Genomic DNA, 479,251 nt, shown 5'->3' with positions numbered 1-479,251 from the left:
TGTGGTGTGGAGACTGAGGGAAGGGACCCGCCTGTGGTGTGGAGACTGAGGGAAGGGACCCGCCTGTGGTGTGGAGACTGAGGGAAGGGACCCGCCTGTGGTGTGGAGACTGAGGGAAGGGACCCGCCTGTGGTGTGGAGACTGAGGGAAGGGACCCGCCTGTGGTGTGGAGACTGAGGGAAGGGACCCGCCTGTGGTGTGGAGACTGAGGGAAGGGACCCGCCTGTGGTGTGGAGACTGAGGGAAGGGACCCGCCTGTGGTGTGGAGACTGAGGGAAGGGACCCGCCTGTGGTGTGGAGACTGAGGGAAGGGACCCGCCTGTGGTGTGGAGACTGAGGGAAGGGACCCGCCTGTGGTGTGGAGGTACCCACCCACACAGGACCTCAAGCACTAAGCTGTCCCTAATGTATTGGTATATGTGGCTGACTTTATGCAACGTTTCTTCAATTTGTGGTTACAGACAGTGTTTGATACAGGTGGTTTATATTATGTTGTGAATTTTGTTTATAAAATAGTTTATTTTTGCAGCAAAAAACATAAAACAAGAAATGACTTTTGCTAGGAAAGCCACCGGAAATGAGCACAGATCCAGGAGAGCCATGTATGTTAGTTCCATGGGTGGACATAGTTACATGTAGAACTATGGTAGCCCTAGTTTGTCTAATTCTGCCTGTATTTTTGGGGAGCTTTGTGTGGAATGAAGAGATTTAATGAAGTTGTTAACATCTCCTTCATATTGGGGTCCTAGAGCTAAACCAGATGTGATTTGCTCATTTTACCTGCAAATCATTTCAAAGTACCATTTGACATATATGGGCATCCAAAGAAAGTAATATCTGCCTACACTCCTCCAAACTTGTGCTGGACATGACTGTTGGCCTTTAGGGCTTTGCTCGATGAAGACCTTTCCTTTTCAGTTTAAAGTCAGGTCAACAATCAATTGATCGCTGGGTGTGTGCTCATCTATTATCAGTGGGACTACAGTGGCCACTACAGGTCAAATGCAGTATTACATGCCAGCTATTCATAACAGCTATTCATATTCTCCGTTATTGGGACGGGCGGGGGCTGTTGTTGCATTTTTAATAGGAATATTTTGGCCACATTAAACCAATATTTATACTTTTTGTGCCTAATTCCACCTGGCATCTCTTCTTAACCCAAAAAATTGTGTTATAACCTGAGATTGTTAACAAACATCTTTAGGAGATGGTGCTCAAAATAAGATAATGGCCTTACAAGTGTTCTGTACATGCCGTTTACTGGCATAGCCCCTTCCTCAGATATATAGAAGGTGCTTTACATGGTGACGTGTGTGTACGCTGTATATACTGTATGTAAAGGGTTACATATTCATTATAAGGTATGGGCGACCTGGGCACACATTTCATCCGCTGTCTACATCCAATTCTCTGTAGGTGTGACGTTACCTGACACGCGTAGTGAGCAGCTATAGACGTCCACTGGGAATTTAAAGGGACGCCCTCATTCTGTTGTGTAGTGTGAATGTTATATATTTGGGCAGCAGTATATGATGGCAAAACTTAATGGTGGGCCATAGTACAGATACTTGTCTGCTGTTCAGCCATCTTACATTGAATTATTTGGTCACCGCTGAACATGAGCAATGCCGGCAAATGCTTCAATAGCCCAATGGGTTGGGCTGCGTACATGCAAATAATTTTTCATAAATTTTGTATAAAGTTGGATATGACCATGCAATCTCCAAATGGGAGTCATGGTTGGTAGAAAGCCCACCACCTCTTTAAATTCTGGTTGTCACAACTTAACAAGGTGCTGTGCAGAATTGCATCTACATTACTTTTATAATGGCAGCACAACATCCATTAAAATGTTTGACAAAAAACAAACGTATTAATATCTTACACCCCCTGGGTTTCTCTCCATTCCGTGACCCGTGTCCCTTTGAAATTTCTCTGCAATCGGTATATTTTGCCATTCCTGTGCGTTTGTTCGCCGGCCGCACTGGCGGGTATTCATGGTGCGGGATCGCTTTCTAAGCTCGGTATTAGAGATGATCATCCTGCTATACGTCAGTAAATGGGCGATCAGTCAGCAAAAGTGAAAACGAAAGGTGGCCGCACACACTGGTCTAAAGTTCCAGCAAAACCAAAATGTTCATTGACAATTTAGCCGCCCATTGACCAATCGTTACCTGCTAAGAAATCAGTGGGATTTCCATCCAATAATTGCTGGCCATAATTCTGTGAAAGAACAATCCCAGTAGATCGTTCATTCTTCATGGGGACATTGAACATATAAGGGGCCAATATGGACTGAAACGTGTGTGACTACATCGGCGTAACCATTATTCACCAGAAAATCACATATACATAGTTTATTTATCCATCAACCTACCTAGGTGTATGCAAGTTGGACGGGGATCGGATCGCAGTGCATGGACTGGCCGGCGGCTATTTCAACCCACGCGTGACCTCTTAATGTATTTCTATGCATCTGTCACGCTCAGGTGGGGGGAGCCGCCGGCCAGTCCGTGCGCTGCGTTCCGATTTCAGTCCAATGTATATGGCCGTCTGACTCTTCCCCATATCCTATTTGTGGTTTATTTATGACCCCCCCAACTCCAATCCACAATGTTTTTGGCAGCAGACTCAACCTACATGTTAAATTATATATCTAAATGACCAAACTCCATTGTAAGTCACCGACTCCAATAATGAAGCGTTGTTACTGACGGCAATGTAGGTTACACTCCTAATTGTTTTCATATAATATATACAAGTACAACACAATAGATCCTCATTGATTGAGGTCTCGGATTCCTCACTAGGGACTGCAGAGGTATTACATGTACTTATAAGCAGTTTTAAAATGTTTTTGATTATCTGTACTTGGTGTCCTTTGTAAATGGGGCAATTTGCGTTTCCACTTGGTCCATACTATGTGGATCGATGTGTCGGGATATATCCTCTGCAGCAGCAAACAAAAAAAAGAAGGGGAACTGGAAGGAAACTGGTCTGACATCCCGACAGATGAAGGAAGCAGATCCCAAGTAAAGAGATATTTGGATTATAACGGCAGATTACTGGGATTTGTCGCTTGTGACCATTTTAAAGGGGTTTCACAGATTAAGAAAAAAATGATCTACCAAGAAATTGCACCGCGCCTGCCCAATGGCCGTGTGTGGCCTGGATCACACTTCCGTTTTTTAAAATCCATCAAAATCCGTCGTTTTCCGTTAAAAAACATCCGCCATTTTTTTTGAGGATTCGTTTTTTTGCCCCATAGACTTCCATTAGCGGCTACCGCGGATCTGTCAAAAAAACGGATCCGTTTGCGGCAAAACTGAAACGGATGCGTTTTTTCACACTTTGACGGATGCAGGCGGATGCCAAAAAACGGATGTGTGAAACAGGGCTGTGTTATTACACCACCGTTCCATTCACTTCTGTGGACATTGGTGGTGGTGTTTTTGGAAAAAGGTTTGCTGTTCTTTTTATTAAATCCTGGACAACTTGTTCAAGTATTCAACCAAAAATTAGGTTTCGAAATGGCATGTTTTATGTTCTAGGCATGTGGGAAAGTGAAGTAACAACAGTATTGGGCATCTCGAGTGTAAGATCAAGTACCAAGTGGAAGAAAGTGTCAGAGAGCTGCCGAAATGTGTGGACTCTACTCAGAGGATTTTGCACTCCGTACACTGGACCACTCCTTGTTCTGTAGAGTGTGATAATTGGGTGGTGGTAACAATCTAATCTAATGGACTTCAAGATCCACCTTGACTCGCCAACTTGACCCACATGGTCATCCTACTAGGCTGATGTTCAATGCCTTACCATGATGGATCTGAACAATCCAGTTCTGGCATTGACCTCTGTGAACGCATCAGCAGATCTGGAAGTGGCAAGTGCCTTCCTCCTTTGCTGTGAAAACCCATTATCCGACCAAGCCGATCTGTCCAGGGTGTTTGTATCAAAAATTGGTGGTCTAACGCGGGCACCATACGTAAAGCATTACTTACCAAGGCTCAATACAGGTGACTTGCATCTTGTGCCGGCCATAAGATAGCCCTCTGCTATAGGCTTGTCCCGGTCCCTCGACACCACGTAGACAGGGTCGCTTAGAAGATCGAGCGTGTATGTTTATTTCAAAAGAGATGGGAATCGGTATGTAGCAGTCAACATGCCTGGCCAAAATGTACCCCCGATGTCTGACAATCGGGGTCAGTCAGGGTACACCCATGCACATTGAATTTTGGTTTATGGACAGTTTTAGAAAACGCAGTCACTGGCAGCTCATCTAACACAATGAAAGTCATCACATTAGCCCCTTACAATAAAAAAAGTAACGTTTAGCCTGTTTTCTTCTTTGAGTAAAAGAGCAAAACACTGCTATATCAGATTCTCATTCATTTTCGATTTATGTTTGAGATTTTACCAGTACTGTGGCATTAGTTCTAAAAAAAAAAACTGACAGCCATGGGGGATGACATCTAAGTACGTTCCGTTTTTATTTTTTATTTTTTGTTAAACCAAAAATAGACGTCTTGTGTTTTATTCTTACCGACTTGTGATCATGCTCGTAGACCTTGACTGGGTATCTGTGAAAAAACATGGATAAGAACGTGAATGAAAAACAGATGTCTGAATGAGGCCTTAGGTCTGGACTTAACAGCAACTGAAAGTCGTAGCCAGTAGTGATGAGCGAGCGTGCTCTGATAAGGTGTTCAAGTATTTTCGGCGTGCTTGAAAAATATGCTCTAGTTCCCCGCGGTTGTTCGACAGCCGCAACACATGCAGGGTTTGTCTAAGGCCTCTTTCACACATCAGTTTTTTGCCTTCAGGCGCGATCCGGCTTTTTTTGGAAAAAACGGATCCGGCAAAATGCAATGCCGGATCCGTTTTTTCCCCATTGACTTGCATTAGCGCCGGATCGTGCCGGATGGCATTGCGTTTCATCCGTTTTTTGCCGGATCCGGCAACTTGTCTCATTCCGGCGTCTTGAAAAAACGTCTACTGTAACGTTTTCTGTCTCCGGCGAAAAAGCCGGAAGCGCCGGATCCGGCGCTTCCAGCTTTTTGCTACAATGAAAGTCTATGGGCGCCGGAATGCGCCGGATCCAGAAAAAGACGGATCCAGCAACCGGATCCGGTTTTTTTAAGTCTGCGCATGCTCAGATCCAATTGGCCAGCCTCCAGGAACAGAGACGGATCCAGCAAAAAAACGGATCCGTTTCTACAGTTCTCCAAAATTTATGCCGGATCCGTTTTTTCTAAAAAAAAGCCGGATCATGCCTGACGGCAAAAAACTGATGTGTGAAAGTAGCCTAAGGCTGGTTTCACATTAGCACTTTTTAAGCGCACGCACGGCCGGGGGTAGCTCCGCCCCTGAACCGGCTCTCTGCCCGGCGTGCCCGCCCCTTGCTTGTAGCACCGCCTCCTAGCGGACAGCGGCGCCTGCGATCGGCGCACCCTATCTTTAGCATAGGGTGCGCAGATCGTGCGCAGGCCGTGCGCTAGTTGCGCTTTGACCTGCGCTGCGCACTTTTGACGGTGCGCCGTGCGCGCCAAAATCGAACTTTTTGGATTTTGGCGCGCACGGCGCACCGTCAAAAGTGCGCAGCGCAACTAGCGCACGGCCTGCGCACGATCTGCGCACCCTATGCTAAAGATAGGGTGCGCCGATCGCAGGCGCCGCTGTCCGCTAGGAGGCGGCGCTACAAGCAAGGGGCGGGCACGCCGGGCAGAGAGCCGGCTCGGGGGCGGAGCTACCCCCGGCCGTGCGTGCGCTTAAAAAGCGCTAATGTGAAACCAGCCTAAGAAAGCCGCGAGACCTGCAGTGGCGCTTCCTCGAGCATTTTTTTTTTTCTCCAAACACGCCGAAATACTCATCAGTTTGGCTCGCTCCTCACTAGTAGTCAAACCTTAATTCCCGATTTGTAAAGGACTTGCTACCCTACTATTGTCAGAATTTTTGCATTGATCGGAAAGTCGCTTGGGACTTGCTTCCCCTGAGGGAGAAATTGAAGTTATAGGAATATTCCCATCTCTAAGATCCTATCCCAATATGTAGTAGATCTAATAATATTAGCAAATGCAGTACAGTTCTTCTGATTCGCTATGTCGTTTACCCCATGTGCAGTAGCTTAGGTAGCCATGGTTACGGCCACAAACAACTAGAAGAAACCATTGATGCCTAAGCTACTGCAATGCCCTGCACATGGGGTAAGCAACATAGCGCATCAGAAGAACTATACTACATTTCTAATTGGAAGTATTTGTTCATATTATTATTATTACACCTGCTACATATTGGGGTAGGATCTTGGAGATGGGAAGTTTTGGCTGCCACATCTGTGTAAGTGCCCTCGTTGCCTATATAAGTAGTGATTCTTTGAACCCACATTATGCCATCATAGTTGACTGGACGACCATCACTGGCTTTGGATGTAATCACAGATCTAATTTTTCTATAACACGTTTAACATTACCGAGAAACTTTCTCTGTATTAGGGCCCCATGGTGCAACATATAACGTCTGTAGCCTCTCCAGTGTTTTCTCGTGCTCCTACATTTTCCTTATAAATTGCACGATTTCCATTCAAGCTGACTGTAGACATAATTCAGGATGGACACTCATTCTGCTTTCAGTTTGATATATATGTATATACACTCACTGGCCACTTTATTAGGTACACCATGCTAGTAAGGGGTTGGACCCCCTTTTGCCTTCAGAACTGCCTCAATTCTTCGTGGCAGAGATTCAACAAGGTGCTGGAAGCATTCCTCAGAGATTTTGGACCATATTGACATGATGGCATCACACAGTTGGCGCAGATTTGTCGGCTGCACATCCCTGATGCGAATCTCCCGTTCCACCACATCCCAAAGATGCTCTATTGGATTGAGATCTGGTGACTGAGGAGGCCATTTGAGTACAGTAAACTCATTGTCATGTTCAAGAAACCAATCTGAGATGATTCGAGCTTTATGACATGGCGCATTATCCTGCTGAAAGTAGCCATCAGATGTTGGGTACATTGTGGTCATAAAGGGATGGACATGGTCAGCAACAATACTCAGGTAGGCTGTGGCGTTGCAACGATGCTCAATTGGTACCAAGGGGCCCAAAGAGTGCCCAGAAAAAATTCCCCACACCATGACACCACCACCACCAGCCTGAACCGTTGATACAAGGCAGGATGGATCCATGCTTTCATGTTGTTTACGCCAAATTCTGACCCTACCATCCGAATGTCGCAGCAGAAATCGAGACTCATCAGACCAGGCAACGTTTTCCAATCTTCTACTGTCCAATTTCGATGAGCTTGTGCAAATTGTAGCCTCAGTTTCCTGTTCTTAGCTGAGAGGAGTGGTACCCAGTGTGGTCTTCTGCTGCTGTAGCCCATCTGCCTCAAAGTTCGACGCACTGTGCGTTCAGAGATGCTCTTCTGCCTACCTTGGTTGTAACGGGTGGCAATTTGAGTCACTGTTGCCTTTCTATCAGCTCGAACCAGTCTGCCCATTCTCCTCTGACCTCTGGCATCAACATGGCATTTCCGGCCATAGAACTGCCGCTCACTGGATTTTTTTTCTTTTTCGGACCATTCTCTGTAAACCCTAGAGATGGTTGTGCGTGAAAATCCCAGTAGATCAGCAGTTTCTGAAATTCTCAGACCAGCCCTTCTGGCACCAACAATCATGCCACGTTCAAAGGCACTCAAATCACCTTTCTTCCCCATACTGATGCTCGGTTTGAACTGCAGGAGATTGTCTTGACCATGTCTACATGCCTAAATGCACTGAGTTGCCGCCATGTGATTGGCTGATTAGAAATTAAGTCTTAACACACAGTTGGACAGGTGTACCTAATAAAGTGGCCAGTGAGTGTATATAATATATATAATATTTGGAATCCAAAGAGGAAGGGTAAAGTTCGCATTTTCCCCCTCTCCGAGGGGTGTCTAGCGGATGGTGCCAGAACCCGCTGTGCGTACATATGACCCTACTGTGAGTAGTATTTGCAGTGTCTTTTGTTACTTTACTTGCACTGAGCAGCATTTGCTTCACATTTTCATTCCTCCTAAGGGTATACAAATCACAAAAAAAATTAAAGAAATATTTAAAAAAAAAAAAAAAATTACATCCAAGATTTAGCTGGCCTAAATCTTGTGTTCAGAAGAATAATGAAGAACTTTTTTAGGTCATCGAAGCAATTTGTGCTTTTACAATGCAACACTTATATTTTCCAGAATCCTTCTCCGTTTCAGATGTACGGCCACTCATACGGGGCAAATCCATTTTATACGTATCTACTTGTGCTATGGGGCGGACTATAGGCCGCTTTTTACCCTGGAGTTTATGTGGGTATTTAGTCTTTTATTTATTTTTTTAGTAAATCCAGAATGTTTCTATTTGCATTGAAATTTTAATTTTAAAATGTAAATATTGTACAGTTGTATATTCCATAGATTATGTGCAAAAAAATGTAAACCTGATTCTTTGCATGAAGGATTCTGTATCTTTTCTGAGTAACTCGAAATCCAGAAAAATTGAAAAATTAGGGGGGGGAGGGGAGAACTGCAAATACTGTTACCTTTCTTGGAATATAATTAAAGGCGTATATTGTTCAGATTGGTTTGGGCTTTCTTTTTTTTTTGTCCAGCAATAATTTCTAATGTCTGTTTTACAGAATACAGACTGCTGTAAATCATGATTGCATCTTGGCTCCAAAACAATCTGTTGCGTTACACTGCCAAACAGGACATGTTTGCCAACTGACAGTCGTTTAATGGCCTGTTTAGGCAGGCATATGGCATTTAATGTATGCACAGAATGATCAGTAATCACTGTGCGCACATAGCCTATGTATTCTCACCAGGACATGTCCTGTTGACACAGCCTTCTCCATACAGGGCAGATACGGACGGTAATACATAACCGGCATCTGCTTGTAACAGCAGCAAACCTCTATCGCCGCTATTTAAAGGGAATCTGTCACTCCTTTTTTCGACTATGAGCTGCCGGCACCGCCATTAGGGCTTATCTACAGCATTCTGTAATGCTGTAGATAAGCCCCCCATGTAACCTGAAAGAGAAGAAAAACAAGTTATATTATACTCACCGGGGGGGGTCTGGTCTTGGTCCGATGGGTGTTGCGGTCCGGCGCCTCCATCTTCTAACGGTGACGTCCTCTTCTTTGCTGCCTGTCGTGGCGCATGCGCACTGCTCTGCCTTGTTGAGGGCAGAGCATAATACTGCAGTGTGTGTGTAGGCGCCGGACCTCTCCCGGCGCCTGCGCACTGCAGGACTCTGCTCTGCCCTCAATAGGGCAGAGCAGTGCGCCAGAACCACGACAGGCAGCAAAAAAAGAGGGCGTCACCGTTAGAATATGGGAGGCGCCAGGCCGGACGGCAACACCCATCGGACTGGACCCCCTGGGTGAGTATAATATAACTTTTTTTCTTATCTTTCCGGTTACATCGGGGGCTTAACTACAGCATTACAGAATGCTGTAAATAAGCCCCTGATGTCGGTGACGGCAGCTCATAGTCGAAAAATGGGGTGACAGATTCCCTTTAAGTATTTAAATGCTACTGTCAATCACTAACTGTGGCATTTTCGATAGCACAATCGCTAGTGCACATGCTCATTGGCTCCCCGCAACGTGATCGCATGGGGACTGATGGGTTACAGTGACAGCGGGAGGCCTGCTGAAGGCGTCCTCCGTTGCTGCCATCTTGGTATTCCTGTGTAGCTCAGCCGCAGGCTGTGCATTAAGAGACCACGATTTAAACTATACACGGTAACACTATGGCATTGCAATATATAGTTTAGGTGATCAAATTAGTGCAGGTTCAAGTCCTCAAAACGACTAAAAAATAAAGTTAGAAAAAAGTAAAAATAGAAAAAAATTAAATTCCCCCCCCCCCCCCCCCCCCCCAATTACCGGTTTTAAAATAAATTAGTATTCATATCAGCGTTGTCATAGAAGTCCAGTCTATCAATATATAAAACTATTTAAAACATTGAATAGCAAAAAAAAATTCAAAATTCCAGATTTGCATTTTTTCAGACACCAGTTCCCCACCCAAGTTATGCAATAAAAAAAATCACGCATGTACCCCAAATTGGTATAAAAAAGCTGTCAATTAGCCATGCACAAAATAAGCGCTCACACAACTTCATCATTTGAGAACTTAAAAAAAAAAGTCTCAAATTGGAGATGCAAATTTTTTTTTACTAGAAATGTCATAATTTGTATTTACCTACTAATAATGATATATATACTCTGCTCAAAAAAAATAAAGTGAATACTTACATTGTGTTGTTTAGCTCCAAATCACTCAAACTTCTGTGAAATTAACCTGTCCAGTTATGAAGCAACACTGATTGTGAATCAATTTCTCCTGCTGTTGTGCAAATGGAGCAGACTACAGGTAGAAATGATAGGCAAATAGCAAGACAACCCCAATAAAGGAGTAGTTCTGCATGAGGTGACCACAGACCATTTCTCTGTTCTCATCCTTTTTGGCTGTTGTTTTGGTCACTTTTGCATTTTTTGCTTTCACTCCTAGAGGTACAGTAGCATGAGGCGGTGTCTACAACTCTCAGAAGTAGCTCAGGTAATGCAGCTCATCCAGGATGGCACATCAATGTGAGCTGTGACAAGAAGGGTAGCTGTGTCTGCAGTGGCCAGAGCATGGAGTAGATACTAAGAGACGGACCAGTCCACCAGCAGATGTAGAGTGTGCCGGAGGAGGGCAACAACCCAGCAAGACAGCAACCTCCTCCTTTGTGCAATGGGGAGCAGTGCCAGAGCCCTGCAAAATGACCTCCAGCAGGCCACTAACATCTGTGTCTTCTCAAATTGTCAAGAAAAGACTCCATGAGGGCCTGACAACCACAAGTGGGTATTGTGCCTACAGCCCAACACCATGCAGGCGAATGGCAGTGAACACCAAGATTGGCAGATTTGACATTGGGGCCTAGTGCTCTTCACTAGAGTTGAGCGAATATGTTCAGAATCGGTCACCGAATCTGGATTTGCCATGTTCCTGCCATTTTGGTACCCTATTCATGCCGAATTTGATGAGTTCCGAACATATTCGTTCATTTCTACTGCCATTTATGTTTGGCGAATTTTGCAAAAACAATATTCACCGCCAATAGTAATTGAATTTTGAAAAATTTGCTCAACTCTACTCTTCATGGATAAGAGCAGTTTCACACTGAGCTCATGTGACAGTCTGGAGATGCCATGGAGAATATTCTGCTGCCTGCAACATCCTACAGCATGACCGGTTTGGCAGTGGTTCCGTAATGGTGTTAGGAGGCATTTCTTTGGAGGGTCGATCAGCCTTCCATGTGCTAGCCAGAGGTACACTGACGGCCATTAGGTTACTGGGATGAGATCCTCAGACCCATTGTGGCAGTGGGCCCTGGGTTCCCTCTGATGCATGACAATGCTAGGCCTCATGACTGAAGTGTGTCAGCTGTTCCTGCATGATGAAGGCATTTATGCTATGGACTGGCCTGCCTGTTTCCCAGACCTGAATCCAATCGAGCACATCTGGGACATGCCATCCACCTATGTCATGTTGCACCACAGACTGCCCAGGAGTTGACTGATGCTGTAATCCAGGTCTGGGAGGAGATCCCTCAGGAGAACATCTGCCTCATCAGGAGCATGCCCAGGCATAATAGGGAGGACACACACTACTGAGCATCATTTCCTTGCCTTGAGGCATTTCCACTGAAGTTGGATCAGCCTGTAATTTGATTTTCCACTTTGATTTTGAGTATCATTCCAAATCCAGACCTACTAAGATATTAATTTGGATTTAAATTGATCATTTTATGTTTTATTGTTCTCAGTGTATTTCACTATTTAATGAATAAAGATTTACAACTGGAATATTTCATTCAGTGATATCTAGGATGTGATATTTTAGTGTTCTCTTTATTTTTTTTGAGCAGTGTACAGTGATTCACTGTCTACTTTACCCGGAAAAATAGTTTTAACTTCTAAAAAGAAACAGCTGACCATACTGAAATTTGAACTGAACATAGTTTGGTTCAGAAGTGAGCATGCAATGAACCACAGCGATGAGAAAAATCCTCATGACTAGTGGGGTCTCACTGACTTGCTGCCTCACCGGTTGTCTCCACTGCGAGATAGACTTGCAGCACGGTTTTCTGCACGTCTGTAGTGCGTGTGGTGCTTGCATTTAACTCTTGCCGAATTCCTTTTTCATTTATTAACGATGTACAGATAGAGTTTGGAGGAGCGTGCTTTCATTCTGAAAACTTGTTGGAAAACTGAGTCCTTAAAGAGGTGCCAAGGTGAGTTTCTAGAGAGGTTTGGAGGTCGAAATCCACCATCCAAGCCGTGTTCTCTGTCATTGGTGAATAAGCTGGAATGTTACCAGATGGGCATGATGGAGGATGTCCAAAAATGTCTGAGGAAACAATACAAGATGTGAAACAGCGACTTCTGGCATCTCCATGTAAATCGTTGGACAGTCTTTCCCAGAAGACAAGCATGTCGTATTCCACATGTCAATGATGACACATTATCTTGGAGATTACTCTATTTGTTCCAGAAAATTATTGCAATTCCACATCTTTTGTTACACATTTATTTCCTTTGTGTGTATTGTAACAACACAAAAAAAAGGCTAATGCCCACGTTGCAGAAATGCTGCGGAAATGTCTGCATTTCCGCAACTCCCCGCTGCGGGTAATTCGCATGCGTTGTCCCAGTAAACACAAGCGTTTTTAGCTTGCAGATTGCTAGCGCTTTTCCAAGCAATTTGAAGCATTGCTTGGAAAAGTAAGTGACGGGTTGGTCACACTTGTCAAGCATAGTGCTGCCTATGCCGCATCACTAGTAAAAGAATGTTAAAAATAATTAAAAAAAAAAAAATAGTGATATACTTACCCTCCGTCGGCCCCCGGAGTCCTCCCGCCTCTCAGCCATGCTGCCGGCATCTTCTCTTCACCAGGGATGCCTTACAACAATGACTTCTGATGACGTAGCATTACGCTGGACCGCTACATCATCAGAGGTCATTCGCGCAATGCATCCCTGGGCAAGGAAGTTGCCGCCGGGAGGACTCCGGGGGCCGACAGTGGGTAAGTATATCCCTATTTTTTATTTTAATTCTATTTTTTTACAGGAATATGGTACCCAGGGCATGGAGGAGAGTCTCCTCTCCTCCAGACCCTGGGTACCATCCGCACATGAAGCGCTCACTTTACGCATGGTGGGCATAGCCACATGTGTAGAGTGAGCGTTTCAATGCAATCCTATGGCTGCGGAATTGCCGCGATTCCGCAGAAAAATGGAAATGCTGCAGATTTTACCGCTATGTGATTCCGCATGGGCACAGCAACTGCGGAATCCTATAGGATTGCTTGGGGATGCGTTTTATTAGCGTTTTTGCTGCAGAAAAAACGGCGGAAACGCATAAAAAACGCAATATGGGCAAACAGCCAAAAAAAGACAAATTGGACATAATTCTAAGTGATGAGCGAACGTGTTGGGATAAGGTGTTATCCAAGCACGCTAGAGTGCTAAGAGTGACTTCGGCCTGCTTGAAAAAATATGTAAAAAAATAAGCTTTGGATTTGTCAATTATTTATTTTTTTTGCATACAACACGAGTTGGGGCAGATCTTCAGTACTGGGTGACAGAGCTGTAGTGATCTGCTCCATACACTCTTTACATCGGGTCGCTGCTGGCAGGGCCAGGCAGCTGGCTAGGGCTCCCACTCCTCCAGGGGCCCCCAGCCAGTGGCGTGCCGCTAATAGGGGCCGCTCGGTGTGCCACTAAGAGGGACCCGGTGCCGCCCCCTCTCAGCATCGCCCCCTCAGCATCGCGCATTCAACTTATCGGATGCTGATCTGGTTGAAAGCAGTGATGGAGGAGAGTGTCATTTGACACTCCCTCCCCCATCATTGCACTCTGACTCAGTGTGTGCCAGCAGTGCAGCTGCTGAGACGCTTTGCAGGAGAGGTAAGGTAGGTGTGTTTGTGTGTCTCTGCTCCATGATACTGTGTGTGGGGGGGCTGCATAATACTGTGTTTGGGGAGGCTGTATTATACTGTGTGTGTGTGGGGACTGCATAACACTGCGGGTGCTACATTATACTCTATGAGGGGACTACATTATACTCTGAGGGCGGATGCAGTATACTCTATCAAGGACCATGGTAAGTGCAATATTCTATATGGGACCTGCATTATACTGTATCGAGGACTCTCTGTACCTATCATTCTTCCTCAGCTGGCGTAAACAGGCCGGAAATAAGCGTCAAACGGCTTCAATATTGTCGATTGCGCTCGTTTAACGGCCTGAACTCAGCGCATGTAACTAAAACAGAATTGTTTGTGTGATGGTGCAATATGTCAGCATTTGGGGCACCACATTGTCTTAAACAGGCCCTGGCTTCTGGAGCTGGTAATGGATGATCTTCTGTACGGGTGCGAAACTTCAAACCCCCCCATCAAGCAATCCTGGTGATAAGTTATCAATATCTGTAGGAGAAAACCACGTTACTTTTATAGCAATGGTAATTAAACTGCCTCTTACCGAGGGCCGCCTGCATTGGTGTGTAGCACTTGGGGTCAGACTAGTGAACCAGGAGTCTCCAGTGGGCAAAGGTTCTAACAAAATAATTGGCCCCAAAGGTCCAGCAGAAGACTATTCCATTTGGATCTAATTACTTGCCACCAGAGTCATGGGTTGATGCAATTATAAAAAACATACACACATTCTGTATACAAGAATTGCCCCTGATGGGAACCTCTGTTCTTACCGTTTTCACGGTAAGGGCTCATACTCACTTGTGAGAGACTCACACAATTCTCGTGCAAGTCTCTCGCATGAAAACCTGGCAGAGCCGCCGTCACTCTGACCGGAGCGTGTGGCTGCATAGAAATACATGTAGCCGCACGCTCCGGTCCCAGTGCCGGCGGTAGTGCCAGGTTTTCATGCGAGAGACTGGTACGAGAATTGTGCGAGTCTCTCACAAGTGAGTATGAGCCCTTAGCTTGACAGTTCGGACTAGGTGCATCGCTGTTCTCTAGTGGATCAGAGGAGGGCACCACACTGAAGCTGGCCAGATCGGGGGGGTTACCAGTGCGATCGGGCTGGATTCAGAGCAGGGCTTACAAGCGAGCCTAGAATCATTGCACATATTCGATCTCTGCAACTAGTTCCATTAGCCGGTAATGAACATAAACCAATAAAATTAAAAATCCCTCCGTTCTTGAAAGATATAATAAAAAGCAAACTGCAGAGTTCCTTGTACTTAAAAGGACTTTACAATCTAAAGGGAACCCGTGCCATTGTATATGCAGCCCAACCTCTGGACAACGTGGTAAAGAGAAGCTGAGCAGAAGGATAAATAGTGTTGTGGGAAGAGAGTCAATATAAGGTTTACTGGAACTTTTCCTACAAAAATGTGATGAGCTCTTCCAGCTACCCAACATCCCGCCTGCAGATCAGAGACCAATTTCAACATGACAGATTCTCTTCAACCGTTAATCCTTTCACGACATATATACCGTGTCCCTGATGTCGATGTGGGCTCCGATGCTGAGCCCGCATCTTTCCCCACATATGCCAATCAGCTGTCATGTGCCTTTTATGCTGTCAATCGTTGACAGTGGGATTTAATGTGCGCAGGCCAAATAAGTGCGTCATTCTGGCTGACCATTGGCGCCCCTGTAACGTGATCAAGGAGAGCTGATGGGCTGTCATGACACCTGGGGGTCTGCAGAAGACCCCGTGCCTCTCATTACGATACTCTTGTGAACCCCGGCTAGTGGCCAGTATGCATAGGAGATCAGGATTCCTGCTATACGCAGCATAAGCAATTGTACGATTGCAGCTTCAAGTCTCCTAAGGAGACTATTACATAAAGTACGAAAAATAGAATGTAAAAATATGAAAAAAAGAAAAAACACAAGTTCAAATCACAACCCTTCTGGCCAATTGAAAATTAAATTAAAAAAGAAAATTATTGCTGCATTCAGAAGTGTCCAGTCTATCAAAATATAAAGTAAATTAACCCCTTTACCGCCAAGGGTGGTTTGCACGTTCATGTCCCGGCCAATTTTTACAATTCTGACCACTGTCCCTTTATGAGGTAATAACTCTGGAACGCTTTCATGGATCCCGGTGACTCTGACAATGTTTTCTCATGACATATTGTACTTCATGTTAGTTGTAAAATTTCATTCATATAACTTGCGTTTATTTGTGAAAAAAACGGAAATTTGGCAAAAATTTTGAAAATTTCGCAATTTTCCAACTTTGAATTTTTATGCCCTTAAATCACAGAGATACGGCACACAAAAAACTTAATAAGTAACATTTCCCACATATTTACTTTACATCAGCACAATTTAGGAACCAAAATTTTTTTTCGTTAGGAAGTTATAAGGGTTAAAAGTTGACCAGCGATTTCTCATTTTTACACCATTTTATTTTTAGGGACCACATCACATTTGAAGCCACTTTGAGGGGTCTATATGATAGAAAATACCCAAAAGTGACACCATTCTAAAAACTGCACCCCTTAAAGTGCTCAAAACCAGATTCAAGAAGTTTATTAACCCTTCAGATGCTTCACAGGAATTTTTTGAATGTTTAAAACAAAAATTAACATTTAACTTTTTTTCACCAAAAAAATTACTTCAGGTCCAATTTTTTTATTTTACCAAGGGTAACATGAGAAATTGGACTGGAAAAACTATTGTGCAATTTGTCCTGAGTACGCTGATACCCCACTTGTGGGGGTAAACCACTATTTGGGTGCATGGCAGAGCTCGGAAGAGAAGCAGCGCCGTATGACTTTTTCACTGCAAAACGCCATGTCACGTTTGGAGAGCTCCTGATGTGCCTAAACAGTGGAAACCCCCCCACAAATGACACCATTTTGGAAACTAGACCCCCTAAGGAACTTATCTAGATGTGTGGTGAGCACTTTGTTCCCCCAAGTGCTTCACAGAAATTTATAACGCCTGGGCGTGAAAATAAAAAAAATCATATTTTTTTCCACAAACATGATCTTTTAGTCCCCAATTATTTTATTTTCCCAAGGGTAAGAGGAGAAATTGGACCCCAAAAGTTGTTGTCCAATTTGTCCTGAGTACGCTGATATACCATATGTGGGAGAAAACTACTGTATGGGCACACGTCGGGGCTCGGAAGGGAAGTAGTGACGTTTTAGAATGCAGACTTTGATGGAATGGTCTGCGGGTGTCATGTCTCGTTTGGAGAGCCTCTGATGTGCCTAATCTGTTGAAACCCCCACAAGTGAACCCATTTTGGAAACTACACCCCTCAAGGAACTTATTTAGATGTGTGGTGAGCACTTTGAACCCCCAAGTGCTTCACAGAAGTTTATAACGTAGAGCCATAAAAATAAAAAAATATTTTTTTCCACAAAAATGATATTTTTGCCCCCAAATTTTTATTTTCCTAAGGGTAGCAGGAGAAATTGGACCCCAAAAGTTGTTTTGCAATTTGTCCTGAGTAGGCTGATACCCCATATGTGGGGGTAAACCACTGTTTGGGCGCATGGCAGAGCTTGGAAGGGAAGGAGCACCGTTTGACTTTTTCATCGCAGAATTGGCTGGAATTGAGATCAGACGCCATGTTGCATTTGGAGAGCACCTGATGTGCCCAAACAGTGGAAACCCCCCAATTATAACTCCAACCCTAACCCCAACACATCCCTAACCCTAATCTCAGCCCTAACCCTAACGGGAAAATGGAAATACATTTTTTTTTAATTTTATTATTTTTCCCTAACTAAGGGGGTGATAACGGGGGGTTTGATTTACTATTTATGGCGGTTTTTATTTTTGGCAGCTGTCACACGCGTTTTATTGTTAAAATAGTTTTTGCATCACCACATATTGAGAGCTATAACTTTTCCGTATTTTGACCCACCGAGTCATGTGAGGTCTTAATTTTTGTGGAACGAGTTGACGCTTTTATTGGTACCATATTCGGGCACGTAACATTTTTTGGTCGCTTTTGATTCCAATTTTTGGGACGCAGAATGAACAAAAACCAGCATTTCATAAATTGCTTTGGGGGTGTGTGATTACACCGTTCCACGTGTGGTAAAATTGATAAAGCGGTTTTATTCTTTCCGGTCAGTACGATTACAGGGATACCTCAGTTATGTAGTTTTTTTTATGTTTTGGCGCTTTTATGCTATGAAAACAATTTTATATAAAAAAAATAATTATTTTTGCATCGCTTTATTCTGCGAGCTATAACTTTTTAACTTTTTTTGCTGATGATGCTGTGTGGCGGCTTGTTTTTTGCGGGACAAGATGACGTTTTCAGCGGTACCATGGATATTTATGTCTTTTTGATCGCGCGTTATTGCACTTTTTGCAATTTTACAGAATGCTGTAGATAAGCCCTTGGTGGCGGTGGCCGCAGCTGATAGGTGAAAAATAGGGTGACAGATTCTCTTTAAATTTACTGAATACCAACTAATGAATTATTGTGGTTTAACAAAAAGAAAAACTAATGAAAACTGCCTGGACAAAAATGATGGTACCCCTAAAAAAGTCTGAAAATAATTTGACCGTAGGAACGTGCGTGTTGTAATTGGCATCACAGGTGCCTACAAGCTTGTAATCGGTCAGTCTGCTTTAAGGGGTGAAAAGTAGTCATTGTGCTGTTTGGGATCATGGTGGCTAGCCTACAACAGTGAACAAAGAAAGCTAAGGAGAGAGTTGAAAAAGAGAATAAATAAGTAAACAGAAAACAAGGTTCTTCCCTTTAGTCCCAGAGGACAGGAATGAAATCATTTTATTAGCCCGAACTTGGGCCAGTGAGTGACTGAAGTGTGCCACAGAACGGCCTTGTTGTTGAATATTAGGCAATCTGAGAAATCATAAGACCAACACTGGAATTAGTAAATAATTTATTTTAAGATCCAGTTACCTACAACACATATGTAGAAGTAATTGCTTACTTACAAGCATCGTTCAACATTAGAGGATTTCTTCCCCACAGAAGCAGCGCCCCCTCTTGTCCATTGGTGGCGTTTGGTATTGCAGCTTAGAGGCGTTTTGTCTAGGCACAGCATATTGATGACCAATCCACAACTGCTCCTATCAAAAGGTTAGGACCTGTGCTGCAGTACCCGGCAGCGGCCGCTACACATAATCGCAATGTCCATTCAATGTGTTTACAACCGGTCACCGCAGCAGAGAGCAGCTGATTGGTGGAGCTGCCAGGCGCCGGATCCCTACCATCCCATGTTCATAATCTATCCTACGTATATTGAATGACTGGACAACCCCTTTAAATGAATGGCTCTGAACTGCCATACCAAATAGACCATGGATTGACGTATTTAGACTTTTTTTTCTTATCCTGTAAAAGCACATTTAAAGGGATTTTCTGTTATTTATTTGTGTATAGAAAAGGAAATCCTACCCTTCTAATCTCCCGCAGGTGCAGTTGATGCTGCTCAAACAGTAGGATCATAGAATGGGACTAAACATGGAGTCGGTCCTAAGACACCGGGACATGTCATGGTGACAAAATGAACATTTTGGGGGAAACACATTGTGTGACCCTTGGGATTTAATCACCAACAGGGCCATGCACCGAAGAGACATCATGAGGTAACGAGGCAGGACTAATGGTGGAGTAATTACTTTAATTATGATTATTACAACTAATTTGCTCTATGTTTAAATATAGACTGCTAGCTTCTGTCCTGCTGTTAATAAAGTTTATTGAAAAGAAAAGGTCTAACTTTATTAACAACATAACCTGTTAACAGATTTTTTTTTTCCCTTAATTAACTTTATTAACAATGTCAGTAATGACAGCCTTGATGGTCAAGTGCATAAGAAATGAAGGCGGAGTGTGAATTGGCTGCTACGGAGAACATTGCAGTCTCCCTCCCCCCCAGCAATTCTTTGAGACATTTTCGTCCACATCCCCTGCTTTGGGCAGTATAAAGTGCCAGGACTGGCTGCACCATCTACAGCACCAATAATGGCAACCAGACACGTCGTCCATCTTTTACATCCCCACAGAATCTACAAACCAATAAACATTAACTTACACCATGAGACGGTATTGATCACAATTTCTTAGGGAACACTCCCCAAAATTTTCAGCAGCTGAATGTCAGGTTATACAGCTGGACAATGAACACCAGGGTACGTTCCCACACATGGAGTGTCTGCTGTGAATTTTGCAGTGGATTTGCGGAAGGTCTGCATCAGCGGTCACTGATTGGGTGGATTTGTTGCAGACTGCGCCCTGTGCATTCCATAGGTTGGCTTCCATGTTGAAAATTTATCTTACAAAATGACATTCTGCAGATTTAAATTCTGCACCCAAGGTTAATTTCTGCACGTGGATTCAATTTCTGGACGGAAAATCGGGAACAAATCTAACCTGGGTGAACGTTTGATTAAAGAGGTTCTGCATCAGCAATGTGAATGATTCATGTCCTCACTTAGCCGGCCATACACATTAGATAGTAGTGGAATGATCTGCTCTAGTGCTGGGATAAGGTGTTATCTGAGCATGCTCGGGTGCTAACCGAGTGACTTCGGCGTGCTCGAATACTATGTTCGAGTCCCCGCGGCTCCATGTCTCGGGGCTGTTCGACAGGTGCAACACATGCAGGGATTGTCTAACAAACAGGAAATCCCTGCATGTGTTGCCACTGTCTAACAGCTGCAGAGACTCGGACATATTTTTCGAGCATGCCGAAGACACACGGTTAGCAACAGAGCATGCTCAGATAACACCTTGACCCAGCACGCTCACTCATCACTAATTAGCTGTCTCTCCTGAACCCCCACACACAGGAGCACGTCTCTGTTCTGTATGAACTGTCTCCCACAGAACAAAACAAATCAGATAATTGAATTTCAACCACTCAGTCCTTTTCTCCTCCAACATTATCTGGGAAGAGATGGTCGACTGATCTCATTGAAAAAGCAGGATTGAATGACTTATATCTAATGTGTATGACAGCTGTTAAGAAGTGAAGGTGATGGCAGAGGAGGCAAATGTGCATGTTTTTTTTCTTTTTATGTGAAGGGTGAAATAAGCTGCTGCCTGACATCTATGGTACCTGCAGGACCATAGGATCAGACATGTTGATTCCAACATTCACTCCACCAGGGGACCCCCATGCACATTAAAAGGTTTTCCCTTGCCATGCTGAAATCAGAAGGTTTACATATCCATCTGGTGATGTGCATGGGCAGTGTAATGATGGGCCATAGTGAATGAATCGTCCTGTCCCAGAGTAATTAATATGGAAACAAATGCAAAAAAAAAGGTTTATCAGCACACCGACCCCAGATCGATTATTCACAGGACCACAAGACCCCGATCCTGAGAGCGATCTACGGTTATGGACGGATCCTATGAAGGAGTGATTCTGTGATCATGGCTGATGGAGTCCATGGATCGGATATCTTCTATTGCACATCTTTCCTGAGGTATTTGAGCAGATCCCAATACATATCTATTATTTCTGATTAACGGTCATCACATTCATTAACAATAAGCTTGTTAACAATAAGCTGGTATTTTACCTTCTATGCCTTTACAGCGAGTCCACCTTCTTGGCAACAAAAGGCTCCTAATCAGTGAGGTGGGCTCGGATAGACCACCCTCATAAAATCATCTTTTAAAGGCTTAAGACAACGGGGTCAACAACATAAAATGACATAACGTGTGACCCCTAAAATGATTTAATATCCTTATTCTGCTGCGGGCAGCACCTTGGTGGGCGTCTCAGTAGTGAGGGTCACAATCCTCTACCAAGCTGTCACTGATGTAGTTGCTGTGCAGGATGTGGTCGCTGTGAAGCTTCTCCGTGGCTGTATTGACCGTCCACCCCACCACTTCAATGCCTCTCTTGTTCCACTTCTCCACGTAATTTCTGTAGGTTACAGAGTGACATTATGTTAGGTCTCCATTCACATCTCATCATTTTAGTTTCCGACCACATAGGAATAGCTTAGCCTGACCCCACTGACCTGATTGATATTGATAACTATTAGTAATCTATTTTATGTAGGGTTCGGATCACACTTTGGGAATAAGAAATGTTAAAAGGATAGACTGGGATTATTTTTTTAATTGGCTGACAGTAAGATATGTGATAAAATAAAAAAATAAATAAATAACCCTTTCCCAACTATTTCATCCCCATGAGTCTTTATCTACTTTCGATAAGCAATGAAATCAAGTATTGAGGAGACTGCTGGAACTAGTAGTTCTTGGGCTCGGAGGTATGGTGTACAGGATGGCATCATCAGTCATCAAGACAGCGATTATCTGCAGGAGTCCAGTGACGTCATTGCTGCATAAAAGTACACAGAGACCAGTGGAGACCACTGTCACAATGGAGTGATAGAGGATGTAACAGATGAGCATTAGTTAATTTCTTTATTTCTTTTTATTACAGTTTCACTCATGTAGTAGAACAGGAAAACTGAAAATATCAAAAAGTATAATTTTGTGTAAAGAGTAAAAAAAAGTGGTTCAATAAAGTCAGTATATATAACAACAGATCCCAAACGCTAACCTACCCGGCATCTCTCCCACCCTCCCCAGTCACCTGAGCACAGTCATCCAGCCGTTACCTCCAGTTCTGCATACTTCGTGTCTTGAGCCACCGCTGTCTCCCTGGGCATGTGCAGTGTCCCGAAGGAGCTGGGGTGCCACCCGGTTACTGCACATTGCCAGAGATTTGAAAAGAGCCGACCATGACACCACTTTTGCGTATCTTATTAATCATGCTGACAGGGGTGCGAGAACACTATTCGGCTATGGTCATATGTATGTTCTCCGTCTGAGAAAAATGGTCCAATTCTACTAATTAGGCTCAGATCAGAGTGGGATCCATCTTCTCCATTCTGTCAGTCCGTGAATATGGGACCACACTCGGGTGTCATCAGAGTGCAGTCTGATTTTTTATCATTATCAGAGGCAAATCATGCATGTGCTCGATGTTGATGTTTTTGACGCATTTGATCTGATATTTTCATGGACCGAACTTGGACCAAAAATACAGCCATCTGTGCGAACCCTTAGTGGGATGACTAGTCTGGAGAAAACAACAACAACCCCCTCGAATAGCCATCCAATAATTAGCACAGTTAAAAAAATTGCCACGCCGTGTGAATTTAGCCCTAGACATCAGCGGTCCCCTAAACGCTTGCTCCCCATCATGACCAAATAAAGTGACCTTACTGTGAAATGTAATTCTTTTGCATTAAGAAGGCCGACACTCCACAGAAATTCCACAGGATGTGGTGCATTGCCCAGTCCAGCAGGACATCCATCGAGACATAGAAGTAATGCTTCCAAATGGAGTCAAAACGAGGCGTACCATCCCCGAGATGGCTGAGGCTCCACGGCCTGTGTGTCAGAGCGGTGACTACATTGACGTCTGCTTGTCTCATCTGCAGAGCAAACAACATGGAAAGAATAAAAAGAAAAATTAGTTTGGAAGGAGCAGAAATGGTTGATATAAGCGGCACCATCTCATTTTGTCCTTTCTGTATCCCACAGTATGTAACGTAGAAAATAATCAATGCCGCCAATAGCGATGGGCGACCACTCAGCTTATACTTTGCACCAGTGGAGCTTTAGAGCAATAACTGGAGAGAGTGTATGATGATCTTTAAGTTCAAATGAGATGAATTTGGTGCAAATTGTGCACCAAAAATTCATAGCAAATTATAGCACATTGCATGAAGGTGGAGCTTGGATAATGCCACGCACATGATGCCAAAACAGACATTTGTTTTTTGTTCCAAAAACTTCATGGATTTTAGTGGCAGCAAAATCTGCAGAAAAATCCACATGGAATTGCTATGTCTGGACTTAGAATTAGGGAGACACAGTACAACAAACGTGAAAAAATACTCTGCTGTAAAAAAATTCCAACAATGAACAGCAAGTGCTAGTAAAAAGATGATAACAAAACGGTATTTAGTTGATACGGTGGTGGTGTGAACACTGTCTTACCGACCTGTTCCCTGTATGTGTATGGCCCATGCGTTCGTTTTTATTGGACTTAGAATTAATAGACAGATATGGACAATGTTGGGAACACTGCATAAAGCACAGGACAGAATATGTGGGTCATGTCTCAAACATTGCACACGTACCGTGAAAATGGGCACATTAGTGTGATGTGATGTCACTTACTGACGTCACATTCATTGGGGGCAGGTCTGATAGAGGCAAACCCCATATTGCAGTGAATGTTGGCGATTTGCTACTTACTTTATAAATAACACTTGGCTCAAAAGAACAGACAATGCTGCAATTGTAGAGGCGTGGAAAGTCAATGTACATCTTACGGAGAGCGTCAGCAGCCTGAAAAATAAGAATACTCCATTATCCACAGCAAGAGGAGACGTTACATTATTACTGAATATGCATCCACCAGTCAATGAAATAAGTAAAAAAACAAAAACAAAACAGCAGCATGTCATCAATCCAATAATCTTGTTCCTATCACAGATTTCCAATAAAAAGCGGAGTTTCACAAAGAGAGAGAATCAATTAGGATGGGGAGACCTGTCCTGCCACATTCATGTGAACAGTGTAATACTATTGTTTGACCACTAGATGTCAGAAGTCTATTTTCAGTCCCACTCAATAGAACTACAGTGATCTCATGTATGGGGTTTTGTTTGGGACAGCAGTGAGAAATTAAAGGGGTTGTCCAGAGGAAACAAGTTATCACCTCTCCACAGAATAGGTGATATCTTATTGATTGGCGAGGGTGCGACCATTGATACCCACACCGACAAAACAGGGCACTTTGGGGTGCACATGCTCTACCGTCACTCCATACATTCTCTATGGGGCTGCTGAGCTCGGCTTTTTCCGTCAGTCACATAGAGAGTGATTGGAGGAGCAGTCAGGCAACCAATCTATGTTTTGAAACAGGGGGACAAAAAAAAACAGATTTGGTTCTTCTCAGCTGCGATCTATGTGATGTCACGGAGTATCAGGTCACTGGAGTTCAGCAAGGCAATCATAGTTACACAGACTTCAACACAGCCGGACATGGCTCTCAACAAGCACTGAGCTACTCCGACGTGCGTCGCACTGAACCACTCCGATGCGCGCCACCGGCCGGGGCGCCGCCTGTACTGTAAAACAACTTTCTTGGAACACCCTTATTATTCATGGTAGGCTGAAGCAAGCATCTATTGGATCCAAGATACCCAGAATAACCAAGTAACAGAACACCTACTGTACATCTAGGAAGGTCAGAACTACACTGCTTATACCATACTCGGAGTGCGTCACTTATTAGCCGCCTCAGTGATATATGTCAGTGGTGGATGCTCAGACATCTCTCTGACTACACACTAGCCGACATACCAATTACCCTTCTGTAGTTACTGACACAGAAGTCAGAAGTTCTTATCAATTACTTTTTTTTATAAGTGACAATATGGAGTTTATTATTACTTGCTTCTATACATTTCTAGGTTACTCAATCTTTTATGTATTCAGCACATTCACTTACCGACATACGTGGTAAAAAAAGCATTTTCCCACTAGCGTAAGTGTTGCAATATTTATGCAATACGACATGGACAATATTTGCAAATATAAAATCCCCCTTGTGCGATCTTCCCATAGTGCGATTTTTTTTTTTAATCTAAGGAGGACACAAATTCTCGTTTTTGCTGATCAGTGGGGGTCTTGGGTGTGGGACACCCACTGATCCTCGAGTTATCACCCGTGTTGCGGATAGGTCATAGCTTGTTTTCATCAACCCCTTTAACAAACATGTATACCCTCGCCCGTCTCCGCTATCTATTCACAGAATACAGATACAGGCCTGTATTCTGCTGATGGCACACGGCAAGAAGCCGCTGTGACCGTGACTTCTCTGCACTCTCTTTATGGCCATGTTCACACATTCAGTATTTGGTCAGTACTTTACCTCAGAATTTGGTCAGTACTTTACCTCAGTATTTGGTCAGTACTTTACCTCAGTATTTGGTCAGTATTTTACCTCAGTATTTGGTCAGTATTTTAACTCAGTATTTGGTCAGTTTTTTACCTCAGTATTTGGTCAGTATTTTACCTCAGTATTTGGTCAGTATTTGGTCAGTATTTTACCTCAGTATTTGGTCAGTACTTTACCTCTGTATTTGGTCAGTACTTTACCTCTGTATTTGGTCAGTACTTTACCTCAGTATTTGGTCAGTACTTTACCTCAGTATTTGGTCAGTATTTTACCTCAGTATTTGGTCAGTTTTTTACCTCAGTATTTGTAAGCCAAAACCAGGAGTGGAACAATCATCGGAAAATTATAATAGAGACACGTGGCTTTGGCTTACAGATACTGAAGTAAAAAACTCATCAAATACTCAATGTGTGCGCGTGGCCATAAAGAGAGTGATTGATTTAAAATGGTTGTCCCAAGATAAACCATGCTGTCACATACAACGTATGGCGCCCCCTGGTGTTCCTTTCATTCCCTTTCAGGACATGCACCTAATGTGTCAAGGTCTGATAAGAATATTAATAAACGCCCCCCATGCTATTGTAATTGTGTTCTCTGGTATCAGCTAGCACCACTCTCATACAAGTACTCTGTGTAATGGAGCAGTGGGGAGGACAGTAACATTAGGGATAACCCCTGGCCCTCCATATTGGTCCTCCGTGTACTGTACCAGCAGGTTATCATTACCTGAGCCGCATGGCCTTTAACATCAAAGTAGATCACTAAATTGTGACGCAAACATTCCTCCACCGCTTCCTGCAGCGTTGGCACCTTCTCGTTATTATACAGATGCCTGGGAAGAATGAGAAGAACAATATATTACTACACTACCACTATGGGTGTAACATTGCAAAGTGCTTGTAAAAACAACTAGCTCTGCAATCTTCCATTTTTAAGAATGGAAGGATTTGTAATGTTATTGTTTAATACTCGTTACCTAGGTTACCTACCACTTCCGCAGTCTATGAGCGGTGGTCGGTCTCCTAGGTAAGGAGTGCAGTGCTTACAAGCTCTTTTCTACACAGGTTATAAGTGCTGCTCTGGAGACTGGCCGGATCACTGCCACTGAGGGCGCACAATGAAGCCACTGGTCAGAGCTGTCTATCAATCAGGAGGGCAGTGGCCCCGCGGCAAGCAGAGAGGCTGGGAAGCAGGGGAGCCGTGCACTCCTGAATAATGGACATGATACACCCCCTTCAATTTCCTAAACTGATAAAGTAATTTAGATTAAAGCAAAGTCCTGGCTTAATGAAAGTGAGACTTAAGAGACAGGATTTTTCATTCTTATGTCCAAAATTCTGTGCTGATTACTTTCTTAAAGGGAATCTTTCACCAGGTTTTTGCGATTTAATCTGACAGCAGCATGATGTAGGGGCAGACACTCCGATTCCAGAAATGTATCATGTACTTTACTGGGTGCAGCAGTTGTGATAAAATCCCTGTTTCTCTGCTGCAGATCTCAGAATACTGAGCCCTGTATAACCCCGCCCACAACAATGATTGGACAGAATGCTCCCAATCAGTGATGGGGGGGCGGGGTTACACAGAGCAGTTGACTAGGAGGCATGAGACACCTAGTCCTGGAGTGATAACCTGCTGATGATAAAACACAGAATTTAATTGAAAAAGCAGCACAAAGCCCTTTAAGTGACATATCACTGGCATCAGGGTCTTAGCCCCTACATTATGCTGCTCTCATATTACAACCCTATTGACAGATTCCATCTCTCTCTGTAGCAGTTATTCTCATCCTGCATATCTTTTGCATAGACGTAGCTTTTACAATTCTGAATGCTGGATATTCTTGTCTGTGTCCAGGAATGTTATGTACCTGCTGATAGCAATGCTAAGTATGGATACACCCATGATCAGCACCTCGATGGGCACATACCGCACATGCCAGGACCCACACTAGATAAACAGGTTCTGGGGGAAGGCGACTGCCAGATCAGATCCACTTGTACGCACTTCAGCTATTGTGTCACATATCTATCTGCTGCGTCTACAAGATGGGGATGACTGACTGCAGCGGTGATCAAAGGTGATTCTCTCTGTAAAACACGGGGGACTGGCAGCTATACGCCAGGAGAAATGCCCCGGTGCACATGCGGGTAGTGGGTCATGAATAGGCAGCACCGCCGCTTTGGTGGGAAAATGTGGCTGTCCACAGATGGAAGCCAGGCAATCTGCGTCATGTCTGAGAGGGGCCGCTGATCAGCTGTTTGGGTGGGCACTGCAGCCTCATCACTGAGTACAAAAAGGAAGCCCAGGGGTGTCAAATGCTGATCGGCAGCGGTGGAACGTTGTGTTTTTGCTGCAGATTGGTCACAAAACCTGCAGGGTTTCCTGATGCCAATGAGTGAGGATCCTGAGGTCTCGTGCACACGTTGCTTATTTGTGACTTGCAGATTTAAATCACAGTAATGAATGGAGAAAAATCTCCACCAAAAACGCAAGTAAAAAAAAACCAAAACAGCAAAATGCAAGTTTTTTTTTGCAGCTGCGTTTTTTCCTGCATAGAGATGCACAAATTTCTGCACCAAATACTTAACGTGTGCCCAGACCCTTACCGATGGGATATTATCAGCCTCTCTTAGGCCATGCGGTTTAAAGAAACAAAACCCCTCTAACAATCGATGGAACCTGACCGCACATATTCGAGGTTCTTAGGCCAAATGCAGACTGCGCTGGTCACCACTATGGGGTATATACGCTCTATAAGGAGACATTGCAAAAAAAAATGTCTACTGCTAGATGTGCGGTGGTCTGTATAGGACGGAGCAGTCTGCCACGCTATTCCTGCCAGACAATACACAGGGATGGTTTCCGCCTGGTATATGGCGGCCTGTGAAAACGTAAGAGTATACGTCAGGAGGTAAGGACGTAGGGGTACAAGTCTGCAGTGATGTGACTGCAGACTTGTGAATGCTCACATCGCGCTCACCGCGAGGATCCTCCGGTGCCGACGCCAGGAACGGGCGGTCATGTGACCACAAGTATGTGATTTGCCACTTCTGTCCACATTCTGACTAAACGTGTGCATTGAGTGAGGTGGTGCACGTCTAGTCGGCATGAGACTGCATGTATGCATACTTGTATCATACTTGCGTTACGATCACGCAGCACCTGAGAATCCTCATAGCACGCCGTGAGGATTCCCGAGTCTGCAGTTACACAGAATGACTGCAGACTTGTACCCTAAGGCCAGACAGTAATGTCTCACTTAGCGGTCTTGTTATTGGCCTTGTAGTTGGCAGATTTTTGACAACTTTCATAGTGGAGTTGGATTATGTGCCGCCTAACAGGCGGAGAGCGAACGCTCCTGGAGACTTTATCCTCAGTTTGTGTCCCCTGTTTTCTTAAGCTATGTAGAAGGTGAATCCAGGCGGCCGGTGCTCGGGGTAATGTCCTACTTCTTAAGTGTTTGGAGCGTTTTATGGCCTCCGGCAGAGCGCAGTGTAGTTTACGAGCTGGGACGAATCCCATTTATGTCACATGTCAGACATATTGGCATTACACTTTATCTTTACCGGGTTCTATAAAACGCTGGAGTTTTTCTTCAGTGCTAGATAAGGACTTTAATAAGAAAATGTTCAGCGAGCGCAGATAAAGAACAAGCCCCACATTGGGCTCCTGGCGTCACATAGTAGTGGGACGTGACCCATCTTGCTATACCCAACTTTATAGGGGTCTGTATTAAGTTGGAAAAACTTAGAAAAGTGTTGTCAAGCAATGGCATGTGCAACCTGGCAGAAATCAGTAGACAGCACCTTCCTGATAACTTATCCCCCCCGACTGCAGCTAGGTAAAATTGCTCACACCCCATAATCACTGAGGTGCCCTAATGCCACATTGTGCCCGTATTTAGTGTCTGCTGCCATCAAAATAGCAAGGGCAAGGGGAGCACAAGGGTTAGAAGAGCACAAGGGCAAGGGGGGCACACGGGCAAGGGGAGCACAAGGGTTAGAAGAGCACAAGGGCAAGGGGAGCACAAGGGTTAGAAGAGCACAAGGGCAAGGGGGGCACACGGGCAAGGGGAGCACAAGGGTTAGAAGAGCACAAGGGCAAGGGGGGCACAAGGGCAAGGGGAGCACAAGGGTTAGAAGAGCACAAGGGCAAGGGGGGCACACGGGCAAGGGGAGCACAAGGGTTAGAAGAGCACAAGGGCAAGGGGAGCACACGGGCAAGGGGAGCACAAGGGTTAGAAGAGCACAAGGGCAAGGGGAGCACACGGGCTAGAAGAGCGCAAGGGGGCACACGGGCAAGGGGGGCACAAGGGTTAGAAGAGCACAAGGGCAAGGGGGGCACAAGGGCAAGGGGGGCACAAGGGTTAGAGGATCACAATGGCAAGGGGGGCGCAAGGACAACTTCTGCCTTATTAGTGCCCCTGCGTCTTGAGGAATGGCAGAATACTGTGGATTTGAAGTGTCATGCCATCAAGATTTTCCAATATGGCAGCATTACATGTGACGTGCTGAAAATAAGAGGAAAGACGCGAGACGTCCACACTAACCCCAAGCGATGGTTGGCAGCGGGATTCAGCTTTCTGATTTCAGCAAACGTAAGGTCACTTAATTTTCCACGCCCGTCCGTTGTCCGCTCTACCGTGTCGTCATGCATGAGAATAGGAACGCCATCTTTCGTAAACTCCAGATCCAGCTCCACGGCGATGGCGCCATTCTGTGCTGCCTGGAACAAGAAGACATGACACAAATGAGTAAAGAAAATCTGCAAATGTCAAACTGCACCCCGAGACTTCTGCAGGGGCTCCATAAATATGGCAATGCATAAATGGCAGAAATCTGCCCCAGAACATTGCTGCCCCTGTCCGGGTGCAGGGTGCCAGCTGTGACACAGCCAACATCTGCCTCTAACAGCAGCGACTGGAGCTAGCTCTGATCACTGCTGCTTTCAATCTCTCACCGGGCTTATTAAGTAGGGTGAGCCTGATGGCACGTATGTTCAGGTGGCCATCGTCTCTCCCCGCCATTGAATCGTGGGTTGCTAATGGTCTGCTAAGGCAATGTGGGCCTAATGGAGGAGCAAATCAAATTGCAAGATCCTAGTACAGCGATCATGTCAGCAGTCTGACCCCAGGGGATGGGAGGCAGCACATAGGGCTCCAGTCCAGCGACCTTATGTATTAGGCTCTTGCGAAGCTCCAGAAGGCCCCATTCGCTGCCATCTTGGTACTCCACAGGATTTGTACTGTACCCTACTGCAGCATATAGTACAAGCAATCAAATTACTGCAGGATCACAGCTTTTAAAACTGCTGCTCCCAGCTCTGACCGAGTTGATGACCACTCCTTTCACTGATTGGCTGCAGCGCTCTCGATGTGGCGTCAGCGCTGCAAACAATACCAGACGCGGGGAGCAGCACTCGGATCCGGGGAGCAAAGTGCAGGGGTTTATTGCTTTCTAAACAAACTGCGCCTAGGTAAAGGTGTTTTTTCTGGACCTGGAAAACCCCTTTAAGGCCACGTTCCCACTACGAGGCTTTTTTATGCTGTGTGTTTTTTTGAAAAAAATTTAAAAAACCCACATGTAACCTATTTTACTTATTGGGTGCAAAAATGGGGCAGAAAATCTAAAAAAAAAAAATTTCTGCACAAAGTTGCAAATCTTGCAAAATACAAGAAACTAAAAAGGCCGCGCGGCCTGAGAGAGGGGAAGTGAGAAAGGAAAGAGCAAAAAAAGAAAGTGCAAAGAGAAGAGGCAGAGAGGAGAGGAGGAATCTCCCCGAGCCCCCCAGTGACAGCACAGCCGGACCCCACGGGGCTGCCGGGGCACACTCACCAGGCTGATGGCTGCCAGCGTGTTCTCCGGGGCATCGTGGGCGCCTCCTCTGTGGGCGATGGGCGACACCTTCCCCCGCGGCTTCAGCACCTGCTGTGCCCGGGACTCGGGGACCGGCTGGAACCTGAACAGCACGAGCAGGAGGTAGAGGCCGCCGGTCAGGACGCCGGACACTTGGGGGCTGCGGGTGACCAGGAGCAGCAGCACGAACACGGAGCTGAAGGACAGCAGCAGACCCTCAGCCCACAGCATGGCGACCACCACCACCGAGCCCGGCCGCCCCGCCCTCACCAGCCTGTGCCCCCCCCCGGGAGTGAGGCGGAGAGATGGCGGCAGGGACTATCCCAGCACAATGGCTGATGTCACTGCACACACAGTGCACGGTGTACATACAGGGCTGATGGTAGGGGTCAGCGGGGTGGGATATATATATATATATACAGTGCACGGTGTACATACAGGGCTGATGATAGGGGTCAGCAGGGTGGGATATATATATATATATATATACAGTGCACGGTGTACATACAGGGCTGATGGTAGGGGTCAGCGGGGTGGGATATATATATATATATACAGTGCACGGTGTACATACAGGGCTGATGATAGGGGTCAGCAGGGTGGGATATATATATATATATATACAGTGCACGGTGTACATACAGGGCTGATGGTAGGGGTCAGCGGGGTGGGATATATATATATACAGTGCACGGTGTACATACAGGGCTGATGGTAGGGGTCAGCAGGGTGGGATATATATATATACAGTGCACGGTGTACATACAGGGCTGATGGTAGGGGTCAGCGGGGTGGGATATATATATATATATACAGTGCACGGTGTACATACAGGGCTGATGATAGGGGTCAGCAGGGTGGGATATATATATTGGTACAGTGTACATAGCTACTACAGGACTGATGATAGGGGTCAGCAGGGTGGGATATATATATGTACAGTGTACATAGCTACTACAGGGCTGATGATAGGGGTCAGCAGGGTGGGATATATATATGTACAGTGTACATAGCTACTACAGGGCTGATGATAGGGGTCAGCAGGGTGGGATATATATATGTACAGTGTACATAGCTACTACAGGGCTGATGATAGGGGTCAGCAGGGTGGGAGATATATATAGCTACAGGGCTGATGATAGGGGTCAACGGGGTGGGATATATATATATATATACAGTGCACGGTGTACATAGCTACTACAGGACTGATGATAGGGGTCAGCAGGGTGGGAGATATATATGTACAGTGTACGGTGTACATAGCTACTACAGGGCTGATGATAGGGGTCAGCAGGGTGGGATATATATATATATATATATATATATATATATATATAGCTATAGGGCTGATGATAGGGGTCAGCAGGGTGGGATATATATATAGCTATATATATATATATCTGCATTGTGATTGCTATAAGTGTGTGCTAGAAGTGTGAAGATTAATTTAAGAATTAAAACCAGAAGGATGAATACAGACTGTGCCCTGCTACCTGCCACCATCGCACTCTAACAAGCATCTCTATTCTTCCGACAGGTATGTCCATCCACCCAGCTCTCCTGCTCTCCTGCTGTCTGTCTATGAAGGACACACAGTGCGTCACCCAGCTTTGCACATAGACTTGCCTCTGCACCTAGCATTCACATGGTATGCCTTTCAGCTAACCCCAGCTTACCCCAGTGTTATTTATGACCTTGTTTACTCTGGCTTGATCATATACATCTGGTCCACTCTTAATTGTCTGGCCAAGATGAGCAGAGACCACTCCTCTCTGCTTCACACCTGACTGCACTTAGTTGTACATATATTGCAGAGTACAAGTCTGCATTGTGATTGCTATAAGTGTGTGCTAGAAGTGTGAAGATTAATTTAAGAATTAAAACCAGAATGGAACCAGAAGGGAACTGAAGGTAACTGGACACAGTCACTGTAAACAATGTTTCTGTTTGTTTTCTCTTTCACCCCAATAATCCTTCACTTTCTGCTAATTCCCCTAATCCCTACTCCTAGTAAGGAACTGTTCATCTCTTCTTCAATCCTCCCCATCCACCTCACCTCCGCCTCAAAACTGTTCCTTAACATACAATCCTCTGTCTCCAAACACAGACAGCCCCCTCATGCCCTCTCCTGCTCCCACCTGCTAACACTTTCTCTGCTCCTTCTCACTGCTGGTGATATCTCTCCAAATCCTGGTCCTCCTCACCACATTCCCACAGTCATTTCTACCTCCCATCCACGCTCTATCACAACCTTCCGTAACCTCTCCAACCTTATACCCATTCACCCAGCCCCCGCTTCCCCAGTCCCACTAACAGGAGCTCTGTGGAACGCTCGCTCTGTCTGCAACAAGCTTTCCTACATCCATGATCTTTTTGTTACTACCAAACTCTCCTTCCTCGCCATCACCGAAACCTGGCTCACCCCTTCTGACACAGCCTCTCCTGCTGCACTTTCGTATGGCGGCTTCCACCTTTCTCACACCCCCCGCCCCAGCAGCAAACATGGTGGAGGAGTTGGTTTTCTCCTGTCAGATACCTGCTCCTTCACCCCAATCCCACTGCCACCCTCTGTTACCCTCCCTTCCTTTGAGGTGCACTCTGTGCGCATCTACTCCCCCTCCAACCTCCAACTGGCTGTCATCTACCGCCCCCCAGGGCCAGCCACCACCTTCTTTGACCACTTCACCACCTGGTTACTTCATTTCCTTTCCGCGGACATCCCTACTATCATCATGGGCGACTTCAACATCCCCATTGACACTTCCCTCTCAGCTGCCACTAAACTTCTATCTCTCACTTCCTCCTTCGGCCTCACTCAATGGTCTTCTACAGCCACCCACAAAGATGGCCACACACTGGACCTCATCTTCACCCGCCTCTGCTCCCTATCTAACCTCTCTAACTCACCTCTTCCTCTCTCTGACCACAACCTGCTCACATTCTCTTCCCTCTTCACTCCATGTCTACAATCCCCACCCCACAAACTTTCACACCCTCGCAGGAATCTTAAACACCTTGACCTACACTCATTCTCCGAATCCCTCCTCCCTCTTACAGATATAAGTTCCTTACACAATGCGGATGACGCTGCCGCTCTATATAACACCACAATAGCTGTAGCTTTGGAATCCGCTGCCCCACTTACACATACCAAAACTCGCAAAATCAACAGACAGCCCTGGCACACCAGCCTGACCAAAGAGCTGAGGCGAGCTTCCAGGGCTGCTGAGCGCAGATGGAAAAGATCCCACTCCAACGAGCATTTCATCGCATTCAAACAGTCCCTCACTACTTTCAAGACCACACTCGCCACAGCTAAACAAACCTACTTCTCATCTCTCATATCCTCCCTGTCTCACAACCCTAAACAGTTATTCAACACCTTCAATTCTCTCCTCCGCCCCCCAGCACCTCCTCCCTCCCCACTCATCTCAGCTGAAGACTTTGCCTCATTTTTCAAGCAGAAAATTGATAACATCAGGGACAGTTTTGGTCAACAACCCCCAGAGCCCTTCCTCCCGACTTCCCAGCCCTCCACCTTCAAAACCAACTTCTCCACCATTACAGAAGATCGACTCTCCACTCTACTCTCAAGATCACATCTCACCACCTGTGCACTCGACCCGATCCCATCCCACTTCATCCCAAACCTCACCACAGTCTTCATCCCAACCCTAACCCATCTCTTCAACCTATCACTAACAACTGGTGTTTTCCCCTCAAGCTTTAAACATGCCTCCATCACACCTATCCTCAAAAAGCCCTCTCTTGACCCATCCTCTGCATCTAGCTATCGCCCTATATCACTTCTCCCATACGCCTCCAAGCTACTGGAACAACACGTCTACCTTGAACTGTCCTCCCATCTCTCTTCTTGCTCCCTCTTCGACCGCTTACAATCTGGCTTCCGGTCACACCACTCCACTGAAACTGCCCTTACTAAGGTCACCAATGACCTCTTAACTGCCAAGAGCAAGCGACACTACTCTGTCCTCCTCCTCCTGGACCTGTCGGCTGCCTTTGACACAGTGGACCATTCCCTATTATTACAGACCCTCTCATCCCTCGGCATCACAGACTTGGCCCTCTCCTGGATCTCATCATACCTAACAGACCGGACATTCAGCGTCTCCCACTCACACACCACCTCCTCACCTCGCCCCCTATCTGTCGGAGTCCCACAAGGTTCAGTCCTAGGGCCCCTGCTGTTCTCTATTTACACCTTTGGCCTGGGACAGCTCATAGAATCTCATGGCTTTCAATATCATCTTTATGCTGATGACACACAGATCTACATCTCTGGACCAGATATCACCTCCCTACTAACCAGAATCCCTCAATGTCTGTCCACTATTTCATCCTTCTTCTCCACTAGATTTCTGAAACTCAACATGGACAAAACAGAATTCATCATCTTTCCCCCATCTCACGTGACCCCCCCTACGAACCTATCAATTACAGTAAATGACTGCCCACTCTCCCCAGTCCCACAAGCTCGCTGCCTCGGAGTAATCCTTGATGCTGATCTCTCCTTCAAACCACATATCCAAACCCTTTCCACTTCCTGCCGACTTCAACTCAAAAATATTTCACGCATCCGTTCATTCCTCACCCAAGAATCTGCAAAAACCCTAGTCCATGCCCTCATCATCTCTCGCCTTGACTACTGCAACCTCATGCTCTGCGGCCTCCCCTCAAACACTCTCGCACCCCTCCAATCTATTCTAAACTCTGCTGCCCGGCTAATCCACCTGTCCCCCCGCTATTCCCCAGCTTCTCCCCTCTGTCAATCCCTTCACTGGCTCCCAATTGCCCAGAGACTCCATTACAAAACCCTAACCATGACATACAAAGCCATCCACAACTTGTCTCCTCCATACATCTGTGACCTCGTCTCCCGGTACTTTCCTGCACGCAACCTCCGATCCTCACAAGATCTCCTTCTCTACTCCCCTCTTATCTCCTCTTCCCACAATCGCATACAAGATTTCTCTCGCGCATCACCCCTACTCTGGAACTCTCTACCACAACATATCAGACTCTCACCTACCATCGAAACCTTCAAAAAGAGCCTGAAGACCCACCTCTTCCGACAAGCCTATAACCTGCAGTAACCACCGATCGACCAAACCGCTGCACGACCAGCTCTACCCTCGCCTACTGTATTATCACCCATCCCTTGAAGATTGTGAGCCCTCGCGGGCAGGGTCCTCTCTCCTCCTGTACCAGTTATGACTTGTATTGTTTAAGATTATTGTACTTGTTTTTATGTATACCCCTCCTTACATGTAAAGCGCCATGGAATAAATGGTGCTATAACAATAAATAATAATAATAATAATAAAGCTACAGGGCTGATGATAGGGGTCAGCAGGGTGGGATATATATATATACAGTGTATATAGCTACTACAGGGCTGATGATAGGGGTCAGCAGGGTGGGATATATATATAGGTACAGTGTACATAGCTACTACAGGGCTGATGATAGGGGTCAACGGGGTGGGATATATATATATATATATACAGTGCACGGTGTACATAGCTACTACAGGACTGATGATAGGGGTCAGCAGGGTGGGATATATATAGGTACAGTGTACATAGCTACTACAGGGCTGATGATAGGGGTCAGCAGGGTGGGATATATATAGGTACAGTGTACATAGCTACTACAGGACTGATGATACGGGTCAGCGGGGTGGGATATATATATAGGTACAGTGCACGGTGTACATAGCTACTACAGGACTGATGATAGGGGTCAGCAGGGTGGGATATATATAAATATAGGTACAGTGTACATAGCTACTACAGGGCTGATGATAGGGGTCAGCAGGGTGGGATATATACAGTCATGGCCAAAAGTATTGACACCCCTGCAATTCTGTCAGATAATATTCAGTTTCTTCCTGAAAATGATTGCAAACACAAATTCTTTGGTATTATTATCTTCAATTAATTTGTCTTAAATGAAAAAAAACCATAAGAGAATGAAGCAAAAAGCAAAACATTGATCATTTCACACAAAACTCCAAAAATGGGCCCGACAAAAGTATTGGCACCCTCAGCCTAATACTTGGTTGCACAACCTTTAGCCAAAATAACTGCGACCAACCGCTTCCGGTAACCATCAATGAGTTTCTTACAATGCTCTGCTGGAATTTTAGACCATTCTTCTTTGGCAAACTACTCCAGGTCCCTGATAATTGAAGGGTGCCTTCTCCAAACTGCCATTTTTATATCTCTCCACAGGTGTTCTATGGGATTCAGGTCTGGACTCATTGCTGGCCACCTTAGAAGTCTCCAGTGCTTTCTCTCAAACCATTTTCTAGTGCTTTTTGAAGTGTGGTTTGGGTTATTGTCCTGCTGGAAGGCCCATGACCTCTGAGGGAGACCCAGCTTTCTCACACTGGGCCCTAAATTATGCTGCAAAATTTGTTGGTAGTCTTCTGACTTCATAATGCCATGCACACGGTCAAGCAGTCCAGTGCCAGAGGCAGCAAAGCAACCCCAAAACATCAGGGAACCTCCGCCATGTTTGACTGTAGGGACCGTGTACTTTTCTTTGCCTCTTTTTTCTCCTGTAAACTCTATGTTGATGCTTTTGCCCTAAAAGCTCTACTTTTGTCTCATCTGACCAGAGAACATTCTTCCAAAATGTTTTAGGCTTTTTCAGGTAAGTTTTGGCAAACTCCAGCCTGGCTTTTTTATGTCTCGGGGTAAGAAGTGGGGTCTTCCTGGGTCTCCTACCATACAGTCCCTTTTCATTCAGATGCCGACGGATAGTACGGGTTGACACCGTTGTACTCTCGGACTGCAGGGCAGCTTGAACTTGTTTGGATGTTAGTGGAGGTTCTTTATCCAACATCCGCACAATCTTGCGTTGAAATCTCTTGTCAATTTTTCTTTTCCGTCCACATCTAGGGAGGTTAGCCACAGTGCCATGGGCTTTAAACTTCTTGATGGCACTGCGCACGGTAGACACAGGAACATTCAGGTCTTTGGAGATGGACTTGTAGCCTTGAGATTGCTCATGCTTCCTCACAATTTGGTTTCTCAAGTCCTCAGACAGTTCTTTGGTCTTCTTTCTTTTCTCCATGCTCAATGTGGTACACACAAGGACACAGGACAGAGGTTGAGTCAACTTTAATCCATGTCAACTGGCTGCAAGTGTGATTTAGTTATTGCCAACACCTGTTAGGTGCCACAGGTAAGTTACAGGTGCTGTTAATTACACAAATTAGAGAAGTATCACATGATTTTTCGAACAGTGCCAATACTTTTGTCCACCCTCTTTGTTATGTTTGGTGTGGAATTATATCCAATTTGGCTTTAGGACAATTCTTTTTGTGTTTTTTCATTTAAGACAAATTAAATGAAGATAATAATACCAAAGAATTTGTGTTTGCAATCGTTTTCAGGAAGAAACTGAGTATTATCTGACAGAATTGCAGGGGTGTCAATACATTTGGCCATGACTGTATATATATATAGGTACAATGCACGGTGTACATAGCTACTACAGGGCTGATGATAGGGGTCAGCAGGGTGGGATATATATATATAGGTACAATGCACGGTGTACATAGCTACTACAGGACTGATGATAGGGGTCAGCAGGGTGGGATATATATATATATAGGTACAATGCACGGTGTACATAGCTACTACAGGGCTGATGATAGGGGTCAGCAGGGTGGGATATATATATATAGGTACAATGCACGGTGTACATAGCTACTACAGGACTGATGATAGGGGTCAGCAGGGTGGGATATATATATATATAGGTACAATGCACGGTGTACATAGCTACTACAGGGCTGATGATAGGGGTCAGCAGGGTGGGATATATATATATATAGGTACAATGCACGGTGTACATAGCTACTACAGGACTGATGATAGGGGTCAGCAGGGTGGGATATATATATATATATATAGGTACAATGCACGGTGTACATAGCTACTACAGGACTGATGATAGGGGTCAGCGGGGTGGGATATATATATATATAGGTACAGTGTACATAGCTACTACAGGACTGATGATAGGGGTCAGCGGGGTGGGATATATATATATAGGTACAGTGCATAGCTACTACAGGGCTGATGGTAGGGGTCAGCGGGGTGGGATATATATATGTACGGTGTACATAGCTATTACAGGGCTGAAGATACGGGTCAGCAGGGTGGGATATATATATATAGGTACAGTGTACATAGCTACTACAGGGCTGATGGTAGGGGTCAGCAGGGTGGGATATATATAGGTACAGAGTACATAGCTACTACAGGGCTGAAGATAGGGGTCAGCAGGGTGGGATATATATATAGGTACAGTGTACATAGCTACTACAGGGCTGATGATAGGGGTCAGCAGGGTGGGATATATATAGGTACAGTGTACATAGCTACTACAGGGCTGAAGATAGGGGTCAGCAGGGTGGGATATATATATAGGTACAGTGTACATAGCTACTACAGGGCTGATGATAGGGGTCAGCAGGGTGGGATATATATAGGTACAGTGTACATAGCTACTACAGGGCTGATGATAGGGGTCAGCAGGGTGGGATATATATATGTACAGTGTACATAGCTACTACAGGGCTGATGATAGGGGTCAGCAGGGTGGGATATATATACAATATATATGTACAGTGTACATAGCTACTACAGGACTGTTGATAGGGGTCAGCAGGGTGGGATATATATAGGTACAGTGTACATAGCTACTACAGGGCTGATGATAGGGGTCAGCAGGGTGGGATATATATAGGTACAGTGCACGGTGTACATAGCTACTACAGGGCTGATGATAGGGGTCAGCAGGGTGGGATATATATATATAGGTACAGTGTACATAGCTACTACAGGGCTGATGGTAGGGGTCAGCAGGGTGGGATATATATAGGTACAGAGTACATAGCTACTACAGGGCTGAAGATAGGGGTCAGCAGGGTGGGATATATATATAGGTACAGTGTACATAGCTACTACAGGGCTGATGATAGGGGTCAGCAGGGTGGGATATATATAGGTACAGTGTACATAGCTACTACAGGGCTGAAGATAGGGGTCAGCAGGGTGGGATATATATATAGGTACAGTGTACATAGCTACTACAGGGCTGATGATAGGGGTCAGCAGGGTGGGATATATATAGGTACAGTGTACATAGCTACTACAGGGCTGATGATAGGGGTCAGCAGGGTGGGATATATATATGTACAGTGTACATAGCTACTACAGGACTGTTGATAGGGGTCAACGGGGTGGGATATATATATACAGTGCACGGTGTACATAGGTACTACAGGACTGATGATAGGGGTCAGCAGGGTGGGATATATATAGGTACAGTGTACATAGCTACTACAGGGCTGATGATAGGGGTCAGCAGGGTGGGATATATATATGTACAGTGTACATAGCTACTACAGGGCTGATGATAGGGGTCAGCAGGGTGGGATATATATACAATATATATGTACAGTGTACATAGCTACTACAGGACTGTTGATAGGGGTCAACGGGGTGGGATATATATACATATAGGTACAGTGTACATAGCTACTACAGGACTGATGATAGGGGTCAGCAGGGTGGGATATATATAGGTACAGTGCACGGTGTACATAGCTACTACAGGGCTGATGATAGGGGTCAGCAGGGTGGGAGATATATATATATATATATGTGTACAGTGCACGGTGTACATAGCTACTACAGGGCTGATGGTAGGGGTCATCAGGGTGGGATATATATGTGTACAGTGCACGGTGTACATAGCCCTTACAAAGCCTGGAGGTGTGTTTGGGGTCATTGTCCTGTTGAAAAATAAATGATGGTCCAACAAAACGCAAACCGGATGGAATAGCATGCCGCTGCAAGATGCTGTGGTAGCCATGCTGGTTCAGTATGCCTGCAATTTTGAATAAATCCCCAACAGTGTCACCAGCAAAGCACCCCCCACACCATCACACCTCCTCCTCCATGCTTCACGGTGGGAACCAGGCATGTAGAGTCCATCCGTTCACTTTTTCCGCGTCTCACAAAGACACTGTCGTTGGAACCAAAGATCTCAAATTTGGACTCATCAGACCAAAGCACAGATTTCCACTGGTCTAATGTCCATTCCTTGTCTTCTTTAGCCCAAACGAGTCTCTTCTGCTTGTTGCCTGTCCTTAGCAGTGGTTTCCTAGCAGCTGTTTTACCATGAAGGCCTGCTGCACAAAGTCTCCTCTTAACAGTTGTTGTAGAGATGTGTCTGCTGCTAGAACTCTGTGTGGCATTGACCTGGTCTCTAATCTGAGCTGCTGTTAACCTGCGATTTCTGAGGCTTGTGACTCGGATGAACTTATCCTCCGCAGCAGAGGTGACTCTTGGTCTTCCTTTCCTGGGGCGGTCCTCATGTGAGCCAGTTTCTTTGTAGCGCTTGATGGTTTTTGCCACTGTACTTGGGGACACTTTCAAAGTTTTCCCAATTTTTCGGACTGACTGACCTTCATTTCTTATAAAGTAATGATGGCCACTCGTTTTTCTTTGCTTAGCTGCTTTTTTCTAGCCATAATACAAATTCTAACAGTCTGTTCAGTAGGACTATCAGCTGTGTATCCACCAGACTTCTGCACAACACAACTGTTGGTCCCAACCCCATTTAGAAGGCAAGAACTCCCACTTATTAACCTGACAGGGCACACCTGTGAAGTGAAAACCATCTCCGGTGACTACCTCTTGAAGCTCATCAAGAGAATGCCAAGAGTGTGCAAAGCAGTAATCAAAGCAAGAGGTGGCTACTTAATTATACAATTCCACATGTGTTATTTCATAGTTTTGATGCCTCCAAAGTGAATCTACAATTTTCATAATCATGAAAATAAAGAAAACTCTTTGAATGAGGTGTGTCCAAATTTTTGGTCTGTACTGTATATCTCAACGATTCCAAGCAAGAATAGACAGCACTCACCAATCTAGTGGAAACATTGTCTTCTTTCTTTATTGGGAATGATAAAACCTCATGGCTGGGAGAGTGAGGACAGGAGTGTTCTCCCACACTCCTATCGTCACTCTCCTGGCCATAAGGTTTTATCGTTGCCAATAAGGCCCTGTGCACACGGTGCGGATTTTGCTGCGGATCCGCAGCGGATTTGGCCCTGCGGATCCGCAGCAGAACTGCAGGTCATGTACAGTACCATTATAGTGTAGGGAAAACAAAATCCGCTGTGCACATGCTGCGGATTTTTCCGCGCAGATTTGCTGCGGATTGAAAACTGCAGCATGTGACTTCTTTTGTGCGGATTTCCTGCAGTTTTCCACCTGCTCCATTCTAGGATTCTGCAGGGGGAAATCCTCAGGGCAAATCTGCACAAAAACTGCAGGAAATCTGCAGAAGAAAGCCATTACTGCGCAAATGCCACAAAGTATCTCTCCTACAATACACAAAACAGCACAGAGACAAGTCTCAACACTTCTAGAAACAGATATCAGGAGAAAACACAGAGCAAGCAATATAAAAATTATATTCAATTTTATTCAAGTAAAGTACTACAAAAAACATATATGTATAGTAATGTGCAATTATGGACAAAAACAGATAGTATCCACATATAGTACCCCAAACCTCCAAATAGATGGAAAAAATTCCCAGGCCATGTCCCAGGGAAGTGCAAAAAATTCCCACAGTAAGAAATTGTAACCCCCAAGCACAATGGCCTGAACTAGACATAAGTAAGGGGCATCGTTATGATGAAACAAACCGCAATAAAAAGCGGCGAAAAAAAGGGGAAAGAGCAGAACCCCAAGGGGCACTTACCAGGAATGGAGGAGAGGGGAGAGGCTGTACCACCCACGACGCGCGTTTCGCGGCGTCTCAGGCCGCTTTCTCAAGAAACAGGTATACAAACAAAACCTTTGTGGACAACTGCCAGGAAAATTGTTCAGGATGCAAAGAAAATCCCACAAATAGCATCAGCTGAAATACTGGACTCAGTTGAAAAATTGCTGGTAACCTGCTGCAATCATCTTTCCTTCAACTCTGGCCAAGCTTCCTGTACCTTTGTAGCTCACACATCCCCAAAACATAAACAATCCACCTCCGTGCTTTACAGTAGGAATGGTGTTCCTTTCATCATAGGCCTTGTTGACCTCTTTCCAAATGTAACATTTATGGTTGTGGCCAAAAAGTTCAATTTTGGTCTCATGACTTCTTGTTCCAGAAGTCTTGAGACTTGTCTCTGTGCCGTTTTGCATATTGTAGGCGAGATACTTTGTGGCATTTGCGCAGTAATGGCTTTCTTCTGGTGACTCGACCATACAGCCCATTTTTCTTCAAGTGCCTCTTTATTGTGCATCTTGAAACAGCCACACCGCTAGTTTTCAGAGAGTCCATTATTTCAGTTGATGTTATTTGTGGGTTTTTCTTTTCTCCGGATAGCCTTAATAAAAAAAAAAAAAAGGCTCCAAGTTAAATTTTCTTTCCCCTCCACATTGCTTTCGTTCTCGTGAAGCACCATCTGAAGGGTTAATAAACTTCTTGAATGTGATTTTGCGCCCCTTGAGGGGTGCATTTTTAGAATGGTGTCACTTTTGAGTATTTTCTGTTATATTGACACCCCCCTCCCCGAACTCACTTCAAATGTGAGGTGGTTCCCCCCCCAAAAAATGGTTTTGTAATTTTTGCTGGAAAAAGAAATCGCTGGTCAACCTTTAACCCTTATAATGTCCTAACAGAGAAAAAAAATAGTTTCCAGAAACTGTGATGCTGTAGATATGTGGGAAATGTTATTTATTAACTCTTTTGTGTGACATGACTCTCTGATTTAAGGGTACAAAAATTAAGTGCAAAATTTTTGCCAAATTTCCATTTTTTTCATAAACGCAAATCATATCGGGGAAACTTAACCACTAACGTGAAGTACAACATGTCACAGAATCAGTGGGATTCGTTGAAGTATTCCAGAGCTATAACCAAATTAGCTGTCACTAAGGGGTTAAAGGGAATCTGTCAGCAGGGTTGTGCTGAGTAATAATAATACATTTTATTTCTATAGTGCCGACATATTCCGCAGCACTTTACATTTCGGAGGGGATTTGTACAGACAATAGACATTACAGCATAACAATAACCACATAGATCATAACAGATACCAAGAGGAATGAGGGCCCTGCTCACAAGCTTACAATCTATGAGGAAAAAAGGGAGACACGAAAGGTGGGTGGTAACAGTTGCCCTGATTATATGGACCAGCCATAATGTTAAGTGTGTAACAGTACAGACACAGAGGGCTAATGGATGCATAAAGCATGTGGGAATATGATACGGGGAACCTGGTTATGGTAAAAACTTTTGGCTGTGCCACAAAGGGATAGATTAGGTTAATGTGTTGAGGCGATAGGCCAGTCTGAATAAATACGTTTTCAGGGCACACTTAAAATTATAGGGATTGGGGACTAATCGTATTGACCTGGGAAGTGCATTCCAAAGAATTGGCGCAGCACGTGTATAGTCTTGGAGACGGGAGTGGGAGGTTCTGATTATTGAGGAAGCTAACCTCAGGTGATCAGCAGAAGGGAGGGCGCGGGTAGGATGGTATACTGAAACAAGGAAGGATATGTAGGGTGGTGCTGAGCCATGTAGAGCTTTGTGGGTGAGGGCAATAAGTTTGTACTGAATTCTGGAGTGGATGGGTAGCCAGTGTAATGACTGGCACAAGGTAGAGGCATCGTTATAACGATTGGCGAGGAATATGATCCTGGCTGCAGCATTCAAGACAGATTGGAGGGGGGAGAGTTTGGTAAGAGGGAGACCGATTAGAAGGGAGTTACAATAGTCGAGACGAGAATGAATAAGAGAAACAGTAAGAGTTTTTGCGGAGTCAAAAGTAAGAAAAGGTCGAATTCTAGAAATGTTTTTGAGGTGCAGATAACAAGAGCTGATTGACCAATAGAGGCAGTGTACAAGGAGAAGAGGTGGGGGCCTAGAACCGATCTTTGAGGAACCCCAACAGTAAGGGGAAGGTGAGAGGAGGAGCCAGCAAAAGATACAGTGAAGGAGCGGTCAGAGAGATAGAAGAACCAGGAGAGAACGGTGTCCTTGAGTCCAATGGAGCGGAGCATAGTGAGGAGGAGCTGATGATCCACAGTGTCGAATGCTGCAGCGAGATCCAAGAGAATTAGCATGGAGTAATGACCATTTGATTTAGCTGTTAGCAGATCATTAGAGACTTTAGTGAGGGCAGTTTCAGTAGAATGTAAAGAGCAGAAATCGGATTGGAGAGGGTCGAGAAGAGAGTTAACAAAGAGATAGCGGATATGACGAGAGTGGACCAGGCATTCCAGGAATTTAGAGATGAAGGGAAGATTAGAGACAGGTCTATATTTAGCGGCACAGTTTTGGTCGAGGGATGGTTTTTTAAGTAGTGGATGTATGATGGCATGCTTAAATGAGGGAAAGATACCAGAAGAGAGAGAGAGGTTAAATATTTTAGTTAGGTGAGGGGTGACAGCAGGAGAAAGGGGCTGGAGTAGATGTGACGGAAATGGGTCACTGGTGCAAGTGGTTGGGCGGGAAGATGCAAGGAGCCTGCTTACTTCTTCTGTGACTGGTTCAAACTCAGAGAGTGAGCTAGACAGTGCATAGTATGAGGTGACTGGGAGATAATTTCCTGTCAGATAAGGTCAAGTAATTGGCCAGATCGTCAGTTTGATGGTCCGTGGTTGGGGCCTGTACTCTTGGGTTGAGTAGAGAATGAAAAGTGTCAAAGAGACGTTTAGGGTTATTGGACAGTGAAGTGATGAGGGTGTTGAAATAGGCTTGTTTGGAGAGGTGAAGGGCAGTGTTGTATGCTCTAAGCATAAACTTATAATGGATGAAATCTTCGGGTAGGTTGAATTTTCTCCCCCACAACCGTGTTTGCAGGGTGTGCCAGGGTTGTCACCGTCTGTGTTGTGGTGTTCTACGTATAGGAGGAGCAAAAAAGAGTAACCTACAAAGTGTCAGGTTGGTGCTGTTATACTGATTAAAATGAGTATGTGGTGCTGTTCTTACATATACTGTACATCTGTATGGCTTAGGACACTGATCCCTCATTGACGTGTCCCCTATTTTACATACTGAATATACTGTAAACTGCTGCTTAGCCAGGGAAACCGAGGACATGAAGCTTCCAATGTTGTGCTGCTGTTAATACCAAGGGAAGTCTGGACTATGCAGTTATGGAGTCAGCAGAGCATTGGTGACTTTTCTTCCCTCTGCTCCTCAGCACTCCACTCTCTAACTTTACGTCGTCTCCACTTCGTGGCTGAGTGTCTTCAACTTCTCAATATCACAAAGGTGATGGGGGAATAAGGAGGAAGAAACGTCATACCTAGTGATGAGCGAGTATACCCGTTTCTCGGGTGTCCTCAGAGTATTTTGGCATGCTGGGAGATTTATTTTGTGTCATCGTAGCTGCTGGACAGCCTGAATACATGTGGGCATTCCCTACCGAACAGGCATTCCACACGTATTCAGGCTGTCCAGCAGCCACAAATCATGCAGCTGAGGCGATGAAAACTAAATCTCCGAGCACGCCAAAATACTCGGACACCCGAGCATGCTCGGGAAAACCCGAGCAACGAGTATACTCGCTCATCACTAGTCATGACCTGAGTGTTACCCCGGTGGCTCCTATTACAGGATTGTGCTGGTATCGGTGAGCTCTGCACCATCATTCTGTTACATGTTGGGAAAGGCAGATGGTATGGCGGGGGCCTGTAGGTTATACACCAGTGGCAATGCAGCCGGGTGGTCAATCATTAAGACGTGTCATAATACTTTTCTTCTTATAGTGCAGATGTCAGAAAGCCGCCCAATCGGGACCCTTCCACATCAAGAGGTAGAGCCATTACTGTTGCAGCTTCATGTGTACTTTACTTTGTGGGGGAACTCTACCCTGTATCATAAGTCTCTGGAGACACACTAAAACATGGTCCTATTTATTACCATTGTGGCTAACATAGTTAGCAAGGCCGAAAACAGACATTTGTCTATCCAGTTCAGCCTGTATTCCGTCAGAATAAATCTGACGTCCTTCTAAAGAATCTAATAACTGTAAGATACAATGTTGTTACACTCCAGGAAGACATCCAGGCCTCCTAAGGCAGGGAATTCCAGATTCTCACTGCTTTAAGGCTAAGTGCCCATGTTGCAAAAATGCTGTGGAATTATCTGCATTTCCACAACTCCCCGCCACAGGTAAAACACATGCGGAATTCACATGCGTTTTCCCGCAAAACACAAGGGTTTTTAGCTTGCAGAATGCTTGCGCTTTTCCAAGCGATTTGACGCATCGCTTGGAAAAGTGATAGGTTGGTCACACTTGTGAAGCATAGTGCTTGACAAGTGTGACCAACTTTTTACTATTGATGCTACCTATGCATCAGTAGTAAAAGATAAAATGGCAAAAATAAAAAAAATATGGTTATTCTCACCTTCTGACGGCCCCTGATGTCCTTAGCGGCGCTCCGGGTATGTTCCGGTCCCAGGGATGCTTTCCGTGAAGAACCTTTGTGACTTCACGCTCGCGAGACCGCGACGTCCTCTCAGGTGATTCGCGCAACACATCCCTGGGAACGGAAGATGCTGGCAGTGTGGCTGAGAGGTGGGAGGACTCCGGGGGTAAGTGTAGCCCTATTTTTTATTTTAGTTCTATTTTTTATAGGATTATGGTACCCAAAGCATGGAGTCTCCTCTCCTCCAGACCCTGGGTACCATCCGCACATGAAGCGCTCACTTTATGCATGGTGGGCATAGCCACATGCGTAAACTGAGCGTTTCAATGCAATTCTATGGGTGCAGAATCGCCGTGATTCCGCAGAATTAATGGACATGCTGCGGATTTTACCGCTATGCGATTCCGCAGAGGAAACTTCCACAGTATTGGCACAGCAACTGCAGAATCCCATAGGATTGTGTTGTGTTTCCGCTGCGGGGAAAACATGGCGGAAACGCTTAAACGCAATGTGTGCACACAGCCTAACAGTAAAGAATCCTCTTCTATGTTGGTGGAAAAACCTTTTCTCCTCCAGACGCAGAGAATGCCCCCTTGTGACCGTCACCTTCCTTGGTATAAACAGATCCTCGGAGAGATATCTGTATTGTCCCCTTATATATGGTTATTAGATCACCCCTCAGACTTCTCTGTAGCCCTCAGCGGCCCCTCTGTACTCCTCATGTCTCTCTGTGGCCCTCCTCCCACTCTGTAGACCTCACCTGTCCCTCTGTGACCCTACTACTGCCTCACTGAAACCCTCAGCAGCCCCTATGTACTCCTCCTGACCCTCAGAGGCCTCTCTGTACTCCTCCTGTCTCTCTGTGGCCTGTCTGTGGCCCTCCTCCCTCTCTGTACACCTCAGCTGTCCCTCTGTATCTGTACACCTACTGTCTCTCTGTGACCCTACTACTGCCTCGCTGTAACCCTCAGCGGCCCCTCTGTACTCCTCCTGTCTCTCTGTGACCCTCAGCGGCCCCTCTGTACTCCTCCTGTCTCTCTGTGACCTGTCTGTGGCCCTCCTCCCTCTCTGTACACCTCAGCTGTCCCTCTATCTGTACACCTACTGTCTCTCTGTGACCCTACTACTGCCTCGCTGTAACCCTCAGCGGCCCCTCTGTACTCCTCCTGTCTCTCTGTGACCCTCAGCGGCCCCTCTGTACACCTCCTGTCTCTCTGTGACCCTCAGCGGCCCCTCTGTACTCCTCCTGTCTCTCTGTAACCCTCAGCGGCCCCTCTGTACTCCTCCTGCCTCTCTGTGACCCTCAGCGGCCCCTCTGTACTCCTCCTGCCTCTCTGTGACCCTCAGCGGCCCCTCTGTACTCCTCCTGTCTCTCTGTGACCCTCAGCGGCCCCTCTGTACACCTCCTGTCTCTCTGTGACCCTCAGCGGCCCCTCTGTACTCCTCCTGCCTCTCTGTGACCCTCAGCGGCCCCTCTGTACTCCTCCTGCCTCTCTGTGACCCTCAGCGGCCCCTCTGTACTCCTCCTGCCTCTCTGTGACCCTCAGCGGCCCCTCTGTACTCCTCCTGTCTCTTTGTGACCCTCAGCGGCCCCTCTGTACTCCTCCTGCCTCTTGACTCTCTTCTACCTGATCCTCCACTGACAAGTTCAAGCCGCCCGCGCCGCTATCTTTGACAGGAAACTGACACTGCAGCAAGCCCCGCCCATCCGGAAGTCTGTCTGAGGAAGTGGGCGGTGCCAAGAAGCGGCTGTTATTTTCGTCTTGTTGCTCCGCCCCCTTTTGGGCGGGGTCAGGGAGGGGCTGGCGGCGACCGTTGCCAGGTGAAGTTGTTGCCGCCAGTCCCGTGAATATGGCGGCGGCGAGGAGGGGGCGGGGCTGAGCTGTCATCTGTGCGGGGCTTTATTATTACAGTAACGGGCGGCCGGAAGCTGCGGAGGAGACGGGCGATGTGTGTGTGACGGGCCGGCCGCTGAGGTGAGTGGGCTGCCGGGCTGTGGACGAGGTGCAGAGCGCTGCTGCTGCCGCCGCCGGTGATAGGCGCACTGTGCCCGTTGTGAGGACACTCGGTCACACTGTGTGATGTGGTGCGGGCGGTCCTGCACTGATCGTGCTGGAGGCTGGCTGTCATATAGTGATCACTGTGTGGACGCCATACATGCCTGTGTCTCAGGTCTGTGTGATATTCTATACACGATGTGTCTCCATTCCTGACCTACAGATCTGTGACCTCCCTCCCCATCGCGCACTGTGAGGAGAAATACACAGTGTGAACGGTAACCTAAGGCTTTCATTCTGGCAGCTCCTGATGGGAGGCAGACAGGTGATGAGCAGGCACCCGGGTGCTCGGTGAGAGCGCCCCCATCATGGCGTAGAGAGTCCCGCACCCTCCGCTGATGAAGGCATCTACCATGTGGGGTGTTTTCTGTGGCTGGTGTATAGTCCGCCGGACAGGAGTATATAGCAGGACAGAACACTACGGTTTCTGCGCTCACACTCATGTAATGAAGTCAGCGACCTGCATCTTGCCTATAGGGCAGGTGATATCCCGAGATCCCGGACCACCGAGTATTTCTTAAAGGGGTATTCCGGCTCTGCTGTCTCCCTCCACAGCACGAGCGAGGCCAGTAACTTCACATCTACTACTATCTGCTATGGTACGTGAGCGAGCACTGTGGTCCTGTCCTAATAGAAGCTTGTGCCCCTCTTCAGAGATGGATGGTGCCGGTAAAAACAAGGCTGTTTTGCAATTTACTGCTAACTAAAATCTGCAGCCGTTCTTCAGATATTAACACTTTTTTTTGTCTGTCTTGTAGCTTATTGCCCAGGACACCGACCGCTGCTGCTGCCGAGCCTGTAAGCACTGCGATTCTGAAAGTATCAAACCGGTGCTCGATAGTCCGCATGGAAGAACTGCGCATAGTCATTTACTGACTAGCAGCAGCGGTCGTCTCCAAGGTAACGGCTTGTAAAGAAGAGTGTTGATATCTCCAAGACAGCTGAATGTTTTTTAAAAAAAACAGTAAATTGCAAAATTGTTTGTGTTTACAAGAACAATACTCATCTATAAAGATAGGAATAAGCTTTTAAGAAAAAAGAAATCTGACCTTTGCAGGATGCCTGCCGCGTGCTCCTCATGCTGAAGCCAGAATACCCCTTTTAAGGCTAGGCTCACACGACCGGTTTTCTCTCATTCGAGAAAGTCGGTGCAATTGCGTGCTGTCATCTCTGAGCGTGTGTGCAGTCATCTCTGAGCGTGTGTGCTGTCATCTCTGAGCGTGTGTGCTGTCATCTCTGAGCGTGCGTGCTGTCATCTCTGAGCGTGCGTGCTTTCATCTCTGAGCGTGCGTGCTTTCATCTCTGAGCGTGCGTGCTTTCATCTCTGAGCGTGCGTGCTTTCATCTCTGAGCGTGCGTGCTTTCATCTCTGAGCCTGCGTGCTTTCATCTCTGAGCCTGCGTGCTGTCATCTCTGAGCGTGCGTGCGGTCATCTCTGAGCGTGCGTGCGGTCATCTCTGAGCGTGCGTGCGGTCATCTCTGAGCGTGCGTGCTGTCATCTCTGAGCGTGCGTGCGGTCATCTCTGAGCGTGCGTGCGGTCATCTCTGAGCGTGCGTGCGGTCATCTCTGAGCGTGCGTGCTGTCATCTCTGAGCGTGCGTGCAGTCATCTCTGAGCGTGCTGTCATCTCTGAGCGTGTGTGCGGTCATCTCTGAGCGTGTGTGCGGTCATCTCTGAGCGTGCGTGCGGTCATCTCTGAGCGTGCGTGCGGTCATCTCTGAGCGTGCGTGCGGTCATCTCTGAGCGTGCGTGCGGTCATCTCTGAGCGTGCGTGCGGTCATCTCTGAGCGTGAGTGCAGTCATCTCTGAGCGTGCTGTCATCTCTGAGCGTGCGTGCTGTCATCTCTGAGCGTGCGTGCTTTCATCTCTGAGCGTGCGTGCTTTCATCTCTGAGCCTGCATGCTGTCATCTCTGAGCGTGCTGTCATCTCTGAGCGTGTGTGCGGTCATCTCTGAGCGTGCGTGCAGTCATCTCTGAGCGTGCGTGCTGTCATCTCTGAGCCTGCGTGCTGTCATCTCTGAGCGTGCTGTCATCTCTGAGCGTGCGTGCAGTCATCTCTGAGCGTGCGTGCTGTCATCTCTGAGCGTGCGGTCATCTCTGAGCGTGCGTGCGGTCATCTCTGAGCGTGCGTGCGGTCATCTCTGAGCGTGTGTGCGGTCATCTCGGAGCGTGTGTGCGGTCATCTCGGAGCATGCGATCTCCATTGAGTCTCTGTGAGTCACACGAGGGTATAACGCCCGAAGTGAGAACATTGGATGCGATTTGCTAATGACACTCTGCTCAGACTTTGCTGCGAGCGGAAGCCCGGTGTCATGCTACTGTGCTCTGATCTCGGAGCGCTGTGTGCGGTCATCTCGGAGCGCTGTGTGCGGTCATCTCGGAGCGCTGTGTGCGGTCATCTCGGAGCGCTGTGTGCGGTCATCTCGGAGCGCTGTGTGCGGTCATCTCGGAGCGCTGTGTGCGGTCATCTCGGAGCGCTGTGTGCGGTCATCTTGGAGCGCTGTGTGCGGTCATCTTGGAGCGTGCGATCTCCATTGAGTCTCTGTGAGTCACACGAGGGTATAGTGCCCGATTTGCTAATGACACTCTGCTCAGACTTTGCTGCGAGTGGGAGCCCGGTGTCATGCTACTGTGCTCTGATCTCGGAGCGCTGTGTGCGGTCATCTCGGAGCGCTGTGTGCGGTCATCTCGGAGCGCTGTGTGCGGTCATCTCGGAGCGCTGTGTGCGGTCATCTTGGAGCCTGCGATCTCCATTGAGTCTCTGTGAGTCACACGAGGGTATAGCGCCCGATTTGCTAATGACACTCTGCTCAGACTTTGCTGCGAGTGGGAGCCCGGTGTCATGCTACTGTGCTCTGATCCACACGCATGAGAGAATCACAGCTCATGTGCGGAGGAGACGGAGAAAGTAATTTCTCCATCTCCTCCATTGCCTGTCTCTGCGTGTATTCGACTCCGCAGGGATGACATCCGAGTGCAGTCCGATGTTTCACACGCACACATACTCTCTGTTTGGATGCGAGTGAGCGGAGTCTCGCTGCCAGTCGTAGCACGTTGCAATTGTTTTCTCATGCCGAATGGGCATAAAAAAATAATCGTTGACCTGAACTGCTCCATAGTATAACATTGGTCTGAGGGCTATCAGATAAAACATCGATTAGCACTCGGCCGTATTATACGCTCGTGTGAGCGAGGCCTGAACATTGGACTACAGATGTCATCCGCATGCGGTCCGATTTTTTTTTTATTTTTTATTTTTTTTTTTTCTCCTTGTACCCATGGACATGAATGGTCAAGTGCGGATCCGATAATTGGTTGCAACTTGTGCACGCTGCAATTTATTTTTTTCTCTGACTGACTTGGAAGAAAAAAATCGGACATGTGCCCAGCCCTATAGAATAACATGGGGACTATCTGTCAGATTGACAGATGGCACTCGGCTGATTCTTGTGATTGTCTGCACGAGTCCTTTTCAAGAGAAGTTTTGTTCCATAGGGCTGATTTCATAGATCAGTATGCTGGAAAAACGGCCAAAACCACGACTGACCCTATTATATCAATAGATATGGGGGCACTGTGGTGTTCATTTCATCTGCTACATTTTTTTTTTTTTTTTTACACTTTTCTCCTGCTATGATGGATCGGAAAGTCGGAAATGACCACACAATGTGGACTGAGCCTCTGCTGTCATCCTTCGGATCTGTAGGGTAGAGAGGGTTCCTGGGCCTGCTCCTCCACGACACACAGTATTATACAACCTTGGTATTATGCCATAAGTGTTCTTCAATAGTATACTCTCAGGAACAGGACCTAGAGTTCACACCCTAATGTTTACTGCTATAGCAGAAGTAACAACCGACCTGAACCCCAAATTAGCCAGGCCTCACTCCTATTTCTGGGAACTGAAAAAACCCCACAACACTTTGTTCTGATTCTGGTTGATACAATGTTGCTGTTGTGACCTAATATTATTGTCTTTGTGTTTAGCGACTGTTTATAGCTCTTGCTGTGTAATACACGAGATCCGGGCTGTGCATCCTCCACACTGTCCCCTCTGATTATCTGCCATTGTGATGGATGCTATTGTGTCAGTACCTGTTTGGTGTTTGTCTCTGGGGCATTTGGATCCCGTAGTCAGTGGGGACACGCTGAGCGTACACAAAGCGTGTGAATACAACTATAAAAATAAACAGGAATATCTGAGTGATCGCTCACCAAAGCCGCGGGTGATTGTGTTTCTGCCCTCATGACTGTGCTGCCCAGCCTTCTTGCTATCAGATGGTAACGTTGTGCACTTTCTACCAGTTTTGTCACATAGAGATGGAGCCGTATGAAGAATTTTGCAAGAAGCAGTTTGCCAGGTTACAAGGGCAGGCGATGACCAGCGAGCCAGCGTCTGCTGGTCCACAGAAGGTGTCTGTCATTCAGTTTCATGGCGTCGCCGTCCTCTCTCCATTGGTGAGTAATTGTTTTCTGTGATCATTAATTATTCATGAAGTATGATTAGGATCGTCCTGATTGTGATTTTATTCTAATGCCTCACCTTGTGGATTTAGGGCTCGGTTGTTTTTACATCTTTGATCCACATTTGTTCTCATGCAAATTGCAGTCAAAGTATCTCACTGTGCGTCAGCAAAATGGAATCGTCTGACGGTCAGGAACGTGGACTTGGAGTTTGTTTTGGGTTTTAAATTGTAGCGACAGATACAGGTTGACTCGTATGATGGATTTGGATTACAGACCGATGGGTATTTATCGCGCTGAGCCTTAAAATGTGAGTCCTGATCACAAGTCCCACGTTGAGCCACAGGTGAACACATTTATGGCATATACTATCTATGTCTTTGCCAGATACCCTGCAGTTGCTTAGATCATAAAAATGATTCCACTAAAATCTGACGTGTTTAAAGGGGTTGTCCAGGTTTGAGAACTGTATGTGGCTGCAGACTTTCCGAATCGTGACAACGCCAGAGTGCATGCTGTTTGGGCTCCCCGGTATTGTCGGTACAAGCCTTTACAGTTGTGCTCAAAAGTTTACATACCCCAGCAGAATTTTAGCTTTTTTGGTCTTTTTTTCAGAGAATAGGAATGATGACACCAAAACTTTTTCTCCACTCATGGTTAGTGGTTGGGCGAAGCCATTTATTGTCAAACTACTGTGTTTTTTCTCTTTTTAAATTATAATGACAACCCAAACATCCAAATGTCCCTGATAAAAAGTTCACACATCCCATGACTCAATACCGTGTATTGCCCCCTCTAACATCAATGACAGCTTGAAGTCTTTTGTGGTAGTTGTGGATGAGGTTCTTTATTTTCTCAGATGGTAAAGCTGCCCACACTTCTTGGCAAAAAGCCTCCAGTTCCTGTAAATTCCAACCACTAACAATGAGTGGAGAAAAAGGTTTGGTGTTATCATTCATATTCTATGAAAAAAGGCCAAGAAAGCAAAAATTCTGCCGGGGTATGTAAACTTTTGAGCACAACTGTACTTGACTGTATGTTTTCGATTTGAGGTCAAGTGCCAGCTAGACACATTCAGCCGGATGAGACTAGCTGGCATGTGACCACATACATGTGATCACACGTCCACGCTCTCATGCTGGCAAAACTGGTAAATCGAAACATGGAACACGCTCTATCATGATTCAGAAGTGTGCAGTCATGTTGATTGTCTTCAGATTTTGTTTTCAAACCTGGAAAAACCCTTTTAATATTGACCAATTCTAGCCCATCATTGGATGTCAGCAGGGCTCTGAAGCCTAGTCATTGTTAGGATGGGTCCAAATCCACCAAATTCAGTGAGATTTTGCCCACAAATGTCTGTGGCACAAGCTGGACAAATCCTAGCAGCCATATAGCCAGCGCATCTAGATACGTGGTGTGCAGCTTTTTTATATTGTTTTCTATCACTACCTGAAACTTCTAATTTTTATGCCACCTAAAAATAAAAGTCCACTTGGCTCCTGAACTCGCTTATTGGCTAGTAAAGTCTGCAATATTTCCTGCATCTGAATGCCCCACTTAGGCAACGTTTTCCTCCACTCTTTACATAATAAAGCTTAGCTGTCCAGAGAAGAAAAAGATCACCCAATTCTTATCCAACATCTTCTGTCATGGCAAAATTGTGATATGCATGCATGCATACATACATACATACATACTCCCTCAAAAAAACAGCAGGTCTCTCCAACTCTTACTTAATGTGTAGGTGGGCCTTTATTCTTTTTTGCCTTTGATCCTTTATACCCGGCCCTTTATCTTTGGACCTTTATCCCCAGCAGCTCATTATAGACATTTAGAGCAGTAAATGACTCTCCCTTCTCAGGATTATGTCGTTACTTTGTCAAGAGCTTGTCTTCTCTAATTTCTGGTAGGTGAGAAGGTACATTCTCTCATTCCTGGAAGGGGAGAACATTCAAGTATTTCTTGAAGAATTCTAATAATGTATTTGTCACTGTTCTCTGTTGTACAACCTACATGTAGATGGTATGAAGGCCAAGAATAGTCTGTCGGGTAATCACATGCAGAACACTATCTTATTATACCCAGGGCGTACTTGTGAGGCAGATCATGTGGATAATATGAGGCCCCTGGAGTGAGGGGCCAAGACCACTGCCTTTTTTTAATAGGTGGTAAAAGCCTAGATCTGATCATGGAGATCACATAAACCATTTTGATGAGCAGATTTTTCTCTCCTTTTTGATTTGTCAGCATAAAAGTCAAATGCCCGACGAGGGGTCATTTATGTCAAATTGGATTTTCTCAATGGGGTGAACAGAGATTTTTTGACAATCCCATCAGCACACTTCGGCAGCCCCTCTGACAACCCCTCATCTGCGCTGCCCCGGGCTTTAACTTGCCCCTGCACCTAATAACAGCTGACCCCAGGTAAGCTGGATGTCAGTTTAATTGCTATATGGTATATTTTTACCTGACTGCTCATGTCTGAGCTGGAAAAACAGGCTTGTACCTGCAATATGTTGACCTTTTTCCTTTCCTACTGTATACCGGGATTTACAATCATTGTTCGAAGATCTTTCTGGAATTTAGAACAGTTGTCTAGTAATATTTACAGAGAACAGGCATTACTGAGAATTCAGGCTCACAAAGGTGCGTTATTGTTCTCGTCGTAGACTCTCATTGGCGCTAGATGGGGGCGAATCTGCAAAAATAAGCAGCGACTACATTAGGACTTCTTACGACAATGAAATATTGATTGATGGATCAATAATGTAGTCTTTCGGTTAGAAACGCTCTCGACATCCCGTACAAATCATTAAAGGGGATGTGGCATCAGAGACAGTGCCTTTATTGAATGTAGCCCTAGAGGAGATCGGATGAGCCCCGTTCCTGGCACTGCTGGCGAGCAACTGATTCCGTCTGAGAAAGCTGCAGCTGGCTGGATATTTCCTCATGTAGCGTTCGTCCAATGTAGGTGATGACTTTATCATGGCTGGGGGTCTTGCCGCTGACTCTGAATAGAGTAGGACTCTCCTCCTCAGGATCAGAGTCTAGGGAATGACCAAAAAAGTGAAGTGTTATACCTGGCTACATCTGCCAGTCCAATAAACGCTGAGTGGCGTGTTGGCACACATGCATGACCATGGCTTCATTCCAACAAGTAACATGGACCATAGTTTCAAGATTGGAAGGTGTTGCAGCTCTGGAGCTCCCAATGGTTTTACACCTATCACCCACCCTGTGGATGGAAGATAAATATTGGTAGCATGCCAACCCCTTAATGTTCACTGATCTGTACCAGGGAGGCTTGGTTGCTCCTTACAGCATCATAATAAGAAGTTGAACATGGAATGTATGTATGTGGACACTGATGGGGCTCCATGGTATCTTCCCTTTCTGATGGATCAGATGAAATTCTATGATTGGAATCTTGTTATAGAAGGAAGACTTGGCAAAGGGATTGTCCACTAATGGCCTCATCCAAGCCATTAAAAGAAATAATGCACACCTGAAAGGAAACATTTAACCATCATAATAATGAAGGTAAAACTAGTCTTGCCTTCTGGACTGGCGTTAATTTTCTGCTGTGCGTCCTATGCCTGACATATACTATGACACTTGTACATTGTTTGTCATGCAGCCTTCACATTTATGTCTGAAAAGAGGAGACACTGTTTCTCCGCTACAATGGAAGCTGCAGCGATTAGCAGCTGTGGTCTCATGAGACCAGCGGGGGACATAGGGCTGAGAACGGATCAACCACAACAAATTATTATGAAGCTGTCTTGGTTATGGCCTCAAGACCTGCTGACGGCTTATCGGTAGGGGGTGCCGACTGTCTGCCTGCACCAATCTGATATCGATGACCTGTCTTAAGGATAGGATGGGCCATCAGTATCATAATCCTGTCAGCAGGGTTTTTGCTGTGTAAACTCAGCAGCATTATGTAGGGGCTTAGTCCCTGGTTCCAACAATGTCACTTGCTGGTCTTAATGCTGTCTTTTTATGCAATCACTAGTTTACCTGCTGTTGATCTAGCAGTGCCCTAAATGCTGAGCTCTGTATAACCCCGCCCATGCCACTGATTGGCTGCTTTCTGCCTCTGCACGGAAAGCAGCCAATCAGTTGTGGGGGTGTGGCTACAGAGAGCAGTTCGCCAGTAAGCACCAGATGTCTAGTCCTGTAGTGATAATATCCTGCTGATAAAATACTGATTTTTACTGAAACAGGAACACACAGCCTAGTAAGTGACACATCACTGGAAACAGGGTCTCTGCCCCTACATCTTTCTGCTATGAAATTAAATGGCAAGAAGCTGATGACAGATTCCTATTAATGACTACTGATTTATTGCTGAAATTGCATGCCAATTTTGCTGTCCCTTGTGGCAGTAAATGGTGCGGTGGGGTGTCTACTGTATAATTTTGTCTGACAGGTCTTTTGTCAAAAACATTGCTAAATTATCTAAAGTAAATGTAATGGTCTCACAGTATTTCCCACTGCAATTAGGCTGTGACATGTAATCGAGGTTTAGAATGACCCTTCTACCCCCCCCCCCCCAGTCATATATACCATGTAGTGTTCTATGCAATTATTCCAACACTCGGGTAGTGCGCCTTTTTGTTGTAGAGGATTAGTTTTTCCCTTAAGCATACCTTGGCAAAAGGGTTTTGCAAACTTAGTAGCTTTGCCCTTGGTTCGGGGTGGGTCATGTCTGCAAGGCAGTGATCAGTTGGCTGATCTCATATTTTATGGGTGGTCCTAAAACAATAATTGTTGGCGGCACCTTTGTGTGAAAAGGGGATGTTCTCCTGCCAGTATGAAAATATGGGGACTAAGCGCCGTACAACTTACACCAGTCCACGTAAAACATCCTTTAAACAAGCGCCAATCAGGTCAGCTTGTCATAGGGTTGATCAGCGCTCGCTGTGATCAGACATCGTAGGACTCTTCTTCAATAGGACAATCCCAAATAAGACGTTTTTACCTTTTTGTTATTTATCGAGCTTTCCTAAATTGTCTTCTGCATTAGGAATATTTTACAAGTGCAGAATTGAGATTTTCTGGATTACTTGTGTCACATTTCACTGGATGTAGATACAATTCTGCATAGAGCTGTTGACTGTAAGGATATATCGGCTCCGCCGGTGATGGAGGCTTCCTATATTCCACACTGTAGAGTCATATGACGCTGTTCTCACTGCTCTGGAGACAATGAGGAGATGGGATAATTACACCTTTGTGAGAACATGCCTTTACTAGCTGTTAGGTTCTAGCCCGGCCGTCCCTGGCAATAGTACACAAAGCGCCCGGCGTTGCTGTAACGGCTGCTGGTTTTGCCTGCTCGCCTTGTTCCCTGCTCGCCTTGTTCCCCTCTCTGGCAGTAAACTGGCTGAACTGCTGCCGGCCGCTATCTTACTCTATTGCTGGGAGATCTACGGGATCCATGATCTATAAGATGCTGCACATCAAGATTTAACTGCTCGGCTTTCATTTCATTGTATGAAAGGTAAGTGATCGGCAGGACAGGAATGTTCTCTGAAGGATTGTTTTTAGGAAAAGCATTATAGTAGAGATGTTTATTCAGAATATCATTTGGATTGGTACAGTGTTGGGATTATGCCAACACCTGTTTTTCTTTTCACGTTTTTCTCTTCACATTTTTTCATCATGTTTTCACGGTTTTCTCTTCAATATTTTTCTCTTCACATTTTTTCATCATGTTTTCACGTTTTTTTCTTCATGTTTTCGCGTTTTCTCTTCGCGGTTTTCTCTTCACGTTTTTATCTTCGTGGTTTTCTTTTCAATGTTTTTCTCTTCACGTTTTTTTTTTCTTCACGTTTCCTCCTTGGTCTGTTGCCCTGCCATTTTATTATGACTAAGACCCCTGAATATTTCTTCATTTCTCTTTTCACTGTCTGTCTTTTAATGGAGTTGTCTAGGACTTTGTATTCTTATTTTAAATCCATTTATCTCTTAGGCTATGTGCACACAGTGCGGATCCTCCCACGGATTTTTCTGTGCAGATTTTACTAGATCTGCAGGTCAAATGACCTGCATTTTTTCCTGCGGATTTCTTCCTTTTTTTTGCGGCTTTACTGCCCTTTTTGTGCGGTTTTCCACCTGCAGATTTGTAGAATGGAGCAGGTGGAAAACTGCAGCAAAACCGCACAAAAGAAGTGACATGCTGCTTTTTTTTTTTTTTCCATGCAAAAACCGCGCGGAAAAATCCGCAGCATGTGCACGGCTCTTTTTTTTTTTTACATAGGCTGTAATGGTACTGTACATCACCTGCAGTTCTGCTGCAGATCCGCAGTAGAAACCGCACCGTGTGCACTGACCCTTAATGCTCTTGTTTTTGCCTATATGTATATCTGTGTGTATTAGGGTGTGTGCACACGTAGTGAAATCTGCTGCATTTCCGCAGCGGTTTTGGCTCTGCAGGTCCGCAGCAGATTCTGCTGCGTTGTACAGTACCTTTATTTTCAATGGAAAAAAAAAACGCTGTGCACATGCTGCGGATTTTTCCGCGCGGTTTTGCTGCGCTTTACAATCCGCAGCATGTCAATTGTTTGGTGCAGAAACGCTGCGGTTTCACACCTCATCCATTATGAGGTGTAAAACCGCAGATAAACCGCAGGACTTTTGATCCTTAACTTAAAAAAGAAAAAAAATTGAAAACCCTACAAGTCTGTGGGCCTGTGTTAATCAGAGACAGCTTGATTAACATTGCAAAGGGCAGAAGAGCGTTGCAAATTTTTTTATTTTTTTTGATTGGCATGTGAAAAAAAACACTGATGGTAGAAATAGACAACACCGGCCCTGAAAATCTGAAATCGGCACATTGATGGAAATTAGCTGTGTTTTTTTTTTTTTTTTTTTTCCCCCCTCTTTTTAATCCCTTGCCACTTGCAAGAAAAAAAACGATGTCTGCATTAGACTTGATGTTTTCTGTCCATGTCATTAGTGCAAAGGATCACTAAGGCTGTGTGCACACGTAGCGATTTTTAAGCGTTTTTGCCGCGATTTTCGGCGCGAAAACGTTTAAAAATCGTGTACAGAACGCCCCCATGCATTCCTATGGCATTCCGCACATGCTGTGCTAATGCTGCGCTTTTTTCCGCGGCGGAATCGCATTGCGGAAAAAATCGCAGCATGCTCATTCTTTTGTGCGGAATCGCAAAGAATTGCCGCGATTCCGCACCCATAGGAATGCATGAGAACCGCTTACTTCCCGCATGTGGCTATGCCCACCATGCGGGAAGTTAAGCGTCTCATGTGCGGTTGGTACCCACGGTGTGGAGGAGAGGAGACTGTCCTCCAGGCCCTGGGTACCATACCCCTGTAAAAAAAAAGAATAAAAAATAAAAAATCGGGGTATATTTACCTTCCGGCGTCCCGCGCTGCATTCCCGGCCTCAGCGTTCCCAGTAATGCCTTGCGGCAAGGCCCTGTAATGACGTAGTCTCGTGTGACTCTAGCGGTCTCGCGAGATCGCTATAGCAACGCGAGACTACGTCATCACAGGTCTCGCAAGGCATTACTGGGAACGCTGAGGCCCGGGAATGCAGCGCGGGACGCCGGAAGGTAAATATACCCCGATTTTTTTTTTAAATTTTTTTTTTAGCATTTTAACATCCTATCTTTTACTATTGATGCCGCATAGGCGGCCTCAATAGTAAAAACCTGGTCACACTTGTCAAACACTATGTTTGACGAGTGTGACCAACCTGTCAATCACTTTCCAAGCGATGCTTCAAATCGCTTGGAAAGTGCTTGAATATCGCACGCGAAAATCGCGGCAAAATCGCGGTGAAATCGCGCGGAAAAAAACGCGCGATTTCTGGGAAGGAGTCCGGTTTTTAGTGAGCGTTTTAAAACGCTACGTGGGCACATAGCCTTAGGGTGTGTGCACACGCTGCGGATTCTGCTGCGGATTTAGCCGCTGCGGATTTAGCCGCTGCGGATCCGCAGCAGTTTTTCCTGCAGTGTACAGTACCATTATTGCCTATGGGAAATGGAAATCGCAGTGCAGACGCTGCAGAATTTTCCGCGCGGATTATCTGCGGTTTCTAAACCGCAGAAAGAATTGACATGTCAATTCTTTCTGCGAATTCCGCAGCGGTTTCCTATCTCCTCCATTATGGAGATGGTGAAACCGCAGGGCCAAACCGCAGAATAATCTGCAGATAAACCGCAGGTCTTTTGCAAAATCCGCGCGGATGAATCCGCAGACCAATCCGCAGCGTGTGCACGTAGCCTCACGGTCTGATAATATCCCTGGTGCCACTACTCCACAATGGTACCCAACAATGGGGACATGCAGGGGGTCCGAGGCATTGGTTAGGAAATATTGACTAAAGGTAGAATAATTGTGACCTAGAATTATGATTCACTCTCTACAATAACATCCCAAATTACTCATGAAAACTTTTCCGGTACTTTGCAGCTCACAGTGGAGAAAAGGCAAGAAATGCAGCAATATCGCCAGAAGGCCATAGAGCTGAATGAGAAGAAACTGAACACCAAGAAGAAGTCCTTACTGAACCGAGTGCAGGAGATTCTGGACACCGTCCAGGTAACACCTGAGACCTATATGAATGCCGTTCTGTCCAATCTGCCATAAATCATGTAATATCTCACTAGCGCAATCCATCCGCTGCACAGTATCTTCGCGTTTGACCGGCTGTAGTGATAATTGCTGCCTGTAAGTGATCCGTATAGGCTTTAAGACTAGAAAATTGCTACTTGTGCCATAGAAATGAATTTAGCTTTGTGTGTGGAAAGAGGCGATAATGACCTTGTTAACCTCTCACCCTTGCGGTAATTTACAACTGAGTGTACTTGCTTGTCTCACCGAAATCAGCCGTTTTGGGCGACTTTGCACTAATGTTTTTGGGCATCTTGATTGGCAGGGTGCTAGTTCATTATCAAAGAATGTAAAGGATTTGATCTGTCAATTACCAGTGGGTCGGACCTTGGAAGGTAAAAATTAAAGTCATCTGTCACATAGTGGGATGTCGTCGTTTATGCGAGACGAGTGCGATCTCTGACCGTCCCATGGACAATGAACTGATCAGAGGCCTGCGTGTGCGACCACCGCTTCATTTTACTAGGGCAATGAAAGGGAAGCCTGACAGTAGCATGAATCTGACACAGGATGTATTATTGCAGCCGAGTATGGTTTACCCTGAAACGCTGCCTCATTTCAAAGGAAAAATAGTCTGAAAAGCCGGCCGGGGACTGTGTCTTGGAAGACAGTCCAAAGGTGGTCCCAACACAGGGTGAGACCTGTCGGTCAAAGGGAGCAGGAGCTGTAATAGTGCCGCTAAGGTCTGATTCATGGTGCCCATGGATCGGGCAGCATGAATCTACTGTCAGATTCCATTTTTTAATCCGTATTGTACAACCCCTGCTGCATCAATAAAGGACCACGTGTCAAATTAAAAAAATATTCAATGCTCATCTCCCACAGCCTTCACTCCACCTATTCTGACCCATCGACCGGCACAATGTCGTACTTTCATCGCGCCATATCTGCTACTCAAACCATGCTCTGGTTGTTCCGGTAGGAGGACGTTCTCTACTCAATTCCAGTGGCCATGGGCTACCAATGTGGCCAAAGTACCAACATCCTGCAAATCTTTCTTTATACTTTCTGCCTATAATCTTCCACTGGGTACAAATTTTCACAGATGTCCTAACAGGCAGGACCCTGTGCTGACAGGTCCCCTGAAAGAAATCTGATATAACAGGGGATTTCATGGTTTTATCCAGCTTTTTTTTCTATTTGGTGTCATTATCTTTAATGTAAAAGCAGGACATATATCTGTGATACATCTCTATCACTGTATATTCATGGAATGGAAGCAGTACTGCTCCTGTTGTACATGAAGCAAGGCACAGCAGACTATTTTGGCTACTTTAATTGGTGTGATTTAACCTGAGGGATCGGTTATTTCCCAGTATGACTCTTATGCGGCGCACCTCTCCAGAGACAGAGATGTTTCTTAGGAAGTTTACTGCACAACGTCAAAAATATAGCAATGACTGTAGAAATCATCACCATTTTTCTAGTTTTAGAAGGTAATTCCCAATCTCTAGATAGGCCATAAATGACTGAGATGCATGTTCCATCACTGAGACCTTCCTCGACCTCTAGATCGGGCCCCCAGCTGTAATACACCACCTGGAATTAAGAGGGTGCCATATATTTGCGGCTCTCTATACTTTCTTGAATGGGAGTGGTGAATATCAGCACTGATTGAACATGGAGCGGATTGTGTCCAGACAAGATTGAGGAATTGTAACTCCCAGTTGTCAGTTTAATTATACAGTTCCTGGTAGAATAACGGAGGAGCAGTACAACACAGGTCTGGACAAATGCTCCAGAATTGTTACTGCATGGTAGTTGTGTCAGGAGACGTGGCCAGCGATGGGGGGGCTTCTAGTAGCTCAGGGATGTCAGACTCAAATACACAGAGGGCCAAAATGAAAAGCTTGGACAAAGTCGTGGGCCATCCCTGATCATTATTTAAAAAAAAAAAAAAAAAAAATCCTCTCCATTCTCAAGGACTTTTTTTTTTTTTTTTAATTCAATAGTTCCTGTTGGTCTCCTTTGTAAGGAGTACAGCACTTACAAGCTCTTCGCTGTGCAGCTTGCAAGCGCTGCTTTGATGGGTCGAGTTCGCTGGATCCGGCCATCGTGGGAACCAAGCGCTCCTCTATTGCTGCAGAGGCCAATGTGTCTTTGCTTGCACCACAGGAGAGTGGACAGGTCAGGCTCAACAACACCGCTGGTCCAAACTGTCAGCATCAGAAGCACGCCTTTTCCTGGCAAGGGGGAAGTCGAGAGGGAGCAGAACGTTGCGCTCCTGATAATCCATTACAAGAATCGCTCTTTAAATGCAAAAAAAAAATGGCTTAATGTAACTAAATAATTAATACTCCTCTGACAAATCTGCCATCTCTTCAGTGCTCCCCGCCCGGTATTTGTTTACCTTACTGTAGTGAATGATGTCTCGTCCCACAGGACCGCTGAGGCCAGTGATTGACTGTCTGCAGTGGTCACATGGGTATACGTGGACGTCATGACTGCAGCAAGGTAAACAAATAGGTGGGGAGCACCAGAGGTTTATCACTTTTATTGTTATTTTAAGCCTTTTACCTAATTTGGACAACTTTCTTCAGCGCTCAGAGAACTTTTATAAACTTGTAGCTGTGTATAGAAACTTACAGTTATAATATCAGCCCCATCATAAACTTATAAAACATCTCTATGGCATTGGAGCTTTCTGTTCTTCTGTTTTGTTTTTTTTGCTCTTAATTTCTGGTCTGTGAGCCATTTATCTATTTATTGTGATTTTTTTTTTTTTTTAATTTTATTGCATGATGCTGACTGGTTGTATAGGCATAAATCGAAGATCCCTTGGGCAATGATCGTTGTTTTGTGTTCTCCTACCTTTTAGGCTTAGGCTACCTCTTAACTATAATTGATCAGTAAATGTAAAACATAAAAACTCCTATCATATTATTTTTGCACAGATCGGGGTTGAAGAGAAGGGTAAAGAGTTCTTCATTAATGCCGATTTTTGTGGCTCCTGTAACCAAATTTTTAAGTTGTTTGCCCACTCTCCTTTCCGGCTGTGACTGCTACCCATCTCTGCCGCTTACCGGCAAAGTCTCCATTATTACTTTGTGCCCATGCAAAGATGCCTTCCCAGGAGAATGCCTCTTTTCACGCTTTATTTCCTGCATGAGCCAGGAAAGTTCTAACATTAAGTGGAACCATTGGACCCATTTCGCAGACGGAGATTAGAAGGTCAGGTCTCTCTTTTGACCTCCAACTGGCTTGGGGGTTACGTATTTTTTTTGGATGAACACCACAGACTGCAGGTAGGAGAATTTGCCCACAAGATCACAACCTCTGACGGGCCAAACACATGTATTCTGGATGACAGTAGGCCCACCTATGTTTTATCATGGGGAACTCCTAATTCCGTTTCTACTTTGACCCATTCGCATCCAGGTAATTGTTGGCATTTATTTATTTATTATTATTTTTTTTAGCCCCACCTTCTAATACTTGCTTTTGCACCATTTAATATACCCAATACATTATATCTAATATATTGGGAAACTCGAAGAAAAAAAAAATCTTTGCAGAATGGAAAAATAAAACTGTAAAGCATATTTCTTAGCTTTTACTAAGCAGCTGATGAGACTGAAATGAGTCCATCCCTAGAGGGACAAGACGGCAGCGGGGAAACCTGCTGGAAAACATTACTAATGACTGAGGAAGAGGTAAAGCAAATACTAGATTCATTGATTAGCATCTGCTCAGGACTTATTGATGTTTTGTTCCAGTGACAAGCTGTGTACGGCTGCAGTAAAGGCCAGCTCGGTTACGCAGCCGGTAAGTGAGCAGCTTATCGGACGTGATCTCACCGCCGTACACCTCAACATTGATTGACCTTAAAATCACATTGAGGACTCCAGCGCTCGCCTCCTGTTTACTACGTGTCGCCTGGATACCATCACATGGCTTGGGAATACACAGCCCATAGACAGGGCATAAAGAAACAAACACTAATCTCTGTGTGTGCCCCCTGCAGCCAAGTTACTATTCATACTGTGCTTAATAACCGGCCTGTCTGCCTCAGACCGGAGAACAACAGCCTGGGATCTGCATGGCCTGGGTATCAGTAGGTATTGTTTCTTAGTTGTCTTTTTTTCTGTTATAATTTATGGTGTTTGCTATATTGTTGCACTAATGTGAGATATATAATATATATATATATATATATATATATATATATATATATATATATATATATATATATATATATATATATATCTTAGAAAAATGGGGACTGACCATCTGATTTCATCTGTTCTGATCCCACCTCATCACCTCATCTGTTCGGATCCCATCAGATCTGATCCCACCTTATTTGTTATACATCATCTCATCTGATTCCACCTCATCTCTTCTGATCTCATCTCATTGATCTCACCTCATCTGATCTGATCCCACCTCACCCCACTTTTGATCTGCTCCAATCTCAGCTGATCCAATGCCATCTGATCTAACTATCCCAGTCAATATCTTAGTGGCGAGCTGATCTGTGTTAGATCGCTGAGGGTCTTATCGCTGGGTACTCACCAATCAGGTGCACAGGGGAACAGGATTTGGCTCTTATCATGACTCTGGACCTTCCACTCCTATTAATTGTTGGGGGGGGAGCCTTTTTTTTTTTTTTTTTTTTTTTAAGTACGGTAGGTGTTTGAGGTTTTTTTTTTTTTTTTATTCTGCATGAGTTATGATTTTCAAGACTACAATTTTGGGGAACATATAACCTATTTGTTATCTTGTATTAATTTATTTTGGGCAGAGGGGATGGGGAAAAGAAACCCAACAATTTTGGTATTTTTTTTTTTTCTTTGTCTTTCGCCATGTGGTTTAAATCTTGGCTTTTTATTTTCTAGGTCGCTATTCTGGTGATACAGTATTTCTGTATTTTACTACTTTTTCACAATAAAAAGCTGAGTCTTTACAGTGATTATTGGATACCATTTTGTAATGAATGTCACCTTTTTGATCATTCTTTGTTCCTCTTTTTTTTATTTTATTTATATTGTAGTTGACTATCAATGGGGAAAAAAAGGTATGACAATGTATATCAGCCCAACTGAGACCAAAAGCAAAGGACCTATGGAAGAAACATTTTAAAGTTTCCTGTGCTCATATGTCAATGTAATATATGCATTATGAATTGGTGGTAGTATATTTGCATGTAAACATATTTTAAACCACAAATTAATTTTTTTAAATTTTTTTTATTTAATATTCCTTGTTGAATACAGGTAAGGACGGTTTCCAGTTTTGCACCCAATGCAGAGAATGAAACCATAGATCAAAACTCCCAACTGAAAAACATGAATGGCTTTGCAATTCTTCCGAATACACCTAACTTTCCAGTGTTCTCATCCCAAAATTGGCCAATGAAGTTTGAGAAATCACCGAAGGATCCGATTTCCAAAAAAGAGCTAAAACCCTCAGAGAATATCCCTACTAAAGAATGTAAAGACTGTGTCACACAGAACAATGCAAAGGTTATATCCATGGAGGGCGTCGACAGCTCCGTTCCAGAAACCTCACCGTGCGATTTACCACCTACTACCAAGGATGTTCCGGATCCATATGTAATGAGCTTACAAAACCTCTTGAAGAAGTCTCGTGAGTATATTGAGCAAAGCAGAAGATGCATGAAAGCCGCCTCGAAGACAAGTTCTTCTGAAAGTCACTCTGACAAGGAAAACGACACCATTAAAATTAGTGACTCTGTAAAAGAAAAGACCAGGCTTGCACAAAGAAGCAGAAGTTCCAGTCCATTACTGGTTGACAAGCCAACACTTAATAAGTCCAATACCTTGTTACAAGCGGCTTCATCCCAAAGTCCGAACTCAGGTTCTCTGCCAACTTTTTCTAAAGTGGACATCACTTACAGATCAGAAACATCTTCTGGTGCCGACAATGAGTCAGACGAAGAACTTCGAGATGGATATATGCTAGAGTATGAAAGTAACATGATTAGAAGCCTTACTGGTTCTTATGCCAAACTTCCAAGTCCAGAGCCAAGTTTAAGCCCCAAAATGCACAGACGGAGGCCCAGACCTTTATCGGCAGGAAACATTGTAATAAACCATCCAGTTAATGCCTATGATCTAAGCCCCAAAGAAAAAGGGAAAATGGTGGAGCTGACAGATCTGGAAACAAATGAGAAAAAATCATTTTCTGAATTTGTGCCAAAAGATGTGGATAAAGTAATGGTTTCTTCCATGAAAAGACATTCCTTCAGTGAAAACATTGACTTTGTCCCCAATTCGATTAGACACTCAAAAAGTAATCTTATCAGTTCAAAGATGGACCCTGACAACAGGGTTAATAAGTTACGAGCCGTCACCGACGCCCCTTACAGTCCAACGCGCAAAGGCACCCAGTGCATAAGTCCTGGCTCTACAAACACCTTGGAGAGCAGTGCCTTGAGCCAGCAGGCCAACCTTCCAGCCGTAACATCAGACAATGGACACAAGCCATATAGGCCTTTAGAGGTGGTAAAGCGCAACTCACCTGCTGAACTTAATAAGTCTTACGATGTAGAGACTCCATCTCCTGTTTTAATGCAAAGCCACAATACATATCAAACATCAGACACTCCTAATGTTTCCTCCGGGAGGGCTCAGCTCATCGAGAACAACCTTGACCTTCAGGTAAAGCGCCGACTTGATCTAGATCTTGAAAGTATGCAGAGCGAACACTCACCAGTGCCAAGCGAGGAAGAGCTGAGGTGGCTTCATGAGAGAAGAGGTCGCAGCTGGTCTCTCAACGCACCCAAGAGCGAGATGTTGCTGAATAGTACCTTAGGTAGGAACATTATATCTCTGTGTATGGATTCCTTATAGCTGAATTTTTAACGACTGATGATACCAATTAGATGAAAGTGATATATTTGGATGTGGAGATGAAGCCCTGTAACCTAAATCCCAACAGCTCCATTTTTGTCTGGTGTTCGACGCAGGAAAGCACTTCAGTGCAGTTTGTGAAGGGGGCTGGCTGGCTTATAAAGAAAGCTAAGCCAGCTCCCTTCTCTGTTATGACTGGTTTTGTGTCAGACACACGTCGGGCAACGGACTTTCCATTCTAGTAATCAGTGGGACACCCAGCAGTTGAGTCACCAGCTATTAGACTGTGGATAGGTGATCAACATCCATTGCAGGTGATGCTACAAGAATAGCTAGCCTTTGCCTCTGCAGCATCAGACAATCCAGCTAGTTCTACAGCAGTGCTTGCAAGCTCCATAGAGAGGCACTTGAAAGAACAAACTCCTTATCTAGGAGACCATCCACCTCTGATAGCCTGCAGAGGTGGTTGGTAAACTAGACCTCAAACGGTGCACTCTTTCTAATAAAAAGTCACCCGCTTTTCACGCACTTTGCCTTGTTACTCATTTTAACAACTCTTTTTAAGTTTGACTTTAAAGTGTACAAAGACTCAATCTCTTATGTTTTAGAGGACAACCTGAAGAAGAAGGTGCTGGCTTTTGAAGAGATGAGGAAGAAGCTGGAGGAGCAGCACGCTTATCAGCTGTCACTTCTGATTGCCGAACAAGAAAGGGAACAAGAGCGACTTCACAAGGTAATCCAATATCTTAAGGAGTAAAGCAGATTAGCGCACTCCTCAGACCTGGCACATGTACATGGCTTTCCTTAGGGACTATCCCTTACAGAACGACAATGGACAGAACTTTTCAAGAAACTGTATCTGAATTGCACTTCCACTTAGCGTGTCACCATATTCTTTTTTTATTCTTTTTAGGATACATTGCCTAGAAATGTAGTGTCCCACATTTAAAGGGAATCTGTCACCCCATTTTAGCCCTATCAGCTGCCAGCACAGCCATCAGGGGCTTATCTACAGGATTCTGTAATGCTGTAGATAAGCTCAAGATGTAACCTGAAAGATAAGAAAAACAAGTTAGATTATACTCACCCTGGCGTCCGGTCTGATGGGTGTCTCGGTTCCGTCCAGCACCTCCCATCTTCATACGATGCCGTCCTCCTTCTTACTTCTGCCGCAGGCATACTTTCTTTGCCCTGTTGAGGGCAGAGTAAAGTACTGCAGTGCGCAGGCGCCGGACCTCTCTGACCTTTCCCGGCGCCTGCGCACTGTAGTACTTTGCTTCAAGAGCACACCTTTCCCTGGCTTCCTGCTTTGCCGTGGGTGGGGTGCCCCTGAATTTGACAATTCAGACTAGCGGCATTGTTGTTCCGCTGGCCTGTACGTCCATGCTGCCAGCAGCGGAGCTCTGCAGCATGGAAGCAGTGCAGGAGAATGAAGTTGGCCAGATTCAGAGCCTGTAATCAAAGCAACAAGCTGAAGATTATGAAGTTAAAAATTCCTCCGTTCTGGAAAATGGATAGGATTTTTAATAAGGGTTATATTGCAAAGTACTAATTTCTGAACTTGCGACAACCCCTCTAAGTAATTACTGCAAATGGGTAGGCATAGCATATCACATCACACATTTTGGTTCACCTGTAGTCTTTCTGTCTAAACGGTGAGAAGGCCCACGAGTGCAGAATAATATTTTATCTGCATCATCTATGAAAGAATAACGGAAAACAGGTCACATCTGTGATCGCTGCCGGTCTGATCAGTTTATTTTCTTTTTCTATGCATCTTTCAGGAGTTTGAAGCCGAAGGGAGAAGACTAAGGTTCGAAGATGTCGACCTGCCTTCTGTACAAGAGGGTTTGGATAGCGGCAGCATTAGGCCTGACTGGGTCAGTAGAAGTGACAGCAGTTCTCCTGAGAGTCATTTGGACAAGTGCCACTCAGTCAGTACAGGTACGCCTTGTTTTGGGGCATAGTCGGACATCCGATGTTGGTCGCGGTGTGTTATGCAGCCTACATTATTCATGATGCAGGTCGTGCAGATGTGCAGAGAATTCGTTAGTGGCACGAAGAAATCTTTGAAGATGTAATTTAAGTTTAATGAAGGTTGAAAATGCAAGGAGACCAAAACAATTCCTAAAATAAGAAGCTGATGACTGATCGTTTGTTTGCCTCTTGCGCAATAATTGGCACAGCTTTGTTGATGACTTTTGCTGGTCCCCGTGGTCACTTTTGTTCTCTATTTTTACAGTCGGATCGCTCGCTGCTCCTTCTCAGCATAGTTATGGATCCACAGTGGAGTCGTCATTCAGTCTTTGGGGAACAGCAGAGATGAGAGCACCAAAAATATCAAGCTCAAGGTCCCTTAACAGACCAAAAACCAGATGGTCTCAGGTGACTTGTTTAATGGAATCTTTTGTGTAAACTTTCTCCTATGTCATTAAAACTACTTTCCCAGCTACACAGGGAGCACTACAATTGTTGTTGACACTGACATGGCATTGAACTTTATAGGGTTCTCCGTTCTTTCGAAATGATATGCAAATAGTAAAGATTAATTACTTACGTACTGTCTGTAGCTGTAAAATTTGCAGTGTTATCCCCATTCTCCTAGTATTTAGTGTACTGAACTTCAAACTTGTAGATCATAAAGTGGGTATCTCCTCTCTCCCCTTCCTGTAGTACATGATGTCACTCATCTTTTTTCCTCTGTGTTATTGCTTCTGGACTCTAAAATTTGTCCTACTGTCACCAGTGCAACGGTGGTGCGTATTATTGATATTTGTCGCTTTTGATTCAAGGTTTACAGTCCCCAAATGCAAAGAAAATTTAGTAAAGTAACTGCACTGGCCAAAGGATTCCTGACACGGAGAATAATGCAGACGGAGAAGCTGAAGAATCTAAAGCAAACCGTGAAGGTTGGTGTCACTTTTTCCACCACTCTGTATGTGGATTTTATACCAAATCGGTTGATTTTTGCAGTAAGCTTTTTGTTTTTATCTACATCACTTGGTTCTTGGCTTTTTTGGGTACTAGGATACTGCTGAATTTATTAAAACATTTCACACGGAAGTTCAGCCAACCAGAGGGCTTGTGTCGGCACAGGACGTTTCTCTGCAGGAACGAGTCGTCGCTCAAGTAAGTGACGGTCAATGTTTTGATCCAAATGTCACTCAGATAAGTGACGGTCAGTGCTTTGGTCCAAGTGTCGCTCAGATAAGTGACGGTCAATGGTTTGATCCAAATGTCACTCAGATAAGTGACGGTCAGTGCTTTGGTCCAAGTGTCGCTCAGATAAGTGACGGCCAATGCTTTGATCCACGTTTATTTCATTCAAATACATCTGTGGCATTTCAGATTTCTGGGGGGGGTTCTCCCCTCTCCTCACCTTATTTTTGTTACACAGATATTTCAGAGGTTGTCATACTCCGTAGACCTGCATTTTGGACACTAGAAAAAGGTGTACATGATATATTTGGCTGATTTGTTGTTAGGCACATACCCAGTCGGTGGGGCTGTCAGACTTGGCCAAATGATCACGTCTGGGTATTTCTGACAGCTCAGTCAAGTTTTGACGTAAGTTGGGGTATTTTCGTTCTATTCTGCAACTAAGAACAGAGAAGGAGAGACCCTCAGCTGCTGACAGTGGTGGAGGTCTCAAAGTTCAGACAAGCTGTCATTGTAAAGTAATCCCCTCACTCCATTCCACGTAGTGTCTAAATAGTCTAGCCCTGTTCAAACAATTGTGCACTTGGTCACCACTCTTGTGCCTTGCACCCACCAGGCCGACATTGTCACCAGAGGAGACATATGAACAGTGCTATATACAGTGCTTACAAAGCCACGCCCGAAGGTTGATCTGCTTTATGGCCTCGCCTTAACAGATCCTTGGAGGGCGCTGAGTCATTAAGGAAAGATAAGGATAGATACATGAGGCTGAATCAGATAGTAAGAACCTCTACGGCACCATATGGTCAAGGCCAGCTGTCAGTTCCTTTAGTCAAGCAGCTGTCTGTCTAACCCAAATGCTGTCCGTAATTTGCAGATCTTTGGTTGTGATGATGCATGCGCCAACTAATGTAGAACTTTTCCATTGTTTGAAGCTGCGGGCGGCCCTGTATGAAATCCACGATATCTTCTTTGCAATGGATGCCGCAGAACGGATGACTATTCTGGCTCATGACCGGGAACTCAGACGAGAAAAGATGCTCAGACAGATGGTAATTACTAAATCGTCCAATGATATTAAACAATTAGCATTGCATATTTCAGTATCTAGTCATTCTGCAAAGACAGGATTAATGCCCTAAATGCCAGTTAAAGGGGTGCTCCTAACTCCTAAAGTAACTGCTTATCATTAGGAAGTGGTTGGAATCCAGCGACCCTTTGAATAAGTGATAACCTGATAAGATAGGAATAACCCTTTAAAGGGGCATTCCCATCTCCAAGATCCTATCCAAATATGTAGTAGGGATAATAATATTAGCATATGCCTCCAATTAGGAAAGTAGTATAGTTCTTCTGATTCGCTATGTCGCTTAACGCATTTGTAGGGAATTGCAGTAGCTTAAGTATCCATGGTTATGACCACTCATATAGTGAGTTAGTTGTTAGTGTTTGTAATCATGGATACCTAAGGTACTGCGCATGGATTAGGCGACATAGCGAATCAGAAGAATTATACTAAATTTCTAATTGGAGGTATTTGCTAATATTATACCTGCTACATATTGGGATGAGAATACCCCTTTAAAGGGAATCGGTCACCACTTTTTGGCCTATCAACTAAAAATATCATCTAATAGAGTGTGAGCTATACATTCCACAACTATATGTGAAACCCCCTGACTCCCCATGTATCCCCCAAAACAACCTTTTATATTGCTTCCGCGCTGTATGTAAATATCCTTGGTCCGGTCCGATGGGTGTTGATTCTCGTTCCTCTCACCACCCCAAATCGGCGTGCTGTATGCATTCCGTTCTGTGAATAGTGTTGTTCGCGGACAGGTCCCGCGCGTGCCCATTCAAATTGCCTCCCGTGCGTGCACAGTATGCTTTACCCAACTGTGTGCAAAGCCGAAAAGCATTAGTGCGCATGCACCGGAAGAACTGTGTCCCGGAAGTATTTTGCTGTGTTCCGGGATATAGTTCACAGCAGGGACGCCAGGAAATCTACGTGCACCTTACAGGTATTTTTTGGCCCTATCTTATTAATTTTTTGTATGTTTACCACTATCAATCATTGTTAACTGGACATTAAGTCCTATTTGAGAGCACTTGGCACTTTCTTTTGCCAGGGCATGCCATATCTGTTTTTCACAGGTTGTTTACACATTGAGCACTTAGCACTTTATTTTTTGGCATATTTTATTATAGCCCTTATTTAAACAGTGTTTTGCTCTTTATTGTATAACCTACTTATCTGTATCTTAATGCTTTTTATATTAAAAATTGCTTGTATTGCGGTTATACTATTGAATATTGTACTTTATTACTGGGCCGCTGTTTATATTACAGCGTGTGCATCAGTGGCACCCCATGGCAGTATGTCTATGGTTCTGTAAATTCAGTACCTTTTTCTCTTTTTTATGATACTTGTTTTTATATTGATTATCAACAAAAAAAGTTTTATTTTAGTACCCTTTTTTGTTACCAGAATATTTAGGTAACTTTATCTGTGAATAGTATTGACTTTATTAAAGGGATACATATTCCCCAATGGATACGGGGTTATAGGTACTCAGGACTTTTTTTTTTGTGATAACATTTACTGCACTGTTGTGAGAAGCTTAAATTTTAAGTTAAAAGGGGTTGTCTATTTAAAACAAGTTTATCACCTATGTGTAGGATAGGTGATGCGGTATTGATTGGTGAGGTCCGACTGCTGTGACCTGGACTGATCCGCAGAACGAGGGACTGTGTGAATGGGGGGCAGTGCGGATGCTCGACCACCGCTCTTATCGTTCTCCCGGGGGCTGCTGAGCGCTGTGTGTAGCCTGTTGAGATTGAATGGGGCTGCGGTTGGGCATCTGACCTGTAGCTCTGCTTTGTAATGGAGATAAAAGTTCCCCATTCTGCTGATTGTTGCGGGTCACAGCGCTTGTACACCCACCAATCAGTAAGTTACTGCCATTCCTATGGATAGTGGATAACTTGTTTTCATGGGACATCCCATTTAATTCACCAAACAATAACCTGGTGATATAGTCTATTACTCTGTCGCCTTATTGGGGGACACAGAACCGTGGGTGTTATGCTGCTGTCCACTAGGAGGCGACACTATGCATAATCTGAAAAAGATTAACTTTGTCTCCTCCTCTGCAGTATACACCCCTGGACGGCGTCAGCCTTCTCCAGTTTTTGCTTAGTGTCGCAAGGAGGCATACCTAAGATTTTTTTCTCTTCCGTTTTTTTCCTTAATTTTTTTCAACGGATTACAGATGAAGAAAAGCGGGTCTCCAGTGAGACCCCCGGCATGGCTCCCTCCTCGGTCCCCTATTAAGGGGTACCCGGTTGAGGTCGAGATGGCTCTTCCCCATGTCGCTCCTTCCCCAGTCCCTCGGGTACTGGTTCGAAGTCGAGAACCCCCCCTCCCCCAGTTTCCTTGGGCTCTGGGTTGAGGTCGAGGGTAGGACGAAGCCCCCTGACGGTGACAGCAGCACCCTCCCTAATCCCCCTCTGGGGGCATTAGGTCGAGACACCGCAGGTAGGGCCTGTACCAGGCACCATTCGGCCACTTACATGTCCAGGGACCCCAGCCCAGCTGCGGGCTCCTGTTTGGACCGGGGGAGGTGCAGGCAGGCATGGCACTTGTCAGAGACAGGGCACCCGGCACCCACGTCTCTGCGGCAGCACCAGCTGCATAGCGCCTCAAAGGGACCCCCCACAGGGCCCAGGTGACGCTCATGTCCCCACCGCTAGCCTACCGTTCAATCAGGGGGGGTCTGGTTGGAATCCGACCCTCCCCCGGACAACCGCGCCGTCCTGGATCCCTTCTGGGCATGAGCTATCAAATTTAGGCCGCGGCTTCGGCCTAGCCGAAGTCACCGCCTTATTCCCGCCCCCCGGCCCGCCCCCGGATGACGAAAAATGACACTACAGTGTCGTAGAAGGGGCGGATCGAGACAGGAAGGGCGCGCTTTTACATAGCTCCGCGCGCCCTTTTCAGCTCTCCGCCCCCTTCCCCCTCCACCTCAGAATCCGGTGGCCATCTTGCTGCACCTGAAGAAACTGAAGGCAGCACAGCAGTCTCTGGGGGGCACAAGAGGATTTATCAGCGCTGGACCTAGGGGGAGCACCGGTGGGGTAAGATCACAGCTGGGTTCTTTGTACTCAGCTGTGAGTTCCTGTAACCTATAACGCTCCCCTACTCCTCCTTTCCTCTGCGTAGATACACCTGTAGGGCCTCTGCGAATAGTTACTATGTCGGGCTCAAAAAAGGACCAGGCAAGACTGCTTTTACGCAGTCTGCACAGCCTACCAGGCCACTCTCCCCAGCGGCAGCACGTACCCGCACTGCTGGGACTGTACCCAAAGAACAGCAACGCTTCTGCGGCCGCTACTGCGCCAGAATGGGCGACTCAGATGTCGCAGTCTATAACAAAGTCTATAGATAACCTGACCTCCTCACTACTGCAGGGTCATGTCTCGACTATGAACGTTACCCAGCAAAGGGACGTCCGGTATCAGGAACAGGCCGCTTACAACAGTTCGAGACGTAAGCGGACCCACAGCGTCCTCACATAGCACTAGGTCGTCCCCCTCCAGGGAGAGACAGTGGCTACAGGTCACCGAGACCGTCCCCTGATAGAGAGAGACAATGTGGATCTCCACAACGATCCCAGACCACAAAAGACTCAGAGGGCATATGTGACTCCAACTCAGATAACGAAACAAGGAACGCTCTGCTCCCTTGTCCCCCTAGCAATGCTGCGCTAGTTGAGGATATAATCTCTTCCATCCTTCGGGTGCTAGACTTTTCTGATCCAACCCCTGAAGTACCAGAACACAAGATTTCCTTTGAGTGTTCAGAAACCATCTGAGGTCTTTCTCGATCACCCGGAATTTAAAAAAAAAAAAAAAATACTTTCTAAGCATTTTTCGCAGCCTGAGAAAACGCCAATCGCAAATACTTGAAAGCAAAGTACCCCTTCCCACAGAAGGACACTAAGGATTGGACAGATCTGCCTAAAGTGGATCCTCCAGTCTCTAGGCTGACAGCACAAACGCTTCTCTCGCTGCCTGACAGCTCAATCCTCAAGGACGCAGCAGACAGACAGGTAGAACGCATGGCTCGTTCAATCTTCGAGGCGGCAGCTGCCTCTTTAGCTCCTGCATTTGCTTCAGTTTGGACAGCCAAGGCCATTATGGCCTGGGCTGATCTATTACAACAGGGCCTCCAAGCTTCAAATCCTCAGCTGGCGGACCAGGCGGTGCAAATTGCATTAGTGACAGATTACATGGTCCATGCAGCGTTGGATTCTGCAAGAGGGGTAGCGGAAATAGCATCAAATGCCATCACAATCCGGCATATTCTCTGGCTAAGACAATGGAAGGCGGATGCGGCCTTAAAAAAGTCCCTAACAAATCTCCCGTACTTCAGGGGCCGTCCTTTCGGTGAAAAGCTGGATACAATGATATCCAATGCTACCGGGGGTAAAAGTACTTCCCTCCCTCAGCTGAAACCAAAACGCACGTTTAAAAGACGTAATCAATCTCGTTTCCGTTCCTTTCGGAATTCTTCAGGCTAGTCATAACAGTTCCCCTCTCAGGGACAACACACGGGCGGCACAGAGGCCGGACAGAAACTGGCAGTCAAAGGAAAGCCAGGCAAAATCCAAGGGAGGGAAAGCTCAGACTTTTCCTTCATCATTACTCATCCCCTCCGGAAAACACCCCACTTGTAGGCGGACGACTGCTACTCTTTCAGCAGGTCTGGCTGCCTATTACAGAAGACAGGTGGATCAAGGAAATAGTGTCTTCAGGATACAAAATCGAGTTTACTACCAGACCACCGCACAGGTTTTTTCTCTCTGTCCCTCCAAAACCTCCACTCAAAGCTCGAGCCTTCCATCAAGCGGTTTCATCCCTCCTGCAAGCAGGAGTCATAATACCGGTTCCAGCAGACGAGCGCTTACGAGGGTTCTACTCCAACCTGTTCGTGGTGCCCAAAAAGGGAGGCAGCGTCCGACCCATACTAGACCTCAAGCAACTGAATAAGTATGTTCGAGTTCGTCACCTTCGCATGGAATCCCTCCGGTCAATCGTTGCGTCCATGGAGGAAGGAGAATATCTCGCCTTAATAGACATACAGGACGCATACCTGCATATACCGATTGCTTCGCCCATCAGAGATTTCTCAAACTCGCAATCAACCAAGACCATTACCAGTTTGTGGCCCTCCCATTTGGTCTCGCCACGGCTCCCAGAACATTTACAAAGGACATGGCAGCTACCATGGACGTTCTGCACTCCAGAGGCATAGTAGTCATTCCATACCTGGACGACCTCCTCATCAAGGCCCCCACCTTCAAGGACCGCGAGGTCAAAGTCTCAATCACGATCGACACTCTGAGTCGCCTGGGATGGTTAGTCAATTTACAGAAGTCCTCGACTACCCCAAGTCAGTCTCTGACCTTCCTGGGGATGCTATTTGACATCTCCAGGGGTCTGGTGATCCTCCCCAGGGACAAGGCACTGGCCCTCCGTTTGGGAGTTCACACTCTCCTCCGCGGTTTCCCCCGATCTCTCCGGTATGCCATGAGCTGACTGGGCAGGATGGCAGCGGCAATGGAGGCGGTACCATTTGCCCAGATTCACCTCAGACCCCATCCTCAAGTCCTGGGACAGGAATCTGTTCTCCCTCAAGAGAGAGTTCCGGTTATCAGTGAAAACCAGGAGGTTCCTGCACTGGTGGCTCCAGCCAACCTCGCTTGCAATGGGAAAATCCTTTTCTCTCCGGTCACTGAAAGGTTTTGACCACCGGCGCAAGCCTTACGGGTTGGAGCGCGGTACACCTACATCACAGAGCACAAGGCAAGTGGTCACCAATGGAAGTGACCATGCCCATCAACATCCTGGAAATTCGGGCCATCTTCCTGGCATTGAAAGCCTTCCATCACTTGCTAGCAGACTCTCATATCAGAGTGCAGTCGGACAATGCCACGGCGGTGGCAGACGTGAACCATCAAGGCGGCACCCGCAGCATCCAGGCGATGAACGAAGTAACACGTATCCTACACTGGGCGGAGGATGCGAGGTCGGTACTCTCTGCGGTCCACATTCCGGGTGTGGACAACTGGGAAGCCGACTATCTCAGCCGTCAAGGAATGGACTCGGGGGAGTGGTCTCTCCATCCCGAAGTTTTCCATCAGATCTGCCATCGTTGGGGGACCCCGGACGTGGTTCTGATGGCATCCCATCTCAATGCCAAAGTTCCCAATTTCATGGCCAGGACGCGCGATCCGCAGTCGCTCGGAGCAGATGCCCTGGTTCAGGACTGGACCCAGTTCCAGCTTCTGTACATTTTTCCACCCCTTCCCCTGATTTCCAGAGTCCTGAGGAAGATCAAACAAGAGGGTGTTCCCCACCATCCTATTCGCTCCAGACTGGCCCAGGCGTACATGGTATGCCGACGTAGTGCAACTCACAGCAGACGCTCCCTGGCGTCTCCCCACACGTCCCAAACTTCTGTCACAAGGCCTGTTCTTCCACCAGAAATCAGGGGCTCTCAATTTGACGGTGTGGCCATTGAGACCTGGTTTTTGACCCAAGCAGGTTTTTTCATCGGACGTTGTTAAAACCATGATCAGGGCTCGAAAGCCAACTTCAGCCAAAACTTACTATCGTACCTGGAAGGCTTTCTTCACATGGTGCGAATTTCGTGGGCACATCCCACTCCCCTATTCTCTTCCAAAGGTCCTCGGTTTCCTTCAGTCAGGCCTGGACGCCGGGCTATCCCTGGGCTCGCTTAAGAGCCAGGTGTCAGCGCTTTCAGTGCTCTTTCAGAGGCATTTTGCCAACAAGCCGCAAGACTTTTCTCCAAGGGGTTTCTCGATTGGTTCCCCCCTACAAACATCCGTCGGAGACGTGGGACCTCAACCTGGTCTTGACAGCACTACAGTCACCTCCTTTTGAACCCCTAAAGGAGGTCTCACTCCGCTTTCTATCACAGGAAGTGGTTTTTCCTGGTGGCAATCACCTCGCTACGCAGGGTGTCCGAACTTTCAGCTCTTTCCTGCAGACAACCCTTCCTGGTTTTTCATCAGGACAAGGTGGTTCTCCGTACAGTGCCATCCTTCCTTCCGAAGGTTGTGTCCACCTTCCACCTCAATGAGAAAATCTCATTACCATCTCTTTGCCCGGTTCCCGTTCATAGAGTGGAGAAGGCTCTGCATACGCTAGACTTTGTCAGGGCATTGCGTATTTACGTGTCTAGGACTGCTCCCTTCCGGAAGTCTAATTCACTTTTCCTTCTTCCAGAAGGCGTTCGCAAGGGCCTACCGGCTTTCAACGCCACCCTTGCTAGGTGGATCAAGTCCACCATTCAAGAAGCTTACCGCCTTAACAATTCTCTTCCGGCCGGTATCACGGCTCACTCTACGCGGGCGGTAGGGGCCTCTTGGGCCATTCAGCATCAAGCCTCGGCACATCAAGTGTGTAAGGCAGCCACTTGGACTAGCCTGCACACATTTACAAAACACTGCAGAGTGCATACCCAGTCCTCAGCGTATGCGAGCCTGGGTAGACGGGTCCTGCAGGCGGCAGTACCCCAAATTTAGGGAACTGTCAGTACAATATTCGTCCACTGCTTCCCACCCAGGGACTGCTTTGGGACGTCCCACGGTTCTGTGTCCCCCAATAAGGCGACAGAGTAAAGGAGATTTTTGTGTACTCACCGTAAAATCTTTCTCTTAGCCTTTAATTGGGGGACACAGCTCCCACCCTGTTGCCCTTGTGGGCCGTTGTTACGTTTGGGTTCTCATATTGTTTGAGCTGGGTTCTCATATTATTTGAGCTCATTTATGGTAGCCTTCTTACAGGCATGGTTATGTTTCTGGTATATTCTTCCTAATGCTTTTGCACAAAACTGGAGAAGGCTGACGCCGTCCAGGGGTGTATACTGCAGAGGAGGAGACAAAGTTAATCTTTTTCAGATTATGCATAGTGTCGCCTCCTAGTGGACAGCAGCATAACACCCACGGTTCTGTGTCCCCCAATTAAAGGCTAAGAGAAAGAGATTTTACGGTGAGTACACAAAAATCTCCTTTTTAAAGAGGATCATGGACTTTAGTAGTTTTAATAGGTAAGCAACCATTGAACAAATCATCGTCTGGCACGCTGACGTGGATGCGCAGAGTTTAGGCCATATTATTGCCTGTAAAGGTACTGTCACACTAAGCGATATCGCTAGCAATATCGCTATAACTTGTGACGTTATAGCGATATTGCTAGCGATATCGCTATGTTTGATACTTACCTCCGACCGGCTCCCCGCTGGTTATCGCTGATCGCGCAAGAACGTCCAGGACTGTTTCTCGTCAGCTGCCTGCGGCGCTTCCTGTGGAGAGACGAGCGTGAAGCCGTGCGGGAGAACGCAGTATCGCCTAGTGTGACAGGTAAGTAGCGACCCCCGTCCCCAGCAATGTTGCTGGTGAGATCTGCCTGTGTGGCAGCTCACTTGCGACCACTTAGCGAGGTACCAGCGATCCTGACCGCGTCATATCGCTGGTCGGGATCGCTGGTACATCGCTAAGTGTGACAGTACCTTTAGTCAATCAACCTCAAGCTCAGTTTTGCTTACGATGAATTCTTGACAACTAAGATGTCCGGCTGACTACTATAATAGTTACTGACCGTACGTTGTATGCAGATACCTCTCTATGTATTATATAAATGATTGCTGATTTATTGATTCAAGATGTTTTGTTTTCCGACAATAGGAAAAAATAAAGGGCCCTCGTGATAGGGTGGCCTTATCATCGGCAACTCAGAAGTCTCTGGATAGGAAAAAGCTCACCAGGTAATTTTGAGTACACACAAAAACTAGAAGCCTGACCTGTATTATATTAGATTATGTTTTTTTTTTTTGGTTTTTTTTTTTCAGGAGGATTTTGCTTGAAATTCATCTGAAAAGGCACTTAAAGAATAAAATATATGCACTGCAAGGTCAAAATAACTTGCAGCGTATATGTTTAGGCCTTTTAAGCTTTTTTTTTTTTTCTTTCTTTTTTTTAACTGATTACTTGCACCATATATATATGTGCTATGCCCAGTCTTGTGGTACAGACTTTGCTATTATGTAATCCTTGAATATTTGAGGTAACGGTCTGTTTATCATGGTACTTAATTCATGTAGTATTCAGGGATGTATGTCATCCAGGCCCGAGATTTTGTCTTATATTGTTTTCTCCTTCGCCTCATTGGGGGACACAGATACTGTGGGTGTATGCTTCTGCCGCTAGGAGGCTGACACTAAGTGAAAAAAAGAGGTTAGCTCCTCCTCCGTCGTATACATCCTCGCCCCTATTTTGGGCGGAAATCAGTTTTATGCTCAGTGTCTTTGGAGGCACACGTGTCTGGTTTTCTCCAGACTTCTTTTTCTTTTCTTTTTTCCATGAAGATAAGACAGGGGCGACGGACCCTATTGAAAGGGGCCGATCGCCCCAAACCATCAACGGGCGAGCACGCGTTGAGTGTCGCCTCCGTGTATCCTTTCCCGCACCGTGGGACATATCTGGGCCTTTTTCCCCAGACTTCTATTTTTGTTTGTTATTTTATGAAGATAAGACAGGGGCAACGCATCCTATTGAAAGGATCCGATTTCCCCAAACCATCAACGGGCGAGCACATGCGAGTATCCCTCCACGTATCCTTTCCCGCAACGTGGGACATTATGCCAGACTTCGCCCTGTCCACCCCTAGGTATTGAAACCATGGGCTTGTACAGAGGCACAAGACTAGTCTGTGCGGCCCCCACTGCTCCACCAACGCTAGACGGCGGTGCTGCAAGGCGGCGGATGGTCCCTCTCCTCACCCCCTGAAGGGGTTAGACGGAGCTAGGGTGCCTGCACCGTCCAGAAATTAACCCCATCCCCTCTACCTGGTGTGCTAGATCCGGAGTCAGGTGGGGAGGGCCCTGCGGCAGCGCTTCGGGGAATCCACTGAAGCTCCAGGCATCTTAGGAAGTATAAGGCATTCCTCCTTCCCTCTCCTCCCTCCTGCCTCTTTCCGCCAGGCATGGACGCCGGGTTCCGGCGGCAGGGATCAGCAGCGCAACCCCCCCCCCTCCCCCGCGGCAGGCGGGCATGCAAAATTTAGCCTGCGGCTTCGGCTGTGACTAGGCCGTGGGCGGAAGTACCGCCCCCGGTGTGATGTCATTTCCGGCGCAGCCCCCCGGGCTAGGGCGGACGCCGAACAAATTGAGCCCCCGGCTTCACGGCAGGGTAGGCCGCGTCCGGGAAAGGAACGTCCGGCCTACCCAGAGGAAAGGAACGCAGAGCAGCGCAGAGGCAGCGGACGTGGGGACACAGGACGGGGTAAGTGTGACCCCGACCCTAGAGACGCGCTATGGGCGTTTAGAGGTCCCGTCCCCTCAACTCTCATTTAAATTAGGGCACACGTTCCTTTATGCCGCATGCATTTCTTCTGGAGTTAGGTTTCCACGAGCACAGAGCCAAAATTATGCGAAGCCTGTGACTCCGAACGCGCCCAGGAGCCCTCCCCTGCGACCGCGACCGAGGTCCCGGACCCCCCGGAGTGGGTTATCTCTATCACAGTCCATGACATCGCTGGCGAGGGCAGTTGAGTCCCTTCGGACCCCAGATAGGGGCAGGGACAGTGGCTCACCGGCCTTAGAGGGAACCTCCACCTCACAAGAGCCTTTGGCCTGCAGGGGCCGTTCTCATTCCAGGCAGACCTGGGGAAAAGAGTCCACACGGTGTCGCCCAGTCCATCCGATGCTTCGGCATCCGTAAGTTCTGCTTCTCGCTCCCCGTCACCAGTGATTGATAGTGAGCAGACCTCAGATTGCGACTCAGACGAGTCCCTTGACCTGGACACTCCAGGATCACGTGAAACAGTGGACAGCTTCATAGAAGCCGTCGATCAGACCCTGGGGATTGAAGATGGTCCCGCAGCGGCTACGGGGCATAAAGTGGCATTTAAGCGAATGAAGCGCCCGCACAGAATTTTTTTTCCTCTCAGTCTGAGGACATAGTGCAGAGGCACAGAGAACGTCCAGACAGGCGTTTTTTCAGGTAAAAAGGCACTCAAAACAGGGTATCCGTTTGTTCTGGATCTCCGTAAGAAATGGATGGAATCCCCGATGGTGGATCCTCCGGTTTCGCGCCTAGCCACTAAGACCCTGCAATCCGTCCTTAGTGTATCCTCGATTAAGGATCCCACGAATCGCCTTATAGAGAGCCTAGCTCGCTCAGTATATGAGGCGTCTGGGTCAGCGCTCGCTTCCTCATTCGCAGCAACTTGGGTGGCCAAGGCCATGATATCATAGTCAGAAACATTTAAACAAGGTCGCGCAGGATCTACCTGCAGAGATTTCAGAGGTCGCAGGTCAGATGGCGATGGCCGGAGACCATGTAATCGATGCGTCTTTGGATGCGGACAATTGCTCGGCACTTGCTGCCGCTAATACAATTTCTATCAGAAGAGCCCTATGGTTAAGGACATGGCGAGCCGACTCTACTTCTAAGAAGTCTTTGACTTCCCTGCCTTATCAGTGTGGCCAACTATTTGGGGAGAAGTTGAATCAACTTATCTCCGACTCCACAGGAGCAAAGAGCGGGTTTCTCCCTTAACAAAGGGTCAAAACGTTTTTTCGTCACCCGTTTTCAGACACGTTTTCGGGCCTTTCGCAACCCCGGGTGGACTACAGCGGCCAATGCCCCGCCTCAGGCCGCCCCAGCCAGGATAGGGGCGGCAGGTCTCATATAGAGCCAACCCATTGGGGAGGTTGCATACTCAGCGGCTCAGATCGAGGGGATCCAGATCCCAAAGATCGTCGGCCAAATGACTCGAGGCCTTTACCGGACGACACAGGCAAGGTGGTCGGCCGCCTACTCTGGTTTCACCACATCTGGGTCTATGTCGCTCACGACGCTTGGGTAAAGAAATTGGTGGCCTCAGGTTACAAAATAGATTTTGTCTGATACCCTCCAAGATGTTTTTTTTTTTCTTTTCCGGCTTCCCAGGGTGGATACCCAGGCAAGGGCTCTATTAAGAGCCATCAAGTCGCTCCTGCACAACGGAGTCATTGTTCCAGTGCCGGAACATAGAAGAGCTCAGGGTTCTATCCCAACCTTTTTGCGGTCCCCAAAAAGGACGGGTCTGTCAGGCCTGTTTTGGACCTGAAGTTTCTGAACAAATTCAGCAGGATCAGACATTTCCGAATGGAGTCTCTCCGTTCAGTCATATCGGCCATGGAGCAGTGAGAATACTTGGCCTCAATAGACAGCCAGGACGCATTTCTGCATATTCCCATGTTTCCTCCTCATCAGAGGTTTCTACGCGTCGCCATCAGCATTTAACATTTTCAGTTCGTAGTGCTACCCTTCGGGTTAGCCACGGCTCCCAGAGTGTTCACAAAGGTTATGGCAATTGTCATGGCCACACTGCATTCTCGAGGCATGGTCATCTTGCCTTATCTGGACAACCTCTTGGTCAAGGGCCCGTCAATACGGGCATGCGAGGAAGGTGTCAGCATCACGGTAGATACTCTTGCCTGCCTAGATGGTTGGTCAATACGAAGAAGTCATCCCTTGTGCTAGTTCAAAGGATCTCCTTCCTAGGAATGATCTTCGACACTTGCCGAGGGTTGGTAATTCTTCCTCAGGAAAAGGCGCTAGTCTCCGGCAGATAGTCCGGACACTACGCCAACCAGTCCCTCATACCATCCGATCCGGGATGCGGATCCTAGGGAAAATGGTGGCAGCAATGGAAGTGATACCTTTTCGCCCAGTTCCATCTTCGCCCCCTGCAGCATGCCTCGTGTCAGCCTGGGACAAGAATCCTTTCACGCTCGATCGGCGGTACCAACTGTCATCTCAGGTCAGGCAGTCGCTCGGATGTGGATAACCAGTTCCTCTCTGGCCTAGGGGAAACCTTTCCCCCCCAGGTCATGGGCTGAGAATGACAATCGACGCCAGTCTCCTCGGATGGGGAGCGGTGTTTCACACAACCTAGGAACGGTGGTCGCCACAGGAGGCACGCCTCCCGATCAACTTTTTGGAGAGACGAGCAATTCGGCTGGCTCTGCAGGAGTTTCATCACTTTCTAGCACGCTGCCCCGTCCAGATTCAATCGGACAATGCCACGGTGGTGGCTTACATAATTCGTCAGGGGGGCACCCGCAGCAGAGCAACCATGCACGAGGTGGGGCACGTTCTTCAGTGGGCCGAAGCAGACCAGTTGGTGATTTCGGCTGTCCACATCCCGGGTGTGGAAAATTGCGCGGCAGACTTCCTCAGCCGGCAGGGTCTTGCATCCGGAGAGTGGTCTCTACATCCCGAAGTTCTTCAGCAGAGTTGTCAACTGTGGGGAGCTCCGGATGTGGACCTGATGGCTTCCAGAGTGAATGCCAAGGTGCCCACATATGTCGCTCGGGCCATGGGCCCGCAGGCATTCGCGGTGGACGCGTTGTTTCTGCCATGGAACCAGTTTCGCCTCCCATATCTGTTTCCTCCACTACCACTACTCCCGAGAGTCAGCAAAGGGATCAAGACGGAAGGGGGGCCGGCGAGTCTGCTGGCCCCGTCGAGCGTGGTACGCAGATCTAATGCAGCTGCTCGCCGACGTGCCTGGGCGCCTGCTAGAGCGCCCAGATCTACCGTCTCAAGGGCTGATTTGCCACCTGAACTCAGGGACTCTGTATGATGGCATAGCCGTTGAATCTTGGGTTCTAACCCAGGAAGGGTTCGGGAGCGAGGTGGTCGCTACAATGATTAGCGCCCGAAGGCCTGCTTCATCATGAATTCACCACCACACCTGGAAGGTCTTCTGTGCTTGATGTCGAGGCCGCGGTGTTTCTCCGCTGAGATTCACGATCCCCAACATCTTGGCTTTTCTCCAGTCGGGCTTAGACTTGGGCTTTGCCCCAAGTTCCCGCAGGAGACAAAGGTCGGCCTTATCCGTCCTGTTCCAGTGCAGAATTGCTACCAATTTGCAGGTGAAGACTTTTCATCCAGGGAGTCTCCCACTGGATACCTCCCTATAAGGCGCCTATGGACGCCTGGGTCCTTAACATGGTCCTAGGCGTTCTGCAGGAAGCTCCATTTTGAACCGCTTCAGGATATCTCTTTGAGGTACTTTTCCTGGAAAGTTGTTCCCCTAGTGGCCTTCACTTCCATCAGGCGGGTTTCAGAGCTGGCGGCTCTATCCTGCCAAGCTCCGTTCCTCACTTTCCATAAAGATTAGGTGGTCCTCAGACCAGCCCCTCCTGTTCTGCCGAAAGTCGTGTCCTCATTTCACATCAATGAAGATGTTGTTTTGCCTTCATTTTGTCCAGCACCGGTGCACCGTGTGGAAAAGGCTCTTCACATGTTAGACCATAGCCAGATGGATTCGTTTGACTATTCAGGAGTCCTACCGCATTAGAGGCAAGCCGATTCCAGCAGGGATCAGAGCGCACTCTACCCGGGCAGTGGGAGCTTCTTGGGCTCTTCGGTACCAGGCTTCGACGGAACGGGTTTGCAAGGCAGCAACCTGGTCCAACCTGCACACATTTGCCAAACATTATAATATCCATGCTCAGGCCTCGGCGGATGCGAGCCTGGGTAGAAGAATTCTCCAAGCAACGGTGGCGCACCTTTAAACAAGAGGTGCATGTAGCTTGGATCGGTGAGTCAATCTCCCACCCAGGGACTGCTTTAGAACGTCCCACAGTATCTGTGTCCCCCAATGAGGAGAAGGAGAAACATGGATTTTTGTGAGTACTAACCGTAAAATCCTTTTCTCCGAGACGCTCATTGGGGGACACAGCACCCACCCTATTAGCCAGTTGGCTCTTGTTTTGTTTAAATTTATATGCATTTACTAATTTGATATAAGGGTGGTGTTTTGGATATGTTGTACCTGTATTAAGGCTGATTTTGTTGTCCTCCTACTGCTTTGGCAACAAACTGATTTCCGCCCGCAATAGGGGCGAGGGTGTATACGACGGAGGAGGACCTCTTTGTTTTCACTTAGTGTCAGCCTCCTAGTGGCAGAAGCATACACCCACAGTATCTGTGTCCCCCAATGAGCGTCTCGGAGAAAAGGATTTTACGGTGAGTAATCACAAAAATCCATGTTTTTAGGCAATGTCGTACTTCCTGCTGGGTTAAGCAAGTGACATTTAATGGGCATTTGTATGGACATGACTTGTGTAACTCTCCTATAAATGTCTGTTTCAAATTTTGATCATAAGGTCCGCTCTGCTTCCCTAGTCATGTGACAAGAATATCTTTTGGCACTTGCTGCAACTTTATGAAGTCTTGTATGCAGAACAATGGGTTGCTCGCCTGCTAGTCCAGTCCTCCTCAGATGGAAATTTGTTTTGATGTAGCCTCCTTTGGAGTCAGGGCTATCATGTCACTTGATCCTAATGTAATCGGCTGTGTTGAATGGTCCTTTTTTTTTTTTTTTTTATGTATTAATCAGGGCTGTGGAGTCGTTAAGCCACACCTCCAACTCATCAATTTCCATGGCTTCGACTCCACCAAAATGGGCTCTGACTCCATGACTCCACAGCCCTGGTGTAAATGTATTCTAACTCAAACCCATTTGTTTATCCTCTATCTGTCTGTATTTCTTATAGGGCAGTAGAAATTGGAATGTCAAATAGGAAGCCTATCCCAAAACCCAAGGCCCTGGATTCCAGGTAAGTGAGAACTACAGACATGGGTTTTCTACATTTGTACGCCTCCTCTTAGTCATGGTGAACAGACCCTCTCTTCTTTCTGCCCAAATATCTTCTTTTCTTGGTCTCTCAGTCTATGATACTACACGTTGGGAGTGGTGGGCATTATTTGTGTTAATGTCGCACGGCCTGATGTTTCAGTTAAGAGGCTGCTCGTACAGTGGCAACCCCACGTGATCCATGACATTATGCATTCTTGGCTTTGGCATTAAGGTGATGTGATCCGAATTAAAAAAAAAAAAAAGTCACAGTGGGGCAACTGCAATCAGACAAAACTAAAAAGAAAATTAGAGTGTGGTATAAATTTGAGTGGAATACAAATTAATTTTATTTATTTTTTTATTCTTAAAGGGAACGTTTCATTGTATTTAATTTAGAGCGAGTACTTCCTCTGATTGTCACTGTTCTACTGATTCTGTAATGGTTTTTATTTTCCTTCTGTGCCCTTCCGTTCCAAAGTTAAGCCCTCCTGAAATAATTTTGCAAATTTTCCCCCCAACCAATTCGTTGTGTACTACAGAACTTCTCTGTGGGTGTTTTCTTTTTCTCCTTTATGACACTGGCCAATAAAAACATAGCCACACCTACAACTTCATCCTGTGGCATACACCTAGTTAGCTGAAGCGAAAATTTGCACTTTTATTACTTTGGAGCATAACTTTGCAACAGATGGGCACAGAAGAAAAACAAAATCTGTTCAGAATCAGTGGCGGTGGTAATTGGAGCAGCTAGTCAGTATAAATGTAAAATATCCAATGAAAGGTCTTCTTGAAGTATACCTTCTAAAGTGCAACACCGCTTCACCCCTCCATATTTGTTTCTAACAGAATCCTGCAGCCAAGCCAAGGACAAAATGCACCAGTCAATAAACTTCTTTCCAGGCAAGGGTAAGCAAACTCAGCAAGGGATTGTTCTTAAATTACTGAGGATCAGTCTGGGTACTCTGGGGCAAGGAGCTGATTGTTGCTCACTTTTGGACTCTGAGCTGTCCGTACATGCAGACTTATATACCCTGCTTGCATCCTGCTTAGACATGGGCCCAGCATTGCCAGATTCCCTATTTAATATGTACAATCATAGGTTTTGGCGATGTGGGTATCCATTCTCATCATGTGGTCCTTCTGGATCACCTGCTCTAGTGTAGTTGGGCCTGTCGCTGCCTTCCAGTGACGGGGAATTACTGTATGATCGGCTACTAGCATGGATCCAAAGATAACTTTTGACTATACATGATCGGTATTCAAAATTGTAAGGCCACCCGAAGAGGAGGTGCAATTCGCCTTCCCATCAGGAGCATGAATAATGTGAAAAAAAGCATTTCAGAAGCTTTTGGGTAGAGGAATGTCACACCATCTGTGGAGCATTGTCTCTACTCACTGCAGTTTCTGTTTGATGCATGACATGATGGATGTCTGTGCATCTGTACCAACTAGACAGTCTTAAAATGTTTCTTCTCAGGCTGGCATAGAAATAGCATCTTCTTCCGAAAGTTGAGAACTAAACTCCAATTTCAATTTTAAAAATATAGACAAAAGGAAAGTCCATGGACACCTCCCAAAAAATTGAAGTATGGAAAGAAATGGTAGGCTCTGCAAAAGGAGTGTCTCTAAAGGAGTAGTGTCACTTCTCCGGCTCTTTTTGAGTTGGATGGAAGCTATTCCAGTGGCCACACCTTGCCAGCATGGAGGAACCATCTTTTTTTTTTTTTTTTTTTTTTTTTTTTACATCCCTAAAAATCCTTTTTCATATTTGAAAACACAAAACTTCTTAGAACAACTTTCCATGAGAATTTGACCCTTGCCATGAAATCTCAGGTTTTCGATATTTCCAAATGTTTGTTTGCTTGGACATCTTTGGGTCACCCAAGTCCTACAGCCTTGTCTCTGAGATCTTGGCTCAAGGATTACATTCTGGCAAAGCATTCACTCTTTGGACACTTGACAGTTAAAGAAACTGAGCTTTACGTAAATTCCTCAGGTAAGTAAAGTCTCATTGAACTTGGCGGATTAGGGTACCGTTACACTTAGCGATGCACCAGCGATCCTGACAACGATATGGATCGCTGGTGCATCGCTAAGTGGTCGCTAGTGAGCTGCCACACAGGCAGATCTCACCAGCGACATAGCAGGGGTTGGGGGTCGTTACTTACCTGTCAGATGCGGCGATCCTGACGTCCTCCCGTCCGCGTCCACGCGTCGGTGCCACAGGAAGCCCAGCAGGAAGCGCCCGACGAGAAATTATCTAGGACCTTCTCGCGCCACCAGCGATGAGCAGCGGGGGAGCCGGTCGGAGGTAAGTATCAGACATACCGATATCGCTAGCAATATCGCTGCTACGTCACAAAATCGTTGATGTTACAGCGATATTGCTAGCAATATTGCTATGTGTAACGGGGGCTTTATTTCGTCTACGTTGGCCAAGCTTGGGGATTGGCTGCAGTGCAGTAGACGTATTGTAACTGCTACCCCCAATCAACAAAGAATGGGATAGTGGATAGGCAGCACTGAGTCTGTTAGAGGAGGTAAAGCTTAGTTTATCAGGATCAAATTACCGAAGGTGAAGAGGGATAAACCCTTTAAGCCCTATCATTTACAGCGCACAGTCCAGTTTGGAATCTCCATAATGTGTATCTAAAGCCTACAAAGTAACAGAACCAAGCACAATATTACATAGATATGACTTGTAGTATTGTGGCATATTTAACCTTCTCCTTTTGTCTGGTTATTTCCAGGAGCGTCTGCAAAAAAAATCCCAAAAAAGAAGCCAAATGTTGTGACAATTTAAGAAGGCAGCATTCTCTGGGATGAAGGAGCAGGAAGCGGCCATTCTTATGTCGCGTTGGGTTTCGCTGTCGATGGACTTGGATCATCATCACACATTGCACGTTCCATCCCATCTTGCACGTTAATGCTGATAAAATTATTCCAAAATTTTTATTTTTTTTTTCCTTTTGCTTTTATTTAGCATGCTAGGCAACACTCGCTCTACATCTTCTCCAAGATGTGCACATTTACACTTGTACGACTATTGGTAGGTGCTTTACTTATTTGACTGTGAAGTTAGAAAATGACGACTGTTCTGATGACTTGAGTCTGATCCCAATTGAAAAAAGTGTTCTTGGCCATCCTATATGATGCATGAACCATAAAAATGGGAAACGGATCATATACTGCTTTAATATTCTACATATTGCTTATAGTTGTGTTCTACAAAGCAAAGTTATGTGTCGTAAGATATTTGTTGCACTTTTTTAGCGACAATAACTTCTAAATTATCATTTTTCTGGAGCACAATTAACAGTAGAATACCATAGGAGAAAAATCGGCGTATTTGGCGAAATCTGCGAGTACCTTGGTAGGTCACACTGAGGAAGACATGCGTGCATACACTTGTAAATTATTGATCCAAATTGCAGCTTTTGACTGGTTAAGACTGAAGGACGGTCTCTTTTAATGATTTGACAGCAGGCGTATGGCGGAAGGCTGTGAATCGCTGATATGAGGCCACCCTTTAGGGTGCAGTCAGATGGTCATGTAATACAGACTAAGATCACAACGCAATGCTCGGACTGGCTGGTGGCTCTCCTGACTTGAGCACGCATTTCTATGCAGCTCTCGCACTCTGGCCAGGAGAGCTTCCAGCCAGTGATACAATCGTCATCCATGTTATATGGTCTTCTGACTGCGCCCTTAGACTTATAAACCCTACATAAGCAGACATTTGAGGTTCTGCTGAATCCATATTATCCAGCTCCTCCTTCACTAATCCGAGCTGCATGTTCTGCCTACGAGCCTACTTATAAAGGAGCCGGTTACTTGGTCAGACCCTTTAATTTGATTGTCTATTACTAAGTGTAAGGGCACATTATACCGAAGGGGACGCAGGAGGGAGTTAAAACCTAACTGCCAGTGTCGAGATGTAATGTATATGCCCAAAGAGAAATGTACACATCTGCAAAAAAAAAAAGGCCAAAGTAAAAGAAGAAAAAAGTTTCATTACGAACATAATAAGAATCGAAAAGAAGGCAAAAAATAGGCAACTTAACTGGAGGAATATAGAGCATTGCATAAATGTATAGTGGACATTACAATAGTCAAAATATATGACCAGGTCAATTACAGTATAAGATAGGAAAAGGTCCAAGGTTAGAAAAGGAGTCAATGAATAGCCTTGTGGAAGATGAAAAATGAGACCTCCGGGACAGCACCAACCCCGACGCGCGTCACACCTCCATCTGGAGAAATCGCTCAATTGACAAGAGGGATACTATCACCCAGTTGTCAATTTAATCATACTTTTCCAGGAGTAATAACCGAGGAATGGCATAAAGCAGATTTCTAAATAAAGATTTTCCTACAATATTATTTGATAGCGAATGTATTAATTAAAACCGACATGTCACTTCTGCTTTTGTCGTAGAACAGTACCGTTTCTCGGAGTTTACTGAGCTTGCATGGCCCATCAAACTGGATGTAAAAAAATGTATTTGTCTCTCGTTTCTGCTCTCCACCTATTTCACATCATTTTATGTTTGCTACTTACTTGATGTTTGTTCCTATACTCTCCCGAAATTGCTGCGCTGCATACGGGAAATTTTGTGCAATTTTCTGGACCATGTAAGATGTTCCGTGTTATTAGAATGGCAGCGATGTCTTGTCACTCCACTATTATGGAGTACTGCTTGTATGTGAAGGATCACTACTTCCAGGAGCGCAGGTACTGACATGTTATTCTCCCATGAACTCCATTTACTATGGTCTCTTACTCCCAATATAACAGAACTAATCTCCATTGTAAATCGACGCCGGAGAACACAGGAACGTCCTGTCCTGGTTGTGCGAAGCTGTCTACAGTGAATGTAACTATAGGCGAGACCACGCGTCTGGTTTCTATACTCACTTTTTTTATGAATGTTTTTAAATTTTATTTTTTTTTTCAGAGGAAGGATTCCCCCTCCCCCAACTATAATCTCCCTGTGGCCTTTTTTATTTCTTTACAAGTGCCAGAACATTTTTATGTACATTGTATTTATTTATACATATTTAATTTACAGCTGCATGCAAACCGGTTTCTTTTATAAAGTGTATTTATTTTTGTACATTATTTTGTATGGTTTTTTTTGTTGTTGTTTTTGTTCGTGCTTTGCTTGTTTTCTTAAGAGTAATAAAGTTTTTATTGTGAACTGTTTAAGAATTGTGTGGAACTGTTGTTTAAAACGAAAAACCTTTCCGTATATCGAAAACACAAAGTTTCTTATATTCCCTTGTCCTATCTCTAATTAGAGAAACCTACTTCTGTTTCCACTACTTCTTTCTTCCTCCTTCCCACGCCTCCTGAACTTTCCTGATCTGATCATTCTGAAAACCAGCTCAAATCTACCCTTCTCTATACTAGGTGGACTGTTGGCTCACTCAGGTATCAGGTTACAACTACATAGTAAAGTATACTTGACATATTCCAGAGCTGGATTCACAGCTACAGTGCTCTGTACTGCTTAATCAGTGGTGATCCAGATGCTCAGCCCTTAACTGATCACTGAAGCTGCGGGGCAGAAGCGCTCAGTACTGCGCTGTGAACAGCTCTGCTTAGTTCTAAGAGATCGCCAGGGTAAGCTGTGCACGGACCCTTAGAGCATGTTCACAAAAGACATATACGCAGCGTTGTGGTTGACAGCTTTCCTTTCGATGCTTATGTTTATGTACCAGATGATGATGCCAGTCTAGGGGTTTTCTCTTCATAACGTGTATGTGAGCAATTCACGGTCTATATCTCTATTGCTTATACACTGGTCCCTTTTAATACTGTATAAGGGACTGTTCACATGTGTCAGGACTGAGGCAGATTCTGCTTCTAAATCCAGATTCCATCCATGTAAGTGGGTATTAATAACCTTGTATTAAAAATTTCCATTCTACTTTCCGAAGTTGGGATTAGCACCATCAAATAGCAATGAGGCGTATCCTTATGTGAAATTCTACTGGCGTCGGACCCTTTAGTAAATCCAATATACTCCTATAACACATGGCATATTACTGCTGGTCACGTGTCTTTTACAGAACGCCAACCCTGCACATATAACGCGGTGGCAAGGACGCCCTCGCCAATTCATGTCTCAACTTGTTGGGGTTAATGGTCTATTCTACGCTCACTGGTGCGAAGCTGCAATGAAGTGTGCAGAGGAATCATTTACTATACAGCAGTATGGTAGGTGGCAGGAGAACCCGGCGATGGATTTTGTGGTTTTTTGAAGAGCTGCATGTTAAAACAAGGACAGCGATATATTCTGATATCATCTCACATGTCTGACCCTCACATATGTAATCTAGGTATTGGGACGTATTGGTGCAAAAGCACAAAGTACTGCCCTCCCCGCCATGAAACCTGTGCATTAGGTCTATGGAGTAGTTAGTTCAGGTCAGTACCTGCCTGTCGGACCATGTATCACAGACACGTGAATCCTGGCTCATTAATTTCTGAAGAAATGGTCAGCAGCCAGACTTAAATCTACATTAACTCATTCGCGCGGCGGACAACTTCCATTTTTGCGAATTTGTTTTTTTCCTATCCTTTTTTTTGTGTCCATCCATATAGCTATATGCAGTCTTTTTTTGTACAATGATTTGTAGTTTTGAATGACACCATCCATTTTACCATTCAATGTACTGAAAACTGGGAAAAATAAATCCGACTGAAGAGTGGGCAAACGGCACCAATTCTATATGTGCCATACTGATCGACTGCTACCCAAAAAGACTGAATGCTGCAATACAACAAAGTATTAGCCGAAGGGCTCATACCCGTCAGCATGAATAAAATCGGTCCGATGTTGTTCCTGAAAAGTAGGACTAGTGTCACGAGAGAGTACAATGCAAATTTTCTCACCTAGCATCCGTATGCAATGTGATTTTAACATCAGCTTTTACATAGAGGAATTCTCTGTCATTTAAAGATGGTTTTCAAAGTAAATGTTTAATACATCAATATATATAAACGCCTTATCGTGTCTGTCACCGAAATCGCGGCCCGCTGATTGGTCGCGGCCGCCAGGCCCCCATCAGGCCGCAACCAATCAGCGACAGGCACAGCTGTTTGTAACGGTAAGCTGCGCCTGCCGCTGATTGGTCGCGGCTGCCAGGCTGCGACCAATCAGCGGCAGGCGCAGGCCTTAATCTGTAAAAAAAGAGAATTAAAATAAAAAAAAGTTATTCTCACCTTCCGACGGCCTCCTGTCTTTCCACGCGCCTGGCCTCGCGTTCCCAGTAATGTTTTGCGGCTTAGACCGCTGACGACGTCACTCTCGCTAGAGCAAGAAAGAAGACCGACGTCATCAGCGGTCTAAGCCGCGAAGCATTACTAGGAACGCGAGGCCGGGCTCGTGGAAAGAAGACAGGAGGCCGTCGGAAGGTGAGAATAACTTTTCTCCTTCGTCTCATTGGGGGACACAGATAATGTGGGGTGCATGCTTCTGCCGCTAGGAGGCTGACACTAAGTGAAAAAAAGAGGTTAGCTCCTCCTCCGCAGTATACACCCTCGCCCCTATTGCGGGCGGAAATCAGTTTTTTGCTTAGTGTCCTATGGAGGCACACACAGTCTGGATCTCTCCAGACTATTTTTTTCTAGTTTACTATGAAGATGAGACAGGGGCGACGGATCCTATTGAAAGGGTCCGATCTCCCCAAACCATCAACGGGCGAGCACGCGTTGAGTATCGTCTCCGCGTATACTTTCCCACACCGAGGGACATATCTGGGACTTTTCCCCAGACTTCTATTTTTGTTTGTTATTTTATGAAGATGAGACAGGGGCAACGCATCCTATTGAAAGGATCCGATTTCCCCAAACCATCAACGGGCGAGCACGTGCGAGTGTCCCTCCACGTATCCTTTCCCGCGACGTGGGACATTATGCCAGACTTAGCCCTGTCCACCCCTAGGTATTGAAACCATGGGCTTGCACAGAGCCACAAGACTAGTCTGTGCGGCCCCCCACTGCTCCACCAACGCTAGACGGCGGTGCTGCAAGGTGGCGGACGGTCCCTCTCCTCACCCCCTGATGGGGTTAGATGGAGCTAGGGTGCCTGCGCCGTCCTGTTTTTTTTATCAAAGACCCCCTCACATACCTGCGCTAAGGCTGAAGAGGATCATCGGTGAGGAGAGGGTCGGGGAGGGCTCCTGCGAAGATTTTGGGCTGGAGCCCACAGCCGCAGAAGGCGGCGTCCACTTGCATACAAGAGAAGGACTGGGTCCGTCAGGACAGGAACGCTGCGCCGGTCAGTAGTGCCATTTTTTGGTACCGCGCCCCCCACCCCGGTCGGGTAGGGGAAAAATTGAGGCCGCGGCCGGAAGTTCCGCCCTCGGGGCCACGTGTCACTTCCGGCAGCCCGCCCCGCACTCGGCAAAAAAAAAAAAAAAAAAAATCGAGGCCCCGACTTCGGCGCACGATTTAAAGTAAGCATCCAGGTCGGGGGGGGGGGGCGCAGGACTGGGGTAAGTGCTGCCCGAGAGGCCATGCTAGGGAAAAACGAGGAGCTACCTCTTCCCCATATCCCCAGCAGTGGACAGAGACACCATGTCCGAAAAAAGCAAAGACGCACACGTTCTTTTACGCTGCATGCATCTCTTGTTGGACTGCGTTTCCGCGGGCGCAGAGCAGCGCTTATGCGAAGCCTGCAAATCCAAACGCGCCCAGGAGCCCTCCCCTGCGATCGCGACCAATGTGTCAAATCCCCCGGAGTGGGACCGATCACTGTCACAGTACATGGTGTCGCTTACGAGAGCAATAGAATCCCTTCAAGCCCCAGATAGGGGCAGGGACAGTGTCGCCGCCTTTAGAGGGAACATTCACCTCACAGGAGCCTCCGGCCTGCAGGGGCCGCCCTCACTCCAGGCAGACCCGGGGGAAACAAATCCACACGGTGTCGCCCAGTCCATCCGGTGCCTTTGGCATCCGTAAGATCTGCTTCTCGCTCCCCGTCACCAGTGGTTGATAGCGAGCAGACCTCAGATTGCGACTCAGACGAGTCCATTGACCTGGACTCTCCAGAGTCACGTGAAACGGTGGACAGCCTCATAGAAGCCATCAATCAGACCCTGGGGATTGAGGATGATGCCGCAGCGGCTATGGAGCATAAAGGGCATGTAAACGAGTGAAGCGGCCGCACAGAATTTTTTCCTCTCACCCTGAGTTTGAGGACCTAGTACAGCGGCACAGAGAACGTCCAAAAAGGCGTTTTTCTCGGGTTAAAGGGCACTCGAAAAGCGTTATCCGTTTGCTCCGGACTTCCGTAAACAATGGATGGAATCCTCGATAGTGGATCCTCCGGTTTCACGCCTGGCCACTAAGACCCTGTTATCTGTCCCTAGGGTTTCCTCGATTAAGGATCCCACGGACTGCCTTATTGAGAGCCTAGCTCGTTCAGTATATGAGGCGTCAGGGTCTGCACTCGCTCCCTCGTTCGCAGCCAAGGCTATGATATCATAGTCAGAAACATTAAACAAGGTCACGCAGGAGCAGGATCTACCTGCAGAGATCTCGGAGGTCACAGGTCAGATGACGATAGCCGGAGATTAGGTAATAAATGCGTTTTTGGATGCGGCCAATTGTTCAGCACTTGCTGCCGCTAATGCAATCTCTAACTGAAGAGCCCTATGGTTGAGGACATGGCGGGCCGATTCTACTTCCAAGAAGTCCTTGGCTTCCCTGCCTGATCAGTGCGGCCGCCTATTTTTGGATCAACTTATCTCCGACTCCACAGGAGGAAGGAGCGGTTTTCTCCCCCAACAGAAGGTTAGATCGTTTTTTCGTCACCCGGTTCAGGCACGTTTTCGGGCCTTTCGTAGTGCCACCGGCCATTCTAGGCCGGGCGTGACGGCAGTGGTCAGGGGCGGCCGGTAAGCAGCCTGAGCCTGGTCCGGGACCCGAATAGGAGACGGTCTGGGGTCATGTGTTGAAAGACTCCGGGTGGACTACGGGGCCCAATTCCGCCACCTCAGGCCGCCCCAACCAGGATAGGGAGCGGCAGGTCATATAGAGCCAACCCATTGGGCAGAATGCGTGCTCAAGAGGCCAGATCGAGAGGACCCAGATCCTAAGGATTATGGGCCAAATGACTCGAGGTCTTTACCAGACGACACCAGCAAGTGGGCGGCTGCCTACTCTGTTTTCACCACGTATGGACCAACATCGCTCACGACGCATGGGTAAAAGAGTTGGTGTCCTCAGGTTACAAGATAGAATTTGTCATACCCTCCAAGAGGGTTTTTTCCTTCCCGGCTTCCCTGGGTGGATACCCAGGTAAGGGCTCTATTGGGAGCCATCAAGTCGCTCCTGCACAACGGAGTCATTGTTCCAGTGCCGGAACATGGAAGAGCTCAGGGGTTGTTCTATTCAAACCTTTTTGGGCCCCCAAAAAAGGACGGGTCTGTCAGGCCTGTTTTGGACCTAAAGCTTCTGAACAAATTCATCAGGATCAGACATTTTCGGATGGAGTCTCTCCGTTCAGTCATAGCGGTCATGGAACAGTGAGAATATTTGGCCTCAATTGACAGCCATGACGCTTTTCTGCATATTCCCATTTTTTCCTCCTCGTCAGAGCATTTTAAGTTCGTAGCGCTACCCTTCGGGCTACACTGCATTCTCGAGGCATAGTCGTCTTGCCTTATCTGGACGACCTCTTGGTCAAGGGCCCGTCAATACGGGCAAGTGAGGAAGGTGTCAACATCACGCTAGATACTCTTGCCGCTTAGATGGTTGGTCAATGCAAAGAAATCATCCCTTGTGCCAGCTCAGAGGATCTCCTTCCTAGGAATGATCTTCGACACTTACTGAGGGTTGATAATTCTCCCTCAGGAAAGGGCGCTAGTCTCCGGCAGGGAGTCCGGACACTACGCCAACCAGTCCCTCATACCATCCGATCCGCGATAAGGATCCTAGGGAAAATGGTGGCAGCAATCGAAGCGATACCTTTCGTCCAGGTCCATCCTTCACCCTCTGCAGCACGCCCCGTGTCAGCCTGGGACAAGAATCCTTTCACGCTCGATCGACGGTGCAAACTGTCCTCTCAAGTCAGGCAGTCGCTCGGATGGTGGATAATCAGTTCCTCTCTTGCCTAGGGGAAACCTTTCCCCCCATGTCATGGGCTGATAATGACAATTGACGTCAGTCTCCTCGGTTGAGGAGCGGTGTTTCGCCACCACACAACCCAGAAACGGTGGTCGCCACAGGAGGCACGCCTCCCGATCAACTTATTGGGGGGATACGAGCAATTAGGCTGGCTCCACAGAGGTTTTCATCACTTGCTAGCAGGCCGTCCTATCCGGATTCTATTGGACATTGCCACGGCAATGGTTTACATAATTCGTCAGGGGGGCACCCGCAGCAGAACAATCATGTGCGAGGTGGAGCACGTTCTTCAGTGGGCCGAAGCAAACCACTCGGTGATTTCGGCTGTCCACATCCCGGGAGTGGAAGATTGGGCGGCAGACTTCCTCAGCCAGCAGGGTCTTGCATCCAGAGAGTGGTCTCTACATCCCGAAGTTCTTCAACAGATTTGTCAACTGTGGGGAGCTTCGGATGTGGACCTGACGGTTTCCAGCGTGAATGCCAAGGTGCCCACATATGTCTCTCGGGCCAGGGACCCGCAGGCATTCGCGGGTGACGCGTTGGTTCTGCCATGGAACCAGTGTCGCCTCCCATATCTATTTCCCCCACTGCCACTACTCCCGAGAGTCAGCAAAGGAATCAAGACGGAAGGGGGGCAGGCGATTCTGCTGGCCCCAGACTGGCCCCGTCGAGCGTGGTACGCAGATCTAAGGCAGCTGCTCGCCGACGTTCCTGGGCGCCTGCTAGAGCGTCCAGATCTACCGTCTCAAGGGCCAATTTGCCACATGAGCTCAGGGACCCTGTGTTTGACGGCAGGGTCGTTGAATGTCGGATTCTAACCCAGGCAGGGTTCGGGAGCAAGGTGGTCGCTACAACGGTTAGCGCCCGGAGGCCTGCTTCAGCATGAATTTACCACCACACCTGGAAGGTGTTCTTTGCTTGATGTCGACGCGCGGTGTTTCTCCGCTAAGATTCTCGATCTCCAACATCTTGGTTTTTCTCCAGTCGGGCTCAGAGAGCCCGGATAGCTCAGACTCGGGCTTTGCCCCAGGTTTCCGTAGGAGACAAATGTCGGCCTTATCCGTCCTGTTCCAGTGCAGGGTTACTGCCAATTTGCAGGTGAAAACTTTTCATCCGGGGAGTGTTCCACTTGATACCTCCCTATATGGCGCCGATTGACGCCTGGGTTCTTAACATGGTCTTAAGCGTTCTGCAGGAAGCTCCATTGGAACTGTTTCAGGATACCTTTCCTGGAAAAGTTGTTCCCCCTAGTGGCCATCACTTCCATCAGGCGGGTTTTCAGAGCTGGCGGCTCTATCCTGCCGAGCTCCGTTCCTCACTTACCATAAGTATAAGGTGGTCCTCAGACCAGCCCCTCTTTTTCTGCGAAGGTCGTGTCCTCTTTTTCACATCAATGAAGATGTTGTTTTGCCTTCATTTTTTCCAGCACCGGTGCACCATGTGGAAGAAGGCTCTTCACACGTTAGACCTGGTAAGAGCACTCCGGAGGTACGTGTCACGGACGGCACCCTTTCCTCAGACGGACACGCTGTTCGTGCTCCCTGAAGAACGCAGGAAGGAACTCGCTGCCTCAAAGTCGATCATAGCCATATGGATTCGTTTGACTATTCAGGAGTCCTACTGCATTAGAGGCAGGCCGATTCCAGCAGGGATCAGAGCGCACTCTACTCGGGCAGTGGGCGCCTCTGGGCGCTTCGGCATCAGGCTTCGACGGAACAGGTTTGCAAGGCAGCAACCTGGTCCAGCCTGCACACATTTGCCAAACATAATATCCATGCTCAGGCCTCGGCGGATGCAAGCCTGGGTAGAAGGATTTTCCAAGCAACGGTGGCGCACCTTTAAACAGGAGGTGAATGTAGCTTGGATCGGTGAGTCAATCTCCCACCCAGGGACTGCTTTAGGACGTCCCACAGTATCTGTGTCCCCCAATGAGACGAAGGAGAAACATGGATTTTTGTGAATACTCACCGTAAAATCCTTTTCTCCGAGACACTCATTGGGGGACACAGCACCCACCCTATTAGCCAGTTGGCTCTTGTTTAAATGAATGTGTTTACTTATTTGATATAAAGGTGGTGATTTCCTTTGGACATGTTGTACCTGTATTAAGGCTGATTTGTTGTCCTCCTACTGCTTTGGCACCAAACTGATTTCCGCCCGCAATAGGGGCGAGGGTGTATACTGCGGAGGAGGAGCTAACCTCTTTTTTTCACTTAGTGTCAGCCTCCTAGTGGCAGAAGCATACACCACAGTATCTGTGTCCCCCAATGAGCGTCTCGGAGAAAAGCATTTTACGGTGAGTACTCACAAAAATCCATGTTTTTTTATTTTTTAATATTATTTTTGTACAGGGCCGCGGCAGTGATTGGTCGCGGCTACAGGGCCGCGTTGCTGATTGGTCGCGGACAGAGGGCCGCGACGCTGATTGGTCGCGGCTACATGGAAAGTGGGGTGAAGGGACCATGCATACCAGGAAAGGGGGGTGAGGGGACCATGCATACCAGGATTGGGGGGTGAGAGGACCATGCATACCAGGATTGGGGGGTGAGGGGACCATGCATACCAGGATTGGGGGGTGAGGGGACCATGCATACCAGAATTGGGGGGTGAGGGGACCATGCATACCAGGAGTGGGGGGTGAGGGCACCATTTATACCAGGATTGGGGGGTGAGGGGACCATGCATACCAGGATAGGAGGTTGAGAGGACCATGCATACCAGGATTGGGGGGTGAGGGGACCATGCATACCAGGATAGGGGGGTGAGGACACCATGCATACCACGAAAGGGGGGTGAGGGGACCATGCATACCAGGAAAGGGGGGGTGAGGATACCATGCATATCAGGATTGGGGGTGAGAGGACCATGCATACCAGGACTGGGGGGTGAGAGGACCATGCATACCAGGATTGGGGGGTGAGGGGACCATGCATACCAGGATTGGGGGGTGAGGGGACCATGCATACCAGAATTGGGGGGTGAGGGGACCATGCATACCAGGATTGGGGGGTGAGGGCACCATTTATACCAGGATTGGGGGGTGAGGGGACCATGCATACCAGGATAGGAGGTTGAGGGGACCATGCATACCAGGTTTGGGGGGTGAGGGGACCATGCATACCAGGATAGGGGGGTGAGGACACCATGCATACCACGAAAGGGGGGTGAGGGGACCATGCTACCAAGAAAGGGGGGTGAGGGGACCATGCATACCAGGAAAGGGGGGTGAGGATACCATGCATATCAGGATTGGGGGTGAGAGGACCATGCATACCAGGACTGGGGGGTGAGGGGACCATGCATACCCCAAAAGGGAGGTAAGAGGACCATGCATACCAGGATTGGGGGGGGTGAGGGGACCATGCATACCAGGAAAGGGGGGTGAGGATACCATGCATACCAGGATTGGGGGGTGAGGGGACCATGCATACCAGGATAGGGGGGTGAGGGGACCATGCATACCAGGATTGGGGTGTGAGAGGACCATGCATACCAAGAAAGGGGGGTGACGGGACCATGCATACCGGGATAGGGGGGTGAGGGGACCATGCATACCAGGATTGGGGGGTGAGAAGACCATGCATACCAGGACTGGGGGGTAAGAGGGACCATGCATACCAGAATTGGGGGGTGAGGGGACCATGCATATCAGGAAAGGGGGGTGAGGGGACCATGCATACCAGGATAGGGGGGGTGAGGGGACCATGCATATCAGGAAAGGGGGGTGAGGGGACCATGCATACCAGGATAGGGGGGGTGAGGGGACCATGCATACCAGGAAAGGGGGGTGAGGATACCGTGCATACCAGGATTGGGGGGTGAGGGGACCATACATACCAGGAAAGGGGGGTGACGGTGAGCATACATGCCAGGATTGTGGTGTGAGAGGACCATGCATACCAGCAAAGGGGGGTGAGGGGACCATGCATGCCAAGAAAGGGGGGTGAGGGGACCATGCATACCAGGATTGGGGGGTGAGGAGACCATGCATACCAGGATTGGGGGGTGAGAGGACCATGCATACCAGGACTGGGCGGTGAGGGGACCATGCATACCCCAAAAGGGAGGTAAGAGGACCATGCATACCAGGATCGGGGGGTGAGGTGACCATGCATACCAGGAAAGGGGGGTGAGGATACCATGCATATCAGGATTGGGGGCTGAGGGGACCATACATACCAGGAAAGGGGGTTGACGGTGAGCATACATACCAGGATTGGGGTGTGAGAGGACCATGCATACTAAGAAAGGGGGGTGAGGGGACCATGCATACCAGGATAGGGGGGTGAGGGGACCATGCATACCAGGAAAGGGGGGTGAGGGGACCATGCATACCAGGATAGTGGGGGTGAGGGGACCATGCATACCAGGAAAGGGGGGTGAGGATACCGTGCATACCAGGATTGGGGGGTGAGAGGACCATGCATACCAGCAAAGGGGGGTGAGGGGACCATGCATACCAAAAAAGGGGGGTGAGGGGACCATGCATACCAGGATTGGGGGGTGAGAGGACCATGCATACCAGAATTGGGGGGTGAGGGGACCATGCATACCCCGAAAGGGGGGTAAGAGGACCATGCATACCAGGAAAGAGGGGTGAGAGGACCATGCATACCAGGATTGGGGGGGTGAGAGGACCATGCATTCCAGGATTGGGGGGTCAGGGGACCATGCATACCAGGATAGGGGGTTGAGGGGTAGCATGCATATCAGGATTGGGGGTGAGAGAACCATACATGTTGTGAGTTCATTTTCCCCTTCACTACTGAGGCCTGATGAACTCCCTCTTCTGGTAAGGAAAGGTAGTGAGCCTGATTATCAGGCACCTGAGCCTAATGACGATGACTGGCTGAGTGGAGTTACGGACTGGATATAAGGCTGCCGACACCCTCCTGCCCTGCGGGTGATTTCTCTGGATCCTTGGAGACCAGTCTGAATTCCTGCTCTTCTAAAGCTAAGTTTTTCTGCGCTGCTTTTTGCATTTGTGCTTTGACCTTGTTTTCTTTGTTTTTCTGGATTTCTGCCATTCCCTGCTGGGGTGAGCTGAATTGCTTTAGCTCTGTCTTCTGAAAATACCGGAGTGCTGATATAGTTTTTGAAGCCAAGCTGCTTCAGGGTCTTTTTCCATATCAGCTGTTGGCTTATGTCTTTGATAGGGTTTTTGGCAGATTGCAGACAGCAACCGTCCTTTCCTGTCCTGTTTAGTTTAGCTTGGGCCCCATCGTTTGCTCAGCCTATCTTTCTATCTGTGTGAGTGTTTTTTCATCTTGCTTCACCGTCATTATATGTTGGGGGCTGCCTTTTACTTTGGGGTCTGCTCTGGGGCAGTTTAGATTTCCTTTTCTGTCTTTTGGCTATTTAGCTCTCCGGCTGTGATCGAGGGGTCTAGGGCACCGTAGGAACCCCCCACGGCTACTGCTAGTTGTGTTGATAGGTTCAGGGGTCTGCAATCTGATAGTTGCCAACTTCTCTGGTTTTCTGGACGTAGCTTCTATTTTTGTGTCTGCCTCCTACGGTGACTCATTCATAACACATACATATCAGTATTGGGAGGTGTATTATTGCATTATTATTAAATCTTCAAAAATAAGCTGCATATATATTCTAGAATACCCGATGCGTTAGAATCGGGGCACCATCTAGTACATAGATAAATATATAGCTACAAATGTGAGTGACATATAATTAGTACAGTACAGTGCGTGTGTAGCTTATTGTACATGTATTTAATTAATGAATCAATAAATTACTGAAAAAATAGCTTTGGGTCCCTCGAAATTTTCATAACCAGCTGAGGGAAAGAGGACAGCTGGAATCAGATGTTTATAGCCTTGGAAGTAATAAACATGGAGGTTCCCAAGCAATTACTATCGGCTCATAGTTGTATATTTAGCCTTCACTGGTTGTAAAAATGGGGGACCCCCTAAAAACGATTATGTATAGCCCTCCTTATAATTAATAACCAGCAAAGGCTAGGCAAACAGCTGTGGGCTGATATTAATAGGCTAGGAAGGGGCCATGGACATTGGCCCTCTTCCCAATTAACATCAGCCCTCAGCCAACCCAGAAGTGGCACATCCATACGATGCACCAATGTTGGTGCTTAGCCTACTCTCTTCTCACTTGCCCTGGTGCGGTGGCAAGTGAGGTAACTTTATTCTGAGTGTTTTTTATTTACAATATGACTATGGGGTTAGTAATGGGGGCTCTTATCGGCGACTCTCCATTTGGAACCCCTAGGCTTGGTGTCAATACAAAGCTGACATCAACCCCAACTCTATTACCCCACTTAATCACAGATGAGCAGAGAATCATTGACTATCATTAGTCAAGAGTGCAATCCAATATTTTATCGGATTGCACTCACCCGTTTTTCTCGCAAATGAGTATGAGCCCTTATGGTATGCATAGTTATGCAACCTCTTAGTTTAGATGTTAATTTTTATTTGTCCACCTGAAATGATTTCCGTTTATTTTTCAATGCATTTGTACAGATTATTGGAGACATTAAAGATCAATAACGTTCTGAAATGATTCTCCTTGGTGGGATTTCTTTTTACAAGACCACAACCCGGCATTGTAGCAGGGGTGTGTGGAGTTTTTATAACCACTGTCTGCATATTCAGCCTAGCCAAGTGTTCATGTACTTGGTGGAGTTGGGGACATTGCTGTTGGCCAAACACCACTATTTAAGGTTTTTAGGCACCTTCATAGTTACCCCCCTTTAGCATATGCCTCTTAACAACTAAAAGGCTTCTCCAGGTAATAGGTGATCATTACCTAAGCTGAGGATTTGGGAAAAATAAAATCAATGTAACTCTCCATCTGTAGCCCTCCTGGATCTAAAGCAGGCCACTCTATGAAGCGATGACTGTGCCGCTGAACAAGCCGCAGGACCAAGCGATGACAGCATGTGATGACCTGCACCGATCAGGTTTCTTGAACTACCCATCATCAGAAGAAAACCCAATGACACGGGGGTCAAGTCACCTGTGATTGTCAGCAGTAGTCCTCTGACACCTGAACTGAATAGGCTTTACTTCTAGAACTGCCGCAGACATCTGGAGTGACCTGTGTGGGAACCATTGGGCACCTGGAAGGTGAATATGCCGACCAGTTATCGCTGCCTTAAAAGTATATTTTTATTCTCTATTGGACAAAATACTTCTATAATGTGCAAATATAGCTGGTGGGTGGAAGAGCGGGCGCCTGCACCTCATCACTTTCGGGCTTTCAACTATTGCATATATTGTGCCCCAAGAGCCCGAGACGCACCGGCAGCTTAGGAACAAAGGTCAGGAGCCTCTGCTGTCACTGATGTCAGACATGGTCGGCTCCCTCTGCTGCGGCCATACAGTACAATGTAAGTAGCTACGGCTATGAGCGACTGGGGCCCCAGGGCCTAATAAAACAAAGTAAAGTAAGTAGCCCGGGCCCCAGCGTGCCACGCAGCCATTTATACAGTGGCTCGACTGTGCAGCATATCTAACCCAGTCCGGCCCCCCCCCTTTGCTTCAGCTCACCGGGCCCCAAACACCAGTAATGGCAGTAGTGCCCTGATGGCGGCCCTGAGTGTATTGGTGTAAGATCCAGAAAAAAGTGACATTCTAGCAAAAGGATCCTCTAAAAAAAAAAACCTTTTGCGACATATTAAAATCCATGTAGAAAAAAATACTTCCGCGACCATAGGAAAAGGCAGACGCATTTCAGACACTGCTGGCAATGACTAAGGACTGTGTCTGAAACACGTCTGCTTTTTTCTATGGTGGTGGAAGGATTTTTTCTATATGGATTTTAATATGTTGCAATAAAATGGTTTTTAGAGGATCGTTTAGCTGGAATCTCGCTTTTTTCCTTTGTGTTCTCCTGTTCTCTCCATACTGCGAAGACCAACTAATGAGTGAATTCAGATTGTGAGCCCCGATGGGGTGAGTGATGATGACTGTACAGCGCTACAGAATAGGATGGCGCTATATAAGTAAAAACAATACAAATTAGTTCTTTCCCTGGGCTAGATAATACAGGATCCAGCAGAGAGAGCATCATTCATGGAATTCTACTATTCCGCTGTCATGTTCCAGAATAAGCAGGCCAGAGAAACTACTGGATCAACATTCAGTTTCAATTGAAAAAAAAAAAAGATTAAAACTGACATTTAAACGATGTTATTCATTAACAATCACATCGGATAACTAGAAAAGTTACCGCTCTGTGCGAACAGTAGTCTTCAGCGTGCAGTACCAATTTTGACCACCAGATGTCAGCATTAAGCGCACGCTCGGCCTGGATGGCGCATCCGCCATCCGCAACATGGCGAGAGGTCAGAGGTAAAAGTTGACAGCGAGTAGTCACATGACGCTGAAGATGGCTGCTGTTCAGTGGTAAGAATCGTCTTCTCTTCTTATACAAGGCATTAGTGTATTGTTACGTGGACGGCCCGAGTGTGCACTGATGCACCGCGGGAGAATTCTCAGTGCTAGCGTAGAAGTAGAGTGAGGACTCGGAGGTTGTCTAAATCAGCCAATCAGGGCGCTGCTTACATTTCCTATAGGACGTTTGGACACTAAGAGCTTAAATCTGATTGGTTGCAGTGTATAAGCTCCTGACATTTGGGGGCTGTGACTCCTTGACCCCCAAATATGGGGGGGCACACTACTCAACCTCCTGTAGCCGGCCTCCGCCTACCGTGTGCCAGTTGTGCCATAATTCTGGAAAGGGTCCTGTATGGGTATACGCATCTCGGTAAGTGATGGCACAACCCTTCATGATCTCTGGGGGTCCGACCTCTTGGGTGAATGAAGGGGCTGCAGCGAGTCTTCTCAGCGCTGTGTGCCCCAGAGCCGATTCCTTCGCTCAGGACTGAGTGATCGGGTGCAGCGTTATGTTGGTGCCACAGCACTAAATTGGCGAGGGGTTCAAGAGGTCGGACCCCTCTGCTTTCTTTAATGGGATCCTGTCAGATCCCCCGAGTCTGTCAGATCACCAGTGTACCATGATACTGACCTATTCCTGCTGCACCGCACTGCCCCATGTCCCAGAAACGTTATATACAAAAAGTGACATGATGACGTCAGGCGCCGGCCGCCGTCACATATCAATGGGGCAGTGACTGTGCAGGTCGCTCTACTGTAGTGAATGGAGAAGACCCCGATCTGCAGTATCCACAGCTGGTCCCTATATCAGGGGTCTCAAACCAGCAGCTCGCAGGCCCCTCCTGTGTTGCTCAGGTGAGTGACCGACTCTGATGTGTAATGTCATACACCGGGGGAAAGGGGGCACTATTACATTATAAGCGGCACTCGCTCGGGGCATTACCACTTTATAATGGGGCACTATGGTGATTATTACTTTATAATGGGACACTTGGGGCATTATTGTTTTATAAAGGGGCACTTACGGCTTTATAGGAGTGCTTTTTCCATTATTTATAAGGGGGCAAACGGGGCATTATTGCTTATTAAGGGGGAATCAAAGAGGCAATATTACATTATTAGCAGCACTCGGGGCATTACTACTTTATAATGGGGCACTAGGGCGATTAGTACTTTATCGTGGGGCACTAGGGCGATTAGTACTTTATAATGGGGCACTAGGGCGATTAGTACTTTATCGTGGGGCACTAGGGCGATTAGTACTTTATAATGGGGCACTAGGGCGATTAGTACTTTGTAATCGGGCACTAGGGCGTTTAGTACTTTATAATGGGGCACTAGGGCGATTAGTACTTTATAATGGGGCACTAGGGCGATTAGTACTTTGTAATGGGGCACCAGGGCTATTAGTACTTTATCGTGGGGCACCAGGGCTATTAGTACTTTATCGTGGGGCACCAGGGCTATTAGTACTTTATCGTGGGGCACTAGGGCGATTAGTACTTTATCGTGGGGCACTAGGGCGATTAGTACTTTATAATGGGACACTAGGGTGATTAGTACTTTGTAATGGGGCACCAGGGCTATTAGTACTTTATCGTGGGGCACCAGGGCTATTAGTACTTTACGTGGGGCACTAGGGCGATTAGTACTTTATAATGGGGCACTAGGGCGATTAGTACTTTATAATGGGACACTAGGGCGATTAGTACTTTATAATGGGACACTAGGGCGATTAGTACTTTATAATGGGACACTAGGGTGATTAGTACTTTGTAATGGTGCACCAGGGCTATTAGTACTTTATCGTGGGACACCAGGGCTATTAGTACTTTATCGTGGGGCACCAGGGCTGTTAGTACTTTATAATGGGACACTAGGGCGATTAGTACTTTATAATGGGACACTAGGGCGATTAGTACTTTGTAATGGGGCACCAGGGCTATTAGTACTTTATCGTGGGGCACCAGGGCTATTAGTACTTTATCGTGGGGCACCAGGGCTATTAGTACTTTATCGTGGGGCACTAGGGCGATTAGTACTTTATTGTGGGGCACTAGGGAGATTAGTACTTTATAATGGGACACTAGGGCGATTAGTACTTTGTAATGAATCATAGAATCATAGAATCGTAGAGTTGGAAGGGACCTCCTGGGCCATCTGGTCCAACCCCCTGCTCAAAGCAGGATTCGCTAAATCATCCCAGTCAGATGTCTGTCCAGCCTCTGTTTGAAGGCTTCCATTGAAGGAGAACTCACCACTTCTCGTGGCAGCCTGTTCCACTCATTGATCACTCTAACTGTCAAAAAGTTTTTTCTAATATCTAATCTGTGTCTCCTCCCATTCAGTTTCATCCCATTGCTTCTAGTCTTTCCTTGTGCAAATGAGAATAAAGTTGATCCTTCTACAATGTGACAGCCCTTTAGATATTTGTAGACAGCTATTAAGTCTCCTCTCAGTCTTCTCTTTTGCAAACTAAACATTCCCAAATCCTGCAACCTTTCCTCATAAGACAGGGTTTGCAGACCGGTCACCATTCTGGTCGCTCTTTTCTGAACTTGCTCCAGTTTGTTGATGTCTTTAATGGGGCACCAGGGCTATTAGTACTTTATCGTGGGGCACCAGGGCTATTAGTACTTTATAATGGGGCACTAGGGCGATTAGTACTTTATAATGGGGCACTAGGGCGATTAGTACTTTATAATGGGACACTAGGGTGATTAGTACTTTATAATGGGACACTAGGGCGATTAGTACTTTATAATGGGACACTAGGGCGATTAGTACTTTATAATGGGACACTAGGGCGATTAGTACTTTATAATGGGACACTAGGGTGATTAGTACTTTATCGTGGGACACCAGGGCTATTAGTACTTTATCGTGGGACACCAGGGCTATTAGTACTTTATCGTGGGACACCAGGGCTATTAGTACTTTATCGTGGGACACCAGGGCTATTAGTACTTTATCGTGGGACACCAGGGCTATTAGTACTTTATCGTGGGACACCAGGGCTATTAGTACTTTATCGTGGGACACCAGGGCTATTAGTGCTTTATCGTGGGACACCAGGGCTATTAGTACTTTATCGTGGGGCACCAGGGCTGTTAGTACTTTATAATGGGACACTAGGGCGATTAGTACTTTATAATGGGACACTAGGGTGATTAGTACTTTATAATGGGACACTAGGGTGATTAGTACTTTGTAATGGTGCACCAGGGCTATTAGTACTTTATCGTGGGACACCAGGGCTATTAGTACTTTATCGTGGGGCACCAGGGCTGTTAGTACTTTATCGTGGTGCACCAGGGCTATTAGTACTTTATCGTGGGGCACCAGGGCGAGTAGTATTTTGCAGTGGGACAATTGATCCATTATTATTTTATAAAGGGGTACACACAGCTTTATAGGGGGGCTTTTTCCATTATTTATAAGGGGGCACTCGGTGCATTATTACTTCTCTACATGTTTTACCGACAGATCGGCCATCTCTTCGTGACGATGCCGGTCTGTCGGTAGATCGTGTAGGGATGATAGGAGTAGTAATACTTGTTGATAATATAGAGGAACCAGCGATGGGTTCTGCAGACTTTCTCCATTTATTACAATGGCAGTATAGCAATCTGCACACACGCTGGTTCACCTATATGTGACGGTCCGCACCTTGGAGGGCGCTTTTCGTATTTTCATAAGATTGATTTAATTAATCTTATTAATAATAATAATAGGTGCAAGGCTTTATATAATCGCTTGCAATGAAGTTAATATACGAGCGGCCACTTTGGACCAGGTCTTTAGTGTCTATTAGAAAGTGTCATCCATCCTGATCCATCCCAGGATCCCTTTACCAGTATCGCATCTGATACATAAGAAATATAAACGTCCTCTCTTATTTTTCTCCATGTCCAGGCATTCCCGGGAAAGAGACTATTCTGAAGAGTTTGCGTCATGCAGACCAGAGAAGACCCCTGTAGACTATGGCGATTACCATCCGTTAAAGACCATCACTGTAAGTAAAGCCTTGTCACCTTAATGCCATAAGTGTACGTGGTATTTTACTTCAGTTGTGTATTATAATGTATGGTGCGTGCCTCCACTGCTGCAGAACTTCTTTTTAAGAGAGGGTTTTTTCTAGTTAAACTGCAGAGCAGCCAGTAGAAAATATTTTGTAGACAAGAGAATGATTTCTATTATACAGTCATGGCCGAAAGTGTTGGCACCCTTTTTTCCCAAAAATATGATTGCAATTACACATGTTTTATTATACACATGTTTATTTCCTTTGTGTTTATTGGAACAGCACAAAAAAACTGAAAAAAAAAAGTCAAATTGGACATAGTCATGGCCAAAAGTTTTGAGAATGACACAAATATTAATTTTTACAAAGTCTACTGCTTCATTTTTTCTAATGGCAATTTGCATATACTCCAGAATGTTATAAAGAGTGATCAGCTTAACAGAAATTACTTGCAAAGTCAATATTTGCCTAGAAAATGAACTTTATCCCCCAAAACACATTTCAACATCATTGCAGCCCTGCCTTAAAAGGACCAGCTAACATCGTTTCAGTGATTGCTCCATTAACACAGGTGTGGGTGTTGATGAGGACAGGGCTGGAGATCAATCTGTCATGATTAAGTAAGAATGACACCACTGGACACTTTAAAAGGAGGCTGGTGCTTGGCATCATTGTTTCTCTTCTGTTAACCATGGTTATCTCTAAAGAACCACGTGCAGTCATCATTGCACTGCACAAAAATGGCCTAACAGGGAAGAGTATCGCAGCTAGAAAGATTGCACCTCAGTCAACAATCTATCGCATCATCAAGAACTTCGAGAGAGGTTCCCTTGTTGCCAAAAAGGCTCCAGGGTGCCCAAGAAAGACCAGCAAGCGCCAGGACCGTCTCTTAAAAGTGTTTCAGCTGCGGGATCGGGCTACCAGCAGTGCAGAGCTTGCTCAGGAATGGCAGCAGGCAGGTGTGAGTGCATCTGCACGCACTGTGAGTTGGAGACTCTTGGAGCAAGGCCTGGTCTCAAGGAGGGCAGCAAAGAAGCCACTTCTCTCCAGGAAAAACATTATGGACAGACTGATATTCTTCAAGAGGTACCGTGAGTGGACTGCTGAGGACTGGGGTAAAGTCATTTTCTCTGATGAATCCCCTTTTCGATTGTTTGGGACATCTGGAAAACAGCTTATTCGGAGAAGACCAGGTGAGTGCTACCACCAGTCTTGTCTCATGCCAACTGTCAAGCATCCTGAAACCATTCATGTGTGGGGTTGCTTCTCAGCCAAGGGAATGGGCTCTCTCTCAGTCTAGCCTAAAAACACAGCCATGAATAAAGAATGGTACCAGAATGTCCTCCAAGAGCAACTTCTCCCAACCGTCCAAGAGCAGTTTGGCGATCAACAATGCCTTTTTCAACATGATGGAGCACCTTGCCATAAAGCAAAGGTGATAACTAAATGGCTCAGGGAACAAAACATAGAGATTTTGGGACCATGGCCTGGAAACTCCCCAGATCTTAATCCCATTGAGAACTTGTGGTCAATCATCAAGAGACGGGTGGACAAACAAAAACCTTCAAATTCAGACAAAATAAAAGCATTGATTTTGCAAGAATGGACTGCTATCAGTCAGGATTTGATCCAGAAGTTGATTGAGAGCATGCCAGGGAGAATTGCTGAGGTCCTGAAGAAGAAGGGTCAACACTGCAAATATTGACTTGCTGCATTATCTCATTCTAACTGTCAATATAACCTTTTGTTACTCATAATATGATTGCAATTATATTTCTGTATGTGATAAAAACATCTGACAAACACACATAAAAACCAGAGGCCAGCAGATCATGTGAAAATATCTGTGTCATTCTCAAAACTTTTGGCCATAACTATAATTTCACACAAAACCTCCAAAATGGGCCGGATAACATTGTTGAAACCTTTCCAAAATTGTGGTCAAACAATTTTGTTTGAAGCATGTGTTGCTCGTTCAAACTCGCCTGTGGAAAGTAACCGGTGTGGGCAATATGGAAATCGCACCAGAAACAGATAAAAAGGGGAGAAGTTGAATCAATTTTTGCATTGTGTGTCTGTGTGTGCGCCTCACTAAGCATGGAGAACAGAAAAAAGAGAAGAGAACTGTCTGAAGACCTAGAATCCAAATTGTTGAACGATATCAACAATCTCAAGGTTACAAGTCCATTTCCAGAGATCTTGATGGTCCTTTGTCCACAGTGCGGAACTTAATCAAGAAGTTTGCAACCCATGGCACTGAACGTGGTCATCAGAGAAAAATTTATGAAACGTTGCAGAGCTTTTTGGTAAAACACATTATTCTACTGTTTACCGAAAACTAAATGAGGCTGACAAAGATAAGAACATAGTACCTGCAGTCAAATATGATGGAGGTTCAAATATGTTTTGGGGTTATTTCGCTGCCTCTGGACCTGGGTGTCTTGACTGTGCAAGGTGTTGTGAAATCTGAAGATTACCAAAGGATTGTGGTTGGCAATGTAGTGCCTGGTGTCAGAAAGCTGGGTTTGCTTCTTAGGCCACGTGTCTTCCAGCAGGACAATGACCCCAAGCATTCTTCAAGAATCACCCAGAAATGGATGGAAACAAAGTGTTCTGAAAGAGAGTTCTGAAGTGGCCAGCAATGAGTCCGGATCTAAATCCCATTGATCACCTGTGGAGAGATCTTAAAAAGAAGAGTTCTCCAAAACTCCTGTTGAGAAGTGTGTGAAGCTTGTTGATGGTTATAGAAAGTGATTGATTGCAGTTATTTATTCCAAAGGGATTTACAGGATTTAGTTTGTGAACCTGAGCACTTCTGTTTTTTTTTTTTTTTTAGGTTACAGAATCCAAATCTAAAAAACTAGGAAGAAAAGAGAGTACGTCATCCACCTCTTCTTCGTGCTCCTCGAGCTCGGTGGCGGACCCTCTGAGCAGTGTCCTGGATGGGACGGATCCCTTGTCCTTGTTTGCCGCCACAGCTGAATCAGTTGCAGCCACTACGGTAATCAGCCGCGGCCTCTGCTTCTCCCCATCAGCCACCGATCAGGGGCACAAAAATAACATCATATTCGGGGAGAGGCATTGCTATAGGCAGACCCCTACATGTTTGGCGTGACAACCAGGAAACGCTTAACTTTTCTGGTTTTATTGTCATATTTTAATTCTGGTTTGTTTTTTTTTTTTGTTTTTTTTTCTTTTTTCCTTAGGCTCGACAAGCCAATTGGCACTTTATAATTGGCCCGGGGTGCGCCATGCAGTGACAGCCAGTCTAACTGTTTAGATGCTGCGGTCACTGTTGACTAGAGCATCTAAAGGGTTAAACAGTCAGGATCAGACTCAGAACGGTGTCTTTCTCCGGTAGATGCGGGCGGATGTCAGCTGTACAACATGGCTGACACCAGCCAGAAACGGAGCAGGCTCAGCTCCTGAGTCTGCTCCTTCCACCTTCCTCCGTACCTGTGTAGGTCAAAGTTTGTGCCCCTAAACTATACATAATTATGTGCAATCATTTCTGTTGTTTCCTTAAAGGGGTGGTCCAAGCTTAGGGGTCTCACTATGCGACTGCAGACTTATGAATCCTCACTGCATGCACAGCACACGCTGAACGGTGGAGGTGCCGGACCCCCACTGATCTGATACGACACTTAAAAGATGTCAACAAAATTCAAAATAATGAATAACTTGTCCATTAAAAATAAACAAAGCACATTAAAGGGGTTGTCCAGGCTTGGAACCATTTTGTATGACTGCAGACTTTTGAATCCTCACAGCATGCACAGTGCACGCTGTCACTATTAGCGGGTGGATGCATGACAGAAAGTATGCGGACACATGCTGACTAGACTTGTACAACCTCGCTCAACACAAGTGAATTGAGCAAGGCTGGAAACGTCTAGTCATCATGTGTCTGGAAATATTCAAATCGCATATTTGTGGTCACATGACCGCCCGTTCTCGGCACCGGAGAATCCTGACAGCCTGCACTGTGCATGCTGTAAGGACTCAACAGTCTGCAGTCATATAAAGTGGCTGCAGACTAAACCCCAAGCCTGGGCAGCCCCTTTATAATATGTTTTTAATGGAGAAGTTATTAATTACTTTGATTACCTTTTTTTTTAGTGTAGTATCAGATCAGTGGTGGTCCGGCTCCTCCACCGTTCAGCTTTTACCAGCTCCAGTGGCAGACGGATGTAAAGAGTGTGCGCCGCCTGAGCAGCACAGCTCCTTACACCATGTGTTGGCCGGTGCGGAAACCTGCAGCTCCACTCCTATTCACCTGCATGGGATCTTATATTGAGGACCCATCCCAATATCAGAGTAGTGGACCGCCCCTTTCAATCCTAAATGTTTAGTTTCTTCTCCCAGGTTTCCACAGTTTTTGCCTCCATTTTTTTTTTTCCAGGATATCAACAGGAAAAAGCGCGAGAAGGAGGAGGATTTCATAGGGAGCGATTTTGAGCCGTGGTCGAGTAAGCGCGGTGAGATCCTGGCCAGATACACGACGACTGAAAAGCTTTCTATAGTGAGTGGCTTTGTACACAGACTGCACACAGCTCCGTCTTTTATTAGTATGTTCTTTAGGCGCTGAGATATGTGGTGTTAGGTGATGAACAGGGCGATATCACTGTTATTATGCATTTCAAGGTTTTTTTTGTAATTTTTGTTGCAGAATCTATTCATGGGCTCGGAGAGAGGTAAGCACCGTTTCTCTTCTAATGATGTTTCACCTTAAAAATTACGAGACGCAAAACAATGAATTACGGCAGATCTGTCAAACTGCATTCACTAGTCTATCGATCTCTCAAGGCTGATGAGGCCGGTGTACTTACTTGGAAAAGCCTTCAGAATGGCTGCATAATATTGGTAAATTAGTTTCAACAATTTTATTGAAATGAAAACATCACTTAACATGAAATACAATCACATTAGAGTACAAGGAGCCCCTCGCAGGGGGAAATACATAGCAAAAAGGCACTTAAAGTCATACGGTATCCTTGACTACAGAATCTTTGTTTAGAATATGTGTAGTAAAACAATTATAACACAACTAAAGGCCCTTTTACATTTAGCGATGCACCAGCGATCCGACCAGCGATCCCACCCGGTCAGGATCGCTGGTGCATCGCTAAATGATCGCTAGTGAGTGAGCTTCCACACAGGAAGATCTCACAGCGATGCAGCAGCGACGCAGCGCACGATACTTACCATTCACACACAGCGATCCTGCGTCCTCCCGCCCGCGTCCAGCGTCGCTCGTCGTCACAGCAGGAAGTCTCAGCAGGAAGCGCCCGACGAGAAATGGAGCCGGACATTCTCGCGCGATCAGCGATGGACAGCGGGGGAGCCGGTCGCTGGTAAGTATCACACATAGCGATATCGCTAGCAATATCGCTATAACGTCACAAAACCAGTGACGTTTTTGCGATATTGCTAGCGATATCGCTTAGTGTAAAACCCCCTTAAGTTAGACTTAATGGGATGGGGAGAGAAAGTGGGGAATTTAAAGTGAGTGTCGATAATGCGAGATATACCAATTTGGGGCATCAGTGTACCTGCTTTAGAGTCTCTAATTGTAAGGAGCTACTACCGTGCCAATATCTATAATAATAAATGCCCTAACCAGCTTCCGGTTGTAACAACTTCCGTCCAGTTGTAACCGGTGACGTCACCACACACACACGCACATGTTAACCCTCAACACACCACACCGCCTCAACACACACTCCTCTCACCTTTCACCTCCACTCATGTCCACTCACTCTTTCACTCCACATACGTTCCTTTCTCTCACTCCGTTTCTCATACTCACACCGTCATCGTCGCTGCCCCGACATCTTTCTCCGCCGCCGCGATCCAGGATCCAGACGTTCTCCAGGCCGCCGACATGTTCTTGCGGGACGCCATCTTGGATGTCGTGAAATCCCGCGAGATTCAAGATGGCGTCGCCGCAACAATATGTCGCTGGCGTGGACGACATCGGGATCCAAAAAGATGGCGTCGGCGAAATCTCGCGAGATTACGCCGACGCCATTTTGGATCCCGATGTCACCCATGCCAGCGACATGTTGTTGCGGCGACGCCATCTTGAATATCGCGGGACTTCACGACATCCAAGATGGCGTCCCGCAAGAATATGTCGCTGGCGTGGGCGACATCGGGATCCAAAATGGCGTCGGCGTAATCTCGCGAGATTTCGCCGACGCCATCTTTTTGGATCCCGATGTCGTCCACGCCAGCGACATGTTGTTGCGGCGACGCTATCTTGAATATCGCGGGATTTCACGAAATCCAAGATGGCGTCCCGCAAGAACATGTCGGCGGCCTGGAGAACGTCTGGATCCTGGATCGCGGCGGAGGAAGATGTCGGGGCAGCGACGATGACGGTGTGAGTATGAGAAACGGAGTGAGAGAAAGGAACGTATGTGGAGTGAAAGAGTGAGTGGACATGAGTGGAGGTGAAAGGTGAGAGGAGTGTGTGTTGAGGCGGTGTGGTATGTTGAGAGTTAACATGGCAAGAGGTGTTAACGACGTCGGCGAAATCTCGCGAGATTTCGCCGACGCCATCTTGCATTCGTGAAATTGCGTCATTTACCTCACGCCGACTTGCTGTGCGGACGCTTGGCATTGCCTGTACCACCATAACTACTGCTGCCTTGGTCTTATGCCTGTTTACTGCCGGTGTCTAATTACTGGACCAATTTGCCTGTACCGCCATAACTACTGCTGCCTTGCTCCTCTGCCGGTGTCTAATTACAGGACCAATTTGCCTATACCGCCATAACTACTGTCTTTGTCCTCTGCCGGTGTCTAATTACAGGACCAATTTGCCTCTATCGCCATAACTACTGCTGCCTTGCTCCTCTGCCGGTGTCTAATTACAGGACCAATTTGCCTATACCGCCATAACTACTGCCTTTGTCCTCTGCCAGTGTCTAATTACAGGGCCAATTTGCCTCTATCGCCATAACTACTGCTGCTTTGGTCATCTGCCTGTTTACTGCCGGTGTCTAATTACAGGGCCAATTTGCCTCTACCGCCATAACTACTGCTGCCTTGCTCCTCTGCCGGTGTCTAATTACAGGGCTAATTTGCCTCTACCGCCATAACTACTGCTACCTTGCTCCTCTGCCGGTGTCTAATTACAGGGCCAATTTGCCTCTACCGCCATAACTACTGCTGCCTTGCTCCTCTGCCGGTGTCTAATTACAGGGCCAATTTGCCTATACCGCCATAACTACTGCCTTTGTCCTCTGCCAGTGTCTAATTACAGGGCCAATTTGCCTCTATCGCCATAACTACTGCTGCTTTGGTCATCTGCCTGTTTACTGCCGGTGTCTAATTACAGGGCCAATTTGCCTCTACCGCCATAACTACTGCTGCCTTGCTCCTCTGCCGGTGTCTAATTACAGGGCTAATTTGCCTCTACCGCCATAACTACTGCTGCCTTGCTCCTCTGCCGGTGTCTAATTACAGGGCTAATTTGCCTCTACCGCCATAACTACTGCTACCTTGCTCCTCTGCCGGTGTCTAATTACAGGGCCAATTTGCCTCTACCGCCATAACTACTGCTGCCTTGCTCCTCTGCCGGTGTCTAATTACAGGGCCAATTTGCCTCTAACGCCATAACTACTGCTGCATTGCTCCTCTGCTGGTGTCTAATTACAGGGCCAATTTGCCAATACCGCCATAACTACTGCTGCCTTGCTCCTCTGCCGGTGTCTAATTACAGGGCCAATTTGCCTCTACCGCCATAAGTACTGCTGCCTTGCTCCTCTGACTGTTCACTGCCTGTGTCTAATTACAGGGCCAATTTGCCTCTACCGCCATAACTACTGCTGCCTTGCTCCTCTGCTGGTGTCTAATTACAGGGCAAATTTGCCTCTACCGCCATAAGTACTGCTGCCTTGCTCCTCTGACTGTTCACTGCCTGTGTCTAATTACAGGGCCAATTTGCCTCTACCGCCATAACTACTGCTGCCTTGCTCCTCTGCCGGTGTCTAATTACAGGGCCAATTTGCCTCTACCGCCATAACTACTGCCTTGCTCCTCTGCCAGTGTCTAATTACAGGGCCAATTTGCCTCTACCGCCATAACTACTGCTGCCTTGCTCCTCTGCCGGTGTCTAATTACAGGGCTAATTTGCCTCTACCGCCATAACTACTGCTACCTTGCTCCTCTGCCGGTGTCTAATTACAGGGCCAATTTGCCTCTACCGCCATAACTACTGCTGCCTTGCTCCTCTGCCGGTGTCTAATTACAGGGCTAATTTGCCTCTACCGCCATAACTACTGCTACCTTGCTCCTCTGCCGGTGTCTAATTACAGGGCCAATTTGCCTCTACCGCCATAACTACTGCTACCTTGCTCCTCTGCCGTTGTCTAATTACAGGGCCAATTTGTCTCTACCGCCATAACTACTGCTGCCTTGCTCCTCTGCCGGTGTCTAATTACAGGGCCAATTTGCCTCTACCGCCATAACTACTGCTGCATTGCTCCTCTGCCGGTGTCTAATTACAGGGCCAATTTGCCTCTACCGCCATAACTACTGCTGCCTTGCTCCTCTGCCGGTGTCTAATTACAGGGCCAATTTGCCTCTACCGCCATAACTACTGCTGCATTGCTCCTCTGCTGGTGTCTAATTACAGGGCCAATTTGCCAATACCGCCATAACTACTGCTGCCTTGCTCCTCTGCCGGTGTCTAATTACAGGGCCAATTTGCCAATACCGCCATAACTACTGCTGCCTTGCTCCTCTGCCGGTGTCTAACTACAGGGCCAATTTGCCACTACCACTTCATAACTACTGCTGGGCAATTACTGGGTCAATTAGTATCTGTTTACTCTACAATACTCCAGGACGCCTTCTTCACTGCCAGATAACTGCCAAATAGACTCCTTTACCTGTGCCAACATGAGTCATAACAAAAAGTATGCCAATGCCAGTGAAAGGAAAGCAGCTTTAGCACTACGACAAAAACAACGCCGTGCTAATGAGACTCCTGAGGAAAAACACCATCGCCTTGAGAAGATTAAGGCTTATAAACGCCGTCGCCTCACACACGAATCCCCTAACTCTAAATCCATAAGATTGGCTGAAGAAGCCTCTGCACGCCGTCACCGCCGACAACAGACGGCCTCTTCCTCATCATTATTATTAGACTCACAACAGGATGCTTCCACATCAGCATGTGGAACAATTTACTGCTACACTTCATCCCATATGCCGTTCACTGACATAACTAATCAGCAATCTGTTTCTGCCCTATCAATACCACCATTCAATACCGATGCACAGTATGCCAATGCCAGTGAAAGGAAAGCAGCTTTAGCACTACGACAAAAACAACGCCGTGCTAATGAGACTCCTGAGGAAAAACAGCATCGACTTGACAAGATTAAGGCTTATAAACGCCGTCGTCTCACACACGAATCCCCTAACTCTAAATCTATTACATTGGCTGAAGAAGCCTCTACACGCCATCACCGCCAACAACAGACGGCTTCTTCCTCATCATTATTAGTAGACTCACAACAGGATGCTTCCACATCAGCATGTGGAACAAGTTACTACCACACTTCATCCTATATGCCGTTCACTGACATAACTAATCAGCAATCTGTTTCTTCCCTATCAATACCACCATTAGTCAATACCAACGCACAGTTTCTTCACATACAAGCTGCAGTTAGCCCGCAGAAAGTGCAACCAAGACAAATATACGTTGGTCTCAAAACTAGGCGCACCCCATCGGTTGGACATGCACTTCTACTACAACCTCACATTTTCACTAATGATGAACACAGCTGTGGTGACATGTATGTATTGAGCATTGCGAAGCTTTGCATTTTGTAGCAGAGATACCTTCTGATAACAACTTTACGCTCTGCTGTCAGAAGGGTAAAGTCCATGTACCCATACTACAATATCCTGATGTCTTTACACGTTTGCTGAAAGGGCAAAGTGAATTTAGCAAAAATTTCATGGATAATATTTGAAGTATTAACAGTTCCTTTGCTTTTGCCTCCATGGGTGCAAATATTTCACCACCTCCTGGATATGGCCCATACTGTTTCCGCATACATGGCCAGATCTATCATAGAACTGGAACACTACATCCCTCAGATGACCAGCAACGCGCATTTGCCCAACTTTACATTCTCGATACCACTACCGCAAACGAACAACGCTTACGATGTAAAGAAAATCAAAAATGTCATCCTACATTGATGAACATTATTGCCCTTCAAATCCAAACTATTAATCCTTTTGTGGAAGCTTATCAAATGTTACGTGATGTGGAAGAACAAGAAAAAATTAAATCTCTACAAAACGGAACTGTCATGCCAAACATCACTATGGCTATTAAACAAGATCGTACTCAAGACCCTCGACGCTACAATAATCCCACTGTCAGTGAAGTAGCAGTTGTGTTTCAAAATGACAATGGTGAGCCACTATTGTCCACTCGCAGGATTTCAGAATACTCAAGATGGCATGGCCGCAAGAACATGTCGCCGGCGTGGACAATGTCGGGATCCAGGATGGCGCCGGCGGAAGAAGATGTCGGGGATCGTGGAGCAGCGACGATGACGGTGTGAGTATGAGAGACGGAGTGAGAGAAAGGGTCGTATGTGGAGTGAAAGAGTGAATGGACGTGAGTGGAGATGGTGAAAGGTGAGAGGAGTGTGTGTTGAGGCGGTGTGGTGTGTTGAGGAGGTGTGTGTGTATTGAGGGTTAACATGGCAATAGGTGTGTCACTATCCTCTCGATGCGATAGCATCGGGCCTTAATCTACTATAATAAATGCGCTAAGCAGCTTCCGGGTTGTAACAACTTCCGTCCAGTTGTAACTGGTGACGTCACAGCACACCTCTTGCCATGTTAACCCTCAACACACCACTCCTCAACATACACTCCTCTCACCTTTCACTATCTCCACTAATGTCCACTCGCAGGATTTCAGAATACTCAAGATGGCATGGCCGCAAGAACATGTCGCCGGCGTGGACAACGTCGGGATCCAGGATGGCGCCGGCGGAAGAAGATGTCGGGGATCATGGAGCAGCGACGATGACAGTGTGAGTATGAGAGACGGAGTGAGAGAAAGGGTCGTATGTGGAGTGAAAGAGTGAGTCGATGTGAGTGGAGATGGTGAAAGGTGAGAGGAGTGTGTGTTGAGGAGGTGTGTGTGTATTGAGGGTTAACATGGCAAGAGGTGTGTCACTATCCTCTCGATGCGATAGCATCGGGCCTTAATCTAGTATTATATAAAGATATAATTTGGGAAAGGTCATCATCTCTATGTGCCTGAATCCAAGGGTCCCAGATACCTCGAAAGTTTTCGAAAGAATCAGATCTGATGGCTTCTATTTTCTCGTATAACATTATCAGATTGACCCATCTCCTCACCTGCGTAATTGAGAGTGTACTGGTTTTCCATCTGCTAGCTATGTGGTTTCTCGTCGCCATAGCAGTAAAGTCAACGAGACGACAAGTCCTATTGTTAGCATTGGTTGGTCTGTTCCCCAGCAGAACAACCGACGGTGACAGAGGTAGTTTCCTACCCAAGATATTATCAATTAATTTTACTACATCTTTCCACAGTGACTTTACTATCGGACATGTCCACCAAATATGGAGAGTATCTCCATCGTCAGTGCACCCTCTAAAATAGTTGCCAGGAACCGAATGATAAATATTGTGCAGGAAGCTTGGTACATAGTGTATTCTAAAAAATAATTTAAGAGATGTCTCAGTAAGTGAAACTTGATTACTACCCCTCATTATATTTTCATAACACCTGAACCACCTTTGAGGTGTGAGGGAGATTTGTAGATCTGCCTCCCATTGCTCCATGGTCTTCAGTTTCAGGCCATCTCTGGGTTTGTTAAATATAGACTAAAGATGAGATATGAGACCATTGCCCAATGGGTCATATAGACATTTTGTACGTTTGAAGAACCAACCGTTAGGCTTTGCAGAAAATGAAAGATTTGTTCAAGTCGGAATGTCTCAGACCTCGGGACTTGATATTTTGTGATGAACTCTTGTTTTGACATTAGGTTAAAGTGAGTAGTTAGATTTTGTAGCCTAGTTAGCTTATTCTGCTGCCACCATGCGTGATTTTGAGATGTAACTCCTGGTGGGAACATGGGATTATTAAACAGGTTCAGGAGAGGAGAGGGGTGAGACTGCAGTGCAAATTGGAATCTATTCGATCTCCAGATTCGTAGGGAGTGAAAGGTATACAGGGAATGTAGAGCCAGATCTTTCGGTATAGGCCCCGTGGCCCAGATTAGACTCTCCAAGGAGTAAGGTGCTATTTGAGAATTTTCTGTTTGCGGCCAGATAGGTGTGTGTTGTTCCACGTTTACCCCTGCCAGCTGGGCGATCTGAGCTGCCCTATAATAGACATTAAAGTTTGGTAGCGAGACTCCTCCCTGTCTTTTGTGTCTAAACAGGATTTGCTGGGAGATGCAAAGCTTTCTATTATTCCAGATAAAACGTATTACGTGCGAGTGTATCATTTTGAATGTCATCAGAGGTATTGAAATAGGCAAGGATCGGAACAAATATAGAAATTGAGGTAAAGTAACCATTTTAACCGAGTGCACCCTTCCCAAAAAGGAAAGAGGTGGAGAGGACCATTTTGACAAAGATTGCGTTAGTTTTTTAGCGGAGGGGAGCGTAATTATATTTAAATAGCGTGGATTTAGATAATGTCATGTTAATTCCTAGGTATGTAATGTAATGCTTTGCATGTCGGAAGTGAAAGTTCTCTACTATTGAAGCTTGTTCGGCAGGAGGGGTATTCAGAAACATAATCTCTGATTTATCGATATTGACCTTTAAGCCTGAGATTTCCTCAAAAGAATTAAGTGTATTTAAGAGATTCGGCAGGGATATACCGTATTACTCTGTCGCCTTATTGGGGGACACAGAACCGTGGGTGTTATGCTGCTGTCCACTAGGAGGCGACACTATGCATAATCTGAAAAAGATTAACTTTGGCTCCTCCTCTGCAGTATACACCCCTGGACGGCGTCAGCCTTCTCCAGTTTTTGCTTAGTGTCGCAAGGAGGCACACCTTTTTTTCTTTTTTTCCTTTCGTCGGAACAGATGAAGAAAAGTGGGTCTCCAGCGAGACTCCCGGCATGGCTCCTTCCTTGGCCCCCTTTTTAGGGGTGCCCAGTTGAAGTAGAGATGGCGGTCCCCCATGTCGCTCCTTCCCCAGTCCCTCGGGTACTGGTCCGAAGTTGAGACCCCCCCTCCTTCCCCAACCCCCTTCAGGGTCTGGGTTGAGGTTGAGGCAAGGATGAAGACCCCCTGACGGTGACAGACGCACCCTCCCTAATCCCCCGCAGGGGGCATTAGGTTGAGACGTCGCAGGTAGGGTCGGAGTACAGACAGCATTCTGCACCAGGGACCCCAGCCCAGGGGCCGGGGGAGGGTGCAGGCAGACGTGGCACAGCAGAGACAGGGCTTTCTGCGCCCCTGCCTCTGCAGCAGCAGTGGCTCCATGGCGCTCCAGGGACCCCCCACACAGGAACCGCTAGCACTGCTGCCCCCACCGCTAGCCAGTCGCCCATTCTGGGGGGGTCCGGTGCAAATCCGACCCCCTCCCGGAGTACCGCGCCGCTCTGGAGCCCTCCTGGGCATCAGGCCTCTAATTTAGACCGCGGCTTCGGCCTAGCCGAAGCCGCCGCCTTTTCCCCGCCCCCGGCCCGCCCCTGGCCCGCCCCCCGGATGACGAAAATGACACTGCAGTGTCATAGAAGGGGCGGATCGAGGCAGGAAGGGCGCGCTTTTACATGGCCCAGCGCGCCCTTTTCCAGCTCTCCGCCCCCTTCCCTCTCCACCTCAGAATCCGGTGGCCATCTTGCTGCACCTGGAGGAAGGCAGCACAGAGTCTCCGGGGGGGCACAGGACATGGGGCTTATCAGCGCTGGACCTAAGGGGAGCACCGGTGGGGTAAGATCACAGCTGGGTCCTTGGTACTCAGCTGTGAATTCCTATAACCTATAGCGCTCTCCTACTCCTTTTTCCTCTGCGTAGATACCCCTGTAGGGTCTCTATTAATCAGCCTAGGTACTATGTCGGGCTCAAAGAAAAGAACCAGGCAAGACTGCTTTTATGCAGTCTGCACAGCCTGCAAGGCCACTCTCCCCAGCGGCAGCACGTATCCGCACTGCCGGGACTGTACCCAAAAAAACGGAGCAGAACCCCAAGAAGTCCCTACCAACGCTTCTGCGACCGCTACTGCGCTGGAATGGGCAACTCAGATGTCGCAGTCTATGACACAGTCTATAGATAACCTGACCTCCACATTACTGCAGGCTCTGCAGGGTCATGTCTCGGCTATGAACGTTACCCAGCAAAGGGACGTCCGGTCTCATGATCAGAGCGCTTCCGACAGTTCGAGGCGTAAGCGGACCCACAGGTCGCGTTCAGCTGTGTCCTCACATAGCAATAGGTCTTCCCCCTCCAGGGAAAGACACAGTGGCCTCAGGTCACCGAGGCCGTCCCCTGATAGAGAAGGACAATGCGGATCTCCACAATGATCCCAGACTACGGGAAACCTCCGCTCTAGTTCGCCCGCTAGGGAGCTCCTTAGCGATGCGCAGGACTCAGAGGGCATATGTGACTCCAATTCAGATAACGAAACAGAGAACGCTTTGCTCCCTAGTCCCCCTAGCAATACTGCGATAGTTGAGGATATCGTCTCTTCCATCCTTCGGGTGCTGGACATTTCAGATCCAACCCCGGAAGCACCAGAACACAACATTTCCTTTGAAAGTGTTCAGAAACCATCGAAGGTCTTCCCTAATCACCCGGAATTCCAAAAAATCCTTTCTAAGCATTTTTCGCAGCCTGAGAAAAAATTCGCCAATCGCAAGTATTTGGAAGCAAAATACCCCTTTCCACAGAAAGACACCAAGGATTGGACAGATCCGCCTGAAGTGGACCCTCCAGTCTCTGGGCTGGCAGCACAAACGCTTCTCTCGCTGCCGGACAGATCAACCCTCAAGGACACGGCAGACAGACAAGTCGAACGCATGGCTCGTTCAATCTTTGAAGCGGCAGGTGCCTCTTTGGCTCCCGCATTTGCTTTAGTCTGGGCAGCCAAGGCCATCATGGCTTGGGCTGCTCTATTGCAAAAGGGCCTTCAAGCTTCAAATCCTCAGATGGCGGACCAGGCGGTGCAAATTGCAGTGGTGGCAGATTACATGGTCCTTGCAGCGTTGGACTCTGCAAGAGGAATAGCGGGAATAGCATCAAACGCCATTACAATCCGGCGTATTCTCTGGCTAAGAGAATGGAAAGCGGATGCGGCCACAAAAAAGTCCCTAACAAATCTCCCGTACTTCAGTGGCCGTCTTTTCGGTGAAAAGCTGGATACAATGATATCCAATGCTACCGGGGGCAAAAGTACTTCCCTCCCTCAACTAAGACCAAAACGCACGTTTAAAAGGCATAATCAATCTCGTTTCCGATCCTTTCGGAATTCTTCGGGCTGGTCCGTCTCACGCCCAGCACAAAACCGTAATCGTTCCCCCCGCAGGGACAACACACGGCGGCACAGAGGCCGGACAGGAACTGGCAATCAAAGGCAAGCCAGGCAAAACCTAAAGGAGGAAAACCTCAGACTTTTCCCTCGTCCTGACTCATGCCCTCTCGAAGACACCCCACTTGTTGGCGGACGACTGCTACTCTTTCAGCAGGTCTGGCTGCCTATTACAGAAGACAAGTGGGTCAAGGAAATAGTGTCTTCAGGATACAAAATCGAGTTTACTACCAGCCCACCGCACAGGTTTTTTCCATCTGTCCCTCCAAAATCCCCGCTCAAAGCTCAGGCCTTCCGTCAAGCGGTTTCTTCCCTCCTGCGAGCAGGAGTCATAGTGCCAGTCCCAGCAGAAGAGCGCTTCCGAGGGTTCTACTCCAACCTGTTCGTGGTGCCCAAGAAGGGAGGCAGCGTCCGACCCATAATAGACCTCAAGCAACTCAACAAGTACGTTCGAGTTCGTCACTTCCGCATGGAATCCCTCCGGTCAGTCGTTGCGTCTATGGAAAAAGGAGAATATCTTGCCTCCATAGACATACAGGACGCATACCTGCATATACCAATTGCTCCCTCCCATCAGAGGTTTCTCAGATTCGCAATCAACCAAGACCATTATCAGTTTGTGGCCCTCCCGTTCGGTCTGGCCACGGCCCCCAGAACATTTACAAAGGTCATGGCAGCTACCATGGATGTTCTGCACTCCAGAGGCATAGTAGTCGTTCCATACCTGGACGACCTTCTCATCAAGGCCTCCACCCTCAAGGACTGCGAGGTCAACGTCTCGATCACGATCGACACTCTGACGCGCCTGGGATGGTTAGTCAATTTACAGAAGTCCTCGACTACCCCGAGTCAGTCTCTGACCTTCCTGGGGATGCTATTCGACACCTCCAAGGGTCTGGTGATCCTCCCCAGGGACAAGGCACTGGCTCTCCGTCTGGGAGTTCACACACTCCTCCGCAAGTCCCCCAGATCTCTCCGGTATACCATGAGAGTACTTGGCAGGATGGCAGCAGCAATGGAGGCGGTACCATTTGCCCAGTTTCACCTCAGACCCCTTCAACTGACCATCCTCAATTCCTGGGACAGGAATCCGTTCTCCCTCGACAGGGAGTTCCGGTTATCAGCAAACACCAGGAGGTCCCTGCACTGGTGGCTCAAGCCAACCTCGCTTGCAAGGGGAAAATCCTTTCCGGTCAATGGAAGGTTTTGACCACCGACGCAAGCCTTATGGGTTGGGGCGCCGTGCACCTACATCACAGAGCGCAAGGCAGGTGGTCACCAAGGGAATCGACCATGCCCATCAACATCCTGGAAATTCGGGCCATCTTCCTGGCGTTGCAAGCCTTCCATCACTTGCTGGCAGACTTTCATATCAGAGTACAGTCGGACAATGCCACGGCAGTGGCATACGTGAACCATCAAGGCGGCACCCGCAGCATCCAGGCGATGACCGAAGTAAAGCGTATCCTACAGTGGGCGGAGGATGCAAGGTCGGTACTCTCCGCGGTCCACATTCTGGGCGTGGACAACTGGGAAGCCGACTATCTCAGCCGACAAGGAATGGACTCGGGGGAATGGTCTCTCCATCCCGAAGTCTTCGGTCAGATCTGTCATCGTTGGGGGACCCCGGACGTGGATCTGATGGCATCCCATCTCAATGCCAAAGTTCCCAATTTCATGGCCAGGACGCGCGATTCGCGATCGCTCGGAGCAGATGCCCTGGTTCAGGACTGGACCCAGTTCCAGCTTCTGTACATTTTTCCACCCCTCCCCCTGATCTCCAGAGTCCTGAGAAAGATCAAACAAGAGGGTGTTCCCACCATTCTGATCGCTCCAGACTGCCCCAGGCGTACATGGTACGCCGACGTCGTGCAACTCACAGCAGACGCTCCCTGGCGTCTCCCCACACGTCCCGACCTCCTGTCACAAGGCCCGTTCTTCCACCAGAACTCAGGGGCTCTCAATTTGACGGAGTGGCCATTGAGACCTGGGTTTTGACCCAAGCAGGTTTTTCACCGGACGTTGTTAAAACCATGATCAGGGCTCGAAAGCCAACTTCAGCCAGGATTTACTATCGTACCTGGAAGGTTTTTCTTCACATGGTGCGACTCTCGTGGGCAGATTCCACTTCCCTATTCTCTTCCAAAGGCCCTCGGGTTCCTTCAGTCAGGCCTGGACGCCGGGCTATCCCTGGGCTCGCTGAAGAGCCAGGTCTCAGCGCTTTCAGTGCTCTTTCAGAGGCGTATTGCTAACAAGCCGCAAGTGTAGACTTTTCTCCAAGGGGTTTCCCGATTGGTTCCCCCCTACAAACGTCCGTTGGAGACGTGGGACCTCAACCTGGTCTTGACAGCACTACAGTCACCACCTTTTGAACCCCTTAGGGTGGTCTCACTCCGCTTTCTATCGCAGAAAGTGGTTTTCCTGGTGGCAATCACCTCGCTACGCAGGGTGTCTGAACTTTCAGCTATTTCCTGCAGACAACCCTTCCTGGTTTTTCATCAGGACAAGGTGGTTCTCCGTACAGTACCATCCTTCCTTCCGAAGGTCGGGTCCAGCTTCCACCTCAATGAGGAAATATCACTACCGTCTCTTTGCCCGGCTCCCGTTCATAGGGAAGAGAAGGCTCTGCATACGCTTGACCTTGTCAGGGCATTGCGTGTTTACGTGTCTAGGACTGCTCCTTTCCGGAAGTCTGATTCACTTTTCCTTCTTCCAGAAGGCGTTCGCAAGGGCCTACCGGCTTCCAAAGCCACCCTTGCTAGGTGGATCAAGTCCACCATTCAAGAGGCTTACCGCCTCAACAATTCTCCTCTTCCGGCCGGTATCACGGCACACTCTACGCGGGCGGTAGGGGCCTCTTGGGCCATTCGGCATCAATCCTCAGCACATCAAGTGTGTAAGGCAGCCACTTGGACTAACCTGCACACATTTACAAAACACTACAGAGTGCATACCCAGTCCTCAGCGGATGCGAGCCTGGGTAGACGGGTCCTGCAGGCGGCAGTACTCCAAGTCTAGGGGACTGTCGGCACAATATTCGTCCACTGCTTCCCACCCAGGGACTGCTTTAGGACGTCCCACGGTTCTGTGTCCCCCAATAAGGCGACAGAGTAAAGGAGATTTTTGTGTACTCACCGTAAAATCTCTTTCTCTTAGCCTTTAATTGGGGGACACAGCTCCCACCCTGTAGCCCTTGCGGGCCGTTATTACGGTTGGGTTCTCATATTGTTGTTTGAGCCTGTTTATAGTAGCCTTTTTTTTACAGGCATGGTTATGTTTCTGGTATATTCCTCCTAATGCTTTTGCACAAAACTGGAGAAGGCTGACGCCGTCCAGGGGTGCATACTGCAGAGGAGGAGCCAAAGTTAATCTTTTTCAGATTATGCATAGTGTCGCCTCCTAGTGGACAGCAGCATAACACCCACGGTTCTGTGTCCCCCAATTAAAGGCTAAGAGAAAGAGATTTTACGGTGAGTACACAAAAATCTCCTTTTTTCGGACCATAAGACGTACTTTTTTCCCCCCAAAATCAGGAGGAAAATGGGGGGGTGCGTCTTATGGTCGCAATGTACCTGTTTGATGCGGTGAATCGGGACCTCCGGAGGCGAAGCGGGCCTTCCGCGGTGGAGCAGGAGTGGTAGCCGCCGGCGGGGTAGCGGTAGCCACCGGCGGTGAAATGGGAGCTCTGGCGGGAGCCGCCAGCGATGAAACGGGGCTTAAGAGGTGGAGAGGGGAGCCGCTGGCAGGCGAGTGAGAGCCGCCGGCGGTGGAGGAGGAGCTGCCGGCAGTAGTGCGGGAGCCACCAGCATTGAAGCAGGGCCTCCGGCGGTGGCATGGGGGACTCCAGCGGTGGCGTGGGGGGGCTCCGGAGGTGGCGTGCGAGCCGCCAGCGGTAAGGCGGCACTGGGTGAGCCGCCAGCGGCTAAGTGAAGGAAGTCTGCAGCCACGCGCTAGACAGGAAGTAGGGGGTTCGCCAAGCCGGTCACATGCTGCAGTGACGTCATACAGACTACAGAGGCCGGGTCAGCACAAAACTGCCTCTGTAGTACTGTCAGTGTCACAGCGGCTTGTGATTTGGATGGGAGAACGTTACTTCCTGTCTAGCGTTTGGACTACGGTAAAAAAAAAAGTTAAAAACAATGAAAGCACTATCATTCTCCCAAGCACATGAAACAACACATATGGCACTTTATGGCTCATACTCACTTGCGAGAAACTCGCACGATTCTCGTGCGAGTCTCTCTCATGAAAACCAGGGATGGAAAACCAGTCTCCAGTTTTCATGCGAGACTCGCACGAGAATCGTGTGACTCTCTCGCAAGTGAGTATGAGCCCTTATAGGTGACATATGGTATCTTCTGATACAGGCTGTCCACGGTCACATACTGGCAGCACTTTGGAAGCAGCACATGTCTGCTCCGCCCAAAGCGCTGCCCCCTTCTGTACACGCGGTGATTCCACACGTGTTCATTGAACACATGCGGAATCACCGCATCCTATACATTGGGTGGTGCGTCTCCGCAAGATACGGTACCGTAAATACGGTAGACATCCTGCAATCTATAAAGATGCGCCGCATGTCTGGTTACGCAGGGCAGCCGGAGGCGTCCCTGTACGCATAGTGGAGATTTGATTTCTTAAAATCCCCTCCACTATGCTGTAACATCTGGACGCTGCAGGTTGGATGCTGCGGATTTACTGTACTGACCGTGGAAACATACTGTACTCTAAGTGTAGCAATCAGCTGTATGAGTTTAACCACTTTTTTTTTTCTCTGAAATGCCACAGCATTTCAGAGAAAAATAAGTGGCTTAAGTCATACAGCCCATTGTTACGCTAATACGGTACACACTGCTTATGCATTGGACAGCCCGTACTTTAAAAGCCACCTGGAGACTAGTCAGACACGTGGGTCCCCGGCGGCTTCTCCCCATCCGCTCCCATTGAGTGACAAGTTTCTTTCTGCGTGCATGTACAGGAAGAGACCTGTCAGTGATGGGCAGCAGGAGGGGAAAAGCCAAAGTACAGTGTTTTTCTCTGAAACACTGTAGTACGGTATTTCGGAGTGAAGCATACCGTACCAGCCAGTGTCTGATACATGCTGTCCGAGTATTACGGTAGCATGTATCAGCTGTCAGGTTCCCTTTTAGGCCGGGATCACACTACCGTATGTGATGCGAGAAACTTGCACGAGTCTCTCACATCAACACTCAGCACTGCCGCTGGCACTCGGACCGAAGCTGCGGCTGCATGTACGGTATTGCAGCCGCAGCTCCGGTCCTGAGAGCCGGCGGCAGTGCCGGGTGTTGATGCAAGAGACTCATGCGAGTTTCTCACATCACACACGGTGGTGTGATCCCAGCCTTAGTGTTTACGGTACCATACTTCGGCATTGGGAGGTGGGCAGCATTCATACGTGGACAGATGCATGATTTGGTTCGCTTTGACGGTAGGAGGTCAGCACTACTCACTTCCCAATCCAGAAGCAAACGGTGCCAGACCCATCAAAAAATACAAGATTTCACCAATCTGTGCACACTTTTTTTTTTTTTCCATCGTGCCACATAAAGTGGTTGAAAAATCATAAGTACGGTACCGTATGACAAATTGGTACCAATGAAAACTCCAGCTTGTTTCATTAAAAAAAACTCTCCCACGTACGGTAAACAGAAAAATTATGGTACCGCAGAGTTTGTGGTTACAGTACGGTAATTGCGGTACCGACCGTAATTACCGTAATTTTATTATGCATTGTCTGTGGTACCGTATATTGGACTTTCCTATTCCACAGTACCGTACTTTACAGACCTTATCATCACTGTCCCCATTGGGGCTCACAATATCTCTATATGTGTTTGGATTGTGGGAGGAAAGCGGAGAACCCGGAGGAAACCCACTCAAACACTGGGAGAACATACAAACTCCTTGCAGATGTTCTCCTTGGTGGGGTGTTGTTCCATACAACCTGTGGCCCTCCAGCAGCAGATCCCTCACCATAACAGTGTCAGCAGCTGGACAAAGTACCGTACTGATACCTTAATTTTGTATTTTCTTGCAGAAAGATACCGCGCTATCGTGTACCATAATCTCCTGGAAAGATGTCAAAGCAGAAAAGGATTTCATATAAAATCCCTTTTAAACTGGAGGTAGTGAAGTACGCCAAAGAACATGGCAACAGAGCGGCGGAGAGACACTTCAGGCCACCTCCAACTGAAAAAATGATACGGGAATGGAGGAAACAGGAGGAACAACTGCAAAAAACGGGCAGACAAAAAATGTCTTCGTGGGCATGCTGCAAAGTGGCCACATTTAGAAGTGGATGTGAAAGATTGGATCCTACGTCACAGGAACAATGGATATTCTGTATCTACAAAAATGATAATTTATGAAGCTAAACGTCTTGCTGCAGAGAAAGGCATTGCGGACTTCACAGGATCACCATCATGGTGCTATAGATTTATGAAGAGATGTGGCCTTGCTATGCGCACAAAAACTAGGATTGCACAAAAAATGCCTATAGAATACGAGAACAAGATTTTGTCTTTTCACAAATTTGTACTGGAAGCAAGAAAGAAAAATGGATAGGAAATGACTCAGATTGGAAACATGGATGAAGTCCCGTTGACCTTCGATGTTACATCAAACAAAACTGTCGATGTGAAAGGTGCCAAAACTATAGCCGTGAAGACCTCCGGGCATGAGAAAACCCATTATACAGTAGTGTTGTCCTGCTGTGCAGATGGCACCAAACTGCCACCACTGCTGATTTTCAAGAGAAAAACCATGCCAAAAGAGGCAATCCCAAGGGGAGTCATTGTTCATGAAAAGGGATGGACGAAAATGGCATGAAGATATGGATAGAAAAAGTGTGGTCCAAACGTCCTGGAGGGCTTCTGAAAAAACCTGCTCTATTAGTGCTAGACCAGTTCAGGGCACACACAACTGAAGCCACAAAAAGGAGATTTAATGAAGAGAAAACCCATCTTGCCGTAATTCCTGGGGGGCTTACCAGTCAGTTACAACCTTTGGACGTTTCCATCAATAAGCCATTTAAAGTTTTCACGAGAGAAGAGTGGAATAAATGGATGGCTGCTGGAAATCATGACCTGACGCCAACTGGACGAATGAAGAGGCCCACTATCACACAAGTTTGTGAATGGGTGAAAACCTCATGGCAGTCAGTTAAAGATGAAATCATTGTGAAGTCCTTCAAAAAATGTGGCATCAGCAATGCCTTAGATGGCTCTGAAGATGATCTCCTCTATGAACAGAGTGAAGACAGTGATGCCAGTGATTCTGAGGAACCAAGCTTCCGAAATGAGGACAGTAGTGACGAGGAGTTCTTGGGGTTCCCAGATGACTGAGGAGTTTCCGTACCAATAATGGTTGTTAATGCTACTGCTGAGTTCTGTTTACATTTGCATTGGTGAAATATTATGTTATTTATGTTATTAAATATTTTACCCCATTATTTGCTTCAAAAACTTTTTTTTCTCCTATTTTCAACCTGTAAAACCTAGTGCGTCTTATGGTCCGGTGTGTCTTATAGTCCGAAAAATACGGTATGGGGATTTGTCATGGTCAGAAGTAGGTCGTCGGCAAACAGACTGACCTTGTATTCATGTCTACCTATAGTTTGGCCTGTGATGTCAGGGTGTAAACGGATCTCCATCACCAAAGCGAATAGGGCAGGAGATAGGGGGCACCCTTGCCTGGTTCCTCTGCCGATAATTATTGGTTCTGGAGTGGTCGAGGGTAATTTTAAGTAGGCAACTGGAGTATTGTATAGAAGTTTAAGTGAGTCAATTAATTGTTGTGAAATCCCCATTTTGTGCAAGATATTAAACATATATGGCCAAGTAATGGTGTCAAAAGCTTTCTCTATATCTAAAGCTAGCAAGGTTAAGGGGGTTTTACGTTTGTTGGCATTATGTATGAGGTGTAGGTTTTTACAAATATCCGGGGCTTGTCTAGTTGGGATGAATCCAACCTGATCTTTGTGAATAAGACTAGGCAGGCATTTATTAATTCTATTGGCTATTATGGAGGAGAAAATCTTAAGATCCACGTTCAAAAGGGATATTGGCCTGTAGTTTTTTGTGAGCAATGGGTCTCTCCCTTGTTTTGGGATGACAGTGATATGCGCCGTATAGAATTTTGGCGGCATTGTTTGGCCTGTTAGCATATTATTGCAGTATGTTTGTATATGTTTTAATAAGATATTTGAAAATTTTTATAGTATAATGCGGTCAACCCGTCGGGGCCCGGAGCCTTCCCAACTTTTAGATGGTTTATAGTAGATGTGATTTCCTCTTCAGTGATAGGAGAATGTAATGTAGCAGCGTAAGCCAGAGTTAGGGAAGATAGTGGTACATTAGTTAGGAAGTCATCCAATTTGGGGGATGAAAAATTCGTGCTATCAGTGTATAGTTTTTGGTAATAAGTTTGAAATATTTTGTTCGGGTTAAAAGTAGTTTGGGACTGTTCGTCTTTTATGGAGAAGATAGAGTTTAATCGCTCTTTCTGTTTTAATTTTCGGGCTAGCATTCGGTCCATTTTATTAGAGAACCAATAGAATGTCGCTTGCGTCCACCTGATTGCTCTTTCTGTGCGGGCTGTTAGCAAAGTATTTAGTTATAGATTTAAGTCGTAGATTCGTTTAGTTAAGTATAGGGAGGGGTGTGACTGATTGGCGGTTTCTAATTTATAAAACTCATTCTCGAGAGTCAATTGCTCCTTAAGATGATTCCTCTCTTTTTGAGTTGCCACCCTAATGAGTACACCAGTGATATATTTTTTATGGGCCATCCATATATTACCCATAGAGGTGTCAGGGGTGATATTAGAGAGGAAGAAGGCATTGAGCTCTTGTTCGACCATTATTCGCGTTTGGGGGTCAGAAAGCAAGGATTCATTCAATCTCCACGTATACAGGCATGCAGTCTCCATGCTTAATTTAAACACAGAACGTACGCTATCATGGTCGGACCAAGAGGAGGGGACATGTCTGGAATACATTAATGATGGTATGTTTTCCGAATTAGTTAGAATCCAGTCAATCCTGGAATATGAATGGAATGCTCTAGAAAAATAGGTATAACCTCTGGATTGCTCATGAGATTCTCTCCATACATCCACTAGATGATGAGCTTGCAAGATACCATCAAAGATAGTTTTTTCCCTCCTTGTCATGTCAGGCCTCCCCTTATTAGATTTATCAAGGCTTGGGTTTACAGTCAGCTTAAAATCGCCCCGCCATATAATAGTATCATAGGATATAGACCTTAGGGATCTTGCAATAGATTTAATTGTTTTCATTTGAAATGTCGGGGGTGCATAGCAATTCACAAGACAGAATCGCTTCTCCTGAACCGTGCCCCAAAGGATTATATATCTACCTTCTGTGTCCACAACCAAACCCTCCTGCACAAATGGAAAAGAATTATGCAGCAATATGGCGACATCTCTCGTTTTTTTATCATGAGTAGCAATAAAAACTCTCGAGTAGAGCTTATGGAAAAACTTGGGAGATGAGTTATTAGAGAAATGAGTTTCCTGTAGGAATAGCACATCAGGGGAATGTTTCTGGTAATCAATAAAGGCGCGTCTTCTTTTTATCGGGGAATTGAACCCCCTAACATTGTGTGATAGTACCTTATACATTAGGTATGCATAAAGAGATTCTAATGAAATTTCTAATTAAACTACCACCTGGAACAGGCATTTCTCCTTCGTCTCATTGGGGGACACAGGTACTGTGGGGGTGTATGCTACTGCCGTCTGGAGGCTGACACTAAGTATACAAAAAACAGTTAGCTCCTCCTCCACCGCATACACCCTCGCCCCGATTGTGGGCGTAAACCAGTTTTTTTGCTTAGTGTCCTATGGAGGCACACGCAGTCTGGATCTCTCCAGACTATTTTTTTTTGTTGTTTTCTTGCTATGAAGAGGAGACAGGGGCGACGGATCCTATTGAAAGGGTCCGATCTCCCCAAACCATCAACGGGCGAGCACGCGTTGAGTATCGCCTCCGCGTTTCCTTTCCCGCACCGAGGGACATCTCTGGGACTTTTCCCCAGACTTCTATTTTTCTTTTTTCTTTTATGAAAATGAGACAGGGGCAACGCATCCTATTGAAAGGATCCGATTTCCCCAAACCATCAACGGGCGAGCACGTGCGAGTGTCCCTCCATGTATCCTTTCCCGCACCGTGGGACATTATGCCAGACTTAACCCTGTCCACCCCTAGGTATTGAAACCATGGGCTTGCACAGAGGCGCAAGACTAGTCTGTGTGGCCCCCACTGCTACACCAACGCAAGACAGCGGTGCTGCATGGCGGTGGACGGTCCCTCTCCTCGCCCCTGCAGGGCAGACGGCGCTAGGGTGCCTGCACCGTCCTAAAATTAAATACCCCAGGTGCCGCTACCGAGTGAAGGCCATGATGTAGGTATGGAGCTGGGAAGGGATCTGGGCAGCGTTTTTTTTTGTAAGATGGACCCCCCTATAGAGTCCAATAATAATCAGGGCAGCTGCGATTGCAGCGGCCATGCAGCTCCTCGGGCATAGTGGGCCAGGCTACGATCTGCAGTCGCCATTCCCCACCCTCCCCCCGTCTCTCCCTCTTCTCCTCACCTCCTCGTCTCCCCTCCTTCCTCCTCTCTCCGGGTGCCTGTGCGCGGCTGGGTCCGGGAGGCTCACCCGCTGGCCGGCGCCGCCAGCGGAGGGAGGGGAGCAGTGTGGGGGATCCGGATCACCGGGCTAGCGGGGGCGCCTGCGGTCGAGCGGGCGGACGGGTCTAATTTAGCCCTCGGCTTTGGCCTAGGCCGCGGGTGGAAGTCCCGCCCCCCGGCGCAACGTTTTTCCGGGCCGCCCCCTGTGGCTAGGGCAGGCGCCGGATAAAATTGAGGCCCCGGCTTCAGAGCAGGGTAGGTCGTGATCAGAAGAGGCACTCGCAGCCTACCCAGAGGTAAAGGAGCGCATCGGAGTCAGACCAGGAGCGCGGGGGGACACACAGGAGCAGGATAAGTGCGACCCCCGTCCCGGAGCTACGCTACATGCATTTAAGGGTTACCCTCCTCCTTTCCCATCGAACTCTCATAGGAGTTGGCCTAAGCAGCAATATGTCTGGGAAAGGAAAAACGCACACGTTCCTTTATGCCGCATGCGTTTCCTGTGGGGTGATGTTCCCACGAGCGCAGACTATTAAATTATGTGAAGCCAGTGATTCAGAACGCGCCCAGGAGCCCTCCCCTGCGACGGAGCCCAGGGGTCTGGATCCCCCGGAATGGGCGTTATCACTTTCTCGGTCCATGGTTTCGCTTACGAAGGCGATTGAGACCCTTCAGGCCCCGGATAGGGGTAGAGACGACGGCTCGCCTGTTGGGGAGGGTTCATCCACCTCACAAGAGCCTCTGGCCTGCAGGGGCCGCACACTCTCTAGGCAGACGCATAGGAAGAGAACCCACACTGCGTCTCCAGGCCCCTCTGGTGCTTCGGCATCAGTGAGTGCGGCGTCTCGCTCACCATCACCATTTTCCGGGAGCGAGCAGAGTTCAGGTTATGACGGGGAGGAATCCTTGGATCTGGATACCCCGGGGTGTCGGGAGACGGTAGACAGTCTCATTGAAGCGGTCAATCAGACTTTGGGTATTGAGGAGGATGTCTCACTAACCGCAGGTCATAAGGTATCCTTTAAGAAGGCCAGGAGACCGCATAGAGTATTTAGCACTCATCCAGAGTTCGAAGACATAGTGCAGCGACACAGGGAACGTCCAGACAAGCGTTTTTCGGGCCAAAAAACGCTAGAAACAAGATATCCGTTTGCACCAGAGCTCTGTAAGAAATGGGCGGAATCTCCGGTTGTGGATCCCCCAGTGTCACGCCTGGCCTCGAGATCTTTGTCGGTGCCTAGTGGTTCTTCTATTAAAGACCCCACGGATCGGCTCATAGAAAGTTTTGATCGCTCGGTGTATGAGGCATCAGGATCAGCACTCTCTCCTTCATTTGCGGCAACATGGGTAGCCAAGGCCATGATGTCATGGTCAGATTCTTTAAATAATGTCCTACAGGATATAGACCTGCCGACGGAAGTGTCTGAGATAGCAGGTCAGATCGCGATGGCAGGTGACTATTTAATCAATGCGTCCTTGGATGCGGCGAATTGCGCAGCACTAGCGGCGGCGAATGCAGTCGCCATTAGGAGAGCCTTGTGGTTAAGGCTATGGCGGGCTGATTCGATTTCCAAGAAATCCTTGACTTCCCTGCCTTATCAGGGTAGCCGCCTATTTGGGGAAAAATTAGACAAGCTCATCTCAGATGCTACGGGGGGAAAAAGCAGCTTTCTCCCACAACAGAAGATTAAACTGCCATTTCGTCAGCCTCAGGTGCGCTTTCGAGCATTTCGCAGCCCCGGGTGGATGGCAGCGCCCAATTCTTCTGCCCCAGCTCCCTACAACCAGGACTGGGAGTGTCAGGTCATGTATAGGGCCAACCCGCTGGGTAGGATGCGAGACCGCCTGCCCAGATCAAGGGGAGCCAGATCCCAGAGGCCCTCAGCGAAATGACTCGGGGCATTCGGTACCCGAAGACGGCAGAGTGGGCGGACGTCTACTCAGGTTCTGCCACGTTTGGGTCACGGTGGCACGCGACGCATGGGTGGCGGAACTAGTGTCGTCGGGGTACAAAATAGAATTTGTCAGAGATCCTCCAAGACGATTTTTTTCTTTCCCGGCTGCCCAAAGCAGAATCCCGGGCAGAGGCGTTGCTAGGGGCCATCAAGGTGCTGCAGCGCAACTGGGTCGTTGTCCCTGTACCAGAGTGTGAAAAAACTCAAGGATTTTATTCCAACCTGTTCGCGGTCCCCAAGAAGGATGGGACAGTAAGGCCGGTTCTGGACTTAAAGCTCCTGAACAGGTTCATCAGAATCAGGCACTTTCGAATGGAATCTCTCCGTTCAGTCGTATCGTCCATGGAGCAGGGAGAATACTTGGCCTCGATCGATGTCCAGGATGCTTACCTGCACGTCCCTATTTTTCCCCCGCATCAAAGATTCCTGCGTTTTGCAATCGATGGTCGGCATTTCCAATTTGTGGCTCTGCCTTTCGGGTTGGCCACCGCCCCTAGAGTGTTCACGAAGGTAATGGCGGTCGTCATGGCCATTCTACATTCTCGGGGCATAGTGGTTTTACTGTAATTCGACGACCTCTTAGTGAAGGGTCCGTCTTTTCGGGCATGCGAGGAGAATGTCAGCATCACGCTGGATACCCTGTCTCGCCTAGGATGGTTGGTCAACGGGAAGAAGTCATCCCTTGTCCCAGCTCAGAGGATCTCATTCCTAGGGATGATTTTCGACACCTCCCGAGGGTTGGTAATTCTCCCTCGGGACAAGGCTCGAGCGCTCCGTCAGGGAGTTCAGAATCTTCAACAACCAGGCCCTCACCATTCGATTCGGGATGAGGGTCCTAGGGAGGATGGTGGCGGCAATGGAAGCTATTCAGTTTGCCCAATTTCTTCGTCCCCTGCAGCACGCTCTCTTGACATCTTGTGACAAGAGTCCATTCACGCTGATCATCAGTGCAGGTTGTCCCCTCGAGTCAGACGGTCACTTCGGTGGTGGACGCGCGACTCCTCTCTTCAGGGGAAGCCCTTTCCCCCAGATCAGTGGTTGGTGATCACAACCGATGCTAGTCTTCTCGGTTGGGGAGCAGTTTTTCGCCATCACACGGCTCAGGGGCAATGGTCTCATCAGGAGGCGCGCCTCCTGATCAACTTGTTGGAGATTCGAGCGGTGCGGCTGGCACTGCAGCATTTCCAGCACTTTCTAGCAGGGCGTCCGGTCCGGATTCAATCGGACAACGCCACGGCGGTGGCATACGTGAATCACCAGGGAGGCACGCGCAGCAGGGCAACCATGCGCGAGATAGAGCATGTACTACGCTGGGCCGAGGGGAATCACTCGGTAATCTCAGCAGTCCACATACCAGGCGTGGAAAATTGGACAGCAGATTTCCTAAGCTGGCAGGGTGTTGCGGCCGGGGAATGGTCCCTGCACCCCGAGGTCTTCCAGCAGATATGCCAACGGTGGGGGACTCCGGACGTGGATCTGATGCCCTCCAGGGAAAACGCAAAAGTGGCCGTGTTTGTAGTTCGGTTCCAAGACCCGCGAGCAATTGCAGTGGATGCGTTGGTCCTACCGTGGAGCTAGTTTTAGCTCCCATACCTGTTTCCCCCGCTGCCACTGCTTCATCAGAAAAATCAAGGCAGAGGGGGTTCCGGCAATTCTGCTGGCCCCAGACTGGCCCCGTCGGGCATGTTACGCGGATCTGGTGCAGCTCCTCGCAGACGTGCCTTGACATCTGCCGGAACGGCCAGACTTACTGTCTCAGGGGCCGATCTGCCACCCGAACTCAGGGGCTCTGTGTTTGACAGCACGGATAACTCGGCTCTGAACGTTTTCTGAATGGTAGCCAGGAGGTCCTCCATTGTCATTGGAATCATGTTTGTTGGAGTAGCCAAGTTAGTTTGCTGTGACCTCTGGGGGGAGCTCCCGGTGTTCAGTGAGGTTGATTGTGACGCTGACATACTGCTATTAGCTGGTTTTGTACGTTGAGTCATCAGTTGTGTGATCGGACGGGTATTGCTTTCTGATGTAGCAGATTTTTGGGGACGCATTGCTCAGAGACCTCCTGCGTTCTGAAAGTTATCGCATGACAATTGTGCCCGTAGTGACTTATCTAGTGTTCCATAATTATAGTCCACCAGGATCGTCCATGCCCTCCGTGTTGGATTTTAGCAAGACATGGGGTAAATTGTATAGAACAGAGTATGTCTCTGGTGCAGTTCTGCTACAATAGCCCTTTTATTTTACAGGAGTAAGGGGGCGTATGAGCCTGTTGGCCAGAGTAACAGCCCAAAATACGAAAACAGACAAAAGAGAATAGGTAAAAGAGAAGAAGAAAATATTCTCTCTTCCTTCTTTTTAAGTATGTGCAATTGCATCAAGAAGCCAGCAGGTGGAGTCCCAAGGCTTTATACCTAAAGACAAGGTATCACTGGAGATTATATGAACTCTTCTCCTTCAATTGGGGACTGGGTAGAACATACTGGATAACCCTCTGATAGCCAGGGTCGGGATACAGCAGGTCTCCCGCAATCTTTTCAGGCACTCTGCTACTCAGAGAGGGTCCTACTAGTGTGCCACAATATGGTCCCTGCTGTCCTCCTGCAATATGGAGTGGTCCCGGGTGTTCCTGCAGCCCCAGCCAGTCACCCACCTCCAGGGCACAGCACGCAGCTAGCCTCCTCCTCACCGCATTCCCGGTGTCACCGGATCTATCACCGCTCACGCCGCGGGTCGTCCGCCCACTACAGGCCGCGGCTCCACCGGATGTATATGCCGCAGCAAGCTCCGCGGTCTCCATCGGCACGCCCGGCGTCCAGGAGAAAGCTCCCCCGCGCGATCGCCAGATGACAGCAGAAGGTAAGCGGCCGGTTTTCTCCCATCGTCAGTCTCCGGTCACAGGAAGGGGGCCTCCAAACCTTCAGCACCGCAGCAGCCAAGATGTGACCCGGGCAGGCTTCAGGCCTGCAGCTAGGCCGCGAGAGGGTTCCTCGTCCCGAGGCACCGGGTGGACCCAGGACCAACGGGGGTTATCCTCCAGGTCACCTCTAATGTATCTCGGTACCCAATGAGGGCGGATGGGCTATAGGGAGCCCTGAATCAGACAGATTGTTTTTCTGAGAGGAGCTCAGGCTGGCACGTCCTGCTCCTTCAATCGCTGGCCACGCCCCCCATAATATTGGTAAATTAAATTAGAATTTTATCAGTCCAGTTAAGGATTGTGAGAGTCCAAGTGTATTCAGTGTCCACCTTCCCAGCCTAACAGACAGCTGCAGCTTGTCCTCAGCAGTGTGAGATCTCAGCAAGGAGGAGGGACACTGAGGCGTTGTCAGTCATGCCAGATGGGTCAGATTGAGTTAAACTTTCATAAAGAATTGTGGACTTAGGGACTCCAACAGTCAGCGCAGGCACCAGATTTCTCCTGCGACGGCGCGGGCTCAGCAGAGAGGTATTCGGGGAGGTATTCATGGGGTAGAACGATGCACTGAAAATGCTCATTCACACCATTGGTGCTCTGAGGACCCTAAAGAGCTTTTTTTTTTTTTTTTTTTTTTCATACAATCGCTACAGTGTAGCCAATCTAATGCAAATTTTAGCAATAGGCACTGGGACCAGTTTGACATGGAAAAAATGTTTTTATTCCAGATATGATAATGGTTATGTTTATTTAATAAAGTCAGACAGTTTCAGTCTGTGGATTTTCTTTCTTATTTGATTTCCGTACCTTTTGATGTGCAGTTTGTAGCTTGACCAAGTTTCAGCTTTTTTTGTTTTTTTTTCTTGTCCTTTCCAGTAATATACAGTCATGGCCAAAAGTGTTGGCACCCTTGCGAGTTATTACAATTAGATGTTTTGATATACACATGTTTATTCCCTTTGTGTGTATTGGAACAACACAAAAAAAAAAGAGGCAAACTGGACATAATTTTACACCAAACCCCAAAAATGGTCCGGACAGAATTGTTGGCACCCTCAGCTTAATATTTGGTTGTACATTCTTTGGAATAAATTATTTCAATGAATCGCTTCCTATAACCATCAACAAGCTTCTTACACCTCTCAACTGGAATTCTGGACCATTCTTGTTTTGCAAACTGCTCCCGGTCTCTCATATTTGAGGACGTCTTCTCCCAACAGAGATCTCTCCACAGGTGTTCAATGGGATTTAGATCCGGACTCATTGCTGGCAACTTCAGAAGTCTCCAGTTCTTTGTTTCCAACCATTTCTGGGGGCTTCTTGTAGTATGTTTGGGGTCATTGTCCTCCTGGAAGACCCATAATCTAGGACACAAATTCAGCTTTCTTACACTGGGCACTACATTTCCACCCAAAATCCTTTGGTTTTCTTCAGATTTCATGATGCCTTGTTCACAGTCATGGCACTCATTGCCGGAGGCAGCAAAACAACCCCAAAACATTTTTGAACCTCCACCGTATTTGACTGTAGGTACTGTGTTATTTTCTTTGTAGGCCTCATTCCGTTTTCAGTAAACAGTAGAATGATGTGCTTTACCATAAACTTCTGTCTTTGTCTCATCTGTCCACATGATGCTTTCCCAGAAGAATATCGGCTTACTCATGTACATTTGGCAAATTGCAGTCTAGCTTTTTTATGTTTCTGTGTCAGCAGTTGGGTCCTCCTTGGTCCCCTGCCATAGCGTTTCACTTCATTCAAATGCCGACAGATAGTTCACGCTGAGCCTGCAGGACAGCTGGAATTTCTTTTGAACTTGATTGGGGCTTCTTATCCACCATCCGGAATATCCTACTTTGCAACCTTTCATCAAGCTTTCTCTGCTGTCCACATTCAGGGAGATTAGCTACAGTGCCATGAGTTGTAAACTTATTGATTATGTTGTCCACCGTGGACAAAGTAACATCCAGATCTCTGGAGATGGACGTGTAACCTTGACATTGTTGATATAGTTCAACAACGTTGGTTCTCAAGTCCTTAGACAGTTATTTTCTCTTCTTTCTGTTCTCTACCCTTAGTGTGGCACACACAGACACACATTGCAAAGATTAACATCACATGCTTGAAACAAAGTTGCTAACCCACAATTTTGGAAAGGTGCCAGCCAACAATTTTACCCATTGCGTTTTAAGGGTCTTATGTGAAATTATGTACAGTTTGCCTTTTTTCCCCTGTTGTTTTTTTTTTTTGTGTTGTTTCAATACACACAAAGGAAATAAATGTGTAATTGCAATAATTTTCTGGTAGGAATACTTGATTTTCTGGAACAATTTCAAGGCTGACAACACTTTCGGCCATGACTGTAGGCTGGATTTGCAGTCAGTACATATCCAAAGTGCTGTTGTCTTCATTAGCCTAATAGCATGTAACAGCACATCTTCTGTCCTATACTTATATCCTCTTCCACTTGTTTCCTTCTTTTCTATAGTCTGTTTTCTCTGCTGTCCCTGAGACTGTATAGACTTTCCCCCCTCTCCATATTGTGGAGATCTGTGTACAACCCCCTTCCTGCTGCTATCTCTAACACTGAGAGAAGGGAACAAGAGAGAAGTGGTGCCAGGAACCGCAGTTCTGATGGATTTTTAACATTTTTCCACTTGACTGCTAGATTAACGCCTTGCACTGTGCAGCTACAAAACGGTAGAAACTTTTTATTGAAAAATATTGAGAAAGTTGATTCATTTTGGATTTAGGAAGCAAACGAAAAAAAAAAGTGTGCATTTTTGTTTTTGTCACATTTTTAAGCTGCGTCATAACTACTTTGGATTTGGAGTTGTATAATGGAGTATAAAATGGTCTTAATTGACTAAAATCTGCTCCTTATTTAGGCAAAACTACGACTCCGGGTTCAGCGGTGTCGGAGAAAGTGAGAACACGGCTCGAGGAACTTGATGATCTGGAAGAAGTAGGAATAAACTTTTTATTTCTAGTTCTGAAAGAATTATTTATATGTAACTCTCTCTTTGTATACTGTGTGTACATATATATCTCCAGTATCGGACTGGGTGTTTGGGGGGGCCCACTTTTCACCTGTATATAAAGGTTTACATGATCCTCGTTCACAAATTTACCTATATGTCTATATAATAATAACCTGGGTAGTTTGGTTAATGAATGATGAGATGCTGCTTTTTTCTGTACGGAGTGAATTATGCCAAGTTCTGCCCCATAAAATGGGGTTGGGGCCCATCGGGGGATTGCCCTGTTACCCCATGGGCCAGTCCAAGCCTGTATATATTCTGACTTCTACTCCAGCCCTCATGCATTGCCCATTACGTGTATTAACAAGTCTGACTGACTTACAGATGTCTGTAATTGGCTAATTTGTACACCCGGGTGGGATTGACATTTTTCACTGTTCTGTGTGTTGCCAGAACTGGAGACTTCTCTTGATGATATCATCTTAGGGAATCTCTACATGTATAGAGATGCTCGGTGGTGGTCTGCAGATCCAGGGTTCTTCCTAATTAATGCATCTGCCAGAAATCCCCACCACCATATACATGGAGAGGGAGGTGTGCAGGGGAGTTGCAGACCCACTCGAGGATGGCCGTCTCTCCCTTTAATTCCTATCTGGATGTGTCGGTTGGTGGCCACTTTCGCCACGTGAGAATGGACTCCGCTTCTGTTTGCGTTTATCCGACTTTGTCTCTAATGATCCGATTTTTCTTTTTGCCACCGATCCAGATCATTTTTGATGAATGCCTCCTCCATCCCTTTTAAGAGGAAGTCGTTAATTGCTGTCAAGCAGAGCTAATGAGGATTTAGTGATGATCCTTCCACAGGTCGCTGTTTGTGAAGCTTGTCGGAGGTTCCTGACGTTGAGTTGTGACATTGACCGTCCATGTTCATCTCTTTCCAGGGATCTCAGAAAGAACTCTTGAATCTGACTCAACAAGATTACATCAGCCGGATAGAGGAGCTCAACCAGTCCCTGAAGGATGCCTGGGCCTCCGATCAGAAAGTCAAAGCTCTGAAAATTGTCATCCAGGTCTCTGCTCGTTGTCTGCTATATTATATTAGTGATGGATACTTCCCGTTCAAGGATGGGATTATGTTCTGCATTTTTTTTTTCGTGAGGTTCAGTTCACAAGCTGCAAAGTTCATCCTCTTTGCATACACGTATGTCACAGTCAGGGTGCACATGTATTGTGCAGGCTCAGGAGCTGAGCCCGCTGCATACAGGGCAGATGTAGATTGTAGAACAAAGCCAGTAAAACGGCATAGAAGGACTACGATGGCAGCTATGGAGGATTTGAGAAGTTTCAGAATATGCTGGCAGCCATCACAACCTATTGGCACTGCACATTTATTTCCCTGTGGAACCAATAGGAGCTATTTAGTTGCTGCTGTCAGTAATTGACAGAGGCATTCCTGTGGTTGAATAGCTGCAGTCATAGATGGCTCTGGTTGCTACTTCTACGGGCAGATGCAGGATGCAGAACACCATCCGGCATCTGACGGGTATGGTGCGGGCTCCGGCATCTGATGGGTATGGTGCGGGCTCCGGCATCTGATGGGTATGGTGCGGGCTCCGGCATCTGATGGGTATGGTGCGGGCTCCGGCATCTGATGGGTATGGTGCGGGCTCCGGCATCTGATGGGTATGGTGCGGGCTCCGGCATCTGATGGGTATGGTGCGGGCTCCGGCATCTGATGGGTATGGTGCGGGCTCCGGCATCTGATGGGTATGGTGCGGGCTCCGGCATCTGATGGGTATGGTGCGGGCTCCGGCATCTGATGGGTATGGTGCGGGCTCCGGCATCTGATGGGTATGGTGCGGGCTCCGGCATCTGATGGGTATGGTGCGGGCTCCGGCATCTGATGGGTATGGTGCGGGCTCCGGCATCTGATGGGTATGGTGCAGGCTCAGCTCCTGTGCCCGCTCCATACACCCACACCTGGCTTATCATGTACATCTAGGTTAAATGAATACATTTCTGGCTATTTTGTGGCTTGGTGCTTTTTTACATGTCTTATGGGGCTGATGCTCCCCAATGACAATAAGACCTCTCTGCACCGACTGCTCAGCTTCAGTTTTAGCAACTTGTGATAAATCTTTGGTCAGTACAGTGATGTCCTCCCACCCTGGCGTCGGCTGGGTAATCGCCCAGGTTATCAGATGAAAGCAGATAACACAGGTAACCTATGTCAGATGTCTTTCTCCTTCTCCAGTGCTCCAAGCTCCTCTCTGACACCACAGTGATCAAGTTTTACCCCAGCAAGTTTGTGCTGATAACCGATATCCTGGACACGTTTGGTAAGTGTGTTATCCATCTTTGCCTCGTACGTTGTTATATGCATAGTCCCTCCTCAGAGTGGAAGACGACTAGAACTTTAGCGCCACCTGTTGGAAGTAGCGATCCTTAAAAGTCAATGTCGACCCTTTAACACCACATGACCTATGGATAAAAGCTGAATCAGAATCTCAATGTGCGGACTCCTTTTTCCGGTGTTACCCCTCCTCAGTGCGATGCATGAGATCTGATTTGGCTGGATGAGAAGCCTCAGACTGGGGTATAAGGGGTAATGTTTCTCCTAATGGAGAGTTTATATGCCAATGTAAGGAGACTTATAGGCCGTGCAATGCTCCTCTGGAAAATGAAATATGCAAACTGCATGTAGCACGCTCAAAGTGAATGAGAAGGAGCCCACTGATCACATAGCGTAAATCACAACGGCATTCTTTACTATGAACATTTTGTTCCAGCCATCATGTTGGTAGCAGCTCTATCTGATCCCCCAGTTTTGGCTGGCATCGGACCACCAGTAAGTGGATCTCTATTCATTGCTATGTGAGGTCTCTGTATAGATGAGTATTTGCTCAGATGTAGTGGTATCACAATGAATGGAGTGCGCCGCTGCACGCACCCGCCTCCGCTGCACGCTCCCGCCTCCGCTGCGCGCTCCCGCCTCCGCTGCGCGCTCCCGCCTCCGCTGCACGCACCCGCCTCCGCTGCACGCTCCCGCCTCCGCTGCACGCTCCCGCCTCCGCTGCACGCTCCCGCCTCCGCTGCACGCTCCCGCCTCCGCTGTACGCTCCCGCCTCCGCTGTACGCTCCCGCCTCCGCTGTACGCTCCCGCCTCCGCTGTACGCTCCCGCCTCCGCTGTACGCTCCCGCCTCCTCTGTACGCTCCCGCCTCCGCTGTACGCTCCCGCCTCCGCTGTACGCTCCCGCCTCCGCTGTACGCTCCCGCCTCCGCTGTACGCTCCCGCCTCCGCTGTACGCTCCCGCCTCCGCTGTACGCTCCCGCCTCCGCTGTACGCCCCCGCCATCGCTGCACGCCCCCGCTGCACGCCCCTGCCATCGCTGCACGCCCCCGCCATCGCTGCACACCCCCGCCATCGCTGCATGCCCCCGCCATCGCTGCACGCTCCCGCCTCCGCTGCAAGCACCCGCCTCCGCTGTACGCCTCTGCTGCAGGCACCCGCCTTTGCTGCACGCACCCGCCTCTGCTGCACGCACCCGCCTCTGCTGCACGCACCCGCCTCTGCTGCACGCACCCGCCTCCGCTGCACGCTCCCGCCATCGCTGCACGCTCCCGCCATCGCTGCACACCTCCGCTGCATGCACCCGCCATCGCTGCGCGCACCCGCCTCCGCTGTACAACTCTGCTGTGGGCACCCGCCTCTGCTGCACGCACCCGCCTCTGCTGCACGCACCCGCCATCGCTGCACGCTCCCGCCATCGCTGCACGCTACCGTCTCCGCTGCACGCCTCTGCTGCACGCACCCGCCTCTGCTGCACGCACCCGCCTCTGCTGCACGCACCCGGCTCTGCTGCACGCACACGTCACCGCCGCACGTACCCGCCTCTGCTGCACGCACCCGCCATCGCTGCATGCACCCGCCTCTGCTGCGCGCACCCGCCTCTGCTGCACGCACCCGTCACCGCCGCACGTACCCGCTACCGTTGCACTCACTGATGATCATTCACCAGCCAGAAGGGGAGATCTAGATGTGGCTCCTGCCTCTGAGACCTCCAGCTCTCAGACACTTTTTAGCATATCCCATGAATTTCGGATGTCCTTTTCTATTCTGCTCCTCCTTTACGGTATCTTTGTGTTTTAATTTGATCTGTTTTACAGGAAAACTGGTGTATGAACGTATCCTGTCTATGTGTATGGACAGTAAGAGCGCGCTGCCGGGTAATGAATTTTCTATGTGATTTTCTGTATTTTTTGTAATAACTTCATTTTCCGGTGTCTATTTCTCCCCTCCTTATGGCAGAATATGTCTGGATTATAACTAGGGAGCATGGACCACTCTCCAGTCTTTGCAGGTCGCTCTTTCTACCAGTAGTGTATGGAAGCGTCCTTCGCTGACTGCTCCGTCTGTCTGTCCTTTACCTGGCAGCACTCAGGGTGCTGGTACTTGCTGCTATATGCAGTTTTATGCCATCATTTCAGGGAAAAAGAGCAGTTTGAAGCTTCTGTATGAGATCAGCGCCCCCATTGTCCATAGGCTGTGGCTGGTATTGCAGCATTAAAAAAACAGACAGTTTTCAGTCCCATGTAACCCCCTTTATGATATTGAAGAACTGACCTTAGGATGTGTCATCAGTATCAGATCAGAGGAGTTTTGACACCCGTCACCCCCATAAACAGCTGTTTTCAGCTTCAGAGGTGGTTGGGTTCACACAGTGAACAGCTCCATACCTTGTATAGGAGCAGAAGTTCACCTTTGCATAGGTCTTCAATGTCATTAGTTTGGACACCCCAATTAAATGTACCTAGGAGGGGAGCTAAAATTTCCAGGAGTAGGGGGCTGCACCAGACTGTGTACTAGAGCGAATATTTCATAAGGGCAATTTAGGGTCTCCTTATACACAGACGGAAGCCGTCAGGTAGCAACGTCCCATCAATTTAATGTGCATGGCACCTCCCGTTCTTTTAGATTAGTCGCCTCTGGAGGAGTCCGTCAGCGTCTTACTCCCTCTTCCCATTGAAAACACATGCATGCTCTCCGTAACTGAGCGTGCATGTGTAAGGAGGTGTTTGGAGAGGTATCTGATGGTCAGACCTGCAGGATTGACAGCCAACTAAGGTGTAAGAGCGCCCTCACAGCACGATGTTCTGAATAATCTTAGTAGTGCAATTCTTTAGAAACCTTTGCCTTTAAATAAATTTTTAATTGTTTTCACAGAAATATTTGATACATTTCACCATTTTTTTATGGTTCTTTTTGTGATATTTGCAGCAAATTTTACCCCGGATAATGTGAACGACACAGCCAAGGAGACGTGTCTGAATTGGTTTTTCAAGATTGCGTCCATTCGGGAACTAGTTCCTAGATTGTATCTTTTATTAACATCGTGTGTTAGTTAATACTGAAATGCTAGTACTAGATGCTGCAAACCTTAGTTCAGTGCTGTAATAATGCGGTGCTGGTGTGGTGCAGCCATGTCCTGTGTGATCACATTATTGCACATGTAAGTCTAATATGTCCTGATACTCCTACTCTGTAACTTTACATACACTATTTTTGAGTGCATGGTTCCTCTTCAGAAGTATTCTGCCAGCACTATATGAACTGGAACTCTCTTTCTCTATTTTCCCAACAAGCTGAAAAAAATGTCCTATTCTATAGAATCAGGTTTTGGCACAAGAAATCGCAGCAAAACCTGATACTTGTATTTTTGCTGCGGATTTTCAGCGTTTTTTCACCATCCATTCATGTCAATGAGTGAAAAATGCTGGTCAAATGTGCCAAAATATAAAACAGACACCAAAATGAGGCCTCTAATGCCGAACTGAACCCAGTCTAATACTTGTATGTCTGTGTTCTAATTAGTTTGTCCTTAATCCGTCTCTTGTCCAGCTACGTTGAAGCGGCCATTCTGAAATGTGACAAGTTTCTCTCTAAAAAGTAAGTTTATTAGTTCGTCATAATGGGAAGCAGGATTTTCTGAACATGTTCTGTTCCCTTAAGTTTTGTGAGGGATTAAACATTGGTGGCATACTCCCAGGGATTGGGGTGGGACCGACTACTCGGACACCCACCGATCTCATCCATGGAATGTACGGTAATTGGAGCTGGTGGGGGTTAAAACTGGCATTGGTGCTCGGATATTAAATGGGTTGTTCATGTGTGCATGAGCGTGTGTGTAGTATATATTGCTGGCTGTAGAATGAGTTAACTGAGAATCCATAAGTAAGCTCGTCCTGAGATTTGTAACTCTTTTTTTTTTTCGGTGCTCCTCTTAGCTGATATATGACCACAGACCACATCAAAGCGGAAACTGTGAAGGAAACTAAGAGTCTGTAAAAAGTGCAAACTTCTTAATAGAGCCCAATAGAAAAATTGATTTTTTTGGAGCCCGAAATATAAGTATATATACAGGCTCTTGGTTTCCCTCACATTCCGCTTTGATGTGGTCTGTGGTCATATATCAGTTAAGAGGTGCGCCAAAAAGAGTTACAAGTCTCCTGTCAGTCAGGGAGAGCTTACTTATGGTTTCTCAGTTAACACATTCTACAGCCAGCAATAGACAGTGAAACACAGAGGCTACAGAAGGGAATCGGTGCAATATTTTGAATGAAACCCATTTGTAAAAATGTCTTTTAGCCTAAAATATAAGCATTTAAGCCAAAAAGGTAAAATGTCAACCTCTTTAAGTAGAGTTTTATGGTGCATCTCTATTACAGTGGGATATCAGAGTCTCTTCCCCGGCTGACCTCCATGATAAAAGGCATTGGGGATCCGCTGGTGTCGGTGTATGCCCGGGCGTATCTCTGCAGGGTAAGGACTGCCGTAATGACACGGCATACAGCCATTATTAGCATGTTGCTGATGCCGTGTCCCGCCGTCTTATAGGTTGGGATGGAAGTCGCTCCGCACATCAAGGAGAATCTCAACCAGAACTTTTTTGATTTTTTGCTCACTTTTAAACAAGTAAGATATTTTCTGTTCTACTCGGGGCGTCTATGGCGCAAGTTGTAAATGGGACTCATATTGTTGTGATGTGTCCAGATCCACAGCGACACAGTGCAGAACCAGCTGGCGGTTCAAGCGGTGGAGATCCCCATCTACCTCACCCTGTATTCTCCTGCCATAGACTGGATGTTACGCTGCATCGCGTACCGAGCGCCTGATGTGAGTGCCACGTTTATTATATTGGATCTGCATGATTGCTGGGGTCCGGCCGCTAGGACCTCCACCGATCCCGAGAGCCAAGGGAAGCCCCAAGGGAATGAATCAGTGGTCATCATGTGCACTGCTTCTCCATTTTAATAGCAGTGCTGATCTCTGTAGCCTTGACCGCATCCGGTGGTCCCAATAAGAATGAATGGAGCGGTGGGGGAGAACGCCCAAACCTGTGGGTGTAAATAAATTTATGGAATGGATCAGGATGACCTTTTTCCCCATTTGCGTTGCTTTCTGTTTTCTGCTTTATTGTAATTACTGATCTCCCCTGATCACATCTCACTAATTAATATCCTTGTCAATCACACGGCAGTCCCTACTGACGGAAATGATGGAGCGCTGCAAAAAATTAGGAAACAAGTAAGTGACAAAGTCCCATTCCTCTGTTGCCATTTTTTTGTAATTGTTGTTCACAGGGACGGGGTATGTACCAATCTATATTAAAGAGGCGCATTTGCTGCATTCCCAAATTTTCCAAATTTATACACCGTGTAGTGGCCGTTCTGAGGTACTGCAGCTCAGCTCCTATTAAAGTGAATGCGATCTGAGCCGCAGTACTGGGTTCGGCCTCTACTCAGCACACAGATCTGTGCTGTCCGGCTCCTCACACGGTGTATACGTCTGGCCACCTCCAGAGCATAATGTATAAGAAGAAGATCTGATCACAGATCCCCACCGTTCTAAGAACTGGCCATCAACATCTAAGTCTTAAAGGGATGGGTTGCTATCAGGATAGGGAACGCCAAACTATGGAAGAAACCTAAAGTACCAAACGCAGCAGGTACTCCCCCTCGACAGCCTCCTCGCCGCTCTTTGTTTTTCTGGCAGCAGCGATGACATCACATTGACAGCATGCATCACCTCTGTCACAAATCGCTGAGCTCAGCCGCTGTATTGGGGTAGACCGCCCGAGCCGCAGACCTCAGGGATCGGCTGGGACAGTGATCCGTGCTGTCGATGTGATGTTCTCACTGCTACCAAAACGCTGACCCTGAGTGGCAGGGATCCGGCGCTGCACCCATAGGGGGTGAGTTCTTGCTTTGTTTATTATTTTAGGCATTTTATAGCGTTTGGAAAGTGGAAACCCCTTTAAGGCAAAACTGTCCCAGACATTCTCCTTTTACGTGTGTGGATTTGCAGTCTCTGTTTTTTCTCCTCAGCGCTCTCCTGCTAAATTCAGTGATGTCGGCTTTCAGAGCAGAGTTTATCGCTGCCAGATCAATGGACTTCATTGCAATGATTAAGGAATGTGATGAGGCCGGCTTCCCCAAGGTAGCCCTAATTATGGCTCGCAGAACTGCAGATTTCTATGTATCAGCCAGTTATTTAAATGAATGACTTCAGACGTGTTCTGCTGCCAACATTTCACAAATTTGGTTAACTCAAGAAGTTCCAATTTCCTTTCTGAATATTACTGTGCAACTCAAGAACTGGACCCCAATATTTATATCTCTGCCTCATTACTCTGTCGCCTCATTGAGGGACACAGAACCATGGGTGTTATGCTGCTGTCCACTAGGAGGCGACACTATGCATAATCTGAAAAAGATTAACTATGGCTCCTCCTCTGCAGTATACACCCCTGGATGGCGTCAGCCTTCTCCAGTTTTTGCTTAGTGTCGCAAGGAGGCACACCTAAAGAATTTTTTTTTTCTTCACTCCGTTTTTTTCCCAGATGACAGATGAAGAAAAGCGGGTCTCCTGTGAGACTCCCGGCATGGCTCCTTTCTCGGCCCCCTATTATGGGGTGCCTGGTTGAAGTAGAGATGGCCGTTCCCCATGTCGCTCCTTCCCCAGTCCTGCGGGTGCTGGCTCGAAGTTGAGACCCCCCTCCTTCCCCAATTCCTTTTGGTCTTGGGTTGAGGCGAGGAAGAAGCCCCCTGATGGTGACAGCAGCACCCTCCCTAATCCCCCTCTGGGGGTATTAGGTTGAGACGCCTCAGGTAGGGTCTGTACCATGGCAATCTGCAGCTCACAGTATCCAGGGACCCCAGCCCAGCTGCGGACTCCTGTCGGGGCCGGGGGGGGGAGTGCGGGCAGGCATGGCACACACAGAGACAGGGTTCCCTGCGCCCCTGTCTCTGCGGCAGCACCAGCTCCATAGCGCCTCAGGGGGACCCATCACAGGGCCCCACTTCCGATTGTGGCCCCACCGCTAGCCTGCCTTCCAATCCGGGGGGGTCCGGTTAAGATCCGACCCCCTCCCAGACTACCGCGCCGGCCTGGAGCCCTTCGCGGCTTCGGCCTAGCTTAGGTCGCCGCCTCCTGCCCGCCCCCCGGATGACAAATATGACACTCTATAGTGTCATAGAAGGGGCGGATCGAGGCAGAAAGGGCGCGTTTTTACACATCTCTGTGCGCTCTTTCTCAGCTCTCCGCCCCCTTCTTCTCCCTCCTCATCCTCTCGGCGGCCATTTCTGACGCAGGCATCAGCAAAGCACCACGCCAGCCAGTCTCCGGGGGCACAGGACTGTGGATCTCCGGCGCTGGACCTAGGGGCACACTGGTGGGGTAAGATGACAGCTCGGGTTTTTTTGCTCGGCTGTGAATCCGGATTCCCTGTAAGGCTCTCCCATAAGTTTCCCCTGCATATCCACCCCTGTAGGGCTCTCCCATAGCCTGCCCTTCCGCGCTCTGCGCACTATGCCGGGCTCAAGGTACAAGAGAACCAGGCAGGACTGCTTTTATGCATTCTGCACAACCTGCAAAACCACTCTCCCCAGTGGCAGCACGTACCCCCACTGTCGGGACTGTATGCAGAATACTGGGTCAGAACCCCAAGAGGCTCCTACCAATTCTTCAGCGGATGCTACCACGCCGGAATGGGCTACCCAGATGTCGCAGTCTATGACGCAGTCCATAGATAACCTAACCTCCACATTACTCCAGGCTCTGCAGGGTCATGTCTCGGCTTTGAGCGTTACCCAGCAAAGGGACAGCTCCACTCAGGGACAGGTCGTTTCTGGCTCTCCCAGACGTAAGCGGACCCACACGTCGCGTTCCTCTGCGTCATCCCATAGCACACGGTCATCCCCTTCTAGGGAGAGACATCGTAGTTCCAGGTCACCTAGACCTTCCCCTACCAGAGACAGACAACGCACAACTCCACAGCGACCCCTGACTACAGGAGACCTCCGCCCCAGCTCACCCACCAGGGAACGCCTCAGCGATACGCAGGATTCGGAAGGCATCTGTGACTCCGACTCAGACAACGAAACGGAGAGGTCTCTGGTCCCTTGTCCCCCTAGCAATACAGCGCTAGTTCAGGACATAATCTCTTCCATCCATCGGGTGCTGGACATGTCCGATCCAACCCCGGAAGCCCCAGAACACAAGATTTGCTTTGAAGGTGTTCTGAAACTATCTAAGGTCTTCTCTAACCACCCGGAATTTCAGGCGATCCTTACCAAGCAGTTTTCGCATCCTGAGAAGAAATTCACCAATCGCAAATGTTTGGAGGCTAGGTACCCCTTCCCACAAAAAGACACCAAACAGTGGACAGACCCACCCGAAGTGGACCCCCCAGTCTCTAGGCTAGCAGCACAGACCCTCCTCTCACTGCCAGATAGCTCAACCCTCAGGGACGCAGCAGACCGGCAGGTAGAACACATGGCTCGTTCGGTTTTCGAAGCGGCAGGGGCCTCCCTGGCCCCCGCGTTCGCTTCAGATTGGGCGGCCAAGGCCATTCTGGCTTGGGCCAAAAAATTGCAAGCTGGCCTCCAAGCGTCAAATCCTGAGCTGTCGGACCAAGCGGTTCAAATAGCAGTGTTAGCAGATTACATGCTTCATGCAGCCCTGGATTCCGCAAGAGGTGTAGCGGGGATAGCGGCAAACGCCATAACAATTCGGCGTATCCTCTGGCTGCGGGAATGGAAAGCGGATGCGGCCTCAAAGAAGTCCCTCACGCATCTCCCGTACCTCAGTGGACGGCTTTTCGGTGAAAAGTTGGACACAATGATATCCAACGCCACTGGGGGTAAGAGTACCTCTCTCCCTCAACTAAAACCTAAACGCACGTTTAAACGGCGTAACCAAACATGATTCCGATCCTTTCGGAATTCTTCGGGCTGGTCCGTCTCGCGCCCAGCACAAAATCGTAACCGCTCTCCACGCAGGGACAACCCACGGGCGGCACAGAGGCCGGACAGGACCTGGCAGTCGAAAGCAGGCCAGGCGAAGCCCAAAGGAGGAAAACCTCAGAATTTCGCCTCATCATGACTCACGAACTCCGGAAGACACCCCACCAGTAGGCGGACTACTTCTACTCTTTCAGCAAGTCTGGCTGCCTATTACAGAAGACAGGTGGGTCAGGGAAATAGTGTCTTTCGGATACAAGATAGAGTTCACTTCCAGTCCACCGAACCGGTTCTTCCTCTCTGTTCCACCAAAACCGCCAGACAAGGCTCGTGCCTTCCACCAAGCGGTCTCCTCTCTCCTTCAAGCAGGAGTCGTAGTACTGGTTCCCGCGACCCAACGCTTCCGAGGGTTCTACTCCAATCTATTCGTAGTCCCCAAGAAAGGAGGCAGCATACAGCCCATACTAGACCTAAAACAACTCAACAAATATGTACGGGTTCGTCATTTTCGCATGGAGTCCCTTCGGTCCATCATTGCGTCCATGGAGCAGGGAGAATATCTCGCCTTCATAGACATACAAGACGCATACCTGCATATACCAATTGCTCCCGCCCATCAAAGATTTCTCAGGTTCGCGATCAACCAAGACCACTACCAGTTCGTGGCTCTCCCGTTCGGACTCGCCACGGCTCCCAGAACGTTTACCAAGATCATGGCAGCCACCATGGACGTTCTACACTCCAGAGGCATTGTAGTCGTTCCATACCTGGACGACCTTCTCATCAAGGCTTCCACCTTCAAGGACTGTGAGGTCAGCATCTCAAGCACAATCGACACTCTGAGTTGCCTGGGCTGGTTAGTCAACTTACAAAAGTCATTGACTACCCCGAGTCAGTCCCTGACCTTCCTGGGGATGCTATTCGACACCTCCAGGGGGCTGGTGCTCTTTCCCAGGGACAAGGCACTGGCTCTCCGTCTGGGAGTTCGCATACTCCTCCACAATCCTCCCCGATCTCTCCGGATTGCCATGAGAGTCCTCGGCAGGATGGCAGCAGCAATGTAGGCGGTACCATTTGCCCAGTTTCACCTCAGGCCTCTTCAACTAGCCATCCTCAGGTCCTGGGACAGGAATCCTTTCTCCCTCGACAGGGAGTTCCGGCTAACATCGTCAACCAGGAGGTCCCTACACTGGTGGCTCAAGCCAACTTCGCTTGCAAGGGGAAAATCCTTTCTCTCAGGTCAATGGAATGTCCTGACCACCGATGCAAGCCTTGGGGTGCGGTGCACCTACATCACAGGGCACAAGGCAAGTGGTCACCAGTGGAAGCGACCTTGCCCATCAACATCCTGGAAATTCGGGACATCCTCCTGGCATTGAGAGCCTTTCATCACTTGCTGGCAGCCTCTCATATCAGGATATTGTCGGACAATGCCATGGCGGTGGTATATGTGAATCACCAACGCGGGACCCGCAGTACCCAGGCAATGAGAGAAGTGGCTCATATCCTCCACTGGGCGGAAGACACGAGGTCGGTACTCTCTGCGGTCCACATTCCGGGTGTGGACAACTGGGAAGCAGACTTCCTCAGCAGACAAGGAATGGACTCGGGGGAGTGGTCTCTCCATCCCAAAATTTTTCACCAGATCTACCATCGCTGGGGGACCCCGGACGTGGACCTAATGACATCCCATCTCAATGCCAAGGTCTCCAATTTCATGGCCAGGACACGCGACACGCGGTCGCTCGGAGCGGATGCCCTGGTTCAGGACTGGACCCAATTCCAGCTCCTGTACATTTTTCCACCCCTCCCCCTGATCTCCAGAGTCGTGAGGAAGATCAAACAAGAGGGAGTTCCAACCATCTTGATCGCGCCGGACTTGCCCAGATGTACATGGTACGCCGACATCGTACAACTTGCAGCAGACGCCCCCTGGCGTCTCCCCGACTGTCACGAACTTCTGTCACAAGGTCCGTTCTACCATCAGAACTCAGGGGCTCTCAATTTGACGGCGTGGCCCTTGAGACCTGGGTTCTAACCCAGGCAGGGCTCTCACCGGACGTCATTACGACCATGATCAGGGCAAGGAAGTCAGCCTCTGCCAAGATCTATTACCGTACCTGGAGAGGTTTCTTTACCTGGTGCGAATCTCACGGACAGGTCCCACTCCCTTATTCCATCCCAAAGGTACTTGGTTTTCTTCAATCGGGCCTGGACGCCAGGCTATCCCTAGGCTCGCTTAAGAGCCAGGTGTCAGCGCTTTCAGTGCTTTTCCAAAGGCGTATTGCTAACAAGCCGCAAGTAAGGACTTTTCTCCAGGGAGTTTCCCGATTAGCTCCCCCCTACAGATGTCCACTGGAAACGTGGGACCTCAACCTGGTCATGACAGCATTGCAGGCACCACCTTTTGAACCCCTTAAGGAAGTCCCACTCCGCATTCTTTCACAGAAGGTGGTTTTTCTGGTGGCAATCACCTCACTATGCAGGGTGTCTGAATTGTCAGCACTCTCCTGCAGACAGCCCTTCCTAGCTTTTCACCAGGACAAGGTGGTTCTCCGTACAGTACCATCCTTCCTTCCGAAGGTTGTGTCCAACTTCCACCTCAATGAGGAAATTTCACTGCCGTCCCTTTGCCCGGTTCCGGTTCATAGAGTGGAGAAGGCTCTGCATACGCTTGACCTCGTCAGGGCATTGCGTATATACGTGTCTAGGACTGCACCTTTCCGGAAGTCTTGATTCCCTTTTCCTTCTTACGGAAGGCGTTCACAAGGGTCTGCCGGCTTCCAAAGCTACCCTTGCCAGGTGGATCAAGTCCACCATACAAGAGGCTTACCGCCTTAACAACTCTCCTCTTCCGGCCGGTATCACGGCACACTCTACGCGGGCAGTCGGGGCCTCCTGGGCCATTCAGCACCAGACTTCGGCACAACAAGTGTGTAAGGCTGCCACTTGGACTAGCCTACACACGTTTACGAAACACTACAGTGTTCATACCCAGTCCTCAGCAGATGTGAGCCTGGGTAGACGGGTTCTGCAGGCGGCAGTGCCCCAAGTTTAGGGTCCTGCTAGCACAATATTCGTCCATTGCTTCCCACCCAGGGACTGCTTTGGGACGTCCCATGGTTCTGTGTCCCCCAATGTGGTGACAGAGTAAAGGAGATTTTTGTGTACTCACCGTAAAATCTCTTTTCTCTTAGCCTCTAATTGGTGGACACAGCTCCCACCCTGTTGCCCTTACGGGCCGTTGTTACGGTTCAGTTCTCATATTGTTCTTTGAGCTCGTACAGAGTGGCCTTCTTACAGGCATGGTTATGTTGTTTCTGTTATGTTCCTCCTAATGCTTTTGCACAAAACTGGAGAAGGCTGACGCCGTCCAGGGGTGTATACTGCAGAGGAGGAGCCATAGTTAATCTTTTTCAGATTATGAATAGTGTTGCCTCCTAGTGGACAGCAGCATAACACCCATGGTTCTGTGTCCCCAAATTAGAGGCTAAGAGAGATTTTACGGTGAGTACACAAAAATCTCCTTTTTTGATGGACCCCTTGCAATATTAATTCATAAAAATTCTGTTTAATATTATTCTGTCTGATTACTGTCACTGCCAGGAGGAGTTCAGTGCAGGCAAATGCATACATCTCTCATTAAAGAAGTCCTCCTCCTTCTCCTCTTCCTCCTCCTCTTTCTCCTCCTCTTTCTCCTCTTCCTTCTCCTTTTCCGCCTCCTCCTCTTCCTCCTCCTCATCCTCCTCCCACCCTCCTCATCCTTCTCCTGTTCCTCCCTCCTCTTCCCCCCTCCTCTTCCCCCCTCCTCTTCCCCCCTCCTCTTCCCCCCTCCTCTTCCCCCCTCCTCTTCCCCCCTCCTCTTCCCCCCTCCTCCTCTTCCTCCACTTTATCCTCCTTCTCTTCATCCTCATACTCATCCTCCTCATACCCATACTCCTCCCATCAAAGCTTTTCTCCTCTTAATATATTGCAATCATCATTATATAACTCTGTGCACTTACAATTGCTTAAGTTGCCTTTGTACCCAGTAATTCTGAATCTCGGGCAGGGTAAGCTAGAAGAGTGACCTGTCAATCAAAAACGGAAGGCCGGTGATGGGCGGGGCAATATGGTGATAGCCATGACAGCTGGTAGTGCAGTGTGCGCTCACTGAATTAAAACTTTAGAGATGAATTTCTCAACAATTTCCAAACTAAGAGTGGTTTGCATTTAATAAGCATTAAAGGGCTTTTTCAAACATGCCTTTAGGTAGGGGACTCATTTTTGCTGATGACAGGTTCCCTTTAAGGCCAGCAGTATCTGCCCTGTACCGATAAGGCTTTTTGATGCAGTTAGTTCTGCATTATGACTTTTTTAGGGCATTCTGTGATTGTAGGACGTTTCGTGCCTTTGATCTGTTTCTGATTCATGTGTCTCTGTGGACCTCAGCCTGGATTAATAAGTAATGAGCGGAGTTTCTGTTTTCCAGCATCTTCTTTTCCGCTCCTTGGGATTGAACGTGGCTCTGGCCGACCCTCCGGAGAATGACAGGCTCCAGATTTTAAATGAAGCTTGGAAAGTGATCACTAAGCTGAAAGTCCCCCAGGTATTCGATCCTGCGGCCCAGAATCCATGGGCTCTGCACTAGTGAGGCGCCTGCTCCATGTACATCAGTTGTTATTATTTTTCTGCCATGTGAACAGTCCTCATACCCTGGATTTTTGGGGACATTTAAAAATCTGATTTACTTTTATAGGCATAAATGTAATTTGCAACCGAGAACGTGTGTTGCCTTTTAATTGGCATCTAGGAACTTACCGTATCCTGGATAATCCTCCTGCCATACAAGGGTGTAGTACTTGTCTGGGGGGCAGAGGAGAGAATGGTGTCCGGAGCAGAGATACAGCTGGGACACACATTTTAGTAGAAGGGAAATACACAAAGCCCCTAGACCTTGGAGAGAGTCTTCGGACAACCCCTATATGGTATTTCTGCGTTTACCAGTGTTTTCCATTGGGCAAGGGACGAGTATTTCTTCCCCATCCACCTGAAGACCATCACCTCTTTATGTCCGTGAAATAGTATTGATACCATGAAAAGTCATCAAGGTGACCCCACAAACTGGAAAGCCCTCTGTATGCTTTGTAGAACCATGATGTAGTGGGGTGTTATCGAGTCATAGCGGAACGGATCAAGATTCTGGTATATTTTTTCTGCAGTATAAAGTCTAATTTCTGTTTGTTTTTTTGCAGGATTATATTAACTGTGCAGAGGTTTGGGTAGAATACACCTGCAGACATTTCACGGTGAGTGATTTATGAGCTGTACTATTAGAAAGATCAGGGGTGTTCCTATCTTAGTAAAGGCAAACCGGTCCCAGATCAGACGGCTAATCAAAGACTGACCACGGGTCTCCTGACCTGAGCTTCACAACTTCATCTATCTCTTTGAGGCTGTCCCACTTGGGTTGGGGGAGCCGCGGTCAGTCCATGCATTGTGATACAGTTTGCGCTGACACCTAAATGAGCCTTTATTCTGCGTTGCTAGAATATACCGGCGCTCCCGGACGTCGTCTGAGCAGGGGCGCTCCCGGACGTCGTCTGAGCAGGGGCGCTCCCGGACGTCGTCTGAGCAGGGGCGCTCCCGGACGTCGTCTGAGCAGGGGCGCTCCCGGACGTCGTCTGAGCAGGGGCGCTCCCGGACGTCGTCTGAGCAGGGGGCGCTCCCGGACGTCGTCTGAGCAGGGGCGCTCCCGGACGTCGTCTGAGCAGGGGCGCTCCCGGACGTCGTCTGAGCAGGGGCGCTTCCGGACGTCGTCTGAGCAGGGGCGCTCCCGGACGTCGTCTGAGCAGGGGCGCTCCCGGACGTCGTCTGAGCAGGGGCGCTCCCGGACGTCGTCTGAGCAGGGGCGCTCCCGGACGTCGTCTGAGCAGGGGCGCTCCCGGACGTCGTCTGAGCAGGGGCGCTCCCGGACGTCGTCTGAGCAGGGGCGCTCCCGGACGTCGTCTGAGCAGGGGCGCTCCCGGACGTCGTCTGAGCAGGGGCGCTCCCGGACGTCGTCTGAGCAGGGGCGCTCCCGGACGTCGTCTGAGCAGGGGCGCTCCCGGACGTCGTCTGAGCAGGGGCGCTCCCGGACGTCGTCTGAGCAGGGGCGCTCCCGGACGTCGTCTGAGCAGGGGCGCTCCCGGACGTCGTCTGAGCAGGGGCGCTCCCGGACGTCGTCTGAGCAGGGGCGCTCCCGGACGTTGTCTGTGCCAAGGGCGCTCCAGGACGTCGTCTGCGCATCGCCGCTGCTGGATGCATGGCCCAATATTACTTGGAGCTGCAGATCCCTGCATAGTCAGGTGCCAGGGCAAACCATGCAGGGGCCACAGATCAGTGCTGCTGACCATTATTTCTCAGGATCGATAAGTGATCCCAGAAGTTGAACCCTCACCAATTTTATAGTGATATGCTATCAGATAGGAGTTATTTATGGACCTCAGTGGCATCCGTGCCATCACGCTGGTTGTGCCTCCACCTGTCAGACATGTATGAAATATATACAGTCATATGTTAAAGTTTGGGCACCCCTATTAATGTTAACCTTTTTTCTTTATAGCAATTTTGGTTTTTGCAACAGCTATTTCAGTCTCATATATCTAATAACTGATGGACTCAGTTATATTTCTGGATTCAAATGAGGTTTATTGTACTAACAGAAAATGCGCAATCTGCATTTAAACAAAATTTGACCGGTGCAAAAGTATGGGCACCTCAACATAAAAGTGACATTAATATTTCGTAGATCCTCCTTTTGCAAAAGTAACAGCCTCTAGTCGCTTCCTGTAGCTATTAATGAGTTCCTGGATCCTGGATGAAGGTATTTGTGACCATTCCTGTTTACAAAACAATTCCAGTTAAGTTTGATGGTCGCCGAGCATGGACAGCCCGCTTCAAATCATCCCACAGATGTTCAATGATATTCAGGTCTGGGGACTGGGATGGCCATTCCAGAACATTGTAATTGTTCCTCTGCATGAATGCCTGAGTAGATTTGGAGCGGTGTTTTGGATCATTGTCTTGCTGAAATATCCATCCCCTGCGTAACTTCAACTTCGTCACTGATTCTTGCGCACTATTGTCAAGAATCTGCTGATACTGAGTTGAATCCATGCGACCCTCAACTTTAACAAGATTCCCGGTGCCAGCATTGGCCACACAGCCCCAAAGCATGATGGAACCTCCACCAAATTTTACTGTGGGTAGCAAGTGTTTTTCTTGGAATGCTGTGTTTTTTAGCCTCCATGCATAACCCCTTTTTGTATGACCAAACAACTCAATTTTTGTTTCATCAGTCCACAGGACCTTCTTCCAAAATGTAACTGGCTTGTCCAAATGTGCTTTTGCATACCTCAGGCGACTCTGTTTGTGGCGTGCTTGCAGAAACGGCTTCTTTCACATCACTCTCCCTTACAGCTTCTCCTTGTGCAAAGTGCGCTGTATTGTTGACCGATGCACAGTGACACCATCTGCAGCAGGATGATGCTGCAGGTCTTTGGAGGTGGTCTGTGGATTGTCCTTGACTGTTCTCACCATTCTTCTTCTCTGCCTTTCTGATATTTTTCTCGGCCTGCCACTTCTGGGCTTAACAAGAACTGTACCTGTGTTCTTCCATTTCCTTACTATGTTCCTCACAGTGGAAACGGACATGTTAAATCTCTGAGACAACTTTTTGTATCCTTCCCCTGAAAAGCTATGTTGAATAATCTTTGTTTTCAGATCATTTGAGAGTAGTTTTGAGGAGCCCATGATGCCACTCTTCATAGGAGAATCAAATAGGAGAACTACTTGCAAGTGGCCACCTTAAATACCTTTTCTCATGATTGGATACACCTGGCTATGAAGTTCAAAGCTCAATGAGGTTACAAAACCAATTTAGTGCTTCAGGAAGTCAGTAAAAAGTAGTTAGGAGTGTTCAAATAACGAAAAATTATAAGGGTGCCCATACTTTTGCACCGGTCAAATTTTGCTTAAATGCAGATTGCACAGTTTCTGTTAGTACAATAAACCTCATTTGAATCCAGAAATATAACTGAGTCCATCAGTTATTAGATATATGAAACTGAAATAGCTGTTCCAAAAACCAAAACTGTTATAAAGAAAAAAGGTTAACATTAATAGGGGTGCCCAAACTTTAACATATGACTGTAATTAGCGGACTCTTAATAGTAATGGTATGAAGTGAGAGCACATTCAGTCTTTTGAACACCTGACTGGGTAGATCCCATTGGGGCTGTGATGTTTTTATACCTTATATGTTTGCAGAAGAGAGAGGTGAATACTATCCTAGCCGATGTTATTAAGCACATGACCCCGGACCGGGCATTTGAAGAAGCCTATCCACAGGTAAGATTTCTAATACTTCGGATGCAGTAATTCTAGGTTTTTGGTACAGTTGTCAAAATGATATGCTGTAAATATGACCTGTAATATTAGTGGGTGGCTGAGAAATCTCCCTGTCCATATGTGCCTGTGCCATATCCACGGTCCGCAGCGCTGATGACCGCTCTCATTTCTATCGTGTAAGTGGCAGACTGGCCACGTGTGCTTTTTTTTTTTTTGCATGGCAATAGTCAGGCATCACATTTCGATTTTTAGGCTATGTGCACACGTAGCGTTTTAAAACGCACACCAAAAACCGGACTCCTTCCCAGAAATCGCGCGTTTTTTTCTGCGCGATTTCACCGCGATTTTACCGCGATTATGATCGCAATTTTGCCGTGATTTTCGCGTGCGATATTCAAGCACTTTCCAAGCGATTTGAAGCATCGCTTGGAAAGTGATTGACAGGTTGGTCACACTCGTCAAACATAGTGTTTGACAAGTGTGACCAGGTTTTTACTATTGAGGCCGCCTATGCAGCATCAATAGTAAAAGATAGGATGTTAAAATGCTAAAAAAAAATAAAAAAATCGGGGTATATTTACCTTCCGGCGTCCCGCGCTGCATTCCCGGGCCTCAGCGTTCCCAGTAATGCCTTGCGAGACCTGTGATGACGTAGTCTCGCGTTGCTATAGCGATCTCGCGAGACTACGTCATCACTGGACCGTGCCACAAGGCATTACTGGGAACGCTTAGGCCGGGAATGCAGCGCGGGACACCGGAAGGTAAATATACCCCGATTTTTTATTTTTTATTTTTTTTTTTTACAGGGGTATGGTACCCAGGGCCTGGAGGACAGTCTCCTCTCCTCCACACCGTGGGTACCAACCGCACATGAGATGCTTAACTTCCCGCATGGTGGGCATAGCCACATGCGGGAAGTAAGCGGTTCTCATGCATTCCTATGGGTGCGGAATCGCGGCAATTCTTTGCGATTCCGCACAAAAGAATGAGCATGCTGCGATTTTTTCCGCGATGCGATTCCGCCGCGGAAAAAAGCACAGCATGTGCGGAATGCTTTAGGAATTCATGGGGGGCGTTCTGTGCACGATTTTTAAACGTTTTTGCGCCGAAAATCGCGGCAAAAACGCTTAAAAATCGCTACGTGGGCACACAGCCTTAGGCTTTTTTTTAAATTAAATCCAGTTTCTTCTGTGCGGCACAATGAAGTCTGTGAGTGACCCGTGTAATGACGCCCTCTAAACTGGCTGATAAATGGTGGTCCTGGACTCCCCTCTGCTAACTCAGACGGGCGTGTTTGACAATTGGTCACTGTCGGCTGCTTGTATTCCGGATTCTAACATTGTATTGTATTTTTGATGAATTTATGTTGCAGCTCCAGTCTGTAATGACCAAAGTCGTTGCACATTTTCATGACTTCTCCGTCCTCTTTTCCGTGGTGAGTTATCCCTTCCGTTGTAGACATATGGATTTGCTTATACAATATAGTCGGTCGTATTATTATTAATTTTTTTTTTTTTCGATTGAAAATTTTGTTAATACTCAAATATCTTGATTTTAGGAGAAATTCCTGCCATTTATGGACATGTTCCAGAAAGAAAGTGTTAGGGTGGAGGTTTGCAAATGCATCATGGAAGCCTTTATCAAGTAAGCATTTTACACAGAAGGTTGGCACGTCAGAGTGAGGAGACTTATAGGCCATGCATGCTTTTCTGGGAAATTAAATATGCAAATTGTCTCTTCAGAGAGGAAGAGGACTATTACTCTATCGCCACTTCTAAATGTTCAGTACATATCTTCAAAACCTTAAAGGGGTTGTCCAGCCTTCGGCTACAAGTCTGCAGTCTCTCTGTGTGACTGCAGACTTGTGCATACTCAAATCGAGTACACACTGCACACTGTGAGGATTCTCCAGTGGCGGGTGTCTGACCGAAAGTATGCGATTTTCACACTTCCAATCAGTCTATGTGTGCGGCCTCGCTCAGTACGCTTGCGTTGAGTAAAGCCGCGCACATCTATTCAGCACGTGACTGCATATATGCAGATCGCATACTTGCAGTGTGCGCCGACTGCTCCCAAGACTGGAGAATCCTCACATTGTGCAGTCTGCGCGATTAGAGTATTCAGACTTGTAGCCTAAGGCTGGACAAGCCCTAGTCTCAAGAAAGGAAACTGGCCACTATCCTTGGATAGGCAATAAACTCCTGATCGCTGGGGTTCTGACTAATCTGAAAAAAAAAAGTGCTTTGTGGAGCCCTGTGTGATGGAGCGATGTGCACCACCGCTCCATTGATTCCTATGGGAGTGCCGAATGAAGCTCTTGGCTATCTCAGGTGGTCCCATAGGGAATGAATGGAGCGGAGGTGGGCACGATCGACCACTGCTCCATTCATTCTGAAGAGCCCCAATTCTCGGGATCAGTGGGACCCCCAGCGATCAGGATTGGATTTCCTATTTTGAAAGTACCCCTTTAAACTTAGACTGCAAGTTTTTAGTTGAAAAAAAATATGATAGCGCTGAATACGGCTTAGTTTCCTCCTCTACATTTCTATACGATTTGTCTTTTGTCCGTAGACATCAGCAGGAGGTGACCAAGGATCCGGTCATACTGAACGCTCTGCTCCATGTCTGTAAGACCATGCATGACTCCGTGAAGTAAGACTTTCCTTCCATTGCAGATTGTTTTGAGCTTCACTTCAATGATCGCTATTATATTGTAAACCATTGAACGCTTTTTTTTAGGGAAAAAAAATACTTAAAGGGATTTTCCATGTTTATTTTTTTTTAAGTCTATAGGCTTCGAGTACCTAAAGTATGTAACTCAACCGCCGGTTCTCCTCTGCTTCTCCCAGTCTTTGTCCATATGGTTGCAACAGAGATGTCACATTGACATTACGTGGCTGCTGCAGCCAATCACAGTGATTGATGGTTTGGGCCAATGGACTGAAAAAATTCATTTAACGCCCTAACATTCTATCTGCTTGATACGTTCTATGGTGTTAGCGACAGAAATGCTATTACAATAATAAAAGCATATGTATTTTATACATGGTTCCCCAATTATATGTCATTATTTATTAACCCCTTCATGACCCAGCCTATTTTGACCTTAATGACCTGGCCATTTTTTGCAATTCTGACCAGTGTCCCTTTATGAGGTAATAACTCTGGAACGCTTCAACGCATCTTAGCGAGTCTGAGATTCTTTTTTCATGACATATTGGGCTTCATGTTAGTGGTAAACTTAGGTCGATAATTTTTGCGTTTATTTGTGAAAAAAACAGAAATTTGGCGAAAATTTTGAAAATTTCGCAATTTTCAAATTTTGAATTTTTATTCTGCTAAACCAGAGAGTGATGTGACACAAAATAGTTACTAAATAACATTTCCCATATGTCTACTTAACATCAGCACAATTTTGGAAACAATTTTTTTTTTGTTAGGAAGTTATAAGGGTTAAAAGTTGACCAGCGATTTCTCATTTTTACAACAATATTTACAAAACCATTTTTTTTAGGGACCACCTCACATTTGAAGTCACTTTGAGGGGTCTATATGGCAGAAAATACCCAAAAGTGACACCATTCTAAAAACTGCACCCCTCAAGCTACTCAAAACTACATTCTAGGAGATTATTAACCCTTCAGGTGTTTCACAGGAACTAAAGCAACGTGGAAGGAAAAAATGGACATTTTATTTTCTCGTTCGCCTTATTGGGGGACACAGAGACCATGGGTGTATGCTGCTGCCACTAGGAGGCTGACACTATGCAAAAAAAGGTTAGCTCCTCCTCCGCAGTGTACACCCCACCGACCGGCAGGGATTTCCTCAGTTTAGCTTAGTGTCAGTAGGAGGTGGACACGGGTCTTTCATTAGACCCCTATCTACCTCGTCGTGCGTCGTTCCTTTACAGGTTCTACGGAGGGATACAGAGTGAACAGTTACATCTGTACTCCCACATGGAGTCTGCGAGTACGGCGTGTATTGCCACCCCGTATCCTTGCAGTTCTCCGCGACAGGACCAGCAGCCCAGACGGACGCCGACACCAAGACGTGCCAGCGACTCCAGGGGTCCTTGTCGCCAGTCTCCCACCCACTCGCCTACCAGAGCCTGTCGGTTGGAGGAGACACAGGAGCTCTTCAATCCAGGTAATGGATCGGGGATGGGTGAGTATGGCCTTTTTTATTTTACCTGGCTGCCCATTTCCGACGGACAGGGGGTCCTTTTCATTGGCACAGGGATGCGGGCGCTGTGGTTCTCCGCAGCCACCCTACGGGCACATCATCCTCCTTATATTGCTGCCCTCTGCTCTTCCCCTTCCCTCCCCCCTTTCTGGGGACAGGGAGCACAGGGCCTCTCCCTCCCCTTCTTCCATGCTGGGAAGCGGCTTCCGGCCGCGGCGTCCTTGTCCCGACCTCCGCGCCGACCCCCTGCTGACAGGCGGCTGCCACAACTAATTTAGGCCCCGGCTTCTGTTCGGGCCTACCGCAGCATCGCGGCCACGCCCCCCGCCCCTTTCTTCTAAGCAGGCTTTTCTCCCGCTCTCCCCAGGCCCTCCCCCCGCCTTTCCACAGCCTGTTATGGCCAGAGGGCATCGATTGGGTAACCCTGCGGCGAGCTCCGCCCTTCCCCTTCTCCTGGACGCTCGCTTCTCTACAGGAAGGCGCCATCTTCACAGCCTGTCAGCCGGACGCACATCTCCGGATATCCAGCAGCCTGTGCAGTTCTGCAAGCCTTCATTTGGTCGGCCAGCCGGACTTCACTCTGACCTGCATCCGCAGGCAGGTCGAGGAGCATCGCATTTGGGGACACTTGTCCGTGAGTAGCTCTGCACTGCAGACTGACCCTTCTCCGCCTTCTGTCCCCCAACCTTCCGGCACTACCTCTGGTTTTCATTATGTCTAACTCTAAATCTGATCGTACCCGCTCTATCGCCCTCCCCTGCACCCTAGTCAAGTTCTTTGCATGTTCTTCGTGCAATCGCAAACTTCCCTCAGGTCAGTCCTCTCCCCTCTGTCTGGATTGTAGCAATCCAATTCAGTCGGACGCCGCCCAGGAGCCATCTACGGCCCCAGGTGAGAGTGAACCCCCCATGCCTGGCTGGGCCTCCTCTCTATCTCAATCAGTGGCAGACCTCACCAAGGTGTCTCAATCCCTAGTTGCCGTTCTGGATAAGTTGCCCCTGGACACTTCGGCAGGGCCCAGCAGGTCCCAAGAGATTCCATCTGATTCAGCCAGCGTTAGTCGCAAACGACCCAGGCGAGATCCCCAGCCGGAATCCTCTCCTAGCCCCATCTCACCGCATAGCCCGTCTCAGCAACCTCCCTCTCGGGCCTCCTCTCCCGAGTCAGGTGAAGTGTTTTCGGACAGGTCATCTGAGGGGTTTTTAGAGCTGGATTCAGACCAGGATGCGAACATGAAGGTCACAGTGCAGAACCTCATTGCAGCGATCCATCATACCTTCGATATTGCTGAATCCCCTGGGAAATCCTCAGATCAGGAGGTTTCCTTCAGACGGGCAGAAACTCCCTCCAGGGTATTACCTTTCCATTCCGAGTTTGGAAAGATTTTTACCAGGGAAAGAGAAGACCCGACCAGACGCTTTCAAAGAGGGAAGCGTCTCGGCGTACTCTATCCGTTTGCTAAGGAGCTCACGGACAACTGGTCTGCTTCTCCCTCGGTGGATCCGCCCGTGTCCAGGCTTTCCAATAACACGGTTCTCCCGCTTTCAGGCGTGGCGTCCCTAAAAGATTCTAATGACAGGATTATAGAATCCCTGGCAAAGTCTGCTTTCGAAGCGGCTTCAGCGGCGGTATGTCCAATCTTTGCTTCATCCTGGGCAGCAAAGGCCATAGCCTCGTGGGCAGACGACCTCCATCAGGGCATCCTAGATAAAGCGCAACCGGAGCATTTGGCCGATCTCGCCAATCAGATCTCCCATGCGGGGGACTATCTTCTTTCCGCTTCTTTGGATGCAGCATCCTGCGCAGTTCAGGCGTCAAGCAATGTAGTTGCAATTCGACATACTATTTGGCTAAAGGCCTGGCAAGCGGACTTGTCTTCTAAAAAGTCCCTCACTAACCTGCCTTTTCAAGGGGTGCGCCTTTTTGGGTCCCAATTGGACCAGATTATTAAGGACGCCACCGGAGGCACGAGTTCACTCCTCCCTCAGTCCAAGGGGCCCTTCCAATTGGGAGGTCGACTTCTTTTCTTCAGAGACGTTTGGCTGGCCTCCGTAGAGGACGCTTGGGTCAGGGAGGTCGTATCCTCAGGATACAAGATAGAGTTCGTCTCTCTTCCACGGGATCGTTTCTTCGAATCCCGGCCTCCAAAAGATCCAGCCTTGATCCCGGGGTTCTCTACGGCTATCGCCTCTCTTCTCAGTTCCGGAGTGATTGTGCCCGTTCCCGAATCGGAGCGCTTCACAGGGTTTTATTCGAACCTGTTTGTAGTGCCGAAAAAAGACGGCGCAGTTCGTCCCATCTTGGATCTCAAGCGGCTCAACAAGAGAGTCCGCCTTCGCCACTTCCGAATGGAGTCGCTTCGCTCGGTCATCGCTTCCATGGAGGAGCAGGAATTCATGTGCTCAATAGACATCCAAGATGCCTATTTACATGTTCCAATCTTCTCCGGACATCAGAAGTTTCTGCGTTTTGCGATTCGGCAGCACCATTACCAATTCGTCGCACTGCCCTTCGGTCTCGCCACCGCTCCCAGAGTCTTCATGAAGATCATGGCTGCGTTGATGGCTTTGTTGAGAGTCAGAGGTCTCGTTCTTTTTCCGTACCTCGACGATATTCTGATCAAAGCTCCCTCATTTCAACAGGCTCACCAAAGTTTGTTAATCGTCCTGGACACTCTTTCCAATTTCGGGTGGATCGTCAACAGGAGAAAGTCCTGCCTGGTTCCTACCCAACGTCTGGTCTTTCTAGGCCTACTGTTCGACACTCACCGGTCAAGGGTCTTTCTCCCTCAAGAGAAGATCCTTTCCCTGCAGCAGGAGGTACGATCGCTGCAGATCACACGATCCCCGTCCCTCCGTACAGCCATGAGGGTCCTGGGAAAGATGGTGGCGGCGATAGAGGCGGTTCCCTTTGCCCAATTTCACGCCAGACCTCTCCAGCAGGCCATTCTGTCGAGATGGAACAGGTCGCCTCTGTACCTGGATCGCCCTGTCCATCTTTCATGCCGGATCAAGCGGTCTCTCAACTGGTGGTTGACGTCACCTCTCATCCTATCGGGTCGATCCTTCCTTCCCATTCACTGGCAGATAGTAACCACAGATGCCAGTCTCCTCGGCTGGGGTGCAGTGTTCCGCAACCACACTGTTCAGGGTCGATTGTCGGATCGGGAATCAGCACTACCGATCAACGTTCTAGAGATTCGAGCGATCCATCTGGCTCTCGTTCACTGGGAGAGGCTTCTCAAGGGACTGCCTGTTCGGGTTCAGACAGACAATGCCACAGCAGTGGCATATGTCAACCGCCAAGGGGGAACACGGAGTGTCTCAGCCCTGGCGGAGGTGTCCAAAATTCTTCTTTGGGCGGAGATTTCCGTTCCGACAATTTCCGCGGTCCACATCCCCGGCGTAGACAACTGGGCCGCCGATTTTCGCAGCCGCGAGGGTCTCGCGGCGGGAGAGTGGTCCCTACATCCGGAGGTGTTTCATCTGCTCTGCCTTCGGTGGGGAACCCCGGATGTAGATCTCATGGCGTCTCGCCTCAACAGGAAAGTCCCGCAATTCGTGTCCAGGTCTCGGGACCCTCTGGCAGTGGGCGCCGACGCCCTGGCCGTTCCTTGGTCCCAGTTCGATCTTCCCTACCTGTTCCCTCCTCTGCCTCTTCTACCCAAGCTGTTGAAGAAGATCAAGGCAGAAGGAATTCCAGTCATTCTCATCTCCCCGAATTGGCCCAGAAGGTCTTGGTTCGCGGACATTGTCAATCTTCTCGCGGACGCTCCCTGGAAGCTTCCGGACAGAGCAGATCTGCTGTCCCAAGGTCCGATTTGCCACCCCAATTCTCGGCCGCTCAATTTAACGGCCTGGCTGTTGAGACCGAGGTTTTGAAACGAGCTGGATTTTCCGACCAAGTAATTCAGACCATGATCCGAGCCAGAAAGCCATCATCTTCCAAGATCTACTACCGTACTTGGAAGGCCTATTTCACTTGGTGTGAGACCAATGACATCGCGCCCATGTACTTTTCGCTCCCTTCAGTCCTAGCCTTTCTCCAGGCAGGATTGGAAGCGGGGCTTGCCCTCAGTTCCTTGAAGGGGCAAGTTTCGGAGCTGTCCATTTTGTTTCAGAGAACGTTGACTTCCTGTCCTCAAGTCAAGACCTTTCTTCAGGGCGTGGCTCACACGGTTCCGCCGTACAGGGCGCCCGTGGATCCATGGGATCTTAATCTGGTTCTTGAGGTTCTGCAAGGTTCTCCCTTTGAACCTCTCAGGGAAGTTTCCCTTTCTCTCCTTTCTTGGAAGGTGGCCTTTCTGGTGGCCATCACCTCCGTCCGGCGCGTGTCGGAATTGGCAGCTCTTTCTTGCCGCTCTCCCTTTCTGGTGCTTCACCAGGATAAGGTAGTTCTGCGGCCTCCGCCCTCCTTCCTTCCGAAGGTGGTGTCCTCGTTTCACCTCAATGAGGATATCGTGCTACCGTCCTTCTGTCCGAGTCCAACTCATCCCCGAGAGCGGTCTTTGAACAAGCTGGACCTGGTTAGGACAATAAGAGTCTATCTGTCTAGGACGGCTTCCTTGCGAAAGACAGAGTCTCTTTTCATTATTCCAGATGGGGCGCGGAAAGGTCTCCCAGCGTCAAAGGCCACTATTGCTCGCTGGATCAGATCGGCAATTTTGGAAGCCTACCGAGTTAAGCGTCGCGGAGCCCCTCCGGGGATCAGGGCCCACTCTACTCGGGCGGTGGGTGCCTCCTGGGCGGTACGCCACAGAGCTTCCGCGCTGCAGCTTTGCAAAGCTGCAACATGGTCATCGGTTCACACGTTTGTGAAATTCTACAGAGTCCACACCTATGCTTCGGCGGACGCCAGCCTAGGTAGAAGGATTCTGCAGGCCGCGGTGGTGAGTCCGCTGGCCTGATGGAAGTTTGTTTCCCACCCCAGGGACTGCTTTTGGACGTCCCATGGTCTCTGTGTCCCCCAATAAGGCGAACGAGAAAACAGGATTTTTTTGGTTGCTTACCGTAAAATCTGTTTCTCGGAGCCTTCATTGGGGGACACAGCACCCTCCCATGTTCTACAGCTCCTGTTCTTACTTTGGTTGAATGGTTACAGTTGAGTTGTTTGTTCTGTTTTCAATCTATTCTGTTACTTCTCCTACTGCTTTCTCACTAACTGAGGAAATCCCTGCCGGTCGGTGGGATGTACACTGTGGAGGAGGAGCTAACCTTTTTTTGCATAGTGTCAGCCTCCTAGTGGCAGCAGCATACACCCCCATGGTCTCTGTGTCCCCCAATGAAGGCTCCGAGAAACAGATTTTACGGTAAGCAACCAAAAAATCCTGTTTTTTGCACCACAAATTTTCTTTTATCATTAATTTTTTTCATTTTCACACGGGCTACAGGATAAAATGGATCCTAAAATTTGTTGGGCAATTTCTCCTGAGTACACCGATACCTCATATGTGGTCATAAACCACTGTTTGGGCGCACGGCAGGGCTCGGAAGGGAAGGAGCACATTTGACTTTTTGAATGGAAAATATGCTGGAATATTTAGCGCTTGCCATGTCGCGTTTGGAGAGTCGCTGTGCGCCTAAGCACTGGAGCTTCCCCACAAGTGACCCCATTTTGGAAACTAGACCCCCCAAGAAACTTATCTAGATGCATAGTGATCACTTTGAACCCCCAGGTGCTTCACAAATTGATCCGTAAAAAAAAAAGTACTTTTTTTTCACAAAAATTATCTTTTAGCCTCAGTTTTTTCATTTTCACGTGGGCAACAGGATAAAATGGATCCTAAAATTTGTTGGACAATTTCTCCTGAGTACACCGATACCTCATATGTGGTAATAAACCACTGTTTGGGCGTACAGCAGGGTCTGGAAGGGAAGGAGCACCATTTGACTTTTTGAATGGAAAATTCGCTCCAATCGTTATCGGACACCATGTCGCGTTTGGAGTGCCCCTGTGTGCCTAAACATTGGAGCTCCCCCACAAGTGATACCATTTTGGAAACTAGACCCCTTAAGGAACTTATCTAGATGCATAGTGAGCACTTTGAACCCCCAGGTGCTTCACAGAAGTTTATAACGTAGAGCCGTGAAAATAAAATATAATTTTTTTTCCTTAAAAATGATTTTTTAGCACGCTATTTTTTATTTTCACAAGGGTAACAGGAGAAATTGGACCACAAAAGTTGTTGTCCAGTTTGTCCTGAGTACGCTGGTACCCCATATGTGGGGGGAACCACTGTTTGGGCGCACGGCAGGGCTCAGAAGGGAAGGAGTGCCATTTGACTTTTTGAAATGAAAATTAGCTCCAATTGTTAGAGGACACCATGTCGTGTTTGGAGAGCCCCTGTGTGCCTAAACTTTGGAGCTCCCCCACAAATGACCCCATTATGGAAACTAGACCCCCTAAGGAACTTATCTAGATGCATAGTGAGCACTTTGAACCCCCAGGTGCTTCACAGAAGTTTATAACGTAGAGCCGTGAAAATAAAAAATATTTTTTTTTCTTAAAAAAAATATTTTTAGACCGCAATTTTTTATTTTCACAGGGGTACCAGGATAAATTGGACAACAAAATTTGTTGTACAGTTAGTCCTGAGTACACTGGTACCCCATATGTCGGGGGGGGACCACTGTTTGGGCACACGTCGGGGCTCAGCAGGGAGGTAGTGACATTTTGAAATGCTGACTTTGATGGCATGGTCTGCGGGCGTCATGTTACATTTGCAGAGCCCCTGTGTGCCTAAACAGTAGAAACCCCCCGCATGTGACCTCATTTTGGAAACTATACCCCCCAAGGAACTTTTCTAGATGTGTGGTGAGCACCTTGAACCCCCAAGTGCTTCACATAAGTTTATAATGCAGAGCCGTGAAAATAAAAAATCATTTTTTTTTCCTAAAAAAAAAAAAAAGATTTTTAGCCCGCAATTTTTTTTCACAAGAGTAACAGGATGAATTAGACCCCAAACGTTGTTGTACAGTTTGTCCTGAGTACGCTGGTACCCCATATGTGGGGGGGGAACCACTGTTTGGGCACACGTCAGGGCTCGGAAGGGAAGTAGTGACATTTTGAAATGCTGACTTTGATGGCATGGTCTGCGGGCATCATGTTACATTTGCAGAGCCCTTGATGTACCTAAACTGTGGAAACCCCCCACAAGTGACCCCATTTTGGAAACTAGACCCCATAAGGAAGTTGCCTAGATGTGTGGTGAGCACACTGAACCCCCAAGTGCTTCACAGAAGATTATAACGCAGAGCCATTAAAATAAAAAATAATTTTTTTTCCCTCAAAAAATGATTTTTTAGCTCGCAATTTTTTATTTTCACAAGGGTAACAGGAGAAATTGGACTCCAAAAGTTGTTGTCCAGTTTGTCCTGAGTACGCTGGTACCCCATATGTTGGGGGGAACCATTGTTTGGGCACACGTCAGGGCTCGGAATGGAAGTAGTGACGTTTTGAAATGCAGACTTTGATGGAATAGTCTGCGGTCGTCATTACGTTTGCAGAGCCTCTGATGTGCCTAAACAGTGGAAACCCCCCACAAGTGACCCCATTTTGGAAACTAGACCTTCCAAGGAACGTATGTAAGATGTGTTGTGAGCACTTTGAACCCCCAAGTGCTTCACAGAAGTTTATAATGCAGAGACGTGAAAATGAAAAAATCATTTTTTTCCACAAAAATAATTTTTTAGCCCCCAATTTTTTATTTTCCCAAGGGTAACACGAGAAAGTGGTCCCCAAAAGTTGTTGTGCAATTTTTCCTGAGTACGCTGATACCCCATATGTTGGGGTAAACCACTGTTTGGGCACATGTCAGGGCTTGGAAGGGAGGGTGCACCGTTTGACTTTGACTTTTCAACGCAAAATTGGCTGGAATCAATGGTTGCACCATGTCGCGTTTGGAGACCCCCTGATGTGCCTAAACAGTGGAAACCCCTCAATTCTAACTCCAACCCTAACCCCAACACACCCCTAACCACAGCCCTAACCCTAACACATCCCTAACCACAAGCCTAACCCTAATTCCAACGCTAACCCTAATTCCAACCCTAAACCTAATTCCAACCCTAATTCCAACCCTAACCCTAATTCAACCCTAACCCTCTTTCCAACCCTAACCCTCTTTCCAACCCTAACCCTCTTTCCAACCCTAACCCTCTTTCCAACCCTAACCCTCTTTCCAACCCTAACCCTCTTTCCAACCCTAACCCTCTTTCCAACCCTAACCCTAACCCTCTTTCCAACCCTAACCCTCTTTCCAACCCTAACCCTCTTTCCAACCCTAACCCTAACCCTCTTTTCAACCCTAATCCTAACCCGAATGGAAAAATAAAAATAAAAATATTTTCTTTACTTTATTAGTTGTGCCTACCTATGGGGGTGATAATCGGGGGGTTTATTTACTTTTTCTTTCATTTTGATCACTGTGAGAGTGATCAAAATGAAAGAATGGAATCTGCAGCCGGCAGATTCGGGCGGGCGCACTGCGCATGCGCCCGCCATTTTCCAAAATGGCGGCGCCCATGAACTGGACCCGCCGGACACCGGGAGCGACAGGGGGACTTAGAAGGTGCCGGGTGAGGTGAGAGGGGGTGAGGGGGTTATCGGAAGCTGGCGGGGAGCAGAGGGAATGGGAGGGGGGCAGATCGCCGCTGTCATTCAGTTGCGGGGGGGGGGGGGGGCGATCGCCGGTGGGGGGGTGGAATCGGTGTCTCCAGCCATGTCCGATGCTACAGCAGCATCAGCCATGGCTGGATTGTAACATTTCATCAATTTTCATTGATGAAATATTACTATCGCTCTGATTGGCTGTTAAAAGTGAAACAGCCAATCAGAGCGATCGTAACCACGTGGGGGCGAAGCCACGCCCCCTGTGGCAAAGAACAAAGCCCCCTGTATCTGCGGTCGGGTGACCTTTCAGTGACCTAGGTCACCCGACCCGCAGGGGGGCTTTAAAGTCATGACGCCACATAGGCGTCATGGGTCGTTCTGGCACGACTTTTCATGACGCCTACGTGGCGTCAAAGGTCGTGAAGGGGTTAAAGGGGTTGGACAGATGATAACCGGCTGATAGGTTGGTGTCTCATCACAAGGAACCTGCATCGATTGGCAAATCGGGTAATTTCTGTCCACATTATAAAATAGCGCGGCAAGTCAGATGCATGACCGCCACTCCATCTATTCTCAGTAGGGCTTCCAGATAAGGCCGAGCGCAGCCCTCAGCTGCCCCATAGAGAATGTACGGAGTAGCGATCCAGCATGTGTACTGCCGCTCCATTCTTATAGTGAGAAAAGTGTGCTGTTCTGCCGATTGGTGCAGATCCTAGCAGTTGGACCACCACTGATCAATCATGTATATCTTGCTTCCACCAGAGAGCAATCTTTAAGTATGGCACTTACAGTTCTCTCTTCGCAGTGCTCTGACTCTGGAGGATGAGAAGAGGATGCTGGCTCACCTCATTAATGGATTCATCAGAATGGTAGGCAGATTCCTGCATCTCATCATGTACATGGACGACTAATGCTTTCCTATAGCTTTTTATTATTTGCATTCCACATAGAAGAAATCACTGATTTTTTTGCCAAGTGCGTTTATATTCTTGAAAACTCTTTTACAGTTCTGGAAAGATTTTATCCTCTCTTATAGTGTAAGATGGTTATTTTTCTTTGTGTCTTAAAGTTTGCCTTTTATACCCTTGGTGAATATGTTATTGAGTGGGTAAGCTGCATTTAGTAATACATGGCAACTATTCAAATGCATGACTTCCACGTTTTACTTGCACAGGTCGATCTAGCAAGACCACTGATGTGTTGTTTTTTATAAGTATATGGCCAGCTATATACACACCACTCAAAATAATATAGGGAACACTTAAACAACACAATGTAACTCTAAGTCAATCACACGTCTGTGAAATCAACCTGTCCAGTTATGAAGCAACACTGATTGTGAATCAATTTATCCTGCTGTTGTGCAAATGGAACAGACAACATGTAGAAATGATAGGCAATTAGCAAGACAACCCCTACAACCCACAGAAGTTGCTCAGGTAATGCAGCTCATCCAGAATGGCACATCAATGCGAGCTGTGGCAAAGAAGGGTAGCTGTGTCTGTCAGCACAGTGTCCAGAACATGGAGCAGATACCAGGAATTAGGGCAGTACTCCAGGAGTTGTGGAGGGGGCCGTAGGAAGGCAACAACCCAGCAGCAGGACCGCAACCTCCTCCTTTGTGCACGGAGGAAAAGCAGTGCCAGAGCCCTGCAAAATGACCTCCAGCAGGTCATTAACATCCATGTGTCTGCTCAAACTGTCAGAAACAGACTCCATGAGGGTGGTATGAGGGCCCGACGTCAACAAGTGGGTCTTGTGCTTACAGCTCAACACCGTGCAGGACGTTTGGCATTTGCCAGACAACTCCAAAATTGGCAGATTCGACATTGGCGCCCTGTGCTCTTCAGGGATGAGAGCAGGTTCACACTGAACACGTGACAGACATGACAGAGTCTGGACATGCTGTGGAGAATGTTCTGGGCAACATCCGCATGATTGGTTCGTCAGTTATGTTGTGGGGAGGCATTTCTTTGGAGGGCCGCCCAGCCCTCCATGTATTAGCCAGAGGTACCTTGACTGTCATTAGGTGCCGGGATGAAATCCTCTGACCCATTGTGAGACTGTGCAGTGGACCCTGGGTTCCTTCTGATGCATGACAGTGCTATGCCTCATGTGGCTGAAGTGTGTCAGCAGTTCCTGCATGATGAAGGCATTGGCAGCTATGGACTGCCACGCCCGTTCCTCAGACCTGAATCAAATAGAGCACATCTGGGACATTGTGTCTTGTTCCATTCACCAACGCCATATTGCACCACAGACTGTCCAGGAGTTGGCGGATGCTTTAGTCCAGGTCTGGGAGGAGATTCCTCAGGAGAACATCCGCCTCATCAGGACCATGCCCAGGTGTCATAGGAAGGTCAAACAGGCACGTGGAAGCCACACACAGTACTGAGCATCATTTCCTTGTCATGAGGCATTTCCACTGAAGTTGGATCAGCCTGTAATTTGATTTTCCACTTTGATTTTGAGTATCATTCCAAATCCAGACCTCCATGGGATATTAATTTTGATTTACATTGATCATTTTTATGTTGTATTCTTCTCAAAGCATTCCACTATGTAATGAATAATGATCTGCAACTGGAATATTTCATTCAGTGATATATAGAATGTGTATTTTAGTGTTCCCTTTATTTTTTTTAAGCAGTGTATTTCCCCTGCAGAGCATAGACAGTACAAGTACACCAGAGCAGGATGTGCAGGTGAAATATTTAATATGCTGCATTTCAGCGTTGTGTCAGTAGGTGGCGCTATGTCTTACTATACAAGTTCCCATGCCTATAGGATTTGCTATTGTCTTCCAGTAGTAACCCCGGGGCTTATGGGAAATTAGTGATGCTTGGGACCACAGAAACATTGGGGATATGAAGACCATGTCAGCTTTAAGAGACCATCCTACAAGATTTACTTAACATAACACAACTTTCATTGTTGTTTTATATAATCTTGTCCAGCATGGAAAGTCATGAAACTTTGCAGATCACTTTATTAGACAATTCGTCTTCATTCCTGTAAAAAAAAAAGTATATAAGTGGCTTCTAAAACCCTGATTTTTTTTCCCCCAGTTTATATGTCAGCTGCATTGATAGAAGAACGTAGTTGTGTGGAGTACAGATGATGGCAGTGATGGGTCAGCACCTGAGTGTTCTGCTGATCACAACAATCTCCTGGAGCAGCTTCTCCCCGCAGTTTGTGAGACCCCGGTGCTGAGCTGACACTTTCACTGCCATCTTCTGTACTCCAAATGAATATATTCTGATATCCATGCAGCTGAAGGCAGAGAAATAGACTTCGGGAAAGCCGGGGTTTGGAAGATACTTTCAAGCAATTTTTTTTTTTTTTTTTTTACAGGAAATAAAAAAAAAAATCCAGTAATAAAGTGATTTGCAAAGTTTCATAACTTTACATGCTGGAGAAAATTATTAAAGAAAAGAAAAAAAAAAGTTTATTTCCTCTTTTAAGTGATGCAGAATTGCAGTGTGCTTTACTGTAGGCGCTGTCACAGGTGATGGCGTTACACCAGACCGGCCGCTGACTCTCTGTGTAATTCTCAGGTCTCCTTCGGGCGTGACTTTGAACAACAGCTCAGTTTTTATGTGGAGGCCAGAGCGCTATTCTGCAATCTGGAGCCGGTTCTTGTCCATCTAATCCATGTGAGTTGTGTCCAGGAGGGGATGTCTCTGCTGTAAAGTGACGCCGCACATAGCGCTCTGTGTATGTTACATATTACTCAGTACTCCTGAGGATCGCCTGCAGCGCTCCTGACATACTGCTCTCCCCGCTGTATACTAATAATGCACCTCCATGTATTTCCAGATCATCATTGTGGCGTTCTCTTGTTTTGTTTCCCATTCTGTCTCTCGCCTGCTCGCTCTCTCACGCCGTTGCTCACTTTCTCGCTCCGTTGCTTGCTCTCTCACGCCGTTGCTCGCTGTCTCACAGTTTCTCGCTCTCTCGCGCCGTTGCTCGCTGTCTCACAGTTTCTCGTTCTGTCGCGCTCTCGTTCTGTCACGCTCTCTCATTCTGTCACGCTCGTTCCATCGCTCTCGCTCGCTTTCTCACTCTCTTGCTCCCTCTCTCCAGCTTTCTTCTCTCGCTCTCTTCTCTCTCGCTCGCTCCGTCACTTGCGCTCTCGCTCGCTCCGTCACTTGCGCTCTCGCTCCGTCACTTGCGCTCTCGCTCCGTCACTTGCGCTCTCGCTCCGTCACTTGCGCTCTCGCTCCGTCACTTGCGCTCTCGCTCCGTCACTTGCGCTCTCGCTCTGTCTTTTGCGCTCTTGCTCTCACCAGCTTTCTCGCTCTTGCCACTGTGGACCCTACAAGCCCCACAACCTCCATAATCAGCAGTAGGCTGCAGCAGCCGCCCAGAGCTGTCAGACTCGATATATCCTATGAATGACATCGGCCATATAGAGTTCTCCTGTACATTAGTCGGTGACAGTGGAGACAGTCTCCTCTTGAAAGATCTATAGAAATCACTGTATTTCTTGGCAAAGATTTCGGCTGATCAGAAATGACTCTAATAAATAAGATCTGCATTTAATAGTCACTTTGTTGTTTCTTCAGAGTGTCAACAATTTGGCCATGGAAACCAAGAAGGTGATGAAAGGGAATCACTCAAGAAAGACGGCCTCGTTTGTCAGGGTAAGTGGGATGTCACTTTTCCCCCCATAATTATGGATTAGGATTGTTAAAGTGTTCACAATATTTATAAATAATTTCTTTAATTTTTAAAGTGTTTGTCCACTACTGTATAAACTAATCTAACAGGGCTGTTCCGGTTCCAGAAAAAAAACTTCCCCTGGTGCAGTTTGTATTTTTGTTAAAGTTTCGCTTTACTCACCCTCCCTAGGTCCACCAAGGAGTCTCCGCCGCTACGTCCAGTATCTGTTATTGTCTGCAATACTGACGTCCCGTAGACAGCACTGCAGCCAATCAGGGGCTGAGCTGCTCCGAGCAGCTTGTGCCGTTATCTCGGACAGAACCACTGAGCTCGCTTATCAGCTGCACCTCTGTCAACATGACGTCAGCGCTGCCAACAATTACAGACACCAGGAGCAATGGCGGAAACTCAACACTGGACCTGAGGAGGGTGAGTAAAGCACAGTTGTTTTTTCATCCTTCCATTGTCCTGGGCCCATCCAGGCTAACTTTTATAGTAGCGGACAATTCCTATTCCTAATTCACTATTGAAATGAAATATTACAGTGAAACTCTGGAAGGAGAAGTTTGGATGTATCTGTGTGTATACTTGATTTACTTTTTAAATCAAGTAATTTGTATTATTTTTTATATCTGTAAACTTATACATCCTATTTCTTTCACTATGAAAGCTGTCATACAAGTCTCATGTTCCTTGTTTGTTCCAGGCGTGCGTTGCCTTCTGTTTTATCACCATTCCTTCCCTGACCAGCATCTTCACCCGACTCAACCTGTACCTGCATTCTGGCCAAGTGGCTCTTGCAAACCAATGCCTTTCCCAAGGTAAGTACAGGACAGGTGCATTCCAACATATTACTAAAAGGATTATGTCCCATCTTCATAGATGGACACTGTCAGATGGACCTGGTCGATCCAAGCAATTTTGCAATTTACTGCTTACTAAAATTTTCAGCCGTTCTTGCGATATCAACACTTTTGTTATGTTTACACCTCATCGCCTTGGAGACCGACCACCGCTGTTAGACCACAGAATATGCTCTGCGCTTGCAAGCTTAATTTGATTGAGCTTGTAAGCACTGTTTTGATGCTGGCCAGAATTGCTGAAGCGAACTGTTACCTTTATAATCTCAGCCAGGTTCGGCTCAAGGTGTCCAAGGCAATGAGCTGTAAAAAAAAAAAAGTGTTCCGACGTTCCAGGGATGGCGAAGGGGGGGTTGGATCTCTCTCGCTCGTATGACACTGGCTGCATGGCTCATGCGGTATAACAGTTAGGGGGCGCTGTTGGCCTGCTGAGCTCTTACCACTTCCGCTTGTCAAAGGTTGGTCCGACAGCCTGAACCTTGGGACAAGTAGAAGAAGTGAGAGCGCAGCAGTGACTTTATGCGAATCTGTAAATCAGACCGAACCTTTAGTTTCCAAGTTATGGAAATTTATATATCCAAGTCTGAAGCTTTAGGCCGGATAGAGGAGATTGAGACTTTTATGCCCATAGAGCACAATCTTCTGTTTCCTACTGTTTCCTGTCATTCAAAGCAAAAATCTCAGTCCTGAGTGTGTTGGGCTCTGTTCACATATCCACTTGTTATTTCTGTTCTGAAGCGACGTTCTGTAAGGTCACTGTATAATGGAGCAGTTGCACACGATTGTGTAGCTGTGGGAGTATGGAGCCACTGTCAGGAAGCGCTATCTGCTCTGGACCCAGTGGTCATAAACATTGGGTGTAGGGAGCAGGAGATGTTGCGTTTTAGGAGACCAAGTTAGCTATGCTATGCAACCAAAAGGCTGAATTTCCACTGTAACTGGGGCTAATATACCAGCCTCAGTTACAGGGGAAATCCTGTAAAAAAAATTCTATATTTAGTTGTTGAAATTTTGCCCCCTCTCAGAAATTTTTTCATGACCTTATGGAGGAAAGGGCGCAATATGTGAAATAAACAAATGAACATAGATTAAAAAAAAACTTTTCCGATATATAAAAATAATTATTACAGAAATATGAACAAAATTTGAAATTCATTTCAGCAGTCTTTTGTGTTAAAAAATAGACACGTATTTCCTCTCTAATTCCAAAAAATAAAAAGTGTGTGAAAATGACATAAAAATGTAGCCCTGTGTATCATGAAAGAAAGGGGCAAAAATTATTTTATCTGAATTTTTAGAGTCGTTAAAAGCGCATGTACTATGAAAATCGGGGGGAAATGGCACGGTCCTGAACTAGTTAAACTGATCCGGGTTTCCCTTTTTTTTTTTACACACATGGAAATTTTGTTTTCCATTTTGCTTCTGTTTGCCATTGGTAACGAATCTGTTTTGTGTATTTTTTTTTCTTTAATACTGGATCCGTTACAAAGGAATGACAACTTCATGTGTGAACAGAGCCGTAACTGTCACCTTTATTCCTCAGTGATGTTTTCTCCAGCTTATGGGGCCCCAGCAATTTCAGAACTATGACTTTTGGCATGATGATGGGAGTTGTTGTATTTTCACAATATCTTGAGCGCCGCCGGTTTGGAGACCGCAGCTGATGAATACCGATATACCATATATATGAAGTTGGGAAAGTAGGAAAAGTTTTCTATCACTTTTTACAAACTTCCTATAATAGCAGCAGAGAGGATTTATCAAGAATAGGTAATCCCAAAATTGCCGTTATCATATAAATAGCAGTGAGCGGACCCGCTGGGCTTATTACTGACTCTCGTGGGTCACCGGGGGGATTTTGCTCTCCACACCCCAGTAGGTTCCAGCTGCTGACGCAGGAAGCTGACTCCGGGTTTTGGAAGTCCACCACTGTAGCAGGTCTCTTTGTTTTGGACCTGATGCTACGGACGGCCTCGGACAAAAGAATTTACAGCCGAGCAATTTTCTTAACCGGTTGTTATAAAGGAACAAAGAAAAAAAAAAGCTGCAAAGTCAGATATGAAGGGTTTATGACCCGGGCGGTGATGCAGCATCGCTCCATGTGCTGTCGCTTCCGGCTGGGCGCCATTTCTGCTCCTCGTTACCTATACTTGGGAAGGATTCTGGACATTTAGTGTTAATCCTAATATTTTATGCCTATGGAGCAGGCAAAATACTGAAGCCGTATTTATAAGGACGAGGATTGCAGAAGCAAACAAGTATTCATAGTGGACAAAGAATAGTCCGAACTCATTCATAGGTTTATCTGCGGATTTTCACGCTTATTTCACCCTTTACGTGGGGTGAAATCTGCAGCAAACCCCCCCCCCCCCACTTGGCATTTTTTTGCGTTTTCCTACCTCACAACTTGGAATTTCACTTTTTTTTTTTAGAGAGAGACGTTAAAGAGAGTTTTAAAGAACATGCCTACAGCTGTGAATATTTTTATTTTCTCTTTATTGTGTAGCAAACAACAAATAGGACAGAATAACTTAAAACATCAGTGTGTATTATCTATTCACCCCCTACAGTCAGTACTTTGTGGAGCCTCCTTTTGTGGCAGTTACAGCTGCAAGTCGCTTTAGATAAGTCTCTGAGCTTTCCACATCTTGCCACTGGGATTATTGCCCATCCCTCAAGGCAAAACTGTTCCAGCTCCTTCAGGTTAGATGGTTTCCTCTGATAAACAGCAATTTTCAAGTCTGACCACAGATTCTCAGTTGGATTAAGTTCTGGGCTTTGACTAGGCCACTCCAAAACATTTACACTTTTCCTCTTAAACCACTGGAGTGTTGCTTTGGCAGTATGCTTTGGGTCATTGTCTTGTTGGAAGGTGAACCTCCGTCCCAGTTTAAAATCACTGACATTTTGCTCACACCATCAATCTTCCTCTCAACTCTGACAATTTTCCCTCTCCCTGCTGCCGAAAAACATCCCCACAGCATGATGTTGCCACCACTTTTCACTGTGGGGATGGTGTTCTTGGGGTGATGAGCTGTGTTGCTTTGGTGCCAGACATAGTGTTTACTTTGGTGGCCAAAAAGTTCAATTTTGGTCTCGTCTGACTAAAGAACCTTTCTCCATACTTTTTGGGGAGTCTGCTAGATGTCTTTTGGCTAACTCTAAACAAGCCTTTCAATTTTTCTGTGTAAGTAAAGACTGTTTTCTGCCCACTCTTTCATAAAGGCCACCTCTATGGAGTGTGCAGCTTATTGTGATCGTATGGACAGATACTCAAGTCTCTGCTTGGGAACTCTGCAGCTCCTTCAGGGCTACCTTTGGTCTCTGTGCTGCCTCTCTGATTACTGCCCTCCTTGCCTGGGCTGATAGTTTTGGTGGGTGACCCTCTCTAGGCAGGATTGTTGTGGTACTATGTTCTTTCCATTTGATGATAATAGATTTGATGGTGCTCCAGGGGATTATCAAAGATTGGGATTTTTGTTATAAACCAACCCTGACTTGTTCCTCTCAACAACTTTGTCCCTGACTTGTTTGGAGATCTCCTTGGTCTTCATGGTGTTTGGTAAGTGATGCCTCCTTAATGGTGCTACAGCCTCTGTGGCCTTTCAGAAAAGGTAAAGTGTAAATACCGACCGACATGTGACACTTAGATTGGGTGGACTTCCTTTCACTAAGCTTGTTACTTGTGAAGATAATTGCATGGACCAGAAATTTTTAGGGGCTTCATAGCAAAAGGGGTGAATACATTTGCACATGCCAATTTTTAGTTGTTTGATCCCATAAATGTAATTGGTGCCTAAATTTTTTTCACTTCACCAATTTAGACTATTTAGTGCTGATGCATCAAACAGAAATCGGATTACAGGTTGTAATGTAACAAAATAGGTAAAGAGCCAAGGGGTTGCATACATTAACAATTCACTGTACATACGGTACTGGTCAAACATACATGCAGTTTTTTTTCTTGTTCTTATTGGAATCTGCACATTGTAGATTCAGACAGAAGGCAGCAGAACCACAAAGAGACAGATATGGAGACAAAGGAGTAAAGAAACACTTGTGGAACTAACCTGAATATGTATTAGACCCTACAGTCATGGCCAAAAGTTTTCAGAATGACACAAATATTATATTTTCACATGGTCTGCTGGCCTCTGGTTTTTATGTGTGTTTGTCAGATGTTTTTATCACATACAGAAATATAATTGCAACAATATTATGAGTAACAAAAGGTTATATCGACAGTTAGAATGAGTTAATGCAGCAAGTCAATATTTGCAGTGTTGACCCTTCTTCTTCAGGACCTCAGCAATTCTCCCTGGCATGTTCTCAATCAACTTCTGGATCAAATCCTGACTGATAGCAGTCCATTCCTGCAAAATCAATGCTTTTATTTTGTCTGAATTTTAAGGTTTTTGTTTGTCCACCCGTCTCTTGATGATTGACCACAAGTTCTCAATGGGATTAAGATCTGGGGAGTTTCCAGGCCATGGTCCCAAAATCTCTATGTTTTGTTCTCTGAGCCATTTAGTTATCACCTTTGCTTTATGGCAAGGTGCTCCATCATGTTGAAAAATGGCTTTGTTGATCGCTAAATTGCTCTTGGACGGTTGGGAAGTTGCTCTTGGAGGACATTCTGGTATCATTCTTTATTCATGGCTGTGTTTTTAGGCAAGACTGAGAGAGAGCCCATTCCCTTGGCTGAGAAGCAACCCCACACATGAATGGTTTCAGGATGCTTGACAGTTGGCATGAGACAAGACTGGTGGTAGCGCTCACCTGGTCTTCTCCGAATAAGCCGTTTTCCAGATGTCCCAAACAATCGAAAAGGGGATTCATCAGAGAAAATGACTTTACCCCAGTCCTCAGCAGTCCACTCCCTGTACCTCTTGCAGAATATCAGTCTGTCCATGATGTTTTTCCTGGAGAGAAGTGGCTTCTTTGCTGCCCTCCTTGAGACCAGGCCTTGCTCCAAGAGTCTCCAACTCACAGTGCGTGCAGATGCACTCACACCTGCCTGCTGCCATTCCTGAGCAAGCTCTGCACTGCTGGTAGCCCGATCCCGCAGCTGAAACACTTTTAAGAGACGGTCCTGGCGCTTGCTGGTCTTTCTTGGGCGCCCTGGAGCTTTTTTGGCAACAAGGGAACATCTCTCCTTGAAGTTCTTGATGATGCGATAGATTGTTGACTGAGGTGCAATCTTTCTAGCTGCGATACTCTTCCCTGTTAGGCCATTTTTGTGCAGTGCAATGATGACTGCACGTGTTTCTTTAGAGATAACCATGGTTAACAGAAGAGAAACAATGATGCCAAGCACCAGCCTCCTTTTAAAGTGTCCAGTAGTGTCATTCTTACTTAATCATGACAGATTGATCTCCAGCCCTGTCCTCATCAACACCCACACCTGTGTTAATGGAGCAATCACTGAAACGATGTTAGCTGGTCCTTTTAAGGCAGGGCTGCAATGATGTTGAAATGTGTTTTGGGGGATAAAGTTCATTTTCTAGGCAAATATTGACTTTGCAAGTAATTGCTGTTAAGCTGATCACTCTTTATAACATTCGGGAGTATATGCAAATTGCCATTAGAAAAAATGAAGCAGTAGACTTTGTAAAAATTAATATTTGTGCCATTCTCAAAACTTTTGGCCATGACTGTAGATTTCTCACAGTGCCCCTTTTTTACACTGAGGACAGCTTTACACCCCTTTTGCATTTACTCAAGCGGCTTCATCAGGTTGTCACCTGGAATGGTTTCCAACAGTCTTGAAAGAGTTTCCAGAGTTGCCAAACACTTTTTCACTGTTTTGCCATCAATCAGCATTCAATTTATCCCAAACTATCTCAAATGGGTTGAGGTTGTGTGATTGTGGAGGACATATCATTTGATGAAGCGCCCTAGCCTTCTCTTTTTTGGTCACATAGCCCTTACATAGCCTGGAGGAGAGTTTTGGATCAGTTTCCTACTGCAAAACAAATGACAGTTCCATTAACATATGGAATGAGCTGTCCCTGCAGAATTCTGTGGCAGCCAAACTGGGTGGTAAGTGTGCCTTGAATTGGGAATAAATCACAGTACCCCTACAACAACACATCACCTCCTCCATGCTTCACGGTGGGCATCACACATGTAGAAACCATCTGCTCTCCTTTCTTGCATCTAACAAGGACGGCCAATTAGTACCAAAAACCTCAAATTTTGACTCATCAGGCCACAGTACAGATTTCCAGTTATCAAATGTCCAGTCCTTGCATTAGTTAACACAAACAACCTTCTTCTTGTTTTCAGTCCTCAATAGTAGCTTCTTTTCATACAATTTGTATTCTTGGACCGTTGATGTTGAGATGCTTCTGCTACTTGATGTCTGTGCATCATTTATGAAAGTTGTTATTGGAGATGCTGTCAATTTTAAGTTTCTGAGACTGGTAACTGATGAACTTATCCTCTGCAGCAGAGGTAATTCTTTATCTTCCTTTGTGGAAGGTCTCATCAGAGCCAGTTTTTCATAGCCAATGATCGTTTTCATAACTGCACATGAGGATACCTTCAATGTTCTAGCAATTTTATGGATTGACTGACCTTCATGTCTTAATGTAATGATAGACTGTCATTTCTCTTTATTTAGTTGAGTGTTTTTTTGTCATATTTTGGCTTAAGCCTAAATACACTTTGGATCTGTGTACCAACACTACCGCTACAAAACACACCTGATGGTTGCAAACACTTTCTGAATTCTGGTGATTTCACAAATGAACCCTTGACGAGACATACCTGCTCTTTAATTCCAGATGATACCTAATGAAGCTGTATGAGAGAATGCCAAGGGGGTGTAACAATGTCATTAGAGTAAAAGGGGGGGTTTGACGCTGAGGCATCTAAGGTTTAACACACATTCGGCTTTGTTTCACTTGTCTTTTGTACTCCTTGTATCCGTATTTTCATCATTTTGCTGCCTTAAGTCTGAATTTACAATGTGCACATTCCAATTAGAATAAGGAAAACAGTTGCATGAATAGAGGTGTCAAAACTTTTGACAGGTTCTGTATACACATGTACGATATATGCTGGTATACATTGGCCTGCACACTACTCTCGTTGCGCAGTCCATGCTCTTACATATGTTCGCCACTTGTAGAGCAGCCTTGTTAATGACTGATGCTATGTTGCGTCTTACATTTTTCCGGATGACTACCCGAGCAGTCAGCGGTAGAGAAGCCGGGCTTATTCCTGCCCATCTGATATCTAATGATGTGTGACCTGAGCAGCTACATGCACCACGGATTTCCGAAATGATTTTAGTTTCATGATTTTCTGCGGTGGGAGGGGATGAATACTAATCGCCACTTTCCTTGACCATAGCTGCCAATCACCGCGATTCAAGCAGCAGGACCCCAATAATCAGCTCTTTGTTGGCAAAAGTGCGCACAGGGCAGAGGTTTTATTAATAAATCTTAACAAAAAAAAATAATTCCCAGCATGTCATCGAGTAGCCATAAGCCCCTTATAATGGTTGTGCGCAAATTATGCAAACTACTTGTCGTAGACAGGCGCCGCTCCTCCACATAGGAAGAAACTGTTCAGGCGGAATGCGAAGGCTGCAGTTGATCGGCTGTAGGTGTCATGTGATGCCTCCTGGCGGATGTTAATCTAAGGGAAGCGGGTGACACAATGCGGAGGAGCAATGCCGCTTCCAGATGTGAGTTTAGTTTTTTGTCTTTTTTTTTTTTTATATATGCATTGTCTGGGCCCGTTAAACTTTTATAGTAGTGGTCATACTAGTAGAAAAACAAGGGTTTATAGCTGATCCAGCCTTGAGCTATTAAAGTGATCTCAAATGGACGATAAAACCGACGCGTTTCTCGCGTGTGGTGCACACTTAGCCTCTGAGCTCACTGATTGGCTGCAGCGCTGTCGAGATGTCAGCACTGCAGACAATAACAGACACTGGGAGCAGCGGAGGAGACTCGGTGCTTGTCCCGGGGACGTTGAGGAAAGAATTGCAGCTGGTGGAGAGGGGTTTAACAAAACCAAAAAATCCATTTAAAGGGGTTGATCGGTCAAAACCAATAAATCTGCAGTCACTTTGTGTGTCATTCAGGTTTCGAAGAAACTGATAGATCACAGGTTTTAGGATTCTAGTAGTAGAAGTTTTTATTTTGGACACTTATTCCAAAAAATACCCAGATAAAGTGCCAAGTGCATCTGCATACATCAATGAATTCCATACTTAGTAAATGCTGATAAAAAGCTTCAAACATTAATTTCTCCTTCGCCTCATTGGGGGACACAGGCCATGGTCTGTGCCCCCAATGAACGTCTCGGAGAAAAGGATTTTACAGTGAGTACACAAAAATCCCTTTTTTTCTTGAAAAATTGATGGACAGAGCGAGGACAGTGGTGGAGTAGGGTGAGGAACTTACCCCTTAGGGTGTATCTTTTGGTCTCCGCGGAAAAAAAAGGGACTCCTTGGCAGTGCTGAAAATTCATTGAAGGCAATTCTTCCAGGAGGTCTAGGATTCTTCTTCAGCCGATGGAGACTTGGCGTTAAGTTGCAGTTTCAGGAAGCAGAAATCGGGGGTTTGATGAGTGGGTGAGATTTAGAAGTTGCGTTGCAATGGTAGGAAAAAGAAGGCGGTCATTAGCATCTGCGGGTAAAATTATCAGTAGTATTCTCTACATCTTTTTGTCTCCATCTGCAGCTGACGCCTTCTTCAGAGCTGCCATCAGCCTTGTTCCGGAGGTGCCGAAGACTATTAATATAGACGGGAAGATGCGATCTTCTGAGATCTTTCTCTTCGAGTTCCTCAGCAACTTCTTCTCCACATTGCTGGTCGTTCCTGTGAGTATCACTTCCATTTTACCGGTTGAGAGACTGGGCGGCTGTGCCTGGTACCGACTCCTGGAAAACCACCTTTAATGCACTTTGTGTTGTCACTTTTTTTATGGTGTTTTTTTTTTTGTTTTGTGGTTTGTAAAATAATGCCATGAATTTCATGTAGTTGGTTTTTGGGAGGCTATTTTTTTTTTTAATAATTATTTAGATATGTTTCCCGTTTTTGTGACCGAGAGTAAACCCATGAAAGAAACGACCACACTTAGATCATGCTGCATATTGAAAAAAAAAAAAGAAAAGGAAAAAAACACCAGATGTGAGAAAAAAAAATCCCAAAATTGCATTTTTTAAATTTTCCTATTGAATAACGCTACGGTTATATCTGCAGGACCACCCAGAACAAGGCGTCCTCTTCCTGGTCCGGGGTCTTTTAAATGTGATTGAAGATTATACGTGGGAGGACAACAGCGATGACAAAGTCCGGATCTACACCATTGTCCTGCACTTACTGGCTGCCTTAAGTCAAGAGAGCTATCTCTATCACATAGACAAAGGTGATCTTGTCCACTACTATGCCGGCCGCTTCATAAAATATTATATTATAAAACATCTTATACTGTCCTCCTGTACCGGCAATGTTCCAGCAATGCCAGCACCGATTCTCCCAGGGCTCACGTGACATTACTGTGCCACGTGAGTACTGCAGCCAATCAGTAATCAGAAGCATTATGTTCTTTTCTGACACTAAGGCCCCGATTCATCAAAGCTTTTGCGCCAAAATAGTGGAGTAAAAGTTTTGAAAAGTTGCAACAGTTTTGCGTAACGGGGGGTGGAGCAAACATCTTATGATTTAATTGCTGAGCGGAAATGTAACCCTTCCAATTCCATGGGTTATCTTTTTACACCCGTCCTATATAGACTCTGATCGTCAGCGTCCCTCCGCCGATTGGGAATCGCCCTCTTCAGAATTTATACATTTTGAAAGAATAAGGTCGCCCCTAAAAGTTCGCCGGCGGCATGTGTAGTCACGTATGTGGATGGCGCATATCGCTTCTGAGGCGGACACTGGCCCTGATCAGCATTCAGCAATGCTCCGAGCTCCTGGGGCTGTTTCAGTGCCAGTCCTTGCACTTTGCAGTGCCCTCCAGCGGCTGTTGCTTATAGTTGGCGCGTCTCTGAGGAACCCAAAATAAACTCCTTTGTAGCTGGTTTATCCCGCCGTAAACCTAACATAGATTTAGTGGTCTCAGCTAATCCACACTACAGCTCCGCTTAGGAAGAGATTAGGCTCATCTGAAAAATCCAGTGTTTTCCAACCAAATGTAATATGCACCAACGTGCATAAACATTACTCACAATGGGCGCTTTCCTTATTCTGGAAAAACAGTTGGTAAACCATTTTCTCTTTTTTTTTTTTTTTCTACTGCATACAGGGTTATTATGGTGTTCAATGGGTGATCAGTCTGCAGAGAGCACTCTGGCTCCCTCTACTGGTGACTACAGGCAGCCTGAATGTCACATTTGTGGTCGACCATTGTATTGAAGCATCAGCGCTTCCACTGCCTGCAGAAGGTGGGCATGCCTTTATCACGACAATACGCTCCTTTGCCTTCTCTTTTAGTTGATTCCAATGATAATCTTTACGGTGGAGATACAAAATTCTTGACGGAGATCAACAAACTGTGCGACACTCTCATCGGACAGATTTTGGAGCACCTGAAAGCTCTTGGGAAAGAAAAGGTAAGTCCAATATTAATATTCTAGAAGCCAGTAATGTGTCATGGATTGCTCACTGCAGACTTCTCCCCGTCCCCTAACATGATAGATGATGATAGAAAAGCGTAAAAGGTATTTTACTACTTCATATTGCAGGGGAAGTATGTGACCCCCTATAAAGAAGAAAATGGTTGAAGATCTATTCAATTTAGTATAGACTAGTCCACAGAAGAGGTCAAAGTCCCACAACTACGGCTTCACCCCAGTCTTCTATGGTGCGATGGATGAACCTAAAGGGTTTGGCCGCTACTTTTATATTGATGGCCTATCTTTAGGATAGGCCATCAATATCTGATATGTGGGGTGCAACACCCGGCGTCCTCACCAACCAGCTATTACTGGTGGCAGCCGGAAATTCTCGGATGGTCAATAGTCAAACATTATTATTTTATCGGGCGATCTCTCCAGATGGGTGCTACCTCCAAATATTCTATATTTTGTACACTGAGGATGTCACCAGTCCAGAAGTCATTCCACCCATTTGGTTTAGATATCGACACTCTAAATTGTCTTTCTAGATTAAAAAAAAAAAACCAAAACTGTATGCATGCTCTCCTTGGCTAAGTGTGCATATGTTTTCTTAGAAAAAAGGAAGTTAGTTGCTGGCAGAAAAGGATCAGGGGGGCCCATATTACCAGTATATGGTCATCTGGTCATGCTGAAATTGGCAGGATCAGCTGATATACATCTAATGTATATGGACAGCTTAGCTCAATACAGAACTAAACTTTGGAGAAATGCTGACGTCCCTAGCTGGGATGGACTGCAGCGGTTTGTTTGTTTTTTTTATTGTGTTTGGAATACATAAAAGCAGCTGTGTGAAGTTCCTACCCCACCATTCTCCAAATATTGCCCTTCTAGTAGCCACTTCAGTCCATTTGCCTGCAAGTTCCTGCTATCATCTAGTTCTTACTGCTTATTGGCTGTGTCCTTCGGTTAATTTTTCCAAGAGCCAATAACATTCAGCTGCAGTTGTTATCTACATTATTGGCGCCTGTTATGAATGAGTCACCGAAGGGGGAAAAAACAAAAATACAAGCTAAGTCCAGAAAACCGGAGAGGTTGGTAGCTATCGGATTGCAGACCCCTGATCCTATCCACAACAACTAACAGTAGCCGTGGGGGGTTCCTACGGTGCCCTAGACCCCTCGATCACCGCCGGAGAACTAAATAGGCCTAAAGAAAGAAAGGGGAAATCTAAACTGCCCCAGAGCAGACCCCAAAGCAATAGGCAGCCCCCAACATATAATGACGGTGAAGCAAGATGAAAACACTAACACAGACAGAAAAATAGGTTGAGCAAATGATGGGGCCCAAGCTAACTAAAAAGGACAGGATAGAAAAGCTGCTGTCTGCAATCCGCAAAAAACCCTACCAAAAAATGTCCCAACCGTCTGATAGGAAAAACAGGCCCTGAAGTCGCTAGGACTTCAAAAAGACTATATCAGCACTCAGGTAAATTCTGAAGACAGAGCAAGGAGACAAACTGATCAGAGACAAAAATGGAACTCAGCACACCCCCGACAGGGGATGGCTGAACTCCAAAAAACAAGGTAAACAAAACAAAACTAATAAGTTCAAATAGCAGAGCAAAAACTTATCTTTGGGAAGCAGGAATCAGACTGATCTCCAAGAATCCAGCAGAGAAATCACTAGCGACTCAGAAGGGTGTCGGCTGCCTTATATCCAGTCAGAATTTCCTGTTACCCAGTCATCATCTACCAGATCAGGTGTTTGGTAATCAGCCTCACTACCTTCCTTCACCAGAAGAGGGAGTTCATCAGACATCGACGGTGAAGGGGAAAATGAACTCACAACAGGCGCCCCTGATAGTTTTATTGTAAAAACCAGTTGGCACCCCTGATAGTTTATTATAAACAGCCAATTGGCACCCCTGATAGTTTATTATAAACAGCCAATTGGCGCACCTGATGGATTATTATAAATAGCCAATATCTTAATTTTGACTAAGTACAAATGGTGCATCATTACAATATTTTAATAGCAAATGCAAACACTTTCGACAAAATGTTTGCCCTGTCACCGTACATGCAATCATTTAAAAAAAGAAATAAGAAATATACTGAAGCATACAACATGGACAGGATAGACTCCCTTCCCTAATATTTGGTTGCACAACGTTTTGGAACAATGGCAACCTCCAAATTTTTTTTATAGCCCTCTATAAGCTTCTTGCACGGGACTGCTGCTGCTTTTACGTCAAGCTGTTGAATCCGGGATTGTCTGATGAAGAAAAAAAAAAAAAAAGTTCTTCAGATGTAAGCCAGGTATAATTTTCTCTGAACGCTCAGGCTTTTCAGTGACAATATACTTTAAAGGGGTTGTTCGGCCTTAAAGTACAAGTCAGCAGTCATTTTATGTGATTGCAGACTTGTGAATTCTCACATTGCGCGCACTGCACACTGTGACGATTTTCTTATTTTGCATACGTGCAGTCACATGCTGACTAGACCTCCGCAGTGAATTGAGCAAGGTCGGACACGTCTACTCGTAATGTGGCTGGAAGTATGCAAATTGCCCTCTTGTAGTCACATGATCACCCACTCTCTGCACCGGTGAATCCTCACAGCGTGCAGTGTGTTTGCTGTGAGGATTCACAGGGTCGGCAGTCACATAAAGTCTAAGGCCGGACAGCCCTTTAAATATTTGGTTGGGGACAAGACTACACCGGCTTCTCCCCACACTGATGTAGGTGAATGACAGGTCTCTCCCGTGTGTGTATATAGGGTGCGATTTTTCAATCACCTGAAGTTACCATTTTTAAAGTATATTTTATCTAAAACACCGGAGCATTTCTGAGAAACGTATGCGATTACAGCCATGTTCTGATTCATGCTGTCCGCAGTTTGGGCAGCGTTAATCAGAGGACAGGTTCCCTTTAAACTTAATAATATACTCAGTATATATAACAGTATAGGACACATCTAGGGGTCTCCTCCTAGATAAAGCCCCATAGTGATGGGAGTGGTGATCAGAAGTATGCAATCCCTGAATTATTTCCTCATTTACCATTATTTTCTGAATCCGGGTTCATCTTTCCCCCTGGTATCACTTAAGTAAGTGGATACGATGGTAGTAAGATAAAATGTGACATAATCGGGATACACCCATACAGTAATTACCCCACAGGGACCCCCTGACATCTCGCGCAGTGTCATTGGTTCACTTCTAGTCCCTTCTCCACATCTGGGCTAGTTTATTATATCTCTATACTACAGCCCGCGCCTTACAGCGCTCTGACAACGCAGCTGTGGTTCCAGCCCATGACCTAATCATGTAATGAGAAACAGCTTGTCCCGTGCTGCCGCACGGGGGATGACCTGTGGATGATCTCCCCGCTTACACAATCCGGCATCTCCCACTCCTCATTAGAAGCTCATTACTCATCCTCCTCTCCCAGGTCCCATCACAAGTTACACACACTGACTGAGTGCCAGTACCATCCTGCAAGGGATGGACCATTCCCACCAAAATAGAAAGGAAACTTTATATTAAAGGAATTGTCTAAAAGGCAGTGTATTTGCTATGTGCAGCCATTAGAAATATATCATCACATGTTCATCTGCAGCTTCTCCTAGGTTGCAGTGTAGGTCCACCTTCAGCGGTGGTCGCAGTGTAGGTCCACCTTCAGCGGTGGTCGCAGTGTAGGTCCACCTTCAGCGGTGGTCGCAGTGTAGGCCCACCTTCAGCGGTGGTCGCAGTGTAGGCCCACCTTCAGCGGTGGTCGCAGTGTAGGCCCACCTTCAGCGGTGGTCGCAGTGTAGGCCCACCTTCAGCGGTGGTCGCAGTGTAGGCCCACCTTCAGCGGTGGTCGCAGTGTAGGCCCACCTTCAGCGGTGGTCGCAGTGTAGGCCCACCTTCAGCGGTGGTCGCAGTGTAGGCCCACCTTCAGCGGTGGTCGCAGTGTAGGCCCACCTTCAGCGGTGGTCGCAGTGTAGGCCCACCTTCAGCGGTGGTCGCAGTGTAGGCCCACCTTCAGCGGTGGTCGCAGTGTAGGCCCACCTTCAGCGGTGGTCGCAGTGTAGGTCCACCTTCAGCGGTGGTCCAGTCAGGCGGGTAACGTTCTCCTGGTATTTGCCAAACCCATACTTGTCCATCACATGCCAGATAGAGAAGTGTGATCATCACTGCACAAAACACGTCTCAATTGCTCCAGAGTCCAGTGGTGACCTTACACCACTCCATCCAACACTTGTCAGTGTGCTTGGTGATGTAAGGCTGCATGCAGCTCCTCAGCCATAAAGCTCCCGTCAGTTTTTGTGCTGATATTAATGTCAGAGTAAATTTGAACTCTACATTCATGGAGTCAAATTAGAAACTGGGTCTGAGCAGAAAAAGTAAATTAATGTGCATGCAAAATGTAATTGCATATGAACACATGACCTTTACACAGAGAAAACCAAAAACAAAACACAAAACAAATATCCAGGAATAAAAAAAGTAAAAAAATATATTGCAAAAATTGCATGAAGGTAGTAATAATAGTAACAATAAGGGTATTTAGTTAACATAATTTTGATCAAAATAATGTAGAAGCCATCCCGCCACGTCAAGGCAACCCTTGTCTGGCTTATACTATTACTGGTGGTTCAGTCCCTCGGTCCTTGTTCACATTTACGTCACTTGACAAGTGGAAAGGTTTTAAATACAAGAGTTAGGACTGTCCCACAAGGGTTGCCGTGACGTGGCGGGATGGCTTCTACAATATTTTGATCAAAATTATGTTAACTAAATACCCTTATTATTACTATTATTACTACCTTCATGCAATTTTTGCAATATATTTTTTTACTTTTTTATTCCTGGATATTTGTTTTGTGTTTTGTTTTTGGTTTATTCATGGAGTCAGCAGAGCGTTGGTGACTTTTCTGCCCTCTGCTCCTCAGCACTCAGCCCCCCGCTCTGTAACTTCATGGCGGAGTTGCTGCGGTTCCTTCCACTTTTCAATAATGTTACTCACAGGTAATGGGGGAATATTTAGGAGTGAAGAAATGTAATAACCTGAGTTGTCACCCCGGTGGCTCCTATTACCGCGCTGTTATCAGTGAACGCCATACCACCAGCCGTTGTGTCACATGTTGGTAAAGGCAGGGCGAAAGGCTGAATGTTACATGCTGGGGTCTGAGGAGGGCGAGGGGCCGAACGTTACACTCGGGGGGGTGAGGGGTCGAGCGTTACACTCTGGGGGGGGCGAGGAGCCGAGCGTTACACTCTGGGGGGGGCGAGGGGCCGAGCGTTACACTCTGGGGGGGGCGAGGGGCCGAGCGTTACACTCTGGGGGGGGGGCGAGGAGCCGAGCGTTACACTCTGGGGGGAGGGGCGAGGGGCCGAGCGTTACACTCTGGGGGAGGGGCAAGGTGCTGAACGTTACACTCCGGGCGAGGGGCTAGGAGCCAAGCTTTACACTCGGGGGGGGGGGGGGTCGAGCATTACACTCTGTGGGGGGCGAGGGGCCGAGCGTTACACTCCGGGGGGGCGAGGGGCCGAGCGTTACATGCCTGGGGTGAGGAATCGAGTGTTAGAAAGTAGCATATGCCAGTATGTGTGTGCCTTGTGTCATAGACTGGATACACAACGCCCATGTGAGGGTTGGATATATTAGGAGGTAAGTGAACGATCACTTCTTGCAGTTTATGTCATGTAGGCACAAAAAATTGTGACTTGGACAATAGACACATTTTCACGACCAGACAACTGAATGCCTCCAAAAAGTCTGATGTCATGGGGTGGTCCCAGTAGGCAGTGGTTAGTACCTACCAAAACCGATCCTAGAAGGCGCCTGCAGTCTGTGCCTCCATCATATCCAGTAATGACTATACCAGTGATTGGTTGACTCAATGGCTAAGTAGGGGGCCAGCCGAATTTAAAGGGTCAAAGCCTCATCACTACTCTGTTATATATTTAAGTAGATAAAAGTCTGATTATTGTATCCATATCGACACATAACTGTAGCACTATATTACTACAGGGTTACCTTGATTTTTTGTGAATAACCCTTTCTCCCCCATCCAGTGGATAGTGGATAACTTGCTGATTGCTTGTGGCCCAACCACTGGGACCCTCCGTGATCCTGAAAGAGGCACTGTACCTCATTGTCCTGAATAGTTTGCTCGTGTCAATACCCCAGCACCTGCTCCACTCATTGTCTATGGGGCTAAGAGCACAGTACTCGGCTATTTCCATCAGTCCCATAGACAGTGAGTGGAGCGGAGCCCGCACATGCGCACTATGCCCCATTCTTGGTATCGATGGAGGGCCACAGCGATCAGCAAGTTTTCCGCTATGCTATGGTTAGTGGATAACTTGATTTTGTGGGAATAACCCTTTAACCTCTTATTAAATTCCTGTTTTTTGATCCCCCGTAGACCTTGAAGCGACAAAGCTCCCTTGCGCTGTTATTGTTTGGCAGTATTCTTGCCCATGGGGACCTGAGGAACAATAAATTAAACCAACTTGTTGTGAATCTGTGGAACCTGGCGCAGAAGCACGGCTTCGCTGATACAAAAACTATGGTAAGAACTAGTTTAGTTGGGCCTTTGCTGCTTGAGGCGAAAATTAACACTCCATCCCCCTTTATGTAAGGCCCCCTCCATATGTGGCATCCGTTTTCACACGTACCGGAGACACGTAGCCACAAAAACTTATTAAAACCCGTGGTGATCTTCCCATGTCTGTGTTTTTACACATATTGCATTATATGCTCTTGCATTAGAGAGAATCATGGGATGGTATTTGCCTTGAGCGAGCCCTAAGGATGACTTCATATACCCACGTTTCATGGGCCATGCACAGAAAGTGATCTCTGACTCGTCAAAGTTTTCATGATCCGAACCCTAAAATCCGGATTTTGCTGTTGGTAAACAAACTGTGAATCTTGGATGTACAGTGGGGGGAAAAAAGTATTTGATAAACTTGCAAAATCTGCAGTGTTCCCACCTACAAAGAATGGAGAGGTCTGTAATTTTTATCATCAGTACACTTCACCTGTGAGAGACTGAATCTAAAAATAAAAAAATCACATTGTATGATTATTAAATAATTAATTTGCATGTTATTGCATGAAATAAGTACCGTATTTTTCGCTTTATAAGACGCTCCGGATTATAAGACGCACCCCAAATTTTGAGGAGAAAAATAGGAAAAAAACTTTATTTTTAATAAAATGGTGGTGCATCTTATAATCCATGCGTCTTATTGCTTACCAGGGGTGGTGATGGAGGAGGCCGGAGTGGAACATTGCTGCTGGGATGAGGGGGTGTTTTGATGTGCAGCGTGCCGCTGCCGGTGTCTGTTACTGCCGCCGCCCTCTGTCCCCTGATGCTTGCCACCACCGCCACGCTCTGTCCCCCGGTGCCTGCTTGCCACCACCGCCGCACTCTGTCCCCCAGTGCTTGCCACCACCGCCACGCTGTCCCCCGGTGCCTGCTTGCCACCACCGCCGCGCTCTCCCCCGGTTCTTACCGCCACCACCACGCTCTGTCCCACGGTTCTTACCGCCACGCTCCTATCCCCCGGTGTTTGCCGCCATCGCCGCGCTCTGTCCCGTTCTGAGGGTACTTGCCGTGGCACTCTGTGCCCTGATGCTGCCGCTGCGCTGTCCGCCACCGCCGCGCTCCTGTCCCCCGGTGGTTTCTTCCGCCGCGCTCCTGTCCCCCGGTGGTTTCTTCCGCCCCACCGCCGCCGCCGCGCTCTGTCCCGTTCAGCGTGGGGGGTCTCTGTCGCTCCATGCCTGCTTTCTTCCTGGAAAATGGCCGCCGCGCATGCGCAGACGGACATCTCGGCACTGAAATCTCGGGAGATGAGATCCCGAGATTTCAGTGCCGAGATGTCCGTCTGCGCATGCGCGGCGGCCATTTTCCAGGAAGAAAGCAGGCATGGAGCGACAGAGACCCCCCCACGCTGAACGGGACAGAGCGAGGCGGCGGCGGTGGGGCGGAAGAAACCACCGGGGGACAGGAGCGCGGCGGTGGCGGACAGCGCAGCGGCAGCATCAGGGCACAGAGTGCCGCGGCAAGTACCCTCAGTGGCAGCGCAAATGTATATCCTCTTTGTAAGACGCACCCCCTTTTTCCCCTCAATTTTGGGGGAAAAAAAGTGCGTCTTACAAAGCGGAAAATACGGTAATACAATAGAAAACAGAACTTAATATTTGGTGCAGAAACCTTTGTTTGCAGTTACAGAGGTCAGACGTTTCCTGTAGCTCTTGACCAGGTTTGCACACACTGCAGCAGGGATTTTGGCCCCCTCCTCCATACAGATCACCTCCAGATCTTTCAGGTTTCGGGGTTGATGCTGTACATCATTGAGTTTCAGCTCCATCTAAAGATTTTCTATTGCAGTGGTCCCCAACCTTTCTGACCCTGAGAGCCACATTCAGCTTTGAGAGATGGTCGCGAGCCACATCCGACTCCCTCACATTAGTGGCAACGAAAGCCCCTATTATAGGTATAATGACAGCCAAAGCTTTTCCACAGAAGCATTATACCAAGATCCAAGGGTTTCCACAATCCCTCCTTTCAGTATTCTTCCATCAAGCACTCCCACCACACTGACATGTCCAGCTTCAAGCACCTCCTCTGAGCGGTAGGCTCATCCTGTCTCCAGCACACCATCCTTAAATTATCTCTAAACCCCTTTGACCACTATATGTGCATCCAGACCTGCTCTTCTGTGCCAGACTACTCACAAAATTCACCATTTTAAGATGCGCTCTTCATATCTCTTTGCTAGACCTGGAGCTAATGCACCAAGCTAGCAGACAGCCGCGAGCCACAATTCATGAGATCACGAGCCACAAGCTACAGGTTGGGGATCCCTGTTCTATTGGGTTCAGGTCTGGAGACTGGCTAGGCCACTCCAGGACCTTGAAATAGGGATTTTTGTGTACTCACCGTAAAATCCTTTTCTCCGAGCCATTCATTGGGGGACACAGAGACAGTGGGTGTTATGCTGCTGCCACTAGGAGGACACTAAGCAATCAGAAAGAAAAAAGTTAACTCCTCCCCTGCAGTTTACACCCCGCAGCTGGATGAGATATCTCCAGTTCAGTGAAAAAGGAGGAGGAGCTTAAACAGTCAACAGTAGCAAACTATGTCAAAACCTAAGAATGCTACAAATGAGCCAGTAGGCTAAACAGGGCGGGTGCTGTGTCCCCCAATGAATGGCTCGGAGAAAAGGATTTTACGGTGAGTATACAAAAATCCCTATTCCTCCTACGCCTCATTGGGGGACACAGAGACAGTGGGACGTCCTAAAGCAGTCCCTGGGGGGGGAGCATACATCTGCTAATACCCCATGTAGTTAATACCCCTGAGTTAAGACAGAGGTACTGCCAATTGCAGGGTGCGTCTGCCGAGAGCTGCATCTGCAGAGGCCTGAGAATGAATTTGATAATGTTTTGAAAAGGTAGGCAGACTGGACCAAGTCGCAGCCTTGCAGACCTGTTCTGCCGTGGCCTGGTGCCGAATGGCCCACGAGGCGCCCACTGACCAGGTAGAGTGCGCCTTAATCCCCGCAGGGACGGGCGCGTTCCTGACACGGTAGGATTCCTGAATCGCAGAGCGAATCCACCTGGCTAGCGTTGCTTTGGACGCGGCTAGGCCTTTCCTATGCCCCTGAGGAAGTATGAACAGGGCATCTGACCTGCAGAAGGAAGCCGTCCGCGAGATGTACCGTCTCAGCGCCCTAACCACATCCAGGGTGTGGAGGGCCTTCTCAATGCGATGGACTGGTGCCGGACAAAAGGAAGGCAAAACAATTTCCTCGTTGAGATGGAAATAGGAAACGACCTTGGGCATGAAGGATGGGGACGTTCTGAGAACCACCTTGTCCTGATGAAAATTCAGGAACGGAGAACAGAACGGTAGGACAGAGCTGCCAATTCCGAAACTCGTCTGATTGACGTGATGGCTACTAGAAAGACCACTTTCCAAGAGAGGATGGTCAATGACACGTCCTGCAGCGGTTCAAAAGGATCCTCTTGTAAGGCCCCGAGAACCAGGTTAAGGTCCCATGGTTCTAATGGATTCCTATAAGGAGGCGCTACATGGGAGACTCCTTGAATAAACGTCCTGACCTGAGGTTTGGTGGTAATTCTTTGTTGGAAAAGCACTGACAAGGCCGAAATTTGGCCCTTGAGCGAGCTAAATGCAAGGCCTGATCTTAGTCCGGATTGAAGAAACTCCAATATTCTGGGAATGGAGAATACCAGTGGGGAACGACCATGATCTTTGCACCATGAAAAGAATATTTTCCAGGTGCGGTGATAGATACGTCTGGATATGGGCTTCCTAGCACTAATCATGGTGGAGATGACGTCGGGAGAGAATCCAGCCTGTGCTAAAATCTAGGATTCAACAGCAATGCCGTCAAAGACAGGGCCCTGGAGTTCTGGTGGTAAATCAGGCCCTGAGAAAGCAGATCCGAGCGATCTGGAAGTCGCCAGGGAACGTCGGCGAATAGCTGTACTAGTTCCGCATACCATGCTCGACACGGCCAATCTGGCGCGACTAGGATCACAGGCACTCCCTCTGCTCTGATCTTCTTGACGACCCTTGGAAGCAAGGGAAGAGGGGGAAAGATGTATGGAAGCCGGAACCGGTGCCATGGCAGCACCAGGGCGTCCTCCGATGGCGCATGGATCGTGCGATCGGGCAATGAACCGAGACACCTTGTTGTTTAGCCTGGAGGCCATGAGGTCCACATCCGGAGTCCCCCAACGAAGACAGATCTGGTGAAAGACTTATGGATGAAGAGAACACTCTCCTGAGGCAATGCCTAGGCGACTGAGAAAATCTGCCGCCCAATTTTCCACGCCGGGGATGTGAATTGCTGAGATGGAGGACTGGTTGGTCTCGGCCCAATGGAGGATGTGACTCACTTCGTGCATGGCCATCTTGCTCCGGGTACCTCCCGGTTGATATACGCTACAGCCGTGGCGTTGTCTGATTGGATCCTGATGGGGTGACCTGCGAGGAGATGGTGCAAACTCCGTAGAGTCAATCTGATCACTCGAATCTCTAAGATGTTGATGGGGAGACGTGATTCTTGGGTTGACCAATGACCCTGTGCCATGTGGTGACGAAAGACCGCACCCCAGCCGAGAAGACTTGCGTCGGTGGTTACTATCAACCATCTTACTGGGAGAAAAGACCTTCCTTGATTCAGGGAGGACTTCAGAGTCCCCCACTAGAGGGCTTGCCTGACCCGCAGGGACAGAAGGATCCGACGGTCCAGGGAGAATGTGTTCTTGTCCCAAGCTGACAACTGGTGTTGTAAGGGACGCAGATGGAACTGTGCAAACGGAACTGCTTCCATGGCAGCTACCATTTTTCCAAGAACTCTGATCCTGAAACGAATGGAGTGAGAGGCTGGACGGGAAAGAGTTCGCACTGCCTGTTGTAAAGCTTGCGTCTTTTCTGGAGGGAGAATGACCAACCCGCGGGAAGTGTCCAAGATCATTCCTAAAAAGGAGATTTGCTGAGGCAGTTTCGGGGAAGACTTTTCGAAGTTTATCTTCCACCCCAGGCGTGAAAGTGTATGTACTGTTATCTCCACAGATTCTTCACAGGCTGAAAGGGACGGACCCTTGATGAGCAGGTCATCGAGATACGGTAACACTACTACTCCCCGAGAGTGGAGAATGGCCATGACAGCCGCCATGACCTTGGTAAAGACCCTGGGGGCAGTGGCGAGTCCGAAGGGCAAGGCCACGAACTGGATGTGTTCCTCGTGAATTGCAAAGCGCAGTAACTGCTGGTGAGACGGGCAGATCGGGATCTGAAGGTAAGCGTCCTTGATGTCGATGGATGCTAGGAACTCTCCTTTCTCCATGGAAGCGACCACTGACCGGAGAGATTCCATTCGGAATCGCCGAACCGTGACAAACTGATTTAACAGTTTGAGATCCAGAATGGGACGCATTGAGCCGTCTTTCTTTGGAACCACAAAAAGGTTTGAATAAAATCCTCTGAACCTCTGGTGATGAGGGACCGGAATGATGACGCCGTCCCTTAAGAGAGCTTGAACAGCCCGAAGGAAGGCGCTTGCCTTTCCTTTTGGCGGAGAGGAAAGGAAAAAATGAGTTGGAGGGGGAGAGGAAAACTCTATCTTGTATCCGGAGGACACTAGCTCCCTGACCCACTTGTCGTGGACGACCGCGAGCCAGGTGTGGCTGAAGGAAAGTAGACGGCCGCCTACTTTATTGGTGTCCGCCGGATACCGCAACAAGTCATTGGGTAGGTCTCTGAGACCTGGCTCCATTGGAACCAGAAGCCCTAGGTCTGGGTTTCCAAGGACGGTTAGGTCTGTACGAGACCTGGGAGCCTCTGTCCCCACGAGAAGATGGACCTGATCCGGAAGAGAAGGTAGAGGAGGACCAACCGGAGTTGTTGTGAAAGGAACAAAAGCGCGCCGACTGTTGGTTGCGAAACGGCCGAGCAGCTTTTTGTTGAGGGAGAAATTTACTCTCCCCCCCCGGTAGCATCAGAAATGAGTTGATCTAGTTTCTCTCCATAAAGTCGATATGACGATCGGAGGGGTTTTTGATCGAGGACCCCTCGGACACAGACAGAAGTGTCTTTGAAGCCAGGCGCGATACAGGCGGCTCCACCGGAGGGGACTGTAACCAATCTTTCATTAGGTCTGGGTCAAAGGGGTATTTAGCCTGAATAGACTTGTGCCCTGTGAATCGCTTATGCGGACGATCTCTATGTTGCCGAACCACTTCCTTAAAGTCCGGATGGCTGGTATATAAGCTACGCACGCGCTTGGTTTTCTTAAGAGAAATAGGATGTGTTGGAGCGGGAACATTATCCTCATCCAACTTCAGGATCTTAACTGATTCTATAAGAGAATCAAGTGACTCTTGATCAGATGGAGGATTCTGAGGGGCAGACGTGTCAGAATCAAAATCAGAGTCATGCTCGCTGAGAACTCCAGGAGAGGGAGAGCGAGAGATAGGAGCCGCAGATGCAGAAGCGCGAACAGGGCTAGGGGAAGCATCATGTGTCCGCTTTCTAGAGCCCCGACCATCCCTTGAACGAGAACGGCCCCTGCTGGCGGACGGTTCCCTTTCAACGCCAGAGCTTTCCTCGGGGGGTAAGGATGTCTTCTGGTTTTAAGAGCCCTCCCGAAGGGAGAATATAGCCTGGGTCAGAGACTCTACCGATCTTGACAGGGACGCAGCCCACTCGGGTACTAGACGCAGGAGACCCGTCGGCAGCGGCGGCAGGGGGCGATTGAGCGCAGGCCCGGGTCGCAGTCAGTGCAGAACGGATTAGTCTGTGCACTAGGTAAGCCAGCCTTGCAAGAGGTACACCCGGTAAAAAACGCAGTGTGCTTTTTAGCAACCCGCTTTGTTTCCTTAGATTGAGACATAGTGCTCCTGAAAGGGTTAATGGCAGAGTCACCTGCAGCTGCAGGGAACGTGCCGGGAAGGGGTTAAGCTTTGATCTGCGATAGATGCAGCTTACCAGGTCCTATCTTGTGTCCCCCGGGAGGAATGGCGGTGGCACTGCGGTGACACCCGGTATCCGGCTGCTCGCCTCACAGCTTGCTGAGGAAGAAGGATATGGCTCCCGAGATTAGGAGCGCGCGTCTCGTGCAGGCTGAGAGGCGCCAAAGCGAGGGGGGCGGCGCCAATAGCGCGGGCGGCTCTATTCAAATTGCGGCCTAGTAGGCCTGAAAAGCCTGGATTTTTAGCCTACCCGAGGTAGGCGCCCGGTGGGTGGGCCGGGGCGGCGCCATTTAAATTGCGGCCTAGCAGGCCAGGAAGCCGCAAACTAAATATTTCGCACTACCCGCGGTAGCGCCGGGGGGGGCGCGATAGAGAGGGCCGCGATGGCGCTGAGAAGGTGCACCGCCGCTGACTACATCAGCGCTACCCCCGGGGGACAGGACCCGACCCCATACCTCCACTCCAGCGTTCAGCGCTGTTCGGTCCTCTATGCAGGCTCTCATCCTCCAGGATGAAGCCGAGCTGGAGAAGTTCTTAAAAGGGCCACGCTCTATCGACCCTCCCTATGATAGGGGGATGGAGAGCTATGGGGCTGATTCAGGGCGTATGTCGGTATCCGGCTGCTCTGTCCTGCCCCGGACGGGAACTTCCATCATCGCCAAAGGTGGAGGAATCAGCCCCAAAAACGTCGCAGGAAAGGTATGTGAAGGGTTACTCCGCGTGCTTGCCTGTTGTTGGTTCGGGTGAGAGCGGGCCGTAGAAAGGAACCGTCGCCCCCTTCACTCCGTTAATTAAAAAAAAAAAAATTTACAGAAAAATTCAAAATTAAAATAAAAACGGTGGGGTCTGAAACCAGACCCAAGTGCCTCCTACAGACACTAAGCAAGAACTGGAGATATCTCATACAGCTGCGGGGTGTATGCTGCACAGGAGGAGTTAACTTTTTTTCTTTCTGATTGCTTAGTGTCCTCCTAGTGGCAGCAGCATAACACCCACTGTCCCTGTGTCCCCCAATGAGGCGTAGGAGAAATTCTTCTTACGGAGCCACTCCTTAGATGCCCTGGCTGTGTGTTTTGGGTCATTGTCATGCTGGAAGACGCAGCCACAACCCATTTTCAGTGCTCTTACTGAGGGAAGGAGGTTGTTGGCCAAAATCCAGCAATATATATTATCCCATCCATCCTCCCTTCAATACAGTGCAGTTGTTCTGTCCCCTTTGCAGAAAAGCACCCCCAAAGTATGCTGTTTCCCCCACCATGCTTCATGGTTGGGACGATATTTTTGGGATTGTACTCATCTTTCATCTTCCACCAAACACGGTGAGTGGAGTTGATGCCAAAAAGTTCTGTCTTGGTCTCATCTGACCACATGACCTTCTCCCGTGCTTGCTCTGGATCATCCAGACGGTCGTTGTTGAACTTCTAAATTGGTATGGACATGTGCTGGTGTGAGCAGGGGGACCTTGTGTGCCCTACAGGATTTTAATCCATGAAGGCGTATTGTGTTACTAACAGTAATGTTTGAGACTGTGGTCCCAGCTCTCTTCAGGTCATTGACCAAGTCCTCCCATGTAGTTCTGGGCTGATTCCTGACCTTTCTCAGAATCATCATTACCCCTCCAGGCGAGATCCTGCATGGAGCCAGAGTTGGAGGAAGATTGACAGTCATCTTGTGTTTCTTCCATTTTCTAATAATTGTGCTGCTTGCCTATTGTCCTGTAGCCCATCCCAGCCTTGTGCAGGTCTACAATTCTGAACATGGTGTCCTTAGACAGCTCTTTGGTCTTGGCCATGGTGGAGAGGTTGGTTTGTGATTGATTGTGTGGACAGGTGTCTTTTATACAGGCACCTGTTTGATCTCGTTACAATTAATACAGGTAATGAGTGCAGAGCAGGAGGGCTTCTTACAGAAAAACTAACAGGTCTGTGAGAGCCAGAATTATTGATGGTGGGCAGGTGATCAATTATTTAATGCAATAAAATGCAATTTAATTTTTAAAAAATCATACAATGTGATTTTCTGGTCTATATTTTTAGATTCTGTCTCTCACAGGTGAAATGTACCTACGATAAAAATTACAGACCTCTCCATTCTTTGTAGGTGGGAACACTTTAAAATCAGCAGTGTATCAAATATTTATTTATCCCACTTTATGAAGTTGGCCTTACTTACACTTTTCACTTCTGCGCTCTAATCTATGAATATGTAAAGTGTCAATTTTGTTTTCTTGATCGTCAAAGTTTTAATTTTATGACATTTTTTTTCCCCACCTAGGTGAAAACTCTGGAATACATCAAGAAGAGAAGCAAACACCCAGATTGCAGTCACCTAAGCGAGCTGGCGAGCCGACTTCCCCTGCAGTCCAGAACCTAACGACACGTGGATGGCATCGCCAGGTTCTGCCGATATTCCTGGTGCACAAATTATAAGGCTGAGCCTGATCTGTGGCCCTGGGAGCACTGATGCCTTCATGTACAGGTGTTTATGACCTTACAGCATCCAGCCAGGTATCAGGACGGTATTAGAAATCTACATGCCGTATATAGGGTCAGCAGCATTTCTGACGAGCGGTGCCACCGGTTTATACATTTGGTAAATATAAAGATCTGATTCTATAAGGATTTGTATGGGGTCATGCGTGGCAGGTGCAGTAGAAGGAAATCAGTCCCGGTGGGCCACATTCATGTAGCGTGCAGATTTTCCTAAGACGTTGCAACACAAACTTTTTGCCATCCGGACTGATTTTTTTTCTCATCCACGCGTGAATGGGGTTTTGTGATAATTTGCTAAGTCTGAACATGGTCTAACGAGGCACCACGGAGGTGATATGAAGTCAGTGTTATTAGCGGTTATTTTTACTATTGAAATCATAGCTGAATTTAATAAAAAAAAAACAAACAAGATTTTTGTATATAATAAAAATGTTTGCGCTCAGTGTCCGTCCTCTTTTAGTTATTATCGGGAGATATTATCCCAGTTAAGGCAGGCCTCTGGAATACGGGAAACGGATGTAGTTACTAGAATGACGCAAGGTACGTTCGGAAAACAAAACGGGAATAGATACTTGTCCGCTAAAAAACACTGCATTGTTGGGGGGGGAAAAAGTAGTTGGGTTTGCTCTTTCTGGCATCTTCAGTCGCATTGTATATAACCAGTAACGTTGCATCTCAAGATCCTTAGGAGTGACAGCCTTTTTTACAGCCATGTGCAGCGAGATCGCTGTCGATCACGGATTAGGACCGCCTACTTGACACCTAAGCCTGGAATGAGCAGATTGAATAAATTACAAGTTATACGTCTTCTCGTCCAATAGAGCTATAGATCAATTTGTTCACCTCCATAACATTTTTGTTAGCGGATAATACTGCATTGTTGAATGTGACCGGTTCCCTATATGGCCGTCCAGCCTCTTTTAGGTGTCCTGCTTCTGGTCGAAGTGTGACCCATTCTCCACATCTATTGTGAAATAGATTATAGGACATGAAGTCATAAAATGTAAGCACGTAGGGGCTCACCGGTGTACAATGTGCTGAATTCATGAAGAGGCAGGTGCCACTTAAAGGGGGTCTCCGGGAGTTTACACAAAAACAAAAATGTACCTAAGCACTAACAGGTAATTGCAACTTACCTCCCCGTTGTGCACGGCACCGTTCCACTCCTGCCGGGGTTTCAGCTGCCTCTGTTGATGCCATGGGGTGGACATCCAAGGTCAATTCTTATTGACATCCAGCTCCCCCAGTTAGGCAACGGAGATCCGGCTGTCAATCAGAATAACCTCCCATCCTGTTGACAGAGCGGAACGGAAAAGAAGCCTCCACTCTTTAAATGTGACGTCAGCAGAGGCTTCTGAATCCCCGACAGGACCTCTCTGTGTCGGGAAAGAACGACGCTGGACACAATGGTATGTAAGTTGTAATTACCCGCCTGTTAGTGCTTAGACACTTTTTTTTTTTTTTGTAAAGTCTCCTTTTAATGAATTTGACACATCTGAGTGGCGTGCGCCTTTCCAAAAATGCTACGGCAGCCAGGCATTGTAGTCGCATTTCCTGCGTAAGAATCGCCACCGCTTTTGCTAAAATTGATTGGCGGGTGTAGCCACGCCCCATCCAGGCTCCTCCCCAGCTTCACCCATTTTGGCAGAGCGGCTTCAAACCTCTGTGACTTTTCAAAGCGTTTTACTCCAGTGTTCTGGGAGAAAATCTTTGATGAATCGCCCCCTATTGTAGGAAGTAAATTCCCTATTAAAAAAAAAAAATCAGACCTTTACCGCTGCTTCAGCTACTGCAGAACTTTGGCAGCAATGTGACAAAGCCTCAATGAAGAGTGCCCCGGAGTAACATATGGGGAAACTTTACACAATTTATATATTCAGAGTAAACCTATTTAAAAAGATAGGAATCGTTATGAGGGCACTTTATTTTTAACCTAAATGCATGCACTTTGGGTGAAGAAAACATATTTGCAATTAGGTTCCATTATTAATTTTGAACTATCAGTCTACAGAATGAGTTAACGGTGAATCAGTCAGTAAGTTCGTTTTCACAGCAGGATCTAAAGTTGTTACCTTAAAGCAACTGTTCGCACAGAATGACTGTTCAACTAAGTACAGACACTCGGTGCTGCACGACGGGGTCAGATATTTATGTATACCTTCCCACCTGCTTGGATTCCCTCTATGTCCTCTCTGGCTCTATGAAGTTAGAGCTGTCAAACAAACGGGGGGGCAGGAGATTGAGGGAAAACAAGCAGGAGTGAAGGTGTATATAAATGATTGTCCCCAGGGCTTGGTTTAGACAGTCATTGTGTGCTGACAGTCCCTTTAACTCCTCTATGCTGATTTATCACCACATCAAAGTTCAGCTCAACTTTGATGTGGTCATAAAGAGCTGAAAACCAATAATGCATCAATAAGTGGTTTCTGCGTTTTCAGAAAGCTTGATCTCATTTAATAAACTAATTACTATCATATCTATCGGATTATTTGGAAGTAATATGGTCTTGCTCCAATGCACTGGCCACTAGATATCTCACTTCTGGCCACTGCCTAAAGCCCCCCGTTACACTAAACGATGTCCCAGCGATCCCACCAACGATCCGACATGATGGGATCGCTGGGACATCGTCAGGCTGATCGCTGGTGAGCTGTCACATAGACAGCCTCAGCGATCAGGACCAGCAACGCTGGTTTCCAAGGTAAACATCGGATATCTAGGAGCCGAGCGGCTCCTGGATACCCAAGGTTTACATTAGCAACCAGCGTCGCTGGTCTCTCGCTGCCACACGCAGCGATGCGCGCTGAGCAGCGGGAGACCAGTGATCGAAAAACGGCCCAGGCCGCTTGAGCACGATCAACGATAACCGGCAGGGAGGCCGGTCGCTGATCCCCGTCACAGACAGCGATCTCGCTGGCGTGTCACAAAATCAGCGATCTCGCTAGCGAGATCGCTTAGTGTGACGGGGTCTTAAGTGTAATCCGCCTCTAGGCTGAGGCTGTCTCTCCTTGCTCTCCTGTCTGTCAAACTGTATATAGTCGTAATAGAGTTATAGGCTTTCAGTTCAGGGCAGCCAAGAGTAGTGGATGCTGGGAAGTAAAGCAATGGAATTTCCCGCACATATAGTCCTGGCAAAGTATACAACAAAACTAAGTGGGACTTTATTTATGGTGTAACATATACAAAGATTTACATGTAATAAAACCATCTATACATTATAGCTGTGACCAGCAGTCGTCACCAGTTATAGCTGCTCCTGTGGGACCACCCGAACTCTGCAGGTCAAGTGAACAAAGATGAGATCACCATCATCATACCGCTGACCACATTTAGTCTGGGATATGAAAGCAGGAGAAGTCAGTCATTGAATTTTACCGATCTGGACAAAGTTTTGTCTATGTAGAAGTTCTTATTCGGAGCCGGTTGGAAGCCTAAGCCAATCCCTCTGGTCTGTTTCCAAGAAAGCGCTTTGTCAAACTCTGCTTGCAGGTTCCTCTCAAGAACTTGTTCTCCTTGCTTCCCCAAGGCCATGTTGGCTTTTCCCTGGTTCGAAGTCGACGTCAGGTTTGCTTGGTTTCCCTTCTTGAATCCACCCAACAGGCGCAAGAATTTGGATTGCTGTTCGGGGTTTTGGAACGTAGCAGTGTCCCACTGCCCAAATTTAGTTCCCTATATAGAAGGATAAAATATTTCACCGTCAGTTACTGGATTATCATTGCCAAGATGAGCAATGCACAGTGCTCAGCATAAATTAGTACACCCCTTTTAAAAAGTATTTTAAACACAATCTCACAAGAACAATTTCCAATACTACAATATCAAGTCTTCTAGGACTGGACTGAACGAGTTGGTGATATATTGCAACATCTATCTTTTTCCATTCTTCCAGAATGGCCTCTTGTAGAGCGTGAACGCTGGATGGAGAGTGATGACAACTTGTCTCTTCAGAATTCCCCATCATTTTCACCCTATCCTTCAGAAATGCAACCGATGTGTTTACAACATTGTCATATTGGAAAAGTTCACTTCCACCAAGGGCACGGAGTGATGGAAGCATCTTCTCTTTCCATACTGAACAGTATATCTGTGAATTCACGATACCATCACTGAAATGTGGCTCCCCGATACCAGCATCTCTCATGCAGCCCCACAAAAGGACAATGCCTCCACCATGTTTCACTGTAGGCACCATGAATTGAAAAAAATGCAAGGTGCCTATAGTAACACATGGTGGTGGCAGTGTCCTTATTTATTGGTGGTATCATGAATTCACAGATGTATTGCTTTATATTGAAAAAGAAGATGCTCCCATGACTCCGTGCCCTTGGTAGAAGTGAACTTTCCCAACAATATAATGATCCAAAATACACACCTGTGGCCACTGTTGCATTTCTGAAGATCAAGGTGAAAGTGATTTAATGGCCAAATATGTTGCATCATGGATTGATCTTGAACTCTCAATTCATGGGTAAAATCTTTATTCTATGAAGACAGATCTTCCCATTACTGAGAAGATGCTGGTTGGTGCTTTAAAAATTCTATGGAGGAGGGAGGAGCTAGAAGCAGACACCCACATTCTGCTGCAAGTTCCATAGAACTTTATGATCACCAACTGTCTATCCCAGTAATAGGAAAATCTGTGTTCACTGAAGAATTTTAAGAATGAATGAGTCCAGGAGGAGCAAAAAAAAGTTTTGTATTTTCATGTTTACTACTGATTTATGAAACAAACAAAATGACTTATCTGTAAGATCATCTACACCAAATTATTGGTTTTGTGGCTTTTCTCTGTACCGCTTTCCACTTCGGGCATCCGTCCTACGAACCGATGTCTACAACTGAACTGCATAGTCCAGATGAGGTCGCATTAGTGCTTTCTAAAGCGGTAATACCATTTTCCCGTCTCCAGGGTTCATGCCTCTTTTAACACCCATTGTTATTATACAAGCCGAGGTTGCATAGGAAGGATGGGAGTAGCCAGCAACAGTTCACTGCATGATGTATAGCAGACCCCCATTCTTACAGGGTTAGGAGACCCAAGGCACCAGGTCACCTGTTATATATAATCTGTGCCTGTACTAATGTAGTCACGCTTAATAAACAAATAATCATCATCCAAACCTATAAACTGGTGAGGGGTCTTTGCTAAGAATCTGTGGTTCACAAGATAGGGAGGCTCCAACAGTTATCTAGTATTAGGACTTTTTTTCTCCATATTGTGGGCCTTTCTTATTTATGGGCTTTGTCTAGTATTGCTTGAGCCTCAGCTGTTATACCAGACAACTCCTATGCACAAGAGGTGCAATTTCTGGAAGAAAAAAAAAAAAAAAACTAAAACACTTCTTTCTAATTCCAGACAACTTATTTGCATGGACTGGATGAATTGAATAAATGATCACCTATCCGCTGGAAAGGTGATGACTTGTTGATTGTGGGGAATCTCATCACTTGAACCCCTAGCAATTCTAAGAATTGGACTCAAAAGAGCCCTGCTGGAATGAAGCAATGGCTGCATACACCAACACTCTATTCATCTGTCCATATGATTTTAGACACATGGCAAGCTCTGGCCCATGAAGCCGGCACCCGCACCCCCCAAATTATACTGTATGGAGGACTATGTGGGGCCCACTATACTGTATGGAGCACTATGTGGGCCCACTATACTGTATGGAGCACTATGTGGGCCCGTTATACTGTATGGAGCACTATGTGGGCCCGTTATACTGTATGGAGCACTATGTGGGCCCACTATACTGTATGGAGCACTATGTGGGCCCACTATACTGTATGGAGCACTATGTGGGCCCGTTATACTGTATGGAGCACTATGTGGGCCCACTATACTGTATGGAGCACTATGTGGGCCCACTATACTGTATGGAGCACTATGTGGGCCCACTATACTGTATGGAGCACTATGTGGGCCCACTATACTGTATGGAGCACTATGTGGGCCCGTTATACTGTATGGAGGACTATGTGGGGCCCACTGTATTGTATGGAGGACTATGTGGGGCCCACTATACTGTATGGAGCACTATGTGGGCCCGTTATACTGTATGGAGGACTATGTGGGGCCCACTATACTGTATGGAGGACTATGTGGGGCCCACTATACTGTATGGAGGACGATGTGGGGCCCACTATACTGTATGGAGGACGATGTGGGGCCCACTATACTGTATGGAAGACTATGTGGGGCCCACTATACTGTATGGAGGACTATGTGGGGCCCACTATACTGTATGGAAGACTATGTGGGGCCCACTATACTGTATGGAGGACTATGTAGGGCCCACTATACTGTATGGAAGACTATGTGGGGCCCACTATACTGTATGGAAGACTATGTGGGGCCCACTATACTGTATGGAAGACTATGTGGGGCCCACTATACTGTATGGAAGACTATGTGGGGCCCACTATACTGTATGGAAGACTATGTGGGGCCCACTATACTGTATGGAAGACTATGTGGGGCCCACTATACTGTATGGAAGACTATGTGGGGCCCACTATACTGTATGGAAGACTATGTGGGGCCCACTATACTGTATGGAAGACTATGTGGGGCCCACTATACTGTATGGAAGACTATGTGGGGCCCACTATACTGTATGGAAGACTATGTGGGGCCCACTATACTGTATGGAAGACTATGTGGGGCCCACTATACTGTATGGAAGACTATGTGGGGCCCACTATACTGTATGGAAGACTATGTGAGACCCACTATACTGTATGGAAGTCTATGTGAGGCCCACTATACTGTATGGAGGACTATGTGGGGCCCACTATACTGTATGGAAGACTATGTGGGGCCCACTATACTGTATGGAAGACTATGTGAGGCCCACTATACTGTATGGAGGACTATGTGAGGCCCACTATACTGTATGGAGGACTATGTGAGGCCCACTATACTGTATGGAGGACTATGTGGGGCCCACTATACTGTATGGAAGACTATGTGGGGCCCACTATACTGTATGGAAGACTATGTGGGGCCCACTATACTGTATGGAAGACTATGTGGGGCCCACTATACTGTATGGAAGACTATGTGGGACCCACTATATTGTATGGAGGAGTATGTGGGGCCCACTATACTGTATGGAAGACTATGTGGGACCCACTATACTGTAAGGAGGAGTATGTGGGGCCCACTATACTGTATGGAAGACTATGTGGGGCCCACTATACTGTATGGAAGACTATGTGGGGCCCACTATACTGTATGGAAGACTATGTGGGGCCCACTATACTGTATGGAAGACTATGTGGGGCCCACTATACTGTATGGAAGACTATGTGGGACCCACTATACTGTATGGAGGACTATGTGGGGCCCACTATACTGTATGGAAGACTATGTGGGGCCCACTATACTGTATGGAAGACTATGTGGGGCCCACTATACTGTATGGAAGTCTATGTGGGGCCCACTATACTGTATGGAAGACTATGTGGGACCCACTATACTGTAAGGAGGAGTATGTGGGGCCCACTATACTGTATGGAAGACTATGTGGGGCCCACTATACTGTATGGAAGACTATGTGGGGCCCACTATACTGTATGGAAGACTATGTGGGGCCCACTATACTGTATGGAAGACTATGTGGGACCCACTATACTGTATGGAGGAGTATGTGGGGCCCACTATACTGTATGGAGCACTATGTGGGGCCCACTATACTGTATGGAGCACCATGTGTGGCCCATTATATTGTATGGAGGACTACGTGGGGCCCACTATACTGTATGGAGGACTCTATGGGGGCCTTTATACTGTGTGGAGGGCTGTGTGGGGATCACAGTAGGGTCATCACACTCTGCTTATTATCTGTATTATTTATTAATTCAAGGTTTTTTATCCTTTGTTATTACATGTTTAAATTAGGCCATATGCTTTTAACTGCTGCTACACAACATATTATATTATTCCAGTATGGCCCATTTGTGATTACATGCTTATTTTATTCGACGATCTATTAATTAAAATGTACTTTCTTCGCGGGACAACCCCTTTAAGTCTGTTTCCATATGTAAAGATACACCGTTATAGTTGTATGATAAGGAAATCCTTCCTCAATTGTAGACTTTTTTTTTTTTTAATAAGTATCACGGTTGTCCTGCGACTTTGTCCAAGTTTTTTTTATTTTGTTTCTCTGTGTATTTGAGTATGACATCCCTGCTTTAGGCGATAGCAGAAAAGAGCGCTCCATTATCTCTGGCAGTCACAGACAATCGATCACAATGAACAGAGCAGTGGTGCGCATGTGTGCTCATAACTACATTCATTTTCGAGATTGTAGGGAATCTCACCGCTAGGAACTTTAACAATCAACAAGTCATAACCTATACAGTACATGGTTGAAAGATTACCAATTTGGGACAACCCTATTTAGGAAGAGGAAAAGGTTAACCATTTCGAAGACAGATTTCATACACCTGTGTTTTATGGTCCATACTTGAGCCATGACGCCTGGCCAGGCAGCGAGTCTCAGACATATATGAGACTGTTGATTTTGGGTCAGGAACATGACCAGTCTGCATAGAAGTCCAATCATGGACCCCGAAACACAGATGTGTGAAACAGGACTCTATGGACTGGCATGAGTGATCCTCACCGGTCCCGATACCTGTGAATAACCAGACACATCAGACATCAGTAGCCAAACTTAAAGCCAGTGAGTCAAAACAATGACAATCCATCATCCATTCAACACGACTCTCTTGGCTACACTGACTGCCGAGTTCATCATCGTATGCCTCCTACAGATGGCGTCATGTAGTCCACTTCGTCGTGCCAACTTTGCATATTACCATGTCTTGTTATTGCTGGCTGGTGGAGCTGACTTGAGTGCGAAACTTTTCTGGCTTTTTCAAAGGGTGTTATTAACCCATTGTGGCCCCGCTGCACATAATTACGACATTTCAGGGTTTGTCTTTTCAAGATAAGTGCAGGCAATTATTCTTTTTAGAAAACACATCGCTAGTATCCTCTCCCCCCAAAGCCTAAATAATCACCCTGCCGAACTGCGCGACTAATAATCAGCCTCCAATCATCTACAAATTACTACAATTCTTCAGTAACTTGTCACCCTGTAATGCCCGGGGAGCTAAAATGAAATGTGCAATGATAACAGGAGAGTAAAGAAAGATCAATTGCCGCCTTCATTTGCATTAGAATGGAGTATGAGAGGATACATCTCCAGACGTAGGCCTCAAAGAGACAAGACATTGGATGGGTCACCATGTTCTGGATGGTACTGGTTACTACAAAGGGAAGGGGAGTGCCGACGGGGTCTCTTACATTAGTTGTGTGTTACAATATACAGCTCCAAGCCTTATTGGTTATCAGCAAGTGTGACTGATCGCTGAGGTCTAGGCTGCTCCATAGGCTATAATAGACAGTTATGTTCACCAGCTCTCCCAGCTTCAACTATCTAAAGAGTTACAAGACCCTGAGTCTCACGATTGTTCGAATTGGACCATCACAAATCAGACATTTGTCGGATATCCTATGGATAGGTCATAAATGGCTTTGTTGAAGTACTCTCATTTCACCGAAATTATAACGGGTTTTCCACCTTTGGAGACAATTTTTTGTTTCTTACTTAGAGGCATCCAAGAATTTAATAAAATGACACCTGTCAACTAATTCAAACAGCAGCCTGTCCAAGTCACGTGTGACAACAGGCTCCATATGGCACATGTGCAGAAGAGAGCGCACATGTACATTGCTCGTGTGCAGGAGAGCACACACATGCACATCGCTTGTGTGCAGGAGAGCGCACACATGCACATCGCTCATGTGCAGGAGAGAACACATCGCTCGTGTACAGGAGACAGCACACATCGCTTGTGTGCAGGAGACAGCACACGTGCACATCGCTCATTTGCAGGAGAAAGCGTACATGCACATCGCTCGTGAGCAGAAGAGAGCGCACGTGCACATCGCTCGTGAGCAGGAGAGAGCACACATCGCTCGTGTGCAGGAGAGAGCACACATCGCTCGTGTGCAGGAGAGAGCACACATCGCTCGTGTGCAGGAGAGAGCACACATCGCTCGTGTGCAGGAGAGCACACGTGCACATCGCTCATTTGCAGGAGAAAGCGTACATGCACATTGCTCGTGAGCAGAAGAGAGCGCACGTCGCTCGTGTGCAGGAGAGAGCACACATCGCTCGTGTGCAGGAGGGCGCACACATCGCTCGTGTGCAGGAGGGCGCACACATCGCTCGTGTGCAGGAGGGCGCACACATCGCTCGTGTGCAGGAGGGCGCACACATCGCTCGTGTGCAGGAGGGCGCACACATCGCTCGTGTGCAGGAGGGCGCACACATCGCTCGTGTGCAGGAGGGCGCACACATCGCTCGTGTGCAGGAGGGCGCACACATCGCTCGTGTGCAGGAGGGCGCACACATCGCTCGTGTGCAGGAGAGAGCACACATCGCTCGTGTGCAGAAGAGAGCACACACACATCACTCTCTCCTCACTGCCTAAATCAGTCCTATACAGGTGAGAGCACATTCAGCATTCTGTACTCTCTGACATCACTTCTGTGTAGGAGAGAGCACACATATCACTCTCTTCTCTCTGCCGACATTGCTAACTACTCAGCTGTAACCGAGCAATGCCAACAAAAGGCAACAGGGACATGTGTGCTCCCTCCTGCACAATGTCAGCAGAGAGTGACACTCTCCTTCACAGGTAATGGAGGCTATGGGAAAAGCAGCGCAGTCAATCAATATAAAAAAAGGCAGCATGTTAAATAAATGGGTGGAACGGTGCTCCGGGTGTTTAGCCATACCACGGCTGTAGTAAGCATCCTCATTTGCAAAGTACAATAAAGTTTTTTTTTTTTTTTTGGGGGGTGGGGGTAGTGGAAGAACAGATTTGAAAAGTAAAAAAAAACAATTTTTTTTGTTGCTTTTTCCCTTACAAAATTATGTGGTTAGGTTGAAATGTAAACTTGGGCTGATAAATTCCCTTCAGTAGTAAAAAGAACATCACATCAAGGCTAGGGCTTCACAGTGACGTGTCGCATTGTGACATTGCGTCACAAGGTTTCCTATGATGTCACATTGCAACCTGCTACCTCCTGCGAAAGAGTCGCAACTGTTTTCAAATCTGTTGTATTTTCTGTTGTTGGTTGCATGCGACTCATGTACCATGGGCTTTAATGCAAGTCGCATGCAACTTATCTGTAATTTGGCCATTTATTTTACTGTAAAATCACAGCTTTTTACTAGTGGCTCAACAGCAAGTTGTAAAGAAGTTGTAGATATTTTTGTCTTGTGACACATGTTGCCGCGTGGCCACAGGCTAAGGGCATATTCACACGTTTGGACACCCAAAACCATGTCTGCACACAGTGGTGGGGTTTTCACATAGCTTATTTGGTGTTGCAGCTCTGCAGTAAAACTGGCAGTAATCCCCAAAAATCACGTGTGACTTTTTACAGGGAACCTGTCACCTGAATCATCTTCCCAAAACCCCAAAAAATGAAATTTCCCACTTTTTTTTTTTAATGGGCTGAGGGCATAATAAAATAACCATTATTCATCTACTCAGTTCCGCAACAGTCCTACAGTCACATACATCATTCACGTAACCACTGCAGTCAATCACTGGCCCCGGCAGTCAAGTGTCATATATGCCAGCCTCACCACTGAGGTCAATGATTGGCTGCAGCAGGTACGTGAATGATGGCATGACGTCGTAGCTGCAGAACTAGTGGGGACCACTGTAGCAGGGGTAATGGATATTTTTTCATTAAATATTCCCTCCCACCCGGGGATACCTGCCACATATTGGACTGCGTGTTTAGCGGGAAGACTTACTACCGGGCTCCATGTGACCACAAATATCAGTCTGTAACATGATTGCCACCAGTCCATACCTTAAAGATTAACTAACCTTATCGATATGCACTTCATCTTGCGCTGGCCCCGGCGGGATGTCTGTGAGCACCTCCTATATCATAATAAACATGTATATTAGTGCCACATATGGTAACTCGCTGTATGGCTATATATGGCTGGGGAAGGATGCGTAGATGTGAAGAGCTGGCATTCAGGATAGGGACAGATTAAATCACCAAGTCTTGGTGATCACACAGGCAAGACCGTGAGAGCCAGCCATTAACTGACAGCCAAAGTCCCGGGACCAGAGGTATCTTTTATCCTAGCCATTTAACACTTTAGATGCCACACTCATTAGTAACTGCGGCATCTAAGTGGTTTAATAGGGTCATCACTTAGGCCAGGAGCCTAATGAAGCTCTTGGGTGACTTATTTCCTGCGTAAAAGTCCGTACAGACAGATTTTCCGTTCTTGGGCTGTCTAAAGCGGAAATGGAGTAAACATTACCCAGATGGTGCACATGGACTAAACATTACATTATCTGATAGTGCACATGGACTATTTTTCACACGGACTTCAATTTGCGCCCCAAATTCTACGTCTGTCTGAACTTGGCCTTAGAAAAAGTATTAGTCATAAATGAAGATGTCGTGGTTTAGTGATCATACAATAGTAACACAATGCTACTTCGTAAAGGGGTTGTCCACCACATTAAAAAAGAAAAAATCTGTAGACTAAACGGAGACTCTCACTGTGCCAACACAGACCCCCACGTTGCCCATCTTTCCGCTGTGTAAGCCGTGTACATGGCGGTCTTCACATCTATGCAATGAAGATGGCAGCGGTGAGTGGAGACCACCGAGGAGAAGACCAAAAATGTTGAATCACCATTGCTTACACAACGCACAGATAGGCATCCATGGTCTTTTACTGCCACGGTGGAGGTGCGACATACAACTATGCTTTTTGGAGTTCAAGATTCCAGGATTTGTCAATTTTCTGTCCATCAAGTGGAAATCCTCACTACAGTTGCCTATAAATATTCCAAGTTATCAGACATGTGAAATGCTGGGTATGTAATTGTGTACAACATCTGAATGTGAATCTTACAGATCCTAAATAGTGACAGCCATTGAAAATAATTTACTAACAGAGACTGATGGCACCAATGATCAGTGACCCATGACTATCTCCTTAAGCAAAAACCAGAAGGAAAGATGCCTGCGGAATAATCCTCTAAGAGTCAGCACAAATTGGAGGGACACAGTACCCTTCTTGTAATCAGTAGGGGGAGTCATAAGGGCCCGTTACATGTAACAATGTCCCAGTGATCCCACCAACGATCCGACGTGGATGGGATCTTTGGGACATTGTTAGCTGATCACTGGTGAGTGACCTGTCACATAGACTCACCAGCGATCAGGACCAGCGAGCAAGATGGTTTCCAAGGTAAACAGGGTATCTAAGAGCCGCGCGGCTCTTAGAAACCCGCTGTTTACGTTGGTTACCAGCATGCAGGCTGTTTACATTGGTAACCAGCGTGCAGCGTCGCTGATCGCTGGTCTCTCGCTGCCACACGCAGCGATACGCGCTGGCCAGCGGGAGACCAGCGATCAAAAAATGGCCCAGGACGATCAGCGATACCCAGCAGGGGGGGCCGGTCGCTGATCCCCGTCACACACAGCGATATCGCTGGCTAGATCGCTGTGACATCACAAAATCGGCGAGATCGCTGTGTGTGACGGGGTCTTATACCGACTGTACATTGATGGTATATCCTACTGACATGTCATCAATGTCTTTAATAAGATTAGCACTTTAAAATATATCAGAAATTTACTAACATTTTCATTACATAAATCCAGTCTTTCGTAAAAACCGTTTGCACTGCCCCTCCAATATTCCTCCTGGAAATATACAAGTAAACTGACAGTCAGCGTCGCCCAGCATCTTGTTAAAAGGGATGTGTCGATTAGGCAATCATTACTGACTGTCAGCACAAACCCTGACAACAGTAGTCGCAAAACCTATTTGTCAATTAATTCATACATTTCCAGGAGACAAAACTATAGAGGAGAGTTTTATGAAAAAATGTCCTAGAATTGTTCTTTTATGAAAACAAGTTTTTTTTTTTTTTTAAACAGACATGACCGGATATGTGACACATACTTGCTTTTTGCTCAATTTTTTTGAGTTTTTGGTTTCTCCTTTATCCTTCTGCTTCTTTTTGGGAACTTTCTGTGTGTCTTCATTTGCGGAGTGCTCCTCATCCTTTAGCATCTTCTCCTTTTTCCTCCTCACTGACTTTTCTTCTTCATTACAAGTCACATGTACAGATTGATGGGCCCCATCCGCCGACTCAGCCATCTCTTTTGCTTTATTTCTCTTTTTCTTCTTCGAGGCTCCATCAGATATGAGGTCATATTTGTTATCTAGGTTTCTATTCAGATCTGATTCTCCGTGTACAGATTCTGTATCAGTAATGGATAGCTTTCTCTTTTTCATCTTTTTGGAGACCCTTAATGATTCTTCATCTTCTTTGCCAAGGTGAACATGATGACCATCAATAACATCATCTTCGCTGTGTACAGAAGCCATCTTCTCCTTTTTCCTCATCTTTGACTTTTGCTTTTCTTCTTCACGACAAGTCACATGTAAAGATTCATGGGCCCCATCCGCCAACTCAGCCGTGTCTTTTGCTTTTTTTCTCTTTTTCTTCTTCGAGGCTCCATCAGATATGTCGTCATATTCTTTATCTCTATTTCCATTGAGATCTGATTTTCCGTGTCCAAATCTCTCATCAGTAATTGTTAGTTTTCTCTTTTTCTTCTTTTTGGAGACCCTTAAAGATTCTCCATCTTCTCTACCATGGTGGACTTCATGACCATCAATTACATCATTTTCGCTCTGTACACAAGACATCTTTTTCTTCGTCTTTGACTTTTGCTTTTCTTCTTCACGACAAATCACATGTAAAGATTCATGGGCCTCATCCGCCAACTCAGACGTGTCTTTTGCTTTATTTTTCTTCTTTGAGGCTCCATCAGAGACGATGTCACGTTCTTTACCTCGGCTTCCATTCAGAGCTGATTCTCTATGTCCAGATTTTTCATCAGTAATTGATAGTTTTCTCTTTTTCTTCTTTTTGGAGACCCTTAAAGATTCTCTATCTTCTTCGCCATGGTGGACATCATGACCATCAATAACATCATCTTCATTCTGTACAGAAGCCGTCTTCTTTTTCTTTTTTATCTTCTTTGCTTCCGTATAGTCAGACATCTCAGGCTGGTCATCCTTAGAAGAGCCTGACTTTTCCTCCAGAGCAGATACCTTTTTCTTTTTTTTCTGGCTGACTGAGACATCCGTGCTAACATTTTGAATCTTTGTTGCTTTGTCCTCAAGGCTGCCCTCGGTTTGCTTAAGCTTCTTTTTCTTTGTAACAATTTCCTTACTTTCTTCTACAGCAGAATGTTTTTCTTTCTTATGCAGTGGATCAATACTTTCCAGAACTTCGTCTTCAACATTTTTCTTTTTCTTCTTTTTTGGGACATTGTTTATAATAAAGTCACATGATGCCATATCTTCATCTAACGCTTTACCTTTCTTCTTCTTCTTAGGAACTACATCCGCTATTTCCAAAGCATCTTCTGTAACGCTGGCTTTCTTTTTCTTCTTCTTATTTTCATTACTATGAGACTGCGATTCCTTTACTATACTTTTCCCAGATTCGTCATGTTTCTGTGTCTTCTTTTTCTTTGTTGGTTCAGTGCAGGTTATATATTCCTCAACACTGCCTTTCATACTTCTGTACAATATCAAAAAGTAAAATTAGTTCATTAAGAAGGAATATAAGGCACATAATGCTTCACTGCAGCGACAAACAAATAGAATATATACATGCATAACATGTGGGACCATGACCATGTAGACCAGTGGTTCCCAAACTCCATTCCTCGCGGACCCCAACAGGTCATGTTTTCAGGATTTCCATAGTGTTACACATGTGAGAGAACTCCTGATGCCTTGATGATACTTCCATCACCTGTGAAATACTAAGGAAATCCTGAAAACATGACATGGTGGGGTCCGCGAGGACTGGAGTTTGGGAACCACTGATGTAGACCATTAAATCCACCTTCGTAACATTGTGTGGTTCCCCTTCTACAGACCAAACTTCTCTAACCCATCAAGCCATGGGCTTCCCAAGATCTCTATGGGCCATGTTCCCACATAGCGCTTTTGTGTGTGTGGAGAAAATCAACAATTCAAGCAAAATGGAAGTTTTCATGAAAACTCCTGACCACCATCCGTCTAAAGACGCTGTTGAACTTAAGAGTTTTTGATGCATTTTTTCCCCTATAGGCTTCTGTGTGAATCCTGTAAAAAACATGCAGCTGCCTTATTACATGCAGAATCCTATAGTTTAGATAGACTGCTGTTTCAACTTTTGGTGCTGACACCTACAGGAAAAATTACGCTAGGTGGAAACATGGCCTTGGTGTCCTATGGTATCTGGCACCAAGACATTAGCAGCAGATCATTTCAGGCTTGTATGTTGCGAGGTGCGGCCTTGAAGGGATTGGATTTGTTTTTCAGATGATCATTCTGATTGAGATTTGAAGAACTCTTTGTCATGTTCCTCAAACAATTTCTGGACGATATTTGCAGTGTGGCAGGGCCCGGGTGTACCTGGACAGTACAATATTTTAGGTATGTGGTCCATGTCAAATAATATCCATCTGAAAGCCAGGAACCAAGGTGTGCTGGCAGAACATTGCCTAAACCATCACACTGCCAAGGTTGACCTCTTCCCATAGTGTATCCTACCCATGTAAGTGAAGTGACATGCACCAGATTGTCCAAAAGAAACTTAATAGTATAGCAGGGGCACAACGTGCAGCTGTGGGAGCATTGCGCCGGCTGTCAGACACAGCCAGACTCCCCATAGAGAAGGCAGAGATGGTTTGTTACAGTCTCTGCCTGCCTGGTCGATCTGCATACAGTATAAGAATTACGGACAGCTCCTGGGTGCTAGTAGTCACCTCTGCTATGCAGACAGGAGTCTGAACTTGATACAGCCGGGGCTAATATACCACATCCAGATGCAGGAAAAATCAGATTTAAAAAAAAAGGATTTAAATGACCCCTACCCAATGGTCTTTAAGGTTATGTATGACCTTGTAGGGGGCACAAAGTGTAAAATAAAAATAAAAAGCTGAAAAAAAGCTGCTAATCTAAGCTGCTGTTAATAGCCCAAACCCACATAACCCCCCCCCAAAAAAAAAAAAAAAAAAAAACTGTCTCATATACATAAATGCAGTTGTTACAGAAAAAAGGATACATTTTAAAATGCTTTAGTGGTCTATTCTAGGCACACAAAAAAATAGAGACAAGAAAAAAATAACAGAGAAAATGAAAATAACAAAAATTAGGCCCCCGATTATCACTAATAAAAAAATGCAAAAATTATTTGGCGACCAAGAATTTTTTTTATTGATCTTTAACCCGTATTTACAAAAAAAAAGGTCTGACTTGGAACAGGATGGGGGGGGAGTGACACTCGCCCAGGGGTGGACCTCCTCATCAGGGCAACCCTCTATCAGGGGTGGACCTCCTCATGAGGGCAACCCTCACCAGGGGTGGACCTTCTCATCAGTGCGACAATTGCCCAGGGGTGGACCTTCTCATCATGGTGACCCTCGCCCTGGGGTGGACATCCTCATCAGTGCGACAATTGCCCAGGGGTGGACCTTCTCATCATGGTGACCCTCGCCCTGGGGTGGACATCCTCATCAGTGCGACAATTGCCCAGGGGTGGACCTTCTCATCATGGTGACCCTCGCCCAGGGGTGGACATCCTCATGAGGGTGACCCTTGTCCAGGGGTGGACCTCCTCATCAGGGCGACCCTCAATCAGGGGTGGACCTCCTCATCAGGGCGACCCTCAATCAGGGGTGGATTTCCTTATCAGGGCGACCCTCAATGAGGGGTGGACCTCCGTATGATGGCGACCCTCAACCAGGGGTGGACCTCCACATCAGGGCGACCCTCAATCAGGGGTGGACCTCCTCATCAGGGTGACCCTCGCCCAGGGGTGGACCTCCTCATGAAGTTGACCCTCACCTAGGGGTCGACCTCCTCATCTGGGAGACACTCGCCCAGGGGCCATATACTGTTGTTGCACAGGGGCCTCCTCCGTCTGTTTCCGCTGCTGCATCCCCTCATTCCTAATCTTTTAAACGCAGCACTGATGACTGAGCCTCTGTGCGCCTCCAGTCCAGCTCTCAGCCTGCACCATGCTGGGTGCTGTAGTCCGCCTCGTCACTATACCTGACACTATGCGGCGAGTCTCGCACAGAAGCTGCGCCCCCCACGTGTCCGCGCCAGTCTAAACCCGGAAGTCATAGTGCGTCCCGCGGTGCGTTCTGGGTAAGCAGTGTGTACTGGTCGCTATGACAACCCGTGCCATGGCTGCAGCCTGTGCGCCCCGGAGTCTATGGCAGCGGATCTGTGAAGGTATCAGTGTGTGATTGGGGGGACAACAACTCTGCCTCCGGATAGCAGGAGTCCGCTGTGCTGCATGCTACTAGGCTGCACCATGGGGCCCCCAGCTTCTGCAGAACTACAACCCCCAGCATGGGAAGTCAGCTGCAGCTGCCTGGTTGTATTGTGGGTGGAGCAGTCTCCGAGCAAAGTGGTCTCCTGATTGTTCTGTGCCAGGATCACAAGACAGTGGACCCCAGACTCTAAAATACCAGAGGACTGCTCACCCCTGGCCCCCCAGCACCATCACCGCTGCAGCCAGTCACTGAGCTCAGTAACTATGCCTTGGTAGACGGCATGGGTGGCTGAGCTCAGTGATTGGCTGCAGCGGTGATGTGTGCTGGTGAGCAGTCGCTCTGTTTGGTACTTTAAGTTTTTTTAGACAGTTTTCTGAAAGTGGAAAAACCCTTTTAACTAATAATCTAGTGTCACCGTGGACTGTGCAATCCCATGTTCTGCACCAAAATCTACCTGCAAACGACCGTCTGACATTGATTTTTGGCTGGTGGCCCAACACAATGCAGGAGCATGGAACCGCAGCACGATGCAGGAGCACGGAACCGCAGCGCAATGCAGGAGCATGGAACCGCAGCACAATTCAGGAGCACGTCCCCGCAGCGCAATGCAGGAGCACGTCCCGGCAGCGCAATGCAGGAGCACGTCCCGGCAGCGCAATGCAGGAGCACGTCCCGGCAGCGCAATGCAGGAGCACGTCCCGGCAGCGCAATGCAGGAGCACGTCCCGGCAGCGCAATGCAGGAGCACGTCCCGGCAGCGCAATGCAGGAGCACGTCCCGGCAGCGCAATGCAGGAGCACGTCCCGGCAGCGCAATGCAGGAGCAAGTCCCGGCAGCGCAATGCAGGAGCACGTCCCGGCAGCGCAATGCAGGAGCAAGTCCCGGCAGCGCAATGCAGGAGCACGTCCCGGCAGCGCAATGCAGGAGCACGTCCCGGCAGCGCAATGCAGGAGCACGTCCCGGCAGCGCAATGCAGGAGCACGTCCCGGCAGCGCAATGCAGGAGCACGTCCCGGCAGCGCAATGCAGGAGCACGTCCCGGCAGCGCAATGCAGGAGCACGTCCCGGCAGCGCAATGCAGGAGCACGTCCCCGCAGCGCAATGCAGGAGCACGTCCCCCTCCGTACAATGCAGGAGCATGGAACCGCAGCACAATGCAGGTGCATGACCCTGCAACTGCAAAAAGTCAAAGCCAGGGAACCAGTTGTATTTTTCGCGATTGCTCGTTGTAATACCTTGCTGGCTGTGTTGTGACCCCATTCACCTGCAATGTCGCTGCATGACCTTAAGCCTCTGTGTAGCCCCAGGTCTGAGATCTGCATCGCCATTTATATGGCTGGGGATTTTTTCAATGCGGTTTTGAAATGCTGAGGGTCATATACCAGTGCCGGTGACAGCGGTGCTGTGCCCATACCGGGGGAGGTTGGGGTCAGACATACTACTGTGCTCACCTGGACATGAAGAGAATGAAGCACTGTTTGCAGATGCAGAGAGGAGACCATTAGTTATACTGACTGTATTTTAGCAACGTAGCCACATCTGCTATGTGGGAGCAGAGGGTCGTCATATGTCTGCACCCGGCCGTATCATTCATCCTGGGGGCTATCTGCAGGTGTAATGATCTGGTGCCGCACGTGAGGTCCATACTGCAGTTAGATCTGATGCTGCGACAGCTGCAGGATGCCGCCGCCGCGCACAGCACAGCTGCACAACCGGTAACAAACCCTCCGCTTGTGCTGGATGAAGAACTGTGTATTTACTCATCTCATGTCTGGCCCCAAACCAGCCATGTCCACACTTAGCCTAAAATAGACACGACCAGAGACATGTTGGATGACGCGTCTTACCCACTTTAGCAAATTACACATTTACCAGAAAGTCATTATCCTAAGCACTGATTGCAGAGCGATAATTTAGCTTTGCAAGTTGGACATATCAACATATGGAGGGCCGACGACATCGTTAAACAAAAGGACAAAACATTAAAGGGAATGTGTCGGCACATTTTTAAATATAGAAGTAATGGAATGGACGAACAGCCACAATATAAGATACCTATTTTGTATAGATCCAATGTGCCAATCATAAAAAATATTGTATAAATGCTTTATGCAAATCAGGCTGGAAGTGCAGTGAGGGCGTGTCATTGTACAGGGACTGCTTCTCCAAGTGCATGGACATGTCCCCAGTGCACTTGCAGCCTGATTTACGTATGGCTTGATCACTAGATTTCTCTTGTCCTGCATGTCGGATCCATGCAAACAAAAAGTATCATTTATATTGGGGGGGCAAGGGCAAATGCAGCCATATCAGTACCATGTGTAAAAACATGCTGACAGGTGCCCTTTAAAGGGAACCTGTTACCTTGGAAAATGATATTTATTTACAGTTATGGGGTTAATCCGCAGGTAAGTAGCATTGCAATGCTGCCCGGCCACCATACTGAAATTGCGGCTACTGTCAGAAAATGAGCTTATTTCGTCCTGGGAACTGCCAGCTTTCAGTCATCACAGCGGTTCGGGGAACAGATACAGTCATCGGTCACTATACTGTGAGCTGCGGTTGTCAGCGCACCCTGGCACTTTGACAGCTTGCAGTTCTGCACATCTCTATATAGCGAGCTGTCTTATCAACTTGCCGTGCTGCTCATAGTATAGTCCCATGACTGAAAGCCAGTGGCTCCCAAGAGGAAATAAGTGACAGGTTCCCTTTAAAGAATTTCTCTACTGTTGCCATTTCTTTGTGCACATCTGAAGTAGTTGATGAGTTTTCAGCTTATACGTACCTTCATAGACGTACGATAGGGATATTCCTGTTTTATAAAGAGATGGCACATTACTAGGATAGGACCCTGACCAATCCTGAGAATAAAGGTGAAGCAGCGCTGTTTGGTACTGTGCTACCTTCTAAGTTTTCCCTGCAAGTCACCTCTCTCCCACACCAATTCCCCTGTCTGTGCAGGGAAATATATAGAAGGAGGTGCAGGGTTAAGTCATTGAGGTGTCAGCTTAATTCTCAGCATATGTGAGGGTCCAAGAGATCATCAAATGATAACATCTTGGGCAATGCCATCACTTTGCAAGATGGAAAAACCCTTTAACACTGACTCTTCCTTTGTAGAAAGTGGTGCATACTAGCACCTAGGTACTGAGCTGCCGCACACTATATGGACAACCCATTGATGTCATGTAATCACATTAAAGGGTTGTTCTGATCTTCATTCTTCAGGAGCACCCTGCTCCCCTGCCTCTTGGCTTTCTGCTCGGCATAAGCGGTGTGCTCCTGATGACTGACAGTTTGGATCAGCAGCATGGTCGCGCTGTTGGCACAAACTGTGCGCTCTTCCAGGCTGCTAGCAGAGTCCGATTTGCCTCTGCAGCATAAGAGAAGTTTGGCTGGATCCATCTATCTTGACAGATTCAGAGGAGCACTTACAGGCTCTAAAGCAAAGAGCTTGAAAGTGCATACTCCTTAGGTAGGAGGCCGGCCTCCTCAGAAATTCAGCACTTATTATTGGGTTTGCCCGCTAGTTACAGCTGATGCTGAGGGTCCTATCAGTGGGACACGTTCTTTTAAATTTATTGCTATGGGACCTTTCTAAGGGCTCATTCACATGACTGATTTTCTCTTACGAGTGCTCATCGTGGTTTTCATGGATAGCACTCATAAATATGATATTCTATCAGGCCATGCACATGTCCGATTTTGCTCTCGAACCAAGTGGTCCACTGGAAATAAAAATCGGAGACATGTCTGATTTTGATCCAAACGGATCAAAATAAGCAATGCAAATCTATGAGTCTGGGCCCATACTCACTTGCGAGAGACTCGCACGATGCTCATGCAAGTCTCTCGCATGAAAACCTGGCCCTGCCGCCAGCACTGGGACCGGAGCGTGCGGCTACATGTATTACTATGCAGCCGCACGCTCCAGTGCCAGTGCTGGCGACAGTGCCAGGTTTTCATGCGAGAGACTCGCACAAGAATCATGCGAGTCTCTCACAAGTGAGTATGAGCCCTCTGAAAAAATCGGACCTTTCTTGGATGCTGTCTGCATTGTGCTGCGGGGACACGCTACTGTCAGAATTGAGAAGGTGGAGAAACTTTTTTTTTTTCCCTCCACGTTTGAGAAAAACTGATCCCACGCTGATCCCACGCTGATCACACTCTGATCACACTCTGATCCCACGCTGATCACACTCTGATCACTCTTTGTTTAAATTCTGACCAAAGTCTGAGAGAGAGAGATTTTTTTGTTCCTGTAGATGGCAGTCACTTATGGGGTTAAATCACAAAGTGTCCGGGCATGCGCTGTTCGGAAAACTGTTCTGGCGCTGTCAAAAAACTTTCCAGGGAATGTTATTTGCACACGCCGGGCGGCGCATTTTTGCCATCTCCGGCAGAAACCTGACACGCCGCATGCCCATCCGGCACGATGCGGCGATAATAAAAGTCAATGGGGAAAAAAACGGATCCGGTGCCGACATTTTTACATTTTTTACATTTTCGCCGCATCGTGCCGGATTCCAGAAGACGGATGTGTGAATGTAGCCTTAGACCATATCCGGTGCTGCTTCCTTGGCTTAAAAAAATGCAGTGTGACATACTGCTTGCTGTATGGGTGTCCCTGCGTCACAGATATATAGTGTTTACAGTCTGAAACCTTGGCTGCAGTTCAGATACGTGTAGAGTTAGACTCACGACATTCTTGATCCTTCCGAAAACTGTGACCCTACAAGAGTCAGTCAGCCGGGCCTTGTCCTGGCAGTGTTAATATGTATCAGGGCCTCTTGTTCTGCTCTTCATCTTCTGGTTACTTGTCAGATTTGTAGCACAGTGAAGATCATATTAGTTGCTCTTGTCTTTTCCTGTCTTCTTCTTCGCCATCGCTAAACGTCCATGTCTTTCTTTTTCGTTCAGAATACGAGCGGGAAGAACCGTCCTTACCTCCCGGTTATAAATCTAAGGGATCGTCGATAATATGCGTAAGTACAACGGGCAGATTGTCCTAACAGCATGGCTGTAAAGTGGGCGACTCGCTGCAGCCAGAGACACTTTAATTTTTTTTTTTTCTTTTAGTTTTAAAGGATTTTGCTTTTGGAAAATTGTGACTCATAGCGGAAGTTCATTTCGGCACTTTTGTTTGTCTTCCTCTGCGTGTGATAGCGTAATGATAACCCGGCAATCCAAACATCTGAACAAAAGGGCGAAAACAGACTGTCTGTCACGCAGCGAGAGTGTGAAATACTGAGGATATTTCTTTTCACCAAGAGTCTCTCTAGACATAATAAACTAGTGAATGGCACATAAACACATCCAGTGATATGGTGGCATTGTTGGCAAACCTGCGTGCTGTGGGAGTTTGTATACAGTATTTATTCTCGCCACTATATATTTTTGGCTGCCTGCAGTCACCACTAGGGGGAGCTCAGAAGCTTTTGAAATACTGTTTAATTATTGCCTTTGGTGCACAACCCTTCAGCAGTAATTGCCAAAGCTCCTGCTGTGCTAGACACAATTTTAATAGGTTTTTCAAGACTTTGAAGAGGAATTCAATGAATCCATAGAATGGGGAACAACTTTCTGATTACTGGGACCCCAGCAATCATGAGAACAGAGCTCTGGATCCCGAGAGAGAGGCTTTGCCAAGCTCTATCTTGAATGGTTGCAGGTGCTCATGCTTGACCTTGCTCCATTCATTGTCTATTGTACTATCAGAGATAAAAAAAAAAGTATAGTGTACAACTATTTCAATGAATGGAGCATCCTCATATATCCTGCAAATATATAATGTCACAAGCCTCCTAAATATAAACTTGCACCCTCTATTGCCTTTCATGTGGCAAGGTTGTTTAACCTAATAAATGAATAAATTATTAAAAAAACGACGTAGGGTTCCCCCTAATTTTTTTTTTATAACCAGCCAAGGTAAAGCAGACAGCTCCGGCTTGATATTAAGCCTAAAAATACCAGGCCACAGCCTCCCCAGAAGTGATACATCACATTAGATGAGCCAATTCTGGAGCTTCGCCTCGGCTCTTCCCGATTGCCCTTGTGTTGGCCATCGGGGTAATGGTATTCAGGGTTTATATCAGCAGTGAATTGTCCAAAAGCACAGCTGCCATCAAGCCCTGGTGTTCGTAATGAAGAGGAGACTATATGACACCCCAAATTACTAACCCTTTAAGTAGAAAGAAAAAACACACACAAAAATATTTTATTTTAACCCCTCAATGACCGCCTTTTAACGGCAACAGTTAAGGGGCCTTATTCCTCAGTGCCGCTTTTTAACGATGCTGAGAAATAAGGGTATAGTTCCCCCCCAGCGTCGGAAAATCTCAGAGGTCTCAGCTTCCCGGGGTAGCTGAGACCCCGGAGACCATGGTTCAGGTCAGTTTTTACCGTCCCCAGTGTTGTGATCATGGTTATTAACCCAATAATGGTGATTGCAAAAAAAAAAGTCTGATTTCCCATTTATTTCTCTCTCCTCTGACATGATCTAGAAATGGGGTCCCCCGAGCCCACCCGGTACCTCCGACATCTCCGGAGACTCCAGCTCCGTCCCTCGGCCCTCCACATCATCTTCCCTGAAGAAAATGTCGGGTGCATGCGCGGTGCACCCGCCGAGATCTGCCAGTTGGCACCCTGCAACAATAGGAGATTTTTCTTATTGGTTAATTTTGATCACTGTGATAGACCCTATCACTGTGATAAAATAAAAAAAATAGAAAATCAAACCCCCCTTTATCACCCCCTTAGTTAAAAATAATAAAACAAAAAATTTTTTATTTTTTTTCCATTTTTCCGTTAGGGTTGGGGTTAGAGCTAGGGTTGGGGTAAGTATGGTGTTGGGGTTAGTGTGGTGTTGGGTTTAGGGTGGTGGTTAGTGTTATGGTTGTGGTTGGGATTAGCGGTATGATAGGGTTAAGGTTGTAGTTAGAATTGGGGGTTCCACTGTTTAGGTACATCAGGGGGTCTCCAAATGCAACATGGCGCCCGCCATTGAGTCCAGCCAATTTTGGGTTCAAAAGCTCAAATGGTGCTCCCTCCCGTCTGATCCCTGCCATAAGCCCAAACAGTGGCTTTCCCCCACATACGGGGTATCGGTGTACTCAGGAGAAATTGCACAACACTTTTTGTGGTCCATTTTCTCCTGATACCCATGTGAAAATAAAAAAAAAATGGTTCCAAAGTAATTTTTTCTTGTGAAAAAAGTAAAATGTTGATTTTTTTACATCCACATCGCTTTAGTTCTTGTGAAGCACCTGAAGGGTTAATAAACTTCTTGAATGCGGTATTGCACTCCTTAAGGGGTGCAGTTTTTAGAATGGTGTCACTTTTGGGTATTTTCTGTTATATTGACCCCCCCTAAACTCTCTTGAAATGTGAGGTGGACCCTAAAACAAATGGTTTTGTAAATTTTGTTTGAAAATTTAGAAATCGCTGGTCAAATTTTAACGCTTATAACGTCCTAGCAAAAAATAAATATGTTTTCAACATTTTTGCCAAATTTCCGGGTTTTTTTTTCATAAATAAACGCGAGTCATAGCAAAGAAATTTTTACCACTGACATGAAGTACAATATGTCATGAAAAAATAGTCGCGGAAAGCGTTGAAACGTTCCAGAGCTATAACCTCATAAAATTACTCTGGTCAGAATTGTAAAAATTGGCTTGATCGTTAAGTACAAAATTGACTAAGAGGTTAAAAAACACTCTGACTCTTTCACTGGTTCACGTGGGGACTCCAACCGATTTTTCGAGTACCCCGAAGGCACTTTGTTAGCACACAAGCATGCTTAGATAACACCTTATCCAGCACGTTCACTTATCACTACAGAAGATCAATGATGTCATTGTGGTAAGGGTCTTTTCTACCTTGTCCTAGTCTTTAAATGTGAGCGCTCTTTTCCAATTAGGCCATCGCTACACAGTGCCCCCGCCGATGATCCTAGTATAGGGAATAGGCACAACGATATGCTTCCTGTCCTCTACACCCTAGGTTCTCATCCTGTTGTACATGTCCCCGGGGAACGTGGCATGTCTGTAGAAGGCTCTCCTTCCAGCCATAGATGCTGAAGTGTAGTTGTTGGCACTTGGAATAGAAATGATGAGTTAATAATATTTGTTGGTTATGATATAGCCATATCCGCTCTCTTTCCGCTCCTCACACAGCAAATTGTAGTAGTAAACTCACATATGGCTCCCACAGTGATGCGGCGTAGCTGAATGCTCCCACGCTGAATCACAAAACGCAGTTAAGTAATGGCGGTGTGGGCACATTCTGTAATGTGGTATCGCTGCTACTAATGTACGGTGCCAAAATCTTTAGGGTTATAAAGCAAAAAGCGTCCTACTTGGCATGATGTTATGAGCTGACCAAGCAGAAATGACCAATGTTAGTGTTGGCAACTTTGCCATTATTCATGGTGATGGAGTAGATACAGAATATGCACATACAGTAAATGTATCTTGTCTGCTCCACTAAGAAAGAGAATATAGGTCTTAATTATTTCTGTTTTAATGCACAGATAAAAGATAATCGGTATGCTGAAGGGTTATGTGATGGTATATCATCTGCACGAATCTCTGATCCAAAGACATGTAAGTAAGGAGAAAGTGAATGTCTTGAGCTTTGTTTGAAATTTCTGCAAAAATTGCAAGTATGGGCATATTCTTTAAGCTATGTGACCACAACGTCTTTTTCAGGTGGATTCCATTCGGATTCCGTCTGAAAATGCGCTGGAGAAACGTCCGATAAAATGTGCATAGTGCACAGCAACGGTAAAACAAAATTACTGTGCACATGTTCCATTTTATGTCATTATTCTTGAACACTTCTGGGTTTAAAAACCCTGGAACAGTTAAAGGGAACCTGCCACCAGTTTTGGCCGATATAAGATAAGGCCATCACCTTTCAAGACTGATATACAGCATTCTATAATGCTGTATATAAGCCCCCAACCCTAAGAGAAGAAAAATAACTTTTAGGCTATGTGCACCGTAGCAGAAAATTTCTGCTTAAAAAACGGACTCTCTGCCCAGAAACCGCACGTTTTTTTCTGCACATTTTCTGCGCAAAAAGCGCGCGTTTTTTATGCATTTTTTTTCCGCGCGGCTCCAGACCCATAGAAATGGCCAGAAATGCGGAAAAATCCACAAAATTAATGAGCATGCTGCGTTTTATACCGTGAAGCGGTTTTTTCGCGGTAAAAAACGCATCAATATGCACAAAAAGTGCAAAATGCATAGAAATGAATGGGAAGCTTATTTTAAGCGTTTTTATAGCAGATTTATTGGCAAATCCGCTAAAAAAAAAATGCTGTGTGCGCACACAGCCTTATTATACTCACCTGCAGACTAGTCCGGTACTGCAGTGCGCAGGTGCTGGGCCTCTCTGACCTTTACCAGCGCCTGCGCACTGCAGTACTTTGCTCTGGCCTCAACAGGGCAGATAAGTACACCTACACAGGAGTGCAATGCCGAGGAGACTGTGTGGATGATGCAGCGATGCGTCATCCACACGAAGTAAGCAGGAGGGTGGCGATCTTAAGAAGAAGGGAGGCGCCGGACCAAGAAGAGCGACACCCCTCGGTCCGGACCACCCTGCAGGTGAGTATGATAAGTTATTTTCTTCTCTTGCAATTGATGGCCGTATCTTATATCTGCCAAAACTGGTGACAGGTTCCCTTTAAGAGATGTTACATTCTAATTTACTCTTAACCGTATAGTGTAAAAACCGGCGGCGGCAGAGCCACTGCAAGAAAAGCAGCGAGACTGCCAGCTCAGCCACCTCAGAAAAACCACCGCCGGGATTTAACCGAAACGGCTACGCCTGGGAAAACTCTAAATGATGATTCTTAAAGAGCAACTAAACTTTTAAGGAGTTTTTCCAAATTTCACAGTCATTTTAATTGCCTTCAGGTCAGTAAGAGACCAGGTCCTGAGACACCTTACCGATTGCTCAATAGACCCCAAACAGAGCACAACTCCGGAGACAGGCACGCACAGGGAATATGCTTTCTATTGTTTGCACGCTAAGGCAGGAGCTGTGCGCTCCTGTCTCCTGAGTTGCATATTATTCAAGGGTCTCAGGACCCAGACCCCACTGATTTACTCGCAATTAAAATTACTGCCAATTAAGTTTAAAGGGAGTCTGTCACCTTAAACCCTAAACTGACGGTATAAACTAAGCACATAGCCTTGTAAGGGACATTGCCCCTTTAAAATCGCACCGTTAGGACTAGTTAAGACTGAATTCATCAAAGCATTTACGCAAGAAATCTGGTTTATAACATTTTGAAAAGTCACTACATTTTTTACGCAATGCAAAGAGGGACTAGAGTAATATTTTTAGCGAGGCACATGCCAATTTTAAGATCATTATCAATGAGAAAAGTGGCAGCGGCGGCTTGCAAACAATGGGAAGAGCGATGCAATACACCGGAGTTATTCTTTTCCTGGCACTTTGACCCATTTTAAAGCATTTGTCGATTTTTGTCCATAAAGTGAACGAACCCTAAGATTTGCTTGAAAAGTCATTAAGAAAATGCATCTTATTGTAAGTATTAATTTTCAAATTTCAATACCAGGCTCACCCCAGGAATATTTGGAAAGCTACATATTCCCAGTGCTTCTTCCAGGAATGGCTGAAATGCTGATGGAGGCAAAGAAGGAGAAATGCTTTTTAGTGAGTACTGTATGTGAAATGTCCTTTATTACATAGCTACAGAGTGGCACAGTCAGTACGGGTGAAAATTTACATCTATCTGTCATAGTTATCGTTTGATTCAGTTCCTTTACGGATCACATTGTGTAATATCACACTAAAGGGAGTCTGTCACCCCCCAAGGTGCAAATTAAACTGCCTAAACATTTAGATAAGGGACTTGGCCTCTATAGAGATCATACCAGCATGTACATTTTAATGCTATATTTGCAGAAAATGATTTTATTTCATGTGCAAATGAGGGCGATTTGGTGCATCCTTGGGGGGGGGGGGCCTATGGTTTGGTGCACCGTGACGCATTTCGAATTGTATACAGCCCCCAGTTCCTTGTCCGGATTGACAATGCTCACTTGATGAGTGAACGCTCTCTAAAATCAATGCTTGGTTTCTGTTCTTGTGTCCTGACACTTAAGGAGCCCAGCAGCACACTCGCAGTGTCAGTGCGATCGCTCACACAGTGGTCGTAAAGAGAACCGCTCAGTATGATTTTGCAAGTTAATTAAAGACATGCCCATAATGGCGCTATTCTACAGATTAATTTGATACTGTGTTCTTCTTTAATCTACATTTGAAGTTTTCTGGTTAACAGGGTCCGGATTGTACAGGGGGTCTTTTCCTGCCCGGCCCCCCTCTTCCTCCCATGTTTGAATGGCAGATCACTGCTTTTTCATGGACTTGTCTCCTGTTTGATATTTCTCATTAGCGCCCTCCTTGTTGTGGGTGGCGCATGCACAGATTGATTTCCTGGCTGGTCTTCAATAAAATGGAGTTGGAGCATATGTAGACTGATATATCAGATTAATGACATCTCTAAGAGACGTCATTGAACCAAGATCTCAATCTGCGCATGCCCTCCACCCGATGCCCGCAGTTCTGCAGCATTCTGTGAAGGAAGTAAACTTCATACATATCTCTACTTCAGCCATACTGCTGAATGTTATCTGTATGCCACAGCATAATATGATAGGAATCACCTTATAAGAGAGTTATTAGGCCAAGATATTCTAGCACTGGTGCTCCCAGCTTGTCCCGGTTCTGTATCTATGTAGGTGTGCATCATCGCAAGATCACTCTCCTGTACCCTATTCCCTAACTCTGGATCAGTTCCTCCAGTTCCCATTTCTTCTATTTTTTCAGTTCCCTCAGTTACGATGCTCTAATGTTACCCAGTAATTTTTTGTGTGATTCATTTTGACGTTTGGCTTGATTCTTGATGACGAACCTACTGTGATCCTTACTATTGTCTTCCTTCAGTGAGCATATGCTGTACTTTGATCTGTTCCTCTGTCCATGACCTTTGGCTTATCTGACTGAGCCTTATGCTTCTGCTGTCATCTAAAAAAGCATCTTTGTCATGGGCAGTATGTCGGCCCCCTGTGGTGAAGCACAATACTTTCCCCACAGAGAACTCCTGTTTGATAACAAGCCTTTTATATACATTTTAGTTCTTTATTTGTATAGAAAAGACTTAAAAAGGGAAGAAATAGTGAGACTGTTAATACTTTATTAATGGCTCGGCCAACTTTCACGCTCTACCCTCAGGTTTAGTTATTGCGGGGCAAGTTGCACGGCAGTATATTTTGTCTTCTCTGCCTGACCACTGCCCAATTATGTACCCCAACTCTAATCATGATGAGAAAGTCAAGCCGAGAACTACAGCAGCCGGGAACCCGCGACCAGTCTACACCCCACACACCATATCTGGGAACAACACATGGCTAGCACCACACATATTGGGTGCCCTTTTCTGAATCCCACAGCTTCTTTGTAGGTACTCATTTGCTACACCTGCCACATATAGAGCAGCTGGGAACCCTCGTCCAGGCCGTCCTTCTCCCCATAACTGGACATGACATATGGCCAGCGCCTCGACTTCTCTGCAGATACTCCTTCCCTACTCCCACGCCTCATACCCTAGCCAAGATCCGGAGTCTTACCCACAACATACACCCCAAAACCAAGAGCGCATTCACCCAGTAGCACAGATATTGCATGGGAGAACCCTGAGCAACATAAGCACAGCAGATAACCTACATCCAGCCGACACCACTCCGCACACCCCATAGTTGGGCATGACACATATCCAGCACCATAGGTTCTGTATATCCAGAGTTCTGCCAACACACACAACAGTACGGACTGGTAGAGCGAGCACAAAAGTGGCCCCAAGGGGCTGAAGTGCTTAGATTCGTTCTTTGTGCTGCTTTTTAGAATATGTTGGCTGAATAAATAATTTGAAATTAAATAATAAAGGCAAAGACATTGGAAAGCCACAGTTCTAGCTGGCTGCAGTCACTTCTTGGACAGTAGGGGGCAGCACGGGGGAGAAGTAGCCATACTTGGGCCATCACTGGAAGTACACAGAGCGTCTCATGCCCTCAGAGCGTCTCATGCCCTCAATACAGATTGAGAGATCGTGCCCTAAGACGGCAGCAGTGATATTATAGCGCTCGGTCATTATACTACGGGGGATAAATATGTATTGATTTCATCTCTCGCTCCTCACGTTCTGCCCGGAGATTGAATATAAGTGGAAATACGGTCTGAGTGCCTGGAAGCATCTCATGACCACGAGACTTGGCCGAAATAACAAGCGCATGACACTTGCATAATGTCAGCAGCGGCTTCTGAAGGAAACGGCAGATGCTAAGACAGACGTTCTCCTGGCCTACAACAAAGGCAATCAGCCAGACAATAGCGCCATACAAGAAGAGCAGCCATTCAGGAGAAATATTATGAAAGAGCAGCACAAAGTGGTACAGAGACTCCTCTCCGCGAGGCGGCGGGCCGGCCCAGATGTAACAGGCAGACGTATAAGACTTCTCTGCCCGACCATTGTTTACTTGTCATGTTATTTAGAGATGCTCTCTGTCTCTGAACTTTTCCCAAGGCAAGCCGCGGAGAATCAGTCGTGGGAATTGTGAGCAGATCTCGGAACAAAGCACATCACCGCCGCCTGTCAGCGCAGGGAACAATACACATTCACCCTCAGTGAACATGGACTCCAGGAAAGATGTAGAATACATAGGAGAATGGGTGATAGCAGGTGCACTCAGGAATTAGCATGCGCAGTGCGCTGACTTATTAACCTGCTCGTCTTACTATTTATTAGCATATTACTGAGTGAGACCGTGTTCAGAGGAGCATTGAAATTATCATGCCAGTCATGTCTGCAAATTGTGGACGTGACTGGGTCCGTGTGCAGCTTCGAGTGCTTGACAGCTGCAGCAGCTGCCTGCCATTACATGCACTGTCCTCATCCAGAAAACAGATATTTATGTCCACCTGCACGTTGGCTAACATTGACCCAACGTTCTCACCTGCCATATATGCAACAGCCAGAAACCTACGTCAGACCGCACACCTCATAGACGGGCACAACACACGGCCAGCAGCACTCACGGGGTGTGGGGACCCTATACGCTGTATATCGAGAGTTTTCTGTAAGTGCTCTTCCCCTACATGCACCACGGATACAGAAACCAGAAATCCACATCTAGCCCACGCCATGCACCCTTTGTATTTTTGGCAAAAAAATATATATCAATTTTTTCCCCCCATCTTTTACATTTTAAAAATTACCAAACGGAAAATGGGCTGATGCAAATGTGGTACCCTTGGAGATTTGTGTGCTAAGAGAACGTCCAAGGTTTCAGACCTTAATTAGCCTGTTAGGGTTACAGTTTGTTCACTATTATCGTTAGAAAAAGCCAGGTGATGCAACTTTCCCAGCTATATAAAACCCAGCCTCCTCTAACCTTGTGCCAAAAAACAGCAGCCATGGGTTCTTCAAAGCAGCTGCCTAGTGCTCTGAAAATGAAAACGGTGGAGGCCCACAAATCAGGAAAGGGCTATAAGAAGATAGCACAGTGTTTTCAAGTTGCCCTTTACTCAGTTTGAAATGTAATTAAGAAATGGCAGTTACCAAGAACAATGGAGGTTAAGATAAGGTCTGGAAGACCAAGCAAAATTTCAGCGAAAGCTGCTCATAGGATTGATATTTAGGCAAATCACAACCTCCGCATGACTGCAAAAGACCTTCAGGAAGATTTAGCAGACTCTGGAGTTGTGGTACATTGTTCTACTGTTCAGAGACACCTGCACAAATATGGCCTTCATGGAAGAGTCATCAGAAGAAAATCTCTTCTGCGTCCGCACCATAAAATTCAGCGTCAGAAGTATGCAAAAGAACATCTAACAAACCTGATGCATTTTGGAAACAAGTCCTGTGGACTCATGAGGTTAAAATAGAATATGTGTGGAGATAAAAGGGCACAGAATTTCAGGAAAAATCATCTCGACAACCATTAAGCATAGCGGTGGATCAATCATGCTGTGGGGTTGTTTTGCTGCCAATGGCTCAGGAAACATTTCATGGGTAGAGGGAAGAATGGATTCAATGAAATTTCAACAAATTCTTGATGCAAACATAACACCATGTGTAAAAAAGCTGAAGTTAAAAAGAGGATGGCTCCTACAAATGAATAATGATCCTAAACACACATCAAAATCCACAATAGACTACTTCAAAAGGCACAAACTGAAGGTTTTACAATGGTCCTCACATTCCCCACATCTGAACATCATTGAAAATCTGTGACTAAACCTCAATATAGCAGAAGATGCAAGACGAGCCAGGAATCTCAAGGAACTGGGAGAATTTTACAAGGAAGAAAGTATGAAAATCCCACTAACAAGAATTGATAATCCTCTTTGCTGCCTACAAAAGCATTTACAAGCTGTGATACTCTCAAAGGGGGTGCGTCTAGGTACTAACCATGAAGGGTGCCCTACCTTTTGCATCAGTCCATTTTTCCTTTTTTATAATTTTTAAAATGTAAAAGATAAATATATATTATTTTCCTTAAAATAAAAAGGAGTTGTGCCATCTTTACCTTTAGGACTTAATTTTATCTTCAACTTGCTTAACTGTTCACAATAGCAGTAATTTTGACGAGTGGTGCCCAAACATTTACAAGCCACAGTAACGAGCACCATATATACAAAATGTGTGCTGTTCTTACCCATAAAACAGACAAAACGTCTCATGGTGATATTTTTACGTGCACTTGCATATTTAGTAACATTGGCCCATAGTTTTTTTAAGTACTCACCTCCCATGTGTACAGCACAGCCAGAAACCTCACAGCCGGACACAACATATGGCCACCACCATACATCGGATGCGGAAACCCTGTGCTTTATACCTGGAAACCCATATCCACTATGGACCGCACTCCCCATAGCTGGTACACAACATATGGTCAGCATATGTATGCGCTGAGTCTTTTATGGGTACTATTCCCCTAAACCCAACACATATGAAACAGCTAGAAACCTACTTCCAGCCCACACCACATATCTCATAGCCGGGCACAACTTATGGCCATTTCCACACTCTGGATGGTGGGACCCTGTGCTTTATACCTGGAGTTCTCCACAACTACTCTTCCTTTGCCGCCATATCCACAGAAACCAGAAACCCACATCCACTTTGGACCACACACCCCATAGATGGTGAACAACATAAGGTCAGCATCTGTATATCCAGAGTTAATTATAGGTTCTTGTGCACTAATCCCAACACATACACTATATACATCAGCTTGAGACCCACATCCAGCCCAAACCGCGCACTATATAGCTGGGCACAATATATGGCCACCACCATACACTGGATGTGGGGACCCTATGGTTTATACCCAGAAATCTACAGTTACCCTTCCCCCTCACCTGACACATACACAGAAGCCAAAAACTCACATCAACTTTGGCCCACGCACCCCATAGCCGGGGCTCAACCTATGGTCAGCATATGTATACCTGGAACTCTTCCCCTAAATCCAACATGTATACAACATTTGGAAACCTGCATCCAGCCTGCACCGCACACCCCCATGACACATGGCCAGCACTATATATACTAAATGTGAGAAGCCTAGTCTGGTCATTGCTGTCAGTATCTAGTCCTTTGTGCACAAAGACAGCAAACTGACCAAAATACACTTGTCTGAAGCAAACCTTTTATTTCTTAGAATTTGTAGAGGTCCTAGCAGTCGGACCACCAGGAAACAGTAAGTTATTCATTATCCTAGTAAAAGGGTTATCTGGCTGAAAAGAACAAAGCTAGCAATTCTCACTTCCACTAATTCTCTTTTTTTAAATCAGATAAATTTTTATTTAACAAAATTCAAGGTACAAAACAATAGAACAAAAATCGCAATGAAAACATTAACAATGGTCATTAGTTTCAGAAATTCCCTCCTTCCCTTCCCCTCCCCCCATTACATACAAGAGCAGCAAATACCGTAATGCTTGGTGTAATCTGAGTTCAGGGTCATCTTCTCTTCACCCAAGGTGTCCACAGTGTCTCAAATGTTCTTATGCTTTTTCTCTTAACGTAAATATCTTTTTCCATATTCACAATAGAGTCAGACTGTCTGAAAAATTCCCTCAATGTCGGCGGATCTTCATTTATCCAGTATCTGGCGATCAGTTTTCGTGCAATATATAATAATCTAGCTATAGCCACCTTATATTTATTATGTACCTGGACCTCCTCCACATATCCCAGTATACACACCACAGGATCCCTACCAATCCTACAACCATACGCGCCTCCTATGGCATTAAGCACCGCCGTCCAATATGGGTTCAGATTTGGACACTGCCATAACATATAGAGAATTCCAGCCCCCTCCATTCGGCACCAAGGACACTCAGAAGTCTGTCTTAGACCCGCTCTGTACAGCCGTTCAGGAGTCCTATATACTCTATGGAGTAGATATATCTGCGAGAGTCTGCTCGCTTCACTCAGCGATAATTGGGGTATATATTCCATAATCACTTCCCATTTATCTTCCTCTATCCTACCCAACTCCTCCTCCCATTTTCCCTGTGCTCTAATAGGATAACTATTTAAAAAAGTATGCATTAGATCCTTATAAATGCCCGACACTACCCCTTTTGTTCCCCCCTCTGCACAGACATAATCAATCAATATATCCTTGTGAATCTCCATATTCATCGTCCTACTCTGCGTAACATAAGCATTCCTAAACTGCCCATATTGAAATCTGCAGACCTCCGGTAGCCCATAATCTTCCTGCAACTTTCCAAAGGGCACCAGTCCCTGCGCGTCCTTCACCTAAACTATGTACTGCATTCCCAGTCTCATCCAATTTTTAAATTCTCCCATTTTAACAAATTCCGGTAGTCGCGTTTTGCCATGTCGTGGAAAAATTTGTCAAGTGTTCCCAACCCCTAATCTTTTTAATTGCCTCCCAGACTTTATGTATCAGCGCTAAAGTAGGATACATCAAACCTAACTTCCTAAAACTTCCTGCCTCCAACCCCTGAACCATGGGATCCCTCCCCATCACCTGAACCAAGACCCTTTGTATTGAACCAGCCCCAGACACATCCCTCCACCCCCTCATCTGTTGGCCCTGAGCAGCTAAGTAGTAAATCCAAGGGTTCGGAAGCGCCAGTCCCCCTCCATACTTGGGCCTCTGCAATATCTCAAGTCTGATCCTTGGCTGCTTTTTTCCCCACACAAGATCCCTAAATATAGAGTCAATAGTACGAAACCACTGCCTAGGGAACCAGACAGGGGCATTGTGCAAAACGTATCGCAGATGAGGCATCAAAATCATCTTAATCAGATTAATTCTTCCCACTACTGAAAGATACAGTTTGCACCACGCCCCTACTTTACTCCTAAACTTACTCAGCAGTGGAATCAGATTCAAATCTGCATAGCTCGAAATCAGAAGTGCCACCTGAATGCCCAGGTATTTAAACTGTCGCACCACTGCCAACCTAATACCCTCCCCCGACACTGGCAAATCAACAACACAATCATCTACAGCCATGACAGTGGATTTTTCCCAATTAATTTCTAATCCCGATATAGACCCAAATGTTTTAATAATTTCCATTGCTCTCAACAATGACTTTCTGGAATCCTCCAAATAAAGCAACATATCATCTGCATACAGTGATACTTTTTCTTCTACCAAGTCATATCTGAACCCTTTAACTCTGACCCTAGCGGTCGGGGAAGTATATCGCAACCGTATCCATGAAATAAAGGTCGGCCCAAAACCAAAGCGTTCCAACACCCTACAAAGATACTGCCACTCAACACTATCAAACGCTTTACGCGCATCCAATGAAACCACAACCTTACTGCCCCTATTGTCTGACGGCAGCTGCAAATTCAGAAAAAGTCTACGCAAATTAATCGCCGCAGACTTATTTGGCATAAATCCGGATTGGTCCGGATGGACAAGATCCTGAACCGCACTCGCCAAACTGCTAGCCAAAATTTTTGCCAAAATCTTTACATCCACCGTCAGCAACGAGATGGGCCTATAAGATTCTACCAACGCCGGATCTCTTCCCTCTTTCGGAATGACCACCACCACCGCCTCCCTCATGGACGCCGATAATTCACCCTCCCAAAGAGCCTCTCGAAAACCTTTTGCAGTCTGGGTGTTACCATCTCAATTAATTGTTTGTAAATTTCACTCGGGATTCCATCTGCCCCCGGGGCCCTATTATTAGCCATAGATGTAATAGCCATTTCTATCTCTTCTTTTGTTATGGGCACCTCCAGTCTCCCCCTATCACTGTCTTTAATCCTCGGGAGCCCTGCTTCCTGAAGAAAACCCTCTATGTCCCCAATTGAATCCCCCGATCCCGAAAAATATAACTGATTATAGAATCGTCTAAATTCCTCCAAAATACACTCTGTGTCCCCCACCTCCCTTTCCTCATCAGTCTTCAATTTATATACATAAGACGATTCCCTCTGTGCCGCTACCACCACTGACAACAGATGCCCCACTTTTTCACCTTCATCATAAAATTGCGTTTTCTGGAAGGCCCTTCTCCTCTCTGCTTTCCTCAAATACACCTTATTAACCTCTTCCTGTGCACCCCTTAGCCTTATCTGATTTTCTGCTGACGGGTCCAGTACCATAGCCCTCTCCACCCTCTCTAAGGTTTCTGTTATTTTCCTGTCTTCTAGCTGAGATTTCGACCTACACCTGGAAGTCTCTCGAAACAAAAGACCCCTTAGGACCGCTTTCATAGCATCCCACACCACCCGACTATCAGTACTCCCCTCATTAATCCGCCAATACTCCTCCAATTCTTCGTTTATAGTACAGTCATGGCCAAAAGTTTTGAGAATGACACAAATATTATATTTTCACATGATCTGCTGGCTTCTGGTTTTTATGTGTGTTTGTCAGATGTTTTTATCACATACAGAAATATAATTGCAATCATATTATGAGTAACAAAAGGTTATATTGACAGTTAGAATGAGTTAATGCAGCAAGTCAATATTTGCAGTGTTGACCCTTCTTCTTCAGGACCTCAGCAATTCTCCCTGGCATGCTCTCAATCAACTTCTGGATCAAATCCTGACTGATAGCAGTCCATTCTTGCAAAATCAATGCTTTTATTTTGTCTGAATTTGAAGGTTTTTGTTTGTCCACCCGTCTCTTGATGATTGACCACAAGTTCTCAATGGGATTAAGATCTGGGGAGTTTCCAGGCCATGGTCCCAAAATCTCTATGTTTTGTTCCCTGAGCCATTTAGTTATCACCTTTGCTTTATGGCAAGGTGCTCCATCATGTTGAAAAAGGCATTGTTGATCGCCAAACTGCTCTTGGACGGTTGGGAGAAGTTGCTCTTGGAGGACATTCTGGTACCATTCTTTATTCATGGCTGTGTTTTTAGGCAAGACTGAGAGAGAGCCCATTCCCTTGGCTGAGAAGCAACCCCACACATGAATGGTTTCAGGATGCTTGACAGTTGGCATGAGACAAGACTGGTGGTAGCGCTCACCTGGTCTTCTCTGAATAAGCCGTTTTCCAGATGTCCCAAACAATCGAAAAGGGGATTCATCAGAGAAAATGACTTTACCCCAGTCCTCAGCAGTCCACTCCCTGTACCTCTTGCAGAATATCAATCTGTCCATGATGTTTTTCCTGGAGAGAAGTGGCTTCTTTGCTGCCCTCCTGGAGACCAGGCCTTGCTCCAAGAGTCTCCGCCTCACAGTGCGTACAGATGCACTCACACCTGCCTGCTGCCATTCCTGAGCAAGCTCTGCACTGCTGGTAGCCCGATCCCGCAGCTGAAACACTTTTAAGAGACGGTCCTGGCGCTTGCTGGTCTTTCTTGGGCGCCCTGGAGCCTTTTTGGCAACAAGGGAACCTCTCTCCTTGAAGTTCTTGATGATGCGATAGATTGTTGACTGAGGTGCAATCTTTCTAGCTGCGATACTCTTCCCTGTTAGGCCATTTTTGTGCAGTGCAATGATGACTGCACGTGTTTCTTTAGAGATAACCATGGTTAACAGAAGAGAAACAATGATGCCAAGCACCAGCCTTCTTTTAAAGTGTCCAGTGGTTTCATTCTTAATCATGACAGATTGATCTCCAGCCCTGTCCTCATCAACACCCACACCTGTGTTAATGGAGCAATCACTGAAACGATGTTAGCTGGTCCTTTTAAGGCAGGGCTGCAATGATGTTGAAATGTGTTTTGGGGGATAAAGTTCATTTTCTAGGCAAATATTGACTTTGCAAGTAATTGCTGTTAAGCTGATCACTCTTTATAACATTCTGGAGTATATGCAAATTGCCATTAGAAAAAATGAAGCAGTAGACTTTGTAAAAATTAATATTTGTGCCATTCTCAAAACTTTTGGCCATGACTGTATTCATATCAATATATTCCAGCCACACTGGGTTCAACTTCCACCCAACCCCCTTCCCAATCCCCCCCCCATCCGTCTAATGGACAATTCTATAGGCTTATGGTTCGAAATCACCCTTGGGAGGTATTCCACTCCACAGACCAGTTGTGTCATTAGTTCATTTCCCAGTGCCATATCTATTCGTGAGAGAGACCCATGCGTCGCAGAATAACATGAGTAGCACACCGCATTCTCATTTCTCACTCTCCACAGGTCCATCATTCCAATCTCTTTATTATAATTCCCAAATGCCATCAATTTCCTAATGCTTTTACCTGCACTCTGTTTATGTCTATCCCACCCCTCATCTATAACATTATAGAAATCACCAATAATAAGTAATGGTGGCCCGCTTAAATAATTCCATAACCTCACATAACTTTTTCCCGCTATATGGCGGTGGTATGTACATAGCTACTATACCTAGTGATTGCCCATAGATTTTACAAACAACAAAAATATACTGTCCTTCACTATCAACATGGCTTTCAATTTCTTCAAATGGCGTAGATGCTCCTATTAATAAAGAGACCCCTCTAGCATATGAAGAATATGTGGAGTGATATGCTCTCCCAATCCACCTCCTCTTCAACACCTCCACCTTTTCCAGCAGTAAATGAGTCTCCTGGAGGCATAGAATATCCGGCCTCCTCTTCCTAGCATATTCACTTCCACTAATCCTCACTGAAAATTTTCACGATGCCAACGATGATGTCAGTAAGGTGACCAGGGTTCATCAGCTTTCAACTCCGGTGACCTTATGTCAGCACTAAACACTGCAGGAGGTTTCTCACGCTGCTGTCTCAGTGTGTTCTGGCTGGCTTTCTGAGCATCATGCCACTGCTCAGCAAAACTATCCGGATGTAGCACAGCTGGAGTTCTTTGTGGGAGAGCATCACATACGGATTATCTGTGGACAGGTGAGGATTACTTTGTGTTTTTATTTTGATGTTAATAAATGGGTAAAAGAGTCAGGGAGTTTTTATTTCAAGTAAATGACTTTACTCTGTTTTTGTCTTTACTACATTTGACTATGGGGTTAGTAATGGGGGTCTGTTATAGATGCCTCTCCAGTACTAGTCCCTCCCTGGGCTTGATGTGAGCTGACATTACAAAGCTGACATCAACCCCTATACTATTACCCCACTTGCCACCGCACCAGGACAGGTGGGAAGAGCGAAGACTAAGCTACCGAATTGCCGCATCTTATGTATGTGCCATTTCTGGGGTGTCTGAAGGCTGAGGTTCTTAGTCTGGGAGGTGGTGAAATATCCATGGCCCCTTCATATGTTATTAATATCAGCCTTCAGCTGTCTGCCTAGCTTTTGCTGGTTACTAATATTAGGTTGGACTCCATGTCTTTTTTTGGGGGGGGTCACACCTTGTTTATAACCAATAAAGGCTAAGTTGACATCTGTTAGCTGATATTAATAGCCTGGGAAGCTCCATGTTTATTACACCCTTCCCAAGTTAAGATCAGCTCTCAGCTGTCTGCTTTCTGTCAGCTGATTAATAAAAATTAGGGGGACCACATGTCATGTTTTTTCCTTTATTCTGTCTGTTTATCTGTTCAGTTCTGATGGTTCAGGCTGTGAATTTACTGTACTCGGCTGATGAAATGTCACGCATAAGTCCGTGTGCTATGCGATTTCTTTCTTGCACCCATTGACTTGCATTGCCGAGTCTTGTCCGATATACGCGGCCACTTGGGGCATGCTGTGATTTGTCCAATCCGACCTGAGAAAAAAAATTGCAGATGAGCACAGAATCATTGAATAACACTAGTCATAGTGCAATCTGATTTTTTTTTTTTTTTGTTATCGGATTGCACTCGTCCGTTTTAAACGCAGATGAGTTTGAGCCCTTAGTGTGGTGTACGGTGAGGCAGTGAGACTATGCTTATTTACAGGTTTCATGTGAGAGGACAGGGTCGCTCTTTTTAGCGCCATATGCAGTTCAGACTTTCCGCCCTGAATATTAGTCTGTATGGTTGAACTAGATGCTGGAGGCTACTTTCGTATAGATAACTAATTTAGTTGCTTAACATGCAGAGATTCTTACAGGATGTGCTCTGACCGGCCGTAGACCACTCTCCTAGATCCATTCGCTAGAAAGATCCACTTTTGACCTGAAGATTATCGCCTGCAGCTTTTGTGTATGAATTCCTTCCCAATGACTTCAGTAAAATAATATTTTTGTGTGACTGACGATATCTGCCTTCATGTCTGTTTCATGATTATGGGGAGTCACTGATAAGAAAAATCCAATTTACAGAGATCCCCCACAGAGAGATGACAGTACCCAGCCTTAACTCACATCATGTGTTAACTGCACGAATGTCTTTTTCAATTTTTTTTTTTTTTTGTAGTAATTTGGACACTTTCCAGAATTCGTCTTTTGCAGAATGACTGATGCAGCTGTGCCATTCTTCCCAGCCCGGCCTGTCACAGAGCAGATAATTGGGCCCCTAAAAGACTTAATCATAGGTATTATGAAGAATGCTCATGACTTGATGCGTTTCCTTTCACTGGGCGAGCCTCGCGATTTTCCAGCAGCTTGATCTCATGTTTAGCATTAGCCTGGCTGCAGGATGCTAATTATTTCTATGGCTGCCTAAATTTCAGGAAAGTATCACTGCCACGGTTTCTGCATTTCTTTTCTAATGGATTGATGAGTATTTTGTGATTAGTAAAGCAGAGATTAGCATGTTGTGCTGTGAAATATTTTACAAAAAGATGAAAATGTGCCATATTTATGTCTTAGTATAGCTAGTTATTAAGGATGAGAGAATTAATTCACAAGATTCTGGTCCAACAGCTAGGTCAATACTCCATAGCTGAATGGGAGCCCTGTAGACTACCTCCTACCTGTCGAAACCACAGCCCCTCTTGTCATTAGTAGACCCGGTGCAACGCCATTGTTTCTTTGTCGTACAGAAGACGTTGGCTTGCTAATCGTAAGGGGCATCGAGGATGCCAGAATATAGAAGACCGTAGGACCCTGGAATTGATTCACTCATGTCTACTAATTTCGCAAAAACCAAACCCCATGAAGAAATTGGCCATCATCCTCGTCTAATCCTAGAGGACTATGACTATTTTTAATAAATCCTAAGACCAGTTCTCCATCTCAAGTAATGTATCTGGTATTGTAAGAAAGGTTTTAAATCTCTTGCAAATATATTTGCCCCCTTAACTACCAGGCCTGTTTTGGTCTTTGAGGTAGAGCGTGTCACTCGGCTGGACACAGAGGTAGAAACAGAACACGTGTCTCTTGAAGAATATGCTTGGTTTATTAAAGACAGCATAAACCAAGGTGGGGAAAATAAACACGGCCCTCTGGGCAAAACAAAACACAGTCCTTCTCCTAGCAGGGATCAGCCTGCTCACTGTTAGGAATGTCCACGGTTCAGGTTCTTTAAGAAACCACACGTGTACAAACACTTTCCTGGAGTGCTTCTTCTCCAGGCACATGGACCACTGCTAATTTTGGAAGCCAGCTACTTAAAACCCAGACCATGTGACTGATCACATGACTGTGACATCATACAGGTCCTGTCAGCTCACGGTGGTGCCAGCTCTGCAAGTGGAGATAAGGTGGACATCCTTCCACCCACTCTGTGGATGTCCACAAAAAAGCCAGCCCATTATGCAACTCAGCTTCATCCTTGCAACTCTTAATGTGCTGGAGGGAAAATTCTGGGTTTTATATCACTGACACCATTCGGCGAAACATATCTTCCCTCCACCACTTTACCAGTGACTTTGACACATCTCTAAGCGTCCCCACTGCTCCAGCACTGATGTTCAGATGGTTTCTGAAAGGACCAGAAGTGATAAGGTCTCAACCACTAGTCATCTGATCCCTGAGGCAAGTGACTGGCTGCAGAATCAAATGACTGGTGATTGGACCAATTTTTTTTTAAAGGGGATGGTAAAAACATAAAATCCTCCATTTTTGTCTTACTCAAGGTGCCTTTCTGTGTAAATAATAATTTGTTTTCATTTTACTTTGTTACACTGGTGCGTGTTCTAAAGATATGTTTTTTTATGGTGAACTATTAAATTAATATTAAGAATTTTAATACCTTGTATGCTGCGGTTGTTATTGACTGCAGCATCTAATGGGTTCACAAGCTGGGATTGGAGGTAACATTGATCCCAACAATTGCTGTGTAGTACTACCAAACAGCAGACTTAATAGCATAAGTTCACAGTACCAGGAGTGTCATTATGTAGTAATTGAATGGTATCATTCAAAACCACAACTTAAACAAGTCCTCATATTGCTATATCAACACATAAAAAAAGAGTTGTCGCTCTTGGAAGAGGGGGGAAAAAAATGAACGTGCTAAAACTAAAATCTCCCAGTTCTTATCTTGTTAAAGGGGTTGTCTAATTAATAAAACTCCTTATATAATACCTTTTTTATAGGTATTTGAAGCATTAATACAGAGCATCACCATGTTCACGCATTGTTCACCATGTAATTCTTAAAGGGGTTGTCTGGGACTTTTACATTGATGGCCTATCCTTAGGCTAGCTCATCAACATCTGATCAGTGGGAGGTGCAGCCCCTGGCACCCTGACGATCTACTGTTCTGGGTGCCGGCTAGAAGTGTTTAGTTGCGAAGCTACAGAGGACCGTCTGCTAGGGTCAGCTGATCGGCTGGGATTCTGGGTGTCGCACGCCCACTGATCAGATATTGATGAGCCATCCTAAGAATAGGCAATCAATGTTAAAGTCCCTAACAACCCCTTTAAGTTCCTTTGCTGATTCTGGGTGTTCACTTTGCATTGTAGAATCTGTTCTAGAGCAGTTCTTCTGGAATTCGCAGACATGCAGATCACTGCCACCTGCACCTTGTTATGTTACTTCTCTGTATGTCGGACACACGTGCAGGTATTTGAACTTTCTGTAACTCCCGGAGAGTCATTTATTTGGTGAGCACCCAGAGGAAGTCCGATGATGTCAAATAAATGAACAGATATTTACTTAGTAACTAAGCCAACATAGATAATTTTATCCTCTCTATGGAAGAAAAAAATTGGGTAATCTGATCACAGAATGACTCTCTACTAAGTGTCTGCTCTGACAGCAGCCTAAATTAAATGTGACCTTTAAATTTCGAGTCCATAATTGAAAAAGGATTATGGGATAATACATGTAACCAGACTGTAAATCATACCAGTGTAATTGCATTTTTATTGCCTGGAAGTTTCATGTAAAAGAACGTACTCTCATTGTAAGGGCTCATTCACACGTCCGATTTTCGTGTACAATTGCTATCTGGGGTTTTCAAACATAGCACTTGTTACCTATGATAATCTATGGGGCTGTGCACATGTCCAATTTTTTTTTTTTTTCTTTTTTCCTATGACCGAGTAGTCAATGGAAAAAATTGAAGACATGTCTAATTTTGGTCCAAGTTTGAGATAAAAATTGGCCTTTGGAAATGGGTCGGTGGAAAAAATTGGACCACACTTTTTAAGGAGTTTTTCGCTTTCCACAATCCCTTCTTTGATAAGCAGCTATTTACAAAGGATCTTTTTGATGGCGCTCCCAGCAATCTGCTGTTATTTATGGGGGAGCATTCAGTTTCCCTGCAGCGTCTCCAGAGGCAAAATTAAGCATTACACAACATCTGTTCAAATCAATGGCTTGTGCATGTCCTTGATGATCCCCAACTCCAGTCCTCATGGCCCATCAACAGATCATGTTTTCAGGATTTCCTTATTATTATTATTATTGCCCAGGTGATGGTATTATGGGCAATACTAAGGAAGTCCTGAAAACCTGATCTGTTGGTGGCTTTTGTGGACTGGAATTGGGAACACTGGTGTATGTAATGCAGGACAGGACAGGTCTTCCAGATCAACAAATTCAGAACCAAATCTCAAAACCAAAGTTTGTACGTAAATTGGGCACTTATGTACTATAAAGATACTGATTGAGGATAAATGCGTTTATTACGCAACTGTCAACACTCGCATGAGAGGTGGTGTAGCGGACAGGGTTAGCACCGACTGGTTTACAAGTGATGTCCATCTCTTAGAAGTGTGTATGAACTTCATTAAAAGTTATACAGTACTTAGTGGCATGTATTTGTAAAGTGTGGGAATGTTGAGTTATTCATAGTCTGGAGACAACAGTAGACCTTCTGGATTCATATATATCCGGCTTATTATATTCTGTCCACGTCAGTGTTCATTGTGGATTCAGGGGTATACAGCTGGTCTATTCTTCTAAATCCCATTCAGCTACGATTGTAAATTTTGGTCACAGCTGTCATAGTACAGGTGGATGACTGTCATCATCCCTTGAATGCTGACTCCACCTAAAACCATATAAAAAGCATAGGCGAATAGAATAAAAATGATGCAGTATCAAATTACGGTATGTCTCATTTCTGTACCTCTGTTCTTCTTATGGATCCCTCGTTCGATATAGCCCTGCATTTTATTCCTGTGTTTTGCTATCAGTCCCATGATGCATCAGCATAATATCACATGACCATCTAATGCCAGTACCATCTTTGCATGTTGTGCTAATATTGTGACTATCCTCCTCTTTGTATTATCCTAAGTAAGCTAAAATATTATAAGTAGGCCGAACTGTGACCATCTGCATTTGAATTATGCGACAGGAACTGTGTAGTCATCATCAGTAACTGTGATGTGTGGAATACTTCATACAAGCAGTTTTCGTGGTTGCCCCATTCAGAAAGCAAAAATGCAAGTAATTTCCAGTGGGCACCATGAAATCACCTGAGCTAGCTGAGAAGGAATCTAAGAATTTCAAGATGGCAAGAAGCAACAAAATAAATTAATGCTACTTGAACTATATACAGGATATTATATACCTATATATAGAGAGAAAACTATTAGTGATAGGATAAATAAAAATAAATCACTAGATTGCTACCTTAACATTTTATACATAGTTCCCAGTGATTGTGAAGAACTGTTTTCCTTTTTCAGTAAAAATAAACTTTTAAAGTAGCATAATTGACATGCTTTGTTGAAACTTTTGCCATGTTTATTATGTGTCTTAGGCACTTTTTGCGCCTCACTCCACAAGTGGAAATGTTTTAGTGGCAAATTGGTTTTAATTTTGTGAAAAGTGTCATGGATTAAGATGACAATGTATGGCAAAATGTGGCAAATTGTTGGCATAAACTACACAAACCAAGAATTGCCGTAAAGTGTCTAAAAACGAGCCAAATTTATAATCCAGCATACGCCTTACTGATAAATTTGGCACATTTTTAGACCGTCTAGACTAAGTTTATTTTGTCTAAAATTAGACTAGATGAGTAAATATGTACAATTACTTTATTGTTTTTTTGGCATGCATTACTTTTTTGTCATACTATCTTGATATACATGCTCTTCGCAAAATGAATTGATGGCAGTGATCACAATCAGAATTAGACTAATCTACCAAGGCCTTGTTGAAAGTTCTGGTGGATTCAGGCTCTGACACAAGTCAAGCAGAAGCCATGCCAATTATACTGACTTTGAAGTCAATCACTTGCCACCAGGGTCTGTTACTTATGAGGCTAAAGGTGGCCACACATATTAGGTAGAAGTACGTAGATTAACGGTTGAACAATGTGTACAGCTGCAGTGGTGAAACAATAATGCATATAACAGGCATTTGATTGTTTCATGTATGATCTTCATACCGCTGCAGCCATACACATTTTAGTCTGTATTGTCCATTATAGACATATAACTTGACCATATGAGTTCAGTGACACTGTGAAGTTGTGACAGTCAGCTAAAGCAGTTGTTCATTGTTAGATTTCACACTGTGAATGAACATTTTGTTCAACTTTTAGACTAATGTGCATGACTACATTGAAGGGTTATTCTCATATTTAATGGGCAAGATTGCAAAGTGCCTGTAAAATCAAGCAACTTTGCTAATTACTTGTTAAAAAAAGTTCTCCCTGTTTTCAAGAATAGAGTTTTTTTTTAGTTTCATTGATTTCTACTCATTGCATAGGTTACTGGCCAATGCTGGAGTTTATCAGCATAGGTCGATCTCTTTGGCAAGGAGTGCAGCACTTACAAGCTCTTTCCAAAAGCGCTTGCACGTGTTGCTCTGAAGCTGGACAGATCTCTGGATCCATCTAGCTGCAATGTCTTTGCGCTCTTCCAATGCAGTAGGGGCAAATCTGCCTCTGCTTGAGTGATCAGAGCGCATGCAGTTTGTTCTAGCTACGCAAACATGCCATTAATATCAACTGTCAATCAATCAGGGGCGAAATGATCCGGCAAGCAGGAGGTAGGGAAGCGGTGCTATCCTGAAGATTGAGGAAGATGATGAGACAACCCCTTAAAGGGGTTGTCCGGGCTTTTCACATAATCTCAGTACATATCTGGGCTGCAGAATTATGACAATAAGTAATTTACTTTCTGTCACTAGTTGGCACGGTTTTCTAGATATTCTGAACAGAACGTCCAAGGGGGGGGTGTTATGGCATTGAAATAAGAACTAGTCATAACCTCCTACTCTACTCCAAACATGCCCTCTATAGCAACAACCCCACCCTCCATAGCTACAGGCCCTCCCCATCCACATGAAGAAGCCCTCATCACACAGTAACAAATCCTCCCCCTCTAGCAGCCTCACTGCAGAGAGCAGCTGCTCCTCCCCCAGACACATGCTGAACAGTGATCTATGGAAAGTGAAACTAGTGAGGAGGGAAAATCGTCAAGTACATATGCGACTTGCACACTTAGCCATGTACCCACGAGCTGCTCTCTCTAATGCTCTCAATGTTCAGTAAAAAACTGAAAGCAGGAAGAGAAGCTCGTTGTCAAGTATGAAAATCGCATATGGAACCTGCAGAGCTGAATCCTGACATTGCAGCTTCTGAATTCTCACAACTAATGCCCTGCACACTTTTAGGATTCTCCCTTGCCGATGTACAGTCATGTCAGCACAAGCATGTGATTTATATACTTCTGGCCACATTCCGACTAGACTAGGCCTCGCTCCGTTCATTTTCATTGAGTGAGGCCACACACGTCTAGTCAGCATGTGACCGCATGTATGTAAATTACCAGCATGAGAGAATCCTGACAGCGTTCAGTGATCACTGTGAGAATTCAGAAGTCTGCAGTCACATAGAATGACTGCAGACTCAGCATAAGCCTGGAGAACCCCTTTAATGTTCCTAACAATAAAAACATGAGAATTAGTCAGTATCACAAATAACATTTACATCCAAGTACCTTATAGATGACGTCGTCTCTGCAGTCGTTCTCCTTTTCTTCTTCTTGTCCAGACCCCATGATGAGTTTTCTCATCCACATCTCGTCTCTGCAGATTTCCATCTTCTCCGGTCTTCTGCAGCAAATCTCCACACGATGCCCTTAAAGATAGAAGTGTCATTATAATGCCCCTAAATACAAATATCTGCAATATACTGTCACCTCACACTATTCCCCTCCCTCCTCATACTGTCTCCTCTAACATCCCACCTGTTCACCATAACTGTCTCCTCATCTATTTACCCCCACACTCTCTATACTGCCTGCTCACACATACCCCTGACTCCCCATACTGTGTCCACATACATTAACCCGTTCGCTCCCCATACTGTCTGCACCCAACCCCCATACTGTTTCCTCATACATACTGTCCTCAAATCTCCCCACACACATTAAATCCCCCCATCCACACTCCCAAATCCCCACCACACATTATGTACCCCCCACTCCAAATCCCATCCCTACTCATTAACCCCCCCAAACAATAACCCCCATCCCCACTCATTACTTCCATCCCCACTCATTAACCCCCCATCCATACTCCCAAATCCCCCAACACATTATGTACCCCCCACTCCAAATCCCCAACACATTAACCCCCATCCCCACTCATTAACCCCCCACACATTAACCCCATCCCCACTCTTTACCCCCCACACATTAACCCCATCCCTACTCTTTACCCCCCCACTCATTAACCCCCATCCCCACTCATTAACCCCCATCCCCACTCATTAACCCCCCACACATTAACCCCCATCCCCACTCATTAACCCCCCACACATTAACCCCCATCCCCACTCATTAACCCCCCACACATTAACCCCCATCCCCACTCTTTACCCCCCACACAGTAACCCCCATCCCCACTTATTAACCCCACTACACATTAACCCCATCCCCACTCATTAACCCCCCCACTCATTAACCCCCACACATTAACCCCATCCCCACTCTTTAACCCCCCACACATTAATCCCCATCCCCACATTAACCTCATCTCCACTCATTAACCCCCCCCATCTTCGGTGGTTTCTTCAGCTCCACATTGGAGCACACTTACCACCATCGCTGAGCGTTCACTCTGGGCGCCGGGGAGTGACGTCAGCAGCGTGATCACATGACATGTCACGCTGCTGACGTCGCTTTGGCCCGGCGGTCAGAGCTGCAATTGTGCTGGCGTCTATACAGACGCCAGTACAATTGTTCCCTGGGAGCCGGCACGCGCACCTTCTCTGCGCCAGCTGTCAGCTTGACAGCTGACACAGAGAACCGCCGACTCTCAGGCCAGGGGGGAGGCAGAACGCAGCCGCCGGGGAGGACACTGCGGACCGCTGCATTAGGCGGCCCGGGCTGTGCCCGGGGCAACTGCCCTGGCTGCCCCCCCCAGATACGCCCCTGCCTTAGGCCACGTTCACACGTTCAGTATTTGGTCAGCATTTCACATCAGTATCTGTAAGCCAAAATCGGGAGTGGGTGATAAATACAGATGTGGTGACGTGTCTCTATTATACTTTTCCTCTGATTGTTCCTCTCCTGGTTTTGGATTACAAATACTGAGGTAAAAAATTCACCAAAAACGCAACATGTGCCCTTGGCCTTCTTCTCTTGGTTTTGGCTTACAAATACTGAGGTAAAAAGCTCACCAAAAGCTCAATGTATGAACATGGCCTTATGCTACATACCCACGATCAGCTTCTGGTGAGTTTTTTATGGTGCTGCACCATTTCTTCACCCATTACGAAAAAGAAGGTTACTTGCATTATTTATTTATTTATTTTTTAAATATGCAGTGTAAAAAACTCATCGAAAACATATTGTGGGAATGTAGCCTTATTTACCAAAATGCAATAAAAAATTCTATAAAAATGCAGCAAAACTTGTTTGCTGCATTTTTTGCAGTGTTTTTGCATTTCCTGTTGCTATTCCATGAGTGAAAGAAAGCTGCAAAAATGCTGAAAGAATTGACATTCACATGCAGCGTTTTTTTCCTGGTGCATTTTTTTTAATGCAAATTAAGGCTATGTGCCCACGTAGCGTTTTAATCCGGACACTGAAAACCGGACTCCTTCCCAGAAATCGTGCGTTTTTTTCCTTGCGATTTTACCATGATTATGTTCGCGATTTTGCCACGATTTTCGCGTGCGATATTCAAGCACTTTCCAAGCGATTTGAAGCATCGCTTGGAAAGTGATTGACAGGTTGGTCACACTCATCAAACATAGTATTTGACAAGTGTGACCAGGTTTTTACTATTGAGGCCGCCTATGTGGCATCAATAGTAAAAGAAAGAATGTAAAAAATAATTAAAAAATAAAAAATCAGGGTATATTTACCTTCCGACGTCCCGCGCAGTCTCAGCGATGCTCCCGTTCCCAGGGATACCTTGCGAGACCTGTGATGACGTTGGTCTCGCGTTGCTATAGCGATGTCACGAGACCGCTAGAGTCACGCGAGACTACATCATCACAGGTCCTTGCCGCAAGGCATTACTGGGAACGCTGAGGCCCGGGATGGCAGCGCGTGACGCCGGAAGGTAAATATACCCCGATTTTTTATTTTTAATTCTTTTTCTTACAGGGGTTTGGTACCCAGGGCCTGGAGGACAGTCTCCTCTCTTCCACACCGTGGGTACCAACCGCACATGAGACGCTTAACTTCGCGCATGGTGGGCATAGCCACATGTGGGAAGTAAGCGGTTCTCATGCATTCCTATGGGTGCGGAATCACGGCAATTCATTGCGATTCCGCACAAAAGAATTACCATGCTGCGATTTTTTCCGCAATGCGATTCCGCCGCGGAAAAAAGCGCAGCATTAGCACAGCATGTGCAGAATGCCATAGGAATGCATGGGGGGCGTTCTGTACAAGATTTTTAAATGTTTTCGCGCCGAAAATCGCAGCAAAAATGCTTAAAAATCGCTACGTGGGCACACAGCCTAAAAGCTGATTTTACAGTACCAGCAAAAGCCTCAAGAATCTCATGTACATGCTTGGGTTTTTTTTTTTATCTGAATGGATTTGGGACCTGCAGTGTCTTTGAAATCCACAGCATGTCAATTTTTTCAACATTTTTGCACCTTTTTTTTTCATCTGTAGAAAGCAACGAAAAAGTGTAAAAACACTATAAAAATGCAGCAAACGTTTTTGCAGCGTGTTTTTTTGTGTGACTAAAACTAATTTTATTAAACATGTAGTATAGATAAAGCTGAAAGCAGACATATAATCCGTGCCCAAAAAACATGCACCAAAAATGCAGTGAAAACACTGCAAAATGCATAGTTTATTCGATCGTCCATGACAGCACCACCTGAGAGAGGGGATCCGCCCTTTAGGAACAGGAAACCTACAGATACAAAAAGGGTGGCACCTCTCCCACGCATCAGTTGGTTTCCTGTTCCTGGAGGACAGGACTCTCTACAGATCGTCCGTCAGAATCATCATGGAATACCCAGGCCGGCTGACCGACCCAGGTAGCGAGGGGGTCTCCTACCTCGGTCAGTGCGGGGTCCCTGGAAGCACCACGGTGGGGCCGGGTAGGTCACCACGACAGTGGACGAAGCAGGTGGAGCAAGGGTCCGGTGGATGCCGTCTCCAGAGCCAGCACCTGGTAGGTATGCCCCGGTGCACTTCCCCAGGCCCGGTCCTCCGGGTCAGTGCTGTCTCCTGGCCGGGCTCATGGCGGCGGGCGCGGGGGGTGCTGGCACTCCGGGCGGGCCTGCGCGGCTCCTTCGCGCGCGCTCCCGCAGGGCTCTGTGAGCGGCGGAAGTGACGCGGCGGAAGGGGCGGAGCGATAGCGCCGATACCGGAAGTCGGGTGCCGGCGGCCTCCGGCGCGCGCCGCGGGTGCATGCCGGTCCGGGGGTCGCGCGGCGACCCGGCGAAGGCGAGGGGGGCCGGAGCATGGGGGAGGGAACACAAATGCCGGGTGGGTGGTGCTAGGGCAGTATGCCTGCTGACCCGGACAGGAGGCCATATAAGGCAGATGGGGACGCCGCTGGGGTGCTTCTGAAGGCCCCAGCAATGGAGACGTCGGAAGCCCCCTTAGTCCAGCAGGACGAGACGCAGGAACACCCGCAGAAACAGGCGAGTGGCCAGCAGAAGAGACAGAAACGAACCAGCGACCAGAGCCGCGAAAGTTCCTCCAGAAAGGACCCCCCTGCCTCCCTCCGTGATCCGGTACCTGACTCATCTGCATGGGTAAGAGATCTCCGTGAATGTACCCTGATGCAGTGTTCCTTTATGTTTTTTTTCAGGGGAAGAAGGTTACGGGAAAACAGAAACACAGGGAATGTGCCCTCTGTAGTTCCCCCCTACCAGATGGCCACCCTAAAAAATTATGCCAGCCATGCATACGGCAGACGGTAGGAGTTATTAAGGACAGGGAGTCCAGGGGTAGATTGTCAGGCCCTTATACTCTCCCCCGTTTATGCAGGTAGCGGAAGAGACACCTGACTTCACTTCAAACCTGAGAGACATGATCAGGGCAGAAATGAAAGCTTTACCTCAAAGAGAACCTTCTAGGAGAAGAGAGGCTAGTGGTTCGGGCTCGGAGGCCTCAGTCGCCCCTGGGAAAGGGGACAATTCCTCAGACTCCTCGGCCTCCTCGTCGTCTTCCTCGGATGAAGACTCTAGCCGGTTCTGCTTCCCCTTAGAACAGATGGACAAATTAGTGAAAGCTATACGGTCCACCATGGGGGTAGCGGACAAAAAACGAGAACTCTCAGCACAGGACATTATGTTCGGGGGGTTGGACCCCAAAAAACGTAAAGCCTTTCCATTGAACGAAAAGGTTCAGAGCCTAATTGATAGAGAATGGAAGAGACCGGAGAAAAGGGGCTCCATGCCACCAGCCTTTAAGCGGAGATACTCCTTCGATGACCCGATAGTAAACAGATGGGATAAAGCCCCGAAACTAGATGCTGCAGTAGCCAAAGCATCTAAAAAATCCGCCATACCATTTGACGATATGGCCTCCCTGAAAGATCCGTTAGATAAGAAAGCAGATTCTTTCCTTAAAGGGACATGGGAGATGTCAGCAGGCGCGTTAAGACCAGCGGTAGCTGCCACCTGTACAGCCAGATCCATGATGGTCTGGCTAGATCAGCTAGATTCCGAACTAAGAGATGGAGCTTCAAGATCATCTATTCGGAAAAATTTACCCATCATTCAGAATGCCGCAGCGTTTTTAGCCGATGCTTCTGCAGACTCTGCAAGAATGGCGGCAAAAGCCGCAGGTCTGTCTAATGCAGCGCGAAGAGCGCTCTGGTTAAAATGCTGGCCAGGAGATATTCAAACCCGGTCCCGTCTCTGTTCCATTCCCTGCGAGGGGGAGTACCTATTCGGTCCCGTCTTGGACGAATTGTTGGAGAAAGCTGGAGATGACAAAAAGAAATTTCCCAGTCTCCCGAACCCCTCGTACAGACGTCCCTTCGCCAGGAAAGGGGTTTTCCGGAGAAGGTCGTCCAGAGATCAGGGCAGATGGGATGATAAAAAAAGGAAAGGTACAGGATTCATGTTTGGGGGAGGGCGCCAGGAAGGTCCAGCTCGGGACACGAAAAAGCCGCCCCAATGACTAGTGGCCCCAGTAGGAGGGAGACTAGCTGCCTTCTACCCATCCTGGTCTCTGATCTCCAATAGCAGCTGGATATTGGGGATAATAGCCGTGGGACTACGACTAGAGTTTTCTAGGGTTCCCCTTGATCAATTTAAAATCACCCCACTCAGGTCATCTGCGGCAGAACAAGCTGCCTTGGAAGCCGAGGTTCATAACCTGTGCGCTAAGAAAGTCCTGATAGAGGTTCCAGAGGAAGAATGGGAGAAGGGATTCTACTCCCCTCTGTTCCTGGTCCGCAAACCGGACAGCTCCTTTAGGACAATAATTAACCTTAAAGCCCTCAACAAATTTTTGGTCATACGTCCCTTTAAGATGGAAACGATTAAATCTGCAATAAAATTGCTGTTCCAAAACTGCTTCATGGTGGTGTTAGATTTAAAAGACGAATACTACCATATACCCATCCATGCAGGCCATCAGCGGTTCCTCAGAGTGGCGGTTCAGTTGGATGGGTCAATTCGACATTTCCAATATGCGGCCCTCCCTTTTGGAGTGGCAGTCGCTCCCCGAGTGTTTACTAAGGTGATAGCGGAGGTCATGGCCCATCTACGTGAATCAAACATTCTGGTGATCCCCTACCTGGACGATTTTCTTATTGTAGGTAAAACGGCGAACCATTGTTTACAACAGCTACAAAAGGCAATGTCTGCCCTAGAACGGTTAGGATGGTTGCTGAACGTCAAAAAGTCCCGGTTGCAGCCAATGAAAGTCCAACAATTTTTGGGCCTAACCCTGGATTCTGAAAAACAGGAATGCCGTCTGCCTCCGGACAAGCTTGTTCGCCTCCATTATCAGATCCTGAACGCCTCCAATAACCCCACCATGTCCCTCAGAAAAGCCATGTCCCTTCTAGGCTCTCTCTCGGCCTGTATCCCGGCAGTCCAGTGGGCCCAGTTTCATGCAAGGAAACTACAGAGCGAGGTCTTATTACATCAAAAAGTCCTTGGAGGTTACTTGGAGGGTCAGCTAACCTTATCCCGTAACACAAGGGAGTCCCTAGAGTGGTGGTTACACAAGGATAACTTATTAAAAGGGGTGCCTTGGGAGTATAACGTAACCCGCATAGTCACCACGGATGCTAGTCCTTACGGTTGGGGAGCTCATATGGGTGAAATTTTAGTCCAGGACCAATGGCAACATCATCAGTTAGGAATGTCATCTAACCTAAAAGAATTAACGGCAGTAGAACAGGCGGCTAAAAAGCTCCTTGTGTATCTACAGGGCCATCATGTGCGAGTGTTCTCCGACAATCAGGTCACCGTGGCATACATCAATCGCCAAGGCGGGACTCGTTCCAGACCCCTGATGTTGGTAGCAGAACGGTTGTTCCATCTAGCAGAACAATACTTCCTATCTTTAACAGCATTGCATATAAAAGGAAAAGACAACATCACGGCAGACTTTTTAAGCCGCAATCGGCTAAAGCAAGGGGAATGGTCTTTAAACACCTCCATATTCAAACTGATTGTTCAAAAGTGGGGATATCCAGAGGTAGACCTATTCGCCACCAGAGACAACACTCAATTGGAACAATTCTGCTCCCTGAATCCCAGAGAAAATCCTCTGGCGGTAGATGCCTTCCTGATAAACTGGGACTTCAAACTAGCCTACGCCTTCCCTCCCCTATCTCTTCTACCCCTAGTGATGAGGAAAATCAGAAAAGACAGAGCAAGGGTGATAGTCATCGCTCCGTTTTGGCCCAGGAGAGCATGGTTCTCATGCCTCAGGACCATGTCGGTGTCCGATCCTTGGGTTCTGCCGGACATCCCGGATCTCCTGTCCCAGGGCCCAGTCTTCCATCCTCAGGTGGCTGGCCTTCATCTGACGGCGTGGAGTTTGAACGGTCATTATTAGAAGAAAAGGGTTTCTCCGCAGACCTAATTAACACCCTTCTTAAAAGTAGGAAAATCATTACCACAAAAATTTACGTCAGGATTTGGAAAAAATTCCTTCAAAACTCAGAAGTTATCGCTGGGGATTCAGCACCTATAATGCAGATATTAGAGTTCCTACAAAAAGGTCTAGACATGGGACTCTCTACCAGTACCCTTAAAGTACAAGTGTCAGCCTTGGGGGCTCTGTTTAGCTGCAACATTTCTGGTAATTATTGGATAAGCAGATTCATTAAGGCAGCAGGTAGATCCAGGCCAATAATGAAGGATAGGTTTATGCCGTGGGACTTGAACCTAGTCCTCACTGCTATGACAGAGACTCCATTCGAACCTATCTCGTCGGCTTCCCTAAAAATCCTGTCCCTCAAGGTAGCCTTCCTGGTAGCTCTGACATCAGCTCACAGAATAAGCGATATTCAGGCTTTATCTAGGTGTCCTCCTTATTTACAGTTTAAAGAGGATAGGGTAATACTCAGACCTGATCCAGCGTACTTGCCAAAGGTAGTTTCTAGTTTCCATAGGACGCAGGAGATAGTTCTGCCATCCTTCCTCCCTAATCCAACTAATGAGAAGGAAAGGAAACTACACACCCTGGATGTCAGGAGAGGCCTCATAGAATATCTGTCAGTCACTGATCCCTGGAAGAAAGATAATGCCCTATTTATCTCTCATCAAGGCCCCAGAAAAGGTTGTAGAGCATCAAAAAATACACTAGCCAGATGGATTAGAGAGGCGATTGCAATAGCATACACATCAAAGGGCAGGTCGCCACCCGGAAAGCTGAGGGCGCATTCCACCAGGGCAATGGCAACCTCATGGGCCGAAAGATCAGAAGTCTCCATCGACCAGATATGTAAGGCGGCTACTTGGTCCTCTCCGAGCACCTTTTATAGTCATTATAGGCTAGACCTGGGTGCTTCTACAGACCTCTCTTTTGGTATAAGGGTGCTGCAGGCTGTAGTCCCTCCCTAAAGCTGATATTACTCTCTGTAAATCTCTCAGGTGGTGCTGTCATGGACGATCGAATAAAGTCTTAGTTACTCACCGGTTAACGGTATTTTTCGGAGTCCATGACAGCACCCGTATATTCCCTCCCTTTAGTTTAATTGGGGTGTGCACGTCTTTTTTCTTGTTTATACTCACTGGTGATAAACGTTATAATTGTAAAGAATACTGTACATAAATCATGCATTAACCTTGGAAGTCCTCTTGTGCTCTGTAATCCAACTGATGCGTGGGAGAGGTGCCACCCTTTTTGTATCTGTAGGTTTCCTGTTCCTAAAGGGCGGATCCCCTCTCTCAGGTGGTGCTGTCATGGACTCCGAAAAATACCGTTAACCGGTGAGTAACTAAGACTTTTACTGTCAAGAGAAAAAAAAAGCGCAGCAAAAATGCTGCTTGTGAGCAAGAGGCTGCGGATAAGTCCCTGGGTTTTTGTTGAGTTTTAGCATCTTACACTTTCAGCAAAATTGACGTGATTTATAGAAATCTCTTGGCACTGTGCTTTTATATTTTGCTGTACGTAAACTGACCTGCGGTGCGGGTTACAAATCCAATATGCAAATTGTTTCTTCTCAGAGAAAAAGGTACTTTTTAAAAAAAAACAAAAAAACCCTCCTCCTCCCATCAAAAAATGTTATCTTCCTCATATATTGCAATCATCATATTATATATCACTTTGCACTTACAATTGCTCATATTGCCTTTCTACCCAGTTAATTTTCCTCTTTTCCATTAGGCTTATGGCATCACGTAATTAATAACTGACTGACTCCTTCTAAGCTCTATGTATGAACAGGAGGTCAATTTTCCCTGCATGAGTCATCAGTCACTGCAAAAGTCCCTGGCAGGGGAGAGGACCTGAGAAGATGGGTCAGGGAGGTGAAGAGGGGAATGATTTTTTTTTTTATACAGGAAAAAGATATTTCCTCTTTCTACATGGAGCAGAGAAAAGAGAAGAATTAACTGGGTAGAAAGGCAAAATGAGCAATTGTAAGTACACAGTGCTGTATAATATGGTGATTATAATATATTAATAGGATAAAAACAGTCATGGGGAGGAGGAGGAGTGCTGCTTTAAAGGGAAACCACAGAAAACAACCACTATAGCCATGCAGAATCCTATAGATTAAGCATGAGGGATTCTCTAAATTCTAGGAACCCTTTAATGTTCTGATGGTCTGGGGAACTGACAGAGCGGCTATCTTTGTCGGTCAATGGCTTGGTGGTCACACAAGTGTGCTCCATTCACACAGGGCACTTCAGGACCGCCATTCATGTGACTATTGGGGTCTTTGACCTATAGTAATCATTTACTAACTATTCTCAGTTTAGGTGAAGACTATTTAGTGTTCCCTTGCAGTTATATGTATTGACTACTATCTCATTATGGATAGCTTTAAAAGGTGTATGTACAAGTGTTTCTGTGGTTCCATTATAAACTGTTTCCTATGTACTGTATTTTTTAGTATTTTTTTTTCCTAAATAGACTGAAAATTAAGATTGAAAGTGAAAAATATGATAAAAAAAACCCCCCTGCACATTAAGGCAAGTGTGATGGATTTTGGAATTACAGGTCAGGAGAGCTTCATACACATCTTGCTTCAAAAAAATATATCCCACAGCAAACAATTCACATTGTGAATGCTTCCTGTGTTTCTCTTAATGTTAAAATTGGGCGCAGTTGGTGCCAGAGGTTTGTGAATGTAGGTCAGGTTATGTGTCAGATTTTTCCTAACAACATCCAGCTCCCCTGTTCAGCTGTTTGTAGCTTTTGGCCGTGAACTAATGACCCTCCGTGTACATCCCTTTCATTCTTACTGCACACACACACCATGCTGTTCTCTACTAATATCAATCAGAACCTCGTAGAAACACAAGGATACAAGGAATGTATAAAGAATGTATCAAAATAGATTTATTATTAATTTACACATAAAATACATGTCAAAATAAATAATGGATGCTACTGGTCAGACCAGAAGACGAGCAGCAAGTTGACACATGAAAAACAGGTTAAGATTATCAATTTAGAGCTCCGTGGTCTACAAGTTATTATGACCACAAAAGGGAAACTGGGAAAAAAAATGTTTTCAAAATAATCAATAATGCAACTGATGGTAAATATCAAAATCCTGAGTTTATCCTATAGACAGCAGAACAACTTGTCTTTCAATAAGGCATAGTGCCAACACCAAATACATAATGGAATGATTAACAGTTGTTTAGAAACAAAAACTATCCTGCTATCATCTTTGGTATCAATATTGAGGAACTGCCCAAGTTATAAAGTGTCTGTTTGCATATTGATGTGGTAAAAGCAACCAAGTCACAGTAAAAAGTTATTTTCAAACTTATTAAGCCCCCGGAAGAAGAAACGGCGAAACGCGCGTCAGGGTGAGACGTGGCAGTGCTGACACATCAATCAGGTATTAATATATCTTATGCATCTTACATGTGGTTAATGATGATTTGTCACAATTAAGGTGAATCCCAGGGTAGATTAACCTTGTTTGTAGGCACTTTGACACTTTAATAAGTTTGAAAATAGCTTTTTACTGTTCTAAATAATTATTAATAAAGAATAAACTCAATATACCATTTCATAAAATGTGTTTTATTTTTCATTTGTTTTTTTTTGTAGAGAAAAAGGACGAAATTTATTGCTTGTGACTTCCTCACTCAGTGGTTATATAAGTAAGTACATCACTAATGACTGCTCTGTTTAGCGAAGGATTATTGTCAAAGGGTGGATTGAAATCTGCTCAGTCTCAAAGGCAATAAATGGCATGGACTCCGAGACCATGTAAGATACAGGATTTTTTTTTTTTCCAATTTATGTAAAAAAAAAAAAAAGAAATAATCTACTACTTTTATGAGAAAATGGATTCCAAGCAAAATAGAGAGCCAGTTCTATGAAGATATGTGTTGGAACCCAGAATTGTGCCCCACATAGACTAGAACCTTGGGCATTTGCCAATTGCTCGAATCTGACTTCCTATCTCTCTCTGGCCAATAGGCTATTTGCAATGAGTTTTATTTCTTTCTGTCTTTCAGTAAGAATCCATTAAGGAAAGAGCAGCAGAGTACAGACTTCTTTGAGATTCCATTTGTTCAAGAATGGTTAAAAGATCAGTAAGTACTAAACAATAGAGATTCACAGGACCCGGGTCCAGCGGACACGTTGTGGCAGCCGGACCTGAGTACTGCAAACTTACTTCCTGCTGGTATCCTGGCGCCTCTTCTGATGAGTAGCCCCACGACGATCCATGTCCATGACGTAATTTGAAGGGGCACCCAGATCCGACTGGCGCAGTTTTAATGAAATGACCGCTTGCCCAGAGTCTTGTGAATCTTTTCCTCAACTTTACAAACTAAAATAAGATCTTGACATTCAGACCCTGTTCTCACGTTGCGAAAATTTCAGCTGCATGACAAAATCAACATGTTTTACGTGCTGATTGTATTACGGATTTGACACAGGGTTTCACCATACTTCATTACAAAGTTTCGTGTAGGATTAAGTTTCCTTTTGGGTGATGAAACCACAGTGCCGATGCACTCACTGTTCATCTTTACACCCTCAATGCACTTTTGGGCAAATTTGCATGTTGATTCAAAGTGTGATTTGTCAATGCGGTCACATCAGATTCCTACAAGGCTGGTGCTGCTTTTATTGCTGTTCTAGGACCTATGCAGCTATAACACTGGTTTCCTTGGAAAAGTCATCCAGGCAGATTCCCTTTAAGGCTTTAGTGTATATTTTTGGACAGCAAGAATGGTACAGTTTCCAGCACTTATCAATCATAAACCAAGGGGACTTATGATTGCTACTTTCTGTACAAAACCGGACCCTGCAGAGCCGTCAAGGCTGCATCATAAAAGATGAACGGTCTTTTATTTTACCTGTTCATTGCCCTTCCATTAGCTATCAGTTTGTCTAGCAGTTTATTTTTTAGCACAGTTCTTATAAATTCAAGCATTTATTATAGAAAATGCAAATACCCCCATTTAATTAAATCAATATTCCTCAACGGGGTTGTCACGGGGTGAGTGCATGCTGTCAGGATTCTCTGGTATTGCCAGTGAGAGCGGGCAGTCTTGTGACTACATGCATAGAATTTGCAAACTTGAAGTCACGTGCCAACTAGACGTATCTGATTTCTCTCAATGCACTTCTATTATGAGAGACTGAGCACGTCTAGTTGGCACGTGACCCAAAGTTTGCAAATTGCACGGACTTGGTCGCATGACTGCCCTCTCACACTGGCAATACCGGGGAATCCTGATATTGTGTGCACCGCACGCTGTCATGACTCAGAAGTCTGTAGTTACATAGACTAACTGCACTCTCTTTGTCAAGCCTGGGCAACCCCTTTAATTCAAGTTTTAGGGGCCTACTTGTTGCAAAATTACCATAGTGGAAAATCTACAGTGAAATCTGCAGGAACACAATCTGCAACATGTCAAAGCTGCAAATTAACGGCATATTTTACCCTGTGGCATTGCAGGAATGAGATCAATTTTGTAAATCTGCAGCATAATTTGACATTCTGCGGATGACAAATTCTCAACATCATTCAGTTTCTGCTGCAGATTATGTTGATGAGATTTCATAAGATCCGAGTCACAATCCTTGTGCTCTAATACGCAGCTGATATCCCACCTGGAAAATCCAAGCCAAAAATCTGCTTTGTATAAGATCCATGTGCACAATATTCTTAGGATCACTGTAGATGAATCGTAGTGCGTTCTTTCTGCAGGATACTTAGGGTGTGTGCACACGCTGCGGATTCTGCTGCGGTTCCGCAGCGGATTTGGCCGCTGCGGGTCCGCAGCAATTTTTGCTGCGGTGTACAGTACCATTATTCCCTATGGGAATACAAAACCGCAGTGCAGACGGTGTGGATTTTTCCGCGCGGTTTTGAAACCGCAGAAAGAATTGACATGTCACTTCTTTCTGCGGATTCCGCTGCGGTTTGCCATCTCCTCCATTGAGGAGATGAAAAACCGCAGGGCAAAACCGCAGAGCAATCCGCAGGTAAAACCGCTGGTCTTTTGACCTGCAGATTTACCTGCGGATTTTACAAAATCCGCGCGGCCAAATCTGCACCCCAATCCACAGCGTGTGCACGTAGCCTTATAGATCACCGATTTGTAGAGTCACGTCTGGTCATCACATTAACATATTTGATCATAATTCACTATTTCCACTTTAGCGCCTTTTTTTTTTGCAGCTTCCAATAACAAGATTGCTATACATGGATTAAAACAATAAACTATCATTTTAATGAATAACCACAAAACACATAAACTACAGAGGAATAGTGCAAGCAATTAGTGAAAAATGAAATATGTGTTCTCTTCTGAATCTACGTATCCCCTTGTGATTGGGAGAAAAGCATTAGCAGAAATTGTTGGAAGAGAGATCGAATCTTTGTAATGAATATATAGTGTAGCCTCAGCGGTTTTGCTATGTAAGTGAAGCCCTCTCCCTGCAGCCATTAACCACTTTGCACTGGATGTGTTTGGTGGGACCTTGTGTGTTCTTCATCATCATTAAACTATCACTCGTCAGGTTGCCCCCTGACAATAAATACATTATCATAGCACTTTAAACACCTTGGTACTTGATGTCGTACTTCTTATTTTCAAGAACGGGATTCATCTTGGCAGCAGCGCAGCACAAAGAAATGTGGTCCAGTAATACAACTGTGTCATATAATACAGCATATGGGATAATCTACTCCTTACTGTAAATTATAAGTAGGAGGCACCTTAAGGGTCACAGAGGATACCCACAACATGTAAAAAGCTAATAGGCTTGGTTTAGTTATACAGGGCTCAGGACATACATGTAAATGGAAGAGGGCTTGCAGTATAATTCATGGAATCTACCGTATATACCGTAATGTACAGGCATCAAAGCACCTTCAGTCAGCTCATCAGTAGAGGTGCTGTGTGTCCTGCAATCTGATATTGATGACCTCTCCTCATAATAAAGGCTTGGAAACCTCCTGAATTAATCACTGGCAGTACATGATTCCTTATAAAACACACCTCAGCTCCTGCAGAAGCTCTTTCTAGAGAGTATGTGGGTCGATTACACAAACAGCTGGGTGTGCCACCCACACTGTGCCAACCAGGGCCGCTTTTCCTATGAGGCAAATTGAGCAGTCTACCCCCCTGAGTACTCAGCTCTTTAACTCCACAGAGGAGGTCATAGTATTAGGAGCTGAGCCCACTCCACACAGGGCAGATGCCAGCTGTGTTATGTAGCCAGCATTTGCCTGTAACAGCAGCAACTGGAGCTGCTGTTATCCATTTAGATGCTGTTGTTAATCTCAGACAGTGGCATTTAAGTAGAGCAGTGCTCGTGTGCACCAGCTCCTATCGCAGGCAACCAATGAATAACCATGGCAGAGGGTGTACTGCTTAAAGTCCCAAAATTGTGTCACTGGGTTGCCGTGACAGAGAGGAGCCAGAAGACTGCTCTGTCTGATTGCTCCTGCACTGACGAGAAGCACTTCACCTTCAAATTAATCGTGTCAATCTGCTCAGGTAAAAGGGAATCTGTCACCTCATTTTTGATCTATGAGATGTGGCCACCGCCATTAGGGGCTTATCTACAACATTCTGTAATGCTGTAGCTAAGCCCCCGATGTAACCTGAAAGATAAGAAAAACGAGTTAGATTAAGCTCACCCGTGGGTCCGGTCCGGTCTGATGGGTGTCGCTGTCCGGTCCGGCGCCTCCCATCTTCTAGCGATGACGTCCTCCTCCTTACTTCTGCCGCGGCTCCTGCGCAGGTGTACTTTATTTGCCCTGTTGAGGGCAGAGCAGAGTACTGCAGTGCGCAGGCGCCTGGAAAGGTCAGAGAGGTCCGGCGCCTGTGCACTGCAGTACTTTACTCTGCCCTCGACAGGGCAGATAAAGTACGCCTGCGCAGGAGCCGCGGCAGAAATAAGGAGGAGGATGTCATCGCTAGAAGATGGGAGGCGCCGGACCAGACCCCGGGGTAAGTATAACTAACTCGTTATTCTTATCTTTCAGGTTACATCGGGGGCTTATGTACAGCATTGCAGAATGCTGTAGATAAGCCCCTAATAGCCCTAGGCCAAAAATGAGGTGACAGATTCCCTTTAACGGCTCCTGGAAGCTTACCTTCCTTAAGACTCTCAGCTGTTCACTGTTGGCCACTCCCCTCTTTTATATGTACTGGACTCTGGCAAGTAGGAAATGCCAAAGTTAGCTTCATTGCTGCATGGTTGAGGAGCTTTGTTGTTTGGGGAGGCGTTTGGTGGATTTTTCTAAGGCTGGGGTCACACTTGAGTGTAATTTGAGAAACTCGCGCATCAATACCCGGCACTTTGACTGGAGTGTGTGGCTACATGTATTTCTATGCAGTCGCACATTCCGGTCCCGAGTGCCGGCGGCAGTGCCGGGTATTGATGCGAGAGACTCGCATCGCACTCGGAAGTCTGACCCCGGCCTCAGACTACAATTTAACGAAAAAATGGAGTTCCATACAATAAATCATAATAATAAAATATTTTTATTATATGCATGGAATTAACACATGTAATGAACAAGTAAAAAAAAAAAAAACCCTAAAAAGATCCTTTTTAAAATCACAAAATTCCAGGGCATATAAGAGTAATTAATTATGTCAAAGCATATAAGTCACCAATGCAAATGATATATAAAATATCCAAAAAACTAAGGGGTGATACTTGACTCCCGGGCACTACAGCAATATTATCTATGGGTAAGCACTGTTAAGCACCTTTGCTGAAAATGAATGTTTATTTTGCGGATAGCGCTGGGCAGTTTACATAGTGAGGGTGGATTCCCTGTGTATTTAACTATTTGCCTGCGGTTTTACTAAAGACGCATTTTTTTGTATATTTTATAAAGTATATCATTTGCATTGGTGACTTATATGCTTTGACATAATTAATTACTCTTATATGCCCTGGAATTTTGTGATTTTAAAAAGGATCTTTTTAGGGTTTTTTTTTTTTTTTTTACTTGTTCATTACATGTGTTAAATATTGCATGTAATAAAAATATTTTATTATTATGATTTATTGTATGGAACTCCATTTTTTCGTTAAATTGTAGTAGTATCTGGAGTATACAATTGTAGTCCTGTTATTATATATTGGGGTTAATATTATTGTCCATAAATAAATTGGATTTATATAATAGCATATTTTATACCCCATTTTCTTGCTGGGAATTTTTTTACCTGGCCTAAGACTTGCTTGGTTTTGGTTGTGTGCAAATCCTCTCCTTCTCCTACTTTGTTTTTTCCCATCCTTCACTCCCCGGTGTCTCCCTCTGTTGTGTGTGCATATTTATATAATTGGAATTTTCCTTTATCCCTGTTTGTGTTACCTTTTTAGTCTTATTGGTGTATAGCCGTACGCTACTATTCCCCTCTTCCCTGGGTGGGGGGAGGGAACAAGCTGAAGCTGGATTCAGGAGCTCAGCAATGTACGTGGCCCTGGTATCTTCACCATTAGAAGTAATATGGGGGAAAGGGTAAGCAGGATCGCCCCTAGTGTTTGGGACAGGGAAGGAGTCCCTAGCCCCAGGATAACCAGCAACAGAGTCGTGACATTTAGTTGCAATTTATGCTCTCCTGTGAGCATTGCTTGGACTGGTGCCATATTAATTTTCGATCCAGGCAGCAGAAGAGCTAGAATTGTCCCTGGTGCCAGCTATAGTTTGCCTTTTCATACATTGCCAGTGACAGAGTGCTCCCCAGTGCCAAAGAAGTTTTCTCTATTGACACGAAGAATACCAGCAAATCCCACCAGTGACAGCTTTCCAATTCCCTCCAGTGCCAGCTACAGTACCATCTACGGTGTTCCCATCTTATAGTGTCAGCCACAGTTCACCGCCAGTATTAGCTGCAGTGTTTCCACCATGTTTACTGTTATGAATGGGTCACCATGGAGAAAAAAGCAAACAAGCTAAGCCACAGAAAACCAGAGTGGTTGGTAACTATGCAGATTGCAGATCCCTGATCTTACCACACAACTAGCAGTAGCCGTGGAGCGTGCCTACGATGAACTAGATGCCTCGTCACGGCCGGAGGACTACATAAGCCTAAAGCAAGAAAAGGGAAAACTAACTGCCCCAGAGCAGACCCCAAAGGGGTAGCCCCCACACATGTATTGACGGTGACACAAGATGAAGGCACAGACACAGGCAGGAAAATAGGCTGAGCAAATGATGGGGCCCAAACTAACTAGACAGGAAAGGGAAGACACTATCTGCAACCTGCAAAAAACCCTACAAAAATAATATCCATCACTTATGATAGCAAAATTAACCCTGAAGTCACTAGACTTCTCCCACTATATCAGCACTCTGAAATATTCTCAGACAGAGCAAAAAGAGACCGAACTAGTAAGGGACAAAAAGCCAATTGGCAAAATACTGATAAATAAGAGTAGAAATTCAGCTCAGCCCCCAGCCGGGGCTGGCAGACCACACAAAAAACTGAATAGACCAACAAAATCAAGTGTGAACATTAGCAGAAAAACTTAGCTTTAGATGACTGGAACAGAGCTGAAAACCAAGAGCTGACAAGCCAGAAGGAATCACCAGCAACTGAATAGGGCGTCAGCTGTCTTAAATCCAATCTGAGAATCCTGAGATCCAATCGTCATCCTCATTCTCAGGTGGCAGATCTCCACCGATCAAACCAGCCGCACCACCTCCCATCACCACGAGAGGGAGTCCAGAAGGGAAACTCACAACTGGTGAGAATGAACTCACAACAGTACCCCCCCTTGAGGAGGGATCACCGAACCCTCATCCACGCCACCAGGCCGATCAGGATGGGCCCGGTGAAAAGCACGAACCAATCTATTGGCATGAATATCGGAGGCAGAGACCCAAGAATTATCCTCCTGACCATAACCCTTCCATTTGACGAAATACTGGAGTCTCCGTCTAACCAAACGAGAATCCAATATTTTCTCTACCTCATATTCCACATTGCCTTCGACCAACACAGGGTCAGGAGGTGCTGCCATAGGAACCACTGGCTCAACAAACCTCTTCAACAGAGATTTGTGAAATACGTTATGGATCTTGAACGTAACTGGAACAGCCAATCGAAACGAGACAGGATTAAGAATTTCCAAAATCTTATAAGGACCAATAAATCTTGGCTTAAATTTAGGAGATGCAACCTTCATAGGAATATTCTTAGATGACAACCAAACCATATCACCCACTTTAAACCGGGGACCAATGGTCCTATGCCAGTTTTGAAAATCGCTGGGCCTTTTCCTGAGAAAGTGACAACTTATCCACCACTTGGTCCCATATCTGCTGCATTCTCTTAACCACAGTGTCCACACCTGGGCAGGACGAAGATTCCATTTGCCCTGAAGAGAACCGAGGATGAAACTCAAAATTACAGAAAAAGGGTGACATCAAAGTAGCAGAACTAGCTCTATTGTTCAGCGCGAATTCGGCCAAGGGCAAAAATGAGACCCAATCATCCTGATCAGCAGATATAAAACATCTCAAATAAGACTCCAAGGTCTGGTTTGTTCTCTCAGTTTGTCCATTGGTCTGGGGATGAAACGCGGAGGAGAAGGATAACTGAATTCCCAGATTGGAACAAAAGGCTTTCCAGAATCTGGAAACAAACTGGACTCCTCTGTCGGACACAATGTTCTCAGGAATCCCATGTAATCGAACCACCTGTTGTAAAAACAAGGGCACCAACTCAGCAGAAGATGGCAACTTTGGGAGTGGTACAAGATGGACCATCTTCGAAAATCTATCACAAATCACCCAGATAACAGTCATTCTCTGAGAGACAGGAAGATCAGAAATAAAATCCATTGAGATATGGGTCCATGGCCTCTTGGGCACCGGCAAGGGCATCAGCAACCCACTAGAACGAGAACAGAGTTTAGACCGAAAACAAGTCCCACAGGACTGTACAAAATTCCTGATGTCACGAGATAAGGCAGGCCACCAAAAGGACCGACTCACCAAATCTCTGGTACTAAAAATACCTGGATGACCAGCCAATGCGGAGCAATGAATTTCAGACATCACTCTTTCTCCACTGGTCAGAAACATACAATTTTCCCATAGGGCAACGCTCAGGTTTATCCTCCTGAAATTCCTCCAGGGCGCGTCTCTAATGGCAGAAAGAACTACCCCCTCACCTAGGATGGTAGTAGGCTCGGTCACACTAAGAGAATCGGCAAAGAAACTCCTAGAAAGGGCGTCTGCCTTAACATTCTTAGTGTCCGGAAGAAAAGAGACCACAAAATTAAAACGCGTAAAAAACAAGGCCCATCTAGCCTGTGTAGGATTCAAGCATTTGGCCGACTCCAGATAAATCAGATTCTTGTAACCGGTGAGGACCACAACTTGATGTCCTCCAACACATGTCTCCACTCCTCAAATGCCCACTTCTTGGCCAACAATTCCCGATTCCCCACGTCATACAGTTGTGGCCAAAATTATTAACACCCCTGCAATTCTGTCAGATAATACTCAGTTTCTTCCTGAAAATGATTGCAAACACAAATTCTTTGGTATTATCTTCTTCATTTAATTTGTCTTAAATGAAAAAACACAAAAGAGAATGAAGCAAAAAGCAAAACATTGATCATTGCACTCAAAACTCCAAAAATGGGCCAGACAAAAGTATTGGCACCCTCAGCCTAATACTTGGTTGCACAACCTTTAGCCAAAATAACTGCGACCAACCGCTTCCAGCAACCATCAATGAGTTTCTTACAATGCTCTCTTGGAATCTTAGACCATTCTTCTTTGGCAAACTGCTCCAGGTCCCTGATATTTGAAGGGTGCCTTCTCCAAACTGCCATTTTTAGATCTCTCCACAGGTGTTCTATGGGATTCAGGTCTGGACTCATTGCTGGCCACCTTAGAAGTCTCCAGTGCTTTCTCTCAAACCATTTTCTAGTGCTTTTTGAAGTGTGTTTTGGGTCATTGTCCGGCTGGAAGGCCCATGACCTCTGAGGGAGACCCAGCTTTCTCACACTGGGCCCTACATTATGCTGCAAAATTTGTTGGTAGTCTTCAGACTTCATAATGCCATGCACACGGTCAAGCAGGCCAGTGCCAGAGGCAGAAAAGCAACCCCAAAACATCAGGGAACCTCAGCCATGTTTGACTGTAGGGACCGTGTTCTTTTCTTTGAATGCCTCTTTTTTTCTCCTGTAAACTCTATGTTGATGCCTTTGCCCAAAAAGCTCTACTTTTGTCTCATCTGACCAGAGAACATTCTTCCAAAACGTTTTAGGCTTTTTCAGGTAAGTTTTGGCAAACTCCAGCCTGGCTTTTTTATGTCTCGGGGTAAGAAGTGGGGTCTTCCTGGGTCTCCTACCATACAGTCCCTTTTCATTCAGACGCCGACGGATAGTACGGGTTGACACTGTTGTACCCTCGGACTGCAGGGCAGCTTGAACTTGTTTGGATGTTAGTCGAGGTTCTTTATCCAACATCCGCACAATCTTGCGTTGAAATCTCTTGTCAATTTTTCTTTTCCGTCCACATCTAGGGAGGTTAGCCACAGTGCCATGGGCTTTAAACTTCTTGATGACACTGCGCACGGTAGACACAGGAACATTCAGGTCTTTGGAGATGGACTTGTAGCCTTGAGATTGCTCATGCTTCCTCACAATTTGGTTTCTCAAGACCTCAGACAGTTCTTTGGTCTTCTTTCTTTTCTCCATGCTCAATGTGGTACACACAAGGACACAGGACAGAGGTTGAGTCAACTTTAATCCATGTCAACCGGCTGCAAGTGTGATTTAGTTATTGCCAACACCTGTTAGGTGCCACAGGTAAGTTACAGGTGCTGTTAATTACACAAATTAGAGAAGCATCACATGATTTTTGAACAGTGCCAACACTTTTGTCCACCCTCTTTGTTATGTTTGGTGTGGAATTATATCCAATTTGGCTTTAGGACAATTCTTTTTGTGTTTTTTCATTTAAGACAAATTAAATGAAGATAATAATACCAAAGAATTTGTGTTTGCAATGATTTTCAGGAAGAAACTGAGTATTATCTGACAGAATTGCAGGGGTGTCAATACTTTTGGCCACAACTGTAGTTGCGTTCAGATGGGGAGAACTGTCGAGAAAAGAAGGCACAGGGATTCATCTTAGAAGTCACAGGGTCTTTTTGGGACAAAACAGCTCCTGCACCAATCTCAGAAGCATCTACCTCTACCTGAAATGGAAGTGAGACATCAGGTTGCCGTAAAACTGGGGCTGAAGTAAATCTCTGCTTAAGCTCCTGAAATGCTGAGATAGCCTCAGGGGACCAATTCAGCACATCAGCGCCCTTCTTGGTCAGATCAGTCAGTGGTTTGACAATACCAGAAAAATTACCTATAAATTTACGATAGAAATTAGCAAAACCCAAAAACTTCTGGAGGGCCTTCAAAGAAGTAGGCTGAACCCAATCATAAATGGCCTGTACCTTGGCCGGGTCCATTTCAATAGTCGATGGAGATAAGATAAATCCCAAAAATGAAATCCTCTGTACACCAAAGAGGCATTTCGATCCCTTAGCAAACAGGGAATTCTCTCTCAAAATCCGGAACACAGTCTGGACGTGTTCCACATGAGAATCCCAATCACTAGAAAAGATCAAAATATCATCTAGATAGATAATCAAAAACTTATCCACAAAGTCACGGAAAATATCGTTCATAAAGGACTGGAAGACAGAAGGGGCATTAGTGAGCCCAAAAGGCATCACCAGGTACTAAAAATGTCCCTCCGGAGTATTAAACGCCGTCTTCCATTCATCCCCGTGCTTGATGCGAATAAGATTATACGCCCCCCCTGAGGTCAAGCTTAGTAAACCAGCAGGCACTCTTAACTCTGGAGAATAAATCAGACATCAGAGGTAGCGGGATACTGATATTTAACCGTCATCTTGTTAAGGGAACGATAATCAATACACAGTCTTAATGAACCATCTTTCTTGGCCACAAAGAAACCCAGCACCTAAAGGTGACGGATATCCAAGAAGTATCATTTCTCCTTGCGGAGAATGACATGCTAAGCATGTCGAGGTGAGGAGACTTAAAGCCGCAATGCTCCTCTGGGAAATATGCTAATTATGCAAATTGTCTCTTCAGAGAGGAAGAGGACTAGAACTCTAGTGCCACCTATTGGAGGTAGCAATCCTAAAAGTCAATGTTGACCCTTTAACGAGCCTAGTTACATGACTTAGGAAAAAAGCCAAACCAGAATCTCCATTTGCAGACACTGTGTTTCGGGGTACTGCCCATCATCAGTGCAAAGTGGGAGATCTGGTTTGGCTGTGAGAGAGGCGTCTGACCGATATCCAAGAAGTAAAATTTCTCCTTGTGGAGAATGACATGCTAAGCATGTCGATGTGAGGAGACTTAAAGCCGCAATGCTCCTCTGGGAAATAAGGTGACGAGGATGGTCTAATATGACCCTTCTCCAATGACTCCTTAATATAGGATCGCATAGCATCATGTTCGGGTACTGATAAGTTGAAAAGCCGACCCTTGGGAAATTTACACCTGGGCATCAACTCAATTGCACAGTCATAACTCCTATGCGGAGGCAAAGACACAGACTTGCTCTCACTAAATACATCAGAAAAATCGGCTAGATAAACAGAAATATCATGAGACTGAAGAGAGGTGGAGAAAACAGGAGCATCCCTAAGAACACACTGACAACCCCAACTCACCACAGACCCAGATTTCCAATCCAAAACTGGATTATGAGTTTGCAACCAAGAAAAACCCAGAACAATAGTATCATGCAAATTATGCAGCACCAAAAATTTACAATTTTCTTGGTGGTCTGGGGCAACCCGCATCGTCACCTGGGTCCAAAACTGAGGTTTATTCTCCACCAAAGGGGTAGCATCAGTACCCCTCAAAGGAATAGGCGTCTGCAGAGGCGTCATGGAAAAACCACAACGTTTAGCAAAGTCCAAATCCATCAGATTCAGAGCTGCTCCTGAATCCACAAAAGCCTTTGTGGAAAACGTGGATAAGGAGCAGATCAGAGTAATTGCCAACAGAAACTTAGGTTGTACACTGCTCACAGCAAATGTGTGTGCAAAACATTTCTCTCGTTTAGGGCAGACAGAAATAGTATGAGAGGCGTCTCCACAGAAAAAACACAGCTTATTACGCCTTCTAAACTCCTGACGTTGCACCCTAGACAAAACTCTATCAGATTGCATAGGTTCAGACATTTGTCCAAAAGGTGGCAACTCCTCTCGTGTAGTTTTGCGTTCACGTAAACGCCGATCAATTTGAATGGCTAATGACATAGAGCCATCCAGACCAGAGGGAACAGGAAATCCCACCATAACATCTTTTACGGTTTCTGACAAACCCTTCCGAAAGAGAGCTGCCAAGGCACCATCATTCCAGGTAGTAAGGACCGCCCACTTTTGGAATTTTTGACAGTATAACTCTGCAGAATCCTGACCCTGGTTCAATGCCAATAGGGCTTTCTCAGCTTGATCAATAGCATTAGGTTCATCATACAACAACCCCAAGGCTTGAAAAAATGCATCCACATTAGTCAGAATAGGATCTTCAGGTGTCAAAGAAAATGCCCAATCCTGGGGATCGCCGCAGCAAGGAGATGACAATTTTAACCTGCTGCGCAGAGCTCACCGATGAGTTAGGCTTCAAGGCAAGAAATAATTTACAATTATTCTTAAAATTCAAAAATTTAGACCGATCCCCAAAAAACACATCATGAGTAGGGATCCTTGGTTCAGCAGCATGTGAATGAGCGAGATAGGCGAAAAATTCCCCGCACTTCAGCAGTGAGCTGCTCCACATGATCAGACAACTGCTTAATCTCCATTTTAAAAAAAAAAATCCTCCTACGGCCCCAGAGAAAAAGAGGAAAAAATATACATATAAAAAAAAAAACTCTGACACTTTTTTTTTTTTTTTTTACAATTCTTTCCTGCTTTTGAGTACCCTAGAATCTGCGGTATGGCTGGTGATTCTGTTATGAATGGGTCACCGTGGAAAAAAAAGCAATCAAGCTAAGTCACAGAAAACCAGAGTGGTTGGTAACTATGCAGATTGCAGATCCCTGATCTTACCACACAACTAGCAGTAGCCGTGGAGCGTGCCTACGATGAACCTAGACACCTCGTCACGGCTGGAGGACTACATAAGCCTAAAGCAAGAAAAGGGAAAACTAACTACCCCAGAGCAGACCCCAAAGGAATAGACAGCCCCCACACATGTATTGACGGTGAAACAAGATGAAACAAGATGAAGGCACAGACACAGGCAGGAAAATAGGCTGAGGAAATGATGGGGCCCAAACTAACTAGACAGGAAAGGAAAGGGAAGACACTATCTGCAACCTGCAAAAAACCCTACAAAAATAATGTCCAACACTTCTGATAGCAAAATTAACCCTGAAGTCACTAGACTTCTCCCACTATATCAGCACTCTGAAATATTCTGAGACAGAGCAAAAAGAGACCGAACTAGTAAGGGACAAAAAGCCAATTGGCAAAATACTGATAAATAAGAGTGGAAATTCAGCTCAGCCCCCAGCCGGGGCTGGCAGACTACACAAAAAACTGAATAGACCAACAAAATCAAGTGTGAACATTAGCAGAAAAACTTAGCTTTAGATGACTGGAACAGAGCTGAAAACCAAGAGCTGACAAGCCAGAAGGAATCACCAGCAACTGAATAGGGCGTCGGCTGTCTTAAATCCAATCTGAGAATCCTGAGATCCAATCGTCATCCTCATTCTCAGGTGGCAGATCTCCACCGATCAAACCAGCCGCACCACCTCCCGTCACCACCAGAGGGAGTCCAGAAGGGGAACTCACAACTGGTGAGAATGAACTCACAACAGTTTACCCAATACCCGGAAAATCAATTACCGATCGCCAATTCCAGCCAACATGAAGCACAGCCAGCACTACTTCTCTCTCCCCTATATACTCTCACTTTGGCCATGTAGCATTGTTTCCCCTCTTTATAGGCTGGAAGAACTTACTCAGACCAAATGCTACTTCTACAAAGCTACAGGCTTAATGTATAGAAAATGGCAGCACCAACTGCATACCCGTGATAGGCACACGAAATACAGCTGTAGATACTTTCCATAGAGAAAAGTTACAGGATCTCCGAGGCCATGTTCACACAGAGGCTTTTTTTCTCAGCCATTCAGAAACTACAATGATTTTATGCAAATATTACTTCAGAAAGCACCCTTTTTTGGGGAGAAAGGTGGGGGGGCTAAGAGGTTTTGGGAAAAAAAAATTAAGTATTTTTAGGCTATGTGCCCACGTAGCGATTCTGAAGCAGAATAAATCTGAGCAGAATCGCACACCCTGCTCCCAGGAAAACGCATGCGTTTTTTGACGCGTTTTTGCAAGCGTTTGTTAAGCGTTTTTGCATGCGTTTTCCTAAGCGTTTTTGCCCATATAATTGACGGCATGCGATTCCGCAAAATTAATGAACATGCTGCGTTTTTAATCGCTAAGCGTTTCCGCAGCGGTTAAAAATGCACCATTTGCATAACGTGTGTTTTTCATTAAAAATCAATTGGATGCTTTTCTTAAGCGTTTCTGCAGCAGAATCGCTTGTCAAAAAGCGCTGCAGAAACGCTTAAAAAACGCTACGTGGGCACACAGCCTTACACAGCCTTTTGATTAGACAATGCTTAATTTGGAGCAGATTCCATCAGGATCTGTTTCAAAAAAGGGACATGCTATTTTTTTTATCCACCAGGTGTTTTTCAAAACCTCTTCAGGCCACGTGCACACGTTGAGTATTTGGTGCGTTTATTACATTTTGCATTTTTGCATTTTTCACCCACTTCTGGTTTTAACTTACAAATACTGAGGTAAAAAAGACCTCACCAAATACTGAACGTGTACAGATGGCCTTAGCCAAAAAGAAACTCTCCAAAATCTCATATGTGCAGCTAAGTGGATCATGTCCTGTTTCAATGCAAGCTTGAAAATCATATTTCCCGACGAACAAATGTTTTGTTATTCGTCAGGTGATCATAAATTGGTTTAGACCGGATGATAATTGGAAACAAATATTACTAGGATGGTTTTTCCCGATCTGTCGGCCATTGTAAATGCACGATTAGGTTTGTTATACATGGACAGATGAACAACCACGTGTAGAAAGCTACGTAAAGGCAAAACAAAATTTTAGGATGTTTAAAAACAGAGATAAAATCCCACAATTCCAACGTATTGTTACCCCTCTATAAATCACTGGTGAGGCCACATCTAGAATATGGGATCCAGTTTTGGGATCCATATTTTAAAAAGGATATTGAGAAGTTTGTCAGTTCAAAGGCAACAACTATAATATTATATGAGATGGAAGGCTTCTCATATGATGAGAGGTTAGGAAAGTTGGGCTTCTTTACTTGTTTAGCTTTAAAAAAAGACACCTCAGAGGCGTCCTCATCTACATGTATAAATACATGTGTGGTCAGTACAAAGCACTGGCACATGAATTATTCCTTCCAAAGACCATACTAAGGACCAGGAGGCACTCATTACGTCTGGAGGAAAGATAATTCTGACAGCTAAATAGGAAAGGGTTCTTTACAGTTAGGACAGTCAGATGGTGAAATGCCCGACCACAAGAGGCAGTAATGGCGGACACTGTAACAGCTTTTAAAAAAGACCTGGATGGTATTCTCCCAACAAATGGCATTGTGGGTTATAAATAATCTAGTGATAGAGAATATATAGCTGGTGGGGAAAAGATGAACTTGATGGACTCAGGTCTTTTTTTTTCAACTTATATAACTACATAGCTACGGAATTCATGCATAGCCTTCACTGCTATGAATGAGGTTATTAATGGTTGTCTGAGGAATGTTCTGCCTCACTGAATGCACTTGGATAAATCATCAAGTGCCGCTGCTGGCAGCTTCCTTTGCAATTGCTGACCAATGACATGTCAGATGTGCTGTATGGGAGACAAGTATGGAGATACTGCAGACCATGGGGAGCATGTTTAGGCCACAGAGGCTGCTTACAGTAGCATGTGTAACATGAGGCCTAGTGTGGTTGTGTTGAAAAATGACTTGTGGTACACTTTGGACAAATGGCCACACCACTGGCGGGGTTGTAGAGTCGGTAAGCCAAACCTCCGACTCCACCTCACTGCCTAACAACTGAGCATGACCACAAAGTGCAGCACAGATTCATCTCAACTAAAATCCCAGATCCTTAGATCAGATACAGAACATACATTTATAGGACATTTTATAACTTTCCCAAACTCTTATGAAAACATTTACAGCACATCCTGCATTGTACTACTGTACCCAATTTATTTTATATTTTAGGCGTCGGTCCATTTTTTACCTACTCCACCAAAATGGACACCGACTCCACAACTTTGACTTTGACTCCACGACTTTTACTCTGACTCCACAGCCCCAAGTCCACTGGTTCCATGATCAAATCTAAGTAATGCTGAGCTGTTAGCTTATGTGGAATGAAGACTAGAGGGGTCCAGCTGCCATATATTATGCCACCCCACACCAAAATCCCAGGAGTAGGATCGGTGTGACATTCACCTGTGAAGGACTGTTCATGGCATCCAAACCCATTTCCTGCTATCACTGCCAAGACAAAAGTGTGACTTGTTGCTGAAGAGGACAGACCTCCATTGCTCCATTCCAGCTTTCATCCTTCATCTGAAGACCATGATCAACCACGGTCACATATTTGAGCTCCTGTAGGAGGTATACACAGAAAGCTGTGATATGTGATGTTCTGACAATCTTCTATCATAGCCAGTGATGATTTTGTTTTTTAGCTACAGTAGCTCTTCTGGGAAATCAGACCAGATGGGCTCGCCTTTGCTCCCCATTCACGTGATGCTTTGTGACTTTTCAAAGCAATTTATGACAGTAATTGGGTGAAATAGCTTTGATGATTTGACTCTATTGTCTTTAGAAAGTGCTGTAAAGAGCCCAGTTTTCCCATCGGCTCATGTGCACAATACATTTAAATGGGTATTCTGATCTCCTACATTTATGACATATTCACAAGTGTAAATGTATAGTCGATGGGACCACCAATGGTACCTGCATGTATCTCAAGATCACGCCCCGACTCTTGGCAAGAGATGGACAGAATTTCCCTTCTTTTGTGTAGGGATTTTGACCACTTCTCCACTTAAAGCAGCGCACAGTATGACCCTATTGCTGATATAGATGTGAGTTCCATTGTTGGACTCTACTATACATTTATGGCGTATCTTGCGGATATTACATATATCTACTAGAGGGCTATTCTGGTTTTGCACGTTTATGGACTTCCTACAGGTGACCACCTTGCACCTTGTTTTTTGCCTCTTTCTCATACACACGGCAGCACATCCATGCCTGGGACTCTCCTGTGACTTGAACGGCGCTCCTGACCCCTCGTCCTAGTTTTGATTGATTGAGTGAACACAATGGAGGCCGTTATAGAAGAGACAAATACGTTCCTGTCACATTGAAATTACCTCCCATTATCTCAGCTGTAATGCATATTGGCGACTGCTTGAAAGTCATGAAGAATATCCCGAATAATAAAGGATATTCCAAATTAGCATGTTTCATCTCCCGAGACAGAAGATGTTTTGTGATAGGATCAGGCTCTTCTTTGTCCTGGGTGGATTCACATTGTGATCACCTTTCATTGGCATTCTATTAAATCCGTCTGTCCTGGCACAGTCACAAAGCTCGTATATAAGGCTCGGATACACTGCGATTGCACCATAAATCAACAACACATGAAAATAACAAACTTTGTAATATATTTTATTGCAGAAATCTGCTTCTCCCTCCACCTGGACTGATCATTCATTGTCAATTCTTGGTTAAAATCTGACTACAGTGAATACAGATTTTTCCATTATGGAGATAGGAGATGGCAGTTAGATCCTTTTTGATTTTTTTTTTTCTTTTTACAGTCAAACCACAACTCTGAGATGTACAAACTGTTGGCCATGTTCACACATTGAGCATTTGATGAGTTTTTTACCTCAGTAAGTCAAAACCAGGAGTGGGTGATAAATACAGAAGTGGTGACGTGTCTCTATTATACTTCTCCTCTGATTGTTCCTCTCCTGGTTTTGGCTTACAGATACTGAGGTAAAATACTGTCCAAATACTGAGGTAAAATACTGTCCAAATACTGAGGTAAAATACTGACCAAATACTGAGGTAAAATACTGTCCAAATACTGAACGTGGACAAACCTAATAATTTTAGATATTTGGGAAGCAATCAAAAAAACTTACCATAGTACTTTTTTTTGCAGTCCAAGACCACCCATTCCTCTATCTCTTCTCCTGTCTGAAGATGAGGCAGCGTTACTTATCCAGTCGTTCTGGAGAGGATACCAGGTAACATCTCATTGACATATATAAATCACTTCTCTGCTCAAGTCGTCCTTTAATATCCTTGAGGCCAGGCCACATGCACACAGTGAGTATTTGGTGAGTTTTTTACCTCAGTAATTGTAAGGCTAGTTTCACACTAGCGTTTATTCGACGCAGCGCACGGCGCCGCTAAGCTCCACCCCCTGCCGGCTCCCTGCCCGCCCCATCCGGTCATCGCCGCCTACTATCGCACATGGACGCTTGCGATCTGCGCACCCTATCTTTAGTAGGATTTTGGCGTGTGCTGCGCACTTTTGAAGGTGCGCCGTGCACGCCGAAATGCAACATGCTGCGTTCGGCACGCACGGGCGCACCTTCAAAAGTGCGCAGCGCACGCCAAAATCCTACTAGCGCACGGCCAGCGCACGATCTGCGCACCCTATGCTAAAGATAGGGTGCACAGATCGCAAGCGTCCATGTGCGATATTAGGCGGCGATGACCGGATGGGGCAGGCAGGGAGCCGGCAGGGGCGGAGCTTAGCGGCGCGTGCGCTGCGTCGAATAAACGCTAGTGTGAAACTAGCCTTAGCCAAAGCCAGGAGTGGGTGATAAATCCAGAAGTGGTGACGTGTCTCTATTATACTTCTCCTTTGATTGTTCCTCTCCTGGTTTTTGCTTATAAATACTGAGGTAAAATACTGACCAAATACTGAACGTGGCCGAAGGGCGTTTTCAGGGCACACAGAATATTAATCCTTCTTCCAAGACCTGTAAATTTTATTATTTGTCTGTCAACATCCATTTCAGACAAATTTGCCATGTAACATACTGAAAAGTGGGGGAAAGAAAAATCCGAGTGTTTAAAAATGGTGAAAAAAACCCACAATTCCTCCATTTTTAAGGGGTTTTGTTTTTAATGCTTTCGTTGTGTAGTAAAAATGACTTGGCAACAGGACATTTTAGGTCACTATGAGTATGGTGATATCAGACCTAATAAGGATTTTTTTTATTGTTTTGCAGTAAAGAAAAAAAAATTCTTAAAAAAATAAATAAAAATTGGGGTTTGTATGGTCATTTTTGGAGGCCTGTAACATTTTTATTTTTCTGTCTGTGGAGTTGTGTGATGGGTTATTATATTTTTACTGATCCCATCGTGCATTACATATTACATTTTATTTTATTGCATTTTTTTATTACATTCTTTGTGAGGAGTGCAGCAACCAAAAAAACCGCAGTACTTGGATTTGAAATATTTTTTTCTTTTTCAGCGTTTAACGAATACATAATGTTATATCTTGATAGAATTGATTTTTACAGATGCAGCAATATCAAGTACATTCACTTTTTTATGTTAAAAAAGGGCGATTTATACTTTAATATATATTTTTTTTAATTTTGCATTTTTAAAAAAAAAATGTTTTCTATTTTTCACTTGATCGCTTATATTATGTGCTGCAATCTGACAGTATTGAAGTATATAGTTAAATTGCTAAGCTGCTATGAAGCCCAGCTGCAGATTTGGCTTTAGGCCACATGTACATGTTCAGTATTTTACATCAGTGTTTGTAAACCAAAGTCAGGAGTAAAACAATCAGAGGAAACGCATACTAGAAACACGTCACCACTTCTGTATTTGTCACCATCTCCTGGTTTTGGCTTGCAAATACTGATACGGGTAGGCTATGTTCACACGTTGCATTTTTGCTGTGTGTTTTTTCTGCATGCAAAACCTGGTATCTTGGCAGTAAAGAAGCTGCTTGCAAAAAGCAGGTTTTGCGGCAGTTTTTTTTTGCTGGATTTTTATCAGATACAGTTGGTACGGAAAGTGTTCAGGTCCCTTTAAATTTTTCACTCTTTGTTTCATTGCAGCCATTTGGTAAATTAAAAAAAGTTCATTTTTTTCTCATTAATGTACACTCTGCACCCCATCTTGACAAAAAAAAAAACAGAAATGTAGAAATTTTTGCAAATTTATTAAAAAAGAAAAACTGAAATATCACATGGTCATAAGTATTCAGACCCTTTGCTCAGACACTCATATCTAAGTCACATGCTGTCCATTTCCTTGTGATCCTCCTTGAGATGGTTCTACTCCTTCATTGGAGTGCAGCTGTGTTTAGTTAAACTGATAGGTCTTGATTTGTAAAGGAACACACCTGTCATAGGGGACATTATACAAAGGTACAGAGCAGTGTAGCTGTGAGTCTAGCTTCGCGATGAGATAAATTGCTTGCTAGAAACTTCAACATGGTTCCCTTTCTCTCTCTGGGTCAGTCACTCTCCCTGCTCCTCTGTCCTCATCTCGAATCCCCTCTCCATAGATTGTAATAGTTTCTGTAACCCGACAGCCTACTTTGCTGACAGTCCGGTTTGCTTTGGCCAAGATAGATATCAGTTGTTTTTCAAATTGGTTAATGAGTTCAGGAAGCAGTGGAGAGAGGAAGAAGTCGCTTGTAAGTGGGGGAATAAAGCACATTTCTCTGATAATATTTTACAGTACTCCATTTCTTATAATTGCTTGTATTACTGATGTAAGCAAAGCTGATTGAAATCACTGTGACCATTTAAAGGGATTTATCCACTTTATAGTTACGTTTTTCTTGTTTTATGTGTCACACTAAGTGTATTCTTTACCCCTGCATACAAACAAATGCAACTGCACCCTGAGCGCATGGCTAAGGTGTATGTGAACATTGAATTTAGGATTTTTAACTGCATTGCTGCCATATAAGCTATGATTAAGGTCCTTAGCTCACTGTCTGATCAAGTTCTCAAATGCTTTTTTTAATTAGTGTTGGAAGCTACCTGCCCTTTATAGTTGTCGGCCTAGGCTCAGGAGATGTAAATCTCTGCCTCTGGCAGATAGGCTCATGCTGTATGATGAAAATGTGCGCTCTGTATAGCAAGAATGGAGTTCAAAACTCATCTTACCCATGTTCACATACGCCGTACTTCTTTACTCCTGTGCCTCATCGGAATCTCAGGGAGAACAATGCAGTCAACAGTCCAAAATCGGAGATATCTGATCGATATCTCACCCGACCATCAGTCGGCTGGCGCCCCAATACACATTAGACCATCGATATCAGCAGGTTAGTCTAATGTGTATGGGGGCCTCCACACCACAGCTCAGTACACTGTGCAGTGGCCATTCTGGGGTACTGCAGCTCAGCCACTTAAGTGAGAGCTGCAGTACCTAAGCGCGATCACTTGGCGGTGTACTGAGTGTGGTCCCAACACTAGTCCCTTCCTTGTACTACCAGTGCCGAGGAACCTACTACCAGCTGATCCTAAGGAAAGGTCATCAGTATGTAATTCTAGGGGAACCCATCTGATAAGAAACACATAGCACGTTATGAAATGCCACCATTAAGGTTTTTAAAGCCACACATGCCATGTCACACAGCCCACAAACCTCCCAGTAGAAATGATGGAATCACATGTTAGTGTGGCATCATGTCACTATTATGTTAGTCTGCACAATGCTTACAGTATTTAAAAAAAAAAAAAGTCATAAAACATAATTTTCATCACGAGACATTGGTCATTCAAGGAATGTTTCTGTATTGGGAGACTGCATGTGACAGCGTCCTCCCCATCGGCATTCCTCTCCTATACTGGGCAGTGCTGACTGCGCTAAGACATGGGCTGTATTTTGCATGCATACTGTGTAGACATTTTCTCCCAATTCCAAAGGTTTGACACTAATGCCCCCAGTAACATTAATTAGCTGTGACAATACCACTGCAGGACTCAGCATTGCTGCAAACTACACATTCAGTCATTGTCAAGTGCAGCGGGCCATGCTCCGTGTCCCCAGCATAAAGCTGCTCCTATATCTTCTAGAAAGACATGTAAAAAACGCAGTGCACGCTGCTTACGGAATTAACTCCTGCTTTCCAGGCACCTTAAGACGTGGATTCTACCTGACAGTTCATGTATCCTATTCCAAAATTCCTATTTCAAATTGATGCCCTGTCCTTAAAATAGACCATCAATATTACATACGGGGGGTCTGACTCGCCAGCACCCTTCTGAGCACCCCATCAGTCTGAAATTTGAAGGCGAATGTTGACATTTTAGGGTGGGTCATACTTTCCTGCTTTACTTAACAGCCATGCAGGGTACTACAGTTCTGTCCCATTAGGAGGATATCACCCACAATTGTAAATTACTCACTATTTATAGCATAGGGGATAACTTACTGATCATGGGGGTTCTGACTACTAAGACCACATTGATCCTGAGAATAGGGCTGCGGACCCCAGGAATCAGGCTCCGCAGGGCCCTGTCTTGAAAAGAGTGGAGGTGCGCATGCTTGAGGTCTGCTCCATTCGTCGTCTATTGGACTGATGGAAATAACTGAGTGCTGTGCTATGCTTTCTCCAGCAGTCCCATAGACAATGAATGGAGCAGAGGTTCAGCATGTGCACCTCCGCTCTATTCAAGCCAGGACACCATTCCCAGGATCGCAAGGGATCCCATCCCGTATGCATAAAGGATAACCTACTATATTGGGTATAACCCTTGAAAGTAAACTGAGCAATACATTTCACTGCTGATAGGAAAAATGTTGAGCAAGCGTGAAACCACCTGGAAGACTATGTACACAGAGAATGGAGACTGCAGCACTTGCACTAGCTCCAGGGTCCTTCAAACAGATGATCGGTGGAAGTGACAAAAATTGGACCCCTTCACATACCTAGGTGATGACTGGGCACATTGAAGAAGATGTCAGACACCTGAGGACAGGACTAGTCTGGGGGAATAGGCTAGTTCTGACCAATTAGCGTATCGTGACCGGCAAAACAAAAATGATTTACGGCTCATAGCTCCCAAGTTTTGTCACACCGCAAGCTTGATAAAACTTAGGGATTGGGCTCTGTATGATAATGGTGGTGGTTGGAGAGTCGTTTGGAAACCTTAGGTTCCCTTTAATAATAATTGAAGGTCACCAGGTGGCCATCACTGATCGAGAAGAAAATGGGTTAGACACCCTTCTTGTCGAATTGATGTAGCTAACCTCCATCTTCAGACATTGGAGTCATCTGGCCCGTAGTCTCATAGTGGTTACCTCATTGTGAAAATATACACATGACCTGATTAATTCCTGTTTATATTGTTTATAGCACCCCCTTCCTTGTAGTAGATTGTGGAAATATTCCGAACTTCCTCTTTGTAGCTATAAAAAAAATATTGTGTTTCATGGTTTTGTTATTTTCCCAGCAAATCCATTTCCAGAAAGTTAGTATTGCACTTGGATCTCTAGAGAGGAAAAGCATTTCATAACAAGTGGAAGAAACGGTCTATGTATAAACTATTACACCCTGAGCAGATGTGTTCAGCCCTTGGATGTTTTTTTTATTGTCAGGAGTATTGGGGTCTTTTTTGGAAACAAATTACTAATGTCAGTATACAAACAACTCAATTGTGACCCTAAAAGAGGTGGTGAGATATCTGACCAGTCTATTAGCTAGTAATACTAGATGCTGATCAGATATTTTGTAGGTCACCTAGCGCTTTCGAAACATCTGTGAGCATCAAGGCATGGACTCCACAAGACATCTGAAGGTGTCTAACACCAAGGTGCAAGTAGATCCTTTAAATTGTTACTCTCTACTACTATCTTCACGAGCACACCGCTCCCCAGCCTCCCAGCTTCCTACTTGCCGAAAGCGGACTAGCAATATGGCTGGTCCCAACTATGAAGTCTCCGATGCTGCTAGTCGAGGCAGCTTTGCTTCTGAAGAACATGGCCTTTGAGCTGGCCGGATTAAGAGATGTGGTCACCTTCAAAGTGTGAATTTGCAAGCGTACACTCCTTGCCTAGGAGACAGGCCAACACTGATAAACTGGAAAGATGGCTGGTAACTTAGGCAAGGAGCAGTAAACTATGCAGTTTGAAAATTTCTCAATTTTCGAGAACGGAAAGGAGAATTAACAGGAAGTAAATTGCAAAATTGCTTGTTTTTGCAAGGACTTTCACATTTTTCCCATTTCAAAAGTTGAGATGAATCCCTTTATGTCCTGTAAGTTGTGAGGCATGGCCGCTGCCATGAAGTGATGTGCAAGGTTTAGGTAGATGGTACTTGTCAAAGTAACATCCACATAAATTCAAGGTTTCCCAGCAAAGCATGGCGCTGACTTGCCTTCTTCCCTTAGTGGTGTCAGCCATCCCTCTTCACCCACTGCTCTGGTCACGTACCGACGCAGAAAACCAAATCCTGTATCGGGCACAAGACCGGATGTGAAACTGCCAGAACAAGAGTGGCCTTTAAGGGGTCGGGTTATGTTTAAAGTTCATTTATGTATTTTGTTTTTGGCTGGGCAATCCCTTTAATGTTGGGTAGCTGGCAGCCATTGCAAGTTTTGTGCTGTGCCTTGCTTGTTTCTTGTACCGAGCCCTGCAGCTGTGTGAGCAGGACCGCTTCTAGACCACTTTTCCGTTAGTGATTCATTTTTCTACTGTGACGGGAGGCAGGAATCTTGTTAATAAGCTTATAATATACATCACCTTTAATGGATTTCCAATTGTAAATTTCATACATTTTATTTTTTGGTTTCATTTTCAGTACGTACTTGGATTTGGGATAAACAAATAAGGATTAAAATCTTATCTGAATTTAACCATATTGTTATTTTTCCATAGTCTCAGCCAGTATCTTCTTCTCTTTTGTCATCTTCCAAATTCCAGACGTATCATCACTTTTCATCATTAATTATTTGTAAATTATTTAAAAGGGGCTCCGGAGTACATCCAAATGAGAGCAGAAGAGAGAAAAATGTATAATTAGCAACTGGAAGATGCAAATGTATTTCCTCTCAGGGAGATTACATGAGATCGTGCTCCGCTCGGTGCGTCGTTTGTCTAGCAGAGCATTGATAATGAAATATTGTCAGGTCACTGAGTAATTCATGACAGCCAGCATTATATAACAGCCCTGAATGTCTGATGTAGCTCCAGTCTGTCATTGCAATACTCCACGCTCTTCAAATCCTATAAATTAACCAGGAAGCATTCTGCCGCTTGTTACCATGAATATTGTCCTTGTTTAATACAACATTACACCATCACATTTACGCAGGTCATACCGATCATGAATCTGGGCCTCGTGATGAGTAGAGGTGTCCAAGACTAAAAATAATCTGACACTACTGTTTATGTGCACATGTAGCTCTTTCAATGATCGATCCATTCATATCGTTATCTAGACAGTCTGTTTCACCATTCCTGATAAAGCAGCATTTAAATGGATATGCAAATCAGGCTGAAGTGCTTTTGGGCACATGGAAGCACTTCCTAAGTTTCTGTCACTCCAGCTCTATTCAGCTTCTTTCTGCTTGACTTGCAGCTCATTTGCTGTGTGATTTCATGCAAAGGAGCTGTGTGTCAAAACAGAAAGAGGTGACCCTCGATGGGGAACAGAGCCAGAGTGACAGGGTCTTGGGAAGAGCTTCCATGGGCCAAAAGCACTTAAGCCTCATTTGCATATCCATTCACATACTGATTATTCAGTAGCAGAGGAATGGGCTATCTAGGTAAAAGTATGGGTGTATTTGTGTTGGAAAAATCTACATAAGCATATAGTTTTGGGGTGAAATCCTGGTGACAGATTCCCTTTAAGTAGTTGTACAGTCCAAAATCACAATACTGATGAGATTGGTTGAGGTCTAACCACTGGACCCCCCATTGATACTATGAATAACTAGTTAATCCTTGATTCTTTACATACACTGATCAGCCATATTGGTAAAACCACTGACCAGTGAACTGATTCATATTGATTAGCCTGTGAATCAATGAGATGAGATATATTAGGCAGCAAGCGAACGGTCAATTATTGAACTTAATGTATTGCAAGCAGTAAAAATGGGCAAGCGTAAGAATCTGAGCCAAAGGGCCTGATGACTATAAGTCAGAGTATCTTCAAAATATCAGGTCTTTTATGGTGTTTGTACCATCCAGGGGGGTAATCTCTACCAATAATGGTCCAAGAAGGACAACCGGTGTGTTGGTAGCAGAGTTATGGGTGCTCTTATGCTAGTGGGCACTGAAGCGTAGCCGTTTAGGTCCAAACACATAGAGGACCTGTTTTGGCACAGACTTCTGAAAAAGTTGCTGACTCTGACGAAAGTTATCAGACTGGTCAGTGTGTCTATGCTGACCCTTGTCCGTGACTGAAAGCACCTACAATTGGCATTTAAGCATCGACCGATGACTATGGAGCTATGAAAGAAAGTGGTGTCGTCTGTTGAATCATGTGTACGGCTATGTCCGTCACCTATCTGGCGGAGAGATGACCCCAAAATAGACTACAGAAAGAAGACAAGCTAGAGGAGGCAGTGCAAGGCTCTGGAAAATGTCCTGCTGGTGATCCCTGGCTCCTGGCATTCATCTGGATGTGGACGACTTTGACATATACCACCTACCTATAAAACTGTAGCAAGCAGTACACCCTTCATAGCAGCGGTGGTCTGCAAAAATTGTTCATGAACAGTTTGAGGAACATAAAGAGTTCAGGGTGATGAAATGTCTCCAGATTCAGAAGATTCCTGTTTGATTGAGCATATGTCCAATATGATGGAAAAACCAGGCTGATCCCGAGAGGCTAGTCAGCGGACTGCATTTTACGGAACAGGGGAAACTCCGCGCCGAGCAATGTCCTTGTATAAGCGTGAATCAAGAGCTCTTTTGGTGACATGAGGGACCTACACAATGTTAAGGAGGTGGTTTAAACATTGCGAATGATTGGTGTATATGCCAATTTTTAACATTATAGTTATCTCACTCTTATGCCAATTTTTGTCCTGTTATACCAGGGGGGCAGAAACTATTGTTATCAAGTCAGATACCTTTAACAAATTTCATAGCCATTGCTTCCCGATCCACCTGCCAGATGGAGAAGTTGGTTGATTTTCTGCCTCTCCAAGCACTGCACATGCTCGTACATTAGTGCCACACTGCCTGCACCAACCACAGACAACGCTCAGTAATAGTGCCACTTTTTTTCTGTGACTTCCATTGAATAATACATACACTAGCATTGATTGCCTTTTCCAAAGAGAGGAGTTTCTTTGCGATCATCGGAAACCATGAGCTCCATCAATTTGCTTTTAAAAAAAATTAGATTATGTGCATATTGTATAATATATGCACAGTTTATTATTAGTTTATACTTCATTCCCTATTATCAGTAGCTGTGATAGAGAAATCTTCTTTCTTTTTGATTTTCTACCAACTGTCCTAGAACTTTTCAGGCGGCTGTATTAATACAAGTGACATTCTGCAGTCGCCCGGGGACTGCTGTGCTTCTCGTCTGGTTGGCTGATCTTCTTTATGACGTGGGACGAAAATATCCGATGTGCCGGCCATCATACCAGGAATAATCTTTCTTTATAACACAGAAGCATGAAATATTGTTAATAAGTTTTTGTATAATAAATTGACCCTTTCAATGATTTTATGCTCTTTATGATCATAGCGTAGCCCCCGGCCAGCTTGTGGATGCTTTAAGAGGGGGCAGAAGTCCAGAGTCTCAGATTTTTATTTTACTTTCTATTTTTGTTCCACTAGGTACGCTGTGATCCGGAAGTCCAAGAATTACGCCAGTGGCAAAAAGATCTCAGAGAGAATAAAGATATTAATAAAAAGGTTCAAGAATTCTGGGAAAAGCAGGAATCAAAAGGTACGTTCAGTTTCCAGAGATGCTTAGACACGGAATTTCTGAAGCGATCTGATAAGCTGTCTGATTAATCAAGGCGATTGTCTGAGATCGGGCAAAATTAGGGCAATGATGTAAAACAACAAAATAAACATTAATTTACCTGTTCAGTCCCCTGATGCTTCAGCACCACCACAGAGGATGTCACTGTCCACAACACATGACCGCTGTGCCACCGACCAGCAGCACTACTCAGCTCAATGATTGTCTGCAGCCATCATGTAGATGGGATGTGACCACTGCAGCCATTTTTGGAAAGAGGGAGCAGTGGAGAATCAGAGTTGTATTGGCCTGTGTTTCAGCAGGTAAATAATGAGTATTTTACTCTTTTGCTATAATTTTGTCCTATCTTACACAACCCCTTTATATTGTACCTTTTTGCCGTATCACAATACTCTTATTTTACTGCCATTTTTTTACTCAAAAATCTGTCCCAGAGCTGGCACTGGAAAATCCAAACGGCGCTCACACTGCACTCTCTGAGGATTCACAAGTCTGGAATCACATAGAGAGACTGCAGACTTGTACCCTAAGTCGAGACAACTACTTTAATTAACAGCTCTGGCTATACAGGACTCCTCTATTAGCAGCATACTTCCCCTGGTAACAGAAGCATCTGCCATTTAAATTGCCCGATCCTTGTGTCCCCTGCCCTCACCTGTTGGGCAAATCAGCGGGCCCTCACACACATGTGTATAGGGATGGATCCACATGCGGTGGATTTGGGATATCATGCAAATTTTACCTGCAGAATTTGTACCCATGAAAAGTATTTGCATAAAATTCATATTTTGCACAAATTTTTCTTCGCTTGTGGATCTATTTTTGTAGGACCTGCATTATCTTTTCCAGTTGATTGTTGTCTGTTGTTTTCTCTAAATAGCCATTTTAATCTGCACTGAGCTGCAGTACCAGGCACAGCTATTAAACACTCGGTGTCTGTATAAAGACTTAAAAAAAAAATTTGTTCAGATGATTGGCAGGCTCCGACACCCATTGATCTAACTTTCATGTCACCTCTAATGACTCGTTTAGATGGGACTATCGGCTATGTACAAGCCAGTTGGTTGTCGTTTACTGGCAGGTTTAAACAGGCCGAGGAACAGTCAATACTTGCAGAACGATTGATAATACGGGCACTGTGAGCATTCTCCGGCATCAGGAGCGGGCAGTCATGTGACCGCAAGTATGCGATTTGCATACTTCTGATTACATTCCAACTAGACTTATCTGGCCTTGCTCAATTCACTTGCGTTGAGTGAGGTCACGCGTGTTTAGTTGGCACGTATGCAAATGGAATATTTGCGGTCAAGCGCCTGCCAGCCCCACAGGATCCTCACACTGCGCACGTTGTGTGGATTCACAAGATTTGCACCCGAGGGCCGGAAATCACTATAACTAAAGTTAACTCAATAGGTGCTTAATACTATTCCACTTTGCACCCACTATTACATTGAGTGTCCAGTTCAACATGAAAAATTTGGTGAAAGATTCTCTTAACATTGGATATGATGAATGAGTGCTTTGCTTGTTGGTCAGGTGCTGCCGGGCTATAATCGTTCTACAATCATTGGCTCGTCTAAATAGGCCAAAAGATAGGCCAGTAATGTTATGCCACTTCAAACACATCTATAAAACCTTTACAAGTTTAGTGCAACTTTATGCTCCCTCATTTGCCAGGGATTTACCCAATAGAGGTGGTGATTTCATGCTGTGTGTATTCCTAACACATCTTACATCTCTTCTACATATAGTTCTCTTGTCATCAGTCAATAATTGGTTGTAAGTAGAATTGGTGTCAGTCGATTGGCACGTGTTGTTCTATCGGCCTCAACACTGGTCTGTGGCCACTGCGCCACCTCTTCCGTGACTCATCTTTTGATTAGCCAGCCTGGCATGATGTTGCACCAGGCCGGCTAATCAAAAGAAGAGCTGTGGCTGCTTATAGGTAAGAGAGGGTATTCCCGCTCCCGTGCAGCAGCTGCAGACCACTGTCATGACCAATTGAATGGAACGTGCAAATAAATTGGTTGTGGGATCTATTCCCATTGTTATTTACTTTCCAGCTCGGAGTGGTAATCGGTTTGCTTGGCACTAATTCCCATCTGCATGCATACGACAATCCATCCGTCTGTTTACTCCGGCCCTTATCTCTGTACTCAGGATTTTTGTGCCCGTCTCTTAGGCTTTTCTGCATGAATGGCAGGGACTTGCCATATGATCACGTCTAATGCTGCTAATCAGATGTCCTGGATTATGTTCAGCGGAGCTGTTCACGTTTGCCATCACGTGTTCTGTCCATCTTCACTATCGCTACAGATCTTGCTACTTTCTTATCTGTATTATTTCCATAATCCATCCATTACTGCAGATCACAAACTGAGAGGGTCCTTAAGCAATATGTGACCATGATTGCACCAATGATTACACCTCAGGCAGAGGCCTTCTGGTTTTGCCTGTTACCGTCACTGCAGAATCTCAGGACCCCTTTCTCATACTCACACTGGTCTCTATATATCTCTTTATATTTGACCAACTTTTAGGATAAATTTCTTGGATTTACGTGCGCTGCCAGACAAATTTCATATCCATAAACAGGTCGATGAATTAACCCTTTTATTCCCAACGCGTTTCGAAGTTCATTGTACTTCTTCCTTATTATCCCCTGAGGAAGAAGTACAATGAACTTCGAAACGCGTTGGGAATAAAAGGGTTAATTCATCAACCTGTTTATGGATATGAAATTTGTCTGGCAGCGCACGTAAATCCAAGAAATTTATCCTAAAAGTTTTCATGTGGCGGTCTCTGTGTTGTGGACCTTTGGATGTGCAGCAAGCTGACATACTGATCCTACGTGCCTGACTCTCTCCTGGAAAGGGTGAGTATAAATCTTAACATTTCTTATAAGTTTGCCCAGATAAGACCCTATTGCGCTCCTGTCTTTGCCTATAGTGTGAACAAGTTTATATTTGACCAGTCACATTCACTTGTTTTGTCATGTAACACCTTTCCTCCTATGCGTTTACTGCTAAAACTCTTAAAAAATTGTAAAATGATGTTCAAATATATAGTTTGTTCAAATATATAGTTATGTTTTAAGAGTAAATCCACATGGAACAAAGAAAGAAGACAAGAAAAAAAAAAGTTTTATTGTTTGTGACATCCAGAGTATGACTTATATTCAGGGTCAAATTGGAAAGCAATTACAAATATCATCTCCCGTGCCGTGTCCTATATTACACAGACAACCCATTGATTTTAATGACCGCAGTGTAATGCTTAATGTGCCCTGTGGTGGCGCTGCAGGGAAACTGAACACCTACTTCCAGGTCTCCTACTGATCTATGGGGGTTCCCGCAGATTATTATTCTGTGATCAGTTTATTATTTTTAATGGAGAAGTATCACATTCTAGTATTCCTTAAAATACTTTTGTTGTAAGTGGTCAGACCTCAAGTGCTAATTAATATTCACAACAATTAAGGCTATCTGCGGTCATTTAATAGCGTGGATAGACAGGCCGACCGCATGTCCATGTGCACAGAACGACCGTTAACACAATCTCTGTATGCACATAGAATATCATTGTCCTCGACAGCACACCACCTATTTACATAGGGCAATGTGCTGCCGAGAACAATGGATGTTTAAGCAAGCTTAATCGTCACTTCCCCAATGAACAAACATTTGAGTGATTAGTGGTTTCTAGGGTCGCTCTTTCTTAATTACCGGCCAGTATAAATGCACCCTTAGGCTGTGTTCATATGATGAGTTCCCAATGTGTTTTTTTGCTATAATGTTCCAAAAATGCTGGAAAAATGATTCTGTAACACATCATGTAAAAACGCCATTATAGGTTTGAGACCTCCCAATAATCTTTGTTAAAAGGCCAAACAACCATCCATAGCAATGTGCACACTGTTAAAGCCAGTTAGGATGTGAGCATTGGTGTTAATGGTGATTTTGAACTTCTGATAAAGTTGAGCAAGGTGATGTAGAAAATGTTGGCTATGGACTTATAACTAAAAAAAAAAGACAAAGTAAATAATCTTCCATCACACAAGCAGCTTCTATAAAACCTTTATTATTATGAATATCACAGAATCACCCTTACATTGTGTTTATACAAAATCAAAAGCATTCTTCAATAGAAACACCCCCTAATTACAATGCTCCCAACCACACGCCTCAACATAACAATTATAACACCAAGAAGGAAAAGTTATGGAATTCTGGAAACCACAGGATGGATAGGTAAGTTAGTGATCTGCAAATTATGAAAAAATGTTCAAAACATCTTTATTTTTTCAGTATTAAGTATGATCCCCATGTATAGAACTACTCCACAAACGTAAACGCCGTTGTCTAGGTTTGAGGTTCAAATATGCAATCACTCTATGTGACTGCAGACTTGTAAATCATCGCAGTGCGCACTGTCAGGATTCTCCAGTGTTCCACGGGAGCAGGCGGGCGCATGACCACATGCGGTCATGTGCCGACTAGACGTGCGCAACTTTACTCAATACAAGTGTAGTGAGGGAGGCTTGACATGTCTAGTCGGAATGTGGCCGGAAGTATGCTGACACCGTAGAATCCTAACAGCGCGTGATGTGGGGGTTCACAGTCACACTGAGTGACTGCAGACTTGAGCCCCAAGCCTGGACATGGACAACCCCTTTAATGATTGTTTTAGAAATGTTCTGCCGTGGTGAATGCACTTCGGAAAATCATCAAGATCCACTAATGGCAGCTTCCTTTGCAATTGCCAACCAGTGACGTCCCAGATGTGCTTGATGGGAGACAAGTCCAGAGACGCTGCAGGCCATGTAGGCATGGCAAGGCCACGCAGGTCACTCACAGTAGCAAAAGCAACATGTGACCTGGAGTTGTCATCGCAGAACATTCCTTATAACCATTAATAACCTCAATGATATTACGGGGATTCTTGTGCATGGCGCTCATGCTCGACTGTGAGTAAATCAAATTGTTTGAAAATTATATTTGCATTTTTCATCCATCCTGGGAGTTCCAAAAGTCTACAACTTTTCCTTCTTGGTGTTGCAATTTCAATGTTGAGGAGAATAATTTAGTGGAAGTTGGGAATTTTGGATAAACATTACAATTTCCAAGAAGTTCCCAGAGTACAGTGCAAGAACATACGCCATGCACATGCTTGTTAACAGCATCATAACATTTGAGATACCATACAGTTTAAAAATGGAATGGCGGTATGAAAAAAATACACAATTATTATTCATTACCTTTGGCAATTGGCTGATTAAATGATCATTAACATGAGCACCGAGAATAATAAAAGTGTGCGTTATCTAATGCTCATTTACTAACACTGCTAACATTGCACTAAAGCACAGAAGCCAATTAGCAAAAACGCTTTTTTCTATGAATGTAAGCAGGACAATGGGAGTTGATATAGTGGTGCTAGAAAAGTGGTACTTAAATGCAATGTTAGTACATGAATCCTATTGCTTTCACAGTGGAATCATTCTGAATTCTCCCTATTCATTCCTAGGGAAATAGTATCAGCGATATGTAGTCTCCAGTACATTAATGAGCCGCATTATCAAAAGTCGTTGAGCACGTAGTATCAGTTCTTCTGGTGACCACAGGCACCATTACACCAAGGAGTTAAAGAAAACTTAAAAGGTACATATCATTTTAGTTTTATTTAACATCTAGTCTCTGCTAAGTAATCAGTGGGGATAAGACACCCACCCATCTGCTGCACATGTTAGAAAGGGACTCAATATTAAGTGTAAAAGAAAATGCTGGGTGCCTTTTTAATGAGATTTCCATGAGTTTAATATTTATAATTCACTTGTATGGGAGTGAGCAAGCAGTACCACTCATGGCCACTACACCATGTACGGAGCTGTGTCATCGCAACTCCTTTAATCATCTGATCGGTGGTGGTGCCAGAAGAATAGAAACCCATCAATTTGATATTGATGACTTATCCTAAGGAAAATCATGGAAAACCCCTTAATGATATGTAATATAGTACAGAACACAGTTGCAGAATCTGTATCTCTACCTCCTCAATATAATTTCCAAGTACAAGTATTGAAGTAAGTCTGATTGCCTCAATAAGAGACCAGAAAAAGTGTTCTGTCTCTTCAAAATCCTAGCCTTTATCCTATGATTTCTTCTTTTCTTGGTCAAAAGGGACCTAAAAGTGAAGGGGAACCATCAACCTGTGAGGCACGCTTTATTTTGGCTTTTGTTTTGGCACTTTGGTTGAAAATTTACTTGGTGTTGTTGTATCCAATATTATTGGAGATTACACAGCTTGGTAAGAACTTCTGTTGAGGGATCTTGGGTAATTTACTCAACATCTTCATCATTTTTTGTAAAAGACTTAAAAAGTTTGTCTGGTACTTCTATATTAATGGCTTATCCTTAGTGAGCAGTCACATAGTCGTATAAATCAAACGGAGATCGGTACACAGTGCTCGGACTGGCTGGTAGCTCTCCCGATCCTAGCATGACAACTGCATAGAAATACATGAAGCTGTCAATTTCTGGTCAGGAGAACCACCAGCCAGTGCGTGCACTAAGTTCCGATCTCATTCCAATTTACATAGCTGTCTGACTGTACCCTTAGGGTAGGTAATCTGTCAAGGCGTGGTGGTGGTGCGAAACCCAGCAGTACCCTGTCGACTAGCTGTGATCAGTTGCATAGCTCCGTCTTCTCGATAGCTGCCGGGTACTGCACATCCTTTGTTATTGGAGTGAGAAGGGGTGGATCTGCAGTACCCTGCTGTGGCCACTGTATAGTTGACGGAACTATGGTGTTCCGTTCTGCTGCCGCCGGCATTGGTAACAGCTGATCGGCGGGGGTGTAAGGTGTTGCACCCCCACCGATCTGATATTAATGACCTATCATAATGGTAGGCCATTAATGTAAGAGTACTGGACAACCCTATTAACCCAAGATGCTACATAATCTACAGTAAATACGTGTACACCATTTTATGCATTGTTAGATGTACATTTCCTAATTATCAGTGTACTTCAAACATTTCAAACACTGCAAGTCCTCATATATACAACCCGTAATACAATGCACAATAGAGCTTGCATCCTGCGTAATCCCATGTGTGATGCCATGCAATGGGTCGTTTCCCCTATGAACACGTAGTCCAATGTAAGGAATCCAAAGAAGAATGCTGAAATACCCACATACTATTACATGGATGTATACATAGCCCAATACCAGAGCCAAATACCTTTGCATGCGGGCCTAAAGGTGCCATATTTATCAGATATCCAATAGATCCTGATCGGGTGTCCTAGTGGTCATCTGGCCACACACATTGCTATTTTTCACTGACTAACCATTGGTATCTCAGAGCAAGGACACTTTCTATCTTTAGAAGGGGCAAGTCTGGCACCGCAAATCAGAAAAGACAAGAAGAGTGCAAAATGGAGCAGTAAGTGCTCCAACTGTACTAAGGCAAATAACAATATTATGCAATTACAATCTTGTCATGTGATGAAGCAAGACTGGCACTTGACACATGCGGACATGTTCATTTGTGCTATAGAAAAGTAGGCATCAAGCTTGAAATATTGCAAAAATTAGGATTAAGTATAAAACACATCTTTATGCCCACTTCTTGGAATCTCAATTCTAGTATGAGAACCTTGGTGGCTTGACCTTCAGGCTGTGTGCACACGCTGCAGAATCTGCTGCGGATACATCCACGCAGATTTTCCTAAATCTGCAGATAAATCCACAGGTCAAAAGACCTGCGGTTTATCTGCGGATTAGCCTGCGGTTTATCATCTCCACAATGAAGGAGATGGTAAACCGCTGCGGAGTTCGCAGAAAAGAATTGACATGCAATTCTTTCTGCGGATTTGAAACCGCAGCAAAATCCGCTCAGAAAATTCTGCAGCGTCTGCACAGCGGTTTTTAATTCCCATAGGGAATAATGGTACTGTACACCGTAGCAGAAACTGCTGCGGTTCCGCAGGGAAGGATCCGCAGCGTGTGCACACAGCCTCAATCTCTCAAGGCAGATGAGTCAACTTTTTACTACATACAGTTGTAGCCAAAAGTATTGACACCCCTACAATTCTGTCAGATAATACTCAGTTTCTTCCTGAAAATGATTGCAAACACAAATTCTTTGGTATTATTATCTTCATTTAATTTGTCTTAAATGAAAAAACACAAAAGAGAATGTCACGCTCGCGCCTTGGCTGAATGGCGCGAGCCGGGGGTTTATGGCCCACAAACCAGACTACCCTGAAAGGGGCGTGACTACGACAGCTACCTCGGTCTTCACTGGAGCCTCTGATGGTGAGATCAGGCTTGTGCGGAGATAGCTGTCGGGTGCCACTCCAGGGTGGTGTCTGGCTGTGGCTGCTGGTCCCACTCGGGGACAAGTCACTTTGACAGAGGCTATAGACAGGCAGGCAGGTAGACATGACAGGCACGGCTGAGACACAGGGCAGGCGGGCACGGCTTGGAGACACAGGACAGGCGGGCACGGCTTGGAGACACAGGACAGGCGGGCACGGCTTGGAGACACAGGACAGGCGGGCACGGCTTGGAGACACAGGACAGGCGGGCACGGCTTGGAGACACAGGACAGGCGGGCACGGCTTGGAGACACAGGACAGGCGGGCACGGCTTGGAGACACAGGACAGATTGGCGTGGTATGAGAAGGAGCAGGTAGGGACCTGTTCACACAGCAGGTGTAGGCAGGAGGGAGTGGTGTATGCTGGAACAGGATCTGGACCTGTTCACACAGGAGGTGCAGGTATGGATATAGGCAGGAAGGAGTGGAATATGAAGGAACAGGTTTGGACTTGTTCACACAGGAGGTGCAGGCAGGCAGAGCCGCAGGAGTGCGGAGCAGGCAGAGCCGCAGGAGAGCGGAGCAGGCAGAGCCGCAGGAGAGCGGAGCAGGCAGAGCCGCAGGAGAGCGGAGCAGGCAGAGCCGCAGGAGAGCGGAGCAGGCAGAGCGGCTAGGGTGCTGATGCACAGATAAAGCTGCGAGGGTGCAGATGCAAAGATAATGCTGCGAGGGTGCAGATGCACAGATAAAGCTGCGAGGGTGCAGATGCACAGATAAAGCTGCGAGGGTGCAGATGCACAGAGAGGGAGGACACAAGGAAAGACACGGCAGAGAAGGAACCACAAACAAGGAGACTGACAGACAGAGGTAAGACTAAGTTCAGACAGAGACACCGGGACAAAGACACAGGGACCAGGATATTCTGCCTCCTGGCAGGCGGACAGAGAACAGACAAGGCACTGGGAACAAGACTCAAGGGCCAGGATATTCTGCCTCCTGGCAGGCAGACAAGGTACAAAGGGAGACAAAGAGTATTCCTACAGAGAAGGAGATACACAGAACAGGGCCTGGCTTCCTCAGCAGCAAGATACTAACTGAGTATAGACATTGCACAGGCCAAGGTCAGTGGGTGTGGCGAAACTAAATAGTCAAGGGCTCTAGGCGATTGGTCAGGGACATATTACACAGGTGCACCCTGACTGCATAAGAACCAGAGAGTTCTGGCGCCGCCCCCCTATACACACATAGCTTGGAAGCATAGAGCAGAGGCACAGAGCACAGGACTGGCAACAGACAGATTTCACAGCATGGCTTGAAGCAGAAAGTAAGTTGGTGTGCGGGGGAGGGGAGGCCATGCAGTGATGCCAGCAGGGTTGTTACAGAGAATGAAGCAAAGAGTAAAACATTGATCATTTCACACAAAACTCCAAAAATAGGCCAGACAAAAGTATTGGCACCCTCAGCCTAATACTTGGTTGCACAACCTTTAGCCAAAATAACTGCGACCAACCGCTTCTGGTAACCATCAATGAGTTTCTTACAATGCTCTGCTGGAATTTTAGACCATTCTTCTTTGGCAAACTGCTCCAGGTCCCTGATATTTGAAGGGTGCCTTCTCCAAACTGCCATTTTTAGATCTCTCCACAGGTGTTCTATGGGATTCAGGTCTGAACTCATTGCTGGCCACCTTAGAAGTCTCCAGTGCTTTCTCTCAAACCATTTTCTAGTGCTTTTTGAAGTGTGTTTTGGGTCATTGTCCTGCTGGGAGACCCAGCTTTCTCACACTGGGCCCTACATTATGCTGCAAAATTTGTTGGTAGTCTTCTGACTTCATAATGCCATGCACACGTTCAAGCAGTCCAGTGCCAGAGGCAGTAAAGCAACCCCAAAACATCAGGGAACCTCCGCCATGTTTGATTGTAGGGACCGTGTTCTTTTCCTTGAATGCCTCTTTTTTCTCCTGCAAACTCTATGCTGATGCCTTTGCCCAAAAAGCTCTACTTTTGTCTCATCTGACCAGAGAACATTCTTCCAAAACGTTTTAGGCTTTTTCAGGTACGTTTTGGTAAACTCCAGCCTGGCTTTTTTTATGTCTCGGGGTAAGAAGTGGGGTCTTCCTGGGTCTCCTACCATACAGTCCCTTTTCATTCAGACGCCGACGGATAGTACAGGTTGACACTGTTGTACCCTCGGACTGCAGGGCAGCTTGAACTTGTTTGGATGTTACTCGAGGTTCTTTATCCAACATCCGCACAATCTTGCGTTGAAATCTCTTGTCAATTTTTCTTTTCCGTCCACATCTAGGGAGGTTAGCCACAGTGCCATGGGCTTTAAACTTCTTGATGACACTGCGCACGGTAGACACAGGAACATTCAGGTCTTTGGAGATGGACTTGTAGCCTTGACATTGCTCATGCTTCCTCACAATTTGGTTTCTCAAGTCCTCAGACAGTTCTTTGGTCTTCTTTATTTTCTCCATGCTCAATGTGGTACACACAAGGACACAGGACAGAGGTTGAGTCAATGTTAATCCATGTCAACTGGCTGCAAGTGTGATTTACTTATTGCCAACACCTGTTAGGTGCCACAGGTAAGTTACAGGTGCTGTTAATTACACAAATTAGAGAAGCATCACATGATTTTTTGAACAGTGCCAATACTTTTGTCCACCCTCTTATTTATGTTTGGTGTGGAATTATATCCAATTTGGCTTTAGGGCAATTCTTTTTGTGTTTTATCATTTAAGACAAATTAAATGAAGATAATAATACCAAAGAATTTGTGTTTGCAATCATTTTCAGGAAGAAACTGAGTATTATCTGACAGAATTGCAGGGGTGTCAATACTTTTGGCCAGAACTGTATCTTATGTATCAAAGGTGTGCATTTTATTCCCTCTTATGAAATACCACCTATACCATTTATAGGTAAAATCCAGCCAAAACTGATCTGACATTTCATAGATAGATCACGTGAGTTGATACTCCAGTAACTGGCTGCAGCGGTCAGGTGAATAGAAGAGCTGGTCATCAGAGAAACATCCAGTGATGCACTCCTCTAGTCACCTGATCGCTGCAGCTAATTACTGGAGTGCTGTGACCTCTGAAAGGGGCACACACTTCTTCCAAGCCAGCAGAGACCTCTAGAACTGCCTGCCTTAGAAGGTGAGTATGCCTCCAATTATTATTTTTAATCAATCCATGCCTAAAAAAATATATATTTTACTGTCAGAAAACCCCTACTTCATCCAGCCAGCTTGTATTTTGGATGATTCCTCTACTTATAGGACTTTCTAGCTACACTATTCCTATAAACTTATCCACTAGGTTATAATGCTACGACTACACTAATACGTTGTAGCCCTGTAAATGTGATAAGTTTGTTCTCACCTTTGTGTGATTCCATTTCAGCTGCCTTCATTTTCTATTGTGTTATACCTTAGATTAGTCTGCTTAGAAGACTGGCACAAAAACTGGGTTTTTTTTTCTTGTAAATTTGCAGATACTACATCTTCAAAATGAGCTAATAAGTTGCAGTAACCAATCAGAATTCAGCTTTCATTTTTTAAACTTCATTTCGTGAAGAAATGTGAACTCCTATCGGCTGCTGAGACAGTCTTGATAAATAAGGCCTAGATGAAATTGTGCTTCCGTTTGTCAAATCAAGTTCCTCATCCCAACTCTGCCACTTATGAGAAATTAATGCCCAGACATCTTGAGTTCGCAGACATTTGGATCAATCCTTTTGCCATCTGATTGCTTTTGTGAATGGAAAATGGTATCCTCTTCACGTGACCGAATATAATAAGTTTTGTCCTTAATATCTGCAGAAGATATCCTGGTATAACAGCCTGAAAAAGATGGCGCTAACATTGGGATTATTATTACATGAATAGAAATATCAGAGAACTCCAGTTATGGGTCAGAGATTTTGGTTTGCCTCCATCATTCTGAGTCATTGATCTCAGTGTTGATACCAACAATCTAAGAATATCATCCTTTGGTAGTCACGTTGCCCATAAACTTTAGATAAAAGGTGGGAGAGCTATCCCTTATTCCTTAGCCCAGTGCTCTCCAGACATCAGGACCAACATGGGATCATCAGATTGGACTGGTATATGTGCTGAGCAATTGGGTAACTTTAAAAATTCCAGTATATATCTTTGAGGATGTCAGCAAAACATCCGGATAGGCTCTGTTTACATTACCATTTAGAGCTGGTCAAGGTTCTGCCACTTTCCACTACAAGTATAGTCCCAACGAGGTTATGGGCTATCAGAATTGAAAATGGTTTAGAATGTTAAAAAATGAAGAAAGATGTCAGACTCACCTTGCCTATCCCCGGCCGTTAAGATGCTTCTTGGTTCTGTGACGGTTCCTCTATGCTTTCCTGCAAGTAGTCATATGGTGTCTAACCACTTGGACACTGCAGCCATCACGTGGCCAGGCCAAAAAATGGAGTGCAATCAAATAAGGCAGTTGCATGGTTAGACAGGACATTATCAACTGCAAGAGACCATCTGGGGACTGGGAAGCATCGTGGTTCGATGGGGGATCAGAAAGAGCATATGATTTATATTTGCTTTTTTTTTTTTTTTTTTACCTTTTTAAAGAAGCACTCCCATCAAAGTTTTTATCCACTTAATATATTACAGTCATCATTTTATACAGTACTGTGTACTTACAATTGCCAATTTTGCCTTTCTACTCAGATAATTCTTCTCCTTTCCATGAGGTCTATGACATCACGTGATTAATAACAGACTAGCTGAGTCCTTCTAAGCTCTATTGTAGAAGAAGGAGGTTAATTTTCCCTGCATAAGTCACTGCAAAAGTGGCTGATAGGGAGAAGAGAGGTCAGCTGGGTCAGGAGTTGAAGAGGGAAAAGAGACTTCCTGTTTCTACATAGTGCAGAGAAAAAGAAGAATCACTGGGTAGAAAGGCAAAATTAGCAATTGTAAGTACACAGTGCTGTATAATATGATGATTGCACTATATTAAGAGGATAACAACTTTGATGGAAGTGCTTCTTTAAGCTAATACAAAAATTGTTATAAAGCTTCTTTAAAGTCATTGGATTTTGATCTGATAATCAATCCGTCTTGCGCGTCATTGCTCATTCAATAAACAGAAGGAAGCCATTATGTTAGTGTGAACTATTTATATGACGGATAAGTATTCTCTAATGCAGGGGTTCCCAACCTTGGTCTCGTTTGCCACATGTGGCTCGCGCACCCATGATGTATGGCTGTCTGTCAGCTTGGTATATTAGTAAGTACCAAGTCTAGCAAATGGCTATGAAGAGCTCTTTTCCAGATGATGAATTTTGGCAGTTGCCCTGCAAATAAGAGCCGATCTGAATGAGCATATACAAGCCTTGGTATGGGATGTCACTGCCAGTCAGAGGAGGTGCCCAAAGTTAGATGTGATAGTAGTATGTTGGGTGTGCTTGATACGAAAATACCAAAGGTAGGTAAGGTGGAAACCGCTGAATCCAGGTATAGTGCCTTGGTGTGATTTCTCTGCGGAAGTTTTGGCTACCTTTATACCGGTAATGGGATCTCTGGGTGGGGAGGGGAGAGCAGGAGATGAATCTCACTATTTGGGGGGAGGCTCTGGATTTGGCTTACGACTTTATATCAGATCTGATCGTGGCTTTCAAGATAAGACATATTGGAGACAACTGCTCTAATGCATTGATCTCCAACTTGGGTCAGTGCATTCTAGGAGTTTTATTATTTCACCAGCTTTAGAGCCACAGGTTTGAAAAAGCCTATTCATATGTCCATGACCACCATTCGTCACAAGAAAGCAGTTGACATTCTCACCAATGGCAGAATTTTTTATGAAGATTTTACAAGACTATTTTCTTCCGAAATGGTGCTTTGGTCGATCCCACACAGTGACACCTAACCTTTCAAATGTCCAAACGCAGCCTTTTCGTTTCCTAAGAAATTGGTGACAAGATAAATGTATGAAGTACTTTGTGCTTTATGTCTCTCTATGCCACTTGTTTAGGCTGAAAAAAATGGCTGCCTTCACTATGTATAAGTGTTGACTATATTCTAAAAAGTGTTTCTCGGGAGAATACCTAGGTGCAACCCATTCTATAGTCTCTTTTTATGTTTTATGTTATGCTTAGATACATTTTTAATGTAATGACTTTTTAGCAAATGTTATATGTTTGTGCTTTACAAGACAGATCAGGAACATGCTTGAGCATTTTACAGTTGTTAAAACCCAACCAAAATGGGTTCATATTGAAATACTTGAAAAAGTCTCTGCCATATTGTTCCTCTTCATACGTTTTTTGTTCTTCATTTTCGCCACCAGATTTAGAGGCGTAAGTTGTGTCTCCCCATGGGTTTAGCTCATCCTCAAACCTGGCTCTTTGCTCCGTCTTTCTGATTCAGAATGAACTGCAGGATATCCTGTTAAGTAAGATGGGATAGAACAAGACAAACTAATTAATGGTTTAACAAACCTGTTATTAAGTAAATACATTGGAGATGTGATATATGTGTGCATCAGCACGGTGGTAATCCAAACTCCAAACATGGTGCTGACTTCACATGGACATTAGAGGACATATAATCATCTTGTGCTAAAACACCTGACAAAAGCCAATGTAACATACACTAACATTACTGGTATTATCAGCAATTTTGGAAGGAAATTCAAGTACCAGTAAAAATAAAATGTTATAACTAACTGTAGCGTATGGCAGGGCCCAGTAGATCACTCACGCGTAAGCGGTCTATTTGGTTACTGCCAGTGGAGGCCTCCAGCTGGTTTAGAGATACTTATAGGCTAGGAAATGCTACTTGACAAAAAAAAATTATAAAAGGAATGAAAGCTGTGTCTCTGGTACCACCTATTGGATGTAGTTATACCCTATTAGTTACCCTTCAATAGGCCTTGCAACATGACTAAGGTTAAAAAGCCAACCAAAGTCTTCTCTAAAAAAAAAGACACCCTTTTGTCAACACCTGTTTCAGGGTTCTGTCCCTCTCGTCTGTGCAGAGCAGAGTAATTGTTGGCTGAATGAGAGGCTTTTGAAATGGATAAATGGGGTCTGCTTTCCTCCTTATGGACATGGCCAACTGGCCTAGAAATCTGGACTGAGCCACTGCCTGAATGACAGCCAAAAAGTACCTGGCTCCACACTGAGAAGGAGCAAGAGCCCTGAAATAGATGTCTGCTAGAGAAGGGCAGATCGATTTTCCAGACTCTGATCCATCGACCAGGTCTCTGGCCACTGGATAGGAGTCTCATGAATGAATCTCCTACCTTCCTTGATTTTGATCAACCGGGCTGGTGATATGTCATCATTGTGGCTTACGAATATGCAAATAAAGTCTGTGGAGCCTCATTTAAGAGTCTCAAACACGGGACTAGCCAGATCTTCCTCCAGGGAAGGACCCAGCCAAGGAGTGTCCCCTTTCGGAAACCACCATTACCACCATATTAAGTGGCCCTTTAAGTCAATATCCAGCTCTTTACGAGTTTACAGATATGACAAGGGAAATACCAAGGCCAGGTATCCATCCACAGACAGCTGTTTCGGGGTGTTGCCCCTCATCAGTGTGGAGTAGGATTCTGGCTAGGTGGGAGCAATGCCTAGTGGACCAACATCACGAAACAATCACTGACCTCAGGGAGACCAGTCAAAGAAAACACTGCGGCAGCCGGCAAAGGCGCTCAATCAGTGAAATCCTAGGTGCATTGCTCCTTGGGAAATACAAATATGCAAATAAAGTCTGTGGAGCCTCATTTAAGAGTCTCAAACATGGGACTAGCCAGATCTTCCTCCAGGGAAGGACCCAGCCAAGGAGTGTCCCCTTTCGGAAACCACCATTACCACCATATTAAGTGGCCCTTTAAGTCAATATCCAGCTCTTTACGAGTTTACAGATATGACAAGGGAAATACCAAGGCCAGGTATCCATCCACAGACAGCTGTTTCGGGGTGTTGCCCCTCATCAGTGTGGAGTAGGATTCTGGCTAGGTGGGAGCAATGCCTAGTGGACCAACATCACGAAACTGTGCTTGACGCACATATGACATCACGCCATCCATGCCTAATCAAATGCTTGATGGGGATCCCAGAAGGTAAGAGATTCCCAGGCCTGCTGTTCAGCAGCCAGAGACTACTAACCTGGCCGATGAATGAAAGACCCACGAATCTTTCTGCACATCTCTAATGTCTGCAGATGGGCGTTTCTTTGTTTTAGAGGAGACTTTTATTTGTCTTTTTGAAAGATTGGACACTGGACATTGAGAATAGCTACCTCCAATAGATGCCACTAAAGAAACAGATTTCTTTACTCTGGAGCCGAGGTGGTCACAGATGTACATGTACAGAATGTAAATGTTTCCAGGGGTGCTTTGATCTGTAGATATGGGTGATAAAGCAGCAATATGGGAGCAAAAGTTAAAAGCGGTACTAGCTAGGCCAGTTCATTAAAGGGTTATACGGAGAAGTCCAGAATTACTCACTTATCCAACAGAAGTGAGCGGGTTATGACCAACACTTACCAAGATACAGTATGTACACGATTTTCAGATATTATGTACACTTCCAATTCTTATTAAAAGGAACACTTGTACGATACCAGCCCGTCGTGTTTCTAATCCTCATTTCACCTTCTAAGGAACCTGAGTCCCCAGATCCTTCCTTCTATTCTTCAACACTACTTTTTTTTTTTTTTTACAGCCAATCAGCCTGAAATGATTACCTATATCCTTGAAAGTTCTCGGTATATCATATATAGCTGCTCCATCTCCAGCCAAAAGGAACATACATACATCAGTCAGTGTATAGTAATGTAGAAGCAGATACATATCCTGGAGAAATATCCAATATTCATCAGATTTAGGCTCATGTCTTAGGGAAGTGGTCCTAAACTTCAATCCGCGAGGGCCACCAACACATCCTGTTTTAAGGATTTCCTTGGTATTCCCCAAAATTCCATGACCTGTGCAGTTTTAAGGAAATTCAGAAAACATGATCTGTTGGTGGGCCTTGAGGTTTGGAGTGGAGGAACACTGTTCTAGGGTACTCATTGGCTTATCTTGTGAAGCGGAGGTCACCGCTTCACTAGATGAGGCTGCGGAGTCTGTCATCTAAAAAGTCACTTGAATGCCAGGGTCGGGTTATCCATCTATATATAGAGGACCACGTGACTTTTCAAAGTGGACAGTAACATGTTTCGTACAAGATACATACGACCTGCTTTCACACTGAAGTTACTTCCTTATACAGATTGTGTCAGCTGCGCGGCTTGTAGGCATCTCACCTTACAAAGACTGGTACAGAACTACCCAGAGAAGAGGGCCCATTATTACAGGCTCACTCCACCGCAGGCTAGGACATAGAGGAAAACACTGATTTCTGTGCGTTTGGTAACATATCACATAAGACTCACTTAAATTTCCTGTAAATGATTATCAATATTCACACTTTGTCAAAATCCCAATTTTTAAGATAAAATATTAATTTGAAATCATGTGTAACCTTGAAATTGGCTTTAAAGGTTATATTTGCAGACACCTAACCTCTCAATATCCTCAAAACGATGACTCCAACCCAGCCTATGCTCCTATAACCCATTAGGCCTGGATAGAAGGACCTAACTCATATTTTTCTGAAGATTTTTTTTGAAGAGCAGCTTGAGCCTTGGGTTATTACTATCTCGTCACTGTGCTAATTGGAGGTTATGGTGGAGGTACCACTCTTTGAGTTATTACTATAGTCCTAGGTCATGGGATGGTTAGGGGGGGATAGGCACAAAATAGGGAATATATTACGGTATTTTTTTAATCCACTTCTGCAGATTGCAGTAAACGAGGATGTGCAGCTCCTACATGTATGATAGAGCTGTCCGAGCTCGCCCCTTGTATGGATTCTGTACATAATTGGCCCAATTATTGTTTCAAGTTGTCGTTGCTGCTGAGACATTGACGACCTATCCTTTGGATCAGTGGGGTCCGACACCCAGCACCCCCACCAATAAGTTGACACCTGGTGATGTGACTTCTGGAAATACACAGTGTGCAAAATTACAACTCTGTACACTATGTAATGTCCGTTCTCTAAAGATACGCTCTTGCCTCCTGCTAATATACCAAGTAAATATGTTTTAAAAAGAAGTCAGTGTCAAATGAAAGGGAGTGTTGCTGCAGTAGCAGTTATACGTTGTTTGTTATCTGTTACCATGGAGACACATAACTCTGCATAGCAGCTGTAAACACAGAAGAACAGTACGAATTCTTTAAGACTATTTGCAAGGTGGCTTCTTTTTTCATTGTAGATGAATTGGACAAACTAGATTGCAAATGTGAGCATAGCTTTAATTCACGTGTCCCAGCATATATTTTTATCGAATTAAGACTTTTTTTTATAAAAATAATTAGCACCTCGCCAGAATTGACACTTCTCAGCTGTACAATTAATACAGTAAATGTGACACTAACAAGAGGTAAGAAAACGGATGTGAAATGTGGCGCGTTGTCAAGCAAAATTAAATAGGGCAGCCAATTGAGAGAGGAACAGATGTAATATGGTCGCAAAGTATATCAGTATTTGAAATAATGAATAATAATTTTATTTATATAGCGCCAATAAATTCCGCAGCACTTTATAATTAATTGGGGACATGTACAGACTATGAAGACATCACAAAATAAGAGGAGGAATGAGGGCTCCGCTCGCAAGCTTACAGTCTATGACTATGCTCCAAGTCACAAACATCAGAGCTGCGCCATATCCAGCCAGCCGGTCACCTCTGGGGTACTTCATGTTACCCGCAGGCTTCGCATTGCTGTGGAAAATCATAGTGCACTCAGCAAAAATACTCCTGCGAAGTAGAGGCTCTCGTGATACTGAGTATGCAGAATGGGGATAACATGGAGCCAATTACTCTGTATTCTATATTAAGAGAACAATTCATTTCATGCGTAGCAAGAATTGTCGCAGCCGTTCTGACTTATCAGCCTATTTCAGACAGTTACCCGGCCTCGTGCCCCAAAAGCCGTAGGTTTCCAACAATATACAATCGTGACCGAAAATGTTGGCAGCCTTGAAATCATTCCAGAAAATGAAATATATTTCCCAGAAAATTATTGCAATTACATATGATTTTTTTATTTAATTTGTGTGTATTGGAACAACACAAAGAAAAAAAAAACCAGAAAAAAAGGCAAATGGGACATCATTTCACACAAAACCCTAAAAATGGGCCGGACAAAATGGTTGGCACCTTTCCAAAATTGTGGGTAATCAACTTTGTTTGTGATGCTTGTTCAAACTCACCCGTGGCAAGTAACAGGTGTGAGCAATATGAAAATCACACCTAAAACCAGATAAAAAGGGAGGAGTTGACTCAATCTTTACATTTTGTGTCTGTGTATGACACACTAAGCAAGGAGAACAAGAAATAAAAGACAACAGTCTAAATCAATATTAATTCTTCGAAGAGCCTTACCACATGACTTAGGTTATAAAGCACGGTGACTCAGTGGTTAGCGCTGTTGCTTTGCGGCAAATGGGTCATGGGTTCCAATCCCACCAAGGACAATAACAGCAAGAAGTTTGCATGTTGGTCAGTATTTCACATCAGTATTTATAAGCCAAAACCAGGAGTGGGTGATAAATACAGAAGTGGTGACGTGTCTCTATTATACTTCTCCTCTGATTGTTCCACTCCTGGTTTTGGCTTACAAATACTGATGTAAAATACTGATCAAATACTCAACATGTGAACGTAGCCTTGATCTGAACCTTCTCAAAACCTCAATGATTTTTTCATGACCATGATGTTTCTCACTGTCTCTCACTTTCATCCTTTCCTTCACTCTTAGGCAGGGTTCACATTGCGTTAGGGGCAATCCGCTAGCGGGATCCGTTAGATAGCGGCGCTAACACTATCTAACGGATCCATTAGCGCACCCATTGCCCGCAATGTTAACACATACTAACGCATACCGAAATCGGCATGCGTTAGGAAGTATGCGTTATTTCATGGCGAACACGAACACTGCTTGCAGCGTTTTTGGGTACGTTGGCAATAACGCACAGCAAACTGATCCGTTCGCTGTGCATAGGACTATGGGTTAACGCATGGTAGCGCTAGGTACCGGAGCGCTACCATGCGTTAACGCATACCGTTAGCGCTATGGCGCTAAAGATGTCAAAAATGACATCAGCGTTAGCGCATCCGTTTAACAGTTCCGTTAATCGGATGCCCTAACGCAATGTGAACCTAGACTTACTAGATATTTAACCTTTAGGTTTTTGCTCTCTTTTTTACAATGTTTCCCTTTTCATCCTACTATTTTCTTCTTTTCTTCCATATCTCCTTTCTCTTTTTTTCCATTCATTTTCTCTCTTTCTGCCTTCTTTTGCTTTCTTTCCCCTTTCCATTCTTCCTTTTGGTTCCGTGTCTTCCTTCTCTTTAATGCCAGAGTAATATATCAGTCTAACGAGCTCTCTTATCCATTATCTTCAGCGTAATATCTAACATAAAGACCCAACCTCCAGGCACAGTCAGTCCATTGTCCCCACATACATTAGGTTCCCCATTGGCATGCATTGTATCTGCTCCGAAGTTTAACTTTTACTATCTGGAAATGAATAGGATCGTAAAGTAATAGCTCCTAGTCAGAAGAGGCCTTGATGATACCACTAGTAGTAGGAGGTTCACAGTTGTGTGGTCTGGTGTCCACTGTACGGTCCTGCAAATCTCTTTTTTCTCAACTCTAATATTTTGATATGCGCATGCCCTTGCTGATAAATGGGGTACCATGGGCACTAAGGTCGCCACGCACTTGCGAATAAAGTCAGCCTAACCCACTAACATTGAAGATTGGCCAACCATGATGTGTAAGGGGCCCCGTCTGAATTCAAACCCTTGATTCTGTGTTCTGTGGTCGGCATCTCTTTCTGCTGAACCACAACAGATTCACCTTCTCTTTGGGTGTTTTCATTTCTGTTATTTTTGTTTCTGTTTGTTTTGGATAACAAGTGATTTTCATTTACTCTATTTGTCTGCCCTATCACCTTTCGGGTGCAGTTTTAAATACCTTCCCCTACTGCTGTTGTGGTGCCGATGATAGTCTTTGTTGGATTCAGTTTGCTGTAGTTTGTGTTGGTTGCAGTAGTTTTGTGTGTGATTTCTTTTCTCTTTAGGGAACTGCTACTCTAGCAATTCTAGGAGCTGCTAAGGACATTCAGGGTAAGCCACCGTCGAGTGGGGGCGCCACTGACTTATCCTAGGATGTCAACCTCTGCGGTCAGGCAGGGCCAGAGAAAGGCTTTTCCTTGTCTGAACAGGGACCTGTCAGGTTTAGGTATTTGTCCCCCTGGTTTGTACCCTATCCGTGTGAATGTGCTTTGCCAGTCATAGCAGCCCCTCCGCTCTCCCCAACAAATGATGTTGCGGGAGAAAACGATGGGTGACTTCAAATGCCCAATCTCTTTGCTTACACGGGTGATAAAAGATTTTTAGCTTTTTCCTCTTTCCCCATTGAAAACACATGAATGCCTGGCCAATTTAAGAAGCCGTGAGGGTTATATATCAGCTGAATGGGTGTTCGCCCATAGTTGGTCAGTTCATGATGCTGCAAGACGATTGTCATAGATTGGCTCAATTCAACTGGCACACAATAGATGTGACCAGACCACCTACATTTTCCAGCCATGGAGCATAAAGTAGTGACATGTCTGTAACTTCCATTATTCCCTTCAGCCCCTATAAATAAAAAACATAATTCTCCAAAAATCAATAGAACTATTACATGATTAATGCATCGTGTTATTAATACGAGTTTAATCATCTATTGATTTACGACAACTCTTTTGGTTTTCTTTAGACTCGTTCTGCCTAAGTTATGGCTTTTAAATGGAAAAGCAAAGTAGTTGTATGGTATGTGTATTTTTAGTTCATGCCTTAATAAAGGAAATATTTTGGTCTTAAAGGGATTGTCTGTGAGCACAAGACTAATAATAGTAGCATGCTGCAAATAGAAAAGGCAGAAATGTACTCATCATTCTTTATAGAAATACCCCCCGGGCTGCTATCATGCCTACTGGTTATTTAATCATGTAGATCATCTAATGGCTCATGACCCATATGCCGAACTCCTGTGCAACCAAAACTTTTGCAATTGCTAAATTTTATTTTGTATATGCTATATCCTTTTCGTCAGAATTATTGTTTTAAAGGGGTGGTCCGGTTTAGGTAGTCCCTACCTATATTATGGATCTTCAATGAGGAAGATGATGATGATCATGGGGGGATGTTAATGTTGGCAGCACCCTGGATTAGATGTTAGATGCACTGGAACCGCAATACATACTGCACCAATGAAATTGATGTGTCTATCCAGACCAATGCAATCTTCAAGCTCTGATAGTCCCTTTATATCTGGCTGTCGACTTTCATTTACAGCTGGAGCTCCTTTATCATGTTACTTGCATCTTAAAAACCTCTCCAGAATCTGACCTCTCACCTTTGAAACTGCTAAAACTCTGTCACTCTTATTCATTCTCGTCTGGATTACTGCAACTCTCTACTGATCGGTCTCCCTCTAACCAAACTTTCTCCCCTCCAATCTGTCCTGAATGCAGCAGCCAGGGTCGTATTTATGTCCAGCTGCTACACCAATGCCTCCACCTTGTGCCAGTCATTGCACTGTTTGCCCATCCACTACAGAGCTCAGGATAAACTTATGAGTCTCTCCCACAAATCTCTCCAGTTTTGCACCACCATACATCTTCTCCCTCATCTCTGTCTAACACCCTACCCATTCTGTCCATTCTGCAACTGATCTAAGACTAACATCATCCATTATCCAAACCTTCCAATTCGACGTGCAAGATTTCTCTCGAGCTGCGCCAGTTTTCTGGAATGCACTACCCCGGACGATCTGATTAAAACCTAACCCCCATTTTTTTTTTTTTACAGCGTGCTTTAAAAACACATCTCTTTAGACAGACCTACCACCGCATTTCACTAATCTAACTCTTCCTTGTTCCCTCTTTTTAAATTTTCCTAAGAATCTGGTCCCCCTCGTCAATGTTAAATATGTTGGTGCTATATAAATACATTTTTTTTTATTATTATTATTAAGCAGACGTAAACTAAAAAAATGCACCATATGGCCAAATAAACTCTTATATTCGCTGCAATTTAAGATTGCTACACTGAGTGCACTTCCGGGCGGTTCCAGGTGTTGATTAATATGACAGATTGATAGGATTCTATACAAGATATCATCTTTTCCTAAATATGTTTGAGACACTAGGAGAGTAATGACAGCGACAGCTGAGAATGTTCTGTCAGACTGACACTGGCCGGGTGATGATCCTGCATTCTTCCCTTCTCATGCCCCATATTTTATGTATAATGTGGACTAACGCTTCACTAAGGTGGGGGGGGTCTCCTTTCTAAATGGTCTTTATCATTTTTTTTTTTGCTTTTCAATTTAATTTGTGCCATGATCTCTAGAACAAAAAATAGTTGAAAAAAGGAGAAACAGCACTAAAAAAACTTCAAAAAATGGACTTTATTGCCCAGTGATGTGGCGACGTTTTGGATCAGAGATCCTTTCTCAAGCTCCGATCTGAAACGTCGCCACTTCACTGGGCAATAAAGTCCATTTTTTGTAGTTTTTTTTGTGCTGTTTCTCCTTTTTTTCATCTATCCTAAGGAGCCATTTGATTGTCAGCTGGAGAAGCGTGCACATTTTTGAGGTATTTGATGGTGCTGTTTATAATAATGTTTTATAATCTAGAACAAAAAATAGTAACTATGAGATTTCTTATTTGAAAGAGAATTTGCCATCAGGTTTCTTCTTTCCCATCTGACGAAAGCAGAAAGTAGGTGCAATGATCCTGATTCCAGCGCTCTGTCATTTATTGGGATCCTTGCTGTAGTTTTGCTAAAACAACGTTTTATCTTCTGCAGCTGTGCTAGTCTTCTCAGTGATGAGCTCTTGCTATATTGATCTCCATCTTCATGGGCTCTGGCTATCGCTGAATCAGATCAATGATTGGCAGATTTCTGCCTATACACAATGTACCTAGAAAGCGTTGAATCAATGTGGCTATACAGAGCTCATCATTGAGAAGACTAGCAGAGCTGCAGCAGATAAAAACAGCTTGCTATCAAAACTACATTAAGAAGCCCAGTGTTCTCTTAGCTCTGGAATTTGAGTTTCTGTCCCTATTTTATAGTTCCTTCAGATTGGGAAGCATAAACCTTGTGATAGATTTCCTGTTAATTAGTTAATAAAGGGACTTCTGTAGAGAAAAAAAACAGTACTTGGATAGCGGCTTATTACAGTACCAACATTGTGGATACGATTTTACATGATCTCCCCCATACCCTGTAAAGGAAACCCTTAGCAGAAATTGACTGGAACTCCGGATTTGTTATCCTCAACTTGTTAATTTATGTTGTGGAATTTTCACTGTGGATTTTTGCCTTTTACAATGCAAAGGATAAAATCTGCAGTAAATCAGCCGCTTTCTGCATCAAAATCTGCAACCTTTGCTGCTGAAGATTAATCACTCCGGAGGATTCACAGTGGATGTGTTCTGCATGATTGCACCTTTACGCTGCTGGTTATTTTGGGCTTTGACTTCCAGAAAGCTGAATTAATAGAGTAACCATTGTGTTACTTGGTATATCATAAATCAATAGTACACTTGAAGATGAATCTACTTCTTTCTCCGCCTGGACTGATTATTCACACTCAGTTTATCGATAAAATCTGTAGTCAGTGAAAACGAACCTTCATATTGCGCAGATAGGATATGGCAGTTGGTGCTTTTAAAATTCTATGGAGGAGGGAGGAGCTAGAGGCTGACACAGACCTCTCCGTAGAACTTTATGAGCACCAACTGTCACCTATCTCCATAATGGAAAACTCTGTATTCACTGAAGACGGATTTTACCTGTGAATTGAGCATTTTGAGAATGAACGATCATTGCAGGAGGAGAACGAAGCAGATTTCTCTAGTAAGATATATTACAAAGATTCTTATTTTCATATGTACTATTAATTTATGGAAAAAAAAAAATAATTCTTACTCTTTAAATCTGATGGTGGTGTGCACTACTTATTTTCGTACCTTATGAAAAGCTATTTAATGTTCTAATAGAGTTTATCTGAGCCTGTTATTCTATCCCATCATGGTAACCACCGCATTCACCGACTTATTTTGTGCGTGAGCAGGAATCCGTTGTTTGAGATGTGTAATTATGATATGTGTTGCCAAAGCAAAGCATTGAATTGCTGAAAGGACGCTTAGCTACCATTTATATTGCGCCGGGCACAAATGGATCTCCATTGTTGACCTTGTTTAAAGTATCATGTTTAGAAGGCTCCTGCATTGTCTGCCTCTTCCACACCATTTACCAAACTGTTTAGTTTGTTGTCAATTGATAGAATTCAGCCATGACATGGTCATTATTTCAATGTGTACACCGACTCAGCAAGATACCGCGGCTGGCCGCAGGGTGTACCAGGAGGTTTTGTCAATTGTGCCTCCGGTACAGGATGTCCTGTTTATTCTGTTCTCCGAGCTCCGGCTTCAATAAAAAGCATTTTAACTATTTTTATAATTAGAGAGTAATCACAAGTCTAAACACATAAACGTGACCTGGTTTGTTCTTTGTGTCTCGTGCAGTGGAAAAAGAACTGGACGATCTGGAGGACTCGGGCTCGACATCAGATGATGCCAAAGTCTCCTTTCACGTGGAGTCGCCAACTCTTCAGAACGCAATGATATAAGTACCCTGGGCGTAAAAGAGAAATTTTTCACTTCAAATTTATCTGGTATCTAATTATTTGGTATTTTTCGGAGTCCAGGACATAATCTGGAATCTCAGAAAATCTTGTTTTTATTTATTTTTTACAAATCAATAGTACACATTGAAAATAAGCAACTATGTAATATATCTTATCAGAGAAACCTGCTTCTTTATCATCCTGGACTGATCTTTCTCACTCAATTCATTGGTTAAATCTATATAATCTGTATTCCTTGAAGCCATATTTTTTCTATTACCGAAATAGGAGATGGCAATTGGTGCTTTTAAAATTCTATGGCGGAAGGAAGAGCTAGAGGCCGATACAGATATTCTGCGGGAAGTTCTGAAACAACAGTTACCGTTCTCCATAGAACTTTATGAGAACCAACTGCCATCTCCTATCTCAGTAACGGGAAAGTTTGTTTTCACTAAAGACAGATTTTAGCCGTAAATTGAGAATGAAAGTCAAGACCAGGAACGGAAAGAAGCTTCTCCGATACGATATAGCACAAAGTTTCTTATTTTCTCATCTACAATTGATTTATGGTAAAAAGAAATTATAACCACAATTGTTTTTTAGCTTAAAGCATGTAATATATTTTAGAACATTCAGTGGGTGCAGAGGATAGAGGCTCCTATCTCCTGGGAAAACAAATGGATTGGTTGAAATTCAACATACTCAATCCAAGTTTCCTTCAACATCATATGTCTGCGACAGTTCAGGAGGCCCCATATTCATTAGATGCTCAGCCAGTATACCAGTTGATAATTTTTTAATATGTCTCACGGGGAAAGGGAAGTGTGATGACTCCACCAATCATCTCCTTATATCATCAGCTATTATGGCCCCATACACATTAGATAAAAGCCCAACCCGCTGATGTCAGCCAGATCGGCCGACTATCTAATGTGTCGGTGGCACAATGATCAATTTCCTGATTTATTTTTTGCCCCCACAGGGATATAAGCTGCCACATGATTATGGCAATGGCTTTCAAGCATCTTCTTTGCATTGTGATGTTCATCCTCTGGGAAATGTATGAAGAAACTGATAGATGCGAACATTCCTCCTGATTGGACCACTCTGTCCGTGTCCAGTCACTATCCATTCCTCCTGATTGGGCCACACTGACAGCGTCCAATCACTCTCCATTCCTCCTGATTGGGCCACACTGACAGCGTCCAATCACTCTCCATTCCTCCAGATTAGGCCACACTGACAGCGTCCAATCGCTCTCCATTCCTCCTGATTGGGCCACACTGACAGCGTCCAATCGCTATCCATTCCTCCTGATTGGGCCACTCTGGCCGTGTCCAGTCACTATCCATTTCCATTCCTCCTGATTGGGCCACACTGACAGCGTCCAGTCACTCTCCATTCCTCCTGATTGGGCCACACTGACAGCGTCCAGTCACTCTCCATTCCTCCTGATTGGGCCACAGTGACAGCGTCCAATCACTCTCCATTCCTCCTGATTGGGCCACAGTGACAGCGTCCAATCACTCTCCATTCTTCCTGATTGGGCCACACTGACAGCGTCCAATCACTCTCCATGCCTTCTGATTGGGCCACAGTGACATCGTCCAGTCACTCTCCATTCCTCCTGATTGGGCCACATAGACAGCATCCAGTCACTATCCATTCCTCCTGATTGGGCCACAGTGACAGCATCCAATCACTCTCCATTCCTCCTGATTGGGCCACAGTGACAGCGTCCAATCACTCTCCATTCTTCCTGATTGGGCCACACTGACAGCGTCCAATCACTCTCCATGCCTTCTGATTGGGCCACAGTGACATCGTCCAGTCACTCTCCATTCCTCCTGATTGGGCCACACTGACAGCATCCAATCACTCTCCATTCCTTCTGATTGGGCCACACTGACAGTGTCCAGTCACTCTCCATTCCTCCTGATTGGGCCACATGGACAGCATCCAATCACTCTCCATTCCTCCTGATTGGGCCACAGTGACATCGTCCAGTCACTCTCCATTCCTCCTGATTGGGCCACAGTGACATCGTCCAGTCACTCTCCATTCCTCCTGATTGGGCCACACTGACAGCGTCCAATCACTCTCCATTCCTCCTGATTGGGCCACACTGACCATGTCCAGTCACTCTCCATTCCTCCTGATTGGGCCACACTGACAGCGTCCAGTCACTCTCCATTCCTCCTGATTGGGCCACACTGACCATGTCCAGTCACTCTCCATTCCTCCTGATTGGGCCACAGTGACAGCATCCAGTCACTCTCCATTCCTCCTGATTGGGCCACAGTGACATCGTCCAGTCACTCTCCATTCCTCCTGATTGGGCCACACTGACAGCGTCCAATCACTCTCCATTCCTCCTGATTGGGCCACACTGACCATGTCCAGTCACTCTCCATTCCTCCTGATTGGGCCACACTGACCATGTCCAGTCACTCTCCATTCCTCCTGATTGGGCCACACTGACCATGTCCAGTCACTCTCCATTCCTCCTGATTGGGCCACACTGACCATGTCCAGTCACTCTCCATTCCTCCTGATTGGGCCACACTGACAGCGTCCAGTCACTCTCCATTCCTCCTGATTGGGCCACACTGACCATGTCCAGTCACTCTCCATGCCTTCTGATTGGGCCACACTGACCATGTCCAGTCACTCTCCATTCCTCCTGATTGGGCCACACTGACCATGTCCAGTCACTCTCCATTCCTCCTGATTGGGCCACACTGACCATGTCCAGTCACTCTCCATTCCTCCTGATTGGGCCACACTGACAGCGTCCAGTCACTCTCCATTCCTCCTGATTGGGCCACACTGACCATGTCCAGTCACTCTCCATGCCTTCTGATTGGGCCACAGTGACATCGTCCAGTCACTCTCCATTCCTCCTGATTGGGCCACACTGACAGCGTCCAATCACTCTCCATTCCTTCTGATTGGGCCACATGGACTGCATCCAATCACTCTTCATTCCTCCTGATTGGGCCACACTGACCATGTCCAGTCACTCTCCATTCCTCCTGATTGGGCCACATGGACAGCATCCAATCACTCTCCATTCCTCCTGATTGGGCCACAGTGACATCGTCCAGTCACTCTCCATTCCTCCTGATTGGGCCACGCTGACAGCGTCCAGTCACTCTCCATTCTTCCTGATTGGAGTGACTGGACGGGGTCGGAGTGGCCCAATAGATGTGTAGGTTTATTTTCACTAGAAGGTTGAAACAAAAGCGCAATAGGGTCTTATCCGGGTAAAATATTCAATTACTGACTGTGTTAAACTCACCTTCTCAAAGATAAAATAAAGCTTAAATAGTGAGTCAGCCTGCTGCACGTCCAGCGGTCCACAACGGAACCGTACCAAAATTCAAATAAGGAATATATTCTTGGACTTTGAGTGCGCTGCTAGACGAATTCAATAACCACACAAGGTTAAAAAAGTTAACCCTTTAATCCCTACGCGTTTCGAAGCATAACGCTTCTTCTTCTTCAGGGGTAGATACATGTATCTACCCCTGAAGAAGAAGCGTTATGCTTCGAAACGCGTAGGGATTAAAGGGTTAACTTTTTTAACCTTGTGTGGTTATTGAATTCGTCTAGCAGCGCACTCAAAGTCCAAGAATATATTCCTTATTTGAATAGATGTGTAGGGACACACACAATTGATAAGTGAAAGAGTAACACCCATTTATCAGTCTATATTCATGTATTTCCAGTAGGAATAACTGAGGAATGCAGAGGTATAAGAAAAGAGGCCACAAAATTGTTAATCCATGGGCAATACTTTTTAATAATTTACTAAAACAGATATGTCAGGCTCCATCAGCTGCACTTTGATCCGAGTTTTCTAGAATTCTGCTATTTTGGCCTCTGCACTATTTTTGGGTCACATGTCTGTACTGAGGATTTGTGCACCTGAAAGAAATGTATTGCCTTTTTTCTTTTCCTTATTTTTTCATGTGCGGCTGTTAATCTCAAATGTCCGATAATCCATTAATCCAATGATGTTAAAATATTATCTGCTGGTTAATTTTAAAGTTGCTTGTTTTTCAGAGAAACCTGATGTCATAAGGTAAAGGAATAGAAGAGTTACTGAAACATGTGACTTAAAGGGCATTTGCCAGTAGAATCAACCCTCCAAAGTCGTCTATATGGACATGTAGGTCATAGGACGCTGAATAAAATTATGCCTTGATATCTGTCATCTGATATTTTATTCCAGAGAAATCCATGTTTTTTTAATATATAAATGAGCTGTTAAGATCTATGGGCTGGACATAGATCTCCCTGAGAATCTGCCTCCAGAGATTATTATACGTTAAAAGGTGACATTACCAGTGACATGTAATGACTGACAGTCTGCTCTCCTGATTTACATGTCTCACACTGGTAATGCCCTCTTTCCTTTACAATAAGTTCTGGAGGCAGATTTTCAGGGAGATCTATGTCCAGCCCATAGATCTTAACAGCTCATTTACATATTAAGAAAAACTTGGATCTCTCTGGAATTAGACAGCGGATTGCAGATATCAAGGTATCACTTTTTTTCAACTTTCTATGACCTACGGTTTAGTATGGCTGATCCTACTGACAGATTCCTTTCAAGTTCTCCATACAAATTAGATAAATGTCGACCGCACCCTCTGATATCGATGGGTTCTGCCAACACTCTGAGCACCGGCTAACTGATCGACAGGGGAGATGTTGATCAGTCATGTCTGATTTCGGACTGACGATCACTTTGTTCTCCCGCCAGCAGAGATTTCTGTCTGCGGCTTTCTCAGAGAACAAAGTAGTAGCGCCCTGTCAAACGAGCGCTCTTGTGTATGGGAGAGTTGGCTGAGATGGCTGTGGGCTGGACGATTGGCGGCAGCATTGTCCGGCTGTCGGCCTTTAGGCTATGTACACACGACATTTGTAGTCATTGCCCAGGGGTTAGCGCCTCACAGTGGCCACAGTCAGGATGGCTCACTAGTCGTCTGTCCACCATAGGCTGAGTGCACACATGCAGTATACAATTTGCTTAAAATGTATCCCAAGAGTTCATGTGTAAATGCATTAATGATGTAACGGGTCCGTTCTTCGGAGCAAGATTTCAGTATGTAATTACGTATGACACAGACATGGCGACGCAATACAAAGAGAATCACAAAACAGATTCATGGTAAAATCTTTATTTTTTTTTGTTTGTTAACAGCATATTAAAAATAAAACATTTCCCATACTATACAACCTTTTCGTGTTTCCTTTGCTAGTTAAAGGCTAATCAGAAAGTATTACAGAAATATCTATGATTGTCTGCAGGTTCAATCAGACTTAAAAGGGGCTGTCCATGATTAGAAAAACAGTACCTTTTTTATTTTAAAACAGCGCCTCCGTTGCCTATAGGTCATCACTGGTATTGCAATTCATATAAATTTAAAATGGGACAAGAGTTGTGCTGTTTTCAAAAGCAGGATAATTTTTATTTTAATCCTGGACAGCCCCTTTGAAGGAATATCAGTAAGTTAACAAATCAGCAGCAAAAGAAAACAATAGAAAACACCCAATTATGCAGGTAATAAATATATCTCTATCATAAATCATTTTTTATGAATGCAAAAATAAAGAGATCAATTTGCCTACTTATATAAAACAACAGCATGCCACAGATTGGCAACAAACGGGTGCTATGTCTTATGTGTGACATCTGCCTACATTGCCATTCATTACATACGACACTGCCATTATTACATAGGAGCATTGGAACATGACTGCCGCACATGGGACTCATCACCCTCTTCAGTATCACAACACTTTTGTTTCTCAGACCTTTGTTATAAAGGGTATCTAATGCAGATTAGCTTTCGAAAAGGCAATTGTAGGGTGTATCTAAACCTACATAAGTAACCATGGAAGCTCGATGTCATTATTGCCCTCCTGTACACAGAAACCATGACAGTGAACACACTCATTGAAAGGGTATCTGTCACCAGGATTTCCCACCGGCATAATACACCCCGATTCCAGCGATGTGTTACTTACTGGGCTACTTGCTGTAGTTTTGGTAAAATCACTGTTTTATCAGCAGGAGATTATCAGTAGTTGTCTTGTGCCATGTAGTCTCCATATTCATGAGCTGTCTAACTCCGCCCCCAATACGGATTGGCAGCTTTCTGCCTATGCACAGCGTACACAGAAAGCTGCCAATCAGTGGTGTGGGCGGAGTAATACAGAGCTCAGCATTCAAAGAACTGCTAGATCTGCTGCAGATACGAGTGATTTTATCAAAACTACAGCAAGCAGCCCAGTAAGTGATACATCAATGCAATCGGGGTTTCCGCCTCTACATTATGCTGCTCTCAGATGGGGTAGCAAAAACATGGCAACAGGTTCCCTTTAAATTATTCAGAACTTTAAAAAAAATTATTTGTATTCACTGGAAAACCTTTTAAAGGCCTGGAAACTTTGTAAACCCAATGCCTAAGATCACAAAGGCCAAGTTATACATTACAGCTCCCACAGAGGTTGTCACCAGTCTTTCATAGGTTCCTAATCATTAGGTTTGACTGGTTAATGATCACATCACTATTTTTAGAGGGTATAATCGGGAAAGCTCCATATGTGTATATTAAATTTACGCATAGGTAGACGAACGTCAGAATTGTTCCATGGCCTCTGTCATGTCTGTAGGTTGAGTCCAGCAAAGAAAAAGTATATGTGAAATGTGTATATATAAAAATTATTTTTTACTTTACATGTAAATGAGTGACGGATGGTATCTGTCAAGGGCATCCATGAAATGAGGTACGTCATCAACTTTACAATAGAGAGCGTCTCATGAATGATGAACCCATGGGTGTCAGATGCCTTTGCCGTCTCATACTGGCATCTATCATCCATAGACTATAATGGAATTTGTTTAACACATACGTCATAAAAAGCTATTTTTACACAAATAATAGACTGTGGATGACGTATATGCCACTGTTAGGTGAGTTAAAGGTGTTGTCCAGCCTTGAGGCTCAAGTCTGCCATCAGTATAGAGGATTCTCCAGTGCAGAGAGGGTCGGTGATCGTATGACCACAATTATGTGATTTGCATACTTCCAGCCACATTCAGACTAGTCGTATCCAACCTCACTCAATTCACTTGTATTGAGCGAGGCTGCACACGTCTAGTCGGTATGTGACCACATGTATGCAAATTGCGCTCTGAGGATTCACAAGTTTGCAGTCATATACAGTGACTGTAAACATGCACCCTAAATGTGTAGATCATGTGATTTCCACCGGTGGTATGTATGCTAAATAGTTGCAAAAACATTAGGATTATTATGTGCCACTTCATAACGAGCCACGAGAACTGGTATGAGAAAGCCATGGTGACAACTACTACCGCAGCTGGAATGGTGACTTTAGAATTTATATTGTGCTGCTATGTGATGACCATTGTAGTGATGTAGCATGATAGCAGGGGATTCAATGGTTATCAGTGTGACGGTCAGATGGGGATGTCTAATCTGAATAGCCCTCGTAACCTATTCTTGCAAGAGCTGTTTTTTGTCCAGAACAACTAGTGTCCTTACTTGGAAATATTGCTTCTCATCTCTGACCTTGCAATACCAGACACATCCTATTGACATAAGTGGCACTCTCACTCTGAAAATGATCTTAGAACTCTGTCTCATGAACTTTCTTCAGTAGTACATTGCGCCCTTGCCTCCCGGCTTCCTTCAGACTGGTGGCATGGCCACGCCACTGGCTTACACTGTGTTCTCTCTGCTGTAACGTCTTGTCCTTTGCACAAACAGTGGCATGGCCCCCCTTTATGAGTTAAGTATTTCATCTACATAGCTTCCCATGGATGGGTGTCTCGGTCGGACCCCGTCCTGCTCTGCCCTTCTTCACATTGAGGTCGTTTGACACACGGTAAGGTTTTAATACCAGAGACAGGATGGGTACACCTTGTCGCGGTGGGATGACTTTTATGCCTTTTTGATCAAAATAGCGCTAAGTACCCTATGTTATTTACTGTACATGTACTATTACTATTTAGTTTACTTGCAGTAGGGTATATGCTTTTTTAGTCTTTTTGTTGCATATTGTCAGTGTGTTTTCCTGTGCAACACTGGAGGGGCGCAGTGGCGCTTAAGCTGGTGATCTGATCATCTTCAGACCAGCGCTTACATGCTCTATAGAAAACGAGCTTGTAAGTCCTGCTCTTTTTCACTAAGAGACCTCTGTCCGCCGCTCACAGACTGCAGCAGTGGCCGGCCAACTTAATCAATACAATTAAAAACCTCTCCATTCTTGAGAACAGACAGGATCTTTAAAAACAAGTAAACTACAACGTTGGTTGATTTTACATGCACTTTGAAACTTTACAGATTTAACATAATGAAAAAAAAAAAACCCTTTAAAATTAGCACAAGGCAAAACCCAAAGAAACAAACCTTACACTTTAATTCCAGAGATACAGCCCCCTAAACGGAAGTCTAGTGGGTGTTGGGTGCTGTAAACGGCTTCCATCATCCAGTTGAGATACTGTCCATACTAAGATTTGCGTAGTAGAAAGAGAACTGTCCATGTCAGCACAGGTACATGCTAATAACCATACAAAACATTGCAAAATAAAAAGTACAAATACATACAGCGCTCACATAAAACAAATATTAAATGAGATATTAACAACCGAAAATCAAAGCGCTTTATGTACAAAAACGGAGTTACCCTTGTAGCCAGTGTTAATAGTCAGAATTTAGTAGGGAAGGAACATGGATAGATTTCTAGTACTGCGATCATGCATTTTTCGGGGGAATGTACTTATATAGTCACTGTTGATGGGACATGGAGCGACGTTCCACTGTTCAGCCATAATTACATTCCAGGAAACCATGGCGGATCACACAATGAGGCATCACCATTAGCCATTGAGGCTTACATACCTTTCCATACAAGTACATATGTAAATTATACATAATTATGTACATACAATTTTCATCCTATGCTTACATCAAGGTATAATTTTTAACAGAATAATTTAATCCAATTCATTCTTTTTCCAATCCAAGCCAAATACATTGACATCTCCCACCCCGTACCAAACAGAACTGTCCCTTTTAATGCAAATAAGCATAAACCATGTCTCTTGAGGTCCTATATATGGGACTACAGTATTTGAGTCTCTCCCTGTACTAAACGGAAATTCCTTTTTGAATGCATTTAAGCCTAAATTCTGCCCCTTGAAGGTCCCATCCATGGGACTGATCCATGAAAATTTGGGTGCGTTTCCGATTATGACATTTCTATTTGAAGCATGTGTGTATTGATGGACTTGATTTGAATAAATAGGCCTCATTTAACAAACCAGGAGAACAGGACTTGTTGGCCAGAACAACCAATCGGAATTTAGCGATCATGTCTTGCGTGATTCTGAAAAAGTGAAGGCTGGAGCCTGCTTGGTTATTAAGGACAACAAGCCAGATTTCTCTTAGATATTAGTTTAGTAATGAGGTCTGTTGTGTATTGATGACCTGTCGTCATGAGGTCATAAGTGACCAGTTTTTGCTCCTATTTTATTCCCATTGCGAACCCTGATTTTTCCACTGTTTGTTTTTCTCAAATCCACTGTACGGCTCCAGAAATATAGGCCTTTTTATTCAGTGCCACAGTGTATGGTCTTCACCTAGGGGGTGGAGCTCACAGGGTAATAATACAGAACAGACACGCCCGAGAGGATCCTGCGAGCACCTCCACCCTGATAAAAACCATAAAAATAAACCAAATAAAAAGGCCCACATAGAGTCATAGAATAGTAGAATTGGAAGGGACCTCATGGATCTTCGTGTCCAACCCCCTGCTCAAAGCAGGATTCACTAAATCATCCCAGACAAATGTCTGTCCAGCCTCTGCTTGAAGACTTCTATTGGAGGAGAACTCACCACCTCTCGTGGCAGCCTGTTCCAATCATTAATCACCCTGTCAAAGTTTTTCCTAATATCTAATGTGTCTCCTCCCATTCAGTTTCATCCCATTTCTTCTAGTCTTTCCTTGAGCAAATAAGAATAAGGATGATCCTTCTACAATGTGACAGACCTTGAGAAATTTGTAGACAGCTGTTAAGTCTCCTCTCAGTCTCCTTTTTTGCAAGCTAAATCCTGCAACCTTTCCTCATGATTTGCAGACCAGTCACCATTCTGGTCACTCTTCTCTGAATTTACTCCAGTTTGTTGATGTCTTTTTCAAAATATGGTGCCCAAAACTGGACACAGTATTCCAGATGAGGCCTGACCAAAGAGGAGTAGAGGGCCATAATGACTTCACGTGATCTAGACTGTATGCTTCTGTTAATACATCCCAGAATTGTATTTACCTTTTTTGCTGCTGCATCACACTGTTGACTCATGCTCAGTCTGTGATCGATTAGTATACCCAAGTCTTTTTCACATGTGCTGTTGCTTAGCCCTATTCCTCCCATTCTGTATATGCTTTTTTCATTTTTATTCATCTTTGGAACCATATGGTGGATTAAACCCCAATTAACCTCCCCCAATTAACTTCCCCCAATTAACCTTAAAGCTCAGGGGAGCAGCGAGAGTAAAATAGGAGCAAAAGCTGGACACTTTTTGACCCACCCGGAGACAGGTCTTCTTTAAGCAGCCTTTTTTGCCATGGTTTATTTAATTTTGTGCATAAAAAAATACTACATATGACAAACTCTGGCACAGTTATATTTCGTTCATAATTATGTCACCGTCCCAATATTATGCCAATGTTATGTCAATTTATTGTCCAATGTTGTCTAGGGTCAGTGACGTTTTGTTCAGGGTATAGTAAAATTCTTTAAGAGCTACTAAATGACATGTTCAAGTGACATTACATTATAGCAAGTATATGTATATGGGTACCCTGAAATCTTCTGGCACATACACTAAAATAGGCCACTATCTACCTGAAAAAGCTCAAAGGGGTTCTCCAATCTTAAGCTACAAATCTGCAGCCACTCTATGTGACTGCAGACCTGTGAATCCTCACAGCGCATGCATTGGTAATGGTCAAGATTCCCTGACGCCAGGAGTGGGCAGTCATGTGACTGCAAGTATGCAAAATGCATACTACTGGCCACATTCCGACTAGACTGTTTTCATCCACATTTCCCAAACGTCTAGTCGGAATATGACTAGGCGCATGCATATCGCATAACTGGCCACATGAGCGCCCACTCCCGGTACTAGAGAATCTTTACAGCGTGCATTGTCCACGATGTGCCTAAAGATCCAAGTAACCTACGGTATGGCTATCTAGTAGTATACGTCTAGGGTAACTTTTTTTCAAATTTTTGCAGTGTTTCGTTCCCTCAGTTCTATTTGTGGTAGTAATAATATTTGATGTGACATATAAAAGGTGCCTCCACTTCAAAATTCCTTGAAAAAATGGCATCTCATAGGTTTGGTGGCATCACAAACTACATTATTGCTAGATGATCCCCAAATCTGGGTTGTTCTTGTTGAAAGTTATATAGTGTAACCGTGCAATATGGCACCAAGTAGCGGGGAATTTATAGTGCAAGCAATGTCGTCATCTTTGGATAGGTTTAAGTGCTACTTAATAGTTGGCCATTATTGTACGTGCTATCAATCCATTCTAAGGCACCACATCAGTGCGGTCAGTATGTGTACAGCTATATAATAGCCAATTTATGTTTTTATGTCTAAGAAATATTTTTTCGGGGCACAGCAGATATGCAGATTGCTCTGTCCCGAGTTATAAAGACGGGTGATGGAAAACTGGATGGCTACTTGTGTTACCGGTGCCCTGTGCATGAGGCATAACTAGTGTCATAGTCACTTTTATGGGTCTCAAATAGGGTTAGGTTCTGAAGAACGTCTTCCCTAATCTGCCCATAAACAGGTCTACTTGGGTTTATGGGAAGAGGGAGAAAGGCCATTGGTGGAAATACATATTAGACTGGTAGTGGAACAAGCTGAAACTGTCTGACTCCACGACTTTACCGTAAAGACTATGGATATCTTCAGGGGCCTTTTTTTCCTTAAATTCATGTAGTTTTGCCTAAAATAATTATTTTTTGCAATTTGGTTTAATGAAAAGTTTGAATGTTTGCCCACTATAGCCTTTTTGTTACACTTTCTTCTTCCTAGGTACAGAAATGAGTTAGCTGAGAATCGATCAGTGAGCTCACAATGACAGGATAATTTATAACTCTTATCTTCCTTCGTTTTGAACTCCTTTCAGCTGATTTATGACCAAATTAATTATTAAGTTGACCTTTGTGATCACAGATCAGCTGAGAAGATAGATAACAGTTATAAACTCTCCTGTCAGAATGACCTCACTGACAGATTCTCAGTTAACTCATTCTGCAGTCAGCAATAGAAAGTACAACAAAGACACTGTAGAAGGCAAACAGTAGCAAAATATTTATGGCCAACTTCAGTGTCAGATTTCGTATTGACATACCGCTTTGACCAGGGGAATGGGAACATTTTGTGTATGAATAAAATGATATCTTATTTGCATACAGGGAAGTTAGTACTCCATTCTTTTGTGCGTTATATAGGTTATTCATTCATTGAGTTACTTCTTGTTTAATCCTTAATTATTGCTGTTTGGGAGATCATGCTGTTATGACAATATGTTCCCAGCCAGTTAACGGTACATGTGTCCTGTGAGTTTTTTTAATAATGTGTATGGGGGCCCTGAACAATTGATAGAGAAGTTAAAGGTATTGTCCACCACTTGGACAATCTCTTCCCAATCTCTATGTTTCCCCTTCCCCAAGTAAAATAATAACACCTACACTCACCTCCACTGGCTTTCCCAGGGCTCATGTGACATTGTTATGTTACGCGATCCCCGAGTCCAATCAGCGGTGGCTTCATTCTCCTAGGGACGTACCGTAATTGATATTCGGATGAGGCAAGAGAACAGCTGCAGTTCCTGCTTCCTCTGGATGTCATCATTTGTCCAAGAAAAGGAGAATGAAGCTGCTACTGATTGGCCACAGTGATAGCGTGACATTAAAATGTCACACAATCCCCGGGAAGGTCAGTGCCGACACTGCTGGAATGGCATTGACACCGGAGGTGAATATTAGGATTGAGAAGGGGTTGTCCGAGTAGTGGGCCACAACTTTAAGAAGGGGGAATGTCTGATTTCGGACAGCCAATCCTTCTGTTCTCCTAGAGATAAGCCACTGCCAAACAGGTCTGGTGGCGACTTTCTCACAGAGGACACAGGAGCACTTATGTGTATGGGTGAGTTGGCTGCCGTGCAAACGATCAGTCGAATCATCGGTTCACCGACAGACATCTAATATGTATGGCAAGCCTAACACCTATAGACAAACACAAATGATAACAGATCCTGGCATTAATCTAATGTACATCGTAATCTTTGACTAAATCCTGCAGTCAAAAAGCGAAAGATCTCATTTTAATTTTTGCAAATCTATTCTAATAATGTAGGATCAATCGAAAGTGAATCCATATTTGGGCCTTATCCTTGTCCATTGCTTTCTTTCCATGTAATGTACCAGGCAGAGAATGATCTATTTAACCCTCCCTTCGCCCAACATTTTTTTTTTTTTTTACATTATCACATGATACGGTTTACTTCAGCCTCTCGACCGCAATTTTTCTGTGCCCCTTGGCAAACTAATTTCTTGCCATAAACAAATATCCAGCAATGTAAGATAAAGAAAACGGTCATACAATCCACTACTATATTCTTCATAGGAACGCGGAGAGAATGAGTGACCACGTGTGAATCGAATGATCACAAGTAATGTGTGACTTTAATGTGATGAAACCATGGCAAAAAAAAAAATAATAATGGGCTGCGGGAAGATTATGAGAGCGTATATGATGATGACATGTAAAAAAATAAAAATAAAAATATCCCCTTGGCCCCCAATATGCTCCTCCAAGGAAGTCATCATTTTTATTTTTGCTATGAGTTTTTGTCCCCATCTCTTGCATGCATTCCCCACTCCCTAATCAGCTTTAGTTTTTTTTTTTAAATTCCATATCGTTCTTGCATTTTGCATTAAAAACAATTTATTGACATGGCTCCTACTTATCCAATCAGCTCGTAAAAATGGATTAGATTATTTACATTGTTCATAACATTCCAAAACTCTAAAAATGTATTATATACTCTTACCAAAAAAATTTTGACGAGCGGTTCCACTTAAAATGATAAAATTACGGTCGTTTTTTAATTGTTCCATCAAAATCCTAAAAATTCTATTCAGTTGTTAGTTATGTCAGCATCTGGAACAGCGGGGTGACAACCCAACCAATATAGGCGCCATTCCAAATCCTACAGGGGTGGTCGCGATCTCCTCCAGAATTCTGAACGGAAAAATCTGCCTAAGGCTTCATTCAGACATCAGTTTTTGTCACGTACAAGAAAAACAGATCCGTTATATTTATCTGACTGTCATCAGTTTTTCTTGTACGTGGATGAAAAATAAAAAGTTTCTCCACCTTCTCCTATATCACAGTCCAGGAAAATCAGTCAGTACTCCGATGTCATCTGAGTGCAGTCCGATTTGTTCACGGACCCATATACTGGCACCTATATTGGTGGTCATTCAATCCCCCCTACCCAAATAAGAACAGATACAACCAAGAAACCACCGAAGAGAATTTTTGGCTACTTGATGGAAGCTGGCTACCCAACAATTTATGTTGACTGGGTCTTTATGTTTTTAGGTTGGAAATGCATTTTATTACGGATATTCCTACTGATAAATTTTGCAAACTACTTCTTCTCTGAAATAAATAAGTTTAACGTAATACAAATTAATGGTCTGTCGATATATACTCGACGGAAGTCTATCCCTCGCCAACTAGCCGGACAAGAACAGTTTATAGCCCACAGCTAGACAGGATATAAAGATGTGCAGAGGACCTTTCACCAGTTGACCATGCTGAAACTGACCACATCATGGAATAGCGTCTGCAGAGCTGAATAAAACTTCTTTTTGCATTTTTTTTAACTTCTCATCTCCATTGCACAGATAATATTTTGCAGAGTTTAGATTATAATTACTGATAAATCCAAAGGGGTGTTACCAGAGATTCTTCTCTAGGGGTCATGTACTTTTACCCATGCGTAATACTGACCAATCAATTATTTATTATAAGTTTCTTATGTATAGCGCCATCATATTCCACAGCACTTTACAGACATTATCATCACTGTCCCCCATTGGGGCTCACAATCTAAGTTACCTATCAGTATGTTTTTGATGTGTGGGAGGAAACTGAAATACTTGAAGAAACCCACACAAACACGGGGAGAACATACAAACTCCTTGCAGGTGTTGTCATAGTTGAACATAGTAATTGTAAGCAGGAGCAAAATTGAATACTCCCTAAGAAGGTTAGAAGAACATGCCTGCTGTTGTGAGATGTAATGACAGACCGCTCTGCTGTCAGTCGTGATTTCTGCAGCTGCTGTGTAGTATAGAGCAGAGCTGAGTGTGATTAGAAACACATCTCACAGCAGTCTGTGTGTGTGTGGCAGGATGGGGGGGGGGAGAAATGAGCGGAGTGTGATTACAAACACATCTAACAGCAGTCAGTGTGTGTGGCAGGATGGGGGGATAGAATTGAGTCGAGTGTGATTACAAACACATCTAACAGCAGTCAGTGTGTGTTTGGCAGGATGGAGGGATAGAATTGAGCAGAGTGTGATTACAAACACATCTAACAGCAGTCAGTGTGTGTGTGGCAGGATGGAGGGATAGAATTGAGCAGAGTGTGATTACAAACACATCTAACAGCAGTTAGTGTGTGTGGGAGAAAAATAACTAAGCTGACTGTGATTACAAACACCTCTACAGCTGCAGCTCTCCTCTCACAGTGCTATCAGTCGCCCCACACTGACTGCCCTGAGATGAAAGTAACAAGAGCTCTGCTGTATCCCTCTCCCCTCCACACTGTATGCAGTGATACAAGTTACAATAGGTGTTTGTAATCACATTTAGCTATGCTGTACAACACACAGTAGCTGCAGAGAGCAGGGCTATCATAACATCTCACAGGAGAAAGCATGTTCTTCTGACCTCCTGTGGGCATGCTCTTTTTTTACCCTGCATGGTGCTTACTGCTTATTGGTCAATGTCATGTAGAAGAGAAAGTACATACCTTGACAAATCTCTGGTTACACCCCCTTATACCTATAAATTATATCCTAAACTTTACACCTTAAAAAACTCTGCAATGAGACTACAAAATTAAAAACTATGGGGGGGGGGGGGGGGCTTCCAACTTTGCATCCTCTGTTCCATAATGTGGCCAGTTTAACATGCTCATCTATTGTTTTTTCTTGAACTAATTCTGCATTAAAGCCCCGAGCTGCATTCACAATTCTGTAGTTGGTACAAAAAAAGCATCAAGTTTCTTGACACCCCCCTCACAATAATCTATACTGAGCTTCCATAATGTATGGGGACAGTTACATTTTTTTTTTTTTACTATCTATCAGTTCCCAAAATGCAACTTAAGAGAACAAAGTCTGAGCGGGCATTCAGACATCAAGGAATGCTGGGAGAATTGAACTAGCAGAATTATGAATAGAGCTCTGGAGTATAATAAAAAATAGTGTTCAGCAGTGGACAATAACACATTTAGCATTTTAAAGGGGTTATCCAGGACATTAAAATGAGTGACCCACCAGTTTGTGGTGGTCCATCTGATCAGCCGATTGAAGGGCCTGTGATGCCTGTACATTGCCTAGTGGTCTAAAGTGGTACTGCAAGCTATCTCCTATACAAGTGAATGGAAGGTACCGTAAGTCACGGAAATCTAATTATGAAAACTATTCTTCGTATGTGGTAAACAGATACTGCAATGTGATAATTTCAAGATGAGACCCTATAAAGCGCCAGAGTTCTGTACAGTCTTACACATATATCTTTTATACAGAAATAAAGCCTTTCTTTATACATCACTCCCATTCCTCGTTGTGGTTCAAAAAGAACGTCCTAAACCTATAAGCGATGGAAATCCGATTGCTATCACCCAAGAAGGCTGGGATTTAGAATTTAGATTTACAGGGTGAGCGCACAATAAGCCCCCGGAGTAGAGTTCCTTGACTTATAAGAGGTATTGTCCATCTTAAATCGGTTGTTGTTGTTCTGTAAAAGTGAATCTTGTTGGGTGTGTGGAGCAACTTCACGTTAACGGTGATAATATCCTTCTTTAGTGGTTATTTCAAGAGTTCACAGCTGTTCCCGTACAGATAAACCCTATTAGATAGGATTACCAGAGCTCTTGGGTATGTTGTGGCTGTGTCCTGCTACTGATTCCTCCCTCACAAAGACAAGGCCAGAGGGTGAAACCCTGTCACTCTGGAACCTATATGCATTTCACCAAAGATGTCTTCCAGTGTAACTTGGAGGAGCAGTTGGGATCTAGAAATAAGGACAACAAATGGATAGCTGAGAATCCTGACCTCTATGTCAAGCTATGCAGATACAAGAATTAGCAATGAGATGACGAGAAACCCTTCATATACATTTTATGGTGTCCACAGAGAGGAGCTATTCCTGTGTGATACAATTGGGAGGAGTGTCGTGCCAAAAATTGTCCACAAGGGCCGGAATAATTATAGACATAGCTCATTAAGGAAACATCATATATTTGGGCATATCTGACTACAGAAGCTAAATTCTAGAATTTAGAGACTGGTCAATCTAATAAAGGTGTTAGAACGATACCTCCAGTCAGGCCCGGACTGGCCGACGGGAGAACAGGAGAATCCTCCGGTAGGCCGCCCCTGTGAAGGAGTACTAATGAGCATTGCTATTACACTTCATTCATAATTTGCAGAAAAAGATATATGGTAATCTAATCATTCATTACACAAGCTAGCCAAGTTAATATTACATAGAAGCAAAAGTAAGTTGGTGTACTAGGGTCAGATTATTTTCACATATAGCTGAACAGTGAGCCCCAAGAATTAATGTTACTGGTGGGCCTTTGCCAACCCAATGGAAACACGGCCTCCAGCTCACCAGGTATCATTTTTCTGTTTGTATCGTGATAAACAGTTATCAACTATCAGATGCAGTGGCATGTAAAAGTTTTGGCACCCTTGGTCAAAATGACTTATATTGTGAACAGTTAAGCAAGTTGAAGATAAAATGATCTGTAAGGCTATGTGCCCACGTTGCATTTTTTATGCACTTCCGCTGCAAAACGCTAACAAAACTCATTCCCATGCAATTTTACGGGATTCCGCAGTTGCTGCGCTAATGCTGTGGATTTTTCAGCTGCAGAATCACATAGCGGTAAAATCCGCAGCATGTCCATTAATTCTGCGTTATTGCGGCGATTCTGCCACCATAGGATTGCATTGAAACGCTCACTTTACACATGTGGCTATTCCCACCATGCGTAAAGTGAGCGCTTCATGTGCGGATGGTACCCAGGGTCTGGAGGAGAGGAGACTGTCCTGCATGCCCTGGGTACCATATTCCTGTAAAAAATAGAATTAAAATAAAAAATAGGGATATACTTACCCTCTGTCAGCCCCCGGAGTCCTCCCGGCCCTCAGCGGTGCTGCCGGCAACTTACATTCCCAGGGATGCATTGCGCGAATGACCTCTGATGACGTAGCAGTCACGCGACCGTGACATCACAAAGGTCCTTCGCGCAAAGCATGCCTGGGAACGGAACATGCCGGGAGCGCCGCTGAGGAGATCGGGGGCCGTGAGAAGGGGAGAATAACCATTTTTTTTTTATTTTTACCATTCCATCTTTTACTATTGATGCTGCATAGGCAGCATCAACAGTAAAAAGTTGGTCACTTGTCAAGCACTATGCTTGACAAGTGTGACCAACCTGTCAATCACTTTTCCAAGTGATGCTTCAAATCGCTTGGAAAAGCGCAAGCATTCTGCAAGCTCAAAATGCTTATGTTTTGTGGGAAAACGCATGGGAATTCCGCGTGCGTTTTACCTGCGGCAGGGATTTGCGGAAATGCGGACAATTCCACAGCATTTCTGCAATGTGGGCACATAGCCTAAAAGGGTTAAAGTTAAACGACGCATTTCCTTTGTATTTTAGGAAAAAAAAAATTATGTAATTTTTGACAATTTAAAAATTACAAAAGGGAAATGGGCCAATGCAAAGTTTGTCAAACTTGGAGAATTGTGTGCTCAGAAAACTTTGACCAAGGTTTCAGACCTTAAGTAGCCTGTTAGGGTTTTGGCTTGTTCACGATCATCATTCAGAAAGGCCAGGTGATGCAAATGTCCCAGCTTTATCAAAACACAGCCTCCTCTTTTGCCAAAAACAGCAGCCATAGGTTCTTCTAACCAGCTGCCTAGCATTCTGGAAATGAAAATGGTGGAGGCCTGCAAAGCAGGAAAAGGCTATAAGAAGAGTTTTCAAGTTGCCCTTTACGCAGTTTGAAATGTAATTAAGAAATGGCAGTTAACAGTAACAGTGGAGGTCAAGATAAAGTCTGGAAGACCAAACAAAATTTCTGTGAGAGCTGCTTGTAGGATTGCTAGGGAGGCAAATCAGAACCCCCACTTGACTGCAAAAGAAATTCAGAAAAACTTAAAAACCTAAAGGAATTGGAGTGCTGACTTCAGATGTACGTAATTAACAAATTTATTGACCACAAAATTAAAATTTATACAAAAAAATCACACATAATAAAAAAGAGGACATGAAGAGGATACAATATCACCATGGAAAAAGCAACAGATGGGCAAGTATTCAATGATATTAGACAGATCAGAGTTGTGAGGAGGAAAAAGGTATGCAATATACTAATTCTATATGCCTAATGGCTTAAGTCACCACTCATATAGGTCCTATATGTTAACGAGCCTGCCGAAAAGGCAATGTACCAGCAAACTACATATAAATAAGGCCAGACTTGCCAGTCATGAGTCCTATGAGTTAATTAGCCACAACAATATAACAAACTGCATGTGCAAATAATCACAGGGAGAGAAGCTTACCCACAATAAAGTGCAAGTGCAGGGGTATTTGATACCCCTATGAAAAATCTAAAGCAAAACGCATGTCAGGGCTGTGCACTGGAATTTTGCACTTGCACTTTATTATGGCTAAGTTTCTCTAGCAGTGATTTATCGTTATATTGTTGTTGCGGCTAATTAATGAACTCATGGGACTCCTGACTGGTGCGTCAGGCCTTTTTTATATGCACTTTGCTGGTACATTGCTTTTCTGGCTTACTTTTTAACATTTGGGACCTATTAGTGGTGAGGTAGGCCATTGGGCATATATAATTAGTATACTGTATACCTTTTTTCCCCTCCCAAAACTCTGATCTGTGTAATACCGTGGAATTCTTGCCCATCTATTCCTTTTCCCAGGTTGATATTTTATCCTCTTCATGTTCACCTCTTTTTTATTATGTGTGATTTTTGTATAAATTTAATTTTATGAAGTATGCAAAAGAACATCTAAACAAGCCTGATGCATTAAGAAACAAGTCCTGTGGACCGATGAGGTTAATATAGAACAAAAGGTATGTGTGGAGAAACACAGAATTTCAGGAAAAGAACATCACGCCAACCATAAGCATGAGGGAGGATCAATCATGCTTTGGTGTTGTATTGCAGTCAATGACATGGGGAACATTTCACAGGTAGAGGGAAGAATTGATTCAATGAAATTTCAACAAATTCTTGATGCAAACATAACACCATCTGTAAAAAGCTGAAGTTGAAAAGAGGATGACTTCTACAAATGGATAATGATCCTAAACACAGGTCAAAATCCACCAAAGGTGCAAGCTGAAGGTTTTACAATGGCCCTCACAGTCCTATGATCCGAACATGATTGAAAATCTGTGTCTAGACCTGAAAATAGCAGAGGATGCAAGACGAGCCAGGAATCTCACAGAACTGGAGGTATTTTCCAAGGAAGAATGGATGAAAGTCTCTCAAACAAGAATCAAAAGACTCTACTACTAATATTAGATACAATGGTTTGTTTGCCTAAAATACAAAGGAAACGTTTCATCTTTAACTTTAGGCCTTTTAGCGATCATTTCATCTTCAACTTGCTTAACTGTTCACATTAAGGCTTTGCGCAAAAAACTCGCATTTTTGATGTGGTTTTTTCCGCGAGTCCCCAGACACATAGAAAATAGATAAAAATGCGGACTTTTCCGCAAAATGAAAGAGCATGCTGCGTTTTTTACCAGGAAAAAAAACACGTATCAATATGCACAAAGTGCAAAATGCATTAAGATGAATGGGATGCTTCTTTTAAGCGATTTTTAAGCATTTTTGCTGGTAAAAACGCTTAAAAAACGCTTACTTGGGCACACAGCGTAACAGTAACTTTGACCAGTGGTGCCCAATCTTTTACATTCCACAGTGTAGGCCCCCAACTCATTTGCAGGTTTTTTAAGTTGACTTTTTTTTGTTTTATGGTATCTTTGGAGTTTGTTTGTTTTTGGCCAAATCAACATGGATCATGACTTTAGTGGAATTTTTTTTTTTTTTTTAAAAAAGGTTTATATTTTTGTTCTTAACCGGTTTTGCAACTTTTTAGCACAAAAAGGTCGCTCGTTTAGCACAATGGTGTGAAAACTACACAAAATAATCCTGGAGTAGTTTTGCATAAAAATATTGTGACCCTTTTTAAAAAGTCACATGTGATGAATCGCACTAAAAACATCTGGAAAGCATAAACTCTGGCAACAATGGAAAACTGTAAAAAAAAAAAAAAAGCAAACAGAAAAAGGCACTTTAAAAAAAGCAGTAAATAAAAATATGAATATGGCGCAAAAAAAGGACCAAAACACACAAAACTAGGTAAAGGAGGGTACGAATATTTATAATGAGTTGGCCCCATAGTGTCTATGGCTGGCCGTACAGAAAATACATACACTACATTTTCAGCTGACCATAATGTAGCACAAATCTACATCCCATCGATGGAAACCAAGACCATTGACTTAAAGCTTGACGTCTGACAATCATGAATGACGAGTTGTTCACAAAACATCTGTCAGGCAATGATCTCCAGATAAATATCTCATATCTATGGCCAGCCTAACCCTCATCCAAGAACATAGAGTTAAGCCATCTTAGTCCAAAAGGTATCCCTACCAAACCCCAAAAACAAACTTGCCTAATCCTTACCAATCAAGAGATCAATCAAGAGACCCACAGCCTAGTTAGTAGCTAGATGTACATCCTCTTGATCGGTGGGTACCAGGTAAGGTACCTGCAATCTAAGTGTAAACTCAGTGTTCAACAACTGGCCAACAGGGAATAGGTCAGCAGGTTTTTCTATGTAAGCTGAGAACAGCAGGGGGGCAAAGATCCTGATTCCAGTGATGCGTCACTTACTGCCCTTGCTCGTTATTGTTTTAATAAAATTGGTGTTTTATCAGCAGGAGATTATCACTAAAGGATTAGTTGTCTCATGCCATGCAATTCTCCTGCTCTGTATAACCCCGCCCCCAACACTGACTGGCAGGTCTCTGCCTATGCAGTGTACACAGAAACCTGCCAATCAGTGGTGTTGGCGGGGTTATACAGAGCTCAGCATTTCAGAGCACTGCTAGATCTGCAACAGAGAAAACAGTGATTTTTATTAAAACTGCACCCAGCAGCTCAGTAAATGATACATCACTAGAATCAGGGTCTCTGCCCCTACGTCATACGGCTCTCATTTAACATAGCAAAAACCTGGAGGTAGATTCCCTTCAGTCTAGACCAATATTAGAACATTCATCTCAGCGTAGCTAAACATTTGTGTACTGTTAACCCTATTTTAGTCGGTTATGGGTCTTATGGTGCAGTTCAGACCTGCAGCTCTAATGCACCAGAATAACTGTTAAATTCAAATATGTCATTTATATTAAAAAAAAAAAAAAAACACAAAACGTTTTCTTTTTGCAGTGCCGTCAGTTTGATACACCCATGACATAGTAACAGTGCCACGACAGCTATCATTTCTGCGTTCGGTTGTGTTCTCCGTTTCTTATGTGACCTTGACTTGGCGCGGCAGATAAATCGATCCCATCCATAATGAATAGTGCCTCACATAGAGCTGACATTAACTTTCTACGCAAATGCAGTTGGGAATTCATTAGTTACCAGGACGTCAATAACAAACGACGCTAAATAAACAGAACTTTGTAGCCTTATTTTAAAGGAGAACGTTATATAAAAGGCCTGTGTGAACACGACAGATGCAAAAAACTATAGACTGAGAAATAAATTAGGCTATGTGCACACGCTGCGGTTCCGCTGTGGTTTTGGCCCTGCGGAACCGCAGCAGTTCCGCAGACATGGTACAGTACCATGTAACCCTATGGGTTTTCAAAACCGCTGTGCTCACGCTGCGGTTTTGCTGCGTTTTTTTTTTCCGCAGCATGTCAATTGTTTCTGCGGATTCCGCTGCGGTTTCACACCTTTAACATAGTAGAGGTGTGAAACCGCAGGGCAAAACCGCAGCAAAACCGCAGGTCACTTTACCTGCGGTTCCCCGGGAAAAAACCCGCAGGTGAACCTGCAGCGTGTGCGCATAGCCTTACTAAAAGAGGTTTGTCCCCTTCCAAAAAACTTGTGCCCATAGGCTCAGTTATATTCGGAGACTCCTCCCAACTCCACCACTGCCCTGACCTGTGTTGATTGGCTGCAGCGGTGAACTCACATCAACAGTGATGCAGCCAATTACTGAACTCGGCGACTATCGCTGTAGGGGACTTTTTTTTTTTTTTTTTTTTTTTTTTAACATATATCTCAACCTATGGACAAAAGTTTGTTGAAAGAAGGCAAAGCAACCCCTAACCCTAAGCCAGGAGCTATTTAGGTCCTATTTCACCACCATGACAAAACGTCCGGCTTGTAACTTTAAGTAATAATAGTATTGATAAGTCATTAGGAAACAATCCTTTTTTAGAGGCTTTTGGACAACAATTGAGTTAGCCCTCCTGTATCCATAATCTCTGCTCTTTCTTCATAATGTTAAAGGAGATGTGCAGCATCAGGAAAAAAAAGAGGCTGGTGGGGGGTATAAATCAATAAAAGAAGCATTACATACCCATTAAATCAGTCGTTTGGATGCTTCAATCTAGTACTGTTTACTGTTCTGCTGCAATGATGTCATTTCTACACATCTGTCAGCTGCAGCCAAACACTGGCCTCAGTGATTGGCTGCAGCGGTCGTGTGCAGCCAAGTAAATATGGAGGGGCTGCAGATCTGGGAAGTTAACAGATAAGTGATGCATCTTTTCTAATTTTATGAAACCCCCTCACCTTGTGCCATTTTTTTTTTTTAATTGATCCCAAACAATCCCTTGAAGGCCGGGGTCAGACTCGCACGTCAATACCCGGCACTGCCGCTGACCCTCGGATCGGAGCATTCAGCTTCATGCATTTCTATGCAGCTGAGCGCTCAGATCCGAGTGCCAGCGGCAGTGCCGGGTATTGACGTGCGAGACTTAGTTTCTCGCAAGTCTGACCCCGGCCTAAGGGCTCATACTCACTTGTGAGAGACTCGCACGATTCTTGTGCGAGTCTCTCGCATGAAAACCTGACACTGCTGCCGGCACTGGCACTGGAGCGTGCGGCTACATGTATTTCTATGCCGCCGCAAGCTGTGCCAGGTTTTCACACGAGAGACTCGCACCAGAATTGTGCGAGTCTCTCGCAAGTATGAGCCCTAAGTAAGAAAAAAGGAGTGTGAGTAATGTTTGCATTTTTAGGGCTTTAAAGTAGATTAGTTGTGGTAGAGCTTTGATTGTTTTTTTTGTCCATTTGGCAGTCAGGACAGTATTTTCCTGTAGTTTGTGGCCAACTGGTCCTTCACCAGCTAACATCGTATACACTATAGCAAAGTGTTATTACACACTTGGATATAACAATGCCAGGTGCCTTCTGAGCTGGATCCATCAAAAGTGTATAATAAATGCTGCTAGATAAGTATTGCTAGGGTATACGATCACTTGCTGGGGATCCACTTGCCTGGACCTTCAACACTCAACTTAGATATCTGTTGGCCGAACACCTGTTAGGATGACAGCTGTCTATTTGACTCCCTAATGGGGAGAGTGGAGTCAGCAGCTGCTGGACATTTCTGGTGACGGCTTATATCAGGCAGAACAAAGGATCAGGTGGTTAAATTCAAACTAACCGACCCCTTTGTTTCCCAAAATCATATGTCTTAGTCTTATATGTATGGAGGCCTTTGGAATGGAGGAAGAAAAAGCATCATACTGCACCTGAAATGTTCTATAAATGTCTGTTTCTGTTCCTGGTGTAAGGATCTCGGTTTTAGGCGAGAGGAGTCTGTGCTGCACTTTATCTACATGCTCAGTAGTGACCAGTGCTGTGGAGTAGTAGTGGAGACGAATCTGTGCTGCACTTTATGTACATGCTCAGTAGTGACCAGTGCTGAGGAGTAATAGTGGAGATGAATCTGTGCTGCACTTTATGTACATGCTCAGTAGTGATCAGGGCTGGGGAGTAATAGTGGAGATGAATCTGTGCTGCACTTTATGTACATGCTCAGTAGTGATCAGTGCTGGGGAGTAATAGTGGAGATGAATCTGTGCTGCACTTTATGTACATGCTCAGTAGTGATCAGTGCTGTGGAGTAGTAGTGGAGATGAATCTGTGCTGCACTTTATGTACATGCTCAGTAGTGATCAGTGCTGTGGAGTAGTAGTGGAGATGAATCTGTGCTGCACTTTATGCACATGCTCAGTAGTGACCAGTGCTGGGGAGTAATAGTGGAGATGAATCTGTGCTGCACTTTATGTACAAGCTCAGTAGTGATCAGGGCTGGGGAGTAGTAGTGGAGATCAATCTGTGCTGCACTTTATGTACATGCTCAGTAGTGATCAGGGCTGGGGAGTAATAGTGGAGATGAATCTGTGCTGCACTTTATGTACATGCTCAGTAGTGATCAGGGCTGTGGAGTAGTAGTGGAGATCAATCTGTGCTGCACTTTATGTACATGCTCAGTAGTGATCAGGGCTGGGGAGTAGTAGTGGAGATCAATCTGTGCTGCACTTTATGTACATGCTCAGTAGTGATCAGGGCTGGGGAGTAGTAGTGGAGATCAATCTGTGCTGCACTTTATGTACATGCTCAGTAGTGATCAGTGCTGGGGAGTAGTGGAGATGAATCTGTGCTGCACTTTATGTACATGCTCAGTAGTGATCAGTGCTGTGGAGTAGTAGTGGAGATGAATCTGTGCTGCACTTTATGTACATGCTCAGTAGTGATCAGTGCTGGGGAGTAATAGTGGAGATGAACCTGTACTGCACTTTATGCACATGCTCAGTAGTGACCAGTGCTGGGGAGTAGTAGTGGAGATGAATCTGTGCTGCACTTTATGTACATGCTCAGTAGTGACCAGTGCTGTGGGGTCGTAGATGAGATGAATCTGTGCTGCACTTTATACACATGCTCAGTAGTGACCAGTGCTGGGGAGTAGTAGTGGAGATGAATCTGTGCTGCACTTTATGTACATGCTCAGTAGTGACCAGTGCTGGGGAGTAGTAGTGGAGATGAATCTGTGCTGCACTTTACGTACATGTTCAGTAGTGATCAGGGCTGGGGAGTTATGGAGATCAATCTGTGCTGCACTTTATGTACATGCTCAGTAGTGATCAGGGCTGGGGAGTAATAGTGGAGATGAACCTGTGCTGCACTTTATGTACATGCTCAGTAGTGACCAGTGCTGTGGGGTCGTAGATGAGATGAATCTGTGCTGCACTTTATACACATGCTCAGTAGTGACCAGTGCTGGGGAGTAGTAGTGGAGATGAATCTGTGCTGCACTTTATGTACATGCTCAGTAGTGACCAGTGCTGGGGAGTAGTAGTGGAGATGAATCTGTGCTGCACTTTATGTACATGCTCAGTAGTGACCAGTGCTGGGGAGTAGTAGTGGAGATGAACCTGTGCTGCACTTTATGTACATGCTCAGAAGTGACCAGTGCTGGGGAGTAGTAGTGGAGATGAATCTGTGCTGCACTTTATGTACATGCTCAGTAGTGACCAGTGCTGGGGAGTAGTAGTGGAGATGAATCTGTGCTGCACATTATGTACATGCTCAGTAGTGACCAGTGCTGTGGGGTAGTAGATGAGATGAATCTGTGCTGCACTTTATACACATGCTCAGTAGTGACCAGTGCTGGGGAGTAGTAGTGGAGATGAATCTGTGCTGCACTTTATGTACATGCTCAGTAGTGACCAGTGCTGGGGAGTAGTAGTGGAGATGAATCTGTGCTGCACTTTATATACATGTTCAGTAGTGATCAGTGCTGTGGAGATGAATCTGTGCTGCACTTTATGTACATGCTCAGTAGTGACCAGTGCTGTAGAGTCGTAGTTGAGATGAGTCTGTGCTGCACTTTATGTCCATGCTCAGCAGTGAGGCAGTATTCCTGTTCATGGTCCACCTAATCTCTACCAAAACCACACTTCCATAATACCACAGTAGAGATCTTGCAGGTCCTCCAGGTTGGTTTCCTCCATATGATACTGCCCAGAAGGTCCTGCTGGTCATCTATAGAATAATCTACTGCGCAGGATCTAGTAGCGGTAGTAAATTGGTGGATCATGAAAAGACCATCTGGGGAGGAGAGGGTTAGAAAATTGACTCTACCAAACTGAGGTAGATCAACCCTACGTATCATTGTGTTATAAGGGGGTTTGACATTTTCAATGTTTACTTGAATTGGCTCTGTGTCATCCTTGCCTTCAAGAGACCGCCATAGACAACACTTAACCCTACGAATGCTTTCTTCTCAAGCTGAAGAACACTAGTCAAAAAGTGAACTCAAATCCTATGCTTTTAGAATAGCAAGCCATTGCCTGGCTGCCCGCCTATTGATATCCTATGCATGTCAAAAACAATGGACCATATGGGGTGTGACAGGACCTAATAAGTGATGCCACTATTTTGGATCTATAATTCAAAATGGCTACCCCCTTGGTGGTCATTTTTGGGTCAGATCCACGGCAATTAAGCTTTCTACTAGAGCTCTGTGCGGCAGTCTTTCTCCCTGACAGATTGTGCATCATTTATAGGAGGATTTTATTATAAGATATTTGTAGGATGTGGTTTCTGAAACCAAATCAGGAGACATACAACTTAAATCCTTTCAAGCTGACATTAGGGTGTGTTCACGCTGAGTTTTCTATTTACTGAGTTTTATAGGAGCAGAAACTCTCCAATTCTCCAACTAAAACTTGTGGTTTTTGAATTCCTTGTGTTTTTGTATCTACTCCCAAAACTCAGCAAAACAACTAAACACACTCTTAAAGGGAATCTGTTACCAGGTTTTTGCTATGTAATCTGAGAGCAGCATGATTACAGGGGCTGAGACCCTCATTCCAGTCATGTGTCACTTACCGGGCGGCTTGGAGTCATTTTGATACAATCCGTTTTTTCTGCTGCAGATCTAGTAGTTCTCGGAATACTGAGCTCTGTATAACCCCACCCACACCACTGATTGGCAGCTTTCTGTGTACACTGCATATTAACACAGAGCTGCTAATCAGTGCTGGGGGCGGGGTTACCGGGGGCGGGCTGGGCCGGGTGGCAGAGAGGCAAATGCCCCCGGGCCGCTCCCCCAGCACCTGTACAGAGCCGACCGCACAGCAAATTGTGGGCAGCCGTGCCCTCTGCTCTGTACTGTGACGCCGCCGGCAGCAGACAGCCGCCCGCGTCAAAGTCTATCAGGCCGGGAACTGTGCACGGCCGTCACCTTGACGGCTGCTCAGCTCCCGCACTCTCCGGCTGTACTTCTGGGTCAGGTGTCGGGCATGCGCAATGACGTCATCGTGCACGCGCCCACATGTCCCGGACGACGCTGAAAGCAGAGGCGCTGCTGGGGAGCGAGCCGGCAGTGATGTAAGTATGGGGAGCTTGATTTTTTTTTTTATTTATAAAAATGAATTCAGTTGGGGGAGGGGGTGACTGGGGGCTGTACAGGATGAAGGGGGTGAGTGGGGGCTGTACATAATGAATGGGGGGTGAGTGGGGGCTGTACATAATGAATGGTGGGTGACTGGGGGCTGTACAGGATGAATGGTGGGTGACTGGGGGCTGTACAGGATGAATGGTGGGTGACTGGGGGCTGTACATGATGAAGGGGGGGTGACTGGGGGCTGTATAAGATGAAGGGGGGTGACTGGGGGCTGTACAAGATGAAGGGGGGTGACTGGGGGCTGTACAGGATGAAGGGGGGTGACTGGGGGCTGTATATGATGAAGGGGGGGGTGACTGGGGGCTGTACAGGATGAAGGGGGGGTGACTGGGGGCTGTACAGGATGAAGGGGGTGAGTGGGGGCTGTACAGGATGAAGGGGGGTGACTGGGGGCAGTACATGATGAAGGGGGGGTGACTGGGGGCTGTATATGATGAAGGGGGGTGACTGGGGGCTGTATAAGATGAAGGGGGTGACTGGGGGCTGTACATGATGAAGGGGGGTGACTGGGGGCTGTATATGATGAAGGGGGGTGACTGGGGGCTGTATATGATGAAGGGGGGTGACTGGGGGCTGTACAGGATGAAGGGGGGGTGAGTGGGGGCTGTACAGGATGAAGGGGGGTGAGTGGGGGCTGTACAGGATGAAGGGGGGTGAGTGGGGGCTGTACAGGATAAAGGGGGGGTGAGTGGGGGCTGTACAGGATGAAGGGTGGGTGAGTGAGGGCTGTACATAATGAATGGTGGGTGACTGGGGGCTGTACATGATGAAGGGGGGTGAGTGGGGCTTCACATGATGAAGGGGGGTGAGTGGGGCTGTACAGGATGAAGGGGGGATGAGTGGGGGCTTCACACGATGAAGGGGGGGTGAGTGGGGCTGCACATGACGAAGGGGGGGTGAGTGGGGATGCACACGATGAAGGGGGGTGAGTGGGAGCTACACATGATGAAGGGGGTGAGTGGGACTGTATATGATGAAGGGGGGTGAGTGGGGGCTTCACATGATGAAGGGGGGTGAGTGGGAGCTACACATGATGAAGGGGTGAGTGGGGGCTGTATATGATGAAGGGGGGTGAGTGGGAGCTACACATGATGAACGTGGGGTGAGGGACTGTACATGATGAAGGGGGGTGAGTGGGGGCTTCACATGATGAAGGGGGGTGAGTGGGGCTACACACGATGAAGTGGGGTGAGTCGGGGCTGTATAGGATAAAGGTGGGTGAGTGGGGCTGTACAGGATGAAGGGGGTGAGTGGGGGCTACACATGATGAAGGGGGTTGAGTGGGGCTAGACATGATTAAGGGGGGTGAGTGGGGCTGTACAGGATGAAGGGGGGTGAGTGGGGGCTTCACATGATGAAGGAGGGGTGAGGGGCTGCACATGACGAGAGGGGGTGAGTGGGGCTGTATATGATGAAGGGGGTGAGTGGGGCTGAACATGATGAAGTGGGACATAAGTGGGGCTGCACATGATGAAGTGGGGGATAAGGGGAGTGCACATGATGAATTAAGGGGTAAGTGGGACTGCACATGATGAATTAAGGGGTAAGTGGGACTGCACATGATGAATTAAGGGGTAAGGGGAACTGCACATGATGAATTGGGGGTAAGGGGAACTGCACATGATTAATTGGGGGTAAGGGGAACTGCACATGATGAATTGGGGGTAAGGGGGGCTGCACATGATGAATTGGGGGTAAGGGGGACTGCACATGATGATGTGGGGGTAAAATTAACTGCACATGATGATGGGGGAGTGCGGCTGCATATGAAGTGGGGGGAAGGGGACTGCACATGATGAAATGGAAGGGGGGATAAGGGGCTGCAAATGATGAAGGGGCACTGCAGATGAAGTGAGGGGGTGATAGGGACTGCAATGGATGAATTAAGGGGACTTCAAATTAAAGTGGGGACTGCAAATGATGAAGTGGAGGAGAGGACGGGGACTGCAAATGATGAATTAAGTGTGAGTGACGGGGCACAGCAATTTAATTGAAGGTGGGGGCTGAGGAGAGCAAATGATCTATGGGGAGAACAAATAATGAATTTTAAGAGTGGGGGAGTAAATTATGTATTGAATGTGGGGTAGAGCTGTTGATAATGAATAGAGGGTCGGAGAGAAAGACATGACAATGAATTGAGGTGGGAGGAGCATGTAAATATAATGAATCGGGATTAGGGTTAGAGCGGGAGGTACATAGTGCGGGGCGTTGAGGATGACTTGCCTGGCAATGAATTGGGGAAAAAAGTATAGGTGCTAATTAATTTATATTATAATATTATATTCTGTATTCAGATGTATAGTATAGTAGAAAGGGAAAAAGTGGGGAATTTGCTCTGGAAGATGTGCTCTAGGTAACTGTTATTTTATGCAGAGACAAGTCCTGGTTGGAAAAAGTGATGGCGTTCTGTACGGGATGAAAAAGAAAAGTAAAGATGAATGACTTCAGCTAGAGACATCACTGGTGAGTCAGTGTGTTACCTGTGCACTGACACTATACACTGTATACTATATACAGAGCTCCTGTGTATAATGTCACTAGCAGTGGTGATGACTGTATTACCTGTACACAGGCACTATATACAGAGCTCCTGTGTATAATGTCACTGGTGATCCCTGTATTACCTGTACACTGACACTATATACAGATCTCCTGTGTATGTCGTCACCGGTGATCACTGTATTACCTGTACACTGACACTATATACAGAGCTCCTGTGTATAATGTCACTGGTGATCACTCTATTACCTGTACATTGACCCTATATACAGAGCTCCTGTGTATAATGTCACTGGGGATCTCTGTATTACCTGTACACTGACACTATATACAGAGCTCCTGTGTATAATGTCACCAGTGATAGTAATATGTGGTCTGGTCATGGTGTGGCGCTATTTGTTCCTTGTATGTGGTATTACTCGGTCTCTATGTGGTGTGGCCATGGTGCGGCGGCATTTGTTCCTTGTATGTGGTATTATTCGGTCACTATGTGGTGGTAATATGTGGTCTGGCCAAGGTGTGGCGGTATTTGTTCCTTGTATGTGGTATTATTCAGTCACTATGTGGTGGTAATATGTGGTCTGGTCATGGCGTGACGATATTTGTCCCTTGTATGTGATATTAATGGTTGATTAAAAAAAAAAAAAAAAAAAGGAAATGTATGCGACTCATTCCCTTAAAGAAAAATACATAAATATATATTTATTTTTAATAGTTTAGAGTAGAGTAGGGCCCGGCCGAAAGAGTCTACCGTGTCGTGGTATCAGCTTAAAAATTATTTTTGCCAAAACAAAAGCTGCTGGTTATAAATGTGATCTGGTGTTTGATGGGAACTGTTAATATCTGATCGGTGAGGATGTGGTGCTGAAGTTGAGTTTTTCCAAGAGTGGGTGGTGGGACGGTGGAGGCAGAGCTGGTGTGGAACCTAGGCTGAGTCTCAAGAGAACCAAAAAATTTTGCCAGTATGGGGCCCCAAAATACCTAGTGGAAGCCCTGGTCTCTCTCATAAGCTGCAGACCGCAGCTTCCTGAGACTTCAGTGTGCTCACGCAGGCGGCGTGATGACATTATTGTCTCATGTCGCTCTACGAACCGGAAGAGGAAATGGAGGCTGCAGTGCCGGGAATCAGGATGAGGTGAGTATAAACTTCATTATTTTTAATAATGAGAACTGGGGCCATCCTAATATATATATATATATATATATATATATAGGACTGGGGCTATTAGGGTAAATGCACACAGAGTTTTTTGGTGGTGCGGATTTTGTAGCAAAATCCGCAGATAAATCCGCAGGACTAAAGTCCTGCGGTTTATCTGCGGTTTTGCCCTGCGGTTTCACACCTCATAATGGATGAGGTGTGAAACCGCAGCGTTTCTGCACAAAAGAATTGACATGCTGCGGATTGTAAATCGCAGCAAAACCGCATGGAAAAATCCACAGCATGTGCACTGCGTTTTTTTATTTCAATAGGAAATAAAGGTACTGTACAACGCAGCAAGATCTGCTGCGGACCTGCAGAGCCAAAACCGCTGCGGATCCGCAGCAGAATCCGCAGCGTGTGCCCATACCCTTAGGGTGTGTGCACACGCTGCGGATTCTGCTGTGGTTCCGCAGCGGATTTGGCCGCTGCGGGTCCACAGCAGTTTTTGCTACGGTGTACAGTACCATTATTCCCGATGTTAATAAAAAACCGCAGTGCAGACGGTGCAGATTTTTCCCCGCGGCTTTCCTGCGGTTTTGAAACCACAGAAAGAATTGACATGTCAATTCTTTCTGCAGATTCCGCTGCGGTTTGCCATCTCCTCCATTGTGGAGATGAAAAACCGCAGGGCAAAACCGCAGAGCAATCCACAGGTAAAACCGCAGGTCTTTTGACCTGCAGATTTACCTGCGGATTTTACAAAATCCACGTGGCCAAATCCGCACCCCATTCCGCAGTGTGTGCACGTAGCCTTATACTATATATATGTAGATAACTGGGGCCGTCATACTATGTATGTGAGGAGAACTGGGGCCATCATACTAGATATGTGAGGAGAACTGGGGCCATCATACTAGATATGTGAGGAGAACTGGGGCCATCATACTAGATATGTGAGGAGAACTGGGGCCATCATACTAGATATGTGAGGAGAACTGGGGCCATCATACTAGATATGTGAGGAGAACTGGGGCCATCATACTAGATATGTGAGGAGAACTGGGGCCATCATACTAGATATGTGAGGAGAACTGGGGCCATCATACTAGATATGTGAGGAGAACTGGGGCCATCATACTAGATATGTGAGGAGAACTGGGGCCATCATACTAGATATGTGAGGAGAACTGGGGCCATCATACTAGATATGTGAGGAGAACTGGGGCCATCATACTAGATATGTGAGGAGAACTGGGGCCATCATACTAGATATGTGAGGAGAACTGGGGCCATCATACTAGATATGTGAGGAGAACTGGGGCCATCATACTAGATATGTGAGGAGAACTGGGGCCATCATACTAGATATGTGAGGAGAACTGGGGCCATCATACTAGATATGTGAGGAGAACTGGGGCCATCATACTAGATATGTGAGGAGAACTGGGGCCATTATATATATATACGCAACTGGGGCCATCGCACTATATTTATGGTGGGAACTGGGGCCATCGCACTATATATATCCCATATCTCTATAGTAAGCTCGGTTCTGCTCCCATATCTCTGTAGTAAGCTCGATTTTGCGCCCATATCTCTGTAGTAGGCTCTGTTCTGCTCCGTATCTCTGGAGTATTCTCCGTTCTGATCCATATCTCTGGATTAAGCTGAGTTCTGCTCCCATATGTTTGTAGTAAGCTCGGTTCTGCTCAGCTATATCTGGAGTAAGCTCCGTTCTGCTCCCAAATCTCTGGAGTAAGCTCTGTTCTGCTCCCATACAGTTGTGGCCAAAAGTATTGACACCCCTGCAATTCTGTCAGATAATACTCAATTTCTTCCTGAAAATGATTGCAAACACAAATGTTTTGGTATTACTATCTTTATTTAATTTTTCTTAAATGAAAAAAACACAAAAGAGAATGAAGCAAAAAGCAAAACATTGATCATTTCACACAAAACTCCAAAAATGGGCCAGACAAAAGTATTGGCACACTCAGCCTAATACTTGGTTGCACAACCTTTAGCCAAAATAACTGCGACCAACCGCTTCTGGTAACCATCAATGAGTTTCTTACAATGCTCTGCTGGAATTTTAGACCATTCTTCTTTGGCAAACTGCTCCAGGTCCCTGATATTTGAAGGGTGCCTTCTCCAAACTGCCATTTTTATATCTCTCCACAGGTGTTCTATGGGATTCAGGTCTGGACTTATTGCTGGCCACCTTAGAAGTCTCCAGTGCTTTCTCTCAAACCATTTTCTAGTGCTTTTTGAAGTGTGTTTTGGGTCATTGTCCTGCTGGAAGACCCATGACCTCTGAGGGAGACCCAGCTTTCTCACACTGGGCCCTACATTATGCTGCAAAATTTGTTGGTAGTCTTCAGACTTCATAATGCCATGCACACGGTCAAGCAGTCCAGTGCCAGAGGCAGCAAAGCAATCCCAAAACATCAGGGAACCTCCGCCATGTTTGACTGTAGGGACCGTGTTCTTTTCTTTTTTTCTCCTGTAAACTCTATGTTGATGCCTTTGCCCAAAAAGCTCTACTTTTGTCTCATCTGACCAGAGAACATTCTTCCAAAACGCTTTAGGCTTTTTCAGGTAAGTTTTGGCAAACTCCAGCCTGGCTTTTTTAGGTCTCGGGGTAAGAAGTGGGGTCTACCTGGGTCTCCTACCATACAGTCCCTTTTTATTCAGACGCCGACGGATAGTACGGGTTGACACTGTTGTACCCTCGAATTGCAGGGCAGCTTGAACTTGTTTGGATGTTAGTTGAGGTTCTTTATCCAACATCCGCACAATCTTGCGTTGAAATCTCTTGTCAATTTTTCTTTTCCGTCCACATCTAGGGAGGTTAGCCACAGTGCCATGGGCTTTAAACTTCTTGATGACACTGCGCATGGTAGACACAGGAACATTCTGGTCTTTGGAGATGGACTTGTAGCCTTGAGATTGCTCATGCTTCCTCACAATTTGGTTTCTCAAGTCCTCTGACAGTTCTTTTGTCTTCTTTCTTTTCTCCATGCTCAATGTGGTACACACAAGGACACAGGACAGAGGTTGAGTCAACTTTAATCCATGTCAACTGGCTGCAAGTGTGATTTAGTTATTGCCAACACCTGTTAGGTGCCACAGGTAAGTTACAGGTGCTGTTAATTACACAAATTAGAGAAGCATCACATGATTTTTCGAACAGTTCCAATACTTTTGTCCACCCTCTTTTTTATGTTTGGTGTGGAATTATATACGATTTGGCTTTAGGACAATTCTTTTTGTGTTTTTTCATTTAAGACAAATTAAATGAAGATAATAATACCAAAGAATTTGTGTTTGCAATCATTTTCAGGAAGAAACTGAGTATTATCTGACAGAATTGCAGGGGTGTCAATACTTTTGGCCACAACTGTATCTCTGGAGTAAGCTCTGTTCTGCTCCCATATATCTGGAGTAAGCTCGGTTCTGCTCCCATTTCTCTGTAACATAGTAACATAGTTTTGAAGACTGAAGGAAGACCTTATGTCCATCTAGTTCAGCCTATTTTTAGTGCAGCTGTTCTGCATTGTTGATCCTGGGGAAGGTAAAAAACCCACAGAGTAAAAGCCAATTTTCTCCATAGGGAAAAAAATTCCTTCCCCTAAGCTGGGTCAACCATCTACCTATAATATTCTGTTATTCGTAACCTTCTATACTGTTACACACAAGAAAAGCATCCATTCCTTTCTTAAATTCATTCTGTGAGTTGGCCATCACCACTTCCTCAGGAAGAGAATTCCAGAGCTTCACTGCTCTTACCGTGAAGATCCCTCTTCTATGCTGGTGCAGAAATTGTCTTTCCTCCAAACGAAGAGAATGCCCCCTTGTTCTTGTCACAGTCCTTGGTACAAACAGTTCATTGGAGAGATCTCTGTATTGCCCTCTGATATACTTGTACATATATATTAAGTCTCCCCTAAGTCTTCTGTTTTCTAGAGTAAATAGACCTAATTTTGATAACCTTTCTGGGTATTGTAGTGAACCAACTCCATTTATCATTTTAGTAGCCCGCCTTTGAACCCTTTCAAGTTCAGTAATGTATTTCTTGAGCACCGGCGTCCAAAATTGCACACAATACTCCAAGAGTGGTCTGATGAGTGATTTGTACAGAGGGAGAATTATGTTTTCATCTTGTGTCCCCAGACCTCTTCTAATGCATCCCATGACCCTATTTGTTTGGTGGCAGCTGCCTGACACTGGGCACTCCAATTTAGCTTCTTATTGACTAAGATGCCTAAGTCTTTTTCCATGTCTGATTTCCCCAGCAGTTTCCCATTTAGTAAGTAATTATAGTATCTGTTTCTACTTCCCATGTGCATAACCTTATAGTATGTAGTAAGCTCGTTTCTGCTCCCATATCTCTGTAGTAAGCTCGGTTCTGCTCCCATATTTCTTTAGTAAGCTCTGGTCTGCTCCCATATATCTGCAGTAAGCTCTGTTCTGATCCCATAGCTCTATAGTAAGCTCGGTTCTGCTCCCATATCTCTGTATTAAGCTCGTTTCTGCTCCCATATCTCTGTAGTAAACTCGGTTCTGCTCCCATTTCTCTGTAGTAAACTCGGTTCTGCTCCCATTTCTCTGTAGTAAGCTCGTTTCTGCTCCCATATCTCTGTAGTAAGCTTGCTTCTGCTCCCATATCTCTGGAGTAAGCTCAGTTCAGCTCCCATATCTATGCAGCAAGCTCCTTAAGCCCCCGTTACACATAGCGATATCGCCAAGTCTGATACTTGCCTCCGACCGCTCCCCCGCTGGTTATCGCTGATCGCGCGAGAACGTCCTGGATCATTTCTCGTCGGCCGCTTCCTGCTGGGCTTCCTGTGGCGCCGATGAGCAACGCATGGACGCGGGCGGGAGGACGTCAGGATCGCCGCGTCTGACAGGTAAGTAGCGACCCAGGACCCCTGCTATGTCGCTGGTGAGATCTGCCTGTGTGGCAGCTCACTAGCGACCACTTAGCGATGCACCAGCGATCCATATCGTTGTCGGGATCGCTGGTGCATCGCTAAGTGTAACGATACCCTTACTGTTCCCATATCTACCTACTAGCCTATTTGTAAAGCCTGTTATCTCTGTTGCTTTAATGCAATGGTCAGAGATAAGCAGGTAAAGGGAGGGCCACCGCAACTTGAGGGCCACTGCCTTGTGATTGCCCCCCAGGCTGAAAAGTGCCAGCCAGCCCCTGGGGGTTACACAGAGCAGTTGACTAGGAGGCACAAGTCACCTAGTCTGGTCATGATAGTCTCCTGCTGATAAAACACTGATTTTATTGAAACAGGAACACAACACCTAGTAAGTGATATATTGCAGAAATCAAGGTTATCTGCCCCTACATCGTGCTGTTCTCAGATTACATGGCAAAACCAGCTGACGAATTCACTTTAAATTGGTAACCAATAATTAGAAATCAGGAAAAGCTGCAATACCAGACCCAACCCGCAGACAAGAGCGGATCCTTTTTTCCTAATCCTCGACAAGCTCAATAATTTTAGTTAAATTACTTTACACTTACCCATTGATAATGTATTAAGAGCACCTACAATGTAAGCTTGATGATGATTACATGTTCATGGGTGATAGGCAGGTGCTAGAAATAATGATATACCTGACCAGTGTGTTAGTAATGCCATGTGCAATGAATGATATATGATTAACAGTTGATGTTGTGAGATGACTGCAGACACGAATATCTCATTAAAAGCTTATAGGGATATCCAGCCATTGTTTCTGGAGAGAGGCTAATGACTAATAAGCCTAGTACAAATCATTGCTACAACAAGCTGTCTAATGCATCTTCACCCAGAGGATAGGACCCCTACGGCGAAGGGAAAAATGATTGATCTGTTCCGGTGAGGAGTAAAAACCAAGTAAAAGGCAAAAGCGCAAAATAAATCAGCAACGGTATCAGTGCTCAAAATGTGACGTGTTCGGAATTATAAAGGATATTAAGGAGATGGATCACCTTTTACCGACATTGTACTAATACTGTCACTGCTAGACCCATTATTAAGCAAGTCGTGGCTTTACGTGTAACCCCCCCCCGAGAACTGCACACAAAATCCAAAATATACACACAGCATCAGAAACATCTAATAATAATTCTGCATACTGACCGCAATACAGCGCACAATGCGGCTTCGGCACAGTCACAAGGACGGTTTTTGATCCTTATTATTCCCAATTTTACAGATAGCTAGGATAATGTAAATACTTTGTATTACTTATCTTGCATAGGTCCTGTGTCAGGCTTAGTTTACATGGCTTGGATTTGTTGGGGGTCATTTCACCCAGAATTATCTGGGAAATCATTCAGAAAACCAGCACCAAATTGTGCCGATTTTGGTACAGATTTTTCACAGCAGTTTGAAAAGTTGAGCTTTAAAAAAAAAATAAAAAATTGTACACACCTTCTGCTATTCCAGTGCTTAGGGTACTGAGGTTTCCTGGGTTCCTTGACCAGTCTATATTTCCAGCTCCAGTGATTACATGCTATCACATGTGATCGCCATTTGTCTGCAGCGGTCATGCATCAGCACACCATCAGAAGTGACCAGTGAACGGAGACCAGCCAAGGGAGCAGAAAGTCCTTGCCATGGGAGTAGATAAATATGCTGTTTTTTTTAGTTTAGATTATTTTCCAAAACACAGATTTTAAATCCAAACTACAGATGAATTTCTGTGTGGAAAATTTCCACTTTGCTTCAATTATAATCCACTGCAATTCTTCTTCTGCCAATCTGAACAGAAAATCCTCTGCCGTTCCACCAACTTTGGCTTTTCTACATTAAAGAAGATCTTTCTCCAAATTTTTCATGTTGAACTGGACACACAATATAATAGTGGCTGCAGAGCGGAATAAAACTTTTTTTTTTTCTAATTTCGCCTCTCCGTTGCAGAGTTATTAGCAATCAAAGTATTTGGCACCTGATGAGTTAAGTTTTTTAAGTCCAAGTGAGTGGTATCAGATAGTTTTCATTTGGGACTTGTACTTCTTCTCCCTGTATACAGCTGACCAATCATAAACAGGCAGCAATTATAGCAGAAAAGAACACACCCCACGATAGCTTGGGTTTCTCAGTCTGTGGATTTCTGTGTGGACATGACCTGCCTTCCCCCTGACTCCCTGTCCAGAGAGGAATCCCACTTAATGTCTGTTGTGCTCAAAGCAACTGTTGATCACAAGAGAGATAAGTGTGATTACTGACATCTCTGAACAGAGAGTGTGGGGGAAAAAAGAAGTACAGCAGATGAGAGCTGATAGAAGTATTGGTAATATGACGGAACTAAACTCAGCTGTGCTGCCCCTACCACCACAAGGACCGTATATGAAAAGTTTGAGTTATCTGTGCTCTAATCATGCAGAAGGTTAGACCAGGAAATCAGAGTTGTAGCCTTACATCTCATACACTAAGCTAATGTGGTGGTGTGTTCTTTTTCTAATGTGTTGCTGCCTGCTTATGATTGGGCACCTCATACAGGGAGAAAAGTACACGCCTAAAGCTTTGAAAAAACTGTGCTAAAAAGATTTTTGGCATTTTTATGCCATTTTTTTGCCCAGCTCCAACAAAATGGGCAGAACTGGAGTAGGATGGGAATAGGATGAGGTGTGGGAACCCCTACTTGTCAAATTCATGACTAGCAGCGGCGTTTGATAGCCACAAACCGGGAGGACTGGAGTAAGATTTGTGGCAAAGCGCACGCTAAGGCGTCCGAGTCTTAATGAATCAGTTCCTAATCAAAACTGGCGAGAAAATCGTCCGGTCTTGATGAATCGGGGTCATTATTATTACTGGCACAGGGCAGGTTTGGGACCATTATACATTGAAACTGAAGAGCAGTTACACTTCTGCATGGACTATAATAAAGCTGTAACTTAAGATTTGTACAAGATAAGTAATGAAACGTATTTACAGAATTGCTCAACTTTTGGGTATGTTCCTTGTGGACATGATCTGTAAAAAACTGATCATATGTGTCATTTACTCTATCGGTCGGGGCAGCTATTGATGTGTACCCGATAGAACTAGGTACCAAGTAGAAGACTTCCTATTATCCAGTGTATTATAAGTTCATTCAATGTACTGGCTCAATACTTACTGTTCCACCGTTCAGGACAACCGCCATCTCAGTAGGCTGATACACGTTACTTCTGAAGGGGGCGCTGGGTCTGCTTCCCAAACTTCCATTGCGAAATCCCCCAGACCGCATGGCTTCATAAAAACAGAGCAAACACGTAGATTAGTCTTATGTAAGTATACAGTTACTTAGCAGCAGAATGGTAGGCGTTGACTCCGTGCTCAAATCAATTACCCCCTCGCCTTTATTGCCTAACCACAAGTTTCTTTTCATAGTCAAGCACATAGCAAATTCCTTTAAGCAAATTCTTAAAGTGAACCCAGTATCATCACCAGCTCTCATCATGAGCTATAAAGAGGTATGATCTCGGTTTCCAGTAATGCCATACATTTTAAAGGTTTTTTTTTTTAATTATTGACAAATATGGCAAATCTAGAGGATATTTTGATCCTGAGAATGAAGTTGTCACAGAGCTGATTAGTATGAAATATTAGTACTTAAAAGGAGCTGTCCACTGCTTAGAAACTAATGTCTCCATAGATTGCATCATCAATATCAGATTGGTGGGCTTATGATATTCTGCACCCCCCGATTAGCTGTTTGCAGAGCCAGGTGTAAACAATTTATGGAACATGGCTCTGTATTCTGTGTAGTTGCTGTTCTCAGGTCCTGCGCAGCTGAGCTCAGCTGTGCTGTTCTGCTCTGAACACTGCTCGCTTCCGGCCACCATTGATGCTGAAAACAGCTGATCAGTGAATGTTCTACGTCTTGCTTCCATCGTTCTAATACTAATGAACTATCCAAAGATCTAAGTAGTGGAAAATCCCATCAAAGGTCTTTCTGGAACATTCTCTGATGTCCGTGTGCACCTTTCATGACACAAAAACACCACCACAGATGTCAACCAATGTCAGGTGTCTGTCAAAAAGTTCATCTACCATGTTGGATTTTTTCGGTCGCTATCGGGTACCGTGGTTAGCAGATGACAGATCTGCATCTCATCAAAGTAAGCCAAGCCTAGGCCATAGATCATGCCGGTGATCAAAGGGTCACTTTTCAGTCTAAAAAGTCTATCGTTTGGCCAGCTTTATTGTGTTTTCTAGACACTTAACCAGAAGGTGTTACCTGTTTTTTTGCTGAGAGCAGCATATAAGAGGGTAACCCTTGATTCTAATGGTGGGTCACGTACTGGGCTTCTTACTGTAGTTTTCACAAAGCATTGTTTTATGTGCTACAGATCTGCTAGTCTTCTCAAGGATCAGCTTCTGCTATGTAGTCCTCGATAATCATGAATTCTGTCTATCTCCTCCCCCACACACAATCCATTAGCAGCTATTTGACTATATACAGTGTGAACATAAAGATGTCAATCAATGGGGTAGGTGACACAGTGATATGTTGAAAACGGCAGCAATCAGCCCAGTAACTGTAGGGTCTCTGCCCCTACACTATGCTCTCAGATTGAGGAACATGAATAGGATAGCAGATTATCTTTATATATTTTTTATCTGCTCAGACTGGTATACAGGCATAAAAGTAGTAATTATCATCTCACTGATTCCCGCTGCTCACAGTTGCATCAGTTTATAAAAATGGAGCAGGAAGTGCAGAGACTGGCGGAAACCCCAGGAAGCAATGGAGTGGCGGAATAGAGAACGGGAGTATTACTTTACTTATCGACACTCTGAATGTTTTTTTGTAATAAGTCTGTATAGAAGGCCTTTAAGGGCAGAGATTAATAGGAGTGAATGCGTCCTTTTGTATAATAACAACCACTCCATTGACATAAAATTAAACCATCACGTAAAACAACCAGTGTAGATGTAACATAGAGAGGGACAACATTTATGGGAAAAGAGTAATATACCGTTAGATCTTTGACACTCAACGCTAGAGTTTATCTACAAGAATTGAATGGACCAAAGACGTCTGCCTGAATCTTTTAGGACCTTGATGATCACACGTCCTTCCCTGCAGGGCCACCCTAAGGCACAGGACTTTTCTTCATAACTGACCGTAACAAAATAAATAAACAAAACCATACACCACTAAACCCCTAAGTGGTTTTCATTTGTTCCTAGTTTTCCTGTTCTTGAAGGAGCTTTACTAACCTTGGGAATCGAAGGCAACTGGACAGTTGACAACTCTCTACACATCATGGTGGTGATGATGATGATGATCCCCAGCTCATCTGTAATGGAAGATGTGCAAATCTGCACAGGTCACACAAGCAAAAGGGGATGGAAAATTTGGCCTCAGAACCGAGACTAGACCAGTCATTCACTGCACCATAGATGGTCAGAGAGGGTAAAAAGCACTAGCATAGCGGCCAACAGTCCAGAAATGGTCAGGGTTGTCCCAATTTTGTGATACAATCCTGGCAAATCTTGGGAATTACCAAAAGGGTGGAGTTTATGCAAACCCTGTCCAAAAGTGTCGCATGGGATGGGGATTTCTTAGGCAGCACATGGAGCAGGACTAAAATGTCCCCTATCATACCAGCACTGATCCCTTCTGCCCTTGGATGGAAAGTGTGGTGGGCTCGAAGCTGAATAAGTGGCCCTATAGGCTTTCATTTTCTATCTATACCTCGAAACGGTGCCTATAAGACAAGTTATAAAGCAATCTTAGCGCTCAGACCAGCCTCAAAATAAAATAGGGGTATTTAGTATTCCTAAAAAAGGTACAACAGTGATATGGGATCTTCACTTTTTTGAGACAGTGCTTTCAGAAATGCTGTTCAGAATACTGGAGACTCCTGGAGACGCGCTGTACCAGGGGAAGTGCAGTAATGATTTTGTCTGTCAGTTTTAATGCACATCTAATGATTTTTACTACCTATTAATTAAATGGACAGTTCAGAAAATCCGAAAGGGAAAAGTCTTGAAGTCGACAAGATAAACGAATCATAGAACAGTCACGTAATGGCCATTAACACTTAGTATGCTGGTATAAGTTGTATTGGTTTACCATTCCGGTAGAATCCACGGTATATTTGTGCTACCTTATTAGTTACTTTTGGCCTGTGATGAGCTTGTAGACATTGGTTTACCTTTTTTTGCTGCTGTATGGTTTAGTGTACTCTACTATACTATTACATACAGAGGTATTAAATAAAAACATGCCACGAGCTTTATATCTATAGTGGCTTGCTTTGAAGTAATCTATTGGGAGTTATATATTGGAGAATCCACCCTCCCTATACATATTCCTAGATCGCAGTGGCCTTAGGTTAAAAGTCTGCAGCCGCTCTATGTGACCGCAGATTTGTGAATCCTCACAGTGCATGTATTGCGTACTGTGAGGATTCTGTGGGCAGGCGCCGAGAGTGTGCGGCAATGTGACCACAAGTATGCCATTTTTTAAATTTATTTTACTCACTTATATGGCGCCATTAATTCCACAGCGCTTTACAGACATTAATGGCACTGTCCCCATTGGGGCTCACAATCTAGATTCCCGATCAGTATGTCTTTGGAATGTGGGAGGAAACCCACGCAAACACGGGGAGAACATACAAACTCCTTGCAGATGTTGTCCTTGGTGGGATTCGAACCCAGGACCCCAGTACTGCAAGACTGCAGTGCTAACCACTGAGCCACCATGCTGCGATTTGCACACTTCTGGCCACATTCTGACTAACCTAAGTCCAGCTATACATTAACATTGAATGAGGCCATGCCTGTATAATCGGCACGTGACCACATGTAAGCAAATTACATACTTGTGGTCACAAGTCGCCGCTCATGGCGCAGGCACTGGAGAATCCTCACAGCGACTGCAGTTTCGTAGCCTAAGATGGGACAACCCCTTTAATGTGCTAGGCTCAGGAGACAAACATTTTTAATTTTGGCACAGACCTCAATTGTCGGTGAGGCAAAGAAATCACTATGTCCTAGCTGGTTTAAAAAAGAAAAAGCTGTGAATTAGAGCATTGATTTGGGGCTCATCAAATTTTCAGTCACTTAAATGGGAACTGTACTTTTAAATAACTTTGCATAAAACATTAGTATAAATCAAGAGAAACCTTAAACCATATCGTAACTAAAAAAAAATCTGCTAGTTTCTCCACTTATGAGCCACTTTGTCCCATCCACCCGAGGTTATCATCCACCCTAAAAAAAAAAAAAAAAAAAATCTCAATTCCCTGTTGCTCAAGACAAGACAGACTGCCAGCACACTGAGGTGTCAGGATACACCTACTATTATATTCTGTTGAGAGAAAGGTGATGTAAAAGTGAGAGAACATGCTGAGAGAGACAGAAAATAGTGTTGAGCTTTCTAACAAGTCTTTTACCTTAACCCAGAGCTGGATTCACATCTACACTGATCATTACTGCTGTATAATGTCCTTCATGCTGCTGCTTCTAAACGCTAATTAAGGAATTAACTGGATGAATGCCTCAGTGTGTGCTGTGTATGGGAGGGATCATAGCAGTTAGCAATTGACTCTGAGCTGGTGGGTGAAGACTAAATAACAGAGTCTGCAGGGGAGGTCTGCAGAGGTATCTGCAGGTCTTTTAAGACCCATATATTTTAAACCATCACCAATAAGAAATTGGCACAACATATTCACCATATTTCACAGTTTATAGGGTACCTACACCCTTACAGACACTTTATGTTGCCTCTACAGGAGAAAAATTATTTAGCAAATAATTTTGATAGGAAATCTACTGTTTTCTGTACATAGCTTCCAAGCAGGCCTATGTACCTCCAAGGATCCAAACTAGAACACAAAACCTCTTTGCAGTTGGAAATGTATCATGCTTTTCTTGACACCTTTATATTCATAATGTATAGTCAACAAATACCCTGTAGGAGTAAAATCGTCCTTCTTACCTGCATTATGTTCATCCATAGAAAAAGCTTTATTCTCCATGTAGCTCCTGGGCAGCTGAATATCTTCCTCAAAAGGCGTTTCTCTCATGCGAGGCTGTGAGGTATCGAAATAATTAGTTGTGTTTTCTTGTGGTGCTGGTAGAATGGTACAATGGACCTCTATGATGGCATGGAAGATGAGAAACACCCATCCGCTCGATATCAGGGCGATGGCCAAAGTAGGATCATTCCACTGGTCTTTTTTCTTCAGTTCATTATTACCGTAAAGATACATAGTCATCCAAGCTACCCATATTAAGACAGAAAAAAAAGTTGTAATAATAAGGCATATTCCATTTTTTTTCCATTTCTGAAACTTTCCACACAGTGTAAAAAGCGAGAGGCCCAAGGTAACCACCATAAGAACCATGACGTAAATTAAAACCATGACGAAATCCATCGGCTCATAACTGCAGGCCAATTTCTTGTCTCTAACGACCGTTAAGATAATCCATTCAGTAGCAATAATAACTTGAACCAACATCAGACAAATAACCATTCCGACAAGATGCCAGCCGGATGGGCTCTTCCCATGCCGGACGAGCTTACGGATCCTCCAAGCTTGAGCAAGAAGACAGGAGAAACAAAGGGAAAACAGGACACCCCACAAGAACCTTCTAGTGGAGCAAATTGCTTCATCTTCTTGTATGATAAACGCAAAAGCTAAGCCAAACAATCCAAGAGTTCCAAGCAAGAAAAGGAAATGTATTCCCAGTGGGCTCTTCTTTTCTTTCTCCGTGATGAAAGGAAGCCTTACCAATAAGATTAACATAAGTAGCAAGGTGGTAAGGACGCCTGCCCCAGCTACGGCTTCCACAACTATCCCCCAAATGGCATCCAGATCGCAAAGGTATACATAGCGTGGAAAAATGTCCAGTCCACAGCCTCTCGACGTGGTGGAGTTTTCTGAGGAACCATAGCCAATCACGAAAAAGAGGAGCAGAACAACGGTTGGGTGGGTTTTCATGTTTCTACAATAGAAATAAAAGTGGTATTGGTTAAGGTGCTCAGTCAACTTACAATTAGAATATTGCTTCAAAATGGGACTGGAGGTCCAGAAATGCAGTATACAATATTATCCCCGGCTCTGAGATCACCTAAATTACATGGAGAAAAATTAAAGGGAATCGGTCATCGGAAATTTGCGGGCTATGTAAATGCCCTGTGTCCGGTCCGATGGGTGGTGTTTCTTCTTTTCTCCACCCAATCCGTGGCTGCCGTCCGCGATATTTTCCGGAATTAGAGTAGTTCTCCTCCATATTGTGCGCAAAGCAATCTTGCCTCGCGCACGCGCAGTATGCTTTGCCCAACTGCGGGCAAAGCCGAAAATCATTACCGTGCATGCGCCGGTACACTATGTCCCGGAAGTATCTCACTGTGTTCTGTGACATAGTGTACCGGCGCATGCGCAGTAATGATTTTCGGCTTTGCCCGCAGTTGGGCAAAGCCTACTACGCGTGCGCGAGGCAAGATTGCTTTGCGCACAATATGGAGAACTACTCTAATTCCGGAAAATATCGCGGACGGCGGCCACGGATTGGGTGGAGAAAAGAAGAAGAAACACCGCCCATTGGACCGGACACAGGGCATTTACATAGCCGTAAATTTCCGGTGACAGATTCCTTTTAAGGGTGGCACTCACCGTCCCATAAAATTCACTTTATTGAAGTTGCTTAAAACATCCAAGGCAGTAGAGTTACATGTGGAACTCAATGGATGAAGGCCGTTTCGCGCAATATGCGCTTCTACTGGTCCCGTAGAAGCACACATTGCGCAAAACAGACGTCGTCCATGGCGTGCCAGATGTATCTCTCCTGCCTTGGATGTTTTAAGCAACCTCAATAAAGTGAATTTTCTGGGATGGTGAGTACCACCCTCAATTTTTCTCTTTTGAACGAACTTTGCACATGTTAACTTGTACTACTGGGTTGGTACCCGAGGACCGATGCATTCATCGTTGTACTGACACGACTAGGTGTTGCGACACAAGTGCTGCAGCAGTGCGGATGATTTTCTTTCATATTTGTTGGGGATAAATTACATGGAATCTAAACAGATTATGGCGCACAATATTGAAAAACAAGCAAATGTGTTATGTGATGCCGCTGACAAGATACCAGTATCAACGATGTGTCCATGGTAGAACATGGTGAGATTTTTTTTTTTTTTTTTTTTTTTTTATTATGGATTATTACAGCTAATATGAAAACATACAAACCTAATAACTTTTCTAAATAACAAAAAAATATTCTTAATAATTTACTGTATATTTGATGGAATGTGCTACACAAGTTTCCACTAAGTGTCTTGTGGAAAGCAGCCCAGCTAATCTGTGTAACTCCACCTCCCAACGCCAATTGGCAGCTTGCTGACAAAATACAGTGTACACAGGAAAAGCCGCCAATCAGTGGTGGGGGTGGGGTTACACAAGGCTCAGCATTCAGAGAACTGCTAGATCTACAGCAGAGAAAACAGGGATTCTATCAAAACTGCACCAAGCAGTCCCATAAGTGATATATCATTGAAATCAGGCTCTCTGCACCTATATGATGATGCTCTCGGATTGCACAGCAAAACCTGCTGACAGATTCCCTTTAATAGCCTGTTTAGACATCGTTCTGTGTGCTCGGAACATCATTGTTCCCGGCAGCACATGTTCTGTTTACAAAAGACGGTGTGCTGCGGAGAATGATTATATTTAGGCAAGTTTAAAAATAATTTCAAATGATGAACAAGTAGTTTGCTCATTTGTTGGGTTTGGTCAGGTCAAATAATCAGGGAATGAGCATTCCTAGGCCAGTGTAGCTTTAGAGACATGGGACCATACTTGTCCACTTTCCCAGGATGTCCACGAGGAGGTCATGATCACTGCACACCATATATTACCACACAGCTGCTTGTTAGGAGGACCTGGTTTGGAACACTCATGGTCCTAGTGGTGGCGGAGGCAGGGGTCAAACAGTCATCTATCCAGTGAACAGGCTTGTCGGAAACCCTTTTCTACCATAATTATTTTACATTTCCACCTTCAACACGACGTGGGAAAGGTATAGTTTATTAGCAAGGATCAAATAGGGAAGGATTGAGTTGGCACACAAATCAGGTCCTGAAATGTGTGGTCCTTCACATGAGCTCAGAGGTTATAGTTCGGTGTCCTCGCTTTTTCTTTTAGATCATTTCCAAAAAACATAGTAAGGATCTTCCACTGTCACACCAGTCTTAGTGACACATTCAGATAAGGTCTACTAGGCCCGTCCAAGGTCTACTAGGCCCATCCTCACCTTCAAACACCCTGTTCTCCTCTTCTGTACAGCCAAGATATTGTATTTTGTCGTTATTCTACTTGACACCATCATCAGACACTTGAAGATAAAATAACTCACATATCTTGCGAGTGTCTTTTCCTACATAGTATTCACAGCACAGCACATTTAAAGGGAATCAGTCACAACGTTTTGGCTACCTCATCTGAGAGCAACATGATGAAGGGGCAAAGATCCTGATTCCAGTAATATGTCACTTACTTTACTGCGTGCAGCAGTTGTGACACAATCAGAGCTTTTAGATGTAGCACAGATCAGAAAGCCGCCCCCGTCCACACTAGGCTCTCAACATGTCTATTGATAGTAAGTTGCTAATCAGTGCAGGGGGCATGGTCGGACCAGGTCTCATGGGGGCACCAGTCTGGGTAGTGATAATCTCCTGCTGATAAAGCACTCTTAGTGCTGAAACAACAGCACACAGCCTAATAAGTGACACATGCTTGGAATCAGTGTCTTAGCCCCTGCTTCATGCTGCCATCAAATTACATAGCAAAAAACTGCTGACAGATTCTCTTTAAGTGAATGAAGTGGTTGTGAGGTTTCCATTAACCGCAGCCATGGCCCTCATTGTCCTTAACACTTTTCTCATGAATAATATATAAAATGTGATGATGATTTTGCAGACTGCGGTTTCTTAATACGTTTCCCAGTCAGTAATAACTGCTCCCAGACCAATCATTACCAATCGCAATGAAAGCAAAAACGTCATAACCCTTTTTACCAAACTTTCCCGTGTTAAAGACATTTTATTAAAGTTTATTTTTATTTTATTAATTTACACTTTGGCAGGTGCGAGTTCTATAGTTCTGTCTGTTATGAATGGGTCACCGAGGAGGAAAAAAAACAACAAGCTAAGTCTCAGAAAACCAGAGAAGTTGGTAACTATGCAGATTGCAGATCCCTGATCTTAACCACACAACTAGCAGCAGTCGTGGAGCGTTCCTACGATGGTCCTAGACGCCTCGTCACAACCGGAGAGCTACATAAGCCTAAAGCAGGAAAAGAGGAAAACTAACTGCCCCAGAGCAGACCCCAAAGGAAAGACAGCGCCCCACATGTATTGACGGTGAAACAAGATGAAAACACAAACAAAGGCAGGAAAATAGGCTGAGCAAACGATGGGGCCCGACTAACTAGAAAGGACAGGAAAGGAAAGACACTGTCTGCAATCTGCCAAAAAACCCTACCAAAATAATGTCCAATACTTCTGATAGCAAAATTAACCCTGAAGTCACTAGACTTCTTCCACTATATCAGCACTCTGAAATATTGTGAAACAGAGCAAAAAGAGGCCAATCTAATAAGGGACAAAAAGGCAAATTGGCAAATACAGATAACTAGGAGTGGAAGTTCAGCATAGCCCCAGCAGGGCAGGCTGACCACACAAGAAACTGAATTGACCAACAAGCGCAAGTGTGAACATTAGCAAAAAACAAACTTAACTTGAGAAGACTGGAAGAGAGCTGAAGTCCAAGACCTGAGAAGCAGACTGAATCACCAGCACCAGGATAGGGCGTCGGCTGTCTTATATCCAGTCTGATACTCCAGAGATCCAATCGTCATCCTCCTCATAAGGTGGCAGATCACTACCACTTAAACCAACCTCACTACCTCCTGTCACCACCAGAGAGAGAACGGAAGGAGAACTCTCAACTGGTGGAGCAGAAAATGAGTTCATAACAGCTGTCCATCTGATGCTGCCTGGTTCACTTCCATAGGCAGAGCTGTAAGAAACAGGAGCAGAGTCATCACGAGCTAGCAAGGTGCGTGTGTAACAATTTGAAAAAAATATATATATATTTTTTGCATTATTACATTCTCACCTTGCAGAGTTAGCTAAATTGGGCAGACGGAGTGCATGTTCAAAATGTACCCCAGGTGGGTACACTGTATATATAATTCAGTGTCTCTATGTAAAGGAGTGCTTAGCATGTCAATCTCCGCAAGGAGAAACGATACTTCTTGGATATCGGTCAGAAGCCTCTCACACAGCCAAGCCAGATCTCACACTTTGCACGGACGAGGGGCAGTACCCCGAAACACCGTGTCTGAAAATTGAGATTCTGGTATGGCTTTTTATCCTAAGTCATGTGCTCGTTAAAGGGTCGACAATGACTTTTAGGATTGCTACTTCCAATAGGTGGCGCTAGTGTTTTAGTCCTCTTCCTCTCTGAAGAGACAATTTGCATATGTAAAGGAGTGACATAACCTCCATAAGCCCTTAGTACATTCACTTTTTTAAAAGGGGATCTATCACAATAAAAATTGTATGCATTCTTAAATAGTTCTCTTAGACCTGATGAGGCTGGTGTGCTTCCTCTGAAAGTCTGTGTCAGGATGACCGTAATACCAAGTTTAAAAGTTTTCTGGCTAAAATTAAGAGACACATTTTATGAGTCCACTTGTTCAGATCAGGATTATAAAGCTATCCTCGGTAAATACACCTGCTTCATCAGGTCCAATGGCTCCATTTAATAATTCATACAGTTTGTATTGTGAAATCTGGTGATAGATCAACTTAAATTTCTATATCATGTCCACAAAACCTGCGCATGGATCACTACAGAACCCCAAGGTAACATAAGTTCTGCCGAGTAGAACCTCTTATAGTGACAACCTCAGCCAACATGTCTTATTGGGGCGTATAAAAGATCTGAAGCTCTGGGCTAACAAGGGGGAAGGTGCCTGATAAATTGCCATCATGAAATATATTCTAAGAATCTAAAACATCCATTATTGGTAAAGTGGAGCAGCAATGTACAATGTCCAGGGTAAGGGGGGCGCCGGATAAAACTCTGACCCTAAAACGACCCCCTGCACTATTGTTCAATGGCGAAACGAGTTGGGAAAGTTTCCTCAAAATGTCCTTATTCTAGACACGAAATCTTCTCGGGGCTAAACTAGTTTAGCTCAGCATTGCCATGGAGATTGTCAGCGAAGACGAAGCACGGCACAATGTGACAATCTGTATCCTAAAATCTACTCCCTCTTTATTCCTGAATTATTTATCATCCAGAAGTGTAAAATCTCGCTTATTTTAATTGAACGCGTTTCACATAACTGATTTTTAATCACAGACAAAACGCAGAACAGGTTACACTTTAAAGGGACGTTTCCATCACTTTAAGGGCTCACTCTCATGACCGTATACATTGGACGCGTGCGATCGGATAAAAAAAATGGTATTGTACTTGGACCAATGATACTCAATGAGTTGGTGTAGATCTGTGGATTTTTTTTCTCACCTGCATTCGGCTTAAGTAAAAAATAAAAATTGCAGCATGCTGCGATTTGACTCCAAAATTACAGTGTGAGAGGAAAAAAAAAATTCGGAGGCCACACGGACCATCAGAATACGGACCATCAGAATACGGACCATCAGAATACGGACCATCAGCATACGGACCATCAGCATACGGACCATCAGCATACGGACCATCAGCATACGGACCATCAGCATACGGAGCATCAGCATACGGAGCATCAGCATACGGAGCATCAGCATACGGAGCATCAGCATACGGACCATCAGAATACGGACCATCAGAATACGGACCATCAGAATACGGACCATCAGCATACGGACCATCAGCATACGGACCATCAGCATACGGACCATCAGCATACGGACCATCAGCATACGGAGCATCAGCATACGGAGCATCAGCATACGGACCATCAGAATACGGACCATCAGAATACGGACCATCAGAATACGGACCATCAGAATACGGACCATATATATATATATTACAATTTTTTTTAATTTTTTTTTGAGCATTTACTCCAGGCTCTTATTATTTGTCTTTCTTCCTGTCATGAGGATATTGTTTCTCTCTGCCTTGCCCAAGATGCCCACCAAATTTATAGGATGAAAAGGAATCTAGTAGTGAAGGGAATTGGTTGGGACCCAGATAGTTCAAATGTTCTGGAGTTTTTTCTGCCATTCCCAAGAAAATGAATGCTTTCCAACCTCTCCACGCGCTGATCTGCTGTGTACATGGCCCTACCCGCTATCTCTCACACGAAGAAGAAAGAGGCAGGAAACCAGAAAGGGCTGTCAGAGCCAGAAGCAGAGCTCTGATGGATTTATGTAAGTTTTTGTCTGCCCTTCCTGAGAACACAGATGCTTTCCCACCCCTCCACACTCTGATCTGCCGTGTACATGACTCTGCCCACTAACACAAAGAAGCGCAAGGAAAGGAAACAGAAAGAGCTGTCAGAGCCAGAAGCAGAGCTCTGATTGATTAGTGCCATTTTTGCAAAGACGCCAGCTAGGGAAGAAAATGAGAAAATGTAAAGTAAAATTTTAGGATTTTTTTTTCCTGTTACTCCCTGCAGAATATAGTGTACATAAAAGTCTGTAAAGCATCATTTCGAAACAGAACAGATCACCTTTCTGAAACAGTGCAGTTTTTTTGTTTTTCTCTGTTTCATAGTTATTTAGGTCCTATAATGATTCTTGTATCGAGGTGTTAGAATATCTGTAAAAACTTTAATCGCACATTTCTAGGCAAGGTTTTCGACTTTTTCTGGAACAAAGATATGACTAAGTAGAAAGATCAAAAGTCATCCTTCAGCAAACAGCTCAGATTCTCTGGTGTCAAATCTAGAAACTATGCACCGACCTTCTGTGCTCGTATTGTTATGATTTCATGGAAAAGTTGCAAGAGGGCATGCAGCAAATTTGTCATGGGAGAACGTCGGCCGCGTGAGGAGTCTATTATAAATGACAAAGGACTATTTTGTTAAGAGATTTTGAACTGGAGTAGTAAGGCCTGTTTCACACTTCCGTTTTTTCAAATCCGTCAAAATCCGTTGTTTTCCGTAAAAAAACGGATCCGCCATTTTTTGCAGGATCCGTTTTTTTTGTCCCATAGACTTCCATTACGGTTACCGCGGATCCGTCAAAAAAACGGATCCGTTTTTAAAAAAACGGATCCGTTTGCATCAGTTTCCGTCAAAAAAACGGAAACGGATCCGTTTGGCGGACACAAAAACGGAAGTGTGAAACAGGCCTAAATGGAATCTGTCATCAGGTTTTTTTCTACCCCATCTGTGAGCAACATGATGTGGGGGCAGAGACCCTAATTCCAGTGTCACTTACTAGTCTGTTTGCCATAATTTTGATAAAATTGCTGTAGATCTGACAGTTCTCTGACTGGTGAGCTCTGAATAACCCCGCCCACACCCCTGATTGGCAGCTTTCTGTGTACATTGCCAGCTTTCTACCTATGCACAATCAGCAGTGGGGGTGTGGTTCGACTACAGCAGGTTAAAGGGAATCTGTCACCTCATTTTCGGCTTATCAGATAAAAATATCATTGTATTGAGTGTTATGAATGGGTCACCGAGGCATATGCTATGCCACCAGAACACCAGAGAGGTTGGTCGCTCAGCGGATTGCAGACCCCTGATCTTAACACCACAACTAGCAGTAGCCGTGGAGCGTTCCTACGTTGCCCTAGACGCCTCATCACAGCCGGAGGACTAACTAAGCCTAAAGACAGAAAGGTGAAATCTAAACTGCCCCGGAGCAGATCCCCAAAGGAATAGACAGCCCCCCAAACATATTGTCGGTGAGACAATATGAAGCACAAACACAGACAGAAAATAGACTGAGCAAATGATGGGGCTCACATTGACTAGATAGGACAGGACAGAAAAGGCACTGTCTGCAATTACACAAAAACCCTAATAATTCCAACACGACTGATGTACAAAAATACTGAAGTTTGAACAACCTCGCCCCCACTATATCAGCACTCAGGTGTGAACTGGCGGCTAGCAACAGGCTAATACAGCAGGGGACTGAGCAAACAAACACAAGATACAAAAATACAGGGCAGGAACCAGCAGCCCCAGGGGGAGCAAGCTGACCTCTGACCGCAAGGCAAAAACAGATGCAAAGGGTTTAGCAAATGACACTTAGCTGTAAAAATGCAGGAGCAGGCAGAAATCCTCTGTAAGCAATGACAGGAGTATCACCGGCAGTCACAGAGAAGTCTGCTCACTTATGTAGTCCCAGTCACTACCACCACTCCTCCAATTATCTTCTGCAGCTGTTGGGTTAACATCATGTTGACCAGCACCACTACCAACAGTATCCACCAGAGGGAGCCTTGCCTCAAAAGTCGAATTAAGAGAGCTCACAACAATTGAGTGTTTTCTATACATTTCCCACCTAGTTTTGATTTCCCCTGACTCCCCATGTATCACCCAAAAATACCTTTTTTCTTTCACCCGCGCTGTATGTAAATTAGTTGGGTCCGGTCTGATGGGCTGTGTTTTTGCTTCTTCCCTCCTCCCCTCCTTGGCCGCTGTATGCAATATTTCAGGTACATTATATATATATATATATATATATATATATATATATATATTTTTTTTTTTTTTTTTTAATTTGCAGAATATCAATTCTGAGTTTTTGCAATCTCCACTCGCACATGCGCAGTATGTTTTGACCCACTACGGGCAAAGCCAAAAAGCATTAGTGCGCATGCGCCAGAAGTACTATGTCCCGGAAGTATTTTGCTGCCATTTGTCTTCCGGGACATACTGCGCACGTGCAAGTGGACATACTGCACACGCACGAAATATGGACGAGAACTACGGAAATTACCTGAAATATTGCAAAAACTCAGAATTGATATTCTGCAAATTAAAAATAATATACATAAAAATAATATATATATATATATATATATATATATATATATATATATATATATATATATATATATATTAGCTGAAGATACCGGCGTTGCCCGGGCATAGTAACCAACTGTGGTTAGTTATAACAAATTATAATGATTATATTGCACATAAAACCATTTCACATCATATATTCAACACTACAGATTTTCAACACAAATTAACTAAACGATTACCCAAGTATCCTCTCCTGTGTGATACACAGCTCAGCAGAAAGTATTGTGAGAATCATGTGGGAATAGTGGATGAGGGCAGGTATATCTCGCCCAGATTCCTTTCCTATGTGGCCTAGTCTGGTCAGTATCGCACCTGCTTGCTAATGAATAATGGGAGGTGGATATAAAAGGGTGCAAGGTGGTTGTGTGAGTGTCTCAGCCTGGGAACACAGAGAGCCTGTCTGTGTGAGAGACACACGTGAGTGGAAGCAGTGCCCACTGCAACTGTGGTTTGGCTGGACGGGAGAAGCCCGCCAGTTGGTAGTTAGGTTGTCCATTGTTTAGGGAGTGCCGGACAGGCAAGGATTTGTTTTATGTTTTATTTCCTTTTGCATTGCTTTCACCGTTAATAAACCTGACCCAGGGTCAGTTATACACGAATCCCAGCTCTGCGCCTGAGTTTCATGCTGAATGCACGTGACCTTTGACCCCAGCAAAGGCGATCCCGAGTGTTTTATCACATTGTGGTGGAGAACGCGGGCATCACGTTGCAAGCATGAGCATGGAGGACGTGGTGAAAGCGCTGGTACAGTCCACCGCCGTCCAGCAAGAAGCTAATCGGGTGATGATGGCCCAGCTGAAGGAGTTGGTGGACATGACAGTTACCGATCGTTCGCTTCTCCAGCAGGTGGTGCAGCACTTGGCAAGCTTACCTGAGCTTAACCTGGAAGCCGAGTCGAGAGTGATTCACGTGAGTCGGTACTGGCAGAAAATGACGACCGAAGATGACGTCGAGGCATACCTGACCACGTTTGAACGGACGGCGGTGAGAGAAAAATGGCCGAAGGCACGATGGGCCGGCCTGATTGCCCCGTTTCTTTCCGGTGAAGCCCAAAGGTTTATTATGACTTAGAGCCTGAAGCCGCGCAGGACTTTGACAAACTGAAAGCCGAGATCTTGGCCCGGCTGGGAGTGACGACCGCTGTCCGTGCACAGAGAGTGCATCAATGGACTTATCAGCCGGATAAACCACCGCGGTCCCATATGTTCGACCTGATCCACGTGACGAAGAAGTGGCTACAACCCGAGGTGTTGACAGCGCCAGAGATAATCCAGAGAGTCGTCATGGACAAGTACCTGAGAGCTCTACCGCCAGCCCTGAGGAAGTGGGTAAGCCATGGAAATCCTACGACGGCAGATCAACTGGTGGATCTGGTTGAACGTTACTCCGTGGCGGAAGGACTCCGAGACGACGCAACCCCACCTCGTTCATCATCTCCACGTGGAACCGGTAAGACTGTTCCAGGGAGTAGGGGAGATGGAAAAATCCCTAAGACAGTGGGGGAGGAAAACGGGACTGCCCGCACTGCGAGGCCGAGAGTAACGAACTATGGTCTAAGCAAGGGGCCCGTTAGGTGTTTCCGCTGCCAAGAGATGGGACATATTGCTGCGAACTGTCCGGTCACTACTGAACCCATGCAGTGCGATGTCACAGACTCTAAAAACCGCATGTCTATGGTTGCACGGGTAGTGAGTGTGAATGCCGGTCAAAAGGATGTGGAAAAACACTTGTGTGATTTAACTGTTGATGGCAAAAATGTGGTGGCATTGTTAGACTCGGGAAGTGTGGTGACTCTGGTGAAGGCCAGTCTGGTGTCAGCCCCGACTGGACCATCAGACAAATTTTCTGTAACGTGTGTGCATGGAGACACCTGTTCGTACCTCACCACGGTCATATGCATTACTACTTCCTATGGGTCTGTGCAACATAAAGTGGGACTCGTCCCGGCGTTATTGCATGATGTTATCCTGGGCCGGGATTTTCCCCACTTCTGGCAATTGTGGGAGAATCAGTTGATGCCCTCGCGTAATAGTGTACATGATTCTTCTCCCAGGGAGCGTGTGGGTCCCGAACCCCTGGAAGAGGTGTCCCCGGAAGACTCGGGGGAAGAGTCTGCGGGAAATGACCTGCAGTTCCCGTTTTCAGTCATGGCGGGTGATAATGAGGAGACCGGGGAAGAGGAGGAGGCCGACAGCCATCCACCTCCCCGTTTGCCGGATTTAGAAGTTCAGAAAGATGACTTCCAAAGCGAGCAAATAAAGGATCCTACCCTTTCTCAGGCTAGGACAAATGTAAAAGTGATAAATGGGGTACCCGTAGAACCTGGCTCTAGGCTGGCATATCCTTACATGGTTCTGGAGAATGATTTACTCTATCAGATAGAGAAAAAGGGGGAAGATACGGTGCAACTATTAGTCGTGCCAAAACCCTACCGGCGGCAGGTGCTGGACCTGGCCCACGGACATGTGATGGGAGGTCACCTGGGAGTCCAGAAAACCACCGAAAGGATATTACACTGTTTTGTTTGGCCATGCATGCATCATGATATTCGTGTATATTGCGAGTCTTGTCCTGACTGCCAAGCCTCTGCACCTAAGCCCCGGTTCTGTAGCCCTTTGGTACCCCTACCTATTATTGAAGTCCCGTTTGAGAGGATTGGGATGGATTTAGTTGGGCCCCTTCCACGGTCTGCACGTGGACACCAACATATCCTGGTCATCTTGGATTATGCCACTCGTTACCCGGAGGCCATCCCTTTGCGTAACACGGCCACCAAGACGATTGCCAAGGAACTGGTGCATGTGTTTAGTAGGGTCGGTATACCAAAACAGATACTCACCGACCAGGGGACCCCCTTTATGTCCAAGGTAATGAAGGAGCTCTGCCGATTGTTACAAATCGAACCGTTACGCACATCCGTGTATCACCCTCAAACAGACGGGTTGGTCGAACGGTTCAATAAAACTCTGAAGCAGATGCTGAGAAAGGTGATAGACAAGGATGGGAAGAACTGGGACTATTTACTTCCGGATTTGCTTTTTGCCATCAGGGAAGTACCCCAGTCTTCCACGGGATTCTCGCCTTTCGAGTTATTGTACGCCCGACGTCCTCGCGGACTGTTACACGTTGCAAAAGAAACCTGGGAGGGTCAGGTGACTCCATTTAAAACAGTGATAGATCACGTCACACAAAGGCAGGACCGTATTGCGACTGTTATGCCTATCGTCAAAGAACACATGATACAGGCTCAAGGAGCCCAAAAAAGAATCTATGATAGGGGCGCCAAGATCCGTACGTTTGCACCCGGAGATAGGGTGTTGATCCTGGTCCCCACGGTGGACAGTAAGTTCCTGGCAAAGTGGCAGGGCCCCTTTGAGATCAAGGAAAGAGTTGGTGAAGTAAACTACAAAGTATACCAGGCAGGTAAACGGAAACCTGAACAGATTTATCATGTAAATCTGATAAAGCCCTGGAAGGATCGGTCTGCCTTGTCAGCGGAGCTGGCCCGTCCTGTCTGCTCGCATACCGTACCGGAGGTACGGGTTGCAGAGACTCTCTCGGAGCGGCAAAAGACGGAAGTCAGGCAGTTTCTACTTCACAACCAAAAGTTTTTCTCAGAAAAACCCGGGCAGACTATGCTAATGAAACATGACATCGTAACGGAACCTGGTGTCACAGTTCACGTAAAGCCCTACCGAATCCCGGAAGTGCGCCGTGAAGCCGTTTCCCGAGAAATGAAGGCAATGTTAGAGTTAGGAGTCATTGAGGAATCGCACAGTGCGTGGTCCAGCCCGATTGTGCTAATTCCTAAACCGGACGGCACCATCCGGTTCTGCAATGACTTCAGGAAACTGAATGCGGTCTCAAAATTTGATGCCTATCCTATGCCCCGGGTCGACGAGTTAATAGATCGGTTAGGAAAAGCCCGGTATATTACGACCCTAGATCTAACCAAGGGGTATTGGCAGATCCCTCTGGCTGAGGCTGCCAGAGAAAAGACGGCATTTGCTACGCCGGAAGGTTTATTTCAGTATGTGTATATGCCGTTTGGACTGCACGGGGCACCGGCGACCTTCCAGAGACTGATGGATCGAGTCCTGAGGCCACATAGGTGGTACGCTTCGGCCTATTTGGATGACATTGTCATTTACAGCTTGGACTGGGAGACTCATCTCCAGAAAGTACAAGCTGTGATTGACGACCTGTGGGAGGCAGGTCTAACCGCGAACCCCAAGAAATGTCACGTCGGGCTAGAAAAAGCCCGGTATTTGGGGTATGTAATTGGGAGGGGTGTTGTTAAACCCCAGGTTGATAAGATTCAGGCGGTTCAGGACTGGCCACAACCTGTCAACAAGAAGCAGGTGCAAGCCTTCCTGGGGATCGACGGCTATTATCGCCGGTTCATACCCAATTTTGCAGCCATCGCTACCCCCCTGACGGATCTTACAAAAGAGAAAGACTCCGTCATGATTAAATGGAGTTTAGCGGCTGAAGAAGCCTTCCATAGCATAAAACGGGCACTTTGCTCTCAGCCCGTACTGGTGACTCCGGACTTCCGCAGCGAGTTTGTGGTACAAACGGATGCCTCTGATACCGGTATCGGGGCTGTACTCTCACAAGTGAGGGACGGAGTGGAACACCCAGTCCTCTATCTCAGCAGGAAGCTGAATAAACACGAGCAAAGGTATGCAGTCGTAGAAAAAGAGTCCCTCGCCATTAAGTGGGCTCTAGAGGCCTTCAAATATTACCTGGTGGGCCGAAAGTTCAGGCTGATCACTGACCATGCCCCTCTCAAGTGGATGCACTTGAACAAGGAACGGAATAGCCGGGTGACCCGGTGGTTCCTTGCCCTGCAGGCCTACACTTTTACGGTGGAGCACCGCCCAGGGGTACAGATGGGGAATGCAGATGCCCTGTCCCGAGTGCACTGTTTGGCGAGTGTCATTGCTCGACCAGAGTGGTCTGAGCAGAGGGGGGGGATATGTGAGAATCATGTGGGAATAGTGGATGAGGGCAGGTATATCTCGCCCAGATTCCTTTCCTATGTGGCCTAGTCTGGTCAGTATCGCACCTGCTTGCTAATGAATAATGGGAGGTGGATATAAAAGGATGCAAGGTGGTTGTGTGAGTGTCTCAGCCTGGGAACACAGAGAGCCTGTCTGTGTGAGAGACACATGTGAGTGAGAGCAGTGCCCACTGCAACTGTGGTTTGGCTGGACGGGAGAAGCCCGCCAGTTGGTAGTTAGGTTGTCCATTGTTTAGTGAGTGCCGGACAGGCAAGGATTTGTTTTATGTTTTATTTCCTTTTGCATTGCTTTCACCGTTAATAAACCTGACCCAGGGTCAGTTACACCCGAATCCCAGCTCTGCGCCTGAGTTTCATGCTGAACGCACGTGACCTTTGACCCCAGCAAAGGCGATCCCGGAGTGTTTTATCACAGTATCTAATCCTATCGTGTGTTACTGACTGCCCAGCCGTGTATCTAATTCTATCCTGTGTGATACTGACTGCTGAGCTGTGTATCAAATCCTATCCTGTGTGATACTGACTGCTCAGCCAAGTATCTAATCCTCTCCTGTGTGATACTGACTGCTGAGCCATGTATCTAATCCTATCATGTGTGATACTGACTGCTGAGCTGTGTATCTAATCCTATCCTGCGTGATACTGACTGCTCAGCCGTGTATCTAATCCTATCCTGTGTGTTACTGACTGTTCAGCCGTGTATCTAATCCTATCCTGTGTGATACTGACTGCTGAGCTGTGTATCTAATCCTCTCCTGTGTGATACTGACTGCTGAGCCGTGTATCTAATCCTCTCCTGTGTGATACTGACTGCTGAGCCGTGTATCTAATCCTATCCTGTGATACTGACTGCAGAGCCGTGTATCTAATCCTCTCCTGTGTGATACTGTCTGCTGTGCTGTGTATCTAATCCTCTCATGTGTGATACTGACTGCTGAGCTGTGTATCTAATCCTCTCCTGTGTGATACTGCCTACTGCCTGCTAAGCCGTGTATCTAATCTTATCCTGTGTGATACTGACTGCTGAGCTGTGTATCTAATCCTATCCTGTGTGATACTGACTGCTGAGCCGTGTATCTAATCCTATCCCGTGTGATACTGGGCTCCCCCTGCAGTCTGTGTCAGAGGGTGGTCTGTGTTGGCACGGTAATAAATTGTGTTATTTCCAGCTTTACAGAAGGACGATAACACCATAGAAATGATAAGAATAATAGGCCTCAGTTACCACAACTGTCCACAAAGAAAACTGTTGCTGATAGCAACCAATCACAGCTCATTTTTCATCTTTTAAACAGCTCTGGGACAGCGTGGCGAGTTTTGAGTTTCGACTTTTGTGTTTGGACTTTTATGTGGCGAGGTTGGTGTATGTGTGGTGAAATGTGTGCTGAGGGTGGTATATGTGTTGAAGCACGTGGTAGTGTGTGGCGCATTTTGTGTGTGTGTTCATATCCCCGTGTGTTGTGAGTATCCCATGTCAGGGCCCCACCTTAGCAGCTGTACGGTATATACTCTTTGGCGCCATCGCTCACATTCTTTAAGTCCCCCTTGTTCACATCTGGCAGCTGTCAATTTGCCTCCAACACTTTTCCTTTCACTTTTCCCCCATTATGTAGATAGGGGCAAAATTGTTTGGTGAATTGGAACGCGCGGGGTTAAAATTTCACCTCACAACATAGGCTATGACGCTCTTGGGGTCCAGATGCGTGACTGTGCCAATTTTTGTGGCTGTAGCTATGACGGTGCCGATGCCAATCCCGGACATACACACCCACATTGAGCTTTATATATATATATATATATAAAGCTGAGCGTGTGTATGTGTGTGTGTGTGTGTGTGTGTGTATGTATCACACCACGCCCACTCCACGTAGCCCTGCCCACTGGTGGTTGGAGAGCAGGACGGCGGAGGGAGAGAGCGGGACAGCAGTTAGTTGTTATGCAATAAATAAGCACCATTCATTCACTTTGCTGGTACTGGAAAAAAAGCTGTTAAAAACGCATAAATAAAAAATGCAGCAGAAACGCAATGTATAAATATGCCCATAAAAGCATAAAAAAAAAAAAAAATAATAATTTACATCTCACAAAAACAGTGGTTTGAGGGTGCAGTGTACAGCCAGAAGTGTACGGATTGTATAAAAGAGGAATAGCAGGAATGAATGACTGCTCTTACTGTGTGGACATAGGACACAGCAGGGGAACGTCTGTGAAAACTTTAAAAATAGAAATAAGTCTTAAAAGGATCAAAGATGGTATTTAGGCCTCAGTGAAAGCAGCTGTTCATCAATATAAAAGTCTTAAAGGAACAGTGCACCTAGAAATGAATCATAAAGTGCCAAGGGACAATCCTGCCCACGATGTTTGTCAGTTTGAAGGAATTTGGGCTCCGATTCATTGTTTCCGTTTTCAATAAGTCACTTTCCTTTTTTTTGTCTTATGGCATTAGTTGCTGTTTTTTTGGTACCAAACTCATCAAAATGGAACACGCGATTCATGAATATGGTGCAACGTTAAAAAAAAAAAAAAAAATTGCAACACAATTTTGACATACTCAAAAATACACCAGCGGGGGACTGGAGTGAAATTGTGGCAAATTTTGCAATGTTTTTAAAAAGTCGTAATTGATCATCAATCATCAGCTGGAATCACTGAACTGTGCCCAAAAAGCAGATAACCAAAAATAAAAAACATAAATCGAGGACATAAAAAAAATAAAAAAAAACTTTAAAAAGTTCAAATAGATTATTGAATTGGGTGCAAAAAAAAAATATTAGATTTAAAAAAAAAATAAATAAAATACAGGTACGAAGGCAATGATGAACCAGGGCCAAAAGAGTCTTAGCACACTCCTAAAGAGAACACGAGGATTAACCTTTTGCCGATCTGTCCTATTTCTGGTTGGGGATCAGCTGAGGACACTGGGGGTTCAGGATTTAAAGGGAAGCTGTCATCAGAATTTGACCTATTGTTTAAATCATGTTTTTGAGTTACATGTATTTTTAAAACATTTCTGCAACATTTTTATTTTCAAGTTCATTATTAAAAAAAAAAAAGTCATCTCGCTATTTTCCCACTGGGGCTTTTCTAGACTCATGATCCACTATTTAACATGTATAAAGGCCTCACGAGAGTTCCAGAGGCAAAGAAGGATCAGGCATGTTGAACTTCAACATGCCCAATCCTTTTATACAGTAGGACCCTTCCAGAGGGGTTAGCTGAGCCCACTTTTCGGAAGACATTGGTGTTTCACAAAGCAGTAGATAAGTGGCGCTATGTATGAATATGGGCTGTCCTTTCTTGGCCTTTTAAAAATTTAAAGGGGTTGTCCACTGCGCCACGGGAAAGACACCAGAGGTGAGTTTAAGTGGTATTATTTTACGAGGGGGAATCATAGGGACTGAAAAGAGGTTGTCCGAGTAGTTGACAACCCCTTTAAGGACTTGCTGGAAAGTAACTTACCATATATTCCTGGGAATAAACATGGGCAGAAGCGCATTTGCCCTGCAGAGGCCACTACAGGTAAGATGTGGTATTACAGCGCACCCACTCGTAGAGGGCCGATATGATCATAGCTCATTAAAATAAGCCCTGGCCATATGGCATAGCACTTAAACAATTTGATTTGCTATTGAACCTTTTTTATTTTATTACTACCCTCACCATATAAACACGCACACTATATATATCAGCGCCTTAATTATTACTAAGCGCTCGCCATATAAAGTGAATGTGACTTTTCATTATTTCGATCTCTTTCATAACTGCTGCCATTATATACTCAGGGGATTGATTATTCATTATCCTTTTAATGCAGAATTTTTTATTACATTTACTCCTACTTGAATCAATGGTCAGTGTGTATAAGGCAGCGAGTCTCCAGTTACACATCTATTATGGCCGGATGAACCATAATGGAGGGGATCCCTTTCTAGAGAGGCCATTAGCTTTGAAAAACTGCAACCATCTTTTAAAATGTTTTCCATTGACAAAGGGAATCTGACACCAGGTTTTTTCTACTCCACCTGAGAGCAGCAAGATGTAGAGGAAGAGACCTTGATTCCACTGATGTATCACTTACAGAGAGCTGCTTGGTGCAGTTTTGATAAAATATGTTTTATCTCCTACAAATCTGGCAGTTCTCTTGAATGCTGAGCTCTATATAGCCCCGCCCACATCCCTGATTGGCTGCTTTCTGTGTACACTGTGCATATGCAGAAAGCTGCCAATCAACAGTGGGGGCAGGGTTATAAATGGAACACCTCTAATAAACCATAGTCATGGCTGGCCTTAGACTCCGCCCTATGTGCCACCTTATGTTGGTATTGCATGCCTACGCAATAACTAAATCATTTCTCAAACTTTTGGCTAAGATCAAGTGTAGTATAATTCAAAAAGGCAACTTTGGCCTGGGCCGCCATCGTAGATCAATACATCATGCATATTGTGTACGGTACGCTGGGTAGTATGCCAGGTGGCTTATACAGTCATCTGGTGGAGACCCTGGCCCTCCAGGATAGAGGTTATTTGGTTGGGTAAATTTGACAGCCTGAGTGTCATGGGGATACCGCGACAGAGTGGGGTCAGACGATCGCAGCATCTGGTGAGACATACACCTGCAGTAGTTAGAACGCCTTCACCTTCCTATTAACAGTGCTCGTTTTCTTTGGTGCTTCACGGGTTAAACTGCCTACTTGGACTCCTGGAGTTCTCTGCTTTGGGTGACATCAGCTGTTCCGAGTTTCTTTCTCCCAGCAGTTATAAGCACCCTCCTCCTTGCTTCTGACTTTGCCAGTGATAGTTCATTCTTCCTGGTTTGGTGTTGGAGGAGTAGTTCGTGTTTTGAGAGTTGTTCTAGATATTGCTGCGTGGAGTTGGTTTGACTGTTTATCCTTATCATCACCCATTTGGTTTCTCTTACCCTGTGCTCCGCTCTGTTTTGTGAGTGTATTTGTATAATTGTAGTTTTCTTTTATCCCAGTCTGTCTTCCCTTGTCTGTATGTTTAGTGAAATCCTATACATTTCAGCCTCACACCTTCCAGGGTGGGGGAGGGAATAGATAAGTGCTAAGAAAGGAGCATAGCAAGGTACATGATCCCAGTGTTTCTCCCCTCTGGGGTAATCCGGGTGACAGACAGACTAGGGCGCCCCCCCCCAGGTAAAGGAATCAGGTAAGTGTCCAGAGTCCCTAGTCACTGTGTGACACCGAGGTGTGAAATGCCCCAGAAGTGGTCATCCCAGAGGGTCTTAACTCACTTGGTGAGAGAAACCCACTTGAGTGTACGGCACTTTTGCACTTCACATTTTCATTCTTTTTGAGCACATGCTTTTCCGGGCCTTTTGGCTAGGATGGGGAATTTTTAAATTCTCGGTAGAAGGTCCGATTAATAAACTAGAAAACCTTCACTAAACACTTTTTGTATGTGTCCTTGTCACTAGGACTTATCAAGATGGGTTTACCTTATGGGTTCCCAGCTGATCAGTCTAGGGATGAGGAGCGTGTGGTCATCAGGTTCTGCTCCCCGCTGACCCTTGGCTCTCCCCTCTCGAGAGCAGAACTACATGGCTCCTAGTTTTGCTTGGATAGAATCCCAGGCAGATGCTGGGGGCAAGAATTGGCTGATCTTAGCTTTGGCTAGTGGAGGAGGCTACTAGCCCCTGACCCTCGATGTGGCCTTCTGTCTCGAAAGGACGGGGATAGGTTTATTGAAGATCTTTCTCCGGTTGGAGAGGGCTACAATTAACTGTATCTTAATGAACTTTTTTTTGTAGCACTCGGGTTTAGAACACAATTCTCAGGCTCTTAAAAAAGAATAAATACTGTATGACTATACCAAATTAACAACATCACACAACATAGCGCCTAAATAATAGTGCAAAGCTTTGGTTGCCAAAATATAAAGTATATAGCGCCTTACAGTGCTGAAATAATATCATACAGTGACTTATATTAACTCAAAACATAAAGCAAATCTAAAAAGTGCCACGCAATGATTAAAAATCCTGCCATACAATTAATAGGGATTTTGGTGGTCACCAATTCAGGTGTCAGGCTATAGGTGGTGCCACCATCAGCAGGACCACTGTTTTCACACCCCGACGCATTTGCAGCAACAATGGAAAACTCTGATCTTGTAGTCGACTGATAAAACCAATTATTTTGCACGTCTTGATCTATGACCATGTGTCCGGGGCCGTCTCGGCCCCCTTCCTCCATTGTGGCTTGGCACATTTCTACAACACACACATTATTCCACCAATGGCTTATTATCTCCACTGCAGAGAACAAACTAAAAACGTGAAAAAAAAGTTATACTGTGACTTTAACAGACTGGAGGTTTGACTACATCACCCCCTGCAGCGAGCTCTGAGAGACGAAGGGAAGACGCTTTCATCTTCTCGGGAAGAAATAAAACTTCTCATTACAAATTGTCACAAGCTGAAAATCCCGCATTAAGCGGATGTATAGGCCTATAATGGCGGCTGTTTGTCAAGTGGGTGGCGGTGGGGTTCTCGTGTCTATGGATAATAGTCCTTTTAACTTAGCATTGCTATAAAATGTGACTCCGCTTTCCTCCCCGAAATGAAGACCATGTGTGACCTGTGAACTTCAGGATTCAATCAACTTTGCTCATGTATGAAAAATACTCATTCATCCAGTATGTGGCAGATCTCGAAATGGCCGGAATCGAGTGGCCTACATTCACATGGGACGGATCCGAAATTCCGACCCACACGGGACTGATCCAAATTCCGCAGCTGATCAAGTCTTTGAGCGTCGATTTCACCCTTCGGAATGGAGAAAATGTTCTATGTTCCATGTTTTCTATTACATTCCCATGGGGAAATATGCAGAAAATTTGTATGTACAAAATCTCAATGTGAATTGAAATCCATAACTTTTTTCTCTACGACATCTTCAGCACCATGTACCCAAGTTTTTTTTTCCTGTTGGTAAATATCCTAATATCTGCCCTGTATGCACTAAAGGCATGCAATGCTTTCAATGGTAAAAACACATCTACATTTTATAAAGCCCTGAATTTTTTAAGATGTAGGTTCCAAAACTTCTCAAGGCTTGGTGCAGACGACTGTATTTTCACTCATCCCAGTGAATTGGAACGGTTATGCTAGTCATATTCTGATCATAGTGTGATCCAATTTTTTCGGATAAGGATAAAATGGAAAAAAATAAAAAACATTCTCCATCTTCTTCGTTCTGTCTGTCCGTGAAAATCGGGCTTCACCCAGATGTCATCCTAACTAGGTCCGATATCCTCTATAAACCCACTGACTTGCACGGCCGAGGGTGATCCGAATATTGGATGCAAATTGAGCATGCAATGATTTTTTCCTAGAACTGACTCTGGCAAAGGAAAGATAAATTTAAAAAAAAAAAAAAAAAAAATCGGACATAGAATAATATTGGTCCGAGTATGAGTCAACGTTTTGTCGGACTGCACCCAGACCGAAAATACGGTCGTCTGCACGAGCACTAAACAAGTGTTATTTCTGAGCGGATTCGACCATAAAACCATGGCAGGTAGTGGCTAATTAATGTGCAGACCTGCAAATCTGCAGAAAAAAAAACAAGGCTCCAAAGAATATACAAGTCAGATTTTCGCAATGTGCATTTAATATTCTGTGTGAATGTGTCTATGAGACCTATTAGGACAAAAGGTTCATATCTAAAACAATAATTGTTATTCCACATGCATGGTGGCCTCCACCATCATATTCAGATATAAATGGCAGGATGACACAGATAATCATAATCTGATTCTGTTATCCCCTATCCTAAACATTCTGATTGCTGGTCCGACTGCCGGGACTTCCAACGATCCCAAGATCAGGGCTCTTGATTCCCAAAGAACAAGACTTTGCAGCTCCATCCTGAACGGAGTATATAGTTGCGCATGCGCTGCCTCCGTCCTTTCAGTCATTATTTATGGTGCTGACGCTATACTTATATGTCCCATAGACAACGAGTGGAGCAGAAGCCGCGAATGTGCACCTCTACTCCATTCAAGACGGGGCTGCAAAGACTTGTTCTCAGGATTCAAGAGCCCCGATCTTGGGATCGTTGGGGGGGGTCTCAGCAGTCAAAGCCCACAACGATCATCAAGTTATCCCCCATTCTGTGGGCCTAGTATACATATATGTTGCGTTGTACGCATGTACAAATTCAGCTGTTACATCTGTATAATTGGTATGAAATCCAGCGCCACCGAAATGATATATTACACAGAAATCAAGGACTGTATTAATATAACCGCCACAGACAAGTATCCTCAATAAGCAGCGAAGATGGAACAGTCTGTGCCCCTTCTGTAACAAGCGGAAAAGTGTCACAAAACCCAATCCCGTGTCACAGTGAGTGATATTTACAGTGTTTCAGCAAGAAATAAATTATCAGGACGAATGACAAACACATCAGCATTGCCGCACTCTTCACCCCGAGAGGTGTGCGAACTGTGAATGATGCGGAGTCATGTCGCAGACATCGGAATAACAAAGACTGCTTAGTATTCACCATAAGAACTGAACCCCCTCATCCCTGCATAGTGACACCGACTGTGGGACCGTGGATTGTAATAGGGCGGGTGACCCCTGTACTCAGCGGGGTATGAGCCGAGCAGACAAATCAATAGCGCCCTAGCATACGGACTCACATTTCTACATTTTGAATGCTCTTGAATTTCTTGGAATAGTTGTTATGAAAGTCACCAAAGAGTTGGCCAAGCGTTGGGTTGACTCCTCCCATCTTCTCAAAGCTTTCATAGATTTGTCAAGCGCCATAGGCATAAGAGTTAATATGGCGGGTGGGCCGATGTGATGGCTGATGGTTAACTTAGAAAAGGTGGATAAAATGGTCATGGAAAAAAAAAGAACAAACAATGGGTCGAAAGTCATTGAGGCAGAATTTGGCGGAAAAAAAAAAACTTTGGCAAATGCCGTTCGCCAAATCTAACATCTATTTTGGAGACTTTTCATGAGCTCGTAGAGAAAAAAAAAAAAGGGACATGCTTTGTTGAGCTGTAAATTGGACCAGCTTCCAGAGCAAACGCAGACCTCCAAAAGAGGCCTGCCCTCGAGGGTGACGGAAGGAGAAGATACATTCATTTCTTACTTTAAAAACATCCGTGCCTAGAAAATGTTCTTCAAATCAAAGGACAATGAAGACTCTACTCTCAGACAACTCTGTGGGAAAAATGCTGCGGGCAGATTTCAGCTGTAAGTTGATGGAAAAGTATAAAAGGCTCCATGAACAATGCATTTTTGTGGACAGTTTACATCAATTTTGGTAAGTTTTTGCGGTCAGATGTATTTTATTGAAAAGACAGCATGCTCCTTGTTTTAGTTTTTTTTTTTTTTATTTCATGCAATTTCCAAATTGTTTGCCTATAGGATTTTTTAAATAGGATAAAAAAAATACAAACTAAATCATGGCGTTTTTTAGAGGCAAAAAAAGAAAAAGAAATGTCAGAAACTTGCTGTTGTTACATGTTTTGTTTTTTACTCTTGGTAATTTTTTTTTTTTTTAATGCAAAATTAGTTATCGAGGTGATAACAAAGGTTCCACCAACCATAAAACGCGCCGGCACATCGCCCCATGCTCTCCCACTAAACACAATGATCTTTGCACACGCTCATTAGATGCTTTAATACACAAACCAATCAGCGGGATGATAAAATCGCTGATCGGTAAACTTTTACCGATCGGCGGTCATTTGACAGCCTGTTTACATAGGCAGACCACAGTAAACGATGTGCCCTGACCCATCTAAAAAGGCTGCCGTTGTTCTCGGCAGCACGAGTCCCGTTTACTTAGTGACGTGATCACTTTTTTTTTTTGTACTGCATAAATGGTAAAGTCACTTGGTGAATGAGCATCTGTCGGCAGCCTGTTTATATGGTAAGAGATGTGTTTTTAACACTGGCTGGTGATCATCTTGCAGTGTAAATGCCCCTTATGGCAGCCTAACATGACTTTAATTCTATTTAAATTGGCAGATTAACCCTATATCTGTAGGTAAATAGCGTTTCTTGGCACAACTGGTTTCTTAGAAAGGTAACCTGTCTGTAAAAAAAAAAAATGCTATTATAAGATATGGAGTTAATCTGCAGGTTAATAGCATCTTGAGCCTGCTCGGCGCCTGCACTTAGAGCCCCGTTGCTGGGAGGGGATGAACTTTACTCCCCCGGCAGGGTTCTTGTTTCAGTCACGAGGTGGCCCCGGTGGGGTTCAGTCACCGCTCTGTGCAGAGAGAGTGGCGGCTGTAACCACCCCCGGCACTGACTGACAGCAATATCAGCATAGAGCCGGCTGTCAGTCGGGGACAAGGTCACAGCTGACGCTCTCCGTACACGGAGCGGTGAGTGGACCAGCGCCACCACCATGGCTGAATGCTGCCGGGGGGAGGGGGGATAAAGTCAAGTCCTCCTAAGTGCAGGCGCAGGTTCAGGATGCTATTAACCTGCATATTAACCCCATATATGCAGGATAATAAGATTTCTTTACGTCACAGGTAAGTAGGCAGAGACAATGATCTAATGACAAATCCCCAAAAGCATTCTTGAACATACTGGTTCAACATGGATAACTGTATCCTGTCCATATTGTAGAACCCCCCCCCCCCGTCCTGCGGAGATCGGCATCACTAGGACTTCTTCTCCTCATTGATTGCATCAAAGGAATTCATGAATGGTTGCTACGTCCTTGACATACCTGCAAGCTCACTTCTCCACTGGAAGTCCTTTGATTCAATATTTACTATTATGTTGCAAGAAGTAACAAGTGGAATATGTCCGATTCCTGCAGGAGGGACCCACAAGAGTGCACCATACACAGCAGAGAGCGTCACAAAGCCTATAGATAAAATACAGGACGCACAAGCTTGGCTGGCACCAAGGAAAGCACTTGTACGGTTCTGCACACAATTTACGAGCAACGTGAAATCCAAAAAATAGTCAAAATAAACAAGGTTCTGATTGGGGGGGATCATACCTATTCCGACGGGATCTGCAATCTCACATCAAAGGAAATTGGGGTAAACAAAGATTGGACCAACTTAACCCTTTATTTCCATAGACTTCTAAAAAGACATTTTTCAGAAATGGAAAGCTGCTATCCGTAACCCTTTATTTCCCTAACCACAAGCCGCACCATAAATTTATGTCAGCCACTTATCGCCATCACTAGTTATTATATGCATGTTGATCAGAATATTAAAAAGGCGTTGACTCCAAAAAAAAAAAAACAAAAAAAAAAGTTTTCCCAATAAAAGAGTCATTGGAATGATCACACTTCCGGAACTTGAAGATAAGCGGTCTCAGAAGTGGCGGCCACTTATCTCCATCCATAGAAACGACATTCATTCTGAGGAATTGATCTTTAATACTGTAGCAGCTGTATACAAACAAACTAAATCATTACAAATATTAATATTAAACACAAATAATAATATATAAGAAAAAAATAATATTCAGAGTAATAAAACATTATTATGTATCATGATACGATCTTTCCCATCATACAGAATCCATATCAGATCAATCCTCGATTTGTCATCAACCAAAGTAACTTCATCCCGTTCAGATGGATTTTAGCCAGACTTCAGGGAGACATGGAGATTTATGACAAAGGCGCTAGGAGCCATCTTATATAATTAGCTCATTAAGTTTGTTTTACCATTTTAGGAGGCCAGGGGTAACTTAATCTCCTCTTGACCCCTTCGGCTGATCTGCTCTGGAACCATTTAACCTCTGCCACATGTCAGGGGAAGGCACACAAGGGGTAAGTGTATTAGTCTTGAAACACATCAGTTCCCTGTAATTGTAATCTGACATGTAAATGGTAGCCATCCTATCCAATATCCTGCAGAAATCCAAACTGCAGCCAGAAGGAACCAGTTGGGTCAATGGTCGCTGCTCGTTTTCAGTGCCAAGCAAGGAGATAGTCTATGGGGAATACAGTACTGATCGACCATGTTGTGACTACTACTATTAACCGGGATGGTATATAATGGCACTTACAGCATTGAGAACTCCAGTAGAAACTCAACATCAACGAACACAGACGTCTACATTTACTTTCTCAGGCTCAGACTGGCCTACGGGGGAGAAGGCAAATTCCCGGGTGGGCCCCTTTGCTTGACCCAGCTCACTTTATGCACTACCATAGTACGACAGTAAATGATCCAAACTATGGATGCCACCTCTGGGATCCTCATGTATCCCATGGATGGTGGGTCCATCGGTTTCACCCGATGGAATTGTGCTTCAGTGGAGAGGTGGACTGGCCCACAGGGGAACAGGAGAATCCTCCGGTAGGCCCCTGTAAAGGAATGCTAATAAGTAGTGCTATTACACTTAATTCCTTGCAGGAAAATTATATACTTATTAATGAAACATGCTAGCTAAATTAACATTATATACAAGCTAAAGTAGGTTTGGGTACTAGGGTCAGGTTATTTTTGCATGTAGCTGAACGGCGGACCCCAAGAATCTGGGTTACTGGTGGGCTTTACCAAGCCAGTCCGAAGAACGTGCTAGCTGGAAAATGGTGCACAAGTTTCAGGTCATATTTGCAAGTAGCTGTATAATGGGCCCCAAGAATCCACGCTACCGATGGGCCCTTGGGATCCCACTAAGTCACTGCACCTACTACATTGTATGCACCTTTTCTCTGTAATAACTTCCCAATATAGTGGGCATAGAGCACCATAAGGCTGCAATTTTTATGGTTTTTCTGTTCTGTCCTATATGAATTGGATCAGATTCCATATTATGAAGATATGTAAAATGCTATGTACCTGTAATTTGGTACGTTTGTCAGCACCATATGGCGGTACCTCCAGATGCCTGGAATTTGTAACAGAGGCAACGATGGTGGATTCCATGTAAATCAGATCAGATTCCAAATAATGGAGATATTCTCCATAATAACCTGTAATATGGGGCACAATATGACGGCGCACAGGGTACGGACTGTGCAGAGTCTCCATGTACCGCCATACACTCCAGGCCATAACACTGCTGTGGGCCTTTGAGGTTGGTTCTCACACAAATGTGTTCATAGATGAAATAGTATACAGTAAAAACTATTAAACTCGTTTCCGTTCGATCAGGACCCAAAAATTTAAAACCAACCAAATTCCTCATAAACAATAATAGTAGTAGTACCACTGATCCCCACTGGATCTTCTACCAAGAACCCCCCGCCAACGGGACTCGCAGCGACTGATCAGTCACCATTTACATCACAATTAATGATCAATCACAATAGAAAACGCGTCAAATCAATCTTCAAACAATTCAAAGCATCTTGGCTGATCGTATCGTGCTGTGCTACACGGTGAATGCCGCGATTATCTCCGGTGATTAGAATATACTGTAATAGTCAGCAGTAGAGTGATAATTGGATGTGAATGGCCGTCACTCAGCCCTTTCTGGGGCAGGATCTGTGCACTGCGCACTATGCAGAGTATATAGCCCTGGCAGAGTATTGATGTGCAGCCTCACATCCTCCTGGAACAAGACGGGCACCCCCGATCCCTTTCCTCTCCACACATCGGATATTTATACCCCCTTACACATAATAACCCATGAATAACCACCAACCGCTGCTGCATACAGCTCCTGCCCAGCCACCAGCATTTACATTCAGCTCTCATTCACAGGGTCAACTCTGGTTGTAAGTACTAAAGGCTTATGTCCCTGGTCTGAGCATATGGGAGATGGATTAACCCTTCCATCCAAAGACAGACGCAGCAGAGCTGTGTGCTAGACATGTGACTATTGCTCGCTAATTACTTAGAATAATGCAGATAGCTATAATAACCCATTGGGGAGAAGAACCAAGTGGGCAACTCAGCACTGCTGAATATGTGTGTATATAGCTGAATATGTGTGTGCATGTATATATAGCTGAATGTGTGTGTATATAGCTGAATGTGTGTGTGTGTATGTAGCTGTGTGTATATATAGCTGAATATGTGTGTGTATGTGTATATATAACTGAATGTGTGTGTGTGTGTGTGTGTGTGTGTATATATAGCTGAATGTGTATGTAGCTGTGTGTATATATAGCTGAATATGTGTGTATGTGTATATATAACTGAATGTGTGTGTGTGTGTGTGTGTGTGTGTATGTAGCTGTGTGTATATATAGCTGAATATGTGGGTGTATGTGTATATATAACTGAGTGTGTGTGTGTGTGTGTATGTAGCTGTGTGTGTGTATATATAGCTGAATGTGTGTGTGTGTGTGTGTGTGTATGTAGCTGTGTGTATATATAGCTGAATATGTGTGTGTATGTGTATATATAACTGAATGTGTGTGTGTGTGTGTGTGTATATAGCTGAATGTGTGTATATATAGCTGAATGTGTGTGTGTATATATAGCTGAATGTGTGTGTGTATATAGCTGTGTGTGTGTGTATATATAACTGAATGTGTGTGTGTGTATATAGCTGTGTGTGTGTATATATAGCTGTGTGTGTATATAGCTGAATGTGTGTATATATAGCTGAATGTGTGTGTGTATATATAGCTGAATGTGTGTGTGTATATAGCTGTGTGTGTGTGTGTATATGGCTGTGTGTGTGTGTGTGTGTAAATAGCTGAATGTGTGTGTGTGTATATAGCTGTGTGTGTATATATAGCTGAATGTGTGTGTGTGTGTGTATGTAGCTGTGTATATATAGCTGAATGTGTGTGTGTATATATAGCTGAATGTGTGTGTGTGTATATAGCTGTGTGTATATAGCTGAATGTGTGTGTGTGTATATAGCTGTGTGTGTATATATAGCTGAATGTGTGTGTGTGTGTATGTAGCTGTGTGTGTATATATAGCTGAATGTGTGTGTGTGTGTGTGTGTGTGTGTATGTAGCTGTGTGTATATATAGCTGAATATGTGTGTGTATGTGTATATATAACTGAATGTGTGTGTGTGTATATAGCTGAATGTGTGTATATATAGCTGAATGTGTGTGTGTGTATATATAGCTGAATGTGTGTGTGTATATAGCTGTGTGTGTGTGTATATATAACTGAATGTGTGTGTGTGTGTGTGTGTGTATATAGCTGTGTGTGTATATAGCTGAATGTGTGTGTATATAGCTGTGTGTGTGTGTATATATAACTGAATGTGTGTGTGTGTGTGTGTGTGTGTGTGTGTATAGCTGTGTGTGTATATATAGCTGTGTGTGTATATAGCTGTGTGTGTGTATATATAGCTGTGTGTGTATATAGCTGAATGTGTGTATATATAGCTGAATGTGTGTGTGTATATATAGCTGAATGTGTGTGTGTGTATATAGCTGTGTGTGTGTGTGTGTGTGTGTGTATATAGCTGAATGTGTGTATATATAGCTGAATGTGTGTGTGTGTATATAGCTGTGTGTGTGTGTGTGTGTGTATATAGCTGAATGTGTGTGTGTGTATATAGCTGTGTGTGTATATATAGCTGAATGTGTGTGTGTGTATATAGCTGTGTGTGTATATATAGCTGAATGTGTGTGTGTGTGTGTGTATATAGCTGTGTGTGTGTGTATGTACATATTATATACACACATACATATACACACACTGCATGTGCCTATACATGCTATATTGTCTCCACTTTACATCTGATCATATGTATCCATATTTATATAGTGCTATGTGTGTGGCTATATATAGCAGAGAGTATGTGTATATATATGAGTTTGTATGTGTGTACATAGCAAAGTGTGTATCCATATACATAAAACACACTGTATACACGTGTGAATATAAAGATATATACATATAATATTGTTTCCGCTTTACATCAGATCATATGTATAGCTGGATAGATATGTGCCCTAGTGTTGTAAAGCTGGATTATTTATATATACACACAGAGGAAACAATATATGTATGCACACACACTCTGCTACATACATGCACACACATATTTACAAAGAGTCCAGCTTACAACCCCAGTGCACACATCTCCTCCCCCCATAGCACACACATAGACAGCAGCAGGGCAGTGACTCTCTGGGGCCCATGGGTGCAGAGGTAACTTACAGTCAGATGTGTGTGATGTGCAGCAGCAGCTCCAGGGCTCAGTCACATCTCTGCATTATTAGCGGGGACCCCAATGCACTGACTCCCCCGCAGTATGTCGGCTGCACTCCTTTGGACAGATGCTGCACAAGGTCCTGGTGGCCCTCTCCGGCCCGGCCCCACATGGGCAGCAGCCTGTGGCCCCTCTTCTGTCACGGAGCCCGGAGCTGAGAGCCCTCACTGACCGCTGAGACACCTCTCCAGTTTACTGCAGTACCAGAGCGGCGGCTGCTCTAACCCCGCCCCCCGCGCTCGGCCCCGCCTCCCCGTGACGTCACCCGGCGGCCATGTGAAGCGGTGGAGTCTCTGCCCCTCATTTTTGTTGCTGCTGTGGTCTCTGTTCCATGACTGGTTTTCTCGCTTGCATGGCTTTAAAGTTTCTGTTTTTCAACAGTATTTTTTAGTTAGATTTTTTTTTTTAATTAAAATGCAAAAAAGTCTAGAAAAACAAATAGGCTTTGTTCACACGTTGCAGTTTTCTTTATTTTTTTTGCTGTGTTTTTTTTTTTTCATCAGGTAAAACCTGTTCTTGGCAGTAAAGAAACCGCTTACGAAAAGCAGGTTTTTCTGCTTTTTCGCTGCATTTTTTTTTTTTGCGCGGATGATATGCATCATTTGTCTACGGTACGTGTTTGATAAAGCTAGTTTTATTCACTGAAAAAGCAGCAAAAGCGCAGGAAAAATGCAGCGGTGTTTAGTCCGGTCGGCAGTGAACGCATATTTAAAGGGGTTGTCCGGCCTTAGGCTACACGTCTGAAGTCTGCCTACATGACTGCAGACTTGGGACTCCTCACGTCGCGCGCACTGAGCGCACAGGATTTTCCGCGGTGATGTGACTGTAAGCTTGTTGTTTGCATATTTCCTTATGGTCACATTCCGACTAGACGTGTCCGGCCTCATTCAATGCATTGCATTGAGTGAGGGCTGGGTACGTCTAGTCAGAATGTGACCGCATGTATGTAAATCACACACTTGTGGTCACAGACGGCACCAGCGCAGTGCACGTGATGTGAGGAGTCGCAAGTCTGCAGTCACATAGAGTGCCTGCAGACTTGTGGCCTCTGGTTATCCGCACAGTAGTGTTTGATGAGAAACACCTGTGTAGTTTTTTTTAAGGTTTTGGAGCCACTCTCCGCCAGAACAGAACACTTTTATCAGCTGTCTGGATGGCATGGCTCCGCGCAGGTCTCAACGCCGTTCCATTTGTTCTCTTTTGCACTTTTGGAGTTGAGTACATCGTCTCGCCAAGGAATGGAGCAGCGGTTGAGTATGTGCATTGCTCCTCAATGCAGACTGACAAAGGAGCTGGTAATCAATGGGTGTCTCAACTTACCTCCCAGACCATTGCTATTCCTCCGTTGTCAGAACTGCATCAGTATGTCACGTGACTGCTGCAGCAGCCAATCGGTGGCCACTGATCGGCTGCAGCCTTCATTACTCTGTAATATGAAATATGTGATATGTTTAGTCTTATTATTGTCCAAAATGTAGTGCAGCATAAAATGTCATACTGTATATATATCGATCATTATTCATTGATTGACTTCTATGTGGTGCAGTCTGATAGGCGGTTTGGTGATGGGCAAGATAGCAATGATGATCACCTGCTGATTTTTAGGGGTCCGATTGGTGAATGCCCCACTGATCCTGAGAACAGGGGTAGCGAGTCTCCCACTTGATTGGAGGGGCGGTGAACATGCATATTGCCGCTCCATGGGACTGACAACAGAAATCTATTAATCCTATCACGTGTGTCTATAACCTATCTGAATATTATTTTGATGGGATTTCTCATCAAGTCCTGATCCTTAAAGGGGTTGTCCAACACTGTAATATTGATTACAACCGCCACCGATCACTTATTTGCGCTGCTTGGGTCGGGCTGCCGAATGCAGAGGTGAAGGTAGAGGAATTCATCCTGAGAGGGGGAGAGGTGAGTTTCAGTTTATTTTTATTGCCAGGACGTGAAAGAATTTAAAGGGTCGGGGATTACTATTCTATGGGGGTACAGAGAGGATACGTATTATATGGAGGAACACAAGGAGTACTATTAATATATAGAAACAAAGAGGGCAGAGGCGTAGCTAGGGGTTTGGTTCGGGGGGCGAAACTTCTGAGTGGGCCCCTAATCAGGTAATCGATTATAACTATGGTGGCGGACCCTAGTAGTGGATGTAGGAGAACCTCAGCAGTTGACCGTGCTACTACAAAAAAAAAAACTCTCTATACAAAGACCTGCACTGATATTACCGCCATATGGTCAGTGGTACATACTTGTGCTGAAGAACATGTAAGAGATTATGGCACAGTTATAGACGGTGACTTACAGGTGATGTTCTTTCAGATGGAATCGTTCACTTTTTCCGTCTTTTCCATCTGGCCCATGGCAACTTCTCCAGCCAAGAATCATCTGCAGAAATTACAACAAAGAATCATCTGACTTCTTACATTTCTAGCACCATCCACATCTATACTCAATGTACACAATTTGACTATCCTGCTGATACCCCAATGCTGATCCACGGCTGCTGTATGTGTCCTATTACTGCACCTACTGTGTGGTACTGTTTGCCCCTCTAATTTTCTAGTACTGGAGCCCTAGATTCCCCTTTCATTGCATTCAAAATGTATGATGTCAACAAAAGTGCCCCACAAACACTAAGATACCCCCCACAGTAAATTCCTCCACAGTAACCTCCACATGCACAGAATGATGACCCAACTGTACACCATCCCTTATATCCCCGAGAAATGTATGGTGACCCCAACACAGTAGGATCCCCCAACCATGACCCCCATGCAGCCCTCCATGCTGTGTGATGGACCCTACACTGTATAATTACTTGCACACAGTATAAAGGCTCCCACAAGCCCTCCAAATATTACAATAGCCCCACATAGTCTTCGATATAGTATAATACACCCCATAGTCCTCAATATAGTATAATGCACTCCCCATAGTCCGGCATATAGTATAATGCACTCCCCATAGTCTTCCATATAGTATAATGCACACATAGTGCTCCATATAGTATAATCACTCTGTTATGATTGAGTCACCGTAGGAGGCAAAAACAGAAATGCTAGCTAAGTCCAGAAAACCAGAGAAGTTGGCAGCTATCGGATTGCAGACCCCTAACCTATCAACACAACTAGCAGTAGCCGTGGGGGGTTCCTACGATGCCCTATACCCCTTGATCACTGCCGGAGAATTAAATAGGCCTAAAGAAAGAAAGGGGAAATCTAAACTGCCCCAGAGCAGACCCCAAAGCAATAGGCAGCCCCCAACATATAATGACGGTGAAGCAAGATGAAAATACTAACACAGACAGAAAGATAGACTGAGCAAAGAGGGGCCCAAGCTAACTAAATAGATAAGGACAGGAAGGCTGCTGTCTGCAATCCGTGAAAAACCCTATGAAAATAAGAGCCAACAGACTGACAGTGAAAAAGGCCCTGAAGACGCTAGGCTTCAAAAAAGCTATGTCAGTACTCAGGAATATACTGAAGACAGAACTATAGGCAAAAGGAGATTCAGCTCACCCCAACAGGGAATGGCAGAATACTGAAAAGCAAGGAAAACAAAAAACAAAACAAAAAGCTAACAGGCAAAACAGAAACTTAGCTTTAGAGGAGCAGGAATCAGACTGGTGTCCTAGGAGTCCACAGAGAAATCACCCGCAGGGCAGAAGGGCGTCGGCAGCCTTATATCCAGTCCGTGACTCCACTCAGCCAGTCATCCTCATTAGACTCAGGTGCCTGATAATCAGGCTCATTACCTTTCTTTACCAGAATAGGGAGTTCACCAGACCCCAGTGACGAAGGGGAAAATGAACTCACAACAGTACCTCCCCCTTGAGGAGGGGTCACCGAACCCTCAACCACGCCACCAGGGCGATCAGGGTGAGCCCGATGAAATGCACGCACCAATCTTTTGGCATGAATATCAGAGGCAGAGACCCAGGAATTATCCTCCTGACCATAACCCTTCCACTTAACCAAATACTGGAGTCTCTGTCTAGCCAGACGGGAATCCAGTATTTTCTCTACCTCATATTCCATGTTACCTTCAACCAATACAGGGTCTGGAGGTGCCACCCCAGGAACAACTGGTTCAACAAACCTCTTCAACAAGGACTTATGGAACACATTATGGATTTTAAATGTGACAGGAAGAGCCAAACGAAAAGAGACCGGATTAATAATCTCCAAAATCTTGTGAGGTCCAATAAATCTAGGCTTAAACTTAGGAGAAGCCACCTTCATAGCAATATTTTTTGATGATAACCACACCGTATCACCAATCTTAAACTGGGGACCAATGGTCCTATGTCGATTGGAAAACCGCTGGGCCTTTTCCTGGGAGAGAGATAACTTATCCACCACTTGGTCCCAGATCTGGTGCATTCTCTCCACCACAGTGTCAACACCTGGGCAGGCAGAAGGCTCCACCTGCCCTGAAGGAAATCGAGGGTGAAAACCAAAGTTACAAAAAAAAGGTTACATCAAAGTGGCAGAACTAGCTCTATTATTTAAAGCAAATTCGGCCAAGGGCAAAAACGAAACCCAATCATCCTGATCAGCGGAAATAAAACATCTCAAATACGACTCCAAGGTCTGGTTTGTTCTCTCTGTCTGCCCATTGGTCTGAGGGTGAAAAGCAGAGGAGAAGGACAACTGAGTTCCCAGCTTGGAACAGAAAGCCTTCCAAAATCTAGACACAAACTGAACTCCTCTGTCAGACACAATGTTCTCAGGAATCCCGTGTAAGCGAACCACCTGTTGCAAAAACAGGGTCAACAACTCAGAGGAAGATGGCAACTTAGGGAGTGGTACAAGATGAACCATCTTAGAGAACCTATCACAAATCACCCAAATAACAGTCATTCTTTGAGAGACTGGCATATCAGAGATGAAATCCATTGAAATATGGGTCCATGGCCTCCTGGGGACCGGCAAAGGCATCAACAACCCACTAGAGCGAGAACAAGATTTAGACCGGGAGCAAGTCCCACAGGACTGCACAAAATTCCTGACATCATGAGACAAGGTGGGCCACCAAAAAGAGCGACTCACCAGATCTCTAGTACCAAAAATACCCGGATGACCAGCCAATGCAGAGCAATGAACTTCAGACATCACTCTCTTCTTCCACTGGTCAGGAACATACAACTTTCCACTGGGACAACGCTCAGGTTTGTCCTCCTGGAACTCTTGCAGAGCAAGTCTCAAATCGGGCAAGATGGCAGAAAGAACTACCCCTTCGCCTAAGATGGTAGCAGGCTTGGTCACCACAGGAGAATCAGCAAAGAAACTCCTAGAGAGGGCGTCTGCCTTGACATTCTTAATCCTGGAAGAAAAGAGACCACAAAATCAAAACGTGTAAAAAACAAGGCCCACCTAGCCTGTCTAGGGTTCAAGCGTTTAGCCGACTCTAGGTAAATCAAATTCTTGTGGTCAGTGAGGACCACAACTTGTTTAGCTCCCTCCAACCAATGTCTCCACTCCTCAAATGCCCATTTCATGGCCAACAGTTCCCGATTCCCCACATCATAGTTACGTTCAGATGGAGAGAACTTTCGGGAAAAGAAAGCACAGGGATTCATTTTAGATGTTACAGGATCCTTTTGGGACAAAACAGCTCCTGCACCAATCTCAGAAGCATCCACCTCTACCTGGAACGGGAGTGAGACATCAGGTTGCCGCAAAACCGGGGGGAGGTAAATCTTCGCTTCAGCTCCTGAAAGGAAGCAACAGCCTCAGGAGACCAATTCAACTAATCAGCATCCTTCTTAGTCAGATCAGTCAATGGCTTGGCAATACTAGAAAATTTTGCTATAAATTTCCGATAAAAATTAGCAAAACCCAAAAACTTCTGGAGGGCCTTCAAAGAAGTGGGCTGAACCCAATCATAAATGGCCTGTACCTTGGCCGGGTCCATTTCAATAGTTGACGGAGACAAAATAAATCCCAAAAATGAAATCCTCTGTACTCCAAAAAAGCATTTCGATCCTTTGATATACAGGGAATTCTCCCTCAAGATCCGGAACACAGTCCGAATATGTTCCACATGAGAATCCCAATCCTTGGAGAAGATCAAAATATCATCCAGATAGATAATCAAAAATTTATCGACAAAGTCTCGGAAAATATCGTTCATGAAGCACTGGAAGACAGAAGGGGCATTAGTGAGCCCAAAAGGCATCACCAGGTACTCAAAATGTCCCTCCGGAGTATTAAACGCCGTCTTCCATTCATCCCCCTGCTTAATGCGGATAAGATTATACGCCCCCTGATGTCAAGCTTGGTAAACCAGCAAGCACCTCTAACTCTAGAGAATAGATCCGAAATCAGGGGTAACGGATACTGATATTTAATAGTAATTTTATTGAGGGCACGATAATCAATACAAGGCCTTAAAGAACCAGCCTTTTTGGCCACAAAAAAAAAAAACGGCACCTAAGGGTGAAGAGGATGGTCTAATGTGACCCTTCTCCAACGCCTCCTTAATATAGGACCGCATAGCCTCGTGCTCGGGTACAGATAAATTGAAGAGCCGACCCTTGGGAAATTTACACCCCGAGCTTAGTTCAATTGCACTGTCATAACTTCTATGAGGAGGCAAGGACGCAGACTCATTCTCACTAAATACATCATAAAAGTCCGCCAAATAGTCAGGAACATCATGCGACTGAGGAGAGGTGGAAAAAACCGGAGCCTCACTAAAGGCACACCGACAACCCCAACTCACCACAGACACAGATTTCCAATCCAAAACTGGATTATGAATTTGCAACCAGGGAAACCCCAGAACAATGGCATCATGCAGACCATGCAATACCAAAAATCTGCAATTTTCTTGATGGTCTGGGGCGACCCGCATGACCACCTGGGTCCAAAACTGAGGTTTATTTTTAGCCAAAGGAGTAGCATCAATCCCCCTCAAAGGGATAGGCGTCTGCAGAGGTGTCATCGGAAATCCACAACGTTTAGCAAAATCCAAGTCCATTAGGTTTAGCGCTGCTCCCGAATCCACAAAAGCCTTGGCGGAAAATGTGGACAGGGAGCAGATCAGAGTAATTGCCAGAAGAAACTTAGGTTGAACACCACCAACAGAAAACGTGTGTGCAAAGCGTTTCTCTCGTTTAGGACAAACAGAAATAATATGCGAGGCATCTCCACAGAAAAAACACAGCTTATTACGCCTTCTGAACTCCTGACGTTGCACCTTAGACAAAACTCTATCACATTGCATAGGTTCAAACGTCTGTTCAACCGGTGGCAACACCTCTCGTGCAATCCTGCGTTCACGTAAATGCCGATCAACCTGAATGGCTAATGACATAGAATCATTCAGACCAGAGGGAACAGGAAATCCCACCATAGTATCTTTTACGGCTTCTGACAAACCCTTCCGAAAGAGAGCAGCCAAGGCATTATCATTCCAGGTAGTAAGGACCGCCCACTTTCGGAACTTTTGACAGTACAACTCTGCAGAATCTCGACCCTGGTTCAATGCCAACAGGGTCTTTTCAGCCTGATCAATAGCATCGTCATACAACAACCCCAAAGCTTGAAAGAATGCGTTCACATTAGTCAGAATAGGATCATCTGGTTTCAAAGAAAACGCCCAATCCTGGGGATCGCCACGCAGCAAAGAGATGACAATTTTAACCTGCTGCGCGGAGCTCCCTGACGAGTTAGGCTTCAAGGCAAAAAATAATTTACAATTATTTTTGAAACTCAAAAATTTAGATCGATCCCCAAAAAATACATCAGGTGTAGGGATCTTTGGTTCAACAGCATGCGAACGAGCAAGGTAGGCGGAAATTCCCCGCACTTCCGCAGCGAGCTGCTCCACACGATCAGACAATTGCTTTATCTCCATTGAGAGAGAAAAAAAAAATTCCCCCTACGGCCTCAGAGATATAGAGGAAAGAATATACAGACACACCTTGTTTTTTTTTTTTTTTAAACACAATTCTTTCCTGCTATTGAGTACCCTAGGATTTGCGGTATGGCGGGTGATTCTGTTATGATTGAGTCACCGTAGGAGGCAAAAACAGAAATGCTAGCTAAGTCCAGAAAACCAGAGAAGTTGGCAGCTATCGGATTGCAGACCCCTAACCTATCAACACAACTAGCAGTAGCCGTGGGGGGTTCCTACGATGCCCTAGACCCCTCGATCACAGCCGGAGAATTAAATAGGCCTAAAGAAAGAAAGGGGAAATCTAAACTGCCCCAGAGCAGACCCCAAAGCAATAGGCAGCCCCCAACATATAATTACGGTGAAGCAAGATGAAAATACTAACACAGACAGAAAGATAGACTGAGCAAAGAGGGGCCCAAGCTAACTAAATAGAAAAGAACAGGAAGGCTGCTGTCTGCAATCCGTGAAAAACCCTATGAAAATAAGAGCCAACAGACTGACAGTGAAAAAGGCCCTGAAGACGCTAGGCTTCAAAAAAGCTATGTCAGTACTCAGGAATATACTGAAGACAGAGCTACAGGCAAAAGGAGATTCAGCTCACCCCAGCAGGGAATGGCAGAATACTGAAAAGCAAGGAAAACAAAAAACAAAACAAAAAGCTAACAGGCAAAACAGAAACTTAGCTTTAGAGGAGCAGGAATCAGACTGGTGTCCTAGGAGTCCACAGAGAAATCACCCGCAGGGCAGAAGGGCGTCGGCAGCCTTATATCCAGTCCGTGACTCCACTCAGCCAGTCATCCTCATTAGACTCAGGTGCCTGATAATCAGGCTCATTACCTTCCTTTACCAGAATAGGGAGTTCACCAGACCCCAGTGACGAAGGGGAAAATGAACTCACAACAGCACTCCTCATAGTCCTCCGTATAGTATATTGCACACATAGCGTTCCATATAGTATAATGCACTCCCCATAGTCCTCCGTATAGTATATTGCACACATAGCGCTCCATATAGTATAATGCACTCCCCATAGTCCTTCATATAGTATAATGCACTCCCCATAGTCCTACATATAGTATAATGCACACATAGTGCTCCATATAGTATAATGCACTCCTCATAGTCCTCCGTATAGTATATTGCACACATAGCGCTCCATATAGTATAATGCACTCCCCATAGTTCTCCATATAGTATATTGCACACATAGCGCTCCATATAGTATAATGCACTCCCCATAGTCCTCCATATAGTATAATGCACTCCCCATAGTCCTACATATAGTATAATGCACACATAGTGCTCCATATAGTATAATGCACTCCTCATAGTCCTCCGTATAGTATATTGCACACATAGCGCTCCATATAGTATAATGCATTCCCCATAGTCCTCCATATAGTATAATGTACTCCAAAACAAATATAAAGGAATGCTAATTGGTAGCAGGGAATATATACACAATGGTGAATCCACTAATAGTGCATAAAGTGAGATAGAGTGAAAAATAGGAGTGGTGTCACTGCTGCCAACGCATATGGACCTAGTGAAAAAACAATGGACAGTCAGAAAATTGCATAAGAGGATGAAGCAAACTGAAGAAAAACCGACCATATAGTCCAAGATATTAAATCTTAAAACACGTATAGTTTATTAATAGATCAGGTAAAACTGTAACAGAAAAAAGACCAATGCAGAATGTATAATACACATGTTAAAAATAGGGACGCTACATCCAGTAATAGAAATGAGTGTTAAAGTACCAGGTATCAAGCATTAATTGTATGTCTTAATGAATAATACATATGATAACACCAAGGCAGAATTTGAGGTAAAAGTGTGGTAAAAAATACGGTAAAAAAATAAATAATAAGGAGTCAAAATGACTCAGAGTATTTATACAGTGTTATCTGACTACAAAGTGCATAGATGTAAAAAAAAAATAAGGTGCCAGTGCAACCAAACACCAATAGGTGTCAGTGTGTACATATCATGTGTATCGAGAAACCAAGAGAAAGAGACCATGTATCAAATATAAAAGTCAAGCCAGAGTTGGGTATAACTTACAGTACTACTGAGGTCTCAGTCTCCTGGATGGCGTCCTCCCCAACGCCCATTTTGGCATCCCGCCTTCGTCCCCATAGTCCTCCACATAGTATAACACACTCCCCATAGTCCTCCATATAGTATAATCCACTCTCCATAGTCCTCCAACCCTGCCAACATGCACCCCTGACTAATGGGCCCCATAGCGGGTGTGTGGCAATGCAGGGAGATCATGTCTCTCTGCTCTGCCACAGAGTTTAACTGTGTTAGCGCACTGCTCACGCCAATACAATTAAAAATAGCATAACTCCGGGTGGGCCTCTCAGAGCACGGGACCCGGGGCGACCGCACCCTCTGCCCCCAACAGCAGCTGCGTTAATGAAAAAGGAGATACTATTAATATGTAGAATCACAAAGGGGGTACAAAAGGAGGAACTATTATTAGTGTATGGAGGCAAAGAGGAGGGACTATTACTGTATGCAGGATCAGTGGTGGCACTGTTTCTTTGTTGAGGCACAATGGTGGCACTAACAATATATGGAGGCACAGAGTGGGCATTATTACTACACAGAGGCACAGAGACACTGTGACTCCATGAAAGCACAACAGGTGGCATTATTTAACATATAGAGGGACAATAGGGGTGTTATTATATGGAAGCACAAAGGCGAGGCATTATTACTGTGTGGAGGCACTGAGATCTACCTTTTATATGGTCACCGTATGATTGTAATATTGGACTTCATACAGTGGTTTCTGCTAATGATGTGTGGTTGTATTAAACAGCCACTACTATAAATGCTGGTTATACATGACTATGGCCTGGCGGTATTATATGACCCTTGCATTACATGATAATATTGATCTTTGTACAGTGGTTTTTGTTAATGATCAGTATGGTGGTATTATTTGGTCACTATGTGGTGGTAATATGTGGTCACGGTGTGGTGGTATTTGTCCCTTGTATAGTGTTATTATTGGTAATGCTGATTACGTCTGTTACTTGTATAGTGGTAATATTTAATACTGTATGATTATTTGGTGACTGACCATTTATATTCTGTAAATGTGATATATAACCCCTGACCAGCCATAATCCACATATTTCACATTCACTGCAAGATGATTTTTGTGGCTTCATATGCCAAGACTGAATTACAATCAACACTGTAAAGGGATAAAGTGCAATAAAAACTAATGACATATCAAATCGCTGACAGATGAGATGCAAATTAAATTCCATAAAAGCATAACATTTTTTAATGATGGATAAAAAAAAACATACAATGCCTTTTTTTAAACCAATCTGGTTTGTTCTTCATATTTAAGAGACAATTGTAAAGATCTGGCTATTTAGCGGGAACATCTCTCCAGCTTTTTGTAACCTCAACTGAGAACAGCATGAGGTAGGAAAAGAGACCCTCATCACTTAGTTTACTGGGTGCAGCAGTTGTGACACAATCAGCATTTTTGAATGTAGCATTCATCAGAGCTCAGAAAGCTGCCCCCGCCCACACCACAGCTAACCCCGCCCATGCCACAGCTCTCTGAATACATTGTCTAGTGACAGATCGGGGTGGAGCAGGACCAGGATGCAGGTGAGCTGTAGTCCTCTAGTGATTTCTCCTTCTGATAAAACACTTATTGTATTGAAAATACGGTACATCACACAGCCTAATAACTGACACATTGCTGACAGATTCCCTTTAATGGACAAATATAACTATGTCATCAAACTCAAAGCACATGATGATTCCCTAATTAGCAATCTGCGATAACCAATTGGAACATCTTCTGGAATTTGTTCTAAAATGATTAATTTCAAACGTGAAAAATGCCTGCATACACTATGATTCTGAGTAGGGATGAGCAGGGCCAGCGTCAGAACCCGTCGCACCCAGGCAAGTGCCTGGGCCCTGAGCAGGTGGGTGGGTCCACTTGCTGTCGAAGACACCGGTGTACTATGAGGACTCGGTGCCTGTGCCAGTGCCGGCGTCTGCGAGTGGCTCCCCCGCATGATCAGGGTCCCAATATTTGTGATACTTACCCTCCTTAGACCTCGTGTACACTGTAGTGTACAACGGTTTCTGGGACTTCTACACCACTGGCTGTTGGAGTACTGTCCTTTAAGCCGCTGTGTGTACTCTGCACCCCCCACCTGTGGGAGTGCTGTCCTTTAAGTTGCTGTTTGTACTATGCACCCCCCGCCTGTGGGGGTACTGTACTTTAAGCTGCTGTGTGGACTCTGCACTTCTGCCTGTGGGAGTACTGTCCTTTCAGCCGCTGTGTGTACTCTGCACCCTCCTGCCTGTGGGAATAGCGTCCTTTAAGTCACTGCATGTACTCTGCCCCCACCTGTGGGAGAACTGTCCTTTAAGCTGCTATGTGTACTCTGCAACCTCCTGCCTATGGGAGTACTGTCCTTTAAGCTGCTGTGTGTGTACTCTGCACCCCTGCCTGTTGGAGTACTGTCCTTTAAGCAGCTGTGTGTGCTCTGCAGCCCCCTGCCTGTGGGAGTACTGTCCTATCAGCCGCTGTTAGTGCTCTGCACCCTACGCCTGGGGAGTACTGTCCTTTAAGCTGCTTTGTGTTTACTATGCACCTCCATGCCTGTGGGGATACTGTACTTTAAGCTGCTGTGTGTACTCTGCAGCCCCCACCTGTGGGAGTACTGTCCTTTAAGCTGCTATGTGTACTCTGCAACCTCCATCCTGTGGGGGTACTGTCCTTTAAGCTGCTATGTGTAGTCTGCACCCCCGCCTATGGGAGTACTGTTCTTTAAGCTGCTGTGTGTACTCTGCACCCTCTACCTGTGGGGGTTCTGTCCTTTAAGCCGCTGTGTGTACTCTGCACCCCTGCCTGTGGGAGCACTGTCATATAAGCTGCTGTTGGTACTCTGCACCCCCTGCCTGAGAGGGTACTGTCCTTTAAGCTGCTATGTGTACTCTGCACCCTCCACCTGTGGGAGTACTGTCCTTTAAGCCGCCGTGTGTACTCTGCACCCCTGCCTGTTGGAGTACTGTCCTTTAAGCCGCTGTGTGTACTATGCAGCCCCTGCCTGTGGGATCACTGTCATATAAGCCGCTGTTGGTACTCTGCACCCCCCGCCTGTGAGGGTACTGTCTTTTAAGCTGCTATGTGTACTCTGCACCCTCCGCCTGTGGGAGTACTGTTCTTTAAGTTGCTGTGTATACTCTGCACCCGCTCGCCTGTGGGGGTACTGTCCTTTAAGCTGCTGTGTGTACTCTGCACCCCTCCGCCTGTGGGAGTACTCTCCTTAAAATTGCAGTGTGTACTCTGCACCCCTCCACCTGTGGGAGTACTGTCCTTTAAGCAGCTGGGTGTACTATGCACCCCCCCGCCTGTGGGAGTACTGTCCTTTAAGCTGCTTTGCGTACTCTGCACCCCCTCGCCTGTGAGAGTACTGTCCTTTAAGCCACTGTGTGTACTATGCACCCCCTAGCCGTCTCATTGCCATTAGTAGGCCAAATAAATAATTTTTCAGGAACGGTGTGTATTTTCTAGTAAGCTGATAACTTAATAATTTGCACCAACCATCTCTTTGCCATTAGTAGGTCAGAAAATAATTTTTCAGGAATGGTGTGTGTTTTCTAGTAGTCTGAGAAATAAATAATTGGCATCAGCCTTTTAATTGCCATTAGTAGGTCAAAAATAATTTTTCTGAACCAGTGTATATTTTTTTAGTAGTCTGGGGATAAACAATTGCCCTCATCCGTCTTGATGCCATTTCTAGGCCAAACAATCATTTTTCTGTGCTGCAGTGTCTATATGAGTAGTGTGTGTAAAAAGCAATTGTACTCTGCAGTGTTTTTGTGAGTAATGTGTCTAAATTTTTTTTTACTCTGCAACCGTCTCTTTCCCAATTATGGGCTGAAAAAATTATTGTATTCTACCACTTTGTCTATATGAGTAGTGTTTTTAAAAGGTTACTCTGCCCTGCCGCCATCTTTTTGTGAGTAGTGTGTCTGAAAAAAAATTGTACTCTACCACTGTATCTGTATGAGTTGTATCTGTGCTTAAAAAAAAATAACTTTGCCTTTAAGTCTCTGCAACCCTGCCTCTGGGAGTACTGTGCCAAAAAGCCTCTGTGTGTACTGTGCCAAAAAGCCTCTGGGAGTACAATGCCAAAAAGCCTATGTGTGTACTGTGTCAAAAAGCCTCTCTATGTACTCTGCAGCTATCTCTGTGCGAGTAGTGTGCCTAAAAAATAATTATACTCTGCCGCTGTGTCTGTACTAGTTGTATGTCTAAAAATTGTCAGTGGGATTACTGTGCGTAAAAATACATTTTTCTACTCTGCAACCGTGTCTGTGGGAATACTGTGCCAAAAAAACCTGTGTTTGTACCCTAAAAAAGTCTCTGCAAAACAGCCTGTGTGGGTGTACTCTGCAAAACACCTTTTTTAATTTGTTTATGTTCTTTTAAGTCAGTTTCCTAACAAAAACAAAAAATCCTCACAAAAAAGAGTTGGATACCTCCTCCCCTGCCTCTTCCACCTACACCGCCATGTCCACCTCCTCAACTTGGACCTTCATCTCCTTGTTCAAGATTTTTTATTTTTTTTTATTCTGTGCCAATTTAAACACCGAAGTTTGGGTTTCCATTGACTTCTATTGGGTTTGAGCCCAGGGTCTAGTTCTAGGTCAAGTTCAGACCCGAACTAAACTTTTTACTGTATGTTCGTCGAACCTGGTGAACCCGAACATCCATGGGTTCACTCATCTCTGATTCTCATCACTGTTCCTAATATCACTTTTGAGTTTATTCACATTTTCTAATAGTTTGGACTGTCCGGCGTACAGATTGTACATGGCAGCTACATTCAAGCAAATAAATGATATACGAAGACGCACAATTAAGAAATTTAATGGGAAATGATTATTTAATGACCAATGAAACAAATACTTTTGAAGAATCATATCACGACATAGACACTTGGATTTAACACAAATGCAAGATCCTTTAAGTTGTGTAAACCATGTTAAGGGTATAGTCCTCATGCTCAGAGACTGTAACTGGTCAAGGACAAAATAATTGCGCAAATTGGGATTTTTACACAATTGGTTCCTTGAAAAGAGATATCTGAACTTGGACCTCGCTTTTGAAATGACTAGACACTGCAATGATAGATAAAGCTTAGCACTCAAATAGTTGCCGTGGATGGAAATTCTTGAAATAGGCAATCTTTATGTTATTAGCGTTTTGGTCCTATATTTGGACCTTCATGAGAACTGATGGGAGAGCGCCATTTCTATGCTCAAATCGCTCCCATAAACGACTCTTCTCTGACACCTAGTGGCAATCAGTTCTGATGAAGGTCCAAATGTAGGATCGAAACGTTACCAAACATAAAGATTGCCTAGTACAGGAATTTTCATCCACTGCAAACTATTTGAGTGCCAAGTTTTGTCTATCAATAGTTCACGGGTTGGAACCCTACTTGGACACCTCTTCATATACCAGGAGTGCCGTATATTTCTCAACGTAGACGCTTACCGCAGACATCTTCTATCAACAGTGAAATCCAAAAAAAGAACAATAAAAGTCACGATAGTTAAATATCTGACAACATAAGATCTATTTTGCTACTACATTTAACAATGTAAAGAAATATATCCGTGATATTCTTACTAAATTTTGGTCCATTATCATTCGATCCTATGCTTGATGAAATAGTTCCTTTGAGACCAAGAATAACATTTCGTAATTTGTGTATATCTTTGGTTTACAATCAGAAGGACTACACCCTTATCCTGGTTTCCACAGCTAGAAGGATCTCTCAAGTGTAATAAATCCAAGCGCCTGTGTTGTGATTTGTTTCTTCATGGTAAGAAAAGTATTTGTTTGCCGGTCACTATGGAATTATTTCCGTCAATTTCTTCATTGTGCTTCTTCGTTTGTCATTTATTTATTTGCAGCTGCCATTTCCAATATGTAGGTCAGTCTAAACTATTAGAAAAAAATGTGAATAATCATAGATTTAATTAATATTAGGAACAGTGTTCAGAATCAAAGGCCCTGATTCATAAAAGCAATTATGCCAGAATTCTGGCGTAAAATTGTTTTGAAAATTTAGACCAGCTCGGAGTTATGACTTTTGGCATTTTTACACCAGTTTTTCTCCACTATGACAAAATGGGCAAAGCTTGGTGGAGCTAGAGCGTAACAGGCTTGGCGGGGGCCTGACATCATGGTTTGTCTAATTCCGGACGAGCTGTGGCGTTACTTACGCCAGATATCTTACACCGGTCTGGTGTGGTGCACATTGGCGCACGCCGCTTGTCGGACACTCCTGACGAGTGCCCCTTCATGTATCAGGAGCATCTGACTTCATCACACCCCGTTATAAAGACCGTCGAGAAAATTGCTGGTCTTGACGAATCGGTGCCATAGTGTATCCAGACCTTTTTTTGCTCAGCACATGTTTAGGACCTGGCTTGTTTGAAATGAACCATTTTAGGACAATTCTCAAATGAGTTTACCAATTGTTATCATAGGTTAATAAATAGTGAATTCTTTTGGATTTTTTAATTATTTAACAGTGGTACCTGAGGGGCTAAATGAATGTGTGGAAAATACTAATCTGCTGTATCTGTTTTCTTTATTTTTGTGATACGTTTTGAGTTTGATGGATTCTATTAGCCCTTAAATGACTGGGTGTTTTCAGTTGTATGTCATATCTGAAGTAGATACCAGATCGATTTTTGAAATGTGTTTTTAGTCAATGTTTTTTTTTATTTTTTTTTTAATGGCTTCTGTCCTATCTGTCAGCGCTTTGATATATCCCTGGGTTTTCTGGGTTTTATCATCTGTTCTTTTGTTCATTCTTCTTTTTTTGGTTTATTGCACCTTATACCTTTACATTGATGATTGGAACCTGAGCTGGTTCTACAGGAAGAAGCGGTGTACTTTAGGATTTCCCTAAGCCTCTGAGTTGTACCTGTTCTTGCACAACCATAAGGAGTGAGCGCACACTTTGGTGTTTCTCTCTGACTTTTGGTTTTACATTAATAGTTTAGGGTCGCACAACGTATTTTCTCTTATCTGGGAGAATGGGGCCAACTATGCTAATCACAGTCTGATCTATCAGAGTTTGATCAGATTTTCTCAGATGAGGAGACGATGGAAAACATTTTTTTTCCCGTCTTCTCCATTCTGTCAATCCATGAAAATCGAACTGCACTCAGATGTCATCCGAGTGCAGTCCGATGTTTTCCACACTCTAATTGACTTGCATGGCCGAGTGTGATTCCTAATTTCAGATCAAACTCGGGCATGCAGCGAAGAGTTGGTGCTGATGACCATATTTTCGATCCGAGTGTGATCTGATTGCACTCAGACCAATGTTTTTCGATCGGGCTGAGCACACATCCGGCCGGGTCAGTACACAGCCCCATAGAAAAATATAGGTCTGAGTGCAATTTGATGTTTTGTCAGATAGCACTCGGATGAAAAATACATCCATGTGCATTAGGCCTAACACTGTAAACAGGTACGGACTGGGACTGAAATTCAGCGCTGGCATTTGAAATCACACCAGCCCATGCTGTCTCCAAGCACTAGATGTTGATATATCACTAATATTACCCTGGATGGAGGAAAGCAAGATTTACTACGAGACCAATATTTCTAATGATACCCGTGGCCTGCTGGGGTAAGTGACAGAGTCAGCAACTTTGTGTTTCGTCACAACTCTTAACAATATGGGTGTCTTGAGAACACAGATTCTGTTAACAATGTTGCAGACAAGGCGGCACACAACCAGACAGGCCCTTCTGCCATTTGCCAGAATTGCCAGATGGTCAGTCCGGCCCTGACTGCAGAGCTCTCAATCCGGCACTGCCCCGTTCTCTGGAAGAAGTAGCCTCTCGGAATAACTAGTTTCTGCGAGTTTTTGGGTAAGACCTGGGAGACTTTCTGACTCTTCCACTAGTCTAGGGGGTCTCTTCATTATTTAGGACATTCCAGAAGAGTTGGCCAGCATGCCTTCAAGGCTTCCTTGCCTGCAGACCTGTGTTAAGCTTGCTTATTTGGAGTGATGACATATACGACCACTTGTCCTTGGCAAACGGTGGACATGACATTCCGAATGTGACAACTGGCAGCAAAGGACGACATCCCGTATCCCATATTGTGGTGGGTAGTCCACCACTGCTCTGGACATACCTTTATCTCTTGTGCTGCTTTTCATCTTTTATGTCCTATGGGGTAATATAAAACGCATCATGAAATTTGCAAAGAAGGATGTGATATAAAAAATCCCAAATTAAATAAAGGAGGAAATCATTGCTGATTCAAGTCCCGATGTGATTGTCTTCTCTAGTTTGGACATTTAGGTATTTTGTGTGAAGGTCACCGGTGCTGCGTGAGTTTATTACCCTCCAGACCCGCCGAATACTTTGGATGTAACCTTGCAGCTGTGGGCTGTAATTCAGAAATAATCCCTGTTGCTTTTTCGTTCTATGGGGGAGAAATATTTGCCGAGGGACTCTGGTGGCCACGTGTCTCCTCCAGATATCTTTGGAGCTGAGTGTAGCATGGCCTCAGAGCTTCATATTTATCTGCTACAGGCAATAACTGTAAAGTGTTCACAGGTTCACATTGTGCGGGGACAATACTTTACATTGCTGGGCAGTTTGATGTTTCAGACATAGGAGCCTTTCCTTTAGTGATAATCTTATGGTCTTTACAAGGGGTGTGGCTTACAGGGTAATAATGCAGAGCAGCTTAAAGACACACCCCTGAGGATCCTATGAGCGCCATAGTTCTTAAAAATCAGTACTAAATAAAAAGGCCCATATCTCTAAGACTGGTGGATTTAAAAAAAAAAAAAAAAAAAAGGGGTAGCAGCGGCAATGAAATTCCTATAATTCTTTTGTGATATAGCTCTGTTATCCACCTGGAAATGGTTAAAGTGACACTTGGGTGTGTTCATAGTCTCAGTTTTATATCAATAATGTCCATTGCGTTGATGTCAGGTGGTAGTTTGTAGATTAGATGATATGTTTATGTGTCATTTTCATATCCTTTTGTGAAAAATGTATTAAAACTTATAAAAAGAGGTTCACCAGAGGAACCCAATGCAGGAGAGACCTATAGGAACTTAACCATGTTTTCTAATTTTTAGACAGTGTAATCTTAAGACAGGACAGTCTTAAAATGTGTCAGATTTATCACTGGTGTATCACTCACAGCACCACTCTCGGAAGCCCCGGCACTTTGATTGACAGCTCTCTCCTCCGCACAGATGCGCTGCACAAACCCAACTGTCAATCAAAGTGTCACGGTGGGCTTACAGCCGCAGCTCAGTATCTCCCGGTAGCGGCTCTTTCAGTATTGTGACTGGACAGCACTGTAATGATGCTTACCTGCGGATTCACCCCTATCTACATGTAAATAGCATTTTCCAAGTTGACAGGTTCCCTTTAAATAATTGGGACAACTGAAAATGAAGTGATCTCTGTCAAAATTCTCAAGTGTATGCACTGCTTTGCAATTCAGAGAAATGCCTGAGTTAAGAATATAGTCAAGAATATATAAAGTTTTGTTACTTGGGAATTGTGTTGTCATATACCGTAGTTTCTCATCAGCTTCTTAGGCCTCTTTCACACATCAGTTTTTTGCCTTCAGGCGCGATCCGGCTTTTTTTGGAAAAAACGGATCCGGCAAAATGCAATGCCGGATCCGGTTTTTCCCCATTGACTTGCATTAGCGCCGGATCGTGCCGGATGGCATTGCGTTTCATCCGTTTTTTGCCGGATCCGGCAACTTGTCTCATTCCGGCGTCTTGAAAAAACGTCTACTGTAACGTTTTTTGTCTCCGGCGAAAAAGCCGGAAGCGCCGGATCCGGCGCTTCCAGCTTTTTGCTACAATGAAAGTCTATGGGCGCCGGAATGCGCCGGATCCAGAAAAAGACGGATCCAGCAACCGGATCCGGTTTTTTTAAGTCTGCGCATGCTCAGATCCAATTGGCCAGCCGCCAGGAACAGAGACGGATCCAGCAAAAAAACGGATCCGTTTCTACAGTTCTCCAAAATTTATGCCGGATCCGTTTTTTCTAAAAAAAGCCGGATCATGCCTGACGGCAAAAAACTGATGTGTGAAAGTAGCCTTAGGCTTCTGTTCATGAAGTAGAGGCAAATGCTACAGTGATGCCTGACAGCGGAGGAAAATAAAATAGTCTTCTAGCGCCATCTCCTGGAAGATATAAGTATTACATTAAGAAAATACTAAATGTTTGTTAATAATAATAATATTTTTATTTCCATAGCGCCAACATATTCCACAGCATTTTTCAATTTAGAGGGTGTTAGGGTCTGCGGAACGCACCAAATAATATAGAAGGAGATATGAGGTGCGTTTGCAGCCCGGGGTCCACCGTGCAGAGATTGCTGCTGAGTAATGGCGGAACTAGATGGTGGATGAACGTTTGCTTACACGTGGGTTAACTTCACCCAGTGTGAATGGAAGCGAACTCTGTTGCTCCACAGAGCCGCTGAAACAAACGCCGGAGCCTGTTGAACTCACAGAGCTCTGTCCCAGAGGCACAGGACTGAAGTTCCTCTAGATCACCAGCGCTCGGTGCCACGGTTGCAGTGCCAGCAAAAGGATGGAATATATACAATCACGCCAAGTGCACACAGTACTGCTTCGGCGGACGCCACTAACCACCCAGGGTGGGGAGGAAAGCGCTAAAGTTGTGCCCGGCGTTGCACTGGCGGTTACTGCTACCTGGCGCGGTACAACAGTGCCCTGAGCAGGGAGGCACAATCGGACGCTAGAAAGTGCAGAGGACTGGGATGCACTGTGGCGTATAGCTTAGCCACTGACAGGCGCTGACTCTAACCTCTAAGCCCTAACAACAGACACAACCAAGGGTAGGGGTTTCATAATGAGTCATTTTCAGTAACAAACATCCATCATCATACACATCATAAGCCACAAGAGTCTATACTAGCGCATGACCGAGCGGCCATGCGACTCTTTTATAGCGGCGTCCTTCCGGGACCTTCCCAGTGGACCAATCAGAGCAGGAACTGGACCTGCGCATGTGACCTCTGACTTCCAATGAGAGGTCATCCCACGGGCATGCTCAGTAGGCAAAATACAGAACTTAGTCCCTGGAGCATCTGCTTGCTACTGACTCATACAAGGTGTTACAGCATGGCCTGAAGGAGCAACCAAACGCCTAGCATTATCCTGGGCAAGACGCCTGGACCGACGTCTCTGTTGAGCAGGAATCTCTGTGGCCGCAGAGGACATGGCTTGAGGTTCCCCCTGTGCAGTGGGGAAAACTCGACGCCTAACAGAGGGGACTTGTACAGACAATAAAAGACACTACAGAATAACACATAACTCAACAGATCCGAAGAGGAGGGAGGGCTCTGCTCATCAGCTTACAATCTATGAGGAACTAGGGCAGACACAAACGGTAAAAAGTGCTTATATTGTATAGTCCTGCCATCAATATAATAAACTAGCTGTAGAACTGTTTCTATGCCTGGGTGGTGAGCGTTTTTTATTGGTACATTTATGCAGTGTCTTCAATAAAATGGTCCCAGAGATCGCGGTATGTGTATGTGCTGACACGGCGCCATTTTATTGAAGCAATGTACTACAACGTCAACATTGCAGTGCATGACGATGGCTGGCGTGTGCTCACTGTTATGTTAATGTTGTAGTACAATGCTTCAATAAAATGGTGTCGGAGTTAACGCGTGCACATCCTGCGCTATTTGGCACCATTTTGTTGAAGACACTGTTTTGCGATTTCGCATACACTCTGTCTTCAATAAAATGGCTCCGTAGTGCGGCGTGCACACTCGCTGACTCCGGTGCCACACTGTGCAGACACTGCCCATCCTGGCTTCGGACAGAAGGATGCATCTGCTGTTCTATATAAAATAGGGTGTTCAAATAATGCTGCATAAATCAGTCACCAACCAGTATGTGTACGGACACGGAGGGCTATTAAGGGCATGGAGAGCATGTGAAGAGATGATACAAGAGATCAGATTTGGGAGAAAATTTTGTATGGGCAGAACCGGGATAGTTAGATAAATATGTTGCGGCAATAGGCCAGTCTAAAGAAGTACGTTTTTAGGCCACTTCTTAAAACTGTGGGTATTGGGGATTAATAAAGTGTCCTGGGTAGTGCATTCCTAAGAATTGGCACAGCACGTGAGAAGTCTTGGAGACGGGAGTGGTAGGTTTGGATTATTGAGGATGTTAGTCTTAGGACAATAGCAGAATGGAGGGCAAGGGTAGCCTGAGATGAGGGAGGAGATGGAGAGTGTTGCTGAAGCATGAAGCCCTTTGTGGCTGAGAGTGATGAGTTTATATTGGACTATAGCGGATGGGCAACCAGTGCAATGACCATGTACTAGTTGGAAAGGAATATTGTCCTGGCTGCTGCATTGAGGATGAATTTTTAGAGGGGAGAGTTTAGTAAGAGGGAGACTGATTAGTCGGAATTTGCAATAGTCCAGACGAGAATGAATATGGACAACAGTACGAGCTTTTGCAGTATCAATGGTGAGAAAAGGTCGGATTCTGGAAATGTTTTTGAGGTGTAGGTAACATGAGCAAGCGAGTGATTGGATGTGGGGGGGTGAAGGAAAGATCAAATATAACCCCAAGACACCAGGCATGTTGCTGGGAGTAATGGTAGTACCATACACAGAGATGGCAATATCGGGCATGGGTAGTTTAATGGAGGGAGGAAACACAAGGAGTTCAGTTTTTGACAGATGCTGTTGTGGAGAGAGGAAGGACATAATGTTAGGCTGGTTTCATATTAGCGTTTTTTTGCGCAGCGCATCGTGCGTGTCCATGCGCATGCGTCATGCGTAACTATGTTTAACATGGGGGTGCATTGTCTTGCGTTTGCACGCGTTTGTATGCGTTTTTGTGCGCATGCATTTTTCAAGGTTAACGCCTAGGCGCGCCAGACGCAGCCTGCTGCATTTTTGGGTCCGCCGAAAGGTGTAGGAAAAACGCATGCGCACGCTTGCGCATGGAATGCGACAAAATAATGCATTACAGTCGATAGGAACGCAGGTGTGCGCATGGACATGCGTTTGTCTGTGTTTTCGTGCTCATGCGTTTTTGGCGTAGAAATGTGTAGACACTGATTTTAACCCCTAGAGAACAAATGCACATAAAAAACGCAAACGCTTTTTGCATGCATTTCTATTGCGCACGATGCGCTGCGCAAAAAAAACGCTAATGTGAAAGTAGCCTTAGACACAGCAGATAGACAATCACTGGTGTTTTGAAATAATGCTGGCGTGATTTCAAGAGACGTTGTGTATAATTGGGTGTCATCAGCATAGAGATGGTAATGAAAATCAAATCTACTGATTACTTGTCCAAGGGGCAGTAAATATATATGTACAGTCATATGTAAAAGTTTGGGCACCCCTATTAATGTTAACCTTTTTTCTTTATAACAATTTTGTTTTTTGCAACAGCTATTTCAGTTTCATATATCTAATAACTGATGGACTCAGTTATATTTCTGGATTCAAATGAGGTTTATTGTACTAACAGAAAATGTGCAATCTGCATTTAAACAAAATTTGACCGATGCAAAAGTATGGGCACCCTTATCATTTTCTTGATTTGAACACTCCTAACTACTTTTTACTGACTTCCTGAAGCACTAAATTGGTTTTGTAACCTCATTGAGCTTTGAACTTCATAGCCAGGTGTATCAAATCATGAGAAAAGGTATTTAAAGTGGCTACTTGCAAGTAGTTCTCCTATTTGATTCTCCTATGAAGAGTGGCATCATGGGCTCCTCAAAACAACTCTCAAATGATCTGAAAACAAAGATTATTCAACATAGCTTTTCAGGGGAAGGATACAAAAAGTTGTCTCAGAGATTTAACCTGTCAGTTTCCACTGTGAGGAACATAGTAAGGAAATGGAAGAACACAGGTACAGTTCTTGTTAAGCCCAGAAGTGGCAGGCCAAGAAAAATATCAGAAAGGCAGAGAAGAAGAATGGTGAGAACAGTCAAGGACAATCCACAGACCACCTCCAAAGACCTGCAGCATCATCTTGCTGCAGATGGTGTCACTGTGCATCGGTCAACAATACAGCGCACTTTGCACAAGGAGAAGCTGTAAGGGAGAGTGATGCGAAAGAAGCCGTTTCTGCAAGCACGCCACAAACAGAGTCGCCTGAGGTATGCAAAAGCACATTTGGACAAGCCAGTTACATTTTGGAAGAAGGTCCTGTGAACTGATGAAACAAAGATTGAGTTGTTTGGTCATACAAAAAGGCGTTATGCATGCGCTGTATTGTTGACCTATGCACAGTGACACCATCTGCAGCAAGATGATGCTGCAGGTCTTTGGAGGTGGTCTGTGGATTGTCCTTGACTGTTCTCACCATTCTTCTTCTCTGCCTTTCTGATATTTTTCTTGGCCTGCCACTTCTGGGCTTAACAAGAACTGTACCTGTGTTCTTCCATTTCCTTACTATGTTCCTCACAGTGGAAACTGATAGGATAAATCTCGGAGACAACTTTTTGTATCCTTCCCCTGAAAAGCTATGTTGAATAATCTTTGTTTTCAGATCATTTGAGAGTTGTTTTGAGGAGCCCATGATGCCACTCTTCATAGGAGAATCAAATAGGAGAATTACTTGCAAGTGGCCACCTTAAATACCTTTTCTCATGATTTGATACACCTGGCTATGAAGTTCAAAGCTCAATAAGGTTACAAAACCAATTTAGTGCTTCAGGAAGTCAGTAAAAAGTAGTTAGGAGTGTTCAAATCAAGAAAATAATAAGGGTGCCCATACTTTTGCACCGGTCAAATTTTGTTTAAATGCAGATTGCACATTTTCTGTTAGTACAATAAACCTCATTTGAATCCAAAAATATAACTGAGCCCATCAGTTATTAGATATATGAAACTGAAATACCTGTTGCAAAAACCAAAATTGTTATAAAGAAAAAAGGTTAACATTAATAGGGGTGCCCAAACTTTTACATATGACTGTATATACATATATATACCTAAACAGCAGAAATCTCCCACAAGGGATCCCATTTAACACCCCTTGACTAATGTATCTAGAGGTGTGGTGACCTCCTTGAGCACAAAGGTGTGTCACAGAATTTTAAAACATTGAGCCATATAAGTAAAAAAATGACATTTTTCTCACAAAAATGTTGCTTAAGCCTCAAATTTTTCACAAGGGTAGCAGGAGGAATGGACCAGAAATGTGTTTTTTTAATTTTTCCTGAGTATGCAATATCCCATGTATGGTGGGACCACTACTGCTTGGACACGCTGCCGAGCTACAAAAGGAAGAAGCAATGTTTTTGAGAGTAGACTTTGATTGGATGATCTGTGGGCGGCTTGTTGCATTTGGAGAGCTTATTATGTGCCTAAACAGTGGAAAATTCAGGCAAATGACCCTATTTTTGAAACTACAAGTTTCAGGGAATTTATCTAGAGGAGTGGTGAGAGCTTTGAACCCACAGCAGACGCTTCACAGAATTTTATAACGTTGATCCGTGAAAATAAAAAATTATGTTTTTCCCACAAAAATGTTGCTTTAGCCCCAAATTTTTCATTCTCACAAGGGTAAACGGGAGAAAACGATTTTTACAATTTATTGCGCAATTTCTCCTTTGTATGACAATACCCTATCTGTGGTCAAAAACTACTTTTGAGGCACAATACAAACCTCAGAAGGGAAGGAGGGCCATATTATAGTGCTGACTTTAAGGAGAAGAGGAGGGGCATAGAACTGAACCTTGAGGAACCCCAACATTAAGAAGAAAATGGAGAGGATGAGGAGCCAGCAAAAGATACAGTAAAAGAGCGGTCAGAGAGGTAGGAGGAGAACCAAAAAAGAGAACTGTCCTTGAGCTCGATAGCTTGGAGCATAGTGAGGAGGAGCTGGCGATCCACAGTGTCGAATGCTGCAGAGAGATTCAGGAGAGTCAGCAGGGAGTGGAGGCCATTAGATTTTGCTGTTAGCAGATTGTTAGAGACTTTAATATAGGCAGTTTCAGTAGAATGTAAGGAGCAGAAACCAGATTGTAAAGGATCAAGAAGGGAGTAATCATGGGATCATGGATTAGACAGGAGGTGGACCAAGATTAGAGACAGGTCTGTAATTAGCAGTGCAGTTTTGGTTGAGGGATAGTTCTTTTTAAAGTAATGTATTTATGCTGGAGTTTTTAAATAAGGAAGGGAAGATAACAGATGGGAGAGATTAAATATTTAAGGCTAGTTTCACTCTAGCGTTACCGGGCACAGCGCAGGGCCGCCGCTAAGCTCCACCCCCAGCCGTTCCCCCTCTGGTCAGCTCCTCCTATGATTGCATGACGCTGCATGCAATCAGCATACCCTATATTTAGCGTTGGGTATGCTGGTCTGCGCTGGTACACTTTTGCCGGCGCATCCGCCCTTTTGGCGCTGTGCTGAGCGCACAAAAATGCAACACAGTGCGTTTGGTGCATGTCGGCGCAGCGCCAAAAGGGCGGATGCGCCTGCAAAAGTGTAACAGCGCAGACCAGCGTACCCAACGCTAAATATAGGGTATGCTGATCGCATGCAGCGTCATGCAATCAGAGGAGGAGCTGATCGAAGGGGCGCGTCGGGGGCGGAGCTTAGCGGCGGCCCTGCGCTGCGCCCGATAACGCTAGAGTGAAACTAGCCTTAGTTAGGTGAGTAGTGACTGTTCTGCCCATTAGGGAAAAAGATGAGGTTAAATGACTGTTGTCACTTTAATAAGCTGTCATACTTATTACAGTATGATATCTAATGTGGTAATAGCACCATCTAGTGACTTTTAATAGTATTACAAGTTGTTTTTCAGTTAAGCTGTCAATTGCATTGTGGGAAAAAGCTATGTGTTTTGGGTAAGAAGGTCCTGGTGAAGCAGCCATTTTTTAAGAAGCAGTCTAGCAGAACAGTTGTGTAAGGCCGGCTTCACATGTGCGTTCGTCAGAGCTTCGGAGGGCTGCGTACGCATCCGCATACATCCGCACGTCCTGCGTACCCAATGTTAAAGATAGGTACGCAGGTGTGGTGCCCCTGAGGCTCGGTCGCCACAGAGGTACTGCACCTTCTCCTTAGGTGTAGTGCCCCACCGTCCAGGTAGGGTGGGAACTCCTTTCCACACTCCAACACTCGCACCCCACACAACAGGGTAGTTCTGCACAACCACATTGCAGCTCCTTGCTCATAGGGTAGCAGAGCACCTTTGGTGGTTCCCTGCTTGGAACACTGGATGTGCTGGGAGGTAGGTGGAGTTAAGATACATAAAAGAGTGGGAAAGTGTAGGATGACAGGTCAGTCTGACAGAAGGTCAGTCGGGTAGGAAGTCACTCAGACAGGAGTGAGGATCCCTGGAAGAAGGGATGGAGGAAGGAGTGCTGCAGCTGCCTCAGTGATCTGAGCCAGCTGGCACGGGAAAGGAAAAGAAGGAGAAAGACGTAGAACTGAAACCTAAGCTTCCATAAGAGAGAGAAAGACAAGTACGGAACAAAGGAGTAAGGAGAACAGAGAGGACGTGGGTTAGAAGAGGAACCCTGCCTATAGGTTCTCAGCGCAAGGCCGGGGCCCGGTCCCCGAGGTTGTATGGACACTTATGGTTCTGCAGCAGACACCGGTGGAGTAGTTGGCTGTAAATGAACTACTCCCATCTAATACTTGGGGCACAACAGCAACTGGATAGAGAGCCGGGACTCAGGAGAAGGGAGTCCCTGAAGCAGGCTACAGCTGTCTGCCGTACAAGTAGAGTTCTTGGGAACATCAGTCAGGAGGAACTCCAGTGTAACTCAGTACTAGGAGATCTTCACACTTTAAGGCGCTATAGAGGAGTCGTTCAGAAAGGTACATGTTGGCGGAGTGTTGGAGGGGAGCGTTCCATCTTGCCTGGAGGTTGACTGAGTCTCTGACCCGGAGGACACGGCCCGGAGGCAGGCACCCTTGTGTACCGCAGACTGTGAGTAAAGCTTTGGAACTACAAGCCTCGATGTCCTCCATTCATTCTTGCGCCAACCCGCTCAGCACCGCTACATCTAGGTACCATCCTTTACACTGCCTGCGCCTCTCAACCATTGCAACTACACGGCCCTGGGGCTACAGCTTCACCTGTGGGGAGCTACACCATCTATGCTGCAACACACCACCAGCCCCAGAGGATCCGCATGCAGCGCCTAACATCTCACTTGCCGAACACCACAGGTGGCGTCACGAACTATTCCACGTAAACTACATTACAAACTCCCATTGATTTTTGGGCGCCCAGGGCCATGAACCGGGTCAACACTGCTGTGACACATCCCCCTGACACCGGCCCGGTACCGAGTACCCCACGGCCCTGTGAGGGCGACCCAACTTGGCGTCACGAACAGGATGACGAGACCCGATGCCATCGGGTTCTGTGTGCCTGAGATTTGTTGGACTTTGAACTTTTGAAAATGTGCAGAAGACCCAATTTAATAGACTGTGACATGAATATTAAAAATGGCCGCTGGCGCGGAGAAGAAGGGCGTGAAGAGATAGGAGGTCCTAGGAAAAGACTGCGAAGAGTCTTGGGCCTTCTCTGCCTGAATTACTATGTGACAGCAACATGGCCCACCCCCCGAGGGGTTCGTATACTGGCTTGGTATGGAGGCGCTGGAACAAGATGCCGCCCCCCGGAAGGAGGGGCAGAAGAAGCCAGTGGCGGGAAAGTGGCCGAGGCTGGGAGAAGAACGCCAGAACGCCATGATGAAGAGAGAGAAGTCAGAAGAACAGGGGGAGGAGAGGCCACTCGCTCCCAGGCCGCCCCTGCAGAGGCTGCGACCACTGATACACCCTCTGCAGCGGCCGCCACCACCTCACACCCGATACTGTCATTGGGTGAGCCCCGTTCGGAGAAAATATATGAGGATGCTATAGCAGAATGGAGGCCCAGGACAGCGTCCCTGCCTGGACCAGGCGCGGCTGTACCGACCTCCACCGATGACCCCGGCCAAGACCGGCCTGGCCCTGGCACGAATCCAACTGCGGTCCATCCCATCAGTCACCCCGGGAGTTGCGGCAGCTGCCATCTACCACCACGTACCGGAGCCGGAACCGCGACTGGAAACGCCAGGTATGATTACTGCCCCGGGGTTGACCCTAGCTTTGGGAGCGGAACCCATGGATAGGAATGGCCCAGTTGACCTCCGCCGATGATCCCCGACTGCGGTACCACTGACTGAAGTCCCAATGGACACTGAGGAATCAGATCCCGAGGAATTAGTGACGGCGCCGGCTGAATCACCAACAGTAGCAGCAGTGCTGTCAGCGGATGCGCCATCCCCGCAGGCAATTGATGTTTCAATGGCCCTTTCCATTACCCCGACCTGTCCCTATCTCACCCTGTGGGAGGCAGAATACATGTGTTTAGCAAGAAACCAGAATCAAGATGAAGATACCACATCTGGTAGCAGTTCCCAATCAGCTTCCAGAACCCCAGGAGGGGACCAGCACTAATGACTTGCAGTAAGGGCCCCGTGACACATAGCGATCTCGCTAGCAGGCCGCATGCAGACGTAGGCGGAGCTGACCAGAGGAGGTGCGGCAGTTGGCGGAGCTTCACGGAGGAACTATTCAGCCCTCCGCATCTCTGACGAACGCAAATGTGAACCTAGCCACAAACTTTCTCCTGCATTATGTTACTAAAATACCCTTAATCCTGGAGAAAGTACATCTGGTAATGAAACTGTCTCTGTTCTGTGGTATTATTTATTCAGAACTGTTGTAAAATAAGACGGTGATTGATACTAGGTCATGAGTTCACATGTACAAACTCCATCTTGCTGAATGCTTTCAATTGTAAATGTCATAGTTATGTGATATTCTAAGCTCAATATTTATGCCTGTTATTTGTATTTTTGTAGTTTTTCTACATCCACATATATATCAATTCATATACATCAACCTGTTGACCAATAAACAAGTTAGACTACAGAGAACGGTCTGCTTAATTTGGAAGACAGAAAAGGTTTATGCTGTATGTCAGATAGCATACCATGAGAATATGTAAGAAGACAGAACAGTAAAACAGAGGTTAGTCGCAAGAGATAAGGGATTGGACTACACGGAGCCGCCATCATCCTGTGACGGACGCAGCTCCTGCTGAGCCCATTTTTTGAGTGGACCCTCTGGGTCGTGGCACCCACCCACCGAGGTCGAGCTGACCTTGTGAGAATCCACCCCCCACAGGGAGTGTCAGGGGCAAGACCAAGGGGGTGAGCCACCACGACTGCTGGGACCAGACGGCCGGCTCAGGGGGACACTATGGGAGTGTCTGACGACCAGGGACAAGCAGGAAGCAAGACAAGACAAAACGTAAGTGCAAGGTATCTTCATTAATATCTTCAGAATTACATTCAGTGCAAACGTGAAAACAAGCAAAGTGTGTGGGCACGCCAAGGTCCATAGCATAGTACGTGCCAGGTGGCACGCCTAGGTACAGGTAAAGGCACAATGGCATCGGACCCCGGACCGCTGGCGACGATCGACATGATCAAGGCATCAGGCTGCGGACATCAGCTCCGGACATCAGGCCGCAGTCATCCAGCTTACGATCTCTGGCAGCGAGTAGAGATACGCCAAGGTCAGGGTTCAAGGCAGGGTGCGTGCTAGGAGCCACGCCAGGGTTCAAGGCAGGATGCGTGCTAGGAGCCACGCCAGGGTTCAAGGCAGGATGCGTGCTAGGAGCCACACCAGGGTTCAAGGCAGGATGCGTGCTAGGAGCCACGCCAGGGTTCAAGGCAGGATGCGTGCTAGGAGCCACGCCAGGGTTCAAGGCAGGATGCGTGCTTGGAGCCACGCCAGGGTTCAAGGCAGGGTGCGTGCTAGGAGCCACGCCAGGGTTCAAGGCAGGGTGCATGCTAGGAGCCACGCCAGGGTTCAAGGAAGGGCTGCGTGCTAGGAGCCACGCAGGAGGCACGCCACACTGGCCAGTGCACACGGCTGTACACAAACATGAGGCACTTACCACGGCACAGGAGACAGCCAAGGGGAACCCACGCCGGGGTTCAAGGCAAGGACAAGGCAAGGAACAAGGCAAGACTAGGCAAGAAACAAGGTACGGAACACGGAGCGGAACATAGGCAGAAACAGAGCCAGGACAGAGCGAGGACAGAGTCTAGCAGCGGAGCGTAGGCCAAAACCCGGGCCAAGGGAGAACCTTGGGACTAGACTTGGAAATGTGCAAGAGAGCACCAGAGGACAGAGTGTGGAAAACCAGGCTGAGACAAGAACATGAGAAGTACTACAAGGCTCAGAATAGCAAAGACCAGACATGGCGAAACAGGCAAGGCAGAGAACAGAGGAAGGACTACAAGTCAAAAAATAGCTAAGGCGAGACATAGCAAAACAGACTTAGGCTACTTTCACACATCAGGTTTTCGGAGTCAGGCGCGATCCGGCGTCGTGCCGGAATGCCGGATCCGGCAAATGTTTTGTAAAACCTGATGTGCCGGATCCGGTTTTCTGCCGGATCCGTCTTGTTCTTGACAGACAAAACCGGATCCGTCTCATCCGGTTCATCCGTTTTTCTATCCGTTTTTCGACGGATTACGCCGGATCCGGTTTTTAAAATTGACCCTTGTGGCCTTCCGAACGGGATTGGCTACTGGAAAACTATATATAGCATGTTCCTACAGCCCTTCTTTGACAGGTTGTAGTGGGCAGAGCTACTGAGCATGCTCAGACCAAAAAAACCGGATCCGGCCACCGGATCCGGCTTTCGCCGGATCAGGCGCATTGCGGCGCTCATAGGCTTTCATTGTGTGAAAAAGCCGGACGCGCCAGATCCGCCGTGTCCGGCTTTTTCGCCGGAGACAAAAAACGTTACAGTAGCCGTTTTTTCCAGACGCCGGATCCGGCGAAAACCGGATGAAACGCATGGCCATCCGGCGCGATCCGGCGCAAATGCAAGTCAATGGGGGGGAAACCGGATCCGGCATTTCGCCGGATCCGGTTTCTGTCAAAAGCGCCGGATCGCGCCTGACGGCGAAAACCTGATGTGTGAAAGAGGCCTAAAGCAGAGAACAGCGGAAGGACTACAAGGCAAAGACAAACATGGCACGAGAGACAACACAAGACAAGAGACGGAATACGAGCACGGAGCGTGTGCAGAGACCCACTACAGAGCAAAGTGCAAGGGCACAGAATAGAGGGAGCGCCCCACAGACCAAGAGCCGTGCAGGGAAGCAACACAATAATCAGGCCCTGAGCAAAGGAAGGGGTGGTCTGATATAGGGCACAGCACCTCCTCTTCCGGGGCAGGACCAGGGGAGAACTTCCTAGTTCAGATGCTCCAGGATCACAGAGCGCAGTCACATGATCAGGGTTTCAGACATGACGAGATGATCACCGAACCAGACAGTGCAGGACCCTAGGAAAGGTCACATGATCAGAGTTTCAGACATGACAAGATGATTGCAGAACCAGACTGTCATGGGAAGCCTAGGTAACTTTAGGCTGAAACCCCGAGGCCCCTGCGGTGTCCCTCAGACTAGGGGAAACCCTGTCTGTCCCTCAACCCAGGGTTTACACTGAAGGTGTGCCTGCTGGGGCCTCCACCCTGTCCTTGTCTCCTGTCCAGCCCTAAGCTGAACCCACCACCCTCCACCCAGTGAGGAGACCAAGCACCAGACCCCACAAATAAGTATGGACAGGGATAACAGAAATGCACCACACCGCGCACACACAGGGGAATACAGTAATGTGCAAAGGCAACCAAATAATACAACACAGGGAGGCAAAATGGCAACAATGGAATATACTACACCAGCAACCGTATGCTCCTTAGACCATCACTCCAGACCGGTATCGCTTAGCACAAGGCAAGAGCTATAGTCAGCGACGCCCATAGTCACACAGGGCAATTTAAAGACAGAGGGCGTGGCTAAGCCCTCAGCCAGAATGACAGCCTGGTTAACCCAATCCAAGCCGGATCAGAAGACCAACCAGCGCCGCTGAGAACCATATGGTAGGATGGGGTATTACCGCTGTCTGCCGGACACCCTGGTGCGAACAGTGTCCGACATGACACAGACAGTGCAGGATCCTAGGAAACGTCACACGATCAGGGACTCTAGACATGACGAGAAGATCACAGAAAGCAAAGCAGAAACGCAGGCATCTTGCAGCTCAGCAGACATGAGGTGAGTGTGCACACTGCTCTAGGGAGCAAGCAGGATAGCAGACACAAGGTGCGCGTGCACACCGCTCCAGGGGTTCATGAGGCAAAACAGACATGGCAGACGTGACACATCCACACTCTACTGTGTACGGGTATTGCAGCGGCCAGCATACTGTCACAAGTAACGAGAATGCAGCCCTCCAGGAAGTGCAACACAATCAGACTGCGCAGAAGTCTGTTCCTACTTGGACTCAGGTCCTCATAGAGACGTGGTGAAGAAGAGAGAACCAGGCTGTAAGTGCTGCTGAGGCACCGGGTCCGGAACTGCTAGGGACGAACCTCCTGTTGCATGGGGGAAGGAAATTGAGGACAGAGGAGACCCATGACCTGCAGAGAGGGGGCGTTCTGAGTCAGAGGAGTATAAGGAAGTTTGCGTGGGAAAAGAGAGGGGCTTCCCGCTGGAGGGCTGGGTGAGAAAGGACCTGCGCCGCGAGCAGCGATAGGTCGTGTGGCAGCGGTAAGGGTCGGGTGCAATAAGGGCTCTGGGAGCGTCGCCGAGCGTGCAAGTCAGAGCACGCCGAGCTGGACTTTGTTGAGAAAGGCTCCCGGCCAGAGAGCACAGATCTAGGATAGGCACAGTAAAGAGTCACAAGTACCAGCAGGCGTGCAGGGAAACGCGTGCCGGGCAGAGCGTTGCAGTGCGAATATCCAGGTGACGGCGGCTGATCAGAGGCATAAACGCCGATTGGAATATTGCTGAGAGCTTCACTCTTCAGCTCCACAGTTAGATGAACTAGGGGCTCAGCGGGCAAAACCGGTGACCGCCCGCTGCCGCCAGAAGAGAGACTGTGTGTTGAGCGAGGGCGCCTGAAGACGCTGCACTGGCCTCTGCCAGTATCTCATCACCTGTTAGACCTCCAGAGAGTAACAGACAGCGGAGCTGCGATAAGTTAAACCTGATATAAAGACTGTATAGCTGAATAGCAATTATACTGTTTACCCTGAATCCCCGTTTTTCCTGTTATCTGCCTGAGTTTATTACTGTTAATTAAGTAAATAAGAGTTAACCCCTGCTCTGCGCCTCTGTGTCACTGCATCCAAGTGCCTGTGTTACAGTACAGCAGTTTGCATACAGACATGCAATATCTGCTAGCCGAGCATCTTCAGTCAGAACAAGGTCCCAAGCAAGCTGCTCTAATAAATATTCAATAAGAGAATGTTCTGATTTTTCTTGTGCTGAAGCTGAGGCGTCGATAGTCAGATCCTCCTTCGCTGCACAAGAGTTGCATCTAAAGCTAAAACAAGCTGACCAAGACGCAGAAAGAGAACCGTGAAAAAAATTTGGAAAATCCAGCAACCACAAAAGTAATAAAACATCACATTTATTGGTAGATTAAACATGAAAAAGAAAAATTTTAAAACCGTGATACAGTAGTATAACAGAAAAAGCACGCCAGCAGACAGATCAAAAAGCAGAAAGAGCCCATCTGCAGGCAGATCGACAAGCAGAAAGAGCACGCCTGGAGGCAGATCAAGAAGCAGAAAGAGCACACCTTCAGGCAGATCAAGAAGCAGAAAGAGGTGGCGTGCAAGCAGATCAAAAAGCGTAAAGAGCACGTCTGAAAGCGTCTCTGGAAAAATTTGCCACAGAAAAAGACTCAGCAGCCGCAATAGACAAAGCAGATTTCTGTGTAGTTGTGGAGTTTTTGGAATCTGTGAAATGCAGTAATGTACTTAGGCCAGACCTACAACAACAAGACCCAGCACGAGTCTCACAATATACCCTCCAGCATCCCAGAACAGATGACAACCCTGATCCACTACATCAACCATCCTATGTGTGGCGCCCCTGAAGCTCAGTCGCCACAGAGGTACTGCACCTCCTCCTGAGGTGTGGTGCCCCACCATCCAGGTAAGTTGGAGGCTCCTGACCACGCTCCAACACTCGCACCCCACACAACAGAGTAGTTCAGCAAAGCCACATTGCGGCTCCTTGCTTAGAGAGTAGCAGAGCACCTTTGGTGGCTCCCTGCTTGGAACACAAAACGTGCTGGGAGGCGGGTGGAGTTGAGAATACATAAAAAAGCGGGAATGTTTAGGATTACAGGTCAGTCTGGGAGAGGAAGCCACTCAGAGAGGAGTGAGGAAAGAATATCCCTGAGAGAGGGATGGAGGAAGGAGGTGCTGCAGCAGACCTCAGTGACCTGGGTCTGCTGGCACGGGAAAGGAAAGAAGGAGAAAGACATTGAACTGAAACCTGATCTTCCATAAGAGAGAGAGAGATTAGTACGGAACGAAGGAGAAAAAGGGAACAGAGAGGACGTGGGTTAGGAGAGAACCCTGCCCAGAAGTTCTAAGCGCAAGGCTGGGGCCCGGTCCCCGAGGTTGTATGGATGCTAATGGTCCTGCAGCAGACACCGGTGGAGTAGTGGGCTGTAAATGCACTACTCCCATCTAAGATTTGGGGACACAACAGCAACTTGGATAGAGAGCCGGGACTCAGGAGTGAGGAGTCCCCGAAGCAGGCTACAGCTGTCTGCCGTACAAGTAGAGTTCTTGGGAACATCTGTCAGGAGGAACTCCAGTGTAACTCAGTACTAGGAGATCTTCACACAAAAAGGCACTATAAGAGGAGACGTTCAGAAAGGTACATGTTGGCGGAGCGTTGGAAGGGAGCATTCCATCTGACCTGGAGGTTGATTGAGCCTCTGACCAGGAGGACACAGTACGGAGGCAGGCACCTGTGTGTACTGCAGACTGTGAGTAAAGCTTTGGAACTACAAGCCCCGGTGTCCTCCATTGATTCTTGCGTCAACACACCCAGCACTGCTACATCTGGGTACCAGCTTCTGCACTGCTTGTGCCTCTCCTCTGGCTCCGCATCTGCACTGCCCTGGGGCTGCGGCTTCACCTGTGGGGAGCTTCACTGTCTTGGCTGCAACACACCACCAGCCCCAGAGGATCTGCAAGCAGCGTCGGCTTAACACCTCGCTTGCCGAACGCCACAGGTGGCGTCACAAACTATTCCATTAACTACATTCCACCATTCAAACTCCCCCTATTAATTGGGCGCCCAGGGCCACGGACCGGGTCCCCGCTGCTGTGACACATCCCGCTTACACCGGCCCGGTACCGAGTACCCCACGGCTCTGGGTGGGCGACCCATATGCATATTAAAAGAGATGCTACCTTAAGCCGCAGTATTGCAAGCAAGAAAGTATGCAATAAAATGATGTTCGGCCACAGCATCCAGTCTACAGAACAGAACATACAGCCTCCATTCCGACACCCTTCGTGTCAGAAAGGTGTTACACGGACTACGCTAAGCCAGAATCATAGAATCATAGAATCGTAGAGTTGGAAGGGACCTCCTGGGCCATCTGGTCCAACCCCCTGCTCAAAGCAGGATTCGCTAAATCATCCCAGTCAGATGTCTGTCCAGCCTCTGTTTGAAGACTTCCATTGAAGGAGAACTCACCACTTCTCGTGGCAGCTTGTTCCACTCATTGATCACTCTAACTGTCAAAAAGTTTTTTCTAATATCTAATCTGTGTCTCCTCCCCTTCAGTTTCATCCCATTGCTTCTAGTCTTTCCTTGTGCAAATGAGAATAAAGTTGATCCTTCTACAATGTGACAGCCCTTTAGATATTTGTAGACAGCTATTAAGTCTCCTCTCAGTCTTCTCTTTTGCAAACTAAACATTCCCAAATCCTGCAACCTTTCCTCATAAGACAGGGTTTGCAGACCGGTCACCATTCTGGTCGCTCTTTTCTGAACTTGCTCCAGTTTGTTGATGTCTTTTTTAAAATGTGGTGCCCAAAACTGGACACAATATTCCAGATGAGGTCTGACCAAAGAGGAGTAGAGGGAAATAATGACTTCACGTGATCTAGACTGTATGCTTCTGTTAATACATCCTAGAATTGCATTTGCCTTTTTTGCTGCTGCATCACACTGTTGACTCATATTCAGTCTGTGATCTATTAGAATACCCAAGTCTTTTTCACATGTGCTGTCACTTAGCCCTATTCCTCCCATTCTGTATATGCTTTTTTCATTTTTATTGCCCAGATGTAGTACTTTGCATTTCTCCCTGTTAAAAATCATTCTGTTAGTTGCTGCCCACTTCTCCAGTTTATTTAAATCTTTTTGAATCCTCTCTCTCTCTTCTCTAGTATTAGCTATCCCTCCTAGCTTTGTGTCATCAGCAAATTTAATCAGTTTACCCTCAATTCCTTCATCTAAATCGTTGATAAAGATGTTGAACAATACAGGGCCCAGGACAGAGCCCTGTGGTACCCCACTTGAGACATTCTTCCAACTGGATGTGCAGCCATTTACGACCACTCTTTGGGTCCGATCACTAAGCCAGTTATGAATCCACCTAACAGTTGCCTTGTCCATTCCATACTTAGTCATTTTTTCAATAAGGATTTTATGAGAGACTTTGTCAAATGCTTTGCTGAAGTCAAGATATACTATATCTACAGCATTTCCTTGATCCACCCAATCAGTGATACCGTCATAGAAGGAAATTAAGTTAGTCTGACATGACTTATTAGTTACAAACCCATGCTGACTCTGTTTAATCACTTCATTCTTATCCAGGTATTGACATACATGTTGTTTAATAATTTGTTCAAAGATCTTTCCTGGTATAGAAGTCAGACTCACCGGCCTATAGTTGCCTGGGTCCACCTTCTTCCCCTTTTTGAAGATAGGAACAACATTTGCTCTTCTCCAGTCTTCTGGCACTTCTCTTGTTCTCCAAGAATTTTCAAAGATTATGGAGAGGGGTTCAAAAATTTCTTCTGCTATCTCCTTCAGTACTCTGGGGTGTAATTCATCTGGTCCTGGAGACTTGAATTCATTTAGGTTAGCTAAGTGTTTCCTTACTATCTTTCTGTTTATAGATATCCTGGATTCTTCTATTCCCTTAATAGGACAGTGAATAACAGTTGATGTTACATTTCCTTTCTCAGAGAAAACAGATGCAAAATAGGAATTTAAAAGTTCAGCCTTCTCAACATCCTGTCTTACCATTTCATCATTTTCATCCTGTAAAAATCCTATAGCATCTTTGACTTTTCTTTTACTTTTGACATATCCCCAAAATCCTTTATTATTGCTTTTGACATCTCTTGCAAGCCTCAATTCATTTTCAGCTTTAGATAATCTGATTTGTGCCCTGCAAGTTCTGCAAACAGCCTTATATTCTTCTTTAGATATGCCTCCCTCTTTCCATTTTATAAACATTTTTTTCTTCCTTTTTAGCATGTGCTTAAGTTCTGTGTTCATCCATCCTGGTTTCCTTAAATGCTTCCTATTCTTCCCTCTTTTTGGAATTGTTAACAACTGTGCTTTGAGAATTTCATTTTTCAAGATTTCCCATCCTTCCTGGACATTTTTGTCTTTAAGGATATCCAGCCATTGGATCCCTCCAATTCTCTTTCTGAAACCCTTAAAATCTGCCTTTCTGAAATCTAACCTTGACGTCTGAGTCTTCACAGGTCTTCCGCCTCTAGTTATCCAAAATTCTAAAATAGCATGGTCGCTACCTCCTAGGGTCCCAGCCACTTTTACCTCCTCAACCATTTCCTCCCTGTTTATAAGGATTAGATCCAAGGTAGCAGTTCCCCTTGTTTTCTCCCCTACCTTTTGGAAGATAAAGTTGTCAGCAAGAGAGGATAAGAATTTCCTTGACCTGTTAGTTTTGCCTGAGAGAGATTTCCAACAAATGTCTGGATAGTTGAAATCTCCCATGACAACTATGTCATATTTTTTGGAGAACTTGGCCATTTGATGCATAAAGAGTTCATCCATATCTTCAGCTTGCACAGGCGGCCTGTAGTAAATGCCTACAATGGTGTCCTTTCCATTGTTCTGTCCTTGTATTCTTACCCAAACAGTTTCCACAGAACTTCCAGTCTCTGAAGCTTCAATCTCTGTGCAGATATACGCGTTTCTAACATACAATGCGACACCTCCTCCTCGTTTATCAAGTCTGTTTTTTGCAAATAAGTTGTATCCTTCTAGTCTTGTATTCCAATCATGTGTATTGTCCCACCAAGTTTCAGTGATTCCAATGACATCATATTTCTTTTCCTGTGTTAGTAGTTCCAATTCTCCTTGTTTGTTGCCCATGCTTTGTGCATTAGTATAGAAACATTTTAGATTGTGATTGGTTTCTCTTTCTCCAATATTTTTATTAATTAGATTCTTTTGTCTTTGTTCTTGCCTTCCACTTCTAATAGCAGAGTTCTCAATAGCATTTGTCAGGTGTATGGCTTTTTCTGGTCTTTTGCTTCCCTTCCCATGTTGTTCTAGTTTAAAGCTCTCCTTACAAGTGTAGCAAGGCGACTTCCAAATACATGCTTTCCAGTCTTCGTAAGGTGCACCCCATCTCTAGCAAGTAGTCCATCGTATAAGTAATTCACTCCGTGATCCAGAAATCCAAATCGTTGCTGACGGCACCATCGACGTAGCCAGTTGTTCACCTGCAGAATCTTATTCCACCTCCTTGTTCCATGGCCATCCACTGGGAGGATGGAAGAGAAGACCACCTGCGCTCCCAGTTCTTTCACTTTCTTGCCTAAGTCTCTCTTGCCTAAGCTCTTAACAGGTATGGTGATACACCATACTTGCAGCATAACAACACCATACCAGCTCGTAACAGTGGTGACCAAACTACGATGAACTTTGCCAAGTTCTTTTCAGGGCGGGAGCTGATCATCAAGGAACCTGTATCATTGATCGTGCTGAAAACTACATAGCATAGCGAGCCCCCTTCTAGAATGCCACCAAAAACTTGGGCCTTTCCAGTAGTCAGGTGATCTCCTGGTAAAGTGGCTTGGATGTGAGTCTGTTGAACACGCCAAAAGAACCAGAGACATTAACATAAAGTATCCGGACACGGACCTTTGTATGGTGTGAGAAAAACTTGATTAATGTTATGGGTCAATAGAAGTTATAGAAAATACTTTATATAAGAGAAGTGATAATTTTCCCCAAATAGTAAGTAAGGGTTACTAAAAGCTCAGAGAACTGAGCGACTTGTTAATGGAGGTACAGGTTGCTCAGGCAGAAGGAGATCTTTCAGGTTTGGCTGTTGTGAATTCGCTTTCTGGCCTCCCTCTGGTTATTACTGAAGGTAGCGGAGCTGGTCAGATCGACAGAGGGGTTGCGAGTTCTCTTTCTGGGCTCCCTCTGGTGGTTACTGGAGGTAATGGAGCTGATCTGATTGACAGAGACTTGCCACCTGATAATGATGATGACGATTGGAGATCTGGGGTTTCAGATTGGGATTTAAGATAACCGACTACCTCTATCCCTGCTGGTGATTTGCTTCCTGTTCCTCCTGAGGTCTGATTTCTCCAACTCTGTCCCTGCATGTTCAGTTAAGTGGTTTATTTGCTATTCTGTTTGCATTTGATCTGGTTTTGTCTATCTCTTCTTGGTGCGGGTCAGCCAGCTCCAGCTGGGGCTGTGCTGAATCACCGCCCATATGTTACTGCTTGTGGCAGTTTGTTTTATCCCCTGTTAGATAGGTCTCTTTTTGCTCTGCTTTCAGAATACACCAGAGTGCTGATATAGTGGGGGGCGAAGTTGTGTGACTTCAGTGTTTTGCATCAGACGTGTTGGACTTTTTGCAGGGTTTTTTGCGTGATTGCAGACAGTGTCTTTCCTTTCCTGTCCTGTCTAGTCAGTGTGGGCCCCATCATTTGCTCAGTCTATTTTCCTGCCTGTGCTTGTGTTTTTATCTTGTCTCACCGACAATATATGTTTGGGGGCTATCTATTCCTTTGGGGTCTGCTCTGGGGCAGTTTAGATTTCCCCTTTCTTGCTTTAGGCTTAGTAGCTCTCCGGCTGTGCCGAGGCGTCTAGGATCATTGCAGGTACGCTCCACGGCTACTGCTAGTTGTGTGGATAGGATCAGGGGTCTGCAATCCGCTTAGGTACCAACCTCTCTGGTTTTCTGTGGCTTAGCCTGGACCTACTCTCCTCCTCGGTGACCCATTAATAACAGAATCACTCCAAAGAAGGGGAGAATTAAAAAAAAAAAGTCAGGATTTTTTTTTAAATATATTTTTTCCTGTTTTTTTTTTCTGGGGCTGCAGGAGTAGATTTTTTGTTTTCTCTAAATGGAGACTAAGCAATTGTCTGATCGTGTTGAGCAGCTCGCTGCTGAAGTGCAAGGAATTTCTGCCTATCTCACTCAATCATCTGCTGTTGAACCAAAGATCCTTACTCCTAATGTGTTTTTTGGGGATCGGTCTAAATTTTTGAATTTTAAGAATAATTGTAAACTATTTTTTGCTTTGAAACCTAACTCATCGGGGTGCTCTGTGCAGCAGGTTAAAATTGTAATTTCCCTGCTGCGCGGCGATCCCCAGGATTGGGCCTTTTCTTTGACACCCGGAGATCCTATTCTGGCTAATGTAGATGCGTTTTTTCAAGCCTTGTGATTGTTGTATGATGAACCTAATGCTATTGATCAAGCTGATAAAACCTTATTGGCATTGAACCAGGGTCAGGATTCTGCAGAGTTATATTGTCAAAAATTCTGAAAGTGGGTGGTCCTTACTAAATGGAATGACGATGCCCTAGCAGCTCTCTTTCGGAAGGGTTTGGTAGAAACCGTAAAAGATGCTATGATGGGATTTCCTGTTCCCTCTGGTCTAGACGATTCTATGACATTGGCCATTCACATTGATCAGCGTTTACGTGAACGTAAAACTACACGAGAGGCGTTGCCGCCTTTTGAACGAAAGTCTGAACCCATGCAGTGTGATAGGGTTTTGTCTAGGGTGCAACGTCAGGAGTTTAGAAGGCGTAATAAGCTGTGTTGTTTCTGTGGAGACGCCTCTCATACTATTTCTGTCTGCCCTAAATGAGAAAAGCGTTTTGCTCACACATTTGCGGTGGGCAGTGTACAGCCTAAGTTTCTTTTGGCGATTTCCCTGATCTGCTCCTTGTCTACATTTTTCGCTAATCCTTTTGTAGATTCAGGAGCAGCTTTGAATCTGATGGATTTGGACGTTGCTAAATGTTGTGGTTTTCCCATGATACCCCTGCGGACTCCTATCCCTTTGAGGGGTATTGATGTTACTCCTTTGGCGGAGAAGAAACCCCAGTTTTGGACCCAGGTGATAATGCCCCAGACCACCAAGAAAATTGTAAATTTTTGGTGTTGCACAATTTGCATGATACTATTGTTCTGGGTTTTCCTTGGTTGCAAACTCATAATCCTGTTTTGGATTGGAAATCTGTGTCTGTGGTGAGTTGGGGTTGTCAATGTGTTCTTAGTGACACTCCTGTTTTCTCCACCTCTCACCAGTCTCATGATATTCCTGACTATTTGGGTGATTTTTCTGATGTATTTAGTGAGAGTAAGTCTGCGTCTTTGCCTCCTCCTAGGAGTTTTGACTGTGCAATTGAGTTAGTGCCAGGGTGTAAATTTCCCAAGGGTCGGCTTTTCAATTTATCGGTACCCGAACATGATGCTATGCGATCTTATATCAAGGAGTCATTGGAGAAGGGTCATATTAGACCATCCTCTTCACCTTTAAGTGCTGGGGTTTTTTTTTGTGGCCAAGAAAGATGGTTCATTAAGGCCATGTATTGACTATCGTACCCTTAACAAAATCACTGTTAAATATCAGTACCCGTTACCCCTAATTTCTGATTTATTTTCCAGAGTTAAAAGTGCCTGTTGGTTTACCAAGCTTGACCTCAGGGGGCATATAATCTTATTCACATCAAGCAGGGGGATGAATGGAAGACAGCATTTAATACTCCGGAGGGACATTTTGAGTATCTGGTGATGCCTTTTGGGCTCACAAATGCCCCTTCTGTCTTTCAGTTGTGGCGCCCCTGAGGGTTCAGTCACCACAGAGGTACTGCACCTCCTCCTGAGGTGTGGTACCCCACTATCCAGGTAAGGTGGAGACAACTGACCACACTCCAACACTCACATTCCACACACACCAGTAGTGTAGCAGAGCAACCTTTGTGGCTCCCTGCTTGGAACACGAAGAGTGCTGGGAGGTGGGTGGAGCTTAGACTGCACAAGAGAGCGGGAGAAGATTAGGAAAGGGTCAGTCTGTGAGAGAAGATCCCCAGAGAGGGATGGAGTGAAGGAGGTGCTGCAGCAGACTCCTGTAACCTGGAGCCTTGGCACAGGAAAGAGCTATAGAAAGCCTGATTCTTCAGAGGGAAGATAGTTTAGTACGGAACGTAAGGAGAAGAAGAGAACTAAGGACTAGGGTCAGAGCAGAGCCCTTCCTCAAGTTTGAAGCGCATGGCGGGAGTAAGGTCTCCGAGGTTGTATGGATACTGATGTTCCTGCAGCAGAAACCGGAGGAATAGAAGTCGTCACCACTTTATTCCCATCTAAGACTTGGGGGCACAACAGCAACGTGGGTGAGCCGGGACATGATAGCAAGAAGTCCCCGAAGCAGGCTACAGCTGTCTGCCGTACAAGTAGAGTTCTAAGTAACATCAAGAAGGAGGAACTTGAGTTTAATACGCAACTACAAGTACTTCAGATTAGGCGCTAGTGTGGAGACGTTCAGAGAAGGCACATGTTGGAGGAGTGCAGGAAAGGTGTACTTTACCTTGCCTGGGAGTTGGCTGAGCACCTGACCTGGAGGACACGGCACTGAAGCGGGCATCTGTGTGCACCAGACTGTGAGTAAAGCCTTGGCACTACATGCCCTTGTGTCCTCCACTTATTCCTGCGCCTTACACCCGGCTCTGCTACATCTATCTACTTCTTTACACCATCTCCCTATTTACCAACCTCATCTACTCTGCCCTGGGACTACAGCTCCACCTGTGGGGAGCTTCAACATCATTGCTGCACCACACCATCTGTCCCAGAGAAGCAACCCTGAAGCGCTGGTCAAACTGACCAGAAACCACAGGTGGCGTCACGAATCATCCCCTTATAAACTTGAATCAGCCACACTTTACCCCCTTTTACATGGACACCCAGGGCCACGGACCGGGTCACAGCTACTGTGACACTTCCCTCTGAGATACCGGCCCGGTACCGAGTAACCCCACTGCCCTGGTGGGCGATCCACAATCTTTTATGAACGATATTTTCCAGGACTTTGTGGATAAGTTTTTGATCATTTATCTTGATGATATTTTGATCTTTTCCAGTGATTGGGATACTTATGTGGAACAAGTCCGGACTGTGTTCCGGATTTTGAGGGAAAATTCTCTGTTTGTTAAGGGATCGAAGTGCCTTTTTGGTGTACAGAGGATTTCATTTTTGGGATTCATTTTGTCCCCATCTGCTATTGAAATGGACCCGGCCAAGCTACAGGCCATTTATGATTGGGTTCAGCCCATTTCTTTGAAGGCTCTCCAGAAGTTTTTGGGTTTTGCTAATTTCTACCGTAAATTTATAAGCTGTTATGATGAGTCACCGAAGGAGGAAAAAACAAAATACCAGCTAAGTCCAGAAAAACCAGAGAGGTTGGCAGCTATCGGATTGCAGACCCCTGAACCTATCCACAACAACTAGCAGTAGCCGTGGGGGGTTCCTACGGTGCCCTAGACCCCTCGATCACAGCCGGAGAACTATATAGCCTAAAGACAGAAAGAGGAAAAACTAAACTGCCTCAGAGCAGACCCCAAAGCAATAGGCAGCCCCCAACATATAATGACGGTGAAGCAAGATGAAAACACTAACACAGATAGAAAGATAGGTTGAGCAAATGATGGGGCCCAAGCTAACTACATAGGACAGGATAGGAAAGCTGCTGTCTGCCATCCGCAAAAACCCTATAAAAATTAGCCAACCGACTGATAGGAAAAACAGGCCCTGAAGTCGCTAGGCTTCAAAAGACTATATCAGCACTCAGGTATATTCTGAAGACAGAGCAAAAGATCAACAGATCAGAGACAAAAATGGAATTCAGCTCACCCCCGGCCGGGGATGGCAGAAATCCCAAAAAACAAGGCAAAACAAAACAAAACTGAAGAGTACAAAGCAGAGCAGAAAAACTTAGCTTTGAGATGCAGGAATCAGACTGGTCTCCAAGAATCCAGCAGGAAAATCACCAGCCAGGAAGAAGGGCATCGGCAGCCTTATATCCAGTCCTCAATTCCAGCCACCCAGTCATCATCTAGCTGCCCAGGTGTCTGATAATCAGCCTCACTACCTTCCTTCACCAGAGGAGGGAGTTCATCAGACCTCAAAAGTGAAGGGAAAAATGAACTCATAACAGTACCTCCCCCTTGAGGAGGGGTTACCGAACCCTCATCCATGCCACCAGGGCGCTCCGGGTGAGCCCGATGAAAGGCATGCACCAATCTTTCGGCATGAATATCAGAGGCAGAGACCCAGGAATTATCCTCCTGACCATAAGCCTTCCACTTAACCAAATACTGGAGTCTCCGTCTAGCCAGACGGGAATCCAGTATCTTCTCTACCTCATATTCCATGTTACCTTCAACCAATATAGGGTCAGGAGGTGCCACCACAGGAACTACTGGTTGAACAAACCTCTTCAACAGGGACTTATGAAACACATTATGAATTTTAAATGTGACAGGAAGAGCCAACCGAAAAGAGACCGGATTAATAATCTCCAAAATCTTGTAAGGTCCAATAAATCTAGGCTTAAACTTAGGAGAAGCCACCTTCATAGCGATATTTTTTTATGACAACAAAACCAGATCACCCACCTTAAACTGGGGACCAACGGTCGTACGCCGGTTGGAAAACCGCTGGGCGTTTTCCTGGGAGAGAGACAACTTATCCACTACTTGGTCCCAGATCTGGTGCATTCTCTCCACTACAGTGTCAACACCTGGACAGGCAGAAGGCTCCACCTGCCCTGAAGAAAATCGAGGGTGAAAACCAAAGTTACAAAAAAAAGGTGACATCAAAGTGGCAGAACTAGCTCTATTATTTAAAGCAAATTCGGCCAAGGGCAAAAATGAAACCCAATCATCCTGATTGGCATAAATAAAACATCTCAAATACGACTCCAAAGTCTGGTTTGTTCTCTCCGTCTGCCCATTGGTCTGAGGGTGAAACGCAGAGGAGAAGGACAACTGAATTCCCAGCTTGGAACAGAAAGTCCTCCAAAATCTAGACACAAACTGAACTCCTCTGTCAGATACAATGTTCTCAGGAATCCCGTGCAAGCGAACCACCTGTTGCAAAAACAAGGGCACCAACTCAGAGGAAGATGGCAACTTAGGGAGTGGTACAAGATGGACCATCTTAGAGAACCTATCACAAATCACCCAAATAACAGTCATTCTCTGAGAGACAGGCATATCAGAGATAAAATCCATTGAAATATGGGTCCATGGCCTCCTGGGGACCGGCAAAGGCATCAACAAGCCACTAGAGCGAGAACAAGGTTTAGACCGGGAGCAAGTCCCACAGGACTGCACAAAATTCCTGACATCATGAGACAAGGCGGGCCACCAAAAAGACCGACTCACCAGATCTCTAGTACCAAAAATACCTAGATGACCAGCCATTGCAGAGCAATGAACTTCAGACATCACTCTCTTCCTCCACTGGTCAGGAACATACAACTTTCCACTGGGACAACGCTCAGGTTTGTCCTCCTGAAACTCTTCCAGAGCACGTCTCAAATCAGGCGAGATGGCAGAAAGAACTACCCCCTCGCCTAAGATGGTAGCAGGCTTAGTCACAACAGGAGAATCAGCAAGGAAACTCCTAGAGAGGGCGTCTGCCTTGACATTCTTAGTGCCCGGAAGAAAAGAGACCACAAAATCAAAACGTGTGGAAAAACAAGGCCCACCTAGCCTGTCTATGATTCAAGTGCTTGGCCGACTCCAGGTAAATCAAATTCTTGTGGTCAGTAAGGACCACGAATTGGTGTTTGGCTCCCTCCAACCAATGTCTCCACTCCTCAAATGCCCATTTCATGGCCAACAGTTCCCGATTCCCCACATCATAGTTACGTTCGGATGGAGAGAACTTTCGGGAAAAGAAAGCACCAGGATTCATTTTAGATGTCACAGGATCTTTTTGGGACAACACCGCTCCTGCACCAATCTCAGAAGCGTCCACCTCCACCTGAAACGGGAGTGAGACATCAGGTTGCCGCAAAACCGGAGCAGAAGTGAATCTTCGCTTCAGCTCCTGAATGGAAGAAACAGCCTCCGGAGAACAATTCAGCACATCAGCACCCTTCCTAGTCAAATCCGTCAATGGCTTGGCAATACCAGAAAAATTAGCTATAAATTTCCGATAAAAATTAGCAAAACCCAAAAACTTCTGGAGGGCCTTCAAAGAAGTGGGCTGAACCCAATCATAAATGGCCTGTACCTTGGCCGGGTCCATTTCAATAGTTGACGGAGACAAAATAAATCCCAAAAATGAAATCCTCTGTACCCAAAAAGGCATTTCGATCCCTTGACATACAGGGAATTCTCCCTCAAAATCCGGAACACAGTCCGAACATGTTCCACATGAGTGTCCCAATTCTTGGAGAAGATCAAAATATCAACCAGATAGATAATCAAAAATTTATCCACAAAGTCTCGGAATATATCGTTCATGAAGCACTGGAGGACAGAAGGGGCATTAGTGAGCCCAAAAGGCATCACCAGGTACTCAAAATGTCCCTCAGGAGTATTAAACGCTGTCTTCCATTCATCCCCATGCTTAATGCGAATAAGATTATACGCCCCCCTGAGGTCAAGCTTGGTAAACCAGCAAGCACCTTTAACTCTGGAGAATAGATTAGAAATCAGGGGTAACGGATACTGATATTTAACAGTAATTTTATTGAGGGCACGATAGTCAATACAAGGCCTTAATGAACATTTTTAGCCACGAAAAAAAACCCAGCACCTAAGGGTGAAGAGGATGGTCTAATATGACCCTTCTCCAATGCCTCCTTAATATAGGATCGCATAGCCTCGTGCTCGGGTACAGATAAATTGAAAAGCCGACCCTTGGGGAATTTACACCCCGGGTTCAGCTCAATTGCACAGTCATAACTCCTATGAGGAGGCAAAGACGCAGACTCATTCTTACTAAATACATCATAAAAGTCAGCCAAATAGTCAGGAACATCATGCGACTGGGGAGAGGTGGAGAAAACAGGAGCATCACTAAGGGCACACCGACAACCCCAACTCACCACAGACAAAGATTTCCAATCCAGAACTGGATTATGGATTTGCAACCAGGGAAACCCCAGAATAATGGTATCATGCAAATTATGCAACACCAAAAATCTGGAATTTTCTTGATTGTCTGGGGCGACCCGCATTACCACCTGGGTCCAAAACTGAGGTTTATTCTTTGCCAAAGGAGTAGCATCAATACCCCTCAAAGGGATAGGCGTCCGCAGAGGTGTCATAGGAAATTCACAACGTTTAGCAAAATCCAAGTCCATCAGGTTAAGAGCTGCTCCTGAATCCACAAAAGCCTTGGTGGAAAATGTGGACAGGGAGCAGATCAGAGTAATTGCCAGAAGAAACTTTCTTTGAACACCACCCACAGAAAACGTGTGTGCACAACGTTTCTCTCGTTTAGGGCAGACAGAAATAATATGCGAGGCATCTCCACAAAAAAAACACAGCTTATTACGCCTTTTGAACTCCTGACGTTGCGCCCTAGACAAAACTCTATCACATTGCATAGGTTTAGACATTTGTTCAACAGGTGGCAACATCTCTCGTGTAGTTTTGCGTTCACGTAAACGCCGATCCACCTGAATGGCTAATGACATAGAATCGTCAAGACCAGAGGGAACAGGAAATCCCACCATAGTATCTTTTACAGTTTCTGACAAACCCTTCCGAAAGAGGGCTGCCAAGGCACCATCATTCCAGGTAGTAAGGACCGCCCACTTTCGGAATTTTTGACAGTACAACTCTGCCGAATCCCGACCCTGGCTTAATGCCAACAGGGTCTTTTCAGCCTGATCAATAGCATTAGGTTCATCATACAACAACCCCAAGGCCTAAAAAAATGCGTTCACATTATTCAGAATAGGATCATCAGGTTTCAAAGAAAACGCCCAATCCTGGGGATCGCCGCACAGTAAAGAGATGACAATTTTAACCTGCTGCGCGGAGTTCCCCGACGAGTTAGGCTTCAAGGCAAAAAATAATTTACAATTATTCTTGAAATTCAAGAATTTAGACCGATCCCAAAAAACACATCCGGAGTGGGAATCTTTGGTTCAGCAGCATGTGAATGAGCAAGATAGGCGGAAATTCCCCGCACTTCAGCAGCGAGCTGCTCCACACGATCAGACAATTGCTTCATCTCCATTGAGAGAAAAATTCCCCCTGCGGCCTTAGAGATATAGAGGAAAAAATATGCACACAAAAAAAAAAAAATTCTGACACTTTTTTTTACAATTCTCTCCTGCTATTGAGTCCCCTAGGATCTGCGGTATGGCTGGTGATTCTGTTATGATGAGTCACCGAAGGAGGAAAAAACAAAATACCAGCTAAGTCCAGAAAAAACAGAGAGGTTGGCAGCTATCGGATTGCAGACCCCTGAATCTATCCACAACAACTAGCAGTAGCCGTGGGGGGTTCCTACGGTGCCCTAGACCCCACAATCACAGTCGGAGAACTATATAGCCTAAAGACAGAAAGGGGAAAAACTAAACTGCCCCAGAGCAGACCTCAAAGCAATAGGCAGCCCCCAACATATAATGACGGTAAAGCAAGATGAAAACACTAACACAGATAGAAAGATAGGTTGAGCAAATGATGGGGCCCAAGCTAACTACATAGGACAGGATAGGAAAGCTGCTGTCTGCCATCCGCAAAAACCCTATAAAAATGAGCCAACCGACTGATAGGAAAAACAGACCCTGAAGTCGCTAGGCTTCAAAAGACTATATCAGCACTCAGCAATAAAAAAAAGAGAAGAGCCAGCACTGCCAGTGGTCAGAACGCATAACATGAGGTGCATATGCACATATCTTACTGCATTCAAAATGAGACATTTAGCAAAATATTGATCAATATATTGAGCCACCCCGCCACGCCAAGGCAATCTCATATGGGGGGTCCTACTCTACATTATTATTTATTCACTGTGCCATTGCGGCCTCCTAAATGTTTTAAAAGCAAGACCATATCAAATGCAATCCATACCTGAAGCATATCTGCATCACTCCCGTGCAGCCAGATGGAGCAGGTGCAGATGAAGGCCAACCAGGTCTGAACACAGACATCTCAGGTTTGACCTCCACACACTGCCTGACCAGCAAACACAGATGAAGGGCAATGCAGGCTCAGACATGGATGCAAAAATAAATAAAGCCTGGGGCAGGGCGGGGCTGCCGTGAGTGTGCACAGCAGCCTAGATCAATCACAATAAACACAGAAAAGATGGCGAACATGACCCAGCGTGCACGGCAACAGTGGTGGTCAGCCACAAAACCAATTTGCAATAAAAAAAAAGAGAAGAGCCAGCACTGCCAGTGGTCAGAACGCATAACATGAGGTGCATATGCACATATCTTACTGCATTCAAAATGAGACATTTAGCAAAATATTGATCAATATATTGAGCCACCCCGCCACGCCAATCTCATATGGGGGGTCCTACTCTACATTTTTATTTATTCACTGTGCCATTGCGGCCTCCTAAATGTTTTAAAAGCAAGACCATATCAAATGCAATCCATACCTGAAGCATATCTGCATCACTCCCGTGCAGCCAGATGGAGCAGGTGCAGATGAAGGCAAACCAGGTCTGAACACAGACATCTCAGGTTTGACCTCCACACACTGCCTGACCAGCAAACACAGATGAAGGGCAATGCAGGCTCAGACATGGATGCAAAAATAAATAAAGCCTGGGGCAGGGCAGTGATGCAGATATGCTTCAAGTATGGATTGCATTTGATATGGTCTTGCTTTTAAAACATTTAGGAGGCCGCAATGGCACAGTGAATAAATAAAAATGTAGAGTAGGATCCCCCATATGAGATTGCCTTGGCGTGGCGGGGTGGCTCAATATATTGATCAATATTTTGCTAAATGTCTCATTTTGAATGCAGTAAGATATGTGCATATGCACCTCATGTTATGCGTTCTGACCACTGGCAGTGCTGGCTCTTCTCTTTTTTTTTTTTATATCAGCACTCAGGTATATTCTGAAGACAGAGCAAAAGATCAACAGATCAGAGACAAAAATGGAATTCAGCTCACTCCTGGCCGGGGATGGCAGAAATCCCAAAAAACAAGGCAAAACAAAACAAAACTGAAGAGTACAAAGCAGAGCAGAAAAACTTAGCTTTGAGATGCAGGAATCAGACTGGTCTCCAAGAATCCAGCAGGAAAATCACCAGCCAGGAAGAAGGGCGTCAGCAGCCTTATATCCAGTCCTCAATTCCAGCCACCCAGTCATCATCTAGCTGCCCAGGTGTCTAATAATCAGCCTCACTACCTTCCTTCACCAGAGGAGGGAGTTCATCAGACCTCAATAGTGAAGGGAAAAATGAATTCACAACAATAAGCAATTTTTCTGGTATTGTTAAACCACTGACTGATTTCACCAAAAAGGGCGCTGATGTGGTGAATTGGTCTCCAGAGGCAGTCTCGGCATTTCAGGAGCTTAAGCGGAGATTCACTTCTGCTCCGGTTCTACGGCAACCTGATGTCTCACTCCCATTTCAGGTGGAGGTAGATGCTTCTGAGATTGGTGCAGGAGCCGTTTTGTCCCAAAAAGATCCGGTGACTTCTAAGATGAATCCCTGTGCTTTCTTTTCTCGAAAATTCTCCCCATCTGAAAGCAACTATGATGTGGGGAATCGGGAATTGTTGGCCATGAAATGGGCATTTGAATAGTGGAGACATTGGTTGGAGGAAGCTAGACATCAAGTTGTGGTCCTCACCGACCACAAGAATTTGATTTATCTTGAATCAGCCACACGCTTGAATCCTAGACAGGCTAGGTGGGCCTTGTTTTTCACGTGTTTTAATTTTGTGAAAGGCGGACGCCCTTTCTAGGAGTCTCTTTGCGGATTCTCTTGATGTGACCGAGCGTACTACCATTCTAAATGAGGGTGTAGTTCTTTCCGCTATTTCACCTAATTTGAGATGTGCCCTGGAGGAATTTCAGGAGGACAAACCTGAACGTTGCCCTATGGGAAAATTGTATGTCCCTGACCAGTGGAGGAAAAGAGTAATGTCTGAAATTCATTGCTCCGCGTTGGCCGGTCATCCAGGTATTTTTGGTACCAGAGATTTGGTGAGTCGGTCTTTTTGGTGGCCTGCCTTATCTCGTGATGTCAGGAATTTTGTGCAGTCCTGTGTGACTTGTTCTCGGTCCAAGCCCTGTTCTCGTTGTAGTGGGTTGTTGATGCCCCTGCCGGTGCCCAGGAGGCCATGGATCCATATCTCAATGGATTTTATTTCCGATCTTCCTGTCTCTCAGAGAATGACTGTTATCTGGGTGATTTGTGATAGATTTTCTAAGATGGTCCATCTTGTAACACTCCCAAAGCTGCCATCTTCTTTTGAGTTGGTGCCCTTGTTTTTACAACAGGTGGTTCGGTTGCACGGGATTCCTGAGAACATTGCTGTAGATAAACCCCTGATGGCGGTGCCAGCAGCTCATATTTGAAAAAAAGGGGTGACAGATTCCCTTTAAGATGCAAGACTTGTCCTAGTTTCTCGCATGTGCCTTTTATTTGGCACTCCTTCCCTTCTGAGCTTTCCGCTGTACCTGAAAAATAGTTTGTGATTAGGGTATTGGCGCACTCAGGAAAGTGAGGTCCATTTTTTCCTATTAGCCCTTATAAAAATTAAAAGCTTGGGGATAAAACAACATTTTAGCAATAAAAATGTAATTATTCTTTCTTCACTGTCCAATGGTATAAAATTCTGTGAGGCACATGTGGTGTCAATATGATCACTGCACCTCTAGAGTAATTAATTGGGAGTGCAGTTTGTAAAATTTGCACTTCAAAAGTCAAATGACGGTTCTTCCAATTTGAGCCCTGCTGACTGAGGTGTGCCCAAACATTAGGATCCAGGTACATCAGGGGTTCTGCAAGCGCAACATAGTGTCCACTATCTATTCCAGTCAATTTTGTACAACAAAAGTCAATTGGCTCTCCTTCCCTTCCGAGCCCTGCCATGCACCCAAAAAGTAGTTTTCCACCAAATATGGAATATCAGCATGCACAGGAGAAATTGCACAACAAATTGTATGGTCCATTTTCTCCTTTTACCCTTGTGAAAATTTTTGTGGGAAAAATGTATTATTTTCATTTTTATGGCTCATCGTTATAAAATTCTGTGATGCACCTGTGGGTTTAAGGTGCTCTCCACACCTCTAAATAAATTCCTGCAAGGGTGTAGTTTCCAAAATGGGGTCACTTGCGGGGGGTTTCCACTGTTTAGGCACATTAGGGGCTCTCCAAACGTGACATGGTGTCCTTTATCAATTCCAGCCAATTTTGCTTTCCAAAAGTCAAATGGTGCTCCTTCCCTTCTGAGCCCCGCTATGCGCCCAAACAGTAGTTTTCCACCACATATGGAGTACTCAGGAGAAATTGCACAACAAACTGTACTGTCCATTTTTTCCTGTTACACTTGTGAAAATGCAAAATTTTGGGCTAAAGCAACATTTTTGTGAGAAAGTTTTAATTTTTTATTCCACATTGCTTTAATTCCCATGAAGCACGAAAAAGGTTAATACACTTCTTGAATGTGGTTTTGAGCACCTTGAGGGGTGCAGTGTTTAATATGGTATTGGGGTATTTTATGTCATATAGGCCCCTCAAAGTCACTTCACATGTGATGTGCTGCCTAAAAAAAAAATTGATTTTGCAAATTTTGGCAGAAAAACGAGAAATTGCTGGTAAATAAATGTTTAGCCCTTCTAACACAAAAGAATTTTGTTTAAAAAATGATAGTGATGTAAAGTAGACATGTAATAAATGTTATTTATTAACTATTTTATGTGACATACAGTAACTCTCTGGTTTAAGGGCATAAAAATTAAAAGTTTGAAAATTGTGAACATTTTCTACATTTTTGCCCAAATTCTAATATTTTCACAAATAAATGGAGAAAATATTGACTTAAATTTACCAATAACATAAAGTACAATGTGTCACAAAAAAAAATAAAAAATCTCAGAATCAGAATTAGTGGGATTCATCGAAGTGTTCCAGAGTTATTGCCACATAAAGTGACAGTGGTCTGAATTGTAAAATTTGGCCTAGTCAGGAAGGAGAAAACAGGCTCTGGGGGTGAAGGGTTTAAACACATGGCTGCTTATAATTGTGTTTTTCTGTTATAAAAACACAATTTGAAGATTCATAGTTTGAATCATCAATTGTCTTTTTATAGGTCTTTTTTGTCTTGCAATATTCGTTGACTTTTTTTGTGCCAAATTCATCAAAATGATGAACCTGGTTCCCGAATTTTGTACAAATGCAAACATTTTCTTTTTTTGTCTTTAACCATTTTTATGACTTTTTTAGCAGGAAGAGTCACATAATCCTTTAAAATGTTGAGTGTTATTTTGCAACTGTGCCAAAATAAAAAATCTTCCAAAAACCTTACTCCAGGCAGAGGCTAGAGTGAGAAGGAAGAAAAAAAATTCAACATTTGAAAAAAGTCGTATTTCATAAATCTGTCTAAAAACATCAGGAATAATATTGCTGAGCACAAATAATAAAAAAACTCAGGAATAAAAATACATCTTAAAAAATGGGGCAAAACTTAAACACAATAAGGCGCAAATGCAAAAGGGAAGCCAATAAAAAAGAGAAAATTACCCCAGAAAACTGGAGAAGCAATAATGATGAATCAGGGCCATAGACTTTTTGGATACAATGGTTGTGACTCTCTTCAGGGTATTGTTAGCTAACTATGCTAACTTCACACTCATCTGTGGAACTCCCTCTCACTAGTACTTCACACAGAAACACTCGAATGAGAAAGCATATTTTCCAATGGAAAAGTTTGGGTCCTTATTGTTTTCAGTGAGGTTTGGGTTCTGGCTAAAGTTTGGGAAAAAGTTTGGCTAAAGTACCAGAAACCGAATTTTCATGGATCTTCTCATCACTAAATACAACACAACATAACATAACGTAATAGTACTCAACACATTCTTTCCCACAGTCCCATCTGACTCTCCTAGAATTGATCCCTCTCCAGGCTGACAAATGTGCTCAACCAAATTGCATCAGGGTTAGGGTTAATCCTAACCCTAACCCCGTATAGTTTTGAAAGTTGCACACTTCCACTCCAGACTTTCACAGATCACTACTCTAAAGCTATGTTTCCATGATGAGTATTTAGTGAGTTTTTGATGTTGCAGATTTTTGTAAAAATTCAAGTAACCTATTTTTTTTAATCAGTAAGTTTTATTGAAAGAAAAGTCCAGAAGTTACATCAGAATAAGTGGCAATATGCAGAAGCCTCGGAGACTTGCCAGTGCCTCCGAGACGTGGGCTGGGCACCCAATCCTGTCTCCCCATACTTTCCCAAATTTACCAACAGCACCTCTGTTAAAGTATGCATTTTTTTCTATTAGAATTGTATTATATAAACTCTGGAACACTTTCTCTACTGAAGAAGGACTGTTTGCCAGCCAATGATTAGCAATAGATTTTCTAGCCTGCTAAAGTATTTTAGCAAAGGACAACTGTATCTGGGGCGATCCTCCTGCGTGCCCAACCAGTCACTCAGGATTTTGAGCTAAGAGGAATTTGAACATTAAATCCCTCTGCAACTATTATACCCATACCTTCCGATAGCCCAGCTATTCTAGGCCACATCCAGAATATGAGCATTAAGTCCACCTACTCTTCCCTACAATGTGGACAGCAGGAATCCATCTGAATTCCCATTTTATAAAGAACTTTAGGGGTCCTATAGACTCTATGAACAAGAAATAATTGGAACCTTCTCTGTACCTTATTTGTTGAAATTGATCTTACTGATTTTAGCACATCCTTCTCCTCTTCTGCGGAAATGCTGCCACATCCCTTTTTGCACCTAGTCTGGACCAAAGCCATTGGGTCACCCAAAATTTTAAACAGAGTTGTATAACAAGGACATAATTCCCAAGTTTCCTATTTTACTTTAATTGGTGCAGAGATGGTGCAGAAAATTTGCAACATCGAAAACTCATCAAATATTCATTGTGGGAACCTAGCCTAAGGTTACAATAATTCCCCATGTCAGCTCACTATCTGCAATGTGACTCTCAACACATCTGAGGTTTCAAAGAAAATATACTTTAAAGTTTTGGGGATCATAGCCGAGACTAAGCTAGTCCGGCACCACCATATGTGATTGACAGGTCTCTTCATATGTACACACAAGGGTTAAACTTGTCAATCTCCAGGGAAAAACTAGACTAGTCTCATCTCCAGCTATGGTTGCCGGCTGGATCTTCAGAATATATTTTCTCTGGGGGGGCGGAGCCTGAACGTTGGTGGAGCAAGAAGCAGGAAACCTGAGCTCCCGGACAAATGCACCAAAAGGGGCTCTAATATCACCAGAGCCTTCTTTTTATACCATCCCCGCATTACAACCCAAACCAGGACCCCACTGGATCGCATAGACCCTGGGTGGTGAGTCACGTTCGGGATAAAGAAGGGATTCATCTAACTGAGGCCCTGCAGGCGGGAGATTGCCGGAGTGGCGGAAGGATATACTGCTAACAGCACCATCGCCTCGGGCAGAAGACTTCACCCCTGACCTAAGGCTGTCAGATAAGAGAGACCCCGGAGCTGACCCTCCCCTGCAGATAAGGTACCATTGCGAAATCCCCAGACCAGGACACACAAAATCGCTACTGTTCTCATAGCTGGGGGACGGCTACAGAGAGTGTGTATCACGCCGCAGCATTGAAAATAGTCCCGTCGGGCTTGCAGAAGACACGCGGCCCGGGACCTAGAATAGACGTGCAGCGGCACGCTTCAGCCTCCTCCCCTCTCTGCAATCAGTGAGAGAGATCTGAGGGAATCAAGCGTCTCCGGGAGCTGAGGTAACGCTGAAATAACAGAAGCAAGGTGACGGAGTGTCTTGAGCAGGGGGGTCTGATTCAGGGGACAGAGGATCAGGAGAGCATGGTCATTCTCCCTAACTCCGTAGCAATAAAGGAGATAATCAATTAATCAAGTGGGGGCCTGAGACTGTCTGACCCGAGGGGTGCGAGGAGAGAAGGGAGTAATATAAGGAGCCTTAGATCTGTATTAAGCGCTCCCCCCCCCACCAGTGCTGTCCCTACACCTTTCCTCCCCCCCTTATCTGCTTTCTAATTAACCCATGTTATACCTAGCTGAATGGATATAAGAGAGGATTTTCTGGAAAACCAGCAGAAAGTGGTTATAGACTGCCATCTAGTGACCAGAGCCAGAACGACATCTCTTTCCATTGTTTATCACTTATAAGATTGGGCATAAAATGGAACATTAGCTAAATTCATAGCCAGCGAGAGGAATTCTAATCTTCAAACTGCTCTATTCTTCTCTGCTTTAGATAACTGCAAAAATGGGGAGATCTAGCGTAAAAACGCAAAAGAGCATGCCCAAACCTACAAAATCCACTACGCAAACAGACATGGATGACTTTCTTAAAAAACAAACGGTTCCGTCAGATTCTCTTAAACCACCCAAGCTTCGTGATTTGACCTCATTAGAAGATTCAGATTCTGAACCGGAGAGTGACTCTGACACAGGCAGCACAGCGAGAGAGGCCTTAGTCACTCGTTCGTTCATCAAACGTATATTGTCTAAAGCTCTTGAGCCAATAGGACAAGAACTTGCAGAGATAAAACACGACCTAAAACTTCAAGGCCACAGACTTGAGACATTGGAAAATTCGCAAGTTGCCATGACACAAAGTTCGAACGCTGTACTAGACTCTTTAAAAGTCCATGAACTCCAACTACATACAATTCACACGGTGCTAGAAGATCATGAAAACAGAGAACGTCGTAACAACATAAGAGTTAAAGGCCTTTCTGAAACGGTGGCCTTTGAGGCGTTATGGAAAGCAACACAAGAGATATTCAAAGATCTACTTAATGAATCAGATCCACAGGAAATCGAACTGGTGAGAGTACACAGAGCATTGCGTCCGAGGCCTTCTCAAGGGGAAACTCCACGAGATGTGATCTGTCGCTTCCTCGATTATCGAGCAAAAGACTTAGTTCTTCGCAGAGCGCGGGAGGCGCAGGAGATCTCGTATGAAGGCTCACAAATTAAACTTTTCCAGGATTTATCGGCTAGCACTCTCAGGAAGCGGAGGATCTTGAAACCGTTCACTGAAGCATTGATAAAAAAAGGCATCCGTTTTAGATGGTTGTTCCCGTTTGGAGTACATATCACAAATGGAGACAAAGGTATCTCAGCAAGAACATCACAAGACATCAAAGAGGCATGTGAATCCTTGGGGATTGAGCTGGAGGCCTACCCGGACCTGGAGTCCTTCCATTCGGCGACCCTATTGCACCCGCTACCAGATGACCCGGCGTGGCAGATAGCCCTGACGCCAAAATCACAAAGGCTGAAAAGGAAGCTGACAAAGACCTCGCTTCCTAAGGACTCCAGAGACAATACTTGATCTTTGGGTTAGACCCAGATTTTGCAGTTAAGTTTTCTTGGTGTCTACCCCAGTTGGGGTATTGAGTATGGTTGAAGCAAATCTGATGGGGTTGGCGTGCTTTTCCAAATATGGGTAAGCACTGCTGCCACATCTATCCAATAATTCGTTGTAAGGTTTCAACCTAGATCTAGTTACAGCCCAAACTGGGCATTCTCCTAGAATGGAGCATTTCATATTTCATATTTAGTTTATAAGGTTGATTGGAATTTTCCTCAAGCTGGCACTCTATGAAACAATGTCAGTAGGTAACTATGGTACGTTGGCATATTGGTCAATGATATTGTGCAACATAATAACATGGATAATGTTAATATTGTGTTCTCCCCCTCTTCACCTTTTTGTTTTCTCTACCCTTTTCTTTCTTTCGTCTGGTCTACTTGTCCTAGACCCCCTCCCCACTCCCATAGGCACAGGGATTCGTCTCCGTCGTGAGCTGCAAGGATGCTGCTGTGTACAGAAACATGATGGATTCGGATAAGGTACACACATTCATCTCTTTTAACGCACATGGGCTGAATTCTCCAAACACTAGACGCCACACATTACAACTATTCAAAAAACAGCAGGCAGCAGTATTGCTTATTCAGGAAACGCACTTCAAACCGGATAAATTGCCCTCCTTTGAAAGCTCGATATATGATAAATGGTTTCATGCGACAACCACCCAATCCGGTTCCAGAGGAGTGTCAATAGCAGTGGCAAGGGGAGTGCCCTTCCAGCTAAGAGAAACTATGGCGGACCCTCAGGGTCGTTACATCTTTGTTAAAGGTCTACTAAACGGTGCCCTTGTAACATTGTGCAGTTTATACGCACCAAATAAAAAACTATTGAGATGGGTACTCTCAACACTGAGAAAAATTGATGGCTTTAGAGAGGGTGCATTGATAGTGGGTGGGGACTTGAATGTTGCATTAGAGCCTTTGCTAGACACGACCAAACAGAAAAGTTCGCTCTCACCTAAAGATCTTTACAGAATAAAGTCACAATTGGGATCTCTACAATTGATTGACACATGGAGATATCTAAACCCCTCTGACCGAGACTACACCTTCTACTCCCACCCTCATAAATCTCACCACCGTTTAGACTATATTTTTATATCCAGTAAAATGCTTGCCAATATACAACAGGCGAAAATAATCCCGAATATTTATTCCGATCACTCTTCGGTTTTGTTAAAATTCTCATTATCTAAAGCCTTTCCCCGACATAGAGTATGGCGGCTCAATGAGTCAGTACTTGGAAGTACCGAGGTACAGACACGTATAAACAAAGTGCTTTCCCAATATTTTGAGCAAAACGCTTCACCAGAAATTTCCTCACAGATACTATGGGAAGCACATAAGTCAGTTGTCAGAGGGGAGTTGATATCTATCACTTCCTTTCTAAATAAACTTCAACAAAAAGAAATCCAGGATCTTTATGATAGTATATCACAGCTGGAGCTTACACATAAACATAAAATAGATCAACATAGCTTAGAGAAGCTGCAACAAAAAAGACAGCAACTTAAAGACATATTAAACTCGAGATCTGCTAAGCTCTATGCAACATGGAAAAACAGAATGTACGTCCATGGAGACAAAGCATCCAAATTAATGTTATCACAACTAAGGAAGCGGCAGTCAGGTACGCTGATTAACTCAATCAAGAATGAACAAGGGTTAAGCTCGCAAACTCCTGAGCACATGGAGCGGGCATTCCTTGACTACTATAAGAAATTATATAATCTCCGTCCGGAAGATAACGCCGATTCCGCACTTAAAAGAAGCATGGACACTAGGTCCTTCCTAAGCACTTTAGATCTGCCTGTCTTGTCTGATTCCCAAAAACAATATCTCACTAGACCTTTTTCACTAGGGGAGTTACAGTCCGCCCTGTCAAAGTGCCCGAAGGGGAAAGCGCCCGGTCCAGATGGATTCTCAGCACTTTACTATAAATCCTTCTCTGGCCTCCTACTCCCACATTTATTGAACGTTTGCAACGCAGTTTTACAAGGCCACCCATTGCCAAACCAAATGCTTACAGCCAGAATATCCCTAATACACAAAGAGGGGAAGGATCCTGAGCAATGTAGTAGCTATAGGCCAATCTCTCTCCTTAATGTGGACCTAAAAATCCTAGCAGGGCTGATGGCATAAAGAATGGCCAAGTCTTTGCCAAATTTGATTTCCTTAAATCAGACCGGGTTTGTGGGTGGAAGGGAGGGAAGGGATAATGTCCACAAAGTATTACACCTTCTTCAATACGCAAAAAATCGTAAACTCCCATTGATGCTTCTTGGAACAGATGCAGAGAAGGCCTTTGACAGGGTGGACTGGGTATACCTACGGGAAGTGCTGATCAAGTTTGAGATACCTGAAGCGTTTATAGCAGCCGTAATGGCAATGTACGATAAGCCCAAGGCACATATTAGGATTAACGATTTTACAACAGATGCATTTACTATAAAGAACGGAACAAGACAGGGCTGTCCCCTATCCCCGTTGTTATTTGTGCTAGCAATGGAACCTCTCTTAAAGGCCATACAAATACATGAGGGAATAGAGGGTATTCGTATCAATAAGACACACTATAAAATAGCGGCATTTGCGGACGATCTCTTAGTCTTGATGACTAATCCTTTGCTGGGACTCCCAACATTGATGGATCTCATAGATCAATATAGCAAAATTTCCAATTTTAAAGTAAATATGTCTAAGTCGGAAGCGCTAGACATACATATGTCCCCGAATACCTTAGCTAAACTAAAAAGTACATACCCATTCACCTGGCCAAAACAATATATCAAATATTTAGGTGTAAAGATAGGAAGATCGGATAGAGACCTTTTTCAACAGAATATTCCCCCCCTAATTGCCTCAGTAGAAACCATCATGAAATCATGGAGGGACTCGTATGTGTCGTGGATGGGAAGGAAAAATTTACTGAAGAGCCTAATCTTACCCAAGTTCATATATATCTTCCAAATGCTCCCTATAACCATCCCCAAATCGTATCTTCTTAAAATTAATACATTATTCCGCAGATATGTTTGGAAAAAGCAGAAGCCCCGATTAGCATACAGGACATTAACATTAAACAAATCGAGGGGTGGGATGGGTGCACCAGACATAGTAAGGTACTACCAAGCGACAATGCTTACCAGAGTGGTAGACCTGTTGCGGTCTCCTAACAATAAGCAGTGGATTGAGGTGGAGGAAGCACTAGCACCTTATTCCCTGAGATCCATCCTTTTGGCATATCCTTGTAAAAACATAAACAAAAATTTACCTAATATACACACCAAAGCTACCTTAAAATTATGGAAGGGATTGGTGAAAACTCTAGTTCCCCCTTTGTCCCCCTTACTCAAGTTGGCAGATATAATGCCACACGCATCTTATTCCCGAGACAATGATCTAATCAAACCCGGTTCCCTGGCAAATGTAGCGGTTGATGAACTCTTAACGGACGGGGCACTCCCCTCCTTTCAGGAACTGAAGAAGCAACCAGGGCTTTCCAACTTGACCTTTATACAATTCGGCTCTATAAGAGACTCCTTGGCACAGTATCTTTTAGGAGCAGACGTTACCCGCCCACTGACTGCATTTGAGACTCTCTGTGCAACAAAGGATAAACCCAAAAAGATAATGTCGTCTATTTACCAGATTTTAAATATAACTGACTGTTGCCTCAAAAGAGCCTATATAACACATTGGGAAAAGGATTTGGGATACAAGTTTACCCCAAATCAAATATCACACATTTATAATTCTTCTCATGGCCCATCACAATGCGTTAGAACACAAGAGAATTCTTTTAAAATTGTCGCCAGATGGTATATTACACCACAGCAGAACACTTATTGGCAGACGGGGTCTTCTACTAGATGCTGGAGATGCTGTGACTCGGAGGGAACATACTTACATATGTGGTGGTCCTGTCCACCCCTGCTGCAGTTCTGGCGACTAGTAGAGGATTATATCGGGGAAATTGTGGGCAAAAAGCTTACATTGACACCGGAGATAGTGCTCTTAAATTTTTTGTCACCGACTGGACATAAGAATACTGCTCTGTTGACTCAACACATTCTTTCAGCAGCGAAACTTTTGATACCTATGAACTGGAAGACAACTACCACTCCATCTATATCCCAATTGCAAGAGAAGGTAGATATGCTATATCAAGTAGCCAAACTGGCTGCCTTGGTGAATGGCTCACTTTCAGCTTTTGAAAGAGTATGGCACCCATGGACCCGATTCAGATCCATTAGTAGAAGTTGATAAGGCTATAGTGGCCTCCTTGCTCGGCTTTATCAGAGTGGACGAAACCCTTGTTGCCTAGTGTTCCCCTCTCCCCCCCCCCTCCCCTTACTTCCCCTATATTCCACCCCTATCTCCCAACTTCTCCCTTTCATTACTTGACCTCCTGTCCCTTTACTCCCTATACTGTTTTTTTTTTTCTTTTCTTCTTTTTTGTTCTTCTTCATCTTTGTTTGAAATCATGGCATATGTGATGTAGCAGGGGCGTGTGGATGGGAAGAACCCAGATTTGAACCCAGATAATCTTGCTACTGGAAGTTCCTTTAAGGCTGTTGTTGTCCTTAAACCTCTATATATCAATAGTTTTTGCCATGAATTGATATTTCAAACCATCTGTTTAACTCCCGAAAAGTGGAATTTGTAGGTTACCGTATATAATAATTTTGTAAGCTACTTTGTTGATTGCTTTCTTTCGGATGTAACTTGCAGATTTCAATAAATAAAACATTAAAACAAAACAAAACAAAACAGAATATATTTTCTCTGATATGTCGGAGAGTGGAATTGTGCAAGTTTTCTATGATTCCCCTTTCTCTATTTTCCCCAATAATCTGGTCTATTCATGCACCCATTAGCACTTGATGTCTGTGCATATACTGGCTGGGGCAGCTTTACTACTACATATCATTTATTATAGATCATACCATACAAGCTACATTTACCTTTCATGTCACTTCTAATTCCAGGGAATACTTATAAGGAAAGTAAGCCATCCCTTACTAAAGAATGGCTGCTATTTGAAGGTGTTCACTGTTGTTTTTTTTACATAACTGTACATTTATATAAAAACCTAAATTAATTCAGAGTACCAGAATCATTACTGTAATATCAAATGTTACCACTAGATGACTCCGTTGTAGCAGGAAATCTATATATCTTTGTACTTTGTACCATGTTAGCCAGTAGATAGAAAAATATTAAGATGAGAGTCCTCAGTGGTTGATACCGTTTAATCGCGAACTGAAAAGATAGTAACAGATATCAAGCTTCCGAGACTACTCAGGTCTCTTCATCAGGCATAGAATAACACAAACTTTGAAGGTTCACATATTTATGCACAAGAGGACGCTGGAATAATGTAATAGATAAGACAAGTGACGTGAAGCAGAACTATCAATATGGGAAGGGGGATAAGCAGTTGTGGCCATAAATATTGGAACAGTTCTTAGATAGAAATGGGCAACCCGAACAGTAAAGTTTAGCATCCGTACTGAAATCTTTGCCGCCGGTCAGACAGCCGCAGTTCCCACGCTGTCAAATGACAGTGTCAGCCAGCAGTTGTGATCGCAGGCATAAATTTTACCTCCGGTCACTGGTGTCAATTGATGCGACAACTGCTCCCATCAGCTGACGCTTGCTGCTGCTAATAACAGTGAGAGCAGGAGCGGCTGATGGGAGTAATTATCAGCCTGCATTCTAAATAAATAATAATAAAAAAGGAGTAGGTTCCTTTGTATTTTTGATAACCCGCCAGGCAAAACTGACAGCTGGGGGCTGCAATCCTCAGCTGTCAGCTTCAGCAAGGCCGGTTATCAAGAATAGAGGGGTCCCCATGCCTTTTTTTAAATTATTTAAATAAATAATTAAAAAAAAACAAAACAGCATGGGGTCCCCCACATTTTTGACAACCAGCATTGCTAAAGCAGACAGCTTGGGGCTGGTATTCGCAGGCTGATAAGGGGTCATGGATATTGACCTCTCCAGAGTAAAAACAGCAGCCCACATCCACCCAGAAAAGACACATCTATTAGATGCGCCAATTCTGGCTCTTTACCCGGCTCTTCCCACTTGTGGCAGTGGTAAGTGGGGTTCATATTTCTGGGGTTGATGTCATCTTTGTATTATCTGGCGACATCAAGCCCACGGATTAGTAATTAAGAGGTGTCTATAAGACACCCATCCATTACTAATTCTATTTTTGCATCGAGACAATCACATGCCAACCTCTTTCTTTTCTGATAAACCCAACTAAAACAATGAGAGAAGCAGAAGAAAAAGTGCTTGTCTCTATAACAATTCCATATGAGATGTGATGAGCGCAGAGAGAGTAAGAACAGACGAATCCTAAAAGGACATTACACAATGTTAAGAATCAATGAAATTCTACAAATGTTGTAGACATTTCTTTAAAATTAACTTGTCACCTTGAGAACCGCTATTTATCTGCAGACATATGGTTAAATTGCTGGTAAATAGAGTTTAAAGCCTGGTTAGTTTGCTTACTGGAAAAGTGTTGGCTACAGGGATAAAATTACGTTTTTTTTCTCACTGCCGCCACTCGCTTCCAATCATAGTGGCAGTTTAGGAGCTGTTCCAGTCAGTGCTGACTACAAAGTTGCTGTAATAACTTCCCAGCACATTGTAACACTTTCCTAGGAGCCTTCTGCTGGGCTTAACCCCTTAACGTCCATAGACGGACACAGTCCGTCATGGCCGTGTGTAGGTTCCAGCACCATGACGGACTGTGCCTGTCATGCATTTAAACTACCACTGCGTGTAAACACGCAGTAGTGGTTCAGTGCCGACACCTGTCTATGACAGCTGAGAGGCACGGCAACGGGTTCAGGGACCCATGCCGTCGGTCCCCGCACCTAGATCACTGTGATCGGTCAGTCACTGGCCGATCACAGCATGATCATGCAGGAGATGCTGAAATATCAGCACCTCCTGCCCGATCAATGCAGGGGCTCAGTGCTGCCAGTGGCTGAGCTTCTGCACTGGCAGCCAGGAGAGGCGTCCGCGCAGCCCCTGGCTGTTAAACCCCTATTTGCTGTGATTGAGCGCGATCTCAGTGTTCAGGGGGGAGGCAGAGGGACGGAAGCTCCCTCTGCCTTCTGATCGGCGTCCCCGCGACGTCATCGCAGGGCCCGATCTCTGCCATGATGATCCGGGGTTGTCATGACAACCCCCAGGTCATCCAGCTACAGAAAGCCTCTGAGACCATGCTCACAGCATGGTCTCAGAAGCTTTCAGCATAGGTAAAATACATTGCAATGCTAGTGTATTACAATGTATTATACCTGCAATCAAAGTGTAAAAAGTGAAAATCCCATAAAGGGACAAGGTAAAAAAGGAAAACAATTTTAAAAAATATGTAAAATTTTTTTTTAAAAAAATCCACTAATGAATACATATTTTTATGTAGAAAAATTAAATAAACAAGAAAAGTACACATGCTTGATATCGCCGCGTCCGTAAAAATCCCATCTATAAAAGTATCACACTAGTTAACCCCTTCAGTGAACGCCATAAAAAAACACATCATACCGCTTAGAACAAGTGGAATAAAATGCTATGTAAAAAAACGAATGTTAATAAAAATAGTATCACTGAAAGCTCCATCTTGTCCCACAAAAAACAAGCCCTCACATGACTCTGTCGGCCAAAATCTGCAAAAATTATAGCTCTCAAAATAAAGCGATGAAAAGCTTCTTACAAAAACAGCATCTTTTGGTGTGTGACAGCTGCCAAACATAAAAATGCGCTATAAAAACCCACTGTAAATTGTAAATCAAACACCTGTTATCACCCCCTTAGCTAGGGAAAAATAATAAAATAAAAAAATATATTTATTTCCATTTTCCCATTAGGGTTAGGGTTAGAGATATGGTTAGGGTTGAGGCTAAGGTTAGGGTTAAAGTTAGACTTAGGGTTGGGGATAAAGTTAGGGTTAGGGTTGGGGATGAAGTTAGGGTTAGGGTTGGGGATAAAGTTAGGGTTAGGGTTGGGATTAGAGTTAGGGTTGGAATTAGGGTTAGGGTTGTGTTAGGGTTAGGGTTGTGGTTAGGGTTATGGTTAGGGTTGGGAGTGTGTTGGGGTTAGGGCTGGAGTTAGAGTTGGGGGGTTTCCACTGTTTATGCACATCAGGGGCTCTCCAAATGCGACATGGCGTCTGATCTCGATTCCAGCCAATTTTGCATTGAAAACTAAAATGGTGCTCCTTCCCTTCCGAGCTCTGCTATGCTCCCATACAGTGGTTCCCCCCCACATATGGGGTATCAGCACTCAGGACAAATTGCACAACAACTTTTAGGGTCCAAATTTTTCCTGTTACCCTTGGCAAAATAAAAAATTGGGGGCAAAAAAATCATTTTTGTGGAAAAAATATGATTTTTTTATTTTCATGGCTCTACTTTATTAAGTTCTGTGAAGCACTGGGGAGTTCAAAGTTCTCACCACACAGCTAGATAAATTCCTTGGGGGTCTAGTTTCCAAAATTGGGTCACTTATGGGGGGGTTTCCACTGTTTAGGTACATCAGGGGCTCTCCAAACGTGACATGGAGTCTGCTCTCGATTCCATCCAATTTTACATTCAAAACCTGAAATGGCGCGCCTTCTCTTCTGAGCCCTGCTGTGCGCCTAAAGAGTGGTCTTCCTCGACACATGGGGTATCAATGTACTCAATAGAAATTGCACAACAAATATTTTTGTTCATTTTCTCCTGATACCCTTGACAAAAAATTGTGTCCGAAGTAAAATTTTTGTAAAAAAAAAGTTAAATGTTCACTTTTTCCTTCCACATTGCTTCAATTCTTGTGAAGCACCTGAAGGGTTAATACATTTTTTGAATGTTGTTTTGAGCACCTTGAGGAGTGCAGTTTTTAGAATGGTGTCACTTTTGGATATTTTTTGTCATATAGACCCCTCAAAGTTACTTCAAATGTGAGGTGGTCCCTAAAAAAATGATTTTGTAAATTTTGTTGTAAAAATGAGAAATCGCTGTTTAACTTTTAACCCTTATAACTTCCTAATAAAAAAAAAATTTGGTTCCAAAATTGTGCTGATGTAAAGTAAACATGTGGGAAATGTTATTTATTAAATATTTTGTGTGACATATCTCTGTGATTTAAGGGCATGAAAATTCAAATTTGGAAAATTGTAAAATTTTCAAAATTTTCGCCAAATTTCTGTTTTCTTTCACAAATAAACGCAAGTTATATCGAAGAAATGTTACCACTATCATGAAGTACAATATGTCACGAGAAAACAGTGTCAGAATCACCGGGATCCATGGAAGCGTTAACAGAGTTATTACCTCATAAAGGGACAGTGGTCAGAATTGTAAATATTGGCCTGGCCATTAACATGCAAACCACCCTTAGGGGTAAAGGGGTTAAATAAAATATTCATGTGCTGAAATAATCTTATAAATGTGGCCCTGATGTGTACTGTGTAATGGCTGTGTCCGACCATACAGGGACATGGTTGGATCATACCACATCTACTGGGTGGGGAAGGGGGGAAGAAAAAGAGAATACAGACAGGACAGCAGGGGATCACAGCTTTTTCCAAAATGAATAACCCCATGTTCCTTCAATAACCTTGGTCGCTGTTCTCTGCACCTGCTCTAGTTCAGTTGTGTCCTCCATATACACCAGAAACCAAAATTATACACAGTATTCTAAGTGTGACTTGTATTGAGACAATATAAACCCGTCTGTCTCACTATTAATCCAAAAAACTGGAGTACAGAAATAGCACAAATTGCATATATTATAAAAACATCATTTTATTAATCAAAAAATTAAAACAAGTCAAATATTTATACAAACTGATAAACTTCTTGTTAGGGCTGGCGGAACGCACCAAATAATAAAATAATAATAAGGTGCATTCGCAGCCCGGGGTCCACCGTGCAGAGGTGGTTAACTGCTGCTTAATAATGGCGGATGGATATAGCGGTATACAAAAGGGCACATGTGGGTTAACGTCACCCGGTGTGAACAGGAGCGGACTCTGTTATGTCACAGAGCCGCAGTACCGTGGAACATAAATGCCGGAGCCTGTTAAGACACACAGCACTCGGCAAGAGAGCGCTCTGTAAACGGTCACAGAACTCAGCCCCAAGGACACGAGGTCTGAGTCCCTCTAGACCTACTGAGCGTGCGGCGTCGCACCTGTGGACGCCTGTAATGAAGACTGACCACAATGGAGTGCAGACGATGTGCACCGTGGAGTTCAGATAAAGCCACCGGTGGATGCTGATGCCAGTCTCTGACTCTGCCTCTACCTGGACCTCAGCCTGGGCGCTAGAAGGCTAGGCTACACAACACATGCGTACCAAGGTTAGGGGTTTCATAATGAGTCATTCACCAGAGACATTCATACATGCACACAACATTCACTCCACATGGTCTAATATTTTTCTATATTAGCGCATGACCGAGGGGCCATGCGAACCTTTTATAGCAGCGTCCTTCCGGGACCTTCCTGACCTTCCTGATGGTCCAATCTGAGCTGGAGAAGGACCTGAGCATGTGACCTCCGATCTCCAATGAGAGATCATCCCACGGGCATGCTCAGTGGACCGAAAGGAGGACTTAGTCCCTGGAGTAGCTCACTGCTGACCAGCATGCGTTGCTATAGCTGGACCAGAGGTGGCAGCAGCAACCAAACCTACAGAGCTAGTCTGAGCAGAGCATCTGGATCAACAAGTCTGCTGAGCAGCCTCCTCTGCGGCCAGAGAGGAATGGGAGACTGCCGAATGCAAGGCTCGGGATTCCAGCTGTGCAGCGACAGGAACCCGACGCCTAACACCTCCATTGTGGGACACATAAAAGGCTATGTCCTCCTTTAAAGCACACAATTAAATTTCATAAGCATATAAGTCCAAAAGGACTCTATATATAACATAGGGTTGTTATGTCTGCTAATTTGTAAGTAACATGCTGAGATCTGTCCTGCATTGCAGATATCGCATCTAGCCCGGCAATGATACCATAGTCTTAGAAGCCACTACAGCAGGAACATCATTATTAAACATAATACAAAGTGATCATAGAAACTCCCAATATTGTATCCTAAATGACTCACATGTGTGGAGAAAATGCCGCGTGTCCCTCACCCCAATGCGCGTTTCGTCCTCTTCCTCAGGGGGCGTGTCACACTTGGGTGTTTCTATGATCACTTTGTATTATGTTTAATTATAATGATGTTCCTGCTGTAGTGGCTTCTAAGACTATGGTATCATTGCCGGGTTAGATGCGATATCTGTAATGCAGGACAGACCTCAGCATGTTACTTACAAATTAGCGGACATAGCAACCCATTGTTATGTATAGAGTCCTCTTGGACTTATAAGCTTATGAAATTTAATTGTGTGGTTTAAAGGAGTACATAGCCTTTTATGTGTCCCACAATAGAGGTTTATCAGTTTGTATAAATATTTGACTTGTTTTAATTTTTTGATTAATAAAATGATGTTTTTAGAATATATGCAATTTGTGCTATTTCTGTACTCCAGTTTTATGGATTAATAGTGAGACAGACGGGTTTATATTGTAGTAATCGGCACATATAAAATTTTGGATCTTATTTGATTATATTGTATAGAGACAAACCTATGTTCTCGTCACGATCATCCCTGCCGCTTTTAATGCACCCCATTATTTTATTAGCCTTGGCAGCAGCTGCCTGACGCTGGTCACTAAAGTTCAGTTTGTCGACCAACTATACACCCACGTCTTCTTCAATGACAATTTTACCCAGTGTTTTACAATTTAGCCCATAATTATATATTTTATTTCTTCTTCCCAACTACATAATCTTACATTTGTCTACAAGTCTATGGTTGTTTATAGAGATGCTTTATTTAAAAATTTGGAATAGCACATTAACAATTATCTCAGCTTTTATCATCATTTATCAATTTAAATTGCTGCTACTACTCCTCCTATCTGTTTTAGGCTGATGAAGATCCTCGTCCAGCATCAAAACCGCATTGGCCATAGAACATATGGATTTTATTGTTTTGGAATAATAATTTGAATTAAATACCCAAATTAGGGTGTTAATAATATGGATTAAGAAGACTCTTCCCCTTATTCCAGTATGTATAGCAATCTATCAGGCCCAATGTACATTATATATTATATGTCGTTCTATATAAGGGTGCCAATAATATTTTTTAATATAAACATTTTATTGGCAATGTAAGAATGGTGCAAATTGGTGAAAATATCGCTGCGCCAACTGCTCTATTGTATAAACCGTTACCTTCGCCGACGTTAGCAGACTCTGAGGTTTAGTTTTCATGTATAATTTATGCTGACATCTAACAGAGAGGTGTGAAAATGAATACACAGATCAAATTAAATGGCAGATGTAATTGGCAAAGACACAAGAAGATGGAAAAGTAGAAGAGTTTCATCTGGCGAATCAGCAAAAAATCATAAAGCAATTTACTGTACTGTACAGTCCGAGCTGACAATTGGGAAAAAACTTGATGGCTTCTCCTTGTTTTAAAATGCAAGTAAGATGTTGCTATTCTGAATATTACTGTACTAAACATCGGGATATAAGGGGTAACGTTTCCCCTTGTGGAGAGTGACATGTCAAGCCTGACATGCCAAGCTTAGGAGAGTTTTAAGCCGCAATACTCCTCTGAAAAAAAAAAGAGGACTAGAACTCCAGCGCCACCTATAGGAAGTAGCAATCCCAAAAGTCAATATCTACTCTCTTAATGAGCCTTGCCACATGACTTAAGGCCCCGTCACACATAGCGATCTCGCTAGCGAGATCGCTGCTGAGTCACAAGTTTTGCGACACAACAGCGATCTCACCAGCGAGATCGGTGTGTGTGACAGCGATCAGCGAGCGGCCCCCCTGCTGGTATCGCTGATCGCTCTGGGAAATCTCTGGACATTTCTTTCATCACTGATCTCCCGCTGGTCAGCACTCATCGCTGCATGTGACAGGTGGGGGACCAGCGATCAGTGATAAAATAATAAAAAAAAAAATATTGTTATTCTCACCTTCCGACGTCCCGCGCAGCATTCCCGCCTCTCTCCACGCTCCGGTCCCAGTAATCCTTTGCAAGAATGACCGCGAGACTTCGCGATCCCGCGAGAACGGACATCATCGCGGTAATTCTCGCAAAGGATTACTGGGACCGGAGCGTGGAGAGAGGCGGGAATGCTGCGCGGGACGTCAGAAGGTGAGAATAACAATATTTTTTATTTTAATTCTATTTTTGACATGAATCAGCGCTGAACACAGCGATGCCGCGCGCGCGGCGTCGCTGTGCTGATCGCTGGTGAAGTTGTCTGTTTGACAGCTCACCAGCGATCACATAGCGACTCACCAGTGATCCTGACACATTGATATCGTTGTCGGGATCGCTCGTAAGTTGCTATGTGTGACGGGGCCTTTAGGATAAAAGCCGAAACCTAAATCTCAGTTTGTTTGCAAAGAGAGTCCTTTTCCTCCCAGAAGGATTTCAAACCACAAAGATCCATGCTGTCCCCTTCCCTTCCTCAGATTGGGGTCTCTATTACTAATTTTACTCTGTAGGAAATCAAGATTTTCTACAAGACGTATATTTTCAATAATACCGCTATAAAAGATTTGAAAATAATAATAATAATAATAAATAATAATAATAATATTGCGATATAAGGTTACATTCCCACATTTTTTTTTTTATACGGCGTAAAATGACCTGCGGTGCGCAGTTCAGATGTGTAACATGTCAAATTCTTGGTCAGTTATGTTGAGTTTTATTTCTAGATTTTGCCCCACAGAATTGCATAAGATGCTGAAAATCCGCAGGTAAAAAAAAACGTACGTGACTGTACCAGTAAAGTTGCTAAAGAAAAAATCCAGGAAGCATCAAGCAAAAAGTGGTTTTATTTGAAACACAAAAACCTCAGTGCCAAAAACCGCCATACAATGCATATAATAAAACTCAAAAATGCAAAGAATAAAATGTAAAGTACCTAATAGGTGCAGAAAATCTGCAACAGCAAAAACTCAAATAATGCTCACAGTGGAAATGCCGCGTAACAAATAGAAGAAAGCAGCCAAAGCCAGTGTCCAAAAACTAATGAATTACCGTAAACTCTAGAATTGCTATGATTAAGGGCCAGTTGTGCCTGAAACACGTAAGCGATAGTCATATCTCCCGTTTGTGGAGTCTCACTGGATACATGTTTTTAACTTGAAGCAATAAATTCCAGGATTGAATTAATAAATTAATTCATTTTGGACACTGGCTTCAGTTGTTTCCTTCTGGATAGGTATTGCCTAACAAGCAGCCGTGCGACAAACCAGGGGTGAGTGAGCTGAATATTCTTCTTTTTCTAACATAAACATCGCCAGACCATAATATCACCAGATATACAGTAGCGATAATACCACCATATTGATAATTAATAAAAACCACCATACTAAGACTGATATCACCATCATACAGGGCCCATATAATGCAGACCATATATGTGTGTAATGTCTCACCAGTGGTGTTCTCGCTGTTTGTAATCAATCACTTTCCCTTTTCTTTTCCATTTAGCCCAGACCACCATGACCACTTCTTTTATCCATAACAAGTACCAAATGTAGTACAGAGACATCTTCAACTCAGTGCTTTTACAGGACCCTCCTGACATTTTCCCACCTCTACACAAACCACATAGAGCTATAGCCAGTGCCCTAGACAATTATAATGCCGAGTAGTAATAGTACCTTTATAATTGCACCTCTACATAGTAATAATGTTCCCTCTGTACCTTTTCATGGTAATAGTGCTCTCTTATAGATATAAAGCACCTTATTGGCATGATGCCCCTCTGTGCTCCCTTATTTATTTTACTCACTTAAATAGCGCCATTAATTTCAACAGTACTTTGGCAGCGCTGTCCCCACTGGGGTCTTGGAGGAAGCCAGGGTCACTGAAGGAAACCCACAAAAACACAAGACGAACATACAAACTCCTTGCAGATGTTGTCCTTGGTTGGATTTGAACCCCAGACTCCAGCGCTGCAAAGCAACAGTGCTAACCACTGAGCCACCGTGCTGCTCGGTATCCCTCTGCCTTCTTACTATTATACAGCATCATATAGAAAAAATGTCCTTTTGTGCCTCCTTAATAATGATTTTCCTTGACTTCTTATAATAAAAATGATCCTATGGCTCCTTATAATACAAAGAATTCCCAGTGCTTTCATAAAATAAAAATAATCATAATAATGCCTCCCGTGCTTCTCTATAATGATAACGTCCCCATTGTGCCTCCTTATAGTAATGAACCTCAGTGCATTTTTTTTGTAATAATGCCTCTGAGCGGGCAGTCAGAAATCACTGGGTCCTATAGCAAAAGTGTCCTATTAAGGCACAGTCACAGAAAGGCATACCTCCCAACCTTTTAAGACACGGAAAGAAATAAGTATTGTGGGACTTACACAGTTATTTTGCCCCTGCTGTAGCTCCTTATTGTTCTCATCCACACAGTATGATGGCCTCCACAGTTCCTACCAGTGTATGATGGTCTCCACAGCCCCTAACACAGTATGATGGTCTCCACAGCCCCTACCACAGTATGATGTTCTCCACAGCCCCTACTACAGTATGATGGTCTCCACAGACCCTAACACAGTATGATGGTCTCCACAGCCCCTAACACAGTATGATGGTCTCCACAGCCCCTACCACAGTATAATGGTCTCCATTGCCCCTAACACAGTATTTTGGTCTCCACAGCCCCTACCACAGTATGATGTTCTCCACAGCCCCTACTACAGTATAATGGTCTCCATTGCCCCTAACACAGTATTTTGGTCTCCACAGCCCCTACCACAGTATGATGGTCTCCACAGCCCCTAACACAGTATGATGGTCTCCACAGCCCCTACTACAGTATGATGTTCTCCACAGCCCCTACTACAGTATGATGGTCTCCACAGACCCTAACACAGTATGATGGTCTCCACAGCCCCTAACACAGTATGATGGTCTCCACAGCCCCTACCACAGTATAATGGTCTCCATTGCCCCTAACACAGTATTTTGGTCTCCACAGCCCCTACCACAGTATGATGTTCTCCACAGCCCCTACTACAGTATAATGGTCTCCATTGCCCCTAACACAGTATTTTGGTCTCCACAGCCCCTACCACAGTATGATGGTCTCCACAGCCCCTAACACAGTATGATGGTCTCCACAGCCCCTACTACAGTATGATGTTCTCCACAGCCCCTACTACAGTATGATGGTC

The 479,251-nt window shown here is 45.3% G+C and overlaps 6 protein-coding genes and 1 long non-coding RNA gene across 16 annotated transcripts; 4 read left to right on the top strand and 3 right to left on the bottom strand.

Moving 5' to 3' along the window:
- Positions 1-18,926: 18,926 nt before the first annotated feature.
- Positions 18,927-32,179, bottom strand: GDE1 (glycerophosphodiester phosphodiesterase 1). The gene is made up of 6 exons (XM_073542971.1): positions 31,852-32,179; positions 30,567-30,742; positions 26,741-26,846; positions 24,304-24,396; positions 23,263-23,474; positions 18,927-21,946 (listed from the first exon to the last, which is right to left on the bottom strand). The coding sequence occupies exons 1-6, from the start codon at positions 32,101-32,103 to the stop codon at positions 21,799-21,801; spliced, it is 987 nt and encodes a 328-aa protein (XP_073399072.1). The 5' UTR covers positions 32,104-32,179; the 3' UTR covers positions 18,927-21,798.
- A 17,984-nt stretch (positions 32,180-50,163) lies between these two features.
- Positions 50,164-95,451, top strand: CCP110 (centriolar coiled-coil protein 110). 3 transcript variants are annotated; one of them, XM_073542969.1, is made up of 15 exons: positions 50,164-50,347; positions 51,187-51,328; positions 54,733-54,885; positions 63,340-63,468; positions 68,757-70,317; positions 70,964-71,088; positions 72,140-72,299; positions 72,598-72,740; positions 73,148-73,264; positions 73,383-73,484; positions 74,450-74,566; positions 83,288-83,367; positions 90,157-90,219; positions 91,086-91,145; positions 92,990-95,451. In XM_073542969.1, the coding sequence occupies exons 3-15, from the start codon at positions 54,748-54,750 to the stop codon at positions 93,063-93,065; spliced, it is 2,871 nt and encodes a 956-aa protein (XP_073399070.1). In that variant the 5' UTR covers positions 50,164-50,347; positions 51,187-51,328; positions 54,733-54,747; the 3' UTR covers positions 93,066-95,451. The 3 variants fall into 3 exon arrangements, with proteins under 3 accessions (XP_073399070.1, XP_073399069.1, XP_073399071.1); XM_073542968.1 differs by lacking the exon at positions 51,187-51,328; XM_073542970.1 differs by lacking the exons at positions 50,164-50,347; positions 51,187-51,328; positions 54,733-54,885 and adding an exon at positions 60,179-60,400.
- A 14,187-nt stretch (positions 95,452-109,638) lies between these two features.
- VPS35L (VPS35 endosomal protein sorting factor like) lies at positions 109,639-212,865 on the top strand. Its single transcript, XM_073542967.1, has 31 exons — positions 109,639-109,760; positions 113,667-113,766; positions 116,612-116,776; positions 118,178-118,297; positions 118,445-118,469; positions 147,764-147,840; positions 148,798-148,926; positions 150,111-150,195; positions 152,025-152,084; positions 153,136-153,232; positions 153,757-153,804; positions 154,584-154,677; positions 154,753-154,830; positions 154,909-155,031; positions 155,396-155,442; positions 156,243-156,354; positions 163,630-163,746; positions 164,393-164,446; positions 167,448-167,528; positions 168,901-168,963; positions 169,087-169,172; positions 170,100-170,180; positions 181,126-181,189; positions 183,878-183,976; positions 184,889-184,966; positions 185,692-185,806; positions 194,545-194,684; positions 195,067-195,232; positions 196,300-196,418; positions 202,841-202,987; positions 212,206-212,865. The coding sequence occupies exons 1-31, from the start codon at positions 109,732-109,734 to the stop codon at positions 212,302-212,304; spliced, it is 2,898 nt and encodes a 965-aa protein (XP_073399068.1). The 5' UTR covers positions 109,639-109,731; the 3' UTR covers positions 212,305-212,865.
- A 2,697-nt stretch (positions 212,866-215,562) lies between these two features.
- On the bottom strand, positions 215,563-233,664 carry KNOP1 (lysine rich nucleolar protein 1). Of its 6 annotated transcripts, none has more exons than XM_073542961.1 (4): positions 233,643-233,664; positions 226,469-228,104; positions 224,355-224,411; positions 215,563-216,092 (listed from the first exon to the last, which is right to left on the bottom strand). In XM_073542961.1, the coding sequence occupies exons 2-4, from the start codon at positions 228,098-228,100 to the stop codon at positions 215,781-215,783; spliced, it is 2,001 nt and encodes a 666-aa protein (XP_073399062.1). In that variant the 5' UTR covers positions 228,101-228,104; positions 233,643-233,664; the 3' UTR covers positions 215,563-215,780. The 6 variants fall into 6 exon arrangements, with proteins under 6 accessions (XP_073399062.1, XP_073399061.1, XP_073399058.1 ...); XM_073542960.1 differs by lacking the exon at positions 233,643-233,664 and adding an exon at positions 232,093-232,114; XM_073542957.1 differs by lacking the exon at positions 233,643-233,664 and adding an exon at positions 230,630-230,763.
- IQCK (IQ motif containing K) lies at positions 230,719-331,679 on the top strand. Of its 2 annotated transcripts, XR_012219895.1 has the most exons (10): positions 230,719-230,815; positions 235,778-235,842; positions 239,388-239,460; positions 241,449-241,546; positions 272,796-272,848; positions 273,209-273,286; positions 291,512-291,596; positions 301,147-301,258; positions 327,315-330,630; positions 331,081-331,679. XR_012219895.1 is itself a non-coding variant. In XM_073542965.1 (9 exons), exons 1-9 carry the CDS (start codon positions 230,752-230,754, stop codon positions 327,416-327,418), a joined length of 732 nt encoding a protein of 243 aa, XP_073399066.1. In that variant the 5' UTR covers positions 230,719-230,751; the 3' UTR covers positions 327,419-330,895. The 2 variants fall into 2 exon arrangements, 1 of the variants encoding a protein (XP_073399066.1); XM_073542965.1 differs by lacking the exon at positions 331,081-331,679 and having other exon boundaries at positions 327,315-330,895.
- Positions 314,315-404,441, bottom strand: GPRC5B (G protein-coupled receptor class C group 5 member B). 2 transcript variants are annotated; one of them, XM_073542963.1, is made up of 4 exons: positions 404,138-404,441; positions 372,983-373,992; positions 368,162-368,274; positions 314,315-316,050 (listed from the first exon to the last, which is right to left on the bottom strand). In XM_073542963.1, the coding sequence occupies exons 2-4, from the start codon at positions 373,986-373,988 to the stop codon at positions 315,997-315,999; spliced, it is 1,173 nt and encodes a 390-aa protein (XP_073399064.1). In that variant the 5' UTR covers positions 373,989-373,992; positions 404,138-404,441; the 3' UTR covers positions 314,315-315,996. The 2 variants fall into 2 exon arrangements, with proteins under 2 accessions (XP_073399064.1, XP_073399065.1); XM_073542964.1 differs by lacking the exon at positions 314,315-316,050 and adding an exon at positions 332,589-344,855.
- Positions 397,169-475,042, top strand: LOC141047719 (uncharacterized). The gene is made up of 3 exons (XR_012219896.1): positions 397,169-397,383; positions 399,780-399,876; positions 474,947-475,042. It is a non-coding gene; the product is annotated as an uncharacterized lncRNA (long non-coding RNA).
- The last annotated feature ends 4,209 nt before the right edge of the window (positions 475,043-479,251 follow it).

Source organism: Dendrobates tinctorius, unplaced genomic scaffold (assembly GCF_039654945.1).
Source record: "Dendrobates tinctorius isolate UK_male_01 unplaced genomic scaffold, ASM3965494v1 ptg000129l, whole genome shotgun sequence".
Classification (NCBI taxonomy): domain Eukaryota; kingdom Metazoa; phylum Chordata; class Amphibia; order Anura; family Dendrobatidae; genus Dendrobates; species Dendrobates tinctorius.
This window is presented reverse-complemented; position numbering and strand designations above follow the sequence as displayed.

Excerpts from the sequence above, each read along its gene's own strand:
- GDE1 (XM_073542971.1), bottom strand. The coding sequence starts at position 32,103 with ATGCTGTGGGCTGAGGGTCTGCTGCTGTCCTTCAGCTCCGTGTTCGTG. Across the intron at positions 26,847-30,566 it reads GCTGCCAACCATCGCTTGGG|GCATCTGTATAATAACGAGA; the intron begins GTTAGTGTGGAC and ends CATTCTTCCCAG. Across the intron at positions 23,475-24,303 it reads AGCCAAGTGTTATTTATAAA|ATGAGACAAGCAGACGTCAA; the intron begins GTAAGTAGCAAA and ends TTTGCTCTGCAG.
- CCP110 (XM_073542968.1), top strand. The coding sequence starts at position 54,748 with ATGGAGCCGTATGAAGAATTTTGCAAGAAGCAGTTTGCCAGGTTACAA. Across the intron at positions 73,265-73,382 it reads ATCTAAAGCAAACCGTGAAG|GATACTGCTGAATTTATTAA; the intron begins GTTGGTGTCACT and ends TTTGGGTACTAG. Across the intron at positions 74,567-83,287 it reads AAAAGATGCTCAGACAGATG|GAAAAAATAAAGGGCCCTCG; the intron begins GTAATTACTAAA and ends TTCCGACAATAG.
- VPS35L (XM_073542967.1), top strand. The coding sequence starts at position 109,732 with ATGACGCTGAAGATGGCTGCTGTTCAGTG. Across the intron at positions 118,470-147,763 it reads ATTCATGGGCTCGGAGAGAG|GCAAAACTACGACTCCGGGT; the intron begins GTAAGCACCGTT and ends CTCCTTATTTAG. Across the intron at positions 196,419-202,840 it reads AAGCTCTTGGGAAAGAAAAG|ACCTTGAAGCGACAAAGCTC; the intron begins GTAAGTCCAATA and ends GATCCCCCGTAG.
- KNOP1 (XM_073542956.1), bottom strand. The coding sequence starts at position 230,442 with ATGAGGAGGTCGACCCCTAG. Across the intron at positions 228,105-230,422 it reads ATGAGGAGGTCGACCCCTAG|AAGTATGAAAGGCAGTGTTG; the intron begins GTGAGGGTCAAC and ends GATATTGTACAG. Across the intron at positions 224,412-226,468 it reads AAAAATTGAGCAAAAAGCAA|GAGGTGCTCACAGACATCCC; the intron begins GTATGTGTCACA and ends ATTATGATATAG.
- IQCK (XM_073542965.1), top strand. The coding sequence starts at position 230,752 with ATGACAACCCGTGCCATGGCTGCAGCCTGTGCGCCCCGGAGTCTATGG. Across the intron at positions 273,287-291,511 it reads CAAGAATGGTTAAAAGATCA|TCCAAGACCACCCATTCCTC; the intron begins GTAAGTACTAAA and ends TTTTTTTTGCAG. Across the intron at positions 291,597-301,146 it reads CGTTCTGGAGAGGATACCAG|GTACGCTGTGATCCGGAAGT; the intron begins GTAACATCTCAT and ends TTGTTCCACTAG.
- GPRC5B (XM_073542963.1), bottom strand. The coding sequence starts at position 373,988 with ATGAAAACCCACCCAACCGTTGTTCTGCTCCTCTTTTTCGTGATTGGC. Across the intron at positions 368,275-372,982 it reads TATGGATGAACATAATGCAG|CCATGCGGTCTGGGGGATTT; the intron begins GTAAGAAGGACG and ends GTTTTTATGAAG. Across the intron at positions 316,051-368,161 it reads TTGTCCTGAACGGTGGAACA|GATATCCTGCAGTTCATTCT; the intron begins GTAAGTATTGAG and ends CTTACTTAACAG.